We start from the raw sequence: 444,375 nt of genomic DNA, 5'->3' as shown, positions 1-444,375 counted from the left end.
TAGCACTGCTTGTGCAGAATATAGTGCAACTCTACTACTTTCAAACATCATTGTTTTTATCTGCATTTGTATAGCTACAGTTTCTGTGAACAACACACATCTGGTGGAAGAGTGGCTTGCACCTGCAGTTGGGTCCAATGAATTGCCAAATTTCTGCCTGTTTTCATGTTATTAGCATGTTAGTAAATGCAGTCATTATTATAGTGACCTGTTTGCCCAGTGTAGAAGCTGCTGTGGAGTGTCAGGATCTTGTACGCATCTTCAGCTTTGCAGGGGACACAGCATCTGGCACATAGTTTGACACAGGCCGTGTCTTCGGGGCAAGTTGAGTTGACCCACTTGCAAAGGGAGAACCAAGCTTGTTGTATATGAAGTAAACCACCTGTACACTCAGTGGCCTTCTTCATTTTGTGTGACATATGTGGCTATAGCGACCCTTGTTTTATGCACTTGTCCAGCAGCAGCCTTTTGCTTTTGAAACACTCGGGATAGCTTTCAGCAAGCTGGACAGGAATAACTCTGAAAAACCAGCAGATGTTAATCATTGCACTTTTCATGCTAAGCTTCGTACAGTATGATGAGGGCGTAAGTAAATGAGGGTGTTTCTCAAGGCCTTGTATCACATGCCATGAGTTTGGAGCAACATGATGTACAGCACTTTTTTGATCGCATGCTATAGGTTCAGCAGGTGTGACCATGGTTAAAGTGCAGCGCAAGGTCAAGAAAAAAGATAGCTATGAGCAGCACCCTGGTAAAGGAGAGGCTGGCAAAACTAGTGGGAAGCCTGTTGAACATCTGGTTGATCCTGTTGCTGGCTTCATCAGGCAAAGTGTAAAACAAGAGAAGAGAGTCATCAATATATCAGAAGGTTTTTACATATATACACTGTGCTAAGGTTCTCAGGCAGGTCTCTGTCATAACATGTCAAGTCAGTCCGCAGGCTATGCACGACGAACTACATATGCCTTCTGTTTGGACAAAGAACTGCTCATTGTAACTGACGAGGATGGAGTGGGCAAAAGATAAACAGCAGCTCCATTAATCTGGTTTCACTGGTACCAGCAGTGTTTTGTAAGTGCATTGCCATACTCCCCATTGCCTTCTTTTGTGACATCAGCAAAGACCAGCTTGAGGCCAAGGGGTAATAGACGTCTTTACAAGCTAAAAATGCATGTATGCATGGAGAGCACATTGTGTCCAAAAAGTAGGCACTTCACAGGGGCACTGGAGAAGAAACAGATTATTGACAGTGGGCAAAGACAAGCTTCTCTGCTACTAAACACCCAACACTGTTGCCATGTAACGACCTCTGAAACAATCCCTCTCAAAGAGGAAATCATCGTGCATCCATAAAGAGGGCAGACAGGCAAAGCCCCTTCAGCAATGCTGCCAGCTTCAAAAAGCCCACTTCGCACATCCTGACTGCTTCCTTCTTAGACTTTGCTGGGTGCAAGCATTCTACTGTTCAAAAGTTGTCATTGAGAACACTGTTTGTATGATGGCAATATAGTTGAGAAGCGATTGCAACAAACCTCTCTTCCTAGTTGGTCTGGAGGCTCACGGTGCTCATGGAGCGACACCACGAGACAAGCAAGGTGACTGGATGCCTCTGAGCCCTTGTTCGTTTATCACATTGTTCTGTTAGTAACAACTGTTAGGATCGGCCTGCAGGGGTACTGCTCTGCAAAGCTATTTCAGCCCGCTCGCTGCACATGCTTCGATCAACCTGCGGTGGGAGCGCCCTTCAGAGAACCAGCGAGGACAACAGCGCTAACCGACCATGAACTTCCTTCAGAGAACTGCGGACTACGGCGGCGTTAATCCCCCATGCGCCTCTATCGGAGAATCGGTGACGGCAGCAGGGCGGGCCACGTTTGGCGCCCAAGGTATTGTTGGTTGATTTGCTGGGTCTTCATGGTCTCTCTCGGCAGCAAGAAGAGCTTCCTTAACAAAAGGGTGCTTTGCGGTACGTGGGCCCCAGGATTCGTCACAGTCTGCTGACACTCGTGGCGACTACAGGAGAAAGGCAGCTCTGGAATTTAGAGGCGCCAGACAATGGGCAACTGGCGGCCGCGCTGCAAGGGGTCAGCTCGGGGAACCGACGCGCCTTTCAAGACTCAAGATAATGGACAACCGGCGGGTTGACTGTGTTGACGTTTGACGCTGCGAATCGGCGGTGAACTGCCGTTTTTCCCTCACCTAGAGATCTAGGGAGCACAGAGTGTTTATAAGCAGCTGTTTGTCGGCTGCTAGAGTGTGCTTGTCAGTGTGCTGTATGCTCGTCTTGCGTGCTCCATTTGGGAGCCACGCTAGACTGTCGATGCATCTCTTGTTTAAAATGTAAATACTGTAAATAAACCCTGTACACCTAGTTCCTCTCTAAGACTTTCAACCCTTACAAATGGTGGCAGCGGCGAGATCGTCCGACAACTCTACTACAACCGTGAGACCTCAAAAACAAGCAGCTCAAGTTCGGCACTTCACTCCTCCAGTTTAAAGTACCAGTTCACTTATGAACAACGAATCGATTCTCAAAGAGTATGTGCGGTCCAGCAAAAAGCATGGGCATGAATCTGCTTTGTGCTCCTGCATTGAAGGTGAATAATGCGTTCCATAATGGTGAATGTGCTTTAGTAAGCTTCCCTGCAATATGAATTTGTAATGCACAAAGGATTGTCAATGAAGCTCACCACGAACACAGATACACTTCCAAGTTATATCACAATTGAAAATAATGAGCACAGTGTAAACCTATGCGCCCTTTCCACTCTTAGTATGCTTTACTGCAGGATGCTTATTTCCACCCCTGTATTGCGGTGTAGCAAGCCACAAAAGAAATCTCTCATAATTGGGCTTTTTTAAGATTACCTTTCTCGCAATACACCGATGTTTCGCGGTGAAGCCTAGGCAATGTACTGCGGTGAAGCATACTAAAAGTGGAAAGGGGCCACTGTCACTGGACATACGAGTTCTTTAATTATACACTCGCGCATTCGCCGCCTCTTAGGTCGCCTAAGTGGACATACTGTGCTGGGTGATAGCGGCTTGCTCCCACCTTTAGTACGCTTCACCGCGTAACTAAAATGTACTGCGGCGAAGAAGCAGTACATGTACTTTTGTATTGAGTGAATAAACAAATGGTTTTTACAGCAGTACAGAAATAAACGCGCACCATGCATCAGTCTACCACACGGAAGAGCGTCGCAACAAAAGGTAGTTGATTCACACACGCTGTGTAGACCACCTATCAGTCGTAGACCACCTATCAGTCGTAAAGGGTAATTCGAAATTTCAGACAGAAATATATTTATATGTTTACGTTCGTACTCCTTGCATAATAAGACTGCCAGAACTTCCACGATAGAAAGTAATTTACTACACACAAACGCAAAGAACACAGACGTATGCCTCGTTTTCAACTCGGTCGTCATGCAAATGACATACAGCACGGAAAACGTGATCATGCTGTGTGTTAGCATCGTAAACTTCATACTAGGCAAGGAACCACGACCTATACAGTAGGTCGTGCAAGGAACACACCACAATCCCGCGACAGCCGCTAATGAGACCGAAAATGGGAGCACATGTCTGTGACCGCGCTAATGGAGCCCCTAAGCCACTCTGCTCCTCCACCACCCCCGCTGCACGGCTGCACCACTCGTTTCAAGCACAGCACACCAAACACACATTCAGCGCTGAACAGTGGGCGGTCGACGCAGTCGCATTTACATGACTTGTAACGAGCAGCACATCCCTCGATATCCGTTAAGCAAAGTCGGACACGGCGACGCCACATTGCGGATCGCAGAACTTCGCTGCCGAGGCGCTAGGCCACTTCGACATTTCAATTGTCACCACCGCCGGGTTCTCAAGGAAGCACGGGTCACAAAACGCAGATTCTGTACTACCAGAGCTCACCAAGGCCAAAGCCGCACCACCACTAATCACGGCTTTCCGCCAAGTAACACAGAACCTACAACCAATACACAAGCAACGCAAGCACAATCGGATGAGCAATGTTGAACAACGTGCCGTCCAGAGAACGATCACGCCGAGGATGAACGCGCCACGGCGTCGTTCGGGGTAGTGTTCCTGTATATGCTCCCGCAGGGAGCATATACAGGAACTCTGCAGCGAAGCCTGCAGAGTTCCTACAGGAGCTCTGCAGGAAGGAGCTCTTCAGGAGCTCTGCATCGAAGCCACTCCTCGCGCGCGGTGGAGCCAAATGCCGCGCGGTGTTCCGCCTTTTTCTCTAGTGGTCGCGAGACAACTATTGTCGTATAGTGTTCTGTATATGCTCCCGCAGGGAGCAGAGTTGCGCATAACTTTTCCGGCGCCGCTCGCACCGCTATTGACCGAGCGCGAAAAATGACGTCAAATCATCTGCGCCGCTGCGAAGCCAACTTTACGGGCGCATCACCGACTCATGCGAACTCGTCGTTTCCGTCAGTACCATCGCCATTGCAATCAGTGGACCGTCGATCGTGCGTTCAGAGGAGCAGCTAGAAGCTCTTGCATGTTGAATCTTTTTCTACTTGCAGATTTGCTGCTACTAAAGAGTAAGCACTACTAAATAGTAAGTACTACTAAATAGTAATAGTAAATAAAAGTAAGCTTTGCTTAAAATGTGCGCATGTCAACATTTGAAATGCGCTTATATCTGTGTCTGCACCGCATGTATCGAAAACGTGCAGCTGTTGTGAACGATGGTTAGTGATAAATGGCGCTCTGTTAACGGTCACTGACATAACTGCAGGCACGATAGCTCTCTTGGCGACGGTAATTATAATCGGCTGCTTTCGGCAGCCAAAATGCGCTAAGTGTCCACCTTACGTGTGTGAAGTTTTAAACACTCTTTAAAACATTTCTTGCTTTCTGACCATGATAAGACAACTTCATATGCATGCTGAAAATCATTGCACCGCTTTTTGTGGCAACGTACTGCGCGTTTGCGAGCGAACTTTGGAGCTGTTCGAGCCACGGGAGTATTTTATTTTGGGGAATCGAAGGCGGTCCTACCCCCTATTTGTACGTTCGTGTGTGTGTTTGTAATGCGTGTTTACATAGGTACATACAAAGTTTCGGTTGGTTGGAAGCCCACCCCCTCCGGCTGCACGAATGACTCGTTCGAGCGTAGCCTGTATTAAGAAGTGCCCTTTGCTAAGCGCCTGCGAACAATTGGCGCTTGTAGCTCGCGACTACTAGAAAAAAAGGCGGAACACCGCGCGGCATTTGGCTCCTGCGCGCGCGAGGAGTGGCTTCGCTGCAGAGCTGGATCACGGCGGCGGACCTATGCGCAACTCTGCTCCCTGCGGGAGCATATACAGGAACACTATACGGATGGATGTTATGAGCGTCCCCTTTGGAACGGGGCGGTGGGTTGCGCCACCAAGCTCTTGCTACTATGCTGCCTAATATCCTACCTAGGTTAACCAATGAAAAAAAAAAAAAAACACTATGAACTACCACGTCCAAACTCCCTATTGCGAATTGTGCTTTTGTACGTCTCCGTCTTTTCTCGTTTCCCTACTTTTCTTCCACCAATCCTCCAATCGCCTCTTACTAATGTCTATTGCGGACCTGTTTGCTTTATTACTGCTCCCGCTGAACCCAAGGGCTTCAAGGAGGCCAGTGGTGCCTAAATCGCCGCTGGGTAGACGTCTTCACATTCTAATAAAATATGCTCCGTCGTTTCTCTAGCTTTACCGCAGCAAGCACATGCTTCTTCTTCCTTCCTATATCTCGCTTTATAGGTGCGTGTTCTAAGGCATACGACAAGAGCCTGCAGCACACCTAGCGGAATCGGCGAAACGCACCAGCCTCCAAGATGGTCGCGCACGCTGCCGAATCTTGGAGGCTTCAATTTCAGTTTCGTTTCTTGAATTTTTTTTGTGTGTGACCCAAACCTTAGCTTAAATCGCGCGATTTCATGCAGGCGCTTGTGCCGCTGTTTATATGTTGTGACGACGAGCGCGCAAAGGTGTTTCACTCGTGTTAGTTTCATTTAAATTCACATTTGCTGTTTCAGGCTGTAACTTAGCGCAACAATCATGCCAACTATTGAGGAAGTAGAACTTTATCGCTTATGATATTGTACGTCTAGTAACTCACGCTAAAAGGTGTATTGTAAATAAATGTGCCGTGTTCCTTAAATATAAATAACTTGCTGCACAGTCAAGAACACGAAAATAGCAGACAATTTATTGCAGCAAGATTGTAAGAGGCAGGTACATGAAAACGGGAAGAAACAGCGAAATGCAAGTAATACGGGTGTCACACGGCGCACTTTTAAACGCGATCAAGCCCAATCCGATTTGCATGTCTCAGTCACGATTGGTTCTTTTGCGCAAGCTGCGCGATGGCGCCAATATCAGTCGCGAATTCCAATCAGGATCGGACTTGTTCGCGATCGCAAGTGGTCGTGTCACACCGGTATAATGGAGAATAGTTGAAAATGAATGGCGTGATGGCAATAACTTTGCACAAGCAAAACACATAGAAGACGTGTTGTAACTATCCAGATAATGAAAAAGAAAACTGCAAATACACCACAGGAATTAATTTGCTTAAAATGGTATTGCTTTAGAAGGAAAGAAATGCCGTTTTTCTTGTACTTCTGCGAAGGAAGGTGAATTAGGGCAGCAAAATTATGTGAATGGTAGCGTGCCGAAATAAAATGGCTGCAAAAATAATTAAGCACGCACCAACATCTTCATCTCGAATGTGTAAGCCAGTGTGTCCGTCATTAATGAGCTGCAATTAAGCACTTTGTGTGGGGGGTCTTCCCCTGCTGTCTTCGAAGCCCTGCAATCGTCTTCTGATACTTGGAATTTTGCCCTTGAGTATGCGTGATGTCCTTTGGCTGTGCAGTGTATTTTGAGGAAATGGTGGAGATTCCTGCAATACGTAGAATGACAGACAGAAGGTAAGCAATACTGGAGGCTTCAAAGCTATTGAATGTAGACGCTACGTTCCTTCGTATAAGCAATATTGGAGCCTGAAAAGCTTTATAATGGAGATGCTGCGTTCGTTCATGTAACGCATATTTTTTATTTATTTATTTTTTTGTTAAGGAAGCACTGTTATAAAGGCTAAGAAACAATGAACTTTCTACGGTAACAACTCCATACACAATTAAAACATGAGAACACGTATTTTCAGCCCAATGCACAACAGCTAACAACGCTCGAGCGCACATAGCTTGCTACAGAGGTTGGGAGAGAGCGCATTATTGCCATACTGCAAATATTGCACGTGTACCGCTTAGAAATAACTACACTTCTTTTGCAGAAGTAGAGCACCATACTTTTTCAGCAGTCGCCGCGCGTATCATAAAGCTCTCTGCCCCGAACGGCATGTGTTCATAGGACATTTCTTAACAAACCATTTCATTTTATTTTATAACTTCATCATTGTATCGAACGTGCATCGCAGCTCGGACGCTGCCGCATCGCTGTTTTCGCTAGCATCACCGCTCATTGCTGCGCATAAAAAAAGAACACGAAATGAAAGTCAGCGTAGCAAATGGGCAGCAGCTGTTCATGGCTGCAAGGCCGTCGTTACTCGTTCATGCGGCTAACAGTGACATAACGAAATGCGAAGAGAATAAGTCGTTAACGACGCGCAAAAGAACTTGCTGTGGCCTTACCATGAAACGGCGACGAAGCAGACGCTGGCAGAAGAACCCAACAACGATGCACAGGTGCATTTTACAGAAAGAGCACGGCAGAGTGGTCACAAGGCTTCGCCCATAATGGCACAGAACACCTATACAAACTTAGAGAACGGAAACTGTACCTTCCACAGTGCTACGAAAATAAGCATAGCGGTGGCGTCGTGAACTAAAGTATGCGACCACAGGTGGCGCTGCACAACAGGAAACGGAAACGGGGTTTTGCACACGCTTTACCAGGTGTTCTGTGGCTTTACTGGGTTTCTGGCTGCTGCGCCTCGATCGTGCTCCCGCCAGTTTAGTTGCTGTGTAGCAAACGTAGCGCCTACATATTTATGTAGGCGCTACGTTTGCCACACAGCAACCAAACTGGCGGGAGCACGATCGAGGCGCAGCAGAATACATGTAGCGCTGAGTCATATCGAATAAAGGCACACTCTAAACTGACTTTTAAGGGCATCCCGAGCGGTTTTTCGTTTATTACGCCGCCGTTGCCCTGAGTTAAATTGTGCCGCCGCGCTCCAGCTGTTGCATTTCGTGTAGGGCTACTGACAGAATGCGGTTTCCAGGTGGCACGATGGCCTCGACTGGAATAAACGCACACGACACCAAAGATTGAGTAAGCCTGAAAATATTTTATTTGCATTTTACAAGTACAACAAAAAGCACACGTCTACGCATCCACACAAACGCGGTTACATAGTCAAGAACATAGTCAAGAAATGGCTCATTAATAAGGGTAGCACAAACGCACAAGAAAGAAGACCTAAGCTACAAAACGTACGGTCGGCTGCTAAGTATAATAATTTCCCTGTCACCGCGTGTCACTTTTATACAGCATCTTTACAGCACTACCAGGCCGGGTAGTTTGGCGGAAAGAACGCAACCGCTTATACGGCCGTCAGCTGCCTCTTCCTTACGGGTGTCATAATTATCCTAATCTCCGCATCAACGTCGTGCAAGTTCGCATACAGGTATCTGTATCTGAACCATATGTGCCAGCTTAATAGACGTGTAGTGAAATTATGATAACCACTGCGTCTTATCAAACGTATTGGTTTTGCAAATGCGCATTACAGCTGACGGAACGACATACTGTAAGTGAAGCACAAGAGAGCAAGGACAAAAGGAGGATACAACACTTGAAGAAATGAAGAATTAGTAGGCATACAGCAAACAAGCGATGACGGAGAACACACAATGATGCATCGGGTGTTCTGTGACATCGGTTTGCGTACTTGCGGTGTTATGGAGATCAACGGCATAAAAACGTACCTTCAAGCGTACTCCCTCAACCTCCGCCGCATTCATTATGATAATCAACGCCTAAACAAAATGAGGCACTATTCTTTGCCAAGAGTAGACCTTTTTACAGCAAGTCTATGTAATGACTCGCAGACGAAACCAGCATGCTTTCGAAAATGTTTTACCGCCGTAGTATTCGAACGCCAACGGCCAGGAAACACATCGATACCAATAGGCTGTCGGCTGTCGGTGGTTAATCGAGCACAAAAACCTTGACGCTATGACTAAAAAGCAGCTTCAACAATCAAATTTTTAAAAAATGAACTGCCCATTTGCCTGAGGTAAAAAAGCATCCTTAGACACCTCGATTGTTCATGTCAATGGTTTGTGTAAATTAAAAAATTCAGCATGTTCAGCGCCCCTACCAGAGAAAGCACAAATTAAAGTAGTCGACCAAATTACAGTAGCTCCACTTGCGCGCTTACGCTGAAACGCGCCTCGATTGATTTTTCGCCCTCTGTGGCCATTTGTTGAACTTGAGAGTGTGCGGGGCCTGATAATGGCTCGTGCCCAGTGGTCGTGCCGCCTGTCAAGCTGCTAGCCGCAGCCGCAGCCACAGCTGCATTTTTCTTGATAGGCTCTGCCACCTAGCGGAATCGGCGAAGCTGCATAGCTCGGCCGCGAAAAGGCTCGAGTGTCCGCTCTTGTCGTATGCTGAACGCCACAGCCATAGACGTGGCCATAGAGAAAGAAAAAAAAGTATTTCACGGCATCACTTGGCGCCACCATCGCGCCTTCTCAAAAGTCCCTAAACAATTCTGTCCCTAGGCACCTAGGATCAGGTCACGTGATTTACGCCTTTCTGCAGAGAGACGCACACCGTTCGCGTAGGAAGGAAACTCAGGAGAGGCCCTGACGTCACCCTTTGTGAAGCGAAAGTGAAGCCGGAAGTTGGCGTTGCTCATGGCGTTGCTCCGCCTATCGGGCCAGCTCTCCTCTCTTGTTTTCATTTCTCGCGAAACCACGCCGCGCTGCGCGCAACCGTGCTGCTCGGACCCGCGGGCTTCGCAGCAATACTAAACAATCGTTAGCACGTTAGCATGACTCCGCCAAAGAAGGCAAAATTTCCCGCGGATATTCCTTCGTCCATTGCCATTGCCGTGGCACGGTACATTGCATACAGCGTTGCATGCGCGTTCATTTCACGAACTTTAGTTCCTCCTGTCCCACCTGGCCACAGCAACATCCGGTAGAGCACAGTCCAGATAACGCAGCGCAACAAAACACGGAGACCAACGCAAACCTGCCCGCACGGCGCTTTTGCCACCGTACGAAACCTACGGAGCAACACGTGTGAGCGCACAGAACAATAACAAAGCCGCCATTGTGGCCCGAAAGGCGGGGCCACTACAGTAAAGAAAAAAAAACAGCAAAACAAAGGAGAACCTACTACGTCATTCCCTCCACACTTTTCTCCTAGCGCGCGGAGGGGGTAGGGCCTCTCCTCAGTTTCCTTCCTCCATGCGGCATTCCCATGCATACCACAGCGCAGCAGCGCCAGATTTCCCTCTAGGTAATGTAGTGAGAAACTACAGTGACGGGGCCCGGTACTTTAACGTCCGCACTACAGTGACGGGGCCCGGCACTTTAACATCAGCACTACACTGTAGCGACGGGGCCGTCACTATAACGATGTCGGTATTCGGGCTATTGGGGGTGAGCATAGAGTTTCCAACAAAAATTTTTGTAGGAAACACTATGGGGGTGAGGACTTACGGAGTCGCCATCTGTCGGAAGCGCCTCACTTGCGTAGTCTGAGGGATAACGCGGCGCGCTCCGCATAGGTTTGGCTATCGGCGCTAAATAAACATACTACGCGGGAGCTCTCCTGGACATGTTTGCAAGTACTCTTGAAATGATAGAAGCATCTTATCTTTAAAATAATAATCTTGGACAAACAGAAGGCACAGAATGGTTTACAGACGCTATCTTTTTACTTACTACAGTCGGATACAACTTTAGAAAAAAGGGGAGGCCCCGCCCAGATGACCGAAGCGCGACAGCCGATTGCCTCAGCGACTAAAATAGTCCCGCTCGAAAAATCGTGCTCCTGAAACGCGCAAGTCTCGGTATAAATAAAGACTTTTGTATTTTGATGACTGGTTTAGTAGAGCTATCATGTGCTACAGCACATGCCGGATAGCGACAGAAAAATAACCCCGTGCCTTCTAGAACGCTGCCCGTCATCTGCTCCTTAGCTTCATTGCAAGTGACAAAAGTAGAAACAGCAGCTCTGCATGGCTTCTGCGCTTGTTCGCATGTACATGGCGTATCTACTGCTCGTTTTCCAAGTTTAAAATGAATCAGTTGCTATTGAAAAAGTACTTCTATAAAACAATGCATTTATCGCTGAAGTGCACAGCTGACGCGACTTGGCCCACTTCGAAGCGCGGGCGGCCATCTTCTTCGTCGGCGGGGTCACCGGCCGTCCGGCTCATGACGTCAGTCCAGAGTGCGCGCCCATTGGTGGATGCTCGTGTGCATCCGCGTCGGAGGAGTAAACGCCCCCTTTTTTCTAAAGTTGCATCCGACTATACGTATGGTAAGCTGGGACACTGCGAGCGGTCGCCGCGATCGATTATCCCGAACCGGTTTCTTGCGTTAAAGGTAGCAATCGGTGAGAGAAAACTACGTGAAGTATGTTCTTATAGTGGGCCGTCTGTGTAACCAAATGGAGCATCACAGAATGAAGCTTCAATGCAGCTATCGCACGGGTTCGCGGTGACCGACTGCGCGTCTGCATGCATGTCCGCGCACAATGTTTCGCTTTCGCTGCGAGAGCGTTTTCGCACCGTGCGTGAGCTTTACGCCGCAGTATATGAGCATTTGACCGTACGCAAGCAACCATTGTTGCATGTACACTATCAGAGCTGTTCAAAAATAATTTCGTTATAGCTAGGGACTTCGACGTCTATACGGCGACTTGTGCTGTGCCGTCGCGATAATTCAGTGTTTTCTTTTTCTTTTCTTCTAAAGTCTTCGAAGCTTCAATATCATTATTTCTCAAGTTGCATCGCACTGGATGCCTATCGGTCTTCTAAGCGAGCCGCTGCTTCTTTTTCCTAATCCAGTACAGTATCCATTGTCTGGTGCTACACAAGAATCAACATATGCCATGCCTTTTTTTAATGCGTTTTGTACCGTTCTCTTTCCGTTCCAGTAAACTTTCTTTATTATCATCATCATAGGTGTTACAGTGCATACGCAAAAGTCTGTTGGACCCAATAGCCGCAGGCTAGTGCATGGGTCCGGATGCGAAATATAATACACATTCGGTACAAGCATAGGGGGATCAATGCAGAGGATGAATGCAATACATTAACACATTAAAAACAGAAAAAAAAAAGGAATTTTTTACAGCATGCATAAAAATTATCACCAGTTACATAAATGGTCCCCCGAGTGGGCCTAGCCAGGTGACGTTGAGTTTGCTTACGTCTATGTGGACCAAATAAAGTTGTTTCACTCACTCACTCACTCACTCACTCACTCACTCACTCACTCACTCACTCACTCACTCACTCACTCACTCACTCACTCACTCACTCACTCACTCACTCACTCACTCACTCACTCACCAGTTACATAAGTTATCGAACCGCAAAGAGAACGCCAAGCAAGAATACAGGCACCAAATCAGTGGTTTATGGCTAATAAATATGATTGTAGTGCTTTGCCGAAATTTTGTGTTTTTTTTTTTTTAAGGTATGTTCTTCCATGTCTCCAAAGGCTATCAGGGGACACAAGATTGGTGAAAAAGAAATTGAAGTCGCCCCTGAGAAAGTTCCTTCAGCAGTTCTGGACGACAGAGTTGAGGTAGGTGAAATCCGGAACTATTTCGCCGATGATGGGTGGGCCGCGCTCACTGCAACAATCACTCAGAAGCGTAATCATAGTTTGTGGATATGCAGTGCATGTCGGCAAAGGGTTCATGATAACGCCATTGGGCGTGACGCGTGCCTGAAGTGGCTGCACTTTAAATATGTGTCTGTCACATCTATGCCAAAAAGTAAGGTGTGGTTTTGGTGGAATTGTGTGAAATTTTCGAAATTATGCAGTTTTTTCAATATGGGCGTGTTCAGATTACGCTAATCAAAGTCCTATTACCATTTTTTTTTCTGTAGAATTTTATATGTGACGGGCGAATATGTTGACACAAAGGAATAACCCTTAACTGCATGAAACGCTCTAGTTTTCTTGGGAAAACGCTTTATATGACAAGAAATCGAGCATGCTATTTTTGCGATTTCGCAAAGTTCCAAGTCTGGGGCCCTCCTGCATGCACAATTTTTTTTGTCATGCTTGAGGATTTTCTCATGTAAGCCTAACAACTTGTATTGTTTCAAACACCAAGTAATATTTCTTTTGTTGTCTTCTTATTCTGGGAAAAATTCCTAAACATTTCTTCACTAGTTACGCCCTACGAAGAAGCCACTTTGCAGCCCAACCGTCACGCAAGGTGTATCACTGATCGCTGAGAAAATATTCATGTGCAAAAAAAAAAAAAGTATCGTGTATGCAAAAGGGCCCCAAACATGGAACTTAGCGAAATCGCAAGAACGCTATTCTCCACCTTTTGTCATATACGATCATGGTTATGGTACCTCGATTACCGTTCTTATATCAACATGTCCACATATATGTTCGTATTTTTGTCATATGTCAATGTGGATAAGAGCGGGACCCCGTCTCTGTAGTGTAGATGTTAAAGTGCCGGACCCCGTCACTGTAGTGCAGATGTTAAAGTACCGGGCCCCGTCACTACCTTAAAAAAAAAAAAAAAGAACTTAATATCTAGTGACTGTTGGCTTCAAATTTTTTATTTAGGTCGTCAATTTTTTATTAAACATTGGCGAAAATTTCAGAAAAGGAGACTATTAAGTTTAGAACTTTAACTCGGCAATCAAAAATGATATCACAATTCCGTGAATTGCATCTAAATCGGACAAAACTGATAAGTCACACATGAACCTCAAAAAATTTAATCTTATGGAAATACAGCTTTTGCAGAACCCTTGTACACGACACAACAAATTCACGTAAGATATAAAATGACATATTCAATTTGTCCGCTTTTAATGATCTAATGGGTGCTGTTTACAGAACCGGGATATCTGTTCTTGATGCAGAGCTATTAATTTGTAAACTTCGTGCTTATTTTATGCTCAAACTTGCTAATTTTTGAAAATTTGTTTGACAAGATTCAGGCCCTAAACCGAAATTACGCTTCCAACAGTAACTAGAATTTAACTTTCTTTCTCAAATGCAACAAATTTTATTAAATTCGGTCTAGGGGTTATCTCAGAAAGACGTTTTTGTATTTTACATGTATTTGAATAGGCCGCGTTCATTTGAGGCGATCCCTCAAATGAACGTATCGTTGCCCCTCGCAAGTCGTGGCCCCTCGAACACATCATCATCATCATCAGCCTATATGTCCACTGCAGGACAAAGGCCTCTCTCCCTGCGATCTCCAATTAACCCTGTCCTGCGCCATCCGATTCCAACTATAGCACCCGCAAATTTCCTAATTTCGTCGCACCATCTAGTCTTCTGCCGTCCTCTACACATGAGCGCAAAAATGTTTCCCTTCCTCACTTTCTCTCAGCTCACGCATGCGCTGCGACCACGGAGCCTTGGGGGCGACGATGCTCTCCAACGCAATTAGTTCGTGTAGAAAGCATTCATATACCTTCGGTAAATATAAATTGCAAGTTTTCTACTCGTGAAAAAAATGAAGAGCAACCGCTAACATATGGCGAAGCAAAATTTCCGTCTGCGCGTCAGCTAGCATCAATCGGTCCATGTGGAACTGTCAACAAGTAGCTTCAGTTCCTTACAACACCGCAGAAATATACGCGCCGCGCCAAAACAAAAATGGTAATCAGTTGAAAACCTCGTTTCGTACTACAGATGTTGTAATAAGGATAGCGCTTGTTTCTTCATAACGACTGCAGAAAAAGTGTGCTTACCTCTAGTCCGCTGGGAAACGGGAAAATTTCGCCCTGCTGTTCGTCCCCGAGTAACCACACCACACAGCAGCGCAGCACGCCTTGTGCCCTTTCCTCAGAGTTTCCGACATTGCCGGAACGTTCCGGGGACACAGAAAGAAAATGTTTCACTGCAGAGCATATCGAAAAAACGTGTACGTGCACGGAAAGCGGCAGGAGCAGACGAACAGAATAGCAACCGAAGCGATAAGAGCGATAGCGCCGCCCGTAGGCGACTAAATAAAGATATAGGACGCCGAAAAAAGAAAATAGCCAAAAGCACATTTTATTTTTGCACATCATTGCATCACGTTACTTTATGCTATGTAGGTTGAGAAGAGCCATATATGCAAAAGTCTTTTCCTTTGGCGACCAGTGTCATGGCGACGTTTTGTTGCCGATACCCACGATACTGAAACTAGCCCCGACGCGCGCGGCGTCGGTTGCTATCCTCAGATATCTTCAGAACATGCGCAGAACGACCCACAACTTGCGCGCCGCCTTGAACGGCTGTCCATATGGGCTGTCTGCGATCGTCGGCGAAGCGGCGTGAGCGCCGTTCTTTCTTTGCACAATGCATTGCGAGTCGGCGCTACCAACGCGCGGATGGAGCAAAAGAAATCTCGACGTCAGGCACGTCGGACGCGTTGGCCGCGTCCGGGTGTATATGGCAGCGCCAGTGCGTCGAACTATACGCTGTTGTTCTCGCCACCGAGACGTAGCGTGTGCGCACGCTCACGCTACGTCGAACTATATTTAGCCCTTACGAGGAAGCTTTAGCTCGGGTGATCCTTATATCTAAATACATGTAAAAGGAGATTTCTGTTTTCTCGGCAACCACTGCACCAAATCTGACGGCGTTTGTTGCATTTAAAAGAAATATCTAGTGACTGTTGATTTCCAATTTTCGTTTTAGGGCGTCAATTTTTTATTAAATATTGGCAAAAATCGCAAATTTTCGGACAACGAAACTACCAAGTTTATAACTCCGTAACTCAGCAAGAAAGAACGATATCGCAATTCTGGGAAATGTATCTGATAGAACACCTAAAACGGACAAATTTGATATGTTACACATGAACCTAAAGAAATCTAGTAATATGGAAATATAGCTTTTGCAGAAACCTTGTACACATCGTAACAGATTAACGTTAACAGATGACTTCAGATGGAACTCCCATATAAATAATGTTACAGCGACTGCAATGAAACGCCTTTTCGTTCTTGGAAGACACCTCCGACTAGCACCACCCGATACAAAACTTCTGGCTTACAAAACTTTCGTCAGGTCACTCCTTGAGTACGCAAATGTTATCTGGTTCCCATACACTAAACACCTAATTAAAAAACTAGAAGGTGTACAAAGGAAAGCTCTACGGTATGTATACAATAAACATAAATTAACATTAGCGCCTTGTCCTGTCACCTTTCTTGTGTCTGTTGTTTTGCGCTAAACAAAGTATTCATGGATTCGCACCAACTAGCCTGCCAACGCATTGTGCATAAATTAACAGACTCACCCACCGAACTACTTAAGAAAGCCGGAATCCTAACAGTAAAAAAACCAAGCTGTACTAGCCCGTTCTAAACTTATGTACCAGCTCTTACACAACAAGCTTAATATTGATACCTCTAGATACATCTCTAGAAATGAAACACGGCCAACGCAGCATAAAAACACACAAACACTCAATGAGCATTCCTTTCATACCAATTGCTTTAAGAATTCATTCTTTCCTTTAGCCATAAGAGAGTGGAATAAACTGAGTGAATCCATTAGTAACAGCTCCTCATTAGATACATTTGCTAATTCAGTGGAAAAACATCTCCTTGCCTTACAGCTCTGATTTACATACTCAGGTTTGTTACCGATCGTCATAGCCTAACACTTTATACTATGAGTGTTCTTTTTGTATGATGCATTATACGCATGACTGCATCCTGTTTGTCATGTTCATTAGGTATTTTATATCACGTGTTTTCAGGTGTTTTTTCTTTTTCTTGTTTGGTTTCTTCTTTTCGCAGATTCTTCTTCGTTATAGTATATTGTACCCAAATATTGCATTTGCGATCAAGTACTTAATTCTTTTGTTTAGCGAAACCAAAACCTTTGCAATAACACACTTATGATTATATGATGTGTTTATATTCTTTGTTCGCAGATACTACCATATGTACTTGCCCTTCCTGCTATAATCCCATGAGGAATTGACAGTATGTGAAATAAATAAATAAATAAATAAATTCACGTAAGATATAAACTGACATATCAAATTTGTCCGCTTTCAATGGTCTAATGGATGCTGTTTACAGAACCGTGATATCTGTTCTTGATGCAGAGCTATGAATTTGTAAACTTCGTGCTTCTATTTTTTTCAAACTTCCGAATTTTTGAAAATCCTTTTCATAGAATTAAGGCCCTAAATCGAAATTCCGCTTCCAACAGTCACTAGAATTTAACTTTCTCTCTCAAATGCAACAAATTTCATTAAAATCGCTCCAGGGGTTATCTCAGAAAAACATTTTTGTGTTTTACATGTACTTGAATAGGCCACGTCGGAGTTAAGCCCAAGCTAAAGCTTCCTCTTAAGTGAGAGAAGAACACATTATCACATTATACTAGGGAGTATAGTCCCAGCGAGGAGACAGGTAATCACCTTTTGCCTCTTTGTGTGCATCTTCTGAAATGTACGAATAAAAAGAAAATGTTAAAGAAAAATGAGATGAAGTTGCGGCAATCTATAAACCTTGATGTCCATGCGCCAAATGCTTAGCACTCGATTCTCCAAAAATAATACATATCCAAGGCTGCAATAGTGTCGCCACACAAACTTCAGATGCAAGTTGGCTACCTGGCATGCTCTAAATACTGTGTCTAACTTTCATGAAACATAGCTTCCCAAACTAATAAAAGCACGGGCAATATTTCAGTCAATGCACATTGTGCACAGTTTGTGCACTTTACTCAATGCAAGTTGTAAACATGACTTCCTTTATAAAACCAGCCAGTACAATTATGTGCATGCACAATCCTTGTTTCAAAGATGACTGATGCTAAGAGTGCTGGCAAGTGTTGCTGTTAGTCGGGCAAATATGAATGTGTTGATGCACATGCGACAAATAATTCACAAGGGTCTATCGGGTGTGCTGGAAAAAATATACTGTTTTGCATGGTACTCGACAAAAAGAAAAATAGGCAGCACAGAACCATATCTGTCATGAATTTTTAATTAGTAACACAATAAATTATGGCCTTTTTTAAACAAATGCACTTCATGAAATCACTGTTCCAACAAAAATATAGAGAACACGTTCATGCATAAGTCTGCTGTCACAGTTGTGACATAAACACGCACATAACCTTAACATCCACAGGAGTGCGTGGGGAAAGGCTGATAAACACATTTAATACAACCATTTGAATGCAGAACCATCACAGTGCTTTTCACTTTTTAATGCTGCAATTGAGACGACTAGGGCGTTTTCCAAACAACACCTAACGATGGGTAACATTGAGGCGTAAATCACAAAAGCACTGAACAGTGGTTCTGGACACAACCTCCCTGTTCTGACAGCCCAAACTTTGCTTTGAGGACGGTGGTGACTGATGAAAGATTGCACACACACAAAAGCAAACCATAAAAAAAAAAAAATTGGTGGCTATTCCATTAGCCTGGCACATTGTGAGCAAGACATGAAAGGAGTGGGTCCCTTTTTTCCTGAATGTCTTGCACGGTTGAATATATATTAAAAATAGAAAGAGAGAAAAGAACCTAGGAACTGTCACTGATGGAAGTGTCACATTAAAGTTGCGTTGGCGCAAACTGGAAGGGCAGCATTTGCGGCTGTTGAGCATCCACAAAGCAAAAGTGTTGCTTTGTAACCACAGAACACTTTCGGTGAAACAAATGCCACATTTGCCTCTTGCGGAAAAACACTGGCCAGTCTGGTGCATCTCACACCTGGCACAACACAAAAAGCACAGCCGGCTTGTGCAGTAAATTGTGTTCTAAAAAAAAATAAAATAAAAAGAAGTGTCAGCTATGTACAGGCTATCACGTGTACACACACTCACACACACATGCACACACAAAAACACACGCGCTGTCACTGGGACGAAAAGGTGTCCTGCACTGCCAGTCGCAAGCCTCAGCAGAACGATTCTTGGCTATCCTCTGCAGGCAATGCTGATGAGCTCTCCAATATTGCTGAATGCGCATGCGTTACACGAGACGTCAGCAATCCGTGCTGAGGTGTGCTGATGGTTGACAGGGGTGCTTGGCCATGGGTATTGTTGGCCTGCCGTCAACCGGTTGCAGCCTGCACTTAACACGGTCGCCTTCAAAGACCGCCATTACAAGCGCCGGATCGGCAGAGGCGAGGTCCATGGTGGGGTCTGTTTGCTGGTGGTGGTGGAATGCATGCCGGATAAGAGGCCTTCGGTCGCAGCCCAGGCTCGAGCCTGACTGGTGGCTACTGGCATCCGAGCGGCTTCGCGAGTGGCACTCTTCGTCGAGACCCCGACTGAGCACATTGAAGCTCGGTGCAGGAGGCTCGTCCTGGTCGATGGTCTCGTAAATGTGGTCCAGGTACACGTCTGGGCCGCGGTAGTGGCCATACGGCGGCGGATGCGGCTCGTTGCCGTCGCAGTCGTCCGCCATGGAGCCCACCTCACCGCCGCCGTTCTGCCGGGGAAGCACCAAAATGGCATCGCGTGCCCGAGGAGTTGTGCGCGTGTCGAGGGCCTGGCAGACAGGCATTCTTGTGGATGGGCGATCTGAGAAGAGTCAAGACATTTCTTCATTAATCAGATGCAGGGTGAAGTGGAAAAGAAAACATGCAAGGTGTACAGTTTCACAGGTATGACTGCAAAACACTGTCTGAATACAAAATTTCTAAATGACATGCATGCCGCATCATGGCCTCCAAGGCAGGCTGATGCAACCTCGGAGGCCGTGGCCGCAATCAGAAAAATAGGTGGTGTCAACCATGGAGGAAACTCCATGCTCTCCCTTCTGTTAGGATGGGCAGAATTGCAGAATTTTCTACAAAAATTGCTAGAGAGAACTCTGGCGCTGGCGATTGAATTTGTACTTGCGGCTCCAAATGTTCTTGTGATTAGGCTTTATCTTTATCAATTTCCAAGCACTCATATGTTTCTAAACATGGCAAGGCATGCGCGTGCATAATCATTGCAAATAGTTGGGTTTACAAGGCAATATGTGGTCGAAAATAATGAATTTGCAAAATTACAAAGCTATTTGAAGACTGAAGGACACAATTGAAGTAAATCCATGTTTTGGTTTGCCATAATTGGCACTTCTAGTAAATTAATAGAAAATTCTATGGATAGAATAGGAAGGTGTCAAGAGCACAGCACTATAGTGGGTAGTGACGCATTTCTTCTGGAAGAAGCAGGGCTAGGGGAGAACCCAAACATCATGAGAGTTTGCTGTTGGGCCATAGATGGCACACGGTATTTAGATGGCATGTAGAATGAGACAAGACAGACACAGCACTGAGGCTAACACTCAGTATATAAACTTCTGGGCACTCAGGTGCTTGCGTGCATGACAAGGGCAAATTGTTCATTTGAGCTTAATGAAATGACTATTTCCCATAATCTCTACATGAAAATAGAGTAGCAAGAAAGCCACTCATACCGTCAGAGGAGGCTTGGTAAGCCAGGGAAAGAAAATACAAATGCAGAAATAAACAGTAGGTGGCAATGCAAGTTCCCGTGCCATCTTGCTATAAGGTCTTGAATATTGAGGGTGTCCACTTGTGCACAGTCAATTTTATTAACAGTTAACACAGACTATACAATTTATTATAAATGACTTAACTTTTCAAGAACTGTGCCACAACAGCCCAAACACGAAAATATACATTGAAGTTTGTGACATTAAGCTCAGAGTACCAGTGCTGGAGTTTCGGCAGAAAATAAAGTAAACAAGTAGAACTTTGATGCTTATTTTCTCTTCTAATAATAAATGAAAATAGAGTTTCGAAAGAATGATTAACCAGGCTAAATGCTATTTAGCGTGGGGGGAATATGAGTCTAAGGAAGCCAAAAATCGCTATAAAACTGACTTTTTAAAGTTGATATTTTCAAAATTCATAACTTCTTTACACCAATTTGTAAAGTTTCTCGCTTCATGGATCAATATTTTTCCCGACGAGTAGTAGCTAACCTCATTGTATTTGGTGCAGTTAATGCTGAGCAAAACGATTTCACATATTTAAATGGGAACTCCTGAGGTAATGCTTCCTCTTGAAAATACACGAGCAAAGGACACTGTCAGCTGCTAAAAAGTAAACCCAAATTAAAGTTCAAGTACCACAGCACCACAATGAGGTCAGGTTCAAGTGCATAACTAATAAATGTGACATTTGCCTTATTACAGGACTCCAGTATGAATCAAGACCTTTCCTTGCATGCTATAGTAAACAATACTACCTTGGTTTCTTCTTTCACTCACTTCTTATTTGCATATCCAATCAAACTTTCTAAATAGTTTCCCTGCAGTGTGGCATACCTAGTGTGGTCGACCTGACTGAGGATGATTGCGTAACAATGGAGTCCAGATTCTTGGGCGGACACCAAAACTGACTTCCAAGCTGCAAAGGAAAAAAAGGAGGAATTGCAGTGAACATTTTTCATAACACAAGGTTACAGAAAGCTGAAACTGATTCTATGGTGGCCTGCATTCTAACACTCATAGCCAACAAGACAATTAACACTGGTGCTGCTAAGTCTTTGTTTACAACAAAGACATAGTACAATGTACTTCTGCTAAAGTGTACAAAAACACCTAAATACATAGGGCAGGCAAGACATTTAAGTGATTCTTTTCGGATAACTTCAGCTGCACTGCTAGGCATTATTATGTAATAAGACACACAATTAAATATATGCTAATTAACTTGTATGCATATAGGAGGTTGTGGCCAAGTACTGCACCAGGGTGGCCAATCCTGCTCTGGTGAGGGAGTGCGTTACCGGTTCTGGTCACCGGGATCAGGTCGCACTCCAGGCCTGTTTATGCAATTTTATCAACACGCAGATTTTTTTTTTATCCGGTGGAAAATTGCGCAGCACCGGAATTCAAACCACGGTCCTCTTGCACGCGAGGTGGATACTCTACCTCTATGCCACCGGTGCACCTCTCACTTTTTACGCTCCCATAATTGTCCTTCTAACCTGTACTTCTCCAAAAATCCTTCTTAGAGAATCGCATGGTCACTTTCCGATCACAGGCTGGTGAGGTGTCTGCCACGCCTACATTGTGCAGCCCTTAAGGGTCACCTCAGTCCGCAGCTGTGGAATATTGTTATTTACGGATTATTTGACTTCCCCTTTCCCCCGGACGTGTTTGCGCAGGCCTACGCCGATGACACTGTTATCGTGCTCTCTGCAGCCAATCATCGCGCCTTAGAATCTAAGGCATCTCTCACTCTCAATCTCATTTCGACCGGGGCAAAGAGCACTAAACTCACTATCAGTACTGACAAATCGTATTTCCTTTACTTCCCCAATAGTCACTCCTCTTCCTCTTCACGCACCCGTCTTCCCATTCGCCTTAATGGTATCGCCCTCAAATCTCAGTCTAGTATTAAAATTCTTGGTGTCATCTTTGACACACATCTTACCTCTAATGCGCATGTAACATATCTTCGTACCAAAGCAAACCTTCTTTCTTCCCGTGTTCTCCTGTTCCTTAGAATGCACTACTCGTTGCCTCCCTCTGCTCTCTGTCTCCCCTATAATCAGGTTCTGCTTCCTTCCATAACATATGCTTCTCCTGTCTGGTGGCCAACCTTTCCTACGTCACAGTTTAAACTCAATATTACCTCTATACAACATACTCTTCTTACAATCGCCGGCACTTTTCGCACGACGCGTACCTCGTCTCTCCAGGTTTTGACTAATGCTCTACCGCTCGCCATTAAGGCAGGGAGATACGATCTCTCCAATGCTATTCACAGCGTGTTTACAGGAGGTATTCAGAGACCTGGATTGGGAAGAATTGGGGATATGAGTTAATGGAGAATACCTTAGTAACTTGCGATTCGCTGATGTCATTGCCTTGCTTAGTAACTCAGGAGACCAATTGCAATGCATGCTCACTGACCTGGAGAGGCAAAGCAGAAGGGTGGGTCTAAAAATTTATCTGCAGAAAACTAATGTTTAACAGTCAAGAGAACAGCAGTTTACGATAGGTAGCGAGGCACTGGAAGTGGTAAGGGAATACATCTACTTAGGGCAGGTAGTGACCGCGGATCCGGATCATGAGTCTGAAATAATTAGAAGAGTAAGAATGGGCTGGGGTGCGTTTGGCAGGCATTCTCAGATCATGAACAGCAGGTTGCCATTATCCCTCAAGAGAAAAGTGTATAACAGCTGTGTCTTACCAGTACTCACGTACGGGGCAGAAACCTGGAGGCTCACGAAAAGGGTTCTACTTAAATTGAGGACGACGCAACGAGCTATGGAAAGAAAAACGATGGGTGTAACATTAAGGGATAAGAAAAGAGCAGATTGGGCGAGGGAACAAACGCGAGTTAATGACATCTTAGTTGAAATCAAGAAAAAGAAATGGGCATGGGCAGGACTGGGGTAGTTGGAGAAGTATGGGAGAAGCCTTTGCTGTGCAGTGGGCGTAACCAGGCTGATGATGATAATAATGAATTAACTTCTAAACTGGTCAAAATAGACACTACATTGTAGTAAAAGATATAGCAGTATTTGTGTGTAATGCATACTTATATTTAGATGAACAATACAGTAAAGGTACTAGTTAATTGCCTTCGACACAATGGCTTTCAACAGCAAAGCTGTTGCACGAGGAATGCAACTGTCAAGCCTGAAGGAAACACCCCTTAGTGATGTTGTCAGTGGGCCACAACTATGGCGACCAGAAACGGTGGTCAACTAGCGGTAAACTGCAAAATGTCACTGTCACTGTTCTCTCAGTTGCCAAGCCACAGTTGTGACAGTGGCTCACATTATCAGCAGTTGTGCTGTTCATACTCCCAGTTTTTGTCTGGCATATATAATATTGAATGTAAAAAATGTATGCTTGGCCTACTTTTAGATTTTCGCAAGGCCCTTGATTGCGTACATCCTGATACTCTCCTTAAGAAGCTTTGTGACTACGGGATTCACGGTATTGCGCTGGACCTGTTGAGAAGTTATCTGAGTAATAGGTCCCAATATGTACAAACAAATAACATCTCCTCCAATACATAGACAATAATACATGGTGTCCTGCAGGGATCAATGCTGGGGCCCTTATTATTCATTACATACATCAATTACCTAGCCGATATATATATATAATTCTCCAGAACTGGTAATGTACGCTGATGACACAAATCTTTTTCTTCCCGCTCATTACCCGCCTTCCAAAGTATGGTTTCACTGTGTCTACCAAGTTGACATTTCCAAATTCCCTGTGTTTTCCAGGTTTTCCCTGAGTGCCTTTGCAAAATTCCCTGAGTGACACAGAACTTTGACATCAACACAGGCTGACACTATGTCGCCCGATGCTGTCACTCTCTAGTAAGCATGCTAAGAAACGACTTAATCCAGTTTGAATAGTAAGGTGTATCATTTATTTTATTAAAAATATCTGTAGCGAGGGGTTAGTAAAATTAACAGCAAATAAAATAACTTTGAAAAATAATGGTAAAACTCATTGCAAATCGAGTGGAACATTTTCAAATATGAATAAAAACGAAATGCATACATAAATGAATGTTTTAAAATATCCAGTTCAGTCACGAATTATGATCGACTGTTGATAAATATGTGTGAAACATAGGTGGTGCTTGAGACTCCACTGAAAGCAAATCAAGGTGATAGAATGACTCTTTGAGCATCTTATGATGAGTCATTATAACTACAGAGCAACTAAATATTTGAATATTGTAAAGTCAGTCATGCTACATTTCTTCATAAAAAAGATTAAATCCCCCGCTTGAATAACATGCACAGGTTATTCATTAGCCTCAAGCATTTCAAGAAAGAAAAAAATATATATATATTTCAAGGTTGCTACCGACATGTCCCACATCAAGCGTCACATAAAACATGGTAGTGCCTTCACCAAAGTGATACTCTGTAACGATACATATCACTCAGAAGTAAAATGGAAGTAATTTAGGTTAACAGAATGTTCAATTTGCCGTAAGCTTAATGTTCATGCTCTATTAATTCCTTGCTACCACTGCACAGAAATGGCAAAAATAGATCGCGTCTACAAATGTGCACGCCGTGACTGAAGGTGATATGAGCTACTTTTATCAATTTACAGCAAGCATTGGTGTGAAGCCCGAACTTTGTCACAAATGAGATTGTCAACAGCTGGTGTGTCAACCTCAACTCTCCTGACATACTCTCAGCCCGCGCACAACACCTCAGTGTTACGTTTCAGTGCTTTAATGAGTTTATTTCGGTTTGGATGACGAACACGTGCATCCCAGCATCTGCCAACACTTTGTTTTTTGAGCTCAAGCTCCTTGAAAAAAGTGTCCGGCAGGCTTCCTTTCCCGTTCATTCGTCAATGCGTAGGTCCTTTCTGTTCTCATCCTCCTTCTACTGTGCGTTCACCCCACGGACCATTCGAAGCATCTTTTTCGTCAGCTGTACAGTCAACGTCCGATTTTTCGGACTCCTTAAGGGCCACGAAAACGTCCGTAAAATCGGGTAGTCCGCAAAAAGGAATCCATGTCTTTTACTGCCATTAAAGGCTCGAATCGGCACAGGCACATCCGAAAAGGCCTACCAGCATGCTTATTAGGCATATCGGTGCACATACTGTGACAGGAGATGGCGGATGACGTTTGGTAGACACCCTGGGTTTGCACTTATTTACTGAAGCTTCATGATTGGTTACATGCAAATAAGCTTAGTTTAAGTATAAATAAAAAAAAATATATTCTTTTCAAGGCGATCGACATTGTGGAACGTTATTCTATACAGATTCATTAAGATAATACAAAAATCAGTCAGGTTTCTTCTCAAAAATTTCTCAGTCCCAAAACTTGCTTCTGAGCTAATCAAGATTGTTGGCCTGCTTTTTAGGATTTCTAAACTCTTGCCTGTTTGGCTAAAGGTGTCAATGTATAACATACTATTGTTCTCAAAACTGTCATATTGTAATCTTATATGGGGTATGACTACGTCTTCAAATTACCATAAACTACTACTGCTACAAAAAAGAGCCTTGCGTGCTATTGAGGGCTATTACGGTGCACCACAAAAATTACGTACACAACCCTTGTTTGTTGAACATGTCATACTACAAGTTGACCAAGTGTGTATTCTACGGCTGTTGCAATACATTAATCGAAACCGCTTGTACTCTGTTACTGACAGTACCATAAATTACAACCTTCGTGAGATAAAACTACGAGTTCTGCGAATGCGCACGAATTATGGTAGACAAAAGCTAAATTTTCAAGTACCCAACACCCTCAACAAGTTTCCCTCTACTGATGATTTCTTTTTATCTGAAAATGCGTTCAAGAAAAACACGAAATGACGTTTGATTGAAGGCGAAATTCTAATGTAAAAAAATGTAATCTACCGTTTGTTTATACATATGTTTCTCTCTATCTATCTTTGTTGCGGACAAGTACTGTACTCGCATTTTTCGTGTCTTAATTCACCAGTCATGTATGCATTGTATTTGTACATGTATGACTTTGAGTGCTTGCGTATTACCTTGCACATGTTTGTCTTTTTCCCTAATTACGTTTCACTATGTGCATTGTAGTGTTGTTTTGACATATTTGTCGCACCTTCTATGCACATTCTTTTTTTTGCCTTTATATTATTACTGCCAACTGTACGGGTACTGGGGCCTCGTCAGGCCTTACCGCCTTTTGTCCTGGTCCCCTCTTTTCCTTGAAAAGAAGAATAAACTTCACTAGAATATATATATATCAAATAAGACAGAATTAATCATACCAAGAAGTAGCTAGTATCATTACTATATTGTGAATCTAAAAACGGATTCATAGCACATTCTGACGATGCTATAAGTTTTCAGTTATAGAGGTATGACAATATAGTAGATTTTGAAACCAAGTTGAAAATGAATGCTCTTCAAATAGTTTTCGAATATATAGAGACAACTTCTTTCAATGCAGAATCAATTTTCCCAAGCTTTTACTTAAAACACTTAAATTTCCACCAACAACAAGAGAATGTTAGAGCACTAAGCACTGAAATGAGCTCCTATATTGCAGTGATTATAATATTTGAGAAACTGTTTTGTCACTACCTCTTAAAGGGACTGACAACCAATTTCTAAGGACCCAGTTTATTACGGTGCGATGCAAAGCTCACCTTTGGTAGTGTTTACATCTGCAACGGTTACTTCCAAAAGCGTGTGGATATTTAGTAAGCAGAATGTTTCGATCTGAGCAGCCTCTAAAAAAGTAAGAGTCCCTCCTCCAGCAATGCTAAGAAGTGATAGCAATGTTGACAGCGTGCCTCGCAAATTGTGAAAGCTGCCCATCCTTCTGCTTTCACAGGAGTGAGTGTAACTGTGGTTAACCACCAATGTTTTGCCCTTTTCAACCACTTTTGAAAATAAAAAGCTTGTGCAATAAGTTTGCGTTGTTGTAAACACCTTTCTTATATTTGCACTGTGCTTTTCCCCAAAGTACATGCCTACGTCATGGCTGGCTGGCCCCCGTCATCGTTGCTCTGTCGATAGAAGAGCAAAGCCAACTCAACGAAAACGAGGGCGAGAACAGCGCCACTTTTCTGCTCACTACAAACGAAGGCTTATCTGCATACTGCACATCAGAAAAAACTGATAATAATAAAGAGTATACTGTATTTCAATACTAATAAAGAGACCAGGAACCGCATACACTAGTAGAAGGTCATGTGGTGGACCTCTTACGCAGCTTCATGTTTTTGCTGCGTGGGGCACCAAAGGTCATTTTTCGTGACTTTTAGTGATAGATTAAAAATATAAATCTACGTTTAATGAGAAAAACATGGCTCGTTTTAGCCACTGTGATAGGAAATCATTCCATCAGTGGGGTTATCTCGATTCGTGTTGTCTCGACTCATTGAACACAATGTTTAATAAAATGGTAGCATTATGAGCAAAGTGAAAGAACCAGTGTACTACCAAGAGCATTTATAACAGAAATATTTTTGATAGAATGTGACAGATAAGCCAAGCTTCTAACCATGTAATAATAACATCAGATCGGTGGCACATGAGCATCGGTGTCACATGAGCATTAAGCAGGAACATTGTCCCAAGGCCATTACTGTGCCCACAGCTCCATTAAAATTTGGGCTGTGTGCTAGATATGTGTACTAGTCGAAGGACGAAAAAAAAATGAACCCCTTGCTGTTTCACTTTTTCCTTTTTCGAGTGCTTGCATGTCGGTGCTGATTATCTGAAAACAGACATATAGGTGTATGTCTTGACACAGGGCTGGCCCTTTCTGAAATTTGACAGATACCTAGCCTTCGATTATACTGAAAAAATATTTGTGCCCCCTGTACTACTATTTTGCTCGCTCCCGCAGAAGAAAAACTGCATACAGGGGCCTTGACAATGCGGGTTCATCTGCAAATATTAGATACATCACCTCGCACCCTCTTGCCCCTTTATTCAAGAACGCAACTTAAGTTGCAGCCCATGTTTGACTTGATTTAAATTATGCCTGTTGTGATTGCACCGGAGAAAACGCAATGACCGTCCTGGGCATGTTCGTGCCAGGCGTCAAAGTCAAGCACGAGCTCCAACTTAAGTTGCATTCTTGAATGCGCAGTTTATGTTCCACAATAAAATAATATGCACTTTTTCTCAATTTGAATGTGCTAAGATCATTCAATGGCAACTTTCATAGTGCATGTGTCAGTTCCATCTAGATGCATGTAGAATACTACTATCATTATAGGAATAAGAACTACCCATTTTGAGATTCATAAAGTGAAGTTACAGGTTAACTGCTTCATGTAAACTGTGATACGATACGCCCATTTGGCTACCAACTGGGAACATTTACTGCTCATCTGGTCTATTACCTGAAAATTTCATGGCCAGTTGGTGCCCAACTGTCGAGCCAGTTGATTTCTACTTGGTCCAACTGGGACCAGTTGCTGGCCAACTGGTCTGTACATGGAAATAACATGCCCAGTTGGCTCATAGCTGGAACCAGTTCACTTCCACTTAGCCTCCAACTGGAACCAGTTAGTTTCCACTCAGCCTCCAACTGGAACCAGTTGGTTACCACTTTGCCTCCAACTGGGAGCACTTGCTTCCCAGTAGGCACCCAGTAGAGTACCAGTTGTATTTCAACTGGGACCAGTTGATTACCAGATGAAACCACTTAATACCAGTTGTAACCACTTGAGTTCCCAGTTCAGGATTTTCACTAGGGACAGTTTGATAAATATTTGGTGTTTCAAATATCAACTATGTATATTCAATTCGAGCACCGAATCAAACAGATATACAGTCGACTTTCTGTGATGTTCAATTCCCCACGTGTAAGAGGCAGACGAGAGTCAACAACCAGCCGACACAGACTCTGGTGATCAACTGGCTTTATTCCCATTTGCGCGCTCTGCGAACCATGCCATTAGCCAATGAGATGGTGCGGTGTCGCCATCTTCAGTTCTCCTCTGGAAACACGACACTCCTCCATATCCACACAAAGAAGGTGAAGGTCTCACGGCAAATAGTGCAGAATGGATCGCCTAGCCCTTGAGCTTTTTCGCACGGGCGGTGTGTGTGGCACAGAAATGGAGAGTGATGGAACATTCGGCACGTCCACTGCTGAACCCTCCCTAAGTTGAGCTTCATGCTGCGCAGCTCCGTCCTCACAGTTGGTGCTCAGATGCAGTTGTCCGGCAGGTTCCTGTTGGCCATGTGAACTCTTATCACATGGGCAGCCCTGCGGATTTGCCGTAGCAGCCAGAGGCACATCAGGTATGGCAAAATAAGGGTGCAGGTGCTCTTGATGTCACCTCCAGGATCACCTATCGCGCACTGTGACATCAGCGATGTGGTCGCCCAATGTAGCAGTCACTATCGCTAGAAGCCAGGGTGGACTGTATCGAAAGTTTTGTGCATTAGACAACGTCCCCTGGTTGCACGAGCGGCGTTGGACAAGCTACCTTCTCGAGCGCCACTTTCTGCTTTAGTTACCTTGTCAGGACTATCGACCTCATGTCAGGATGCAGTAGTCAACACTGTCTTCAGCCTGCTTCCCATCATCAGCTCAGCCAGTGAGCATCCAATAGTCTCATGCGGCGTTGATTGGTAGTTCAGAAGGATGCAGGCAAGCTGGCACTAAAAGGTCCCACGTACTGCTTTCTTCAGCTTTGCTATTGTTGGTTGCACTACACACTCCACAGAACCATATGATGCCAGGTGATACGGCGGTGGAATCTTGAAAGAACACCAACATAATCTTAATCCATAAGAAAGGGGATGCCAAAGACTTGAAAAATTACAGACCGATCAGCTTACTGTCCGTTGTCTACAAAGTATTTACTAAGGTAATCGCAAATAGAATCAGGAACACCTTAGACTTCTGTCAACCAAAGGACCAAGCAGGATTTCGTAAAGGCTACTCAACAATAGACCATATTCACACTATCAATCAGGTGATAAAGAAATGTGCAGAATATAACCAACCCTTATATATAGCTTTCATTGATTACTAGAAAGCGTTTGATTCAGTTGAAACCTCAGCAGTCATGCATGCATTACGGAATCAAAGTGTAGATGAGCCCATGGGTAGCGAACATGGTCCGCAAACATGGAATATGGTAGCATCTGCCGATGGTGTGCTCAAAGGAATGACTTATATTCATTCCGAATAGGCGTCAGTCACAATAGTAAGTACCTATTCTGGACACTGGCCGCAAAGTCAATGTGGATTTGCGACCACAGCCTCTCAGGAAACAGCCATGGCATCATTTCTGCCGGCTGCATCGTCCTCTGGTTCTCCTGGCACACACAGCATCGACGCACCGCATTGGTGATATTTTCATCCAGGGTAGACCACCACACGTGGCTACAAGCCACTGCTTTCATATTTCCAATACCAGGATGGCCTTCATGGAGTAGATTCAGCACTTGCGGTTGCAAGGTACTAGGAATCACCACTCGTGACCTGAGCAGGATGCAGTCTTCTTGTACACTCACTTGCGTACTGCAATGGGCACGAGGTTTTCGTGCAGAGTCCCGTAGCTATTTTCCAGCCCACAGTGCCTCTTGAACCTTTGCCAGCACAGAGTCCTGGGAGGTTGCTTCAGCCACTACAGGTGGCATCAAGACCTGAAGATAGGCACTCTCGAGCATGAATACTTCTGTTGGCTGCTCGACAGTGTGCGCAGGAACAGGAAGGGGCAGCCAACTCAGTCAGTGTTCGCGATGCTGGATCCAGGTCTGTATTTGAGCTTCCAGTTTTAAGCGGCCAGCATCAGTGACTAGCGCAGCACTTGTGGGGAGCATGTCTCAGGCACAGGCTTGTCAGCGGTGAGCAAGCCAAGCAAAGGCTTGTGGTCAGTGACCACCTCAAACTCTCGGCCCCATGCATACTGTCGAAACTTCCTCACTCCAAACACCAGAGCAACAGCTTCTTTGTAAAAATGACTGTGGTTGCACTCAGCTGGTGCAAGACTTCTTGATGCAAATGTGATTGGATGCTCAGCACCCGTATCCACACGGCGTGCCAGCACAGCTTCCACTCGATAAGGTGGCACATCACAAATCAGTACCATGGGCTTCTTCGGGTCATAGTGTGCCAAAACTGCAGTGGACACCAGCAATTCCTTGCTTTGCTGAAACGTGCTTTCTCGATCAGCACCCCACATCCACAGTGTCTTCGCTCCAAGCAGCTGATTCAGTGGATGAAGCACAGTAGATAAGTTCGGCAGAAACCACCGGTAGAAATTTACCAGTCCCAAGTAACTTTGCAATGACTGCACATCGCAAGGCCTTGGGGCCTTCAGGACAGCTTCAGTCTTCTCAGAATTGGGGTGGAACCCAGTCGACGTGAGAATGTGGCCCAGGTATTCCACCTGTGGATCCATAAAGGCGCAATTGTTGAGTTTCAGCTTAAGTCCAGCTTCTTTCAAGCGCCGCAATACTCGAGACAAGTTTTCAAGGCGATCCTCATCATTGTGCCAAGTCACCAGGACGTCATCAAAATACACAGCCATGTGCTGTAGCCCTTGCATCAAGTTGTCCATTTCCCTCTGGAATATCGATGGTGCTGATGTTACGCCGAAGGGCAGGAACGTGTATCAGTACAGCCACATTGGCGTGTTGATGGTTAGCAGCAGCTTCGAGGATGCTTTGTCCACTTCCACTTGAAAGTAGGCATCTTTGAGGTCAAGCTTGGTGAATTTTTGACCGCCACTGAGCCTGGCGAAGAGGTCCTTTACATGCGGAATTGGATAGTTCTCGGGCATAGTCACAGAGTTCACAGTGACCTTGAAGTCACCGCAGATACGGATCTGTCCGTTGCGCTTGAGGATAGGCATAATGGGGGCAGCCCACTCCGATGTTCTCACTGGCTGCAGCACTCCAACGTGTTCCAAACAGAGCAGTTCCTTATTAACACTATTGATTATCACGAATGGCACAGGTTGAGGCTTGAAAAACTTGGGCTTGGCGTTGTCTTGTATTTTTGCAGCAACGCCTTTGAAGGTTCCAAGCTCGTTATCAAAAACACTGGAGTACTCGTCCAGTACATCCCGAAGCGACACTGCGTTCAGCACCCTCGAATTACACAACTCTATGCCAAAGTCCTTTATCCAACTGTGCCCCATGAGGGTCGGGCAACCCCCAGAAACAACGTACAGCACATCATCACATTTGTCTTCCCCAAGCTGAACAGTCACGGGCAGACTTCCCAGCACAGATGACAGCTCACCGAGGTAAGTTTTCAACGTAACGGCTGATGGCTTCAGACACGCTGATGGAAAGACACAACGGACATACTTACTTCCGTTTCAACTTCCATCAGCAACGATATCCCGTTCACAGCGATTTCCACACTGTACGGCTGAGCCACTTCTGCAGAGCCTTGCAGAGTCTACATTTCATACACTTGAGGCGCATCCAGCCACTTTGCAGTCTTTTCAGTTTCGTCATATCCACTGTCGCTCATGGCATGCACAGATTTTTTCTTCACAGATGACGACGCTAGTCCCTTATTGGTGCTCACAGTTTTTTTTTCCTTTACACACACGAGAGAGATGGCTCTTCAGCCAACAGTTGTGACACACACTGTTGAGGTGCTGGCACTGCGACTTTAGATGCCCGCCACCACAGCAAAAACACACAATGGGTGCTTCATCTTGCCTCGCAGAGTCATGTGATACAACATTGGTTGGTGCGACGGATGACGCGGGCGCCATCGAAAGCACTTGTGAATCCTTGCTGGCTACCTCCATTGCGAAAACGATTTTCTTCGCTACGTCCAGCGTCAGGTCCGGCTGCTCCAGCAGTCGTCTCTGCACAGCTTCATTGTTAATGCCTGCAACGATATGGTCATGCAGCATTTTGTTACGAAATGTGCTAGACCTGCAGTCGTCAGTGAGTTTGTTCAATGAGGCAAAGTAGTCCGCAGCCGTTTCACCCACCTGTCGTATTCTTGAGTTGAATTTGAACACGGCAACACTTCCGATGGTTTTGGCAAGAAATGCTTCCCAAGAACATCTAAAATGGTGGACAAACTTGCCTCACACGGTTTCACGGACGCCAGCAGATTACGAAGTAGGGTGTATGTGGCCGGGCCACAACACGTGAGCAAGACAGCTTGTTGCTTGTCATCCGGGACATCGTTGGCGATAAAGTACTGCACAATCCGCCCTTGGCATTCTTCCCAGCCCATCTGCACGTCGAACGGCTCCAGCTTGCCTACGCCTGGCATTTCCGAAGTACAGAGACACAGCCCAGGGCGGCAGTGGCACTAGAAAACAGCCTCCAAACAGCTGAACGCAACTTCCTTGTCGCCACTGTGACGTTCAATTCCCCGCGTGTAAAAGGCAGACGAAAGCGAACAACCAGCCAATACAGACCCCAGTGATCGACTGCCTTTATTCCCATTCGTGCGCTCTACAAACTGCGCCATTAGCCAATGAGATGGTGTGGTGTCGCCATCTACAGTTCTCCTCCAGAAAAACGACACTCTCGTTACAACGGACTTTGATAATCCGACAAACAACAACGTCCACATTATCTGAAGTTCACAATATCCAAAATGCCTCACTTCCGAAACATTCGTTGCAACATATTCTTGGTATTTAGCGCGAAGTGACACAGACGAAGACTAGAAGAAGGCAGGACTGTCTTCTAGTTTTCGTCAGTGTCACTTTGTGCTAGAAACCAAGAATATCATTACATTCTTTTGTGCAACGTTTTTTGGAGTGAACATTCACAGATGCAAGTGAGCAAACTCCTTTCGAGAAGTACTTAAAGAAATGCGAGTCGTATTCCTTTGTGAAAGGTGCACATTCCAGTGGTGAAGTGGAAAATCTGGGCCTTTCTTCCTTCTCTTACCTACCCAGACTTACCCAATGGTCTCTACTAAAACAATACTCTAGCTTCTTTGTGCTGGATTCGTTCAACAGATCATCCATCCAATGTGATGTAGCCGCGGTGCTCTTCCTGCTTGACAGCTTTGCACTTGGTCAAAATTATTGTTTGTCGTAACTGCTGTGGACGAAACCGCGGTCGCTATCGACATGATCATGGATGGCGACTATGCACTGTTGAGGACACACAGCTGATGCATGCACCAAGTCAAAAGGAAACTACTGTTTGCCACAACCACTGCAGATGGAACTATAGTGTACTGGATTAGGGGTAGTGGGCCGTGGGAAGGCTCCACGGTGAAGCAGTTTTCCCAGAAACGTACAGGTGGCGATGCTGCGCCTTTCATCTGGGCCCTTCATGCATGCGTACGCGTCAAATGTCTCCTCGCCCGGCTGAAAAAACGCATTTCAATTTGCTCCACCACATTCTCTAATACTATACAGAAGAGAGATAAAGAGGAGAAAGAAACCGAGTTGCTTCATTCTCTTTTCTTGTTCTTTTTTTCTAGGGAGGACACAAGCTCAAAAAGTTTCATTGGTACATGGGAGTCCAAGCATGCACCGGTGGCACGAGTAGCTTATCAAAACCTGCACTGGAAAGAAAACTTTCAGTGTACACACAGGTTTAGTTCTGCAGAGAGCGCTTTATTTACACATAAAAGAATGGGCTCCAATCCATTCTGTGAACATGGTTGGACAGCGAAGCTGTAAACGACAACCAGAATGATTACCCTTTGTGACATAGGTTGAAATTATTCACATGGCGGCATTCACATGCACTTTACCTAATTATTACATTTCGACGGCCTAGCTGCGACTTGGCTTGTGCCACTACTTCGTGCACTACAAGAAGTGAGCCAAAGACAAGAGAAATTCGCCGCACCTTGTATGCACACTGCTCTTCAGGAGTCCTCATATTATACGTGTATGTCATAACACAAATCAGTTGCTAGATGGGTTTTTCTTGCACATACGAAAGTGTAGTTACATCATTCCCTGCTTCGTATGCAAATGTCAAGCCAGTCAAGCTGCCGTCGGCGTGGCAGCTTGCGCAATTGTAATCCTTACAGGGAAACGTATGCGGGGAGCGCTACATGCTTTACATTGCATGTAGGCGTAGGAGTGTCTTATCACCAATTATGCACGTGGTTCGGATGCTTGCCTTAGGCTTGTTCTTCATTAAAACGTATGCTGGATGGAGGAGGAGGATGGAACTTTATTATTGCAGACATCGTTGCACGGTCTATTCTTGGGTAGTTCCCTCTGACAGGGCTCCACTGGCGATCGTGGCTCGCAGGGCCTGGTCGAGGGTCGCCAGTTGGCTTCCCAGGTCCAGTTCGGTGAGTCTCGCCTCCCAAGACCACGTAGTGAGTGTGTGTGTTGTGACTCATGGCGAAATTGCGTCGCCCGGATGGTCGGTGCATTCGTGTGTGTGTGGTCGGTGCATGTGTGTGAGTGCCGCTGTGTGGTTGCTACACCAGGGACATGTCCGCGATGTATATCTGTCTGGGGAGATTTTCTGTATATTGTATGTGTGATACCAGAGAATGTATGCACTGTTGGCTTCACTTTGCTAAGTGCTCGTATACCCTCTGCCTTACAGAGGTATGAGCCATAAATGATGATAGTTTTCTGTCGATGTTACGCCACGAAGAAATCCCGCGATGCTAGCCATAGACAGCTTCGCTGTAAAACTGGACGAAAACAGTCATGCAGCACCTGCTTCGCCTATTCCATGGTATGCGAGAGTGGTTCTGATATTAACGTGCGGCAAACATACGTCCGAAGGACAACGTCGCCTTGTGTGCTTCCGGAGTCCATAAAGACAGTCTATTTGATCATGACAGCATGAGATTGACTGTTAAAAGAGGCGCGAACATAAGCGCAGCACCACCATAGTTGGAAAATTTGTGAGCAGCCCACTGCTCTGTCGATTGAATAAGTCAAACTCTGCCGTAAGTCAAACGACATGTACTGTATGGACGTCGATTGCCGGCCCATCTCTGTTTGAAGCCCATCAACTTGCAAGCAAGGTTTCTTAGATGAGCCACAGACTGCAGGTTCTGCGCACATCTTTTATTATTGGAGGTCTTTCGCGTGCTGGCACCTTCGACAGGTACTTGGGAACATTCGGCAGAATGGTCGATACTGCGTTCCGCGAAAGCGACGGTTTTCCACATGGTATCCACACTGCCTTTCCATCAATGATGTGAACATAGTCTCGAAATATGTACTTTTCTTCGAACTGTAGCTCACACAAAGCGTAAGCCAGCTCCAGGGGCTTATCAGCACGATGAATGTTCAGATTCCAAACATAGCGCCTTTCGTCGTCCTTGGGGACACCAAACAACTTCGGTGCGTTCTTCGTGCTGCTATACCCACTTCTGCGACCGGGAGCAAAGCAGTAGTTCTTCCAACGAGGCTTCATCATGTCACCGCATCGGCCAGAGAAAAAACTGCACCCGAGATAACAAATGCACACACAAAACACAGAACAACACAAATACGTGGATTAGTGCAGGCGCCAGGCCAATGCACGAGCATGGCAGGCCCCAGGTGAAAGGCTCCATAGCGCCGCCTTGCGGCCGTAAAGGCTTTCCTGATTTTCTGCTTCACGCCTGGGCATAGCCCGCGCACCCCCTTGGCCCACTACCCCTACTCTAGTACACTATAACGAAATCGCTGTCGCTATCGACGCCATCATGGATGGCACGACTACGCAGTTTTGAAGACATGCAGCCAGCGTACACGCACCAAGTCAACACAAACTGCTGTTTGCTGCAACCACTGGGCCCGAAACCGCGGTCGTTATCGACGCGATTATGAAATGGTACGACTGCGCAGTTATGAAGGCACGTGGCCATTGCAATGTTATGCACTGCGGTAAACGCAAGAATAAAGGATTTAGAGACACAAATAGGCACAAGGCGTTCCTGCATTGTCGTCACACAGAGTTTCTCACTATAACACCTAGAGGGAAATCTGGTGTCACCGTCTATGACAGTTTCATAAGGGGCACTCTGCTGTCATGGGGATGACGGTATTGGTGTCTGCGAGGCTTGTGTTGGCTGGTGTTGTGAGAAGCTTCGTCTAAAATGTGGATATGGCTACACAAATAATGCGCTCTTAAAGTAAAATCTTCATAAAATGTTTTCATTAACCCATATTACATCTTCTAATGAAGTTTCCTCACCTACAATGCATAACTAAGCCCAGAAAAGCAAAAACAGACTACAAACTGTTCCAAAGTGAGTGCGAATGTTGTCTGTCCTCTAACTTCAGCTGCCCGCTGATACTTTTTATGTTTCATATAATTGTACATCCAATAACAAGTCCTCATTATTAAACAAAACCTGTTTTTGTGTAATAATAAAGCTAAAACAGCCTTTTACTTGCTGCTTCTGTAGAAAATTAATCATTGTGACAGACGGAACGGCGCTAGCCAGGCATGTCTTCAAGGCGTCCTGGCGATCCAAGAACAATGCCAATTCGAAGTCACAATATACTGGCGTTCCCACGCATCCCATAACGCAGCTGCACCAGATTTCCCTCAAGGTAATATAGTGAGAAACTCTATGCTGTCACACGTACGATTTCTGCTGATGGTTATGGTGATGCGGAATCCACCGCTTCATTTCTGTTGGACGCTAGCGCCTATTTTGCTCTTTTGCATCGCACGTTTGCAACGCTCGCTGAGCTCCGAGAGTTGTCAGATGTGGGGCAAATACGTTCAACTTAACGAGAGTGTGATCGCATTAATTAATGCATATGCTTGGTGGGACCACAGGAGCAGTCCGAATTATCCGATTTTCGGAATTAACAAAGGTCAAATTAACCAGGGTCAAATGAGGTCTTACCGTATAACGAATTTATCTGTACAATGAAGAAATTCAGGCATCCCCGATGGTTGATTTGTTGCTTTCAGCGAACGTTCATGCAGTGGTGTCACCACTGCCCTCCAGAAATTTAACCAAGGTGTACTTTGCATGATAGCGGTAGCACTGGCACTAGTGATAAACTAGAAGAGCATGGCAATGTCAGAAGTACTCCCATTGCACTGCTCTAAGAATCGCTCAACTCAACTCGTACTCAGCTTCTTGTAGCGCATCAGCGTGTGCGACAGCTAACAAATGCATTGTAGTTGATGACAACAGTGATGCAATCGCAACTGACAACCAAGAATGTCTTCAAGCCAGATAGGGCAGAAAGGACGCGAATGTGAACCTTAATGCAATAAACTTGACTGCAGTCATACATTCTGTCAGCCAAAGTGTGCACAAAAAAGTTAGCGACTTATTTCACTAAGTATCTCTTATTCTCTTGTTGAACGTGCTTAGTCTGCTCTGGTGTGAGCGGTACGGTGCGCAACCTTTACAATGAGTTTACGTGCATAAAAGAGGATTTTGGAGGCCCAGTGCACTTTGTTATAAAGGCATTTGAGTGTATATAGGTGTGCCTTGTGTAATTCAACGTAAGTCTCATACCTTCATGTCACAAAACATGACATCATTACTACATGAAATCTGTTGAAAATCTGAACCTATCAACCAGCAAGCGAAGCAGAGAGAGACAATTCTGTGAACCAGCCACAGAGCCACAGAGTAGCCACAGAGTACCGCTTTCACTTGTGACTAATGCATAGTTTGTCACATTCTGGAAGTGCAAACGTAGTGTGAGAGGGTGAGAGAAAAGAAAGAAAACTCAATTTGATGTAACTTCACATTCAGAGGTTGTAGTTGTAGCGCGGGCTGTTGCCTCTTGGCCAAGTGTGGCATATTTCCTTGTAAATATACTTGTATATAGCTTTTCGTCTGCGTCTGCCTACGTAACATATCTGGTGGAGGTGGACGTTCCCTGTACCTCGTCACGGAGCTTCGCAGTGGACGGTACGTCGAGCCTTCCTTCATGGCTCCCGGCGACGACAACTCAACTCCGCCAACTCCGGTGCCTGCTGCCACTTCGACGACCTACATCACTCTCCCATCTCCCCGTGAACCTGGTGTATTCTCGGACAAAGATGGGGAAGACATCGAGGACTGGATCAGCCTGTATGAACACGTCAGCCGCAATAACCGGTGGGATCCTACTATCACGCTCGCCAACGTAGTCTTTTACCTCGGTGGCACACGTCGAGTTTGGTTTCAGACGCACGAAGATGAGCTCACCAGTTGGGACCTGCTTAAGCAAAAGCTCCGAGACTTGTTCGGCAACCCATACGGTCACCAACTTGCCGCGCAGAAGGCGTTATTCGGCCATGTGCAGACGTCAACAGAGCCCTACGTCACGTACATTCAGGATGTCTTGGCTCTGTGCCACAAAGTTGACACACATACGACTGAGTCAGACAAGGCTTCCCACATCCTCAAAGGCATTGCCGATGATGCCTTCAACTTGCTCGTTTTCAACAACGTGGCGACGGTGGATGCAGTTATAAAAGAGTGGCGCCGCCTGGAACTCGCTAAAAGCCGACATATCGACCGTTTGACCGTCTGCCCAACACCCCAGCGACATCTTCCTGTGCTGACGCTCCTTGTCCAAACAACACTGGCGATGTTACCAGGATCGTCCAGCGTGAGGTCGAGGCCGCCTATCCGGCTGCTTTCGACTCCAGCTCCTCCAACGCACCTGCAGTCACGGTTTCCCTGATTCAGGCAGTTGTCCGCCAGGAGTTCGCAAACATGGGTCTTCACACCATCTGCTCGGCCCATCGCCCTGATACCCAGCACCTCCACCTGATATGTTACGTAGGCAGATGCAGACGAAAAGCTATATACAAGTATATTTACAAGGAAATACGCTGCATTTGGCCAAGAGGCAACAGCCCGCGCTAGCCTCTAATCGTCATCGCAAATACTGTTCCGTAGCAATATCAAGTAATTATTCTATAGAAAGCATAGCAAGCAAAAAAAAAACTGCACTGCAAAATGCACAGAGTGAGGTTTCTATGACTACACTACTTGCATATATTTCACAGCACTGCCTGCTATAATTGAAATAAAGTTCCATGTGGTGAACATTTTACAAGTGTCAGGAAACTACCCGTCTACAGATACCAAACAGTTTCTATGTAGAAAAGGCATCTTATTTACAAAGAGTGAGAAAAGGCATCTTAGCATGTTGGGGATGCAAAAAGAACTTCACAAGACATCTGTCAAAGCAGTGTGCCCTATTTATTCTTTGGTGAGAGGCTAAATATACAAAACAAAAATGTTAAAACTCTATTATACAAATCTGCAGGGCTGTAATGAAAATAAAAGCTGGTAAGCCCTAGTCTAAAACCAGCTCATATGCTTATCAATATTTTTTCCCTCATAATATTTTATCGCTGTCATGTGTATGCAAGTGCGATACAAGGGATGCTACACCAGCGCCACAAATCCCTGTGAAGAAGTGTACACAGCAATAACTGCAGTTAAAAGTTGAGTCTTAAACGGTCACCCATGGCTTAATTAGGCAATGTGCTCGTATGCATGAGCGCCTAACAAGCTGCGAAATAAAATTTCGCTATTATTTGAACCATTGCACCTAATGTCGACATGTGTCTGAAAAGTATATAGCCATGGCTATACATACATATTACAGTGGTTTTATTTTCTGTTACTGCGTTCCCACATGTCACATGAAGCCCTTGCTAGACAGACACTGCCTTTCCCCTCACTGTCTGCAATTATACACCTTTCTGCCTGAATCAGTACGCACAGTGTGAGGTAGTCTGCCACAGGACGGCGCTGAGTGGCTCGTGCCATTGGAGTGCGTGAATGAAGGCCGCTCTGAGGATGCGCATTTCTCGCTCCGCAGGCATGATGGCAGCCACAAGCAGTGGTCCACCAGTTGCTTGTACTCCTTGCGTACCTGGGCACAGGGCAACTATGAACAACAATTTTCAAAGCCTGCACACGTACAAAACATACAGACGATGTCTACTGTACGTAGACAGGTGCATTGGATGTGCATATATTTTGTAGTTTTAACTGAACTGTAGAAATTATAAGCTAGAGGGCAATGGTGGAGCCGAACCCACAACCTCCGCATTACGTGTGTTGCACTACCAATTGTGCTATGACAGCAGCTGCTCCCACGTAATAATCATGGGGTATTTATGTGCACAAGACCTTGGGAGTGTTACCCTCAGTGCCACTCAAGGCCCTGGTGGCAGACGTGGACATCCTTTTTTGACCGATGGCATCATGCAGTATGTGAACTTTCTTTAGGAGCAGGCAGCTGACCAATAAACCCTCGTATGCTGCCTGAAGGCTTCAACCTGCTGGTGTTGAGACTCTTACAATGCAATGAATGAGAAGAAGGGGAACTCAGGGGCCCAATTTCTGTTAGCCACAACCATATTAAGCCAATAGATAACAGATAGGACTGGTTACATTGGTCAACGAGGTCTGGTGCAGACTCTTCTGAATGCGTACTAGTTAATAATGAGTTAATTGCTAGTTATTAATTACTTAACCCTTCCCACATTACCAGCAACTTCACTATCACAGCCTAGTTACTTGAGCAACTCTGTGTAGTCTTAACACAGGCATGCATGCTGTCCCCTCTGGGGCTATAAGTGTGGCCGTCTGACTGCTTTTAGCAGACCACAAGCTTTTCGCACTGCGGTCACACAATTGGTGGCTGGAATCTTTTATGTACGAGGTGGTATAAAAAAGTTCACGGACTGGGTCTACAGAATGGTTTATTGTTATCATAGATCGGTTTAGGTTTAGTGTGCTATGAAGTAGTCCCTGTGGAACTGACTGCATCTGTTGCAGCGCATTTGCCAGTCTTCGAAAACTTTCTTGATGTCGTTTTGCATGAAGTTGTTGAGGACCTTCTGCACTTCTTGTTGTATGATGTCGATGGTGTCAAAGCAATGCCCTTTGAGCTTCAACTTCATTTTCAGAAACAAGGCAATGTCACAAGGGGCCAGGCCGGATGAGTAGGAAGGATGGGGTACAATTGCCATGGTGTTCTTTGTCGAAAAAAATGAGTGCTCCTGAGGGAGGTGTGACTGGGCACGTTGTCACGATGCAACAGCTAGTTTCTGTTGCACGAAAGTTCAGGTTGTTTCCACAGGTGCCGTTCTGTAGGCATCACGGGATGTCACAGTAGAAATCTGAATTAACAGTCTGCCCTTTGGGAAGAAATTCGCTGTGGACTACCCCTTTTGCAACAAAGTGATGAGTAATGGTTTTGGTAGCACTCCTTACTTCTCTTGCTTTTTTTGGTCTCGGTGAACTTGTACTCTTCCATCGGGAAGATTGCTGCTTCGTTTCGGGGGTCATACCTGTACACACACGGTTCATCAGCAGTGATGACTGTTGATGAAGGTTGCGTCACGTGCAGTGGCATGAAGCTCCATGCACACATCAACATGCTGTTGCTTCTTGTTGGCAGTCAAGACTCGGTGATTGAAGTGAGTGGCAATGTGGTGTATTTGCAGATTTTCATTAAGAACTGCTTTGCACTGCGCATAACCAATTCCTACCATTTCACACAGTTCATCAATGGTTCGGCGACAATCATCTCGAACCAATTCTGCAATTTTTGCAATATTTGCTTGGTCTTGCACTAGTTTGTGGCTGTCCTGAATGCTCGCCAGCTTCCAATGAGGCTTGACTGCCCTTGAACCACGAATGTTACCAAAAATGCTGGCTGCGTCCCATAGCAGCATCACTGTATGCCTGATGAAGCCTTTTCAGAGTTTCCGTGGTGGATTTACCAAACTTCACGCAAAATTTCATGCAAGTCTGCTGCTTATGTTCTTCGTTCATTTTTCAATACCTTTTCCGGCACTTTATAACTCTAGCGCATGTGGTCGGTGAATGACTTCTCCTATTATCCTGCCACTTGATACGTCTACTCGTGTGATATGCTACGTCTAACGGCACAAGCATTTACTTTTCTTATTTCCCACATAATGACACCTGTCCGGGAACTTTCGGATAACGCCTTGTACATTGTCATGTCTTGACATACATAAAGCTTCGTCCATTTCTTGTGACACAGGATGCATATGTAGTCATGTAAACAAGGGTACATGTGCTTTCACTGGCTTTTATAGCAGCATTCAAGCTCCCACTGCTGTAGTGAATGTTGGTCAAGGTGAGCACTGCAGCCACCCACTGTGGTGTCTCAGTGACTCACAGGACTGTGCTGCTGAACACAGGTTTGATGATGCCCAGCTGCAGTGGCTGCATTTGGTGGGGTCACATGAAATGCAAAAACGCTGATATGCTCAGATGCATGTTAGGTGGTCACAATTCATACGGAGCAGTCCATACATAACATGCTTCTATTTGTAAAGCTTTAGCAAACAGCAGTGCAAATCTAGTATGTGTAAGAAAGAAGTACGCCATGCAGAGCTCAACAGCCGGATCACCAGCGCTACTGAAGTGGGGCTCGGGCTAGACGCTGCTCCTGTGTGTCGGGCTGAGCCTACGCTGTTGCGTCTTCCTGTCGGCGTCCTTCGTGTTGTCCACAGTTGTGTTGGACTTCTTTGCCATATATGCTACATACTAATTTTCACTAGGCATATTTTTTGGCGTTTTCTGGTCTCTCCATGGCTCAACATAACTGAACTTCGTTCTAGTGAAGTTGCATCCAATATTTGTTAAAAGCATACTGATATCGTCAAAAAACGTTTGTGATTAGGGATATACGAAATAAACATTAACATGATGCCTCTGATGGGACAACAAAAGGTATCCTGTCACTTTTGACGGCCCACTGATGCTGTGTCTACATCTAGCACTTCAACTATGCTATAGTGCGAACATGCTTTTCACGATTGTTATATATGCAACCATGCAATTCAGGTGATTGCACAAGATCGGCACATTGGCTTGCGGGCTGCGGGCTGCGCTCCAGCCAAGCGAAGCCATTGGCCAAAGCACACATGTGCATAAAGAATGTGTTGTTTCAAGTTGCTCTTGCTGGATACATTGTGCTACCAGAACTCATATTTTGTGTGCCAGGTAAACAAATAATTGTTCCACTGCAAATGATATTGTCTCGATCGCATTTTGGATTTTTGGTTTCATTATAGTAGCAGAATATTCACATGGCCAACTCCATTTTAAGTTCACTTCATTATGTCCATGCTTGCTATATCAATTTTCAATTGTATTTATTTTTCAGTTATTATAGCCTTAAAGTTATAAAGATATTGCAAAAAGGTGGGTACGAAGGGTAGTACAACTTTTAACAAGAAAAACATTATGAGCAGAAGAGAAATACTACAGGAAAATATGTATTGAACTTAATGACAACCATGCAAGTAGAAAAAACAACAAGCATAAGACAATATAAACAAGGGACAGAAAAATTTGGAGGATGCTTAAGCTTTGTCTTTAAGAGTGGAACATGATAGCATTCAAAGATCCCTGGCTGCTTTTCACACTTTCCTGGCAACTGCAGCATACGTAACCACACTGTTTAGCAGGAAACGCTCGTGGTGAACTCTATGCACGAAGGCGGGCTCTCTGGTTGAAACGTGGCCTCTTGCATGGGCCACAATGCAACGGAGGCGAGCGCCATCAGGATGTGTTTCAAGGAAGTGGGCGCACCGCTCCATGGACTCAGATATTTATTCACCGGCGTGTGCAAATGGCAGATGCCGTCTCCCGTCTATGCACTGTAGAAATGCTGGAAAAGGGGTTTGTTTGAATTGTCGTGTAACAGAATTATGTTTTCTCGTATATTCAGATAACAATCCAAGACCGTCCATGTCTGCAGGTTGTGTGTAAGTCGTAGTTGATTTTTCCACGTATTTTAGCTTGAGAAATTCTATTAGTTTAGTCAATTCCTTGCATCACAGGAAAGACGTGGGTATGCGTGGTATGCGGGTATGCGTGCCAAAACAACGTCTGACGCTGGACGCTGAAATCATATTTTCTGCGACACGGGCTCCTTAATGCTATTGCATTAAAGTTCTAAATTAGTATGGCAGTTGTAGTCGCTTTTAAGCAAAAGGAAAAGTGAGGGCCAATGGGTTTAATTTAAGTGACAGAGCATGTTGGAAACATCCTAAAGAAGGGTACAGCAAGAAATGTGTTTGATGGTGCTGGACAGTAGCCATCAGAAGGACCCTGCACATGAGGCTGTACTATTGAGAATGAATAATGTGTGGCAACTATCATATTTACTTTCTGTAAAATTGTTGGCTTTTTCCCAATAGGTAGTAATTTGTGATATTCTTGTCATGAGTAGCCAGTGTAGCTTGCCTATGAACCTTACAGCAGGCAGCATGAGCACATCGGCAGGGTGAAAAAAATAATGGCAGGAACCATCTATGATGTTTATCTAAGTTAATGCAAAACATTTCTGAATACTACAAAGATGCGAATGTAATGTAATAAAATTTTTTGCTCCTGAACCTCTTCTTTCATGGGTGGTATGGTACTGGTCTCTTCCTTCGACTTTTGCGCTGCTGCTGCTGTTTCCTTGCACGCCATGTCGGGGTGGTTCAGAGTGTAGGTGTACATGACAGAAGCGTGGCTGACATGATAGGCGACGGGAGAAACTTGTTTAGACCTTTGCACTGCATAGAATGTGCACAGAGCCCTCTGGAGCTTCCTGGGCGTCACCACAATACCCTCTTAACGGCAGTAATTATCCGTGACCCCTCGCAAAAGCATTGCAAAAACTGCAGCACTTACATTTCTACTGACGTGCAACAATTCACAGGGGAGGTATGTAGAATGGTAGAGAGGAGGGGGAGAGGAGGCAGAGAATGGGTAGAATGAACGCAGCCTAGAAACTCTTGGCCCTCTTCGCTTGAAACTCGCATACATGGGGAGAAGGCAGGAGGGAGAAAATGTGATGTGAGGAGGCAAGGAAACACCACTACTTGGGTGCCTCGATGCGTGTGCTCCAGAGGTACCCTAGCTACTACAATAGGCACGACAACGATTGCGACAAAATGGATAAATTGAAGTTTAAAGTATGGTACGGTACGTTCCTGCTATTCCTGAAAAAATAAACCCCACGCAAATTTGTCAAGGGGACAACTGATGCACGGTGTGCAGACTCAAAGCCGTCTTAAAGCACTGTTGCATCTAGGCAACGTCGTAGCACCTCAGAGTCTAGGCGGTGTACTTCAATTCAAAACCTCTGTGCCCATCGTGATAACTTTGCAGCTATGGCATTCTTTGAGGCTGAGGGTTCGATGCCGACTACAGCAGCCACATTTTGATGGGGGGTGAAATACAAAAAACACATGTACTCAGGTTTAGGTGCTCGTTAAAAAAATCCCAGGGGGTCAAAACTAATCCATAATCTGTCACTACGACATACCTCATAATCCGATTGTGTTTTTGGCAGGTACAGTCCCATAATTCAAGTAAAGTTAACACTTCTGCCCCGATGCAATGTGCCGAATGAGGCAATGACAATACTAATCTTCTCGGAGGTCACGAACAATGGTGCACGCCTCAAGCAGACACGTCTCACAGTGTGTTCTGTGTACTACAAATACAAACCGCAGTGGTGCATGCAAGGTAACATTTCCCATCAACTCACCACTTTTGTATTGCATTAAACGCTATGTAAATAATGCATTAGCCATCAATACCTCTGTTAATTATTGTCAATCAATGTAAACAGCACAGAAAACTTCGATTGCGTTGATTCCCACAGTGCGTGGGATCTGCATAATTTTTAATGAGAAACTGCAACAAGATTCCATGTCACCCAAACTGCACTTGCTATGTCTTTGTTCACTACATGCAGCCGCGACGCTATGTAAGTGTGCCTGCACTTTTTATGAGAAACTGCTGTGAGATGCTATGTCTCTGCAAGTGCAGTTTCATCTCTTTTTTACGAACAACTCGTGCATATGGTTTAAATTTATTGATACATTCAAGGCCTGTGCACATAACCTAATGGTTAAAACACTTGGCTCTTGAGCATGGTGTCACTGGTTCAATACGTGCCACCACCAATTCCACGGTCTTCTTTTTTATGTGTGAGCCATTCTATTCGAGCCCAGACCAGGTCAGAATTGGCTTTTCTGGTGCAAGTAGGCAAGTAAATGCTTGGCATTTAGAAATCTGAACTGAGAATCATACATGTTTGTTCCAGCCTTTAAACAGTAACATTGAAACAATGGAAGCCAGTATCACAAAAATTAAAGTGGAAGAAACAAGAGGCACACAGAACATGTTATAACTGGTTCAGTTGTGGGAGAAGCACTATAAAAGCAACTTACAAAATGTAGAACAAGCCATGGCAAAACACTGACTACGTTCTGCAACAGATTCTACCAATACATAGTGGCGCTGTTTGCAAAAGCCCTGGTGGCACCGGCCGATAGCTATACGGGGCAACAAATGGCTGCCACTTACTAAACCTTATTGCTAAAAGCTCTGTAGGGCCTGCTGGCATCACACAGGTGTAACATAACGGTCTCCATTGGTAATTGTACACTCTAAATAGAACCATCAGGGCCCTGATAACTTACATAGAGTGCCCCCCCCCCAAGTCTCACTGGACCAATATAAGTGTTCTACTGGTGCTTTAAGCAAAGCAATGTTTGCAAAAGCACTCACCTTGTCATTCCTGAGGCAGTGGAACACAAAGATGAAAAGGCCCTGTAAGCTGTTCAGGAATGTGAAGAGGTATGCCATTACCACAGACTCAGCATTGAGGTAAAGCAGCCCAAATCCCCACGTCAGACCTAGCAATACCACGAGTACTGCAGCACTGCGAATCCAAACACTGCAAAAGAGCAGAAGACATGTCCCCTCAACTCCAAGAAAAGAAAACGAAAGGCAGTTTTCATTTCAAGTAGTCAAATCTACACACTTTGGTGTTACAATAAATATTAAAGATTTGTTGGATCAGTGCTGAAATTCAATATACTGAAGACACAATGTCAAGGCTAAAAATTCCAGCTATCACTACCAAGGGGGAAAGCAAAGGTGAAGAAGTGTTGATGAAAGCACAAGGTCACCCACAAGGGAGGGGAGGCAAGGCCCATTGCCGCCCACACCTTCTCAAAGTGAAAAAAAAAAAAAAGAACTTAGCTGCATTAAAGTTGATTGAAGCTATACACACTCGGCCAGGTGCAATGCACCTGTAGCAGAAAGGTAGCCAAAGTGGTAGCTAGTGTCTCGGTTGTAAAAAAAGCTTTGTAGGGAAGGCTATTTCACAACCTTTGCAAGTGATTAATTTGCACCCCCTTTTCTTTTGTACATGCCTATAGAGGAAGGCACAATACACTCAAGAACATCACAGCCTTTTGCATGTAGCTTCAAAAGGACCTATGTTGCAAGTACTAAATAATAACCGAAGTGCAAAAAAGGGAAAGTATGTGCATTTGGGCAGTATCACTGTGTTGCCCACCTGAGGTTTGCCATACTGGACTGCTCTTTATTCTTGATTGAGCTGGCTAGGCTGGAATGACGGCACATCATGTACACAGCAATGCTGAGAAACACCAGATTTGCCTGTAAAGATGGACAAGAGAAAAAAAGAATGCGTCAATTCGTGCAGTGGTATATGTGCATGAGTGCCTCAGCAGAGTTGACTCTAACTAAAACAATTAGCTCATTTATAGTCAACTCATCATCAGCTGCAAGATCCAGCTGATCCAACACCATAAACTGGTTCAATTGTGGTACTGTTCATTGGCTGTATATTGGTAAACACATCTGAACACTTTCTAAGGTTGAAGTTTGGGCGAGTTAGTATGGCATACTTGCTAGAGAAAAGTGCAGTGAATCACGTAACACAAAATAATGTAACATGTAACACCACATACACAGACTGCTCTATGTGTGTGTGTGCATGTTCTTTTTTGGTATTAGGTGATTCAATGTGCTTTCTTCTAGCAAGTGCATCTTCTTCCAGAAAGTTTGTTTCAATTTTCCTTTTACATTGAGGAACCTAGATTTGATAGAAAGTTAATTGAGTAGTTTTAGTAAATTTTGATCTCAACTGCCACATCTCACTTGTCTGACATCAGCCATTTCTGACATTATGACTCCGAAAGAGGTCTAATTAAGGAAGCATTTTACTTAACGTCGTTGTTGATATGCCTGGTATATACAAGACTGCTTGCACAATGTAAGCAGGATTTCAAATATGAACTATCAGTTAATGTGATGACCTTCACTTAAAGGGGCCCTGAAACCTTTTTATCTAATTCAAGAAATGCATTTGAACTTAAACTAGACTATTTCAGAAATATTTTGCAGCAAAAAATACTTCAGTGTGTTCAGTTCAGAGTTATTGGCAATAAAAGATCACCCTGGATCCCCTTTGCAGTGATCCCACTCCTTCTTCAACGCCTTGCACTACGAAGGCTATGGTGGAGTGGGACGTGCAGTTCAAGTTTGAAACAGAACGCTAAATAATAGAAGCATATTTTATAAGGAAGGCAGGTGACAAGTGTGTCAGCTGTTTGTCTTTGGCACTGCACGAAAAAGAAGCGACATTTCGTTCGAGGCATCTAGGCACGTGAACTGATTGATCATACAATTGTATGCATGAACTGATTGACTTACACAATCTTTTGCATGATGATGTGCGCATGATGTATCTGATGCGCAGTGCACAAAATAGATCATTTGAAATAAACGCCAGTTGGAAGTTCAGCGCCCGTTCTGTCGTATGTGTTCCTTTCATCTTCATTTTTAGCGTGTTTTTATAGAACCCCTTCTTGGTTATGTCCGCTATCAGCCAACAGCAGCCGCCTTGGGAATCTTGCATATGACGATATATGCAAGCCACCGGCAGCTTCAAAGAGGGCCAGGAGAAGGTGTCATGTGAAAAGAGAGCATTCAAGAAATATGCGACTTCGCACTTTGCTTGTGAGATCCACGCGTCACACGACTATAAAATTTGTCCGAGATATTCAAAGCAGCACATGCTATCCACGGACTTCACTTTTTCCCCATGCCTGAGGGGTGGCTCAGGACCCTTTTAATTATAGACTAACCAATAAGGGCTCAATTCTGCGTACAAAGAGTGGAGTAAATTTTCCTCATATGATGCAAGCACTGCCTGCACTACCACTGCGCCCTACCCTTACCACTGATGTGATGTTTTGCACATTACCACTGCATTGTCGGGCACTCCATACAATAAGCTGTCTGGTGTACAAAAGAAAACAGGTACCACAAGAATTAGTTGTTGGTTCCTAAAAAAAAATAAAGAAGAAAAAGAAACTCATCCTGGTCTGGGATGGACCAACCCTGACAAACCCTGCACAAAACATCTTTCTGGGTTCACCCCTCCGGCACATCACATCAGGTTAGGTTTTATATTGTTTCGCACAACAATATTCCAAACTCTGTATATTTTTGTGTGAAATAAAATACAACCTAACTTTTGCATGGCAAGTCTGAAATAACTCGTAGAACTGATTTGCCATGTTCTGCGTCTCTGTGCTTTAGTTGTTGATTGCCTGTGTTCTTGAATTCCACAAGCAGCTCTGGTAAGTGCTTTCTTCTTGTATGCTTGTTTTTATCCCCGTCCCAGTACTTTTCTTAACACACTTCCCATTTCTGTCACACTTACACAACACCACTTTCTCTGAGGGCTCACCAAAAGAATGGCAACCACAGGGCCGATGAAGCTGAGTATGAAGTAGTTGTCGGCACGGAGCCAGCAATGTTGTGGCGTCCCATAGCTTGCTGGGTCAATGGCGGCTGCCACAGCCACCACGACAGCAGGCATGCCATATGCGAGTGCATAGTACCAGCCGAGACGAGACTTTTCCGAGTCGAATACCTCGATGAGCATCACGTAAAGCTGGAAGCCTTCAAGAAACATCCACAGGAAGGCGGCCAGAAAGAAGTAGTGCAGCAGGCCTGCGACAACGCCACACAAAGTGCGCTGTGCTGTCTGGGAGATGCCAGCCACGAACACCACCTCAGCCACCAGCAGGCACACACACAGATTCTTGTGGATCACCATTCGCTCGCTCTCCAGGCTCCTGCCATGGTGAAAACCATATCTGTTAAGGTTGACCATTCATTAGAAAGTTGCATTTCTTTCGTGCAAACCATGTCTTGTTGATGCAATGGATTTAGTGGACCTTTAAAGCTGCTGTTTATTTTATTTCTTTTTACTTAAAAAGCAATGAAGTGCCTATAAACATAACCTTCTACTCTATGATGACCCAAGATATGCGAGTTCGCAGAGCAAATTCAGGGACAGACATGAAGCTGCTGACTTCAAGAAAAGGTTTTATTGAAAAAGGGACGTAAATATACGAAATGACATTCAAAGCAAAGATGCCAGGTGCAGGCTTAACTACGTTCAGGAATTTTCTCCAATAAAGGTGGCATGCTCACACAGTGAAGATCTAACCTAGCTATTTCTGCTGCTGCGGTGGTGAACCAGGTGACATTATCTCTGCTCTGCAACAACAAAGCTTGTCTAAAGACAAGCGCTTGTACACAAAAAAGTGGGAGTGTAAAACTAGCCAACTGTCACATGCTTTCTTTACATTGTTGCACTACTCTTCGTTTGTGCAATTCAGAGAGTGCCTTGTTTGCCCCGAATAATATTTGCCACAGGGAACATGATTTCAATGTGCAACACCTGCTATGCATTGTAAAAAAATTTTTTGCCATTTCTTGCAACCTTGCATTTCGTCAGTGATTGGAGCTTAGACAATGTGCACAAGACTGGAAGAAGCCCCTTAGCATTGGCACATTCAGCACTTGGGGCTGGTCAGTAGTGTGCACTACAAAACAAGCAGCAAGTGTAAAGGAGACACAATTGTTTGCGTCCCTTGTATTCGTCTGTTTAGTGCTTCAGCGTACTCTGGCACCACCTTTAGGTGGTGCAAAATCTTATGCAAGGTGCAAGTCATCCTTTTCTGGTTGAAGTATTGGTGTGATCACGTGAACTGATGTAATTTTTTTGTGACATAAACGTGCAGGGAGTACCAGCTCACAAGAGATGAGCATGCTCCCGAAAGAAAGCTGTTTATCATAAAGAGGCAGTTTTCTCAGAGCATCTTGAATCATTGTTCCTGAATTTGGTTTAGTTTGTGCATCACACCTTTGCTTTCAGAGTCATGTCTGGGTGTGTGTATTTGTGCTTCATCTCAAATAAAATTAATTGTTGAAGTTGGTGCTTGTGCTGTGTCCTTCCTGCCCACCCCTGCATTTTTTCTATAAGCCACTGACGCAAACTGTCCAGGTTGCTGCCGCATTATGTTTGCCAATTTCGGCGCTTCTGAAGACCAATCCTTGTTCACATCTAACCTTTTATCTATAATGTATTAAACTGTACAGCCCCTTCAAGATGTCTGCTTCATTAGAAAAGTGAGTCCTCAGCATCGCAGGTGCTAACTGCCATCGAAGTGAGCTACTGAATGTAAATTCTTCCTCACGTTTGCACAGAGCCCAGCCTATAAAGCATTCACTAATTTAAGTAGACAAAACAGCATCAAAGTGTAAGTTTGCAAGAACATGGCCAAAGATCCTTTTAAACATATGCAGAACCACAACATCTTATACGGCACTGAACTCGTGCTACCCATCTCCAAGTGGTCAGCATAGTGGAATGATTGAAGCAGTCTCCTGAAGAAGAGTCATTACAAAACTGCTTGTGAGCAACGAAGCAAACCATACAAAGGTCACTCACACGACAAAACTGAACGAAAACCGAAGGTAACTTTAAGGGCAGTCACCAGGGAGAGCTGTTTAGAGAAGAGTTGCGCTCCTCCGCTTCGATTAGTTAACGTTTCTGTTAATTTGTGCACCATAGCTTCGACTTCGACATCGTTGTCCATTGTCCTTTGTCCGACATTATTGACTTAGCGAAGCATAATTGCATCATTGGTCTACAGTCAAAACCTACGATAACGAAATCCCGCAACAACGAAATATTTTCATATCCCTGGCGAACAGCCATAAGATTCAACGCATTTCGTACCTTTCCGCAACGAAATGTCACTGTACTACAATCCCGCATCAATGAAATTTGTCGGGGTGTAACCCTGCATATTACCTACTCGCGTTGGGTTAGCAGGCTCCAAAATGTGCTCAAATGCGTTGTTTTGCACTAAAATTGCGTAAAATGCCACCACATTACACTTGCGTGGGTGCCACCATTTCTGTTTACAAAAACAACCAAGCGCCGGAAGCAATCACATGCACTGAAAACATGTCATGGCCACCATCTAGTCTGTTGATTGCCCGTTTGAAGCGCATGCATGTTGCTACTGACATGTGACGACGGTTTTACACACCTACTAGGCGAGATCGTAGATTGTTGTTCATAACGCGCATTCAGTTTGCCTGGTCGTGGCCTAGGTCAATCGCGTGAGGCGAAACTGAGCGCAAACTGAACGCACGTTTCGAACAACGATTGCCGATCATGGCAGTGCACTGCGTAATGTGCGCCTCGGTAAGAAAAATGCAGCAAAAACAAGAAAACCCACATCCCACTGACATGGAATTGTTTATGGCTTTTGAGATGGCAGTCACAGCATGGAGTGCCACGCATCGGGCCGTGATTGAGCGATCGCCCGGGAATATGCATCCCTTGCATCAAGAATACTGGTTTTGGTGCCACCTGACAGGCATCGCGTGCGGATTCGGCACCGAACGTAGTTTTGGTCAAAGGGGCCGTAATTGCGATCATTCGCCTTCGGCTACACGAGATACGATCACTTTTGCGTTCAGCACCGGACGCGTCGGCGCCTAAGGGCAACAGCGTGCGCTGGAGAAATGCTACTGCATGTGCTGTTGCTCTGCTTCCGGTGCCGAGTTACACAAAATCTCACAAAAGTGATCATATCTCTGAAAGCAATTGACCAAGAATACTGCTCCACAACAGTGCTGCCACTGCTGATCGACGCATGCGGCGCACTTTGTACTGTCGACAATGCCGTTTTATATCCTCGAGCAAAGCTTGCCAAAGTAAGCTAACAGAATTTAGACAGTAAAGTATTTTTCTGCGATGCATTACCTATCTGTGCTGCTGTCCTTTTTTGCAACAACGAAATTCTTGCGAAAGCGAATTTTTTCGCGTTCCCCACTGACATCGTTATTGCGAGGTTCAACTGTATCCACAAGAAGCCCACGTTGTCATAGTATTACGTAGGGAGGTACTGAATAGAATGCATTTTTCTTCTGGTAAAAGCATGCATCAATGGCATGAAAGCAGATGCGGCAGTGACGACCCCGCTAAACTGCGCTAGCTGTGCCTGCCCAAGCACACTGCACTGCAACACACACAGAACGAGTGTTGAAGTGAGGGAAGTGTGCATGAGGCTGTTCAGTGTGCTTATGCACAATTTATCTTAATGTGAAACATGCCAAAACCATCGAGATGCATCGGACCATACATTCCTAAAAAAGTAAATGCCACGTCTGTCACGTACCTGTAAAAAAGAAGTTGAAATGATATGTTGTATGTACCTTTAGTCACAGTCATAACAGTTATGCTATATTTTGAAAAGTGTGAGATTTAATCTAACATAGAATCACATGGTGCACACTTAGTTGAAGGAAAATTTGTCCAGATCTGGGATTTGAACCTGGGACCAGGATGATTTATTTCTTCTACCAAAGAGTGCTTTCTGAGAAACCAGCATGGCTTTCCTTTGCAGCTTGCTACAGTTTGGGTGGGTGATTTCCTCTTTCATGAACCTTCCTCCACCTTGCAGACTTCTGCAGAGGTGATTTGCCATATGATATGTACATATACAGTATCTCTAGTTCTATGTTGTCCTTTTGATGTCATACTGTAAGGTCGATGAGAGCTAACGCTTTCCGCTTGAACATAACACATCAAGTCTAAATAACACAAAGATGACAGTGTGTACGTTTGTGAAGCAAACACAAGTGCTGACCTGAAGAACTGGAAGGTGATTATGGTGAGGATGAGGCAGACAATGGATACGAAACAGCCAGCATAGGTGATCACTTGAAGAGCCACTTCATTTGAATGCGTGAGCTGTCCAAAGAAAGAAAGTGACAAAGAATCAAGTACAACACGACAAAACCGAGCATTGTGAAAAAAAGACATCTTGCAATCAGTCTTGCAGTGCGGAAATTTGGACAAGCATGCACAAGGACACAGCCCATGCTCACCTGGAAGTGCAGCATAAATCTAGAGTAAAACTCATGATTGTTTGCAGACACTGTGGCTGGTTTGTGCTAGATCATATTGCAAAAGAACTGACAGTGTGACTAAACAGCTAGGCAGTGGCATTATGGGAGTACTGGAACAAACTTGGTTCAAAAACGTTGGTAAGCTAGTTGGTTTGAGTCCATGATAGAGTGCGCAAGCGCGACTGAACGAGGACATAGAAAGAAACAGGTACACTGTGCCTGTCTGAGGCACTGAGTGCTGCCTCTGTGTATCTGTTTCTTTCTACATCCTCGTTCAGTCGCGCTTACACACACTATACCGAAAAAAAAATTTTTAGGCTCCATTTTGTATACTTAATAAGTAGCTATGCTGATCCAGTAAGCATGGTAAAGAAACTCATTTGCTCCAGTACGCGATGATTGTTTAGTTATATGCTCCTATGTTATGACCAGTGGCTGTTTTGACTTCAATGACAACTTCGTGCCCGTGACATACGAGGGATGCTTGGAAATGTGAGCACAAAGACTTGTAATGCATGCTGGCACACCGTCCACCGTGTCAGCTGTGCTCCTGTTTTGTCTGCTAGTTTGGGGGAAATCTGTGTGTTGCTACACCACCATGTTACTTCATAGGGCAGAAGTCAACTACACAGAGGTCACGGCATTAGAAACACTGCAACTTACATATTCTACCTATAACTGCCACTGTAAAGCATTGGTAGCAACATAATTGTTAACTTGATGCATTTTTATGACTTCCCTTCAATAAAACTCACTTGACAAAAAAAAAAAAATCAAAACCATTGTAGTTGGACAAATCATCACAAGGTGGTGTTGCCAGCTTTGCTACTGCCAGCCCCAACTCCGGTAACCTGGGGATGTATTCTCGGACAATAACTTTTGGAGATATCACTTTCAGCACATGCTGTTTGGCTTGTTCAGCAAAACTGGTTGTGCTAATCAGTTGCTTCAGCAAAGCCGTCCAAATCATCCATTGTGTCTTGTACAACATCGTGCGAAAGTGACAGTACCGCAAGAAGCGATTGTCCAAAAATACATCCCCTCATAATCTGCAAGCAGAAAGAAGTTTGTGAAACTCTTTATTGTTGTCTACAGTAAACACAAGACAATTTTTGTGCTGTCAGTGCAAGACACTCTATGCAAGCAGTCCTGAAATGCCTTCTGAATGGTGAGACAAGCCAATGACATAGCACATCATGGAAATCAATTGCTGAAACTTGTTACATAACATTGTGTGCAAATGGGATCTAAGCTGATGACTAGATTGATAGGTGGTGCACTTCCGATTCTTCACTTGCATGAACTTCAGAATTTGTGCCGAGCTCGTTCCAAAGTTCGTTCCAAGCTGCATTTGCTATTGATACTTTACAGATGATACCTATAAGCTTGCAGCAATGAAATCTACCAGTTATTTCGAGTCTAAATTTTATGTATCTATTTATTTGAAAGGAAATCATTTTTATTTCTTAAAAACAAGCAGCAACAGTCACTGGGCACATAATGAAGTGGACAGAATGGAAAATATCTATGCTGGACAGATCTATGCTGAAGTCTCTGATTAAAATGCCAAGAGGAACACCCTGCATGGCCTCCTGTGCAAGCCAGAGCACCAAATTTTGCCATTATAGTAAGATTTCGGTTTTCTGGAGCTTGCTGCTACAGTATCAGACCAATTCCAAATTTATGTTCAATATTACCAAAAACCTCACAAGTGCTCATGGCAATAATAGTCAATCCAGTAATCAATTAATCAATTTAGATATCCTTTTTAGTGCCAGTGGTCGAGGACAGGAGGTAGACGTTGATAACACAATGCACTAACTTCAATGTTAGAGTACCAACGTGGCCAACATACAGCAATCAATCAATTGTTTATTTAACACCCAGGAAGAACCATAAGGTACAAGTGCTGGCGCACAAGTAAAGAAAGTAATTAAAGATACAAATACAAAAAAACACAAATACATGAAACGCAACCGACAATTGTGAAAAGGCATAGGTTACGGTCAAGAAAAGACAAGGTGAATTCACAACAGAAAGCTGTAGAAAAATACAAATGATGAGTGAGAGTCAATAAAAAAATTCAGAGCCATCCCAACATGTGAAAGTGGATGACCAGCGGAGCTGTATATAACTATAAAAAAAAGTAAATGTTGAACATGACCATACAGGGCTTGCCCCGAGCAAGCAGTATCGTTTGGGGTAAATTTCCCCATTTCGACATGCGTCATACCGGCCACCTTGGCCTGTGCGCAAACACACTTGTCGTTGGACCTGTATTCGAGGTATACATCAACTGCTCTAGCCTTGTGTACGTCTCCCACACCCTGTAGGGCAACATTGGTGTTGAACACATCGACGTCCTTATTGGAGTAGAAGAGTTGCACAGCACCACTGGGCACAACAACCAAGGCTTGATCGGTGCTGAAAAACCAACTCTTGATGATGCGCACCTCTTTCGATTGGAGGGCCCTCCCATCCCCAATTTTCGTAAGGATTGCTGAGAATGCGGTGTTCTTTTTTGACGCACAACCTGCTGCAACAGGAAGTAGGAGAGATGACGCCACTTCACCTCTGGGCTGAACACCTTCTTGTGACCGCATGCATGCCTAAAGTCCAAGGGCAGTTGTCATGGATTGCCACACATTATGATGTCCAGACCACTGAACGACTCATCGTACTTGTATGTGATCTGTACATCGTTTGCCTGTAGAGTCATACCCCCTACAGGCTCCTACCACCATAAGCAATGGCTCATACCTCTATAAACCCAGCCCATATGATGATAGTTTTTGTACACGCACGTCACGAAATGCTGGAAACTAGCCTAAGAGAGCTCCACTGTAAAATTAATTAATCAATCCAGCCTTTAGATTTTGTGGCTAGGAAAAACCATGAGGTTTTGATGGCACACAGGTAATCGAACGAAAAGATAATGTACAGCTCAAAAAACAAAACGGATACAAAGGCACGGGGATATGAGGTAAAGAAAAAGAAGGAAAATAAGCATGTACAGAAAAGCCATTTGGGTGCAATACTGATACACAAAAGACAAGGAATGTTGTTAAAACAAGCTCTTATTTATTGATATAATAATAATAGTAATAATAATAATAATAATAATAATAATAATAATAATAATAATAATAATAATAATAATAATAATAATAATAATGTAATGAAGAAAGGAAGAGAATGACATCCCGGGCTCAGTGATCATCATCAAGAGTGGAGGGCACGAGATTGGCGCTTGAACACCACTATGGTGGCTATAACACCACCATCTTGTTCTCCCTACGTACTATTCCGAGCTACCGCCTGTTTGTTGGACTCGTACAATAAATCTCTTTACAATAATAATAATATTAACACAAAAGGTTTGAAGATGCACACACATAAAAAAATTAGTTGACTCTGGTATTAGCCCATTTTCAAACACCATATTTTTCAGATTATAAGTCGCACCCCCCAGATTTTGTGAGTTTTAAAGAAACATCTATTATAAAAGGGCCCTGTGCCCCAAATTATGCATGTTGTTTTTATTCCATTTTTGCCTACTATAGGACTTGACAATGCATGCAGTGACAGCGAAAGTGCGAAAATAATGAAAATGTAGTTTTCACAAAACATTTTATCAGTATAAATTAATTTAGTGCTTCTCTTCAGTGTCCCTTTATATTTGTTTAGGGATTGTTATGACTGCAAGGTGTACAATCAGTGCATTTTACCAGTGATGACATGTGGGGTAGAGACTTGGAGACTGACAAAGAAGCTTGACAACAAGTTAAGGACCGCGCAAAGAGCAATGGAATGAAGATTGCTAGGCATAATGTTAAGAGACAGAAAGAGAGGCTGATGATGATGATGATAATTATGTTATGACTGCAGTAGACAACAGCTTGTTCGTCATGCACAAGAGTAGCGTGCGAGCCACGTTGAAAAGACAGTTGGAGGACAGTTCCCACGCAATGTTGGGCGCTGCTAATTTTTCCATAACAAGCTCCCCTCGTCAGAGAAGAAGTGCCACAAAGGGAACAGAGTTGCCATGCCAGGGGAGGCCAAGATGAAGCGAAGGGCTCATGGACGTTTCCTGGAAGAAAGCTGCCCCGAACTGGCTCCTGCCCTATACTGAGAAGCAGCGGAGAAGACGGGTTGGGAATAACCGGTCTCCTCTCCCATTCCCATGACCAGACCCGCTCTCCACCTTTGCGCCACCTGAAACTTTGTGGGGCCGCTGGTCCTGATATTCCGTCTGCAACAGTGTTGTTTGTGCTTCTTGATTGGCTGTGATCCTGGTGTGTTGTGACCTGTATGTGATTGGCTACCACCAGCAGGGAGGGTTGGAACAGAGGTGTTATAATGATGGTGCAGAGAGAAAACAAGCTGCTCTGGGTCATGGAAATGAGGCCCATCCAGGCGCTCATAGCTAAACAATTGACCTTTTTCTGTTTTTCCTATTCAACGATGTAAATAAGTTTTGTTCAAGTGCCAGTAAACCTGTTGGTTTTCGATTTCCCAACTTCTGCGCTTCTGATTTCTTCAACTCGAAGCCTCCACCACACTGCCATATGGAGTCGGGTTTAAGATAACCTAGCGCTGCAACAACTTGTGATCAGCAGTAACATCTGAAGCTACAACCTGCAACCAATGGTCAGCCAGCGAGAAAGCAGCTGTCTTGAGACATTGATCACGTGTGGCTGAATGCTTGGCTTTTCCTTTGATGTGAACCAGGTTCTAAAGGAGGGTTAGATATTAGAACTGGTAGATAACTTTGCTGAAAGCCAGGAGGTTAGGCACTTTCGAGTTGTTGTTTTGGAAGTAGCCAGCACTTGAAAGGATCACGGACTTGCAGAGGCTGTAGAAGCCGTACCTATTGCTTTTGTGTGAGGAATTGAGGATTGATACAAAGGATTTGCCACGAAAACCTATGATCAGACAGGCAATCACTGATTTGGGGGCCGATGATGAGGAGCTCAGTGAAGCATGGAGCCTCACTGAACAAAAGAAGGACGAGCAGCTCAGACAGCAGCAAGAACGAGAATGGGAGGAAAAAAGCTCCGCAAGTTGGATACTTGAGCTGAGTAATAGATTGGGCAATTGTCCCCAGCAAGTGGTACCTCTTCTCAACAAGGACAGAGTTCAAAATTTCTAGGTACATGCAGCCATATGTGTTATTAGGAGATATCGTACTCTATCCTCAAATTTTGAACAGACGTGTGAGAAACTGTTCTTTGAGCAATACACATGGTCTCAGAGGTTACTGGCGGTTCTGCCCTACAAGGCAGCAGAGGTGGTTGCGTGGCTCAGCAAGATGGACACGGACAACTACGAGAGGGATAAGGCTTGCCTTCTGAGAAAGTAGACTTAGCGCAGAAGCGCTCAGACTAAGATTTTGGGGCTCCAAGAATTCGAGGGATGAGAGCTACCCTGAATTTCTGTACAATTTAAGAGCAAACTTAACCGTATCGTTCAAAGGCACTGAGTCCTAAAGTGACAGGGACACTGTATTCTGTTAGAGCAATTTTACAACTGTCTCCCACAGCAGGAAAGGAATTGGTTACAGGACCGGGGTGACATACTTTCTGCAATGAAAAAGGCCGAACTCGTTGAGGAGTATGCATCGTGCCAACAGCTTAGCAGCAGCCTAGGAGTTGCTAGGGCCTACAATTCCAAAACAAATGTGAATAACCATTAAGTGAAGCACCCTTTGAGCCTTCAAGTTGAGGAAAAAATGGTCCCTTCAGGTAAAAATGAAAGAAAGGACTATAGTGAACTGAATGAAAAAGTGGCCAATGCACAAAAGCCAAAGAAAACTTTTGAGACTAGGAAGCCACTCATTTGCTACAAATGCAAGGAGCCAGGTCACATAGCGGTAAACTGCACAAAGGAAAGGGTGTCATTTTTGTATGTCAATAACTGTGAAGAAAACATCAAGTTGTTGGAGCCTTACATGCATGACCTGGTAGTAAACGGGAAATTATGCAGGGCACTGCGCGACTCGGTGGCAACAATGGATGTTGTCCATCCAACGTATGTGTCACCATCCGACCACTCAGGCCAATGTGCATGGATCCACCAGGCGGTGGATGAACAGAGCATGTGCTTGCCGATCGCAGCAGTGGTCATCGTGGGTCCTTCCGGTAAGCTAACAACCGAAGCTGCCATTTCAGGAAAACTCTGTCAATGCTATCCATACTTGTTCTCAAACAGATCAGATATGTTATTGCAAGAGAGGGGCATTATTTTCAGTGACAGGGTTGTTCAAGCATTAACCTGTCCAAAGGAACGAGAATTGGCAACTCAACTCACATCCGAAAGTTACAGTATAGAGGAAACATAAGATAAGACTGTGGAGGAAATGGATGAACGCAGTGCAGACCACCGTGATAATGAGACACGTAAGACCGGTCAGCCAGAGAATCAGTCTCGTGAACCGTAGAACGAGGATGTCTTAGAGAATGTGATATTGCCGCCAGTGTCAAATAGTTTCACTACACTCCAAAAAGAGAATAGAGGAGACTTGGCTACCGATCAGGTGGAGGACCCCACCATTCAGGAGATCAGGGAGTGCCACAGAACAAGTACTAAAGCAAAGAAGACTATTTCTTTCCAGCTGAGAAGCAGTGTATTGTGTCGCCTATACAAGGATAAGCATTGAGTGGAGCGAAATCAACTAAACCAGAACTATCGCGCAGACTTGTTGCGGCTTTCCCATGGCAGTTCGTGGTCAGGTCACCTTGGAGCCAGGAAAACAAAGCAGAGGCTGTTACGGGAGTATTATTGGCCTGGATGTTTTAAGGACGTGGAGAAATTTGCACGGTCATGCGACACATGCCAGCAGGTCGGAAAGGGGCAGGCTAAGTGGAAAGCACCGATGATGTTAGTACCCATTATTACAGAGCCGTTTCAGTGGTTAGTGATAGACTTAAGATGTAGTTGGGCCACTTTCTGTGACAGAGACAGGGTACCGGTAGATACTAATTATGTTACGCCCAGCCACGAAGTTTCCAGCAGCGCTTGCACTGCATGAGGTGACGTTGGAGAGTGTTGTAGATTCGCTATTGTTGATCTTTTTCGGAGTCGGCTTCTGTTCCGTGATCAAGGCAGTGTACTCACAAGTATCCTCACCATGTCATTTCTAAAGCGATGCAGCATAAAAATAGTGCACAGCTCAATTCATCATCCACAGAGCAACAGCTTAGGAAGGTTGCATTCCGTTCTCAAGCGCATCCCTAGAGAATGTTGTTATGAAAATAAGCGCGACTGGGATGCGCACCTACAAGCGGCATTTTTTGCCTTGCGGTCGGTACCACATGAATCCACTGGTTTCAGCCCCGCCAAGTTGGTTTACGGAAGGGCAATGCGCTCACCTTTGCAAATGGCGCGGGAAACGTGGCAAGGGTGCAGGGAAGACACTACCGTGGTAGAGTTTGTTTTGAATCTGCTGGAGCATCTGTGTAATGCTAAAGAACTTGTGGAGGCCAGCATGAAGTCAGTTCAGGCTCAATCTAAAGTGTACTATGATAGGACCGCCTGTTAGAGCTCGTTCCATATCGGTGACAAGGTCCTCAAGAGCCTCACCAAGAGCCTCAAGAGCCTCACCTCCTCAAGAGTGTTACCAAGAGCCTCAAGGCAAAACAAGCTCTAAGTACAGTGAGAAGGACCCACTGAAGTGGTTGCAAAGCTCTCTGATGCCAACTACATGGTGAAAACCCCAGGGAAACATAAAGAAGTGCGCATTTATCATTGTAACCTAATGAAACCTTACGTGCCAAGAAAGGCAATGGCGAATATGACTCTAAACCTTCTTGAAGAGATGGAGGACAACCTGGTTTGTCTAAGTGGAGAGGGAAGTAGCACTCAAGAACCCCTGAAGAGGACTGAACAGAGAGAGGAACTAAAGGAATCCCAGTTGTCTGATCTCGGCGAAATTATAGCAGAGTTTGATGAATGTCTTGTTGACAGGTCGGGTAAAACTGATTTGACTGAGCACGATATTGAGCTGACGTCTGAGGAGCCAGAGCAATCAAAGGGTTATAAGATCTCTCCTAGGCAGTGAGAAATTCTTGACAGGGAAGAGAAGTGCATGCTCGAATTAGGAGTAATTAAGCCCTCAAAAAATGAATACGCTTCACCCATGATCTTGGTGGAAGCTCCAGGTAAGGACCCAAGACCAATAGTAGACTATCAGAAATTAAATGGTCTCACCAAGGATCAAGTGTATCCAATTCCAAATATTGAGGAGAGGGTGGAACAGGTGAGTTGAGCAGCCCATGTGACTACGCTAGACCTTACTCAAGAGTACTGGCAAGTACCGCTCACTGAGTGGTACTTGCCAGTCATTACTTGCCGTAATTTGTCATGCTAGCAGGCAGCTATCAACCGACAATGATGAGCTTCGGACTCCCCAAAATGCTCCCTTTTGTTTTTCACATCTCATGGATACGGTTCTGAAGGGGTGCGAAGCATTTGCCGTGCCCTACTTAAATGACATCGCAGTCTTTTCTGATTCATGGGCAAACCATTTGGTGCATCTCAGAGCGGTACTCAGCCGTTTGCATCAAGATGGGCTCACTGTAAAGGCTGAGAAGTATTCTCTTGCAAGGGCGACCGTGGACTACCTAGGTCACCACATAGGTCAATGCTTTAGGGAACCTAGGGAGGTGTTAAAATATTAGCAGTAGCAGACTATCCTCGCCAAAAAACTAAGATGGACATTCGGGCATTTTTGGGGCTCACTGGGTATTATAATCATTACATCCGAGATTATTCAACCTTGGCAAGCCCCCTGACTGATGCTTTCCATGGGACAGAAGACAAACGTAGTCTGGGATGAAAAGAAGGAAGCTGGCTTCTTAAGCCTGAAGGCGATATTCATTAGCCGTCCGGTATTGTGAGCTCCCAATTTTGACCGAGAATTCACAGTCCAGTGTGATGCGAGTGAGCGAGGACTAGGTGCCGTTGTCTCCAAGAGGGATCACGATGGCAATGAACATCCTGTAACATCCATCTGAGCCGTAAACTGAGCTCTTGTGAGATGGCATACTGCGCGTCGAAAAAAGAAAGTGCATGTATTGTGTGGGCCATTCAGAAATTGCAATGCTATCTCGGGGACGCCAAATTCATCGTAGAGGCGGACTGTTGTCCCCTGGCCTTGCTGCAAACTGCGACATCAAAGAACAGTCGCCTCCTGAGGTGGAGCCTCATTCTACAGCAATATCATGTTGACATGAAGTACAAGAAGGGCAAATTAAACGGAAATGCAGATGCACTTAGTCATTCTTTCTAAGCGGTCCAGGGTTCCTCTTCGCCATTCCTCAAAATTGCTACTGGAGTTTCATTTGTTTGTGCAATTGTGTGTGCAGATACGTAATGTAGCACACCTGGTTTATCACTACAAGCGAGTCCTGAGAGTTTTGAGTGTGTGAATATTGCAAACAGCTACTAAAGAAAGATTGATTGTCATCCCTCTTTTGACCTGGTTTGCTCAGAGGGGGCTGAATGCTAGCTTGCGCACGTGTTTGAGTTTCAGAGACGGCTCAAAGAATCTGGTCGCCTACATACCCGACAATGTGGCAATTGATGGCAAGTTTCTAGCATTCATCTACAGAAAATGAAGTTGTCTCTCCATGCAGCAGCAGTGACTGCTATGCTCCGTGACTATTTTGGCGGGGAGGAAGCTGTTATGACTGCAGCAGACAACAGCTTGTTTGTCACGTGCAGGAGTAGCACGTGAGAGCCACGCTGGGAAGATAGTCGGAGGACAGTTGCCACACGATGCTGGGTGCTGCTATTTTCCTTCAATGAGCTCCCCTTGTTGGAGAAGCGCCACAAAGGGAAGAAAGAGTTGCCACTTCAGGAGAGGCCAAGACAACGTGAAGGGCTCATGGACGTTTCCCGGAAGAAAGCTGCCTCGAACTGGTTCTTGCCCTATACTGAGAAGTAACAGAGAGTAACAAATCTCCTCTCCCATTCCCACAGCCAAATCCTCTCTCAGCCTTTGTGCCAGCTGGAACTTGGTGGGGCTTCCGGTCCAATATTCCTTTTGTAACAGTGTTGTTTCTGCTTGGATTGGCTGTCATCCTGGTGGGTTGTCACCCGTGTGTGATTGGCTACGGCTAGGAGAGAGGGTTGGAACAGAAGTGTTATAATGACTGTGCAGAGAGAACACAAACTGCTCTGGGCCATGGAAACGAGGCCCATCCAGTCACTTGTTGCTAAACACTTCACTTTCTTTTGTTTTTCCTATTGAACAATGTAAAATAAGTTTTGTTCAAGTGCCAATAAACCTGTTGGTTTTCGATTTTCCGACTTCCGAGCTTCTGATTTACAGTTAAGCTGTATACCCCTACCGTCCAAGGAAATTCGTGGCGTTGTGGTAAGCAAGAAACTCCCCATACGTGAGCCGATCCCGGAGATAGTGCAATGCCGGGCCGACCCATGGCGGAGGTGCAGTTCACCATTAAGGGGCACACATAACCAGCTTCACTGGTCATCCTTCTTCACAGAGTGGAAGGGCACAGATCTTTTTTCAACCTGAAACCTCCGCAACACTACCATATGGAGCCAGGTTCGAGATAACGTAGCGCCGCAACAGTGCTCATGATTTCAGTAATGGTGCTTCTGGGGAGTATGCACAGTGAAAAAATTAAATTTGTTGCCCTGCCTGTGCAACTTTGGTTCCTGTACAACAGTGCTTGATATCAAAATATTACCTGAACAGATCTGACATCCATGAGGACAGCGAAGTTTGTGAGGTGGTCACATGCACACACAGTGTGGGTCTCATTGGAAGATTCAACCCAGCAGCCACGCTCAGACCAATCCCTGAAAAGGCACAGTATAACGCACTGTAAGAACATCTGTAACATTGTTTATTATTACAGTCAGCATCTACAGTTTCGTCAACTGTCTCTATACTATATCAATTTGTTTACAAGATGCTTGACAGCTAAGTATCGAACACAAATGTTTCACAATATAAAAACACACTGTTTGAGCAGAAGCACCAGAAATGTAAACTTGTAATGTAGAAACATAGCATTTTACTCTAAAGAAGTCTCATATTTCCACAAGATGTGCTTGCTTCGCTTTATTGCAAAGCGTGAGTAGTCATGTTGTCTGCATTTCTGCTGTACTTCGTGTGCTTTTGAACCTATACTGTTGTTGCCCTATCTGAGTGCATTTCGAATGTGATACATCTAGGTAGCTCCTAAAACATTCACTGTGCTACTCGTGGTTTATCAAGAACTTCCTGCAACACCTAGTAGTCAGCCAAGAGTCTCTCAAATTCTGATTCGACAATCGCTAACTGGGCTCGCTGCTATCACCGCCAACACTTTAGCATTGCTCGATTTCTGGGCACAAGCTTGCCTGATAGACTGTTTACTATTTACAACTTCGTCATTTATGTCTGCGTGCTTCTTCACTATTGGTTCAACACAACAGCATTTAAAAAGCTTCACTTTTCAGTATTTCTCAGGTCGTCAGACCTTTAGATGTCTTGTTGACCAGATATGTGAAAACTAATAAGTTCGAAGCAAGGCATATTAGGCATGTGTGAAAGCTTAAAAATACTACACAGTGAAAAATAAGATAAGTATTCCTAGGTAACCTTTTGAAGCTCACCTTTTGCTGAAGTCCCAGAACACACACTGCGGATCGCTAACATTTTCCTCCTAAAATTAAGAGGCAATAATTTCACACAAGACATTGCATGAGAACAAGACAGGAAACTATGCATGCTATCAGCAACTTCGCAAGCTTTGTTTCATATTGAGAAAAAAGCACATTTGAAGTTTCAATTCCTTTCACATGTTGCCACTGTAAAGTGACTGTAGCTGACAGCAACACCAGTAGTGAACATAAGGAAGGTTTTGAGTGATACAGTAGACTCCGTTTAAACAAAACTTGCAAGGACCGAAAAATGTGTTTTGTTTATTATAAGTTTCATCTAGGCGAAGGACATAAAAATCACTAAGAATCATTTTACTAGAAAGGTGCCATACTGTTTTGATAATACTGTGGTGATAAAAGGAGACCTTACAGTGCTCTGCTTCTAATATTGTAGCTCCTTTTGCACAAGGTTAAAGTCCTCACATTCAAAATATCTCTGCAGATTTTCAACTGCATCTCTTGCCATCTGGGGTGTGATCGGAGATTGTTATTCGGAGTGCACTTTTGGTTACACCGCACGTGATTGGCCTGAGCCACGCTGTCGTTGTCAGCCACGGGGCGTGACCAAGTTTCTGGTGACATCAGAACTGCAACACACTCATGTCAATCATTTTGAAACCAAGCACGTCGTCTCCTAGGAGCAGAACGCAACGAGAGGTGTAAAGTTTGAGCGGTCAAGTGTTTATATATCCTTCACACATGTCGAGACCGGCTTCACATGGCACGTCTGGTGGATTGGATTGGATCCAAATGATGGCTGCGGCTACAGAGTGGCATGTTTGAATTCTATCCATAGTCTAATTCGAGAAAATGGCCCTTGCAATGGAAGCTTTGATTGTTGCGTTGGCATTGCTCGAGGGTGAGGCAGAGTGGTTGAGGGTGCCAAATGCATTTGAAGAGATGGGAGGAAAGGAATTCCGGTGTCACTTTCGTTTCTAGAAACGAACAGTGCGTTGGTTTTGCGGTGAACTTGACCCGATCATCGGGTGCCAGTGGGCCAGTGGAATGTTGTTGTTGCCTCTTGAAAAGCGCGCCACTGCTCCTGTTGTTTCTTTTTTCTATTTCGCTGTACGCAACACCACCTAGCGACCACACAGAGAAACTAATAGTTATAAACTGTAGTAGTCATACATATTACTATTTGAGAATGTGTTTAAGCTTGAGAAGAAAAAATGCATTTTTTTATATAAAAATTTTAATCATTGGAAGATGAGAAACATTTCATTTTGCAGCATATTGTCCGCTTGCCGAGTGGCTGCTCTCTCTCTGCCATTCTCACAAATTTTGCATACTGCCCACTTTGTGACGTTGCAGCAACTGAACAGAATGCTTCTTGAACAAAGATCTCCCATCGTGCCCCTGGTACAAAACAGTAACGCGCACTGGAAGAGTATAATCTATACTGTATGTTTTTGTCCATAATACCATAGCCTTCACCATGAACTTCAATAATATTTTCAATTTTCTTCTCAGAGAAGGTAAAAACAGCATCATCTGGTGTCTCTTACTCCTGGCAGAGGGAATGAAGTAACAGTGGCAGTTTGATTCCAAAATCTATGCCTACTCCGTAGTGCTCTCTTCTTCATCAGGGATCATTACTTGCCTTGCAAAGTCCTCATGACAGAAACACCTTTGCAACTTTGACATCTTCAATTTGCGTTAAATTTCGAGCAACTGCCTGATGGATTAGATATCCTTCACTCTTCATAGCATCACTAGTATTTCAAATGTTTGTCGGACTTTTCTTGTTCCATAGACTGATGAGGTAAGTGGTACTTTTGGTTAAAGTTCCGTGTACCTGGAGTTAAAGAAAGGCTGTGTTTTGCTTAATACAAGTTTGTTAACACTGTGCCTATGGGTGGCCAACCAAAGTTAATATAACTGTTCCGTTTATCTGAATTTCCATTTAAGCATGTTTCATTTCTCTGGAGTCCACTGTATTTCAAATCAATTAAATCAAATCAACCTTTATTCAAACATTCGGGATGCTGAGGACCGTGGTCAAAAAGCCGCTACACGGGCTTGACTAGGACCACGACCCAGTACAAATGGCAGGGACAGGCACATACAGCAACGTAAGAATGTATCTAAGACAAAAAATAAATAAGAAATTATGCATAATAAACCAAACAAAATTCTCAGACATATTTAAACCAGAATCCATCAAAAGGAGAAAAAAAAGCTATATCCTAGTCATACAAACTGAGGACTTGAGAGTGGTTGCTGATTTATGAGTATTAGCTCACTCATACATTATTTGATCGAAAGCTTAGGCACCCAAACAAAGGTGCAGATATTATTAGGTACAAAATGAAGAGTCATTCTGGCTTTCTTGCAGAACATACTGTGTTATGGATAAATTACATTACTTCAAAGGGAAATAAAAAAACAATGTGTCACACTGTATGAGCATGCTATGCTTCTCACAGGCATCAGCAAAGATATGAAAATCCACACATGAATGGAAGAAAGTACTTTAAAGGGAGACCCTGCTGGAGACAAAAATTGTCCAAAATATCTTTTTTTTTTGCATTTATTTGCTCCAAGTTGGTATAGAGCGTTTATTTCTGCTTGACTGTAACTCTGTATCATCCTCAATTGACTTAGCCTTTGCCATAACCACCACGAGCATATCAAGAAATGTTTTTCCTCATTTTCTCGAAACAGCGTTTTTAGGGGTGTCACAGTTCTAGCGTGACGATATCTCTGGTTCTACTTAAGCTGTCAGAATATCATTTTGTGACAAAGGTAGATAATTAGGGAATGCAACAGCCCTATAATGTAAACAAATATTATTGCAGAAATTCTGAAAAAATAATAATTTGTCATGGGTGTTACTATGGGTTCTTACATTAAAAAATTTGACATGCTATAACTTTGCTTCAACTCAGTCTAGAGCATTCATTGTAGTAGCATTCCATACTCTGACTATTCAACATCATTTTTATATGCCAATCTTCATTACTCTATATAAAGTTTAGTAAATAGCTCACCTCTAAGCAAGTTATGCAACAAACAGAATTTTTCTAGTTTATAAAATTTACTTACTCGGCAAGAAAACTGATTTTATATCTTAAATTAGCACACTGAAATACATAATTAAACTCAGTGAGTTTCACCAAATATTCCCAGAAATAAAATAAAATTTGGGGGACACTAAGGCGAAAAAATAAGTCAGTTTAGACTGAGAAAGTAGTCTTTGTAAACTCTATATTCATTAATTTCACGCTAAACGGTTGATTATTAGAAGAGAAAATAAGAGTGAAAGTATTATTTTCAAATTTCGCGCCGGAACCCCAGCGTGGTGGTATGACAGTGTGATTTACTGACTTCAAAGCAACTTTTCGTATTTGGGCCATGCGAGCTCAGCTCCTGAAACTTGCCACGTTCAATGTTTGGCTCCTTTAGAGCCCAATCAAGAACACCTAAGCAGATGGCGGCGAAGTCCATGACGTCAAAGCGAGCTGACGTAGGAACTTCAAGGTGGCCCGCCCTTTTTTTCTGTTGCCAAGAGTCTTTTCGTGGCAAGAGTGGTGTTTCCTGTATTGCAGAAGAGTACAGGTGAAATAATTTTTTGCTTTAGTGTCCCTTTAAGTATGTCTGCACCCTCACAGTGAAAGTGCAATAATTTATAGCTATAGTTGGAAATGCAGTGCAAAACTAAACAGTACCTGGCTGTGCTTGAGTGTAACCAGAACTGGTTGGGAAAGACCGAGGACTCTGCGCCTTCCTAAGGCAGCTGCCACCACCCGAGAGTTGACCATGCGTACAGTGCTGTTTGAGACGGTGTCAGCAGCTGCCATGCTCGGATTGGAAGCTGACAGAATGGATTCCATTTTGCGGTAGGAGAAGAAGGCCACCTTCACCACACCTGTGGGAAAGCCACATGCAACATCCTGTTTAGTGGCGTGCTACTTAATTCCATGACATCACATGATTGAACAATGATACTTTAATTTCATGGATTGAGGCCTACCTTTCTTACCAAAATCAAATGGTTACTGTCAATAACACATGCTCTGATTCACAAGTGGTGAAGTCCGGAATTCCTCCAGTGCTTGAGCCACTCTTCATTTTTACTGACGACATCCCCCATGATATTCCGGTTACTACATATTAGGTTATCTGCAGATGACTGCATCCTATACCTAGAAATATGCAGTCCACGTGACCAGGCTCTTTGAAAATAAGCTTTAACAAAAATATCTTCTTGTTGTGCAACCTGGCAAATGAAGGTTAACAAAAAGAAAACGGCGGCTATGACTATAACATGTAAATTACTCCCTTTACGGTATGAATACTCTATTAATGGTCAAAAACTATTGTTTGTTAATACCTATAAGTACTTTGGTGTTGTACCCAGCAAAGACTTTAAGTGAAATAAGCATGTTGCCTATGTTCAAAAAGAGCTATGGAGAAATTAGGATTAGTAACAAGGTTCTTGTGTAGATCCACTCCAAAATTGAAGATAAGTGTGTACAAAACTTTCATCCACCTAATCCTTGAGTACTCATCGGTGGTATGGGATCCCCAAAGCCAAGTAAATATTGTTACGAAGAGGAAGCCCAACGTACAAACGTATGTACAACTATTTACATAGGAAAAAGTTAGGGGTTAACGTTCAGGCTGGTGCAAAGCTCACAGCACCAGTAGACAGTCCACCACTTTCTCTTCGTCTCCCTCTTCCGCGCATGGTCCTGTCCAAATGCACTGTAACACAGCCCCAGGTGCTGTAGCACCATCCCGGTGCTTGTTAGAATGATATCGAACTAAATGAACAGTGTGGCTTTAGGCGGGACACATGGACGACGTCAGTTCATAGCTGGGATGACGATGGCAGGTCTTCAACAGGGGAGATTTCGTAGTTTATGTCACTTAATTGTCGTAATACCTAGTACGACTTGGTATAGCGTGACAGCAATTTTTCGGACGGGCCGACGTGCCGAATTGGAGACCACAGAAGAATGAGATTTCCGGGAGAGAAGTCAAGGTTCTGGTGTCAACTGTCGAAGCGAGTCTTTTGTGACGCCTGAGCCACTGTAAGTCGATCATAGGCAATCTGGCGAGCTATACAAGACCAACCAACAGCATCATGAACATATCTTGTGGTGTGTACTGAAGGTAGCAGGGTGTAAAAAGGCAGAGTGGGATGGCGACCAAACAAGAGATAGAATTGCGAGAAAGCGGTGGTATCCTGATGTGATGAATTGTATGCAAATGTCACATAGGGCAAAGTGCTGTTCTAATCACGATGGTCTGCTGAAATATACATAGACAACATATCTGTAATGGTGCGATTTAGTAGTTCAGTCAGTCTGTTCGTTTGTGGGTGATATGCGGTTGCGAGCTTGTATTCAGTGAAGCAGGAACGCAGTATGTCTTCGACAACTTGGGACAGGTAGTAGTGGCCACGATCTGTCAGCAGCTGCCTTGGCACGCCATGGTGAAGAATCACATGCTGAAGTAAAAAGTCTGCTACATCTGTAGCACAGCTGGTAGGCAGGGCATGTGTAGTAGCATGGCGGGCCATATAGTCTGTTGCAACAGCTGTCGAAGCCAACAGTCCTTGGATGATCGAAGAAGGCAGGAGAAGCTGCACAACTGGCTGTGTGGCACTACATGATTCTTGGTCCTCCATGTTAGGCCCGGTTGGACGAGCCCCCACTTGTCAAGTACGTTCTTTATTTCGGGAAATCCTCGGTGCACGCACACACATGCAGTCTGCGTTCCGTCCCGCCGCACCGCATGCGGCTTGCTCCTCCGATTACTTAACTCACTTAGTTCGTTGTCGCGCGCTCACCGCATGCCGACCGCGCACACACGCCGTCCATGTTCTCCCTCCCCGCCACACCATAGAATAAAGAACCAGTGCCTTCTCTATACTTATATAGGAGGCACTGAAAGAAGCAACCACCACACACTGTTGCCTACCGTCCCGTGCCTGCTCATTTGCCTGCTACTCTACACAGTTGCCTACCGTCTCGTGCCTGCAACTCTATGCCACCTGGCATCGGCCCGGTACCCTCACAGCATTTTAAAGAGTGCAAAGCGGCATCTTATGTAGGAAGCCTTAATATAACAATGCAGTCAACTTCCGTTAATTCGACCCTGGCGGGGTTAACGAAATTGAACAAGTTATCTGGTTGGTCAAATTAAACAAGCTGCAGAAAAAATGCCAAAGCACTCCACTGAATCATTTGGCAATTCTTTCCTGATTCTGACATGCCCCCAAACCAAATGTACACCCACCACTTTCTGTGCCCAAAGCAGAACTGACGTATAAATGATATATATTAAAGTTCCTAAACAAAGTAGAAATCTAACATGCACCTAATTTTTTTGTAAGAATAATGGGTAAAGGTCTACTACAGTGTTTCTCAAACTTTTCTAGTATGTGACCCTTTAGTATACCCACCGTGAACCCCAACTTGATAGACTTCTGAAAAATTTACTTTCTTCAATAATGCATATACAGACACATTTTAATTTATTTAAAAGAGACTATATCACTACAGAGAGGTACAAAAAATTCCTGTTAATGTTTCTTATCATAAATTTAATCATTATGTGGGTCTGTGTGGTTCAAGGCACATCGCACGTCTGCTTCAGCATCCAACCTGTTTCTGGCCTTTGATTTGATTACTATAACAGTCGCGAAACCACTTTCACCGAGATAAGCTGATGGGAAAACAACTTTCAAGGTGACTTTGTTGGTCTTGGAGAAAGCACTTTGGCCCACGAGTGGCTTAACTGTTGTTGTTCCTGGAACTCCTCTTTGGCTGCGGTGTTGTTCATGAGTTACAAGAATTCCTCTTGGGAAAACATGGGAAAGGCGTGCGATGGAAATCCAAGACGATGAGCGAAATGAGAACAAGGTGAAAGCTCTTGTATGTCATCAGTAAGCATGTTCACAGCACAATGGAAAGGATTGCTGGCAAGTTTCAGCTGTACATTCTCATGTGCATTTATATTATGGAAATAGTGTGTGAACTCTCCTTGGAGGCTTGATAAATGTTCCTTGATGTCTGAAGTGGTTTCTCACCAAACACCTCATTAAGATGTTGAAAGGAAGCTACATTTCCCGTCTCAACTTTCCTTTCCCAAAGAGCTAGTTAATCTAAGAAGGCCTTAATGGCATCTGTGTGCATTATGATGGTGGTACCTGGGTCCCATAGTTGCCAGTCCAGTCTATTCAAAGCTTAGAATATGTCTGCCAAATAGGCACGATTACAGTTAAACTTAAACGGCTCTTGAATGTGCTTTAACAACTGCTCTCTCTGCTTCCTGTGACCTGCCAGATATACCTGCACTTCATCAAGGAGCTCAAATACACGTGCCATAACATTGCCTTTTGGTAACCAGTAAACAGATGTGTAGAAGAAGAGGTCTTAGTGGGCAGAATTCATGTCTTCACACTAGTGGTGTGACAGCGATTCATCTTGTGGCCAGAACTAACATTACATTTTGCAGAACAAACATCCTTCCAGAGGTGACATATATTTATATATATATATATACTGTAACGAACAATTAAGGGAGTCCAGGCACAACTATTTATTGTGGGCTAACTTGTGCCCTGGGGGTAAATAAAAAGGACTGCCGCGTTCGGAACAGGAGATCAAGAATGCCTTCTTCTTCTCTCTCGAGCGTCGCTTCACCTCTTCTTCTTCTTGTAGATGCTGACAACGGCCATCTACGATGCAAGTGCGTGCGGCGATAACACGTGCCATCATTTCGTCGTCTTTTCCTCCAATACGCCGTTGTCCTCTTGAGGGGGCGCATGAACCTGCGCGCGTTGTTTAAATATGTTTCTGCCTTGTATCATTATCCCCCCTCCAAAACCTTCAAAACGCATTGTCCCGATGCGTAAAGCGACTAAATTGTTCACAAGCTGTCGTCCATACTAAAGTGGTATATGGCACAGAATAGATGTTTGGTCGAATATTCACTTCCTGTCATAATATGGCTTCAGTCTGACCACATGTACAGTTTCTGTGCGACGCCGGCATCGTGATGAGCTCACTTGTCCTTCTGGCGTAACTTTGTAGTTCAGGGGACTGCTGCGGCGAAGTACTCGGTAAGGGCCGAAATAACGGCGCAAAAGCTTTTCGGACAGGCCGCGCGTCCGCACGGGAGTCCACACCCATACTCTGTCGCATGGGGCATACTCCACTTCCCTTCGCCGCAGCTTGTATCGGTCCGCGTCGATGCACTGCCTTTGTTGAATGCGATGTCGCACCAGCTAACGTGCTTCTTTGGCCCTCTGTGTAAAGTCGCTGATATCAGGATTCTGTTCTGTACTGTCGCTGACAGGCAGCATTGCATCCAAGGGTGTAGTAACTGTTCGACCAAAAACAAGCTGGAATGGCGTTACTTGAGTGGTCTCTTGCAATGCGGTATTGTAAGCGAATGTTGCATAGGGTAGTATCTTGTCCCATGTACGGTGCTCTAAGTCTACGTAAATTGACAACATATCGGTCAGCGTCCTGTTCAATCGCTCGGTTAGCCCATTTGTTTGAGGGTGATAGGCAGTTGTTTTCCTGTGGCTGGTATGAGTCAGTTTCATAATGGATTGCGTCAAATCGGCTGTGAACGAAGTTCCTCGGTCTGTGATGATAATTGCAGGGGCACCGTGTCGTAATACTATCTTGGTGACGAAGAATTCAGCCACTTCAGCCGTTGCACTGATGAGAGAGGATGTCTCGGCATATTGGGTTAGGTAATCCGTGGCTACTACAATCCATCGTTTCCCTGATGACAATGTAGGAAAGGGACCGAGCAAGTCTATTCCTACTTGTTCGAACGGGGCTCCTGGGGGTTCTATTGGTTGAAGGAGGCCTGAGGATTTTAATGGAGGTGTTTTGCGTCTTTGGCAATCCGAACATGTTCGTACATAATGCTGTACTGAAGTCAATAGCTTTGGCCAGTAGTACTTAGCATGAATTCGGGCGAACGTTCTGCTCACTCCGAGGTGTCCTGCTGATGGGTCATCGTGACAGGCTTCCAAGATTTTGGATCACAAAGCTGAAGGAACGACGAGTAGAAATTTCTCTGTGCTGTGCTCAAAATTTCTTTTGTACAGGACGCCATTTCTCATCACATACGATGACAATCCCCGGCAGAAAACTCGCGGAACATGGAGGGGGGTGTCCCTCGAGGTACCTGTTAAGTAGGAGCAACTTGGCGTCAGACTGTTGGTGTTCGGCCATCTCAGATGTGGTCACGGCTCCAAGAAACGGAAAGTCGTGTCCATCTTTCACAGGAGCAGATTCGACCGGCGCACGTGATAAATAATCAGCGTCACTGTGCTTGCGACCTGACTTGTACACGACCGTTATGTCGTATTCCTGCAGCCTCAGACTCCATCTAGCAAGTCGTGCAGAAGGATCTTTCAGGTTTGCAAGCCAGGGCAATGAGTGATGGTCGCTGATTGCTCGGAACGGTCTACCGTATAAGTATGGTCGGAATTTTCCTATGGCCCATATTACTGCGAGGCATTCTTTTTCGGTGGCTGAATAGTTGGTTTCAGCCCTCGAAACAGTGCAGCTGGCGTATGCAATCACTCTTTCCTCTCCGTTTTGCCACTGAACGAGGACGGAACCGAGTCCTAAATTGCTGGCGTCTGTGTGGATGTCTGTTTTCACTTCCTCATCAAAATGCGCAGGGACCGGGTGGTTTTGAAGTTGCCGTCGTAGCTCATTGAATGTATCTTCTTGTTCACTTTGCCAGACGAAAGGCATATCTTCTTTCGTTAATCGCGTTAACGGCTTGGCAATCTTCGAAAAATTTTTGAGAAAACGCCTGTAGTAGGCACAAAGTCCTAGGAATCGCCTAACGGCCTTTTTATCAGTTGGTCTAGGAAACTTTTCTACTGCTGCGGTCTTCTCAGGGTCAGGACGGATGCCTTCGGAGCTAATCACATTGGATGTTCTCTGGACTTTCGATGTCGTTGAGAAACACGAGGCTAATTCTCGCATAAGGTTCTCTATTTGCTGCTTCTGGCTCGGTGATAGTGCTGCTTCGATGTTGACAGATGCGAGTATGGAGTCTACGTTGTCAGAATCCAGAAGTGCAGCATCGGAAGGGCTCAAATCCGTAATCTGTTCATAATTGTTAAGGCGGGCAATGACGGTTCCCTTCGCAACATGCTGGACTTCATTTCCAAAATTAGTCAGGAAGACATTTGAACACCCGTCACGCAGCTGAACCAGACCCCTTGCCATACAGATTCCTTTTTTGAGTAAGAGCCCAGTGTTACTGTCTGCTATTCCTTCATAGTCGCTGAATACAGTGCTTCTTACGGCGACAGCTATGCTGGATCTTGGGGGTATCGTGACGTCATCGTCTATAATCTGAAGAGCATCAAATTGTTCTTCACACTCGAACGTCGCGATGGCGTGCTTCGTTGAGAACGACACACAGGATTCCTGCAAGTTGATAACTGCACCGTTCGCCTGCAAAAAGTTCATTCCAATAATTAAATCCCTTGAACATTCTGACAGGACAATGAAACTGGCGACGTATGTAAAGCCGCGTATTCCGATTCTAGAAGTACACCTGCCCAACGGGTTGATAAGGTGTCCTCCGGCGGTTTGAATTTGAGGTCCTCTCCAAGGAGGCAGCACTTTTTTCAGTCTTCTGGCAAGTACTTTACTCATAACGGAATGGTCTGCGCCTGTGTCTACTAAAGCAGTAATTTCGCAGCCGTCTATAAACACACATAAATCTGAAGCGTCACTTTTTTCGCAACTGCTCTCGCATCCGTCGTTCAGTGCTGGAGGCTCTGTTCTTGCGTCGACAGCGGCCTCACCTCCACAGGTCGCCGGTATCAGTTTTCCCGACTTGGGCTTTTGGGGTGTCCCCTTGGGGAGCTTGAGGATGGATGCGGGCTCGGTGATCGATACCTCAGCGGCACTGGTGACCGAGGTTGATGCTGCTGTGAAGTCTGTGGGCTTTGGCGCGTTGACAAATACTCCTGGATCTCGAAAGGGCGTTCACCGTTTCTTGGGCAAGGAGCATTTACGGAAAACTCCCGAAGTCCCGCTCTGCGGTATTCGCACATCCTGTAGAGATGACCAGCTTCGCCGCAGTGGTAGCAAAGTGGGATTCTATCAGGAGTGCGCCATATGTCAGCCTTCCGGAATCTCGTCTCCGGCGGAGACAGCAAGAACCGAGGTTCGGGTACATGCGCAGTTGCCACGACAAAAGTACGTCCTGGAGATCCTCTGAGTACCTCGGCATACGATACCGTCGGCCGTACCGGTGACGACGCTTGCGGCTGTGCTGGCGGGTGCTGTTCGCGGACTGCTTGTCTCACTTCTTCGCGAACCACTTCTGCTAACGAAGAGACCACTGTGGGGCCGTTGTTCAGCTGCTGCACCTCTGGAGCTCTTCTCGAACCACAGATCTTATGAGTTCTTGTAAGACCTCGACCCTGTTCCCGAACATTGCCGACATCGTATCTATAGAGGCGACGTTCATATCGCGTGGGGGGCTGCGAACCAAACCGGCAAAAAGCTCCTGCTTCACACCGCGCATCAGGTGCCGAAGCTTCTTGTCCTCGTTCATGCTCAGATCGGCCCGGCGGAATAAGCGGGACATATCTTCGATATACATTGCCACGCTTTTGTTGCTTCGTTGGCTTCTTGCTTGCAAAGCGGCTTCAGCTTTTTCCCGGCGGTCTGTGCTCGGATACGTGGCCAACAGCTCCCGTCGGAAGTCATCCCACGACCGGAGGACAGCTTCGTGGTTTTCAAACCACGTTCGCACACAGTCTTGCAACGCGAAGTAAACGTTGCGGAGCTTCCGGTTTTCGTCCCCTCCATTGTAGTCAGCGACGCGCTCGAAGCCTTCCAACCAGTCCTCGGCGTCTTCGAAAGTATCGCCGTGAAAAGGCTCGGGCGTCCGTGGCTGATCAACGATGATGCGAGTTGAGGCTGTCTGGGATGTCATTTCAGGATTGTCTGCGGCTGCTATTATAGTTTGCTCCAGCAAAAGAGGAAACTCAGGCGGCTCACCACGTAGGCGACGGCTCGTGCGCTGGTGGACAGGCGTGAACTCGTTGGGTCTGAGATGGTGTGGTTCCGGGCTGCTTTCTCCAACTCGAATTGGGCTGGAAATCATTACCCAGCACCTCCACCAGAATTGTAACGAACAATTAAGGGAGTCCAGACACAACTATTTATTGTGGGCTAACTTGTGCCCTGGGGGTAAATAAAAAGGACTGCCGCGTTCGGAACAGGAGATCAAGAATGCCTTCTTCTTCTCTCTCGAGCGTCGCTTCACGTCTTCTTCTTGTAGACGCTGACAACGGCCATCTACGATGCAAGTGCGTGCGGCGATAACACGTGCCATCATTTCGTCGTCTTTTCCTCCAATACGCCGTTGTCCTCTTGAGGGGGCGCATGAACCTGCGCGCATTGTTTAAATATGTTTCTGCCTTGTATCAATATATATATATATATATATATATATATATAATTTTTTTAGGAAGACAGCCGTTGAAAGAGTATGGGATCTGGCTGGAACTGAAAATTCATTGTTGTTTCCACAAGAAGACTGTATATATACTTACATAGTTAAACCCTCCATGAACCGTAGTTTGAGAAATACTGCACTAGAGATACAATAATTATGTGGAAAATGTCTCACCTTGATCACTTAGAGTTCCTAATGAGGTGCAAAGAAAGCAACATAAATATGGCAGGGGTACCAGCACCAAGCACCAGTGCCTCTCGCTCTCATCCATTGTGGGGTCTTCCAGTTTCACACAAGTCGTACCAAGCAGAACGCATGTGCACTTGCACCGGCTTTACATTCTTACATAGTGTATCATTGTTTCTAAGATGGGAAGTTTGCGGGGTGCACGCTGATCTGCCACAAAAAGTGGGTTACATAGTCCGTCTTAGACTGCATTACTCAACAAATTCAAGGGATCTCAAAGGAAAAATTAATTCTGGAAACTTCAAGGGCCTTGAAAACCTAATTTTCAATTTCGAGGGTTTTCAAGGGTTTCAAGAACCCAGGCGCACCCTGACTGTGCCAAGTGTTACACTGAATGACGCAGACTCTAAAAAGCAACCTTTGTGCAAAATTTGAGGAAGAACAGTGCAGCAGTAAGCGCAAAGTATTTTCTTATTTTAACACTTTAAGCAAAGTATGCACATCCCTATCGATATTCACTGGATTATATTCAGGCCCATAGTGTGCATGTTTGATTAAGGCAAAGAAAAGCGGGGTGACTATAATGCTGCATTATAAAAATAAAACAGCACACAAGCAACTGGGACCTAAGAAAGACAACACCACGCTGCTTAACTTACAACTATCTTACTGGGAAGTGCAGTACATATATACATGCTCATGATCATGAGTCCCATCTCAAATAGAAGCCTAAATGATTCATGGATTAGGCGAGCAGTGTGTTAGCTCAATGTCGGTTTTCTTACCTAATTATGAACTGCAATTCCTCAGATCAAACAGGCATCAGGCTACAGACATGCGTCATTGGTCCCCGTTCTTGCTTGCGTGATGTTTTATTTTCATAATGCTGCACCAACAAACCCAGGTTTCCAGTATTCTGGAGTGACTATAACACCTTTAGTTATTACTCTTAAACAACTTAACGGATATCTTTGAAATGAACTAAAGCTTGCAGGAGCAAAAATGTTGGCACCCAAATGCTGGTGTTTTAGTACGCCACACAGTTACCATTTCTGGCGCTTTCCAGGAGTGTCTTGTAGGGGAGATAAATGGAATCTCCTGAATCTGACCAAGATGTTCCCCGAATGACAGAAGGGTCAGGAAAAGACATGTCTGTGACACTCTGAATGCTCAGGACTCTGACTGCTGCCACTGGAAAAAACAAAAAAAGGGGGGGAATTGAGGTAATTTGCACCACTTCTTCGTTACAGAACTGGCATACTAACAAGAGCAAATGAAACAAACATGCATCACAGGACAAACCATATACAGGTTGGGGCTAGCCTTACAAAGTGGGAAGTAAGCTTCATCTTAACTCACACTGAACTTTAGAGCTCAAGTCGACCGAAACAACATTCGGTGTGCCCTTTTATACTCAAGAACTTCTTTATCGGAATCAGCCCCAAAACAGCTAATCTTGAGCCTGGTGGATGCGAGTGGCACATACATATGCACAGCATGTTTTCTACTCATCTGTTGATAATTTGATCGCATGCAGCATTCTTACTTTCATTTGTTTTGCAAATTTTGTTCCCTGTGCATTTGCATCTTTTTGCACTGAAAGTGATGATTATTAGTCACTAGGTATCAGCTAAAATGGCTTACTGAGTGCTTTCCATAGAGAAAATGTGCCAAACAGCCTCAAATTGTTTTCAACAGAGGAAAGCGAATCACAGAGTTATATGGTACTTACTTAACAAATGGGCAACTCAGGAAGATATTAACAGGTATCACAATGACTGGGAGGATGGCCTACAGCAAGGTTTGCAATTCATGGCTCTAAAATGTGCTGTTAACTTCATGTAAGCTTTCCTGCGGATTTTTTCATTCTCATCAAAGAAAGTTGGGGCTTACTGATATTGTTCTGAACGCGGCTGTAGTTCAGGTTGTTGCTGTGGCTCTTCACCATGAGCATGGCATTGCGCTCGAGCCCCTCGAGAAGTGAAGATGCTGCAGCCCTCTGCTCCATGGGTGGCAAGTCCCCCCAGGCACTGCCTTGGTGGTGCTCCAGAAGGTTGCTGCTGAAGTCCACCACCGACTGTAAGCAAGTGCAGATCAGTGGTTTATTCTACCACAAAGAATTGCTCAAGACGAGACGAGATACTGAAGGAAGACACCTCTCCATGGCAGCAAAGATTTGGCAGGTTACAAAGGAAGAGAGTTCAAGTAAGGAAGCCCTGCTGCAACTGCATACACAAAGTACTTTAAGCAAAAGACTTCCTCCAGTTCTGAACACATTCACTGTGACAGCAGTTACAACCACCAGCACCCTTGACTTTGTGTGAAACTCCTGCTATCCTGCGTGAAGTATACCTACTGTATGAAACAGCAATGACAATTATGTGACAATGATCAACAATAATGTAACACTAGCGATGGTAACAATGACAACTACAGTGGTACGACAATGACACTTCACTGAATAATGTCCGAGACAGAGGAGAGCCATTTTTACAAAAGGAACAATGAGAATGACTGCTGCACCAAGCTTCAATGCAAAAGGCTCTTACAGTGGGCACTACCATATTTTCAAGAACTGCTACTCGATGAGCATGTCATTGCTATAGTGTTGTGGTTCAAGCCAACATGACGCAGATGCATCACCAACATTAGACAATCTTGTCACTAGCCTGACTGGTGCATCAGTCTTCTCAAAGTTTGACTTAAGCTAGGGACACCACCAAATGGTGCTACATAAAGATTCAAGGTACTGTACATCACAATGTTCACAACACCCATCAGACTGTACTTCTGCAAATGCCTGAATATTGGAAACTATGCTGCAGCAGAGTTATTCCAATTCACAATAAAAAATATTGACACAAGGTGATTTCAAATTACGCGTGCTAGCCACCTCCTGTGTCCGTTACTGCTACCTGCGAAAGATAGCGGCAGTGAAGCGGGCAACACGAGCTCACAAGGCATGCGCAATCAGAGCAACATGTCATCAGCGCGGGACACGAGGGAAAAAGAAGAGGTGCAGGACTCTTGCAAAAAGACTGTGGACGTTGTAGCGAGGCTCTCGCTTAGCTGTTTGTCGGGCACAAGTTCGCCCAACATAAAGTGAATAACGTACTGTCACTCAACTGCGCATTACAATATCTAGCAAGCATTTCATGAGTGAACAACATAAGTGACAAAACATTCTTGTGTATGGCAAAACAGACACATAACACTATGACTGTCTGAAGATGGTGCTGCAATACTTTGAGGGCTATGGACTCACACTCATCCCAAAGAAAAGTTGCTTCTCTAAACTCGAGTTAACATTTTCTTGGCCATATCATCTCAGAAAAAGGCATCAGACCAAACCCAGCAAAGATTCAGGCGATAGACATGTCACAGCCAAACAAACAGAAGCAAGGGGCCTCTTGGGCATGATCACCTACTGAGGCAGATTCATTCCAAGCCTAGCAAGCATGACAGTGCTTCTTTGCAACCTCAAAAGAAAAGACACTGACTGAAGGTGGACTAACATACACCAAGCAGCTCTCAACAAGCTGAAAGAATCCCTGACAGGTAGCCATGCTCAAGCCTACTTCAACAGCAACAAGTCAAACCATATCATTGTTGACACAGGTGCAGAGGGTCTAAGCACTGGCACAGGGGAATGATGACAACATCCAAATTATAAGGCCTATGCAAGCTGCACACTCACCAATGCAAAGCACAACTACTCCCACATCAAAAAGGAAATCTTGGCTGATGTGTGGGGAATAGAAAATTTCAACATGCATACTTGTACAGAACTCACTTTATGCTTCACAGTGATCCTAAACCATTTATCAGCCTCCTGTCCAATCCTTCTGCTTGAACATCTGCTAGTAGAGCGCTTGTGTCTCAGGATAAAACTCTATAGCTTCTCCTTGCAACATTAGAAAGGCAAATAAAACCCATCTGGCTACATGTCACATCACCCATTCAAATTTCCTCTGAATGGGGACCTTGTGTGGTGCCATCAGGCATCACACAAGGCACCCTTACTGTCAACCATTGCTGTCAACTAAGAAAAGGCAGTCAAGCTGAAGTTAGGAGACAAGCCCTGTGAAGTGGCTCAGCATTAAACCCTAAAAAAATGTCAAGCTGAAGCTTTCATTGTCACATGACGGCCTCTTCCTTCAATACAAAAAGCTTCTACTACAAGCCAGCCTGCAACAACGTACAGTGGAGCTTGCCCAGAAGGGACACAAAGAAATTGTACAAAGCAAGCAACAGCTCTGCACTTGGGTTTGGTTTCACACGGGCAAATTAGTAGAGCAGAGAGTACATGAATGCATCCCATGTCAATCCTCAGTGCCAAGTTCTCAATGTGATCCCGTGGAGCCAACTCACAGAATCTTCCAAAAGGACCTTGGAAAAACCTAAGACTGAATTTTGGAGGCCCATTCGCCAAGGCAAGTACCTTCTCATACTCTATGACTATATTCCCACTTCCCCGTGTTACAAGCTGTGTCATTAACAAATGCAAACTCAACAACTCATGTACTAAGATGAATATTTGCATAAATAGGTGGTTTTCACCAAGTGAAAGGTGATAATAGATCACCCTTCGATTCATTCAATTTTAAGCTGTTCACTACAGAGTTTGGTTTTCCACATCACAAAATAACACCACTCTGGCCTGAGGCAAATGGTGAAGCAGAATGGTTCATCAGAATGTTTACTAAAGTGATCAAAGCACTGCACATCGAAGGAACAGGCCGAGTTCAATGCATGGATGGCTTTCTGATGTGTTACAGAGAAACTCCACATGCAATGTGAACCTTACGAGCTACTCTTTGACAGGCAGGTCCAGACAGCGCTATCGTGACCTGCATCTGACCCATTGGAAGTTTGTGATGGTGAGGAAGTGCACAAAGAACGGTACTCTTGGGCAATCACTTTTAGAGATAATTTCACTTTCATGAGACTCATCATTGGATGCATCAAAGTACATATGGCTGGCAGTGTTCTTGGCACTGTGTGAAGATAGCGAGTCTGGCACAGTGCCAGAAACGCTGTCAGCTGTGCACATAGATGCATCTAGTGCCGGGTCTTCTGAAAGTAAAAGAACTTCTGAAAGTGATCGCCCAAGAATACCACCCCAGGATGGCTAAACTGCCAAACTGAAACCCAAACGATATGCAGAAAAGAGGCACCACAACCAGCCACACAAGGAGACCCTGTACTGTATTATGTACTACACCATACTATGACCCTGACACCAATATTGTAACAGATGTACAAGGATCCAAGGTCACTGTAAGTAGGCAGGGTATGAAAATAACACAAAACACAAGCTTCTTTAAGAGGGCCCCTTGTGGACATAAGCTTCAAGAATCAGATGATGATGAAGAATCCCTGCTTCCAATGAATGCAGGTCTGGAGGAGAGCACCTCATCACAAATTTAAAACGGTGAAGACACTCAGGAGCAACGAAATCAAGCACAATACCCATCAGAATGTCAAGATGAATTAAGCCGCTGTGCTACAGACTGTATGAGTGAATTAAATCACACCATTCTTTTTTTCTACCTCTCATACACCCTGTACATTCTCCAATTTTGTTTTGGCATGTTTCGTAAGACAAGGAGGAATATAGTGTCATAGATCAAGCAGTGACAATACAGAGGCTAGCAGTAATCTATGGCCAGACTAGAAAGGGGACAATAAAGGCATTTTGCAAATAATGGTGGTGTCCATGGCCTTCCCCTATTCATAGCATCGAATCTATAGTTGAGCAAATCAATCTTCATAACCTGCAGTATTATCTTCTGTGCTGTCTAAAATACACACTTACAAACCAGAGAGGGTCAAGACCAGGCCGCCACTCACATTCATGAGCTCTTCCACAACTTGCTGCCGCTGGTAACTGTCTGATGCGTGGTCCAGCTCATCCTCCATCTTTGAAAGGAGCTGCTGCACTATGCTGGTCGTGTGCAGCAAGTCTCCACCATACAGCGACTTGACACGTGTTTTCTGTGAGAGCTCGCTGCCAAGATTTACCACAGAAGTGCCGCCCTGAATCTGAGCAAGAAAGGAAGAACCAATTTTTTCATATCCTGGACTGCAGTAGTGTGCATCATCTTAACCAGTTAAGTTCTGTGACATACATACTGGTTTAATATTATCAGATGCAAGAAGTGGTTGTGCACACGTAAAGCCTAAATGATGCAATGAAAGAAAACTGGCTTATTAGTATTCTGATTGTTACTGATATAGCAAATATATAGACACACCAGCTGCAATCATGGCATCAGCATATGCACGCATGCATGCATGTATACACACACACACACACACAATATGGCATCCTTGAACATCGAGCCTAACGTAATGCTCCAGGTGGCAGATGAAGCAGTGGAAGAAGGCTAGGAAAGAGGGAAGGGCAATCGGTTTGGGCAAAACCGCTCTCTTCCTGTGCACCAAGCGTTGGAGGTCATGTGATCTGCTGAGTTTAGGAAGAATGGTGAAATGATAAACATCTTTCTTACAAAGGGTGGCTGCATGATGTCATTTTCTCTACTAGTTCCTTTGACACCATGTGTGTATAGTTAGCAGGCAAATGTTTACAGCGATTTATAATCTCTATAAGGCTACCAGTCTTATATTGTGTATTATTCTAATATCTTGCTATTACTGTGAATGCTTCGCCCGTCGGGTAAAACTGTGCCTTTCTGTCTCTAGTAAATGTGCTTTCCAGGTCTCTAGGCTACGCAGCCGAGAGAAGTTAGTTTGGCATTTTGATGCATACTATGGACATGTTTCTGTTTGTCACGCATATTTTTAGCTATAGTGTCCATGCTGCTGAGGAGATATAATGGTTCTATCATCAAAAATTCATAATATGAGTTTTGTTAGCATGAGGGCGTCCTTTATGATATCTTAATTATACAACATGCAGTCCTGACACCACAATGGGCCACATTGTTATACTACATTTCAGATATACTGTCAGAATTTCCCAAGAACATTTAGTGCAATAACATGATAAAAGCTGTCAGCCCTTCCAGGAAAGCTGTCACGTTGCTGGCTGCCTGTGCCTAGCTATGGCATTTTCTGGTACAATGATGTACAACAATTGGTGAAAGGACAAAATCTACTCCAAAAAATAAAGCAGTTCACTGTGCCACTATTAAAGCCCACACAGTCACTCCATTCACATACTGAAAGTAAACTAATGATAATGGCTTCATGTAATTTTTTTATCATTGTTTAAGTTTATGTATAATGATTTGCAAATTACTGCATTATGAAAATATTTAAGTCATGTTAAGTTTCTCACCCTCTGTTCCAGGTCACCAACCCAGAAAGAATTGCAGCCACTAAGGTCTGGCCTATCAGACAACCATTTTACAGGATTCACACCACACTGCCACCTTGCATCACCTGAAAGAACAAAGCATTAATTAAAGAACATTAAACCCCATCTTCAACAACAAAACCATTATAGCTATGGTTTACAGTGCTTTTGATTGTTACTTTCTTTTTAATTTGAGCCTTTACGTTCGAGACTTTGCATCCTACACTTTTCTGTTTGCAAAATAATGAAATGTCACAGATTCTTAAAGGGTTCGTGAAACGGTTTGGGCAAATTTTGTAGATGTGTAGGGTACAGCTACAGTAAAACGTTCACATCACAATTTGTGTGAAGAGTCTCATATTAAGCAAGCTGAAGAATGATTACAAGTTACCCTCCTACATACCCATGCTTTTTCTCCTCAACTCGTTCACCGAGCGATCAGGGCTAAGCTCTGCCTTCACTGGCTCTGCATCATGATGGGACATTGTGTCTACTTCCGGTTGTCTTGAAGCCAGCACCACAAGCCTCTCCAATTGCTCCGCCAGCCACCTGGCAGTCGATCCCAAGGGAGAGCTGGCGAAGCAGCATTCTGCCGCAGCGCCGAGCGTGTCTGGCATTCTGGTAACCACAGGCAAGCTAAGCATTTTGATGGATGGGCGGAGGCATAAACTAAAGCCCCTACATACTATACTGCTGTGATAGCTTTAGCGCAGACGTATGTGAGTGGCCTGATTGGTCTGCACAGTCCAGTCACCTGGTGGAGCAGCGCTTAACTAGCCAACCAAATAGCTAATATTGATGCAACCAAGTGTAAAAAATTTTAAACATTTAGAAAAACAACATGCTCATGATTACACTCCCGTCAAAAATTTACACCAGCAGCAAAGTAGAATACTTTTCGCTGCTGCTATATTAGTTCTGTGTTTGGTTGAGCTCTCTGCCACCAGGCGGCTGCACCATGCAGGCCTGTCATGTCTTCGCCACCGCTCATCCCACAAAACGCCCAGGCCCACTCTGCTTCCACTTGCGTTTACCGGACATGCGAAAAACTATTGTGGTGTATAGTAATCCTTCCGCATGAAGTGACGGCCACAAACGCATAGATGCTGGTGCCGACAGAATACTGACAACCAGCGCTGCAGCCACTATGCTCACATGTTTGCCTTGCAGAGGGACATAATGTTGCAGCTTGACATGTTGCCGATCCCTACATTTGCAGCCACAATGCAAGGGCAAACCATGGTGCTCGCGAAAAGAGAGATCGAGACCAACACAGACCGTGCAGCTCGCATCAACACAGAGCATGCTGTAACACAAGCAGACGACACTTGCTGTGTGCAGGGTGCTTGAGTGTCGTGATAAATTGTCCTTGTGCATTCTCTTTCAGTTACTTCCTTCTTGACAGAAACAAATTAACTAACATACCAACTATTATGAACAACATTTGTTCCCCATAAAGTTGGAAAAATTATCGGCAACATGCCCTGGGCAGCTAGTCGGATAGCTCGACCTACTGGCGTTTTATATGTTCACCTTGCATCACTTGGTCAAGGGCGGCTGAAAACACAGGGGAATGGCGTGCTGTAATCGATAGTGATGTACATTTTTAAAAACTCATAATAAATTACATGCATTATGTGGAGCATTTAGATGCATCAATTAATGGTCAGAAGGACCTACCCTAATGACTCAGTACATTCGTACAAAACTGTCAAGATTGTTTCAGGGTCCCTTAAATTCCTATCCAAAACTGCAAAGTCATCATGCTAATTCACCGTACTTGATATGTGTTATGCTATGATATTTCGAATAACCCAGGCAAATATTAAAAACTAACAGTGCTTAGTATTGACTGACCTTTGGAGCCTCCAGGACAAGGATAGACTGCCACATCGCCAGCACGAGTCCAGTTCCAGAATATGTCTCTCGCTATGAGTGGCTGGCAATAGTCCAAGAGCAGATCCAAGGCTGTGGATGTTTCGAATGTGGCCGTTTCCATGGCAGCACTTTCTGCGAGAACAGCTGCACAGCAGTCCAGAGGTGATGGCACACATATATATGAAGCAGGAAAGGCATTTCAACTACTATACTATGAAAGCAAAGCACCATCACAAGAAATTGACAAGCACCAAATTTTATGAGCTAAATGTGGGCTAAAAGAACTACTCTTAATTACCTTGAGTACAAAAAGCAGTAAACGGTAGATAGCAGTCACAGGTATAAGTTCAATGAGCACGAATGTGTCAAGGGGGAAAGAATGTATTGAAAAAATTTTGGCTTTGGCAGTGACAAAGATGTTTAGCATAGAATGAAAGAAGAAACAAGTAAATGTCCATCTCACAATGACTGTTGACGGTAACGTGATTAGCATTCAAGCAATCTGCGACACACCACGATGTTGAAGTCAGACTTATTTAAAACCTGTTGTCACGAAGAGAGTGCACCGTGGGTACCTTTTTTTTTCCCTTTCCGCGAGCGTTGTGGGTTTGTCAATGCGGGGGAAGCCTTTGTGTGGGAATGACTGCGACAGCGCCTCAGGCTTGTGCTCCCGCCCGGCCGACGCTGCTGTACCTGACTGTCACTTTGCGCACGTGTCGTGCGCTGTTCTCACATTAGGATGTATTGGGGGGCAGAAATTTATTAGTTATGGGCAACTTGATTGTGTGTGCAGGCTGCCCTTGCGCCCATTTTTGGCCTCTTAAACTATCTATGGCCCTTATGGGATCCTGCCGGCCTGCCTGAGTGGTTGGAGTAGGTCATTGGTGGAGATGCCTGCACCTCCCGCCGGTCCGCGGGTCCCTTGAATGCTGTAGAAACTCATTTAAGGAAGAGCCTGAGTAGTTTTTGAGAGCAAGGAGACTGCAGCACACGGCGCAATTTCACCACGGGAGACCAGGCCAGTCAGGCAGGCCGTTGACAATGGGTATGACATCGTTTGGTATGCAAATATGTGTACAGTGGCCAAGTTAAATGCCAAGTTAATAAACCTAGTATTCAAATGACACCTCTTGTCGCCTTCGTACCTGCGGATCTGCGCTTGCCCCTGCTGGAGCTCATCCCCCTTCATCGTTGTCTCCCTGGGGAGCTCATGCGTCAGAACACTTAACAGCTGTGTCACTTTGCTACAAAGCGGTGGAGGTGCGGGGTAACAAAGTCCATGCTCTAATATCATGGGCGATGGCAACAAACCTCAGGAACCAGCTCTAACAGCTCAATTATGACCAAACCCCCTACTGTTATCGCTACCATGTCCACCCCTTAAGCTAAACCTTTCGTTGGGCCGCCAGTCTTTAGATACATGCCAGAAGAATCAATCTCCAAGTGGCTGCTTTGCAACGAACACGTGGCCTCCCTAAACAACTGGCATGAAGGAACGAAAGTAAAATTTTTGTATCTGACATTGGATGGAGATGCAAAAAGTGGCACACAATTTAAATTTTAATGGGGCCCATAATACATGGGAAGAGTGGGCGACACTCCTCAAAACGTCTTTCACAAATCGTCACTCAGTTGAGATCGCCCTTTTGCCGCTCCAAAACCGAACGCGGCTACTATCAGAGTCCCCCAAGCAATATTACTACGATTTTGTGCAGCTGTGTGCCAGAATTAATCCACCTATGATGGAAGAGGAGTGGTTGCGGCACCTCATATGCAGCCAGCGTCCGGACGTGCAGGAGAAAATAATCATCACAAACCCGGACAGTTGCTCAACATTCCTGCAAATTCTGTAGCGTATTAATCAGGCTGCTTTAATGACCCGTGCGTACCAACCACAAGATATTGGCACCCACTTCTCTGCTACAGCATTCGAGGTATCCATACGCCTCGGCACCTCCCACTGGAGTGACACCCCCTTTAGCAGCAATGCCAGCTGCCTCTGACATGTGGGGCACGACACTGCATGCAACACCATGCTCACCCTACATCTATTTCTGCAGATGCTCATGTGCTGCCTATCGCCTGGTTCGTGCTCTTCCCTTGAGCTTCTACCACAACCCAGCACCCTGTGCCTTCACGAGGCAGGCGACTGCATCGTTGGATGGCCTACGGATCTGCCGACACCCCCGGAAATCCCAGACCCAGCCCGGATTCTTCTCCTGGCCTGGCAACCCCTATCATCGATTACGTCACTGATCACGCATTCCGAGCACAGGCTACTTAAGGCGCAGCAACGAATCAACCACTTGGGGCACGACACCACATGCAACACCATGCTCACCCCACATCTATTTCTGCAGGTTAGTTACCTCCGCTACTCAGCCGAGTACCGGAGTGACAACCGTTATCTTGTTGCAGTGTCGTGCCCCTACGACCTCGATTGGGGCCGTGCTATTCGCATGTGTACGGACGCTGTTGCCTTCAATTTGCTATACCACCTGCTATTGATTCTTTCCGGTGACGTTGAGCTGAACCACGGTCCTACCAAAGAAATTCTGGCTGTCATAACTGAACTCAAAGAATGCCAAGATACTATGCGGACCGAACTTAATGACCTGAAAACCACTCAGTTAGCACAGGACAAAATGCTCACAGAAATTAGCAACCGGCTAGCCGCACTGGAAATTGCACACCCGAAAACCAATCCCGACCCAGCTGCCCACGAGGCAATTCAAATCAGGCGTGACATCGCGGTTCTGAAAGCAGCTAGCAACGACACTAACAATCGAACGTGCAGGAACAATCTTCTGTTTCTTGGTTTCGATGACACAGAAAAAGAAACTTGGCAAGAGTCTGAAAAAAAGATCCTAAAACTTTACGCTGACACTTTGAAACTGCAATTGGACGGAAACGCCATTGAACGTGCGCACCGCTTAGGCAAATATGGTAATGAAAAGAAGAGACCAATTATTGTAAAGCTAAATCACTACAAGACTAAAGAAAACATTCTTGCTTGCGGCCACCAACTGAAAGGAACTGACTACGCTATCAGAGAAGATTTCGCTCCCTCTACTCGCCACGCGTGCTCCAAATTAATCCAGTTCATACGTCCTCAAAAATGTGCCTTTAAACTTTCCGTTGACAAACTTCACGTAGGCAATAAGTCATATTTTTATGACACTGCAACCGATGCTATCCTAGAATGCGCAAAACCCCCTACATTAGTACCTTCTGCACATCAGTCGCGAGACAAGGCTGATACATACACCGAATGACACAGACTAAACAACAAAGGTCGTTCAAACAACCATTCATCTTTGTCAGTAAATGTAAACATTGGTTTCACGAACATCAGAAGTGTAATTCCGAAACGTGAGCAGCTACACGGTTTTATCACAGACATTGGCGCAGACCTAATTCTTCTCACCGAGACATGGCTGACTGACAACATCAAATGTTGTGAAGTTCTCCCCTTGAATCAGAATTTCACGCTATACCGTCATGACCGAAAGGAGAGGAGAGGAGGCGGCGTCCTTATAGCAGTGAACAACAACCTATCGTCCTCACTCATCTGCCATGATTCCAATTTAGAACTAACATGGGTTTGTGAACATAATTCCTCGGTTAAATCAGTATACGGCATTTGCTATAGACCCCCAGACAGTCATCCGCTTTTTTGTGATCACCTTCGCAGTTCCCTTACGAACATAAAACATAAATTCCCCGATGCACCTATTTTTCTTTTCGGTGATTTTAACTACCCTCACATCAATCGGGCCCTCCTTTCAGTAACTAATCAATCACCATTGAATGAATCCAAACAATTCATAGACTTGGCGCTAGACTTCAACCTCCATCAAACAATAACCAGCCCCACTAAAGGCGATAACACAATTGATCTTTTACTCACCAGCTGCCCTGATGACATATCAAGTGTGACAATACTGCCCGGAATTAGCGACCACAACCTTCTTCATGTATCCCTCTCTATACCACTAAAAATAAGATCACCTGCGTAGAAATTAATCACCGACTATAATAGAGGAAACTTTCAACTAATCAATCATGAACTCACTCGCGTTTATGAACACTTCGAGAAGTCCTATGCAACCCGTTCTGTGAATGCTAATTGGGAGCTCTATAAAAACATGTTGCTGAGCTTAAAAAACAAATATATCCCTACAATCATTATTAAGTCCGACTCAAATAACCCATGGTTTAACAAACACTTAAAATCACTACTTAACCGGAAAAAACGCCTCTACAGAACCGCCAAAAGTAAAAATAGTCCAGAAGCATGGGAGCGACACCGCCTCTGTGAGACTGAATATATTAAAACAATAAATGAGGCCAAAGACAAATTCTTCTCTGTTGACCTGATTACAATGCTTCGCTCAAACCCAAACAAATTCTGGCGTGTCATCTCCACGAAACAACAAACTAACTAAATAAATCTCGTTGACTCAGATGATGAATTAATAAGCCCTAATAATTCCGCAGCAGCCCTAAATGAGTTCTTCACGTCGGTATTTCACGTCCCTAATCCCTGCACTATGGAACCTTTACCTAGCTTCTCGGCAAAAACAATGCCTAGAGTGCAAATAAACCCGGATGGCATATCTAATCTAATTCACTCTCTTAAAATATCATCCTCGGCTGGCTGCGACGACATAAACACCAAATTACTTAAAAGTACTATAACTCTTTCTACAAAATTTTTGTACCTTATTTTTAATCAGTCTTTAAACACAGGAAACGTTCTCGACGATTGGAAAAAAGCGAAGGTAGTTCCCATTTTTAAAGCAGGAAGGCACGATGACCCTACTAATTACCGTCCAATTTCTCTAACCAGTGTCCCATCTAAGCTCCTTGAGCACATTATAGCATCTAACCTAATGGATTACCTAGAATCAATCAATTTTTTTTTACCCTTTACAACACGGTTTTCGTAAATGTCTGTCTTGCGAAACTCAACTTGCCGAATTTACCCACGACCTACTACTACACATGGACGATCACCTTCAAATAGATGCAATTTCCTAAATTTTTCAAAGGCTTTCGACCGCGTGTCTCACAACCATCTCCTTGCAAAATTATCCTCCCTCGGTATCCGCCCTGAGATTATCAAATGGATTGAAAATATTTTAACAGGACGCATTCAATTTACGTATGCTAACAATTTTCAGTCAACCCTTACCAGTGTAACTTCCGGGGTTCCCCAAGGCGCAGGTTTATCTCCTCTATTGTTTTTGATTTACATAAATGACCTTCCCACTAACATATCAACGAAGCTGCGGCTTTTTGCAGACGATTGCGTTCTTTATAACCCCCTTCATACATCTAACGACACAATCGCCCTACAACACGACCTAGACACTATCGCTTCTTGGTGCGAAAAATGGCACATGCCTCTTAACCTCACTAAATGCAAGGTAATATCCTTCACGCGCAAACACACCACCGTACACCACACTTATCGCATTAACTCTGTTCCTATTGACCACACGTGTACTTACAAATATCTAGGAGTTCATATGACGCCATCACTTTCATGGGTGAAACATATTCAAACAATGCGCTGCGAAGCTTCACGCACACTTGCGTATTTACGACGTAACTTAAAATCCGCATCATCTTAAATAAAAAAACTAGCATATTTATGTATGTGCGACCCAAACTTGAGTACGCATCATCCATCTGGCATCCCTCACAAGCTTATCTCGCCGATGACTTAGAAGCCCTACAAAACCATGCTGCTCGCTTCATTACGTCACAATATTCAAGACATATCAGCGTAACCACATTAAAACAAACTTTGTCTCTTCCATTGCTTGCTTCACGGCGCGTAACTTCTCGTCTTTGCGTTCTTCACACTTCCTTTTACTTCACCCAATCAGGACACGCCCTCTTAAAACGCCCGTTCAGAACATCATCCCGTTTATCTCATACTCGCCCCTTGGCGGCGATAAAGTGCCGGACGACGGCGATGAGCAGCTCATTCTTCCCCCATGCCGTAACACTTTGGAACGCACTCCCGGATGACATTGTTTCGTGCAGCGACCGCAAAACATTTTGCGAAAAACTAAACGATTTTGATTATGCCAACATATATAACCACATGAACACCACATTTATTTATTTATCGCCTCGTTGGTACTGTGTATATGTTCCGTTTTCTTATTTTTTGAAATTCTCTTTTTTTGTACCTATTACAACCAATGTGCACATTATTATGTAACTTTCTTATGAAGCTGTTTGACTTTGATGCACGCCCCCCTTATGTAATGCCTTCGGGCCCTTAAGGTTGAATAAATGAAATGAAATGGAACATGCCTCGCTACCTGCACTGCAGCAGAGCGTCATTGCCCGCGAGAGGCCACTGAGCGCGTTAGGGACTTGAGGGCGATCGCGAACTCTATAGCCTCATTATCAGAACATCTGAAGGATATTGAAGAAGGTGTACGTCATCCTCCAGTGCCTTGGCCAGCGAGAAATTCCTGTGCCAATGACGGGCGTCCATGATGCCAGCTATGCCGTTGCATCGGTTATGTCGCGCACCAGTGCTGGACACGGTTTCGAGATGACAGAAACCAACGGAGAGAGCCCAACCATAATCAGGGTGGGCAGCCATCCTGATGAGCCTCGACTCGTTTCCAGTGAGGGACAGGCGGAGGGGGGTCATGTTGTGTTACTAGGTTGAGAGTTAACGGGAAGTGATCACTTCCAAATGAATCTTTAATTATAGACCATTCTAAATCAGAGAAGATAGAAGGAGAGCCGATGGACAGGTCTATTGACGAGTATGAATTATGATGTGGATTATAATATGTCGGTTCTTTCTTATTGAAGAGGCACGCACTGGAGGTTAAAAGGAAATTTTCAATGAGTCGACTTCTCGCGTCCCATCATGAGTCTCCTCACATCGTGCTATGAGCTTTAATATCTCCCACAAGTATGTAGGGCTCGGGAAGCTGATCAATGTTATAAAATCATGTTTTTTCGAGATGCTGGTTCGGCGGTATACAGTATAAATGGAACACACAGTTACTAATTTATTAAAAAGAATGGCCCGAACTGACACTGCCTCAAGGGGCGTGTTAAGGGCGATGGATCGGCAAGCGACAGATTTGACGGCTACTATTGCTACACCGCCAGAGGCAGTAGCCTTGTCGCGGTCATTCTGGAAAATAGAGTAATTACAAAGGCAATTAGTGTTAGTAGGTTTCACATGTGTCTCTTGAACATACAGCACCTCTGGATTGTGTTTGTGTAGTAGTTCTGTAATGTCGTTGAGGTTATGAAAAAGTCCTCTGACATTGCACTGTAGTATTTGTGTATCTATTGTGATAAATGTGTTGTGTGCTGTGCGTTTAAGAGACGAGGATTAGCTCACAGACCCTTTCCAGGCGCCATGACGAGAGTTTTGTCTTTTTTGGAGCGATCGAGAGAGCCTCGCCGTTCCTTAGGCGCTGGTGGCACCGTCTGACTGGCGGTTGTGTCCATCGCCTCTTGTGAGACATTGGACACGTGCTCTTGCGAGCGCTGCGCAAGAGCGCTGCGGTTGACGTGGAGGCCTCGACACGTCAGATGAGACCTTTGAGGCCACCGGCCAGGAGTTCGATGGCCCCTTCTTCTGGGGTGGCGGAACAGCGGTAGCTGTAGCCGCCGGGGGGGACAGATGGCGTCACTGCCGGCTGACTGCATGTGTGTTGGACAGCCGCCAGAAGCTGTTGTGTTGCTGCCCCCTGATGTGTCACATCGGAAAAAGTGTTCTAGGGCAGGTGCCTCCTGGAAAGTTATGTTTTCCTTTACTTTTATTGTCACAATTTCTTTTTCTTCTTTCCAGGATGGGCACCACCGCAAGTACACGGCCATCACAGTTTATACAGTGGAGAGTGTTCTTGCAAGATTCAGAGGTGTGTTCATGGGCACTGCATTTTACACAGGTTTGACGGCCTCAGCAGCTCTGTGAACTGTGGCCGAAACGTTGCCGCTTGAAACATCTGAGGGGATTAGGTACGTATGGCCTAACATGGAGCTTGATGTACCCGGCCTCGATGGACTTGGGCAGGACACTTGAACCAAAGATGAGTACTGTATTAGGTGTTTGGTCTTGATTTCTTTGCCATCTCGACTCATCTTAATTCTTTTGACACTGACATTATTCTGCTTGCTGATGCCCTCCAGGAGCTCAGCCTCTGTCAGCTGGAGCAAATCACCGTCCAAAACAATCTCGCGGGTGGTGTTCATAGTATGGTGTGGGCAGTGGCGTAGCCAGAAATTTCGTTCGTGGGGGGCTCACTTTGCAGCTCGGCCTCCTCCTTATAGAATTAGTCGAGGGATCAATATATATATATATATCTATGATTCAACAACTTTGTTTACATTTTCGTACATATGCAACGACCCGGGGAAAATCTCAATGACGCTGTCCTTTGCCAGAATGTATTGCGCAGGAGCAGCTGTCACTGGTCGTGTACTGCGAGTAATTGCTCCGAAATTATAGTCGCAACAGAGAGCACATATAAAAAGCAGGAGTTCTGCAAAATATATGAGGGCGAGTCAAATGAAAGTGAGCCAATGCGAATATATGACAAACGGGGTATTTTATTTAAAACTAGTCACCATGAGTATTTAGACACTTGTCCTACTAACGAGTCGCGTAATTCCCGTCTCATAAAACTCCTTGGGTTGCTGCCTCAAAAATCTGTAAATGACTACACGTCATCTTCCGACACGAATCTGGTTCCCTTGAGTAGTTTTTTCTAATTTTACCAAATGTGGAAGACCCAAGGCAACAAGTCTGGGCTGCATGAGGGATGTTGCAGCGTTTCCCACTTGAACTTTGCCAGTTTTGTATTAACCCCATCAGCGACGTGGGAACGGGCAATGTCGTGAAGCAAGATGTTCCCAATGCTCAATTTTCCATGTCGTTTGTTCTTGATTGCGACACGCAGCCGATCCGACCTTTCACAATATCTGAAACGATTTAGAGTCTCTCCAGGTTTAGAAAATTTGATCAATAATGGCCACTAACGATCTAAAAAGAAGTCAACACTTTTCCGGCAGAAATGACGGCCTTTGTTTTTCTTGGGAGTGGTGAATTCAAATGTTTCCACTGTAAGCTTTGCCGTAGTGTTTCAGGCTACTAGTAGCGGCACCATGAATCATCCCCGGTCACAATTGCAGACAAAAAGTCGTCACCCTCATCTGGGGTTCTTTGACGTGCACCTAAATCTAAGTACACGGGTGCCTTCGCATTTCGCCTCCATCGAAATGCAGGCGCCGTGACCGGCATTCGATCCCGCGACCTCGTGCTCAGCAGCCCAACACCATAGCCACTGAGCAACCACGGCCTTTTCAATTGTGTTGGAGGTGATTGCACGGTGGCTTTGGCCCGGCCATGGATCGTCTTTGTAACTTTCATGTCCTTCTTTGAACAGTTTGCTACAACGCTTCACAGTGGCCAATGAAACGCAATGTTCAACGCATACGGCCGCCATACGGCGAATAATTTCTTTTTGGGAAACATCTTCATTTGTCAAAAACCTCACGACACCAAGCTGTTCAACTTCTGGAGTGTCCATTATGTCACGCAACCATGTTCTACCCAGTGTATGAGAGCATTAAAGAACATTTAACCTCACCTCTGCATGTCACTTGTAAATGAGATGCGTATGTGCTACGCGCATGCCTCGAAAATAATGAACCGAACCATTATTGCGCGGGGCGGGTTGTCTCACTTTCATTTGACTCGCCTTCGTACATTAGAAGTGCGAAGATACAAAGGAATATACAAATGTGAAGATACAGCTTGATACAGGGCAAAAAATTGTCACTGGAAACAAAGTGCACTGCGCATATACACAAAACCTCGCCACAAGATGTTTAAATATACGTATAAGTCTCCAATAAATCTACGTACCTAAGAAAAAGTCACTATATATAATGCGTCAAACAAGGCAAATAAACAGGTTTCACCAAACTTTCACCATGCGACAATTCGCTGCGCCGCAACAATGTCTTCTTTTTTTCTTTTGTGGGGCGGGGGCGGCGAAATAGAATAACGCAAAGGAAAGCATGTTGGGCTACAATCTAATGCCTACTTTGGGCACCTAGTGGGGCTACCGAAAGAATATCGAAGAAAACGTGTGATGCTTGGTCCACAGAAAACCATACGAATACTGCTCGGTATCCTACACCGGCGAGACAAAATTTTCCGGAGAGGTTGCGCACAAGCGAACGCGTTGCAATCCGTCAAGTCCCCACAGTGCTGGCGGCGAGCGACTGTGCATTGTTTCTTTTTCTCGTCTGCTAGCCAGAAAGCGTCCAAAACTGTGCCAGGCGAAAATGCAGTCGGCCAGAGAAAAACGCATGCGCTCTGGCTGGATCGGCAGCCCGCGGGTTGCGAGAACAAATAAATAAATAAATAAATAAATAAATAAATAAATAAATAAATAAATAAGGAGGCTCAATGTATCCTCGCGAATAAAATTCTAGGTAGAAAAATAAATAAGAACTTAGTTACAATGGTGGCTTTATTGTCTTGACATGGATGCTTTGGCGCAGGTGAAAAAGAAATGTTCATATTCTTTTCTGTGACCTGACGGCACAAATGAACCACCACAACGCTTTGTCTCATCGGACCTCGCTGCGTGCTTTGTCAACTTGTGTGATAGTATGTTGATTTGGCTTGTCTCGTTGTATGGCCCGATGTACGACTTTAGAAAAGTCGATGCACCTTTGGCCTCAACTGTTTACAACAGCATTAAACCCACACAGTTCCGGAATTGAAAATCTAAAGCATGACTTTGGAAATGTCAATGCACCTTTCGCATCAAAATGTTATGAGAACTTTATACCCACAAAGTTTCAGAATTGAAATCCAAGCGCTCCGTAGATTCCGCGGCCTCCGCGAGATGCCGAGACGAGCCCGCTCGCCATCAAAACGCTCTTGAAATTTTGTGCTCGGTGGGGCTCCTTGCGTTACGATATGTGACTCCCAATGCATGGGCGTTTCTGCGAAATCCAGCCCGATTTCGCAAAGTTTGCGCTAAAATGTCTTTTCGAGCGTGAATTAAGGACATTCTAGACAAAATCGAGCTTGATTTCCGGCGCCGGGAGTTGTTTTGGTCAGCGGCGCATGACAGCACGAAAAAATTTCGGAGGGGGGGGGGGGCTGAAGCCCCATAAGCCCCCCCCCTGGCTATGCCCCTGGGTGTGGGGTTGCTGTTAACTGGGTCTCCCCAAATGACACTAGTTTTGGCAGTTTCTCATACTGCTTCTGATCACAGAGCTCCAAGAGGAGATCACCACTTGCCATCCTCGACGCCTTATAACCTGGACCAAGTACTCCAGTCAAAGACTTTGAAACAAGGAATGGTGAGGTAGTTCGCACTGGTTTGTCTGACTTTTCAGAGTGAATAACATGGAAATTGGGGAAGTTCTGCATTTGACGTCCGAAAAACTGGAAGGCATCTTTGGTGTGCCCTCGTTTCTGAGGGCGATCAGGGAGTTTAGGCAAAGCATTTTCCATAAGTGTAGATGGGGTTTTCTGCAGTGATGCCAACCATTCGCCATGGAGCCCAACATGGGGATGTGATAGAAGTTCCTGCAAGGGAATCCCTGCAAACGCCAGCCGTACATCGCTGCTATAACCAAATACAGCACAACCAAGACTGGCTAGCCTAACAAGGTTAACCCTTGCCGCCGGGAAACTTGGAAGTGAGAAGAAGTGAAGAGAGGACAGGAAACATTAAAGGTGCGAGAGAAAGAGGAAGATTGGAGAGAAGGACAAGAAAAGACAACTGTTGATTTCCTCCCGGTGGGTCAGTCTGGAGGTGCCGTCTATGTGAAGCAGAGGCCGAAGAGGTGTGTTGCCCCCGCCAGGGGGCTTTAAAGGCCTGAACAACCGGCATCGACTCAACCTCCAGGACCCCCCTTTCCCCAGACATGGCTAAGCTGCGCATGGCTACACGTTGGAGGGTCCAACCCTCGTGTGCTCGGGTACGTGGTGTCGCAACACACCAAACGCCTGCTAACACAGACACCCCTGCGGGGCTGCACACACCAATGCGTGCAGCATCTGAAGAATGCAAGCATTGGGTTGCCTCGCGTCTAGTGGCTTTTACACATCAGCGATCTGAAGGATCTCGTGGATCTAATTTGACTGTTGTGAACAAAAGTGTCGATGGCGCTGCACCCGGGAGACTTCTGCACAAGGCGGCTATTTAGACAAGACAATAATTTTGAGATACTAACAGACATTTCATTCAAATGAAATAAGGTTGGCCTAGCTTAAGAAATTTCCAAGCAAACATTTTTGTGCATACACATTTGCTGCTACATTATACAGATATGTAATAAGAAATTTGTGAAAATGTATCGAAGTATCGAGATAAAAATGGAAAGGATCGTATTGGATACAATAATTGCAGTAGTATCTTGTATCTGTGCCTCAAGTACTTATGGCTCGAGTATCTTGTATGGTATCATGATACAACTGTAAATGTATCTTCGGCCAGCCCTGTCCCTCTGGCGATGCTGATAAAGCTAAATGCAACATGCATGAGATCACTTCACAGCGTGCATGGAGCAGCCCTCGAATAGGTAACGGCAACGGAGCAAACATGACCGAGCCGAAAAACCGAACGGTGATTTGGCTCTCCACCGTATCGCGAAGTGATTCACCCGGGCAGAGGGAGCGCTGCGGGCACGGGCGATATATGATCACGTGATATGCTTGAATTGAGTTCCTCGCTGTGTGAATATAGCTTCATAGAGAAAGGATTCAACAAGAGCGGACACTCCCATAGAGTCCAGTGACCAAATTGACTGCAGCGCACCATGCCACCGGCGTTAACTCCTGAGCCACACTTCCAATTTCGGTTTTGTGCGCACGTCTTTTAAATGCTAGCTGGTACGACTTATGCCAACTGTGCTGATCGACCCTTTTTTTTTTTGCTTTTACACCTCAACCGCACACAGTCTTCATGCGAACCGGTCACTCAAACAGACTAATGAGCCAGATGATGAAGCTAGAGTGACAGCAATAGAGCGACCATGACGGCATCACAATGACGACAGAACATTGAATGCAATACAACTGAATGACGACGACAGCATGATGAGAGTCGGATCATAAAGCTGGAAGAATGACGATGCAATGACCCCGATGGCATCATGACCTCGAATACATACCTAGTGGCCCAAGTTGTTAGACATCTTGGGCCACTGGGTCGGTATAGAAAGCGTGATGATGACAGCATGACAAGAGTCAGATGATGACGACGGAATGACCCCAACATCATCCCTACCAAGAGCACATGCTTAGTGCCCCAAGCTGGTAGACAACTTGGGTCGCCGGGTCAGCATAAGAGGCTAGACAGATAGGCTCAAATGCCTGAAGTATGCAAAGAATGCTAACAGCAATAATAAACAGCACGACTCTGGTGAAGGCAAAGTTAACAGTATAGCAACCAGTCTGTGGTACAAGTGGAGGTCATTTCAGCCCTGGCACATTGAGTGCGTCAGTTTATAGCATTATGACCTTCACTGCAATTAATATGATTGGTTGCAATGAATATATTGGATATTGAATATAGTGAATTGAGTATTGAATGCTTTTTCTTGTAATAATCTCCTTTGACTTACTGTTACCTACATTGTTTGTTTTTGCAAGTGAGTCAACCGCTGCTATAATCACAACTGCAGGATACTTCGTAGCTTTCAGGCAATCTGCATGCTGCCGAAAGCTAGCCTTCACTGAGCAAATGCAGGCCCAGCATTTGTACCTCCTTGACCTTTTTGTGCTGCCTTCACAGACTTTGTAACATGTGCCACCAATGTAGTTTCCCGACGCTAGGCACACTGTTTAGGTAGCACAACAAACTATTTCTGTACTGTGCAGTTCCATGCTTGCAAATGGCTCTGGTGACGACTGACCCGTGGTGGTGCTACTGGAGCCTGGTCCTTGCTTATCTGGGCTCTGGTAGATGGCTGGCAGCGGTGGGGGCGTCCTTGGTAATGCATTGTCTGCCTGCTGCTCAGAGGCTCCACCCAACATCGGTGGCAGCAGGTCTCCAGCTCGTGGGTGACTTGAACTGGATGGCGTTGGCCGCATGGCACTGCTGGGCGTTGTTAGTTCGGCTGCAGCAGCAATGAGAACACAGCCAAACACAGACAAGGAGATCTTTATTCACGGCAGTGAGGAAGATTGAATATAAAATTGCCTGCATAATGCCACTTAACCTTTAGCACAAGTCTCAGGTGGTTAAAATTAATACTGCATCTATATATACGTGTATCTCTTGCAAATAAATAAATATGCAGAAACCATCGATGATGGTTGTCAATGTAAGCAAATAGCCTGGACGAATGAATGAGTGAGCGAGGCGACACTCCCTGCCACTCGGTTGCCCAAGAGCATGTGACCTTTCACTTGATGCCTTTCTGGAGTTCCTACGTGGCAGTTGTGGAGAACGGACGCATCCCCTTCTTCCCGTCCCTGTAGCATTGGCACCTCCCCCCCCCCCCCACCCCCTCCGCCCTTCTTCACTGCTCGGTTGGCCGAGGACACACATCTTTCTTGTCAGTGCGTTTCCTCGCCTTCCCTCATCCAAGTATCATCATCATCATCAGCCTGGCTACGCCCACTGCAGGGCAAAGGCCTCTCCCATACTTCTGCAACTACCCCAGTAATGTGCTAATTGTGGCCATGTTGTCCCTGCAAACTTCTTAATCTCATCCACTAACCTAACTTTCTGCAGCCCCCTGCTACGCTTCCCTTCTCTTGGAATCGAGTCCGTAACCCTTAATGACCATCGGTTATCTTCCCTCCTCATTACATGTCCTGCCCATGCCCATTTCTTTTTCTTGATTTCAACTAAGATGTCATTAACTCGCATTTGTTCCCTCACCCAATCTGCTCTTTTCTTATCCCTTAACGTTACACCCATTATTCTTCTTTCCATAGCTTGTTGCGTCGTCCTCAAATTAAGTAGAACCCTTTTCGTAGGCCTCCAGGTTTCTGCCCTGTACGTGACTACTGGTAAGACACAGCTGTTATACACTTTTCTTTTGAGGGATAATGGCAACCTGCTGTTCATGATCTGAGAATGCCTACCAAATGCATCCCAGCCCATTCTTATTCTTCTGATTATTTTAGACTCATGATCCGGATCTGCAGTCACTACCTGCCCTAAGTAGATGTGTTCCCTTACCACTTCCAGTGCCTCACTACCTATCGTAAACTGCTGTTCTCTTCCAAGGCTGTTAAACATTGCTTTAGTTTCCTGCAGATTAATTTTTAGACCCACCCTTCTGCTTTGCCTATCCAGGTCAGTGAGCATGCATTGCAATTGGTCCCCTGAGTTACTAAGCAAGGCAATATCATCAGCCAATCTCAAATTACTAAGGTATTCTCCATTAACTCTTATCCCCAATTCTTCCCACTCCAGGTCTCAGAATACCTCCTGTAAACATGCTGTGAATAGCATTGGAGAGATCGTATCTCCCTGCCTGACGCCCTTCTTTATTGGGATTTTGTTGCTTTCTTTATGGAGGACTACGATGGCTGTGGAGCTGCTATAGATATCTTTCAGTATTTTTACATACGGCTCATCTATAACCCGATTCCATAATGCCTGCATGACTGCCGAGGTTTCTACTGAATCAAACGCTTTCTCGTAATCAATAAAGCTATATATAAGGGTTGGCTATATTTCGCACATTTCTCTATCACCTGATTGATAGTGGAAATATGGTCTATTGTTGAGTAGCCTTTACGAAATCCTGCCTGGTCCTTTGGTCGACAGAAGTCTAAGGTGTTCCTGATTTTATTTGCCCAAGTATTCTATATCCAAGTATTTTCCATATATATATATATATATATATATATATAGAGAGAGAGAGAGAGAGACAGATTAGAGACACAGATAGATAGATATATAGGCAGACAGACGATGGAAAGTGTGTGAAGTGTCCCAATGACAATTGGATTAAAAGAGGTGACACGCTAAGCATTGTACTTGCAGCACCCACTTTGCAAGTGCTGGCTGCTGCTTGACAAGTTGTGTACATGTCTGTATAGACAACCTGAGCCACTGGGCATGTGGAAATGAGTACATACAAACTGTGTATGTTTCCACAACATTGACAAGTACAGATGTGTCTTCTCTCTGTCTGCACACCTTGTGCAAATTCAAAACCATCTGGCTTGACAACAGAATAAGATGGACAGGAGTGCCAAATCTGCTCATCTACAAGGGAAATATCTTAAAACGCTCATGAGCGATTCATAGCACACTGGTGAGTGGAGGAAGAAAGCAAAGTGGTGAACTAGATGTGCAGTGTCAACATCTCAGAACTGGTTTTGGCAATGGCAATGTGAAAAACATCACAAAGCATAAAAAACTATGCAATCCACAGTGTACACTAGAGCAACAAAAGCAGTGATAGAATCATTAACCAAGTAATCATTGTAAGGAAAGAATAAGACATGATTGAGCCGTTGACAGAGGCTAATATCAAACGGAGATGTGTAACGACAGTCTACCTCAGAAACAGTCACAAACAACAAATTAATTTGTGTTCAAAAATAACTGAAATGTTCATATAAATGCGATATAGGACAAAAAGTGACATCTATGTTATTACATTTAAGCATGTTTAACAGGCGTGGTAAGCGATGGTGCAACATTTTAAGAGCACAGTTAGTGCGAGGATGCGGCACATACCAGTGTTCAGGTGACCGTGTACTGCATTCTGTTCTGTTTCTAATCAATTGCGCTAACGACGTGATGTATGACTGGCTTTGTTTTACTTCTTTACGATAGGCTAGTAACAGCCTGAACTCTAACAGAGAATGCAGTGTGAGTAATTTCAACCGTTTGAATAGAGGTGCAGTGTGAGCGTCTACTGGAGCATTATAGATGTTACGTATTACCTTTTTTTGAAGCAAGAATAACCGGTTTATGTTTGTAGCAGACGTCGTACTCTACACGACACAGCAGTAGTGTACGTGACTCAGGAAGAGAGCGTTGTACAAAATAAGTTTGACCTTGCGTGGCAGCGGTCTTGAACTGAAGAGCGCCCCAGTGACTTGTGCAAGTTTGCCTCCAAGGAAGTCGATGTAATCAGTCTATAACATACGGCTGTCAAAAAAGACACCTAGCGTCTTCACAGACTGAACAAGCTCAATTCTTGAAGAACCTATTATAAATGTCGGTCTCTAAGTTCACACCTTTATTTTTTGGTTGAAATAAAATAGCTTTTGTTTTGTCAGTGTTAATTTTTAAGCCATTATCCTGTGACCATCTCTGTATTTTTTCAAGAACAGAGCTTGCAGTTGAAACCAGCCTTGCAATGTTGTTGATGAAAAAAGCACCGTAGTATCATCTGCATAGATGATGTATTTAGGTTCACTATCGACAAGAACAAGGTCATTTACATATATATTGAAAAGAAGGGGGCCCAATATGCTCTCTTGGGGTACACCAACTGTTACTTGCTTGAACTGGGAGCAGATGCCATTAATTTCAACTAGTTGATTTTGCTGATTTAAATAAGATTTCACTATATCCCAAGCAATACCATAATACAGTAGTACTCTAGCTTCTTTAACAAAAGTTCATGGTTAATAGAGTCATACGCCTTACTGAAGTCGATAAGAACCCCGAGCGTGAGCAGCTTGTTTTCAAAATTTCGCAATATTAGTTCCTTTTGTGCTAGTAACGCGAGCTGGGTTGACCGTCCCTTTCAGAAAGCATACTGACAGTCAGTGAACAGGTTATGTTCTTTAAGAAAATCTGAAATACGCCGAAATATTATTTTTTCAAGTCCTCTTGAGAATACTGGAAGTATAGAAATGGGTCTGTATTAAGATATCACAGTTCTATTGCCTTTTTTAAACAGTGCAAGTACTTTAGCTGCCTGCATTTTGGCAGGAAATACCCCAGATGTCAGGCAGAGGTTGTAAATGTATGCTAAAACAGGCGATATAATGTCTAAGACGTGCTTTACAGGTGTAATCTGTATGCCATCAATGTCACATGACGTGGTATTACATAACTCAGAAAATAAATGGACTAGCTCAGATTCAGTAGTAGGATATAAGAAAATACTATCGGGACACCTGACCTGAACATAGCGGACGGCATTTCTATGGAAACATAAACCAGCTGCATTAACAAAAACATTATTAAGGCAATCAGGAAGCACTTCATCTGGGATGATAATGCCATCTTTAAAAATCTCAATATTTGCATGCGACAACGATGCTCGATTTAGCATAACAGTTAGTTTTTTCCAAGTATTGCGACTATCATTTTGACAAGACATGAAGTATTCATATTCATAAGAGGTCTTGGCTTTCCAAAGCTCATTTGTTAGCTTATTGCAGTAGCGTTTAAATATGTGTAGATCGGTTATATTACGCAACTTAACAAACTTGTTATAGGGCATGTTTGTAAACTTTATTTTGCGAAAGACGTTGTCCGTGATCCACGGTTTGCGAATGTGCAATGATCGCTTGTGTTTAGTTCGCAGAGGGAAGTTTTCCTGGTAACATGTGCTGAAAATACGCAGAAATTCCTCATATGCTGATTGGGCACATTGTGTGGCATATACATAGCTCCAGTAAAGTAACTGAATCTGTCTGCGAAATGTTTCGAGACAGTTTGGTGTAATCACTTGGCCGGGGAAACGACGCTGTCCGCTCTTTTCGGTGCATCATTTGAGACAGAAGAAAATGGGCACATGGTCGCTCAGGTTACTTGAAAGAACGCCGGCTTTTATGATAGCCGTTGAAACATTGGTGATAAACAAATCCAGGCAAGTTGACGCGGCATAGGTTACTCGTGTTGGGACGGAGATAATGCTTGAGCAACCATGCGACTGAAGCAAGATATCAAATTTCCGAGTTAAGCACGCGTCAGCTAGGAGGTCAATGTTAAAGTCACCACCCCAGATGATGTCATACTTATACGTACAGACATATGCGAAGAAAGTTTCGAGAAAACTAAAGAAACGTGGAATATTGCTTCCAGGTGGACGATAAAACACTGAGTAAACACTTCTGCCACTGAGAATGGACAGAACTTCGTAATCATCTGTGACACATGAGAATTCTTCGATGTAGTTGACATTAATATCGTCACGAACAAGCAAGCTAACACCACCACCAGAAGAGGTAGCCCTAAATTGGTTGAAACATTGATAGCCAGGTAGATGCCAAACAAGAGAACTGTGGTTGTACCATGTCTCAAATAACGTAACGAAATCGAATTTAAAATTAAGACTACCAAAAAACACATCTAGCTCATTATGTTTGTTTCGAGCGGACTGGCAGTTTAAATGAAAACATTTAGTGGATAGCCAGTGTTCCGAACCGATGAAGTTGAGTAATTCTGTAGGGGATACCCAATCTCCACTTGACATGGTGAATTGACGATATGCAGATTGACTTGTCATTTCAAACTGTTTAGATCAGCTACATTCTTTACCCCATGGGCGCTATCTCCTTCTTCCGTCCTAATAAAGATCTTGCCACCACGGTGCTAGACAAAGCGGAAGTCATTCGCTTTTGCCCATTCCTTAGCCTTCTTAAGTAGAGCCCTGTTATACGTTGTCAAGTTTTCCATCACATGTAGGCCAGATTGAAGAGCCGGGAACAATTTTCTTTTCTCTAACCACTTATCTCGAACCGACTGATTCGCAAAACATATCAAGACACCTGGAATTTTATCCGCTCTAGCTGGCAGCCTGTGGATTGCCGAAACTGACTGATCATTCAGCATGTTTAACTTGAGTTTGGATGCGATAGCGTTTATTTCTGTAAGCAGGCATTCGTCTTGAATGTGGTTAAGACCATGAACTTCGAGGTTCAGCTTTCTGCTCTGATACTCAATGTCATTTACAGAAGAAGCAATGCGCTGCAGTTCGGCACCAGAGCCGTCTGTTTTTTCGAGCTTTGAAACCCTAGCGGTAAGACATTTAATCTCAAACACGGTTAACCAGTTAACTACACACGGTTAACCCTTGCTGCCTGGAAAACGTGAAGCAAAATTAACTGAGTAGAAGACAGGAAAGATTGAAAGTGAGAGAGAAAGACAGATTGGAGAAAAGGACAAGAAGAGGCAACTACCACTTTCCCCCGGGTGGGTCACTCCGGGGGTGCCATCTACATGAAGCCGAGGCCAAAGGGGTGTGTGCTGCTGCCGAGGGGCTGTAAAGGTCCGAACACACAGCATTAGCTCAACCCCCAGTATCCCCTTCTTCCCGGACACAACTAAGCCACGCAGGGTTAAATGTGGGAGGGTCCAACCCTCATGTGCTAAGGTGCATGATTTTGCAACACACCAAACACCTGCTGATGCAGACGCCCCTGCGAGGAAAGTTTTAAGATTTCTGTTGTAAGGTGTTCTCATGAATGACTGGGTAACATCTCTCGGTTCGAAGGGAAGAGAAAACTTAACAGTTGCTGGTGGATACTACTCTAAGTGGATAAGTTTGGGAATGTTTTCTTCGCACTAGACAAGGTAATCCACAATGCTCAAGGAAGAGCACATCTTCAGGAGGTCTGACTGTGGGCTATGGTATTCCGACTATGGTAGCTTAGCACAACGGACACAAACAAAACAACAAAACAGACAAGGACAGTCATCAAAAGTGTTCAGACTACAACGAAGATAACAACCAAAGCATGCATCGAGTGGAGAAAAATTGGAGGACACTTAAGCTTCGCCTTCAAGAGTGGAACGCGATAGCGTTATCGCACCCCGTTCGCACTGCCCACTCAAAACTATCTACGCGAGCCAAACGTCATGATCGGCATGGACAGCCGGGCCGCGACGCGCCATGAAGGCCGACGCGATCATGGGGCGAGTGGCGCGCCACGTGTCGGGGCAGCGCCATACATTGCGAGGAGGGGTCTTCTGTGTTTGCCGCAAGATGGCTCTACGTGTGCGCAGAGCGCAGAAGAAATGTAGCGGAAACGTACTTCGCTACTCGTGTAACTGCGACTTCTGTAATTTACATGCTCATAATTACCGATATACACCGCAGTATAACTTTCTGCGGCATGTTTCTAAGGCAACACCGCATTCACTAGAGGCGCTTTTGTCCCGCTTTGAACTATCGAACTCATGGTTGAGTGGTAGCCTCTCCGTCTCACACTCCGGAGACCCTGGTTCGATTCCCACCCAGCCCATCTTGCAGGTGTTTTTTTATTTATGAATTGCCTTCCGGGATTTTTCTCTCACGGCCAACGCCGCCGACGCCGACCACATCGGCTTTTCTGCGACATGAGCTCCTTAACGCCGTCGCGTTAAAAGGCGGATGCCCGAACGATGTGTCAAACGAAACAGGAACATCTTCGTTGCACTGCGAAGCGTCGTACACAATGTGAGAATTTGCTGGATTGTAAATGCGAAACATGATGATAATGGTTGGTGGCCATGAGCAGCTAGGAATGTTGTGAACATTACATAAACAAGCGTTACGCAGATGTTTAGCAGCCATTGTAAGTGAGTATTCACTTTTTCTCCACACATCTCTTTTAGCTGGTGTGGATGCACATTTGTTTATGGAATTTATCATGAAAGAATGTTCTGTATAGGGCCTGCTACAAGCGCTGTGTAAAATTTAGCTCTATATCTCACCAGGAATGCACTGGTAATGGGCTTCCAGGTACTTGAGGGTGCCTGGACAAGGGTCGCCAAACACATCTGTCGATGCTGGTAGCGTACAGCCTTTCTTGACGTCGCAACTGAAAGACAACATACCCAAACGGTTGGTATACATAAAGTTGTTGAATAACAATGCTGTAAATTTCGCATTGTGATCCTGAATGCCTTGCCATCTGAATGAACTGCATTTTGAGGAAACAAAAGCCATGGCAAAGAACATACCTCTGCTGCATTACCCGGAAGGAGCGGGGGGACATGCAGTCGACGCTCCAGTCAAGCGTGCCATGCTCATTGCAGATGGAGATGGAGAAGCGGCCGTAGTTGGCGCGGATCAGCTGCACCAGGTGGCCCGCATCACACGAGATGCGCAGTTGGGAGCCCTCGCACGCGTACGCCGTCCGGTACCGTGGAGGGTCTGCTGCGCAAATCACCAGAGAAGCAATGTTTATATGTACAAGAAATATTTGAAGACACACAAATCGCTTGTACATAGAGAAATAAATATATTTCACACAAGTTACACAGGCAGCAGTTTCAGGTTTTTTCTAGAGGCACAAAATAATCTGCAGTGGTAAATATATCTGGATTAAAATTATTTCAGTAACGTATTTAAACACATTGAATTTGGGAAAGTTGGGTATAAAAACATCAAGGTGATTTCTGTGGGAAGATCAAGTGGTTGCAACTAAAGGCTCGGTTCAAATATTAACTATCTTGTACATGGTACTCCGAACCGAAGAAATCGGAGCTCCTCAACAGCCCAACTAGAAAGTGCCGCAAGCCACAGAACTGGAAACCCCCCGCTGAAATCGACATTAATCTCTACCCAAGTGCGGAGATCCGATTCGCAAAGTCGCGTCCATTCGAATCTTGGGAATGACACTCGAAGGCACGCGTGCACAAATAGCATCACCATTCACTAACTAGCAAAGAAGACGGATAGCGCCATATCGGTCTAATCAAGCGGGTAGCTAACAGAAGGAGAGGCCTGAGCGAAGGGAATCTGATAAGGCTAGTCCACGCTTTCTTGTTATGCCATTTAGCGTACGTAGCGGCCATGCACGTCTGGAAGAGGGCCGAGAGAGACAAGCTAAATGCCATGATAAGGAGGAGGATCAAGAGCGCGCTCGGACTACCAAACTACACACGCACCGACCGACTCCTGCAGTTGGGTATTCATAATACACTGGAAGAAATTGCAGAAGCACAAGAAAGGGCACATATTCTCAGACTCTCCGGCACCAGGGAGGGCAGACGACTCCTAACAGAGATTGGCATCCCCCTGGCCACTGTCGAAGATGCCTACCAGGGCCTTCCGAAAGAGCAGAAAGACATCATCATATCCCCCGCCCCGCGCAATATGCATCCCCAGCGCAACGTAGAAAGAAGGAATTAAGGCCAGGGCGGTGGCGCTCCTACGCCCCACGACAGAACTCCCTAGCGGCCGCTGCATCGTTGACGCGGCCCAGTGTGGCAACAGCAACAATTTCACGATAGCGTCGATCAACCACAGGGGTCCGACCGTTAACGCCGCTTCGGTACGAAGCACGTCGTCGCGTGCGGCCGAGCAAATGGCCATTGCCTTGGCCCTCCTGGATGACGAACATGCCAATATCTTCAGCAACTAAAGGGCAGCCATCCGCGCCTTCAGCGTTGGCGCCGTGTGTAAGGAAGCCTGTCGCATCCTCGACGGCAAAAGCATCACCTCCCACACTCTCAAGTGGTTCCCCGCTCACATGGGATCCATCATGGGAGGCCTCACAAACCTCAACGAGCTGGCCCACTCCAAGGCGCGAGGTGTCGCTTTCCGCGACCATAGAGAATTCCACCGCCGGCCCGCAGTGATGGAGAACAGAGATCAACCGACCACATACAATGAAATTACGCAGCACTTTTATCTCGGCAGGAAAGACTTTCTCCTTCCTCACAAGAAGTTAAATAGAACGCAGGCATTGACCCTCAGATTATTGCAAACAGGCTCGTATCCCAGCCCGGCTTTATTCCACAAGCTTTATCCCGACACTTATGCCACTAGTTCTTGCGGGCACTGAAATGACTTCGCTAGCTTAGACCATATGCGCTGGCGTTGCCGCTCGCTACGAGGCACAGAACAAATCAATGAGGACAAGTGGCTCTCCGCTATCTAGAGCCCCGATGCCGGAGCGCAACTATGGGCAGTCCAGAGGGCCCACGATGCGGCGGTCGGGCATGGCCTGACTGTCCCAACGTGGGAGCGGCCCGCAGCGCGCTGAGTCGCGTATCTCAGAACCTTAATTGAAGTTTTGCATCCATCCATCCATTGCGCATGGTAGGTACAACACTTTAATCACGCTAGTTTTCTACATGTAGCAAATCTGGGATATGTGCCTAGTAAGCAACTCAGTAACTGTGCCCTAGTCATATTTCAAATAGATTACCTAATCTTGCGGCAAGACAGTGTGATTACTCTAACTTACTGATGGCCTCATCAACAATACTTTTTTATTTTCTTCTATTTTAATATTTTCATCAATGATACTTTTCATTTTCTCGTATAGTGTTGTTAAAGGGACACTAAAGCGAAACAATAAATCAGTTTACACTAATAAAGCAGTGTTTGAGAACCTTGCAGGCAGTCATTAAAAAAATAATTTGATTATTGCATGAGAAAATGAACGTCCAAGTATCAGTATATGAATTTTCGCGCTGCAACCCCAGCGCCGGTACCTCAGCCTGATGTCAGGGATTCCAAAGTATGTTTTCGCATTTGGGCCGCGTTGGCTGAATAAAGGTTCTCGAAACTTGCCATGTTTAATATTTGGTTCCTTTAAAACACAATGCAGTAAATCTGTACCGCTATATATAATTAGTAGGCCCTAGAAGATGCCATCAAAATCCAAGACGCCACAGCCCCCAGGTGCGGGAACGTTCTTGCGCTTTTTCTGGTTTACCAAACGTCTTATCGTTGTAAGTGTGGTGTTTTTGGTGTAGTAGAACGGTAATTTACTGATGCGGAAGAAATCATTTTTCCCTTTAGTGTCCCTTTAAGCTTCATTTTTGAAATGAATGGTAAAGATTTCCTATATATAACATTTAAAATGTTGCCTACAGTGCTTTGCATAAAGGGTTTTTTACAAATGAACATTTTGCCATTGTTATTCAGAATACAGTCAACTTCCGCTAATTCGACCCAGATGGGATCAACAAAATTGGGAAATGTATACAGCAGACCACATTAAACAAGTGGTAGAAAAAACAGCAAAATGCATCGTTGATTCATTTGGCAGTATTTGCCTTGTTTCTAACGCAGCTCCGAATGGAAATGTGCACTGACTTCCTATGGGTTCGAAGTACAAACTAATGCAAAAACGATGTTACAGTTCCTAAACAAATACAAATTGAATGCGCACCCGACCTTTTAGCAAGAAGAACGTAGCGTGCCTCCAATTCTGGCAAAAAACAAAAAAGAAAGAAAAGAAGAACAAAACTAGCATCATCACCATTACTCTCAGAGAGCATTTCATCGCTGTCTACGAAGAACCACATTTCATCCTCCGTACGGTCCACAGCGCGGTTAATATTCCGCAATTATCAAACAGACGGCTCAGCAACAATTGCAAGTGGCTGGTATGGCTGGCCGAGATGGTGGCCCACTCAAAAACATGTGACGTGACCTGCTGCTGCTAACTTAACATGCTAAATAACCTTTTTTTTGTTCGATGGATTTGCCGCAAGACATGACATATCATATGTACAAAAAATTTTAGCAAGATGCCTCAAATAAATGCATGCAGCCCTGTTTGGTGCGAGTACTACACCAATGAATTCGTGCACTTGTCAGTTATCCAGCGGGAAATGCCAACAAGTAAAATAACTTGTCGTTTTAACGTGTTTTCGTAATCAGAGTACGAAAACACGTTAAAGCAATAGTGTTGAAGCGATAAATCAGTGCGTCGTTGTAACGCTATGCATGAACTCGTTGCGTCACCAAACTAACCATGGTCCGATAGATATTGACATGTGTACTTGTTTGTCTTTATCGGGCGACACGTTTCACCGCCTAACAAATGTTATCGCACAGCGCAGAACGCGCCTGCATGTATCGGAAGTTTCTGGATTGTTATCGATGGTTCCATCCGCTGTCTGTGACATGCAACACGTGCAAAGAAACTTCTCCACATAGTGCCTAGGCAGAGTCAGATATTCCTCTCGCATCCGCTCTTACTCGCGCCTGCGAAGAAACGCCACGCACCGCTGTACTTACTAGCACGTGTAAAAATGCAGCCGGGATTGGGCCGTCTACTTTTTAAATGGCCATGGGCATCAGCCCGATCTTCCACCAAGCTTTCTTTTTTTTGCTTGGGGCTTGGGTGACGCATGGACGCGATTCACAGCAGCCGCCGCAGACAGACCTGCGCTCATGCAGCGCTTTGTTTCCATATATGGTACCGGTGGCGTCATGGGGGGGCTACGCACGCTACTCTGGCGCCATCTCGTAGCGGTTCGCTTTTCTTCTCACGCTTTCGCCATATACTCTCCTCCCCATGCTTCCGCTCCACCCTCCTCCTCCGCGTTCCACCTCGCACTCTCTTCGCTATTAACGTATTTCAACCCCCGCTGCGCTCCGCGTTCGCTCTTTCATCCTTCGCTGTGCTCGTTCGTTCGGTCACGCCGAGGACGCCAACGCTCAACGCAGGAACGGGCGTCTAAGAGCTGCGCTCTAAAAGGAATATACGCTGACGACGAAGTGGCGATGCTAGGGTGCCGACCCGTTGTTCTTTTATTCCCTTACAGCGAAGCTGTATATGGCTAGCCGATTCGCCCGTCCGTCTGTCGCCTGTACGCCGAAAACTCATCCGGCGCCACCCCAAGCGCATGCGCGAAAAAAAAGTGAGGTGCGCGATTAGCTAACACCACTTAGCCCCTAGATAGCTTTTTACTCCAATCCATGACGTTACGCTACCTCGCCTGAAATTTCAATTGACAAGGCTGACATGAAAGCGGTGACGTCAAAATCACTGTTGCCTACTCGGGAGCATCCCCATTAGATTCTATGGCAGTCGGGCCAGGTAACATGGCGTCATGGATATGAGTAAAAAGTCCTTGTGCTATCTAGGTGGCGTTGGATTAGCTGCGCCAGTAGTGACGTCTTTGTTCTCCGTCGCAGCCGAGCGCACGCGCAGCAGTTTCTCTCCGGCTCCAAAATGGGTGGGCCATGCGTCATACGTACTCCTTAGGAGCAGGCAGCTTTCGATCAGCGACGCCGCGAGCAGAACCGGGAACGAGATCGTCTACGCCGTGCCGATGCTGCAGCCCGGGCACAAGAACAAGCTCGTGCAGCCGAGCGCAAGCAGCAGCTGCGTGCCGAGGATCCGGCAGCCTACCAAGCCGTCGTTTAATGAACTGTCGGGATTACCACAGTGATAAACACCGGGGTCGCACGTTTCAGCTTCGCTGGTTAACCATCTGTGCTCAGATGGGCAGTGACTTTTTTTTATGTGTGATCCCTGTCAAAAACTGTTTATGCATCTGTTGCCTAAGGTTTCCTTTTTGATTGCTTGTTTTTTTTACGCCTCTGTATTTTGTTGGGTGCACTTTTCATTAAATTTTATGTGACCAATCCCCCTTGTAAGTGTGAGGCATGGTTTGATGCAAACACCAACGATTGGACCCCGTCTGTGCAAGACGACGTCAAATGAGCGGGCAACGTGTGGCGAGCACGTGGTAGATATGCTTGGTAGCGCGGCACGCGGCCAAAGAACATCAGATCAAAGACAGCAGGCCGATGCGTCGGACGCTATCGATCAAGATATCGGGGGCAATGCGGCGGTCCATGGAGCTCTTTATGCCCTTCTTACATAGTAGGCACGCCAACTGGTCATCCGTCAGAGCCATGACCAACCCGTTCATGTTGTTTACGCAGATTCTTCTATCCGCTGCGACAGCGATAACCGGCACCCTTCAAGATACGACCGGCAGCGTCACCCCTGCACTCGCTTTCATACTCCGCGGAGACTGCGCAAACGGACCACTGCCTCAGCTGGATTCTTGGGCAAACCTTCACCGGAAACCAGCGCACTCAACTTCCGTTCCACCCGACTACTTAAACACCCTCCTTCCCCGGGATACTCTCAGTGGGCACGCCAGCTGGTCATCCGCCAGAGCCATGACCAACCCGTTCATGTTGTTTGCGCAGGTTAGTAACATATACTCCTCCGTCAAAACGTCTCACCGCTGTCTAGTCCAGCTGGCGTGCCCTTCCAGCGTTAATACGGTATGCATGTTCGTTAAAAAAAATTTTGCTCTCGTTGCTGCTGCTCAGAGGGGATATTGAATCCAATCCTGGGCCCACTACTGAGCCGTTGCTGAGGAAAATTCTTGATGGACAAAAGAGTATGCAGAAGCGATTAAACACAATTGAGTCTAAACTTGAGAACGTGGAAACCATAGCAGTCAAATATGCGGAACTCGGAGCACACTTCGAGAACATGCAACGAACCATACAGAATCTAGAAAAGAAACTAATTGATTTAGAAAGATAGGAGCAGACGAAAAAACCTATTAGTCTTCGGCTTTAAAGAAGATGTGAACGAAACACCGGATTCGCTATTGACCACATTAAATGAAGCATTATTTTTAAAGCACATAGGTGTTCGAGTATCTTCCGTTGAAAGACTGCACAGGATGGGCCGTAAGCAGGCAAAGAAGCACCGGCCTATAATTCTAAAATTTACAGACCACCGAGAAAAGGAAGAAGAAGAGGTGGCCGAAGAAAGATGCACTTCACGTCGGCTCCGTCTTCATTCAATGATTTCGCAGGGAAGTCGCCGAAAATCACCGAGTTTTTGCTACCATCTCACGCAGCAAGTTACCAAGATTCTGCCGATACCAACTTCAAGGTGGGAGTCCCATTTCTCGAACTTCTACGCCAAATTTTTGTCTGTGCTACACCGGCAGCCGCGGCGGTGGCTGCCGCGAGCCTAGGCCTATAGGCGCACCTGCGAAAAAAAGAGTACACGTGGCTCGCGCCCACGCTCGCTCGCAGACGGAAGAAATGGAGGTTCTCGTGCAAGGGGAGAACATTTCCCAAGAAGAATTTGAGGCCGGCACGGGCTGGAGTACCGTCGGCTCGAAAAAGCAAGCCGTGGAGAGACCCAATATTTACGAGCAGTTTCGGCGCCTACCTCGGCACCGGCGGAAGGAAGCAGAAGCGCGAGCAGAAGCTGAAACAGCAGTTTATCAAGGCCAGCCGCATGCCATATCTACCGAAGGGTGATTTCAAGATTATCATCCGCCCAAAGGGAGGCCTCAAGATTGGCGAATTAGGAGCGGCCCGAGTAGCCTCGTGCGTCTACCAAGCTGCTGGCATATACCCGGGGAGCACAGGGAAGACGACACCGTGTGCCTCAACGTACAACAGAACATTATCGTAGTGAGTACCCCCAGTGAAGCCAACACAGACCGATACCAAAGAGTCGAGCGCCTCGTGGTCAACGGCCAGGCCTATGAGACCAACGCATATGAATCGGCACCCGACTTAACTTCCAAAGGAGTCATCAGGGGTATACCTCTCGAAGATTCGCCCCGGGACATCACCGCCCAGGTCGTTACGCCCAAGAATCCTACGGCAATCGCTGCGAAACGACTCAGCAATACCACCACGGTTATCGTGCTGTTTTCCGGACTGAAAGTTCCCTCCTTCGTCCGCTATGGAGGCGCACTCACCAAGTGCGCGTTGTGCAGAAAACAACTTGTCCTGTGCTTCCAATGCGGCAGACTGGGCCCCCGCATGGACGTGTGACCCAGTCCGCAGGACCGCATCTGTAGAGGCTGCGGCACGGCCAACCCAGGTCTCGACCACCAGTGCAACCCCCTTTGCCAACTTTGCGGGGGTGAGCACTTAACGGCCGACAAGAATTGCAAGGCTCGCTTCAAGACGCCATATGTAGTCAAGAGACGACGCTGGGAAAGACAACGACAACGAAGAATTCCTAGCATCGGAGGCTACGAGGGAATCAGTTGGACGCCCTTCCCGAGAGACCAGGCCCCGTTCACGCTCGAGGGCCCGCTCGAGAACCAGAAAGTACAGATCACGGAGCCGCACACCCGAACCGGCCCGAACCAGATCCAGGAGTCGTACGCGTTCGCGGTCCCGCCGCAGCGGAGGTGGCCCGGCGGTAGAAGAGGCACTAACAAGGTGAGCTGGGCAGACGCGGTCAAAGGCTCGTCGCGCCGCGGCGAGCCTTTGCAGCTTCAGCTTCTAAAGAAATAGCAGAAATGAGACGGGAAAATGCGCAGCTGAGAGAATTAATCTCACACCTCACGAGAGAAATCCAGGAACTTAAGAATAGTCGAAGGGTGGAGATATCTCCCCGTCTGAGTACTTGTAGTGCAGGTGCAGCTGCGATAACCCCTAATAATAGCATGGAGGAGGACGACAACCCTCCGCCACCTAAGAGAAAGGCTCCAGCCGTTAGCAGCTAAACCGGATCACAACTGACAGACCTAGGGCAGAAATTAACAGAAATGCAAAACGTACTCAAAGAACAAGCGAAAACCGTCGGCAACCTCACGCTGGCGGCCTCGACCATAATGTCGAGACTTGACAAATTCGAAAGCAACGTGGCCAACCTAAGTCTTAGGGTAGCCAAGCTAGATTAGAATTGATTAGATTAGATTAGAATAGATAGATAGATAGATAGATAGATAGATAGATAGATAGATAGATAGATAGATAGATAGATAGATAGATAGATAGATAGATAGATAGATAGATAGATAGATAGATAGATAGAAAGAATTAGAATTGATTAGATGCGACCCCATAACTGGGGTCGCATCTAATCAATTCCACGACACCCCTGTAAACACCGCAGGAGCATCTGGGGTCGTTCAGACCTCCACCCCACAACCAGACCAAAATAGGCAAGCACGGTAAAAGAGGCGCGCGGACGATATGGCAGTGGAATTGCAGGAGTTACGCCGCAAAAAAAAAAAAAAGCGGTCCTGCAACAACACCTTAAAAGCAAATCGAAACCAGATGTAATAATGCTACAAGAGACACACGAATTAACAAAACTACCCGGTTACCAAGCCATCGGTCCCCAATCCGGGGAGAACCAAGCGGTAACTACTTTGGTCAGGAAAGGCTTAGGGTCGTTCGTCACGACATTAAGGTAGCGCATATTGAACAAGTATTCGTAGAAATTATACCCAAAAGCAAGAGCCAATGCAGCACGTTTATCCTCAATCTATACAGCAAGCCTGCGCACATACGACAGCGCTTCCTAACCCTTTTTAGGAGGGCCACCGACATTGCGGGCTCCCATCCCCTACTAATCAGTCGGGGGAGATTTTAACGCCCCGCACGGAGCGTGGGGCTACGCCCATACGAGAGCCAAAGGCAAGGCTTTATGGCAGGATATACAGGAAACGGGCCTGACCCTCATCACCGACCCCAGCTCCTCCACCAGAAAGGGAACAGGGCTGACAAGAGACACCACGCCCGATGTAACATTAGTGAAGAACGCAAGAGAGGCGAGTTGGAATAACAAGTTCGAAGACCTTGGTAGTGACCACAGAATTCTCGAAACGAAATTATTGGAGAATTTAAACATCGAACCCAACAAAACCTTCAAATGGACGGACTGGGACCCGTTCCGCAAGAATCGAGCCGGAATGACGCACGCGCCCATCACAGACATTCAACAATGGGCCGAAAAAGTGATGGCTGACGTCAATGAAGTAACAAAGACCGTGACGCCAGAACTTCCCGTCGAGAAGATCGACAGCCGCCTGGTGCACATGTGGGAGGCCAAACGATCGCTTCAAGCCAGGTGGCTTGAAGGCTTGAAACAAAGACACAATAGGAAGTTGAGGAAACGCATAGCGTTACTCAACAAACAAATAGAACAACACTGCAAAACTGTTAGTAAATAACAATGGGATGAGATCTGCAACGAGATGGACGGACGGATTGGCACCGGTCACACATGGCGCCTGCTCCGACACCTGCTAGACCCGGCCAAGACCAAGGCAACACATAGGGAAACCATGCGCAAGCTAATACACACACACGCCAAGGATGAGGAAGAAATCCTTTCCGAACTCTGCGACAGATACGCACCGCATAGCCCGACTATTCAACACGGGGAATACACGGGAAAACCCAATTTCTCTCTGGACAGAGACTTTGGCGAGGCGGAAATCCGGGCCGCTTTGAAAAACCTCAACAGCAAGTCGGCTTCGGGATCAGACGGCGTAACTAACAAGACCCTTCGTAACTTGGACAACGAGACCATCTCCGAACTGACCAAGTACATTAACGATTGCTGGACCCGAGGAAGCATCCCCGACCTGTGGAAAAGAGCAAAAATGGTGCTCATCCCCAAACCAGGGAAACCCCCAGATCTGGCCAACCTTCGACCAATATCCCTTACGTCGTGCGTCGGCAAGTTGATGGAGCACGCCTTCCTCACCCGGATCAACGCACACTTGGACGACGTTGAAGCGTATCCAGACACCATGCTCGGGTTTCGAGCTCATCTCTCCACGCAGGATGCAATGTTGCAAATCAAGCACCAGATAATCGACAACAAGAGGTACCAGGGCCATTCTAGGATTAGACCTCAAGAAAGCCTTCGACAACGCAGCTCACGCAGCCAGCATTGCCGCACTCAATTTAGGAAACCGAGCGCACAGCTATGTTCAGGATTTCCTCACAAACAGGAAAGTGTCCTTAACGCTGGGCAAACTCGCATCCGAAGACAGGAACATAGGCAGCGTCGGCAACCCGCAAGGCTCGGTCATCTCGCCGATGCTCTTTAATCTCATTATGATCGGCCTCCCCGAGCGCCTCAACGCCATCGAGGGAGTGCATCACACAATATACGCGGACGACATTACGATCTGGGTGTCCGAGGGAAGCGACGGAGAAATCGAACAGCGATTACAGACCGCGGTCGAGGTGGTGGAAGAGTACCTCGTCGGAACCGGTCTCGTCTGCTCGCCAGAAAAATCGAAACTCCTCCTCTACCGCCCGACGCTTAGGGGAAGACCCCCCAAGGCTTACATTCAGCATGATGCATACGAAGAAATTTGCATACGCACCAAAGACGGACAAGAAATACCCAGGGTGAAGCAGATTAAGGTGCTCGGACTCATCACAGAATCGAACGGCAACAACGGAGAAACGGTCAGGCATTTGGAGACTAAGATCACGAACACAATGAGGCTCATCGGAAGAATCACCAACAGACATCAGGGTATGAGGGAGGCCAACGTCGTCACACTCATACACTCCTTCGTTATTAGCCACATTACCTATGTGGCCGCCCACCACAACTGGTACGTGGCCGAATATGCCAAACTGAACACCCTCATTAGAAGAGCACACAAGATGGCACTGGGCCTTCCAGACAACACCAGCACGGAACTTCTGCTACAGCTGGGCGTCCACAACACGCTTGAAGAGTTAATTGAGGCACACCAAATCTCGCAACTCGAGAGACTAGCGAAGACACGAACGGCCAGGAGCATCCTGGACAAACTCGGGGTAAGTTATCACAAGCAGCACGGCGACAAGACATCCCTTCCAAGAGCGGTCAGGGAAAAGCTGCAGGTGGCTAATATACACAAGAACATGAGCCTCGAATTCAATCAGGGTCGAAGAGAGAGTAGAGCCAAGGCTTTACTCCAAGCCTTCGGTATGGACAAGGAAGCGCTGTACGTAGACGCTGCAGAATACGAGGATCGACGTGCTTTTGCAGTGGCCGTCCTCAATACCGACAAACAATCGGTCAGTTCTTGTAGCATACGTGTCAAAAACTCCGAGGTAGCGGAAGAGGTGGCGATAGCCCTAGCCATCGTTAACCCCAGTTGCAGATACGTACTCGGCGACTCGCAGACGGCGGTCAGAAACTATGCACAAGGCAGAATTTCGCCGAAGGCTGAGGCTATACTCAAAGCCAACGCGAACTATGTCACCTCCGAGGAGACGGAGGAACGACACATTATATGGTTCCCGGCTCACACGTCCCCCGACACCACCGTACCCAACCTCAACGAGGAGGTCCACCGCGTAGCGCGAGGTCTCACATTCCGCGCCCGCGAAGAAGGATCCTCTCTTGGGGTTGGAAATCCAACGGAGGCATGGACAGAGAGGGACAGAATGACCAGGTACTGTGATATCACAAAATTTTATCAAAACTCAAGGCGTATTTATTCGCCCCCTAACCGCAAACTCGACAGGGCCCAAGCGGTAGACTGGAGGCAGCTACAAACAAAGACCTTCCCCAACCCCGCCCATCTCAGGAGGATATATCCGGACATCTACTCTGACGATAACTGCAAACTATGCGGCAGGGCTCACGCATCTCTTAGACACATTCTCTGGGAATGTGAGGTTATATGCAGAGAAAATGCAGTTTCCCCAGATGAAGCTGCGGCGTGATGGACGGCCGCGTTGCGCAACTCAAACCTCGAAAATCAACTATGGGCCATCCAGCAAGCCCGTGAAGCCTGTTTCACATGCAAGCGAAAATGCTCGCGAATCCTGCCGCCGCGCCGCAGAAATCTGTTTCGAGCGGCGGCGGCGGCACTAGCGGCGGGAGCGGCGAGGTTCGGACAAGTTGGAATTTCATCGCAGCGGCAGAGCGGCAGCACCGCTTCCGAACGGCCCGTCTCGACACGTGACCAGTGGAGGACTAGTGCGGGAAAGCCTGCGCATAGGACGATGTTTATTTACTTGCTATACGTGGTACGGACAACATGCCAAGAGAACTTTTCAACGAATTGCTAGCGCAGGATATGTATTTGTAAAATAAAGATTTGAGAGGCAGGGACAAAGCAATGCTTATGTTGGTAGTCGCAAACTACCGAAACTGGCTGAAAGTCCCGTGTTTTTTGCCAGCAACATTGATATTCCCAGCGGCGGAAAACGCGCGGCGGCAATGCATGTGAAACGAAACCTCGCGAAAAGCTTCGCAGCGCCGCGCCGCTGTTCGCTCCATTCGCTCAATCGCTTGCATGTGAAACAGGCTTGAGGCGGCGAGGAGACAGGATCTCCGGACCTCCTAGGGGGCGGCCTAGGCCCAGGCCACGAATTTGCCGGATTGTCAATAAAGTTGTTACCACCACCACCACCGAGAAAAAACAACGGTGCTGAGTACTGCCACAAGCTCAAAGGACAAAATATTTCAATTTCGGAAGATTTTTCAGCAGACACGGCAGATAAGGAAGCACCTCTGGGACAGCACAGCTGACGATAGGAAAGCAGGTGCCAAAGTAAGGCTTCAGTACGACGAGATAAAGGTTGACAATCAAACATATCGGTGGGGCAGCACTCAGATGAAACGCGTACCTGTCACCTTCCGTCAAGAAAACCCTAAAGGACTACAATGACCCCGTTCCTGTGTTAAAAAAAGAAAAAAAAATGTTTAGGTGTCTAAAGGTAAATGCTCGGAGCATAGCAAACAAAATCGCCGAATTAGAGAGTATCGTAACTGCCCACAAACCCCATGTTCTAATAACAGAAGCCTGGTTGCATAATGATATCACCGACTCTGAAATAACACCTCGCGGTTACGGAATCTACAGACATGACAGGGATTTCCGTGGCGGCGGCGTTGCAATTCTCTTCCAAGGAACATTGAGTGTTGCTGGATGCCTGATATTCCAGGAATTGAATGTGTTGTTGCGAAAATTTTTCTTCACGAGTGCAATATAATCATAGGAGGGTTCTATCGGCCTCCAAATTGCGACCCCACCTTCTTTGAAAATCTTAATGAGTTAAGCTGAGCTGCAACAGTACCAGGCTCTCGCTTCACTTTCGGGAAGAGTAAAGCAGTGAATAGCTCCACCGGCGGCACACGAAGTGGGGTCCGCCAACTTGTTTGCACGTGCCGTGCCTCAGGAATGTGGTATCCGTGCTTCTGCGCTCCTTAATTAGCTGTGGTGCGATTCGATGTGGTCTGGGGAACTCGAAGTAGGATCAGGAAACGGTCCCGTATCTAACAACGCGTGACGACGGTATCAGCCCACACTTCCTATAGCTATGAACACATTCGGCCGATTGGTGGTGTCAGAGTTACTGAGGAAGGTGCGTTAGCACTCATGCTTAATCTCGACGCTAAAAAATCGCCCGAAGCTGATGGAATCTCGAATGCGTTACGCCGGTACGCCGAATGGTGTTCAAAGTATTTAACCTTAATATGCGAGAGATCACTGTCATGCGCGGAAATCCCAACCGACTGGAAGTACGCGAAAGTCAACCCCTACCAAAAACAGCAAATCCGTCTCTCCTCACATAATTCAGGCCAATATCTTTACTCTGCACATGCGCAAAAACCCTCGAACACAATTTTCCAGCACAGTTCTGCCTTTCTTAACAACGCAATAATTGACGCAAGACAACATGGTTTCCGGCGAGGTTTTTCTACCGTAACTCAGCTCGTAGAAACAATTCACGACTTAGCGACAGCTTTAGATAGACAAGGCCAAATTGGCTTAATATTTCTCGATTTTGAAAAATGCATTTGACCGCGTCTCTCACTCCAAACTACTGCTTGAACTGAAACCCATTTTAAAGAACGACGCCTTAGTTACCTGGATTAAAGCATACATTTCATTACGGAAACAAAGTGTTCAAGTCAACGATGCAGCTTCGACACCCGCAATTGTAGACTCGGGCATTCTACAGGGATCAGTGTTAGGGCCGCTCTTCTTTCTTGTCTTTATCAACGACGTCGTCAGTGACATAGGCGTCAAGATAAAGCTTTTTTGCAGATGACTGCATTTTGTACAACGAAATACGCAATTAAAATGATCAGGAAGCTTTAAACACCTCGCTGTCTACAATACAAACATGGTGCTCGGAATGGCAGATGTCTATTAGCCTCAAAAAGACTGTTGCAATGACCATTACTCGCAAAAAGAATCCCTTAACCCCTACTTATAGCATTAACAACCAATCTTTATCCGTCGTGTCTACGTACAAATACTTGGGAGTAGCAATAACATCAGATCTTAGGTGGAATGAACATGTAACATACATTTATAATAAAGCAATGAAGAAACGAGGCTTTTTAAGGTGATCAATAGGAAACGCTTCACCTGAAATAAAACTTTTAGCATATAAAACATTCATCTGACCCGTTCTAGAATACGCTGCGATTGTTTGGGATCCGCACACACAAACCAATATCACTAAAATTGAGAAAGTACAAAGAAAATCAGCCAAGTTTATTTTCAATTCGTACAGCGGGCGCACATCCCCATCATCTCTTCTAGAAGCTGCATAATTAGAAAACCTTGCAATAGGGCGTTACCGGGACAGAATGAAATTTTTCTTCTTACTCTATAACAGTCAATTAGGGACAGATAAAACATTATATATTCTACCGGCTAGCCACCGCTGCACGCGCTCTTATCACAACAAAAAGGTAAGATTTTTCCTGCAGGACCAACGCATTTAAAAATTCATTTTTCCCGCGCACGATTTCCGAACGGAACGCAGTATCTGCCACAACCGTTGACTGTCCAACGGTTTCATCCTTTCTTTCTGCAACCCGCCGTGGTTGCTCAGTGGCTATGGTGTTGGGCTGCTGAGCACGAGGTCGCGTGATCGAATCCCGGCCACGGTGGCCGCATTTCTATGGAGGCGAAATGCTAAAACACCCGTGTGCTTAGATTTAGGTGCACGTTAAAGAACCCCAGGTGGTCGAAATTTCCGGAGTCCTCCCCTACGGCGTGCCTCGTAATATGAAAGTGGTTTGGGCCCGTAAAACTCCATAATTTTTTTTTTCTTTCTGCACTTTGTGAATAAACCATAGCGTTCATCCCTCGTCTTTATCCGTCAAATTATGATTGTGAAACGGTTTCTCTTATGCTGTTTGTCATGCGCATTCTTGTTCAGTGTCTGCTATCTTGTTTGATCTTATTTCATACTTGTTTTTTGTTCCAAATGCCCACTCCTGCCTCAGGCCTGGTAACAAGGCTGGCAGTACTTGTAAAATAAAGTTAAAGAATAATAAAATAAAATATGGATGGAGCTATATACCATGCAAGCGATAATTGTCCGTGACCAAGGCGTTCGCCAGCACGAGTGTCACGCCTCGAGTTTTCTGTCAGATATTCTCCAAAGTGGGCGAAAAATCTTCGTCTACAATGTGAAATGCGTCACCGATGGTGGGAACAACACAGCAGCCGCATGCCACATATACCATGCATGCCTCTTCCGTTAAGTCGCTATTTGAAACGTCTGGCGCGTTCGGCACGTTTGTCGCATTCTTCTCTCGCTAGCGCTTTGACAAGACGGCATTCGCAGCCTTCGGAAACGGCCCACATATTTTGTGACTGCACCGTCTTTCGAACCGACCCACATTTTCTGTATAGATAATGGATAGTTCCAAAGTGAGTGAAGCACATATAATATTCTCGCATTAAAGAGCGAAAAAAAAAGAAAGAAGGGTCGTTTCTTCGTTTGCGCCACCGCGATACCATGGATTTCTTTTGCCCCAATTTACTACTTTTCTGAACACACATTGAACACAGAGTAAACCAGGGCCAATTATTGTGGTTTAGCCGCTGCAGTTTTGCCCAAATACACGGTTCAACCGATGCCGGATATTTGCTACAGGAAAGGCGGTTCAAGTGTAGCATCCGAGATGAACGCACAATCTCCGCTGGACGAGAGGGGCCCTAGTGACAGGCCGCTCGATTCGAATAACACAGAGACAGTGGACACGCATGGCCTGCTTGGAAAACAACAGAGAACTTCGCAGAGGTCGAACTTTGGACGCGCAGCCAGCGACAGATGCGCGTCCTGCGCGAAGCCATCGATTCCGCGCGCGCTCTCTGCTAATGGCACGGCGGCGCAGTGCTGCTGGGGACAGCACGGGAGAACGCTGTGTATACGGCGAGCAACAAATCGTTTGCGCGACCGTCGTCTTCGCGCTGCGAGCGAAGGGCCCGTGCGAAGGGAACGTCTGTCGCTGTTCGTGTCATGCAGAGCCAAACTTAATTCGCGTATGTAAAACAGAGACAAGATCACCATTAATGTTTCCTTTGTGCACCGGCCGCTGGTGCACGACCGGCACAAAAATGAGCACAAGTTATTTATTCTTTTAAGGAAATCTGGCGGCGCCAGGGCCCTTTCTTCAGCGGCGTCCCAAATTGACTCCGTATTAGCAAGCGACATGGCTGCGCGTAAATGCTCGTTCCTTGTGACAAAACGCTGCAACGCATTTATTCAGTTTTCTGTACAAGAGCCATCCCCGTTATACGCTGTAAACCCCAACGAAGGGCTATCCTAGTAAGCGCTAATCGTCTACGCAGTAATACTCGCCACCGCTGGCAGAATCGCCAGATCTAGTGGACTCAAGCAAATTTCTTGCGCAGAAATCCGCGCATGAAACCACCAGGCTAAGAGACAGCAGAAGAACATAAATTCAAGGGCAATTAGGTATCCCTACGTAGATGAATGCAAAACATTGCGACGTCTCTCCGACGACGCCTCACACTCGTTCGCATACTTGCGTGGACGCCCAAAGGAACTTGGCGCAGCTAGTGACTGCGAAGACTATATAAAGAGGAAGTGCCATGACGTGTTTAGGTTCCGCACTTAGAAAGTCATGCCACCACCTCGCCAATCTGAGCTTTTCGCTACAACTCAATCGTCTAGAGAAGGCCGGTTTTCCAAAATCTATTATCGTGTCAATATGTGAAGGGCTAGTGAAGAAAATAAAAAAGGGGGAAGCACCCGAAACACAGATCGACAAAGTTAAAAAGTACGGAATCATCCTTTATGTACATCAGATGGGGTATGGGTTAAAAAAGACAGCCATGAAATATGGTGTTCAAGTAGTCTTTTCAGCAAAAAAACTCGTCAAACAAGATTTGCAATCTTGTAAATAGACCTAAACAGGCGTCCAAGGCTACGTGCCACGTCAAACACTCGGGGCAGCATGTGGCATGCTCGGTGGGAGTGGTCTACGTCATTCCACTTTCGTGCGGCAAAAAGTACTTTGGGCAGACGGGACGCTGCCTTAACATCCGCCTTAGGGAGCACCAAGGCGCGATCAGGAATGAAACAGGTTCTAATCTGGCCGCGCATTGTAGAGTTTGCTTATGCAAACCTATGTTTGAACAAACGGAAATATTGTATAAAATATGAATCAAATCAACCGCGAGACTGTGGAAGCCTACTTCATGCATGTAAACCCAGGCGCATGCGTCAGCCAGACTTCTATCACTCTTCAGAATAAAGAAACTGATTTTTTGAATGGCAAGATAGGCTAACACCCTTGTAAACGTCACTTTACACGTGTTTACATTTTCTGTACGTTATAGTCCCTTGTTTGAAAAAATAAACCAGTTGTTAGTCTGCGCTCCCGTTTTGCGTACTTCCTCTCGTCTTTCGTCCGGGTTGCGCTGCCCACCCATAGGAACATGGTCGTCCTAGCCGCTGGCCCAGCGCGCTGTCGCCACTTCGAGCAACAGAACAAAGGCAGAGAGCTTTCGTTGCGCTGTCCCACTGCAGATTATAGCAATTGCGCCTAAAGAGAAACCAAAACTGCCAAAACATACTAGTTTGCCAGTCAACAGAATGCCAATCCGTAGCCTGTAGTTCCCATCATTCACATGATGGTTGAACGATCGCAGCGCCAGATTTCCCTCTAGTTATGCTACTATGAAACTATGCCCTCACACCCTTTCACTCATACGGAACCTGACGCCGACGGCAGAAATGCGCCTGGAGTGTCCATATATAATTGCAACAAAATAAAGAAAATCACTCATGCACCAGCGTTGTGTTGCTAACCTCCAAAGCAAGGACTTGAATCGCGGAACTTTGGCGAGTATACCGCTCGTTACACAATGACAAAAGAAGTGGCTTCGCTTCCCGACATAGTAGGCCTTCTCGCACATTATCTACACACATACACCGCAACTCAAACCCATTCCTGCTCTATCACCCACGTATCAAGAATAAGCGAACGGGCTCACTCTCGAGTCAATGCGCCGAAGCATGGGTGACGGACTACACCGAGAGTACGCGAATGTTCGAAGCTTAACGTTTTGTGACGGTTCACAAAAGCGAATGACCAGCGATAATACATTTTTACTACAAGCTATTACAAAGTACAGAATATCTATACATGTTCCAGGCTTTGTGCGCGACAAGAACACCGCAACGGAGCACACCCGCTAGCAATTGGGCAGAAAGTGATCCCTGCAGTGAGCGCACCGAGGAACGTTACACACCGAGTCAGAAACACGACAAGCCGCAGCTTCAAAGTGATTTGCAAACAAAGAAGGAAGAGCAATTCACGACCGGAAAGTCTGGACAGCGGACAAGGCGTATAATGACAGCGCTGACATCCTCCTCCGAGCGTCGAGTCGTCCGCCCGACCAACGCCTACGACAACAGAGGCTGAGCCGCACGCGGGCGTCACGCACCGCCAGCACGGAGGCAGCCGACGCAAGCAACAGGAATCGCTCACGGTATACGTCGTGACACAGGTAACGGCCGCATCATTTCTGCAGTAAACGTATACAGGCCTTGTGCACTCGCCGGCTTCGATTCACGACAAAAGCGGCAATTCTACTGATTCGAAAGTTAAGTAATATGATTTAGTTCAATAAATAATTTACACAATATTATATGGCGCCTACTGCTGCGAACCACGTGCTGGCAGGAATATAACCTCTTATCTCGTCGTTATCTTAGAAGTACTTGAGTTCTTAGGTGAAACCACCGCTACAATATGTGACTATAGCCTGTAGCCATTGTGATCATTTCCGTGATTCCTTTACTCTTTCGTTTCTCGTAGAGAAGCTTACAATAACTCAGTAAATAAGTAACACAAGGAAGTCTCCAGCAAGCAGGAGTGCACGAGTAATTAGGTACAGATGGAAATACGCCGAAAAGAGAACTGGTCTTGGACTTTCTCGTTGCATTGTTGCGCTGTACAGTAGTTGCTCAGTATATCGACCAACCATTCCGAAAAAGGTGTACACTTCTGGAACCGCAGTGATTTCAGAAAAGGGCAAAAGAGTTGAGCACTGGAGCAGGCTCCAAACCTCGTCGTATGCACATATGTGTTCGATTTTCGGCTACCTCTTTCGCTGTGCGCACTTTGGTTCGGTGGTTTCTTGCTGCCGACGAGCGCTGGACTCTTCGGTGACCGGGATCACAGGGTAGCTGCGCACGACAGCGCAGGCGAGTGGCGAGCAAAGAGCCGCCGGGGTCGAGGACCCTCCGCCAGCTCGCGCCAGCGCTGGAGTGTCAAAAAACCGTGCAGCGCTTGGCGAAGCTGCGAGGATTGTGCCCAGATAGCCAATAAAGCGCGAGATAAACCGGGCCGGAAAGAGAGAAGGAGAGGCAGGGTCCACGGAGGTTATAACTCTGTCCAGTTATCTAAACGTATACGGATGGGAGGTGAAAGAGATGGAGAGAACGCAAAATTCGGTTATGCGCACAGTACAACGGGCAAGGCACATATTTTTCAGGAGCTGACGAAGCCCTCGTGTGCCTTTCTCGACTGATGAGTGAAGTCTGTGCAGCACCTTAGCTGCGGGAAAAGGCCGATCGTCCAGTCTGCTCAAGAAAACCGACACGGTGCTTCGAAAGCGTTTACGCGGGTCGCTACTGCAAGTACATTGCATAGAAAAGGACTGGAAGCGAAGCCGTCCCGACGGTGCACGTATATACGCTTGGCAGTGGTGAAGGAAATGTGTCTTCACTTGAACACCTATACAAGGACGTCGCTGATTAAAGGTAGCCAACCGAATTGCGATAAACACGAGTTATTAAAATCGCAAGCGACCAAAAAGAGTTCGGTAAAAATGCACACAAGACCACTTGAGCGTTACACCGATGAGGTTACAGTGCCGTGTGCCTATTGCAGGAAAGGTCGTGGAGAAGCATTCTGTCGGAGCGATACACGACGCCAGTATATATACGTCAGCCAAAATGGCGAACTGGGCGCGATGGTCATTGTTATAAGAAGGGTCAAAGACGACTCCTGTCTGGCCCTTCCCGCCAGCAATGGAGAGGCATGTTGCGCACAGACCTTCCTAATGCTCCTTCGCATAGGCCGGAATTCTGAGCTCTATATCCTGCAGACCGTGGCTTCTAGTTTGTTTTGTAGCAGTTTGTTGAGGCGGCGGCCGGTACAGATATACGTACATAATTCTCGACTTGTCTCCACGACTTAGTTCCTGCCGGCCGGTGGCCCTATACAGCGCGATGATTCATCGACATGCTTCCGCTCTCAGGCTCTCACAGCGCAGTAGACAGAGCAGTTGTATCCAACTTCAAATGCCCGCCAGTAACAGAGCTGAGACATCAACTGCTAGAGCGGCTAGGGAACAGTTTGCGCGTACGTTGGTTACGGGAGGAAGAAGAAGACGACGAGCGATAGGCTCGCTTCCGAACGCCCGTCTGTAATTTTAAGTCTTTTTCAGCAAGTGTAGGAGTTCATTTTTACTCTTTGTGCCTCTCTCTCACCGAACGCCGGTCGGGGGTCACCGTCCTGCGAGAGAAGCACAGCAAGCGGCTCCCGAAGCGCACCGGACCGAAGCAGCACGGCGAGTCTCCGCCGTCGGCCGCCTTTCGTGATGCTCTGATGGCATCCATCGCAAGCAATCAGCAATCAGGTCAGCATGTTCCTTCTGTAGACCACAGAGAAGATGAGCAAGCAAGGAAAAGGCTACGTACGTGAAGATGAGATCGACACAAGGGAATCTACAGGAGACAACGAAGAGATGGACCAGACAGCTTTCACTGTTGTCTCTTACAAAAAGAAAAGAGCCGCGGGTGTTCCTGTTATATTCAGGCCAACTAAGCCTGACAGCAGCTTATGGAAAGTAAACCCAAATCTTCTGGCTTCTGCGGTCGTGACAACAGCCCAAGAAAAGGTACTCAGCCACCGTCTCAACAAGGATGGCAGCCTCATGGTGACAGTGTCTACACTTCCTGCAGCCAATCGCCTCCTCACAGTGACAGATCTATCGGGTATTCCTGTAGAAGCTTGAGTTCCATACTCCTACTCTGCCACGTACGGGAGGATACAGGACGTTCCTGTTCAGTACTCGGATGACGACCTCAAGGAGTATTTGAGCGAACGAGGAGTCATATCTGCTAAAAGGCAAGTTTTGTACGTCCCTAACGAAGATGGCGTAGTAACGGAAAACCGAAGACGCTCGGTCATCCTGGAATTCTCTAAGGACGCCCCTTTACCAAACCGAGTGTCGCTTGGATTCTGCAGTTATCCCGTCATGGAATACATGGAGTCTGCTACTCAATGTTTCAGATGTCAGAGACATGGACATGGCAGGATTCCTTGAAAAAGTTCGCTGAGCTTGCAGCCTCGTCAGTCTTGTCAACAATCCAGACCTGATGATCATGTTCAGACTGTATTGATTTTGTGTTGTTGCCCACTCGGTGTGTAACTGGCGTATTACTGTACTGTACTGTATACTGTTTGTATTGTTGCCCGCTTGATGTGTAACTGGCGTATTACTGCACTGTACTGTATACTGTATTCCTGTATCTTGCTGATAAATCCACTCCTGTAACAGTCCCAGTGGGACTAACAGTATGTTAAATAAAATAAATATAGCGAAATATTGTAAAGGCCCCATTCGCTGCAAGACATGCGATGGTGCACATACGCATAAGGAGTGTACGTCAAGTTCCCAGCCTCGATGTGCAAACTGTGGAGCTGAGCATGCTGCGTCATACGGGGGGTGTCCTAAAAAGAAATCAGCCACTCTTGCACGGTGTTAAGAACGGCCCGCCGAGGTGCAAGTTTTGCCAGCCAGGTGCGAGAGCGGCGTCGACTTTTCCTGGAAAGCCACCGCAACCCTCTAGCCACACGGCGTCACTAAGCCTACTGTGTGCGGAGGACAATGCCGCGTCCTCGACTCTCCGTCGCAGGAGCCGAGATGAGTTTGACGAACCAGGCTTTGTGACGGAACACGCCACCGCCGACCCGGTCTGCTGGAGCAAGGGAGTCTCCGAGGGAACGTAGTTGGAGGCCCCTTCCCAAGCACCGTTCGTGACGTAAGCCCCAAGTTCTGCGAAGACCGTCTGTCCTCGGTGGCGTCCGTGAAACTGGTGCGGAAGCGTGTTCCGGACCGTGAAACCGGTGCGGAAGCCCTCCCGCTGAAAGGCGGCTCGTCTACTGGTCGAACATTTCCCTCCCCTAGGGATCGAGAGAATACCGAGTGTTTATAAACCGCTGTTGTGCGGCTGCTCAGTGTACTCTCTCTCGCAGTCATGCTAGAGTGATCAACTGCAACGTCCGTATGTAGATACTATACATAAACCCATATTCCTCGTTCTCGATGAGAAGCGGTCCTTCCCTTCAACAACGTCCTCAGCGTGGATAAGTTGGACGACGGCATAGGCCAGCTACCATCTAATTCATGCCTGACTCCAATCTTGACAACTGGTTACGAGCGGTGGGATTGACCTCACAATCCTCACAACGGACAATGGAGCAAATCCAAGGAAAACTGCGAAAACGACAAGAAGCACCACCGAATCCGGATGTGATATATACATCTCCAAACCAAAAGCAACACGACACGGTGCAGCGCAGCGACACCACTTTGAAAAAGTCCTTCGCCTCAGTCGTGAGATAAAACCAGCTAAGGATTTCAGCTGCAAAGAGTGAATCAAAGCCCTCAAGTGATATAACCTCAAGCCCACAACAGCAACAAGTGTCCCCAAGGTCGCAGCAGAAGAACAGGGAGAACCATAGAAAAGCTGCTAGATGGTAGCACTGCAAATGAGATATCAAGTATGCTGATTCCCATGATGTTCGCCGCAATCAAGGCCATTCTCCGTGCCAGCCCATCGTTTAAAAGCATCCCTGAGGTTGAGGCCGTCCTGGCTTTGGAACCGCTGGTGTCGTCTTCTTTCACGGCGCAACGCCGTGATTCTTCGCAGTAGAAACGATGGCTTCGCCAACAAACGTCTCACAAGCAGTGTCCACCAACAAACACTTCCGCACATGTACTATATTCCAGTGGAACGCTCGCGGCTTGCGCTCGAAGTTAGCAGACTTTAAGAATCTTGCGCGAGTGTACCAATTCCCTTTTATGGTCATTTCCGAGTCTCGCGTCGACGAGCAGTTTAGGATAAAGGGTTATTATTTTCATCATTCAAGGCGACAAAATGTAATTAGCCGACTGCTCGTTGGATTTCGCAACGACATGCCTGCCTCTGCGATTGACGTAGCACCACATGGCAAGAATGAATATATTTGCGCAAGCACAGTGATTGCATCCAAAGTGTTTACCCTGATCGGCGTCTACTTGGAACCAGGATCACCTTTCGACGTGACAAGATTGGAAAACTTATTGACAAACACTCAATCTCCACATATTATTTGTGGTGATTTTAATGCACATAAGGAGGTCTGGGGCAGTTCACATACATGTGCTCGAGGTGCTAAGTTGGCGAAGCTTCTTGCAAAATACAATATAGAGCCCTTGAACGATGGCAGCATAACATACCTGAAAAATCCGAAGACTATTAGCCGCATTGACGTCACATTCGTATCAAGTCAAGTGGCCCCTATGTTCGGATGGTGTACAGATTTCGAGACTCGAGGTAGTGATCACTACCCGATCCTAATCTCTGCCCTTCATTTTCGGACGTCGCCCAGAAAAGTGAAACTGAAGTCGGTAGACTGGGAAGCTTACACAGCAGCCGTAGACAAAAGGATCACAGCCTCGATTACGAATGCAGAATTAATACCGACAATAGCTCATTGTCTCAAACAAAGTACCCGCTCTGCCACTAAGCATTGTAATGTACCAACTAACGACGAGGAATTTGAAAGGTTATGTGCCATTCGAAGGCGTGCCGAAAGGAAGGCTCTACGTACCAAGAATATCGAAGACCTCAGAGCTTGTCGACGGGCACAAAGACATATACGGCGTTACCTCACCAAACTGAAGCGAAAAAGGTGGAGGGACTTTTGTGGGACACTGGACACGACAACCGCTGAGCAAAATCTGGCGAGTCGTCAGAAGCATTCGCAAAGAGCCACCACAGCTTTATCCTTTTATCGCCCTCTCCTTACATGAGCTCGCATCCCTGAGACAGGTGGCAGAGCAGTACTGCAGGCTCCTTTCCAACGGGGCGCAACCTTCTCGGCAAATTGCAAGTCATCAGCCTAGTCCACCTCGAGCTACTTTTCCTGACATAGAATTACCATTCACCATCGAAGAGCTCACGGCAGCAATCGGCGACGTAAACAAGCGATCATCACCTGGCCATGACGGTGTGAGTTATTAAGCGCTCGCAAATCTATGCCACACATCTCGCCTACGCCTTCTGGAGTACTACAACACCTCATGGATAACTGAGGAGGTTCCTACGGAATGGAAGCTTGCGAAAGTTATTCTTATATTGAAGCCAGGGAAGCAGCCAACAAATTACGCCTCCTTCAAACCCATATCACTGCTTAGCTGCGTAGGGAAGCTATTCGAAAAAATGATCTACAAACGACTAAATTGGTTCCTGGAAACTACAAAAGTTTATCTGGAGGAAATGAATGGCTTCCGGCAAAATAGGTCCGCAATTGATAATACCATTGCCTTGGTCTCATCAATTGAAGAGGAATTGGTCTCTGGAAACATACCTACTGCATTATTTTTGGACATTAAGGCAGCATATGATTCGGTCTATCATAAAGCAATACTTGACGCTTTGGAAACTTTTGGTCTTGGAGGAAGACTTTACGCATGGATTGAAGACTACCTTCAAGGACGCCAACTTTTCACGTGTACCCCGGATGGCCCCACGGCGCTTTATGCCGTCGAGAAGGGAGTGCCACAAGGAGCTGTGTTAAGCTCTGTATTACTTAATCCTCATCCATCTCATCCTCACCCATCTGAAAAGAAACCTGCCCCGCGGCGTCAAAATCACAATGTATGCGGACGACGTCTGCATTTGGAGCGCGGCGCGTTCCCGCAGTACCACCCAACAACGTCTCCAGAGAGCGCTAGCAAATATATCGGCCTACCTAAATCCAAGGGGTCTGAAATTGTCCCCCGACAAAAGCGTTGCCATGGCTTTCACGCGGAGGTGTATGGAAAAATACCCACTAGTGTTGTGTGGTCGCACCCTTCCATACGTCAAAACGCAAAGGTTCCTTGGAGTTACAATCGATAGGAACCTCACATGGTCGCCTCAAGTGCAAAAACTGAGTGAAAAGATTTCCTAGGCGTCGCACGTATTCCGATTTTCAGCCCGATCACAGTGGGGCAGCAACTGTCGATCAATGGTGCTCCTCCATAAGGCCTACGTCGACGGAACACTACGATATTACCTCCCGATGCTGCACAATATGTCTCCCACAAGCAAGAGAAAACTTGAGGCAGCACGAAACAACTGCCTCTGCGTACGTCTTGGCCTTCCGAAGGGGTCGTCCCACTCAGGAACTGTAGCAGAAGCTGGATGCCTGCCTCTTGAAGTGCTATCTTCGCAGGAGACACTTCGGATTTACCTCCGCCACGTCATTCATACGAAGACTCACTTTTTAAAGGATATTTTTAGAACCCGTGCTACATCTAGCTTTGGTCAGGCCGTCGGAAGTATATCTATTTCGATTCCTGCTCAGGCGTCACAAATTATGCCACGATACATTTCACCATGGACACTGTCCCCACTGGAAATCGTGCCATATATACCTGGAATCAGTGCGAAAAAGAAAATTCCTCAAGCAGCAACTTATCAGATAGCTCTGGAATATATGCACAAATAATACGCAGCCGCAACGTACATTTTCACAGATGGCTTTACAACTCCACATCGCTCATCGTGCGGACTTTTTGTTCCCTCTAGAGGGCAACGATCCTCGTTTCGTCTTGAGCGTGCGACATCATCTACTTCAGCGGAACTATATGGCATTAAGGAGGCCCTTGTGTATGTACTTCGACAGCAGCCGCCAAAGACATGGGTGATTTTCACGGATTCAAAAGCAGCCCCACAAAATATGTGGAACAGGCACAAGCGTTGCAATAAACAACCTGCAGCATTTGACATTGCTTATCTTCACCACAGGGCTTAAGATGGCTGGGCATTACATAAAGTTCCAGTGCATACCTGGCCATGCCGGCATTTCGGGCAATGAAAGAGCGGATGAAGCTGCCAAAAATGGACTCCAATACCGCAAGTTTAAAAGAACATATATTACAAAATTCGACGCTTCACACATGGCAAAAAAATATGCCTATCAAGAAAAAGACCGCATCTGGAATCTGCCGCTTCACCAAGATAATTTCCTGCGTTATAATGACCCAGAAATGAGGCCGAAAATTCCACGACCACTTCCTCGACACTTAGAGACATTGTACCATCGTCTTCGACTGAACGTGGCATACACGAACAATTATCAGTACCGCATAGGGCTTACCACTAACCCATACTGTGATAACTGTCGCAACTTAGAGACTATGGAGCACATATTACTAGAATGCTCCGCGTACCGCGACGAGAGACAATTTTTTGAACAACAAATGGACATGATTTGCCACGAACCGTTAACGTTACCTAGCATCTTAGATCCAATGCCCGGTCCTTCAAAACAGCGACAGGTGTCGGATTTATTGTTCAAATACCTGTCAAATTGGTCTAATAGGAAAGCTTTAAAGATTGCTTACTTCATATACAAAAGCCTAAATTTACCCACCATCTCACCTGTAAATATTAGTATCAGGTCCACTCGGACATTTCATATTTTTATTCTCTTTTTCTTTCACTCTCCTCTGGAATCTTTTAATTCCATTCCCCATCCCTATACAGAGTAGCATGCCAGCGGTTATAAACGCGCCGGCAAAATTCTCTGTTTCTCTAATAAAGAGCCCTCTCTACTTTGGTTACGATGACGTTGGCCAAGACGTATAGGGATGTCTTTCAAAAAATGTGTCGCGGCGGCCATATTTCGATGGGGGCGAAATGCAAAAACGCCCGTGGACCGTGCATTGGCTGCACGCTAGAGGACGCCAGGTGATCAAAAGTAATCCAGAGTCCACCCACCACGGCGGGCCTCATTATCAGATCATGGTGTTGGCACGTAAATAGCCCAAGATAAGAAAATAAAAAATCCCGCAGAAACTCATGCGGGAGTTGTCTAAGTATGCGTAAGCATTGTGCGACTTGCTCATCTCCACGCAGCCTGACGTCATTACGAATGTTCGGAAACTTGATCCGACCTGTATAAAGGACAGCGCCGCGGCGACACGCGAACTGCTGCGGACGGCGGCGCAAGGTGAATTAATGACGCAAGCAAACTACTGCAGCTGGCGGCGCCAGGTGCGCTGACGACGTTCCGATCACTGCAAGCCGTTATCGCTCTCTAGCGCCATCCGGGTCGAAGCATTATAAAACTTGATCAACCGCACTCCGGCGGCGGTTGATGCGCGGCTTGTATGCGCGGCCGCGCCATACACGGCCGCCTGTGTTCTCGCCGCTTAGTTCGTGTTGAAACGAGAGGCAGCACGAAGGCGAATTCGGTCGCTGCTGCGGCCCCTATCTTGAACGCGATCGTGTTTCGTGACGGACGGACGGGTTTCCTCGATCGTTAGAAGTGCTCACGCATTTAAAAAAAGTGTCTGCCCGAAAAAGATCCTAACGAGGCTGCAGGAATTCAAAGGATCGTGGCTCGGCAAAGCGCCCGCGATGCACTCAGCCAGTGCGCACGCGAGCTGAGAAACGGCGCGCTTCAAGTTTCCTTCTGTGGGACGGCGGAGGACACAAAACGCTCTCCGAGCATTTCGCGAACGTCGCTTGCTAGGTAAGGGGACGGGGTCATGTGTCGCTGCTGACGCACTCACTGCGGACGCACCGACGAGGTATCGGATCACCAGGGGATGCGCCGATTCCTCTCGCAGACAACTGTGATTCACTTTTTGCCGCCGGCGCCTCTTGCCGATCTCGCTAGATTTCTTTCTGCGCGCGAAACGAAATGCTTCCACAAGATATGTTCCTGTCGTTTGGCGGCTTTGTCCCTTCGTTCGGTCACGCGCGGAGGGTGCGCAGAATTCTGAGGTCGGAGTTCCAGTGTCCGAGTATACAGGGTAATGTACACCAAACATCGCACTAGAACCGGGCCCGGGAACAGTGGTTAATTGCAGGGCTCACGGATTACACGCCGCACAACAGCGTTCTTGTGGTAGCAAGCAAGGACGCTCTGCTTAAGAACTTGAAAAAGAATGACCATCCACAGGCGCGACACCTCGTGTTCCCAGAAGGTCAGTTAGAACCCGCAAATCTTCTTGCATTCCTAAGAGAGACTGCTTCAAGAAAAAACACCACTACAATGACGTGGACTAAAAGAACAACATGTACGACGGACAGGCGCTTCATATCAAGCTTCTGCTGCTCCAGAGAGACTGGTTTGATGGACATGTGGTGACATACCACAATAACGTTGTAAGAGGCGCCTAGACGGAGCAATGGCCGGCCCCAATCGCCAGGTTAAACGCTCCGTTTGTTACTGCCCACCACCACAAGGTTGCGGTTATACTCATTGTCACGACTCTAGCGGTCTGCGTCCGGCGCAGCGCTTCCTTGTAGCTGGGAGAAGGGGGCCAGTGAAAAATTGAAACAAAAAATCGTCCGTATATGTGATTCCCTGACATCAACCCAACGGGACTTGGCCTACGGTTAAGTCGGGAAGAAATCGGCGGCCAGACAAGCGAGGGCCATGGTCCGCTCATGCCGGCCCATTGACCACGTCGGCAGAAGGTCGGGCCTCTTTATGCTTGGCCGAACGCCTTAGGGCGACGTAGTGGCACGGGCTGCTCCCGCAGGTCGGTAAGCGAGCGTGGGCCAACCTCGTTATGAGGTCGGGTGCGGACCCGTACGCTCGTGAATATGAAAAACTGCGTAAGTTCGCAAATAAATAAAAGTGCTCGCCGGCCGGATTCTAAAACTGTACCACCAATTTGATGCCCGATACCATTAGGCCACGGGCGCATACTTCAACAAGTCGCGTGTAAGCCAGCGCGTCGAAATGTTGCTACATGATTTAAAATAGGTCGGCAAAACTTCATCTGAGACTTTTTCGTGCACGCACGAAACTCGTAACACGTCCCTTGGTTCCTGGGAAAAAGATAGATCAATGTATAAACTGGCGGTGTATTCGATAAATTCTCATTAGGATTGGTCTCGGGAAGTTTTTAAGCTTTGTTTGCCTTAAGTTTTACCCCTAATTTTAATTTTGCACTTCATGGCCCTTCATTTTACTGCACTAGGGCTGCTTAAGTGCGAAACCTTGGCAGTCGCAGCGGCTGGTTCGGTTAGCTGGCATCAGGGACGCTTCTGCGACGCCGTTCTCCACAAGGACACGTGCTCTTGAATGAAAAAGAAAAATATGTTCAAGCGTTAACAGATTCCGGTTTGATGGAGGGGCCGGACGCGCGCGTCATCCTGCAGCTAGGCTTGAGACACAGCAAAGGCTGCTTGCGGCGTGATTCCGAGTCGTGAAGCGTAGCAGTTAACGTATGTACTTACGTACTGTCGGGGACAGAACTGTCCAGGACGCGGCTCCAACTATGGAGGAAGGAAAAAAAGAAAGAACTAGAAGGGAGCGCCACGTGATTCTACTAGTCTTCAGCAAGCCAACCTCCTCTGAAGCCGCCCCTCCCGTTCGCCGAGGCCTTGTGCGCGGTGTCTTTTGGGTAGGGATAGCTCCACGTTGTTGCTGGACCATTCGTGTTTCTCCGGTACGTGGTAACGATTAGTGGCTTAGCGGTGCCTGCCGTCAAAGGCATAGAGAGAGAGAGAGAGAGAAAACTTTTATTTTTACGCCAGCGTCCGGTGCTCAACCCGTGTCGGTCAGCTACCAGTTCTCACCCAACACGTCCCTTACGTGCTGGATAAGCACCGGCAGGAGAATGTTAGTTGCATGGGGTGGTGAAGTGAGCCAGTCCGTCCATGACCGTGGCTTGATGTTAGTAGGAATGGTGGAGAGGGCTGACTGCAGTTTGGGTTGAGTGTGAGGGTAATGCCATAGACAATGCTCTAGGGACGGACATTCCATGCAGTTCGGGCATTTCGGTGGCCCAGGTAGCATAGAGTTTCCTATATGGTCAAAGGCACGGAGGCGCGTATGGGAAGTAGAACGCGTGGGTTTCTGCTACCACGGGCTCCGTTCTTCGCTTCAAATGCGTTGCCTTGAAACGCGGAGAAAGACTGGGGAGCCAGACCCATGGCGACAGCATTCTCAAAGCATCACTTGCGCTTACCACTGCAGTTACTCGGCGCTCTCCCATCGAAACCCGTCCAGAGCGCGGTCTATTGTTTCGTCAAATCAGCTGTTGTGTACCTGAAACTCCGGTGCGTATTTTCTTGCTAATTTCTGTTCTGCTGTGTAGCGCGCCTATATAGGATGAGACGAGATCTTTCGCTGGATAGTTATATGTCGCGTGTTTGCTTAGTAAAAGGTTCTGCTGTGGGTCATTCGTTATTTGTGAAATAAATAAAAAGCACTACTCTTCACTCTAAACGTCGAAATCGTCGTCTATCCTTGAGATTTACGTGCGCTATTTTGTAAGACTCTGTAGTGCGACGTCCTTACGCTTTGAGACGTGCCTATTAAGTTCTCGCCCGTCTGTTTAGAGGCAGAAGGCACTGAGCAGAACGACGGCGTCGACTGGCACCGTCTGCCATAACAGTGAGCTGGCACGGCATCAAATAGGGTCGGGGTGCACGGCTCGCCAGTCCATCGTTGGACACAAGATGGGACGAATTTTTTTCACACGGAAAAGCAGTCGCTGCAAACCCTGGACGCTCGCTTGAGCGCCTGCACATGTTTGCAGGGGGCGAAGGACATCATATTGTTTCCCAGGAGATGCCCCCAAACGCGACGGATCGCCGTCGGAAGGGCGGCTTGGGTGCCTTCACACGTTTGCAGGGCGAAAGGTTTCCTTCGTTTCCCCGACACCACCCCGAAACGCGACCAGTCGTCCTTTAGGTGGTCGTCGCGGGTCGTTGGGCATAATGCCGACGCCTTCGTTCGCTACTGCACGCCTGTCTGCTGCTTGCTTAGTACGTAAGACAGACTCGACTGCTTCACACACTTGAATTCCTTTACTCAACCCCGGCGTGCGTTTGCAAACCGACTAATATAAATATATAAAAAAAGTGCGCATATTCCAAAATCCACGCACAAGACGAAACCAAAGCGAGCCGACTAAATCTACCACGTGCCTCTCAGGTGAGGGCCTATTTCCTATCTTCCAATTCCACTAAATTTCTGTGACTTCATACTTATTGACTTTTATAGGCTTGAACATTGTCACGTGACGCTCCCTCCCAGTATTTTCCTTCCTCCATGGTTCAAACGGCCGGAGCAGGGGAAAACTAAGGTTCCGGGTGACGACGATGATGATGTGGAAATGGAGGAAGAAAAAAGATAGGAGGGAGCATTACCTCACGCAGCCAGCCTTGGCAAGCAAACACTCCGTGAAGCCACAGTGGTGGCCAGTGGCGTAGCCAGAAATTTCGTTCGAGGTGGGGGGGGGGGCTCACTTTGCAGCTCGGTCTCCTCCTTATAGAAGTTGTCCGGTGCATTGGCGTTGCTGCGAATTCTAGCCCAATTTCGTAATGTTCGCGCTGCAATGTCTTTTCGAGAGTGAAAAGGTCACTCTAGACAAAATCGAGCATGATTTCCGGCGCCAGGGGTTGCTTTAGTCGGCGGGGCATGACAGCACGAAAAAATTTCGGGGGGGGGGGGGCTGAAGCCCCATAAGCCTCCCCCCCCCCGGCTACGCCCCTGGTGGTGGCCCAACACGTCACCTCTTGCGTCGAGATCAGGGAGCAAATTCAAGATTTGCCGAGACGTTTGGTTACCGACAGTTCTTATTCGCTCCGTACTCAGCTGGCGCCTGATGGCTGATCAGCTGCTCTGCCTGTATCTCTGGTCACATTTTTCTCTGAATGCTTGTTCCACTTCGGTCCTTTCCTACAAGGCATGTGTTCCGCACTTTGTGCGAGTTGTGAGAGGTTCACAATCCAACGTCAGCGCATTTAGGCTACAGGCATACTTCGGTCGAAGTAAACAGACCGTTGTGAGCGAGCGATAAGCGATATGTACTCGTCAGATTTTTGACCGAGGCCTTGCCCGTGTGTACTTTGCCCTGTTCTGCGAGCTTTATTGATTTGAATTGTCGCTGGATCAGTGGCATCTTACGCATGAGGGTTTGCATGCATGCGATAGATCGCACTGCGGGAGAGGAATCATCCTTGCAGGCCAAAGGCGGTGGAGCTTATTGCCTCATGTGACGCTGACTCCCGCAAGAAGCGGCGAGTTGCATTTGCTAGGCACGTACCATGCTGTTTTCTCGTGAAACGCGGTGCGTTGTCAATTAATCTGCTTCCAAGAAAAGCAGCAGCAACTGCAAACAGTGCTTGTTCCAGCTTTCGTAGTTTTGAGACCCATATACGCGTCCGGGTGATGCGGTCTCCGCTATGTTCCCAAGCACTGGCCCTGCTTGGAACACCGCGCGCTGCGAACACGAACAAGCGGTAGGTCATCGGACGCATACGATCTTATTACAAATATGTGTGGGGTTTTACGTGTAAAAACCACGATCTCATTATGAAGCACGCCGTAGTGGGACTCCGGAATAATTCGGGCCACCCGGAGTTCTTTAACGTGCACTTAATCCAGGCACACGGGTGCTTTCGCTTTTCACCCCCGTCGAAATGCGGCCGCTGTGGTGGGAATTGGATCTCGCGATCGGCTGAGGAAAAGGTAAATCGAGGTAAGAAAAAAGGAAAGAGAACACCAAAAGAGAAAAGGGAAGAACACTGATGGGCAGTCGTTGGTGCCCGTCCGCAAGTGCCGCTCGCCAGCATTCGAGGCGCCTCTTCGTCTCCGCGACTGCGGCTCTGTCTACTCTGCATGCACCGTCCCCTCCACTAGTCGGACCGAAGCCAAGAGAAGCCTCCAGGGACTGCGCAACAGATGGTCCAATGCTCTCACACCGTAGCACCACGTGTTCAATGTTTTCGTCCTTTCCGCACACCCGACACCGCACATCACTCACATCATTGCTTACGCTTCGAAGGCGCACAAGTGTACGGAGCGCACCAGCTATTGCTTCAAAGAGCAACCTACTCCCAAGAGAATTGTCACATAGGTGCACCTTGCCAATAGTGTTCTTATGACATCGGTAACGTTGACTTCGCTGCCATAATTCGCATCCAATGTCCAACGTCATCCCGCACTCGTTCCCGCGCCTGTTTTACCCAATCCCCCCCGAAACAGGCCGTATTTACTTTCTATATGCGGTATAAGCGCCTCACCCACGGTGTGCGCATGCATGTCGCTGACAAGTAATCAAATACATGCACGCCGCGTCCACCGCTCTCGAGGCATGTCGAGCAGGCGGCCACGGTATGCGATTTTACTGACCGCCTCCCGAGCCTCAAATCTCGACCAGCCTAGGTCGTTGGCCAGCGCACCATGGCAGCCGAGAGCTATTCGACCTACCTCTCGCTGGTGCCGCTCCAGCCCCACCCGCGCAGGGGCCGAGCACAGCATTTGCGAACGTCAGTGCCGGCACGTGAACCATTTTCCATGGTCGCGAACCATCTCAAACCAGTTGCCGCCCCACAGACATCGGCAACGTCTAGCGACGGTTCGCCTGGTTCCAGATAAACTTACGTCCACTAACTTGCGTGCAAGCGTGTACTCGCTGGCTCCTTCACACGAGTTGCTGTTGGCCCAGGAACCTTCCGCGAGATGCCGCTATGTGGGCATCGGCTGGGAGCGTGACTTGCTTGCAATCCAGTTTATAAACGCACGGTACATGCGGCGTTATTGGCAGCCTCTTTGTTTGTACCACTTTCCCATTCCGCAAAACCAATGTTTGATTGTCTGGGCACCGAGTATAAAAAGAGACGCAGTCAGCGCCAAGGAAAAAAAAAAATCGTTGCCATTCGATGCACGCATGCTTAAGAGGATATCGCGCCCGCTCGGCGAAAGCCATGACAAGTGCCTTGTCACCAGCGCTGCATGCAGCACGCGCAGCAGACGCTTTGAACCGGTGCCGTCATAGCGGCATCACGCGCAAGGTTCCTGCACTCTTAAACGAAACTTCACCCTTTGAGTCCTATCTTGCCACACAACGATAACCGCCATCTGTCTTGTCCGCATTTCCTTTCTTTAACGCTGCTAAGCCGGCACTTGCAAGTCACGAACGGCACCCGCGTTTTCAGCATGAGAGAGCATTCTCGACAGGAAAGTAGCGGGCACAGCGTTTTCCAGAACGGAAACGCAAGCAAGGCCGATAACGATTATCGTTGTGTGGCAAATATACACCCCAAAGAACGTACATTCGTCTAATGGCGCTTTTCACTGGTCGATTCGGAGCAGGATTTATCGCTCCGTGGCAACGAATCCAAATTTCTCTGGTCGATCTGGAGCGCGTTCGCGGTTTCCACTGGTCGTTTCGGATCAACTCGCTCCGCGCCGGATCGTTCTCACTTGCTCCGCCACGGAGGCGTGGATTCGGGGGGAAATAGCTGGCGTCACTTCCGTCCTCAAGCGAAATCGGTCGGTACGCACAACATTGTGTTGCTTCGCAAAATGGCCGCGTTCGGTGCTGCTGTAAAGCTTGCGTTTAGCGATGAGAGCTCGGACGACAGCGATTACGAGGTGACGCAGGTGCTGTACGAAGCCTTCTATGTGCGTTGTCCGTGCACAATCATTGCGGGCGCGACATGGAAATGACGGACTCTACGACTGCCGCGGTCAAATTACGCACGGGGGACGAAGACATTGGTTGCCATGGAAACGTACAGAGCGGAAGTCAGACATAGTTTCCGGAACCGGTTTTTGTCACGTGTACATAGACTTCCTGTGTGACCGCTCGCGGAGCGTTTTTGCGCTCCGCTGGCCGATTCGGATTTTGTGAAACCCGAGCGCTCCTTCGTGCAAAACGCCATAAGAGTGTGGGCAACTCGCCTTGAAGGCTCCAGCCAGTATACACGCTTGCTGGCAAGCTAGCACGCGCATGCGCTCATTCTTGACCTCGAACCAGGTGAGTCATCACTATAGATAACGCAGCAATGCAGTTTTCCCCTGCTCCGGCCGTGGGAGCCGCGTCATGGGCAGTTGTCCCCGATAGTACATGCAGGGTCCTGAATACAGGGTCCTAGCTGCGCGTGTTCGAACAACGATTTTGCGCTCACCGGTGCGCTCTATACTAACTCGAATTTTGCGGAACCATCGCATTTGGCGTTGATTTCGTTTAATATTATACTTGGCACAGTTAACTACCTGGTTCCTAAGAAAAAGAAAAGTAATTTTTCCAAATTTGCCTGCGCTTATGGGCATGTGAGCTACTGCCGCGACGGCGCAAGCACAAACTTGTGTCGCCACCTGCCTGCCGCGCGTTGCCCGCTCCTATAGAACAGACGACTCCCTAAAACGCTGCTTTCTGCAGATGACGACAGGCGGCGACACAGTTTATGCTAGCGCCGTCGGGGCAGCAACTTTATATGGTACATATATGGAAAGATCCATATATCGAAAGATATTTATTTTAAGCGGTACTTAAAAACGTCACTACCATTTAAGGTATGCTTTCCAATTTCTGCAATACAGTGTTTAGTCTAGTTGAGTGCAATAAAACATGTGAAGAAGTTTGAGTGCTTCTGCCAAGTGCGGTTTACAGAGCTTTGTTCAATAGATAAAAATCATTCGCTGTACTTGTGTGTGCCGACCTTACACTGGTGTGCATGTGCGGTTAAGTTACAAATACATATAGGCTGCTTTCTTTAGCTGCACCAAAGTTTTTAAGTGCCTGTGGCAGATAGGACAATTTCAACGCTCGACATAAATTACTCGATTCGTAATTTGTACTATGTATGTACACACAAGTGATAGAGACGACCATCGACGGCACAAAACAAAGCGCAAAAGCCTCTCGAAGAGCGGCCTCCGATGAGTGCAGGTCGTCGCGATCGATAATCGGCGCTGTCCGTGTTCCGTACTGCACAATAACAACAGTTCGTTGGCGCAAGTTGTGGGAGCTCATTCAGTTCGTATCTAGGTAGCGTCGATATAGTTACGTGCACCTGGAACATTTGCATTGCCGCTGTCATTAAAACCCATTCACTTCCGCCCAAGAACAAGAAATCTACGCCGCGCCGTATTGTTTATGGACATCATTGTATCCATTTAAAACACGTGCCAACACATTCAGTGTGTAATCTGAAGCTTGATGTGGGGCGATTACAAAACTATATATTGAACAGCCACGCAACAATATGAGATGCTCACCCGCTTAGGATTAACCCTTGGACCGGGGATTCATACCAAATATAATATCAGCGTGGAAAAAACCACTGGTTGCGCTGAGTAAGTGCTTCAGTTGGAAGTGCCGCTGCTGCCAGTCCCGTTGCGGAACGGCGGTGTACCTTGTTAGAACGTCGAGGATATTAATAGCAGAAATTTTAAAAGTACGAGGTCTGCTGGCAGTAAAACACTTGCAAGCCAACTATTTTAAATTTTTAACTCTAATGAGGAATTAGGTAATGTATCCAAATATCTAAACATACAAGTGGCGAGTGTCGTATTGGATATACTTAATCCGCTAGCATCTTGTATATAAAATACTTATCACCTCGTATCTGTTTATATGTGTCGTGATTTTTTCAAAGTACCTTTGTCCAGCCCTGCCATATACACAAACGAAAGCCTCGTTTTAAAAGAACTCTGTACATCTCCCACGCCGTCTTATTTTTTTACTGACTACGCGGTCAAGGGTGGGTTCGTACGACTGACGGTGCTCGCAATCGGACTGGGCGCAACCGCGTAACCGCGATGCTGCATCACGCGGTCATCGCGACCATTCCAAAATGCGCTGTGTTGTATCCGCCGTCGTGCCCTGCCCGACTACGCCGCGGGTGCCGGAGAAGCGCTCAGGCCGTACCTCGAACAACGCTCTTCCTTTATTAGTCCGTGATGAGCGCGCACGCACACATATTCATCCATCCATCCATACAGGTGCATGCGTCAGCTGACGTGATAAGACGCGTGCCTAGCGCCATCTAGGTTATGTAAACAACTATTGAATACCACATCCCCCTCCCTCAAAAACAGTCACTTAACAAGTTAACTAGAAACACTATAAGCACTCAATATTTATGATAGTCTAAACCACGATGGTGATCTTTGCCTTGTCGAGCGCCTCAGTTCCGGAACGGCCCTTTCATCTGGTGTCCGAACAGATGGCTGTTGAGGTGGGCCATGGCTTTCCTGCTGTGGCTTGCCAAACGGTGTTACGTTTTTAGGCGAACAGCTTCTTGCAACTGTAGGTGGTGTGACTGGTCGAGGACAGGGTACCAGCCGATCCCGATTCCAAGTGCGGCCATCATTAAGCTTGTAGGTGTCTTGGCCACATTGGTCAACAATGGTGAATGGGCTTGAGTAGATCAAAGCGCCCCTAGGCACACGACCTGGACACCTGACTCGAATCGATTGACCCGTTGTTAACGGAGAATGCTTCGCAGCTCGTCGACGGTCAGTGTAGGACTTATTTGCTTGTTGCTTTTGTGCTACTCTGCTGCGGACAGCTTTCATCGCTACGTGCAGGTATTGGAAAAACTGTTTACGTGGCCCTCCTACAAGATCAAGTTTTGTTCTGGGATGACGGCCGTGAAGAAGGACGGAAGGCTTCACTCCTGTGGTGGCATGCGGCGTGAAACGGTAGACTCCGAGGTAGTCGGTGATGGCTTCCTTCAAAGGCCGACGTTTTCGTGTGCAGACTTGAACGTACTCTTTACGCGACAAAACCTTTCTATTTGACCGTTGGCTTGCGGATGGTAGACTGCCGAATACGCATGGGCGATGCCGCGTTCCTTAAGAAAACTGTCAAACTCACAGGCTGTAAATTGAGGACCGTGGTCACTAACAATCTCGTCAGGATATCCCTCCCTGCTGAAGATGCTTCGCATAAATGAGATGACTGTTGCGGTAGTCACTTTTGCCGAGAAACAAACCTCTGGCCACTTGCTGAAATAATCAATGGTTGTAATGGCAAAACGGCAATCTGCAGGCACATTGGAAAAAGCGCCCACGATATCGATTCCTAGCTTCTGCCATGGTGTCGATGGGAGTGCAACTGGCTGCAGGGGTGGTGTCACCGGTTTTGCAGACTTGTCAACTGATTGGCATACCCCGCAAGATGCAATCAATTGTTCTACCTGCTTGCACATGGCAGGCCACTAGAATTGTTCACGTAGTCACTGCTTTGTCCTTGTTATCCCCGGATGGGACTCGTGGGCTGCGTAAAAAAGCCGTGCTACGAGGGACGAAGGTACGACGGACTGCAGGCCATCCTGACGTCGCCCACTTTATGAACTGTTGAAGCAGAGGGTCCTGCATTGTTTGAACGACAAACTCCGCATGAGTAACGCAACGCAAGTTGAGACAACACAAACGCTCTCCTCTCTTTCTTCCTCCTCCACATGACCTGGGAGGGGCATCCTTGAAAGAGCATCAGCAACAGTATTCCTGTCACTCTTCTGGAATTCAATAGTAAAGTTGTATGCCATCAGCCTGGCGTGCCACCTTGCAATCCGGAACGGACGTCGACCTACTCTTTTTGTACTCAGGAGTGTGACCAGAGCCTGGTGGTCGGTGCGGAATGTGAATGGGCGACCCCAAAGGTATACTCTCCTATGTTCGCATGCCCACAAACAAGCAAGGGCCTCCAGTTCACCCACGGAGTACTTCTGTTCCTGTGGGGCAATCCTGTGAGAACCAAGAGCAGTCATTACAAGCTCATCATTTCTTGTCTGCTGCAACACTGCTCCCAAACCGATGGACGAGGCATCTGTAGTGACAATAATGTCACCCGGATGATCAAATAGCTGTAAACATCTTGTGGGCAAGGAACTTTTCAGCTGCTTGAAAGAAACCTGTCTCGCATCATTCCAAGTGAATGGGGTATTCGTACGTAGCAACTCGCGAAGAGGCTCAACAAGCACCGCATAATCAGGCACAAACTTGGTGTAATAGCCCACCATGCCCAAGAATGAGCGCAAAGTGCCAATATCCGTAAGTGCCGGTGCAGCCTCGATGGCGTCAATGTTGCTTTGTAGAAGGCGTATTCCCTTGTGACTAATCCTGTGACCAAGGAAGTCTATTTCTTGTACATTGAAAATGCAGTTGTCATTCAGCTTCAATCCAGACTTTGCAATCAAGTGCAAGACTTGTTTCACATTCTCGAAGTGTTCCTCACGTGTACTTCCATACACGAGATCATCGATGTAGCACAAAGCGTTTTTGCAGTTCTGCAAAATAGTGATCATTTTCTGGAAGGCAGACGGTGCCGATGCAAGGCCGAAGCAGACGCGTTTGAATCTGTATAATCCACTATCCGTGATGAAGGTAGTTAATTCTCTGCTTTCAGGGCTCTACAAGACTTGGTGGTAGGCGGCTGCCAAATCAATCTTGGAAAATGCCTTGAACCGTGAAGTTCTTCCGTGTGCGGCAGCGGAAATTTGTCAACAGCAGTAGCTTTGCTTCGCGCACATCGACACGAATTCTTATCTTGCCGTTTTTCTTTGCAACTACTACAATTGGCAATACCCATTCGGACGCATCAACCTTTTCTATATGACATCGTCATGCTCAAGGCGCTGCAGCTCTTCACGTACCGTATCTCGCACCGAAAATGGCATGCACCGTAACTTAGCAGCGACAGGCGTGATTCCTTCTCTAATCTTGACCTGATTAATTTTTGACAGACCTAACTTTCCACCAAACAAGTGCAAAAACTGACAAAACAGTTCCGGATCAAGGCCTTGTGGCGCTGGCCTAATGTGGGTGCATTGCAATGACATACCGTTGATGTGTAGCCACAGCGCTTCGATGGCGCCGATGCCGAGGATGTCAGTGGCGTCGTTGACGACGTAGAAAAGTATGTCGGCGTGTCGACCCTGGAAGACAACTGGCGCTGTCAAACACCCCTCTGTGCTTATCCTGCGCCTAGAAAAATCGTAAAGTAACGCTGATGTCGGCTGCATGGAAAGGTACTTCTACCTTCAATACGTGACGGTTGATAAAATCGAGACATTAGAGCCCGCATCTACGAGGAAACGTATGGGTGCATCTTGCACGATGACGTGTATTCCTGCTTTGCTCGGCCGCGTGAGAAGCAAGACGTTGAGGTGGCCGGATGTACTGCAGGTATCGACTTCTCGGACCGCGAGGGCCCGCTCGTTTGGCATGCCGCTCTTACAGACACGCTGAAAATGTCCTCGTTTGCCGCATTTGCTGCATATTTCATTCCGCGCCTTGCATTTCTTGTAATCTGCAAGATGCTGCGAAGATCCGCAACGAAAAGAAGGCTTGTGCTGCTGCGGTAGCGGTTCTGTACGGCATGGAATCTGACGCTTTTCCACCTTTTGAATGCTCGCAGCCGATGACTGCAGCTCAAGCGAGTATTTCGTAGCTTCTTCAATATTGTTCGCAATAGCCAGCGGACGTTCAAGAGTAAGCGAAGTGCCTTCTAGAAGTAGGCGTTCCCGAATAACATGGTTTCTCGTTTTCGCTACAAGTTGGTCACGAATGAAATCGTCAACTTGTTCACCGAAGTCACAACTCAATGCCAGCTGGCGCAACGCCGTGACGAACGCTGCTGCGGTCTCCCCATGCAGTTGGATGCGCTGTCCAAACATATGCCGCACGATTGCACCCAGCAAGGCTTCTTGGCCGCGGGTGTATACGCAGCACGCGAACTCACAAACGCACCCGCAGACGATCAAAGTATAGCGCGCGACGTCGTAAATATATGCCGAGGCATTAAAGAGAAAGGAAACGGTGCATCGCTGCTGGCTGGAAGCGGTGCGAATCTTTCTTCGGTCGATCATCTCTCCGATAGGCTCGCACCATTGCGGCGACTGCGATTGCTGGCACAAAGAAAAATGGCCACAAGTGTCGATCAATCACGGCTGCCGCGGCGCGACACTCGCAGCGACAGAATGTTTCGGGTCTCGGGAGTTGCGCGCAAGACGTATTGACTCCGGCTGCCCGTCTTATTTCCGGCGGCACGCGGATGTGCATGCGACTTTGAAGCTAGCCGATCACAAACGACGGAGACATTTACAAACATCAAATTCCTTAAATATACCGAGTGCAGAGCGCACGAAAGAAGCCGCAACGAGCTTTTCTGTCAGTGTGACGACGCCATCAGAAAAAAATCGCCCTTGAGCTCTATTTGCCCAGGTCGTTTGAAGGGACGGTTTACAATCCCACATCGGATAAGCGACGCGGTAAAAATGTGTGTAGGGAGCCCTGGAAGATGACTGCGAACGAAGCCACCATACACGCCGCACCATTGGGGCGTCGTCGTCGCTTTGCGCGACTACACTGCGCAAGTTGGCCATCAGCAGACAGTGGGCCTCTTCGATTTTCGGAGTTCTATACAACCCACTGGCAGCCATCTAGCTCCGGTCCTGATAGAAAGTCACGTGGGCTGGGATCCCAAGACAACCCGAACCTGCCCGATGTTTGCAAAATCGAATGCCGGGACAGCTGGCTGAATGCCACCAGCATGGCAGCGCCCGGCGAGGCCGGCGCGCGCTCGGTGCAGTCGGCCCGCGTTGCCAGCTTGAAAAGATATCGTTGCATTCAGGGATACGAACATTTTCACGCGACTCGGCACAGGACGCGCACTGGGCCAACCTCCCATTGTACAGCGCAACAGATGGCCTCCGACGCGTCCGGTGACAAGACGCGAAAGCGCGTGCGTGAGTGTATTCTCGAAAGCGATAGCTCGAGGATCCCTGCTCGCAGCGACCACGTCGCCCACCGGCGACATTGATGAGCTGGCGTTGTGTCACCACAAGACATAAAAAGCAGGATATCGGGTAAGTCTTACACGCATAAAATTTCGTGCCGACCTGCTTGGGCTTCGATTTCAGAAAGTTTGTCGTGGCTGATGGTGCTTCTCATTTTGACCCTAAGGAGCTGAGGACGCGGCTGGCGCGTGAAAATGCACGCCGCCTGTGACCAGCGAAAAGTTTCACACGAAAAACAACGTTGGTCGCGATCATGAGAGCAATAAGCCAACGTACGTGTGTCTAATGTACGTGTGCCTATTACTGAACCAGTTCATTCTTACATCAACGGCCTGCAGTTCGGACATACATCGGTTTCGAGCTGCCGCCCAAGCATACGACGCAGAGACGGAGTGAACACGGGCTAGCTGCAACGCCTTCGCTAACTGCAAAAAAAGGAGATATGTCCGCATACATACGCGATATATGTGAAAAGGAACACTACCAGAGAAAGATGAACCGAAAATGTACCCCAATATGTGTGAATGAGCGTCTACAGCTTGCGTGGAACACGATGCAGATAACATGCACGCATAAGAGCGCGGCGCGCTGATCACCGCCGCGAAGAAGCCTTGGGGCCACGACTTGGCGTCCCCCACCTCGTGCGCCGCAGGTGGAGCTATTCACTGATTGACTCTTCCCGAAAGTGTAGCGAGAGCCTGGCACTGTTCCAGGTAACGTGGGTCCCGAGGCAAGACGGCTGCAATGCACCGTGAAGCCCTGGCAGCAATGAGCGGGCTCGCCGATTGGCCGAAAATGACGCCACCTGAGCGGGCTCGCCGATTGGCCGAACGGGACGTGACTTCGAGACACTGAAGGGGTTAAAAGCCACAGACCGGGAGCAGCAAGAGAGCATTCCTTCATTCATCTCTTTCGAGCTTCTTGTCACGGGCCGCAGCGTCCGAGTTGCTGCCGGCCCGTAATGACTTTATGACTGTTAATTTCTTTGTACTCTCACTTTAAATAATGTAAATAAAGCTCCAGTTTTCATCTCAAAGTCCTCCTCAACCTCGGCCAACTCCCGTACCCAACGGCAAGGTCCAAAAATCTGGGGGACAGCAATTGGGATTGTCCTCCAGATCCAACAGCCTTTAGTATGACACTACTCGTGTTGTCCGCCTCATTGTGAACAAGGAACCCGTACGGGTTCCGAAACGTCTTTCTTGCCGTTTGACTTGGTCAGTGACTGCATACCTTTTTTTACCTAAAGAGATAACACTAGAAGTAAGGAAATCCGAAGACGACCGTAGACAGTTGGTTGGGCGAGGTAAATTTTAAGTCCTCAAGCGCCCGCGTTGCAATCCGTGAAGTCTCCGCAAAGATGGTGGCGAGCGCCCATCGCCTCTTTTAGTCGCCTGCTAGCCAGAGAACTTCCAGAGAGTAGCCAGACCAAAATCGTCCTGGCAGGTTCTAGGCAGCCCGCGGGTAGCAAGAACCGTCCATCCCGAGCAAAACGAACGCCCGGCGGAAGTGCGTGGCGCGGTGGGCGGAGCAAAAAACGAAGACGCTCTGGCTGGCTCTGGCAGCCCGCGGGGAGCCAGAAGTACAGTGCCTAGAATACTGTACCAGAAGTGGAGAATCGACAAGGAGTTAGCGCGGCCGTGCCTGTTTCTTGCGTTACACAGCGCCGAGCACACGTCCTTCACGACGCTGTGGGCCTGAATGCAGTGGCGGCCACGAGGGAAGGAGGACGGGGGAAAATTCTCATTTTCACAAGCTATATGTGCTTGCACAAAGCGCCAGACTGCACGACAGACAGTGGTAAGGGTCTGGTTTTTTTTTTTTTTGCACTAAATGGGAGGGCGTGTGGTGGTACGCGTTACACGGAACACCAACGAAACAGCCGCCGTTAGATCCACAAAGTAACCGAGTAAACGAAGGCGGCGTTTCGTATATCGTACCTGAACGTGTTACCATACATTCAACTCTTTGCTGGTTCTCACTGTGCCTACGATTAGCGTCCGGGGCGCCTGTTTCCTCGCGAGAGTATCGCTTACTTAGTGGAAGCGATAAAGCCACAAGAATGTGTACCTAATTGGCTGTCTATATGGTGAAACCACTGGCAATCCTCAAAGAATTTTAAAGTGATAAATTAAGCTAGCAAAGGCTTCTGTGTCTTTCACGTAGCTGTTAAAGTAAATAATTGAATTTTATTCAATTATTTCTAATAGCTTTTCTTTGACGCCATAGTGGCGCTGTCAGCGCAAGACGCTGACACAGCCACAACACAAAAGCACAGTTCGCAATGGGGGATCAGAAAATTTGGTTGTGGGAATGCCTTGTTTTTTTTCTTTTTTCATTGTTTAACCTAGTTAGGACATTAGGCAGTATAATAGCAAGAGCTTGGTGGCGCAACCCACCGCCTCGTTGCAAAGGTCCCATAACACACACACACACACACACACACACACACACACACACACACACACACACACACACACACACACACACACACACACATACGTACGTACATACCTACCTACCTACCTACCTACCTACATATACATACATACATACATACATACATACATACATACATACATACATACATACGTCCGCCCGTCCATACATCCGCAAACGCAAAACCCTATTCTAAAACTCTTCACTCCTACATTGCAACCAGCTTGTGCTACAAAGACGCCTTCTTTCGCGACGTAAAGTACTCTATTGTGAGTGTATAATACTACACGCGAGAAATACAGGGATACCAGCCGTAAAAGATAACTTTATGGCTTGAAATGAACCAGCAAATCGCGATGAATAAAACTAGCCGCGGAGAAAAAGAAGTACGGCAGAAACCATCCCACGATGACTGTCGACGGTAACGCGTGAGCATTCAATCAACACAGAGACACAACGCATTGCCACCGGTGAAAGGAGTTATGCCCCAACCACTGGCACGCGCCGGAAAGCTTCGGCGCGCGCCGAAGGGTCAAATGCGTCAAAGCGTCGGTCGGGAACTCGGTGAAGCGGAACGTCGCGCAGCGATTATGTGTACTGCCGATGCTAGAAGTTTGCCGACGCGCGGCGAAGCTGCGCCGGCGTGCACCAATGAGAGGCTGCGACGCCTCGCAGGCGTCAACCAATCGGAGGCTGCGGAGCCTTCGGCTGCTAGGCCTGTAATGGCCGACCGTGCGGAGACGCCGGCACCAACGATCGTCCGAGTTTTTTGGACGCACAACGCGCGCGACAGTGTGTGTTTTAATAGTAGGCCGACAACGACACGATCAACCGACCGACGACCGTGGGTTGTGGCAGTGCGATGTGGATCCGAAGCGACTTCGAACGACGCCGACTAATCCAACCTGCCCACTGGGTTCCGCCGGGCTCGGTACGATCGTCTGCTAAAACAGCCAACCGAATCACGATTGCCGCAACGTCTGTGCTTGTTGTATGTGCATATTGTTGTGCTCAAAACGAATGGAAACACGTTTACGAGCTCCGAAGTCTGGATAATCAACACTCGCCTATCGCCGATGTTGTTTACGTTACGCGTAGGCCTAGCGCGGCCATCGAGTTCGTAACTGGCGAGTGAACGAACTCACGTGAGAAACTCTGTCGAAGGAAATGAATTTTCAGGTCCGTTTGGTGCTGCAGTGATTTAAAATATGGCACTCTTGACTTCGTGTGACCTGTGATGTGGTGAATGAACCGTGTGGAAGTTGGGTTGGTCAACCGCGGCGTGTTTCGTGTGGTGTCGGTTGACTCAAGTTTAACGGACAAGCTCTGCGCTGTTTCCAGCGGTAAAGATAACTTCCGAAAGCGAAATACACTAGTAGCCGAACTATTGGAAGTACTTACATAATCAGCCGTGCCGCCTGTTTCAGCTGACACTGCGCTCTTCTATTCGGCATGTGAATCCAGTTCAGTACAAGTTCACTGTACTCATTCACTCACTTCTTTCTAGTGCGTCCGTCTTTTGGGCTAGTTGGGCATAAATCGCTCGTGAAGCAATCAAGAACACTGACGCACTGAAGCATACGTGACAACGCAGTCATGTTTGAGTCAGTGTGTCGTTATAGTTGAGCACTGCAAAAAGAAATTATCTGTTTGCAACGTTTGCCCTGTGTGCAGTGCATAGCAGGACCTGCATCATGCAACACCTATGCATGTAGCAGCGTATACCACGATTGCTTCGATGCCCGCTTCAGAAGCAGCAAGTACTGAGTCAATAATTGATTTTTTATCTCACTTTTTGCTTATGGAAAGTGTAGATGGTGTGAGTGCATTGTGGGAAAGGTGAAAAGGTGTCATCAGTGTTTTGTGCAGTCAGTATGCTTAAACTGCTGGAATGCCTTCAGCCTCTACTAAAATGTTTCTTGCTGCGATACTATAAATTGTAGTCAGGACAAAGAACTACTCAAAACTAAGTTACTAATGCATCTGCGCAGAATGTGTTTGATTAACAAGTTAACGCTTCCACAACAACAATATGCCGATGCACTGCATATGTGCTTACAATAAATACATTCCGTAAAGGTGAACGACTGGGCCTACAATATCAAACTTTGTAGTAGCACCGTAAAAAGTGCTGCCATGCGTATCAGCTACAACGAAACTGCTGCACGTCCAACCTTCTTCCTTGGAGGCACTTCTATAAAGACTGTTCGGGCCCTTCCCATTCTGGGTGTAGCATTTAGCTGTTCTCTCAACGTTTCCGCATATGTCACCAGCACTGTATGTAAGCACCGGCCCTTTCTTGGGTTTGTGTCCCGTGTCTCCCTTCCCTGATGACCTAAGGTTTTCCGAGCACTCTACACTTCTATCATTCTGTCACGACTTGAGTACTGCTCATCAGTATAGTTCCCGTACCAAACTCGCGACGCTAACAAGCTTAAGCTTGTTCAGCGCCGGACAATACGCACCCTTTACTCCCGTCTTTTCGGTTGTCACAAGCTCATGCCAGCCTTCGAGGATTGCCTCAAACCCCTCAAGTAGCACACCCTGCAATACCAACGCAACATTGCACTAGTCTATACTGCAGGGTGTTTGACGTCTCTCTGGACAGCACTAATCTTTCTTCAGTTCATCTGAACAAGTGGTCAGCACAGCCTGAGCCCTCATCACGCCTCTATGGCCCGACACCACAACTCCATGATTATATCTGGCATGCAGAGCTTTCTCTCCACCCCACTGGCGATTTGGATTCTCCTTCCTTGGAACCAGACTTCATTGGCACTCTTGTGTGTTGTGCACCTGTCGAATGTGTGCGTGTGTGCCGTGCTGTGTTATTGAGCAAGTGTGTGTGCACGTGGAGGGGAAGGAAGTGTCTTCTGCATCCTGCAAATTCCTCCTTTAGATGGCTGGTTATCAGATGCTCTAACATACAGGCATCAGCCTTCTTTTTAGTCTAGTGTGCCAAGTTACTATTATTATTATTATTATTATTATTATTATTATTAATATTATTATTATTATTATGAGAATCATCACTTTGACCACATTGTGTTGAAGCCAGCGTGACACATAATTCAAAATATTTCTGGAGCTTTGTGGGCTCTCTCTTCTAAAAGGAGTGCCAAAGATGTACGTCTTCTTCATGAACATAGTGGTGTTGTCTCGAACACTGCTGATGCCTTTGCAGAACATTTCTGTTTGCTAAATGGTGTGAAATATGCTTCAAGTAACCTTCCTTCTCACTCTGGCGCAGTGTATGCTAACAGTCAATGAAAACCTCGTTTCCAAGTATATGAAGTGCCTTAAACTTTCCCTTTCTTGTGGTGTTGATGGTATTTCCTCCACAGAGCTTAACCCTTTGAGACGCTGTCTACACAATTGAGCACAGCAGGAGCGTGCATCAATAGCAAAAGCACTGATGAAAGTAATGGTATTTAAAATGTGTTTCATACATCTTGAAACACTTATTATTGGAACTGTGCTGCAATTTTGAATAATGTGCAGAAGGTTTTAACAAAATGAGTGGGAAGGTAGACGGCTGGGTGTTGTTACTCTGTGTCAGTATGTTGTATGTAGCGGGTTCACTTCTTTCATTGTTTTTTACAATGTCGTGCACCAGGCATAATTGTCAAGTGGCTGGATAAGTGCTTTTCAAGCTTTTCAAAACACGAAATAGTACATGTTTTCATATTTTGTGTTCCTGTAGTGAGTTTTCGCATGGAGTCGAAATTTTGTAAACTTGACAAAACTCGCTAAACAATTGAAAATTCTTAATATTTGCTGCAGCTGTACACTTTCTACGATTCTGAGGATGCAAGAGATGTGGTGAAAGCAACTTTTCAATCAACGGGATAAAGTGATGTCTGAAAGGGTTAAGACGTATGGAAGCATACTTGTTCCTCGTTCTCACAAGCATCTTCAATAGTTCCCTAAAGTCTAGTACCTTTTGCAGCACTCGGAAGGTAGCATGAACATTGCCCATGCACAAATCAGGTGCTAGATGTGCAGTTACTAACTGCCGACCTATATCTATCCTCTTCAGTGCGTCAGGTGTTCGAATCGATATGGGATTCCTCGCTTTCTGTTAGTGCTAAGAGCATTTTAATAAATGAACAGCATGACTTTGTGTGCCGACATTTCAGACTTTCAGACTATTTCAGACTGTCAACAGTGTTCACCACTGCATCGACTTCCAAAAAGACATTTTTTCACTCTCAAACTGGTGCAGAAGCAATAAGTACTCTTAAATGCTTCCAACGCTATGGCATTAAGTTATATGCACAAAACGCACCATGTGAAATTTTGATACACCCTACATGATGCTCCACTCCATAGGGTCGATGAAATGAAAGATCTTGGTGTGTACTTCGACAAAATGCTAAGCTTCTCTTCACATAGATAATTACACAAGATGCCCTTCACGCTCTTGGAATTGCATGCCGTATATTGCATGATTTACACTCACCTGTTGTGTTTCTGAAATTCTGCTGTGTGCCTCCAACTACTAGAGTATGCCTCTGTAGGAGGGGGGTGCAATGAGCAAATTTAATTCTGACCTCATTGAACGCATCCAGAATAAATTGATGTCTATCTTCAAGCACCACTTTTGCCATTCTGGCGACCACAGTTGAGCCTTCTCAAATATACTTCAACTCGCACCTCTAGATTCAAGTCTTAATCGCACCTTTTGTTCCTGTATAAGGTGGTCCATGACATTATACATTCCTTAAAGCTTCTTGATCATATGCATTTGTTTGTGCCGCAACAGTATACCAGGTAGCATTCCACATTCGTTGCCTGGGCTTGTTACAAGATTGTGCTAATAAGACTCGACTCCAAAACATACTTCATAGTTCATTTCCTGTGTATTGTGTATCTGTAGATAATCACGTAGGATTAACTCCCTTTTACTTTTCCGCATTTCCGTTTTTCCCTATTTGTTTCTCTATCTTCCATTTTTTTGTTTACTACATTCATGTTTTCTCTACATTTTGTCTCACATAGTGCTCGTTAAGTGCACCAGTACAAAGGGTCTCTAGCTGTTCCTGGGCACCACAATAAAAATTTGAATGATTGATTATTATCGTAGTATAAAATTGTGCTTTTTAAGTATGTACTAGTATACTATTTTAGTGCAGTAGCTTTCGTGCAATTAAAAGAAGGGCATGAATTAAGAAGAGAGTGAGAAAATGATAGATGAAAGGTAGGGAGGTTAACCAGGACTGAGTCTGGTTGGCTGCCCTACACTGGGGAAAGGGAAAGGGGGACGAAGAGATGACAGAAGACATTGTAAGGCCGCCTTTGAATCGCAGAATATTGCCCACCGATTAGCCGGTTGGTTATTAATATAATCAACGGCACCTCGGAGGGCAACAATCTCCGAACCGGTCGATGTTGTCAAGTGAGAAATCTTGTATTGGATGCTTAGTGATCATGATGGTATAACCACTGCGCTGGTGGAGCTGGTCTGAGTGGAAGAACCATCCGTATATATGTGAACTCGATCAAAGTAGAAAGTGTGCAAATAATCCAGAGCTGCTTGCTTCAAGGCCAAGGTAGGCAGGACGGTCTTCTTTCTTATCCCTGGAACCGTAAGACGCACTTGAGGTTGCTTTAAACACCACAAAGCTGAGGTTGAACGTGCTGAGGGTGTGAAGCCCGATGGTAAGGAGGCACGATGGATGCTGATCTTGTTGGAGAAGGACGCCTGTGGTCGTCGTTCTGGCATGAATTAAGAAAGTGCAATAATATGCTAAGTGCCTGATCATATGCATTGTGCTATTAATTTCTTCTGAGTTTTAATAATGGCTGGCTACTGTATGCAGTGTTGTGCAATAAAATAATATGCCACAGCAATTATTCTGTGCCTCGCAGAAAAAATTGAATATATCTTTCTCAGTCAAAATATCATAGCAGGCTGAAAACAATAAACTGCAATTTTTCTTTTTGTGGTGACGAAGTGTATAAATTGTGAAAATAACCTATTTATATATTTCTTATACTATTCAAATGAGCTGCTCCCATACATTCGAATAAGTGCTTCAATAGTACGACTTGGCAAAGGGCAACGAAAGACTCCTATTAAAACCCTCTAATTCTCAAGCTTTTATTATCTGACGGCATGTCATTTCATTAATGTAAAGAAAGGCAAACTTGATATGTGGAAACCAGTTACAATAGAACATGGCCCTTACACTGTGAAAATGTTTTGTAGCAATACACTCAATGTGAAGGCCTCCGGATGCGGTGTTGATGCATCAAAACAACCTAGAATAATAGAGGTGCTCCATGGGCTAGATTTGACAGAATCAAGAATTGGGGGGAGACAAGATACGAATTACATACATTTTAGCTATTCTAGTTTTTTTTTCTGTGAGTGCTACAGGTGTTTCAATTCGTTTGTGCTGATTTTCTCAGAACCCACTTTTTCACGTTTCTTTCATGTACCAACAAGCATAACTATATTGACACGGATGCTTTATCTGTGTCCGGTTACCGTATTTCACCGGCTAAAAAATGTTAAACGTTATCGCTCGCTGCACGATGCGCCTGAACGTATCGGAAGTTTCGCGAATGTTATCGATGGTTCTGTCTGTTGTCGACGAACCTTGCTAATCTGATTGCATACGCGACACGAATTGTGTTGTAGTTTCTGGAAGGCGCGCGGGCACCAGCGAATAGGCTGTAAATTTCGACGACTGCCGTATGCAAACCGACGCGCTTGACCCGCAGATGAGATTTTCTTTGATTGCCGGCATTGCTCGCCGCTATCGTTGCGATTGAGCCGGCACTGTTTATTTACCGTCACTACTACGTGGCAATATTTCCAACACAGATTTTTTTCAGTTATACATTGCACGCCTAATTACATAGTTGGCTGTGCAATAAGCTACCAAAAAAATGAAATGGTGCAACAGTTTTTGATATATGGCATCGTCGTGCAGGTGTTTGCAAAGCGATCTTGCAGACAGACGACGCGCGAGCGCTGATGTCGATATTTTGTACACTATTGTTACTTCAAAAATAAAAAAACTGTTGCGGCAGGTGTATATTCATTATTCAAACGTGTTTTTTATATCTAAAAGCGCATACAGATCACTAACTTATTCTTTCAAGCTTAGTTTACAGCAGGCTGTTTTAGGCCGGACTTTGACGGATGAAGACGGTATAGTCCAGCAACAGTGCGCCGCAGCCGAGGAGCGAGCTTCGGCGCGCGTCGGAGCTTTTCTCCAGTGGTTGCGCGCCCTTTCCCTCCAGCCGAAGCGAAGCGACGCGTTCGCTTGCCAGCGCGCGCCGAAGCTTTCGGCGCGTGCCAGTGGTTGGGGCATTAGGCACGAGGCGTGTGCTGCAGTGGGACGGGACGCCTCGCTTCCCCAATGGACGACCGCACGCCAAGTTTCATCCTAGACGCCAGCGCTCGTTTCTCGCCTGGCGGAACGATTTCATCTCCAACGGGTGTAGGTTTCCGCCGCCGCTTCCCTTACGCGTTCAGTTCGCGCTGCGCGCGAAACGTCTCTTGTTTGCGACGGTGCCTCTTCGGATGACCGGAAATTATTATTGCGTTGTTAACTGTCACGACAGCAATGTAAACACGAAAGGGTTGATGCCACCAGTGAAATTCTGCCGATTCACAAGAAAATGGTACGAAAAAAGCAGACGACACGCATGGATTACTGCGGTGCGCCGAGCGAAGTAAACAACTGACAAACGAAGCGAGCTCGTTCATTGATCACTCCCGAGTGTACGACGGTTTTTATATGTAACCCACATGAATTTAATAATTACTCGGTACATAATCCTATCATTCATATAAAAACTTTAAGTTGTTCGACGAGTGCTTGTCCTGTCTTCTTTCTCGTGTTTCGTTTATGTGTGCGCTGCCCAAGAATGGAAACCACTTCTGTTGTATGCACTAGTAGTGGCCAAAGTTCACGCTTGCCGAGAAATTGAATATGTGCACGATGCATTGAACATGACCGGAGTTCATTCCCGCTTCACCACTGCACCTATCGATCGAGTTACTGGACGATACACGCCCGCGTCTTGGTCGCGCCGGCATTGCTGAAGCAGAAATGATTACTAATACTTTCAACTTCGGTCTCTTGAGCACTGTTAAAAAATGGCCAAGCTGTCTACATTGCTGCTTCTATTCCATATTGTAGGGGACGCACTAGTTAAAGTTGTGTGCGCATGTCGTACTTGTGCTATGCAGCGATATATTTTGTTTATTTCCGCACAGTGTCGATGGAAGTCCGTTGTCGCCATCAGAGACAACACGGATTTGTAGTAAACATATTGTGAGAAACTGCTAAAATGACTTTAGCTCGTATGTGCCGTATGTATGTGCCGCATCGTATGTGCTGACGATTTTTCCGGCGGTACATACGATGTCGTTTCCAATCACCTGCTCAGCGTCACTTACATGGTTAAGCAGACGCTGCCCTTTCGCCGCATTGCAGCCATAAAAATAATCGTCAAGCGTACCGAACTTCTTAAAGGCAAATAGAAGCGGGTACAGTCTGTTTCACACTTAGGGGAAAACTCGGAACGTATTGCATCGCGATGCGGCAAGCAATGGAGTCGTGCGGTGGCAGCAGCTCGAGCAGGCGCAGACGCTCGAGGGGCGGAGTCGTGATCTGCGTCGTCTGCTACGGCGGCGCGCGCTGGCCGCATTGTTGCGAAGCGTGTTACTGTCAGGGGCAGTGTACGTATATTTCTTCACTGTGTGTGCTACCGTAATAAGCACCGACAAGACGCACCAAGATGTGCGCGCAACGTGTTCAGTCTTTGTTTGACTCCAAAGAAAACAAAGCACTCAACAATGATAACTATGGGAGTCGAACACGATGAAACAAACGAATACGATTAAATGAATGTTTTAGGTTCAGACAATGAGCTGGAAATAATTTTTCTCGACAATCATTCGCTACACCAGACAGACTCTGCCCGCCGGCGGGGAAATGGACACGTCACGCTCGGAACTTCAGTTAGTATCTCGTCATGTCCCCAGCGGCAGCGATGACAGCGCTCATCCTGGAAGGCAGTGAAGTGCAGAATGACTTGATCAGGTATGAGTTCATTCGCAGCGCGTCTCAGTCGCTGACGATGGTGGATCGAAGCCTATCCTCGGGCGACTGATAGAGGGGGTGGTGCGCCAGCGATACTTTCAACGAGCCCCAGACGTTTTAAATGATGTTGGCGCCCGGGGATTGAGGCGGCCACTCCAAGAGAGTACCTGCGCGCTCTTCTAGCAGTTGTTGCACAACACGAGCAGTGTGGATCGGCGACCTATCGCGTTAGAATATATAGTCGCCTTCCAGAAACGGGCCGTCAAGAATGTATGGAATCAGTACGTCGTCTATGACTGCCCTGCAGCGATGAACTTACCTTCGAGGCGTATCAGTTGGCGTCGCACAACGCATATTAAAGAATACCGGCTCATTTCACGCCGTAACGATGAGATCGGCGCCCTGCAACTGACAGTAGAACGTTTCCCGACAATGCGGCCAGCGCGCGCCGCCGTAGCAGACGACGCCGTTCAACGTCCCGCCCCTCGAGCACCTGCGCGAGCTGCTGCCGCCGCCTGACTTAAGCGCTCGCCGCATCGCGATGCAATGCGCTCCGAGTTTTCCCCTAAATGTGAAACAGAGTGTACGCCGCCCTTCGAAGGAAATCTCCAACGCGCACACGCGTAGGCACACACCGCGCGCGGCGCGAAACGTGCCCAAACACGCGCAGTGCAGGAGGCAATCAAGGCGGCGCGAACGAGAGATGGGAGAGGGGTACCACCCGCTAATAGAATTTTGCTTCGCGTGCGGCGCTCTCAACGCCGGCGCAGCAGCGCCGCTCTCGGTGCCGTTCTTGTCCATAAAGCCCCTCAATCTTTCAAAAGTAGCGCCATTCTTAGATCTTTCCGCCACCCCGCTCACCCTGGCGCGTCCTCCTCCACGCCTCCTGTCGCCCCAGCCTCCTCCGCTACCCCATTGGCCAATCTGTGTCACGTGGAAGCGGGCGCCGCGCTTTTGTATATTTTTTTCTTTCCAGCGTGGAGCAGGCGCCGCGCTTTTGTATATTTTTTCTTTCCAGCGCGCGCCGACCTCCATTGTTGGGCCTGCGCGACGAAAGTACGGCAGGCGGACTGACGGAGTGCGTTAGCGTAATAGAATGTGCAGGGCCGAGAACTTAATTGCGATGCCATGCTGCTGCACCTTCGGTTGCCGCAACAGACACAGCGAGGGCAAAAAGCTTTTTGCTTTGCCGTCCGGCGGGCGCAACGCAAGAAGTGTGGACTCGCAGGATCGGGCGGGCTGACTTCGAGGGAGTGGCAAAGAGCGCACGGCTTAGTGAAGTAAGGGCCACGGCTACTCACAACCTCTTATTTTGAGCCTAGTTAACGCTTTCCGCTTCGAAAAAGTGGGTGTTCATGCTCTGCGTGGTTTTTAGCGCGTTGTTTGACTTTCTTTTTTCGAATGTGTTCTCTTTGTTTCATGTAGCATCGTCTTGCGGTGAAATGCACGCATCTGCAGCTGGCCTGTGACATAAAAGCGACTTTATTCAGGGTGTGTTTTGAGCTTCACCAGAAGTTAGCCCATTCTCAACGCTATTGCAAGGCTCACTATGACTTACGATGCAGTCTTTTAGCTTCGAATGTACGCCCGCATGTATTGATTTGGTTTGTGGTGATTAATTTAGTTTTTAACGTTCCGAAGCGACTAAAGCTAGGATGGAGGTCGTAGTGGATGGCTCCGGATAACTTTATCTAGCTCGCCTGGGGATGTTTAACGTGCACTTTGATCGTAGAGTCGTACGTGGGTCGGTAAATTCCTCGTTGGCGTTTCATAATACTCGTGCGCTAGTGCTGCTTTAGAAGTTGGCGCCTCGGTGCGATTGTATTTCTTCAATAAATTTTATTTACTAGTGTAACAACTTGTCATTATTTCGTGTTATTGACGGCGCCGTCAGGGCACCAAAGCGGCAACGGCAACACCAAAGCTAGAACCAGCGTTGGATGGGGCTCGCCGAAGCCTGTGCATGCCAAGGGGGTATAAGATCGCGGACAGCCAATTTTGTATGCGAACACTCCCTGCGACGTCTGCATTAGTGTAATGTTACGTGCTCCTCAGAGGCTTCCGTTAGCCATTACATGTGCCCTCCTGCAGCAGTACTTGTAAAAAAAAAAACAAGATATCGCCACGATTACCAAAGCACCCCGCAATGAAAAAACAGCCCTGTTGCCAGGCATTGCTGACCGCACACAGCCGGAATCTCTCACGCGCCGACCGAACAAAAGTGTCCTGCAGGTACGTGAATGAACCTACGAAACCACGTACACATACTTTCACGCTGTCAACACCTGAAACATTGGTAATTACGCGCGTGTTTGAGTACACCGCGTGCTTGCGTCGTGTTTCAGCAACACGAACTCTCAACGTCGCGCGCTTTACGCCTTAAATACGCCTTGAATAATGGTCATTTTCTCTATTTCCTCCGCAATTCTAACACGAAATTCTAAAGGCCAGTTACCGACTGACGAAGAAAGATCTCGATTGAAAAAACTGCTCCGCAGGGCTCGAACGAACTTTTCTGCGGATTTCCTCCCGTAGCGTGTTAGCCGTCGTCTGCTACGGCAGGCCCACCACCGGCGGCGCCACCGTCGAGGCCTCGCCGAGCGGAGGAGGAGGGAAGCGAATGGCGCTACTTTGGGAGATTGAGGGGCTTTATTTCCCAAGAGCGCTCGGCGCCATCTAGCGCCGCTGCCGCGAAGCCCAGACGGGGCCTCCAAAGTGCATGGCGCGCGAACGCCGAGAAACGCGGCGTTCCCCTCTCGCACTTCCTCCTGGACACGCTGCGCCATCTAGCGGCACTGCCGAGAAGTACGCGCGTGGACTCCGAGACGAAAAGAGTGGGGCGAAGGCTGAGTATTGATCCCTCGCTTGCTGCACACTGCGGCACTTACCCGGTGACCCAAGTTGGCGAAACGTTCATTGAAGAGCGGCACATGAACTCATGGCGCCACATCGCTAAAGCGCTGGCGTGAACGGCGTTCATTGAAAAGCGGCACATGCCCAAGGCATTTGTGGCACAGCCTGCATCGGGTTGCTGCCCTTGAGACATCTTTTTTTGTCATTGTAGAGCGGCACGTTTTCAGCGGCACATATCTAGTTGGCGTCAAAGACATTCATTGAATACGCCTACTGGCACACGGTGAGCCAAGCTCGCATCAGAGATGTTTATTGGAGACGAGCGCAGACCGAGGGGCACATTGCCGCTGCTCCAAGTCCGCGTCAAAGAGTTTTTGATAGCGGCGGTGCCGCCGTGTCTACATGAAAATGCTTATTTGCCATCCTGCACATTTACGCATGGGCGGACTGCAGAGAAAAAAGCTATCCTTCAACAGCTTGACGTGTCTACAATCCGTTTCCGCAGGGAGGCAGCAAACATATGCGCACATACATATATCTACATATATATATATATATATATATATATATATATATATATATATATATATATATATATCTGTATACATAACTTCACTGACATGTTTCTCACTCACACTCTGCTTCATGTCAAGAAACAAATGCAAACACACAGATAAATAACGCTAACAGATATTACACCGAAACCATATACATCAATTTCAGTTCCTTGGATGATGCAGCATTTGCAGCAGCATTTTTTTGTTTCTGTACTTGTTTTCTTTGAAGCCTAGCGGGTCTAAAGTGAGATCCAAGGTACGTCATCTCGGCGCAGAGCCGTGTTGTGAGATTTATTTTGCAGTTGCCTGTCCTTGTTCGACGTTTTGGGGCGGTGACATCAATAAACAAGTGGTCGCTGCGAGCCAAAGCATCACCCCTGGCCACCAGCCGTTCTCTTCCTGCCCAGCGGTTGTCAGCGCTGGACAGTCGAGATTTTCCGGGTCATGGAGGCGCTGTTAAGAACGGCCTGCTGAGGTGCAAGTTTTGCCAGCCGGGTGCGAGAGCGGCGTCGACTTTTCCTGGAAAGCCACCATCACCTTCTAGCCAAACGGCATCACTAAGTCTACTGTGTGCGGAGGACAATACGCCGCGTCCTCGACTCTCCGTCGCGGGATTGCCGAGATGAGTTCGACGAACCAGGCTTTGTGACTGAACACGCCACCGCCGACCCGGTCTGCCGTGAGCAAGGGAGTTCCCGAGGGAGCGTATTTGGAGGCCCTGTCCCACGCACCGTTCCTGACGTAAACCCCGAGTTCTGTGAAGACCATCCGACCTCGGTGGGGTCCGTGAAACCGGTGCAGAAGTGTGTGTGTGTGCCCTGCCGCTCAAAGGCGGCTCGTCTACGATGACTGGTCGAACGGTTCTCTCACCTAGGGATCGAGGGAGGACCGAGTGTCTATAAACCGCTGTTGTGCGGCTGCTGAATGTACTTTCTCTCGCAGTCATGCTAGACTGATGAACCGCAACGTCCTTGTGTAGATACTGTAAATAAACCCATATTCCTCGTTCTCGATAAGAAGCAGTCCTTCCCTTCAACAACGTCCTCAGCGTGGATAAGTTGGACGACGGCATGGGCCAGCTACCATCTAATTCATGCTCGACTCCAATCTTGACAACTGGTTATGAGCGGTGGGATTGACCTCCCAATCCTCACAGTATTTAAGGCATTGTTTCCCATAGTTCGAACGTTGTCTTCGTATTAACCAATCCTCAGTCTTGCAATGTAATTTGCAGCTTTACTCTGAAGTTGGGTTAGAGTACGCAGGTTGCTGATATTTCGATGGATTTCCAGTTTATATACATGACTCAGAGGATATCTGTAGAGATTGTGAGCTGGGATCACACCAGAATTATTAAAGAAGGTTATTGTCGATGCTGTGTAAGAAGCGTTATATGCGTGGCGGAGATACTTCTTTTGCAACAGGTGAATATGTTCTAGATTGGTGGATGTTGTGTTACCCCATACTAATTGGCAATAGTTTAAATGTGATTGGAAAAGTGAATTGTACAGCAAGAGTTTCATACAAGCAAGAGTTTAACTGTAACTGGGCACAGCGACCTATATGTCGGCGTAATCAAAGAGGTTCGTTGAAGAGCGGTACGCACGTACACATACTCAGTGACCCAAGTTGGTCCGATGGTTGGTTTCGAACCATGTTACCGCAGCGTAGCAGGCAGATCCGATTTCTGACTACCCGGTGACACAGGTAGGCGCAAAAAAGAAATTGGAGGACGCTTAAGCTTCGCCTTCAACAGTGAAACGCGACAGCGTTCCCGTCGACCCGCCAAGGGGTGTAAGACAAGGCGCTACGGCGCAGCGATCACTTACGAGGCGCCCCGCATCGGACTTTGCACCCACCAATCACGCGGTGAGCGTCGAGCAACGCAGCGTTCGGCGCGGCAACGAAACGTGCGCCTGAACAAGCGGAACGAACCAAAGAACTCGGTGTCTCGGAGGGGGAAACGATCTACGCCAGCCAAACGTCGTGATCGGCACGGGCAGAGATATATATAGGTAGTGATCTAAAGAAAGGAAGGACGCTTTATTCTGCAACCCGTGAGAGAGCACGGCGAAGCGTCGTCAGGGGAGAGGGAGTCGGGGCCGCGACGCGCCTCGCACCGGTCCCCGCACAACCCCAATGCGCGCGTGGCGCGCCACCTGTCGGGGCAGCGCCGTACATTGAGAGGAGGGGGTCTTCTGTGTTTGCCGCAAGATGGCTCTGCGTGTGCGGAAAGCGCAGAAATGTAGCGGAAACGTACTTCGCTACTCGTGTAACTGTAACTTCTGTAAGTTACATGCTCATAATTACCGATAGACACCGCAGTATAACCTTCTACGGCACGTTTCTAAGACAACACCGCATTCACTAGAGGCGCTTTTGTACCGCTTTGAAGCATCGAACTTGTGGCTGAGTGGTAGCGTCTCCGCCTCACACTCCGGAGACCCTCACACTCCGGAGAACCACGCAGCCCATGTTGCAAGTTGTTTTTATTTATGAATTGCCTGCCGGGATTTTTCGCTCACGGCCAACGCCGCGGACGCCGACACCGCCTTTTCTGCGACACGAGCTCCTTAAAGGGACAATAAAGGTTACCAGAAAGATAAGTTAAAGTGATAAACCAATGCTCTACAACGTCTAAGGCCTCAATATAATCGCGAACAGAGCTTTAGTAACCGAGAAATTGAGGTAAATGCACGACACGATTTGAGACCCCCAGCGACATTCCCGTACTAGCCCGATGACGAAAGCACTCCTCATCATAATTTATGTCACTAGTACTCAACTACTCGTATTAAAAATATTAAAAAGTTCATTTCATTAGATAAGACGGAAGAAAATGCTACTTCTATTCGATTCTAAGAAAAAAAAAGACATTTTGACGTTACCCTTGAGTAGTATGGGTGATCGAAAGGTTTCGTTTTCGCTCGACTCTGCGCGCTCGCCTTCGCGCCGCGCGCGCTTCGGAGTTTCAGTTGTTTATCGCGTCGTGCTGCGGTGGTCCTGCTGGCTCGCGAAACTTGCATTTGGAACAAGCAGCGAGAATGCCACGTCCATGTGATGCCGTGGGATGCGCGAACGGTCCGCGGAACTTGGCCAAGGGCAGTTGCAGCGGCGAATCCAACGTTACTTATCACTGTGTGCCAACGAGTGAACCTCTCCATTCGAAGTGGTTAAGTGCCGTACCTCTGCCACAGCGCGCTGGCAAAGAGCCAAAAAATCACGTAGTGTGCTCGCTGCACTTTCGTTCAGAGGACTACGAGTTCAACGCCGACTTACTGAAGTCGTGTGAAGTGCCTTTAAAAGCAGGCCGTCGTCGTAGTAGTACGCAACGACGCCGGCAGCGCGAGCCCTCAACAGCAGGTCACATTCATCAGTGCTTAAATCGCTGAACTCGAGCCCAGCATCGCGAGCTAATGTGTCGTCAGGGTCATCCATTGCAACGAGCGTCGAAGTTGGCGTCATAAAATAAAGAACCAGCTTATCGTCATGCGCTTTCCTTTCCGCTAGCCACCATAGTTCCGCTTTCGCGCTGCTGTCGGCTCTGTCTTGGCTCTGTTTCTGGCCGCGCGTTTGCGTTTTGTAAAGAAAATCCGTAGCGCCGTCTGCGGGAGCCATTTTACTCATCGACGGCGCAACGTCACTATGAGACCATGACGTCAATACTCCTCGATCGGAGGGCGGGCGATTTGAACTGCGCTAGAGGTACGCGGACGCTTCAGAACGCATTTTCTCTTAAAATAAGTCTCCTCTTCGCACGAAACAAGGGTTTCGAGGTTTCTGGGATGGTATTTCAACAGTCCACGTTGAATTAATATTAACCTTTAGTGTCCCTTTAACGCTGTCGCGTTAATACGGTTAGATACAAACGTAAAAACATATCCCCGTGGCTCTCGGGAGTCCGAAGGCTACGAGGACTACGAGGGCTAACGGCCCCCGGAAGTGGGCGAAGTACCGCAAGAATAATAATGCATTAAAATATCATAGAAACGCATTTTCAGCTTAGGAGGAAGCTTTAGCTCGGGTGCTCCTATGTAAATACATGTAAGAGGACAATTAGTTTTTTTCGGCAACGACTGCACCAAATTCGACGAGGTTTGTTGCATTTAAAAGCAAAACTTAAAATCTGGTGACTGTTGGTTTCGAATTTTTGAGTTAGGTCGTCAATTTCTTATTAAAAGTAGGATGAGATAAAGAACGCCCTGCCGCTTCCTCGTCGCCAGTCACGATGCAGCCGACCTTGTTCACCGAACGCACGCTTGAGGGAAGCGAGATACCGCTTCGCAAACGCTCCGCCACGTGGCTTTATTCATATTTCACGGGCTTTCTTCCGTTCATTATTCCATTCATTTTCTAACATTCATTCCAATATTCCATTCATTATTCAACAATTTGGAGTGTTCGCGCACTGCCTGCTGCGAGATTATTCAAAAAATGATCTCACAGGTGTCCCTACAATGGCAAGTAACCATGGTGACAAGTCGCCGCAGTACTATTGGGGACCGACCTGTGAAAGCACCGTGCCAGTCGCAGTGCCCGAAGGAGGCAGTTGCGAAACACGACAAAACACGCGGCACTCGAGGGGGCACGACAGTGCGAATGACGCGGGCGGGAAGCGCCGGCGATCGCGTGCACCGGAGCGGCCGACGCGCTTCGTTGAACGGGTCCGGCGATGTGCGCACGACCCGGAATGCGGCGCGCGCGCCTGGCCAAAGCCGTGCAGCGCGAGGTTGTGTCAAAAACACCGCGAGGCTACGGAGAACCAACTGTCGCGCACCAGTGCAACACCAGTGGCGACCCATGTTTTCGCTTATGTAGTTGCGTACTTTTCATTGTATTTAGAAAGCCGGTGTTACTGAGTTGTACACGTATCATATTTTCCGAAGCTGCCGTCACGCAAACAAGAAAAGCGTTGTGAATTCCTCCACGGCACACACACCCATCCCTCCGTGTCGTCTGCCGTCGAAATGAGGGACCCGACAGATGCCGCAATGCTCTGAAGAGTAGACGCGCGCTTCGTACGGAATTCGAAGAGGCAGGAAAACGTTAAAAAGGGCCGCTCCTGCGCTGCACTGTTTTGGCAAGCCAGTTCTGCCACGCATATACTCGGACATGGGGGACCGGGCAATGCACACCAGGTCTTCTAGGTGCCGACGTCTAAATTGGTTTTAACTTTCACAGAAAAGTGGGCGCACCTAGCAGGTTGGAAAAGCCTTTCGAGGAACGAATTCCTCACAACCATTAATGTCGATGCAGGTATAGCACGTAAGCATTGCTGCAGACATCCCGTTCATACGGCGCACTTGCAATCAATACGAGCCAGGCAGCAGGCTGATTTTGCAACACAGAGCGAGGAAAGCTGCCTCCGGTCACGAGAGAGAACGCACACCTCGCGCCGTCGCACAGGCTCTGCAACGCACCGGTCTGGGTTCGCTGCCTATGGCGCTGCAAGCAAACGATGGCTCTGCGAATTGAGGACGCGGTTGGTCGAATTTTGATGATTTTCTTGTGAAAGCTGACAATTTTACTATGCGAGTCTGCTTGAGACTGCAACGTAATTATTTTAAAAACAAGAACAAAATCACTTCAAAGGTTTATATTAATATAGGTTCAGAATTCCAAGTAAGAGCTCCGATAAATTCGAGTAATATTTTGCAGGATATACTTTCGGCCGCTAGGGGAAATTAAACAAATGTACAAGCGTTTGAGCTACATGCTGGCAGCACAAATATAATGATGTGTAGCGAATACTCATTTATCGTGATGTGTCAGCTGAGCTGTCTTCAAGTTGCATTTATACAATGTAACTTGATTTACTTCATCGAATCCCGGAGCAACACATCCATTACATACTTATGAAGAATAACTTGTTTACAGAAACGGGCGCTGAGAATTCTCTGCTTTTTTAAAGCGTACTGACAGTATTTGAGTACATTGGCGCGCTTCTGATGATCCGATTCAGATGCCCATCGCCACGACAGGCAGAGAAGACCGCACTCGAACGCAGCAGCTGCGTTAGAGCGAGGCCAGCATACAGACTCCTGTGTGTATAAGGTGTGCGAGGACTCGCTGTCCCAGATGCAGTCAATTTGGCATGCATCTGCGAAGGATTCTCTTTTTCTATTCTATGGCAACTGACAGGCTGGTATGTGCGGATGTTTGTCACATTGCTGAAGTGTGTTTTCATCATCCTGCCTCCGCATGGAGGCTAGCAGGACATAGGTAATAAACTAAATTTATGAAGTGACCAACACGCTGTATATTTAGCCAGTGCAAAATAGACGTTTAATGCTTGATTGTGATGATGATAATGACGGTGATGTGTGTCTCCATGCTTTGAAACGGGTGGATAGCTGTACAGCGTATATAGAGCACTGCACGGGCTCGGACCTGCCAGACAACCAGGGCCCGGCTCGGCTTGTGGGCCTGACTGGGCCAGATGATGGTGACGATGTATGGCGTTTAATTGCGCAAGGGCCATTATGGACAAAGAGCGCCATGACATATATGGCAATGAATTCTGTAATATGCACGAAACGATCAAACTGAGTTGTAAATGTATATGTGGCTGTAAGGACGCCTAAAAGATGGGTCGTACTGCAAACTGCGTAAAATATATAAGTACAAAAATAATGACAATGGCTCATGATAAAGAAAGGGCATAAAGGATTCGGCATGAAGAAGCGATACGAAAGGATGCATACAAGCACTGCCTCCACAGGGCTCTTGAAGTAAAGCAAGAGGTGAGAGGCACGTGCTGTAAAAACTTATGTCAGTGCAGCTACAGCCTCAAAGGCGAGGCTGTGCTACACACGACTCGGCCAAATGATTTCTAACATATACTGACCTGATCTAAAAAGCTAAAAACTGTTTCCCGGTTAAAAATAGGTTCGTTACTAAGAAAATGCGGGGTGAAGTGGAATACGCTGTTAAGAACGGCCCGCTGAGGTGCAAGTTTTGCCAGCCAGTTGCGACAGCGGCGTCAACTTTTCCTGGAACGCCACCGCAACCCTCTAGCCACACGGCGTCACTAAGTATTCTGTGTCCGCAGGACAGTGCGCCACGTCCGCCACTCTGCGTCGCGGGATTGCCGAGATGAGTTAGACGAACCAGGCTTTGTGACGGAACCCGCCACCGCTGACCCGGTCTGCGGTGAACGAGGGAGTCCCCGAGGGAACGTAGTTCGAGGCCCCTTCCCACGCACCGTTCCTGACGTAAGCCCCGAGTTCTGCGAAGACCGTCTGACCTCGGTTGAGGACCGTGAACCTGTGCGGAACTGTATGTGTGCGTAATCCCTCGCGCAAAGAGACGGCTCGTCTACGGTGCCTGGTCGGCCGTTTCCCTCACCTTTGGATCGAGGGGGCCGAGTGTTTATAAACCGCTGTTGTGCGGCGGCTCAGTGTACTTTCTCTTGCAGTCATGCTAGATTGATCAACTGCAACGTCCTTATATAGATACTGTAAATAAACCCATATTCCTCGTTCTTGATGAAAAGCAGTCCTTCCCTTCAACAACGTCCTCAGCGTGGATAAGTTGGACGACGGCATGGGCCAGCTACCATCTAATTAATGCCCGACTCCAATCTTGACAACTGGTTACGAACGGTGGGATTGACCTCACAATCCTCACAACGCTAATGATACACCGAATGAAAGTTCTTTTTACGCTCAGTTTCTACTTCCCTGCAATAGATGAGGTCACGGAGAACATAGGGCTGTCGGTGTTCAGCACAGGAGCCGAGGGACGAGGCGCACTACCGGCAAGGCGGAAACCAAAACAATCTTTATTCCCACTCCCCCCAGAGCCCCTTACATACGAGGTCATTTCACATTGTAGCGCCACCTCGTGGCCACAGGTGGCGACGTCTACATCTCTCCTTTTCACCTCATATGGGACAGTCCAACCGTCGCGGTGGTCTCACTGTACGACCGCTGCGAGTCTGTCACCGTTTCCTGCGGGGTTATACTTCTAGCTGCGTTGGATCTTGAGGTGCGCTGCAGGCTGCTCGATATCGGGAGGGACAGGCGGTGAAGCTGCCAGTTGAGCTGGGGTCGCTTCCGATGAATGAAGTACCAGGTGTCAACGATTACGCTGAAGGATGTCTCTGGGGGTCTGAACAAGGTAGGACCATGGACACTGAGCCTATGAAAAAACTTCCCCATTGCAGCGTGTATCAGTGACCTATACATAGTCTCTAGGACTCAGAGGGGCCAATTGGCTTGAAGCATGACGGCGATTGTAGTTCATCGCTTGCCGTGCCTTGTTTCACGAGTCCTTTTCCCTGAAATTCGTGTGGCATGGTAACGACAGCACCAGTTGTTCCGGTAGTTTCGGGAAACAAGTTTGTAATTTCCTTCCCATCAGGGCTTGAGCCGGCGAAATGCCGTTGGGACCGGGCGTGTCACGGTACGACAGTAAGGAAAGGTAGGGATCAGGACCTTTGAAGAGCAAGTCTTTCACTGTGCGCACCATGCGCTCTGCCTCTCCATTGCTCTGGGGTACCTCGGGCTGCTGGTCTCGTGACGGAAGCCGTATGACCGTGCTAACTCGGTGAACTCGTTGGACACAAACTGTGGTCCGTTGTCGGTCCGGACGATGTCCGGTATGGCAAAACGGGCAATACAGCTCTTAATCGCCGAGATGACTGCTGGTGCCGTGGTGGACCCCACGGAGACTACTTCGGGAAACCTAGATTAATAATCAACAATCAGGACGTAATCGCGCCCTCTAAGTTAAACAGATCGATGCCAAGGTGCTGTCATGGTCTGTCGGGTGTCACTGCGGACAACATAGGCTCAGAACGCTGAATTCGAGTCTCGGCGCACATGGCACATTGGGTCACCATATGCTTAACATGCATGTTACTGTTAGGCCACCAAACAGACTCTCTGGCCCGTTCTTGGCAGCGGCGCACTCCCTGATGCCCTTCGTGCAAGAGGGCGACAATGTCCTGGCGCAATGCTGAAGGAATTACAAGTCGTTGGTCCAGGAGAAGGATGCCGTTGTATATGCTCAATCTGTCCCTCTTCTTCCAAAATGGAGTGATGTGCGGAGGCACCTTTTTTTTTTGTCTGGCTATCCTTTCATGCAATACGTCATGACCGCAGCCATCTTGGGCTTGGTGTATGCGGACATGTTCTAGCCGTCTTGCCTACAAGAGGGGGTAATTCCTTAAAGAATTCACTGACAAACAATTCCAGATTGTCTACCATGCGAGTAGCTGGCAAATCAAAGGGAGCTCGTGACAAAGTGTCCGCCGTAGCTAAGTGCTTTCCAGGCATATATTTCACCACGTACTGATATCGCATCATTTTTATCCGCATTCGTTGTATGCGGGACGGCACGAGTTCTAGGTCCTTCTTACCCAAAAAGGGCGACCAGAGGAAGGTGATCTGTCTCGGAGCTTAGGCCGCGAAGGTCGTACCGTGAAATGGCATAAGGCACCGCGACACCTTCCTTTTCTGTTGACTATAACGTGATGCCGTCGGGGTAAGCGCCCTTGAAGCATACGCTACAGCCCGTCGAGTACCTCAGGCTGGTCCTGTAGCCAGGCACCTATCCGGGGGGGAGGGGGGGGCGAAACCAAGCGGCATAACCCCCGCCCCTCCGCGCCCTACTGGCATAACAAAAATAATAGACACTCTCACGCTTACGTCTTTTTGTGGAATAGACGACATCACGACGAAACTTTCTAAACAATTCTATCATTTTAGAGAGCATTTCTTCACAGTCGTACCTGTATTCATCCTTGCCTCATGACTGGAAAACAGCAAAGGTTATTCCGATCCACAAATCTGGCGAAACTCAGGATCCTTTTAACTACAGGTCCATATCGATTACCTCAGTACCGTGTAAAAAAATGGAGCACATTATATTTTCTAACCTGGTCAACTTTTTTCCAGAAAATAATCTTTTCCCTAAGAGTCAACATGGTTTTCGCAAATTCTTTTTTTGTGATACTCGGCTGGTAACTGTTACTAATGACTTACATGTATATCTTGTTAACAGTTTTTTGAGTGATTGCATATTGTTGGATTTTTCGAAAGCTTTTGACAAGGTTAAACATGTATTGCTACTACACAAACTAAGCCCACTAAACATTGACCCGGGAATACTTAGCAAGACCCAATCGTTCCTTTCGTCTCGTTCCCAATTTGTTGTAACTAATGACTCCACATCTAACGCGGCTCCATTTGAATCCGGTGTTCTACAAGGGTCTGTCCTTAGTCCTCTTTTATTTTTTATATATATTAACGATTTACCTGATAACACTTCCTCACAAATATGTTTATTCGCTGACGACTGCATTATATATCGAAAAATAGCTAATGCCTCTGATATAACTACCCATCAATCTGATTTTAATAACATATCTAATTGGTGCCTCACTTGGTACATGGAGCTTAAGAATAATAAATGCAAATCTATGTGGATTTCTCGTTATAACACAACTTGCCCTACCTACGCCCTCAATGACTGCCCCGTTCAATCCGTTGCATGCTACCATTGTCTTGGCAGCGATCTTTCTAGGAAGTAGCATGTACAATATATAATATCTAAAGCTAACCGCTCCTTAGGATATTTGAAGAGAAATTTTTCGCTTGCACCTGTTTCATTAAAACGGCTGTTGTATACAACTTCCACCCACCATAATATGCTTCATCAGTTTGAGATCATTAGTGCAAGCTCTTGGACCAGTTGGTGCATGATGAACTTGAAAAAAGGGGCTACCAACGAAACACAAAGGATGCGCACACAAGGAAAAGGCGAAAAGACACGGAGCGTCCGTCCGTGTCTAACGCCTTTTCCTTGTGTGTGCGTCCCTTTGTGTTTCTTAGGTAGCCCCTTTTTCAAGTTCCGTTTGAGATCCTCATCAGATCACACTAATTAACGAAATCGAATCAGTACAAAATCACTCTGTTCGTTTCATCCTAGCTAACTGCTAGCGTTACGTTAACGAAGCGTACCCTTCAAATCCCATTATTATCCCTTCGCATAAAGGAATCGCGCATTTCCCTTTTTCATAAATTGTACAACCACAAGGCTACTCTCCTTTGGTTCCACCCTGCGGCTTATTATTCAGCTCGTCGTGATCACGTACACAAAACTAACGTACCACGTCATAACACCGTCGCGTGCTCACAATCATTCTCTCCTAGGACTTCAATCGACTGGAATATTCTACCTACATCATTAGTAAGCATCAATGACCCCACTCGTTTTAGGAATGCACTAATCAACATGAAATAATGTATGGTAGCAAATTGAATAATTACGTACTTATTCGTGGACACTGTCTGCTTGGTAAAGTGTACTCTTTCTGTATTTTCCTATTATGTGTCTTTTTTTCGGTTGTTATGTATACGTTACTAGTTTTGTCATCTCTCTATTGTTCCCTGCGCTGTGAATTCCTAGAACTAATCCTATCGTAAGAAGCCAACAAACACTGACACCAAGGAAAACATAGGGGAAATTACTCGTGCTTAATAAATGAAATAATGAAACGATAAACTAACGGAAATTAAAGTGGTTGAAAAAACAACTTCCCGCAGGTGCACGGGAACGATCCCACAACCTTCGCGAAGGTTGTGGGATCGTTCCCTACCTGCGGCATGTTGTTAATTAAGAGTCTGCATATACGAATTGTGAGAGCTGTAGGCCTATAACTGCTGGGTGAGGAAAGGCCGCTGCCCTCTTTGAGAATAGGAATTACAATTGCTTCTTTCCAGGCGGGCGGAATGTAGCCGGAAGAGAACATGCAGTTAAAGAGTGACAGTAGTGGTTTGTGTGTTTCGGGGCGTCAGTGGTTGATAATTTCATACATTATTCTGTCACTTCCTGGAGCGGACTCGTTACAACAAGTCAGTGAGGCCTGGAATTGCGCCATGGTAAATGGACGATTGTATACTTCATTGTATGTGCCTTTCCGACCCAGAGGCAGTCGCTCTGCTTGTCGCTAGTGTATTTTAGAAATGTAGCTGTGTAATGGGATGTGCTGGAAATGTGCTCGAAGTGTGCTCCTATACATTCAGCCTGGTGCTCAAGAGTGTATCCTTGTGCATGTAGAGGATAAGTTTAACGGTCTTTTATTTTGTTCATTTTTTCTAGGCTTCCCTGAAATCCTCATTTCACCATGGAATACGTCGTTTCGAAGGCAAACCCTTTGCTTGGGGAATACATACTGATGCAGCATCGGTAATGAACGCTGTTAGGTATGCTACTGCATCGTCTAGACTAAGTTCACAGATATCATTCCAGGGCAGCTATGTTAGCTCGCGAAACGTCGTCCAGTCAGCTGAATCAACTTTCCATCGAGGAACGTGTGCAGAGCACTCAGCTTGTTTTGTAAGGTTTAGGAAAATGGGGAAGTGATCACTTCCATAAGTGTTATTAATCGCATTCCACTCCAGATATGGTACAATTGTACTGCACGCTATGCTGAGGTCTATAGAAGAAAATGTTTTTTGCGTAGGGCTGTAGAATGTTGGTTCTTTCTTGTTAAGCAGGCAGGCACTTGAAGAGAATAGGATGTTTTCTATTAGCCGTCCTCTCGCATCACAGCGAGACTCTCCCCACAAAGTATTATGTGCGTCTAGGTCTCCGACAGCTATGTGTGTCGCCGGAAGTTCATTTATGTAGCTTTGAAATTCGGTTTCATTCAGTTGATGTAAACAGAGCTGATAAGACTACCTTGTCAAACAGCCCGTTTCGGTCAGCAACTGCCTCTAGGGGCGTACGAAGTCTTCATTCGCGGCAGACAACACCTCTGTCGACTATGATAGCCACACTATCGTATGACACGACAGTGTCATTGTGGTCTTTACGAAAAATAGCATATATTGTCGGAGAAAATTTGCTAACGTATGTTTGAGTGTGTTTCTTGAACACACAGCCCCTTTGGATTGTATTTATGTAGTTCTTTAACGTCGCCGGAGGAGACCTCTGACATTCCAGTGTAATACTTGTGAACCCATGTTGAATGGGGTTTTCGCGCTGTGCGTTTAATAAAAAGGAGTCAGCTCACATAGCCCTTCCTGGGCGCCGGTTTGTCTTTCATTTTCGGAGCGTTACAGAGATTGGCGCCGCCTGAGTGGGTGTTGTGTCCATCACCTCTTCTTCCGACGCGGTGGACACTTGTGAGCGGTTTGTTTGGTGAGAGGGCCTCTTCTCGAGAGACGACACCCTTGAGGCCACAGGCCCGGAGGTCCACGGTTCTGGAATGGCGGAGCAGCCGCCGAGGGGGCGGATGACGTCACTGCCGGCCCACTGGCCGCACAGCTGCCGGAAATCGCTGTTGCGCCACATCGGCAGAGCTGTTCTTTGGCAGGTACGATATGCGGCTGCGTGCTTCTCTGAATGAAATTACTTTGATTGTCACAATTTCTTTTTAAAGCAAAGCTGTTAAGGGCTGCTTCCCCCTGGATCGTCTCCGTGTGTTAACACGAAACTATCATTATCACGATTCGCTCCAGCCTCTTCTTTCACAGCAGGTTCGTCGGCGCGCTACCGCATGAACGCGCTCGTGCCAGTGCTCCAGCGTTCGCCGTCCTTAATTAAGTATTAATTAATTTAACACACAAATACAACTAATTTTACAGCGAAGCTGGTAAGGGCTAGTTTCCCCAGAATTGTGTGCGTGTGTTAACAGAAAACACAAATAGGTGGGCCGATTCCGCAGATAGTGCAATACCGGGCCGACCCGTGGCGGAGGTGCAGTTCGCCATTCAGGGGTCCATATATACACAGCTTTTTCAGGGTGGAAGAACACTGATCTTTTTTTTTTTTTTGTAGTTCGTTTCGGCAGTAACTAGCGTACGTGATGTGGTCATGTACAAAGGGTTGATGGCCAGAGACCGCACTTCTTTGTTTTGACGAGTTGCCCGGATGATCTCATTTTGATCTCGCAACTTGCCCGGATGTTCCCCTTTGAGTGCCCAGATAACGGCTGTGGCTTCTGACTCAAGGTCACTTGAAAGTCGCCGAAGCTGGAGCTGAAAGTATTTCATGCTTAAAACAGATCAAGACACACACAGACCGCACAGCTGGCGTCATCGCGGAATACGTTGTAACTCAAGCAGACGACACTTGCTGTGTGCCGGAAGTGCTTAATGAATGTAGTGATAGATTGTCCCTGTGCATTTTGTTAGCTTCTTTTTGATACAAACAAATTAACTAACATTCCAACTATTACGAACAGGATTTGTTCACCACAAGGTTAGAGAAATTATCGATGACGCGCCCTGGGCAGCCAATCGGATAAGCTCGCACTGCTGACGTCATATGGGCACTTCGCGTCACTTGGTCAAAGGCGGCTGAAAACTGGGCGGAGTGGCGTTCTGCGATCGGTAGCGATGTACATTTTTAGAACCTTATAATAATTTACACGCTTTACGTAGAGCGCTTAAATGTGTTACTTAATGATCAGAAGGGTCAACCCTAACGACTCAATACATTTGTACAAAATCGGCAAAATCGTTTCAGGGTCCCTTTAAGGTGAGATGTAAATACTGCAACGGACGCAGGCGTACAAGCTGCGAAAATTACTAATTTTTACAGTGTCGGTGAACGCGGAACCTACGTTCCCGCTGTCCGTCATGATGCGCCTTTAATCTTCCTAGGTAATATGGCGGCACAACCAGACGTGTCACCATACTGTACGGAGAAGAACGGTGTCGATGTATTGGCATCCCCTTAGAAACGGGGCCGTGACAAATATTCTTGCTTATCTCGACTGCTGGCCGGTCGAAGCTTCTCTCCACTTTAAATGCAAGCGCTTCTGGAAGGTGCACGTTACCTAGGGGTCAATTCCATTAGGATGTGCTGACTGGTTTCCGGATTTTCGCTGCAGCATGCACGTGCCTCATCTCGTTGCGAATATTTGCTCCGGCATGGTTTTGTCCTTAGGCAACCGGCTCGAGCCTCAAATGGCAAGACACTTCCCTTCGTGTTATCGTACAGATTCTCTCTTCTAATTTCTTATTCTTCTCAAGCCCTCAAGGTTTGGCATGGCTGTTGCTGCTGCTGCTACTGGTGGGTCCGTCGGTGATGGACGTACAACAATAGGGCCACAGTTCATAGAAGAGTCTGAAGAATAAAATTTCAAGAAGAGTGTGCTGGCGCCGACAGAGTAATGCAGCCTAGCGGCACCTGTGTTCTGCGTAATGAAACAATAAATCATGACATAAGCCCGGGTATACACATAATGTCGGTTGACAGGCATCTATAACGCACAAGGGCATCTTAATAAACGAGAAGAAAGGGGGTTAACCGAGGGTCCCGATTTTATTAGTCATATCATAAGAAGCCAACAAACATTGACACCAAGGACAACATAGGGGAAATTATTGTGCTTAATAAATGAAATAAAGAAACGAAGAATTAATGGAAATTAAAGTGGATGAAAAAACAACTTGCCGCAGGTGGGAACCGAACCCACATCCTTCGCATTTCGCGTGCGATGCTCTACCAATTGAGCTACCGCGGCGCTGTTTTCCCATCCACTTTATTGGGTGTTTATGTGTCCTAGTAGAACCCTGGGAGTGTTAGCCAGCGCCACCACACACAGACCTTGGCGGCGGACGTGGGACGTCCTTTTTTTTTTTTTTTGCCGCAGGCGTCACGAGAACGTGATCTTTTTGGGTGAAGGCAACTGGTCAATAAACCCACATATGCTACCTGAAGGCATCAATGTAGCCGGATTCGAGATCCTCGTCATGTAATAAACGAGAAGAAAGGGGGTTAACAGAGGGTCCCGATTTTATTAGTCATATCATAAGAAGCCAACAAACATTGACACCAAGGACAACATAGGGGAAATTATTGTGCTTAATAAATGAAATAAAGAAACGAAGAATTAATGGAAATTAAAGTGGATGAAAAAACAACTTGCCGCAGGTGGGAACCGAACCCACATCCTTCGCATTTCGCGAAATGCGAAGGATGTGGGTTCGGTTCCCACCTGCGGCAAGTTGTTTTTTCATCCACTTTAATTTTCATTAATTCTTCGTTTCTTTATTTCATTTATTAAGCACAATAATTTCCCCTATGTTGTCCTTGGTGTCAATGTTTGTTGGCTTCTTATGAAAAGGGCATCTTAATGGTATTCAAGTGATTTAATTGAGTTCCTTTGATTTGGCCATTGACCTACGGTTACCGTTCTTGGCCAATCCGAGAGAATGGTTATGTGCCGGTTTGACTCGAGGGGTATACGATCCGCCCCAAATGTTCTTTTTTTTTTTCACGTGCGCGTGTCATACTCGTCCGAGCGTAGCCCCTGTCGCCATCATCGTCATCACTATTGCCTCGACAAGCACATCGTGATCTCGCTGCGTAGTCGTTTCGCACTGTGCACCCGCCTGACTTAATGTTTACACTTCCGCATAGCCTGTGAACGGTGTAGCACATAAGCATACAGTCGCACGAGCATAAAATCGTGACCTATGCGGAGCTATAAACAAAACATTCGATGAGATTGCACTTTTCACAGGAGAAAAAGAACTGTGCACCTCACCGTCAGTTATCGCACTTAATTAGCCGCTCGGGTAAAGCTTGGTTTCACAAGGAATTGATTACGACACGTTCGTTGCACCTGTGCATCATTGTTCTTTTAAATCCTTTCATCGTTTAGCACCATCGCGGCGGGCAGCCAATCGGTCCGACGAACGTCTCTGCCTCTTTTTTTTAAACAAGACGTCGCTGCAAGCTTCCGCGTGTGTACACGCAACACGGTGTGAGCGCTTCCAAGCGACGTCGCGCGGAAGCTACGCGCCGCACATCTCGGTTCGATCGCTCGGCGAGTGGCGCCGCGCACGGCGGGCAAAGGCGGCGCGCCAAGCCTAATTGGGGCGCCGAACCGAGGCCACGGTATTATACGCCGCGGCGGTGGCGTCGTTTTAAAGACCCTCGGTTTTAATGGGTGCGCCGCGGCCAAAAGTAATAAACGGCTTCACTCAACAAGCGGGCAGCAGCTGGCGACGCAGAGCAGCGCGGGTGCTACAGGGACGAAAAAAATAAATAACACAATAAGCAGGTGGCCCTGGAGTCCTCTTTAAATATTAACAACAGTAGGTTATGGAGGACTACAAAATGAGCGCGACGCGGGAGGAGAGAAAGAAGACGAGCGACACGCAGAGTCTCGGGGAAGGCCGATTATTGTCATTACACACCGGAACGGACGGGTCTCGCGCATTAATCAAGTCGCGGCCCGTAAACTGATTCCCACCTATGGCCGCGAGGTCAGCCACCTGCGCCACACTCTGTCGGGCGCGCTCTGCAGGGCTCCGGTAGACGACTGAAAATCGGGCCCGCGTGGAGACGCATGCGCGCACTTGCTGCGCAATAAAGGCGACAAATCAACGCGCAGAATGTGATCTAGATCAGCGACGTGCATTGCCTGTTGCACAGTGGGCATTCGACGGAGAGGTTTAGAACAGGGGCCCCAAACGTTTCGGGGCCCCAAAGAAATAGCGTCGAAGCCACTGCGTATGCGCGAGACGCAAACTGCGTTTGGGTTTTGCGTTGGGCACGCTATTTCACAGATTTAGCGGGAGGCCCAAAAGTTGCCAAGCTTGGAGAAGTGACTGCGGTTATCGCTTTCTCTCAAATAGCGTGTGTAACGAAGATTGATTCATTAGACGCCGCTGATTCGGAATTGGATTTCTAAAGGTTTTCTTTGACGCCGAATAGTGGCGCTGTCAGCGCAAGACGCTATCCACAAACGCCCTGTTCTAAAGCTCTTCACTCCTGCGTGCCCCGACGCTAACACCCGCAAAGCGCTATTCTAAAACTCTCTATTTGCTTTCCGTGGAAACAAAATATTCGTGGGACAGCAACATTCATACGTGGACGGATTACCAGCGAAGCTGTTTAGCCTGCATGCATGGGCTGCACACATTGTGAAGAAATGATCTTTTCATACAGGACCCCGCTACACCGATACAAGCGCTGCCGCGGTCACCGAACCTTCCATGCATACGTCGCTGCTGCAGCCGCGCGTGGCGTTAAAGCCACAGAAGCGCAGGTCACGTGCACATCTTTTCCCCTCTAATTATTCGTCAAAGAGGATTTAAAATAAATAGAGCGCACGAAGGACCAACTCGCTACACTAAGCGCACTTCCTTATACATATATATACAGGGTCCTGAATATTTGGCTACGTGTGTTCGAAAAAAGATTTTGCACTCACCGCTGCAATGTTCTTGCTCAAATTTTGCAGAACGATCGCATTTTGTTGTCTGATTCGTTTAGTATAACACTTGGCACGATTAGTCGCCTGTTTTTTATGACAAAATTGAGAAACTGTTTTCGCCTATAGAAAAAATGGCGTCTGAAAAGGCGGTCCTGGCACCATAGAGTTAGTAGAACAACTCTAGAGGAAAAGCTGGGCCGGAAAAGTGGGAACCTCTAGGGCGCCGCCCTGTTGCTACTGGTCAATGTGGCCAGCGCAATTACTATTGAAAGAGCTGAAAACACGTACAGGTCACCTTATGCTTTGTCATCTAAAAACGCATACCTCATGGCTTTATGAAGGTGGTGCGTTAATAAGTTTACAGAAAGCGATCGCTAAGTCCGTGACTTACGTAAACCACGATGTACGCATTCATGCAATAAAGGATGACGCGAATTTCGGTTTCGAATCTGTTTTTTTGGATGCTTAGTAGTTTCGTACAGTTTAGGTTTGACATGCGATCGCGCGTCGACATCGGACGCTATGGGACACTCGTGCCTTATGTGCCACCGAAGCCGCGAAGTGCTCTGGCATATACCTTCGCATGTAAGTAAACGAATGTATCTCCTTGTTGAGAATATCGCGCGAGTAGGCAGCTCTTGTGGTGCATCACAATCGTTTGAGAAGCGTCACAGTAGAGCATTTTTCTACATGCGGAGCGGTGTTTTTATTTGCAGGTTTCCCTTTAGTAGGAAATTGCTGGACAGGCGGACCAGCGCACCGGATTGTACTGGCGAAGCCACAAGCAACTCAAAGAATCTGTTTAATTGTTGCACTTTGAACAATCATGCTTCTACGAAGGCCACAGCAGAAAAACAGCCTGATGCCGAGTATTTCTGTGCCACGAAGTAATCAAGAGGCGAGTGCCTAATGCGGACGAAATCGAGTGCATCGAGACTTCGAACGACAGAAAGCTGAGCTAGTTGGTAAGGATTCATTATGCAAAACAGAAGTGAGGCGTGCAGACAGGACACAAGAGTAGAGAAGTGGGCGGCGCTCGTGTTGTTTGCTTGTAAATACTCTACTCACTCTACTCTTGTGTCCTGTCTGCACGCCTCAGCTCCGTTGTGCATAACGAGTGCATCAACCCACATATTAATAGCGTAGGAGTTTTATTGACTGTGCAATATTTTCAACACTTCCTTGCATGTCATTTCATGTGGAATATCTTTTCTGGTCACAAATTTGTGCAGCGAATCTATTTGCATGATCGACTCCGGGCCTGTGGGACCGTTCACTCGCACTTGATGCTGAGTCTTTTACATGTATCCATAAACTGCAGACATGCACATCAGATCCCTGCGAGCACTTTCAAAATTCAATTATTTTAGACAACCGGCACATATGCAATACTGACATAATCTCAAATACCACTAAGCAGCTGGGACACATTTTTGTTGACCATATTCGCAGGTAAAATAAGTAGATCATGTGGACAGCTCCAGCTCATTTTCCTTAAATCAGTGTGTACAAGTGGTATGCAAAAATAATTTTTTCGCGCGCACGTACCGATTATTTTGCTGTATAAGCAAGAGAACCCACCACGTTAGTGTAACGTATCTTGTACATCACACTAATATGTGATTTAATTTACCAAGTGAGATGAGTTACTTTTATGGCTCATTCAGTCATATCACACTGCAAGCTGCATTCATCAATCTTCAATTGGATTTTGCAAATGTTTAATGAAACATGTTTCCCTTTTATGCAGATATGCAATGGCAAGCCCTTCCGTGTGTTCCAAAGGTAAAATTTAAGCTCTAAATTAAAGAAGACATTTCAAGTCAGAAACAAGCAAAAATGATGGTGAATGCCGAGTATCAGAAGCCCAATGTACAGAAATTATGAGAAGTGTTGAATGATTTTAAGGAAAGAGTCGTATTTGAATATGCAAGACTCTTTAGTGGAGGTCAAGCAAGTTAATATAGGTAGAATACTCTGCAAAATTATGCGAGTGAGGGGATGTCAAACAATGGGTCAGGAAATGCATTGTTTTTCTGCAAAACAAAAGCTGATTGCCATTACATAAGTCACTTTAGCGTCATGGGACTGGTGCTTGGTAAATTCAGAAATAAACCAAAAGACAAGACACGCAAAAATAAAAAAAAACAATTTAATGATGCTCTCTCCACACTGGGATAAATAAAAACAAACACATCACATCTAATGTGGAAATATCAGACGCCTTGTGAAACACTAAAGGAAAAATTCGGTTTCGAGCTATGGCACTTGCCGCATAGATGTGGGGGGCCTTGCACCAGTAGTGATAGTTACCAATGCATTTAGAAATTGAAAGCATTCATGCAGGCAAGGATGAGTCTTCATATTTTTGGCTACCACTTCAAATGCCTCCACCAAGTGTTACAATGCTGCACGCAGCCATACTAAGGATCTCGCAGCAACACCTGCAGGTAAAAAGCAGAAGCAGTCAAAGTGCTGGTGTGTACTGGACACGATGTTTGAAAACGTTTAGGCAAGAAGAGTGCAAGAAGCAGACATAACAACTGCATTTATTTCCATAATTCCCCATTTGAATGGCCTTTTCTTAGACAATGCCTACGCCTAGCCACAGCAGCTCCCTCATACAGACTCCGCAAGCCAGGAGGCCGTGGAGGCAAATGCAGGTAAGAGGCAAGAAGCAATAGCACTGGTATTGACATTCATCTAACTTCTTTCTTTTTCGTACGTTTAGGCAGCCAGCACACTTCGAACAGCCACCTTGACTGCAGGTGTGTCACCCTAGTTGCCAAGGTAGCATTTGAGGGAAAGCGACAGGCAATGTGAACAGCCACTTCTCAATGTAAACGATACTCTTTCTCTCGGATGACTCCTCGCCACGCCAGCTCGCCTGTGCAGACTCCACCAGCAAAGATGCCGCAGAGGCACGTGCAGGTCAGAGGCCAGTAGCAGTGGCACTGGTGTCGACATTCACCCAATTTCTTTTTCTTACACTGAGGCAGCCAGCACACCTCGAACAGCCACCTTGACTGCGGGTGTGTCAGTAGATTCCTGTTGTACAGGGTCGTCCTTTTTGAAAGGGAACACGCGAGCGCGTGGCCTGTGCTCTGCGGCGGCTGCCTAGAGCGCCGGTCAGTGGCAGCAAGAGGAAGCACGTCAGCTTTTGGCGTCATCTATTGACGGTAAGAATGACTAGGCATGGCCGATTGGAAGCGCCTATTGGACTCCCGTCCCCGTATTACTGATGCGCAAGCAGCGGGGCCTGCAGCGCGAGCGCGATTTGCTAGCAGCAGACGCTGCGCTGCAGGCCCCGCTCCTTGCGCATCAGTAATACGGGGAAGGGAGTCCAGTAGGCGCTTCCAATCGGCCATGCCTAGTCATTCTGACCGTCAATAGATGACGCCAAAAGCGGACGTGCTTCCTCTTGCTGCCACTGACCGGCGCTCTAGGCAGCCGCCGCAGAGCACAGGCCACGCGCTCGCGTGTTCCCTTTCAAGAAGGACGACCCTGTACATATGCTCATACTAAACTTCAGTAAACTTGAACTTGATAATAAACTTGAAAGCAAATGGGACATTGATGCAATGTTTTTTTGAACATTTATTGTACACATACAATATATGTTATACTTTGCAGTGCTACAGAGCGTATTTTGAAGCTTCCCCCTATATTTTGCACCTTTAATTACGTATGTGTTGTGCGGCCCTCAATGCAGTTCATGTTGTAGCAGCTGCTTTGTCTGTGTATCGCACATTGGCTTAAGCTCGTGATATCCACATACTTCTCTCACATATACAAAATAAAGTTCTATGTAGTCCTCAGTGTTACAAAAAAAAATGAAAGTAAACAATCCGATCGTGGAATTGTGTTTATCACAGTGATTCCTATGACAGTTACTGACAAGTTGACAACTTGAACTGGTCAATCCGTCCCATAGCCTCCTCTATTTTTCAAAAATAAAGGAGGCTATGATCCGTCATGGCAAGGAATTGTATGTGGATGGATGGATGAATACAACTTTCTTGTACGTCCGGCAAGGTTTTTTTGTACGTATAATTGTATGTATACATAAAAAAAAGGGGGGGGGTATGTGTGTGTGTTTGTAGTCGGGGGGTATACGATTAGGGTGGTACGAAAAAAATGTACCAACACCGTCCTCTAGACCCATTCCGTTAAGGTACCGTAACAAAGCGTATTATGCCTAAAGTTCATACGACCAACTCTGATATTACTACACACGCCAGGCGACGCGAGCCATGACGCATTCGCGACTGCACCGGATGCACTCCATATTATTCTCGTTAATCGTGCTCACTGCACCGAGGCAAAAGAAAGATCATGGGCGCAGGTGCCTTTAATGTGTGTCGACCTTGCGAGGCACTGCTGCGCGTGCCAGGGGAGCTGTCCGTGCGAACACTCCCTGGCACACATCTGCCTCGGCGGCCCCAACCTACGTACCGTTCTGCTTCGAGCTTTGATCCCCCCACAGTCCCTTGGGTGCCCTGGAGTTCCTGCGCCGCCTGCTTTATTATAATCTCAGGTGCTCTCCTGAGACTTCCGTTTGTCCGCTACATGTGCCCTACAGATGGATCAGTACTTATAATAAGAAAAAAAAACCCGATCTATCGTCGCGACGATAGATCGCGAAAGCGGCTTTTGCAACATACCGCGCCCGTGCGAAGAGAATTACGGAACGCCAACGAGGAATCTGACCACAGCTTCGAGCTCGTAACCTCGTCGAATGACACTCCTGCAACAGGCGTGACCGCTGAAAACCGCATACCGCCGGAAACTTCAACAGGATCATCCCTCGGTTGCTTAACTGCCACCTCTACGGCCAACATGGACCACACCCACACCGTCCCGCAACATAGAATAAAGAACCAACTTATAAAGCCCAAACACACGGCTGCACGCACACATCACGACACTACAAGCGAGACGCCATGTTGCTACGGTTGCCGGATTAAAACTGACTACTGTCACCAAGTCTAGCAAGCGTCTCAGGAGCTGGCAACTTCGGCGCATAGCAACATGGCGGCGCTCTTGCGGTTCCCGATTTCAATGCATGGGCCCTACGGGTAGCTTGTCCTCTAGAGTAAGTAACTCTATGCCTGGCACTGACTTGTGTCGCCGCCTGCCGGCAGCAGAAGGAAGCTGTCGCGTAAACGGCCGATTTCAAGATGGCGTTTCGACGCGCGATGCCGCGGGCCCAATATCTCCTCTGTGGAGGGCCTGTCGTCTAAGTTCTTCAAAACTGTCCGAAGGGCACTCCTCGTATGTGGAGCAGTCACATATGGGGTGTTTGGACGTTTCTTCGACATCACGTGCGCTGCCATTTGGACTGTCCGCCATCAGGAATGAGTAGGCGTTTTTGATACTCGCAGGAGACACGGTAACGCGTCTTCCCGTTGGTTGTAACAAGGTAAAAGTAATCTCATATGCGGGTCCAAAGGCGCCGGTTGATGAACTCCGGTGTGTTCCACTGAGGTGCCGCGCTGCATCAGTGCTTGACAATGGTGCTTTCACATTCGCCATGTGCCTCACAGGCAGCTGTATCGGCACTTTGATTGCCAGTAATGTTGCAGTGCCCAGGTTGATAATGACGTGGCCATTTGTGAGCACTGTATAAGCCCCACCAGTTCTTCTAACCTCACTAAGGACAATGATATCCCAAACAATGCCTGATAGTTCCTCAAAGAGTCCTGCTAGGCTTCACTCGAGAGGGTTCGGGTGTTAAACGTTGCAAGGGTCAGTTTCCATTGGCGGCCTGTCCGGACCCAGAGATTCATAGGACGATCTGCTGCGTAGCTGCTGGGGACTGAGGGCCATTGGTTAAGCGAATGAGTCATTTGGGAGGGAGTGGCCGAATACTGCACCAGGGAGGCCAATTCCTGTCCTGGTGAGGGAGTGTCTTGTTGAAGCTTAGTGGGTTTTCCTAATTTGGTTGTACCTGAATTAGTATAGCCCCAATTGCTCTCGGCGTATTTGCCGCTGTCAGGCGCCACTCCAAGCCTGGAGATGTAGCGTACTGGAGGAGGTAAATTTGGGAGGAGTTCCGCAAGGATCTATATTAGGACCAACAATATTCTTGCTGTATATAAACGATATTGTCAACATCCCCCTGACCACAGACATTGTCCTTTACGCAGATGATACAATGTTTTTTTCACATCTAATAACCTTTCGTCTCTCACTCGTACTGTTAATGATGGATGGATGTATAATTATGTATAATTATGTAATTATGTAATCATGTATAATTATGTATAATTAATTATGTAATATTCATTATGTATAATTATGTATAATTATGGCTTCAAAATTTGTCCTGCTAGTTACATGCAAATAAACTCTTATTGAATGTTAGGAAAACCAAACACATTGTCTTCTTATCCGTTAATAAACCAGTTCACATTGATAGCTCTGTAACGTTTAAATCATGTCCATTAGAGCAGGCTTCAGCATTCAAGCTTCTAGGGGTACTATTTCATGAAAATCTTCGATAGACAAGTCACGTGAATTTTATAAAAGGTATCATTGCTAAATCAGTTGGAATGCTAAATAGATTTCGGACGTTGTTGCCAATAAGATTAAAACGGCAACTTTATTTTAGTACTGTACATTCCCGTATAAAATATTGTCTACTAGTTTGGGGGGTTACGTCAAAGTATAATTTGGAACGACTATACATAATGCAGAAGTATACGATTCATTCAAAACCTATCTAGTCGTGATCATACATCCCCATACTTTGCCGAGAACCGGATACTTCATATAGAAATGTTATATAAACAGCGTTTGTTGGAATTGATATTTCTCGAATTAAAAGCAAATCGTGAGCTGTTTTTTCATACATATACATATACGGAGACACCATATTATTTCAGAAATAAAAACTTTGTAAAGAATAAAACGAGAACTAGATACGGTATGCAATTATTAAAATGGCAAATTCCGAACCTTCTGAATTGTTATCCATCGTTTTTAGATACAATGGAGAGTTCGCCCTCTTTGCTTGCCTTCAGAAAACTAACTAAAATGTATTTCCTCCGACAGTTGTAATTATGTTGTACATTTGTTTTGTTCTCTTCAATCCAATTGTAGTCCATTGGCCTTAATAGTTGTGTGTCTTGTTGATAATGAATGTGCTGACGACTAATTCTTCCTTATCTTGCTTTATCGTGTTTGATACTCTGTACATGCATTTTTATTTGTATGTGTTTGATATTTTGCAGTGTGTTTTGAAGCATGTTGCGCTCATGTTGTGTGCTGCGCGTGCTGTCTGGTGTCAAAGGCCTAGTCAGGTGGCTTTTAGTGCCGCCTTTTGCCTTGGCACCAAGACAAACCGCTCTTGAGCGTTGCTTTGTCAATAAACAAAAATAAAATAAACAAAATAAACTTTCTACCTTCAGAAAAACAAACAAAAGAAACGCGAGGATTCGTAACTTCCGACCGTGGCAACCGAGCGCACAAGGTAACTAAGCCAGATAACCCTGCGGGCTATCGGGCCATTTTATGCCGGACAATTCCAGCCAAGAGGATCCTGCCTGAAAACATGCTTGAATAACCAAGTTCAAGCCACGTCGAACCTCAGCCACTTGATCGAGTATGCGCCACGTATGCTCCATTATCGCCTATTCGCAACGCTGACGTTCCCGTGCATGACAACCAACTGCACGCCAGCATGCCGCCACCGCGCCGAGAACAATTTCTGGGCGACACACGTCCGGCCACCACATGCACGCGACTTCAGAGCGACCAACGACAGGCCATCGTGGCGGGTGATCCGTCGCTCGTCGCGTCGAAGGTTTCTGGCCAGCCAGGAAATTTCGCGTGTCGCCGTCCGCGCGGCGACCGAGTGATTGCGCGACAACATGGCAGCAACCAGACCGCCCGCTTCGATGTAAAATCGCTCTTGCAACTTTCTGCCATGACAGCAAAAAGCAAATACCTACTTAAATCAGCCATCGCTTTGGCTCATCTTAAGCTCAGGGCAAAGTATCGGCGTTGTTTTGTCGTATGAGATCAGTTGTTTGTTTTGAAGCTGTTAAGCCTGAGACGCTACCGAGAGCCGCGGAAGTGTTTTGTGTTTTCCCCATCAGTTGACACCACGGCATTTCACGCTGGCGGCACGGAACTAATTTTTACTGGCGATGCCAGCATTTGATGTTGGCAGATAGTAGTAGCATGTAGCACAATGATAGCACAATGTTAAAGCATTGATCTCGTGGTACGTTTGCGATTCCTTTACGGGTACACGAGTGTATTTATTCGAACAGCAATGTAAATTTGTGGCTACATTTTCCCGCGATGTCGCGTACTCCAGGCCGCGATTCAACAGGGTCTGCCCGTCGCGTCGCTTGAATGTAGCATGCACGTGGTTACCGCTTGCTTGTTTAGAACTTGCCTGCCCGAATTTTGAGTGAGTCACGTTAAATTTCCGCAGCGCTTCGTTTTTATGGAATATTTTACTTCCATGTAATAAAACAACAAAATTACAACAAATTGCGCGATAGCTCTGCGCCCCGTTAGCGCTCCTGACTACATTGCCTCGGAGGCATGGGTTAGAAACCCACGACGGCGGCGAATGGAAACAAAGCTTTAGTTTTCTTCGGCCTTTGGCGAAGCTGCAGGTTTGACGATGACGACCACGGTCGTCGTCAGCGCAACGAAGTGGATCGACGGACGGACACGACAAGTACAGTTTCGAGCACTTGACTGCCGTCGCAGTACAAGCAACTATAGAAGGAATATTACACTTGCAGAAATGCAAAGGCAATACAGAATATGCGCTTCGTGTGTAAATAACACGAGCATATTTTTACAGTCCGCACGTCTTCTTTTCGGACGAGGCAAAGAAGAAAGGGCCCCTTTCGCCATTACAGCCAGATATTTATTGCTGTCTCCATAAAAGTCTCAATGCCTCCATATAGAACCTAACTCAATCTCGATTATGAGAGTCCGCTTTGTCTTGTCTGCCGAATTGTCTGAGCGTGCAGTCGACCAGGGGTGACGGATTTGAATGAACGAATAATATGACGAGGCACAGGTGTGTGTGTCGCCTTCTCGTCTCGTCAGTTCGCCATGAACCAGCAACAAGCCTTTAGATTTGAATAGGCGTGCGAAGGAAACAACTAAAGCACACACAGCGTGAAAGGCGAACGGTACGCATAACGTGCTTCCACGAGAACGTCAGCGAAAGCAAAGAAAGCGCCTGCAGTACACGGCGACAGTAGCGAGTTGGAGCAGGCCTTTCCATCGCCGATTAATTAAGCAAGCTTTATTGTGAAACGCAAACGAATTACCGCGACCTTCATTACATCCTTCGGCAAGGAGGACATTCGTTTTCTCTCAGCCAGCACACGAGTGGCCGAGCTACAATAAATGGAGCGAGCATTCGTGGAAGTCGTCTCTGAAGGGCTCGAATGAAACGCTTTCGTTAGAGGTGGGCGAATATAGAATTTTTTTCCGATACTGTAAGGTCGTTGTGAATGTTCGGCTTGGTGAAGCTCATGTATGCATTCTTTTTCTTTGCTTAAGTGCGTGCTCCTCGACTTTTCTGGGGCCCACTCTGTTTTTGTGTATGTGTTGTATGGCAATGTTGTGCTATTGGCTCACACCCTGGCCGCTTCCAGGGAGCGCCTGCTTTGGGAAGACGGTGGCCGGACGCTGTTCGGCGAGAAAGGGAGCGGCAGTGGTTCTCGCGCACTGGGTCTGGCGAGCGCCATATATCGCGCAGTGAGCCGCTGTAGCGACATCTGGAGAAGGCTGTCTTTGGGGAGTGTTCTGCGTCGGGCTCGAGCGGCGGCAATCGCCGGTGCGAGTTACGCAGCCCGGAGACATGGTCCCGTGGCTGGGGGGGGGGGGGGGGGGGGGTGATAATGGGCGCGGCTGAGCGGGGAGTGTGAGCTGAGGCCTGAGAGACGACGGACCGTTCTCGTCAGGTGCCCGATCGGAGCGACGGACTGCTCCGAAGCCTTGCTCAGCCGCATTCGTAAATGTGAAGCAGTTTTCCTTGTTTGCTATATACTCCTTGTAACCGTTACTATCTGCCTGTAAATAAATCAGTTTGAATGATTGACATCAAGCATCGTTAGTGCCGAGATACCGAAGCAGAAAGCAGGGCATCGGCTCAGGAAGAGCCGAGAGCGAACAAAAACCACAAAGAAGGAAGAACCCGGCGGAAGAAGAAGAAGAAAGACTTTACTAAGTATCGAATATCGAATCGAATAGTCAAATGCGGATGCATTTTACAGCAGAAATATTTATTTCAGTATAAGGATGCCACGTCTGTACTTGCTGTGACGTAAAAAAGACAGCTATTAGGGACAAAGGATCAGATTTATACGCAAGATCGCTAATTGCCATAAAAAATTGCGCCAACAGCCTGTCAACATATTTAGAGCTCCATCGCAAACAAGCTCTCAAATAATGAATTGATGCTTCATGGCTAGCTTTCCAAAGACGTTACATAAATGATTGCCGGGAAGAAAAAATCAGAAGTTGTGGGAAAAAGAAAGCCGCTGAACTGCTCGTGTGCCGTAAACACAACAGGCCCGTTGTAAGAAAAGCATCACTGGATGTAGCAAAAAAAAAAAAAAAACTGCTTCACGAAAAACACTTTTGAAGGCACTAAACGAGACCACAAGCGAAAATAATGTTTGTCTTGTAGGCTTTTACTGCGAAACCGAAAACAACACGCATTACTTGTTTTTTTTTTTTTTTTTGTATTTCCACTGATTCGAAAACTTTTATCGCTGTTTCACCTCTGATAAATTGCAATACTTTGCTTAGCAGACATAACAGTAGCAAGAGCTTAACAGTAGGTTATCGCGAAATTGTGGCTAGTTCGAATATTCGAAGATACCCAATGGCACACCTGACCCCTCTCCACGCAACCAAACACACTTGACAGTAGGGGAACCCCCTTGCCCCGGCTACGCCTATGGTGTGCGTGCGTGTGCGTGTGTGCGCGTGTGCAAGTTCTAACAACAACAAAACCCTTTCAGTTGATTGTAAGAACTCGTCCTGTGTTGCTCAGTCGACGTTGTCCCCTCGCTTTCCTAACCGTGGTGCCAAGCTACTCCTGCAATCTTTGGCTGCGTTCTATGTTGCAGTGGCTGCAATGCGCAGGAGACAGTGGATGAAGAAATGTTGAATGCCAGAACTAGGGGTAAAAAAAAGAAAACTGAACACTCACTGCGCATAAATTATGCTTGGGCCATGAAAAGCTCGGCAAGAGTGGGCCAAAGGACTGAGAGCTTTCCGAGAGGTAAAATTCAGCTCTTCTGGCATCACCGCTGAGGTCATCGAAGTTCAACCTCCCGCAAACAAATCAGACGGGTCAGGTTTGACAGCGTCGCCGCACCCGGCCGTCAAGCGTGCCAATTTTAGTCCCGGAGGGCACGTCCCATCAAACCGCTAATTGGCTCCGGTGTATTCTTGTGGCCAAGAGCAGGGGGGCAATCACGGGAGCGCTGAGCGGGGTCGAAAGCACTGAGGCGCGCCAAGAAGAAGCGGCGCCGTAATTCGATCTCGTCAGGCGTCCATTCTCGCCTTCGAAGGCAAAGCACGTGTCGGGGAGCGAGTCTCCATCAAAGTTCACCAGGCCGCGCGGAGAAAGCTGGCACTCGCTGGAGCGCCGCCGCGAAAGGAGGCCATTTCCGAGAGAGCGTCCATTTCGCGCGTCGCCCGCGCTGCAGCGGCGCATACAAGCAGTGGCAAAGAAAACCCGATCGGCTCAAGAGCCAGCTCTCGCGACGCTCGGCTGCCCGAGGGGACGTGGTTCACGTGAAGGAATAAAATACCTGGCCGTAGCAATAATCGTCACGCGGCTCTGCAATAGCCGCTGACTGCGCCCCAGGAGTTCCCCCGCACGGGCGCCTGCCAATATGGCGGGGAAACTTAGTTAGGCCTGCCATCTGTCGAGCGTCTGCCTACTCATTACTTCGGGAGCTGCCATATCTTTGCTCCTCATTGCGGCGCTTACGTTCCTCGCGTCGCTGCTGCTGGCGTCCTGGTGGCTGCGAATGCACGGGGGGCTCTTTTTCGCGCGGCGGTGATAAAATAACGAGGTGCCGCCGCAGGCCCCCGCGTGCACTTCAAGGCGGCCAGTCTGGGAGGGAACGTGTAGCTCGCCGGGCCTGCGGCCACGGGGGCTGCGCGCTTCGTTTGCGTTCCGTCGCCCACGAACATTGCTCCTCGAGGCACACCACCTTTAGTCGTGATTCATTGGCAAGTGTCCCGGAAGCATTAAGGGAAACAGGGGCTCGCTGCCGCATCTTTGACGAAGCAAACAGCGCACACACGAAGCACAGACGACGCCAACTGTACTGCAAAAGAGAGCGACACACACGTTCGTGGACACATTTGCATCGCGCATGTACACTACGCAATAGTTCGCCACCCGAAGCATTGGTATCTGTTGTTTACTCGACAGTGCGTGTACGACAGCTTAATCAACCCTCAGAGAGGCTCTCGGCAAAGAGGCGCGAGTGTCGGGCCGCGGAGCAGCCCCGCAGAATGATTTAATCCGAAGCAAATCCGCACGAAACGCATTTGCGGCATATTTTCGTTGCGTTCGGCAACTACACGGCTAAAACGCAAGCGCCAAGGCAAGGCATTCACCAACGAGCAACGTAATAGGCGCACGGAGGGGATCGTAGAAGTATATAATGCTGCAGCTGATGGCGACGTCAAGCGTTGCGAAGGGTAGGGATAGGGCTTTACGGCTCATGAAGACATCGGACGGCGTGAAGAGGACCGTTGCATCAGTGATGACATCGCAGGATACGAGGGTGAAGGAGCCAGGCGGAATATCTGTGTCCTCGCGCACGGCAAGTTTAGAAGGGTGATCATGATCTTCGTGCCATGGTACGTCACACAGAGGGTAAAATTCAACTTGGGCGTGTGCGCAGTCGATTACGGCTTTATGACGGGATAAGAAGTCCCATCCGAGGATGACGTCATGCGAGCAGGCGGGAAGAACAATACACTCGACGATATAAACAATGCCGTGAATAAGCACACGAACAGTCGCGATCTTTTTGAGGGTGAACACGGGAGCGCGTGGCTATCCGTACTGCCAGCGCAGTTTAGCGGCAGCGCTGAGAAGGAGCGCGCATGCGCAGTGCCTCTGGCGTCCGAGAATTGTTAAGCCTGGACTGAATGTAACATTTCGCACGGCTTACGGGCCAAAGATTGGCATATTGTCACGTGGTAGTGACGTATAAAGAACACAGTAGCAATACTGTGAAAGACGAAACTAACTTTTATTGGGCGGACATGTGCCCACAAGAACAGGCTACATTTAAAGAACGGCGAACACAGTCGGCGATCGTCAAAATCTGATCAGCGGGTCAAGCGCGTCGGTTTTTATACATCAGTCGTCGAATGTTGCAGAGTAATCGCTGGCACCCGCGTGCCTTCCACAAAGTTCCACATTATTCGCGTCTCACACACATGCAATCAGATTACACAAGGTTCGGTCACAGACAGCGGATGGAACCATCGATTACATTTCAGAAACTTCGGATACATGCAGGCGCGTCCTGCGCTGTGCGATAACATTTGTTAGGCGGTGAAACGTGTCGCCCGATAAAGACAAACAAGTACACGTGTCAATATATAATCGCTACCTAAAACTGTTTTCAGCTCCTGAGTGCCGTCCGCAATAATAATAATTTAAAAAAAACGTGCCAATTACTCCGCGTTCTGTTACGCGAGGAAGACGGAACATGAATGGTATGTTGGACTGCAGTTGTTTCTTCTCTCAGAGTACTTCCCGTAAATCTGAGTACAGGGCGCCGGATGGGGCCGATATGTTTCATTTGTTTGAAGCGGCAAGCAGGACGTTTACATGTTTCTTTTTTTTTTTCCGTCTACGCTTCGCAAGACGTACTGATGAAAAACTATATGCGCAAAAATACACACGACGGAGAACAAGAACAAGAAAAATATTTGTTCTCGAAAGGGAACCGTACAATAACATAGTAGAATGAAAGCCGACAACACGGCCACAATGCATGCGCAGTCACCGAGTAGCATTAAAAATCAGTAAAATGAAAGAAGAGAAAGAACGGCATCTATTCCTGAGGCATAAATACATGTCCTATCCAATCATAAACACCATTTGGGTGGTCTGATCGCAAACAGCAACGCGCGAAGCAGTACGAACGACCCCGCCGAGCAGAATCGCCAGCAGTTTCCAACGGCGCGACCTTGATGCGGCCCAGTCCAGTTCGATCGCCGCGCCGCCATAGTATTTTTCGTCGTCGAGCGCCTCACCGCAAAGCATGCGCCGATCCAGCCGCTCGTCCCACTCAACCGTATTCCAGCTCTGGCTGCCTCACCACAACACGAAACGATGCCTGCCCAGACGCGAGCCAAGCGGACGCAAGCCGAGTCGCTCAAAGCGCCACTGCACGCGAGGCGCGGCAAACGCAAGGCGCGCGTACGTGTAGCCCACGATACGCGCGGTGATCGACAAAGAACGCCAAAAATGTGCAGGTCGCGTTGGCGATGGATACACGCCGACAGTATACCCAAAAGAAGAGATTAAATTTCTGAGAAGTGAGCGCCGCTGGTCCGACCCTGGCGACGCCTCTCATTCCGGCCGCCTTCATTCTCGGCCGCTGCCCTCTCCCAAAAATTCAATCAAGCCCCCACTGCTGACGCAGCGCGTTGGAGTTTGTAGTTGGCCACGTGGACAGCGTTCCTTCGCCGCCTGGTAGCTCGTTACGTCGGCGAATCGTGACGGAACGCGGCGAGGGCCACAAACGGCCTTCCTGATGCTTGCCGAATGATCGCCGCCTATTCACTCGTTCGTTTTGAAACAGGGTTCGCCGAGCTGAAACAGGCGTTTTGAAACACTACGCCACATTTACCAAGGACGTTGAATACATACGTCGACGGTATGTGTCGTGATCAGATGGGGCGAATGTAAGTGTATACAGGACTCCCCGCCAATTCTTGAAGAGCGAAAAATAACGTGCGCGAGAGCAAGGCATTGATAATGCAAAGAAGGGGTAAGGCGTGCAGATACGGACACAAGTGGACAACACGAACGCCGACTCTGAACCGAAGGAAGCACTGAGGCGAAAAAAGAAGACACAAAACTCATCTGCGCATGCCCTGGAAAGGTAGCACGACGTGTCAATCGGGTACACGTGCCGGTCTACGTGATAGGCAATTGTTAAGACATTTGATCTTTTCCTTATTTAAGATAATCGAAGGCTGACTCACGCACGCACTTCCGCCATTATTGACATGCCATGCCTCGACCATAAGACGCCTACCTTAATTCCTGTGCCTGTACAATATTGCGTATTGCTCTAATTTAGGCGTGCAGTTACAATCTTGGCAGTCTTGGCAATGTAAGGAAATATTAGAGGGGGATCCACCGGTTAACGACCTTTGATGTTCCATTAGCCTCTTATTGATACACCGCCCCGTTTGCCCTACGTAGATATAGTCACAGCTAAAGGGAACTTGGCACTGCCCCGGTGTGTCCGATTTGAATGCTGCGCGGCAGTTGATCTTATCGGGCACAGTAAAACCACCCTTAATTCCAGTTGAGTATTCGCTCTTCCGCAAGTTTTATTACGCCACAGCTGTTGATGCCTATTTGGTTTTCGAACTTGACTGTATGAACGATACCAGTAGAACAGCGAAAGAATTATGCAGATTTGACGTACTGTGGAAAGCAACATTAAGCGAAGCCTTAGTGATGAGGATGCCCAAAAGCGCCGGCTTCTTGATGATGGTGATGGTGATGCTGACACGCTCATTCGTTAAAACTTTCTGGTGCACTAAAATTTGTAAACAGCAGAATCTCGTCAAACAGAACACCCTGAGGGACCGGATAAATGTGTTCCGGTTAATAGGAGTTCCTATACTAATAAAGATGTACAGGGGTAAAACGCTATGTCAAACAGACAATCTCTTAACACAGATATGTCAAGCCCAAATGAGTTAATGTAGCACCTAGCTGGTCCCGTGGTGTGGGTGCAGTCGATGGCGACGGACTGACTATAGACTTCGCTATAGTTTTCGTTTCGAGCGGGCGCCGGTGACGTATAAAAGCCTGTTGAATTCGGTGGCCGAATAACTAGCGGTCGTGCAGGGGCGTCCAAAATGTCGAACGGCGCGCTGTAAGGCGTCCGAAATTTCGGTGGTCTTTATTTTGGTCGTCTATGGGGCAAGTGGCGATGCAATTACGAATCAGTGAAAGTTTTGCCTGCTTCAGTCTTTACTATGACTTCTCAAGCAGAAGACACGTGATGCGAAAAATGGATGCGGTTCCACTCAACGTGAAAGCTGTCGGAAATGCGGAGCACTTATTCGCCAGTGTTTCCCTTGTGTTATTGTTGTGAGTACCATGTGTTTACCTTGGGTTTATTTCTGTTTTACTTTTGCTTTTCAGTTTTATTCGGATAATTTTTCTGTGCTTAGCTTTTCTTTTTCCGTGTTTATCTTGTGTTTATTTTTTTCTTATGTTTACTAGTTTCGCTATCAGCCTGGGTGCTGTGGCACCCTCTGTTGACTAGTTTCGGTATCAACCTGTGTGCGGGAAAGCCAAGAGGCTGTGGCGCCCTCTCTTGACTAGTTTCGGTATCAGCCTGGGTGCTGTGGCGACTTCTCTGGGCTAGTTTCGGTATCAGCCTGGGTGCTGTGGCGCCCTCTGTTGACTAGTTTCGGTATCAACCTGGGTGCGTGACGCCCTCTCTTGAATAGTTTCGGTATCAACCTGGGTGCGTGACGCCCAAGAAGCTGTGGCACCCTCTCTTGGCTAGTTTCGGTATCAGCCTGAGTGCTGTAGCGCCCAAGAGGCTGTGGCACCTTGACTATTTTCGGTATCCGCCTGGGTGCTGTGGCGCCTTGACTAGTTTCGGTATAAACCTGGTTGCGTGACGCCCAAGAGGCTGTGGCGCCCTCTCTTGACTAGTTTCAGTATCAGCCTGGGTGATGTGGCGCCCTCTCTAGACTAGTTTCGGTATCAACCCGAGTGCGTGACGCAACGACATTGGACGGACGAGATCCCGGGCCCCTAGCCTCCGCACTTAAAGAAAAAAGAATCAGTGGCGATATAGTGGTAAATGCGAGAGAAATGCGTTAGAATTACGTCGCATCTCTTTGAGGTTCCGGATCCACGATTAAAGCTGCGTTCACCACATTGCAAAGTGTTGTTCAGGAGCTCACTCGATACGCGTCCTGCCTCTTCGAGGAAGGAAGTCGGTGGTCCTCAGATATATATATATATATGTATGCCGTGACAGGAGGTTGCGGACGGAGACAAACATGGTCGCCCGAACACGCACAGAAAAGCGCGCACACTAGAAGTTTTCACAAGAGTTTCTCTTCTCGCTTACGTACGCTCATAAGCAGCCACGTCGTCTCGCTATGCACGTGCAGCACACTCGGTGAGTGCTGTTCCCGCCGTTTGGCTCCTCGGTCCATTGTTGTTGTTGCCGCACGCTATTTGTTGTTCGCGGTGCCATGCTGAACCGAGGCAATGAGAGAAGAAAAGAGACGTTACGCAGTCCCAGGATGCTCTACCGGGTGTGGCAACCATGAAATATGCTAGAATGCGTTTGTTACCATGGCAACAGCGCCACCACAGCACACCGGAGTAACCGTAATACATGAACATGGAATATGTATTCAACCACGGAGCGCAAACATTCGCTACTTGGACGATTCGAGCTCTTCCTGTTGGCAGCGAGTCGTAATGTCAGGGGAGAGAGAGAGAGAGAGAAATGGAGACCACGCAATATTTGAGTTGAGGGCATGCGTTTCTTTTTTCTTGTATTTTGAGAATTCCCGGCTGAATGGCTTCGGACTGCGTACCCCTGCGCTGCCACTCTCGTTGAATGTATCTCCCTAAGCGTCAATCTACGCAAGCCTCGGCCAGAGTTGCCCAAGACTAACGCTCGAGTACGGGACGGCGCGAGATTCAGGGCCTCGTGCGTGGTCGTGCCTCGCCATATCACGAGCAATCGCCAAGCTCGACACATGGAGGCCAGGGCTGGTCGGCACCGTGTTGGCAACCGTCCTCCTTTCGCAGCGACAGGGCGAAGCGTTTCGATGAAGTTCCCGCCGTCGAGAGGATCCCAGCATGGAGCTTTAATTACTGCCCGGAAAGACGATGACACCAGGAGCAAAACGTTGCCCTGGAAGCAGTAATTACTAATTAGTATTCACAGCTGCGTAATGAGATTGCCCGTCTCGGAATGCGGCAGACAAGGAATGAAACCGTTGTGTGCGGTTAAGCAGCAGGGAACACAGACGACTCGGTTTCCTCATTAGGTACAGCAGAACTCTCCGCATGCGATACAGGGCAGGCGAGTTCAGGAACTGCTTGCCAGGCGAGTTCTCGGAGCGAGGCGACACGCAAGAGTCTCGTTGTCCTCAGCGATGTCACCTCAACACTTGCCGCCGTGGACAGTGGAGACAACCTGGGTGGAGGCGCAACAGACGACGCCGTCGGCAGGTGCCATTTCGCGGAGGGCGCTCGAATAAGCCGGAACTTTTCTGGTCGTGCAGGATAGCGGTGCCTACGAACACAGCGGCTCTGAAGCTCAGTCATTTCGTCGAGTGTCGCCCTCATTATCGCGTCACTCACAAAACTAAGCTATAAGCCAACAGTAAATGCACTGACTATATGCAGTTATCTATTGATAGTCAAGCAATAATCAGATGGACGCCTTTTGGGCAAATAAAGGGCAGCGCTTTATGATAGGACACGTGCAGACGAAACACAGGAGCGATGAATACCGACTTAAATATCTTTTCCTATAAGTTTTCGCCACGAAGAAATATTGCATAGCTTTCATCACCACACAATATAACTGGTACTCCGTACTGGTACTATTGGTACTGGTACTATTGGTACTGGTACTATTGTTAACATTCTACGCGTTGGTGTTTTATGCACCTGCGCAGGCTATGCGAGGCCTCGATGAAATTAGCTTTAAAATTCACTTGGCAACTCCTTGCGAGCTTGAAGATACAGCGCTCTTCCTTGCAGGCCAGACACGTTAGTTACTTATTACAGCGACACGTGAATGTACCACATCGCCCTCACCATGCTATAGGCAAACACTTGCAGCCTCTCTCGCAAACAAAGCAAAACAGAGGCGATGAAACGCGATACAGTGATGCACAAGCGCCTCATTTTTTAGCACTCCACGACACCATGGGACCAAAAGGTACAAAAGGCTCGTTTACAGCCCGCTTGGGCGACCAACGAATCGGGAGCGCGGAGTCACGGGTGCGCGCGATGATGCAACCGGTACTGCCTATACCACCAGACGCCAGCACGGTGCCTCAACGGCGCCGTGTCTGTCTGCAGCCGATCGACTCTGTTCGGGCTTCACCCTTTTGCTGGCAGGGGCGCTGCAGTGCCGGGCGGGGGGGGGGGCGTCATTTCTGCTACACCTGCCAGTCACTCGAAAAATGTAATGCCTTGTTTATAAATAAAACGTGTAATTTGCAAAGCCATTTAATCTATACAATAGTGTAAATGTAGATGATTTGTAGCTTTATAACGATAAGGAACAATTGAAAAAAAAAGTTGATCAGAGATAATTCCTCCAGGGATACGAGGGCTCCTTAGAGAATGCTTACCTGCTGTGGTTGCTCAGTGGCTATGGTGTTGGGTTGCTGAGCACGAGGTCGCGGGATCGAATCCCGACCACGGCGGCCGCATTTCGATGGGAGCTAATAGCGAAAACACCTTTGTACGTAGATTTAGGTGCACGTTGAAGAACCACGGGTAGTCGAAATTTCCGGAGTCCTCCACTACGGCGTGCCTCATAATCAGAAAGTTATAACATAAAACCCCATAATTTTTTTTTCTTTAGAATGCTTATAGTAGGGATCGGCCAATTGAAATTTGTGGGTGGGCCAACTCGAAATTTGGGAATAACTATGCTTACGCATACTTAGGCAACTGCAGTGGCGTTTCTGTATACTATTAAACATTGTTTTCGTCACGCACAATTGTTATCACATTATTCTAGCGATCGCGTGCATCATTCAGACATTAATATATATAACGCAGGGAAAGCCAAGCCATTCTGCAACACAGCCAGACAAGCCACAAGAGGACAACTGCCTATAGATATACCACCCGCAGACGAATGGTCTCACGGAGCGCCTGAACAAGACCCTCGCCGACATGCTAGCAATGTATGTCGACGTCGACCACAAGACCTGGGATGCCGTCCTCGCGTACGTAACGTTCGCTTACAACACGGTGGTGCAAGAAACAACACAGATCACGGCGTTCGAGCTGCTTTACGGCAGGAATCCGACGACTACTCTAGACGCCATGCTGCCGCACGTCTGCGATGAAGTGAATCTTGACGTCGCCACCTATTTCCAGCGCGCCGAAGCGCGACAGCTCACCCGCCTGCGGATCAAGCAAGAACCAGCAGAGGACCGACAGCCGACACTACAACCTTCGACGACGCTACGTCGAGTACCAGCCCGGCGACTGTGTTTGGGTTTGGACCCCGATATGCCGACGAGGACTCAGCGATAAGGTTTTAAGCCCCTATTTGGGACCCTACAAGAACATCCGACGCATTTTTCGCACTTGACTATGAGGTCGTACCAGACGGCATTTCGCTATCACAGCGACGCCGCTGAAGACCTGAAGTGGTGCATGTGCGACTTAGGCCGCTCTACCAGCGCTAACGAACTTCGGCACTTTGATAGATGAACTTCGGACTTTCTTTCTTGTTTTGACTGTGTTAACTTGGATTTTTTTCGTTGTTTTGTAAATTTTGTTTAATGAGTGCTTTTCTGTTTCGCTCTCCTGTTATGTTTGTAGCATCGGGACGATGCTTTTTTGAGAGGGGGGCACTGACACGTGGACTTGTTTATCTTCTACGGGTGAGCGCTTTTCACCGTCTAAAGCAGGAGACACACGGTACAATTCGGCGTCCGATCCGACGTGCAGCGCTGTATGCTCCGACATGCTAAAGTCCCTCAATAATTTTGAGGTACGGAAAGGCTTTGATCCAGCCGATTACGCCAGCGATAGGCTGATCGGTGACATGTGACATTGCTCCACCCCTTTGCCGCCATGAAAGTCCCTGTGCGCCGGGCGAAGAGCGCGCGTTTCGCCTATTGTGCTATGCACATTGCTGCGATAATTTCCTTCCGGGAGGGCCGAAATGCCTTGTTGCTGTGCTGTTGGGTGCCGAAACCGGACGGACGATGGCAAGGAGTTATTTTGCATCCCGCGCGGCTACCAGAACGTAACCAGAAGAAAAGTATGGTTGCACAGAATTGGACGGAAGGACTTTGAACCGTAGGTAACTGCACGGCTATGCAAGGCAAGTAACACAGAACGATACAAAGGTGCGGTAAGAAGTATACACGTGCGTGTGTCGAGCTGTGATAGTATTTCACTCGCGCGCATGAATATTGATGGCCGAAGTTTGTCGAGATTCCTTATTTTAGTTCGTTATGAGCCCGCTGAATAGCTCAGTATGACCTAGGATGCGAAGGACCGAAATGCCTTGTTGCTGTGCGGGTGGGTGCCGAAACCGGACGGACGATGGCAAGAAGTTATTTTGTAACCCGCGCGGCAAACAAAACCTAACCAGAAGATAAATGTGGTCCCATAGAATTGGTCGGAAAGACTGCACCGTCGGTAAATGCACGACTATGCGAGGAAAGTAACGTAGAGCGATACGAAGGTGCGAGAGAAAGTATACACGCGAGTGTGCAGAGCTGCTATGGTATTTCATTCGCGCGCATGAATGCTGACGGCCGAAGTTTGTGCAGACTATCGATTTTAGTGCATTATGAGCCCATTGACTTAGCGAGTGCAGTATGACCTAGCATGCACGTAAACAGCGGGACAGGAGCGTATTAACTCGTTGACAAATATCCGCATCGCGTTACCTGCGATAAAGAATTACAAATTTCAGCAGCGAATTCTACTTTTACACTTTCCTGTGTTTGTGCGCGCGTTGTTAACTGCACTTTACAATATGTCCAAAAAGTCAGTTCCAACTGTGCATATCCTAATCCTATTCTGTGCACTGCATATGTGAATAAATATATTCGTAAGTGCCTGCATTCCTCTGCTTTCAAGAACGAATACTACATATCCACTGCTACTGGCCAACAAATATTAAAGTATAATACAATATATCAAAGTACGTTACATACAGATGCGAGCTTGTTCCTTCCAAGTTTCCCTTACGCTTGAAGATGTTTCAGTAATCGGCGATGCCATTTTACTGATTACAAAAAATACAACTGCAAATTGACATAAGAAAAACGCCAGAAGCGATGCATGGATTGCCAGCAAAACACAGTGCAGTAATAGCTAGGCCGATTCGCGTGCGTATCGTATAAGGGCCCTCTAATTCATACGGGGCTTTATCGGTACACGGCGGCGAAAAGGCATAAACACAACAATGCGCGTCATGATTATGGTTTACGTGGCGAGGTCGCACGGTTCACGACAACAGTCAACCGCATTCACACACGCGCACACACTACGCTCGATGTTGGTGTGCCGCGGGATTAGATCGCGCTGGCAGCCCGAACACGATCGAGGAGACTCGCTGACACGATCCATACCGCCGCTTCAGAGTGCCACGACAGTTACACTGGCCCGTAGCACTGAACCACAAAACACAACAGTCGTCGTGTAATCGCTGCAAGAGAGACACACTAAGCGGCTGTTGGCGCATTCGTTTCCACACACACACACACACACACACACACACACACACACACACACACACACACGATATTTAGTTGCCGTGAGGTTCGCACGTTTCAGCGACGTTATGTCGAAAGTTTTTCGGTCCAAGCGACTATCAGCCTTCTTATTTACACGAATTCTTCGTTCAAAGTAACCGCTATGTGTACGCAGCACACTTACAAGCAAAATGATTCACAGAGCAAACGGAATTAAGCGCAAGCATTGAGCAAGGCTCGCGCGGACAGACATAGAATACAGAACCTCCGTGTTGTTCACGCCGTGTTGTTCGCCCGTCAAGGGCTTCGACTCTTTCATGAAATACAAGTAAATCAACACTTCCCGCTCTTCTTAACTATATGCAGATAATTTATGCTGTGAACATGTAATTTAATACGAGCGCAAACGAACGAAATGTAAACATGCGGAATAGAGGCGATGAAGCACTCATTCCGCTCTACCCGCCGGGGTTGCTTAGTGGCTATGGTGCTAGGCTGCTGAGCACGAGGCCGCGGGATCGAATCCCGGCCACGGCGGCCGCATTTCGATGGGGGCGAAATGCGAAAACACCCGTGTACTTAGATTTAGGTGCACGTTAAAGACCCCGAGGTGGTCGAAATTTCCGAAGTCCTCCACTACGGCGTGCCTCATAATCAGGAAGTGGTTTTGGCACGTAAAACCTCATAATTTAATTTCATTCCGCTCTCTTGAGAGCGTGTTTCCTTCAGCGCTCATTTGAAATTAAAGGACTAGTTTTAGCAGTTCAGGCCCTTCCGTTTTTTACCACAGTCAGGCCCCAGTAGGTTTTATTTCCGCGCATGTGCATATATTTTTTCACCTCATGAATATCGCGGCGCCGCGGTTTAGCGTGGGCGCCGTCTGCTACAGGAACTTGTGGCACGCGCGGCAGATGTCGCTACCTTAAAAATTATAGAGGGACCTTACGGCATGCGGCATGCGACGATTCGGGCAACACGGTGCGTGCATCCGAACGGGCGAGCGGCACGTAAGCTCTGCCCAGATCCAGCGCCCCAGCTTGTACGCTCAGAAGACTTCATATCCACGTCGAGAAACCCAATACAAACAACTTTGCATAACATTGCTTCGCTTTACGTGAACACTGTCAATAACATTATGTCCCTGCGAATGACACAATACTTCACAACGGCGCTTTGTCTACTGACGGCACCGCTGACAGCATAGGGCCGGTAGGCCTAGCTCGGGGGACGCAGCAACCGACGGCACTTGCGGTACAGCCCGAGCTCGTCGAAGAGCGCTTATTTTTTGCCAAAACGATTAACACTGTACACTAAGGATGCGCCTAATTAAATACGATAGGTTTACTCGACGCAGTCGTTGCGAAGGGCAAACGTGGAAGTGAAGCTAGCAGCCTCGCTCAGACGGTCCGGTGTATGCAGTCTGCCTGCGAAATGCCCTCGCATCGCGGCTCCCGAACTCGCCAGCAGCTTAGTGCTAGTGTACTAGGCGCTGCTTTGCAAAACAGGCCCACGTTCGAGATAATTTTACTGAACTGGCAACTGTTTCGCGTTGGAAACGAATTGTAACCGTCAAGAGAAAAAGAAAAAAAGAAAAAAAGAACGGGAGAAACCGGCCCACCGGCGCCGCCTTTGTGGAGGGAACGTCAGAGAACGTCACATGCCAGCCGCGCTGTCATTGGCCGAGACCAAACGGCAGTGCGGTTGTCGGACGATGAAAACCTGCCCGGTTTGTCGCACGCCGAGCGTCTGATGCGGCGCTTCGGCACGGCAGAACACCTTCTCGTTCGCTCTCGATTGCGGCTGCCGCTCTGGCGCGTGGGACGCCGGATCGGAATTGTGTAGAACTTTTTCATTTCATTTTTATTTCCTTAAAGACCCCCCGTAGGGGGTTTTACATAAGGGGTGGGGTTAACATGAGAAAGTAAAACATTTTTGTTCATGATGACAGGTGGGATGTAACTTTTTGTAGGAAGGTTGATGGACAGGTGATGGCTGCAATTTCATGGGGAAGGTCGTTCCAGTCGCTTGCTCTTCGGAGGAAAAATGACTTGGAAAATGTAGTCGTACGGGCACGTTGCCGTGAAACTTTCAGCGGATGACCAATTCGGCGAGATGTGCGTGATGGCGGTGCGCAGATGTATGGCTGCTGTTTGAGCTGGGAATAATAAAATTGGTGATTTAGGCCCAGGCTAGAAATACGGCGACGGAGGGAAAGACTGCATAATTGGGACTGTAGCTTGAGAGATTAAACACTAATATGGGATGAGTATGAGCGGTGAATGAAACGGGCGGCTCTGTTTTGCACAGCTTCTAATGAGTCAATGAGGTAAGCTTGCTGTGGATTCCAGATGGCGGATGCACCCTCAAGTTTTGGCCTGATTAATGATTTATAAGCAAGTAGCTTCAAATTTTGAGGGGCGTCGTGAAGATGAAGTTTAAGAAAGCCTAGTTTTTTATTCGCAGATGATATTAGCTTTGTTACGTGCTCGCGCCATGATAAGTCATTGCTGATAGCGATGCCGAGGTAAGTATAGGACGGGACAAGTTCGACAGGAGAATCGGAAATCTTACAAGTAAATAAATGCGGGTTGTGACGACGATGAAAAGACATGAGCTTGCACTTATTGGGATTAAGTGTCATCAACCAGTGATTGCACCATGATTGAATGCGGTTAAGATTGTCAAGAAGGGATTCTTGATCAGCGGTATTAGTAATTGGGGCATAAATAACGCAATCGTCGGCGAACAGGCGGACATGACATGATACATTTTGTGGTAGATCATTAATATAAATTAAGAATAGGAGGGGGCCAAGGACAGTTGTCTGAGGAACGCCCGATGTTACCGGTAGACGGTTAGAGGAGTAGTTGTTAATAGTAACGGACTGTGAACGATGTGTGAGGAATTCTTTTAACTTTGCAATAATTTCTCGATGCAAGTTTATTCTGGAAAGTTTTAAGAGTAGACGTTGATGAGGTACTTTATCGAATGCTTTGGCAAAGTCTAAAAAGATGGCGTCAGTTTGTAAGTTAGCATCAAGGTTGGAATGAAGATCGTGAAGAAAGATGGCAAGCTGTGTCTCACATGATAAGTCTTTGCTGAACCCATGTTGGGATGAAGTGAAAAAATTTATAGAGTCTAGATGTTGCATTATCTGGGAGTAGATGACGTGTTCCATTAGTTTACAAGGGATGCTAGTCAGGGAAATGGGGCGATAGTTGAGTGGAGAGTCTCTGTTACCTGATTTGAAAACAGGAACGACCTTCCCCATCTTCCAGTTTTCTGGGATGATACCTGTGGCGAGTGACTGAGAAAACAACAAGCATAAAAACTTGGATGAAATGTCCTTAGTGTTTTTGAGAAACTGTGTTAATTTCGTCGGTTCCGGCTGACGATGAAATTTTCAATTTGTCGATTGCGCACGAAATGCCATTTGGATGAAAATTTATGGCTGGCCTTGCTAGTTCAGTAATGGAAGGTAGTGAAAGGAATGTATCTTCAGGTTCTTTCGTGAATACTGATGAAAAGGCCGTATTAAATATATCGGCACACTGAGCATCACTAACAGAGTCGCCGTTATCATTAGTAAGGGTGATGTCGTGCGATTGCTGGGGATTTATCACGTTCCAAAATTTTCTCGGGTTAGTTCTTATCATTTTGGGTAAGTCGTTGTGAAGAAAGAAACGCTTCGCGCTTTTCACTGTTGTCAAATACGCATCTTCAGCGCTGTAGTATTTTTCCCATGCAGAATAGCTGGGTCTAAGTTTAGCTGCAAGGTACAGCCGCTGCTTCTTATTTTTTAGTCTTTTGAGCGTTTTGTTGAACCAAGGATTTTGGGAATCAAGAGTTGATGGTGCATTTTGGAATATATCTGCTCGTTAGATCACTAATTCTGCGTTTGAAGATTGACCAGTTTTCGTCGACTGTATGCTGATGGAAGTGAAGTTCAAAAGTGGATAAGAGGGAGTTTAATTCATTATTTATTGCTCCGTAGTCGGCCTTATCGTAAAGCTTTATTGTTTCTTTTTTCTGGAACTTTCTGGAAGACACGCGGGCACCACCGATTACTTTGGAAGCTTCGATGACTGATATATAAAAGCCGACGCACTTGTCCGGCAGATTTTCGACGATCGCCGACTGTGTTCGCCGCTATCGTTGTGCTTCGAGTGCGGCCTGTCTTTTAGGGCACAGATTTATCCATAAAAAACGTTTCGCCATATATATATATATATATATATATATATATATATATATATATATATATATATATATATATGTGTGTGTGTGTGTGTGTGTGTGTGTGTGTGTGTGCGCGCGCGCGCGTGTGTGTGTGTGTGATCTGTTGCGTAGCAGTATTGTACGCAAACGTGACGTACGGTAGAACCTCGTCCCACGTCTTATGCTGCACGTCTATGTACACCGACAGCATGTCGGTCATCGTTCTCCTAAGCCTTTCGGTCAAGCCATTTGCTTGCAGATGATATGCAGTCGTCTTTCGGTGCGTGTTGTAACTCAGTTGAAAAACTTCTTCAAGCAGCCTTGCCGTAAACGCCGCCCCTCTATCTGTGATGACACAGGTTGGGGCGCCATGACGCAGTACGATGTTCTGCACGAAAAACTGTGCCACCTCAGAAGCTGTGCCTTCAGGAAGAGCTTCTGTTTCAGCATAGCGGGTTAATTAATGCCTGCGTCACCTCCGCCGCGGGTCGGCCCGGCATTCCACTATCTTCGATATCAGCCCACGTATGAGGATTTCTTAATGCATGCTTCACCTCCGCCGCGATCCAGCTGCGGAAGAAGACGACGATGCTGGAGTCAATCCTGATGATGATACTTTTAACATACGGACACGATCCTTTCTTGCAGGTGTATCCAAAACCCTTTTTAGTGTTCCTTTTTATCCGTCGTCCTTCCTTGCTTTCGGCAGTCATAGAATTGTGCCCTGTCAACACGCTCTTTGTCCATCCTGTCGAGGGTAATATTACAAAACACATCTGGAACAATTCCAAGCGCATCCAGAACAGCTTTTCGTGCAGAATTACAGTCACTGTAATAGGGTAGAGCATTGTTAGTTGCTGTCTTCAATGTGTAAGCACTGACAAATTTTGTCTTGGAGCAGCGGCACCAGATGAGTTGGTTGAGCAACTCATTGGTCTTCTGTGTTTGCCCATGAAGACATTTGCTCAGACGACCGATAATGTTCTCTTTCTGCTCCATTTTCTGGATGATCGTGCCATCTTCTGGGGAAGTAATACGTCTGAAACTCGAAACAGAGGCGACCACGACCGTCATGGTGGAAACAATAACAAAGACGAAACAACAGCACCGTGCACTAGCGACACATCTGCTATAAAAGGAAATATTTTCAACAATATACGATCATGACATAATAGTTTTGCAGAAACCCGCAAGGTGGGGAGATGTAATTAATGAAGAGAAAAAGAGACATCCGCACAATCGTAGCAGTTACTGCAAAGGAAACCCATACGGGTTCCTCGAAAGAAAAGCCTTGCAGTCGTCCACAAGTATGCGTGGCACACAAACGGCTGAATTGCCGAGGAAGTTAGTGTGACCAAAGCATATGAATCTGTCCAGCTCACTTATGCCTGTATCGCACGGATAGTGCTGTATACACCTGCAACACCAGTGCGCGTGGTCGTAGAGGCTGCGCAGACACAGGGCACGTTCCAGACCTATAGCTTCAACTAGCGGTATCTGTTATTTCGCATGTAACGCGCAGCCCCTTCGACCGCGAACAAGGCTGTTGCAAGTCATATTGCACGCGCCTGTACCTCATTCTTCCGGGTAAGCTTAAAAGCCATATCGGCTCAGGTTTTTCAAAGCGCTTAAAATGTCTTCACTTTAATGCCCAGTCAATTGGAAACGAGGAATCGCAGCTATCGGTTTTACTTCAATGCTGCGACAAGTCATTTGATGTAATTATTACCTCTGAAACCTGGTGCTCGAGTGAAATAGACGTTCCTCAGATAGCTACCAAACGTTCTTAAACTGCTTCTGGCCACGGTGGCGGTGTGCGTGTTTTGTTTAAGAATTCAGACATGGCAGCCTGAGTTACTACCCATGTTCCCTGCATCTATATATGATTATGAAATTTTGTCCACTTGTGTCGACAACGTGATTTTTCAAGTGTGTTATCGGTCACCTTCGTGTTGTGTTTCCAATTTCTTTCGTTTTCTTGAATTACTGCTTTCCTATGCTAATGATAACTGTTTAAAGCTGCTGTTTGTTGGTGACATAAACTTTGATTAGTGTCAGATACACATGCTAAAAATCTAGACATTCTACTGAAAGCAAACGCGGACTCTCCAACGTAATTAATTAACCAACGCGAATTACAACTTCCTGATCGTCATCACTAAATGTGTTCATGAAAAATTTTGAAACTGACAACTTTAAAGCTGGCGTCAATGTTTCTGATATGAGTGACCACTTACCCATATTCCTCTGTATTAAACACACAAGAAAAAAACTTAATGATTTAAGGGAGTGTTTTCAGATTATTAACAGCGAAAACCTCCTTAAATTGAGAAGAACGTTAGAAAGTGTTGACTGGACTAGTACGCTTCCCGAAACACGCCCGAAGAAAGCGTACGAATTTTTTTCAGACATCATTAAAGTACCTATCAAGAACGTTTTCCTATAAAAACAGCAAGGCGCAATCACCGTACCCGTAAACCGTAGATCACACCCAACCCGATGAATAAATTAATAAGAAGCATAAAATATATCACAAATTTATCAAAAACAAAAGAGATCAGTGTACTGAAGGCCATGTCGTCGTTTTATTCCTTCTGTTTGTCCTTGTCTTCGGTGCGCTGTTGCAAACCTTACCATGAATCCCAACCAACTGGCCCAACTTGCAGTTCTGGTACTGAAGGCTTTCAAATTCTACCGCAACCACTTGAATAAAGAAGTTGAGCAAGCAAAAAAGGCGTACTATGCTCACAAGTTTGGTTCTACTGGAGGTAGGACGGACATACTGTGGTAAAAAATTAAGCAGTCTCTTTTATCTCACCAATACTCAAAATGAACTTAGTGTGATCAGACATAATGGAGTTGACATATCAGGACAGCAATTAGTAAACAATTTCAACCAGCATTCCGTTAACCTTCCAGGCCCGCCATGCGTGCATAACGACCTTAGTAAAACCCGTTTGAGCAAGCCCCGACGAAGAACATCAAGTACTACATGTGTTCCAGGAGCTCAACAATACTACAAGTGTATACATTGACGGAATACAATCAAAACATATTAAGTTTTTCCTAGATATCGCGCTGCCATGCCTCACGCATAACCTTTAACTTGTGCATTGCTGATGCCATCTTTCCACTAAAATGCAGATTGCACACGTCTCTGTCACATACAAAAAAGGCGATAAAAATTACTAGACAATTATCGACCTATCTCTGTGCGCCCAGTATTTGCACTTGAGAAACTAAAGTTCGAGAAGGAACGTCATATAACTGATTGACAGTATGGATTTCGTAAGCAACTTTCTACAGAGCAGGCGCTATTAGATTAGTACATATTAAAATACATCGATCAAAATAAAATAGTTATCAGCATCTTGGTATATTTTACAAAAGCGTTTGATCTGTTGAATCATGTACCAATGCGAAAACTTGATTGTTATGGTTCCCGAGGTCAAGCAGGGTCTCTTGTGCGGCCCTGAGTGATCGCGCGCGAGCTGTCGGTCACGAGGGGTATATACGCATCGGAGATAAAACCGCTTCGCCGCGGTGCTTTTCGGGCGAGGTCCTTTCTTTTTAATACTTTGATTAATGATATTATGCACATATTTACCCCTGCAAAGTATATCATATACGCTGACGAGTATGCTTTATCTTTCAGGAAATTAAGTAAATATTTTAGTAGATACTGTGAATTCTGCCCTCTCAAATTTATACGAATAGACGCAAAAAAGAAAAGGTTCACAGGTGAATGTCGCCACAACAAAAGCACTTACTTTTAGAGCACAAAATAAGAAAGTTACACTGACAAAAGACATTTGCTTCAACAGTGTTCACTTAAATGTAGTGCCTACATTTCAAACACTGGGTGTTGTATTCAATGAAAAAAAAATGAGTTGGGATGACGATATTTACTTTAGTGCCAGTGAACGGCCGCAAATCATTGGCTTACTTTGTCGACACCAATAGCAATGCTGGCGTTATATTATTCGCTCTTTAATTGTTGCCTCAATTAGAGCAACTGAGGGAAAATGTCAGAAAAAAACAAGTTGCTCGCATTGCGAAAAGGCTTTACGAGAATAATGGGAAAAGAACAACACTCCACGACCAAGAACTCTTTCCTAAATACAGAATACTTGCGACCACTAAACTGCAATATTTTATTTTATGCCACGCTTTGAAGCACGAGAGTACAAACAATAATACGCTCTTTTTTCATGAACTGTCTAACTTGAACAAAGCTACAAAGTACAAAACACTAGAGGTGTCGATCAGTGGCATATTAGAGCATGCACAACATATGACTGCCAAACACTCGAAAACATAACCCCGTCTTGTGAATGCCATTTGTTACAAATAATTATTATATGTCGCTATGCTTGACTTAGGTGGTGTTTCTGTTATGTTGACCCGAAGAAATTTGCTTTATATTGAAACCGTGTTCTCCATTTCACCGATCACGCGCTGCTTTCGCGTTTAACGAGAAGAGCCGTCTCGGAGCGAAAAGAACGGAGGATACGGACCAGAGGGAACGGGACGTGCGCGCAGGCGAGCGACTCGAGACAGGAAAATGAGAAAACTAACGCGGCGGAGATAATTTGCCGGGCGCGAATCGAAAGCACAGACACGGGGTTCGCCCAATACAGGAGAGGAGGGCATTGTTTCTCCCACCCTTCTCTCCACAAGCGAAACAAAGGAAGACAAAGACTTCATTTTATGCCTCAGAGCGGACGGACAATGGCGCAATGAGTGACGATGCCGCGTACTGCACGGCGCAGCTGTCTCGTCCCTGCTTTGGTTTCTTGATCCCCCTGCGCGAGAAAAAGAGGCCGCGATGGTCGCAGAGAACAGCAGAGCGCCGACAATGCGGCTTCCACGGCTTTTAACTACAAGGAGCACTTCCTTCTCCATCGATTGGCTGTCACCGTGGCAACGCGTCACACCTGGACTACAGTTCATTGGACGGGTACGTGTGTGACGTCACAATTTGGTGGGTGTAGGAAAGATTAGAAAAGGAACAGAAAAGAAGGCCCAAGAGAAATTGCGGGCGAGGGAGTGTGCTTATTAGGGACACCAGCGTGCTCCCGATGCTACATAAGCAAAAGCACCGGGAACATTACAGGCTTTTAAGACGACAGTTCGAGCGCTTGCTTTTTTTTTTAGGGGGGGGGGGGGGTCACTTCATTCTCTATGGCCGCCCATTTCAGCGAAATGAGAAGAACCACGTGAGGCGAAAAACATTTCCAAGTGGCAGGATTTCCTTATTCGCAGGCTTCCATTTTTTTTCTCTTAAAGGCGAGGAGGGAGAGTTCAATAGTCGCTTCACCCGGAAAGCGCGGCAGATCGCTTTCGAAGCGTCGCGCCGGCGACTACAAAGGTGGCAGATAATGCAGATATATGGAGCACTATCAAAGCAGGGATGGAATCATTAAGCTCTCGGAGCCGATCGGCTGCGCGTCGAGAGAGAGCGCCGTGATTGGCCGAGCAACGCCGGAGCCGCGCTGCAGTGCATGGGCGAAATGCTCGACGCTGCTTCGACGACACCTGATGCACTGCTCAGTTATGCGAGCCCATACGCGGCATGCCAACGAGAAAAGAAAGCTGAAGTACATGTGTTTTTAATTGGAGCTCATAAAGCGCTCTTCATTTTATCTGTGCCTCGCATAACGTCATTATTATTAATGTTCACTGCTTGAGGAAAAAATATAGTCAAGTTTCTCGCAATTCCATTTCATCCCTTCAAGTTTTAACGGAGACGCGGCTTTCTTCCCACATATCCTTGTCAGATTATTACCGATGCTGTACCGCACATCAATGGTGGTATAAAAGCATCGGAGGCGTTCCGATCGCGGTTCGTAGGTGCTTGCAGAGTGCGGACTCGAATTGATCAGACGCATGAAATATCTGTCTTGCACTGCGGTGGGGCTGAGCGCTTATACTGTTGGGTGTTTCCAGAAGAGGGTTGTAGCGCCGAAAAAGACAACACACAGCAAGTGAGACGGGACAGGCGCTACAACCCTCTTATGGGAACATGCACCAACTAGCCCCCCAACAAGTATTACACTGTTGGGTGCCTTTTACGTATCACCCTCGGCGAATAGGCTTTTGTTCCATGAGCGTCTATCATCAATTAAGGACGCCATCAATTCCCACCTAAAGCGCACATTTACAGTGCTTGGAGATTTTAACGTGCTTAGAATACAATGGGATAGACTGCCATTATCTCACTGTAACCACGATATTACACAGAAAGGATCTCTTCTCCTGTATTGTATTTCTTTCAAATTGAAACAGCTAAACTGCGTGCCAAAATAGCCTGAGAACATGTTGGACTCGTGCCTGTCGAACATCGAAAGTGTGCGTGTCGGCCATGCTGACACATGACTGCTTCCAAGAGGCTCAACGCACAGGCGAGACTTTAAAAGAAATGCACCGAAAGCATCGCCGCCTGCCCGCCGTGTAATTTCGCCGCTGTGGTTTCTGTCTTTCTAGTGCGGAGTGTTGTCGCCTTTACCAACGTCCGGTAATTTCACTGTAAGAGGGTGTGCACGTTCCCCTCAAGTATCGGCCGTCACGTTGTCGAGCCCCCGGAGATCACAGAGATGCTAGACAAAACAAAAAGCGAAGGGCTAAAATGGAAGGCAGCATTCAAAGAGTACCGGCAGCTCTTTAAAAAAAAAAAAACAATCTTTATGACCGTGATCACATTCACTACATTACCTGAGTAGGAACTGACATTTCTAGAGAAACAAAATACAACAATCTGTGGAAATATGTGCAAATGAGGTCAACATGAAGTAGAACAGATAATATCTCAGCTGTCGACGGGCAATCATGAAACATCGATGAGGTTTGAAATGCGTTTTCGCAGCATTTACAATACGTTTTCAGCAGAGACTGTGACCCCATTTCCTCCGACCTTCCATTACCAAGAGGCGATGCGCCGAGCTTTTGGTCGACTAGTTAAGCGTGAAGATTAATAAGCGAAGAAAAAAGCATTCACAGTGCAACGCAGCCACTGCCATGTGGTCCTGATGGCATTCCTGCGTAGCTATGTCACCCATCGCTGTACTTGCGCCAGTACTAACTTGCATATACGACACCTGCATGAGAAGAGAAACCTTTCCTACACCACGGAAAATTCCTTGCGTCATTCTTCTCCACAACTGTGGCTCGAGAACAGAAGTGAAAAAAGCTGTACAGACAGGCACCTCCGCTCTGCCTCTCCGGTATACAGTCTGTGCTGCACGGATTAACCGCACGCAGTGTGCGCAACAGGGCCCAATTAACGTGGCTCTTCATCCCGTACACCCACGCATCGGAAGAGATCGAGAACATGACTCATCTGTCAGTCATGCCCTCTCAGTCCCGAAACTCTCCTAGTCCAGTGTTTCCGTAACATTAATGTATATGCTGTAAGACTGCCTGTCAGATCGTCAATGCTGTGTTTACTCCAACGGGGCACAGTCCTCAAGCATGTGCTACGGTGTTAAGCGACTGAAACGCGATGTTCGGCCAGCGTGCATGCGGACCGGCGCTTTTTGTATCGCCGGTGCTACTGGGGACATCGAGCTAATGCATTGCGGTATACAATGAAAACGAGGATCTTTGAGACGCATAGTGACTGCATTTGGCCCCCCAGAAACATCACAGCGCTCACCGCTGACGATATTGACACGCGTACTTCATCTTTATCGGGTGACCCCGTTTCACCGCCTAACAAATGTTATCGCAGAGCGCAGGACGCGCCTGCACGTATCGGAAGTTTCTGGAATGTTATCGATGGTTCCATCAGCTGTCTGTCGCCGAACCTTGTGTAATCTGATTTCATGCATGCGCGACGCGAATGGCGTAGAACTTTGTGGAAGACACGCGGGTCCCAGCGATTACTCTGGAACATTCGACGACTGATGTATAAAAGGCCGGCGCGTTTGAGCCGCTGCGGTAGCAGTAGTGTTCCTGTATATGCTCCCGCAGGGAGCAGAGTTGCGCATAACTTTTCCGGCGCCGCTCGCACCGCTATTGGCCGAGCGCGAAAAATGACGTCAAATGATCCGCGCCGCTGCGAAGCCAACTTTACGGGCGCATCGCCGACTCATGCGAACTCGTCGTTTCCGTCAGTGCTATCGCCATTGCAATCAGAAGACCGTCGATCGTGCGTTCAGAGCAGCAGCTGCGGGTTTCAGGTACGGTATTCGACGATGTGAAGTCAAGGACCTTGGTGAAGTGATACGAAACACATCGTACTGGCACTTGTATTCCAGTATGACGGGGTGCAGCGCACCACACTGCACAAACCGCACGGAAGGCGGTAAAGCGCTCTACGCGGAGCCAGTGAAACAAAACTTGTCGTTCAATTAAACATGCTGGAAATCTACGTTGTGCTTTGGTGAATGCTGTTTCCTGTGGAAGGGAGTGGAGTGAATGCACTGTTGAATGACGTAAAATTTCCTTGCCTCTGATGCGATAGGTCACAAAGCTTTGTAACCTGGCTTTTTGGCCAAAGCCTGCTTCAGTGATTTCATTGACTTGATACAGTGTCTTCAGCTACTGGCTCTTCTCTGAGTGGTGAGAGATCAAGAAAAATGTGTTGGCATATTACAGTCTGCACTGTGTGAATAATTACTCTGCAAGTTTGCCATCTTGATGTGATTAGTGCAATAAAAATAACCTGTTGTTACTCTTAATAGCTTGTTGCCTTTCCAGTTTCTTTGAATTCTGCCCCCAAGGTTCCAAGGACCAGCACACTTGGCCTGCTGCCAGCAGCCGTTCATGCATTCCCTTGTATGAAATAAATTTGATCTAGAAGCTCTTGCATCTTGAATCTTTTTCTACTTGCAGATTTGCTGCTACTAAATAGCTGATTAGTCTGCGGTATGAATGAATCGTAAAAGTAAGCTTTGCTTAAAATGTGCGCATGTGAACATTGGAAATGCGCTTAAATCTGTGTCCGCACCGCATGTATCAAAAACGTGCAGCTGTTGTGAACGATGGCTAGTGATAAATGGCGCTCTGTTAACGGTCACTGACATAACTGCAGGCACGATAGCTCTCTTGGCGACGGTCATTATAATCGGCTGGTTTCGGCAGCCAATATGCGCTAAGTGTCCACCTTACGTGTGTGAAGTTTTCTTTAAACACTCTTTCAAACATTTCTTGCCTTCTGATCATGATAAGACAACTTCATATGAATGCTGAAAATTATTGCACCGCTTTTTGTGGCAACGTACTGCGCGTTTGCGAGCGAACTTTGGAGCTGTTCGAGCCACGGGAGTATTTTATTTTGGGGAATCGAAGGCGGTCCTACCCCCTATTTGTACGTTCGTGTGTGTATTTGTATATACGTGTTTACATAGGTACATACAAAGTTTCGGTTGGTTGGAAGCCCACCCCCTTCGGCTGCACGAATGACTCGTTCGAGCGTAGCCTGTATTAAGAAGTGCCCTTTGCTAAGCGCCTGCGAACAATTGGCGCTTGTAGCTCGCGACCACTAGAGAAAAAGGCGGAACACAGCGTGGCATTTGGCTCCTGCGCGCGCGAGGAGTGGCTTCGCTGCAGAGATGGAGCACGACGGCGGACCTATGCGCAACTCTGCTCCCTGCGGGAGCATATACAGGAACACTAGGTGGCAGAGGTAATTGGCGCCATCCATAGGGAGGGCGGGAAAGCAAATACGCTTCCCTTGTACGACCTGCTAGATTGGAGCGCGCCCGCGCTCGCCGATCCAGGAAGCCGTGCCCTTTCGCCCCTCCTCTCAACTCCCCTCTCTCGCAACGCCCTCACCTTCGGCTGTCTCCGCGGGCGCCCGAAGGCCCATCGCCAGCTTAGCCCGCTGCATGACGTTTGATGTTTCGTTATCGGCTGTTATCGGAAAGCGTGCGCTGCTGTGCGTTGACCGACATGGGTAGTTTCGTCAGTTTCGTGGTCCTCGATAGCTGTGTGCTTGTGCTCCACGATGTTTCACCCGCTTCACGACTCGCGCCACTCGTGCATCGTCCAGTGGTGCACGAATATCTCAAAACAAGTCCTGCAAGGTTGTTCCAGGTGCCTAAAGACAACAGGTAAGCGCACAAACCCAAGGACATCAGAATGCGTATGTACACGAATACAGTCCTGTCCATGTGTGTGCTCCATGAGCCTCCGGACATCGTTGCGCCTTGATTGTGCTACACTTCCCTCTTACCTGCAGAGAAATCTGACAAATAGACGTTCCTCCTCATTGTCACCTGGTCTATGACTTGTGTTTTTCTGTGCCAAGTCTCATTCTGCAACTTCAGTAGCTTAGCTTCCCCTTCCGCCCTCTGTGCTTTTTCTGTGTGTCACGTTCTACAAACGTACTAACAGCTGAAAAATCACTGTTCGTGTTTGTGTATTACCTCGGTATTCGCCGATGGGAAAACCACGCGAACAACCTTCATGTGTAGGCATGATACGCTTTTTTTTCTTCTGGAAAGCATGAGCATTGCAAGTGTCCTAAATGCAGATTCTTGCAGTTCATGTTTATTATAGACAGGAGTACCCAGTAGGTAGGACTTAGTGCCTTAAGTGACGTAATTTTACGGCTAAGCATTACATTCGGAGTGAAAGAAAAGTCGTGTTGACTTATTTTACCTGGTCTTTGAGGAATAGGCCTTTCTGCGCATGTTTTCTATGTGCTGCTGCAAAAGCCGACTACTTTAAATTATGGGGTTTTACTTGCCAAAACCACTTTCTGATTATGAGGCACGCCGTAGTGGGGGACTCCGGAAATTTCGACCACCTGGGGTTCTTTAACGTGCACCCAAATCTAAGCACACGGGTGTTTTCGCATTTCGCCCCCCTCGAAATGCGGCCGCTGTGGCCGGGATTCGATCCCGCGACCTCGTGCTCAGCAGCCCAACACCATAGCCACTGAGCAACCACGGCGGGTGCCGACTACCTTCTGTTCCCCCTTGCCACCGTTACTCAAGTTGTGGCCAAGTGCAAAATAATGTGATGTGTATTTCAGTTTTTAGTACAATGCTATTTTTTGTTCCGCCATGTCTTTTTCATTTTGTTCAGTAGTAATGAACATGTCACGCATTTCATATACTTTCGTGAAGGTTTATAAGTGAGCTCTTGTTTTTTTGTATGGCTGTCAATCAAACAATCTTAGCATTTTATGCTGTTTTTTAGGTATTTTGCGTGTCATTGTTTTTACCATTACCAGTGAGTTCTCCCTTTCTTTAGTTGTCCTGACTATGTCACACACGTCGTCCAGTTTTGTGCAATATCTTAGTGCATACATCAGAAGCTCGTCTACATTTTAGTCTTGAGGGCGTAATAAAAAAACCTAGTTTTTCTTTTTATATGTGTGTGTACATGAAACAGCCTTCACGTTTTCTAGCGGTTTTTTTTTTTATTTCACTGGCTGTGAACTTTTGTGTTTAGTATTCATGCATATGTCATGCACCTTTCCCTTTCGTTTATTTTTTGAGCGCGTATCACACCACGTTATAAGAATCATTTTTTCTTTTTTTTCGGCAACGATGTCGATAAAGCGAGACCAAGGATCTGTTGTGGTGGAAGTGAAATTTTTTTTATGTCCCGGCACATGCTGGTATAAGTATGGGCAAGACTGCGTGCGTGCCAACGCATAGCCCCCGGCGCACCACGAACTGGCTTGTGGTGCGCGCGCGATAAGAAAAAAAAAATAATAAGAAAAAGGAGAACGCGCCGCGTACAGTCGAAAACAAAAGTAAGCGGCGCGCGCGAGATGGGGGAAAGGGAACGGAGCGCGTCGGCATAAGAAAAACAAAAAGAAAAGAAAACGCTAGGGAGAGGAGGCGCCGCGCGGCTGCTGTTCCTGTTGCCATGACAACGTAAACAATCATGTGCGCCGCCATTTTGCTAGAGCATCGCCCTCCTGTTAGGGCCGTAATTGAAGGGGACCTTGGCGCTAGCGTCGAAAGAGTGTCTGCTCCAAAACAGCCAATGGCAGCCATGCGGAGATTCACCTCTGGGCCGCTGATCAGATTTTCGACGATCGGCGAGTGTGTTCGCCGCTATCGTTGCTCTTTGATAGCTTTTGAGGGCACAAATTCGCCCAATAAAACGCTAGTTTCGTTAATCACAGTTTTGCTGCCTTCTTCACCGTCACTATACTACGTGAGAATATGACAGAAACCTCTGTCCTAGGACCGCACCTCTTCTGTTTATTCGTGAAATATATCTCAAAAGTCATATAGAACAAGTAGTTCATTAGCTATACGGACTCCTATTAATATAACCCATGAAATTCACAACATTCGCGAGTTTATCCTACTACTACTGTCATAGAAAACCAATAAACAAAGGATAACATATGGGAAATTATCTGTAGTTCTTAATAGCATTGAACAAATGATAAATAAATGGAAATGAAAGGTGGATGAAAAAAAAAAACCGGCCGCAGGTGGGATAGGAACCTACGTTTTCGCATTACGCGTGCGATGCCCTTAGAAGGTGAGCTACCGCGACGCCGTTTTCCTATCCACTTTCTCGGGTACTTATTATAGCAGTCTACTAGGACGAACCCTGGTGGTGTTAGCCAGTGGCACCGCTAACGGCAATGACAGCTGATGCAGATCATCGTATCTACCGCAGCGTTAAGCAGTACGTGAACTTTTTTGGGTGCAAGCAATGCGTCAATAAAACCCACACACGCTAACTGAAGACATCAAAGCTGCCGGAATTCGAGACCCTCGCTATACACACACACCTTCCTTGGCCCTTCGGCGTGAACATTCAGTACGTTTTCTTAAAACGCAATCCCATAACTTGGCCATGGTTAGTTCTATACTTTAATACCTGTGTCACACAAACACATTTGGAAGGCCTTCCAGTCGACGGCCTTCGAAACGCTACAACTCTATCGACTCAAAGGAGTTGTCGCGCTGCTTCACGGTACTTTTGAAAGGCCGTTGGGTGGTTCCGGCGTTTCTCACCAAATTGTGTGGCGCTGCGCATCTCTATTTTCATTTTCATGCCACGAAAAGCTAAACATTAAAACCACTTAAAAGCCCTATAATTTCTTTTATGTTTGTTTATACATAAAAAATTTTTTTAAACATTGCCATACATATATGTTTAGTTTTTAGGTTGTTGAGTAGCGAAACTGTCGCAACGTTTCCGACGCTGCACGTGGCTGTTGTCCAGAGTATGTGCAGTTCGCACATATCAAGTGGCAAAAATACTCTATTGAATAATTTAAAAAATCTCATATATAGTATTGTTAGGGCATTTTGGTTTGATTTGTTCTTTCTAACCGTGAGTACGAGCATACTGTGAACGAGAGGGCATGTTCGCGCTGTTTCCGTTTCCGCTGCTCAAAGGTCATCAAGATTTCGATAGAGTTGTAAGGTGCTCCGTTGACTCGATACACTATTGACTCGGCGGCCTTCGAAACTGCCCGTGTAGCAGCTCGAACTTCACCTTTGAGTCAACTGGCTATCGGTCGGAAGGCCTTCCAAACGCCCGTGTGACACGGGTATAAGAAATCCAAACGCAGCTGTGACTAGACAAGCTGGCGGCGTTGCGAGCGCCTGCGCCTTGCGTTTGAGGACGACCCACGACGTAGCAAGTTTAGCCTCCTTACAGTGTGTGTGCGCCTTTGCCATGGGCCGATCCCGAACAATGTGGGACGTTCCCGTGGGTATTGCAGTTTAAAAAATTGCTGGCTCTCCCGTAATACACAGTAGATGTAAACCATGAAATGGCAACCGGCAAAGCAGATTGGTTGGTGATGATACTAGCGGCAATTTTAAAATGGGTGTAGTGGATGTTCATAACGGTACACACCACCACGTCACATCGTACCTCTCCATACTGTGCACTGGTACATATGGACGCTGCCCAGCTAGAAGAAGAAAACCGGCTAAAGGCGGCACGACAGGCAGCGAAAGACGCTAGAGAGACCGAGCGCACTCCCCAGCTAGTAGGACGAAAATGCCTGAAGGAGGCGCGACCAAACGTCTCAGCAAATCTCGATTCTCGCTCCTTGATCTCCACGCAAGAGGCCACGTGTTCGGCCACCACCGAGCAAAGTGCTGACTACACGAAGCGTTCGCTTGCCAAGGCTCGCTGCCATGGTAATGCCCTCTCCTAACTTTTTCAGGCAAAAGAAAATGTCACGTGGCCCAAGGAAGGCCAGAAGCGAACCAAAGCATGTCCAGCCGTGTATAAGATATTAATGATCAGCAAAGTTAATTAATGATTTATTAGTGATCGGATTAAGGTGCATTAAGCAGTACTAAGGTGGATTTAGGTGGATTAAGGTCGAGTTAGGTGAATGAAGAAGTGTATTAGGGTAGGTTAAGGATGTTTCATATTTAAAACAGCGCCAAAAAACACGGACAAGGGAGGACACAGGACGAGCGCTGGCTACCAACACCTTTATTGAAGCCTGCGCAAATGTATACTACTCGCAACAAGCATAAAGAGAGTGAAAGAAGGAAGGGAAGCGAGTCATCGTCGGTCAACTCCTGCTGCGCATCCGTCAATAACATTAAACGATACAAATGCAGTCATACACATAGTGGACACCGGCCAAACTGATTAACTTCTAAGGAACTTAAGTTCTTTACCACAAAGAGCTATGGAAGGGGAACTAGCACAGGTGGCTCCTAGCTGACACATAGAAAATGTCTCAAAGATTTCTCTGGCCATCTGATTGCTTTACCTTTTTAACACACTGACGCTATTTTTCTTGACTATGAAAAGGCCTTTGACAAAATTTCTCACCGCCACTTACTACTAAAGCTTTCTTCTTTGAACTTACACAGTGACGTACTCAAATGGCTCGACGCATTCCTTACTGATCGCTACCAATTCGTTTCTGTTAGTGAAAAATCATCCACTCTTCTCCCTATAACTTCTGGAGTCCCTCAGGGATCAGTTCTCGGTCCTCTTCTCTTTTTAATTTATATTAATGATTTACCCCAACACGTATCTTGTAAGATACGAATTTTCGCCGATGACTGCGTGATTTACCATCAAGTTTCTAATGCTAGTGACGAAAACACCTTACAACAAAGTCTTAACAACGTGCAGTCTTGGAGTGAAGATTGGCTGATGACTCTTAATCCCAAAAAATGTTAACATTTATCTTTTACCCGCCGCCGTAACCCTTTCCTGTCCTCTTACACAATAGCAAACGTTCCCTTAGAATCAGTAGAATCATTTAAGTACTTGGGCGTCACACTTTCTCGTGATCTCAGTTGGCGTACGCACATTCCCAACATACTTTCACCAGCTAACCGAACTTTTGGCTTCATGAGACGACACTTGCGTGACGCCCCGCAGAACGTAGAACTCCTAGCTTTCAAATCCCTTATCAGACCGAAAGTTGAATACGCATCACCCATCTGGAATCCATATCAAGCCTATCTAGTTAACGAGCTCGAGTCCTTTCAAAACCGCGTCGTTAGATACATCCATTCATCCTGCTCATATGACGTAAGCGTATCATCCTTAAGAGCAAAATCTGATCTACAGCCCCTTGCACGTCGCCGCACTACTGCCAGTCTTTGCCTCTTTCATAAGTTCTTTCACAGTTCCGTATTTCACGAGCGATATATCACACCACCCGCACGAATATCGCTACGAACTGGGCACCCATTACAAGTCTTACGCCCACGCTCCCACACAACCACTTTTCCCTCGTCTTTTTTTTTTTTTTTTTCCGCACAGCATCAGAATGGAATGCCCTTCCCCACCACGTCGCTGCAATCGCTTGCCCGACATCGTTTCTCGAAAATATGTGTTTGTTGGCTAATTAATAATCTGCTTTTTCACGCGTTATTCTTTTTGTTTTTATGGACTTGCGAGAATGCAGCTTTCTTGTACAAATTTTTCTGTATACCTATGTTTATGTTTGCATTATCAACTGTACCCACCCCTTATGTAATACCCCTAGCAAAGGGGTCTTTAAGAAAATAAAACTGAACTGAACTGAACACGTGTGTCATTCAGGAGTGGTGAACAACCACACTTTGCACAATGAACAGCCAGATTACTGCCAGTCTTAATCTTGACACAGTGCGCATGCTCACGCAAACGATCATTGATACAACGTCCTGTTTGCCCTATAGTGCAGCCGCAAGAGGTGGGAATGGAATACACTACATTGGTACTGCAATCCACAGGCTTGGCGACATGTTTCTTATTGCACAGTCCAGGTGTTCTCCGGCTTTCGTTGACTTTTTGGCACAACCTTCCTAACTTGTTAGGCGCGTTAAACACCACCTTTACACCGGCCCGGCCTGCGGCTTTCTTGATGCGATGGGACACACCACGTATATACGGTATCGCGACAGTCTTGGTTAAGTCATCAACCGCTTTGCGCTGTTTCTTGGGTGAACGAACCTCTTGCAATAAAACTTCCGTCAAGGATGACAGCAGTTGTGCAGGATAGCCACTTGCTTTAAGCCGCTGGACTTGATTGGAGAAGCTGCAGGACATCGAGTGGGGGCAAGAGCGAACGACCGCATTTCTAAGGGCACCTAGGGCGATGGAGCGCTTCACTACTTTTGAATGGTTGAATGTGTAGGGAAGAAGGTGGTTTTTGGAACGCGGGGCATACACGTGTGCCCCTCCTGGAGGTGTAGTTCAAGGTCAAGGAAGCGGAATTAGCCTTTTTTTCAGGCAATTCCCTTGTGAACGTCAAACCTCGATAGATGCTCCTGAATTTTTCAAACGCTTGGTCGAACAGGGTTGTGGCTTCATTAGGGTGGGCAGAAAGGATCTCCAGAAAATCGTCAACGTAGCGAAACACCTTCACGGGAATTGTTGTTCTGAGTTGCTCCTAGAGGAGACTATCATAGTGCGCCAACAACAAATCCCTCATTATGGGTGCAATGCGAGAGCCTATGCATATCCCGTTCTTTTGCACATTGAACTCTTCATTATGCAGGACGACGGTGGATCTTAGGTAAACGTGCATCAGGTCCAGGAAATTGGCGACGTTGGTGCCAACTGCGTTCTGGAACCGGACTTCACCCATCATTTCTATCCCTTCCGGCACAATGGCGAAGAGGTCATCTTGAGGTAGGGAATAATATAGGTCCTTGATGTCTACCGAGAAAGCCTGTGCTCTTTTGATGCTTGACTCCTTTAGGAACTGGTCTACCTCTGTCGAGTTGCGTCACCCTTCCCCTTTTGCAATAATACCGCTGCAGTTTCCGCTGCAACGCCCCTCAGCGTATCCTAATGTGGAATAAACGTGGTTTCTTTAATTCTCCAGGCGCGCCCGGAGAAAGGCAGCACTCCTTTGCTGCGCCCGTAATCCTCTTGTATCGGTCCCGTCTTGCCTACTCGTATCCCGTCCATTTAGCGCTGTTAATATGCTCACCACTGTGGGGTTCTCACCCGTGCTCTTGCGACAAAGGAACGACAACCCAGTAGTGCAAACAATCACAAGGGCATTTATTGCACATTTCATAAGACTAATGCCTGCTAGCCCAGTTGCTATCCACAAAACATGCCGATGGGCGCGCGACAAATCGCGCAAGTCCGACTCACCGCGACCGGACAACAAGCGAGTATGTTCGCGCCATGCTGGGCACTAACGCCTGTTCGTTCGCGCGTATGGTCACGCGAACGGTGGCGCGTTCGAACGATCGTGTTCGTCCATTCCGGGGTAGGCTTCGCGAGACGTTCTTGCAGAAGCATGGATAAGCGCACACGCTGAACGTCCGCGCCGCTGCTGACCCCAAGTCAAACAGAGAGAGCCTTCTTTTTGTGTCCAAGCAACCCTGCCCTTAGGTAGCGTTAGCAGAGCAACACTCGCGCCATCTCTCGTACTACCCTGCAAGCATACCACCCGCCGCAGTAAAGCCACGCGGCGAAGCCGGATTACAGGAGACGGGAGCTATGCGAAAAAACAGCATATCAGGGGACGCGTGAGAGTCGCGCATCCTCACACCGCTTAGTTGAATACTTCCAATGCCGTCAATTGCATAAAGACCAGCATGAATTATGCTGACGTGCAAACATGTGTTAGCATGAAGGAATCGCTGGCGGGTGTCCGCACATGCGCTGCAGCACACACGTGTGCCACGACGCGGTGTTGTCCGCAGCCTCGACGAGCGCCGCAGGCAATCCGCCCGTTGCAGATGCCGCGACTTGGCCGGTCATATCGTCAGTGAGCGCCGGAAACGGGCAGCTGCGCTCGGAATGGCTCGGGGTCGCGCCTCTGAATCTAGCCATTGTACCTCCGCGCAGGACACGCCGCAAGCACGGAGACTTAATTTACTCAGCGAGCAAGAGGCGCTTTATATCTTTAGGGAACGGATAACGACCCAAATGAATACCGCTGTCTTATTTCGCTGGAGGAGACACGCAAATGTCGCTCTCGTCGTCAATTGCTTTAGCGTCAGTTTTGTCAATGGAAGATCGGACGGAACGAGCTCGCTGCGTGCGCCCCGACCGTGCGCCGTAAGGAGTTTACGACGAGGAGATAATGCGGACCCCCTCCACACACACAGCCCAGCTGACTGCGGAGCGAGCGAAGGCACTCGCGAAGCAAGGCCGCCTCGATGCGCGCAATGCATATCCATGACTCGGCAACAGGCGCGCCACGTAAGGATTGGCTTGCGAGCCCAGCAATAATTGAGCAAAAACTTGGTCAACCTCGCTGGAAGGAGCCTGCAAGAGGCATATCTGCGAGCCTTCTCGAGTGAACGGTTATTTCCAGGGGTCACAAGCACTTAGAGGAACTCGAGACAAAACGGCGCTACCAGTTCCAGTGAAACCTGCCGCAAGTCAAATTTACAGGCCCACTACCGCTACAGTGGCGCCAAGATGTCAGAACGCAAACAAAAGAAAGAAGCAGTACAGAGGGGATGGGCGCGGTTGCGGCGAATGGGAGCGACGCCGGTTCGGCGATGCATAAAAGAAAACAAGGCCTGCGACCGGAGTCGCCCCGACCTTGAGAGGCGCGCATGCCATTGGGGAAGAACATCAATCGCGGGCTAATGCCTCCTTAATTGCAGGCCAGCTTCGGCGTGGCCGGAAGAGAGCCACACGACGACCGACAGCCTGCGAGAGCCCATTAATTGCCGATCCCAATCACTGGCAGCCAGCAGCGAAAGATTACACACACACGCACGCACGCATGTATGGACAAGCAGCGAGAGTGCTTGCTGCGTGCGATGCATGTCGCGTCGGCGCAGTGCGCGCGCGGCGGCAAATCAGAGCGCCGCGATCGCCCGTGTCCGTCACCCCCAGAAGCGTATAGCAAAGGCAGATCGACTCGAGCGTGCACTGCGGTGCGAGCGGCTCGCTTTGCTCTTCTTCCCCTGCAGCATCGCTTCGCTTCGGCATGCCGGTTTGGGGAGTCGTCGCGAACGGCCCTCTTGCATCACAAAAGAAGTACGTTTGCTATCGATCCCCGAGTGCTTATGAAGCCGAGCCTCCAAGACAGTCTCGGAGTTGTGCGATGCCGTAGAAAACCACGACACTGCAGTGCCCACTTTCCCATCAGTCTCCATCTTGCCAATATAGGTGAAGCTTTTTTCACAAGGATTGCGGAGAAGCCATGTTTCGCCTCTTACCATGCGACCATTAACGTCACCCTGCGCTCCGCGCGGTGTTGCGTCATGCTATGCTGTGCCACGATCTCTGCAGCCTCCGCTGTAAGCAGCAGTGACTTTCGTCTAGTTCGGATGCGTCCGTGCGGTTTGTGAACAGAACCCGCATTGAAACAAGTATGGGCTTTCATCATCGATTGTTGGAATATAAATTAAAACCACCCCAGTTTCATGAAATAAAGAAAAAAACAGCACATTTGCGTATCCAGTGAATAAGTTAGTATCTGTGTGAAGCGGAGCTTTCGTCAAGAGGCAAATGAAACGCTATACAGCTGACGGCAATATGTACAATTGTGTTTACTTTCATCCTATACAACGTTTCATAACACGCGCAATGTTTGTTTATGCGCAACAGAAGTCACAACTTTAATCTCACGCAATGTTTATGCACAGCACTGCCCACAAGCTATGCAGAGACATCAGGCGTGTCTACGCAGCGAGGACGAAGGCGACGAGACGATCGCATGCATGCACCGAGGATCGGCCAAGAAAGGGCACACACCCAGTGGCACATAACCAATGGCTCAAGAATTCAACTAAATCAATTAAACATGCAGTTAAATAACGCGCCATTCAAATACGGTCAGTGCAGTACGCACAGTCCGAGTTCTGGTTATGAGCCCGAAGTGAATTTAATGATCCCTTTACACGCTACATTACAAGGAAGCCTGCAGGTAAACGCACAAGAAAGAACCAATACGGCAGACCCCAAGATCCCTAGGTAATTCCTATGGATCCCATGGAACGTATGTGTGCCGGCTAATGAAGCCGGAAACCAGCTGACCTGAGAAGAGTTACTCCGTGGCCCCCAGCCTCACCCGTCTTATATATACATCATCCCGATAACACCAGAGCTCCTCACGCTGATCGAATCACAGTAACGCAATTAACATGCACACTTAAGGACTTAAATTAGTTTGTCGTCTGGAGAGCACCCTAAAGTATTAATACAGGCACGCTCATGAGACCAACGCCTTTCGAAAAGGGTGATTCATCGGACTAAGAAGAAATCCTAAGAAGTATCCGTAGCGCGACGACCTTTCAACAGCATATTATTATGCATACCGATTGATAGGGCAAATAATTCACCGCAAGATATTCATGTGGAAGCCAGACACACTACCCACTGCGCCACGCGCAACAGCTACTTTGGAGCTTTTCATATTCTTGTACCCGTACATATGTCTAGAAACTTGCGTGATGTTTTCTTGCAGCTCTGTTCAAGTCCATCGAATCTTTGGATCATCTAGAGTTGGTCGCAAGCAGAGGAAAGATTCGCCGCGGGAAACAGCAGCGAGATGAAGCTCACGGATGTCGTAGCAATTCTGCAGCCATTCCGAGCGGGGAAAGCCACCCCTGCGACATGCAGTTGTCACGCTTCACGCTACGATTCTTCACACCTGTCAGCATGCTGTTGTATGGTATGGTATGCAGAACTTTATTGGGTCCTGAAAGCCAACCCTAGGTTGACGCGGGCCGCTCCCACGTTGGGAGTGTCAGGTCGAGCCCTTCAGCCACATCGCGGGCCTTCTGACTGCCCGTAATTGGTCGGAGAGTGATTCACTGTGCAGCATTTGCCGCTGCCATGCTCTTGTGCCCTGCAGCCATTCCGAGCGGGCAAAGCCATCCCTGCGACATGCAGTTGTCACGCTTCACGCTACGATTCTTTACACCTGTCAGCATGCTGTTGTATGGTATGGTATGAAGAACTTTATTGGGTCCTGAAGGCCAACCCTCGGTTGACGCGGGCCGCTCCCACGTTGGGACTGTCAGGTCGAGCCCTTCAGCCTCATCGCGGGCCTTCTGACTGCCCGTAATTGGTCGGAGAGTGATTCACTGTGCAGCATTTGCCGCTGCCATGCTCTTGTGCCCTGCAGCCATTCCGAGCGGGCAAAGCCATCCCTGCAACATGCAGTTGTCACGCTTCACGCTACGATTCTTTACACCTGTCAGCATGCTGTTGTATGGTATGGTATGAAGAACTTTATTGGGTCCTGAAGGCCAACCCTAGGTTGACGCGGGCCGCTCCCACGTTGGGACTGTCAGGTCGAGCCCTTCAGCCACATCGCGGGCCTTCTGACTGCCCGTAATTGGTCGGAGAGTGATTCACTGTGCAGCATTTGCCGCCACCATGCTCTTGTGCCCTGCAGCCATTCCGAGCGGGCAAAGCCATCCCTGCGACATGCAGTTGTCACGCTTCACGCTACGATTCTTTAAACCTGTCAGCATGCTGTTGTGCCCTGCAGCCATTCCGAGCAGGGAAAGCCACCCCTGCGACATGCAGTTGTCACGCTTCACGCTACGATTCTTTACACCTGTCAGCATGATGTTGTGCCCTGCAGGCATTCCGAGCAGGGAAAGCCACCCCTGCGACATGCAGTTGTTACGCTTCACCCTCGGATTCTTCACCCTCCGAACCTGTCAGCATGCTGTTGTGCCCTGCAGCCATTCCGAGCGGGAAAAGCCACCCCTGCGACATGCAGTTGTCACGCTTCACGCTACGATTCTTCACACCTGTCAGCATGCTGTTGTGCCCTGCAGCCATTCCAAACAGGGAAAGCCACTGCTGCGACATGCAGTTGTCACGCTTCACGCTACGATTCTTTAAACCTGTCAGCATGCTGTTGTGCCCTGCAGCCATTCCGAGTAGGGAAAGCCACCCCTGCGACATGCAGTTGTCACGCTTCACGCTACGATTCTTTACACCTGTCAGCATGATGTTGTGCCCTGCAGGCATTCCGAGCAGGGAAAGCCACCCCTGCGACATGCAGTTGTTACGCTTCACCCTCGGATTCTTCACCCTCCGAACCTGTCAGCATGCTGTTGTGCCCTGCAGCCATTCCGAGTAGGGAAAGCCACCCCTGCGACATGCAGTTGTCACGCTTCACGCTACGATTCTTTAAACCTGTCAGCATGCTGTTGTGCCCTGCAGCCATTCCGAGTAGGGAAAGCCACCCCTGCGACATGCAGTTGTCACGCTTCACGCTACGATTCTTTACACCTGTCAGCATGCTGTTGTGCCCTGCAGGCATTCCGAGCGGGGAAAGCCACCCCTGCGACATGCAGTTGTGACGCTTCACGCTACGATTCTTCACACCTGTCAGCAGCTCAAATTGACCTGTGCACGGCGGATTGAAGGTCCGTGCAAGGCTACGCTTCTTCTGACAAACTGGCATGACCACGCAGGGGATAGGCGTCAGCGTGCCTTCCCCCTACTTTCCCTGTTTGTGCCCAGTGCTCTGTGTGCGTTTCCGACCGGGCTCCCTTCCGAGGAAAAGGGCGAGCAGCTCACCGATACCACGAGCTCACCGACGCCGGGAATGGTCCCCTGACACCATCTGTCTCCTGACGCCGGATTGGTGGAAACCATGAACATTGACGACGTAGGGCACAAAAAGCGGATCCAGACGGCTGTGAAAGAGCACGAGGACGCTCCGAAATAGTGCGACTCGGACATCCTAAGACGCTACCATAGTGTGCTCCGACAGTTTGAGCCGCTTTATAATCTGAATCATGTACCTTTTTGAATATATTCATTTTTTTCTTTCATTCTCTTAAACATTGCTCGGAACCATTTCTCCCGGCACCTGGCACGGCACCATCGATGGAAACTTCGTTGGCCGCACGGACCCATGACTTCGCAACAACGCTTTTGCTTTTTTTGTATATTTTTACTGTCGCCGCTGCCACGCATTGTGATGGGTGGCAGCGGCGACAGTAACATTTCTCATGAACTAAGTCTTTTCATGGCCCGAAACAAGCGTTGCGAGGTGTCTCGAATAGTATTTAAACAGTCGACGTCGACTTAGTATTTGCCTTTAGTGTTTCTTTAGAACAAATTAAAAAATATATATTTATTGTTATCCAGTTGAAAAAAACGTAAAAGTCAGGACAATCGGCCGTCCCGACTCGATCAAGTTGGGATGCAGCACATTTACTCAAAAGGAGGGATTGTGCCGCTAAATTTGCAACGGTTGGCAACCCTAGTTACAGGGCGGGCAATGAGATCCAAAGGCCATCAACGTAATCGCGCGCGGAATGCGATCCGATTAAGGTACGAAATGAGCGAGTACTAAACACGAAAAAGAGACAGAATACAGTCATACAATCGACATTTAATCATCGAATCATTTAAACAACCATGCATGTGGACACCAATCGGCTGACCATTTCTTTCGAGTTCAGGTCTGTCGTCCCTCACGCCCCGAGTGAACCCTCGTGTAAACGCGACTTCGACACACCGTGTCACATTCTTGTCAACAATCGGCAATATCTGCTGGTGGACTACATCCAGCTGTGCTTGGAAAACTTGACGTGGAGTCCCGGACTCAGGTTCCCTTAGCATACACTAACTCGGGCCAATAAACGATTCACTCGTTCAACCTGAGACCATTGTGCCCTGATATATTGTGACACTCTCGATGTGCCCCCAGTTCAACAAGCAGCATAATGTCTGCCTTCTAGGAAACACAAGCTATAGTGGACGAGAGGCTTCTTCCGCAAGGTGGCGGCACTAGACCCTCCCACGGGAGCCGGTCGGTAGCGTTTTGATTGCGACAAATGGGAAGCGCGGACATTTTTCGGACCTCGGTGCTGGAACTCACTGTACCTCGCAAACAGCGGAAACGCAAACGACTCCTCCTTGCGGAAGGCGTTTTAACGAGGCCCTCGGGGCCACAGCAACGCGTGCCTGCCTTTCCACACCTGGCCCGACTCGGCCGCGGCTTCGAGCAAAGGCCCTCGACGATCACCTTGCTCTCTCGAAACGTGACTCGTTTTAAACCACCCTTCGGCAAGATTTACAACATTACTGCGAGAGAAGTTTTCACATTCAAGCTATTCCCTATTAATTTTTTTAGCTCCATCTTCATTCATGAATTACTGCGAACAACTTTCCAAGTTTAAGAGTTGTACTTTGCGCCGTTGAAGTTTGAAGTGATAAAGCGGTAATATTATTGTCATCCCCTTTGAAACGGCGCGGGGACCAATAGTCCCCTACCCCGATTGATTTAATAAGGTTTTACTACATCTATCGTTATCTAGCTTTTTTCTTATCTGATCTTGATCTTAAATTTCGTATTTAAAACCTTCGTCACTATACTGTACTATTACCTACACTTGTAATGACTCCGGTTCTGTAAAACCTTTCCCTGCTTTCTTCCACCAATACTCGAATCGTCGCTTACTTACCTCGACTGCTGAGAAGTTAGTCGTTTCCATCATTTTTGAAAGACATTGTTTCTGGAAGTTGCAAAGGCATGGAGCCAGCTCCGACTTTAAATAGTAAGGCATAGTCTTTGCGTTACCACACAAACTTTTGCTCCTTATTTTTTTTTTTTTTACCGTTTTACAGCGATACTGTACATGGCTGGCGTTCCCTGTATTTCTCGTGTCCCTGCGTCAACAATAAAAAAAGTTATAGCGCGAGCCGATCGTGGTGATAGTGCAACACCCGGCCGACCCACGGCGGAAGGTGACGCAGGCTTCAAGCACACCACCCGTAATAACAATAACACCAATAAAGAATAATAAATCAAATAAATAAATCGAGATGTGTTGTTTTAAGTTGATGGGTACGCTGGAATCGTTTGTGAATAGCACACGGGCTCATGAGCAGGAGGCATTGCCATGTACACAAGCAATGGACAAGACATATACAGAGAGATAAACGGAATGGGAAAAAAGGCAGGGAGGTTAACCGGATTATATTCTGGTTTGCTAACCTGCACTGGGGGAAGGGAAACGGAAGACGGAAAAAAAAAACAGCGGGGAGAAAAACCAAAGAAACTAAAAAAAAGGAAAAGAAAGGGAAGGTCCTGAACGCCCATGAAAAGTACAGTCTCTCCAACAAGCCACTCGAACGTAAAAATTTCAAAAGTGCCTCCACTATCTCGTGGCGTTCCAGGACTGTCCGCTCCGAAAGCGGCCGGTCGTCAGCAGGCGCAGCGCGGTCACGAGCCTGTGCGTGCTGTGCTGGGGACAATGACAAGGAACGTCTTCGACAGTTTCCTCGTGGCAGCAATGGTCACACGCAGCACTATCCTCCCATCCCATGGGGAAAGCAAACGACTTCGTAAATGCGACACCAAGCCACAATCGGCAAAGTACCGTTGTACGCGGTCGGGACAGTCCAGGTGGAGGATGAAGTTACAGACGGGGGTCCAGTCGATGTAGACGTGCCTGCTGGAAACTAGGTGTGTTCCACAACGATTGTAAGGCATCATATGCAAGCACTCAAAGTTTCGCTGCTGCACCTGTTCGTCACAGCGGGATCGGCTTCATCGGATCAGCTTCATCGGCCTGTTTATTAATGCGATAGCAACTATATGGACACTCCAGGTGCATTTCTGCCGCTCCCGTCACTGTCGGCGTCGCCGTGAGGTTCCGTATGAGTGAAAGCTTGTGAGCCGGCGAACGCGGTTCAATCTCGCGTGCGCGAGCGAGGAACGCGGCCCTCTCCCGTGGCGCGCGAGGCAAGGGTGTTCAGGCGAGGGAGGAGTTTAAAACACGTTGGCGGGCTAGTTGGTTAGAATCAATGGTAGAGTGTGACCACAAAATGGAAGCCAGTTTCAGAGAGCAGGCCGAGCGCCTGGCAGATTCTGGTTACCCGATGCGTATGCTAACTTCTGTCGCAGAGGGCTTAAGCAAGAAGTGCAAAAACGCATCGAATGGAAGCAGGGCCAATGCTAGAGCAAAGAAAGTTGCTGTGGTACCATACATTCATTGCATTTCACATAATCTCAGAAGAATAGCGGCGAAATCGGGGGTAGACGTGGTTTTCTCTGCCCCTGTGCGTCTACAAAAGCTATGCAAACAGGTTAACACAGATAATAACAAAAGGCACGCATGTTCTACCCAACATCGCAAACAATTTGTAACCTGTACTCATAACGTTGTCTATGCCATCACACTTTCATGCGGAAGAACGTATATTGGTCAAACCGGCAGATGCATCAACGAGAGGTTAAAAGAGCATCGATATATATGACCCCACTAGGGTAATCTCGGGTCATTTGGGTATTCACTGCCGAGATTGTTCCTGCAAGCACATGCTTGAAAGCACTTCCATTCTGTATAAGGCTCATAGCAGGATGACGAGGGAGATTGTAGAGGCCTACGAGATTGCAAAATTAGAGCAAAAGTGCGTAAGCAAGCCTTCGGTGTCACTATCGGAGAAGGAGATACGATTCCTCGGTTTATCTTTGTGACCATTGTAGTACATGTTTTCCCTTGCCTTGCACACGTGTTGGTTGATCGAAATGCACCGCTCAATGTTCTTTTTTGCTGTTACGTTTGTTTCTGCTCGCACGGTATATATTTATCGATGCGTGCGAAAATAAAATCTATAGTTGAAAGTGAAGCGCTGTGTCTGTGTATCTGTTTCTTTCTAAGTCCTCGTTCAGTCGCGCTTATACACTCTACCATTGAGGGAGGAGGGACGTTCCCCTCCGGCGGCTGCCAGGGTGTGTCGATGTCCTCCTCGCCCGCCGTTCTGTACAGAGTGGAGACAACCGCGGCGTCTACTACGGCGTTGACCATGCGAATCACGGACGCCGTAGGTACCCGTTGTCGGCGCTCGTGTGTCTTGAAAGCGATCTGCGACGTGGCCAAAGTGCGCGCCCGCGCGGGCCTCATCATCAAAGCGATCTGCGATGTTTGCAGAGTGCAGTACTTTCGACGTTTCCTACGCATTGACGAGACAGATGCACGGAGGTCAATTGGCTCTTGGTTCGTGACAAGAAATGGTTAACTCAGTTTGATCTGAAGTGCCACACCAATGCAAGTCAACAACGGTCGTGTGTAGATTTTACTTTGACCAAGACTTGTCTAGGTAAGTTTTAAACGAACCGATCAGCGTATATCACTGTAATCACAAAGCTATCGTCACTACGATTACCAAGTGCTGAAAATAAATATATGCACCCTTGTCTGACCCTGTGCGATGTGCTACAATTTCGCTGCTGGTCATCTCTCTCTAACCCTGACAAGGGCGCGCACTAGGCCGCGCGAGGACTCACTGCCCCGCTGGGAACCCTTGCTCACGTTCAGTGAGACCACCACACACTGCCAAGACGGGTATTGCCCCTTCCGCACCCTACCTTATGCAGGGCGCGGGCGGCGACCCTTCGAGTTTTACAAGCCCTTGCATATCCTAACATTGCGGTTCTTCATGCAATACACCCAGAAAGGTATCACAGTGCGGACTGCCCTGCCTGTGGACTAACGGCAACATTGGATCATGTGTTGTGAGAGTGTGAAGCCGTCGGCTCCTCCTTCAGCGAGGATATGCGGGCTGCGCTCTTGGGCAGCCCCGAACTGAACGACCAAACCCTGGCCGTCCAGAGTGCCCGCGATCGGGCTGTCAAGCTCAGCTTGGCGGTCCCTACGTGGTACTAGCCAGGTAGCGCGGGGTCTTCTCTGCGTCTTCTCTGGACCGAATAACGACTCACTCACTCACTCACTCACTCACTCACTCACTCACTCACTCACTCACTCACTCACTCACTCACTCACTCACTCACTCACTCACTCACTCACTCACTCACTCCACCTTCACAGAATGAAACGGTTCCTCAATCTTTTTGTATATTTCCACGGCCTTCTCTGTTTCAATTCTTTGCGTCCAATTTACCGCCGCTGTTTCTTTCAGTTTCTTTTTGATGGCTCCTTGTTGTTTATTCACACTTTCAATTACCATGTACTTGGTTGCAAACTGTCTTGACCTTTTCTCCTATTCCCTGTCCACGCTTTCGAGGTGCAGTGCACTTTAGCCAGAAAAGATCAGAGGACACCTAATCACTTCTTATGAGTTGTAAATGGGAAAGCATTAATGTCTAATTGAACACCGAGCGGTCCTTCAAACTTTGCTCTGCGAGTAATGTACCATGGCGGCACGTGCTGCCCGCGCCAGCAAGCAGCAGCAGCAGCAGCAGCCTGCGGTGCCAATGCCGCATGCCACCGACGTCCTGGGCGACGAGAGACCGAGGAAGCAGAAGCGGCCACCAAGGCTGCCAGGCCAAAGCCTCATAGATAGCATAAGGCCTGTGCACTTCGTTTCATGACGTCATGATACCTTGCCCGACTGCCATGAAATCTAATGGGGATGCGTCCGAGTAAGCCGCGGTGATATTGACGTCACCGTTTTTGTCACGCCGGGCTTGAGTGAAAATTTCTGTCCAAGCAGCATGAAGCCGAAAGGAGAGGGCACAGACCTTCTATCCAGGAGGTGTTGGCCAGGTGCGCACAGCAGCTAAGCCCAGTGAGAGTGAGAGAGAGATACGGACCCTGCGGAAGCTTCCGAGAGAAAGGGTGACGTGGAGTCGATGCCCTCTCCCCTCACGCAACACCTGGCGAGCTAATGACGCAGCAAGTGGTCCTTTTCGCCCGCTCTGCTCCGTCGAGGCGCGCTCGTCACGCGGTGTCGCAGCCAATAGGACTTCAGGTGCCGTTTCGCTGCTACAGACTATAGACGCCGGCTTTTTTGCTCAATAGGCCATTTGATGCTTTCGCATCAGTAAATGTGCAGCACATGACAACTATTATGTAGACATACATAAGTTGGTATGCTCAATCACGAGTACTCATAATCGATCCACACTCACTTCACAGGCGTGAGTGAGCGAGTGTGAGCGGACGTGGGCCGATGGATCTATCGACGTGGAGGGAATACGAACAGGAGTGAGCGCCGGGTTAACTGAGCACGGATGATAGCTAGTGAGGTCGAATTTCAATGGTCGTATCAATGTGTGCGACTGCCGGCGAGTGTGAGTGGTTGTGCGTATGTGAGTGGAAACGCGGCTATGAACGCGAGCGCGTGTTGGTCAACATGTGTACAGGAACGTAAGCGCCGACGAGGGTGAGTAGACATGAGTGACTCGGCGTCGCCCTTGTGTAACGTTTGGGCCCAGCAAACTACCGTTAGACGTCGCTGGCTGGCTCCTGAGCGCCCCGGAGGCCGCCGTTCCCGCGCTTTACACAAGGGTGACGCCGACTGCACATATATAGCCTATACTCGTGAGTGAGTACGAGTGAGTATCCGCTTATTCTGCCGACATATGCAAACATCTCCTTATTTACTCAAGAAACGCGCGGGGGAGGATGCACCCAGAACAACTAGTATGCCCCATCCTATCGGACAAAGCAACTTGGTTGTTAACAGTGAAGCAGTTTTGCGCGATATAGGACTCGTGCGCGAACTGCCTGACCCTGCCCGACGGACCTGCTGTGATCGAGACGCGACCAAGGTCAGGAGCCAACAACGTGCAGCACAAACCGGCTGCCGATGACTACGGGACAGCGGCTGCGAGACAAGCGGAGTCATTTGTCAACGCGCCGTCCGAGCGCGCGCACTCACACAGTGGCGGTCGCGAGCTTACTTATCGGCGGCTGCGAGGCGGTCGCCATCGATCCGGAGCAATTAACGCGGCGCTGCTCCGACGGCCATTACGAGTGATTCCCCTAATCGAGACACCTGCATGCAGCCGCGACGACGAGTACGCCCTCGGGTGGCCACCGACTCGGTGTTGCTCACGCAAGGAGAGACTTCTCTCGTAGGCGGCTATATCGCGCAAGCTGCATTACGCCAACGACCACTCGTTAGCTATTCAGAACCGGAATCCTCCTTCGTGCAGGTGCGTAAACCAGCGACGACGACTGTCGGTGTAAGCGTTTCCAGAAGGATTGACTGAAGGAATAGTGGCGTACGTTTGTTGCAGCGAGTATGTTTACTTAGCGTTTGTTGTTTCATTGCGCAATTCCGCAGAGAACAAAGCCGTGCACATCTGCAGTAGTAACGCAGGTGGCTAATACAAAGGTAATTCGGTGCGTGTAGTCTCCAGCGCCGGCTTGGAAGTCTCGTGGCCCTCTCCTGCAGCCGTCCCCCCAGGCGAGCTCCTAAAAGAAAAATCGCCTTTGCAGCATATTGTAAAGCAGCACATTGTACGGTTGCCACTGCTGCTGAGCCACACTAATGGCTGATACGTGTCTTGCTTGTCACGAGTGCATTTCTGGTGACAAACCCTATTTGTCTTGTTCTGACTGCCATTACAACTACCACGCCGGTGCGTGCTCTGTTGCAACTGAAAGCAATTACAAAAATAAACGTGAGCAAGCGTAAAGCTTATGGAAACGTGCGACATGTAAAACCGCGAAAAGCCGCAGCAACCACATCACTGCAATAGAAGGCTCTGAGCACCAGGGAGATCTTGCAAAAGACATAGCCGAGATAAATTGGAAGCTTTCCGAGTTACTCAAGATTAAAGCCAAAGTTGATGCTCTTGAGGAAATGGTTGACGTTGTGAATGACATTGAAGAATTAGTGCATGAAATGTCAAGAAAGTATGATCTTGGCAATTACCGGCCAATCTCGGCCGCCATACGCACAAGCCACAGGAGTGGCTTCTGCGTATAGAACAACACAGTACAAAAAACACCCTGATAAAATAATTCCATTTTCCGGAGATGGATAAAAACAATTATTGGGATCTAAGGCAGAAATCCTTAGATGGAGTGCGTTGGCTGTGAGCTGTCCTATATCGTGCTAAATATGTAACACGCGTTATTGTTGTAGTACTGAGAGGGCGTAACTTTGTCAGTCCATGCTTTTGTTAGGCGCTGCAAATATATTTTGCGAGGACCAGCTGTTCATTGCTAAAAGATTTCGACTATTGTGGGTAGGCTTTCTCCCCTTCGCCGTCTTGCCAGGATAAAGTGGTGCACGAGTTTGTTGGCTCATACTGAATCGAAAACTACGCAAAAAAAAAAAGGGGGGGAAGGGAGGTGCTCATTGACGGAAATCTTTTCTATGTGTAACTTTCGTCCTTGCGTACGCTTTGCTTACAAATGAAGTACATGCAGGTTCCACTGTGATGTTTGCGCTTGAGAGCCAGCGGCACCACGTTGTCATAAAGGCGTAGCACCAGTTTCATTGCATGATGACAGCGTCATGACGATACGACGAGAATAGCTGACAAATGAATAAACTATGAAGCTGCACAAGCTCGACACGCGGCAGTCGATTGGCTACGCACTTCGAGCAGCACAAACACATCCGAGTTGTTGAATCAGCAGCTACATAGTGCTACACACGCAAACACATCGCCTTTCGCGTGTACTGTCGAAACCTTGACATCATCGCAGCCCTTTCACACCGAACAAGTGTTTTTCTCAGAGCCTATAGTTATCGAGGCCTATGAAGCGCCGCACCCGGTTCCTTGCAACATCTCCAGATCGCGCTCGCCTCCGCCGCATCGAGGCACACGCAAGAGGAAATGGTTTCTACTAGAAAGCTCGCCTTCGTCCATAGCGTTCGCCACCAGCGTTCCCCGGTAAACATTACGGTTACATAAGCTGCAGTTACCGGGAAGCATGAGAAGCAGTCAGGGATCTTCGAATGCTACGGCGTTCCACTCAAAGGCGAAGCTTAAAGAGACACTATAGGCAAATATTAATTCAAGCTAGAGGGATAGATTAGTGCTCCAGAATCTCTAAGGCATCAACATTATCGGGAACGGCGCCTTAATAATCGAGAAATTGAGTTAAATGCAGGACATGGTTAGAGACTCCCCCGGGACATTCAAGAACTTGCCCGATGACGAAAGCACTCCTCAGTTATATTCTGTCACTAGTACTCAACCCTTCGTTGCAAAAAAAAAAAAAAAAAGAAGAAAAAAAAACACATCCTTGTATTGTAATATAAGACGAAATAAAATGCTACTCATCCAGTTCTATTTCATTTTTCATACGGGGCATTGTTCTAGTTCATAGGGGGGCCTTGTTCACTTGAACAAGGCCCCCGTATGGGAGCTGAAACGTCTTGGTTTCTTTTCTTTTAATGTATGTGGTCGGCGTCTGCTTTATCCTTGACTACAACCATATACTCCCTCCGTGGACGGCCATGTAATCACAGCAGACGGGAATTCTGCAACGCTTACAACTTGACTGTGAACTAATGATGACAAGTAAACGAAACTCAGCGTAATGATAGAGTCGTCTTAGCGACGAAGTTCAGTATGATTCGTTTCGTGATAGCTTCGATAAAACAAGAGTTACATCCGTTTCCTGTAACCATACTCCGTCCGTAGACTGCCATGTATTGACAGCCGGCGGGAATTCTTACGTTTACAACTTCACTGTGAACTAATAGAGACAAATAGATGAAACTCAGCGTAATGATAGAGTCGCCTTAGCGGCGAATTTCAGTATGATTATTTCCAAGATACCTACGTTAGATTGAGAGCTAGAGAGCATTCGCGAGAAATAGGTGACGAACATTTTTTCTTGTCGACGCAACGCGTAGAAGGACGGACATCGACCACCACGCTGGAAACGCTAGTGGTGACACACCACTCAACGGAGTTTACCCGCGTAGCCTGAAACGGGAGACAAACGTACGAATGCCGTCCTATACGCATTTAGGGAACGGCAGGTCTAACCTTGCAACAGAAGTGGTGAATAGATGAAATGTATTCGCGCATTCAAATACCTATTGCAAACAAAACAAAAGGCAAGAAGCGCCGAAGTAAAACAACGTGTAGAGCGAGATGCTCAAAGGCCTTCAGGATCCGACGTACCTCAAGATCACTCGTCGCCATGGTTATAGCTGGCCGGATCGCCACAAACGTCATTTCTGATTCGCAAGGAGAGAGTGAACGGCACCAGTCTCGTGCCCCGCACGAAGCGCAACAGCTGGCGAGCGAGGTCGGGCAGAGAGAAGGAAAACGCACATTCCCTCGGCGTACTCGCCTGAGAGCTCTCACATGGCCGTCGACGTAGATTAGAGCAACTCCGAGTGCAGGAAAAGCAAGCAGCCACATTCCCCCCAACACCTCGGAGAGCCTCTGCCGGTGATCGTCAACAAAGAGAGCCCCGACAGGAAAGGTTCCCCGCGCTTTCGCGAGCCGCGTCGTGAGAGCGTTGATTCCGCCTGGTGAGACCCACAGGGCTGCCCGGCTGACGGAGGAGTGCGCTTTTCTCCGGGTGGAGCCCATGGCTTGTCTGCATGTTCCTCGGCAAGGGGTCAATCCGCACGTTCCGTCGTACGTGGTCGGGGACGGGGCATTTTGGTCCCTGCTGTTCGTGATAACCGATGCCTAGACTGCACAGGATCTTTCTGCCAGCCTTTGTTGATGACAGTCTTTCCAACTGAGCGGCTCTTTGCGCTTCGGCGATCTCGTCGAGCGTATTGTGTATGCCCAGCTGGAGGAGACGTTTCGTGTTGGTAGCTTCGGGTAGAACGAGTGGTGTCTTGTAAGCCCTCCGGATTAGGATATCTAGCTTGTTCTTTTCGCTTTTCACCCACTTGTGGAAGGCTGCCACGGACCCTATGTGGCAGAGTACGAAGGAGTGTATAAGTCTGATGAAGTTTTCCTCCTTCATGACTCCCTTCTTGGTGGTAACGTGCTTGAGCAGTCTGGTGGCGTTAGCCGCCTTACCCATGATGCGGGTGATGGTGTCTTCGTTCCTGCCGAGCGCTTCGATCGTCATGCCCAGGACTTGGATCTTGCTGACCGTCGGTATTGTGTTACCATCACTGGTGCGGATCTTGTTCTTTTCGTGCTTCCTTTGCTTCTTGATTCGGTGCGTTTTGATCGGTTGGTAAAGCAGGAGCTCCGACTTAGTTGGGGAGCAACGCAGTCCCGTACCTTCCAGGCTTTCTTAGATCGTGTCGACGGCCGTCTGTGGTGTGGATTTTATGCGGTAATCACAGCCCCCTTCCACCCACAGCGTAATGTCGTCCGCGTATACCGTGTGCTTCAGTCCTTCAAGCTGGCATAGTCTTTTGGCAAGTTGAATCATAACAAGGTTAAATAGCATGGGTGAGATGACGGAGCCTTGGGGAGTGCCCTGGCTCCCTAATGTCTTCTCATCCGTCTTCAGATCGCCGGCTCTGAGCCGGCGACCTGAAGTCTTTGAAATATTTGTACGACCTCTCGCCTAGGTTTAGATGGGACACCTGGGCGAGGATGGCAGAGTGCGTCACTTTGTCGAAGGCGCTTTCTAGGTGGAGCTCGAGGACTGCTTTGGTGTCCCTGGTTTCGCCGTCGATGACCTGATGTTTGATAAGTAAAAAATCTGAGTGCCCTCCCACTCTGTGAAGAAAGATGACCAGCAAAGCTGTGTATGTGGGCCCCTTAATGGCGAACTGCACCTCCGCCGTATGTCGGCCCCGCATTGCACTGTCTTCGGGATCAGCCCACGTATGGGGAGTACTTAATGCCTGCTTCACCTCCGCCGCAGGTGGCCTGGCATGGAGTTACATTTGGGATCAGCCCATGTATGGGGAGAGCTGAATGCTTGCTTCACCTCTGCTGGGGTCAGGCCGGTATTACGCTATCTTCGGTATTTGGTCCACACGCGGACGCGATAGTGGGGAAAGTAGCCCTTAAGAGGAACCTTTAGCTCTGGTGGTCCTATCTAAATACATGTAAAAGGAGAATTCGTTTTTCTCCACAACCACTGCATCAAATTTTACAAGGTGTGTTGCACTTAAAAGAAAAACTTAAAATCTAGTGACTGTTGGTCTAGCATTATTTATTTAGGTCATCATTTGTTTATTCAAAATTGGCAAAAATCGCAAATTTTCAGAAAACGAGACCATCAAGTTCACAACTCTGTCTTTCGGCAATGAAAACTATCACAATTCTGTACATTGCATCTAACAGCACATCTAAAGCGGTCAAAATTGCTATATTGCGCATGAATCTAAAGAAATTAGTAATGTGGAAATACAGCTTTTCCACAACCCTTGTTCACAACGTAACGACTCCACGTAAGATATAAATCGGCATATTGGATTTGTCCGCTTTGAATTGTCTAAAGGATGCTGTTTACAGAACCGCGATATCAGTTATTGATGCGGAGTCATTAATTTGTGAACTTCGTGCTTCTGTATTTTTCGCACTTTCGAAATTTTGAAAATCTTTTACCAGAATTCAAGCTTTAAATAGAAATTCCGCTCTCAATAGTCACTAGAATTTACCTTTGCCTCCCGAATCCAGCAAATTTCATTAAAATCGGCCCAGGGGTTATCTCAGAAAAGAGTTTCGGCGCTTTACATCTATTTGAAAAGGCCGCGTCGGAGTTGGGCCCGAGTTAAAGCTTACTCTGAACGACTTTGTTGTAAAAAAAAGCAATAAAAGAATAAAAAAAAAACCGCCTCAGCCCTCAATATCGCCGCCTCAGATTTCGTCATGATGGCACCGCCAGCATCGGCACGGCTCCGTGAGCAGCTGCCAAGCTGTTCACTTTCGTTATCTTCCTTCCCTCGGCGGCAGCGCATTGTCTTGATGCCAGCGACGCGCTAAATCTGCACCATCATTCTGTCATGCATCGCTTCTGCGACCAAGCAAGCTTTCGGCGGCACACGTTCGCTGCCGTATTGACACTAAAGCTTTAAAATGCTTGCCTTCAAGATGGAACGCGACTATGTGGCCATGGGGAACATGTTCACGGGGCCATACTATTGATGACAGCATCACAAAAGGCTAGATGTGGTCAGGTTGACTTTACAGGTTTGGAAGGAATGACTAACGGGCTAGTTGCTTCATTATCACATAAAGAACAGCGCTTAAAGTAAGCGCAGTTTGTGTGTGGTTCCTCGTTTGTGTCCCGTCGTGAAGTGCTGTTCTTTCTGTGACATTACAGATGTTCTTTTTCTGCGTCAGTTACGTCTTCCAAGAGTGTTTACTTGGAAAATTTTTGTTCGCATGGCTCTTACAGAAGCATGTTTAGTCGAATTTTTTTCGCTTGGCTGCATAATCTCGAGGACGGGCTCCAAACTGCTCATTTTCTTTAGCCACGTAAGAACCATTACTGAAAATTTAATTAACGCAGCTTTGTTAACTACGCAAACAACTTCTCAACTTACTCCGCATCTAGAGGTTACCAATCTGAACACTCGAATGATAAAATGATGTTAACATTGTTTGTATCGTTTCAATAGTGTTGTTTCGTGCAGTTAAAAGCAGCCGGCATATTGATGGTGCTGTTTACTTCTTATAAAGTAAGTGTGAAAGCTTGGACAGGTTATCTTGGCACAAATCAACTTCATGAGCTCAAGCACATGGCCCAACCTTGCACGTCTGTCTTTACAACCGATTCTCATGCATTATACAAGAAGCACCTCAGCGCTACGGTACATCCCACAAGGTGTGCGAGAACATTGTGCGCACTCCCGATTAGGTTTCTGAGAGTTGATGGCATCAGGCTCGGCTTCCGGGCATCATAAGGAATAAAAACAGCTTCCTGGAGGAAAGCATTGGGTACCTTTACAGTACTTTGTAACATGTGGATCAGCACGGATATGTACGTTAGAACGAAAAGTACTGAAATATTAAGTTGAGGGTGTCGCTGGATGTATTTTAGTTGTCTAATAATAAGATCTAAAAAGAAACAACAGTGATTCTGTGACAATTAATGCTGGCATGAAACATGAGCTCCGACACAGTACCCGTGGTGGAACTGGCCCCTGGACTACAGGGCTACATTGAACCACGATATGCTGGTTTGATAAATACCAGTAATTGGAAAGTGGTTCGCCATTGAATTTCCCGTATGTCGGCGCCGCTGTGCAGTGTGGGGGCCCTTTTTAAACCACAAGCACTATGTTTCAGCTAATATTGAAAGCAAATGTATTCTTTTCTTTTAGGGGGGGGGGGGGGGGGGCGTTTTTCAGCGTCTAACTACAGTTCCAAAGTTATCAGTTAGCTCAAGATGCGTCTGCAAGTGTTTCTAACATCCAGTATGTTGTCACAGATTCAATAGCGAAAGAGCGTTATCTTATCAGATTGCGCGCGTGAAACGAATACTGACGTACATTCTCCATCACATTTGACGACCCGAGATTGCGCTGCAATGTACGAGCATTCCAATCTGACGAACCGACGACTTGGTCCGTAGATCGCAATCAGAGGAAGCCCTTTGCGCGCAGCCGTCGTTATGTTTGAGTGTTTTCCAGCGCAAGCTCACCTTATAATGAGTAACATTCGTGACTCACTCTTTTGGAAGTGTTTTGCTCTTGACATTACTACAACGTGAGAGTATAGAGGTGCTCCATCTTCATCGAGTGAATACTGGGAAACGGACTATAGCCTTTTCTTGCGTCTGCGTTTACACATTTACCGCACCAATTTATTTTTCACAACTTACTTTTTTAATTTAGGGGGCTGTAAAGCACAGCAACCTTTTATTAACATGATGTTTTAATAACACAGAAAATTTAAATGCTTATTAGTCGGCTTTAACCTCATGGTAAGGAATTTCAATAAAGATGTACTCATGATAACTAAAAGCCTATCCGTTTGACAACGTTTCATCTGAGTTCCCCTTTGCAAGGTGATACAGACTTGCAGGTGGTTCGTATCGGGGACCCTCGACATATGTCCAACCGCCAAACAAAGGGTTATTCCAAATGTTTCATTTCAGGAAGGCGTGTTACCCTCCTGTCTTTCATTCCCGTTAGCAAACGCGCATAAGACGAAAGTGCTGCGTGAAGAGCGTCGTTAGTCCAAGCCAACGAGCTACCGTAACTCACCTCGCCTATATCGCTGTCATTTAGGCTTAGATAAGAAATATATATATATATATATATATATATATATATATATATATATATATATATATGCCTTGTGTTCTATGTACAATATGTTGCGAGAACTGAAAAACACTCGTTTCCTGTTTTCTTCATTTAGTAACCTGCCGCGTGCATCGGCACTGTGATGCCCTTTCGTCGATACGTGCTGCCGGCCCGTATAGACAAAACGACATGACCTCGAAATATAGTATCCTTATCTTGAAGCGGCAGCGCAAAAAGACGATGACAGAAGGCAGAAAAACACAGGACAGCGCTGTCCTGTGTTTCTCTGCCTTCTGTCATCGTCTTTTTGCGCTGCCGCTTCAAGATGTTCAACCAGTACCCAACTCGCCCAAATGTCGATCCTTCTATAGTATCCTTATGCCATTCTTTGAAAAAATCACTATTTGTGTAAATGAGCGTTTTTGGTTTAAACTTGGCAAACAAGAAAAATATATTCAACGGTAGGTCTCATTTTTGTCCGGCATTTCAGTTCTAGCTGAAAAGAGTCGGTGAAAGCAAATTTACAATAAAGCTAAAGCAACCCACAATCTGCACGCAGCCGCAAGCCTACATGAGCTCCAATGAGAATAACCTGCCAAAGTTAAGGTCATGTGTCAGCTGGCGGCTCAAGCAATCTTTACTTTTTTTTTCGTTTCTGCATCCGTTCTGCCTGCGTCTGCGGCAAAAACGTGAAGTGGGAAGGCAGATAAACAGAAATTCGTGGAGGCAGGTGGTAGCGTATTGGTTAGCGTGCCCATCTCCCAAATACAAGATGGTGCATTTGGGAGATGGGCTCGAATCCCGGTGGTTTGTTTGTGAAGACAGCTTTCTGTGCTCTCTGGTGACTGCGAAGCTCAGAATGAGGCGGTAGCCTGACGACAACGGTCGCCGTCAACGTAACAGAATAAGCGGGGGTGCAAGGTCACACCTAAAGCCGAAAGCACATTCAGAGGAAATACACTATGCTCTTGTCGACAAAGAAAAAAAAACGTGATTGATAACGAGCGGTGTTGTTGAGCGAGACTGTAGACGGATAATGTCGCCATAGACACGACCACGCTCCAATCTCGGTGCTCAGCGGAAATACACATCGAGAGCGTCTCAACTAGCGTGTAATTGATACTTCATTAAGGTCGTTGCGTGTTTGTGTTGTGTCTAGCAGGAGCGAGTAGTGTAAGGGATGACACTGGAGAGAAGGTGGTGAGAGAAGTCCGCGAAAAGTAATTGAGGATAGCCATATTGAACGTCGACGCCATGTTGAATAAAGCCTGCGACTTCAGTTGCTCAGCCGCCCGAAAGGCTTGAGTGGTAGCATACCGCTGGGCGTATTTGGTAACCACAGCGATAAATACACACTTTGCTGAAGTAAACAGAGGAAAGGGACGTAGTGAGTTGGCCGCCCTTTTCGAGCTCTGGCATAGTTTGAAAAATGAATGTGGCGAAGTATGACGCACAAAATAGTATATGTCAACCCTAATGAATCAGCGTGGTCATACTTGCGCGACACGCCATGGTGACCTGCCACCAGGACATCATGAAGTTGCAGCGATGAGAGTTTTCATTGGGTACTTGAGAATAAAAACGAGCACATCAGACACGTCCGAGGGACATTTCCAGGGTACAAGAGCACATCGCCCCCCCCCCCCCCCCCCCCAAAAAAAAAAAAAGAAGATCACGAATATAAGCTTACGAATAGGGACATCATAAGATCGAGCACTACGGCGCTTGTTGATCTTGTTTAGGATGACGTCAGCATTTCATTCAACGTTTATTTCTGAGAAAATGAGTTGAAGTTCCGTTTATTTGCATCACAATGGCAGGCGTAATCAGGCAAAGATTGACAGCATTTCATTAGAGAGTGCCTTGTCTACTCTGTGGAGATTACGTATGACAATTACAACAAACACAGAAAGCTTTGCTTACATCGATTCGCACATACATGGGACCCGCATAATTTTTTACTGTCAATTTAAATCCTTAAGAATGGCGCTCATTAACGCAATATTTCCATTCATAGTGAGCAAAAGCGGCTGTCGTATCCACAGTAGAATTGATTTAAATGGCTTTAATCCCATGGACATTTATGTCGTTGCCAACTTCCGTGGGATTGGAGTCGTCAAAATGGGATACAGGTGACAGGGAAATCAGGAGGTTGATGAACGGCAAGAAGGGAGAAGCTTGCACAAGACCTCAGGGATATAAAATGACTTTTTGAGCAACTTGGTCAGGGGGCCACGAAATGGTTTCCACGTCTATTAAAAATCCTCCAAAATATGAACAGAGGCCGACAGAAATGCGGGCATTTTGGGAAAGGTGAAACCGCTGGAAATTTCAAGACAGCATTAGCCTAAATATAAAAGATGACTTAAAAATAAGAAACCATAACGTTGACAGGGTGGCCAAATTTTGGCACAAATAATTTGGCTGTTGAAGCCGTTCAGCTGAAACTCAATGGTGCGAAATAAGGCGGAAATGTCGGCAAGTGTTGAACAAAGGTCAAGTAGGTCCTGTGGCCGACGCCAGCGCTCGGCAGCTGTCAAGCGACTGCACGTATTAGCGAGGTGCCTGGTCGTCAGTAGTTACAGTATGATTCGTGTCTGAAATATTGGACGCGGACTCCATCACACTGAATACAGTGCATTCTACGGTGTCATTCTTCGACGGCTGGTACCGATTCTCGCGCTATGAGGATGGGAAGAAATTGTCTCACGTGCCGGTTGTCACCTTCCTCCTACTGCCAACATTCCTTCCCCTCCGTAGTTGCTTAGCTTTTATTGGATTCGGGTGCTAATCACGAGGTCTCGGGACCGAATCCCAACCACGGCAGCCGTATTTCAATGGGTGTGAAATGCGAAAACCCGCGTACTTAGGGTTAGGCGCACGTTAAAAAATCCCAAGTGGTCTAAATTATTCCCGAATCCTCCACTACGGTGTGCCTCATAATGAAATCGTGGTTTTGGCAAGTAAAGCCTCATAATGTGTTATGTAATATTCGTTAAGGATGTCCTGGGCAGTCGCACAACTCTTGAATACAATTAAGTGTCAGGAGTTGCGCGTGAGGTCTTTGAATATGTCATCATCATCATCATCATCATCATCATCATCACAATCATCATTATCATCAGCCCGGTTACGCCCACTGCAGGGCAAGGCCTCTCCCATACTTCTCCAACAACCCCGGTCATCTACTAATTGTGGCCATGTCGTCCCTGCAAACTTCTTAATCTCATCCGCCCACCTAACTTTCTGCCGCCCCCTGCTACGCTTCCCTTCCCTTGGAATCCAGTCCGTGTATAATAGCTGTGTTTTACCAGTACTCACCTACGGGGCAGAAACTTGGAGGCTTACGAAAAGGATTCTACTTAAATTGAGGACGACGCAACGAGCTATTGAAAGAAGAATGATGGGTGCAACGTTAAGGGATAAGAAAAGAGCCGATTGGAAATGAATGAATGAAACCACGTTTATTCCACATTAAAATGCGCCGAAGACGCTGCGGTGGAAAGAGGAGGGGTGTTATTTCAAAAGGGGAAGGGTAAGGCTGCCTCCGTTTTATTAATGAACGTACCCATGTATATGTCTTTGTGGTGCGCGACATGGTGCGGCGATCGGGACGGTCAGGTGCATACGACGCTGAGTGCACGCGCGCCGAGGTGGAAGAAGGAAAACAACGACGCCGAAGAGTATCCGGCACGAGAACGCGCGGCGCATGACAGCCAACAAAAATTGGTGAGGCTTGATTGGTGAGGCTTTTCTTTTTGTTGGCTGTCATGCGCCGCGCGTTCTCGTGCCGGATACTCTTCGGCGTCGTTGTTTTCCTTCTTCCACCTCGGCGCGCGTGCACTCAGCGTCGTCTGCTCCTGACCGTCCCGATCGCCGCACCATGTCGCGCACCACACATCACACAAGCCCCTTTTTTAACAAGTTTTTCTGAAGAAAAACTGCCGCTCAGTGCGCGACATAGTTCACAACATTACAGTCATGGTCTGTCCACGATATTGCGCACAACACTACCGTCATGTTCTGCCCACGAGATTGCGCACAACACTACAGTCATGATCTGTCCTCGAGATTGCGCTGTATGGTTCACACGCACAGTTCACTGAGCACGCAGATAAGACATTAAAGGAAAACACTAATTCAAAGAAAGCACACCAGGGAAAAAACCCAAAGAAACAAGCATCAAAGACTAGCAGCATGGCATTACGATGACATAACCTTGCTAGGGTAACAATAACATCTAGAGGCGTAGGGTTGTAGTTCCCCCTGTATTGTACTCATGTAGTCCGCCCTGCGAAGTTCCGCACGTTGACCTTCTTGAAGGTCATCGCCAAGCTTAATTGTTTCTGTACCCGGGCCCTCATTTGTTGTGAAGGTAGGTATAGGGGTGTCTGTCTTGCCCTCCTCCACCACGATGCATGATGCTGACTGTGGGGAACTCCCCGGTTCACGCTCTTCATAGCGCTTCAGCATGTTAATTTGGAACAGTTTTGTGGTATGTCCCAAGTCCAGCCAGTAATCAAAGTTGCTTTTCTTTCCTGTGACCAAGAAAGGCCCCTTCCAGTGCATCGACAGTTTGTTGGCCGTCGTTGGAAGCAGGATAAGGGCACGGTCACCAACTTTCAGCTGGCGTATCTTGCTCTTAGGATACATTCGCTGGCAAGTGTCACAAGAGCGTACGTATCTTCTCACTGCTTCTTGGACTCCTGGCCAGTAGAAAGATTCTTGAACACGATCGATCGTTCTCTTGATTCCTTGGTGTCCTGCCATCAGGCTTTCGTGCGCCCAAGTGAGCACTTGGCCACGCAATTTTTGGGGCACTACCACTGTTGGATCGTTTTGCCCGAGGACAGCCGGCAGCAACGATATAGCACTCCCTTTACTACTTCGAATGAGTAGGATGCCAATCTTTTGCCCTGGAACACTTGACCCACTTTGTTCCTGCAAGACTTTAAGGTCTTATCTTCGTTCTGGCCCGTGGTAAGGTCCTGCCTGGTTATTTTCAAGGCGCTGATATTGATAGTGGATGTTTTCGGCTGTTGGTCTCGGCCCTTGATGCCGACCAGCAAAGCATCCGGGGAATGGTCTTCTCCCTTGGTTCTTTTCGGACTTGCTATGCCATCTTCGATGGGCTTCCTCAGTCTTTTTGTCCAGGTTTTATCTGGATCATGAGGTTCTCGTGAGCCTGGTACATTTCCGATAATAACATCGTATAGAGGAGCTCTCATACACTTTACAATCGCTGTACCAGAAAAATAAGGTGAATTAATTTCAACCTTGGCCTCGGGAATTTCAATGCTGCTGCCATCCGCCAGGACAAGCTTAGCGGTGGTACCTGTCAGAGCCTTGTCTGGTACGAGGGAACGACGCACGACCAGCGTGTTGCTTCCCGTATCTCGCAAGACTGACGCGGTCTGTCCGAAGACGAAGCCCTTTAGCACTGGCATCTTGCGTGCCACATTCCTCGTGGGTGTCTTCACCGTGCTAACTACGTCTTGTTCAACGACTACTGCGTTTGACTCTTCCAGGCGCTCTTCTGGCGACAATAGGCAAGACGTCCTTGGTGGATCATTTTTCTTGGTGCAGGCTTTGACATCATGCCCGGGCTTACGGCAATACTCGCAGTACGGTTGCCTCTGCTTAGATCGGCAGTCTGATGCCCCGTGACCCAGTTTTCCACATACGAAGCATCGCATTGGAACTCTCTCAGATGGGCTTCCGGTTTTCTCCGTAGGGTTACTGCCTTCCGATTTCTGCCGGAACACTAACAAATTGGGCTGTCTCTGAGCCTCTAGGAAATTATCGGCAGCTTCGGCCATGTCATCTAGCTGGCGGTAGCTCTTCTCGCGCAGGAAGAGTCCTAACCGATGATGAAAGTTGTTCAGGAACTGTTCCGTCACCACTAGGTTGCGAAGTGCCAAATACTCCTTTTCGGTTTGGGACATTTCCACCCACCGATCAAAGAAACTGAGTAGCCTAGTTGCGTACTGCTTTCCAGTTTCGCCATCTTGGGGTTTGCTCTGTCGGAACTTCTCCCGGTAGCCTTCCGCCGTAAAACGAAAACGCTGGAGCAACGCCAACTTGGCTTTATCGTAGTTGAGGGAGTCTTCCGGAGACAGGCGTCCAAAGACTTTCAGAGCTTCTCCGCTCAAGCATAAACTTAGAGCCGAGGCCCATTTGTCTCTAGGCCATTCTTGTCCGGTGGCGACGCTCTCGAACCTTTTTAAATAGGCATCCAAGTCGTCCCGGCTTTCGTTGAATCCCGGCATCAAACTCTGAGGATTCACGCTGAATGGGGCACTCCCTCCTGGTCCTCGGTCAGCTGTCCTTGCAGCGTCCGTTGCCGCCATTTGGAGGCGCAACTGAAGCGTTCGCTCCTCCAATTCTAGCTGCCGTTGGCTCGTCTCGCCACGATTGCCCTCAGCTTCCGCGACTTTAAGTCGTAACTGTAAATTTTTCTCCTCTAATACAAGTTCCTGCCTTTTAGCCTCGCGCTCCGCTGCCCGCTCTTCTCGTGCCCGCGCTTCCTGCTCGTTCAACCATGCCCTCAACTCTGCACCTTCTAGGCCCATGCGTTCGGCTAGCGCTAACAAGTCTCTTGTGTTAGCCGTAGTTCCTAACCGCTAGGAGAACGATCCAAAAGAACGGCTTTGTCCTGTCGCGGACGCCAATTTGTGACCACCCACTCATGGGGGCAAAGGTTCGTGTACTCAATGTTTTAACGGTTCTCTTAGGCGGAGCCTCCGAGAACCCAATTGAGGACAAAGCCGTTGGTTTGAACACACACACAAAGACTTTTAATCAAAATAAAAAAGATGTAAAGCAAATAGAAAGAAATAGAAAGCATGCATAAAATAAACTCTCAGGCGGACATTGCGGTAAGGAACACACATAGGGCTTTAACGAGGGCGCGAGTCCGGGCTTGCCACGAGGGCGGGGACGCGTCGCAGTCTCGACGCGGCAACGCGGTGAGAAGCTGGCAGAAGGAGTGGCGCCGGTCTCACCAAAGGTCGCGGCGTAAGCTGACCGACCGGGCGCCGGGAGCGCGCCAGCTCTGGCTAGGCGAGGTAACGCTGGCGGCTGGGTGGCAGGAGCAGGCGGCGTCGACGTTCTGGCCGGGCAGCTGGCGTAGAACTCCGGCCCGTAGCCCGACTGTTCCTGTCTCGCCCACGGGCACGGAAGCTCGAACGCCGGCCTCGGGCAGCAGGCGGCACGGCAGACGGGGGTGGCGTTCTGGCCGGGCAGCTGGCGTAGAACTCGGGCCCGAAGCCCGACTGTTCTCGTCCTGCCCACTGGCGCAAAAGCTCACCGGCCTTGAGGAGCTGACGGCACGCTCAGGTAGACGGGCGACGCACAGGAACAGGTTGGCAGGAGGCCCCGGGCGGGTGAAGTCCTGGTGGGCTCGGGTCCGGAACCCGACGGCCCGTCTTCAACACCCGCTCCGGTGGTTGACCTCCTCCTGCCGTCATTTCCTAGGACTCTCCTGGCGTCTCCCCGGCGTCTCCCTGCGTGTCCTCATGCGTGTCGCCCCGTTCTGCCAGCGCACCACGCTTTTTCTTTTGGTCTGGCCGATTTGGCATTTTCGGATTGGCTGCCCGACGCTCCGTGGTCTTTCTTGATTGGTGAGGCTTTTCTTCTTTTTGTTGGCTGTCATGCGCCGCGCGTTCTCGTGCCGGATACTCTTCGGCGTCGTTGTTTTCCTTCTTCCACCTCGGCGCGCGTGCACTCAGCGTAGTCTGCACCTGACCGTCCCGATCGCCGCACCATGTCGCGCACCACACATCACAGTTTTAATACTTCAGCACATCTAGATTTGCAGCTGCGGCGGTAGCCCATGAGTGCGCATTGCAAACTCGCTAGTGAAATAATTGTGTGCACCTTAACGAATTCGATAGAAGAAAATCAAAATCCGTCCACGACGGCGTCTCTAGTAGGCGCTGTGCGATGCTCGGACGTTAACAATGTGTGCCGACTGAAGAAAGGATGCCCCGAAGTGCTTCTGACGGTTAGGCTAGCTTCTTTACTACGTAGAATAAAAAAAGGAAAAAAAAAGACGAAAAAAAGAAAGAACCGCACCAAAAGCCCAGAATTAATTGCTCGTCGCGAGTAAACGCTGGATGACGAGTAATTTCCAGGCGACGAGCGAATACGCGTGATCAAGAACACTGATAACGCCGGCGGGACAAGCATTGTGGCGAAGTTCAATGCGCAGGGATAGCTCTTACTTTTTTATTCTTGTTTGGTTGACGTCAAAACGCGTCACCGCGGGAAGGTTGAAAAGTTTAAGGTGAGTACACCACGTGGTGGCACTCACGCGAACTAAACCCTTGTGTCCAGAAAAGCTGGATACGTTCCAATGTGTTGTGCAGAAGCAGCTGTCACTGGTCGTGTATTGTGAGTAATTGCACCAAATTATAGTGTCAGCAGAGAGAATATATAGAAAGCAGAAGTTCTGCAAAATGTATGAGGGCGAGGGAAATGATAGTGAGCCAATGCGAATATAAAACAAACAGGGTACTTTTTATTTAAAAGTAGCCTGCATGAGCATTTAGACATTTGTCCCACTGACTAAAGGGTATCGTGATTCTAATAAAACTCCTTGGGTTGTTGCTTCAAAATGTCTGATTATTTCACGTCATTGTCCGACACGAATATGCTTCCCTTGAGCTGTTTTTTTCAATGCTCCAAAATGTGGAAGTCGCAAGCCGACAGGTCTGGGCTGTATGGCGGATGTTGCAGCGTTTCCCATTTGAACTTTGCCAGTTTTGTATTAACCACACCAGCGACGTGGGGACGGGCATTGTCGTGGAGCAAGATGACCCCACTCTTCAATTTTCCACGGTGTTTGGTCTTGATTGCGACACGCAGCCGATCCAACGTTTCATAACATGGGAAACGATTGATAGTTTCTGCAGGCTTAGCAAATTCGATGAATAATGGCCCCTGACGATCGAAAAAAGAAGTCAACAACACCTTTCCGGCAGAATTGACGGCCTTTGCTTTCCTTAGGGGTAGTGAATTCAAATGTTTCCACAGTAAGCTTTGCCGTCGTGTTTCAGGCTCGTAGTAGTGGCACCATGATTCGTCCCCGGTCACAATTGCGGACAAAAAGTCGTCACCCTCATCATGATACCGGATTAGGTGAGTCAAGGCAGCGCCGAAACTTCTCCATCTTCTGGCGGTGGTTCAAAATCTTGGACATCCATTGCGCACACAAGAGCTGATAACCGAGATGTTCATGAATTATGGTGGGACCCAAACCGTGACTGATGTTCACACGCCCTGCCAATTCTTCGATGCTTATCATCCGTTCTTTTCTAATCAGCCTTTGCAATTGTGTTGGAGGCGATTGCACGGTGGCTATGGCCCGGTCTTGGATCGTCCTCGCAACTTTCCCGTCCTTCTTTGAACCGCTTGCTCCAACGCTTTACAGTGGCCAATGAAATGCAATGTTCAACGTACACGGCAGCCATACGGCAACTAATTTCTTTTTGGGAAACATCTTCATCTGTCACGAACCTCACGACACCCCACCGTTCAACTTTGGAATGTCCATTACGTGACGCAACCATGTTCAACCTTGTGTATGAGAGCATTAAAGAACCTTGATCCTCACACCTGCGTGTCACTTTTGTAAATGAGAGATGCCTCTGTGCCTCGCGCATGCGTCGCAGATAATGAACCGAGACATTACTGCGCAGGGTGAGTTGGCTCACTTTCATTTGACTCGCTTTCGTACATTAGAAATACGAAGATACATTGGAATACACAAATGCGAAGATACACCTTGACAAATGACAAAAATGTGTAACTGGAAACGAAGTTCACTGCACATATACACAAAACCTCGCAATAAGATATTTAAATATACGTATAACTATCCAATAAATCTGCGTATCTAAGCAAAAGTCACTACATATGATGCGTCAACCAAGGCAAATAAACATGTTGCGCAACCACAGATTTAAAGATCACCGCCCCCTCCTCCCTCCAATCCCCCGATGTATCGCGCGCGACGGAAGGCGGCGCGCTTCTTCCCCGATTTTCTCCCTTGCGCACACAAGACTGAGCAACCATCGTCGGCTCACCTATGCCGCCCTCCTCCCCCCCATTTCGCTTTCACTCGCACATGCAACATGCCGAGCGTGGTCGCGATGTTATCGCCTTTGAACTTCATAGAGAACATGAGTTTGACGGCGACGTCAGGAATGCGCCTGGAGTTTCCATATAACTGCTATCGCAATAATATAATAAGAGTACCCGGCAACTGAAGCGTCCCGTGGCCCTTTATCCTCCGCAAAAGAAGTAACGAAATGGAACTTTCACCGTGCGGCAATTCACTGCGCCGCAACAATGTCTTTTTTTGCTTTGTATGGCGCAGGGACGGAGGAGGAGGAAGGAGGAAATAACTTTATTGTGTGCCCTGCGAGTTGGTGGGGAGGGCCAAAGGCCCCGCCTAGGTGACGGCCAGGAGTTCTTGGGTCCGCAGGGACGGAAATGAAAAAAAAAAAAAAGACGCGAAGGAAAGCATGTTGGCCACAATCGAATGCCCACTTTGGGTACCTCGTGTGGCTACCGAATGAATATCGAAGAAAACGTGAGACGCTTGACCCACAGAGAACCATACGCGTACTCCTCGGCATCCTACATCGGCGAGACAGGACTTTCCGGACAGATTGCGCTCAAGCGAACGCGTTGCAATCCGTCGAGTCCCCACTGTGATGGTGGAGAGGGACCATTGTTTCTTTTACTCGTCTGCTAGCCAGAAAACGTCCAAAGCTCTGCCAGGCAAAAATCCACTCGGTCAGACAAACGAATACGCACCGAAGTGCGCCGCGCGGTGGTCGGGGCAACACGAGAAAAACGCATGCGCTCTGGCTGGCTCTGGCAGCCCGCGGGTAACGAGAACAAGAAAAGTGAAGAGGCTAGATGTGTACTCGGGAATAAAAGTCAAAGTCGAAAAATGAATAAGAACGTAGTTACCTTCGCTGGGTTTAGTGTCTTGACATGGATGCTTTGGCGCAGCTGAAAAACATGTTGATATTCTTTTCTGTGACATACTGGCACAAATGAACCCCCACAACGCTTCAACTCATCGGACCTCGCTGCGTACTTAGCAAACTTGTCTGATAGTGTGTCGATTTGCTCAGTCTCATTGTATGGTCCGACGTACGACTTTAGAAAACTTAATGCACCTTTGGTATGAAATGTTTATAACAACATTAAACCCGCAAAGTTCCGGAATTTAAAATCTAAAGCACGGCTTTGGAAATGTCAATGCACCTTTCGCATCAAAAGTTTATGAGAACTTTATACCCATAAAGTTTCTAAATTGACATCCAAGCGCTCCCTAGATTCCGCGGCCTACGCGAGATGCAGCGACAAGCCCGCTAGCCATCAAAACGCCTTTGAAACTGCATGTGCTCGGATGGAGCTCCTTGGGAGGGGTGGTGGTGGGGGGGGGGGGGGGTCGTTACGATGTGACTCCCGGTGCATTGGCATTGCTGCGAATTCTAGCCCAATTTCGTAATGTTCGCGCTGAAATGTCTTTTCGAGAGTGAAAAGGTCACTCTAGACAAAATCGAGCATGATTTCCGGCGCCGGGGGTTGCTTTAGTCGGCGGGGCATGACAGCACGAAAAAAATTTCGTGCTGTCACGAGAACATTATTCAAAATATTAGCGCAATATAGCAGGGACAAAGACAGAGAAGACGACAGGACGAGCGCTAATGTCATGAGAAAAGTGCACTAACGGCAGCCTTCTACATAAGTGTCGACCCACAAAAAGAAAGAAAATTCACGTGACAGCAGAACACTCAACAACCCAAAAATTCAATTTGTCTACAATGAATCGTCTTGAAATGTACACTCGAGAGGACAAGCTGGTTAATAGTTTACGTATACTGGCTGTGTTTTAACTTTGACGCCAAATTATGTTGCCTGCCATCAAGTTGCAGTCGTATTCGAACATGCTTTACCGGCTTATGTGCTCTGTGAGTGCCTTCTGCCACTTGTATCGACTGTGACGTGTCTTCTTGCCCGGGTCGCGCGGCCACAGCAGTACTGGCCTTCTCCGTGCCTATGTTTGCGACCCAGTTTTACAGCGATGGCGCTCGTTTCGCTTGCCCTTGGGATAATGCGTCAAATAGATTTGTCACTACAGTGGGTCCGGCGGCAGCATCGCAAACATGCGCTATGAACTTACCCACTTGTTCTTACAGATTGCTGAAAGTACCTGTTTCCACTATCTTCAATGCCTTCGGATCGCCGGCTGGTCGATCTGCCCCACCGTACGGTCGACGCTTGCTCAGGAAGCTTCACGTGTCCGTTGCCAACGAAGGCAAACGTGTCAGCCTGCGTGGACTGCTTCCTCCCCTGTTGGCTAGCGCTAACCAGGCGGTACTGCACATGTTCTGGCACCTCAGCGACATCTAGGTGCTCGCTTGACATAAAAATTGTTACAGCGCAATCACATGCAACCACAAGTATGAAGGACGGCACACAAGCGCTGTGTCCCGTCCTTCATACTTGTGGTTGCATGTGATTGCGCTGTAACAATTTTTATGTCAAGTATGCACCAACTCGCCCAGAAAGAAGTTTTAATAGGTGCTCGGAACAGGATAAAGGACGGACGCCTCTGAGGTTCCACTTTAGTGGGTCTGGCGGCAGCATCGCAAACATGCGCTACAAGTTTGCCTACTCCTTCTTACAGGTATGCAATTGGTATGGTTGTTAATGCTATAGAAATGATGATCGTTTCTTTCTAAAACTGGTACAGCGCAACACACAAAGGAAGAAACAAGCCGAGCGGGCCAGATAAAGGAACAGAGCGCTGTTCCTTTATCTGGCCGGCTCGGCTTGTTTCTTCCTTTGTGTGTTGCGCTGCACCAGATTTAAAATGCAATACCAACTCGCCCAATCCTCAACCCTAGTGATCGTTTCTTGTTGCTGCTGCCGGACCTTCCGACGTTCTTGTTCCCGAAAAGAGCTGCCTGTCTTGTGCACATCTTGAAAAGCCTGTTGATTCTTTCAGGCGACACAGAAACCGATCCGGGTCCCACCACCGAGAAAATGTTGGCCGAATTGTTATCATGACAGGCTCGCATAAGCAACGAAATATCAGGGCTAACCTCTAAAGTTGCCTCTTTCGATGATCGCCTATCTAAACTAGAGTCACTTGTCGCCAACGCCACGGATGTCGTTGAGCGCGTGCACGAACCAGAAAATACTGTTTCTGGTCTCTCAGATATGATCCAAAAGCTGGAGCGTAAGACCAGCGACCTTGAAAATCGGTCGCGACGGAATAACTTGGTTATTCCCAGATTATCTGAAACACTGAACGAGACACCTGAGGCAATTCTTACTTCAGTACTACGCATGCTGACGTCAAAGCTTGACGCCACTGTGATAACATCGAGCGTTGTCACAGACTTGGGCTAAAATGGACAGGTAAAGATAGACCTGTCATCATCAAACTGTTGGATTTTCGAACTAAATTAGATATCTTAAATAACGCGCGCAAACTGAAAGGTTCAAAAATTTACATCAGTGAAGACTTTTCTGCACGCGTGCGGCAGGTGCGCAGAGCCAATGGCAGAATTCAACGGAACGCGGAAAAATCGCAAAGAAAGTACGGTTGCAACAAGAGCACCTGATTATCGACAGTGTTCGGTACGAGCGGAGCGACGTGAGAAAGTGCGTTGTTAAGGCATCTGATAATATCGCTCCCAGGAATTCCAACTGACTTCCACATAAAAACAAATTGACACTTCTGAACTTTAATACACGCAGCTTGGTTAATAAACATGTTTGTTTCAACTGGCTTGTAGAATGTCGTAAACCATCAATAATGTGTTACTGAGACTTGGTTAAATGACTCCATTTCTGAGAGTGAATTTTTGCCTCCTGGTTATTCAGTATTGAGAAATGACAGGACTGTTGGTCGCGGTGTTGGCGTAGCGCTTTTTATTTCTAAAGATATTAAATACGTCTTGCTACCGGAGCTTCATGATAGCGAATCGGTTTGGTGCAAGATTGACTTTGGTGGCTTTACTACTGTGATTGGCGCTGTATACCGACCTCCAAATGATGCCAATTCAATCCACGCTGTCACGGATTGCGGCGAACAGGCTACAAAAAAGCCAATTAATAATATGTGGCGATTTTAATGCCCCTTACATTGACTGGCGTTCTATTTCTTCTACTGGACGTGATCGAGCCATCTGCTAAGCTGTAATCAATCTTGCTGTGTCATATTATTTAACACAGGACGTTAGCTCGTGCACCCGAGAATCTGCAATTTTGGATTTGGTCTTCCTGAGTGACGGGCTCCTGTACAGCGGATGTGACGTTCTCGAGGGCAGCTCCGATCACAAGACGGTAATTGTCCATCTGGATGTTGCTCTAGAGCCCAATAAGCCGACATGACTTTTCTCGAGCTGACAATTCTATTGTTGCCTCGCTTGCATCACACTTTGATGGGTTTATGTTTTCGATTGATGCCTTAGGTGTTGACTTGTTAGTTGAAATGTTTCACAACATTGTCAAAGAGTGCATAGCTAATTTTGTACCAAAAAAGTATGCAAAGCGAAACCCAAAGCACCCGTGGTAAACTAGAGAGATTATACAGTTGATTCGCCGGATAAAGCGCTTTCGCCGTAGCTCTTGCACTCAGAATGTCCGAGAAAACTCAATGCTAACATCACTTAGACAAATTCTTAAGACTAAAATGCAGCATGCTAGAGGCTACTATTATAACAACACTCTGACGACATTCCTAAATGATAACCCATCCAAATTCTGGAAAGCAGTTGTTTCTCCTGTGTCCAACTCAACTTCTAGGGTCATTAATGGACAGTCGTGTTCTAATGCTGTTATGATCTCTGAAGCGTTCAATACATATTTTAAATGTTTTTGTTGAAGATAACGGCATTATCCCTACGTTTCACTGTGGTACTGCTTCAGCATGTTTTCCGAAACTTCAGATAACGTTCAGCGGAGTTCACAGCCTCTTGTTAAATATTGATACTAGTAAAAGTTCAGGACCAGATAACATTCCAAACACGTTTTTAAAGAGATACTCGGAATACTGTGCGCGGTATCTGACTATCATCTTTCAAAAATCTGTCGAATCGCAAACTGTTTCCAGTGACTGGAAGGTTGCTCAAGTTGTACCAATACACAAATCTGGCATTAGGCAAACAATTTCTAATTATAGACCAATCTCGTTATCATCTACTTGTTGTAAACTACTAGAACACATAATTCATAAGCATATTATAGAGTACTTCAACGATAACAACATTCTTTCACATCATCTGCATGGTTTTAGATCGGGTTTCTCCACGGTTACGCAACTAATTGAATTCACTCACGACGTTGCCACTACACTTAACAATCGTGGCCAGATTGATGCCATTTTTGTTGACTACTCCAAAGCCTTTGACAAGGTATGTCACGCTAAGTTACTTATGAAGCTTGACACTATATTCAGAGGCATACACAGCAATCACTCGCTTGGCTGGATAACAGACTACTTGCATCTGCGGTCCCAGTTTGTCTCATTTAATCAGGAGCACTCATCTTCAGTCGGTATTTCCTCCGGCGTCCCACAGGGCTCCGTATTAGGACCACTTTTATTCATTATTTTCATTAATGATGTCGAGAGCGTTGTTACTAACACTGCTGTTAAGCTCCGTTTGTATGCAGACGACTGTGTCTTGTACTCTAACATCACCAGCGTCAATGCCCAGGAGATGCTGAATAACACGTTCAATGCCTTCTGCAACTGGAGAAAGACCTGGAAAATGGAAATCAACTTCGATAAAACGGTATCTATGACTTTTTCGAACAAAAGGGAACCCCTGGAATTCGCCTATAGTAATTATGAGAAGATTTTGACTTATGTCACCGAGTTCAAATATCTTGGTGTAACTTTTTCTTCCAACTTAAAATGGCACGAACACGTCGACTTCATTTGTTCCAGGGCATTAAAGCGACTTGGATATTCAAAAAGAACAGTAAAACCAGCAACCAAGGAATGCAAACTAGCAGCTTACAAATCCCTCGTGAGGCCCACTCTAGAAAATGCATCTGTTGTTTGGTCACCTCACTGCGTATTGTAGGATTTAGAGTCGGGCTTGTAGGACGATCTGAGGAACTTGGGGCGACATGACTAGGCGAGCAGGGTTTATTCACAGTATTTACATTTTAAACAAGAGGATACATTCAACAGTCTAAGCGTGACTCCCAAATGGTGCCCGCAAGACGAAGCATACAGCAAACGAGCACACAGCTCACGAGTACATTTCGAGCACGACAACGAGCACGACCCTAGCAGCCGACAACAGCCGCTTATAACCACTCCGTTCGACGTCATCGTTCGACGTCATCGTTCGACGTCATAGCAGAGTACACGCCTTTTTGGAGGAGTAGAGCTCACACACACGTGCCGCCCAGATTTCAGTGCCCTCTCGAGGGCAGACGACCTTTGCAGCGCAGTCGTCGTGGTATCCATTGTCTGGCGTCCCCGTAGTCAGTTGGTCACGCCCGACCCCAGCCAGCGCCGCTAAATTCCAGAGCGGCCTTTTTCCTGTAGTCGCCACGTGTGTCAGCAGACTGTGACGAATCCTGGGCCCCCGTACCGCAAAGCACCCTTTTGCCAAGATGGCTCCCCCTGCCGGAGAGAGACCATGACGACCCGGCAAATTAACCAACAATGCACGGGAAGCCAAACGTGGACAGCCCTGCTGTCGTCACCGATCCTCCAAACGCGGCGCATGGTCGGTTAGCGTTGTCGTCCTCGCTCGTTCTCTGAAGGGCGCCGCCACCGCGGGTCGGTCGAAGCACGTGCAGCGGTCTGAAATAGCTGGCACGTTGCCACCCCGGCCGGCCATTCCTAACAGTATCCGATGTATCAAAGCTTGAGGCTGTGCAGAAGAAAGCTGTTAGACTTATTTGGAATCGATGTGATCGCAATTTCTCCCTTACTCTGCATGCTGGCCTGCTATCACCTCAGCCGTTGGCACATAGGCGCACGTGTGAAAGGCTTATAATGTTGCGCAAAATTGTACATGCTTCTGTCATTGTCGACGTACCTGTGACATTTGTTGGCTCCTCGGCACGTGTAACGCGAAGAGCCAATCCCTTGAATATTGTTCCCTTTCGAGTTCACTTATATAGCTTCAAATTTTCTTTCTTGCCATTTACCATTGAATTGTGGAATAACCTACATACTCATCTCCGAGAATTGCCACATGAGCGTTCTGTAGACGAAGTTCGTTTACATGTGACATGTTGATTGTAAGTTGTCTTGATGTACTTACCCACTGCTGCTATGTCTCAAATCTGAGACAGCAGTATTTGTAAATAAATAAAATAAGATTTGCACATGGCCGAAAGACGCCATTTTGATTTTGCACAATTGCTGCCTCTCATCGACAAAATGCATCGTTGTTTCATACTCGTTAGCTTCGTGTTCGATGCCCGACCATCTGTCCTGAATGTGCCTGCACGACCGGCTCCTTGCAAGCATCGCAGCGAGAACTTTCCTCTCTTTCCTCCTCCTTCCATCTTTTCATCCTACGCCGTCTTTCAATTTATATCTTTGGTTTGAGACACTGACTCTTCCGTCGAGGCGACCTTTTCGTCTTTGCGCAAGTATTCTCATCTCTAGCCCCCCAGCCAAGGGGGAGGCAAAGGAGAGCCAGAGAGGCGCGCGGAGGGCGAGGGAATATCAAAAACCTGTTACGGGACGCAGCACCATCTGGTGCCGGAGCGGCAGCGGTGGACCGCGACCGGTCGACAGGGGTCGGAACGACCCATCCTCTCTTTCTGCTTCTTTCTCGGCAATTTTTGTTTTCTCCCGCTTTTTGTTTCGCGGCGCCAGTGTGCTGAGCGCAAAGGCGAGCGAGGACAGAAGGAGGCAGCTGTTGCGTCGCATCGCCCCCGTTTCCAGCAACCGAGCAAAGCCCAAAAAAGTTTCGTCCATTTAAGGACGGCGCCACAATGTGTTCGAACCCAAGGCGAGCCGCTTCCGATTAACATGAGGAATTACTTTTCAAACACACACACACACAAACACACACAAACACACACAAACACACACACGCACGCACACGCACGCGCACGCACACGCACACGCACGCACACGCACGCACACACAAATGAGCCATTTTAATCTGTGAAGGTGGATGACCAGCGAAGCTGTTTAGCACGCGACAGAGAGGTGACACAGAATTTTGAAAAAACGTACGAACTCATCTACTGCCTTCATGGGTGGTCATTATTTGTCGTGATCGTTGGGTCATAATTTTTTGGTCTTGATGGTGGTGACGATGGCGTTGTGGTCGCTATTGTAGACACTGATCGGCTCGGGTACAACGTTGGACATGTTCTTAGCCAGAGTGAATATTTGCAAGACTAACGGCTCATGCACAATGAAATTAGCTGCTCGGTAGGCAGCTGCTCGTTTTATAGTGTTCCAGCGTGGACGAATACCGCCACCTCGGGGAGCCGGATGAATTTAGCCACGCACGCGATCGGAGCGCTGCTGTCCAGAGGAACCACCCGCCTAAAGCCCCTCCATCCACGCCGGTCTCGTTCGCTGCGCCTGCTCTCGTGAATGTGCAGGCGTGTGTTAGCCCTATGTGTTAGCGCTTCGATCTCCTTCATTGTTTAACGTACTGGTGTGCTACGCGACGGGAAAGTGCTTTGTACCATACTGCAACACGGGTTGCAAGTCATGTAAAGAAAAGTTACCGCTTTTTACGCCGCCGCACGACCAAGCCAGGCTTGACGCATGGAGACATGTGATCCCTCGCAAAGACCGGGTACTGCAATGCACAGACCGTGTTTGTGAAAAAAAATTCGCTGCTCACTTTATATTGAAAACATGGTCCGCAGCTATTGATGGCCGCGTTATGATGTCAGGCAACAGGAGAGTGGGACTTGCCAAGGATGCTCTGCCAACTATCTTTGAAGGAGCGCCGAGTTACCTGTCAAAGAAGATTAAGAGTCCTCTGAAGCAGTCAAGGCGCGGCAGACTTGCCGTACAGCTTCCTCTACGTCTACACGCGGAAGCAGCAGTGGAGGTACCGGGGTTCAAGCCCTGCCAGAAACACCAGCAGCTCAGAACGCCGAAGTCAACGAGAGCAGCGATGTCGTCGGGGCAAGTTACCTCGGCACTTCGTCACCATTCGAAGAAATGTTCTGCGCAGCATCAACTCTGTGCCGTCCGACACCGTCCTGGGCGATGCATCGCATCGACGCGGAAGGGTTCCGTGACCTCGTGTTCCACGACGCCTCTCTGCTACGCACAAGCGACGGTGCATGTGTGCTTTTTAACCGAAAGTCTGTGCATGTGAAAAGTGACATGGCTGTGCAAGTGTACATATTCGGCAAACCGATTGAATGCAGTGCGCTAGGCATAAATAATTTTGGTGTGTCAACTTCCCAAGTTGAGGATGTTCTAAAAACCATTGAGAACTGACAAATTTGCAGCGGGGGACCTAATATGAAGGACTTTCCTTCTGTGGCTCCTGAATGTGCTTTCGTTGACTGCCAGAGTAAATGGAGGCATAAAAGATGCCCACTGCAGTTACCTGCGCGAGATATACGTCGCGCATGCAAGCATATCTGATACTCTCAGTATCCATGCCGACCGGCAAGCTGCTCGAGCGAAACAGCGGCAACCACTGAGGTGCATCAGGCTGCCTGTGTCACCTGCCAAAAAACTGAAGGTTGACGCCTTGCGTCAACCTTCTGTTTCTGGGCTGTCTTGCAAAAGTCACGAGCACGGCTATTGAAGCGCAACCGATTGATAACTAAACAAAAACAGAGCAAACATGAAATAATGAAATTGCAGGAGGAGGATGTCAAAAAGAAACTGCAAGCTCTTAACATTCCACCAATGCAGCTCCTTCTTGTGCAGGAATGTATATCCGCAGCTAAGTGCACAACAAATAATAACAGGCGCTATACAGATGACTCGCTACTCCTATGCCTCTTGCTAAACATCAGGAGCCCCACCAGTTACTCATTCTAGCGAAGTAATAACATATTGCCCATGCCATGCACATCCACCATAAGAAAGTACATAAACATGGTTGGGCTGAAATGCGGCTTTGATGAGAATTTTTTTGAAGCTCTCAAGATTAAACTAGCAAGGAAGACACCCTTTCAGCGCAGAGGGATGATGATTTTAGATGAATTATAGGTCAGGAAAGAGATGACTGTAAACTCGAAGACCATGACGTATGCTGGTCTTGTTGACTATGGAGACCAAGGTGGGCAAAGTAATGAGCTGGCAGACCCCGGTTTAGTGCTCGCCTACGCAACTTTCGCTGATAGTTATTTACAACCTGTAGCAGTGTTTGCTTCAAAAGAAGCAACAAAGGGGACTGTCCTTGCACAGCTGTTGCTGCAATGCATTGTGCACTTAGAGCAGGCAGGAATTTTTGTTGATGGTGTAGTCTGCAATGGTGCATCTGCCAATAGGACCATGTGGAAGCAGCTCGGAGTAAGCGGCGCTCTAGGACATGTTGTTAATGGTTTTCAACATCCACTAGATGCCTCAAGAAAAGTGTATGTCGTGGCAGACACACCTTATTCATTTAAGTGCATTCGGAATCGTCTCTGGTCCACAATGTCGAGCCAACTGTGGACTGTACCCTCTTGATGAATAACTTTTTTGACGCTCTCAATGATGGCTTTCCCGCAGGAGGCGTTACACTTGGATGTAAAGATTTCCAGGTTCTCGAGTCTGCCTATAAGTGGCTAGACAGCTGGGAGCAGGAAGTTGTGAGGGGTGACATTCACAAAGATCTTCTTTTAACACACTCTACAGCCGAAGTCTTGCTTCTTACCCTTAATTCTGTTCAGGAACTGCCAGCATTCCTTCTGAAGGAGTGCGGTTTCAAGTACGTGCTGTCAGCCAAAATGAACCAGGATCCCTTGGAGTGTTTTTTTTTTGTATTTTAAGACAAGCGGGTGACCCAAAATTAGCACCCTACATTCCCAACATACCTGCAGCTTTACCGCATGCTTTCTCCTTATTCTTTATTGAGGCCACCACAGTTTGCCAACTGTGTAACGTCCGATAAAGAGCAGTCTGCTTTTCGCCCCCTCAGTGACCTTACAGAGGGGTTTAAATCTGCAGGTGTTCAACACACCGATAAAATTCATGTCCTCAAGCAGAAGCTGGATGACCTTATCAGTCAGGAAACCTGGCAGTGCGATGACGTGTTTGAGCATGACTATTCGAATGCTGCAGTTATCGACTGCATTGTGTATTAAACCACTCGATTTGTATCACGAAAGCTTGGTTCTCGAACATGCTGCACAGTTTGTAAGGAGGCTCTGGTTGGACAGAAAGGCATTTCAAAGCCACCTGAAGCCGACTTGGTAAACTGCAAAACGAGAGGAAGGCTCACGCATCCGAATATTCACCTGTTTTTTCTTTTTTTTTAAATGCTGAGCAGCACTTCGCAAAACATGCTGACGAAAGAGATGCATATGATCGCACGACTGACGCTGTGCTAGAAAACTTCAAATTTCCATGTGCTGCTCATATAAACTGTATGTATCAAACTTAGATACAAAGTATACGTGACAGACAGCATCGAATTTCTAGTTGCCAAAGACACGCAGACACTTTGTTGCGCACAGCAGAATAAGGTTGCAAGGGTTATAACAGTTTATTAGCCGTTTTCTGGGCCTAGATGTTGCAACTGCTTCCTGTGAATTCTCTTAAAACACACGGCGTTATTGCCATGATAGGTCGCTCGCGAGCGGCGGAAAATAAACTCGGTGTCGTAACAGTAGCTACGCTTGACCGCCTACGACGGGCGACCGGGGCCACTGCAGACACCGATTCATGCGATAGCCGGACACAACTCGCTGTTTCGCCTTCGCGGCACATAGAACCGAACGCTGGCTGCTCGATAAATGGTGCGCTTTTATAATGCAGAACCTGAAGGTCGCAAGGTAAAAGTATTGATTTTACTGGACAATTTGCTTTGGCCTCGCGACGATGCCGTTGCGAGATTAATCGGGCTTCAGCCGGGCCAAAGTTGGTAGCGCTATCTGTTGGGACACTTGAGAAGCAGATCTTTGCCGCGAAGCCCTGTAACCCTGTACAGATAAACCCTGTACGCCTAGTTCCTCCCAAGTTCCTCCTTACGACCTCCAACTCTTACAACATGCACTAGAGCCATTTTAAGATTGTGGCTATAGTATAATCTCCAACCGATCTGCTGTGCCGGTTGCTATTTCATGCTTACATCTCTCGATACCGGGGGGCCAGCATTTTTTTTTTTCTAGCTCTCCGCGACAGTACTGCTCAGAATGGGGCTCTCGTGTTTAAATAAATACCACTGATAAAGAAGAAGAATAATATTTGAGGGAAGCTACTAACGCTACCTGGCTTTCGCAGCCATGGGAACACGTTATGGACGATAGTCCTTGAAAGGAAAGCCCATAACAGCGGAAGAGATCCTTACGGTGTCTTCCCACGTTACGCACTGGAGTCGAAACTCGAAAACTCCGAACGCCGTGAGGAGCGGAAGTTTGCAACACATTCGTCCATCTTCGAGCAGGGAGCTGCAGAAGCGCCACACGTGAGCATATAACAATGGCGGACGACGCACTTCAGCAAAGAACTCTAGCGCCTGAAGAAGCAACGAAAGCGCGAAATAGCAGCACAGTTCGTGGTCTGAACGGCGCTGGGATGCACTTTTCCCGCGTCGCTGCTCGCGCCAAAACACGCAGTTCTTGAAGAAAGCCGGCGGCGGCGTCAGTTCTTGGGCCGCACGCAGGAGAGAGCACAAATAGCGTCGAACAAAGCGAGCCACCTTCTTCGCTGCAGGCTCGTATCGATTCACGCACGTCGTCTGTGGTGCGCTCGATGATTTATGGCGGGCGAGACAGCAGGCCGAAGGCGCCTCGACATGCGAAGGCTCAAACGCGAGGCATGTTGCTGGCGCCTCCTTTCATTGCACCAGGCCGAGTCACGACGAGCTCTTGACGCCGCGTGTATCCCATCCTCCTTTCTGTTGTCCGGTATACGTTTTTAGCGCTGTTATTTAAAATTATGGAGAGCTGTTGACGCGGCGTGTCGCCCTATAGACGTATATAGTGCTTCACCTCTGATGTCAACGCTTTTAAGCAACGTCCTTTGTTTTCACGGCCAGAGGATTGTCGGTCTTTAAATCCAATATCGTATAGTGCGCGCATTGTGACCTTCACCGCCAGTGCTCTCATAATCGTCGCTTTTCTTTGCGCTCCCTGACACGCAAACAAAAATTAGGAAGGAAACAAAAAGTCCAAATAAAATTCTGCTTTCAAGAGTGAGATCCTCATGGGCCAACATACCACCATATAGTAAAAGACCAGGGAGGTGACTAACGCAGAATAGGACAAAAGCAGGCGACAGATAAACAGTGAACCCGACCATGCGCGCAACCACTTGAGATAGGTTGGCTTCCTAATCACGCGCCCGTTGCTAGTTCCCGAGGCCAGAGTCCTGGAGCCTCGAAATGAACAGCTTGCCGATGTGAAACGCAACCCACTGAAGCCCAAGGCGTGCGTCGTAATAATTGTCCCAGTTTTTTCGTCATTATTAGCAGCGGCATCACTGCATGCGCAGCTCGGAACAACATGCGTATACGCGAGTGCCGACAGAAAGCCAGTCGAGTGGAAGGGAATAATGGGCTTGCGGGATTGACTTGAAGATTACCTGTACAGGCTAAATTTTAAAAGAAAATTACCTTGAATGCTGTCAAGTTACGCTTCCTTCGACATATAATGTTTTTCTTGAGCTGTATTTCAGTACTTGCCAAAGTTTGTGACCACCTCATTCTTTGTTTTTGCACAAGTATATTTTCACGCGTGCGCCTAAAATGTGTTACACGGACGCTTACGACATTATGTCTGCGTCTGAGGATGCTTGAAGGTTATCATTTCCACTCGGGTGCTGTTGCGTATGTACAAAAGAAAAAAATTCAGTGCCCTTCCACTCTGTGAAGAAGGACGACCAGCGAAGCAGTGTATGTGGGCCCCTTAATGAAAAACTGCACCTCCGCAGCGCGTCGGCCCGGCATTGCACTATCTTCGGGATCGGCCCACGTACGGGGAGTGCTCAACGCCCAACTTACTTTTCAGCGGCGTCCTTTCCGCGCTTCTCCAGCGAGAGAGAGAGAGAGAAAAAACTTTATTGCTCAGTTAACCGGAGTTATGGCAGGTCTGGGTGGGGCCCTCAGTCCAGGGCTCCACTGGCTCTTGCGGCTCACTGAGCTTGGTCCAGGAGGGCCAACTGGCTCCCCTGATCCTCGCTTGCGAGTAGTGCCTCCCACTGCCGTACGAAGTCTGTGACGCTTAGAAAAGGTGAATTGACGTTGCTTGGCCGAGCCGTACATTCCCACGTTATGTGGGCCAGCGTGGGTTTTGCGCCGCACCACGGGCAGGTGTCGGCGTAATGTGTCGGGTGCTTCTTGTGTAAGAGGTTTAGGTGTGGGTATGAGTTCGTTTGTATGCGACGCCAGTCTTGGGCTTGTTTTCTATTTAGTTTGCAGTGCGGAGGGCCGTAGGTCCGTCTCTCCCTCCTCTGATTCTCTAATATGTCGCGCACTGCGGACAGTGGTTCCTCTAGGGTTCTGGCCGCTGCTCGGTCGTTGCTTCCTCGAGCTATGCGGTCTGCCCTTTCGTTCCCGTCGAGTCCGTTGTGCGCGGGGCACCATGTAATGCCGTGGTCCAGGTCCAGTCGTGAGCCGAGTATTCTTTGGGCGCTACGCGGTAGCATTCCCCGCATGAAGAGTCGACACACTGCCTGCGAGTCTGTAAGCACATGAGCCGACTGACCCTTAAAGTCGGCGTCTCGTATCGCCAGCGCTATTGCCGCTGCATCTGCTGTGCATACCGAGGTAGTCTTAACCGTAGCGGTTATCGTGGTAACTCTATTAGTTGCGGCAATCGCGTAGAAGTCCCTGCGAGTGGTTGCACTCGCGTCCGTGTAGTAGACGGCCGGATCCTTGCTGAATCGCTTCTGCAGAGTCCTCGTCCTGGCCTGTCTGCGGCCTGCGTGGTACCTGGCACTCATATTTCTTGGTATAGGTGAGACATGGACGTGCTCCCTCAAATCTCGTGACAACAAGTCTGTTTCGTCTCCGCAGAACAAGGGTCGAGCGTTGTATCCCAGTCTTTGGAGAATAGAGCGGCCCTGGGGCGTAGAGCTCAGCCTTTCTCTTTGCGATATCAGAACTGCAGAGGCATGTTCTTCATATTTGTTGTAAATACCCAACCGCTCCAGGCGCTCCGTGCTGACTGTGTTCGGGAGTCCCAGAGCAGATTTGTATGCCATTCTGATAAGGGTGTCCACCTTCTTCATTTCAGTTTGGTTAAGTTTTTGAAACGGCAAACCGTAAGTAATGCGGCTAATCGCAAATGCTTGCACTAGCCTAATAGTCTCTTCTTCCGCGAGTCCGTTGCGGCTGCGTCCAACTCGCCATATCATACGTGCCACACTCTTAACGGTTGGTGTTAAGCTCCGAATTGTGGCATCGACGTTGCCATTCTCTTGGATAAGCAGGCCAAGCACTCTCATTTGGGCGACTTCACGAATGGCCTTGCCGTCGAGATATAAGTCTATCCTCGGCGTGGTAGTTTTCTTATGACGCTTGCTGCGTACGCACATGAACTCTGATTTTTCGGGTGCGCACGTCATACCCGCGTGTTTGGTGAAGTTCACTACCTTGTCTATGGCCTCCTGTAATAGGTCTTGGTTTTCTCCGTAGGAACCCCGGTATGCCCACAACGTTATGTCATCGGCATAGATCGTACATCCGAGGTCCCGTGCTTGCTCGAGTTCTAGGGCCAGTCGCCTCATCCCGACATTGAAAAGAAGAGGTGACAAGATTGAGCCCTGTGGAGTTCCTCGGTTGGGCATCGCGAAGACGTCAGAGCGCGTACTGCCCAACCCAATCGTTGCCTTCCTGTCGCGAAGGAAGGTAAGGACGTACCGAAACACCCTTCTTCCGCAACCTATGTCTTCCAGACCTTCGAGGATTGCTTCGTGAGAGATAGTGTCAAACGCTTTTTTGACATCGAGCGCCACAACTATCCTGGCTTCTTTGCTTCGTGGCGGGTCCAAAACTTCGTCGCGAAGCATAAGAAAGGCGTCCTGTGCCGAGACGTGTGGCCTAAAGCCAAGCATAGAGTGGGGAAAAAGTTCATTCCGCTCCATGTAGTTGCTCAGTCGTGTTTGGATCACCTTCTCAAAAAGCTTCCCTGCACACGACGTGAGCGATATTGGTCTCAAGTTTTGCAGATCTCTGGGTTTAGCCGGTTTCGGTATGAGTATGATAGTAGCCTCTTTCCATTCTTCTGGCATTTCCCCGTCGTCGGACCATACATTATCGTTAAAATAGGTCGCAAGCTGCCGCAGTGATTCCTGACTCAGGTTGCGCAGCATCGCATTTGCAATGTGGTCCGGACCCGGTGCGGTGTTCTTACGGAAAGATTGTGCGGCTGCATAGAGCTCTGCCGTTGTTATGGGTGCGTCCAGCTCCGCGTTGACTGGTCCCTCATAGTTGCATTGCACTGATGTTGTGTCCGGTACTCCTATGTAGACGCTCTTAAGGTCCTCAATGAGGGCATCGGCCGTGCCATCGTATTCATTTTCAATTAATTTCAGTGTTCTGTTTGTGGTGGTCCGTGTTCCTGTCGGATCTATCATACTGCGCAGAATAGCCCATGTTCGCTTTGTGCTAAGCGTTCCTTTGAGTGCATCACAAAACTGAAGGAAATTGGTGTCTTGCAGCTGCTGCGCGTACTCACTGGCTTCCTGCGCAAGTCTGGCTATCCTGATCCTGAGTTTTCTGTTGTGTCTCTGTCTCTTCCAACGTTTGGTCAGACTTCTCCGCGCTTCCCACAGGTGTAGTAGATGCCTGTCTACTGCCGGTGTTTCGACTGTTGTCGATATTTCCCGTGTAGTGCTTCTGTGTATTCTCCTGATGAATTCCGTCCATTCTGTAGCACTATCGCACGGTGTGGCCTGCCTTTGCTTCTGTCTATAAGCTGTCCAATCGGTTATGGTGGCTTTTCCTAATTTATGGTGAACCCGCGTCGTGTTAACTGAGACACTAATAATGCAGTGATCACTGCCAAGGTCTTCGCCTAGGTTAGTCCAGGTAACACCTCTGTCATTGTTGCTGAAAGTTAGGTCCGGCGTGGTATCTTTGACTACACTGTTTCCCGTTCTGGTTGGTTCATCCGGTCGCGTCAGCAGGACCAGCTTATGCTCCTCCGCGAGGTCGGCTAGCCTTTGGCCCTTAGGAGTGCCTCGATCATAGCCCCAATCAGAGTGCGGAGCGTTAAAGTCCTCTAGGAGAATTGCCCGGTCGTTGCTTTTCACTTTGCGCAATGCGGCCGTCACTAGCACGTCGAACTTTGCCTTCCTATCTCTACGTGGGCTGTAGACGTTGGCAATAACTGTTTTTGGCTTGCAGCGTCTACATGGCCATACCGTGAGAGCCTGATGTTGGACACCGCAGTTAGGGACGTAGTCCACGCTCACCGCTATGTCCGCCCGTGTCAGTGCTGCTATCTGAGGATGGTCAGGGTGCGTGTGCATCTTGTATCCTCTGAGGTTCGGTATGTTCTTGCCTGGTTCTTGTATGCATATTATATCCGGGGGAACAGGCGCGTCGCATCTATAAAACTCAAAAGTGCTGCGTGTTTAGTTCTAAGAGTCCTGCAGTTCCACTGCCAGACCTCGAGGTTTTCGGCTACTCTCGTGTGGCGATTAGGCATCTATAGTACTTTCGCTGTCGGTCAGCTCTCTCTCTTTAGGTCTGCGTGCAGGAGCTCCCGGGCTGGCACATTTTCGTTTGTTCGGTCCCTCTTTCGTGGCATGAGAAGAGGAGTCCTCGATCTGTCGTTTGAGCTTGTACAGCTCTGCGAAAAGAAGTTGGATTTGTCGGGATATGGCATCCAGTTTATCGTCTTTTCCTGTCACCTGTGTGCTCGCGTTCTTGGTTTCTCCTGGCTTGGCTTCTCCAGCGAAGCCGCGGCGCCATCAGGGAAACGCGCCGTCCAACCCTGGGGCTTGGAACGCGTTCTACAGAACGCCTCAAGCAGGTCGCGCGAGGCAGAGCGTTTTGCGCAGCCAGAAAACGTGATTTTAGAACTTGGCGCCAGCTCGTGACACGTATACTGGGCTTCGCGGTTAGTCTGCGTCTTATCGTTGGCCACCGCGGCGGTGTACCCCAGACACGAAGTGTTACTGACTGGCAGCAGCGTTTCGAAGAGGCTCCCGGATCGGATCGCTTTCAAGAATGTATATTATGCGAAGCATATTACTAGAGCTCAACCCAGCTCCTCAGGCGCGGCGGTGTCGCCTTCAGTACCACGTGACACCGTGACGTCACGACAGAGGAGAAACGGGGCTCCAACTCGCGCCGTCGCTCGCGGCGTCGCGGCGGTATATAAGCAGCTGCGCTTGTTTCTAGGTGGCTTTGGCTCAACTCTTGCAAGATGGGCTGGGTGGGAATCGAACCAGGGTCTCCGGAGTGTGAGACGGAGACGCTACCACTGAGCCACGAGTACGATGCTTCGAAGCGGTACAAAAGCGCCTCTAGTGAATGCGGTGTTGCCTTAGAAACGAGCTCTTTCTAAGGCTCAGGCGTGCGTCGCTTGCTCAGGCGCACATTTCGTTGCCGCGCCGAACGCTGCGTTACTCGACGCTCACCGCGTCCAATGCGGGGCGCGTAGTCGCTGCGCCGTAGCCCATTGTCTTACACCCCTTGGCGGGTCGACGGGAACGCTGTCGCGTTCCACTCTCGAAGGCGAAGCAGAGTAACGCATGAGTTGTTTCTTCTACTAGCCGAACCAAATATAGCCAAGCAACAGCAGTTCACCAGGCTAAACAGTGGTTCAACAACTAAAATAAAGGCTAGTATGCTTCGCATCCTGGGCTTAACCTTAGCTAAGCCACAGCCATTTTTTTTTTTTGAACAGTGTGTACAATTTCTATCGTGGAGTTGCGTCCTTATGTCTCTCTGCCACCTACGGAGTTTTACAAGAACGTGTGTTTGGAAGCGTATTACCCACAAGATACAAACCACCGAGGAAGGAAAGCGGTCTGCTCTTAAAGGGATACGGACACAAAAATTGGTGGGTGGTTTTTTGCGTCGGAACAAAAGTTGAACTGTTAAAAATGACGAATACAACAAGCTGCTTAGAAAGAAAGAAGGAGAAACACCTTTCTTTTGCGATTTTCTGTTGCGCCTTTCCTCCAAGCGGCCGCCGGGAGAAGCTGAAATTTGACGTCATGATACCCCCGCGCGCCCGCGCGCGCGGCCAAGGTCAGCCACAGCCGGCGCAGTCTTTCCGGAGTGTCGGTCCCTTGCAGCGTTTGTTTATCGCCGTCGGCTATGTTCGCGCCGTGGTCCGTCTGAAACATTATCCCTGTCAGCGCTCCATGCATGCAGGTGGTGCGTCTTACACGCGTGTTCGCACGGTCGTCGATCGGTACTGACGCATTCGTCGCGGCGGAAGAAAATTCCCAGACATTACTGCGCCCACGGCTGTTATAACAGCATTATCGGTCGTGACACGCCGTCGCGCACGTTTCTCAGAGACGAGAAGGTGCGTAAACTTTGCATACGTGCCTGTCAGCCACCACACCCAGCATGGAGACTTCTAAAAAATGACTTCATTTGCGCGGACCACTTCGTCGACGATGATTATGCGACCCGCCCGGCTGTGCTCAAAAGCCCTGGTATGCCGCTCAAAAGGCTCCTGTTGAGGCAATACAATTCAAAGAGCGGGTGCTTAGTGATGCATTCGTAACTGTTAGCTGCGCTCGCCACCTTTTGTCGTTCTGGCAACAGACCCTCTCTCTTTCTGTATGCATGTAGCCGCAGCGGTGACCGCAGGAGCGCCTGTTGAAAGAAGGGAAATTACCCTTTCATTGGCTGTTCAAGAACAGATATTCTCGGCTTGTGACAGAAATTGTTTACGATGCGGATGCATGTTTTTGTCACAAAACAAAATAGTCATGTTGCATACACTTTCGCTGCGTCTAATATTGAACGACAGCATACGTGCACTCTTTTATTTGATCAAATATACAAAACACAGCCAGTGAATGAACGCCAGACAACAGCATACATGTGTAGCAATCTAAAATGCGCAGCACATTTATCTACATTGCCTTTTCACACGTTGCTTTTCAACCTCAAGCAAGAAATTACGGATTTTCATAGGTCTCTGCATGAACATGCGTCGGGTTTCATGACTTGGTTGTTCGCGCAGCATTTCCCTAGTAAATGTCACAGCCAAAGACTTTACTTTCTCTATGGCCACAAAATCGATGCAGCTAAGTGATCTGGTAAACGGGTCCCTAGCGCAGCCGCCCATCTCAACGAGTTCAACCAGTAAATAGCTTCTAATGGCGTGAATGTGATGGTAGCCGTCAACACAGGGCTATGAGACGGCTGGAAAATTCTACACATGCCGTGCCTCGTCGCGTAAAAACGAAGTGTGCAGCGATCGAAAGCCGACAGTGTAGGTAAGCACAAAGCGACGAGCTACGCTACCTACAATTCAGCCGTAATAGCTGCCTTTCCGCCTCAACGCGGGTCACGAAACTAGGTATTTTGCATCCTACGTAACATAACGTTACGAACTGCTGCCGCTGCACTTCAAGTTTGCTAGAAAAAGAAATTACCATGTTGCTGGCCCGGACTGCCTGACCTGCCTGCTTGTGTTCAAGGCCGCCTGCTCTTCTTCGCCACTTGACGCGGAAGGCTCGTAACCGTAAGCGGTTATATTTCTTGCTAAGTTGGAACGGTCCTCGTCTACAGACGTGTACTCATCGCTGGTAGAGGCACCAGAACCCTAATCCATGCTCGCGATGGCGGCGGCGGCGCGCCGCGAATGACCGCGGCCGGCCGGCTGGCTATCCGACGGGGGTGTCGTGACGTCACGCCTTCCAACTCGCTTGGGCCGGGCGGCATTGCGCGCGCTCACAAAAACGCCAAAAATAAAGCCATCTGCTGAAAAACGAGCGAAGTGACTACTTGTTTTCGGTGTACTCGCACACTGAGGACTCATTTTCTGTATTATCGTAAAATGTTCAGATTTTGTGTCCGTATCCCTTTAAAGTGTACAGACCATTTCAGGACTCTAATAAAGTTTTGTGAATGAACGAATGAATTAATCTGCGTAAATTCATTTTTCTAAGAATTTTGCCTCGCAGCGCCTTTGCAGAAGCAGTGTGCGCTGGAAAAAAATAATGAATAAATTTCGCCATGGCGAGCCGACCCTGGGGAACGGGGCGGAAATGAAAAAAAAAAAAAAAGAAACAGAACAGAAGATAAGCCAGGGTCGCGACGAGGAAGGAGGAAGCCTGGTTTCCTGAATGTGACACTGTCATCTGTCATGGCACTACAATCCTGCCCGTTCGCGTATATCATGGCATGCACCCTCAGGCAGGTTCCCGTGGGCAATATATATAGAGGAAAGAACGTCGGCGAGTTTTCAAATAAACCGCAAATGTTTTGGAATAGATCCAAGTAAACCGGAACCAAGGAAGGAACAAAGGATCAAGCAATTATTTTTACTTAATTTATTTGTAGTGATCTTAAGAAAGGAGAGGCGAATTCTCTGGCCGCCGTGCCTTGCCTATACACAGGGCGCCCCAGCTAACTTTAGCCAGAGTTTAAAAATTTGCCGATGAATTCTGAGACTACGCGAGGAAATGCATGTCGCTGGCTGTTGTATGGAGTAAGTTACACTATGTTTTGTCTTGAGATTAAGTGCATACTTAGTCAAGATTATTTAATCAACTTCTGAAGCAACCAAGTGGGGCAAGAAATTCCAATTAGAAAGTTTAGAATGGCTTGCAGAACGTCCGATTAAACAGTTCCTAACTTTCTATCTATTAAGTATTAATGTTTTTCCGCTAGTGCAGATTCCCACGAAATATAAACACTACCACGTGACACGTCCGCTCAATCGCACGCCGTGATTGCACCGCTCCCAAACGTTCCGCGCACAAACGAAAACATAGCATTCAGATGGGTGCGCCCTACCTGCACGACATTTATTCCTAAAGAACAGGAACCCTGCATATATTAATTAATGCGCACTCAATTTATCGAATAGGGCAGGAGAAAACGGCTGCGCCTGTCCCCACTTGTCTAATGCACTCTTCAAGAGTGTCGTCGAGTGCAATACTGTACGTATGTCATCATTCTCTTTTTGAAATTCTATTGCGTTGCATGTTTGCCGTTTGCGCTACCTGTACTTGCAGTGGCAATATCCAGTGATTGTTGTCCTCGCTTTATTTTAGGACCAAATTGCCGAGCAAGTCGTTGCATATATACGCTAGAGCACCGCCGACACGGAAGAAGTGTCGACTGTGGCCCGTCTGCATTTGGGGCAATTTCACAACGCGACGAGGTGGAACCCGCAGCTGCGAATGATGAGAAAGCTCGCTGCCCCATTTTCGAGTCATCCAGGCCTGACAGAAATTCTGCACGCGTGCAAGAAGGCTAAGCTGTCTAAATATGAACTGAGGATGGCGACAGACTTGGTTGAGCTTATCTCCCCTGTAGAGGAAGCCACGGAGTTGCTGCACAAAAGCACGAGACAGCTGGGCTTTTGCTTCCCGCGTTGCAATATATTGAAGTTTCCCTTGCGGAAATCTCAAGCAAAGGCAAACTTCTTTGCAAAGAGGCGGCTAAAGGCATACAGCGTAAGCCTGGAGAAGCGGTTCGCAAGCCCGTGGACTGACTCTGCTTTTCTGGTGGGTGCCCTCCTAGACCCACGGTTTAAGTCTCCTTGGTGTTCAGCTGCAACAGTCGAGCAGATGCGTTCTGCTGTGCTGGAGAGGGGGGCCTCTTTTGTTAGGGCAGAACAGCCCGTAGCGAATGCAGACTCCGAAGCAGGGCCAAGCAGACTAATGTTTAAAAACATCAGGCAAAGTGAAAATCTCCACCAAGACCACATGCCTGGATCCATTGCAGGGGAAAATTTTCTTTACATTACAGAAAGAACTTTCGCGGACACTTAAGCCCTTTACCTAAAACGAAGGCTGGTCGCTTTCCCTTGCTTTCCCGCCTCGCAAGGGCAGTTTTCACTGTGAATGCGACGTCAGCTAACGAGGAATGCGTGCTTTCTACGGCACCCCTGATAATGACAGCGAAGCGAAATCGGCTGTCAAGCACCTCTTTCGAGCAGCTGATGCTTGTGAAGTGCAACACATAGTTAGGTAGAAGGCAATTGTTTTATCTCAGTTTTTTTTTTAGAACTAGCCGTTGAAGCAGCCGTCATTTACACTTCGGGTTTTCAAAACTAAACAGCGAAGCGCCCATTTAGCTCATGACATTTTGTTGCAAAATTTAGATGAATAAAACCGTAATAAATAAAGCTTCTTTTTGCCCCTTGCACTGCATGCGACCTTTATTGCAGCATTCAAAGATCACGAGGACACCTATGCGAAAATACGCTACCACGCAACATGCAACGCTAACATGCTGACCATGCAAATACTTTAGCTAGCGGATAGAGATGCCCATGCCTACCTAAGATGCCTACCTAAATACATGCCCATGTATTGTGGCGAAACGCGGCACGACACCTTTTACTAACGAATCCCGGCACACGTAGAACAACCACGCACCTAACCGCACTTCGAGGGCACACACTGCTTCACCGCAGCCAAGGCGATCGTGCGTTGGTCGACGTCCCACAGTGCAGTAATGGTTGTGAGGTCACTAAAACCACAAGACACAACAAAGGCCACACAAAACTCACAAACACTCTCTTCCACGTGATCTCAGATGCGTTACGTGGTTATAATCGCAGAGATTGTTTGAAGCTCGTTCATTTGATATCCATGTCAACAGGCCTTAATTGTAGAAAACAAAATGATGGGCAGTCAGGTGACGCTCTTTCCAGCCTGTTTTTATCAGCTTACGAATCAACAGTTTCTTGCTGGATGCCCCTTTGTTTCAATGCATGTCAGCAAAGCCATCAAATAGCTACGTTTTTCATGACCTGTTCACGGCAGTAATATAATGTACATATCAGTGCAATATTTCGATGATATATCGCGCGGGAAATGCATTTCTGTAGTCCCATGACAATACTCTTCAAGGAAGCTCTTCAGTTATGTTTGGTTGGCGCAAAATTATAACATTTCGTCATTGTTTTGAACTGATATAACACCTCCGCAAATGCATCTTTACTTCACCTAATTTCACTGGCATTACGATTCAAAGAAACGTGGCGCGTAGAATAAATTATTTGGCGCTGGGATTAAGTTGACTGGCGCTTCGACTAAAATAGGTGGCGCTTGGAATAATTTCAGGGGGAAAACCAGTGGTACTATTTCAGAGAGCACAGCAATTCGGAAATATAAATTTAAAGAACGAAAGGTAAACAGGTTAACGAGACAGGATATCTCGCTCGCACGAGCAGTTGCAAAAATCACTATAAATCTAATAGAAGAGAGAAAGAGAGGCAATTTGGGCCCAAGCACAGATGAACAAATACCAGGGTATCCGAATATCCGGTTCGTAATAACCGAATAACCGATCATTGCGGTTATTCGGTTTTCGAATTCGAATAACCGGTGAATCGAATAACCTGTTTTTCCGTAAAACCGGTGTGATGTTGCTGGACTAGTTCTTACGACGCTCTTCGTGTGCTGAGTTTTGGTATTGAAGCGGGAAAATAAATTTTCGCGACGAATACCTTAAGAGGAAGATTTAGTTCGGGTGGTCCTATCTAAATACATGTAAAATGAGAATTCGTTTTCCTCGGCAACCACTGCACCAAATTTGGCGAGGTTGGTTGTATTTAAAAGAAATGCTTAAAATGTAGCGACTGTTGGTTTCGAATTTCTGATTTAGGTTGTCAATATTTTATTAAAAATTGGCAAAAATCTAAAATTTTCGGAAGACGATACTATCAAGTTTACAACTCCGTACCTCAGCAATCAAGAATGATATCAGAATTATGTGAATTGCACCTAATAGTATATCTAAAGCGGACAAAACTCGTATGGTACACGTGGATCAAAAAAAAAATTAGTAATATAGAAATACAGCTTTTGCAGAACCCTTGTACACAACGTAACGTATTCACGTAAGATATAAATTGAGCTATTTAATTTGTCCGCGTTGAATGATTTCATGGGTGCCGTTTACAGAACCGCGATACCTGTTCTTGATGCAGAGCTTATTAATTTGTAAACTTCGTGCTTCTAGTTTTTTCGAGCTTTCGAATTTTTAAAATTCTTTTAACAAATTTCAGTCCATAAATGGAAATTCCGCTTCCATCAGTCACTAGAATTTAACTTTCTCTCTCAAATGCAACAAATTTCATTAAAATCGGTCCAGGGGTTATCACAGAAAAACGTTCTTGCGTTGCGTTTCCCATGCATTTGAATAGGCCGCGTCGGAGTTGGGCCCGAGCTAAAGCTTCCTCTTAACAAAGGATAGCGCTTTTAAAAGCGCGTGAAGTGATTTTATTTCCAGCTTTTACCATTGCAATGCTATCCTCGCTACAGCATACAGAGGCAATCGCTCGCAGTCACCCTAGCACGCTTTCGTCAAAGACCATTTTCAGAGAAACCATTTTAGAATGCCGACCTCATAAACCATCGCACCGGAGGGCGACGAAGCCACTGTTACCGAGTGATGCCTTTGATGGCAGCACAGCTGGTACCGCTCCCTGGCCGCATTGACTTGTCCATTCCAGTGCGCGTGCGAGCAGACTGCAGTTTTTACGGACGACAGACCTGCGCGAGTGGCTGCAGCCTGAATTGGTGTTATTGTGCTATGAGTGACACTGTGATGTGATAGCCTGCGTTGATAGTGGCCGGCTGTGATCGTATGTGTGTGGTGCCTTCCTCGACTTGCCCCGTTTCCCAATGTAGGGTAGCAAACCTAATTGTCAGTTCTGGTTAACCTCCCTGCCTTTCTTACTTCTGTCTCTGTTTTTCCCGTTAAAACAAATAATCAGAAAGTTTATTAGCTAACGGTTGTTAATAGAAAAGGGACAGCGACGGCTACTTGAACATCCAGTATCTGCCATGCAGAAAGAACGAACAGCGAAGAAAGCTAATTCCATTATAAAAACAAACTGGCGACTTATATAGCAGTAAATGCGAGAGAAATGCGTCGCGCCTCTTCGAGGTCACGGAACCATGAATCGAGCCGCGTACGGCACATTGCAAAGCGTTGCTCAGGAGCTCACTCGACGCTCGTCCGGCCTCTCCGAGGAGGAGTGCAACTGACGGTGGGCCGGAGCCGACAGCCGTGAGTTCCACTATGTACTATGTGCACAGACTAGGGTGTCCCAATTATAACATGCACCAAGATTTGAAAATATGGAAATGCCACGTATAAGAAGCAAGGTAATGTTGCTTGCAGACGCTTGGAGATAGATTATTATTTGCATCCCGCCTAATTACTAATTACACAATTAGCCTTAATTAATCAACTTTTCAAATATTATGATTCGATGAGAAAATTGTAGAGCTACACGAAAAACTCCCCACACATTTTTATGTTGCTTAATACGTGCTACATAAAAGTGTTTTTCTGAACGCGAGAGAGGCCCGCTAACGCACGCAAAGGGCTTCTAGCGGCCAGCGGCGCGGCAATTGAGTAAAATTTGTAGCTGGGCGAGTTGTTGGAATTCGACTAAAAGGGATGCACGCCCGCGGGATGAGGAAGCAAGACTAAGAGAGGCAGGGAGGAGCAGAGTGGGCGCTAACTATTGGGAGAGCGTGGTGGAAAGAATGCACCAGAATGCACCGCAACAACGTGTCAAACATTTGGCACGCGTTGCCAAAAGATAAGCAGAAGTGTCGCTGATTGACTGAAGAGCAAATATTCTGCCACACAAACACAGCTTGGACAAGGACAGCAGCTCCGCGAAGGCTGTGCATAGCATAGTTGTACATCGAATTGAACACTACATATGCTGTTAAGAACGGCCTGCTGAGTTGCAAGTTTTGCCAGCCAGGTGCGAGAGCGGCGTCACTAAGTCTTCTGTGTGCGAAGAGCAATACGCCGCGTCCTCGACCCTTCATCGCGGTATTGCCGAGATGAGTTCGACGAACCAGGCTTTGTGACTGAACATGCCACCGCCGATCCGGTCTGCCGTGAGCAAGGTAGTTCCCGAGGGAACGTCTTTGGAGGCCCCTACCCACGCACCGTTCCTGACGTAAGCCCCGAGTTCTGCGAAGTCTGTCTGCCCTCGGTGGGGTCCGTGAAACCGGTGCGGAAGCGTGTTCCGGACCGTGAAACCGGTGCGGAAGCCCTGCCGCTCAAAGGTGGCTCGTCTACTATAATCGAACGTTTCCCTCACCTAGGGATCGAGGGAGGTCCGAGTGTTTATAAACCGCTGTTGTGCGGCTGCTCTGTGTACTTTCTCTCGCAGTTATACTAGACTGATGAACTGCAACGTCCTTATGTAGATATTGTAAATAAACCCATATTCCTCGTTCTCGATGAGAAGCAGTCCTTCCCTTCAACAACGTCCTCAGCGTGGATAAGTTGGACGACGGCATGGGCCAGCTACCATCTAATTCATGCCCGACTCCAATCTTGACAACTGGTCACGAGCTGCGGGATTGAGCCCCCGGAATCCTAACAACTAGCTGACAGCGGTGGGATGGACTTTGCGACGTGGTGCTGTGTCTGCGGTGAGTGCTTGGTTTTGCTTTGACTCTCTAGGCTTCAGTTTGTGGTTGTTCTGTTTAGAACAATAGGGAAGCTAGATTGTTGATCGTTAGCTAGGTTGTGTTTTCCTAGGTAGGTTTAGCGAGCAGGACCAAGGCAGTAAAGCAGCAATCATGGAGTTAAGAACACTGCTGAGAGACGAAATGTTGATTGTTGGTGAGGAACTGGGCCTATATGTACGCAAGGAAATGCTAAAATCGGAATTATTCCAGCTAATTTCCGAACAGGCCAGTCAGGAAGAAATTGAAATGGGGTTGGAACTTCTGAAAAAGATAGAAAAACGAGAAAGAAAAGAACGAAAGAGAGAAGAACGAGAGAGAGAGGAACGCGATAAAGATCGCGAGTTAAGAAAAATGCATCTTGAACTTGAAAGCAAACGTTTGGAGTTGTTTCAAGGAAGTGAAGGGGATCTGGGACGATCAAGTGAGGCAGAATCATACCGTATGGACAGGCTATTAAAGCCATTTGAGGTCGGGACCGACATAGGCTTGTTTCTAAGCAATTTTGAAAGGACTTGCGAGAAGATGAACTTCGGTCCGAGTACATGGCCACAGCGGTTGCTGTCTATGTTGCCGTGTGAGGCGGCGGAAGTAATCGCTAGACTCAGTGCACAGGATGCATATGATTATGCGAAAGTTAAGGCTAATCTCCTGAAGAAATACCGCCTTTCAGCCGAAGCTTTTCGGCAAAGGTTTAGGAGCACAGGCAAGAGAGATAGCGAGGGGTATCCGGAGTTTGCATATAGCTTAAAGGCAAACCTAGTCGAGTGGCTGAAAACCGCGGAAGTGTACGAGAGCAGAGACAGGATCATTGAATGCATGTGTCTAGAGCAGTTTTACAAAAGCATCCCACCATCTGTGAAGCTGTGGGTGCAAGACAAAGGAAATGTAAACACTGTGGAAAGGGCGGCGGAATTAGCCGAAGAGTACGCCACGCGTAGAAAGCTGAACGCCGAGGACAGTAATTGGGACGGTCGAAATGGACCGCGGAAACAATTTCCGTTCAAAACGGGTTCGCAGACTAGACGATGAGAAGAGCGAGGAGAAACCTAACGGGGAAACCGAACAAAAAGTGCAGAAAAGAAAATTCGAATCTTTTAGACCGATCCGCTGCTATAAGTGCCACAAACTGGGACATATCGCTGTGAACTGCGGAAAGCGTAGCGTAGTTTTTTCCTACGTAGATGAAAAAGACGAGAATATGGAACTTTTAAGCCCATATCTTCACGACCTGCAAGTTAATGGCAAACCATGCAGGGTGCTAAGAGACAGTGCCGCCACGATGGACATTGTCCATTCGTACGTCTTACGTGACGGTAGATGACTTCACCAGAGAAGTAGCATGGATCAAACAGGTTGTAGAAGAACACAGCGTGTGTCTGCCCATGGCCAAAGTCAAAATCAGTGGACCATTCGGGAAGCTAGTGACCGAGGCTGCAGTTTCCAAATTTTTTTCAGTGCAGTACCCTTACATTTTTTCGAATCGTTCGAATCGGTTACTGTGTGAGAAAAGGCTTAAACTGGGAGAGGGCGTAGTACAGGCATTGACGCGAGGCCAAGCTCGTAGAGTCGCGTAGCTTTCGGCTGAAAATGCACAAGCTGGTCCAGCGGAAGCAGCAAAAGAGATAACTTCAATAACCGAATCCGAGCTAGGCTCGAGGGATGAAAAAACAGTTGAGGAAAGCCCGCCAGCTGACCAGCTCAATGAGAGCGCATCGCCAGGGTGTCAAAGTTAACCCCTGCAGGAAGAGCCCGCTGATACACTCGCAAGCGAGGCAGGGTCAGTACTATCACCCGCCTCAAAGAACTTTGATCTGCTCTTACGTGTGGACAGAGAGTCACTGGCAGCGGAGCAAAAGAACGATGACAGCTTAGCTAAATTACACCACACAGCTAAAGAAGGCATTGCTAGGCGCAACGTGACGATACAAGAGAGAGGAGGATTGTTGTATCGGCACTACAGAGATCGAAAGGGTAGGATTCTAGATCAGTTAGTCGTACCTACTAAGTACAGGGAGGAGATTTTGAGTTTCTGTCACGGAAATGGGTGGTCCGGCCACCAAGGCATAAACAAATCAAAGGAAAGATTGCTTATGGAATACTACTGGCCTGGCTGTTTCAAAGACGTAGAAAACTTTGTAAGATCATGCGACGCCTGCCAGCGCTCGGGTAAACCAGGAGAGACATGGAAAGCTCCATTAAAGGTAGTGCCCTTAATAGCAGAACCTTTCAGACGACTTGTGATAGACACGGTAGGGCCTCTACCAAAAACAAAATCGGGTTACAGGTACTTGTTTACCATGCTGTATCCGGCTACGAAGTTTCCAGAAGCAATCCCTCTGAAAGAGCTCAGCTTCACCGAAGTAGTAGACGCGCTTTTGAGAGAGAGAAGTGGTTCTTGTGGGAAAGGAGGAGAGGCTGGCACTATCTTCTGCAACCCGTGCGGGAGCACGGCTCAGCGCCAGCAGGGTGGGGGAGATGGGATTAAAAGAAAGAGAGGGTAAGAAGGAGAAAGGTAGAGGGTCGTCCCAGCAGCATCAGAGCAGCCCGGGTGGGAGGGCCCAGTGGTTCGACCGGAGGAGTAGGCTGGAGGTAGACCGTATAGGAGGTGGCCCAGTAGAAGTGAAGTAGTGGCGGGCCAGGAAGCCCGAGGTGGTGGGATGGCCGTTAGGCCATCCGTCTTTGCAGAAATTTCCTATAGTCTCGCCGAGAGCTCCGACAAGTCGAGGTACTCGACGACACTTAGGAAGGCTGGAAGCTTAGGAAGCTTAGGACACTTAGGAAGCTGATAACGACAGGGAAAGAGGATATCTTCCTGTCGTGAACATGGGAGCCCCAGGCGGTGGAACTCTTGCAGAAGTCGGTCGCGGTGCTGCAGGTGAGCAGGTCAGGCCAACAGGAGGTGCTCCAGAGTCGCTGGTTCACCACAAGAGGCACAGGCTGGCGAGGTGGCTTTCCCAAGGGGGTGCCGGCGGGCTGCCGTCCAGCAGCAGCCAATTCGCAGTAGGAGCAGCAACGAGGCATCCCTTCGTAGTAGGCCGTGCTGTCGAAAAAGCCGTGGAGGCCGGCCCAAGTATACCCGTTTGTCCGGGTGGCAGGCGATGATGTGTCGGCGCAGCCTGTGTCTCGAGAAGTCTGCGGCCGTTACAGCAGGGCTGAGGGGGACGCTTGAGTGGTGGGCACTTTTTGCAAGAGTGTCCGCCTCTTCATTGTCCAGGATCCCCACGTGTGCCGGTAGCCAATGCAGGGATAGTGAGCATGCTGCGTCCTGAAGGGCCGTCAGTCTTGAATAGAGCAGCTCAACCCCAAGGCTAGCCCTGTCAGGGTTCTGCAGACAGAGCAGCGCCGCCTTGGAGTCGCAGAAGATGGCTGCCGGGGTCGCTGGTAGCTCCTCTGCAAGTAGGTCCACAGCAAGGTAGAGTCCTGCTAGCTCTGCTGCGGTAGAGCTTGCATGTTCTGGGAGACGGCACAACTTGCTCTTTTGTAGGGCCGGTGCAACGCAGGCTGCTGTGGATGAGCCCGTCTCCGGTATCACGGATACATCGACGAAGACGTGAAGGTGGTCCCCAAGTCTTTCTTGGAGGAGAGAGGCTGCTGTCTGCTGTAGGGCACATGCTGGGGAACGGTTCTGCGAGACACCTGGCAGCTCCGTCGAGATAGGGATTGGTGGCCGATGTGGCGGGCGATGCTGTACAACGTTTGCAGGCGTGGCCCCTATGACTTCCTTATAGAGGCCACACAGCCGTCCCATGTGTGATGCTGGCCGGGAGCGTAGGAGGGTCAGGAGTGCTTCACCATCTGCGGCATGGTGTAGGCGATCAATGTGTCGTAGCCCCTGTTGCAGGAAGAGTAATGACATGGGCCAGTATTTGCACGAATTGGATTTCCAGGCGAAATTCAGGCGGATCAAGGGTGAGTATTCATCAGCGCACTGACTTCCACATTCTTGCAAAAGTGCGGGGTGAAGTTGATACACAGTTCTGTCTATCACCCTCAGTCAAACAGTGTAGAGTGGTGGCATTCAGTGCTTAAGCGAGTTTTGCGTGGGCTCTGTTACGAGCACAAAGAAGACTGGGAGAACTGGCTGTCGGAAACTTCGTTTGCTTTGCGAACGGTTCCACATGAGGCTACAGGGTTCTCGCCAGCAGAACTAGTGTATAAGGGGAGACTCCGCTGTCCACTGAGAATGTTAAGAGAGATGTGGGAGGAAAAAGGAGAGAGTCCAACATTGGTTGAATACGTGCTAAATCTGCTGGAACGGCTAAGCGCAACCCAAGAACTAGTCGGAAAGAACATGGGAGTAGCTCAAAAGAACGCCAAAGTCTATTACGACAAGAATGCGAGGCTTCGTACGTTTAACGCCGGAGACCAGGTAATGATCCTCAAACCTGCAAGAAAGAACAAGATTGAAGTTCACTGGGACGGGCCCGTTAAAGTGTTGCACAAACTTTCAGATACTAACTATGCTCTGAAAATGCCCGGTCGCAGGAAGGAGGTGAGGATATATCACTGCAATTTGATGAAGCCGTATGTAGAGCGGAGCGGAGTCGTTAACTATATTATCAAAGAGCAGGATGACACTAGTAACAAGTTTAAGGGGTATAAGGCGACCTCCAACTCTGAAATCGGCCTAGAAGAAGTCGTAAAACATTCGGCAAGCTCGCACGCTCTAAGACACGAGCAGCTAGATGAGCTAAAAGGGGTGTTAGGGGAATATCTCGACAGGTTCAGCAATCGGCCAGGTAGAACCGAACTAATAACGCATGAAATAGAGCTGACATCAACCGAACCCGTAAGATCAAAGCCTTACAGGGTGTCTCCAAGACAGAGAGAGATTATGGAAGCAGAGATACAGCGCATGCTAGAGTTGCGAGTTATTGAGCCCGCTGAGAGTGACTACACGTCACCGCTGATACTGGTAGAAACCCCTAACAAGGACCCTCGTCCGTGTGTTGACTACAGGAAGTTAAATGCCATCACTAGGAATCAGCTGTACCCGATACCCAACATTGAGGAACGAACTGAAAGAGTAAGCGCTGCTAAATACATTTCAACTATAGATCTAGTGCGGGGGTACTGGCAAGTTCCCCTTTCAGAAAGTGCCAGCCGCTATGCCGCATTCATCTCACCTGTAGGCACTTTTCGCCCTCTCGCACTCAGCTTCGGGCTGAAGAACGCGCCGTTTAGCTTCTCTAAATTAATGTATATTGCCCTAAGAGACTTGCAGGAGTTCGCCTTGCCATATCTTGATGATGTAGCAATTTTTTCGTACAGCTAGGAACAACACGTATCGCACCTCAAACAGGTGTTCTCACGGTTGAGAGAAGCCGGCTTAACGATGAAACCGGAAAAGTGTAGATATGGTTGTTCGCAGGTTACTTATCTGGGCCATGTTGTCGGCCAGGGCGAGAGACGGCCGGCCGAGCTGAAAATAGCTACGATTGAAGAATTTTCTCAGCCGCGCACGAAAACAGACCTTCGTTCATTTTTGGGACTTGTGGGGTACTATCAACGGTACATTCCGAATTACTCGCAAATGGCAAGTCCATTAACGGACGCCCTCCGAAAGGGAGCGCCAAGTAACGTACACTGGGATAAGGACAAAGAGAACGCTTTCCAAAGTTTTAGAACGCTATTGGTTTCTCGTCCTGTGCTTCGCGCGCCAGACTACACAAAGGAATTCATAGTTCAATGCGACGCAAGCGACATACGTATGGTACTTAGTCAGGTCGGCGACGATAACTAGGAGCATCCTATCCTCTATGCCAGCCGTAAACTAACTGTAAGAGAGGAAGCATACAGCGCTTCAGAAAAGGAATGTGCTTGTTTAATTTGGGCCGCCCAGAAGTTGTCGTGTTAATTGTACGGAGCGAAGTTCATCTTCGAGTGTTTATAAACCGCTGTTGTGCGGCTGCTCAGTGTACTTTCTCTCGCAGTTATGCTAGACTGATGAACTGCAACGTCCTTATGTAGATACTGTAAATAAACCCATATTCCTCGCTCTCGATGAGAAGCAGTCCTTCCCTTCAACAACGTCCTCAGCGTGGATAAGTTGGACGACGGCATGGGCCAGCTACCATCTAATTCAAGCCCGACTCCAATCTTGACAACTGGTTACGAACGGTGGGATTGACCTTCCAATCCTTACAATGCGTATGGCGAATTCGGATCGCGTTCTACCACAGCCAAAACACTCCTGTGCTTTTCTTACTGCTAAGCGTATATAGCTTAGGTACGACTATAACGAACCACTTGGTACATAGAAGAAACCCAGGGCTTACACAACATTCGTTACGAGAGGGATCAGGTGCAGTTGACGTGCCTTGCTAAAGCGGTAAGGACGGCATGATCGGACACCTCGGATTGATCTTAGGTGGGCGCACTACATCATCTGCGTGGCACAGGATGTTGGTGGGAACGGCGTGCACGCAGACCCCCGCATTGCCAGGAGGGACCGCCCCACCGAGCGCGGTGGTCGAGAAGAACCGCGCTGCCGAAAGGCGCACAAAGCAAGCAGGCTGAAAAGGCGCGCCGATGACAAAGCAAAGCGAGGCGACCACTCGAGGCAGTGAAGTGTGGACGGCTAGGCGCATGCGCATGCGCCACGTTCACTAGGCTTACTCCCCGCGCTTTTGTGACGCGCGCTCCCCTCGGACAAACGCGCACCGATTGCGCCCATGGTCCCCCCCCCCCCCGCACATCTGTCACCTACGACGGTGGGAGCGGGTAAATAAACCGCACGGCAGGGACGGCATTCATGCGTGCGCGGCGCGCTACTTTCTTCAGGCCTGTTAGACACTCCTGTCCTACTTTTCTTTATTTGCTCTTTCTTTCGGTCTCGCGATTCACTCGGACGCCCTGGGCTGCATTTAGGCGACGTGTGGAAGGGCATTCATCGTGCGTTTCGTTTCCACAGTGCGGCGGCCACTGAACGGGGAGCGCACTATGCTGCAGCACGCTTCGACAGTTCCATTATTAAACGACCGCGCACCTTCCTTCCTTGCTGAGCGCAGAGGCTCATCGTGTGCCCTCGAACTGCGACGCTGCGGCGCGTGCTCATAGGCGGCCGCGAAACCAGAGTCACTGGCCGAAGGCACGACGTGGGCGATTCGTGCACTTGCGAATGGAGACCCTCTTTGGCAAAAATTTGGCCGTTGTACGCAGTTGCTTCCACGGATTACAGGCGTGATTTTCTTTTTCGGAGTGTTGCATTCGGGGGTGCGACTTAAAAGCGGCAAAATGCGTCTTTCGTTCGTTTCGAAAACATCGAAAACTTCCAATACTGAAATTCAATCTGAAGCGAATAGCATTAGCGATAGAATATTCGAAAATATCGGATATTCGCACAAGCCTATAGTTAAGTCCTCACGCACGTGGACCACATGGCCCTGACGGGTGTGTCCGGCACACTAAGCCGGCCGGCCTGCACGCACTTGTACGAGGGGGTCATCAGCTGCCCGGTTCTCCCGGCCATAACGCCCACCCCCGCCGCACGAGAGACCACTCGGGGTGACGACCAACCCGGGTGGACTATATCCAACCTGTGGCAGGCCCTCAAGCTGGACTACGAGCCGACCCCTCGCCTTCTGATCTGCACAGACGGTCCTGGCCGGCTTTTCTCCGGGGCCAGTCGTACACATCACGGTAGCAGCCGGCCTACAGGTGGACTTCCATCCGTTCCAGTACCGAGGCTCTCGTACTGCTCCACGGAGCCTCCAGGGAGGGCTGCCGCTGACCGCCCAGGCCTCCCTTTGCACGCATCCAGAGGAGGCGCTTCGGCTCAGACGTCGTGGTGGCACACACTGCGGAGGAGAAAATATCCGAGACAAGAGTAGCGATTCCCCAGTATCTTCTATTCTTCTCGGGAGAAGCTATCCTTGGCAACAGTGTGGCCATTATTGTTTCCTCAAGTAGCGGCGGTGGCTAACCACCCGTTGTAACTCCGATGGCGCGTCTTGATGGCGACTCACAGTCACGACGACGCGATGTCAGCTCCCCATTAATCGCAGGCTTCCGCATTCTTGAACAGGCTGCAGCAGTAAACTCGAAGCCATCTTTCACCTTCCTGACGCTTCGATCCCCGCGCGCTGTTCGGTTTGAAAAGCAGCGGCCGGCAACAGCAGGGGACGAACTGCACCAAGACGGCAACGAAGAGCGCCACTTCTTTCTGCTTGCTCGACGCGGCGTGCCGCATTTTTTTGCGCGGCACCGCTTCCACCACCCGGCTCTCGAAGAGAAACGGCCGAACAATAAAAAAAAAAAAAAGGGGGGGGGGGGGAGGCCACTGGTCACAAGAAAAAGTGCTGACTTCGCCAGAGGAGGGGCCGGCCTCGCTGAGCGAGCGCGATTTCGACAACGCCGGCTGGAGCGATGGGGCCGCAAAGGAATTGCACACGCAGGCAGTGTCGTGGCTCGGAAATTGAGCTCTGCCTGCAGCTCTTGCGGAGGCTGAATTAAAGCGAGGGTTAGAGGACGTGGCAGCTGAGATAACTCACGTTACAGTACAGCACGTCCGCCTGCAATTCTCCCGTCGCGTCGTCTCGAAAGCATTGTGGTCAAACCCACAAGCGGTCTCTCGTACACACACAAGACAATGTGCGCCACCCGTGCTGCGTTGTCCAATTGGGGACACACACCTCCGGCACGTACGCGCACTCGGAGGTTTGAAGGCACAAATGCCCGTCGCTTCAAACAGAAAATGTCGTGTGGAAGAATCGCTGGGCATTGATTGTTAGAGCGCGCTTTGAAATGTGAGGGTCCCGCGAAAGCTATATGTTTCGAATCATATGAGAATCGAAAGCAAAGTCAGCAAATTGAACATAAGCCGTGCGTTCACCAATCACCATAAGGCGGCGAAGTAATGCCCGGACACTAATGTTTGCCTGTCGCCCTTGGACCTATATTTACTGCGACGACAAACACCATAGTAAAGACATTCCAACGCTATGCAACGCTGGTCAGTGTCCCCAAGAAACGTTGGTCAGTGTACCCAAAAACCTGAACTTGCTTCCAGCCCTCGGTAATTATTTTTTAATCGTGCCACATGGCATGCGCATGTCTTGCGGAGACAACATTTACTATATATACGCCCTTCCAGACTTAACGGGTACTTTTAAACATTTAAAAGCGCAGTGGTCCGCGTGCTTATAGATCAGAAGAACCTTACGTACCGTGCAGACAAGTTCGTACAGACGCAAAATTACCGTAACTTCCAGGCGCCTCAGAAAACGCACGAAAAAAAGAAATAATAAAGAAAAAATTAAGAACCATGTGAAAATACCTTTAGCAGTCCTAGCACGCCGACGTGAAAAGAACTGCAGACGAGCGTCGAGGCACGGCCGCTCGATGCTAAAGCACAGGGTGCGGCCCGCTGTGTCGCGCCTGCACGGCGTCTCGGGCCCGGAAGGGCTCATTACGCCACAGACGCCAACAGATTGTCACAGGGGTGGAAATCTGTACTCGAATACGCCTGAACGCCATCCGTGACGGTTGCCCGTACGATGTACGGCCGGGTAACGCACTTCCATCGAGAGGTTCTGCTTGAAGCAGTACTTTCATTCACTTCTCGTGAACACGGACGCAAAGTAGGAAGTTTACATAGGGAAAATTTGCACCGCGTTTCCCAGTAATGCAAACTAACTTAGATGAAATAAAAACGCTTATCATAGCTAGCAAATAATCATCAGTAGATTGTTTCTCGCCAAGACGAAGCATACTGAGTGATGCTGGAGCTTATGTAAGGAGTGCGCCCCCTTTTAACGAAGTTTTAGCTTTTCCTTTATCTTGCCAGTGTTCCTGACAAGTATGACTCGACAGCGCCTCCACCCTCCCCATCCTGCTTGGCATCAAAATTATTTCAGGCCCTTTCCAAAAAAACAAAAAACAAAAAATTCTGCCTACATGCTTGGATGTCCACATTGAAGTCATTCATTGAATTAATTGTTCATTAATTGCTCATTAATTGCTCCACAGGAAGCCCTTCGCGCTCCACACGCAGCAGCTCCTTCATCAATGTTGTCACACAAACCTCGCCGGTCGAGTGTCCTACATACTTTTGAAATGTAGCACGACATGGAAGCTTCAAAAGGCCTCTACTTCGAACGATCATACCCTTCATTTGAGCACGCTTTCCATAATACACATTCCCGCAGGATTCGTTCATTGTAGGCAGGCTTTCTTTCCTGAAGTGGCCACTTTGTTGCTGATAAAAACAGCAGCTTTGTCTCTTTTTTCCGCTCCTTGTAATACCTGAACAAAGGACCGAATTGCAGTCCCGTTCGGACTGCAATATTTTCTATTCTTCTCCTTGACGGGCAACTTTTTTTTTTCAGCCTCTTGACTGCTTTCTTTGACTGTTCCTGGACGTCCGCAAGATAATGTCGTTTGTTTGGCAGGCCTGGTCAACAGAAAAACTGGCAGCCTCTGGAACTAGCGCTACACCTCGTCGCTGAGAAAGTGCGAGGCACTTTCGATGTTGGCGCTTTCTCCTGAGCTGCTGAAATCATCGCCTGCCTCAACTACTGTGTCATCAGTAAAGTTTCTTCGACGGCATTCTTTGGGCTGAACATGCTCTTTTTGCAGGTGCTGTGGAGATTTGCAAAACACGGTCGGTACTGCAGTCGGAAGCAGCAGCCTAAGCTTCGTGTTCTTTTTATAGTCATTTTCTGTAAAGTGCAGGGAACATACCACAGCAGGGAAGAAGTTTGGGCGTGTTGGTAGTTCAATCGTAAACTGGGATACATAGCGCAAAAACGACACAAGGGCGAAGCAGGAACACGGGACGAGCGCTAACTTTCAACAACTGATTTATTGCAGCTGGTGAGCATATATATACAGGGAAGCCACTGCAACAGACACACTGAAGGGAAGAAATAAAGGAAAAGCAGTCATGTGACTACTATGCCAAAAAATTCAAGCTCTTTCTTAGATAAAGATTCCCTACTTTCGTAAGGTTTCCCACAACATAAAAAAGGTAGGGCAACGGTCTGGTGTAGACGTTTTTTTACAGCACCTAACAAACTTTTGAGGTTGAGTAGGTTGAGCTGTGCCACGATAAACGCAAGCCAGGTTGCGCTATCGCGCACAAAGATCTTTTTGTAACATGCACTCATAACGTGGTGTATAAGATTCCACTTTCGTGTGGGAAGTACTACGTGGGCCAGACGGGCAGATGTTTAAACGTGCGTCTGGCGGAGCATAGTAATAAAGTAGAGAGCATGGCTATAGATGGGCATCTGGCTGCCCATTGTAGAAAATGTGACGTGAAGGCACCATGCTACCCTCTCTTAAAACAAACTGTTGTTGTCTATCGCCAGAGGAATAAGATAACGAGGGAAATTGTCGAAGCAGCTGAGATAGCTAGACGATTGTGTTAGCACGCCGTCTATACTTTTATCTAAGAAAGAGCTTGAATTTTTTTGGCACAGTAGTCACATGACTGCTTTTCCTTTTTTTCTTTCCCTTCAGTGTGTCTGTTGCAGTGGCTTCCCTGTGAGTATATATATGCTTACCGGCTGCACTAAATAAATTGTTGAAAGTTAGCGCTCGTCCCGTGTTCCTGCTTCGTCCTTGTGTCGTCCTTGCGCTATGTATCCCAGTTTACAACATACTAGAGAACTGTAGCTCGGTTCCCACTTTTTGCTTCCTTTTCCCGACCTCCCACAAAAAAATTTTCTGATCCCCTATTGCGAACTGTGCTTTTGTACGTCTCCTTTTTTGCCGTTTCCCTACTTTTCTTCCACCAATCCTCCAGTCGCCTCTTACTAATCCCTACTGCGGACATGCTTACTTTTCCACTGCTCTGGCTGAACCCAAGGGCTTAAAGGAGGCCATTAAAAAACCAAACCGACATCTGGGTAGACGTCTTCACATTCTAATAAAACATGCTCCATAGCTTCGCTAGCTTTACCGCAGCAAGCGCATGTTTCTTCTCCCTTCTTATATCTCGCTTTATAGGTGCGTATTCTAAGGCATCCCGATCTCGCTTCGAAAAGTAATAAGCTTCCCTTTGAGTTATCATAAATTGTTTCTTTCCTGATTTCGTTTTTTTCCTCTTAAGTAGTTACTCATGGCAGGTTTCTTTTTCCATTGCCGCCACCCATGAGATTATTTCAGCCTCTCTGACTTTCCGCTTGACGTTCTTTGTTGCTGTGTTGCCCACCTTACTGGCCGCATACTTGCTGGTAAGCTTCCTAGTTCTCTTCCTCCACTGTGAATCAATGTTTTTCCTGTACAGATACCTCAACACTCTCCCAGCCATTATGTCATTCGAGATGTCAACGCCACCTATCGCTCCAGTCGGGAGATACCCGCAACGACGATATATGGCCTCTGAGATCGGAACATCTCGCAGGGCAACTACAACTGTAACAAACGTGCGCTGCTTAGCGTACGCTATACTATAGCGTATAGCGTAGGCTATAAGTTGCGTACGCTAAATTAAGGCTGTATATTCACTCGTTTCACGACTGCGTCGGTTCTACCCATCATCTGCCCCCTCTCTCCCCCTCCTCTCTTCGATTATATCCAGCTTCCCTCTGGATCTGCACATTTGCACGTTGGTCGAAACGTAAGCGCTTGCAGGGGGTCACGGATAATTACAGCTGTCGAGAGGCTAATGTGGCGACGACCCGGGAGCTCCAGAGGGCATAGTACACATTCGACGCGGTGCGATCCACACAAGTTCCTCGTGTCTCTTTTCTTCTCTGCCATGCTCCTTCTATGTATATACGTGCTCTGAACCATCCCACGACGCGATGTGCCGAACAACAGCAGCCACAGCAGCAGCAGCAGTGGGAAAATCGAACAAAAAGGCAAGGAAAGCTTTTCTTTAAAACGAAATTGTGTCACATACAAACAAGTACTGTAGTAAAAGGGTGCTCCGACGCTTGCGAGTGCGTTTCTTGTTATCTATATTATTCTTATTTATTTATTTATTTATTTATTGTAATAAGAAATTTCGGACCACCATGTGAAAGAAAAGAAACAAGATAAATCAAAGATGTTAAATATTTCAGAGCTACATGAAAAGTAGCAAACTGGCCGATATGGTATTGGTTACTTAAAGAAAGCGGTGGCGTAGAGGTAGAGTATCAGCCTCGCGTGCAAGAGGACGATGATTCGAATCCCGGTGCCGCGCAATTTTCCACTGGACTGAAAAAAAAAAAAAAGAAATCCGCGTGTTGATGAAATTGCGTAAACAGGCCTGCAGTGAGACCTGACCCCGGTGACCAAAACCGGGTAACGCACTCCCTCACCAGAGCAGGATTGGCCACCCTGGTGCAGTACTTGGCCACAACCTCCTATATGAATACAACGATCAAACCCCCGCCCTCTCAGTCCCCAGCAGCTGCAAAGCAACTGACAACGGCGGCGGTGAGACCTGTGACGCAGCAGAGGGTGTAAGAACCTCTGGGAGGAATTAGAATTGGAGGGAATGGCGGGCAGCAAATGGGATATGATAGGGCTCAGTGAGCCTAGGAGGACACAAGAAGCATACACAGTGTTAAAAAGCGGGCACGTCCTGTGCTACCGGGGCCTAGCGGAGAGACGAGAACTAGGAGTCGGATTCCTGATTAATAAGGATATAGCTGGTAACATACAGGAATTCTATAGCATTAACGAGAGGGTGGCAGGCCTTGCTGTGAAACTTAATAGGTGGTACAAATTGAAGGTCCTACAGGTCTACGCCCCTACATCCAGTCATGATGACCAGGAAGTCGAAAGCTTTTATGAAGACGTGGAATCGGCGATGGGTGAAGTCAAAACAAAATACACTATACTGATGGGCGACTTCAATGCCAGGGCTGGCAAGAAGCGGGCTGGAGACAAGTCAGTTGGGGAATATGGCATAGGTTCTAGGAATAACAGGGGAGAGTTAACAGTAGAGTTTGCAGAACGGAATAATATGCGGATAATGGATACCTTCTTCCGCGAGCGCGATAGCCGAAAGTGGACGTGGAGGAGACCGAATGGCGAGACTAGAAATGAGACAGACCTCATACTTTGCGCTAACCCTGGCATCATATAAGACGTGGGCGAAATATGGATGAGATAGTTCAAGAGGCTGATGAGTTCTATAGAGATTTATACAGTACCAGTGGCACCAACGACGCTAATGGAAGAGATAATAGTCTGGAGGAATTTGACATCCCACAAGTAACGCCGGAAAAAGTAAAGAAAGCCTTGGAAACTATGCAAAGGGGGAAGGTAGCTGGGGAGGATCAGGTAACAGCAGATTTGTTAAAGGACGGTGGGCAGATTGTTCTAGAAAAACTGGCCACCCTGTATACGCAATGCCTCATGACCTCGATCGTACCGGAATCTTAGAAGAACGCCAACCTAATCTTAATCCATAAGAAAGGGGACGCCAAAGACTTGAAAAATTATAGACCGATCAGCTTACTGTCCATTGTCTACAAAGTATTTACTAAGGTAATCGCAAATAGAATCAGGAACACCTTAGAATTCTGTCAACCAAAGAACCAGGCGGGATTTCGTAAAGGCTAATCAACAATAGACCATATTCACACTATCAATCAGATGACAGAGAAATGTGCGGAATATAACCAACCCTTATATATAGCTTTCATTGACTACGAGAAAGCGTTTGATTCGGTCCAACCCTCAGCAGTCATGCAGGCATTAGGGAACCAGGTTGTAGACGAGCCGTACGTAAAAATACTGAAAGATATCTATAGCGGCTCCACAGCCACCGTAGCCCTCCATAAAGAAAGCAACAAAATCCCAATAAAGGAAGGCGTCAGGCAGGGAGACACTATCTCTCCAATGCTACTCACAGCGTGTTTACAGGAGGTATTCAGAGACCTGGAGTGGGAAGAATTGGGGACAAGAGTTAATGGAGAATACCTTAGCAACTTGCGATTCGCTGATATTGCCTTGCTTAGTAACTCAGGAGACCAATCGCAATGCATGCTCACTGACCTGGAGAGGCAAAGCAGAAGGGTGGGTCTAAAAATTAATCTGCAGAAAACTAAAGTAATGTTTAACAGTCCCGGAAGAGAACAGCAGTTTACGAGAGGTAGCGAGGCACTCGAAGTGGTAAGGGAATACATCTACTTAGGGCAGGTAGTGACCGCGGATCCAGATCATGAGACTGAAATAATCAGAAGAATAATAATGGGCTGGGGTGCGTTTGGCAGGCATTCTCAGATCACGAACAGCAGGTTGCCATTATCCCTGAATAGAAAAGTGTATAACAGCTGTATCTTACCAGTACTCACGTATGGGGCAGAAAACTGGAGGCTTACGAAAAGGGTTCTGCTTAAATTGGGGACAAAACGAGCTATGGAAAGAAGAATGATGAGTGTAACGTTAAGGGACGAGAAAAGAGCAGATTGGATGAGGGAACAAACGCGAGTAAATGACATCTTAGTTGAAATCAAGAAAAAGAAATAGGCATGGGCAGGACACGTAATGAGGAGGGAAGATAAGAGGAGGGAAGGGAAGCGTAGCAGGGGGCTACAGAAAGTTAGGTGGGCGGATGAGATTAAGAAGTTTGCAGGGACAACATGGGCACAATTAGCACATGACCGGGGTAGTTGTAGAAGTATGGGAGAGGCCTTTGCCCTGCAGTGGGCGTAGCCAGGCTGATGATGATGATGACTTAAAAAAAGAAATAAGAAAGTGTGCGTAGAACGAGGGACAAGGTAAAAGCGCACATATGTGTTCTCTATTCCCTGCGTACTTTCTCGCTTTTCCAGAGTAAGAAGCAAATAAGGAGAAATGAAGCTTTCTCAGTTTCAACATTCCGATGTGTTCCGAACGGCAACGCACAGGGCGCAGCTATAATGCTCTACAGTTTGGCTGCGGCAGCCATGTTCAGCGTGAGTCGCAGAGGCCACCGTCTTCCCTGCGAGGCAGACGACGAGCTCCCGAGAAGGGCGCACCTGCCCACGCGCGAGTCCATGCTGTGCGTGTAGTTGAGCCTGTTCACGTGACTTGTCAAGCAAGCGCCGTACGCGGTTGGAGGTGAATGACAATCGCGAGCCACATTTCGCATATCACGGGCGCCGTAATTAGAGCGTGTGCCTAATTTCGCGTCGTGAAATCGAGCGCGAAAGTACGGGGACGTCGGAAAATTGACGGAACAGAAGACGCCCAAAGGATGAACACGGCGCCTAGCGTTCGTCCTTTCTTCGTCCTGTCTTCCGCCAATCTTGCGCCGTCCCCTTACTGTCGCGCCATGAACCCACTAGCCCAAGCCGCGGCCCTAGAAATCGAGTGGTATACGATGCTCAGCGTCCGATCAACGCAGTGCTCCTCCTGATTCCAGGCTTCACTGCCAGTCACAAGGAAATTTGAACCTTCCAGTGTAAATACAGATGTGTGTATACCTCTTGTTTTCCGGTAGGCTCGTCTTATTCTGCTCTTCTTTTTTTAAATCGGTAGCAGCTAACAGGAAAACGCGATGGAAGCAGCAGCTCAGGAGCATCATCGCGCAGAAAAACATTCCCAGCTTTTTTTTTTTTCTATCTTGTTTTAGGTTATGGAAACGAACATACACCAGTTCAAATCAGTCTGCACCATTACTTTTTCGCTGCGGGGCTGAACGGAACCGTTTTCGCTTGAGCAGGCAGGAAAGAAGTTTCAGCTCGACATTCCGGCTAAAACTGCCCAATGATGCGCTCAACGGAAAAGCTATAGCATCGTCGACTTCATAATTCAACCTTTGCCGACACTCGAGTGACCCACGGTAGGATTGGGCTGGCTTCTCACGAGTGCCGCCCGCCAATTAGGGGGATCAGCGCGAGACTCGGTGGACGGCTATACTGAACACAATGAACATGAACACAATGAATTTTGAACACAAGGGATGATTGTGTGGCGTAACACGAGTACATGGTCATAATAGCCGGTGCACTCACCGCCTCCTCCCCTCCTGGCCCACGACGCCTCCACGCAGAGGTGCAGGAGCAGCTGCAGTCCCGCGCACAGCCGTCTCCTCATGGCCGCCTCTGCGAGGGATGACACAAGGCATGCGCTTTGCTCAAAACTCCTGCTTCGGTCTGAAAGAAGCGCACACACTGAGAATTCACTTTTTCCTTCCTCCCCAGGCGACGGCCCGGGTCGAGGAAGCGACAGCCAACGCAGCAGTGACAACCAATCCTTCCGAGCATCTCGCAGGCCACAGCGGTCACGGCGAACACGCGCATAGTGCGGACGCCGTACCGGTCGCTTCTTCGTGCGAGCTCTCTCCCAAGAGCGCGCCAACGCTGCGACCACTCGATTGGAGAGCCAGCGGTGTCTGCCGTGTCCTCCTACTTCCGACCAATTCAAGCTGCCCGTCTTGCCGCGACCCTTTGGGTCTCGTTTCAGTCGACACGTACAGTAGGCGGCTACTCGTCCGAGGCGACAGCAGCTGGTGTACAAAACACATTCCGGAATTGATTCCGGTGGGAGCCGTCTCGTTGTTGCCCTGGCAAGCTGGCGCCAATGACGATGCTTCGAGATTTGCGCTTTCATCTCCCTCAATTGAACGCGGTAGAACAAACGCGACTGTATCGTGCGTTTCAGCTCTCGGGTTTACGGCCCTGCACCAGGCCGCCACACGGAAATCTTTGTTTATACGCTGTTACGTATACCCTCTAAGGAGCCTCCTGCCGCAAGAATTTTGCAAACTAGTTCATACATAGAAGAGAGCGAAATATTTCAAATGCCGCGAGCCCACGATTTCAGGAGGCGAGCCAATATCGACACTCTTTGCACTTGCCCACGTCTAGTCTGCGTTCCCTCCTACACCGGAGCGGAAGAAGAAGTAACGCCACGTGACAGCGCCCCCCCCCCCCCCCCGACTTTTTTTTTCTCGGGCGCTTTTGCTGCGCGGCGCACTTCCGGCGACGGCCTCTAGTGCGCGAGGTGTTGCGTTTGCCTCGTTTAGTGCAGAGCAATATTTTTTTTCTTTTTTTTGCGCTTTGTGCACGAGAATACCTGACTAATACCTGTCCCTCTTGCTACGGCACGGAGTAAAACAAATACTCCCAGACATTACGTTCGTTGGTTTTATAGTTTTTCTATACTTTAAATCGTCTAGTCAGCAACAGATGAAACTAACAGCTGCCTTAAATAATTCTCGAAGACACGAGTCGCGACGCCCCGCGAATCAGAACGACTGACCGTATTCGCCGCAGGGGCTCCCTGAAATTTCGCTATTTTGCGTCAGCGCCCACTGCCACGCTCGTCTGTTTAAAAAGGGGCAAACATGGTGAGGGGCCATCACAGTAAGCCGGAATTCCGAGATCAGAGCAGGACGCCTAAATCTGGGAGTTCTACAATGTGCTTGCATGACGCTTCCTCATCCGTTTATTAGCATACCGCGAGCAGGTCAAAGCCATGCCTTGCAGCTGCCACTCGTTCTCCCTCTTTTCGACCCAGAGGGTTCCATTACTGTGAGGGTACAGTGTGGACACAACTATTGTCTCCAAGTGGTCGCAAGATGATGTTCGCTGTAAATTCCATGTAAAAGGGGAGGCTGTAAGAGTTGAGGAGGACGTCGGGATGAAAAACTGGAGGTTTATTTACATTATGTACAGTGCGAGTACAAAGAAATTAACAGTCATAAAGTCATTACGGGCCGGCAGCAACTCGGACGCTGCGGCCCGTGGCAAGAAGCTCGAAAGAGATGAATGAAGGAATGCTCAGGAAAAGGTCCCGTATCTAACAAGGCTGGGCTCTCGACAGTTCTGGAGGCAGGCCAGCCTCCCTCGGTTTGGAGTGTGTTCTGTGAACCGAAAAAAAAAGAAATAGTAAACACAGCCTTGTTGATATTCAGTTCTTCAGTTGCCCTCTGAAAATAGATATGTAAATTGCTAAAAAAAAGATATCGATTTTACGCAGGAGCGAGCGTGTGTTGAATCGTTATGCTCTGAAAACGAAAACATGCCGTCGAAGCGATTAATCACATAAGTTGTAAGGGCACACCGCATGTTTTAGTGTTATTCATTTTAGCTTGAACGTATATCTTAAACACTCGCTTGAGACGCCAAGTAGATTTCTAGAAGAAGCCGAAATTACCTGCATGAGAAATAGGAATGTTAAAAAGGTTGACCATTCGCTTCATAGAAGAGGTTGCAAATGCAACATGGAAGTCGGGAAATAGAGAGGTCACGTGTGCGTAGGAGAACTCGTAATATTAGCACGACTTTTGAGGTACCCATCTTTAAGTTTTGCTACGAAATATATTGGCGTTCCTTAACAGGTTCTCAAAAGCGCCAATTTCGCAGATCTTGACAATTTGAACTGGAACAAAGATTCCATTGAAGCAGCGGAACAGCTCTGCCACAAGCGATTAAAAAAAAATCCTATGCGAGCTAGAAAAAGAGTTTGAATAACATTACTAAGAAGGAAGGAAGGAACGAAAAAGACTTTATTTAGGGCCAACACTAAGGCCCAGTAAAGCAGAGCGCCTGCCCCGCTAAGGCTCATTGTTCATCCTCCGAGTCCGAGTGAAGCCAAGCACTCCAGGAAGGAGGGGAAGGGTAAGGAAAATGAGGAGAGGTAATGGCAGTGTTACATGAGTACAGAATGTGTTCTGCACCTGCCCTTATCTCCGGACAGTTGGGGCAGTGGGCTGTGCTACGCCAACCGAAGTTGTAGAGCATTAGTGGCGTGAGAAAAGTGTTCGTTTGAACTTTACGAAGGATATGTGCTTGTTCCGTGTTGAGTGAGGAGTGAGGTTGGGGCAAAATAGTGCGGTTTTCCTTGATGTTCTTGTAGTGTTCAGCTATTTGCGCTTTGTACGTGGCATTGTCTTCCACTGTCCTTGGATTTGGCCAGGGAATCAGGGCGCCCGGAGGTTAATTTCGCGGGCACGTTGATGAACCAACTCATTTCCCTCGATTCCAGCATGACCAGGCACCCAACGCAGGGTGATTGTAATGTTCGGTTTGCGGTTACAGGATTCTGTTAAGATGTCATGTAGGTGTGTTTCCAACAGTCGGTGTTGTATGTTGCGAATGGCTTTGCTGGAGTCGGTATAAAAGTTGATGACACTGGAGTGGTGCTTAGTGAGTAGAGAGGCTTCTTGTAGGCTTCTCGTATTATCGCGTGAGTCTCCAGAGTGGCTATGTTGGGAGAGTTGGAAAATGGCCCAGCTGTTTGGATGATCGGTGCTGTCTGTCCAAGTGTATATATTGCATACGCGTATGATCCCATGTCAGAGCGTGTGGCGTTCGTGTATATCGTGATGCATTTCCTGTCTATATGGTGATGTTTTGCTTGCGCTTGACGTCGACCGTTACGTAGGTGTGGCGTCATATATTTTGGTATGTTTGTAAACGCAATGTTGCGTGGTAGCGGAGGGCTTTAGTTAACTGGTGTCAACTGGATAGGGGCGATACCTGCTCGTTTCAAGATGTCGCATCCTTGCTCCGTACAAGACAATCGCGCTACTTGTCTGTCTCGGTGTTGTTGTGTTAGTTCTGCGAAAGTGTGAAAGAGGCCCGTTTGTTGAAGGCGATCATTCGAGGTGTATATCGGTAGGCCCAGGGCGGCCTTGTGAAAGGTGTTGAGTGAAGATTCGAGTTTTCGAGTTTGTGTTTGTGTCAGTGTTAGGAATGGGGCGGTGTACAGAAGCCTACTATACACGAGCGCAGTCACGAGCTGTGTTGCTTGTTCTTCTCTCAGTCGGTGTTTTTTGCTAATGATCCTTCGCATTAGGTGCGTGAGATTTCGGCAGTCTTTTTGATATTGTATAACGTTAGAATTAGCATTGTTGTCGAGATTTATGATAAATCCGAGTAATCGGCACGATGTAACCTTTGGTATCTGCTTGCCTAATAAGGTGAATTGTATCAGGGCGTTTGTTTTCTTTTGGTAATGTGTTCGAGTCATGAGGAGAAGTTCCGACTTTTCTGCTGAAGGTTCGAGTCCGGCTTTATGTAAGTGGTTAACTATGGTCTCGACGCCTTTCTGGAGGGTCGTTTCGACGTTCCCTGGAGATCCGGTTTCGCACCATAGGGTAATATCGTCGGCGTAGAAAGTGTGGTGAAGGTTAGGGATTGTGGATAGCTGCCTTGATAGCGCTGTCATGCAAAGATTAAAGAGGGTGGGAGATATAATCGATCCTTGAGGTGTTCCACGGGAAATATTGATGGGGGAGAAAAGAGACTGCGCTGCCTTGAAGCGTGCTGTCCTGCCTCTGAGGAAACTGCGTATGCAATTGTACATGTTGGCGCCGCATCCACTGTCGTGAACCGATTTGAGTACATGATCATGTGTGACATTATCGAATGCCTTTTTTATATCTATTGCCAGAAGGGCTTGGGTCTGTGCTGTCTTTGGCTGCAGAAGCTTGTTCTGTAGTATGAGAAATAAGTCCTGTGTAGAAATGTTCTTGCGATAGCCTATGAGCTGGTGCGGAAAATGTTTCGTGTTATCCAAATGTTGTTCTAGTCTGTTCAGTGCAAACCGTTCCATTGTTTTGCCCATACATGATGTTAAGGATACGGGTCGGAGGTTGCAAAGCGTGGCTTTTTTTCCCTGGTTTTGGGATCATGGTAATGTGTGATGTTCTCCATTCGTCTGGGAGGGTGCCCGCGTTCCAATGCTCATTTATGTGCGAGAGCAGCGTTTCTTTATCTTCGTCGGGCAGATTACGCAGAAGAGTGTATGTGATGCCGTCAGGACCCGGCGCCGTCGCCCTATTGTTTTGCAACAATGCTATGTTTAGTTCTGCCATAGTGAAGTCGGCACGGATGTTGTCGTTTGGGGGGCCCCTATAGCCTGTGTACAGTGACTGATGTGCCGCAGCTATGTAAATGGTCCGAAGTTCATCAAACGTTTTGTTTATACCTTGTGTACTGCCGTGTTTCTCTATGGTAGGGATCACTTGTTTCTTTGTGCCGAGCAGGGCACGCAAAAGCTGCCACGTGTGTTTTTTGTCTAACGTATTCTGGATGCTATCGCAAATATGGTTCCATTCTGTCTGTTCGAGCGTCCGGGCATGATTGATCGCTTGAATAGTTATATCATCTACCTTTTCACGAAACTGATTGTTATGCGGTTGCTGGGATAAGACTCTCAATAGTTATTTGCGTTTTTGCCAGCCGCGTGTGAGGTGCGGGTCGGGCCGGTCTGCCGGCGCTGAAGTTGTGTGCGTGTCTGTAACTGCTGTCTTAGTTTCTATGAGGCCTTTGGCCCACGTGTCCAAGTCATGCCCTGTGTCAGTGTTATTCTGCCTCAGTTTCCGGAATTTGTCCCAATTTGTGAAGGTGACTGTAGCGCGGCGCTTTCGAGGCGTCATGTGTATAATGATGTTTATTATGTCGTGGTCACTAGTTAGGTTTTCATGGGTGTTCTCCCAGCTCGTAGCATATTCACCTTTGTGCAACGCTAGGTCCGGTGTAGTAGGAACTTGATTTTGCGCCCCTGCACGAGTTGTTACCCCCGGAGTGTTGAGAACTGTGTACTGAAATTTGTTTATGCTGTCTTCCAGCAACATGCCCGTTTTCGTGTTCACCTTGTATCCCTATGATGTGTTGGGCGCATTGAAGTCTCCCATGATGTAAATGCCATGTGTCTTCTCATCTTTTTTAGCGTGCTTGACGATCTGACTAAGGTTGTACATAGATTTTGGTGGATTGTAGACGTTGTACAGCTTGGCAGGTCGTTGTGAGTTGTCCGGGTATATTGTGGTTATTAAGACATACTTTGCTAAACAGTCTGGTGCTATTTCCGTGTAGTGTTTAATTTTATGTTTTACGTACGTCGACATTAATGGTAGCTCGTATTCATTGTGCGCTGAATGTGTAGCTGTGTATCCAGGGATGTTCTGTTCTTTGTATGTTTCTTGCAGAAGTAACACATGTGGTGGGTTTTTCAATTTTGGGAAGTATTGCCTCATTATTGCTTTTTTGTTACTAAGACCGCGGCAGTTCCACGATACGAATGAGACATGTGGTCCATGTTTTCGTAGCTAAGATCTTCATCTGGAAGAACGCGCTTAAGCATGCGGTCTACTCGTTGTTCCAGCACCGTTAGGCGTGTTTCGTGACGTTCGTAGGCTGAGGCAAGTTTTTCGACAATATCAGTGAGGCGGTCTAGTTTCTTTTCTATGCTTTCGAAGCGTTCTAACAGGGTTTCTGATTTGTTTAGACGAGACTCTAGCGTTGAAGGTGTCTTGTGGGAATGCGCGTGTAGGACGTGTTGCTGATATTGTGGTGCTTCGTAAATTGGAGTAGGAGAATGTGCTTGTGATGTTAGGGTCTTGAAGGATGGGGATTGCGGGATGATAGGAGTGCTTGGCTTACCAGGCGCCTTGGGTATGATGGTTCTCCCAGACTGTGGGTGCGCGCAGGGCTTTTGCTCGAGGCCGGTCGTTGCACGTTCGGTGTAGCGATTGCCGAAGTCGTCGGCTGTGACAGCGGTGTGTTAGGTAGCATGTCTTGTTGCTTCTTCTGGGGCTGTTGCGTCTGCGTTGTTTGCTGTTGCTGTCCGTGCGATAATAATGCAGGGTATTCGCGATGGTAATCAGTTGAGGTTGCGGTGTTGGGGGCGCTGGAACCAAGTGTAGGCTGTTGCTCGTTGCGCAGTTTGATGCGTTGTAAGTAGGCTCGTTCTGTCTTGTTATAGTCTTTTTGCTTTTTAATTTGGAAGCTGGGGTCGTTGGTCCTATGATCGTCACCGCAGTGCAGGCAGAGGAGAAAGCATTTGTGTTCCTCTCCTGCCTGCTTGAGTTCTCTCGTGCAGTCAGGACATCTGAAAATAGTTGATTTGGTGGGGCAGTTGTCAGCACGATGTATCATACATCAGGCATAAGGAACAGAACTCTGCTTTGGGGTGGTATGGCAAACGTCGGAACATAACTCGATGATAGAGGACTTTCCTGGGGACAATGCTTCCTTCAAACGTAATAATAGCAGTCTCTGAACGGCCCATCATCCGGGAGGCTAGTATGGTGGGTCCAAAAGTGTCGAAGTTCTGCATCAAGTGCTCCGAAGATGTGCCGGCGTCAACTCCATGGATAACCCCTCTGCAGGAGTTGGCCGGCGCGGTTATGTATGCTGTGACAGTGTGCGTGGTTGGTCCAAGTGCGAGTTGAGACATGGCAGCGATTTTCTCCGCTGCTATTGAACTTGGGGTCTTGATAACGGTTATATTGCTTCGTGGCTTAATATGCAGTGAGAGATCCAAGGCTTCGTGTGGGCTGAGGGGGGCTTGTTGCCGCACGGCCTCTGAGATGTGGGGCAATTTGTGCTGAGGGAGGTGCACATCACTCTGAGCTCGAATTACGACTGTGTGGAGCGCAGCCGGGTGCAGGGGGTCGGTAAGATTCTTCTTCTTGTATTGAACTGTTTTCCAGCCGTCTTCAGCAGCGTTCTCGGTTTGCTGAGTGTCCATTACATTAAAACTTCTTTCTGGGCGAGTTGGTGCATACTTGACATAAAAATTGTTACAGCGCAATCACATGCAACCACAAGTAAGAAGGACGGGACACAAGCGCTGACTGTCAACTAAATTTTATTGATGGAAAACGGATACCTTATATAAGGGGAAAGGCAGAAGTGAAGGGGGAAGGGAGTGATACAATCGGGGAAAAATGACAATGCGCATCGATGAACGAACGTCCCAGCAGTCAACGGAATCAGGCGCCGAAAAAACAAGAAAACGAAAAAACTAGAAAAACACTATCAAAAGGCGAGGGATACTAACATACATTGAAATCAGTAAGCAGTTGCTTCCAAAAAATGAAGCTCTGCAGCAAAAAGCGATACAGAAGGGGTGCTTACGCACTTGCTGCCATATTTGTGTATGTGGAACGCTTCCAAAGAGACGCGCGCCGTCGCGTCGGCACTCTTGCCGAGAATCTTTGTCTCTCCCAAACGAGCCTCGCATCCTGTGCATTCAATTACGTGCGCGACCAAATGTGCGTACTTGTCCTTTAAGTTGCTTAAATTTCGGGCATGTTCCCCCAAGCGTTCATTAATGCAGCGGCCGGTTTGGCCGACATAAGCCTTTCCACACTTCAAGGGAATGGCGTAGACCACTCCTGTGGAACACTTGATGAACGGCTTCTCATGTTTTAGCTGACAACCTCTTTTTTTAGAGTTGCAGATGCGTGGGCATAACTGTGCCAGCTTGTTGGGTGCCGAAAAGACAACGGAAACCCCATGCCTGTTGGCTACCTTTTTGAGACTGTGGGAAGTCTTGTACGGCACAACCAAAGGCTTGTCAGTCTTCCGACGGTCGTCTTTGCCTCGTGTTCCCAGTTTCAGCTTCCGAAGGAGGGTCTCAGACACTGCAATCAAGACCAGTTCCGGCACGTTCCGCCTATCGGAGGGCCGCTGGGGTCTGCAAGTGTACTGTGCGGAAATATCATTTTACCGAAGCAAGCGCAGCGCTCGCTGAAATGCAAAGTATACCGAGCAGACGAAGCACTTTCTGTTCATTTTCAAGTAATTTTCGCCTGCTTTATGACAAGACCTGCCAGTAATACTGGGCGTCCGAAAAGTAACCGCGCAGTACGAAAATAATTGTAAATAAGATCGCAATCTCAGATGCGATATGATAGCGCAGGACCGGTAGTTCGTCTGATAACGTCTGTGGGGTGCACTAGTCAAAGGACGGGCGTATGAGAACAGTCATCCCAAACTGCCGAAGCTACAGACAGCCATTACCCAGCAAATTGTTCAGATAACACGAGTAACCTTGAGTATTAATATGACGCGTCGTGTGTTCAAGCCGGTGATGGACATTTGCAGCGTCTCCTGTGGTGATCACTGCACTGCCGTAAGTAAAACTTGACACTTACAGACGCCATCCTCACGGAACAGGTACTACTATTCGGATATATCGAAAAAGTCTCCTTATGCCCGTGCCGTTGCTCATCTCCTCTGCAGGCAGGGCGCGGACCACTTCATCGGGGCACATGCAGCCGCACACGCCGCCTATGGTGCGGCCGAATAATTAGCACGCGTTGCTGCAGACGACGAGGCTCGGGCATCGAAGAGCGTCGAGGCGAGGCTTTGCGCGATCTGTCCGGGCCGAGCGAACGACCCGGACGCTTGGCTAACTAGCACGGCCTGCAGAACTCGGCGAGCGCGAACGGTGAGCGCCCACGACAGGAGAGATCTTTCGGGGCCGTTAATCCAGACGCTTGGCGGAAGTGCCGAGGCAGCTGCGTCCCCTTTAATTAAACTCTCCCAGGTAAATTACAACGAGATTAGGGAGAACGTCCCCCTCGCCTTCTCTTGCTTCTGCGCCACTCGCCAATAAGCGAGCCCGAACACGAGCTCTTAAAACAGTGTGCCGCCGGGGCACCGCGGGGATAAAGAGACGCGCGCCGAATTAATCCGGCAGCACGCGTCGCGCACTTGCGTGCAGCTCGGGCGAAGCGGTGCGCTGCACGAGGCGCAGCCGTCGACCTGCCGATCCCGGTCCGATCGAGGCCGTCGGCTGCAGCCACTCGGGCTCGCGTCTCGGCTGCTGTCGGACCTTGCGATACTCGGACAATGTCACGCATTGCGGACAGTACTGCGCGCGTTCTCTGCCAGCGAACGGATTTCGCTTGCTTTCTTCATGCGCGTGACAAACGCTCACTTCGCGGCGCAATGCGCAAGACAACCGGCGTGCCTTCCGACTGACGAGTGCCGTCTGGGCATTCGGCCTGTGCGTTTGCGGTTCGAGATCCCCGCATGCAGACTTTGCCGAGCTGCACCGAACAGCGGCGGCGAAACAGTGGTGCGGGAGAATCCGGCGTGCACCGCCCCCCGTTCTGCTGCTGCCGCGGGGAGTCGCTTCGGCGGGGAACGCAAACACGCGGCAGGGTCGGCTGCAACCGCTCGAGGAATGTGCAGGCGAAAAAAAGATTTTTCTTTTTGCTTCCTTTCTCTTTGCGCTCGCTCGCTGCGGCGTAATCCGACAGCTTAGCATGGGGAGCAAAAGGCGCCGAGGAGAACAGCTGCGCGCCCGCGAGAAGCGGTGAAGAGCTGAAATGCACTCGCGGCAGCCCGGAACGGCTAGAAGAGAGTGAATATGCAAGACAGGGTGCGCCCTAAAGGGGAGAAAAGAAAGTATTGCTCGCACGCTCTATCGGCTTCGCGATAACCAACACTCGGGTTGTAACACCAGCAAGTACTTTGATATTTCCACTTCCGCCCTTTCCCGAAACCAGGTTTTAAGCGCAAGTTTTCACGTAGGAACGTAGCCGGTGGTCACACAGGGCACACAGGACGGGGCACGGGTGACGAACAGCGTTAGTGGAGCGAGCAATAAACGGACGAAGCGGAGAGGAAGCATTGAACCGGACGAGCGTCAGGTTTGCCACCCTACACGGGCTATAAGGAAAGCGGGTTTAGAAAGATTAGATTAGACTAGAAAGAGGAAGACTGTGAACAATTATAAACTATAGAAGTGGGATGTACCGGAATAAGAAAAAAAGAAATGTGTCCTGGCGGTCTGCACGAGCTCTTCCCTCCCGTGTAAGTTTGCTGTCTGTGGTCAATGAGGCTAACATAATGGTGCTCGGGTCGTTTCCACCAGAAAACACGCACCACAAAGTTACTTCGCCTTGCAAGTCGGCCGCCACGCCAAGCAGCCCAGCACGCGGCGCTATCGCGTGCGCGGAGTCGTTGCGACGACAGGGTGCTGCTCTCTCGCGACGCGTCCACTCACGGTCGCCGCGAGTCTCTGTCCAGACCACGAAGACCGGGTGCGCGACATCGCGAGCGACGCTTCTTTCTTTTTATCAGCCAATGGAGCGAGGAACCTGCCCCTCGAACAAGGGGACAGACTGCGTCGGCTATCGCGATTGCTCGGCTTTCGCATAACCGCCCTCGACACGGCTGAGGCCGGCCAGGCGACGGATGCCAGAGGCTTATCCTCTGGGTCTCATGCCTGCACCCCAGACATCTTGTCGCACAGCGAGACAAGCGCACTGAGCAGCCGAGCAACAAGGAACACGCAGTGACGCCGTGCATCGCTTTTATTTCTCTCATCCCGAAAATAAAATTTGTGAGATTGACCCAGGGCAGCTTCAGCAAAATAATATGAATACACATATAGTTGGAATACTCATATCAAGGAACAATGTGTTCCGCAATATATAGCGCTATCTTATTCGCACGACGATCGTTGACCTCGAACGATTTATTCGTCAACGGACGATTCATATATGTCGCGTGTCTCGAACGGTACACTTTATCTGCAGCCAAATTTTTACGAACACGACTATTACTTTAGCAGCAATATGAAACAGGAACAAACAGCTAGATCATTTTTGTAGCCTTTCGCGCCTGTACTGATTAGGCGAATCAGGTCTACTGAGGAGCACTGAGGTGCGGCACGGCAAGCGAAAGGACGCGTTCTTTGCACTGACGCGCGCTTTCAGACATATGCGTTGTATGGAGGCGAAGTTTCCGCTAAATGAACCACGTCATCGGGGCAGCACCGCGTACGCGCCCAGTCATCCCATCCCGCGGGTCCCATCTGCCTAAACTGCGCTCTCGAGGATGCACGCAGAGCGGGCTGTGAAACGCTTCCACGGGTGGGACTGCCCAGAGTCACTTTGGAGCAATTTTTGGAGCAAGTAAAATTGCGTTTGGGAGCACTTTGGAGCAGACTAAATTTCATTTTTGGAGCAATTCGGAGCAGATAAAATTTAATTTGGAACAGTTTGGAAAAGGACAACGTGAATTTTGGTGAAGTTATGGAACATTACGGCGCACTTCTGAACCACGACGAAACAGAATAAACCGACACGAGCGCTGCACTCCAATTGTTTTAAGCAGCGTCTTAAGCTTAATTCTGAAGCAGAGTGCGTGTAGTGCGTGCAAATTTTGGCAATAGTGCCCGTAGATTTGTAATTGTAGATTGCAATCACAAAAACACGCATTCTGCAATAGTGGGTCAGAGAATTCGTAAAGTAGCCCAATCCAGTTTTTATAGTCACATTTTTCTTTAGTCTCGACAGTGTGAGTGAAGTGCTTGCAAATGCGCGTCACCAACAGACCCCACGGAGAGGCCATAGTTATGAACTATACTGTGGTTTACTATTGCCATAGCATATATATGCACACTCCGGGCACATTTACGCCGTCGCCGTGACGTACCGCATAGAGTGCAAGGGTGATACATCGTGGCCGCGTGCCGTATGCTGCGACTGGAAGCGTGCGAGGGTGAGCCGACGATGGCGGATCAACGTCGTGCGCGCACTTCAGGCACCACGCGGTGAGCGTTCTACTCCGGCGGCTGCTGCCTTGAACTCCATGCTTGAGCGCGATCCGCAAAGGGGACACAGCGCATGCGCCGAGTTCTGACCCCAATTCGTGTGCGCTGTGTTTTCGCCGCTTCGCGTTAAAGCGAGAGGCAGCACGAAAGTAAATGCGCCCGCTACTGCTGCTGCGCTTCCTCCAGCGTTTTGACGCACGTGGTGACTGAGTGAGAAGCGTTCACCTTTGCTTGTGCGCCCGTGAAGCCCCGCTTGTTAATTTAGTTAGTAAGCGAATGATTCCAAGTTTACACGACCGATAAAGCTACTAGCCTTACTTCGCATAGCTGTCTACTAATTTCCTATCGCTATCGATGCTAGCTTCGCCTTTCGGGCGAAACTACGACTTTTTTTTATGAAAAGGTGGAAGCTCGGGCGAGTTGGTGATTCAATATCGAAATGTTTGCGCAGCGCAAAAGGCGAGGCCTGCAGCGCCTGCGTTGTGTTCTTCCTTCAGTTTTTGTCTTTTGCGCTGTGCAAGCATGTTTTTTTTTTTTTTTTTATGAAAGCCATTTTTCATTACACCTAGACGAGGGCGATTCCAAAGCATCTATAGGGCTCAACTTTCTGGTATAACGTAAAACCAATCCAATTTGTTTTTACTCCAAATCCGCCATTAGCCATTCGTTATAGGTCATAATGGCTCAGGCCTCGTCCATACCTGGCATAAAAACAGATTGGAATAGTTTTACGTTATACCGGCCCTGCCGATAGAGAAGCCCGCCCGCTGAAGCCGCTTCAGCGGTTGTTTTCCTAATGTCCAGTATAGGGTGTCTCGATGTAGCCCGCCGCCCCGTACAGACTATTGTACTGTACTATTCTGTACTGTACTGTACTATACTGTACCGCAGTGTACTGTACTGCAGTGTACTGCACAGAGTACTGTACAGAGAGGCGGGCGAGGAGGGCATCGAGGAACCTTAATAGAGACTTTTAGAATATGGGCCCAAACAGCTTTGCGAGAGTTAGCATTGGGGCACGCATGAGTGAAGAGTTTTAGAATAGGGATTTGCGTTTGCGGATAGCGTCTTGCACTACGGCGTTAAAGAAAAGCTATTAGAAATAATTAAATAAAATATACCATTTTATGATATAAATAGTAATTTTGACTTGCGTGCATTCGCGTTTAATTACAATTTAGAGCTTATTCTGTAAGCAGCAAACAATTAGTTGCGCTTAGTTTTGAGCAAACCAACATTACGTGCTTTCACCAGCCAAGCTTAGCCGTGTTAGGCCTACGAGCCGTAAAATCCACAATCGAATTCGGAATCAGCGGTGTCTAATGAATCAATCTTCATAATACACGCTAGTTGAGAGAAAGCGATAACCGCAGTCACTTCTCCTAGCTTGCGAACTTGACGCGTTACGACGAATCGAACCCAGTCTGGTGCTATAGGTTAGAGCCATCGCTTCGATGGATGCCGCCATGTTTGCCGACGCAAAACTTTTGGGGCCGCTATTGGCCTCGAGTTCCGCCACTGGAAAAGCTGGCGCCACCATCGCCGTGACGTGCTATTAGGGATCACGTGGACATAGCGGCCGCGTCGGCTCCTTCGGGAGCCCCGAACCGAGCTGAAAACGAGGTTAAATTCCCTCGTACGATACGGTCCTCATTTAGTGGCGAGATTTTCCCGCTTCGAGTGTCTCCTTTACAACGCTTGAAAGCACTACAATAGGTAGTGGCTGCCTTTGAAGGCGTGTAACATGGTAGGCTACTGCGCGGTGCCGCAGTGCCGGACGTACGCAACGGAGCCCGGTGTCAGCCTTATTCACACGTAGCCACAGGACAAGAAGCTGCGTGAAGCTTGGCTCGCGAAACATAAAACCGGCAAACAGTCATCGGCTACAACTCGGGTATGCAGCAAGCACAGACGCGAGGAAGATTTCTGCTACGGCGCCGGGTCTGCGATGTTCGGAAAACGCGCACTGAGACACTCGCCCGAGTCCGCTGCCCGACTAATGTTATGACGGTTTGGTCTATGAACTTGTCGATGCTATATATATATATATATATATATATATATATATATATATATATATATATATATATATATATATATATATATATATATATGTATAGATACTGGCAAGTTCACTGTAGTGGAAAGGGGGTGGTAAGAAGCACATTAAAAAAAAGCATGGCATATGGTCATGTTTGTGTTATGAATTATTACACTGGATTACAAAAAAGAAGCAGCGGGAAATCGCACGCTGAGAACACCGATAAACATACAGTGGGACGCAACACGAGAAATAATTTTGAAACGTCCGAGAATTTAGAAAAAAAAAAAAGATTGAATCGTCGCGACGGCACATCACAGTCCCCGTATAGGCGTCGAAGCCTCTACAATGAAATTATTTTTTAACAGCTCTGATAGCGCCCACGCAACATTGGTTGCTTGTATACTGTCAAATGCTCATATTCTGCGGCCTAAAGCTCATGGCACGGTGCGAAAACGCGTACGCGGCGAAAGCGAAACAGTGCGCGGACAAGCATGCAGACGCGTAATCAGTCGCTGCGAATCTGTGCGATCGCTGCATTGAGGCTTCATTCTATTACACTCCATTTAGTTATACAAACACTACAAGAGCATATTTCACATAGTTTGCTCTCAGCGTTTCAAGAAGCCGGTTTGGGAGACCAAATCGCGGCGACCGCGCGCTGTGGCGTTCACTGTAGGTATCCGGTAAAGAGAGCGTCTGTAAACGATTCTGTGCTTTCAGTTTGCCCAAGATTATTGTTTAGACAGTAAAAAACTTCTCTCGTTTCGAAAGTACTTACAGAAATGTCCGGGAGAGCTCGCGCGTGGTGTTTTCAGTGAGCGCTGACAGCAAAACCTATGAGGAGCGCGCCGCGTGATCCCTCATACTACGCCAGCGAGGCGCTTCCGATAGATGGCGACTCCGTAACTCCACGCCGCCAATTGGGCTCCCGCTAAATCGGTCAAATAACGCCAAACCCAAATGCGGTTTGCGTTTCGCGCATGCGCAGTGGCTTCGACGCTATTTCTCTGGGGCCCCAAAACGTTTGGGGCCCCTATTCTAAAACTCCCTAATATCTAGTTAGCGTGCAGCGCCCTCGGCCTGCTTTTCGTTGTTTTGCGCCACAGCTATTAGCCCCAAGAACGACCTAGAGGGGCGCTGCGAGTGCCGCTCGCGTGACGTCAGGGCACGGACTCGCGCCTGTCGTCTGCTGCAGTTCGGGCGGTGTCCAGACGCCTTCTGCAGTGTTTCCGTTTGTTCGCTCTCGTTTCCAACGTTTGTATACTTATGACGGGCCTCTCAAATATATATATTTTGCGATGTCTTCATTCGCGAAAATGTAATCGAGGAGCTTATTTCCTAGACAATACATTTCTCGAAGGCAACGCTATAATGCCACCCGAGGGATCTCAGACCAGCCCATTACGGGTTTTTCATGCGTGGATCTACACTTTCCAGTGGTAGCTCCCGTGAATAATAAAAGCATAGACGCAAAAGCACAGCACATAACATTCTAGTTAAGATTCCATACCCGCCATGGTGCAATATGCGTGTCACAAACTCTGACTATATCCCTATTGCAATAACCAGCGTCTTCCAGTGTGAAATCAGCGCGCTTTTTGGCGCTGGGTCGCACTGGGTACGCTGGCACTCGGTGGGACTCACTGGGACACCAGTGAGAACGCTGGATAAGAGCAGGGTCACACTGGAAGAGACGCTAGTTCCACTGCCATGACGCTGGGGCGCACTGGTTTGTGCTGTACAGGCGCTGGTTCTCGCTGCAGTTCGCTAGCTCGCACTGGAAACTGAGCTGGTTGTGTTTGTGCCGCGCTGGTTACAGTACGCAAGGACGAGCGCTGCTGAATATTAAGTGCTTTATACAATTTCATCGCTTGATACTAGTCTCTTGTCCTAAATAACGCTATATCTTGGGGTTATAAAACCCTATTTCGTGTCGCAGCTTGGAATAAAGGTGCGTGAGCTGTCCTGTTTATTCATGGACATTTGAAACTGAAGATCACTTTCTTTCTTTTTTTTTTATTTTCCCTTTTGACTGGGCGTATAGCTAAATTCTTGAACGAAACGACGTAAACGCAGAGGACGCCGCGTTTTTTAGTAGTTCGCACGTAACCTCGCGTAGCAGAGGGCGGCAGAAAGTTAGGTGGGCGGATGAGATTAAGAAGTTTGCAGGGACAACATGGCCACAATTAGTATCATGTATACATGACCGGGGTAGTTGGAGGAGTATGGGAGAGGCCTTCGCCCTGCAGTGGGCATAACCAGGCTGCTGCTGCTGATGATGATGATGACGTAACATATGACTGGGAGTTGTCGCCGTTGTCGCAGTGTTGTGGAGTGGACATGAAAGGCAGAAGTCGTTCAGACGCGCGCGAACGGACCCCGAGTTCGAAGCCTATCGCTGACTGATATTATCGCACCGATAACAAAGCTGAGGTGATTCGTGCGCTTCCACTTTCCCTATTGTACTAAAAAAAGTTCTGAGGCACAAATACACACATTTTAGCTTTCGCCAGCTACCCGCGCCGAGATCGGTCCCCACCGAAGCTTAGGCCTATAGCGTATCCGCCGAGTCCGTCCTCACGCTATCGGCGCGTCTAGGCTCAGGAATCAAATTAAATTATGGGGTTTAACGTGCCAAAACCACTTTCTGATTATGAGGCACGCCGTAGTGGAGGACTCCGGAAATTTCGACCACCTGGGGATCTTTAACGTGCACCTAAATCTAAGTACACGGGTGTTTTCGCATTTCGCCCCCATCGAAATGCGGCCGCCGTGGCCGGGATTCGATCCCGCGACCTCGTGCTCAGCAGCCCAACACCATAGCCACTGAGCAACCACGGCGGGTAGGCTCAGGAATCAAGAAATCTAACAAGGATAGATCACTCTATATTTCTGCTTTCGCATCGGTGTTCTTAAATAAACAATTTTTTCATGTCTACAGTGGCAGCACAAGAAGCGATGACAACAGATGTGACGCGTCGTGAGCACAGGTATCGCCGAAGGCTCCCAGCCTGCGCTTCTCTGACGAAGATATATGACTGGACAGGCGTGTTGACTGAAAGGCGCCACTGAACTAAGGAAACGTTGCATATCCTTTGCGTGAAAAACAAGAAACGGCTATCGACATCTGCAGTAACAGCGCATACACCGTCCCGGGTCGGCGGTTCATTTAGGACTTTTTTTCGAAGGTAAAATAGCAATCGCAAGTGAAAATCGATGTTGTGGCACTTCCAAGCATACTGCTGAATACGGACAGCAACGTTTTCTTTCTGGTACAGGCGTGAGTTTTAGTTGCTGGGCGATAGCGCATCAACCATGTCTGTACGAGACGTAGCTCTGCGAAACAAACTGCTTCTCGGCTTTGACATGGCTAATTACCCGTCTATTTCCGTCTGCTGGCGTGGCGTAGTGGTAAAGTGCCGACCTTGGGATCTGTACGTCGTACGTTCGCATCCTGCACGAGTAGTTTTATTTTTACGTTTCTTTCTTCTTTTTTTTTACTGCACTAGAACGCTGTTGTGTATATAATATATATATATATATATATATATATATATATATATATATACACGGTGTCCAGGCACCGCATATTTAACGCGCTAGAGCTGTTTTTCGCACGAGTAGCCAGTGCCTCCCAGTACGCCGCGCCTTCCCAGCGCGCTGCGCTGGGCCCAGAATCCGGCGCACTGGCTCCCAGTGGCACTGGGTTTTGCAATAGGGATGTGACTCAACAGCATTTATCTTGATTTTAACCCGCTAAAACATGTTTGCTCACGACGGATTGTTCACGGTATAATATTGACACGTGTACTTGTCTTTATCGGGCGACACGTTTTGCCGCCTAACAAATGTTATCGCACAGCGCGGGACGCGCATGCATGTATCCGAAGTTTCTGGAAAGTTATCGATGCTTCTATCCGCTGTCTGTTGTCGCCGAACCTTGTGTTATCTGATTTCATCGCTTGACACGAATGGTGTAGATCTTTGTAGAAGGCATGCGGGTCCCAACGTTTAGTCTGGAACATTCGATGACTGCTCTATAAAAGCCGACGCGCTTGACCCGCTGATCAGATTTCGACGATCGCCGACCGTGTTCGCCGCTATCGTTGTGCTATAAGTGTAGCCTCTTTTGTGGGCACAGGTTCGCCCAATAAAAGTTAGTTTTGTGTTCCACAGTATTGCTACTGTGCTCTTTGACGTCACGACCACGTGACAATATATATATTTTTTTTTTTCATAGAAACCCTCGGCAGTAACACGAGGAATGGAATGGAAAACTTTATTGACTCTTTTAAGGTTTTAGCGGGTCGAGGCCGAAATCTCCATTCTTGAAGCTTGGGTCCTCTTCAGCCATGGATGGGCCCCTAGTCCAGGGCTCCACTGAGCCGGGCCGCCTCGCACGCGTGCGCTATTAGAGCTCTTTGAGCCTCTAGCTCGCGGCTGGTGAGCCAGCTCTCCCATTGCTCCGCACTTGGTGTTTTGTGTTTGTGGAATGCCTGGTTTCTTGTACACTCCCATGTGATGTGGTATAATGTTGGTTTAGCTCCACACCACGGACAGGTTGCGATATATACTGCGTGGGGAACATCCTACTTAGTATGTGTAAGTTTGGGAAGGAGCCCGTTTGCAGTCTCCGCCATCCTGCGTCCTCCTCCTTTGTTAATGCTTTATGTGGTGGGGGATATTGATATCTTAGCCCCTTATAGAGGTTTAATAGCGCTGAATAGCTCTTCCCGCAGTTGATCTGTGGCCCCTCTGGGGCGGTTGACGTTCCTGCTCGGCTGGTCATCCCTCGAGCTAGGCTGTCTGCCCCTTCGTTGCCCCTGATCCCTGCGTGGCTTGGTATCCAGATAATGTTATGTGTGGTTGTCCCTCAGCGATTGGAACTCTGCTGAGGATCTTGAGCGCCGTGTTACTAATTCTGCCTCTTATATAGCTCAGGCACGCCTCTTGTGAATCTGTTAGAATATTGAGGGATATTCCTGTTCTATAACCTTCTTCCGCTGCCAGTGCGACAGCAATTTCCTCTGCCTCGGTTATGTTAGCCACCTCGGCCGCGAGTCCTGTGATTAATTCTCCTTGATTATTTACTACTACCGCTGCCGCGTTGTTTTTGTGTGCTTGTGAGTATAGGGACGCATCGGTATAGACTGTATTGTCCCGATGTCCCATCGTCTTTTCGTAAAACTCTGCCCTAGCCTGTCTCCTACTCGCATGGAGGTTTGGCACGAGGACTTAACTACCACTACAGTTTAGATTTGGCCAGCACCACTTGCGTTTTACCTGGTTTTCAATATTAGGCCGTTCTTCACCGGTTAAATTTAAGCGACGGTAACTTGAAGCAAAGCTGATTGAGGTTTACAGCTGTTCGCAGCACACAGAAAGGAGTGTACCAATATTTATTCCCTTTCCATGCTACCCTTGAGCAATTTACTGGTGCTTCTTGCATGAGAAACAGACATGATGAATCTGTTTGGAGAATTGACAGAGGCTCCTGCGGTAAAATATTTGAGTGAAATATGCCTTTTGGACCGGTTCGCTGCAGCCAGCAAGAAGCCTATGGCCGATTCATTAATATATAGTGTTGCACATATTGAAGATATGATTGTTCCCCAGTGGAGTTATAGTGTTCATGTGAGACTTGTGGTGTCTTCTTTAAGAGGCGTGTACGCGAGGTTTTTTTTTATGCACTGACGAAGCAAATAATTTTCAGCCTGTGTAATTAAACAACACAGGATCGAGACATGTTGAGGCAGAATGTGTTTGCATTTTCCATTTCAGCGCAGCCTAAGCTGCGCTGTAGTGCCTCGAATATGCTATACGCATTGTAATTGGAGCTGTAAGGAGCTACTTCATGGTTTCAATTCGATGTTGTAGTAAACTGCTGGGTTTCGCGAACAATGCACTCCTCGCCATAACGACAGTCGGTTGCTTCCGTTGCGGCAGGGGTGTGCCATATCGTCAATAAAAGCTAGTGAGGGTCACTATGACACATTTCATCGCTGGCATTTGATTGCTTCTCGATCTTAAACACGGAATTTTCTTTCATGTGATTGTTGTTATGGCATTCGTGAAGTACATATACATACTATACACGATGCGCGGTCGTGTTAACAGCCAATGCGTCTCTGGGTGCCTATTTCAGAGTACGGTGAAAGTAGTGCCAAATCTTTTCACACAAAATGTGCGCCTATCTCTTCTATTTAGGCATTACTACAGTTGTCACATTAGATTAACACAACTCACCAGAGTGATAAGAATTATGATGCAAGCTTCGCTAGGCAGTGTCCTTCTAACACGGATTTATAATGCTGACACCACATATCAACGTATTTCTTCCATGTAAAATGCTATGTCTCTCATACTTAAGCAATAAGGGAATGTTAAGTGTTTAGAGGAGCATCATAAATAACTTTGCGTGTTGAACTTGCAGGCGTTATTTTTAAACAAAATTTATGAACAGACAGGGTGCATATATGCATTGCAAGACCAGTAGACCCCTTCAGCGCTACATATATATAGATTGCGACATCCAAGTCGCAAATTTTCATGACTCACGCGGTTTCAAAGAATAAACTGCGGTCCACGTATGGCAACAGAAATAATCCGAAATACCCTTCTGTAATTACGGCTCAAGCCGCCAATACCACCCAAAGCACGCACCAAGGAAACGAGCGCGCGCGGCAGCCGAGTGAGCCGGAGCGAGCAGCGTCCTGACGTCACTCGCGAGAGGGCGCCACTCCAAGTTCTCGCTCGGCCCACTCGACCGTATTGGCTCTGAACGCAGCCGTCCAGGCCGTTCCAACAGCGGCGACGATTAGCCGGGAGTGACTACGCGTGCGCCACTCACGCCGAAATGTTACCAGCGCGGTAATCACGGGAAACTGCGCAGTTTCGGTCCATCCTGCGCGCTTGTCACCGAGGTGGCGTCCCACGCCAGCTGCGCTTCCCCACTGCCTGCAGCGCGCGGTTCAAAGAATGCAGCTGAAATCCACCCGTTCTCGCTGAAGGCTCCCGCGGGTCTTCTCGAATGGCACTGGGACAGAAGGTGGCGCCTCGTTCCCGCCTTTCCAAAGGCGGCGTTGGCGATGCGGTCTTGAAACGCACCAGAGCAGCGATGCTTAATTGGTCGGTATTCGGCGCTGCAGAGGTGGGAAACAGTGGAAGCCAGCTTGACCAAAAAAGCGGCCGCTGCATGCGTGACTTGCCTTGTCGTGCTCCTCTAGGTCGCATGTTATTTGTATAAGGCTCAGGTATGTGCCACTTTTCTGTACGAAAAAAATAAACTCAGTTCAAAATTAGCGGACTGTCTATGCCTACATCCGTGTCGCATAAGCGCCATATAAGGTCCCGGCTTTAGTATAAAAACAACTAGGCCAAAATATGTATGTTTGACAATGGAACCTACCAAGAGCCGACAGTATTGGGTTTATCTGAAGGCTTTGCACTGCGTAGCAACCACAATGCACGGGCACAATGCACGGACTGCAATCCTCAAGTTCCATATCGCTGACCGATCTTATGCAGACGTGATGAAGAATCAAATGACCCACTTGCATTTACTGCGAAGTAGCCGCAACTATGAGCGGCAAGGCTCTGGCGAAGGATAACAGCAGTGCGTGGGCACCAAATGTGCCATTGCAAAAGTTTCCTGGTACGTCGCAATTTCAGCGACGCCTTATCGAGCGCTGTCCATGTGTGCTTCTGTGTTGTCTGTTTCTTGTGTACTGAATTTTTTTTCTGAAGATATCAACAAACCCCACCGGGGCACAAATTTTTTTCTTTCTCTTTCCGCTTTGTTTTTTATTATCTTTAGAGGGCAATCACTACTACCGGAAAGCTGCACTGAAGTTAAGACTACATCGCAATACAGTCATAGTTTAGTGCCAGACGATCGGCTGTCCTATCCTCGGGATTGCGACTCTCGCACTATGCTAGTGGCTGAAACAAAACAGCACGAAACATCTTGGTTCGTGCATCCCGCTAAACTGCCCCCCCCCCCCTCTCGCGCGTCCGGGAGAACGCCCTGGCGAAACGAGCGTGGCCGGCCCTCTCGTTCCGTTCTGGCGAGGGGGAGAGAGAGCACGCGCGCTACGCAAGCGCTGGTGCGAAACTTGCCGGACGCAGTAATTACGATGCCCAGGCGACGCCCTCTCCGCGGCGGCCCGATGGTACGAGAGCTCAGCCGGGCAGCTCCATCACCTTGCTTCGTAGAGACGGACAGCGTCGAGGGCCACGTGTCGCAGAAAATCCGGCTACGGCAAAAGGCGTTTGCGACCAAATTGCGAACCACGCATGCCATACCACTCTCCTACCGCCAAAGTTGCTCCTACCTTGTCTTTCGGAGTTATTCCTCGGAATTTTGAGAACGCAGCCCACAAACAAATGTAAAGGGAAAGAAAAACGCCGCCAGCGCATAGCTTTTAAGTTAGCTCTCCTCAGACTGAAACATTAAAAGTGCGGAACAATAACAGGAAATCGGCCCACGCAAGAGGCCGCGTTTATACCAGAAAGCTTGCCGTAGTGCATAGCGTTCGCCGCCAGCGTTTCCCGGTAAATGTTACGATTACATATGCTGCAGTTGCCCGGAAGCATGAAAGCAGTCAGGAGAATGTAAAAGGAGAATTCGTTTTTCTCGGCAACCACTGCACCAAATTTGGCGAGGTTTGTTGCATTTAAAAGAAAAACTTGAAGTGTAGTGACTGTTAGTGTCGAATTTTTTATTTAGGTCGTCAATATTTTATTAAAAATTGGCAAATATCGGAACTTTCAGAAAACGATACTATCAAGTTTACACCTCCGTAACTCAGCAATCAAAAATGATATCCGGATTCTGTGAATTCCATCTAATAGTACATCTAAAGCGCACAAAATTGGTATGTTACACGTGGATCTGAAAAAAAATTTTGTAATATGGAAATACAGCTTTTGCAGAACCCTTGTACACAACGTAACGAATTCACGTAAGATATAGATTGAGATATTGAATTTGTCCGCTTTGAATGATCTCATGGGTACCGTGTACGGAACCACGATATTTGTTCTTGAAGCAGAGGTATTAATTTGTAAACTTAGTGCTTCTATATTTTCTTTTTTCGAGCTTTCAAATTTTTGAAAATTCGTTTAACAAGTTTCAGTCCCTAAATCTAAATTCCGCTTCCAATAGTCACTAGAATTTAACTTTCTCTCTCAAATGCAACAAATTTCATTAAAATCGGTCCAGGGGTTACCTCAGAAAAACGTTCTTACGTTTTACATGCATTTGAATAGGCCGCGTCGGAGTTGGGCCCGAGCTTCCTCTTAAGCGTCCTCCAAATTTTCCAATATGCCCGTGGGATCCGCACATTCTCTTCTTGAGCATGCACTAGCTGCGCATGCTTGTCCATTGCACTTCACACTGCACGGCGCCACAGAAACAAGAGCGCGGGCGCCAGGCGAGCGTCGTCCTCGCCACACTGGCGCCAGCAGCGCGACGAAACCCGGCGCCCTCATAGAAGGAAACAAGCGCGCGCGCGCGAGAACAACGGCTTTTCAGGAACGGCGTTGCGACGTCGTCGAGCAGCGCCGCGTGGCGCCGCCACATGGCCGCTCCGTGACATCGGCGGCAGCCAAAGGGTTCCACGTGGGCGAGAAAGAACTCCACTGCGAGCCAAAGGGGGACGCGTACACACTGAGAGAAAAGAACACGCGCTTCCCACAGGTCACTGAAACGCGATTACGAGGTGGACGATCATCTACGGGCATCCATATTGGCTTTTCCTAACTCATGTAATCATCTGCGAGTTATTATGACCGTATGTTCTATTGCTGCATGTCTACTGCTGCTACATCACAGCTGCATGTCGCTCTGGAACGCAGCTATGGAACTCGCTACGCACTCCATGGCCACAGCCCTCGCTGTACAATCGCGCGCATATACACGCTAGTATACAACCAGCTCCACCGCAAAACTACGGCTGCTCGTCTCGCCGCTCCTCCCCCGCCGCCGAATGTCCCGGTAACGCACTAAAACGTTTGCGTACACTGGATCGACCCACCCACGCCTCAGATGCCTCCGTGATGGGCCCGCGTTACAAAGCCGACGGCGCAGTTCTCATTGCGCTGTCGCATTGAAAGGGCAAGCAACGAGCTTGCGATGGGCACAACTTTGGTTTCTTTTAGGATTTATTTCGGCCATATCGTACAATAAGCCACCGAGGAGAGGCTAAAGGGGGCAGATAAATCATGCCTCCATTTTCTCCGGATTACAAGTCGTGGCACCGGTGGCGAACATGCAAAGCACATAATTCTCAAAAGACACTGCTCGCTAGAATTAGTGCCACATAAGAAGACAACAAAATGTACACCAACACTAATGACAAAGAACTGCACTAAGTATTTAGCAGTAAACGAGAAACAGAAGACGCCGCGGCGAGAACAAAAACATCATTAGTAAATCAGTAAAAACAGAGCAAACCAATTTACGCCAATTTATATGTTTCTGTAATTATTCAAGGTTATAGAGAATGAAAAAAGCATCTTTACTCTTTTCTTAAACATCGATACACTAGTAGTTTCTAAAGCTATTTCCACAATCGATTGGTACGTATCACACAGGGTTGCGATTTGGTGATGTAAACATTGTTTTCCATAATTGGTTCTAGATCTAGTCGGTGACAATGCGACAACACGTAAACCATATCTATATCCCTCGACAGATAAGCATTACTAAAAGTATCGAAATCCTGCTTGATTTTGTAGAAAATGTAAACTGCCAAACTCAAGTTATAGGAATGAAAAAGATTGCGAACACGACAAGTCTCGAAAACATTTGCTTCGACCTCCTGGGCCTGCACACAACGCTCGTAGGGCTCTTTTATAAAGTGAAAACATTTTAATAAATGAATAAGATTTATTGCACGTACCTCATACTGCGTTACAGTATACAAGATGGGAATGAACGAGATCAAAATATAATTGTTTCTTAACTTGCTGTGGAAGACGATGCCTGATACGATAGATTACACAAATAGATCTGGCCATTTTCATTCTAATATAATTGACATGATCTGTCCACCCTAGGTCGCTGCGGAAGCATACACCCAGAAACCAACAACTATGCACTTGTTCAATACGTGAGTTATTGAATTCTAATTTGATATGATGACTTAATGGTTTGTTTTCTTTTTGGATGAAAAACCATAAACTTCTTTTTTTTTTCACGTTCAAATGAGGCTGGTTGAGTAGACAGTCAAATGAACAGCTGGTTCCGCCAGGCATTGCACAGCTGTTACAGTACTTTAAGATTAGAACCAGAAACAAAAATACATTTGCATCATCAGCATACAGCACGATGTTAGTAGTTAATGGAATGTCGACAATGTCATTAATACATACAGTAAAAAAAAAAGAGGTCCCAGAATTAAACCCTGCGGAACACCAAAATTAGATTTTACAGCATGCACCTGAGTATACTGGGGTCGTCCAGTGATATAACTCCTCACAAGTGCATTCGCAACTCCGCGAATGCCGTGAATGTCTAATTTTGTTAGTAGTATTAAATGCTTCACAGAGTCGAAGGCCTTACAAAAATCTAGAAAAATTCCCACAGAAAACAGTCTATTTTCAAAATTGTTAATTATGGTATTTTTGATATCTACCAATGCTGTTTGAGTCGATTTGCCGGACTGAAAACCATACTGTTGTTTACAAATTAAAATTTTAACTTGTATCAAATTGTTTAGTAGATTAAAAAAGTACGCGATCAGTTACTTTTGAGAAAACTGGCAGTACTGAAATTGGACGATAATAGGGAAGACACCAATTTCATCCTTTCCATGTGAGCACGTGTTCTTGAAGGCATTAATGATCCTAACCACTTTATCTGTTGATGTAGGTGACAAAAATATAAAATCGGCACAACAGGAGGGTAAGTATGAGTCTATAGTCCTGGGTAAATCAGTGTAAATAGATGCATGGTACGCTCCTGCTGCTATAAAGTGATCAATAGGTTTATTAGCAAATAGGACCCCAGAATAGGTTACTCTATTGATCCTTAATTCCGAGGGGAAGTCTTTTTCCTAGCTCGCTATCATTGAGTTGATACTTTGCCAAAATAGTTTAGGACTGTGCAAGATAGACGAAAAAATATAGAATAAAGACTTTGCCTTCTTTAAATCTGAGCTTAATTTTTCCGGAACTTCTTTAGCTCAATTAACTCATCCGGACTTCTTGTTTCCAAAAAGCGAGGAAACATTTTATTTTTTTGATCAATTCCTTTCAAAAGTGCTCCTATCATCCATTCTTTTCTAGCCTTCCTATGCTTTGTTATAGTTTGTGTCGGAAATGCAGTGTTCATAGCATTCTAATACTTTATTTTAATAAATATGTCTTACGCACAACTAGCGATGAGTTTAGAAGGGCCTTGCAAGACATGAAACGAGGAAGAGCGGCAGGAGAAGATGGAATAACAATCGATTTAATCAAAGATGGAGGATACGTAATGCTTGGAAAACTGGCAGCTCTTTATACGAGCTATCGACTGCAAGGGCCCCAGACAACTGGAAAAACGCAAACATTACACTAATCCACAAAAAGGGAGACGTTAAAGAATTGAAAAATTATAGGCCGATTAGCTTACTCCCAGTATTAAATAAAATATTTACCAAAATAATCTGCAATAGAATAAGGGCAACACTGGACTTTAGTCAACCAAGGGAACAGGCTGGCTTCAGGAAGGGATACTCGACAATGGATCACATCCACGTCATTAATCAGGTTCTCGAAAAATCCGCAGAGTATAATAAGCCTCTCCGGAATCAAGGAGTACAGAACGCTTACGTAAATACCTTGGAAAATATCTACAGAGGTTCTACAGCTACCTTAATACAACACAAGAAAAGCAGGAAGATACCTATAAAGAAAGGGGTCAGACAGGGAGACGCAATCTCTCCAATGCTATTCACTGCGTGCTTGGAAGAAGTATTCCAGCTATTGCACTGGGAAGGCTTAGAATCTAAGTAAAGATCAACGGCGAGTATCTCAGCAAGCTTCGGTTTGCCGATGACATTGTTCTATTCAGCAACAATGCAGACGAGTTACAACAAATGATTGAGGACCTTAACAGAGAGAGTGTAAGAGTGGGGTTGAAGATTAATATGAAGAAGACAAAGATAATGATAAATAGCCGGGCAAAGGAACACGATTTCAGGATCGCCTGTCGGCCTTTACAGTTTGTGAAGGAATACATTTACCTAGGTCAATTAATCACAGAGAACCCTCATCATGAGAAGGAAATTCACAGAAGAATAAAAATAGGTTGGATTGCACACGGCAGACAATGCCAGCTCCTGACTGGAAGCTTACCATTATCAGTGAAAAGGAAGGTGTACAATCAGTGCATTTTATCGAGGCTTACATATGGGGCAGGGACTTGGAGATTGACAAAGAAGCTTGAGAACAAGTTAAGGACCGCGCAAAGATTGCTAGGCATAACGTTAGGAGACAGAATGAGAGAAGTTTGGATCAGAGAGCAAACGGGTATAGACGATATTCTAATTCACATCAGGAGCAAAAAAAATGCAGCTTGGCAGGTCATAACCTGCCAAGCTCCATAACCTGCCTTAGATAACCGTTGGACGATTAGGGTTACAGAATGGGTGCCAAGAGAAGGGAAACGCAATCGAGGACGACAGAAGGTCGAGTGATGAAATTAGGAAATTCGCGGGCGCTAGTTGGAATCGGGTATAGTTGGAGATCGCGGGGAGAGGCTTTCGTCCTGCAGTGGACATGAAACAGGCCCATGATGATGAAGACGCACTAAACTAGTTGAAAGTTATTACCGCCCGTGTTGTTTATGTGTTCTCTTCCGCCGTCCCCGTCTTTAGTTGCGGTCAATATGATATGCAGTAAACACCAACTAGGCCAAACTAATGTTCTTCTGCACAAAGATGAGTTTGCTTCATTGTATACGTCCGCCCAATTGATAGTAGACATCAAATTACAAAAGCGGGCGGCACTGTTCTTATCATAAACTCTCCGCGGGCGTGTGAGAGCATTCATCCTCGCTTTCTTCGGAAAGGTCGAAAAGAAGGGCAAATAATCAGATTCCAGATGAAAATACACCTGACGTATTGCAATCCGGAGAGTAATTAGTAAAACACAGATCTACTAATGTGTTGTGATTAGTAGTGTTGTACTATGCGCGTGGGCAAATCAATAACATTGTCGTAACGATTTGACAGCATTGTTTCATCTTCAAGCAAGTCTTTGCATCTTCAAGCAAGTGAACAATAAAATCACCTAACAGAATGATGCGTAATGTATTAAGGTTTGCATGCATCGAAAAGGAATCAATGGACGATGTGAAAGCGTGGAATGTTGTGTGTTCGGTTGCCCGAAAATTGAAGGACTTCGGTGCGCCCTCCTTTAAGAGGGCGATCAGGAAGTGGGGGAAAAGAAGCTTCCATGAATAAACAAAAAATTCGGCAACAGCGCCGACCGCCCACCACGGAGCCCAACGGGGAGACGCGGCAGAGCTTGCATACAAGTCTGCACGACGCCAGTCGTATATACGCCGTCACTACAACCAGATATGGTGTACCCAAGGTTGGATAGCCACACAGGGTCAACCCTTGCCGCCAAGGAGGAAGGAAGTAAATGGAAGAGAGAAGGAAAGGCCAGAAGGTAGGAGAGAGAGACGAAGGTTTTAGGAGAGAGGAAAAGGCGACTGCCGGTTTCCTCTAGGTGGATCAGGTGCCGTCTATGTGAAGCAGAGGGGGTGTGTTGTCTGTGCCGGGGGGCCTTAGAGGTCCGAACACCCGGCGTCGGCTTCAGGGTCCCCCTTTCCCCGGCTAAGCCGCGCACGCGGGAGGGTCCAACCCTCATGTGTTCAGGTACGTGGTGTCGCAAGGCACCAATCGCCTGCTGACGCCCCTGCGGGGGTGGGAACACACATATCTGCAATATATCAAAGGGGAATATAGCTAAGAACATATTTAAAATCAATTTTAAAGTACGAGCGCCCAGCCAACCGCAATACGCAGCACTTCGCGACATCCAGGAAGGATTGCAAACAACCGAGAAAACGGCGCGTCACGAGTTTGCGCTGCCGTCGGGCCTCGCGAGCAAGTTTCTCGCCGCTCCGATCGCCCAGCTGCTCTTCCTGTCTGTTTTCCGCCGCTGACGGCAGCACAGAAATCAGCTAAAATTTGTTTCCGACACGAAATAACTCAGAGTAAAGTGAGCTCGAAAGCGTGCATGTTATAAAAGGTTACGCGAAATAGTAAATCGTTGGCGTGATTTTGACTCGCAAGCGGTCAGCGCAGCCGCCGCTGCAATCGTCTCAGCGAAGCGGCTCGCCTGGCTAACGAAAATAGGTGCTTTATTACGAGGGGCGGACGGATCGCAAGGGTCGTTGGCTTCGGATCCGACGGCCAGCTGGCTTGCTTGTTCGCTACCATCGGTGTCGATAAGCGGCAGAAGTGGTCCGAGTTCGTGGGCGCCGCTGGACGCTTATAGAATGGACCCCGTTGAAGAGCAGGCAGATTTGCTCATTTCGAGCGTGCCTGGTATAAACAAAACCCGCCGGGCTTAGAGCAGCCCAATGATCTTCCACCAAGACTACGTAACCCCAAACCTGATTGCTGTGGCGACTTTTAGCCCGCCTTGTGACCTGCTGCGGAATATGCTTCATTCCCAAAGCGCCCTCGACGACGTATTACTTGTAGCGGTGCATGCGCACATTGATAGCTGTCGCTGGGCGCACTTTCCGAGTCGTTGCTTTGTTGTGGGTCCAATCAAAAGTGGCTGGCCACGTCTAATACGGTGTACTCCCGCCTGCAGGAAACAGTCGCCGCTGGAGGACAAAAACGAGGACGACGGTCACGGCGACGACGTCGCAAAGCACGCGCAGGCGTAGCAGACGAACACGAAGCTCGCGCGCCGGCGAGCGCGATCACGTGGCCGGCATTCCTTCTTTGGCCATCTCGTTGCTCTCTGAAAGCAAAACTTGGTCTGGTCGCAACAAACAAGATTCCAAATAATTACCTGTCGTGCTCTGAAGCAAATGATGTTTCGTGTCGTGATTAACGGGTCATTATCCACTTATTGCAGCAGAAAAAAACAAAATGGAGAATTTTTGAGTCAGTGCTGCTTTGAGAGCTGCGCTCTAACACGCCACTTGTTTTCCTACTATATGGCTGAGAGACGCAACGACCTGTCGATGTTGTTAAGCGGCGTCGGCTGCCAGGGCGAAAGTTCCGCCTTCCTTTCCAAGCGAGAACCGAACAGCTTGTGCCACGTGTGGCTTCGAGGAACTGCGACGTTCGAGAACGCAGTGCACGCGGTCACCTCTGACAGTGACTGACTGGAGCACCTTCCGCGGAGGTCGGCCAGGGTCGCAGAGCACAGCGAGGCCTTGCAGTGGCGTCGGCGAGGAGGGAAATGATGATGGACGATGCGCCGCCGCTCCCCAACATCTGCGGACAGCGGTCACTAATGGGCGACCACATTTGGGCCTATCGCGGCGGACTTGGAAAATTTCCCGCCGAGGGCCATCGATAACCGAGGCGGCGACACCTCGTGCAACGCGCTCACACGCAAACACGCGGCTGACGAGGTTCGGCGGGAGCTGCAAGCGCTGAGACTGCACCACATGGCGTCGCGTATCTCGCTACGAAATAAGGGCCGCTCATTGAGGACGACGGCCTCCGCAGAGGTGAAATATCAGTCGTCAACCGCAAACATCACATTACATGCAAACCTTTTTTTTTCGTTTTGATGGTGGGCAGATGCGCAGTGTCTTGACGTGAAGGGCCACCCTGAATGTCTCGCAGGCGACCGCAACGGTGGTCATTGTGCGCCTAATTACGGGAGCGACGTCCTGGGAGCGAGGCCGAAAGGAGGCCGCGCCGCTCTCCCCGTTCACGAGTGGTGCCGGTAGTCGGCGCGGCCACTAACGACGCGCGAAGAAGAGCCAGGCGGGCGCAGCGCGGGCGTGCCTCGCGTGTCGCCAACAAAGGGTTCTCGGAACACGGCGGGTCGCCAGCTATCGCACGTGCGCGGCTTGTGAAGTGAAGCGAGAGCGAATGCGTTCAATGCGAGGCGCCTTTTCACCGGTAGGTCTCGCTGAAACATTCTCTTGGGCTACGTCGGTTCACCTCAAACGGAGGCTTCTATATCACACGTGCGCAAAAGTGGCGTACTTGTAACAGAATTCTCGGGTACACTTGTGGCAGTGAACTCAGTTCACGCATCATCACAGCGGAGCCGCTGAACTGGTGGCGGTTCCCAGGCTGCGGTCACTGTAGCCAAGACCGGTGCATTCCTCCGCAAAACGCCAAACTGCAGCGCTGCGATAACCTCGCACCTGTTTCATTCACCTGTAGTATGGGGAGCAACCATTGGATCCAATATAATATAATCCAGTTAAAAACAAAGAACAAAATATTACACAGTGCCGCAAATGCGCAGCGGAGAAAACCCTCCTGTCAACAGCTATTGTACGAAATTAAAAAAAATTAAATTATGGAGTTTTACGTGCCAAAACCACTTTCTGATTATGAGGCACGCCGTAGTGGAGGACTCCGAAAATTTCGACCACCTGGGGTTCTTTAACGTGTACCTAAATCCAAGTACAGGGGTGTTTTCGCATTTCGTCCCCATCGAAATGCGGCTGCCGTGGCCGGGATTCCATCCCGCGACCTCGTGCTCAGCAGCCCAACACCATAGCCACTGAGCAACCACGGCGGGTTATTGTACGAAATTACTGGTGCGAAAGACCTGTAATGTTCACATATCAATACGAGATTACTGTAACAGTTGCAAATCCGGAAACGTACTACCCGTACTACCGAAACTGTCTGTGCATGGGACCACCGCCTTTCCAGGGCAGCCGCTCTACCATCTGAGCTAACCAGGCGGCTAGCAAATGGCTGGGCGAATTCGTCAACAACTCGCAGCAAAGGCAAGGGTTGGGCGTAATAGTTCTGCGGAAACCCGCAAGGTGGAGAGAGGTAATTAATAAAGAGAAAATCAGACATCCACTCGTTCGTAGCAATTGCTACAAAGGAAACCCATACGGGTTCCTGGAAAGAAAAGCCTCGCAGTTGAAGCAAAATTCGTCCTGCTCCGGGACGAATTTCTTCGGTTTTCTTTGTATATAAGTTTTCGAATCTATATAGCTTATAAATTTGGAACAAATCGTGAGCACATATTTATGGCCATAGTGAGTACAGTAGTGAAAAAAATGCTTATTTAAGTTAGAACTTAATTACAGTACAATGAAATAATTCGTAATTGGTTACCTAAACTATCCACGCTGAAACTTTACGCCAGCATGCCAAAACGCAACTGCGGGCGTTGCATTAAATTTACCGCGTCCCAATCAGCACTTAGAGGCGTAGTAACTCTGCGTAACATATATAATACACTGGGCATTGCAGGCATAGGCCTATTTACCGGGCTGGCAGGGGAGGGCAAAGTGTGCCACCCCCCCACTGTCAGAAGTGGTGGGGCAAAGTGTGCCGTTTGCTTCACCCCGTCACCCCCCATCCCGAACTCACGCAATTTCGAAAGCGGGCACTTTGCGCTACGCGCTGGAAAATCTAACAAAACAGCATCTGAAGCCAAATTTTCTTTGCTAATGCATTAGCCACGTCAGTAATGCTTTCCTTCTTTACGCATTCTCTGTTGGGGCAGAGAGGATTGCGTCTCGCCGCGAAGAGCCGTAGCAGACCACGAATGGGGTGCGTATAATACACGCTGGCGCTGCATGAAGGCTGTGGGCAGTTCCAGCCAGAATAAATGTCACGTAGCGCTTTTTCCACCCTGCCCAGTTTTTTGGGACCGCTTAACCATATTGGAAAGCATAAAGGTTAGCTAGCTATATTCAACTTAAGGGCGCGGAATTGTAAATTATCATAATCAGCCGCGCCCCACGATGTCGTGCCTAATGGCATGAAATCTTTGGATTATCCGATACCGGAACTGTTCAATATATATATATATATATATATTGAGGCTATCGAATTTCATTGTGTAATCACCACTTGTCCTAGATATGTTGGTGAAAACGATCTTCAGGAATGTCGACAGTTGGGCGAGTTGGTGACCAATAATTTTGGCAGCAGTTGTCCTGTGTGGTCTTTCTGCATTTTTGTTTTGTTTTTGTTCTGTGCTCCATGCGTTAAGAACAAAACGATACTGTCGAATGTGGATAGCCATCACAACACTGCCTCGAATTTTTTCAATCGGCGTCTGTCACTTCTGACAACTGTTAATCTTAGTTTTAGGCTGTTTCAACATAAGAGTGACACTAGCACACGCTCCCTGGCAGAAGACAAAAAAAGATAGAGATTTCATATTTTCGAGGAATGGGGGTAACCTTTTGGGTGATACACATCGAAAGTTTGAACTTTGTAGGTCACTTGCGTGCTTTGAGGATTACTAAATACCTGCTTTCTTCCAACTTTTCTGCGTTATAGGAGGCCTTTCCCTTATGAAAATGAACCATGAGTTTCTGTAGAGGACGTTATGTGTTCCTAAGGTGACATCAGACATTCATAAGAAATGCATCGTCTAATGTTTTTTGGCATCACAAGTACATCAGAGACTCAAATGAGAATGCACCTTAGGATTTCTGATGAGAGGAGTATACAGCTTTTTTGTGTTATTGCTAATGTCAAAGTACATCATATATGAATGTGTACGATGCCAAGTCGTGAAAAATTCTTTGTAATGCGATAGCGTTAAATGGCTCATGAGCCGGAAAATCCGGCATTGTCGGCGTGAGCACTCGATGTACAAAGAGGTTACAAACTCTCAACCTTTCATGGGAGTCGAACCCACTACCTTTGGCGGTAATTAAGGCTACGAACCCATGACCTTTGGTGTTGAATAAGACACCGTTAATTAAGACAGTTATTGAAGATATAGTTAATTAATGCACTCGAACGCACGTACGACCCTTAGTGGAAGTCGAAGCCTGTTAATCAATATGTTAATTAATGTACAGCTGATTATTATGTCGTTAATTAAGACACTCGTGCCCACGACCTTTGGTGTTAATGAAGGCGCTGTTAATTAAGGCGTAGTTAAGATAGTTATTTGAGGCACTCCAACCCACGACGTTTGTTAATGATGATGATGCTAATTAAGGCACGGTTAATTACGACCTAGGAATTAAGTCACTCGAACACATTACCTTGTGTGGGAATCGAACCAACGACCATTGTTGTTAATGAAGGCGATATTAATTGAGGTATTGTTCATTAAGATATAGTCAATTAAGACACTCGAACCCACGATCTTCGGTGTTAATGAAGGCGATGTTAATTAGGGCACAGTTAAGATACAGTTATTTGAGGCACTCGAACCCACGACCTTTATTAATGAAGATGGTGCTAATTAATGCACTGTTAATTGATATCTAGCAATTAAGTCACTCACGCCCAGTACCTTGGGTGGGTGAATGAAGAAATGAAGAAAACGATATAGCACAGCGTGAGCGCCGAGTACTCTGGAAATGCTTCCGATATATCAGGGCTAGGCACAAAACAACGACGTCATTTTCTTTCCTTTTTAAAGATCACTGTAAGTTCGTGTTACCCCGTTATCACATTTGGTAAACAGTGCAAACCTATAGCGTATGCCTTGTTCTTAGCAGTTTGATTTCTCGGATGTGTTACTAGTCTTTAAGTGGCAAACCGACAATTGTGCAGATTGACATGATCATGACATGGAAAACTGCGCGTAAAAAATTATGGGGTTTTACGTGCGAAAACCACTTTCTGATTATGAGGCACGCCGCAGTGGATCGAGGACTCCAGAAATTTTGACCACCTGGGGTTCTTTAACGTGCACCTAAATCTAAGTACACGGGTGTTGTCGCATTTCGCCCCCATTGAAATGCTGCCGCCGAAGCTGGGATTCGATCCCGCGACCTCGTGCTCAGCAGCCCAACGCCACCATAGCCACTGAGCAACCACGACGGGGGAAAAAAAAAACTGCGCGTAAGCGGCAGCGTCTATTTGCTGGAACGCACTGTAGTACTTGGTTGCAAGCACATCGTACGCCAGCGCACACATCTGGCATATACCACATAGGACAAATGCACGCTGCCGAGACATGTGGGTTTTTCGAGGAATCTTCGTGGGTAGCACGATCAACACAGAAGGCACGATCGACAGGAGTGCAACCCGCGCACATTAAACACACTAATACGAAAGCAAGATACAGACGACAGGGTTTTAAGCTGCGCCACACGAGCAGATTTGATGCTTTCCGACTGACACTGTTGCAACGGGCACTAAAACATCGCACACTGCACATGTGTCTCTCGGAGATCGCGTCAACGATGTCTGAGGCTATATAGTTGATGTTAACGACAGCAGGAAGTTATTTCAATTGAAGTGACGGTGCAGGCAGCACGGGGAGCAGCGAAATGCGTAATTCACGGGTTTTATGAGAGGTAACCGAAGTGAAAATCGTTCGAATAACGTCACCGCAACGGTTTTCTATAGGGTTAACATTTTCAGATCTCGAAGGCCATGCTTTTGCTGGCTACAGATAGCAGAAGCGATTCAAATTGAAAATGCGTTATACGATTTCTTTCTATGCCAAGCTATAGCTTACAATATAGACTTATCTGTAGTTCTGTTTGTCTTGCAACAGCTATGCGCAATTAGGCAGCCGCACAAATCCTCAGATGACGCTAGCCGAGACATTGGCTGGCCCCAACCGACCTGTTGGTGGCGCCACCCACCGTCCCGTTTCCAATCCAATCCAATCCAATCAGCCTGTCGCTCTGTTTACGAGTCGGTCGAGTGTGCGAGCTGCAACGATGTGCTTGTTTGATCGTGTGTTTTTGTGTTTGCTGTAACGAAATGTGACTTAGTTCGCGTGTGCATAAGTGGCACCGACAGCTTGTGTCTCGCTGCAAACTCGCCGTGTGCGTGGCGCGCCAGCCAAATATGGACCAACGATGTTCATGCCGTGGAGTGCGTTCCCTTTGTCTCTAGTTGTCGTGGAAAGTTGGGTGGACGTCGCGAAGAATTAATGCGTGTTGTTAGCGTGCCACTGCTCGTCCACTATGCACCGGCATGTCTGCTGGAACTAACATCGAAGCACCGGCAACTTGGAGGGCGCTTTCCGACCGCGTCGTGCCATTCAAAAGGTGAGTAACCGTGCTTGCTGACTACACACGTGTTGTGCGTGCTTCTCGTGTGGGCATAGGGTGCCTTGCGAACGTAGGAAAGAGTACTCCCACGACAACAGTGAAACCTATGCCGATGCTTGCTGGGTGTCAGAGTTTAGTTGCGCGAATTTATTGCCATAATGCAGAATTGAAAATCTTGATAAGCGTTTTCTTCTGATGAGAAAGATTACGTTCGGAAATAATCGTATTCATCATGCGCGCTTGTGCGTGAGCTCCCGCTTTTCTGCTGAAGTCGCATGATAACGACTCATCTACCTCTTGAGCGATTCTTACTGCTACGACGTTTCCTCGCTTATAAATGATTCGACGTTGTAGATAATCTCTGCTTACAAGGTTTTCGATTTACGAGCAGTATTAGGGGGAAAAAAATCTAAGCAATCACAGCGTGCTACTGGTACAGGTTTGTTTTGAAGGGGTGTTGCCATAACTTTGACGTAAGTAAACATTACAAGGGATAGTTACTTAAAGTCACGAAAGAAACTATAGAATCGTTATGTAAACAAACATTCATGTAATGCGCTGCTGCTGCTGCGTGTGAAATTTTGTCTTGTTGAAGGGGTCCCTGTTATCGTGACATTCATCAGTGACTTCGACTTTGTGCTCTGTTGCCACCCTGCACCAGTGCAGGCATTGTTTTCGTGACTGTTTTTACATGCTCCTTGCATGTGTTCACGATGTGATAGTGTTATTGTGCCACAGCTCTAAGTTAACACAGAATTCTCTTTGTAGTGGTGAAGCCGTGACCCACAAGTGTCCACATAACCCGTGGCAATGGCTGCAGCAGCACGGCGTGTAATCTGGATGGACATGTCAGGTATGCTTTAAGTGTACGTGTTCACAAAAGTAGCATCTCGGTATCATTAGTGGATAAGTGTATCGACATATTACTTAATGCATCTTGCTAAATAGGCTAAATATTTGTGCAACTTTATTCCACTTGCTGCTTATTTGTGTTTGTAGACATTATGCACACGTTATCTTGTTCTGTTAAAACTACACCTCGCATGTCCTGACGTTTAGTATTTTTCTCGCATAAATTGCTTGGCTGCAAGTCCATTTTATTTTTGCCTATTACAGAGTATGTTTCTTTTTTATTTTGGTTTTATTTGTTTGGAACTGTTTCTTATGCTGTAGCATATATTTCCCTGTTTTCCTTTCTGCTTATGATACACACATGTGCAGTTTTTGTCCATGTAAGAATTCGAAGTGTAGTGTGCCATATATCTCAAAGGTCTAAGCACGCAGTGTGCATACCATTGTTTAACATTGATGTTTACAATTATGTCTGTCTTGTTCTCAGAATAACTGTCTCTGGCAAATACACATTTGATGAACTCGAATTTCTTGAAATGAAATACAGAGAAAAGACGGGGTATCCGGGAGATGGCAATTCAAGGCGATGAGCAAAACGTGAACAAGGTGAATGCAGGAGCCAACGTTTCGACAAGTGGACTTGAAGAAGACAAGTCCACTTGTCGAAACGTTGGCTCCTGCATTCACCTTGTTCACGTTTTGCTCATCGCCTTGAAATGAAATAGGAAGGCCAGTATTCATTGTGCTGCAGTTACTTAAGTAGTGAGGTGTTTTCTGGTAAGCTTTCTATTTTTTTCTCACTTTCTTCGTATTCTTTTCTTTGCAAGCTGCCCCTATTCATGCTGGTAGGCATTGTAGCAGTTGTGAGTGTGTCTACTGCATCAATGTCACAGCTAGTTTGCACACACTCCAGGATGCCAACAGATACCCGTCACTGTTTTTGTGCATTTCTGAGAACCAGCTGTGTCCACTCGGCGAAACTTGTAGTGTCCATTTGAATTTGCCAATCAGTTCATGTAACTTTTCAGGACAAAATTTACGCAGCGAGGGAAGGGAGACTATGCAACATGACCTTGGCTACAACTGACTGTTTAAGTTGGAAGGACTAGCAAAAATAGCACTGGATGTGCACTTGTGTTGTGCACCAGTTAATTTGAGAGGGATGGCAGAAGTTATAATACAAAGGCATAAAATCATGATAAATGGTGTTTGCATAAAAAGAAGTAAGTAAATAGGCACAGACTAATTTCTATCCCTTGTAATCTACAAAGGATGCCTTTCTTCATGCATTGATAATGGGGGCTGGCTCACACTTATTGTTATTTATGTGGTGTGCCTGACTGATTTTTCTTGCCAATTTTCAGCCATGGGTGAAAACAGATAAACAATCCTAATCCGGCCTGAAGCCCCATTGCGGATATGTGTGGCCAAGTAGGACGAGCATACTGGTCTTTTGAGTGAAATATGTTGATCTCATAGGTACATATTTAGGCACCAGCCAGTCTGCGCTATGCACATTTGACCACCTGTGAAAGGAATACAGTACAGTGCCTCTGACATGCACTGGACAAATTTGGTGCTACCTTTAACCAAGCAAGCCTCGCTTGCCTCCTTGCCTTTCTCGATTCAATTTTCAATTCAATCAGTTCATGCAACTTTTCAGGACAAAATTTGCACAGCGAGGGAAGGGAGACCATACAACATGACTGTTGTGCATATGCTGCCTAATTTATTTTTGCTGGAAATATATGTGCATTGCAGTCCACAAGTGAATTGACAAAGGCACCCAGGCATTGGAGGCTTGCTTAGTTAAAGGTACCCAAAATTTGTCTCATATCTTTCAGGGTTAATGTAGGCTATTCTTTTGATCACATGCATATTTGGTCCAATATACATCGGGCACGCTGACTAGCCAGTGCCTCAGCATGCACCTAGGAGAGCACCATAATTCACTCAAAGGACCAGTGTGCTCGTCCCATTTGACCATGCATTGACATGACAAGTGGTGCACTGGATTTAGATTGTTCATCTGTTTCGTTCGCCTATGGCAGCCGATTGATACAACAAAATCAGTGAGGAATACCACATCCAAAAATGGGACGTGTGTCAGTCAACGCTCATTATGATTGCATGACAAAAAGGAATACTCTCTAATGACGTGGGATAGCAACCACCATGCTTATTTATTAAATTATTTTTATGCAAGCTTGTTTATCATGCTTCTACGCATTTGTTTTTCAACTTGTGCCCTCCCTCTGAAAGCAGTGCTCGGGTGTAAATGATAAAAAAACCCAGACATGGTGTGGTGTATTTCTTGAATGGGATATATGCCATCATTCAGGAGGCCAACACATGCATGACATAGTAGGCTTGGAATGTGTGAGAACTGTGACCGTAGCTGATGCAAATATTCTATAACGACTGGCACTTGGATGTCTCTGGGATGCATTGGCTTGCCCGTACACAAACACTCCTACGCTCATTTCCATGCCAAGTAATTAGTGAGATTTTGTCATTCATGCTAGCAATCCACAGACACTGCTGTCCTTTGTCAAGTGGAAACCGATATAGCCGAAGTTGTTCACGACATGTACACATGCCACAGCTTAACCATGTTGCACATTTGTACAGCCAAGAGCAATTTCTGCTTACTGTAGTTACTGCTGCACCCAAAGGCCACGCAGTGGTTCCTCAACTTTGTGGGAACCGACACCACATAAATTTTTCGCAGAACTAGCTATAACATCTCCAGATCGTTCTGCAGCAAGTGATACAGCGTGTATTTCTGTGGTTGATTGCCAAGTTTTGTTAATTTTCTGTCCTTTCTACCATGCAGGGTACACGTGCACTTACTTCAAGATGACGACACTCCACCTCAAGAACAGCCTCTCCTCAATGATAAGTAGCGAGATTAAATGAAAGGAAGATATCACATCCGTAACCAGACTGATACTGTGTTTTCCTTTCATTTAACCTCCTTCTGCATTTAAGCAAGCATTGATATGCCCAATAAATGTTTTTGTTAAATTTCTTTCGTTGAGTAATGTCTTACATGCAGCATATGTAGGGCCCATGTACATGTCAAAAGTGCTGCATCTTCGCTAGACATACATACATGCATACAGGCTGCATATATATAGCACCAAAGACAGTCACGCACAGGTAACACCTTTAAATAAGGTCGGACTGCCATTGGGACACATGAGAAAATGTTACCACACGTGGTGGCCAATTTTGTTAAAGCAGTAATATGAGCAACAGCAGTCTAATGTATAAGCTCATTAGAGATTCGTTAGGAAGACGTGAGAAAGTCACAAGAAAACTGCTTTGGAGCGCACATTAGGAAGACATTTCATGCTCACAAGAAAAACACTCGTCAAGAATTCTACAGAAAGACGGTGGCCAATATGTTTTAGAATGACATTAGGAATACATCAGAAAATTCCAAAGAAACTCATCAGAAAGTCTAACGGCTGTGATGTCAAAACTCGCTAGACTTTCATGTGAAACTCATCTCATATTTTCATAAGGGTTTGTTGCTTTTCCTGGTTTCCTCTAGAAACTGTGATTCACAGTGTTTATTTCGTTTAAGTAAAAATACTGTGTAACGAGCGATAAATGCTTAATTTGTGGGGGCGTCTTGCAGCCTTGTACAAAGTTACTTATTCAAGCGTCCCAAGGTGATATGCTGTCGTTACTCCAAATGTTTCCCAGAATCCAAAAACAACGGCCCAATGTACGAACTTGAAATTCCGTGAAAATTGGAATAGCTTTTAGTGCAATGCGTTCCGAAACCTTCACGCGTTTGTTTTAAATGTGACGTTGTAAATTATTACTGAACCTTCGTTCTTTTTTTCTCTAACCTTTGTTCGTCATACGAGGCTTGCAGTTTGTTTCTCCGGTGTCTCCGGCGAACCAAGCAAGGCGCCTTGTTCACATTCGGCGAAATTTAGAGGCACATGCAATGTGCGGGCAACTTTCCAAAAAAAAAGGTGCGTCACACGCACAGATCACGAGCGCAAGTCACTAGCACGCTTACACAACGAGCGACGCAAACCACTTCTCCAACCAAGGTCAAGTATTTGCCAAGGAACAGGCATATCGCTGCACAAAGTGCGTGTCAATCAAGTACAGTTTTTGTAAAATATATTAAACAAATTATAAAGCTATAAAGCAAACGTTCGGAAGTGTCGTGCTGCCGTTGTCAGCTACGTTTCCCAAAGTCCCAAGAGTACTCTGCACTTCACAAACTTTATATTTAGAAGGAATGCGCGCAGCTTAAGTGGAATGTGCCGCGAAGTTCTAACGTTTCTGGCTTACAAGAACAGTTACGAATAGTTATTGAAGCCTCGTTTCCTGGTTCTCTCTATTCTTTATTTTTTTTTTTATGTGTGATAGGCATATCTGGTTCGCCTGCTGTCCTCACTTATCGAAACGAGTCAGCTTCTTTATGTCTGGTGACAATGAGGACGACGTAATGGTTTAAGTTCAAGGTGGGTGGGTAATTGATGCTGTGGTACTAAATTACCAACGCAAGTGCTCTATAGAACTTACGTTGCTCTATAGCGTTATGCGTGTGCCTAACGTACGGGACAGAATTTAACCCGTTGCACTGGCAGAATTACAAATGCTACCGAGACCAAATTTAGCACAAATGGGCGGAACGCTATGAAAATCTCGGCGCGAAGGTAAATCAGTTGGATCAAACACAGGTGCTGTAAAAAAAAAGAAAGATAGCCTTTATCAAGTTTTAGGACGTGTTATATGGCCGCTATCAGCTATGCTTCCCACTGTCCCGACATAGCTGTAACTTACATGTTTACATTTCGTGGAAATGGGAGGGTGCTCATGGTAAGCGCCATGTCTGACAATTTCTTTTTGCGTTCCTGGCTCAGTTAGAAGCCCTGCAAATGATCACTGTACCTTCATTTTTTCCCCCTGCTTTCAAGCGTCATAAAATGTTCGTAGTTGGTTTCTGCGAGGTTCTCGGTGAACTAATCAAGCTACCTTGGTGATGAAAGCAGCATTCCGGGCAAGTTGGTAATCCATTACTCAAATCATATTGCGCAACAAAGAAACGATACGGACGTAAGAGAAGACGTTGCGCCTGGTGTGTCGTCTTCTCTTACGTCCGTGTCGCTCTATGTTGCGCAATATCATTTGAGTACCTTGGTTACATTTGGCGAAAGTAAGTGCGCGTTATGGGTAATGTGTAGGCTAAGTTCAAAGTGAGGGCACAAATTACGACATTTGCAGTAAATTAAGAATGCATGTGATCTAGAGCTTTATCAATGTGTTTTACGAACAACGCAGAATTGATCTCGTTGCTCGGGAGATCTGGGAACTCAACCTAGGTACATTCCAGCAAAAATATGGGAGGGGGGGGGAGGGGAGAGCTATGCTATCAGCAATAATTAATGCTTTGGCGAAGTAAAATATGTGTTGATAAATTCCTGGGCTTTAAAAATTCCTAATAAGTGCTCGAAAGCGTTACATGTGGGCAACGTTTCAAACGGAACCGAGCAATCTTCTAAGCTGTAATACAGGAAACTAAAGCTCTTATCGCAACAGTTCGAAAGAAACAGCTTCCCTGGAAATGTGCTCGTAAATCTGCAGGGTCGCAAACATCTGCTGACGTTTTCTTTTTTTCTTCTTTTCTTATGAGTATTGTAAGTCATTTACGTTGACTACTATGATGTTTAAATCCTCGACAAACCACTTGCCTTAACTAGCGATAAATTCGTACTGCAGACTTATGCGCGAATATTATTAGTTGTTCGATTATTGAAATTGTAGCAAATGTCTACATTTAAAAGCGCGGTACTGCTGCTAACATGCGCGGTCAGGGACTTCTGTCAGGCACTAATTGCCCTTTGTCACTGCATCATCTAGAGATTTTACATAATTTCAGGCAATTTATTGAAGTAATTTTTGATCCACCGTGGATTACCTTGTGCGACTGATAATTGCGTGTATGACTGGTAATTACAAAATTAACTGACGGACCACATTTACGGGCTCTTTTTCTTATTAAAATAATAACCTTCAATATATCATACCATGAGTTGGTTAGAGCATCGCACGCGTAATGCGAACACGTGGGATCGTTCCCCACATGCGGCAAGTTGTTTTTTCATTTACTTTCATTGCCATTGATTTATTATTGCTTTAATTCAATTAGTACACGTTAGTACACGTAATCTACGCTATGTTTTTCTTGATGTCTTTGTTAGCTTCTCATGATATGATTAATAAATATCGGGCCCCTCGGTTAACCCCCTTTCTTCTCGTATATATATATATATATATATAAACGAGAAAAAAGGGGGTTTTTTAATTGTGGGGTTTTACGTGCCAAAACCACTTTCTGATTATGAGGCACGCCGTAGTGGGAGACTCCGGAAATTTCGACCACCTAGGGTTAGGGTTCTTTAACGTGCACCTAAATCTAAGTACACGGGTGTTTTCGCATTTCGCCCCCATCGAAATGCGGCCGCCGTGGCCGGGATTCGATCCCGCGACCTCGTGCTCAGCAGCCCAACACCACAGCCACTGAGCAACCACGGCGCGAAGAAAGGGGGTTAAACGAGAAGAAAGGGTGTGTGCGTGTGTGTTACCTATCAGCGCGAGACAACACGTTCATTTCCAAGCTCAGAGGCTAAACTGTGCAACTGAGATGATTCGGGCGATAGAGACCACGTCGGCCATCGGAGCGCTTCTGCTCGGACTGCCGGCGAACACGAATAGCAGCGATCGAAAACGGCGCGAAACAGCGCGCTGCGTTTCCGCGGGAGCTGCAGATCGGCCCGGGGAGGGGGTCGCTGCAGGCCATTCGGCTGAACACGCACGCCGGCCACGCGAGCCAACGAACGGCGCGCACCGAGGAAGACGAGGCAGACCGGAAACGAGACATCACCGTGGCGCGGCCAACTTTCGTCTCAGCCATCGACGTCCGCCCGATGAGTCCGCCGGCCCGGCGGGATGCAGCGGCCGACTGGCCCCGCCGGCGGCCCACACAGGTTCGAGCACCTCTAATCGGAACCGTGTTCACGCCCATGCTTATAAGCGGGCCAGTGTTCATCAGCGAGCGCCGAAAGCTCCTGTCACCGGGCGGTTCTTTCTCTCGGGAGAAAAGACGAGAAACCGGTCAAACGAGGTGTTCCCCACGGAAGTATTCTGGGACCATATTTATTTGCACTGTACATTAATGATGTCCCAACCACTGATAAAACCGGTAAACGTATAATTATGCGGATCACACAAGTTTATTTTCTCCGGGAAATTCAGGCACAGACTTGGTAAATAGAGGTAATGAAGCGCTATCTTAAAGAAATGACTGCGCTACTCAAAGCCACTTCAAAATTAACATTAATAAAACTAAGGCCGACTTATTGCGATCACGAAACAAGCCTGTTAAGTTTGCTCTAAGTAAGTTAAGTGACATAGAAATAGAGCTAGTACCACCAATAAAAGCCCTGGCTGTCTACTTCGGTAAACACATGACATGGTATGACCACACAAACTATATTAGTAAGTTGACTAGAATGACTGGCGTATTACGTCGCATTTCTTTCATGACACCCTCATACAGTCTCTAGAGGTAATACAGAATCGCTCAGCCCGTTTCATTCTCACCAACCACCAAAGAACAGCGAGTGTCACTAACATGAAAGCTCTCCTACACCTCCCGCTGTTATCAACCCGTAGAAAACTATCTCGTCTATGTCTTTTCCATAAAATCTACTACCACAACACATATTTACGTTCTATCTTTGTTCAACCACCACCATACATTTCATCTCGCATTGACCGCCACCAAAAGGTAAACATTCCGCACTGGAACACTGTCGGTTTTTCATATTCATTTCTTCCCCAAACGAGCAAAGATTGGAGTAGCTTACCCGCATTACTTACAAGCATAACTGAGACCAATAACTTTAAAACCACACTTCAATGTTTCATATTATAAATTATAGTTGCGCTTGCTTGTTCTGTATAATAACTGCTCTTATGCAATAATATTAAGTTATGTCTTGTATTTTTATATGGTATGTTCTTTTCTTTCTTTCCTTTCTTTTTTTGTTGCGCCATGCATTTTTGCCACGCTTACAAGTTTCTATTTACCAATCTGATTTTGTATACGATGTTTTCGCCATGTTGTTGCCTTCCTTCCTTATTTTGTGATTTGCCTCTGTATTTACCTTGCCCCTCCCCTCTGCAATGTACAGCCGTACCTGGAGGGTATAATAAATAAATAAACAAATAAATAAATAAATAAATAAATAAATAAATAAATAAATAAATAAATAAATAAATAAATAAATGCCCTGCACTTGTCAATATGCTTCCTTACAACGCGCTTTCTTTTTTTACCAATAGATAACTATGGATCGCTGGTTTGGGTTAGAACCCAGGAGGAAATTATCGGCAAGCTTGCAGTGCTGCGAAAGCGTGTGGTTGGATTAATACGCAAGGTTCTATACCTTGTCACAGTGCGGACCTTCTTATAAAACATAGTAATATTAAGGTCAATTCTATGAACACTTATAATTTGTGTCACCGGTACAAATTTGCTTCAGTTAATAATATCGCGCTAGCGACACTTGCTGGACTAAAAACCAACATAATATATAACACAGGCAAACCGGAAAAATGGCAAATAAAAAACAATTTCCACAGATTATGGCAAACACATGCTGCAGTTCTCGCTACCCACATTACTAAATGCAATTAGTAGAGAACAGCTCTTTCCCCTCTCACAAACTTAATGGAAAGAACTACGGAGAGTTGCTAGAAATAACATCTTTGCCATAAACTCATTCACGTTTGCACGAAATCTTGCCGATTGTATATTTCATTTTGCTGTTTGTCGGAAGTATTCTTTCTATGAGTTTCTGACACGTGGCATACGCAAGCATGCTTTGTCTGTACGTGAGCCATGTACAATATATATTTTTTTCTTGTTGCAGCTATCGTTCTACCGACGTGGTCTCCTACAACACTGTTGCAAATAAACTGAATTGAATTCAATTATTGCAAAGACAGCGCTGCCAGGAGCCTTCAATTCTGGTTTCCGAATAATATGGCTGATAAATATACAAAACGAATTATAGCAGAAGGCAACGTTCTTGGTTCACATGACCAAATCAACATCAAATAAATGGGCGGTGTCACACGCAGCACACGCCACATCACACGCCACATCACAACGGGCCGATCGTGGTAGGGCAGCCGCTCTCGCACTATCGCATCGACGAAGCAAACCACACGAAGTGTTCGCGCGGCATTCTGCAACCAGGCGGGAATCTCGCTCGTACGCAGACGCTTAGAATGACGCTCGTCAGTTACCTCTCACAGAGGCCGAGACGTGGGCGACGACCGAGCCACCGACCCGTTAGCGTTCACTGACGTTCGCGTCCACCACCGGCTTGCAATGGCGTCGCGACACCCCGGGCCGATGCAACCAAAGGGCGCATTTCATTAGGCACCAAAGAAGACTCTGGCAGGAACGGATGTCGACCAGCGCACAGCATACGCCGTGTCGGCAAGACTTGATCGGCGTCGTGATTTCGAGAACAGTTTTTCTGTCGTCGGCGAACGTGCATCGAAACGCGTGCTCCAATGTGAGCTGGCACGCCTTGGCCACCGTGAGCCACTCGGGGGTCTGCGATCGGTGGCTGGCGATCACGAGAAACTCGTCAAAGAAAGCGGCAAGTCGAATAAGGCTTGCGCAGCAACGCAATACTGTTGCCCGATTTACAGGCTGGAAACAAACTCCCGAGGGCGATTGTTCACGGGGGTTGTGGCCGGACCCCGGGAGGGGTGCGGTCGCCCCTGGCCAGACGACGCGAGCCGCACGCGAGGCGGGTGTTGGGGTCTCGGTGCTGACGCCCGTTATTGCGAATGGGTCGCAAGCCCCAAGGGTAGCGTTGGCCTGGCGGCCTGGGGCACTGGAAGCATCCGAAGGTCCCGGCAAAGCAAGAGAAGACTGGTAACAGAACAACTTGTTTATTCTAACATAGCAAAAGAGCGGCCGGTCAGGTCGACCGAAGTGGAGAGACGGGAGAGCACGTAACTCAACAGTACAAATCGGAGCCTCTCTCCTGGCGTCCGGGGGCAGCTGCTCTTATACTCTCGGCGTCGCGGGCCAGAAGGAAGGTCACGGGATGAGCCCACGCGACGGCGGAGCATGAGCCCACGACGGCGCGCACGGTCGAGCCGAGAGACATGGTGAGCCGAGTGTAGTGACGCATCGCCAACCCGCCGACGGACAGACCTGCTGGCTCCTCACTTGGGGAGCTCCGCTCCCCCGCTGCCGCGCTTTGACAAGCGTGGGCACACACACACACACGCACATACGAAGACACGTGGCACTGAAACACGCCTGGACACGCTTGGCGGGGAGGCGTTGCGGCGGCGTCGAACGGGCCAAAATGTCCGCCGCTTTGAACGAAGCCCCGGCGTCCGTTGCATCCGCGCCGGCTATACCGCGCGTTGTAGGCGAAACGTAACAGACCGCCCCCGGGGGAAGGAGATCCCGATGGTCAGGGGACTGCATCCGCTGTCCGGAGGGATGTCGCTCGATGATGCTCATAACCGAAGTCGGGCGTCCTTTGGCGTTTCTTGAGCGCAGCGCACAGAGAAGGCCTCGTTCTCACGTTCAGGTGCACACAGGACACTGCAAAGTGACTTCGGGAGAGTTGACATTTTTGTTCTCGTTTCCGGCAAGCGTTAGAACTACGCCGAAAGTCAACCGCTCAGTCAGCAAGCACGGCACCACCCTCGCTAAGCCCTGCCAGGCTCTTTCCCCTTTTATACTGCTGCCTAGTTCCTTACAGTAGTTTAGCAGCACTCAGAACGCGTCCACAAATCGGAAAATTGCACTAGAAAGCACATCATCACTTTGAAACACTACACGAAAGCAATAGGTTAAAAATCCTGCCTCAGGAAGAAAAACATCAGTAACAAGCAATTTTGAGGCTGATTCCCACGTTAGGGGCTTCGACTTAAGCCATCGGCATTACCGTTGAGACTCCCCTTTTTGTAACGCACCTCAAAGGAATATTGTTGCAAAGCGAGGCTCCAGCGCAGGAGGCGGCCATTTTTGGGAGAGATGGTCTGCAGCCATTGGAGAGGGCAGTGATCCGTTTCAATGATAAACCTCGAGCCGGCTAGGTAACATGACAATTTCTGAACGGCCCACACGATACACGCACACTCTTTCTCGGTGGCGCTATACGCCTGCTCACGACTCGTCAGCTTACGACTAGCATACAGGACGGGGTGTTCTACTTCTCCATTTTCCCGTTGGCACAGTACAACGCCCATGCCTCGCTCACTAGCATCACACTGAACAACGAACCCTTTTGTGTAGTCAGGCGATCGTAGCACAGGCTGGCTTGTTAGGGCGCTCTTTAGGGCGCTAAAAGCTCTTTCCTTTGTCTCATCCCAGACGACTGTTTGCGGCTCTGTCTTTCTTAGAGCATCCGTTAGGGAAGCCGCGATATCAGAGTACCTGGGGATGTACCTCTGATAGTAGCCGGCGACACCTAAGAACGACCGAATATCGGTCTTCGTGCGCGGTTGCGGGAAGTCTCGCACAGCGGCCACCTTTATTTCAGAGGGGCGGCGACGACCCCGACCAATCACGTGTCCGAGGTAGACAACCTCGGCCTGTGCTAACTGGCACTTGGGAGCCTTGACTGTCAAGCCCGCATCGCGCAGGCGGGTTAGCACTGCCCGCAAGTGCGCCATATGCTCAGGCCAGGATGCGGAGAATATCGCTACGTCGTCTAGATACGGTAAAGCGAATTCTTGCTGTCCCCGCAACACTTTATCCATGAGGCTTGAAAAGCAGTATGGCGCGTTCTTCAAACCAAAACTCAAAACTTTAGGACGGAATGTCCCCATTGGTGAAATGAACGCCGCATACCTACTAGCCTCTTCTGTAAGTGGAACCTGCCAATAACCCCTGACAAGATCTAGGGTGGAAATAAACTGAGCGCTACTCACTCTCTCAAGGCGCTCCTCGATGTTAGGGATCGGATAAATTTGATCCTTAGTGATGGAATTAAGCCTGCGGTAGTCGACGCAAGGACGAGGTTCCTTGCCCTGTACCTCAACTAAAATCAAAGGGGAGGTATAATCACTCTCACCTGCTTCAATAACACCGAGCTGTAGCATTTTCTTTACCTCAGCCTCCATAATATCGCTCTGGCGGGGTGACACCCGGTACGCCTTGGATCGTACTGGCTCTGGGGAGGTAAGTTCTATGTCATGAGTAAGGACAGAAGTCCTACCAGGCCTCTCAGAGAACAGACCTTGAAACTCTTGTAAGAGCTGGTGTAGTTCGGTTTTCTGCTCAGGCGACAGCGATGCTTTACTTATTAAGTCACTAATGACTTGATCGGTGTCTTTCCTGTTCGTCACTGAGCCTAGTCCCGGAAGCTCGACCGGAAGCTCTTCGGGCACGTTTACCATCATGCACACCACTGCTTCCCGTTGCTTATAGGGTTTGAGCAGATTACAGTGGTAAACTTGCTGTGCTTTCCGCTTTCCTGGCAGACTCACCACGTAGTTAACGTCCGACAGTTTTTGAACAATCCGTGCTGGGCCCTCCCACTGCACGTCGAGTTTGTTCTTTAGCGATGTGCGCAATATCATGACCTCATCGCCCACCTCAAAACGACGGGCCCTGGCTGTCCGATCATAATAAACCTTGGCCCTCTGCTGGGCCTCTGCCATTGCTTCACCTGACAACTCCTGTGCCCTTCTTAAGCGTTCGAGGAGCTTAAGCACGTACTCTACCACGACTGGGTCGTCGCCCCTGCCTTCCCATGATTCTCGAAGCATGCGAAGCGGAGATCGCAGCGAGCGACCGTACACCAGCTCAGCTGGCGAAAACCCCGTAGCCGCATGCGGCGCGGTCCTTAATGCAAACATCACTCCAGGCAGACACAGCTCCCAGTCAGTTTGATGTTCAAAACACAATGCTCTCAACACGCGCTTCATGACGGAGTGGAGCTTCTCAACGGAATTCGACTGGGGGTGGTGCACTGAGCTGTGTAACAGTTTTACCCCGCACCTTTCGAGAAAGGCTGTCGTCAAAGCGCTAGTAAACACTGTGCCCTGATCTGACTGGATTTCTGCAGGAAAACCAACTCGCGCAAATATGGACAGTAGTGCATTGACTATCTCAACTGAGCTGAGTTCTTTAAGCGGCACTGCTTCAGGGAACTTTGTCGCTGGGCAGATCACAGTCAAAATGTGTCGGTACCCCGTGGCTGTTACCGGGAGAGGTCCCACTGTATCAATAACGAGCCGTCTAAAAGGCTCCGTAATGATAGGTACCAACTTCAACGGCGCCCTCGATTTGTCCCCTGGCTTGCCCACCCGCTGACAGGTGTCGCATGTCTTCACAAAGTGGTCTGCGTCCCGAAAACACCCTGGCCAATAGTACTCTTGCAAGAGACGGTCCTTAGTTTTCTTAACTCCTAGGTGTCCGGACCACGAACCCCCATGCGACAAGCGCAACAGATCCTGACGATAGCATTGAGGCACGATCAGCTGATCGAACTCCACTCCCCTGCGGTCTAGATACTTCCGGTACAGGACCCCACCTCTTTCCACAAAGCGAGCATTTTTCTTGGCGATACCTTCCTCGACAATGCAGCGTATGTTTTCTAGGCTGCCATCCTTCTTTTGCTCGGCTGTCAAAGCCGACCGGCTGACTTTTAGCAACCTGTTTAGTCCGTCTGACGTAGGCGCGATGAGCAAATCTAGAGACAGCTCTTCTAACTTTCCCGTGTCGGGATTTTCCTCTCCAGTATCTGGTGCCTTTAACGCTACAGGCTCAATTTTATTCAGTTCGGGCGTGCTCTGAATGCCAGCTTGCTGCGCCTCTGACCCTTTCTCATCGTTCAACAACGTCGGCCCCGCAACTACCGCCTTTGCAGCGAGCTCCCGAACCTTCGATCTGGTTAAGGCCTGAACGCTAGCCTCACCAAACAAAAGCCCCTTCTCGCGCAGGAGGTGATCGGACCTGTTCGAAAATAGGTACGGGTACTGGGGGGGCAGCATAGATGACACTGCGGCCTCCGTCTCAAGTGCTCCGAAAGGTCCTTCAATAAGCACTTTTGCTACCGGCAGACACACGCTATGAGCTTCCACTGCTTGCTTGATCCATGCACACTCGCCCGTGAACATATCGGGTTCTACGTAAGAGGGGTGAACTACATCCATTGTAGCTGCGGAATCGCGAAGCACTCGGCACTCTTTCCCGTTCACGAGGAGGTCTCGCATGTAAGGCTCGAGAAGCTTCATGTTCTCGTCAGTGCTGCATAAAGACAAAAACACGACTTGTGTTTTTGTTTCTGGACACTGCGCCGAAAAGTGACCCGGCTTCTGGCACGTATAACAAACGCGCGCTTGCCTCGTCTCGAACCGCTTTCTGCGTTCGGCTTCGGTTGCCGCCGTCTCCGTACGTTCGGTCGGACTGCTTTCACTCGCATCCGAACTACGTGTGTCCCCCTTTGCTCTCATGGGCGTGAACTTTGGCCTCTCAAACTTGGAGCCAAATTCACCCTTTTGACCGTCCTTAGCTCCACGAGCCCGACGCGTCACAAACTCCTCGGCTAGCTCAGCGGCTCGAGCCACCGTACTAACGTCTGGCCTATCCAAGACCCAGTACCGCACGTTCTCAGGTAACCGACTATAAAACTGTTCTAGCCCGAAACACTGCAGAACTTTCTCGTGGTCACCAAACGCTTTCTCTTCTTTGAGCCACTCCTGCATGTTTGACATAAGCCTGTACGCAAACTCTGTATATGACTCACTTCTGCCTTTCTCGTTTTCCCGAAACTTCCGACGGAACGCCTCCGCTGACAGCCGGTACTTTTTTAGCAGACTCGATTTCACTTTGTCGAAATCCTCTGCCTCCTCTCTCTCCAAGCGAGCGACTACGTCGGCCGCCTCGCCGGGTAGCAAAGTGAGCAAGCGCTGTGGCCACGTTTCCCGAGAGAACCCCTGCTTCTCGCACGTTCGCTCAAAGTTAACCAGGAACAAACCAATGTCCTCTCCAAGCTTAAACGGCCGCATCAGGTCAGTCATTTTGAACAATACTCGTTCTCCTGCACCGTGTGCCTGACTTCCATTACGAGCGCGTTCCATCTCTAACTCGAGACGCTTCATTTCCAAAGCGTGTTGACGGTAGCGCTCTCTTTCTTTCTCTTGTTGCTCTCGTTCTATCTGTTCTTTTCGTTCACGCTCATCTTTCTCTTTCTGTTCTTTAAGTTCACGCTCCTGTCTCTCTTTTTGCTCTTTAAGTTCGCGCTCCTGTCTTTTTGCCGTCTCCCTCTCCTCAATGGTCTCAAGGCATTCCGACAGCTCGTCATCCTCAGCTTCTAACTCAAGAATAGCCCTTAGCAGTTCTGGTTTTCTGAGTTTGTCTGAGACATCCAGACCCAACTCTCTTGCAAGCTCCAGCAATTTCGGTTTGCGCAACGACTTCAAATCCATGGCTGCTCTGAATGCTGCTTTCTCTACTGCCTACTATTGTCTTGCCGCAAACTAACCCGGCAGCAACGACAACCACAATTACCAGCTCTGTTTCTGACACTAACAAAAGCCTGGCAAAACTCAGAAGAAGAAAGTCCCGCACTCACCAAACCTCGCAGCCAAGAATTCAGCGCAGTCGTTCCGCTGCAGGCAACCAGTCATCACACAGGGCTCGTTGCACTGCTCCCGGATGGTCGTTGTGCTGCTCAGCATACAGTCAACCGCATCTCTTCGCTGCTGGCCTCCGTTGTCGCGATCTCACCGCTGGCACCAGTTGTTGGGGTCTCGGTGCTGACGCCCGTTATTGCGAATGGGTCGCAAGCCCCAAGGGTAGCGTTGGCCTGGCGGCCTGGGGCACTGGAAGCATCCGAAGGTCCCGGCAAAGCAAGAGAAGACTGGTAACAGAACAACTTGTTTATTCTAACATAGCAAAAGAGCGGCCGGTCAGGTCGACCGAAGTGGAGAGACGGGAGAGCACGTAACTCAACAGTACAAATCGGAGCCTCTCTCCTGGCGTCCGGGGGCAGCTGCTCTTATACTCTCGGCGTCGCGGGCCAGAAGGAAGGTCACGGGATGAGCCCACGCGACGGCGGAGCATGAGCCCACGACGGCGCGCACGGTCGAGCCGAGAGACATGGTGAGCCGAGTGTAGTGACGCATCGCCAACCCGCCGACGGACAGACCTGCTGGCTCCTCACTTGGGGAGCTCCGCTCCCCCGCTGCCGCGCTTTGACAAGCGTGGGCACACACACACACACGCACATACGAAGACACGTGGCACTGAAACACGCCTGGACACGCTTGGCGGGGAGGCGTTGCGGCGGCGTCGAACGGGCCAAAATGTCCGCCGCTTTGAACGAAGCCCCGGCGTCCGTTGCATCCGCGCCGGCATTACCGCGCGTTGTAGGCGAAACGTAACACGGGTCACGCGCGCGCGCGTCACGGTCGCGCGGAGCAGCTGCGGCAGGCGCCGCCCACACGCCCTGGGGCGAGACGGTTGTACATCGTTAAGCGCAACACAACATGGACGAGACAAGAAGAGCACCCATCCTTGTGCTCTTCTCGTTGTCATGATTGGGGGTTCAATCCCATCGCTCGTGATCCGTTGTCAAGATTGGAGTCCGGCATGAATTAGAAGGTAGTGTTGCATCTGGGTCGCAAGCCCCAAGGGTAGCGTTGACCTGGCGGCCTGGGGCACAGCTGGAAGCATCCGAAGGTCCTGGCAAAGGATGAGTCGACTGCTAACAGAACAACTTGTTTATTTTAGCATCGCAAAAGAGCGGCCGGTCAGGTCGACCGAAGTGGAGAGACGGGAGAGCACGTTACTCGACGGGTCGCAAGCCCCAAGGGCAGCGTTGGCCTGGCGGCCTGGGGCACAGCTGGAAGCATCCGAAGGTCCTGGCAAAGGATGAGTCGACTGCTAACAGAACAACTTGTTTATTTTAGCATCGGAAAAGAGCGGCCGGTCAGGTCGACCGAAGTGGAGAGACGGGAGAGCATGTTACTCGACGGAGCCTCTCTCGGCGTCCGTGGGCTGCTGTTTTTATACTCTCGGAGTCGAGGGCAAGAAGGAACGGCTCGCGATGAGGCGCACATGACGGCGCCGCACGGACACGTTGAGATTAGAAGTGACGCATCCGCCGGCGCCGGTCAGACCTCCTCGCTTCACAGTTGGGGAGCTCCTCTCCCCGGCTGCCGCGCTTTGACAAGCGTGGGAACCAACATGCACACACACACACACACACGCACACACGAAGACACGTGGCATTGAAACATGCCTGGACGCGCATGGCAGGAGGCGTTGCGGCAGCGCTGAACGGGCCAAAATGTCCGCCGCTTTGAACGAAGCCCCGGCGTCCGCTGCATCCGCGCCGGCTATACCGCGCGTCGTAGGCGAAACGTAACAGTAGCTGGCCCATGCTGTCGTCCAACTTATCCACGCTGAGGACGTTGATGAAGGGAAGGACTGCTTCTCATCGACAACAAAGAATATGGGTTTATTTACAGTATTTACATGCAGTTCATCAGTGTAACATGACTGCTTGAGAGAGTACATCAGTCTAACATGAGTGCTTGAGAGAGTGTCTGAGTGTGTCAGTGTAACATGACTGCTGAAGAAAGTGTCGAGCATCCGCACAACAGCGGCTTATAAGCACTCGGTCCCCCTTTGATTCCAAGGGGACGGAGACGTTCGTCCAGCCATTGTAAACACGCCGCCTCTCCCCGGGGCGGCTTACACACACACGCGCGCGCACACACACACACGCACACACACACACACACACACACACACACAGGTGCACGGTCCGGAGCCGACGTCAGAGGGGCTTAATAGAACTCGGAGCTGACCCGGGTAGCGCGTCCGGGTAGCCATTGTCCTGCGTCTTGGTCGGCGGGTGGGAAGGGCCCTTCGTCGACGTTCCCGCGGCAACTCCCCCACTCATAGCAGAACAGGGCGGCGATGGTGGGTTCGGTAACAATAGTTGGACCGCCGAACGCATTCAGTCACTTGAGGCTGCAGCCGGTTGCGTAAAGACAAAAACGTACCGGAACAAATATTCGGAACTAGATGAGGCATGTGTATACGCTGCAGAAAACATCTGGTAACGCCTCAGCACATCCTCGTGGAATGCACAGGTATTCACCAAGCGAGATTTCTAGCTAACGTACAGCTTTCAGAAGCACTTGGATTTAAAGCGGCTGGAATCATGAACCAGTGAAGTGATTGATAGACTGGATCTGTTAGAGGCATAGGTAGCGATACAAGGTAGATAGAGAAGTATTGAAGTAAAAAAAAATCATTATGGAGATGTATACAAAAGATGCTAGAAAGAAAAACATTCATAGCATACGTGATTATAACCCAAGGTGACTACTTGTCCCCGCCCCGTTTCAAAGGGGATGCGTTCTTGTCTCGTTAGTTCTGAGGCGCTTTTGTCTTTTTAAGCTCTCGAGCATTCAGTTTTCTAAACACGGCAAGGCCTCTCCGCAGAGCCATAATAATTGCGAATTTTTGCATTTAAAACGCGATATCTCGTTGAGAACGATCAGTTCAACAAGTCACAAAGCCGCTTGAAGTCATACGGACGGAGCTCATAGGCAAATCCATGCGCTGCCCATCATCGTCATTCCCCCGCTGTTCGATTAACGCAACGCCGTCCTTGTGGGCGTTGCGTTAACTGTCGTCCGCAGACGAATCTACTTCCCGACCGGGCGAGATGTCGTCGCATTATTGATCTCGATGTTCACATCTGTCTAAGCACGTATTCGCCGCTTTTATGGTATACGTGAAGGGTATAAATTATATTTCGCTGTGTTGGAAAAAAACAAGGAAGACAATATTGCAGTCGGGATTGTATAAGACTGCGATTTGGCATTATTTAATGCTGCACAGCAAGCACGTGTTTACATTTACCTAAGTCCTAACAATTTCGATCACGAAATCCTTATACACCGCATCATACACATTCCAGGTTAAATGTTCACCGAAAACAACGTTTTTTTTAAAAATTCGGGCCCTCGATAATACTGTTTTCCTACGTAAGTAACACAGAATTTATCACGACTCCTTTTTTATTTCCGACTGTAAACAGAATACTTTACTTTTTAGAATGTTTTTTGACGCTGGTTAGCACTTACCCAGCGGCCCAAGTGGCGCAACACGTTGCATTGACATTCAACACTAGGCAATTTCCACTTGAGAAAGAAGAAGAAAAAAACAGCAGCATCCACACATAAAACGAAGTGTTGTGTACACAGTATATTATCAAAATCGTTGATGTACAGAATAAATGAAAGCAGCGCAATGCCGGAGTCTTGAAACGCACTCACCATGCCTAACGACTCATAACATTGAACGAGATCCAGCTATTTCAGTAAAGGGACAACTTGCGAACTAGCAACTAAACGCAGTCATCGTCATCATCACCACCATCACCATCATCATCAGCCTATTTTACGCCCAATGCAGGACGAAGGCCTCTCCCTTCAATCTTCAACTATACCCCTGTCCTGCGCCAACCGATTCCAACTAGCGCACGCGAATTTCCTAATTTCATCGCTCCACCTAGTCTTCGGCCGTCCTCGACTGCGTTTCCCTTCTCTTGGTACCCTTCAAGGGGAGTACGGTAGCGCGATTCAAAGACGGGACAAAAGAAGACACAAAGGGACACACACAGCGCTGTGTGTGTCCCTCTGTGTCTTCTTTTGTCCCGTCTTTGAATCGCGCTACCATACTCCCCTTGAAGATGCATTACCAACAAGCCCACATTGCAACCCTCGTGAACATTATTTCTTGGTAACCATTCTGTAACCCGAATAGTCCAATGGTTATCAAACCTGCGCATTACATGGCCTGGCCAACGCCATTTTTTTTTCTCTTGATGTCAATTATAATATCGTCTATACCCGTTTGCTCTCTGATTCAAACCGCTTTTTCTGTCTCTTAATGTTATACCTAGCATTCTTCGTTCCATCCCTCTTTACGCGGTCCTTAACTTGGTCTGAAGCTTCTTTGTCAATCTCCAAGTCTCTGCCCCATATGTAAGCCTCGATAAAATGCACTGATTGTACACCTTCCTTTTCAATGATTGTGGTAAGCTTACAGTCAGGAACTGACAATGTCTGCCGTATGCAATCCAACCCATATTTATTGGTATGGTATGGTATTCTTTATGCGATGGCGCACACCCACTCTTCTATGAACTTCTTTCTTATGATCAGGGTTCCCTGTGATAGCTGACTTAGGTGAACGTATTCCTTCACAGACTCTAGAGGCTGAATAGCGACCATGAACTCTTGTTCTTTCGCCCAGCTATTCATCATTATCTTTGTCTTCTTCATATTAATCTTCAACCCCACTCTTACACTCTCTCTGTTAAAGTCCTCAATCATTTGTTGTAACTCCTCTGCAGTGTTGCTGAATAGAACAATGTGATGGGCAAACCGAAGGTTGCTGAGATATTCGCCGTCGAACCTTGCTCCTAAGCCTTCCCAGTTTAATAGCTTGAATACTTCCTCCAAACATGCAGTGAATAGCATTGGAGAGATTGTGTCTCCTTGTCTGACCCCTTTCTTAATAGGTATCTTGCTACTTTTTTGTGTAGAATTAAGGTAGCTGTGGAATCTCTGTAGATATTCTCCAAGGTATTTACGCAAGCGGTCTGTACTCCTTGATTACGTAGTGCCTCTATGACTGCTGGTATCTCTACTGAATCAAATGCTTTTTCGTAATCTATGGAAGACATATAGAGAGGCTAATTGTACTCGGCGGATTTCTCGATGACCTGATTGATGACATGCATATGAGCCATTGTAAAGTATCCCTTCCTTGAAGCCAGCCTGTTCCCTTGGTTGACAAAATCCAGGGTTGCCCTTATTCTATTAGAGATTATTTTGGTAACTATTTTATATAATACTGGGAGCAAGCTAATCGTCCTATAATTTTTCAATTCTTTAACGTCTCCCTTTTTGTGGATTAGTATAATGTCTGCATTCTTCCAGTTTTCTGGGGCCCTTGCAGTCGATAAACACTTCGTATAAAGAGCCGCTAGTTTTCCAAGCATTATGTCTCCTCCATCTTAAATTAAATCGACTTTATTCCATCTTCTCCTGCCGCTCTTCATCGTTTCATGTCTTGCAGGGCCTTTCTGACCTCATCGCTAGATATAGGAGGAGTTTCTGTATCCTATTCATTATTGTTTCTAACGGAGGTATCCTGATTCCCCTGGGAAGTGTACAGATCGGTATAGAATTCTTTCCCTGCTTTTACTACACCTTCCAGATTGCTGATGATATTACGCTACTTATATTTCAGTGCATACATCTTGGTTTGTCCTATGCCAAGTTTCCTTCTCACTGATTGCTTGCCTACTGGTTGCCTTGGTGCCTTGCCTCCCACTTCAATTGCTGCCTCTAAAGCCAGCCTAGTTACGGTTTCATTCATTACCTCTTTGTCAACTTCATCTCTGTTCCAAGGCTGCATATTTGCTTGCAAGTACCAGCCTAAATTTGTCTGCTTTTACCCTTACTGCCTCTAAGTTGACCTGTCTTTTCTTGACCAATTTTACTGCTTCTCTGTTCAAATGGAAGTGAATCCTAGCCTTCACTAACCTATGATCATTGCACTTTACCCTACCTATCACTTCCACATTCTGCACTATGCTGGGATCGGCAGAAGGTATGAAATCAATTTCATTTGTTGTTTCCCCATTAGGGCTTCTCCAGGTCCATTTTCTGTTGCTACGTTTCCTGAAAAAAGTGTTCATTATTCTTAGCTCATTCCTTTCTGCGAATTTTACCAGCATCTCTCCTCTAGTGTTCCTAGAATCGCCAGCGTAGTTTCCAGTTGCTTGTTAACACAGCCTGCTTTCCCCCCACTTTTGCATTGAAGTCGTCCATTACTACAGTACGCTGAGTTTGCACTTTTGTCATCTACTTCCTCATCATCGTGACTGGATGCTGGAGCGTAGGCTTGTACTACCTTTAATCTATACCTATTAAGTTTGATTACGACTACTGCTACCCTCTCATTAATGCTGTAGAATTCGTCAATGTTGCCCGCTATGTCCTTACGGATTTAGGAATCCTACCCCATATTGCTTCTTATCTGGGAGACCTCTATAGCAGAGGACATGTCCGTTATTAGGCAATGTATAAGCCTCACTAGAGATTCACCCAGAGATTCTTAGCACCCTCTGCTGCGTTGCAGGTCTGACCGCCGCCTTCGGCAGGTGCTCTGCAGCTGCTGGGGACTGAGGGCCATGGTTTAATTGTAGGAATCATTTGGGAGGTAGTGGCCGAATAATGCACCAGGGAGGCCAATTCCTGTTCCGGTGAGGGAGTGTCCTTGTTCAAGTTTAGTGGGCCTTCCTAATTTGGTTGCACCTGGATTAGTATAGCCCCACTCGCTCTCGACATCTTTTGCCGGTGTCAGGCGTCACTCCAAACCTGCAGATGCAGTGCACTGGAGGAGGTGGAACTCAAACTCACCATGGTCAGAAAAAAAAAAAACCCTTGCGGAAGGATTCGAACTTCACACTACGGCAACCGATAATTCGACATCGCTCAGTCAGGTATTCCCGTAGGCGGCGAGGCTACCTTATCGCCGACAAGTACAGCCAAGAGGACCTTTCATGCCTAAACAATTCTTTGATTTATCCGCGATAGATGTCTTTTGCCGTAGTTCCGGAATCTGACATGGCGCAGGCGGCCGTGAACTGGGCTAGGCAAACTATACAGGCGTTCTGACGATCTCGGACAGCACTAAAAAACGAGGACCGGTCACAATAATGGTGAAAGTGGTCGCTGCTCTCAACCGAAAGGCGAAAATTGGCACGGGGTATGTTATCAGAGGGGGCACAGGGTGCAGCCCCTCTAATACGACCTTTTTTTCGACTAAAACAACGTTTTGTTTAATCAAATAAAATTGCAACAAAGAAATGTTAACTTTTTCCTATTCTATCTCTGGCAAATAAAAGTGCATCTTCTGCCATTTTATTTAGAAGCCACACTGTTTCTGAGTGATTAGATTCTGCCGAGAAAAAAGAAAACGCTATTCTCCTATTAATGACTTACTCAGCTACTCTAGAAAGAACGGGAGCAGGGAAGTGGAGCGATACCTATTTAGGTAATTAACCGGTCTACCTTAGCACAGTGCTAAAGCATGCGCTATTTCCACAGAATCTGGAAAGAAAAGCACCTGTTGACAGCCTGACGTTGCCTACATCAGCTACTGGTGCACTGATGAGTTCTGCAGCGGGTTTAATTGATAAACTGTCAATGTCGTCGTAAGGATATGACTTGTTTGACGTAGGAGACAGAATCACATCAAAAACCTCACATCTATAGTGCCAGGAATATATTGGACGGCACAGATTGTACAGGAAATCCTCTTCAAACGATCGCAACAGGCAGACCAGACGACGTGACTGAGTGAAACCGAGTATGCCTTGTTTACTACAGCCGCAAGAGAGAGTGCGCTAAAATAATACAATATAAAGAATTAGCAGATTCGCGACAAACCTTGGAGCCGGCGACGAGCTCTCTCAAAGTTTAGAACGGTATTCACGTATACATATGTTAGGCACATGCTAACAGTTCACCCAAGCGTGGGTTCACATGGGTGAACTCCATGAAGACGGGATAACCAGCGATTGCATTTTAAACTCCTTTAGGGCCCTCAGGTGTGCGATGTCGCAAACATCGTCACAGATATATATATATATATATGTGTGTGTGTGTGTGTGTGTGTGTGTGTGTGTGTGTGTGTGTGTGTGTGTGTGTGTGTGTGTGTGTGTGTGTGTGTGTGTGTGTGTGTGTGTGTGTGTGTGTGTGTGTGTGTGTGTGTGTGTGTGTGTGTGTGTGTGTGTGTGTGTGTGTGTGTGTGTGTGTGTGTGTGTGTGTGTGTGTGTGTGTGTGTGTGTGTGTGTGTGTGTGTGTGTGTGTGTGTGTGTGTGTGTGTGTGTGTGTGTGTGTGTGTGTGTGTGTGTGTGTGTGTGTGTGTGTGTGTGTGTGTGTGTGTGTGTGTGTGTGTGTGTGTGTGTGTGTGTGTGTGTGTGTGTGTGTGTGTGTGTGTGTGTGTGTGTGTGTGTGTGTGTGTGTGTGTGTGTGTGTGTGTGTGTGTGTGTGTGTGTGTGTGTGTGTGTGTGTGTGTGTGTGTGTGTGTGTGTGTGTGTGTGTGTGTGTGTGTGTGTGTGTGTGTGTGTGTGTGTGTGTGTGTGTGTGTGTGTGTGTGTGTGTGTGTGTGTGTGTGTGTGTGTGTTAGCCCATATCTGGTATACGTGTTCTTCGCATGTCTGTGAGTGCGTCCGAGCGAAACCACCATGTTTTGACAGCAGGGGGCGGGAACATAAAAACAAAGAGGCGGAGAGATTAACGCTGGTTCTCTTGGCTACTCTACAGGGGGAGCAAGAGTACAAGGTATCAGGAGGCGAACACATGAAAAGAATCTGCGCGAGAAGGCCCCAGACAACGGCTACAGTTTTTCACACAGTCCCGATGCTTCAGGACTATTTCTGAAACAAATTAGGTTACCGCAGAAGCCGCGGCCGCTAGGTGCCGTAGGAGCAGTGGAAGTAGTCACACATGCGTAAAAATGCAACTACATGACCTTGAAACAACACGTGTCAGCCACGGAAGACGTTTCGGCGCATCTCGACAAGTGACGCGCAGCGGGCGTCGTCGACAAACGCGGCACCCATCCACCAGGTGGGAAACTATAGAAACGCCACACCGCACCACCTCCTCAAAGGCATCGCGTGGCAGCACGCGCGATACCGCGATTCCAGAATCCGTGACTCATACTAGCAACACAATCCCAATAAACAAAGACGGCGGCTCTCGGCGCTGTGCTCAAGTTTCTGGATTGTGGCGTCGAATCCAAGTTCCGTCCGCGCCGAAGGGGCTGCCGATCACCTTGCACCGACCGATGGTCTCGAGGATTTCGGCAACGAAACCGCGGAAATGGCTGCGCTGTGCGTGCAAACGCCCGGCTATAACTCGGCAAGCCGGGCTATAGGCGGAAGCCGGTTCCGAAAGGTGGAAGCACGTGTGCGCGGCATTGCACCACTGCTGACGGGTACTCGACAGGTCTTCGACCTTCATGGGCAATACGCGCTGCCGCATGCGTTGCTGTGTAACGCATAGCATCCCACAGTATGCAGGCAGTAACGTATATCGTCCTTTCAGAAGCTAAACACGCACATGGCTCAATGATGGAACGATCGTTACGATCGACGTAGCCAAGGCTAGGCAGCATTTACAACACTTGGGCGGTGCATTAACTACACGGCGGTAGTCAACGCTAAAATACTAGCAGGGACCCACCATGGTTGCTTAGTGGCTATGGTGTTGGGCTACTAAGCACGAGGTCGCGGGCTCGAATCCCGGCCACGGCGGTCACATTTCCATGGGGGCGAAATGCGAAAACACCCGTGTTTTCGAGAAAAGAACCCCAGGTGGTCCAAATTTCCGGAGTCCCCCACCACGGCGTGCCTCATAACCAGAAAGTGGTTTTGGCGCGTACAGCCCCATAATTTTTTATTTTTACTTGCAGGGATAACACCGTTTTCGCAGGGTGGTGTCCATGCTACACCTATATTGAAAGGGCGGTGTCTGTGTTATACCCATATAGAAAGGCTGTCGTTTCTTTTACACCCATGTCTTAAAGGGTGGTTTTTATTTGACACCCATAGACAAGTTGTCATTTTAACACCCTTTCCTTTGTGGGGTGTTACTTAGCACCCTTTGCTTGGGATGTAGCAATACACCCAAAATGGTGTCACTCATGGGACAAATCATTTACACCCTTAAGGGTGTCAAAATTTTTAGAGTGTGCTTGGTTTTTGCTTTCACTCTAGGCTTAATTTTGTGGTTGTTCAATTTGAACTAGATCATACTCAGTGCCTTCAACCGAGGCACTGAATAATCTCAGAAGCAGCAAGTCATCGAGTTTACTCGCCGAAATGCGAGACAACTGTTTCAATTAAGTGAACACAAACTAACGACAATACTTCGGTAACAAAGCGTTGTACTCGTAGAAAACAAGACGATAAGCTCTCCAGCGCACAAGCCCTGGGCATTGCTACGATGCCGATCTGCTAGTGCACAGAACGGCAGGCTAAGATTAGCGGAGCGCTGTATACCCCGCCTGAGAAATACGCGCTCATTGTGACGTTGCCTGGCGTCGGTTGTTTCGGATTGCCGACTTTGCCCTTGAACCGAGAACCGATCAAAAATATCTCGGCTTCACGCCGAAAAAAATAATAATTTACGTTTCGGTTACGTTTTCGTTCCGGTACAAAATATCTTTGTTTTTTTGTCTTCGTTCCGTTCCACTATCTGCACCACAGCACCGGAACTACGTTTTAGTGCGTAGCGCCAAAGGCATGCCGAGTCTCGTATGATGTAGCGCAGTCTGGGCACGTTGGTAATATTCCATATTTAAGAACTGTGCAAGCGCAAGGAAAACACGGACGAAAGAAGGCGCACTTACCATTTTTTCGTCCATGTTTTCCTTGCGCATTTCTTGAAAACGAGGCTCGATCGGCTGCACTGGCAATTTGCCGCGTGACGAAGGCGTGCTCCCTTGAACGGGTTGCGCGAGCGGCCTTCGGGCAACGAGTGCGAAGACGGGCGAAGTGGTAAGTAGGCTTGTCGACGGAACGATGCGCCGCACGGTGCGTGCACTTGTTGCGGGAGTCCGCGGAGCGCTCCTTGTTTCGCAGCACAAGAGGGGTGCACTGGTCGCTCCCGGGTTGGGCCACGTCAGAAACAGAAGTCTGCGAGAGACGCCGAGAAAGGCCGCTTATGTGGTTGGAGCTCATACAACCGGGGCTGACGAGATCAGGAGCCAGGAATTGTGTTTTCCGTAACAATGCACAGCGCCCTGTGGACGCGGAAGAAGGTGCGCCGTCGTTTCTTTGCGCCCACAAACTTGACACTGCCCACTTATAGCCATTCCGATGAGAAAGGGCATTTGTGAATGCATACTGCAAGCCACAGACGACATAATCAATAGTTGAATGCGCTAGTATTGGAGAGAGAATGATTACAAGTTATGCACAACCTATAGAATGCAGTGCCAAGTATTCGCGGGGGAAACTGGTGCTTTACAAACGTCTCTCTTCTTTGGTTGGTTTGCTCGAGCGGTATCTAACCACCTGTGACCTGACAGTCTGTCAAAGTATGATAGGCGCCGCCGAAAGAGACCGCCAGGAGACACATCTGCTTTCGGTCCCTTTTGGCCGCAATGGCGGGAATCACTGCGTGCTGCCGCAGCGGCTTCCGTTCCCGCCTGCATCGGCGTAATGGTCGCCGAGCGGGAAAGCCCCCGGGGACCCGAGAATGACCGATTCAGCCGGGGAGCATCATCGCTCGCTCCGAAATCGTGTCACGCGAGGACCCGACCACGTGACGGCGGTGTCGTATTGCGCGCGCACCCTTTGGGCGGCGCCCGCCGGGTTCCAGCCTGCGGATGAAAGCTGAAGTATTTATCTTCTTCTTCGTTAGTAAGTTGTAACGATTATTTGTCTGCATTTTAATTACTACATTTACGGCAGACATGTCAACGTTAGGAGTTACAGAGAATTTCGATTGCTTGCCAGACGCTACATTTTGCGCGGCTCTTTTACCCGGGGGACACCAAAGGCGAGGAGTGAGAAGGTCGGGGACAGACAAGGCAAAGGCGTCAGAAGAAGCGGAAACGTAGCCGAACCAAATCAAGCAGCCGAATTTTGAACTTTGCAAGGCTCAAAACCAAAACGTATCCCTCCTGTCGATCGTTCAACGTCCGGACTCCAGACCTACTCGCGCCCATATGCAAAGCAAAACAAATAAATAAATAAATAAATAGCTTAATAAATAAATAAATAAATAAATTATGGGGTTTTACGTGCCAAATCCACTTTGATTATGAGCCACGCCGTAATTGGGGACTCCGCAAATTTGGACCTAAATCTAAGTACAGGGGTGTTTTCGCATTCCGCCCCCATCGAAACGCGGCCGCTGCATCTGCAAAGCAGTTGCGTCAACGCAAAAGTGCGTCATTTTTGCATAACCTTGGCTTATTCGTGCAAACGTGAAAGAAAGCTATGCAACAGCGATTCCCACACATGTGTGGCATATGCGTTCAATTTTGCCCGATAGGAAAGTATGGTAGGCCTACGTTCGCAACGATACGGTATATCCGTATAGCGCAGCGAAGAGGACATACGAGATTCTCGAAATCGGAGCCGCCTCGGCGCTTCTCGCACGGAAAAGGCGGCGCGGTGTCGGCGGCAGCGACCAGACGCGGCGGCGCTGCAGTGAGAGGCGCATCTTGTGGCACTCGAAAACTTGGCTAGAACGGGACGCCTTTTAAGAAGAGAAGCATCGTTCCGGCACGTTATAGCAAGTATCTTCCTGTCTGTCAGTATTGTAAAGTGCGCTTGGGCTCGGGCGCGAGCAATTAAACAAAATTTATTAGATTCTGCGACTTTACGTGCCCAAACCAAGATTTGATTATGAAGCAAGCCGTAGTGGGTGACTACGAATTAATTTCGACCCCCCGAGGTTCTTTAACGTGTACCCAATAACACACGGTACACCGGCGCTTATCCGGCCGGGATTCGATCCTGCGACCTCGTGCTTAGCAGCGCAACGCCATAGCCACTAAGCAACGACGGCGGGTCGGGCGCGAGCGAGGTGGGTGCGAGCAAAGAAGACGAAACATAGGTAAAGAGCCACCATCATCCATTCGTACAGGAAAACCAACCAAGAGGGCCGGCTTCTTCAAAGTGGGTACAGCCGCAGATCGTAAGCCGTCCGCCCTCGGCGTTGCGATTCCACCGTCGCATGGCGCACGCCGCACCGTCCGAGGACGGCGTCCAAGCCTCCTCGACGTCTCCAAGGCAGGTTTACGTCTTGTCGAAGCCAAGCTACTTGAGACGGTCAGCGGTTGCGGCGCGCTTTCGCCTCACAGTTGTGTCTCCCTGGCATCCTCCCAGAGAGATACCTCCACGCCATCAAGGGTCCACGCTTCCCTGCTGGTAGATCCCGCGGCCACGACTGCAGACGCCACCTCCTCCTGGCGGAGATGACGCGCCGCGGCTTATCGCAGCCGGCGTTTCGCGGACTTGAAGATTACCCCGCCCTCTGTGCCGGTACAATCAATGCATGACCAGACCACAAGGGATGGCAGCAAAGCGAGTTCGTCGTGCCACGAAGGCGAAAGTATCAAGCCTGGGATGCCACGGAGTGCAGCGTTCTATATCTGCTGTCGCCATATATGCAGTCCTGCGTGAACAAGGAGCCAATCGAAGAGAGCACTGTCGCCCTCACCAACGTGTTCGCTCTGCCACGCCCGCTTGGCCTCATCCGTAAGAGGAAGCTTTAGCTTGGGTGCTCCTATCTAAATACATGTAGAAGGTGAATTCGTTTTTCTCGGCAAACACTGCACCAAATTTGACGAGGTTTGTTGCATTTAAAAGAAAAGCTTAAATTCTACTGATTTCTGGTTTCGAATTTTTCATTTATGTTGTAAATTTTTTATTAGAAATTGGCACAAATAGCAAATTTTCAGAAAACGAAACTATCACTGTTAAAACTCTGTAACTCAACAATGACAAACAATATCACAATTCCGTAAATCGCATCTAATAGTACATCTACAGCGGACAAAATCGATATGTTACAAATGAATCGCAAACAATTTAGTATTATAGAAATACGGCTTTTGCAGAACCCTTGTGTACCACGTAACCAATTCACGTAAGATACAAATTGACATACCAAATTTGTCCGCTCCGACTCTTAGAATAGATGCTGTTTGAAGAACCGCGATATCTGTTTTTGATAAAGAGCTATTAGTTTGTAAACGTCGTGCTTCTTTTTTTTTCGCACTTTGAAATTTTTCAAAATATTTTAAACAAAATTCAGGCCCTAAATCAACATTCCGCTTCAAGCAGATACTAGTATTTAACTATCTTTCTTAAATTCAACAAGTTTCATTAAAAGCGATCCAGGGATTATCTCAAAAGAGCGTTTCTGCGTTTTACTTGTATTTGAATAGGCCGCGTCAGAGTCGGCCCCGAGCTAAAGCTTCCTCTTAAACAATTTGTCGAGGAATTAAATACATGAATAATAACCGCATTGCCATTGCCAAAGATACTGCAGACGAATTCTTGAACGCTACACACTGTCACAAGTAATATATGTATTTTTTCATGAAAAGATATACTCGTATGCGCCAGAAATTGTGCTCAATATAACTGATATCAATGCTTTCTTCTATTTGTCTATTTAATAAGCAAATATCACACGATCTTAAGAACTATATCAGTTAGAAACAAGCAAAGCAGTGCATGCCGCTCATATGAAAAATGTAAAGGCCATGAAATGAACAAATTGAGGACAAATATGTTAATGAAACTTTGTCACTGAAGAACCTTGTTTACATTTTTGTACATATGCAACGGCCAGTGAAAAATCTCACTGACGCTGCCATTTATTCCAATGTATTACGCACGAGCAGCGTGCGTAATACATTGTATTATGTCGTGCATCGTGAGTAATTGCACCGTAATTATTGTCTCAACAGAGAGCACCTATATAAAGCCGTTCTGCAAAATATACGAGGGCGAGTCAAATGAAAGTGAGCCAATGCGAATATATGACAAACGGTGTACTTTACTTAAAAGTAGTCTCCATGAGCATTTAGACATTTGTCCCATTGACTAAGGAGTCGGAAGATTCCCGTCTCATAAAACTTCTAAGGTTACTGCTTCAACAAATCTGCAACTGACTCTTTTACGTCATCGTCCGACACGAATCTATTTCCCTAGAGCTGTTTTTTCATTTGTCCCAAAATGTGGAAGTCGCAAGGCGACAGGTCTCAGTTGTATGGCGGATGTTGCAGCATTTCCCACTTGAACTTTGCCAGTTTTGTATTAACCACATCAGCGACGTGGGGACGGGCATTGTCGTGGAACAATTAAAAATTAAATTATGGGGTTTTACGTGCCAAAACCACTTTCTGATTATGAGGCACGCCGTAGTGGAGGACTCCGGAAATTTGACCACCTGTGGTTCTTTAACGTGCACCTAAATTTAAGTACACGGGGCTTTCGCATTTCGCCCCCATCTAAATGCGGCCGCCATGGGCGGGATTCAATTCCGCGTCCTCGCGCTCAGCAGCCCAACGCCATAGCGAGGTCGTGGGACAAGATGGCCCCATTCAGAAATTTTTCACGTCGTTTCTTCTTGATTGCGACACGCGGCCAATCCGACGTTTTATAATATCGAAAACGATTGATAGCCTCTCCGGCTTTAGCAAATTCTATCAGTAATGGCCCCTGACGATCGAAAAAAAAAAGTCAACAACACCTTTCCGGCGGAAATGACGGCCTTTACTTTCTTTGGGGCTGGTGAATTCGAATGTTTCCACTGTAAGCTTTGCCGTCGTGTTTCAGGCTCGCAGTAGTGGCACCATGGTTCGTCCCCGATCACAATTGCAGACAAGGAGCCGTCACCCTGACTGTGATACCGGATCAGATTAGTCAAGGCAGCGCGGAACCTTCTTCTGGCGGTGGTTCGAAATCTTGGGCATCCATTGCGCACACAAGAGCCGATAACAGAGATGTTCATGAATTATGGTGTGAACGGAACCGCGACTGATGTTCACACGCTCTGCCAGTTCATCAATGCTAATCCTCCGTTCTTGTCTAATCAGCTCATCTACCTTTGCAATTGTGTTGGGGGTGATTGCACGATTGCTATGGTCCGGTCTTGGATCGTCTTTGCAACTTTCACGTCCTTTTTCAACCGTTTGCTTCAACGCTTCACAGTGGCCAGTGAAATGCAATGTTCAACGTACACGGCAGCCATACGGCGACTAATTTCTTTTTGGGAAACACCTTCAGCTGTTAAAAACCTCACGGCACCCCGCTGCTCAACTTCTGAAGTGTTCATTACGTCACGCAACTATGTACAATCCACTGTGTGAGAGCATTAAAGAACAGTTACCCTCACACCTGCGTGTCACTTTTGTAAATGTGAGATGCCTATGTGCTACGCGAATGCTCCGCAGATAATGAACCGAACCATTATTACGCGGGATGGCTAGGCTCAATTTCACTTTACTCGCCCTCGTTCATCAGAAATGCGAAGATACAATGGAATATACAAATGCTTGATAAAGGGCAAAACAGTGTCACTGGAAAGTTAACTGCACGTATACACATAACCTCGCAACAGGATATTTAAATATACGTATAAGTATCCAATAAATCTACGTATCTAAGAAAAAGTCACTGCATATAATGGGTCAGACAAGGCAAATAAACATGTTGCGCAATCAGAGATTCACAGAATCCTAGATCCCGCCCCCATTCCATCCACTCCCCCCGATGTATCGCGCGCGACGGAAGGCGGCGCGCTTGCTCTCCTCTTTTCTCCTTTGCGCACACAAGACTGAGGCACCATCGTCGGCTCACCCATTCCATCCCTCCCCTCCTACGCTTTCAATCGCACACACAGCATGCGGCGCGCGGTCACGACGTTATCGCCCTTAGACTTCATACGAAGCATGAGGGAGACGGCGAAGCAAGAATGCGCCTGGAGTGTTCACATAATTGCTATCACAATAATATAATAATAGTATCCGGCAACTGAAGCGTGCCGTAGCCGATTGCTTTCCGCAAAAGAAGAAGTAACAAACTGTCACCATGCAACAATTCGCGGCGCCGCAACAATGTATCCTTCTTTTTCTTTTGTTGGGCGGGGGCATCGCAATGAAAAAAGAAAATCGCAAAGGAGAGTATTTTGGCCATAATCCAATGCCTACTTTAGGCACCTAAGGTGGCTGCCAAAAGAATATTGAAAAAAAAAAACGTGAGAGGCTTGGTCACCGAGAACCATATGCATAGTGCTCGGTATCCTACACCGGCGAGACAAGACTTTCCGGAGAGGTTGCCCTTGAGCTAACGCGGTGCAATACGTCGAGTCCCCACAGTGATGGCGGTCAGCGTCCACTTTCTTTTCCTCGTCTGCTAGCCAGAAGGCGTCCAAAACTCTGCCAGGCGAAAATCCACTCGGCCAGAGGAAACCAAACGCGCACCGAAGTGCGCCGTGCGGTGGTCGGGGCAACACGAGAAAAACGCACGTGGTGTGGCAGGCTCTGAAAGCCCGCGGGTAGGGTAGCGGGAATTAAAAAAAATTACAAGAGACTCAATGTGTTCTCAAGATTAAAAGTCAAAGTAGAAACAATAAATAAGAGCACAGTTACCCAGGCTTGCTATATATAGTGTCTTGATTTGGATGCTTTGGCGTAGGTGAAAAAAAAATTTTGATAATATTTTATGCGACATGACGGCACAAATTAACCACAACGCTGCGTCTCATCGTATCTCGCTGCGTGTTTTGCCAGCTTGTCTGAAAGTGTGTTGATTTGGCTTGTCTAGTTCTATGTTAGGATCTAAAGCTTTAGAAAAGTCAATGCACCTTTGGCGTCAAACGTTTATAACACCATGAAACCCACAATTATCCGGGATTGAAAACCTAAAGCACGACTTTGGAAATGTCAATGCACGTTTCGCATCAAAAGTTTATTAGAACTTTATACCCATATTGTGTCAGAATTGAAATCCAAGCACTCCCTAGATTCTGCGGCCTCAGCGAGATGCCGCGACGAGCCCACCCGCCACGCCTTTGCAACTTCGTGCTCGGATGGAGCTCCTTGCGTTACCATATATGACTCCTCTATCCTGACACGATGATCGGCTTCCGGCGCAGACTCAGCACACAAGATGCCATGTTACAACTCAAACAAGAAATCATTATCAACAAGACACAAGACAGCAAAGTAATTCTGGGTCTCGATTTACAAAGTGCATTCGACAAAGTCAAACACTCAGCCATATTAGCACAAGTATCAAGACTCAACATGGGGCTAACGAGCTACAAATTATATTCAAGACTTCTTGACCAACCGCACGGTGGAACTGCACGCCGGAGACCTCAAGCTCCCCGAACACAAGCTCGACAGTACGGGTACTCCACAGGGTCCGGTCATCTCACCGTTGCTCTTTAACCTCGTCATGATCGGGGTAGCGAGGGCAGTAGCGGGGACCGGCGTCCGGCATACGATCTACGCCGACGACATTACCCTGTGGGCGGCCGGCGGCACCGACGCCAGCATCGAGCAACAGCTGCAAGCGGCGGTTACCAACATCGAGCAGCACCTTGACGGCACAGGCCTAATGCGCTCGCCCGCCCAATCCGAGCCGTTCGTCCACACACCGCTTCAACCGGGACGGAAGCGCGCTCCCCTTCGGGAGTGTGATCACATCAAGATTGTGACTGCATCGGGGAACGCATCCCCGAAGTTCCCAAGATCAGGGTCCTGGGCCTGCTGCTCAACAACAGCGGCCGCAACGACGAGACCATCAACAAGCTTACCACCAAGGCAATGGACGCCCTCCGGCTCATACATCGAGTCTCTACACGACGGGCGGGCATGCGTGAAGACAGTCTCGTGCGCCTTGTCCAGTCGTTCGTGATCAGTCACATCGCCTACATTGCGGCCTACCTCAACTGGCACGTCACTGACAGGACCAAGATCAACACGCTAATCAGACGGGCTTACAAGACGGCGCTGGATTTAATGGAGACCACGAGTACGGCTCGGCTCTTGCAGCTCGGCATCCATAACACCCTAGAAAAAATAGCCGAAGCGCAGCTCACCGCGCAATTCGAGCGCCTCTCTACCACGAAGACGGGCCGCAGTATACTGACGTCCCTGGCTTACAACCCCGAAGCTCCCAGCCGGCAACCGTGCGAGATCACAGAGGAGACGCGGGCCCACATTTACGTGGACCCCAACCCGAAGAACATGCACCCAGAGTACAACCAAGAACGGCGGCGGGCGGGGGCCAAGGCCCTCACCGAACAACACGCCCAAGACACGCACGCCCGGTACGTGGAGGCCGCGGAATACAAGCGGGAAGGCTTCGCGGCAGTGGTCGTTGCGGCGGCTACCGGCATCAAGACAACGGCAGCGAGCGTGTGGTGCACGAACGCCACTGACGCTGAGCAGGTTGCCATCGCTCTGGCGATCACCGAGGCCGAGTGTCGCACCGTGCTCAGCGACTCGAGGAATGCCGTGCGCAACTTTGCCAAGGGGCGAATAGGCGCGCCGGCGGCCGCCATCATCGGCAAGCTCCAACTTCAAGACCGCGGCAGCACCGCCCGTATCAAGTGGTTCCCGGCGCACGCCGGCGAGTGCGCATCCTCACCGAACCACAACGAGACGGCCCATTCGGCGGCGCGAGCGCTTACTTTCCGCGCCCCCGAGAGTGTGACCGTTCCGTGTGGTGGTTCGAAACCAAGGACAGATTGATTAGTTATGCCGAAGTAACCAAGTGTTACCGCTTAGCTCGACGGACAATGCCGCCTCCCCACCCGGCACTCAGTCGGGAGGAGGCCGTAATCCTAAGGCAAATACAGACCGCGTCACTCCTCGCCCCCGCAATGCTGCACGTGCTTCACCCAGAGAATTATCCGAGTGGCCTGTGCGGTGTTTGTGCAGCGGGTCCGGCGGACCAATGGCACATCATGTGGGACTGTACCAGGTTACCGACGGCAGCTACCTCCAGGACTTACCCGCCTGAACTTCAAGGTGCACTGCAGTCTGCAGACAAGGACTCACAACTATGGGCCGTCCGGCAGGCCCGGGGTGCGCTCAAAAAGCACAAGCCGCATGACCCACTACAAACGGGCCCAACTGGGCTAGTGCAGAGTAGAGTATAACCCCGGGTCGACGCTTGGCCAGCGTCACGACGCGTTAAGCCGTCGTTTGCCGGCACTTAATTAAAGTTAACCCTATCCCATCCTATGACTCCTGTTGCATTTGCGTTGCCGTGAAATCCAGCCTCATTTCGCAATGTTCCCACTAAAAGATTTTTCGAGCATGAAAAGGACATTATAGACAAAAACGAGCATGATTTCCCGCGCTGGGGGTTGTTTTGGCCGCCGGTGCATGGACAGCACGAAAAAATTTCGGGGGGGGGGGGGGGCTGAAGCCCCATAAGACCCCCCCCCCCCCTGGCTACACCCCTGGCTCCATTCATGCTACAAAATGTGGAACGGTAGAAGGAAGACGCTAGCGGTAGTTGGCTGCAAATATCGGCACATGAAGTAATGGAATGAATATGTGTAGCCAAGTTTTACGGACCACTGCTACATAAGGACTGCCTGTGCTGTCGGTCCTTTGCGGTGCACGGTCTCCTCGTGGATAAAAACAAAAGTTGGGGGCAGCTTCACACTAGTGGCGCGAAGACTGGGCAAACAGCGAGTCTGGCGGCCCCACCTATAGGCTATTCTTGTTTGGCCAAGTTTTCTGCGTGGTGTCGTCGTTAGCCCCCCAAAGAGCAACAAACACTCGGTCAACATATAACGGTTTCCAGCATGTACGGACGCGAGCACAAGAAGTAGAAACGGACAGGACAACGCTGGTTGTCCTGTCCGTTTCTACTTCTTGTGCTCGCGTCCGTACTTGCTGGAAACCGTTATATGTTCACCATGCACCAACTGGCCCAGCAAACTACTCTATTAAACACTCGGTCATCAAAGTACGTACAATGTGTTGTTTTCGAAGCGTGCCGGTTCTTCGTGCCGCGCTTTCTCTTCTTCGGTCGCCCCATCTTTTGCTTCGTCGGCTGTTCTGTCGGCGCGGAGCTGCTTTTATAGGACCGTGGTGACGTCGCGGCTTAGATTCGCATCTGCGCATGCGCGGCCTTCGCTCGGCGAGGTTTTGCTGCGCACGTTCGCCGGCCTAACCACCAGCTTAAACAGCATCGCTGTTAAAATTCACTCATCCGATATCGTTGTATCGTTAACCTCCAAGGAAAGGACTTGAACCACGGAATGTCGGCTACAGCGAGTACCATTCGTTGAACAGAGAAATGGGGAGTAGCGACACTTCCCAGCATACTAAGTTTCTCACACGTTACCTACACACATCCACCCCAACTCACACGAAAACTTGTGCCCACTCTGTCACCAACGCATTAATAATAGCTGAATGTTCGCACTCTTGAATCTGTGCGCCGAAGCGCGGTAACGGCGACTATACCGACAAGGCACGAGTGTTCGAGGCTGGACGTTTCGCGATGGTCCACAGACTAGCGATAATACGTGTTTGCTACAAGCTAATACAAAGTACAGAAGACCCACGTTTTAAGCCTTGTGCGCAGCAACAACAAATCTGTCGCAACTGATCACACCCGCGAGCGATTAGGCAAAAAATAAACCAGATTGTGACCGCACCGAAGAACGCTATAATGGGCCAGAAACATGACAAGCCCCTTCGTCAGTGTTTGCGAAATAAGAGGGAAGAACAAAACACAGTTATCCTGATAGCCCCGTTCGTAGTGCAAGCAAAGTATACCCTGCTCGTGCGGTTTGCTGAACGTGTAGTAAACTCTGAAAGTGCTTGCATGTCCTCTGAAGCCCAGGTTTCGTGCCGTTCCCACAGTCACCGGCTACCATATCCGCCGCCGAGCCGTATACCAGTGTCGTGCACATCTAGCGTAAACAAGGGAGCATCAATGGACGGGCCTGATCAAACATGGCGGCGCCCACGGGATCGGGTCCACATATGCGGAGCCGCGCGGCGACGGCGAGAATTCGCCCGGATTGTCCGTGTAACTGCTGTCGCAATGCGCCAGCGAAATTCGCTTTTCAAAACACGAAATAGTTTAAGTTATCATATGTGATGTTCCTGTAGCGTGTTTTCGCATGCAGTCGAAATTCTATAAACTTGACAAAACTCACTGAACAATTGAAAATTCTTAATCTTTTCTGCAGCTATACACCTTCTATGATTCTGAAGAACGCGAGAGATGTGGTGAAAGCAAGGTTTTAATCAACGGGATAAAGTGGCGTCTGAAAGGGTTAACGCACTTGAATCTTGGCCAAGCCACCAGGTGACCCAGTGTTGGAGGCGAACCAACCGTGATTCATCTTCCTGCAAGGGTACTGGAAATTTAGGACTGAAGTCTTGTGCGATAGACTAACCTATTCAACGAGCGGTGACGTTTATAAAGAAATGCTTAAGTTTGACAATCGCCTAACGCAGGCGACAGTTTCACTACGATATAGATGGACTGAACTTGATGCTGCGATGAACTGCTTATTCACGTGCATGTTTATCCCCGCACGGTATAGAGAGTTGCTCGCCATCGCCGGCACGCCTGGCTATAGATCTGCCCGTAGCCTGCACCCTCCTATTTCGGAAGCTTCTGAGCAGACGCGGTTTCTTTTCACCATTCAGCGCAAATGTCCAGAGGTCGCTGCCCAAAGAAAGCTTGGCGCTAGGTAATGGCAAAAATCAAATGCACAGCTCCTTGCGCAGCGTCTGCGAGAATGAACGCTCCCTGAGGCTAACAGCCGCGTCGGACAATCTTACGTGGCGGCCATCCTCCGCGAATGCGAGCCACAGGGGCGGTCCGTCGGCCTCGCTTCCTGTCCACTTTTCCGGAGCGGGATAAGTGGGCACGGCGAGGTGTAAAACAATGCGGAATAGAGGGATGCTCGCACGGTGTGCGCCGAAACAGCGCGCAGAACAAAAGATTTCTTGGCCTCAACGCACGACAATGGGACGATCTACGCAGACGGCCCCCTTGCGAAGATCGGCTGGCCCCGTGTGTCGCACAAGGGTTAAGGTGCCTCGGGGAAAGACATCGCTGAGATGGCGGCACAAAATGAATGGGGAGACAATACCTGCGCACGACTAAAACGGTGTGGAACCTGCCAGTGGCTCAGACCCGCCATGTGGCGAGCCGACCGCAGCGCGATAAACAATGGTCGCCGTACGCACTTCCGCTCAAGGACGCCGTCCCTCATCGCAGAGGCCATCCCCGCACGGGCGCTCGCTTGCCGCTGTACGCGGGTGTTGTTCTATAGCCCGTGGATGACAGCGAGACAAAGCGGCGCGCATCAGTTCCATCGGCCGATTATACCCCACGAGCAGCGCGCGTGCCTTCCGAGTTGATTGTGTTGCGAACCACACTCGCGAACACAGCGTTTGCAATCGCATTGAGCTATAGCTATACACTACTGTCATCTACAGGCTCTCGAGCTGCGCGACGTTTCCTTGACGCGACATGACATTAATTCGGTGCGCGTTCTGTGGACGTGTGCGCCGCATCACAGTTGGACCGCCACGAAGCCAGCATCGGTTACTAACATTTGTTATCGGTTATACTATCAGTTATCATTAGCTTCGGGGAGCGGAGTTTGAACGCGCCTCGTACCGTGGCCGCGAGGTACACGTACGAGAGCTAACGCGGCCCAGCCGGCGTCGGCAACATCAGTACAGCGCGAGGAGGCGCTGTGCGCAAAACTGGACCGAAAATCGTGCTGTGGGCGGAAAGAGGAGCCGCGTCGCCTAAACACGAGGGTTCGAGTGATGCACGCTGGAAGTTAGAAGGGGAGAGAGCGAGAAAACTTATTAAACGCAAGGGTAGTGGGGCATCCTCGTACCGGTCCCCGCACGGCCCGAAGGGGAGAAGCGGGCGAGTGGCGCGCCACGCGTCGGGGCAGCGCCGCACATTGCGAGGAGGGGTCTTCTGTGTTTGCCGCAAGATGGCTCTGCGTGTGCGCAGGGCGCAGCAGAAGAAATGTAGCGGAAACGTACTTCGCTACTCGCGTAACTGCGGCTTCTGTAAGTTACATGCTCATAATTACCGATATACACCGCTTCGATTCCCACCCAGCCCATCTTGCAAGTTGTTTTTTATTTATGAAGTGCCTCCCGATATTTATCGCTCACGGCCAACGCCGCCGACACCAACTTTTCTGCAACACGAGCTCCTTAACGCTGTCGCGTTAAAATGGTGCGCGCGATAAACTGCATTACAAGGCCGTGCACAGACAACGGGACTCGTTGCAGTGTCTCACCGCAGGGGCAACAAGCATCGCGGACACACGCTCCACCACATGGCGCGCCATGCGACGAGCGCTCGTTCTAGCGTCGCCAACAGTTCGCCATTTCGCGAAATGACTGAACATACCACCCGCCACTTCCGCGCACGCGCATTCTGCTGTATAGAAGGAGTTGTGCATTACACAAGTCCATATAATCGTACCACTTCACTGTACTCCTAAAGGCACAACTCCTGAACTACTCCTAAACCTTCCCAGTTTAATAGCTTGAATACTTCTTCCAAGCACGCAGTGAATAGCATTGGAGAGATTGTGTCTCCTTGTCTGACCCCTTTCTTTATAGCTATCTTCCTACTTGTGTAGAATTAAGGTGGTTGTGGAATCTCTGTAGATACTTTCCAATATATTTACGTAAGCGTTCTGTACTCCTTGATTACGTAATACCTCTATGACTGCTGGTATCTCTACTGAATCAAATGCTTTTTCGCAATCTGTGAAAGCCATATAGAGAGGCTTATTGTACTCTGCGGATTTCTCGATTACCTTATTAATGACATGGATGTGATCCATTGGCATCCATGAGGCAGAGTCTCTTCCACTCCGCCTCTTGGCATCTCAGGCCTTGCTGACGCAGCTATTAAGGCTGGGCGAGTCACGCGTAGGCACGGCACTTCTCCGGCGGCTAAGAGCAAGAACTCGCTCACATTTCCATGCGGCGCTGAACACCTTCCGATTTTTCGGACTGGAATGGCCTAAACGAAGTCGCCTTGACCCGCCATGGTCTTTTCCGGACGTTACCTGCAGCCTCAATGTTGTACCCCACCTACAAACGAAACGCACCATTTCAACTGCCGAAGCAAAGTTTATTGTGCTGGACCACTTGAGCACTGTGTTTCAAAGCCATCTACAAGTGTACACAGACGGTTCGTTGTGCGCACAAACAGATAGTTGTGCAGCGGCATTCTGCATACCATCCCTTGATGTGTCATGGTCTGGCCGACTGGATCGCGTAGTTTCCTCTACAACAGTAGAGAGCGCTGCAATCACCGCGGCTTTGCGGAAACTACGGCCCTTTTCTGCACGAGATGTCGTGGTGCTGACGGATTCCAAGTATAAATTACAGAGACTACATCGGGGCCTACCTCTAGAGAAATTTGCAAGGCAGTCTCTGGCACTGATTGACGACCTAACGAGCAAAGGATTTAACATAAGGTTTCAGTGGATTCCATCACACGTAGGAATTGATGGAAACGAGGAAGCTGACGCCCTTGCACGCCTAGCGCTGACATGTGTCCCAAAAGTGAAAGCTCCAAAATCTTTTCAAAACCCTAAGGGTGCAATCGGCCTTCACTTTAGAGAGATGCACAAGAATCCACACGAATCCCGTGTGACTCATGGATTTACACGCGAACAAGCGACGCTTTTATACCGCATCAGGACCGACTCCGCGTACACCCCAGCTTGGTTATTCAAGACTGGGCTTCGCGCTTCCCCACTCTGTGTTTTATGTGGTGGCATTGGCGACATCGAACATTTCATCTGGCTATGCCCGCAGTTTGACACAGAAAGAAAAGCGATGGTCGACAACCTACAAAAGAGCGGTCTCACGCACAGGACCTTTGAAGACGTTGTTTTCCCCGGAGGGCCCGCGGCATTCAGGAAGAGAGCGCAACGACTGCTGATAGCCTTCCTGCGAGACACGGGGCTCATCGACACCTGGTGACACACCCCTGATCTCAACTCGAAGGAGGATCAGGCGGAACAATTGCCGGCTATGCATGCCAGGCTAACCCTGCCTGCTTCAACATCGCCACCACCACCACCACTATCCCTTCCAGAAGCCAGCCCGTTCCTTTGGTTGATTAAAGTCCAGTGTTGCCCTTATTCTATTGGAGATAAATTTGGTGAATATTTTATATAATACCGGGAGTAAGTAAATGGGCCTATAATTTTTCAGTTCTTTAACGTCTCCCCTTTTGTGGATTGGAATAATGTTTGCATTCTCCAGTTTTCTGGAACCATTGCAGTCGATAGACGCCTCGTATAAAGAGCTGCCAATTTTCCAAGCATTATTTCTCCTCGGTCTTTGATTAAATCGACTGTTATTCCATCCTCTCCTGCCGCTTTTCCCCGTTTCATGCCTTGCAATGCCTTTCTGACCTCATCTCTAGTTATAGGAGGGGTTTTTGTATAGTGTTCATTATTGTTTCGAATAGAGTGCTCCCGAGTTCTCTGGGTACTGTACAGGTCAGTATAGAATCCTTCCGCTGCCTTTATTATACCTTTGAAATTGCTGATGATATTACGCTGCTTATCTTTTAGTGCATACATCTTGGTTTGTCCTACGCCAAGTTTTCTTCTGACTTATTTCAGGCTGCGTCCGTTTTGTACGGCTTCTTCAGTCTTTCTCACGTTATAGTTTCGAATATCACTTATTTTCGCCTTGTTTATCAGTTTTGACAGTTCCGCGTGTTCTATCTTACCTCTTGAGTTCGACACTTTCATTCTTTGTCGTTTCTTTATTAGGTCCTTTGTTACTTGGGAGAACTTGCCTACTGGTTGCCTTGGTGCCTTGCCTCCCACTTCAATTGCTGCCTCTGAAGCCAGCCTGGTTACGGTTTCATTCATTACCTCTATGTCATAATCATCATCATCGTCATCATCTCTGTTCTAAGGCTGCATATTTGCTTGCAAGTACCAGCCTAATTTGTCTGCTTTTACCCTTACTGCCTCTAAGTTGACCTGCTTTTTCTTGACCAATTTCTTTATTTTACTATTTTACCCTGCAACATCCTGCACTATGCTGGGATCGGCAGAAAGTATGAAATCAATTTCATTTCTTGTTTCACCATTAGGGTTTTTCCAGGTCCATTTTCTGTTGCTACGTTTCCTGAAAAAAGTGTTCATTATTCTCAGCTTATTCCTTTCTGCGAATTCTACCAGCATCTCACCTCTAGCGTTTCTAGAATCGACACCGTAGTTGCCAATTGCCTGTTCACCCGCCTGCTTTTTCCCCACTTTTACATTGAAGTCCCCCATTACTACTGTATACCGCGTTTGCACTTTTCTTATCGCTAATTCAACATCTTCATAAAACTTATCTACTTCCTCATCGCCGTGACTGGACAACAGAGCGTAGGCTTGTACTACCTTTAATCTATACCTATTAAGTTTGATTACGACTACTGCTACCCTCTCATTAATGCTGTAGAATTCGTCAATGTTGCCCGCTATGTCCTTACGGATTTAGGAACCCTACTCCGTATTGCTTCTTATCTGGGAGACCTCTATAGCAGAGGACATGTCCGTTATTAGGCAATGTATAAGCCTCACTAGAGATTCACCCAGAGATTCTTAGCACCCTCTGCTGCGTTGCAGGTCTGACCGCCGCCTTCGGCAGGTGCTCTGCAGCTGCTGGGGACTGAGGGCCATGGGTTAATTGTAGGAATCATGAGGGATGAGTGGCCGAATACTGCACCAGGGAGGCCAATTCCTGTTCTGGTGAGGGAGTGTCTTTGTTCAAGCTTAGTGGGCCTTCCTAAATTGTTTGTACCTGTATTAGTACAGCCCCGGGGCTCTCGGCATCTTTTGCCGGTGTCAGGCGTTACTCCAATCTTGCAGATGTAGAGCACTGGAGAACGCCAAATTAAAAAAAAAAAAAAAAACACCGGGAGGAGGGAGGATTTGAACTTCCGACTACCGCATCCGAGCATTCGACATAGCTCAGTAAGATAATCCCGCAGGCGGCTGGGCTACCTTCTCGCGTAAAAGTACGGCCCAGAGGGCCTTACATGACTAAGGGATCCGCTGATTTGTCCGCAAGTTGCACGATATAGTGTCAATTCTGCGTGGCCCCTAACCTCTTGTTTCCCGTATTTCACGCATACACGCGGTCTTGAACGCGCGTAGGTACACGATATATTTTCGCTGAACTTGAACAGCACTTAACACTTGTGTGTAAAAATGAAAAGGGAAGAGTTTTCTGCGCTTACCGAGAGGCCCCGAGTATTGATACGGTATTGAGAGCAGTATTGATACGGCGGCGCGACTGACCATTCTGAATAGCTACCCGGGTGCTCTAGTTTTCGGACGCCAAGGGCCAAGCAGACGCGACGAGCGGATGATTCGCGAATCGGGGCCTCTCGGTAAATTAACATCTAGAACTACAGGTTCACAAAAGCATGCTAAACACTAATACTGAACACTGTGAACATGGCGCTGACTGCAATCGTGTGTTCAGGCATGCTCTTGTGAATATAGTACTAGATGGCGACTCTGTCAGACTAAGAGTGTCGTAAATTTTGTTATCTACCGAGTGTTATTCTTACACATCCATGACATGATTTCCTTATTGAACTTGAGTGTTCAGTGAATCGCCCTGTCTTTGTCCCCTTTCTGGTTTCTCTGCGTTGATCGTGAGCTTACACAAACGTCAGTTTCGAAGTGGCCGACACCGCTGTGCTCGACTTACTTGCGTGTCGGAAGCAAGTGCGAATTTCTTTTTAACGCGACAGCGTTAAGGAGCTCGTGTCGCAGAAAAACCGGTGTCGTCGGTGTCGGCGTCCGCGGCGTTGGCCGTGAGCGAAAAGTCCCGGCAGGCAATTCATAAATAAAAACAAATTGCAACATGGGCTGCGTGGGAATCGAACCAGGGTCTCCGGAGTGTGAGGCGGAGACGCTATCACTCAGCCACGAGTTCGATGCTTCAAACCTGTACAAAAGCGCCTCTAGTGAATGCGGTGTTGTCTTAAAAACGAGCCGTAGAAAGTTATACTGCGGTGTATATCGGTAATTATGCGCATGTAACTTATAGAAGTTGCAGTTACACGAGTAGCGAAGTACGTTTCCGCTACATTTCTTCTGCGCTTTCCGCACACCCAGAGCCATCTTGCGGCAAACACAGAAGACCCCTCCTCTCAATGTACGGCGCTGCCCCTACAGGTGGCAGCGCCACGCGCGCATTGGGGCTTCTTCTTCTTCTTCGTGATTTTGGAGAGGGAAAATACGCTCAGTTCTGCAGCCCATATGGGAGCACGGCGCAGCGTAATGGGGAATGGGGGCGGGGAAAGAAAGATGAGAGGATAGAGGGGGAAAGGGAGAGATTGGTTTTAGGCAGCAGACGTCAGCATCATCCAGGGGCGATGGCCGGCGCTCGGGCAGAGGCCGTGCGAGGCCGGAGTCTATTGGCGATCTAGGAGCCCGTTTGAGTACACGCATTGGGGCTGTGCGGCGACCGGTGCGAGGCGCGTCGCGGCCCCGACTCCCTCTCCCCTGACGACGCTTCGCCGTGCTCTCTCACGAGTTGCAGAATCAAGCGTCCTTCCTTTCTTTAGATAGCTATCTATATATCTCTCTGCCCGTGCCGATCACGACGTTTGGCTGGCGGAGATCGTTTCCCCCTCCGAGACACCGAGTTCTTTGGTTCGTTCCGCTTGCTCAGGCGCACGTTTCGTTGCCGCGCCGAACGCTGCGTTGCTCGACGCTCACCGCGTGATTGGTGGGTGCAAAATCCGATGCGGCGCGCCTCGTAAGCGATCGCTGCGCCGTAGCGCATTGTCTTACACCCCTTGGCGCGTCGACGGGAACGCTGTCGCGTTTCACTCTTGAAGGCGAAGCTTAAGCGTCCTCCAATTTTTGTCGTTAGCGATGACTGCAGCCAACCGGAGGCAGAAGGAGTTTTCACGAGAGGATTGTGTGCACATCTCCCGCAGCTGGAAACACGTGAATTATGATTGCTCCGGAAAAAAAGGGTCCGAGAGGGGGCGCGCCCGACACGAGCCGCCGCGCCGATGATAACTCGGCTTCGCTGCGGTTGCCGGGGAGAGGGAGCGCGCCAGCGCGCGCGGAGCCAACGACCGGGAAAGCGCTGGGTCTGCGTCTTGTGGGATCCCGCTGTTCGCGGTGGCTAAGCTGCGCCTCAAAACGTTTCCCTATAGAGCAGCGGAGTGGTTGATGTTGACTGATGTACTTCCTTCTGTTGTGTAGTTTCGACTGCAACACAATTAAGTCTCGAAACACGTGGGTATACGCGTGTCGTTTGATCGAGAATACAGCAATAGAAGTTGGGGCCCATTAAGCAAGGCTAATGATATTACCACAACAAATCTTATATGACCATATTAGGTCAAAGCAAGAAGCCAGAAGATTGTTCCCAGTTAGAAGAACGAAGCTTAGACAAATCCCACCCGTCTTTGGCATGTCGGAAGAAGCTTTGTAATGGGGACACGTGTATACAGACACTGCAACGCCAGATTTCTATGTAATAATTTTACTACGAAACTCTATGGAATAGGTTGTGTTGAAAACCAGATGGTCATGATGTTACTTCCGGTGCCTGAAGTACACAAGAGCGTGGCCTTCAAAATTGGCTACCGCTCCTTAAAAAAAAAAATTCTGTGGTTTTAAGTGCAGAAACCTCGATCTGATATGACACATGCCGTAGTGGGGGACTTGGGAATAATTTGGGCGCACACCTAAATCTAAGCACACGGGCGTTCTTGCATGTCGGCCCCGTCAAAATGTGGTCGCGCTGCCGGCATCCAACCCGTGACCTCGGGCCTTGGCCACATTGCGGCGGGTCTTCTGTTACAGTTCATCAGAGCACCGTCGCCGGGACGTGCGATGTAGACAACACCGATCATCCACGCGTCGAGCACACACGGTCCAGACAGGGCCAAGAGAGAGAAAGCTGTTGGTGCGAAAGCATCAAATGGCGCACTGAGCGAATAAGCCGGCGTCTGCCGTCTGCAGCAGCGAAACGGCAGATAAATTCTCATTGGCTGCGACGCCACGAGCGCGCCTCGACCGAGCAGAGCAGGCGGAAGGGAACTGCTTTCGCTAGCGCGCCAGGTGTAGCGTGAGGGTAGGGGGCATCGTCGCGGCGCCACGTCACCATCACTCTCGAAAGCCGGCGCGTATGTCTCTCACCCCCTTAAGGGCGATTTATGCTGGAGCCGCCCAGCGCCGCAAGCCACACTGCATGCGTGCAGTTGTGCGAAAAATCGCTCATGTCGCACACTTGTGCACAAATTCCGGTTTACACTGTGTATACACAGCGGAAAGCGTAGCGGAAAGAGTATTTGAAGCGAGGTTAAAAGGGGAAAAGGTTGTGAGCCTCCGAAAGGTGCAAGCACTTGTTCGCGGCGCTGTTCCACTGTTAACGATACTCGACTGTTTTCGACTTTGATGTAAGGAACTCCACACTGCGACTCGTGTTGCAGTATATCACACAACATCCCACAAGTTATAGACCGTAACGTCTGTCATGGCTTAAGAAGCTAAATACGGATATTGCGCTCTGATAGAACAAAAACTGTTAAGTTACCTGGTCAGTGTGTCTCGGGACAAAAACAAATGAGATGCGTTTGTGAGTCCGGCTGTACCTTTCTCTTTATAGTGAGCCGATTCGTGTGATAAGGAAGGCTGCGTTAATGGCACCCTTGTTCGCTCTCCCAGTACGCAGTGTTAATGGAGGTATGGTCGGCGCCTGCGCACTCTTAAGAGGGAAAGGAGGAACGTGTCGCGCCCTCCTGCGGCAATCAAAAGGGGAGGAACGCTTCTTGCGTAGCCGCCTCCGGTGAGACGAACGCCGACTACAGTAACTTATTTTCGACGGAAAATAATGCTGAGTAACATAACCTGAGCTCTAAAGGTTTCGTGACAAGCTACCACCGGTGTCAAACCTCTAGCTCGAACGGGATCTGCGATACGAGAATAGTTCAACGCGAAAGCAGCGTCCTGCTGCTGTCGCACGGCGATACGAGCCCGTACTCGGGCATCTCGGCCTAGACACTGCAGATATCAGCCAGCCTTTCTCGTTTTGATGCGTGATATCAGGATGAGGAGAAGGTTCCTAGTATGCGCCAAAGAAAGGTTAGCGAGATTTTCTTTTTTTTTTCCAAATATCAGTAACGTACACTATGCTTATGACGTGTAACTTGTTTTCCAGCTGCGAACTAGCACTGTTCGTAGGCCTAGTCGCATCCATCGCTTCGTTTCGCTTGCCTGGAGCCGGCCCTGTTGGTTTTGGAGAGGGAGAAACCGTTCCTCCCATGCATGAGGGAGGAAAGTTGCTCCATTTAAAGACGAAGATGGACATCGCCGTTTCTCCCTTAATGGAGCAAGGATCACTCCTTTATTTTTTGTCTTACGGTATGGGAACACAGCAGACACCAGCCGCCCATAGGAAATTTGAAACCCCGGTGAAACGTGAGAATAACCAATCGGACCATGTTTCGTTTCTTCCAACAGGAAGAAGCGAAATAACGAGGGTTTTCTTTCGAACAATGACACTTGTATTAGCGTAGATGCATGACGGAAACGAATCGAGCCAGCTGTGATAGAATGTAGCGGTGTTCACAGAGTCCGAGAGCAAACTATATCACATCTGGGCATCCGCGCACGTGCGCTACGCTTGCTCGAACCTAAGGCATGTTTTCAAGGTGCGGGCAGCGAGATTTTTCCAGGCACTACAACGCGGACGTAAAGTATTTCGCGTACTGCAAGGCTTTTACTAATTCCTGACGCATTGTCAGACGTGCAAATCAAAGTGGAATAGCCGCAGAATCAATGTTTCCGCATGCAAAGGTAACACGGACTTATCCGAACGATCCGCGCCGCCTGCGGACGCTGCGCTTGCCACAGCCATTCCGATTGGCAACACAATCTTGCCCAGACGCTGAAGTTCACTAACTAAATTTGGTAGCTAAAATTCACCATCCCGTCCTTCGTGAGAACTTGAAAGAAATGGCAAAGCGCAAGCACTGCGTCTATCTGCGGTCGCCTCGCTTGGCAGCTCGGAGCCGTTGGAGCAGCAGGTGGCGCCACCGCGCTTTGAAAATGGCGCCACTTATTTTTATTTATTGTTTGTGTGTGTGTGTTCTGGTGTGTAGATTAATGGGCGCTTTCGGGTTTACACTATATATCGGTCACTCGACCTACAAAGAAGCGCCAAAACGATTGCTAGAAAAAGAACGGCTTTTATTGCCGTCGCACAGGAAACAGCACGGATTCAAAATTAAAAAAAAAAAAGACGGAAGGAAGATAAATAGATGAAGCCGCGGAACAAAACGCGAAAGCATCGAAACACGGTCAAGTGGAGCCTCGTTCTCGAAAACGCACTCTGGAGAATTTTCGCGACACGAAACGACAAGCGGCGCCGCGCAGAGCGGCACGGCCAAATAAAGGTGCAGGAAGGGCCGACCAGTGTGACTCATTAACGCCGCTCGCCACTTAGGGTTAAACCGAAAAAAACAGAGCAGCAAGATAGTAAAAAAAAAAAAAAGACGACACAAGAGCGCGCGTCAAGACGGAGAAAAAGAGCATAATGCTTCAGCGCCAACGGTGGCTGGGCAAGGGAACGCGACAAGGCGGGGGTTGGCTTGAAGTGCTTGTCAAACAAGCCGGGTGCCACGGCGGCGCTATACGCGACGACTGTCATATCGATCAACCGGATGTCACATTGGAGCTCTTTTTCGAGCTTATGGGAGAGCCTTTGTTATTAGTTTTGTTCTGCGCCTCGCCTGCTGCTCTTCGTCGCCACATGCGGGAAGAGGCGTGCCCAGCCGGATGACAGAATAACGGGCTCTGCCAGAACTGCGCAAGAGACGGCGTCAGTGGCTCGGCAGAAAGGCACCGGACTGCTCACATCGCACTCCGGAGTTGGCTCGGTGGGTTCCCCATCTACCGTTCATGGGGCGACTGCCAATTCTCTGGTATGCCTCCGCGAGGTTCACCCCGGCATCGATGTAGTTTCAACTCCAATCCAAGAACTAGTCGATATCCTCCTCCTCCTCCTCCTACTCCTCCCCCCCCCCTTACACACACAATTCCAAAGGTACGATCTGTCCTTCCACGGGCCAAGCTCATTACGGCCAGCTTCCTCGACATTCACGCGAGGTACGTTCGTGTACCGCCTGGCTCGGGTATGTTTGCCGATGAGGCAGCCGCCACCAACCACCCCGGCTCGTGGAGTGCGCCCCTTTTTTGTGGCGGTCATGAGTGTACGGTTCATATCTTTTCGGAGTGCTTGCTTCCCGCAGCTCTTCAACAGATTGCTAGTCTTATTAGTCTCCCAGGTGTTCCATATCAGAGTGTTCCTTTCTTGCACCCTTTGCCTAAGCAGGTTTCTTGTCGAGTGCTCGCACCAAGTTTGCTTTGGCACGCCGTGAAGCGGTTTCCGGGCGTTCACGAAGTGCTTGCGAAAGCACGGAAAGAGAACTTGGCAATCCGAGGCTATCCCAGGGTCTGTCAGGCTCGAGTCCTGCAAGACTGACACGGCTGTTTGCGTGTTGAGTGCAGTAACCCAGTTGTGCTGCACCACAGCAGCACGGTCATTCCTTGTCCAGGAATGACCGTTGGCCCAAACCGGAACTCCCGCCCAGTCAACCCAGGTAGAGGGGAGGGTGCCGGGGTCAACGTACCGAATGACGCTGGGTTGATGAGTACATGCATGTAAGCTCCGGAACGCGGCACCTCCAGGTGCCAAGTCCCCTTCCGATCTGACGACACCCAACACATTCGCAGTATTCGAGTGTGGTAATGTTTGCTCGCAAATTAGCAACACCACGTCTAAAATATTTATTATTTTACTTTTCTACAGAACGTAAGCGGTTAAACAAAAGTGCCGCTGCAGTTTGCACTCCTGGGAGAAAGCGAGTTAGCGTTCGGCACGAGTTACAGAATATGCTTTCGTGAATGCGGAAACGGTGATTTATACTCGTGGCCTATGTCCGTCCCTGTATAGGACAATTAAGTTGGCGATTGGTCAAAAGTTGACAAACACAGCCGTTGCTTAGCCGTGTCTTGTCTGTTAGCTGAGCCTTTCTTGAGACAATGAATGGTAGCACCAAGTTCGTCTAGAAAGACAAAGTATTGCTTCGAAAATAGTTCTGGTAATTTAAGAGTTTCCCCGTCTTATTGCGTCGATTACAAGGTCCAACGTTTCAAGGAGCTTCTCGAGAGCAACCCTTCGCCACCGTCCCGCCCTCCATTCGAGACACAAAACTTATGCGACATTCTCCGTACCTCTCCACGAATAACACGTCTTCATTTCTTCCTTCTGTTTTACGAGCAGCAGTTTGGAACAGCAATACCAGCATTCGAGTAACAAGACTTATGCGACATTCTCCGTACCTCTCCACGAATAACACGTCTTCACTTTTTCCTTCTTTGTTTACGATCCGCAGTTTGGAACAGCAATGCCAGCATTCGTTTCTGTCGTCTAGATGTGCAAACATCGCCCTGGAGGCACCAAAAAGTTTTGCTCCGAAACTTTTGGTCAGATTACTTCGACGAATGCTTATGCTCTAGTAGTACCTACTGTGCGGCGAGGTGACGCATGCCAAATAATGATCAATTTAGCGCCATCAACAGGATCACCGAGAGGGGCAATTCAAAGCGCTTGCCCCGTCTTTATGTCCTCGTCCCCTATGTGTGATCGTATTTTTGGCACTAAGTTGATCATTATTTGAATACTTTTGCGTTGTCAGTACCCCTGACCTTTCCTTCTTGAGCATCTAAACTCCTTCACACCGCACCAAGCATCCAATTTACCATGGAAGAGGGGAAACTGGACATTTTGCCTTCTTCCAGGTCCTCTTGACGTTCGCCCAGCGATGTGTATAGGACCCGCAAATGTCTAAAAAAAAAAACATTTGCAGGTTCGACTCGGCGCATCCTACTACTGTGAGCAAAAGCGACTCCGTCGCAGTTGCGCTCTTGGTACGCATCGGCTCTGCGGCTGTGGACTGCAGCGCACGCAAGACCTGTGCGGCTGCCCTCCACAGCTACTGAGGACTCAAGAACTGCGCTCCTCAGTTTGCTAACCGCGCGCGCGCGCGCGCGCGCGCGAGAGAGAGAGAGAGAGAGAGAGAGAGAGAGAGAGAGAGAGAGAGAGAGAGAGAGAGAGAGAGAGAGAGAGGAGCAGGCGGCCGTCCCCTGAGAGCAAGGAATGACAAGAATTTTTTAGCCCATACGATGTAAAAATTGTCCCACGTGGCAAGGAGAAAACTAAGACAACAGCTAACACAGGTAAAAGACTCTGGAAATGTTAAGGTCTCTGGAGGTAATCTACAAGATACCGCGTGCACGAATTATGCCACGTCCTGCACAGGCGAAAATGGAAATTGTATGAGAAGGATTAAGCAGCAGGACAACGACGTCGTCAGAAAAGGCCGGATACAAGCTAAAACACTTTGGCGCACCATCACAAGCCACACCATTGACTGGTGGGTGCTGTGCCGGTATAACCACGACCAGAGGAGGGTGCATCTCTTACGCACCTGCTCTTTGTTCACTCATTCGACACAACAACAAGCGGACGCGGGGTTCCCGAAACGTGCACGTGCACCTAACGCATAAATAAATAATCGATCGGACCCTCTTACGCTCCTCTTCAGTGGGAACGTGGGATCCGCAGTGGCCGTCCCGTATATGTTTGTTTTCTTTCATCCTTAGCCAAATGCTCGTTTTATTTTGACCAAAGCATATTTATGGCTCGGTAAAAATTTTGGAGAACTTGCCAAGTTGCGCCTCTGGATTCCCCTTTGGAATGTTTCCATCTTGATAGGCCCGAGAAGACGGCGCCAAAATCCGTGATGACACAGCATCACTCCCCGTATTTCTGGCTTGCGCATTTTTCTGGCTTACTCTTCCCACGGTAAGAGCAGCTTTCTTTAAGTCTTTGGTACTGCAGAAGTGCGGTTCACCAATGCAAGCGAAATTATTTTTTCCATCTTTAGTGTCGCTTCAAGAGCATGAGCATGTGCGCGACGGCGCGCGCGCATGTTCGACCAAGGTTGAACACAAAAGCGCTCGCGCCAGGCTTCGCTCACAGCAGAGGAGACACAAAGCAGTGACGCTTGAGGCCACTGGTTCATCTGACCGCAAAGTTCCGAGAGAAGCACAAGCGATGAGAAACAGAAGGTAACATATTAGGAACAGCAGCAGGCAGACAACCCCGCGGCAGGCACCTCCCCCCCCCCCCCACAGGAATGGCGTACCTTTAAGGCATATTAAAGCACCGAGAGAGAGAGAGAGAGAGAAAGAGAGGGAAAGGTAAGGCGGTCTGGTGACAGCCGAGTCAGAGATTCAAAACTCAAGCCCGGTTAGCTCGTGCGAGGACCAGCCGCAGGGTTTTCGAAAGCCTCGCCTTACATGTCGGCCGGGTGGCCGGCAACGTGCACGACCGCAAGACGATAAGAGAGAGGGGGGCTCACGCGCGCGCGACGAGTAATCGCCACTGTGGGAGCCAGCCAAACAAGTTCCCGGACTGGGCATAGCTACCAGGCTACGCAAGGGAGCAGCGGCCTGACGCCGGTCCCCGTAATGGCCGCTTTTGACGACGCGTTTGCGGCCAGATTAGAAAGAGCTGCCCGTCCGAACCGAGAATGCCTCTTTTTGCCTGGCACTCCCACGCGGCGCATTTCATTTTTTTTAACAGCCCTGTCGGGTCATCCGTAATTTTCGTTCGAGCCTTAGAACAGCGAAAGCGCACGAGACAAAGGCTGACGCGCCTTCATACGTCACACTTCGAATTTGCATTCCGCAAGTTTTCAAACGAAAGGTTAGCTTTTCTGTTGCTCCCCTTAAATGTTTGCGTGCAAAAAGCAATAAAGGACAAGAGGAAGACTATCGAAACCGCCACTCTGCACGCAGTGTTGCGAGGAACACCTTTAAAGTGCATTTATTTACCAACTCGGCAATGATTTGACGACGTTGGGAAATACAACAGTTTAGCCCCCAAACCTCCTACGTCCCTATTGGGCAACAAGCAACATTTATGCACCAGCCGTGCTGCACAACGCGGGACCGTCTGATGTCGACTCGCTTTGTGTTTTCTCTCGCCTACAAGTGGCGCGATCCCTCCTCTCTCAGGGTTTCCAGTGGTGCCAATCTATGTGGCGCTCGCTCACCAAGTGTAATAATATCCGATTCGCCGTATACACCGACAGGTTCTGCCGCACGGCGCGCTGCGTTGGCGCGGGGTCGAAAGGCGAGAGACAAATGTTTCGCGGAAGTCGGGAGAGCTCCACTGCTCGCCGCGACTGTCTGACCGGTGTTGAGAAATGGCGCCGCTTCGAAACTACAGCGTCTCTTTTCTTTTAAAGTGAAGCGTTCTTTGCCTCTTCGACTTTCCCACTGCTGGTGTGGGCTGCTGTGGCGCGCACCGCGTCAAGGGGTGGTTGAGAGCGCGTATATAAATGAGAGGCGCGAGCAAGAGAGGAAAGGCGACGGGAGAAACTCGTTTTCACCCCACCGCGTCGAATGTGCACAATGCCGTCTGCAGCTCCCTGGCCGTCGCCATCTTAGCCGCTTGACAGCTGTAATTATCCGTGACTCCCTTCGGAAGCATTTCAGAAACTGCAGCGCTTCCCTTTGTACTGGCGTGTCCATGAGGCCAGAGGGGACGCAGACAGAACTGTAGAGAGGAGAAGAGGCCGTTCCCATGTAAGAGAGGGAGAGGAGGTGACGTGAGAAGGCAAGGAAACCCCACTACTATACGACAGCGGTTGCGGGGACACAGGATAAGCTTAAGTCCAAGGTACGGTACAGTACGTTGCTGCTATTTCTGAAACATAAACGTCATGCAAATATGTCAAACGAGCAACTTGCGCAGGGCGCCAAGAAGCAGAGCCGCATTAATTAAAGCGCACCGCAGGGTCGATGAGACACTACGGAAGCGGTCTACCGCCAAATCGACACTTCTCTGCCCGCCGCGTTAGCTTTGCGGCTATGGGATTGGTAGAGGGCGTGGATTTGATCTAAATCGCGGCAGCCGCATTTCGACGGGGGCGAAGAAGAAAAGGCACGGGTACTTAGATGTTGGGACACGTTCAAGGACATCACGGTGTCAAAATTAATCCGGAGTACGCCACTACCGCGTGGCTCATGATCCGAGTGTGGTTTTGGCACGTACAGCCCATAACCCAATTCAAGTTTAATACTTCTGCCACAATGTGATGTGCCATGTGAGGCAATGACAACGCTCAACCTTCTCAGAGGTTATAAAATATGGCGTACAACAACGCCTCAAGCAACCACCTCTCCCTGTGTGTTCTGTGTACTACGCCGACAAACAGCAGTGGTGCACGCAAGTTAACGTTGAACATCAACTCGCCACACTCGTGTTAGCCTAAACGTTGAAGAAATTCAGCTTTAGCCGTTAACGTCACCGCTAATTATCGTCAATCAAAGAATCCAGCACGGAAAGCTTCGCTTAGATCGATTCCCACAGTGCGTGGGATCTGCATAATTTTTTCAGCCATTCGTTCGTGGGGGCATCTTTTGAACAGCTACAGCCCTCGTCTTATCTCGTGCGAAGAAGAAATTCAAGCTCGAAGCACAGTCACAGCGCTACAAGAAAGACGAAACAAACACGAAATGCACAACATGGCCGCTGATTCTCTGCATTTCACGTTTGGTCTTTCTTATACAAGCAATGTAACTGAGTTTCATAATGGCTGAAACCAACGTGGTCAGCTTTCAACAACAGGAAAAAAAAACCAAGGGCAAGTCGTACACCACGAGAACGCCTCGCTCCATGCTCCACTCTCTACGAGTTTTCTGCCCTTTTCGTGTGGCGGCCCGACTTGCCTGCTGCGAAATACGGGCTCACAGCAAACAAGCACGCGTCGCTGAAGTGAGTGTTCACGATTTGGCGGTTCTGGCACAGGGCCGCTCGAACCGTGCGGCGACTCCAAGCACCGCATCCATAAGCCTCATAATAATGACAGAGCGAGAGACACACGAACGTCAACTTTTTCCTCCGTGCTGGCACAGAACTGGCGCCGAAGTGCTCCGGTACAACACTCCCCGGGTAGAAAGGAGCCAACCTGGCGACCTATGCAGAAGACAGCACAGGCGGGTCGTAGCACGGTTTAAGCCGCCCGACATGAACGCCCCCTCGGAAACGAGTGTCCGGAGCTGGCTGGACCGGCTCGATGACATAGTGCACGGGCGGCTTCTAGGGCTCTGTAAGGACCGTGGTATTTGGACAAGAGCTTGGTAGAAAGGCCGAGAGTGGTGGATGGAACCCAAAGCCAAACTCCGGGGATATCGTCGGCAGTAGATGCAGGGGCGTCACGGCGAGATTTTTGACGACACTGGTCGGGCGTGGTAAACGAACGCGCCAGCTGACTTCATTCTTCTGCATAAGCAGCCGCTTCAGAAACGGCAGAATTGCGTCTATGCAGCATGATGGTTCACGTCCATAGAGAAGAAAGGAAGGTGAGAAACCAGTGGTAGCATGGGGGCAGAGCTATAAGCGTAGGTTATGAATGTAAGTACCCGGTCCCAATTCGTGTGATCGTTGGACACGTACATCGCCAACATGTCGGCAAGGGTACGATTGAAACGTTCCGTCATGCCGTTAGGTTGAGGATGGTATAGGCTGAGGCGGTGAGATGTACAATCTGACATTCCTTTAGGAGGGCTTCAATGACGTTTGAGAAAAAACACACGGTCGCTTAGCACGCGTAAACTGCGCCGAAACCATCGGCAAGTTCAACGCCGGCAAACGAAAGTACGAGGTTCCGGCGACGGGCACAATCTCCCCCCCGCATCGCTATACGCAGCTGCAGCCTTCACCGCACGCCTCCTCTGAAAAATAAAGGAGGCGATGCATTCATCATTTACACGCACGCTGTTCGTTGTATACACGTGACAGTTGAAAAGTATTTTTTTTTACTCGTACTTGTTTCATTTGCTGCACATGTACTGAGTGACGTGTAGACGCGCAACAAATAACGGCTGGATTGTCGTGCGCTCGCTATCTTCGTCACCCCCCCCCCCCCCTTGAGCACCTCTCGGTCTCGTGAAAGATTTGCACGCACGCACGGCTTGCCGCTTCCGTTTTCGGACCGCTACGTCCGTTGCCAATTGTCGCGCGACTGCTTCTAAAGTAGCGCATCGGCGCGCCTTGGTCAGCTCCCGCAGGACGGCGTCTCGAAGAGGAGGAACACATTGCGGCGCGAGAGAGAGGCCGCCCTACATACCGCAGAGCGCCTTCCCGCAGAGCACGTCTAATCGAATGCAAATCCGCGCCGCGGTTCGCCCTTGGGCGTGGTCCGTCCACGCGCGCGATACGCGATCGGGCAAACTGCGGTGGAAACAACAAACTTTCCCACGTCCGGACAGGAAGTGAGCGGCACCTTTACTCGGGGACTTTCGGGAAGGACTCTCGCGAAACGAGAAGGCCGCGCGCTGTGTCCGCACTTCGAATGAGCAGAAGAGGGCGACACCCGGCTACTGCGCAAATCACCAAGCACGAAAATCGCGCTTTCCAAGTGCACAGCGTCGTGACGAGTCGGTCAGAACCCCGCGGGCGGGTGCTTGAAGCGAGAGGCGGCAGCACTCCACCGCGAGTTTCGCCGACGTTCGAACGATGGGATGTTAAGACCGCCATTGCGCCCATGATACGCTCTCCCATTCCAGCAGGTGTGTGCGGCGTCGCAGAGATTCGCTCACTGGCGCCGCGGTGTCGTGGCTGCACCACTGTCTGCAGCTCGAGCGACGCTGGGGGTTGTGAAAGTTGTCGCGGGTCAAGGAGGCTGGTGTCAACGGTGCACGCTATATAGAGAACCTCACGACGACGCCAACGGCAGTGACGACGGAAAAAATTCTCTCGGTGGGTCCGTCGCTATCGCAATAAATATAGACGGAAGCTTCGTCCGTCCTTTTCGTTATACATTGTTGCAGTAGAAAGAGACTAGTTGTGAGCAACGCATTCCCATTTAACCAACAACTATGCCAAGGTACAGTTTCGTCACCGCCGCAACAGGACAGCGCGCGACACTGCAGTGAATGCGTGCAACCATTCGCAGGAACACGCACTCGTTTCCGCGTCAGCGAGCAGTCAATGTCCACCTCACGAACGCCCAGTTCCGACGTGTCCGTTGTGCAGCAGATGTCGTGCGCGCACAGCTCTGTTAGTTCTCGCTTCTGCAGAGGCGCAAGTTGCTCGGGTGTACATCAAGGAAAGAGCTCTCAAAGTGAGAGGAACGAATGAATGAATGTGTGGTTTTTATTGGCGCAAGGGCCAGGTATGGCCAAAGAGCGCCACGCCAGTTTTAGTGACTTCGCATGTAGTGATGGATTCTATGAAGTTGAAGTGACGTGGCTGTAAAGGGGCCTAAAAAATAGTCGCTGCGAAGTTCGTAAAATCTACGTGTAGTAAGATTATGGCGATGACTAATGACGTGTACTACGAGCCTTAATGTACATTGCGAGGAATGTTATGATGTACAAAACATGTCAGATGGAAAGAGTGGCCTCAGCACTACGGCCTCACCAGAGCCCTTGAGACGCAAGTGCCTGGAGGCATGTGCTATACGACACTGCTATCGGAGCCGCATCTTCTGAAGAGACGAAGCGTTACGAATGTGTGGGACTAATAACATGTAGGACAACATCATTGAAGAAACCGAGGAAGTTTTGGCGTGAAAAAGCGGTTCTTTGCCAAGAAACATAGCCGGGTGAAGTGGGGTACAATAGCGGTATGCCAGAGGAAAATGTTTCATTCTATCAGCTTCGGCTTCCCGACACTCCAGTAGGACGTAGAGCACGGTCAGCCTCTCCCCGCATCTACCACAGGTTGGAGGTTCATTTCCAGAGAGTAGAAAATTATGGGTCCCAAATGTGCAACAGTGCGCAACAAAATTCGGCCAGCACATCTGGCTATCAAACCAAGAAAATGCGAAACCGGTGAAAACTCACCACGACCCTTGGACATGGAATTGGGAATGAAAAGGTCGAACTTACATATTTCATGACAGTGGAAGTCTCTGTTGAGGGCGGTTGTTCTCTCTACTAGCCTCTGGCCGGAAGGTTTCCGACCTTCGGCGCGGCTCTTGACGACCCCGCGAATGACGTCATCGCACGACCTTCGTCGTGCCTTGTCTGCTCGTACTTGAACCAGACGGCTGCTCCAGAGCGCTTGCAGTTTGCAAATACGAGCCGGAATGAGTGAAAATAAGGAACCGCGAGCGAAGCAGGCTTGCGCAACTATAAACGCCGTTACCTCTTGAACGTTATTGCGTCGCGCCCGCGAAGTTCCTGGTGGATTTTGGGAAGCATTGCATCGGACGCAAGCAGAACCTAGCCCGAAATTTCACAACATGCAGTGAGTCGACCGAAGCAGATGCGTCCCAGAAGGCACGAGACCGGAAGTACGCGTCGTCTGCTCGCCGCCGAAGACGCCTCGCTGCAGGAGCCGTGGCGTCGAGTGGCCCACAGGGAGAGTGGAATTAACTCGCCATCAACGCGAAAGCTGCCACGCCTCGTCTGCGTCGAGCAACGCTACCAATTGTTCCTTGAGTGCCGCAGCCACGCGAGGGAGGTCGTTGATATCGCTCCCAATACACGCCCGTTTGGCTGACAATGGCACAACATCGGTTAGCGCGCCAGCACGTTCGCAGACTTGCGAGCGGCAGTATCTCGCCTCGCGCGAGAGCCTTATCGAACGCGCGGTCGTGCGCTGGAGCTCCGCCGCGGCGAGAGCAAACGGTCGGCACTCGACTGCGAGATGCCTCAGAAGCCAAAGCTCGGATAGCGCGCTCTCTTCACGCGTGCCGTCGCGCTGCACGAACACTTGAGGCGAAATGTTTTTATTCATTCACGACTGTTTCCCGTCGTTGTGACGAAACAGGACAAGGTGGCTTCTTGCAGAATATTCTTCCGGCCTACAGGACGCTCTCTGTACAGGCCGATTATTGGTGTTCAATAAAGGCCAATTGACTCGCGTTCTTTTTTTTTTTATTGCGATAAAGGCTTGCCCGTTCATATTGTTACGGGGTTAAAAACAGTCAGACGTATATTTACAGGATATTTACAATAATTGTAACAGCTGACAAGATGGTAGACAGTGCGCCAAGTCCAGAGGGTCGTCTTCTTCCCTCCAAGATGAAAGCATCTTCGTCAGCGTGTCACATGGCCCCCGGCGGCTGAAGCACTGGCTCGGTGCTGGTTAAGAGGCGGGCGAGTGATACAACTTAAGACGTGCGACGTGAACCACGTCGGGGCGATGCTGACCCACGGTTGGCTCAAGAGGGGCCATTTTGTACGTGACGTCAGTTACTTGACGCAAGACACGGTAAGGGCCAGAGTAGCGTGAAAGTAACTTCTCCGAGAGGCCAACGCATCGCAACGGTGACCAAATGAGAACCAGGCCGCCCGGTGTGTAATGGACGTCACAATGGCGGGCGTCATATAAACGCCGCCGATTGTCCTGCGACTCCACAAGTCGACGTAGGGCAATATGGCGTGCTTCTTGTGCTTTGAGTATGGCTTCACGGGCGTACTCGGATGTGTAATTCAGACTAGCAGGCAGAACGGTGTCGAAAGGTAGCGTAGGGTCGCGGCCAAACAAGGGGAAGAATGGAGAGAAACCTGCAGTGTCATGGCGAGACGAATTATAGTCGAAAGTAACGAGCGGCAGCGCAACGTCCCAGTCGCGATGGTCAGCGGAGACATACATGGACAACATGTTAGTAAGGGTGCGGTTAAGGCGCTCGGTTAGACCATTCGTTTGTGGATGGTAAGCAGTAGCAAGCTTGTGTTTAGTCGCGCACGAGTGTAGAATGTCATTGACAACTTTAGAAAGAAAGTAGCGGCCTCGGTCGGTGAGGAGCTGTCGAGGGGCGCCGTGGTGAAGAATGACGTTCTCTAGGATGAAGTCGGCGACATCGGTTGCACAGCTTGTCGGAAGAGACCGTGTGATTTCATATCGGGTGGCGTAGTCTGTTGCTACAGCAATCCACTTGTTTCCCGAAGACGTAGGAAAAGGGCCTAAAAGGTCAACACCTACACGGAAGAACCGTTGACAAAGGTCACACGCAGCGACATAACGGCAGACGTCACGGTATAAACCAGGCCCAAAGAAGCGCGAACGAACGCGGTCATAAGTCCGTGACACGCCAAGGTGACCGGCGGTCGGTACACCATGAAGCTGGACGAGAAGTCTGACACAGATGCTCAGGCACAACGAAGAGTCTGTCAAGGCTGTCCGGGCGCATGTTAGAGCAGTACAAAATACCATCTTGGAGTTCAAACATGCCAAGGGGAGGATCGGGCGTCGTTGAAGTGAGCCGTTGAATAAGGTCTTGTAAGGAGGCGTCCCGACGTTGTTCGGCTCTAATATCGCGAAAAGCAGCCAGATAGAGAACGGTGACAGGTATGCCGGCCGCAGAAACGTCAGGAGGGTAGACAGGATGGCGCGACAAGCAGTCCGCATCTTGATGTAACCGGCCGGTCTTGTACAAAACTGAATAGTTGTATTATTGAAGGCGCAGAGCGCAGCGGCCAAGGCACCCTGAAGGATCTTTGAGGGACGAAAGCCAACACAGAGCGTGGCGATCAGTGATGACTGTGAATTGGCAGCCGTACAAATAGGGGCGGAATTTACCCACTGCCCAAAGGAGAGCCAGACACTCGCGTTCGGTGAGAATAACTGCGCTCAGCAGAGGAAAGAAGGCGGCTGGCGTAGGCAATAACACGTTCTCGCCCTTGTTGTTTCTGTGCCAAGATAGCTCCAATACCGTGGCCACTGGCATCGGTACGAGCTTCTGTTGGAGCTGACGCATCGAAGTGAGCGAAAATGGGCGGGGACGTAAGCAGCCCAATCAGCTCGGTGAAAGCACCAGCTTGCTCAGGGCCCCAAATGAATGCGGCATCTTTCTTGAGGAGCTGATTGAGAGAGCACGCAACGTTCGCAAAATTTCGGACAAACCGACTGAAGTAGGAGCAAAGGCCCAAGAAGCTGCGAACATCCTTGGCACATGTTGGCACGGGAAAGTCTTTCACTGCCCGTATTTTATCGGGATCAGGCCGTACACCAGAAGAATCGACGAGATGCCCGAGCACAGAGATTTCCCGACGACCGAAGTGGCACTTGGACGAATTTAATTGCAGCCCCGCCTGACGGAAAACAGATAGGATCGTGGATAGGCGTTCGAGGTGTGTCGCAAAAGTCGGAGAAAAAACGACAACGTCGTCCAGGTAACATAGGCAGATGGACCACTTGAAACCGTGCAGGAGGGCGTCCATCATTCGTTCAAATGTGGCTGGGGCATTACATAAACCGAAAGGCAGCACTTTGAACTGGTATACAGGCCATCGGGAGTAATAAATATGTTGCAACAGAACTGCTTGTTGGTCTAGTTGGTGCTTGTTAAAAGACATGTTTTTTGCCGCAATTGAACACACACAAAAGGAAGACACATAAGGACACCACGGGCGGCACTTCCAACTGATTTATTTTGGGCTGTGACCCATATATATATATATATATATATATATATATATATATATATATATATATATACATACACACATGCGCTGGCTGTTCACAGATCTACGTTACATTGCGGTCAAACAATCTAGTTTCCGATTTATAGAGCACGATAGATGTATCGCTAAAGCAATTTGTACCTTTCTTTTTTATATAGTAAGCTTCCATCAACTCACGTGCTGTTTGAAATCTACTTCTGCCAAGAATCCTAATCTCAGAAAACCGTGGTTTGCACATGCAGGCCTTGCAGTGTGCAGGCCAATGTGCCACGCCATCTTTCATTAGATTTAGTTCGTGCACATTCCCTGGCTCGTTTTCTGTCTTTATGTGTCTTTGTCAAAGATTGGTGGTGGGGTAATTCGCACTCTCCGAACCGGAGGGGATGGGGCGACAACAAACCCACCCCGCGTGCGTTTAGTGAGGGTTCGACTGCTGACCGGCGATAAGGTCCACGCCTGATCGACCGTGAACCAGAGGCATGAGACGGGAGGCGACGTACAACACACACACTCAATTTAATACAATAAAATCATGCGCGAGACATGCTCGAAAAAAGAACATACAAATTACCAGCAGGGGGGCCTAGTTCGCGGAAGGCGTGCGGGTCACACAACGCACGCCCTGACGCCACTCGCACGACACTAAGCCCACCACGTGGGAGCTATTAACACTCGCGAAATAACAAACAAAATACGCGACAAAAATGAAAAATACACGCGACAATAAATAGGGCCAACACTACACTAACAGAACATACAAAAATAAACACGCGATGGATAAATAAATGAAAGATTAAACGCGATTAAAAAAATACAGTCCGGCGGAAAGTTCTGAGAGCGGGCTGTAACACGAGGCTTAACTGCGACGGACTTGCACCGTCTGTCGGTCGAACGGCGAAGACTTCGGCCTGGAGGTTTCAGCCTGCCGACCACATCTTCAGCTGTCTCCCGGTGCACGACCACCCTGCTCCGTCTTCCAAGCCACTCTGCCGCTCCCCGAGCTGCCTCGTCCCTCCGCCGCGATCAGGCGACACACGTGACCAAACAGGTCGCGCGAGCTCGGGACAATGGGGAGCGCTCTCTCCCCATCGCCGTGCAAGCGGCGCTGTAGCTGGCGCGACACTGGCGGCCATCCCGAGAGGGACGCGGGCATGCACTCTGTGACAGTCTTCCTTTTGTGTGTGTTCAATTGCGGCAAAACAACATGTCTTTTGGGAGTAATAAATGCTGTCTTCTCGCGGTCCATGTCATCGACGGCAATTTGCCAGTAGCCGGAGCGAAGGTCGATGGCCGAAAAATATTGTGCTCCATGCAAGCAATCCAGGGCATCGTCAATGCGTGGTAGCGGACAGACGTCTTTCTTTGGTACCTTGTTGAGGTGTCGATAATCGACGCAAAATCGCCAACTGTTGTCCTTCTTTTTAACTAGTACAACAGGGAATGCCCATGGACTGCAAGAAGGTTCGATGATGTCTCTAGAATGAATCTTGTCAACTTCATGTTGGATGATGTGTCGCTCAGTAGGCGAGACGCGGTAGGGTCGCCGATGGATCGGGCTTGCTCGCATGACCGGTGTGATGTCCAGAGCGACGTCGTCTTCTTCCCACCAAGATGAAAACATCTTCGTCAGCGTGTCACAATATGTAGCTCTCTAAGTAATCACTGAATGTATGCGAAACATTCGCAACACTACATCCTCAACACTTAACCTCCCGTAAAGTATATTAGTAAGGCCTAATCGGCAACAAAGCGGCAAACATCCTCTCAAACTTTCAAGCACGCTTTTCCACAAGCGGCGCTTCGGTACCACAGCGGCGTCGCGGCCGATGCTCCGTGCCTTCGGCGCGTTGGCTAACGCCGATGTTGTGGCCGACGTCGGGGCCTTTCACAGCGAAGCTGTCTGTGGCTGGGAAAATGTGTCGACAAAAACAAATCATCGTGTGGGTCGATCCTGGTGATGGTGCAGAAAGGGTCCAAGCTCAATAACACATATCGGAGACCTGTAACGCACCCTTGAACTACCCTTGTCCCACGTGGGACCCAAAGAGGTCCCAGGCAAAGGGGTGAGAACAGACGTTCTCAGAACTGTTTCAGAAAGGACTGTTGAAAAATTCTCGGCGCCACCCGCGCAGCCGCGCCACTGCTCGTCGTCGTCCTAAGCTGGCTCCGTCGGCGCTCACGACTCCAGCCCAGAATTTCACTTCTGCCGTCGTAATGCCGCGTTTACGGGGGCGGCACGAGCTTAAGAGGCTATGAGCCATTCATTGTCTTACGCGACGGTCACATTTAATAACAGAGGGGATATACGCGAATGTATGTGCGTACCTATATCGCCACGCTGACCACAGCTTAGGACAATATGTTCGTACCTTTGTTCAATATTATGGGTCACCTCCGTCACCAGTATGCAACCAATATATAGCATAACCACCATACAAGAAATTAACATAACTATTGAGCAATACAGCAATACAAATTTACGTATGTACTGAACGTACGTATTTATTGATTTACTGTGAGAGCTTTTCAACGAATATATAATTCGTGTAATTCACATGACTGATGCATGTCAACATTTTCCAACATTCCCTCCCTTAAAGGCTCCACAAGGGACATTTAAGGGTATAACAGGTGGTGGTGGTGGTGATGACGATGATGATTATGATATATGCAGGATTGCAGCACAACCTGTCCACTGATCCAATCGACAAGATTTTCGCATAATAATGAATAAATAACTAGATCCCCAAGAATGCCCTCTGCCAGTTCTTCCGCTTCAAAAACTAAAGAAACGTGCGCCAGCACGTGTGCCTGCGTGAGAGCCTCTGCCGATACAACGTTGGCGAGGTCAGTGACCGGCGCCATACAGCCTAAACACACAAGCCATTCTGCGCGATTCGGAGTTCAATTGAGAAACAGCCAGTAATTTTTGGCTCGAAGCATCCAATTAGTTAATTAAAACTAAATCGCTAGCTTTCTTTTATTTGCTATTCTAATCGTCAAGATTTCAATTAGGCAATTGTAAAGAATTACAAGAGACGACAAAAGGAGCCATTCCCAGCAAGGTACGCATAACGTGTGTATTTTTGTTCCGGCGAAGAAAGAGCCCCGAAGATACACACGAACGGACAAATTTGTATTCGTAGAAAATATGACACAACACGTTTCGCGTACTTACGCTTCAACCGGGGCGCGGTCGAAACGTACTTATACGAAATATCCATACCCGTGCACATATGTATAAAAATAACTTCCGGTATTGCAGAAAGAAAGAATACAACAGAGCCATTACCTAAGATGACTAAAATAATGTTATGACGGAACTGCTGTAAAAATTCCGACATACGCTATGTCGCAACTCCGTCGTTGAATGAAGACCAGTGGCGGCAACAATTGGCTAACATTTCAACGCGTAGAAGACCATTGACACGACTGCGAAGAGCTAAACAACGCCCCAAGGACTCGTCCAGGAGAGAGAGCAAAATTAAATTATGGGGTTTTACGTGCCAAAACCGCTTTCTGATTATGAGGCACGCCGTAGTGGAGGACTCCGGAAATTTCGACCACCTTGGGTTCTTTAACGTGTGTTTTCGCATTTCGCCCCCATCGAAATGCGGCCGCCGTGGCCGGGATTCGATCCCGCGACCTCGTGCTCAGCAGCCCAGCACCATAGCCACTGAGCAACCACGGCGGGTACCCAGGAGAGAGCAGCAGCAAAGAACACCCCGACGGGGAGTGTTCTTCTCCGTCCTCCTCAGACAGTGCGACACGGTAGCGCACTGGCCAAGCGCGCGTCTTGCGGGACAACTTGGAAGCCCCGACGTCAGATGACCCCGGCGACTGCAGGCTTGGTCGACGCGCAGTTGAGAGCCACGCGGTTTGCATCGTGCGCAGACACTGTTCGAATAGAAGACCTCGGACACGATGTCTTGTATTCTTTAACATTCCTCTATGGTAGTGCCATCTGCCGTGACCGGCCATACCTTATACCTGTTCATTGTTTTGCTTTACTCTTTGACATAAATTGCCACCTCGTTCTTCGTTTCCTCTTCTGTCCCCCTCCCGTTAGCTGAACAGCAAGCAGCACTCCTTGCGGCGGCAGCCTGCACCTTTCTTCGCTTTCAAGTGTGCACATATGTTTACACACGATATAATAATAGCAATAATAATAATAATAATAATAATAATAATAACAATAATAATAATGTGTGAAATGACTTGGAGCTTCAATAACAGTTGGCCCAGTGTCGCTCCCCTTTTGCGCGTTTATGCAACCCGTACAACTAACGTTCACACACGTACATTCGGCGTGCTAGAGTTACACCCCTAGCCGGTGCAACGGCACCGTATTCACGCTGCACAAGTTAACGCGGAAGCGGACCCACCCGATGCCGAAAGTGGCACTGCCTTCTCCCATCGCGCAGCACACTCAAGAGGCGGTGACGGTGAGGTACCGCAACTGCGCCTCTTGGAGGGGTTCGGCGCACCGCCACCACCGCGCACGCGCGAGCCCTACAACCTCCGCGCATGCGCTCTGCCGCTCGCTGCGTGCCCGGGGCGCGTCAAGCAGCGCGCGAGTGCAGGGGCAACAAGCAGGCGACGCCGCAACAGGTGGCGAGACCAATTCTCGCTCGCATCCGGTCGGACTGCCGGGCAATTTCGGACGCCTCGGTGGAGACAGCTCGGCGGCGTGCCACCGTGCTTCTTGCCTCATCTCCGATGCGCTCGGCTATAATGTGTAGGTCCTGCGGGAATCGCGTCAAAGCGCTCACTCTGCCGTTTTTTTTTTTTTTAACCATGCGTGTTCGTTTGTGCAATTCGCGTTTGCGAAAAAGAAAGAGGGAAAAATATCGGGCTCTAGAAAAGTTTGTATGCGTTGTTAGGTTCATTGAGCCAATCAGCCTACACTGGTTCTTGTTATAAAGGCATCGTTCGCCTTTCTGTGATATATCAGCGTGACATAGCATTCTCGACAGGAAAGTGACGAGCGCAGAATTTTCGAGAAAGGAAACGCAAGAGAGACAAATGACGCATTATTGTTGTTGTACAAGCTTGGGAGCAAGCATTCTTTAACAGTGTAGGATCAAGACGAGAAAGAACGCCACATGCGCTGGACTCGCACGTCGAGAATCAGACGAGCAGGATTACAATACCCGAGAAAAGCGTCAGCTCGTGGAACGCTCGACGCCTTCACAAGTGCCAGCGCGCGACAGGAGGAGGGCACCACCCTTCGCAGTTCCGCACAAATACGGGCTTCGGCATCCGGCGTAGGCGAAACGAGCCAGGCAGCCGCGTCAAAAGAGACGGACGACGGCCCCAAAAGCCGCCCGAAACTCACGCGTCCGTTTTGTTTTGCGGCTAGAATGCAGACGGCGTTCGCGCTGCATCTGCATGCGAAAGCATTGCAACGCAGGCGTGGAAACAATTAGTGACAGCTTTTGCGTTCCTTTTCTTTTTTTCCCTCCGTTCGCACGGCTGTCGTAAGCGCACGGAAGATCCCGGGAAAGAAGATCCGCACAAGAAGCTCACGGAAACAAATGCGTCGGGTGTTCCCAAACACACATTTTTTTGTTTTTTTCAGTACGATCTATGTCTCGAAGCAAATGCTTATATAAGTTGCATATTTGCGCCAATTATTCGCACTTTAATAAACTAAAGGCGCCTTTACGACGGACCGCCTTTTAAAAATATTGGTTCTGGTTTCGCCTTGCATGCGCGTCTTGCGAGGAAGTCGAGCACGGGTCGCAGCAGCAGGGACGCGTTCCCCCCCCCCGCCAGAAGGTGGAGAACCGGTTTGCACAACGCCTCCTACCGTGCACGGCCCGGCAACGCCCCGCTTGGCCCCGCGAGGTCCATGGCGGCCACTCGGCGAGGTGGATTTCGCCTTGGCCACTTGACGTGCCCATTTCGCAGATGCGGGCCGACTCGGCCCGTGTTTACGCGAAATTTGGCGCAAGAAAGCTGCAACGAGCAGGGGCGACATTATGCCGGAGGTTGAATTCGCGGACTCCGCGCACTTTTCGCTCGCTTTTCGACGAGGCTGCGCACAGAGCCCACCGCTGCGGCTCGGAGTCTGAACGAGTCTCGGCGAACTTGTTTCAGCCGGGTGCGAACGGTTCATAACGAGCCCACCGTGCACGCACGCCCGTCTGGCGAACGTGATCCGACGCACCGTGTGGGGATTTCGCCAGAGCGTGCGAGCCATCTGAATAAGATGCTCGCGTCCAGTAAACGAAATTTTATAAGTGCCAGGCTGTACTGCAAACGGTGTAGGCACTGCAAGATCGTCGAGAAAGGTTATCGAAGCTTGGGTCATTTATGCAGTGCGTGCGCGATACCCCCTTTAACGTCGAGCGCCTTCCGACACGCTTCAAGTCTGAGCCCATTAATTCGGCGAGTCAGAATGACTCGGTGATTCCGCGAATATTCTGCGAGCCCAAGTGAGCTCGGGTACTAAGGCTTCCCGAGCACTATCTTCGTGAGCATGGGGCTGAGTAAGTTCGGCGGAGTCCGAGTGGGCTAGGCTGAATGTCACCTTGAAATCGGGACAAGGCTCTCTATATTTTGCCGGCCTACGCCAGTTTTCTTTTCGCGATAACCTCCCGGGAGACGTGCTAGCACTGAGCGCCGGCGAACACACTTGACCTCAGCGCTGCAGCCCCGTCGGCCCGAAGCCTCGTTGGACGACTGGTGCGTGCGAAGACCGCGGTCGTCTGTTTCTGACAACTGCTTCGAGCGTGCACGCCACTTCGTCGGCGGCGTGAAACGCAGGCCACCGAAGAATCGCTGCAACGTTCGCATCGGCGCGTGTGGTGTCGCTCGCCACGAGGTGCTTCATCGGCGATTTCGAGACGTGGGCTTCGACCGCTGCGATTGGGCGCCGAGTCATGCCGCGGAGCGAGCGCCGGGGCGGTCGACTCGCAACAGGCTCGGCCACACAGCCGGTCACGATAAACGGCGGCGCGCACAACGTTGCCCAAGGGCCGCATTGTTTATCGCGCACCATGAGCTCCGCGGACGAGGAGAGGAGGCAGCGACGCCGTTGTGTTCGGCCCTGTTGGCAAAGCGCGGACGCTCGTCGAATTGCTGTCGCGCTGGTAACCGCAACACACTAGAGGAACGTGTTCGTAACGCTCTCGACTGGCCTCGCACGGTTAGAGCGTGCTTGGACTGATGTGCGAGAACGGGCGTCCAACTCGAGCCCACGCTAGCACTACGCATTCCGCGCAGGTGGAAAGATAGCTTTTTTTCTATATTTTCTCGCGCGGATGATGGATGGTTTAAAAAATGTTAAAGACGACGTTAACTATATCGCGAGCACGCACACAGGGTGGAGCAAGCAAAGCGCGTCCTTTTTGTCAACGCGCATGGACAGTGCGTTGACAGATTGCCCGCTTAGTGGAGAACAAGTTTCCGCGTGCATAGATTCATTCATTTCCAACAAAATTGCGTTGTTTGCGTGCTTGACCTGCACGAAATATGACCCAACAACGTGTACGAAGTTGCCACACACACTGCGCTAGCGATGTCTTGCACTGTACTCTTTAAAAGAAAACTGAAAGCCGTCACTGAGCGAGAGATATGTTCTAACTGGCCGACACGATTAGCAACAAGTGGCACGTGAAAATAAACACGGAGATTCGCACCGTCGCAACCTGTAACGAGCATGGTTCACGTCACGGAGATGAGACCAGGTTCACGGCTGCACACAGAGAGCCACAAAGGCTGCGACGTTTTCTGAAAGACATGAATCTCTCGCGGCCACGAGCTGCGTGCCGCATCGACGCCGCCAATGTCGCGTAAATACGCGACATTCGCGTATTTGTATTATGTGTACATGCACAAGTGACATCGCTTGGCACGGCAATACAACAGCACGACAACAGGCATCAACCAATCTCACTCGCGTACCGATTCGGGCGAGGTGCGGACAGGTCTGGTCCTCGCGGGATGCCCGACCAGTTCAACACCAAGTCACTGGCGCACGCGGTAACGAGAAAGCTCGTTAACCGCATCGATCCGCTTCGAGTGAAAACCGGTGCAATATGCAGGCGCTTACTTTGGACAAACGTATTGGTAAGCAGTAAGCGCAGTGTGCTATTTATTTAGGTTAAAACAGGCAAGCCAGGTATGTCGTTTAGAACCACAGTCGGTGAAAAGGGAACATGACGAGAACAAATGAGTGAGTTGTTAAAAAAACAGTAGAGCTCAGAAATTAATGCCTCTTTCGTCAATGGGAATAGCTTCGACGCGGTAGAATTCCTACAGGAATGCGGTATCACTGGTTATGTTTTTCCAGAAGAGGTGATGCTGTTCAGCGAGAGTTGAGTCGTACAGGGACAGACGTGGCGCGGTGGATATGAATTCTGCCAAAATGTCAACGGGCGTTCGAGCTGTTGTCAAAAAGGTAACTTTCGCCACATTTGACGACAAGGTGTTTTTGCAAAGCAGAGGTACTGGCATAAGCTCCTGTGTAGCACCCATTCACTGTAACGTTTTTGTCGCTCTCAGGCCAAGCGATCACTTACAGTTAGGACACAGTTGTGGCCGCTTTTACGGGTTCCTCGAGTGCTTACGTAAACACGCTATACGACGATGCACCAGAGCGTGGTCAGTGGCGCTTTTGAAGTTTTTAGCGGACACAGGGCGAGGGTACTTCCTTTACCCACTGGTTTTACACATAGATTAATTTAACGGCTTACCGTGGGTGGTCCCTCCTTGCCATTTGACCGAGCGCAGTCAAACTGTATAAGAGCGACTGCAAGCGTGTGCCTCGAATTCGCTTTGAAGTAACTGACAAACTGTCCGGCAAGCCTTAAAAAAAAAAAATCAGAATTTCGATGCTTTTCTTCTTTTGCTTTAGGCTGGCTATCGTTGCTCTGTTATTGTTGCTGTCATGCACGGCGCCACTGCACGAAATAAAAGAAAGCGGCAGCAGTCGATGACAGCGCGCGTATTGTGATCGGTTGCCGCCAGACTCGGGACATCAGCTGCTTGCAGGCTAGAATCTATAGGTGGCTGTGCAAAACAGGGTAGTGTTAACGTCTAATGAGCCGTCGGCATGGTCTACATTAAATATCCTGCAAAATGTCCTACGTAGGTCGAACAGGAGCGCCCTTATATTTGCTGGCTCAACGGTGGTGTCCAGCGACATAAATTTTGAACATACAATTTTGAACAAACATCGTAACGCGTGAGCAACTGGAGGCATAGAATAAATAAATGCACAGAGAGTACCGGCCGCCAAACTGCACTCAAGAGAGACGAGTTGTCTGGACCTGAAACTGTAATCTTTGATTAAGATCTGTTGTTCGGTTCTTTGCAACCAACGTCGTTTCTGCACATGCGAACACGCATGTGGCATACGTATATGTCGGAAAGAAACTTGTCGGTAGCGCTTGTCCTGTTTGGTGCGCATATATGGGTGAGAAAATAGCATCTGCTGTGCACCTATATTACTGCCACGCAGACACAAAGATTGCAATGTGTCGCCGCGTTGTTGGTTATAGCTCGCTGTGTTCACTAACCCGTGCGGGCCTTAGAACGTCAACTTTCTGTCTCTGTACTGTACACTCTTGGCGAGTGGTTGTTTTAATTTCATCCTAACCAATTCTCAGTGCATGCGCGATGTGTAACGTGTTTTTGAGACTATTTGTGCGTACGCACGCACTATAGGCCTTTAAGGCGAAGATTGAGAGCCGATGCTGAAATTTATTTATTCACGCCATTTTACTTGCTTTACCATTTAAGCTGTAGCACTGACGCAAACAGTAAAGAAACTCCGGTTTGGCGCCGCCGTCAGACATTCGACGAGTGCAGCTCGGATGCTTGTAACGGCAGGAGATGGCGATTATCGCGCCAACTCACTCGCGAGCAAACCGAGTCGCTTTTGGATGCAACGCCCGCATTGGAGCCGCTCGTGCAGGCGTTTCCAACTATACCAGCAGGTTTTCGATACTGCACGCAGCACGGATCGGTATATATAGGGCTGCTGCGAGCGAGAAATTTGGAGGGGGGGGGGGGGGGTATATTTTTGTTAATTTGAGTAACGTTGGTTAGCTTCCTGTAAGCTAGCAGACCATTCAGGTCAGGCCCATAACGGCAGTGGTATTCTCGCGAGAAAATAACGGGACGGGAACATCACACAGTGGAGCTTTTCTCACCTTGTATGCAAGGGACATCTACGGATCACGCAGCCGTTGTTTATCCTTGATTCACCGAATTCACAGATACAGGAGACTTCGCCCGCCGTTCAAATCCTGGTCATTTCTGCGTCCCGCAAGGTCTGCCGAGCTCTCAGATGTTCGCATTCATATTGAACGAAGAAGCGCGCCCGGCTTCTGCGAGCGGAGCAGGCGCCTGTAGATAGATGGTGGCGACCTGTTGTGCACGTTCCGCGCCCACTGGCGAATTGACTGGTCTAGGCAACAACGCGCACTCCCTGTCGCGAAAGACAACGCGTCACCGGTCGCACATTCACTGTCACACACTTATGCACGACTAAGACGGTTGTCGATCACTCGCCCTCCAGTGCATCGAAACGACGGAGAGTTCCTTGCGCTGCCAAGTGGAAACTGCGATACGCCACCGATGCAAGTCCGAGCAGAGCTGCAAGACAGGCTTGAAACTCGCGCACACACAGCCACAAACGCACACACCCGACAGGCGAGGCCGACGGGCAGTCTGTTCCCGCAACGATGCCCGAGCGAGAAGCGTCCACGAGAGGCGCCGTTGTCGCCTGCCGCCTTCCTTCTCACTCGCGCGGGAACCACTCTCAGCCAATGATACAGCGCAATCTTCAAAGACCCGCCGTTTCGGGCTATCTGATTGGAGGAGAGCTGTTCTCTTCCCACCTGAGGTGTACGGCATGGCGGGCGAGCAACAGAAGGCAAGCGCTTTCCCAAAAGCAGCAGCCGACGAAGCGCTGCTTGCAGGAGTCGTCGCTTTCCCGGCTCCTGTCTGTTCGCAGGCAGAAGGTGGGGTGTCGCCTCGCTGGAGTACCTGGTTTTTCTTTATTGTGCTTTTATCGGCGCAGCGGCTCGCTCTGCTGCAGCTCCCGTTCACTCGTCTGCTTTGCGATCTCTTGTTTGGCTTCACCGCCCTGTTGTGCGCGGCGTCAATCCCCTCCCGCGGCTGATTTCCCCGGGCCGCGCGTCTCGAAGTGGCAGAAAACACTACGGCGTCGTCCAGGTTAATCAAGCAGACATGCATCTCGGCCGCCTGCCGCCCCCAACGCCTTTGCGCCGTGCTCGCGGTCTGGGCTCCCCCTCTGGGTGCTCTTTTTGGGGCCGGCTACTTGCTGCTACTGCAGCCCGGAAATGAAAACGTGTTGCGGCGGTTTCTGCGCTGGCTGCGGGGAGTCATACCGCGAGCATCTGCGCGCGCCACAGTCGTCGATCCTCGTTTTCGAGCCGTCATCCGCCCCCCTCGCGACATGCTTTCGGTCGGGGCTAATAATGAGCGGGGAAAGCTACTCGGTTTCGGCTGCGCGCGGATGGTGACGCGGCGGAGCTCAATTGCGCAGACTGCTGTCCAGACATCTGCGGTAACGCGGACAACACTGTCGACTGCGGTTTCTCAGTTTTATGGAAATGTCATGACTGTTTTAGGCTGGTAGCGCAGCTCAGAAAGAGCAAAACAGGAAGGAGGTAGGGGTAATCAACGGGAACCGAAAGCAGAGTGAGCGCTAACTTCCAACTGATGGTTTATTTCGTGACACAAACGGCTACTTATACACTCGGCAAACCATGTGACATCAAGAGCTTACAAAGAAACCAAGCAACAAAACCAATAGTAACCAAGTGACAGCATAATCAGACAGCCTGTGGCTGCAGTCGGAGATACGCCAATTCATTGATTGATAATAATAATGAAGGTGAGCTTACACATGCATGGCCCAGACCAATGATTGCCTTTGCTTCGATGATTTCTCTTGTGAGCCGATTATAACTACGACCTAGAATGACGGTTCGCAACCACACGTTTTGCAGTGCTGCTCAAGAAACCCCCCAGCTGTAATACAATTCTTAGCATTGTAACCATGTTCGCGCAGCCTGTCATTCAGACAACGGCCAGTTTGACGAACGTAACGTTTTCGACACTTTAGCGGAAAACAATAAACAACACAATGTGTGCAATTAACGAACTTATTCTTGGGATTCTTATCACGGCTAAGAGGAGCTTCCTTATTCGGATTAGTGAGCTTGCAAATTCTCATAAGCTTGTTAGGGGCAGAAAACACTACAAGAACATTCGCTCGCTTGGCGATTTTCTTAAGATTATGTGAGACGGTGTGAATATAAGGAATGATGCTTGTCCTACCCCGAGCTAGTAGTTGCAGGATTATCTGCGTACTGATTGTCTTTTCTAAACTCTCTTAGAATTCGTTCTGCTACTGACACTTGTAGGGACACGGAATAACCAGCCTGCGAAAGCCGTTCGCACTGAGAGGCAAAGCTAGACGAAACACTATGGTGGCACGACTTCTTCAAAGCATTATTAAGGCAAAGGTTAGCAATGTCTCTCTTGACCAACTTAGAATGAGCAGAATGAAACGGAAGAAGTGGTTTGTTAGCACGAGGTTCATAGTACCAACACGTATGAATATCCGAACAAGTTAAGCGCAGATCCAAAAACCGGATCGTATGATCCTGTGGGAGCTCGTAGGTAAACGTCAAGGGGCGCAAGGCATTCTTTGACTATTGGCACTGCCGTGGCAACCTCAGTCTCAAGGTCAGCCGGAGAACAATGAATACAATACAAAAAATCGTCCACATAACGAAATATTTTAAAAATATTAGTCTGATTAAGGTTCACTGACATGGCGACGTCTAGGCGAGCTAAAAATAAATCACTGAGGAGCGGGGCAATGTAGGAACCGATGCATGCTCCGTTTTTCTGTAAATAGATGGTGTCATTACATGTAATGAACGCCGATTACAAATAAAAGCTCAAAAGTTCTAAAGAGTGATTACTAGACAGCCCAGCATTATTTTGAAAACGGGTGACGCCAAATTCATCAATTGTCTGCGAAATAGCTGACAGCAGGTCATTGTGAAGAATAGAATAGTAGAGGTCCTTCACATCGACAGAGAAGACTTGAAAGCCTCGAACAGAGTTGTCCTTTAAAAATTCAACTACTTCATCGCAGTTGCGTATTAAAAAGGGGTCATTCACGGGTAAAATGGCTAGCTTGGCTTGCGGAAACAGTGCGACAGACTTCTGCCACGTGTCCTTTTCTGAAACAATAACCCTCAACGGGACGTCAGATTTGTGCGTTTTCGCGCTAAAAACACCTCTAGGTGATCTCGTTTGCTGCTGGCAATGTTTTTCAACATTTTGTCCAAGTTACATTCCCTGCAAAGTTTCTTAGCCTTAGCTTTTACCTTACTTAAGGACAATGTATCCTGTCGCTTAAGAACAGCGGGAATTGCCTGACCGGCTCTTGCGTGAAAATTCCCTTCTGAGAGTACACAGAACCCGCCTTTTTTATCTGCCGGTAAGACGCAAATCGAATTGTCACGCAGATAGTTAGCTACACGTCTCAAAGAAACCTTCGGAAGTGCCTGTCTAGAGCGGGATATGGCCCTTACACCTTCGGAAATAACGCGCGAAACATCCTCTTCCGCCGCGAACATGGAAATCTGCCGCACCATTGAAAGCATCTCTTCTGGTGGTTTACTAGAAGCCACCGCGAACTTAGGTCCCAACGCCAAAATGTTGTGGATGCGTTCTGGTAGGTCGAAGTTTTCCGGCGAGTGAACAGTGTTTCCAGGAGTCGGTCTTCTCCCGGAGCAACGACCACGAAGTTCACGCAACTGGCACTGCCCCAAGCACTCGGTTTTCTGGTCAGCGAAGCGTAGAAATTTCCGCAGTGTTGGACCCAGCGAAGAAGGTTCCGTAGAAACCTTTAGCTGAGCAGAGAGCAGCTGGCGGAGTCGAGCCTGCCTGTGCAACTCGGATTTGAGGATCTTGCAGACTCTGCTTGTCCGGATGAGGGAACCTGAAGACTTGACAGCCTCTGATCGAGGCTTTCAAGTCTTCTCCGTCGATGTGAAGGACCTCTACTATTCTATTCTTCACAATGACCTGCTGTCAGCTATTTCGCAGACAACTGATGAATTTGGCGTCACCCGTTTTCAAAATAATGCTGGGCTGTCTAGCAGGGGCGTAGCCAGGGGGGGGGGGGGGGGGGGGGGCTTATGGGGCTTCAGCCCTCCCAGAAATTTTTTCGTGCTCTCCACGCACCGCCGACGAAAGGAACCCCCGGCGCCGGAAATCATTCTGGATTTTGTCTAGAATGTCTTTTTGACTCTCGAAAAAACATTTAACCGCGAAGATAGCGAACTCGGGCTGGATTTCGCGGCAACGCCCATGCACCGAGAGTCACATAACGCCAAGCAGCCCCATCCGACCCCAAATTTTCAAGGGCGTTTTGATGGTGAGCGGGCTCGCCGCGGCATCTCGCTGAGGCCGCGGAATCTATGGAGCGCATGGATGTCAGTTCCGAAAATTTATGGGTATAAATCTCAAACTCTTGATGTGAAAGGTGCATTGACATTTCCAAAGTTGTGCTTTAGATTTTCAATTACGGAACTTTGTGGGTTTAATGTTGTTATAAACATTCAACGCCAAAGGTCCATTGACTTTTCTAAAGTCTTACATCGGAACACACAACGAGACAAGTCAAATCAACACACTAGCAGACAAGTTGACAAAGCACGCAGCGAGGTTCAGTGAGACGAAGCGTTGTGGTGGTTCATTTGTGCCGCCATGTCACATAAAAAAAAAATATCAAATTTTTTTTTAACCTGCGCCAAAACTACGTTCTTATTCATTTTTTTCTACTTTGACTTGTATTCACGAGGACACATTGAGCCTCTTCAATTTTTTTTTGTTCTCGCTACCATACCCGCGGGCTGCCAGAGCCATGGCCAGAGCGCATACGTTTTTCTCGCGTGGCCCCGACCACCGCGCGGCGCACTTCGGTGCGCGTTCGGTTTTCGCTGGCCGAGCGGATTTTCGCCTTGCAGAGTTTTGGACACTTTCTGGCTAGCAGAAGAGAAAAAGAAACAATGGTCGCTCACCGCCATCACTGTGGGGACTCGACGGATTGCACCGCGTTCGCTTTTGCAGAACTTCTCCGGAAAGTCTTGTCTCGCCGGTGTAGGATACCGAGCAGTATGCGTATACGGTTGGTTCTCAGTGGACCAAGCGTCTCATGTTTTCTTCGATATTCCTTCCGTAGCTAAATTAGGTGCCCAAAGTAGGCATTCGATTGTGGCCAACATACTTTCCTATGCGTTTTTTTTTTTCATTTCGGTGCCCCCGCCCCACAGAAGGAAAAAAATGCATTGTTACGGCGCAGCGAATTGTCGCATGGTGAAAGTTCGATTTTGTTACTTCTTTTGTGGAAAGTAATGAGCCACGGGACGCTTCAGTTGCCGGATACATTGCGATAGTTATCATATGGACACTCAAGGCGCATTCCTGCCGTCGCCGTCGACCTCATGTTTCGTATAAAGTCCAAGGGTGAAACATCGTGACCGCGTGCCGCATGCTGTATGTGCGAGTGAAAGCGTAGGGGGGGGGGGTGGAATGGCTGAGCCGACGATGGTGGCTTAAGGTACGGACACACTGGCGTCAAAACGCGCGCGGCACGCCGCCGGTGGCGCGCCGCGTGCCGCAAAACCTGCCGCGGAACCGGTTTGGTCTGCCGCGCAGAGTATGGGTCGAGGAGCCATTTTCGACGGCTTGCCGCGTGCCGCGAACCAATGAGAGACGTCCGGGCTTTCTCCTAAGCGCCACCTCTTGGCTACTGCCCAGCGGCGGCGGCGGAACCACAATCGACGACCGAGCGCTCCGAGCCAGCCGCGACAAACAGCGCTAGTGCTTCGTCTGCGCGCCTTTTGCGCGCGCCGCCGTCGCAACAGCAGAGAACACACAATGACCAAAACGCTCATCGTCGTCAGAACATCGTCGTCTGCATCTACCATTGCAGGAATCAACGCGATCAGCGCGGTATCTGCTAACCGAGCAAGGAAAAAGCGTGCGACAACCGCGATATCGCGCCTATGCTCGCGCAGTTCGAGACAAGGCGAGATCAGCGCTGTCACGTGACTCCGCGGCGGCCGCCGCGCGCGCGACCGATGTGGCCTCTCTGCCGCGCGGCGTTCTTGCCACCGGCGGCGTGCCGCGCGTGTCTTGCCGCCAGTGTGTCCGTACCTCCAGTCGTGTGTGCGCAAAGGAGAAAAGCGGGGAGCAAGCGCGCCGCCTTCCGTCGCGTGCGATACATCGGGGTGAGTGGATGGAATTGGGGCGGAATCTAGGATTCTGTGAATCTGTGATCGCGCAACATGTTTATTTGCCTTGTTTGACGCATTATATACAGCGACTTTATCTTAGATACGTAGATTTAATGGATTTAAAGTGGTACGCATGTGTGAGGATAAATGTTATTTAATGCTCTCATACACTGGGTTGAACATAGTTGCGTGACATAATGGACACCCCAAAAGCTGAACAGCGTGGTGTCGCGAAGTTTTAACAGCTAAAGGTGTTTCCCAAAAAGAAATTAATCGCCGTATGGCTGCCGTGTACGTTGAACATTACATTTCATTGGCCACTGTAAAGCGTGGGAGCAAACGGTTCAAAGAAGAATGGGAAAGTTGCAAAGACATTCCAAGACCGGGCCAATGCCATCGTGCAATTACGTCCCGCATAATTTCAAAGGTTGATGAGCTGATGAGACAAGAATGGAGGACAAGCATCGATGAACTGGCAGAGCGTGTGAAAATCAGTCACGGCTCGGTTCACGCCATAATTCATGAGCACCTCGGTTATCGGCTCTTGTGTGCGCAATTGATGCCCAAGATTTTGATCCACTGCCAGAAGACGTGGAAGTTTGGCGCTGCTTTGACTAATCTGATCCGGTATGACAATGAGGATGACGATTTCTTGTTTGCTATTGTGATCGGGGACTAACCATGGTGCCACTACTACGAATCTGAAACACGACGGCAAAGCTTACAGTGGCAACATTCGAATTTACCACGGCCAAAGAACGCAAAGGCCGTCATTATCGCCGGAAAGGTGTTGTTGACTTTTTTTCCGATTGTCAGGGGCCATTACTGATAGAATTTGCTCAATCTTCAGAGACGATCAATTGTTTCCGATATTGTGAAACGCCGGAACCACTGCGTGTCGCAATCAAGAACAAACTACGTGGAAAATTGACGAATTGGGTCATCTTGTTCCACGACAATGCCCGTCCCGATATCGCTGAGTATTTAATAGAAAATTGGCAAAGTTCAAGTGGGAAACCCTGCAACATCCGTCATACAGCTCAGACCCGTCCCCTTGCGACTTCCACATTTTGGGGCAACCGAAAAGCAACTCAACGGAACTAGATTCGTGCCGGACGATGACGTGAAATAGTCAGTTACAGACTTTTTGAAGCAGCAACCTAAGGAGTTTCATGAGACGGGAATCACGCGACTCGTTAGTCAATGGGGCAAATGTCTATATTCTCATGAAGACTACTTTTTAATAAAGTACCCCGTTTGTCATATATTCGCATTGGCTCACATTCATTTGACTCGCCCTCGTATAGTTTTCAGAACTCCTGCTTTTTATACGTGCTCTCTGTTGCGACTATAATTTCGGTGCAATTACTCACGATTCATGACCGGTGACAGCTGCTCCTGCGTAATACATTGGAACAAATGACAGTGTCATGGAGATTTTTCACTGGCCATTGCATCTATACAAGAATGTAAACACGGTTCTTGAATGACTAAGTTTAATTAACATATTTGTCCTCAACTTGTTCATTTCATGGCCGTTTCATTTTTCATATCAGCGGCATGCGCTGCTTTCCTGGTTTCGAACTGATATAGTTCTAAAGCTCGTGTGATATTTTCTTTACTTATTAAATAGACAAAAACACGGAATGATTGATATCAGTTACTTTGGGCGCAATCTTTAGCACATACGAGAATATTCTTTTATGAAAAAAATAACAATTTTACTTGTTTGGACACTGTGTAGCGTTCAAGAATTCGTTTACAGCATTTTTGACAATGGTAATGCAGTTATTATTCATGTATTTAATCCCTCGACAAATTGTTTAAGAGGAAGCTTTAGCTGGGGCCCAATCCGACGCGGCCTATTCAAATACATGTAAAACGCAGAAACGCTTTTCTGAGATAATCCTGCTAATCGCTTATAATGAAATTTGTTGCATTTGAGAGAGAAGGTAAATTATAGTGTCTGTTGGAAACGGAATTTCGGTTTACGGCCTGAATTTTGTATAACATAGTTTGAAAAATTTGAAATTTCAAGAAAATAGAAGCACGACGTTTACAAAATCATAGCTGTGTACCAAGAACAGATATCTCGGTTCTGTAAACGGCAACTATTAGGAAAGTCACTGCGGACAAATTTGGTGTGTCAATTTGTATCTTGCGTGGATTGGTTACGTTGTGTACAAGGGTTCTGCAAAAGTCGTATTTCCATAATACAAACTTTTTTAGATTCATGTTTAGCATATCTATTTTGTCAGTTGTAGATGTACTATTAGATGCAATTAACAGAATTAGGCTATCATTTTTCATTGTTGAGTTACTGAGTTTTAAACTTGATAGTTCCGTTTTCTAAAAATTTATGATTTTGGCCAATTTTTAATAAAGAATTGACCGCCTAAATGAAAGATTCGAAACCAACAGTCACTAGAATATAAGTTTTTTCTTTTATATTCAACAAACATCGTCAAATTTGGTGCAGTTGATGCGAGGGGAAACGAATTACCCTTCTACATGTACTTAAATAGCAGCACCCGAGCTAAAGCTTCCTCTTAAGGAGGAGGCCGAGCTGCAACATGAGCCCCCCCCCCCCCCCCCCCCCCCCGAACGAAATTTCTGGCTACGCCACTGCTGTCTAGTAATCACTTTTTAGAACTTTTGAGCTTTTATTTGTCATCAACGTTCATTACATGGAATGACACGATCTATTTGCAGAAGAACGGAGCATGCATCGGTTCGTGCAGGGTATGAGCCATTGCGTTGCTGAATGAACGTGTTCCACGTCAGCTCTCTGAATTTTCGCTAATTGCTCGGATTATTCAACTCGGATCTTCATGAAAGTGCATCGATCGGATTATGAACCTACGTGGACCACGGGGATACCCAATTCCGAGGTAGGCGTCCATTTCTTCGGTAATTAGAGCCGATTTTGTGACCCACGAAGAGCGCCCACCGGCCTCGGCTTTGGCCGAGGGAAGCGGTAGGCCTACTCTCAGGCCGCATCGAGCCGCAGCCAATTACCGACCAATCGCTAATTTGGCAAGCGGACAGTGACCCAATATGTCGACCGCTAGGAGAATTGAGGTCGATGGCGAAGAAATTTCGCCGGATCAGCTCACGAGAGCCGAGGGGTGGAAAACCGCCGGCGAGAAGTTGAAGCAAAGGAGCCATATGCAAGCCAAGATGGCGCCGAAGCCGCAGTTGACGTCAGCAACAGACGTGGCGATGACATCTATGGCACCACCGACAAGAGCCTTCGTCACAGGATGAAGCGAGTAAACAAGGGCAAGCTGCTCAAGGGCGCGAGAATGCCAGACCTCCCGCGCGAAGACGTGAAGATTGTAATGCGGCCACGCGGCGGGCTTCAAGTGAGCGATGTGGCCCGGGTCGAAATCAACCGAGCTATTACTGGGGCGGCCCAAGTCGATGCAATTGCAGCAAGAGAAGATATTATTTGTCCAAACCATCAACAGAACATAATCGTCGTGAGTACCTCGAAGAGGGAGCACGCCGACAAGTACGCCATGGTGAAACGCATCGACATTCGAGGAACGGCCCACGAGGTGAGCACTTACGAATCGGCGCCTCACGGAACAGTTAAAGGAGTGATACGGGGCATCCCGCTAGAGGACACCGCCCAAGAAATTCAAGACCTAGTGGTGCACAAGCACAACCCGACGGCGTTGCAGGCGAAACGGATTGGCAAGACCAGGTCCGTGGTGATCGCCTTCGAGGGACCCAAGGTTCCCAATTACGTGCGTTACGGGAACCTGCTCGTTGAATGTTCACTGCACCGCAAGCAGATCGACGTCTGCTACCAGTGCGGCCGCGTCGGACACCGAATGGACGTGTGCCCCAATCCCCAAAATCGCATCTGCCGGGGGTGCGGCATCGCCAACCCGGACAAAGAGCATGCGTGCGTGCCCAAGTGCGGCCTGTGCGGCGGCAAACATCTCACCGCCGACCGGGCCTGTAAGGCAAAATTTAAGACGCCGTACGTGGTGCGGCGCCGGCGCTGGGAGCGGCGCCAAGCCATCGACGACAGCAGCCAAGAAGAAAGAGGTCGTGCAGGCCGACCCCAACGCAGCATCTCTTCGCGGAGCCGTTCGAGAACGCCGGCCCGCAAGGGCAGCCACCAAAGCCGTCAACGATCGAGATGCCGTTCCCGGGATGGCCTGAACAGGGCCGACCAGGCGCCATCGGCTGGCTCCAAGGACGGCCGCCGCTGGGAGACGATGGGGAAAGGAGGCAGTCGTAGCTCGAGCGCAAGACGCCGGGGATTCCGTTCGAGGTCCCGGACCAGATCAAGAACCCGGGTCGAGTCCAACCAACGAGGGATACTCGCCGAGAAAAAGGTGGGCTGGACCAACAGGTCTTCCGTCGCTCTAGGGAACGACAGAGAGTTCCCACCCCTCAACCCTACCCCACCTCCCCCCTCTAACCAAAACGCCGCAACACGCCAAGAGTGCGGCGAATGTACAGAACTTAAAAGACTAATCGAAAGGCAAAACGCCCAGATTCAGGAACAGAATGTGCAGATCAGAGCACTCATGAGTAAAATAGATGCGCTAGCTAGCGGCAGCTCAGCGACTAAAATAACCAAAACGAGCACGGCGCCCGTGGACGCCAACGAGAAACGCAAGGTGCCGCGGAGGGACCCCCTCTTGCCCTGCCAAGAGCGGAGAGGAGAGGCGCAGCCCATGCAACAAGCATTGAATGTTCAAGAAGCGATGGACGCTGAAACCACCTCTGACTGCAAGATGGCAGCAGCGGCACCGCAGACGTCACATCAACAACAGCAACCGCCGCAAGAGGGCAAACTGGCAGCGGTACTCGCAGCCATCAATCAAATTAACGAGAATCTCGGCAATATGAATGCCAGGTTAGAGGTCTTCGAGGGTCAAATAAAGATCCTGTCAGTCAAGCACGAACGACTGGCGGCGAAGACAGCGACGATAACCGCGAAGAACAAGTTCGCAGCGCTAAGGAAAGAACGCGCCAATAAAGTCAAGGAATCGATCGCGTACAGGCGCGGTCGCATCAAAACGTCAAAGGAAGATGGCGCAGACGCCGAACAGTAAAAAGCAACTCCGCGGGGGGGGGGGGGGGAACAACGATCATTTACCAATGGAATTGCAGGGGCATCCGCACCAAGGAAGCCGAGTTACAACTTCACATAGATGGGCTCGACCAGAAACCGGATATGATCGCGTTACAAGAGACACACGGCAGACCCAGACTCCCGGGTTACGTGACCTACACGGATCCGACGGAAGGCGGGACGGCGTTACTGGTGCGCACCAACATAGCAGCCACCCAGCACCTCACGGCGCAAAAGGGCTGCGAACACACGCTGGTCGAGGTTCACACAAGGACTATTGGCAGTGCCGGAAACCTGTTTGTGATGAGCGCATACTGCAGGCCGTCACAAAGGCAGTACGACGCTGAAACAACAGTGAGCCAGGCGAAGAGGTTGGCGGGGAACAGGCCGCTCCTGGTCCTAGGCGACTTCAACGCCCCTCACACTACATGGGGTTACAAATACCAATCTAAACGAGGCAAGGCTCTAGCAAAGGCAATGGAGGACCAAGAAATGGCGCTCCTTAATGAACCGGGCGTCGTCACCCGAAAGGGAAACAGCGTCAACAGGGACACCCCCCCGGACCTGTCGTGGATGGCGGGCTCCCTAGAAGTGGCCTGGCGGAACGAAGACGTAGACCTGGGCTCCGACCACAGCATCATAAGTGTAACCATCAAGGGACCAAAGTACCGGGCAGCCCTCGGCAAAGCCCGGATCACCGACTGGGACCGAATGCGCAAGCACACGGACGAAGAAAACGAGACCTCCAGAGAAAACGCGGAGGAGGGCAGACATCAAACGTACGCAGAATGGGCGCGAGAACAAAAGATCGCGCTCGACAGATTTACTCAAGAAGTTGTGACAACGATGCAGACGCCCTTCGTCGACGCCACACTAGCACACATGTGGGAGGCGCGGCACTCGCTCACGCGAAGATGGAAGCGTCAACGACGAAACAAGAAGCTCGTCAAACGCATCGCGCTCCTCAACAAACAGATCGCTGAATACGCAACCAAGCTGTGCCGAGAGAACTGGATGAGTACGTGCGACGGGCTGCAGGGAAAGCTGTCGACGCGCAAGACCTGGTGCCTGCTCAGACACCTGATCGACCCGTTGAGCAGCAAGACCGCTACCAACCGCAACCTCACCAAAGTCCTGAACGCTTACGATGGCAACGGCCAAAGGCTCATTGAAGACCTCAAGGCGATCTACCTCAAGACGGAGAGAGGGCGATTTCCGATACCGGAGGAGTACGGGGGACCGGAAAATCCGGCATTGGATGAACCGTTCACCATCACGGAGTTATTAACAGCCATAGACGAGAGTAATAAGACGAGCGCACCCGGAACGGACGCCATTACATACAAGCTGCTCAATAACATGAGTGATGCGGCGGCACGCGGGCTCCTGGGTCACATCAACAGAACTTGGGAAAGCTCGAAGTTGCCCGCAGAATGGAAAGAGGCCGAGGTACGGTTCATACCTAAACCCGGCAAACCTCTGACGATCGATAACATGCGCCCTATCTCGCTCACGTCCTGTTTGGGCAAGGTCATGGAACGCATGGTTCTCAAAAGACTTCAAGCACACCTGGACGAGACAAATCAGATGCCGGCGACCATGTATGGATTCCGCCAGCACCTGAGCACCCAAGACGTCCTGATCCAATTACACGAACTAGTGATTAAAAGAGCAACGAGGCACGCGCCCCGGGGTATACTGGCTTTGGACCTCAAAGGGGCCTTCGACAACGTGTCCCACGCCAGCGTGCTCGAGAACCTGCGCAAGACGGGGTATGGCCGCTATATTAAAGATTTCCTAACAAATAGAACAGCAACTATCCGGATAGGAAATGAACGGTTAGAGCCTGTGGAGCTCGGAGACAGGGGTACCCCACAGGGGTCTGTCCTGTCGCCTCTGCTTTTCAACCTAGCACTCCTGCCTCTGCCCGAACTACTCAATCAGATCGAGGGCATGGACCACGCGTTCTATGCCGACGATATAACGGTGTGGACGAACCGCGCGGGGTCCGATGCCTGGGCGGAGGAAGCCCTGCAGAGAGCGGCAACGACCGTCCACGAGTATGCCACGACCTGCGGCCTGAGCTGCGCTCCACAGAAATCGGAGCTGCTCATGGTACAGCCCGGAAGACCAAAAAAAGAGCCGCCGCCGAACATAATCATCACCATCGACGGCACAGAGATCAAACCAACGCAGCAGATCCGGATACTGGGCCTGCTGTTGCGCAGCGACGGCAAGGCGCACGCAGCCGTCAACAAAATCAAGACCACATCAGAGCAAGTCCTGAGCATGATCCGGAGAGTCACCAACCGGAACAGAGGAATCAAAGAAGAAGACGCACTGCGCCTGGTGCAGGCATTCGTCGTGTCACGCGTAACGTACTCCCCCCCGTACCTCCAGCTTGCGAAGGTGAACCGCGAGACGCTGAACACGACGATAAGAAAAGCAGTCAAACTCGCCATGGGCATCCCAGTCTACTCGTCAACGCAGAAGCTGCTGGAGATGGGTGCCCACAACACGGTGGAAGAGCTGGTGGAAGCACACCTATCCCACCAGAGAGTAAGGCTGAGCCGGACAGAGCACGGTCGGGCCGGCCTACGCAAGATAGGATGGCAAATTGAACAGCAACCGACAACGGAGCCGCTCCTCACAACGTGGAGAGACATTATTAAGACCAAGCCCCTCCCCCGGAACATGCAGCCGGGGAGGAACAACGAGAGACGCTCTGCGCGGGCCAAGGCACTGGCTCGACAGCTGGAAGAGGACCCCGAGGTCCTCTACGCGGACGCATCGCTTTCCAAGCACAGAACCAGAGCAACGGCGGTCGTCACCACCATCGATAAACTGGTCACAGGCGCGTCGATACGGACGACGAATACAGCCGAAGCAGAAGAAGTGGCCGTGGCCCTCGCACTAGCACAACCGGGAGTGAGGACCGTGGTCACAGACTCCCAGACCGCCTACGCAAGCTACCGCAAGGGGAACATCTCTGCCACGGCACTAGCGATCCTCACCAAATGCAAATCACCGGGACGGGCCGTTGAGCTCGTGTGGGTCCCGGCTCACTCGCAAGTGGAAGGCAACGCACTCGCCGACCACTATGCCCTAGAACTGTCAATCCGGGCCGAGGACGAGCCAGAGCTACCGCACCCCGTGACAAGCTACAAAGAAATCACGCAAATGTACAGAAGCGGCAGATGTAGGCTTCCCCGTCCGCATCCGCAACTCAGCCGAATGCAGCAAACAATCGTGCGACGCACGCAGGCGGGGTCGCTAGCGCATCCCGTGCTCTTGCACAAGATGTTTCCAACAGAGCATGACACTTCATGCCCTTTTTGCAGACGGTGAAAAGGCACTCTAGCACACATCCTTGCAGAGTGCACTAAGCTCAAGAACCCCCCACCATCCCTACCCCCCACCCTCCCCAGCCCCAACCCCCCCGAGCGATGAGAGACCTTGTTGTCCAGCCCCGACCTACCTACCCAGCTCGCGCTGGCGGCTAGGGGCCAGGAACTGCTGGGCACATATGGGACCTGAGAAGAAGGTTCCACCCCATCTGGTGCCAGCGCGCACCAACCGTCACTAAGGGCTCAGTACAAAAGTTGTTTCTCTCTCTCTCTCTCGGTTCGTGCATTGCCCCGCTCCTCAGTGATTTATTTTTAGCTCGCCTAGACGTCGCCATGTCAGTGAACCTTAATCAGACTAATATATTTAAAATATTTCGTTATGTGGACGATTTTTTGTTTTGTATTCATTGTTCTCCGGCTGACCTTGAGACTGAGGTTGCCACGGCAGTGCCAATAGTCAAAGAATGCCTTGCGCCCCTTGACGTTTACTACGAGCTCCCACAGGATCCTACGTTCCGGTTTTTGAATCTGCGCTTAACTTGTTCGGATATTCATACGTGTTGGTACTATGAACCTCGTGCTAACAAACCACTTCTTCCGTTTCATTCTGCTCATTCTAAGTTGGTCAAGAGAGGCATTGCTAACCTTTGCCTTAATAATGCTTTGAAGAAGTCGTGCCACCATAGTGTTTCGTCTATCTTTGCCTCTCAGTGCGAACGGCTTTCGCAGGCTGGTTATTCCGTGTCCCTACAAGTGTCAGTAGCAGAACGAATTCTAAGAGAGTTTAGAAAAGACAATCAGTACGCAGATAATCTTGCAACTACTAGCTCGGGGTAGGATAAGCATCATTCCTTATATTCCCACCGTCTCACATAATCTTAAGAAAATCGCCAAGCGAGCGAATGTTCGTGTAGTGTTTTCTGCCCGTAACAAGCTTATGAGAATTTGCAAGCTCACTAATCCGAATAAGGAAGCTCCTCTTAGCCGTGATAAGAATCCCAAGAATAAGTTCGTTAATTGCACACATTGCGTTGTTTATTGTTTTCCGCTAAAGTGTCGAAAACGTTACGTTCGTCAAACTGGCCGATGTCTGAATGACAGGCTGCGCGAACATGGTTACAATGCTAAGAATTGTATTACAGCTGGGGGGTTTCTTGAGCAGCACTGCAAAACGTGTGGTTGCGAACCGTCATTCTAGGTCGTAGTTATAATCGGCTCACAAGAGAAATCATCGAAGCAAAGGCAATCATTGGTCTGGGCCATGCATGTGTAAGCTCACCTTCATTATTATTATCAAGCAATGAATTGGCGTATCTCCGACTGCAGCCACAGGCTGTCTGATTATGCTGTCACTTGGTTACTATTGGTTTTGTTGCTTGGTTTCTTTGTAAGCTCTTGATGTCACATGGTTTGCCGAGTGTATAAGTAGCCGTTTGTGTCACGAAATAAACCATCAGTTGGAAGTTAGCGCTCACTCTGTTTCGGTTCCCATTGATTACCCCTACCTCCTTTCTGTTTTGCTCTTTCAGAGCTGCGCTACCAGCCTAAAAGAGTCATGACATACCAACTCGCCCAAACCGCCACGCTTTATGGAACCGGTTTAGCTGGGGAAAGGGGCGGGGTTGTACAGCGCAGCTGCTGCGGCGAGCACAGAAAAGCTGGAACTAATTCACAGAGTTTATATTTGCAGGAAATAGGCGCCTCGTCAGGGGTGATGTGCGGAAAGCTCTTGAAGTATGTGAAGTCATTAGTGGCTAGATTAAAGGTGCCATCACTCTCGTTTTCTGCCTTTGTCGAGGCATTATGTAAAGCGCTTACAGTGTTTTCCCGCTGCCCTGAGAAAAGGAAAGGTGGGAGCAATTTCACATCTGTAGACAATTGGAGCCGTGTTATGTGCGAGGCTGACGAGAGCTTCGAGTGTGTGGGTTAATTGCGAGCTTCGGGAATACTTTAATAAATGATCGTTTTCTTCGTTATGCGAAGTGCGTATGCTTTGTTTACCACGTGTCCTGCGAGAACTAAACACGGCAAAAGACATTCAATTTGCATAGAGATGGGTGCAAGTTGTGAGTGATTTCCAATTAAAGGTTGAACTGCATATGATGCATACAGCCTTTGCAGAAAATGATTTGATTGAAAGCGCGTGTTATGAAACGTGTAAAGTTTGCCGAAAATCGTCAAAGAACTAACACACCACGGTGTTGATATTTCGAGAAAATAACAGCGCCCTGCGGGTAATGTGTAGACAAAGTTTCCAGAGCGTCCGTTATATACAGGCATTTTGAAAAATCCCTCATGCAAGTTATCGAAGTCATTACACGGCCGTTATGTGCAATGTGTCCCGGTGTCCTCAGAGAAATGCGTGTAAAACCGAGTTCACATTTGGTAGAAATGTAGGGTATGGTTTGGGTGATGTGCGGCGAAAGCTTAACGTCTATTTGAAAATAGTTAACACTGGTTTCCTCAATATTTTCAGGTGTTATTGGCCGTTTTCGCGGAGCAGTTTGTTCTAGAGAAGCGAGATGGCGCTTTCGGACCCGCACCGCATGGGTCATATGGGCTGGACAAGTTTAGAAGTGAGGGAAGCTCACAGTGAAATTGATCACGAAGAACGACTGAGGAATATTGAAGGAAATAAAATGGGCTGGGAGAGTGGTTCGGGTATTTCTACAGGCACAACATGGATTCACAGTGTAGGAAAAGGACTATAGGAATCTTACCAGTAAGTATGCGGCCTGTATGTAGGGTGAGCAACACGGCAACAAAGAACGCCAAGCGGAAAGTCAGAGAGGCTGAGATGATCCCATGGGTGGAGGCAATGGAAAAGAAACTTGCCATGAGTACCTACACAATAGGAAAAGACCAAATCAGGAAAGAAACAATTTATGTTAACTCAAAGGTAAGCTCGATCATTACTTTTTCGAAGCGAGATTGGGATTTTTAGAACACGCACTTTTAAAGCGAGATATAAGAAGGAAGAAGAAGCATGTGCTTGCTGCGGTAAAGCTAGGGAAACGATGGAGCATGTTTTATTAGAATGTGAAGATATCTGCCCAGCGGTTGATTCAGGAATCACTCCCCTCCTTGAATCCCTTGGGTTCAGCGATAGCAGGGGGAAAGTAAACCTGTCTGCAACAGAGATTAGTAAGAGGCGATTGGTGGATTGGTGGAAGAAAAGTAAGGAAACGAAAAACAACGGAGGCGAACAACAACAAAGTTCACAATAGAGGTTCAGAAACTTTGGTTATGGGAACTCATCGTGAGTTTTTTCTTCTTTTTTAACGTAGGTGGGACATTAGGCAATAAAATAACAAGAGCTTGGTGGCGCGACCCACGGCCCCGTTACAAAGGGGACACTCGTAACATCCATTCATCCGCATGTAGCCGCAGCGACAGCGCACGAATACGAAACCATTACCGCTTCGGCACCTTGCTTCTGTGCGATCAGCTGTCGGAAATGCAGCTAAGTTTTCGCTAACGCACTGTGCTTCAATCATGCTGGATTGAATCATGTTTGTTGAAGACATGTGCAGTAGTTGGCTGCAAAAATAGTAACTGGCACATTAAGGAATTGAATGAATCTGTGTGGCTAAGTTCGCGGACCACTGCTGCAACTGTCCGTATACGTGTTATAGGCACTTCGAGATGTACGGCTTCCTTCGAGGATACAGAAATTTGCTCATCCACCAGCGTTGTATCGCTAATCTTCAAAGAAAGAGCTTCAGCGCCGGAACGTCGGCAAGAGTGAGTGAGCTGCTCCCTTTTTTTAAGCAGCTCCGCTTCCCGTCATTGCGCGCTTCGCGCACATTATCTACACTCATCTATCCCAACTGGCACGGAATCGTACGCCCACTCTATCGCCAACGTGTCATTAAGTGAATGGGCGCAAACTTGAATATATGCGCACCATATACGCACAATACACGACGGACTACACCGATAGCGCACGAATGGTCGAAGCTGAATGTTTCGTGACGGTCAACATGAGTAAGCGAGCTACTCGCGATAATTCATTTTCGCTACAAGGTATTGCAACGCACAAAACGGCTACGTTTCAAGCCTTGCGCGTAGCAAGACTAAATCTATCGGAACTGAACACACCCGCGAACGATTAGGCAGAATAAATCAGATAGTGACCGCACCAAGAAAATTTACCGAGTCAGAAATGTGACAAGCCACTGCTTCAAATGTCTGCCAAATAAAGAACGAAGAGCAAAACACACTAATCTTGAATCAATTCATGAGCGGAAGTTCAGATAGCTTGGAATACATATTTAACCTCGCTTTTAAAACAAACACCATATACGCTGCTCACGCCGTTTGGCCACGGCCTAATCAGCTTCCAAGGCGCATTTTCATGTCCTCTGAAGCTGCGCCCAAGGCTTCGTGTCGTCCACCCAGTCACGTGACTGGGTGGATGTCGCGAAGCTTTGGCCACAGCTACGATATTACGTCTACGATATCTCCCGAAACAGAGGTTTGCTAGGCCGCACCTGCGTCATACACACCCATTGTAAACGTGTAAACGCGGAGGCCGTTGAGGCGAGCGATGGACGCGTCACCACGTGATCAAGCAAGGCAGCGCCCGCGGGACGGCCGCGAAAGGGGCCATCGCGGAAAGGGCGCGCCGCGAGCTTCTCCTCTATTCTCCTCCTCTCTGACTTGTGCAAGACCGGCGCGGCGTTGTTTGAATGTGTAGCAGTCGCGTGCTGCGGAACGATGTGAAGAAGTTTTAGCACATTCCCCGTGAAATTTAGGTGATGTCAGTCCATTCGAGGTCGTCGAAGAACCACTGTACAGCCTTTCGTTGCAGCTGTAACTTGACTATGCGGAAATTTCACTTGGCTGCTCAAACATGCGATGCGCACCATCAGCCGCGGTCTGTTGTGTGTGTCGTGAACTATTTTGCCCGTAGCGGTTTTAACTCGACTAAGAACAGCGGCGTCTGCAAATCGCCAGCGTGAATTGAAAGGTCTTCTCACGTCTGATCGCTTGACGTAAGAACTAAAACATGAGTGCACGGCCTAATGCAGCCTAGGAAGGTCTAAGCGACAATCGGTATATGTTTGCGTCAGCCACCGGCATCGATCTCACAAATTTCAAGCCTATATTAGACCTGAAATCGCCATGCTAAGTTTACCTTAGCCTCCTGTATGAGGTCGATGGCGTTGCTCAACACAGCGATTGGTAAACGCGAGCATCATATTGTCACGGGACAGTTATCCAAGCACGCGGACGAAGACGCAGCGAAAGGAGGGCGATGAAGGCGTGCCTCTGAGCTCGCGTGTGGACATCGCCATGTCGCCTATTGTACATATAGCTACTGTGAAAAAGTCGCAGCTTCGCCCGAATGTCAAGCATCGATTGCAATAGCAAATTCGTGGAGAGCTATCCCAAGTGAGGATAGTAGTTCTATCGGTCGTATAAACTTGTTAACATAGGCATACTTACTAAATTAGCAAGCATGGTGTTACGCGCACAGAAGCAAACATGAACACATCTCACTCGATGACCGCCGAAACTCGCTGCAAAACGGCAAATGCGGCAGCAGCAGCGAGCGAATCGACCTTCCTGCTGCCGCTCGCACCTAACGCGAACTAATCGGCGAAAACACAGTGCAGCGCGGTCTCTGTACCCGTCGCAGATGGCTTTAAAGATACAACGGCCCGGCCCGCCCCGAGTAGAACGCCCCTCCCTTCCCCCTGCCTACCCTCCCTACGAAGCCTTGCTCGCGATGGAAGGCGGTGCGTTTCTTCCCCGCTTTTCTCCGTTGCGTGCGGAAGATCGAGCCGCAATCACCGAATTGTCCTCGCACGCTTTCACTCGCACATACAGCACACGGCGCGCGGCAACGATTTTATCGTCCTTGGACTTTACACGCAACCTCACAGCGACGGCACAAATGCTCCCGAAATGTCGATATAATCGCAGCAATACATATTTCTCCTCTCGCCTTCCTTGTTACGTTTTGGTTGAGGTGCTGGATAACGCCTCGTGCGACCCAAGACTGCGCTACTGAATAGTCAACCAGAGTCATCTGCTGTTGCTTCGCCGACTGCGACAGCATCGGTCACCTTAGCGCACGTTCGTGACCTCGGTACGTTTACCGGAACTGGCAACGTCGACATACAAGACTGGTAGAACTGGTATGCGAACGCGTCAGTGCCTCCAGCCGCTGGTATACCCGACGTTGGTGCTGGCAAAGCTTGCATTTCACCTGGAAGGCACAGCGCGCGTGTGTGGTACGACACGCGCGAAGCGCGGTTCACAAGCTGGGACCTTTGCAAGCAGGAGCTTCGAGATCTTTTCGGACAGCCAGATGATCGTCGGCGCGCGGCGAAACAAGAACTCGCCACTCGAGTGCAGTCACCTATACGGGATCCTATACATCGCCTACATTCAGGACATTTTGGCCCTTTGTCGGAAGGTCGATGACAAGAAGTTAGAATCGGACAAGGTTAGTCACACATTGAAATGTATCGTTGACGATGCTTTTAATTTACTCGTCTTCAAGAACTGCACCACACTGGCTGACGCAAAGTGCCGGTGGTTTGAGCAAGGGAAGAGTCACCGAATCCAGTGGAGTTTCATCCGATTGCCTAGCACTGTATACCGCAACTTGATCTTCCGAGGATCTCCGGCTGCCTCGCCAAGACGTAGTGCAACATCGTCCGACGCGAGATAGAGGCAGCTTCCCATACTGCTTTTCATAGCCACGAATCTCGACGAAGCATTGCGCTAATTAAAACGATTGGTCACCAGGGGAGGTATTCTGTACGAGTCCACCTAGTGGATTGTCCATTTCAGCCGTTCCTGATTGGCTAGCGCCGCTCGTCCCCTCCTCGCTCGTACAGCTGCATCCAATCAACAGCGGCCTAAATGGACAGTCCACTATAGGTGAACTTTTGCAGAATACCAGCCCAGCATTTGGATGACGCTGGTGTTAGGCCTGTTTGTGCACTCAGTCGTACGGCCATGCACCCGTCGTCCATTCGACCCCGGCAGCCCACTTAATATCTCGACCCGGTGCAGTTCACATGATGACAGGCCGATCTGCTTCAACTGCAGAGGGATTGGCCACAGCCGCCGTGGTTGCTCAGTGGCTATGGTGTTGGGCTGCAGAGCACGAGGTCGTGGGATCGAATCCCGACCACGGCGACCGCATTCCGATGGGGGCGAAAACACACGTGTACTTAGGTTTAGGTGCACGCTAAAGAACCCCAGGTCGTCCAAATTTCTGGAGTCCTCCACTACGGAGTGCCTCATAACCAGAAAATGGTTTTGGCCCGTAAAACCGCATAATTTAATTACATTTTTAGGGCTTGGCCACATTGCGCGCCACTGCCGCAATCGGACGTATCCACCGCGCCGGTCCTTCTTCAACACCCACCGCCAGGAGTCCTGATGCTCGACATTTGGGGAGGGCTCTCAATTGCACCATAATGACGCAATCGTGCCCGCACGGAGTTCCAGCCGTTTACCGCCACTACGTGATCGTCGATCACGCTCCCTGCTACTTGGTCGGTCCCAATCGCCAAATTCTTCCGGACGCTTCCTCGAAAACTAAAGGATGCAGCGTCCGGAGGTGCCACGGCATTGGCTGCGCGACCCGAATATCCTCTTTTGACCGTGCCACGACTCGAAACCTCTTAGACGTTTTCCAGTCGTCGCATTGCAAAGATCGGCCGTTGTCTGCGCAGGTGCTCCTTGAAGACCGTCCCCATCGCTCGTCGGCCCACAAAGCTGCGAAGGCACTTTTGTCTTTCTTGGGGGCGACTGGCCTATGTGCTTTGAACGTCTTTGACTTGCTCAGGCCTTCCACGTGCATGCGCGACCTCACCGCGGCTTTCCTCCCCCTAACCTCCCTCTCTCTATCTGATCTTTCTATCCCCTCTTTCCCGTGCCCCAGAGTAGGGTAGACAATCAGACGCATTTCTGGTTAACATCCCTGTATTCTCTCTTTCTTTCTTCCTCCTCCTCAGATGTGGAGGCAGACGGTGTGAAAGTGTCGGCGCTAATTGATACAGGCGCATGTATATCGGTAATGAGTTCTTACCTTCGCCGTTGTCTCCGCAAAGAGCTGACACCTCCTACTTGTATTGGCGTACGAGTCGCCGATGGGCCTCCCGTCGGAATGTGCACCGCCCGCGTGAGCATCGCTGGACACAGTTTCATAGTTCTGTTCGCCGTCCTGGACCAGTACTCCCCTACGAACTAATCCTTGGCAATGATTTCCTGTCGTCCCACTCAGCCCTCATCGATTGTGCCGCCGATCTCCCACAGTTGGAACTTCCTCTGTAGCTTGTTAAGAACGGCCAGCTGCAGTGCAAGTTTTGCCGGCTAGTTGCGACAGTGGCCGCAACTTTCCTGGAGCGCCGCCGCGAACCTCTAGCCACGGCGTGACTAAGTCGACTTTGTATCGGGAACAATACGCGCGTCCTCCACTCTCCGTCGCTTCAGCTAGGATGCGTTTGTGCTGTATCCGGCACCGTTACGCTCTAGCCTCGTCGCCGTCACAACGGCGACGAGGCTATTGTTGTTGTTACTATTGTTGTTGTTGCTATTGTTATTGTTGTTATTGTTGTTGTAACTATTGTTACCGAACACACCAACGCGGACCTGATCTGCTCTGAGTGGGGGAGTTGCCGCGGGAACGTCATTGGACACCTCTTCCCACGCGCCGACCAAGACGCAAGACAATGGCGACTCGGGCGCACTGCGAGGGTCCGCTCCGAGTTCTACGAAATCCGTGTGATGTCGGTTTCGGACCGAGAACCTCTGTGTGTGTGTGTTTGTGAGAGTGCGTGTGTGTGTAAACCGTCCCGCGGAGAGGCGGTGTGTTTACGATGACTGGACGGACGTTTCCGCCACGTTGGAATCAGGGGAGGGCCGAGTGTTTATAAACGGCTGTTGTGTGGTTGCTCAGGACACTTTCTTAAGCAGTCATGTTAGACTGAGACACTCTCTCAAGCAGTCGTGTTAGACTGACGTACTTTCTTTCACAGTCATGCTAGACCGATGAACTGCATGTAAATACTGTAAATAAACCAATATTCCTCGCTCTCGATGAGAAGCAGTCCTTCCCTTCATCAACGTCCTCAGCGTGGATAAGTTGGACGGCGGCATGGGCCAGCTACCTTCGAATTCATTCCGGACTCCAATCTTGACAACGGGTTACGAGCGATGGGATTGAGCCCCCAATCCTGACAAGCTCCAGGATGCCGCCGATAAACCGCTCACGCACTAGTGTTTCGTCGAATTTGTTCGGCTGATGCCGAAGGCCTCTACGTTTGTTACCAACCCTACGGGTACCGGACGGCGACTATGTGCTATCACCGACGCTAGACGTGACGCCTCAGCGCACCGTAGCCCTGCCGCGTGCGGTTGCTGACAACCGCACGTACTACGTTCCTCTTTCTGGCACCGTTCCACAAGTCTTATCGCAAGACATCAGACTGGCGAGTGTATCTGCCCTTGAAGAACACGCCCATTTTGCTGTTGATCCCGATACCGCCTTGCCGTCCTCGTACCAAGGCACTGTCCAAGCCAACCGACAACATCGATAAAATAATAGCAACTGACCTTTCTGCGTTCAACTTAAGGATCTGCGCCACTTGCTAACGTCATACCGGGACGTATTTGATTTTGACCGCAGACCGCTGGGTCAATCCTGCATAGTAGCACATCAGATCAGCACTGGTGATGCTAGCGCAATTCATCGGCGGCCTTAGCGAGTGTCCGAAGCGGAACGTCATGTCGTTCGCAAAGAAGTCGACAAAATACTCGAAAAGGAGATCATTGAGCCTTCCATGCAGCGCTTGGGCTTTCCCTGTTGTCCTCATGAAAAAAAAAAAAGGATAACAGTTGGTGTTTCTGCGTCGAGTATTGCCACCTGAACAGGGTCAATAAAAAGGATGTTTATTCATTGCCTCGAATTGACGACCTTCTTGACTGTCTCCACAGAACTACGTATTTTTTCTCGATCGACCTCCGTTCGGGCTATTGGCAGATTGCAGGGCACGATAATGATCGGGAAAAGACCGCGTTCGTAACGCCATAGGGTCTTTATCAATTCAAGGTCATGCCGCTTGGCCTGTGAAATGCCACAGCGACATCCGAATGCATGATGGACTCCCTTCTTCGGGGCATGAAATGTTCAGTTTGCCTATGCTATACTTCGACGATGTCGTTGTGTTTTCATCTGACTTTTCAAGTCATTTGCACCGTCTGTCAGTGGTTCTCGATGTGTTCCGGAGCGCCTGCAGTGGAATCGCTCTAAATGCAATTTCGGCCACCGTGAAATTAAAGTCCTTGAGCACCTTGTTGACGGTGCAGGTATCCGGCCAGACCCTGAAAAAGTTCAGGCAGTGGTAGATTTTCCCATATCACGGTCCATCCATGAAGTTCGCAGTTCTTTATTTATTTATTTATTCATCTTACCCCTAAAGGCCCTAACGGGGAGGGTATTAATAGGGGGGGGGGGCGATACAATCATTAATAACGCTGTACACATTAGAAAAAGCAACACAGAGCAAGAATAAAAAATAGCAGTGAAAACGTAAAGCGTCATACGAAAGGAAAGGATGAACAAAATAACAATGAACAAAATATTATTACACATTTCCATCACAGCGAAGTAAATCTTCCAATTTTTTGTGTCAGTTTCTGTGGCGATGTGCGATGGCAAATTGTTCCACTGAATGATCGTGCGAAGAATGAATGAGTTGGCATGAGAGGACGAACGGCACTTTACGCGTTTAACTTTGAAAGAATGATCACGTCGTTGAAAGATGGCATGGGGTGACTGAAAGAAATCGTCGTGAGGAGATGGATGGTGGTAAAGCTTATGGAAAAGTGTTAAGCGAGCAAATTTGCGGCGATACGATAGGTCTTCCAGTTGGGCACGCTTTTTTGTTCTGAGACGCTCGTATAGGATGAGTATTCTGAAAAAATAAAACGAACAGCACGGCTCTCAAGGATTCGATGTTAAAAACGTAGGCCTGATCGGGGTCCTAAATCGACGCAGCATATTCAATTTTAGGGCGTATTAGAGTAGCGTAAGCAAGCTTTTTTACGTGGATAGGAGCACGTTTGAGGTTACGTTTAAGAAGACGAAGTGAACCGTTAGCAGACGCAAGGGTGAGGTCGATATGGTGATGCCATGTTAAGTCACCCTGAAGGTGCCCCCAAAAGTACTTATAAGTTGTTGTTAGTTCTACAGTACTGCTATTAAGGATGTAAGTGGTTGGAATATGAGATACGTACGACGAGTGAAACACACATGTTTAGTTTTAGAAACGTTAAGGGTCGTTAGCCAGGATGAGCACCATGTGCTTACTGCATTGAGGTCCGTTTTAGGGATTGGCAGTCAGTGTCATTGGTAATGTTACGGTAAATTACGCAATCGTTAGCAAGGAGTTGAACTCTGGACCCTGTACAGTCAGGTCCTACACAGTCACAGACCCTACAAAGTCAGTGTTTTCCTCTGCTCGTATTTTCGTCGTTTTGTACAAGATTTTGCAACTATCGCCCGGTCACTTGCCGACCTTCTTAAGAAAGACGTGCATTTCTCCTGGGGTCCATCACAAGCTTCAGCTTATGAAGATCATATATGATACATACAACCTTTGTCCTTTGACATTGTATTTTTTTCCTGTAAAGCAGTAATATTCAAAGGGGATCGTAAAAAAGGGATCCGACGACTATATTGCCACGACAAACTTGGTGGCATTCAAGTTGCGCGCCCTTTGCATTGGGCACTGTGCACGCCGTACAGTGTTGTTGTTCAGTTACAACAGGCAGCGACCTTCGCGGCACGGGCAGCCAGTTGGACCCGGCTCGCATGCGCCACGCGCACGAGGTGTCACGCGAGGAGAAGAGGAAGACGGTTCGAGCCCAGTCTGGGAACGCGACTGCCGCGGATTTCTTCACGACCGCAGTTACTTTTACTTGTGGGCACAAGTTCGCCTTTAATAAATATCCTTGTTTTACTAACATCGTTACATTTCTGGTGGAGGTGCGGGGTATGAGTCGAAGCCCCACGAACGAAAGTCAGCGTAGCCCCGACAACCCGCGAGTCCACCCCGTGGAACTGACACCTGTACACCAGCGGACCAGCCGCCGTCTTCGAGGTGACTCTCCCGAATTCGGCCCTCTTCTCTTCTTGCCAAGAGAAACTCCCACAACGGACCACGCCACAATGACTACCCAGGTAACACCGGCACAGCTAGTCGTAAGCCAACCTCGCAAGCCGCCAACATTCCATGGTGACTCGTTCGAAGACGTGGAAGATTGGTTGGAACTGTTCGAGAGAGTGGCGAGCTTTAATGAATGGAGTGAGAGACAGAAGCTCCGTAACGTATATTTCGCTGTGGAAGACTTCGCAAAAACGTGGTATGAAAACCACGAACTCTCCTTAACCTCTTGGGAGGAATTTCGACGACAACTGCTAGCGACGTACGCCAGCACGGATCGTAAAGAAAAGGCTGAAATCGCACTTCAAACCAGGAACCAGCTCACAAACGAGAACGTGGCGATGTACATCGAGGACATGTCCCGCCTGTTCAAGCGTGCTGATCCCACCATGAGTGAAGATAAGAAGCTGCGCCATCTCATGCGTGGAGTAAAGCAGGAACTCTTCGCAGTTCTCGTCCGCAACCCACCGCGCACGGTCGCCGAGTTCAGATGTGAAGCAACGACCATCGAAAAGACGCTGGAACAGCGGGCTCGGCAATACAACCGTGAGGCAAGCTGCGCACCTGTCCATGTCCTCCCTGGAGGCCTGCCAAACGACCTGGGAGCCCTGCGGGAGCTTGTCCGGTCAGTGATCAGGGAAGAGCTCAACAAGTTGCAGATACCTCAGGCTCCAGCTGCACTATCTATCATCGATGTTGTCCGGGACGAACTCAGGAACGTCATACGGGATCCAGAGCGTGAGCCACAGCCGACGCGGCGCATCCCAACGTACGCCGACGTACTCAGGCAACCCGCGGTACACAGTAGTGGAGCAGTTGCGACGACCGTTCCCTACCCGCCTACAGTACGCAGTGAACCTCGTCTACTGGAACCACCGGCTGCCTATCAGCCTTTGGCACGCAGTGCACCTCGTTTTGTGGAACAAAGGCCCCAGAAAAGTGACGTCTGGCGTGACCACGAGCGCAGGCCCCTGTGTTTCCACTGCGGAGAAGCGGGTCACCTGTATAGGTTCTGCCCGTACCGTCAAGTTGGGTTAAGGGGTTTTCCCTTAAGCGCACCATGCCCCCGAAACGGTGAACGGCCAGCGGAGATCGAAGAATACTTGTCGACGCGCCAAAGCCCCGTTACTCCTCGCCAACGTCAACCACGATCACCGTCGCCCATGCGCTACCGATCGCCTAGCCCACGCGCGTCTCCAAGATTGCCTAGGCGTCGTTCACCAAGCCCACACCAGGAAAACTGAAGCAAGCGACATGTGGAGGTGAGGCCGCTGATAACCAGAGTTACG

The 444,375-nt window shown here is 48.1% G+C and overlaps 1 protein-coding gene, 4 long non-coding RNA genes and 1 other non-coding gene across 7 annotated transcripts; 2 read left to right on the top strand and 4 right to left on the bottom strand.

The window, feature by feature from the left end:
- Positions 1-6,179: 6,179 nt before the first annotated feature.
- On the bottom strand, positions 6,180-7,828 carry LOC129386983 (uncharacterized). Its single transcript, XR_008614326.2, has 2 exons — positions 7,649-7,828; positions 6,180-6,897 (listed from the first exon to the last, which is right to left on the bottom strand). It is a non-coding gene; the product is annotated as an uncharacterized lncRNA (long non-coding RNA).
- A 10,351-nt stretch (positions 7,829-18,179) lies between these two features.
- LOC126539585 (latrophilin Cirl-like) lies at positions 18,180-416,841 on the bottom strand. Of its 2 annotated transcripts, none has more exons than XM_055075600.2 (20): positions 416,307-416,841; positions 306,535-306,624; positions 111,088-111,283; positions 110,839-110,945; positions 103,124-103,327; positions 89,159-89,323; positions 87,284-87,387; positions 85,834-86,025; positions 81,874-82,057; positions 81,028-81,171; positions 70,989-71,188; positions 67,270-67,319; positions 66,357-66,468; positions 55,380-55,483; positions 51,110-51,500; positions 48,905-49,008; positions 48,109-48,277; positions 41,267-41,419; positions 21,507-21,588; positions 18,180-19,744 (listed from the first exon to the last, which is right to left on the bottom strand). In XM_055075600.2, exons 2-20 carry the CDS (start codon positions 306,614-306,616, stop codon positions 19,203-19,205), a joined length of 3,285 nt encoding a protein of 1,094 aa, XP_054931575.1. In that variant the 5' UTR covers positions 306,617-306,624; positions 416,307-416,841; the 3' UTR covers positions 18,180-19,202. The 2 variants fall into 2 exon arrangements, with proteins under 2 accessions (XP_054931575.1, XP_050042427.1); XM_050186470.3 differs by having other exon boundaries at positions 111,088-111,280; positions 416,307-416,840.
- On the bottom strand, positions 184,017-184,089 carry TRNAS-CGA (transfer RNA serine (anticodon CGA)). Its single transcript has one exon. It is a non-coding gene; the product is annotated as a tRNA-Ser (tRNA).
- LOC129386985 (uncharacterized) lies at positions 188,931-198,677 on the bottom strand. The gene is made up of 2 exons (XR_008614328.2): positions 197,993-198,677; positions 188,931-189,236 (listed from the first exon to the last, which is right to left on the bottom strand). It is a non-coding gene; the product is annotated as an uncharacterized lncRNA (long non-coding RNA).
- On the top strand, positions 218,383-222,547 carry LOC129386984 (uncharacterized). The gene is made up of 2 exons (XR_008614327.1): positions 218,383-218,698; positions 222,439-222,547. It is a non-coding gene; the product is annotated as an uncharacterized lncRNA (long non-coding RNA).
- LOC126539591 (uncharacterized) lies at positions 342,649-346,915 on the top strand. Its single transcript, XR_007601356.3, has 3 exons — positions 342,649-343,029; positions 343,801-343,885; positions 346,721-346,915. It is a non-coding gene; the product is annotated as an uncharacterized lncRNA (long non-coding RNA).
- Positions 416,842-444,375: the final 27,534 nt, after the last annotated feature.

This window comes from Dermacentor andersoni, chromosome 11 (assembly GCF_023375885.2).
Source record: "Dermacentor andersoni chromosome 11, qqDerAnde1_hic_scaffold, whole genome shotgun sequence".
Lineage (NCBI taxonomy): Eukaryota > Metazoa > Arthropoda > Arachnida > Ixodida > Ixodidae > Dermacentor > Dermacentor andersoni.
Note: the sequence above shows the minus strand (reverse complement) of the source record. Positions and strands in the feature narration are given on the sequence as shown.

Coding starts and splice junctions, on each gene's coding strand:
- LOC126539585 (XM_055075600.2), bottom strand. CDS start 306,616: ATGAGGAGACGGCTGTGCGCGGGACTGCAGCTGCTCCTGCACCTCTGC. Junction 111,284..306,534: donor GGCCAGGAGGGGAGGAGGCG/GTGAGTGCACCG, acceptor TGATTTGCGCAG/CAGACCCTCCACGGTACCGG. Junction 67,320..70,988: donor TTACACTCAAGCACAGCCAG/GTACTGTTTAGT, acceptor TCTTAATTTTAG/GAGGAAAATGTTAGCGATCC.